General features: G+C 44.1%; 19 protein-coding genes and 2 long non-coding RNA genes across 55 annotated transcripts in view; 11 read left to right on the forward strand and 10 right to left on the reverse strand.

The window, feature by feature from the left end:
• The window catches only part of LOC310848847 (protocadherin-10-like), a 12441-nt gene extending 9989 nt beyond the window's left edge, over window positions 1–2452 (reverse strand). The window contains exon 1 of the mRNA XM_083748384.1: window positions 1–2452. This exon is cut by the window's left edge and continues 978 nt beyond it. Within this exon, the coding sequence (XP_083604510.1) occupies window positions 1–1647 (1647 nt within the window). The 5' untranslated portion in view covers window positions 1648–2452.
• A 31622-nt stretch (window positions 2453–34074) lies between these two features.
• Window positions 34075–59714, reverse strand: ZMAT2 (zinc finger matrin-type 2). The gene is given in 8 exon segments (XM_083748493.1): window positions 34075–34713; window positions 37132–37277; window positions 41494–41567; window positions 42571–42694; window positions 43070–43163; window positions 59454–59522; window positions 59524–59603; window positions 59606–59714. Coding segments are annotated over 8 exon segments (825 nt in total). The 5' UTR covers window positions 59700–59714; the 3' UTR covers window positions 34075–34569.
• Window positions 59669–98600, forward strand: HARS1 (histidyl-tRNA synthetase 1). 6 transcript variants are annotated; one of them, XM_083748463.1, is made up of 14 exons: window positions 59669–59738; window positions 60913–61126; window positions 62642–62725; window positions 63127–63246; window positions 64677–64772; window positions 65618–65743; window positions 66357–66464; window positions 66599–66697; window positions 68295–68388; window positions 68676–68803; window positions 68893–69132; window positions 71893–72009; window positions 72652–72798; window positions 72940–73492. In XM_083748463.1, exons 2-14 carry the CDS (start codon window positions 61022–61024, stop codon window positions 72994–72996), a joined length of 1521 nt encoding a protein of 506 aa, XP_083604589.1. In that variant the 5' UTR covers window positions 59669–59738; window positions 60913–61021; the 3' UTR covers window positions 72997–73492. The 6 variants fall into 6 exon arrangements, with proteins under 6 accessions (XP_083604589.1, XP_083604587.1, XP_083604585.1 ...); XM_083748461.1 differs by having other exon boundaries at window positions 59700–59805; XM_083748459.1 differs by having other exon boundaries at window positions 59712–59849.
• LOC310848922 lies at window positions 96712–97605 on the forward strand. The gene is made up of 2 exons (XR_014566694.1): window positions 96712–97334; window positions 97405–97605. It is a non-coding gene; the product is annotated as an uncharacterized lncRNA (long non-coding RNA).
• A 957-nt stretch (window positions 98601–99557) lies between the features above and the next one.
• On the forward strand, window positions 99558–104803 carry DND1 (DND microRNA-mediated repression inhibitor 1). Its single transcript, XM_083748676.1, has 5 exons — window positions 99558–99874; window positions 100753–100882; window positions 101599–102060; window positions 102781–103191; window positions 103916–104803. The coding sequence occupies exons 1-5, from the start codon at window positions 99860–99862 to the stop codon at window positions 103930–103932; spliced, it is 1035 nt and encodes a 344-aa protein (XP_083604802.1). The 5' UTR covers window positions 99558–99859; the 3' UTR covers window positions 103933–104803.
• On the reverse strand, window positions 104705–115267 carry WDR55 (WD repeat domain 55). 2 transcript variants are annotated; one of them, XM_083748662.1, is made up of 9 exons: window positions 115205–115267; window positions 112265–112413; window positions 110495–110595; window positions 109631–109718; window positions 107180–107359; window positions 106781–106880; window positions 106225–106394; window positions 105548–105861; window positions 104705–105507 (listed from the first exon to the last, which is right to left on the reverse strand). In XM_083748662.1, exons 1-9 carry the CDS (start codon window positions 115220–115222, stop codon window positions 105494–105496), a joined length of 1134 nt encoding a protein of 377 aa, XP_083604788.1. In that variant the 5' UTR covers window positions 115223–115267; the 3' UTR covers window positions 104705–105493. The 2 variants fall into 2 exon arrangements, with proteins under 2 accessions (XP_083604788.1, XP_083604789.1); XM_083748663.1 differs by having other exon boundaries at window positions 104705–105494; window positions 105534–105861.
• Window positions 115268–119150: 3883 nt separating this feature from the next.
• Window positions 119151–131159, reverse strand: IK (IK cytokine). The gene is made up of 20 exons (XM_083748644.1): window positions 130861–131159; window positions 129897–129963; window positions 128680–128772; window positions 127887–127946; window positions 127115–127282; window positions 126918–127032; window positions 125912–125982; window positions 125614–125660; window positions 125337–125500; window positions 125123–125231; window positions 124647–124686; window positions 124063–124282; window positions 123568–123586; window positions 123349–123429; window positions 122269–122347; window positions 121954–122011; window positions 121417–121505; window positions 121087–121195; window positions 120419–120453; window positions 119151–119475 (listed from the first exon to the last, which is right to left on the reverse strand). Exons 1-20 carry the CDS (start codon window positions 130874–130876, stop codon window positions 119448–119450), a joined length of 1668 nt encoding a protein of 555 aa, XP_083604770.1. The 5' UTR covers window positions 130877–131159; the 3' UTR covers window positions 119151–119447.
• A 525-nt stretch (window positions 131160–131684) lies between these two features.
• NDUFA2 (NADH:ubiquinone oxidoreductase subunit A2) lies at window positions 131685–136461 on the forward strand. Its single transcript, XM_083748719.1, has 3 exons — window positions 131685–131855; window positions 134388–134494; window positions 136250–136461. Exons 1-3 carry the CDS (start codon window positions 131749–131751, stop codon window positions 136339–136341), a joined length of 306 nt encoding a protein of 101 aa, XP_083604845.1. The 5' UTR covers window positions 131685–131748; the 3' UTR covers window positions 136342–136461.
• Window positions 136462–136490: 29 nt separating this feature from the next.
• On the reverse strand, window positions 136491–145682 carry TMCO6 (transmembrane and coiled-coil domains 6). Of its 2 annotated transcripts, none has more exons than XM_083748646.1 (12): window positions 144971–145682; window positions 144691–144815; window positions 144209–144318; window positions 143154–143337; window positions 142311–142415; window positions 141775–141860; window positions 140524–140640; window positions 139768–139879; window positions 139501–139681; window positions 138475–138566; window positions 136959–137126; window positions 136491–136864 (listed from the first exon to the last, which is right to left on the reverse strand). In XM_083748646.1, the coding sequence occupies exons 1-12, from the start codon at window positions 145122–145124 to the stop codon at window positions 136682–136684; spliced, it is 1617 nt and encodes a 538-aa protein (XP_083604772.1). In that variant the 5' UTR covers window positions 145125–145682; the 3' UTR covers window positions 136491–136681. The 2 variants fall into 2 exon arrangements, with proteins under 2 accessions (XP_083604772.1, XP_083604771.1); XM_083748645.1 differs by having other exon boundaries at window positions 144209–144321; window positions 144971–145676.
• A 3340-nt stretch (window positions 145683–149022) lies between these two features.
• CD14 (CD14 molecule) lies at window positions 149023–152565 on the forward strand. The gene is made up of 2 exons (XM_083748653.1): window positions 149023–149245; window positions 150029–152565. The coding sequence occupies exon 2, from the start codon at window positions 150039–150041 to the stop codon at window positions 151398–151400; it is 1362 nt and encodes a 453-aa protein (XP_083604779.1). The 5' UTR covers window positions 149023–149245; window positions 150029–150038; the 3' UTR covers window positions 151401–152565.
• On the forward strand, window positions 151810–181560 carry LOC310849422 (uncharacterized protein; the record flags this gene model as incomplete). The annotated part of the gene is made up of 18 exons (XM_083749574.1): window positions 151810–151824; window positions 153378–153449; window positions 154990–155041; window positions 157961–158046; window positions 158584–158631; window positions 159322–159450; window positions 160366–160443; window positions 160706–160788; window positions 161480–161608; window positions 164241–164360; window positions 164583–164713; window positions 166890–167104; window positions 169934–170011; window positions 170487–170574; window positions 172470–172600; window positions 173750–173890; window positions 180124–180291; window positions 180920–181560. The coding sequence occupies 18 exons, from the start codon at window positions 151810–151812 to the stop codon at window positions 181133–181135; spliced, it is 1980 nt and encodes a 659-aa protein (XP_083605700.1). The 3' UTR covers window positions 181136–181560.
• Window positions 181561–185051: 3491 nt separating this feature from the next.
• On the reverse strand, window positions 185052–186945 carry SLC35A4 (solute carrier family 35 member A4; the record flags this gene model as incomplete). Its single annotated transcript, XM_083748678.1, has 1 exon — window positions 185052–186945. One exon carries the CDS (start codon window positions 186943–186945, stop codon window positions 185944–185946), a length of 1002 nt encoding a protein of 333 aa, XP_083604804.1. The 3' UTR covers window positions 185052–185943.
• LOC310848988 (SLC35A4 upstream microprotein) lies at window positions 185052–189553 on the reverse strand. 2 transcript variants are annotated; one of them, XM_083748724.1, is made up of 3 exons: window positions 189417–189553; window positions 188201–188260; window positions 185052–187720 (listed from the first exon to the last, which is right to left on the reverse strand). In XM_083748724.1, the coding sequence occupies exons 1-3, from the start codon at window positions 189429–189431 to the stop codon at window positions 187523–187525; spliced, it is 273 nt and encodes a 90-aa protein (XP_083604850.1). In that variant the 5' UTR covers window positions 189432–189553; the 3' UTR covers window positions 185052–187522. The 2 variants fall into 2 exon arrangements, with proteins under 2 accessions (XP_083604850.1, XP_083604849.1); XM_083748723.1 differs by having other exon boundaries at window positions 188201–188299; window positions 189417–189549.
• A 3007-nt stretch (window positions 189554–192560) lies between these two features.
• Window positions 192561–210954, forward strand: APBB3 (amyloid beta precursor protein binding family B member 3). Its single transcript, XM_083748648.1, has 12 exons — window positions 192561–193229; window positions 199716–199894; window positions 201078–201154; window positions 201686–201746; window positions 203878–204024; window positions 204714–204841; window positions 205304–205418; window positions 205956–206043; window positions 206361–206444; window positions 206682–206797; window positions 208500–208688; window positions 209223–210954. Exons 1-12 carry the CDS (start codon window positions 193181–193183, stop codon window positions 209460–209462), a joined length of 1473 nt encoding a protein of 490 aa, XP_083604774.1. The 5' UTR covers window positions 192561–193180; the 3' UTR covers window positions 209463–210954.
• Window positions 210955–213613: 2659 nt separating this feature from the next.
• On the forward strand, window positions 213614–220381 carry SRA1 (steroid receptor RNA activator 1). Its single transcript, XM_083748694.1, has 5 exons — window positions 213614–213672; window positions 213763–213939; window positions 214784–214992; window positions 216058–216166; window positions 216441–220381. The coding sequence occupies exons 1-5, from the start codon at window positions 213648–213650 to the stop codon at window positions 216635–216637; spliced, it is 717 nt and encodes a 238-aa protein (XP_083604820.1). The 5' UTR covers window positions 213614–213647; the 3' UTR covers window positions 216638–220381.
• Window positions 220382–223915: 3534 nt separating this feature from the next.
• On the reverse strand, window positions 223916–315082 carry LOC310848927 (ankyrin repeat and KH domain-containing protein 1-like). 24 transcript variants are annotated; one of them, XR_014566699.1, is made up of 36 exons: window positions 314525–315082; window positions 298545–298698; window positions 295398–295554; window positions 293724–293871; window positions 289881–290028; window positions 288789–289022; window positions 287425–287519; window positions 284992–285229; window positions 283730–283921; window positions 282970–283079; window positions 281734–281821; window positions 280777–280904; window positions 280460–280603; window positions 279940–280042; window positions 266737–267486; window positions 256360–256499; window positions 256130–256241; window positions 255608–255753; window positions 253710–253852; window positions 253053–253266; window positions 252004–252179; window positions 250270–250432; window positions 247823–247918; window positions 245902–246018; window positions 245211–245385; window positions 242622–243078; window positions 239786–239932; window positions 236519–236629; window positions 235531–235680; window positions 233810–235422; window positions 231606–231770; window positions 229874–230125; window positions 227613–228444; window positions 225298–226254; window positions 224736–225152; window positions 223916–224432 (listed from the first exon to the last, which is right to left on the reverse strand). XR_014566699.1 is itself a non-coding variant. In XM_083748528.1 (35 exons), the coding sequence occupies exons 1-35, from the start codon at window positions 314819–314821 to the stop codon at window positions 224373–224375; spliced, it is 7740 nt and encodes a 2579-aa protein (XP_083604654.1). In that variant the 5' UTR covers window positions 314822–315082; the 3' UTR covers window positions 223916–224372. The 24 variants fall into 24 exon arrangements, 22 of the variants coding, with proteins under 22 accessions (XP_083604654.1, XP_083604652.1, XP_083604671.1 ...); XM_083748528.1 differs by lacking the exon at window positions 225298–226254 and having other exon boundaries at window positions 224736–224900; window positions 228269–228441; window positions 229874–230104; XM_083748526.1 differs by lacking the exon at window positions 225298–226254 and having other exon boundaries at window positions 224736–224900; window positions 228269–228444; window positions 229874–230104.
• On the forward strand, window positions 236976–262344 carry LOC310849004. The gene is made up of 2 exons (XR_014566728.1): window positions 236976–237035; window positions 261714–262344. It is a non-coding gene; the product is annotated as an uncharacterized lncRNA (long non-coding RNA).
• Window positions 315083–323331: 8249 nt separating the features above from the next.
• SLC4A9 (solute carrier family 4 member 9) lies at window positions 323332–360767 on the reverse strand. Of its 2 annotated transcripts, none has more exons than XM_083748589.1 (22): window positions 359723–360767; window positions 355159–355319; window positions 354453–354602; window positions 353414–353475; window positions 351964–352121; window positions 350496–350583; window positions 349507–349661; window positions 348409–348525; window positions 348011–348185; window positions 347614–347747; window positions 346144–346415; window positions 345303–345358; window positions 344038–344223; window positions 342543–342656; window positions 337064–337225; window positions 331006–331184; window positions 330198–330270; window positions 329800–329868; window positions 328381–328554; window positions 326089–326244; window positions 324828–324932; window positions 323332–324109 (listed from the first exon to the last, which is right to left on the reverse strand). In XM_083748589.1, the coding sequence occupies exons 1-21, from the start codon at window positions 360049–360051 to the stop codon at window positions 324879–324881; spliced, it is 3024 nt and encodes a 1007-aa protein (XP_083604715.1). In that variant the 5' UTR covers window positions 360052–360767; the 3' UTR covers window positions 323332–324109; window positions 324828–324878. The 2 variants fall into 2 exon arrangements, with proteins under 2 accessions (XP_083604715.1, XP_083604714.1); XM_083748588.1 differs by having other exon boundaries at window positions 344038–344226.
• Window positions 360768–384470: 23703 nt separating this feature from the next.
• On the forward strand, window positions 384471–398279 carry HBEGF (heparin binding EGF like growth factor). The gene is made up of 6 exons (XM_083748706.1): window positions 384471–384647; window positions 385619–385801; window positions 391838–392009; window positions 394363–394518; window positions 395393–395484; window positions 397719–398279. Exons 1-5 carry the CDS (start codon window positions 384605–384607, stop codon window positions 395463–395465), a joined length of 627 nt encoding a protein of 208 aa, XP_083604832.1. The 5' UTR covers window positions 384471–384604; the 3' UTR covers window positions 395466–395484; window positions 397719–398279.
• A 9359-nt stretch (window positions 398280–407638) lies between these two features.
• PFDN1 (prefoldin subunit 1) lies at window positions 407639–438208 on the forward strand. Its single transcript, XM_083748713.1, has 4 exons — window positions 407639–407774; window positions 413462–413628; window positions 423691–423775; window positions 437950–438208. Exons 1-4 carry the CDS (start codon window positions 407691–407693, stop codon window positions 438031–438033), a joined length of 420 nt encoding a protein of 139 aa, XP_083604839.1. The 5' UTR covers window positions 407639–407690; the 3' UTR covers window positions 438034–438208.
• A 4148-nt stretch (window positions 438209–442356) lies between these two features.
• CYSTM1 (cysteine rich transmembrane module containing 1) lies at window positions 442357–474984 on the reverse strand. 3 transcript variants are annotated; one of them, XM_083748720.1, is made up of 3 exons: window positions 474835–474984; window positions 461074–461327; window positions 442357–442985 (listed from the first exon to the last, which is right to left on the reverse strand). In XM_083748720.1, the coding sequence occupies exons 2-3, from the start codon at window positions 461306–461308 to the stop codon at window positions 442879–442881; spliced, it is 342 nt and encodes a 113-aa protein (XP_083604846.1). In that variant the 5' UTR covers window positions 461309–461327; window positions 474835–474984; the 3' UTR covers window positions 442357–442878. The 3 variants fall into 3 exon arrangements, with proteins under 3 accessions (XP_083604846.1, XP_083604847.1, XP_083604848.1); XM_083748721.1 differs by lacking the exon at window positions 474835–474984 and adding an exon at window positions 469103–469244; XM_083748722.1 differs by lacking the exon at window positions 474835–474984 and adding an exon at window positions 462689–462820.
• Window positions 474985–509993: the final 35009 nt, after the last annotated feature.

The raw sequence follows: 509993 nt of genomic DNA on the forward strand, positions 1-509993 counted from the left end.
CAGCGCGTACATATGCCCGCTGTCGGAGTTGATGGAGACGTAGGTGGCCACGGGCATGCCCTGGATCTGCCCGTCGGCGATGGAGTAGGACAGGTAAGAGTTCTGCTTGCAGTCCGGGTCCAGGGCGCTGACCGAGCAAATGGACGCCCCGGGCGCGTTGTTCTCCATCACGTAGACGCTGTAGGAGGGCTGCAGGAAGCGCGGCGCGTTGTCGTTGATGTCCGACACATGGACGGTCAGCGTCTTCCTGGTGGCCAGCGCTGGGCTGCCCCGATCTCGAGCCGTGATGCTGATGTTGTACTCAGGCACAGCCTCGCGGTCCAGGGGGTCGGTGGTCACCAGGGTGTAGTAGTTGTGGAAGGAGGACTGCAGCTGGAAGGGCACGTCCGGTGGGATCTCGCAGCTCACCTTGCCGTTGTCCCCGGAGTCTCTGTCCAGCACGCTGATCACGGCGATGACGGTGCCAGGAGGCGCGTCCTCCAGGACGGGCGTGGAGACCGAGGTGAGGGTCACCTCCGGCGCGTTGTCGTTGACATCCACGAGATGCACCAAGACCCGGCAATGGACCGCGACAGCGGAGGGGCCGCGGTCCTTGGCCTGCACGTAGAGCTCGTGCAGGTTGGCTCGCTCATAGTCCAGCTGACCCTTCAGGCGCACCTGCCCGCTGCGGGGCTCCACGCTGAAGAGCTCTCGGACCCTCGGCGGAGCGTGCCCGCTGAACGAGTACTCCACCTCGCCGTTGGTGCCCTCGTCCAAGTCGGTGGCGTTCAGCCTGATGACCAGAGTCCCCTTGGGCGCGTCTTCCGGAAGACTCACCGTGTAGGAGGATTGATCGAAGACGGGCACGTTGTCGTTGGCGTCCAGCACCGTGACCACGACCCGAGCCGTGCCGGAGCGCTCGGGGATGCCGCCATCCAAAGCTGTCAGCAAGACCCGGTGGCTGCGCTGCTGCTCACGATCCAGGCTTCTCTCCAGCACCAGCTCGGCGAACTTGCTGCCATCGCTGCGGGTCTGCACCTCCAGCGAGAAGAAACCGTTGGGGCTGAGCCGGTAAGTGCGCAGGGAGTTGGTGCCCACGTCCGGGTCCTGCGCGCTCTCCAGGGGAAAGCGGGCGCCGGGCAGCGCCGACTCCGTTACCTCCAGCACATACTCTTGCCAGGGGAAGCTGGGCGCGTTGTCGTTGATGTCCAGCACCTCCACCTCGACGCGGTACAGCTCCAGCGGGCTCTCGATGACCAGCTGCAGGTGCAAGAGGCAGGCCCCGCTGGCCTCGCACACTTCCTCGCGATCGATCTTCTCGTTGACAAAGAGGATCCCGTTCTCCAGGTTCACCTCCAAGTGCTGCTTGCTGCCCGCCCGGGACACAATACGAAACCGCCTGGCCGACAGCTTAGACACATCCAGCCCCAGATCCTCGGCGATGTTGGCCACGAAGGCTCCGTGCTCCAGTTCCTCGGGCACCGAGTAGTGCAGCTGGCTCGCTGCTGGCGCCGGAGCCAGAGCCAGAGCCAAGCCAGAAGTTAGCAGGAGCAACAGCTCCAGCCTTGCGCAACTCCCAGCGCAGCTTGCCAGCCTCGGGCCGAGCCGGGGGCCCCCTGAACCCCTCACCCAGCGGGGAGTCCCGCCGCCTCCATCGGGAGAAGGCATCGGTGGGCTCAGCGCGGACGCGGCAGAGCACTGGCGCCGCCGCAGCTGCAGCCTCCGCTCCCGCCCTTGTGCGTCTTCATCATCAATGGACTTGGACTTCCAGCTACTTTCGGCTGGCAGGGGGAGCCGGCAAGGGAGGACCCGCCTGCCATTTCAGCACCGCATTGGTGGACAGCGCCGTCGAGCCCGAGCCCGAGCGGCTGCGACGAGGACGGGCGGAATGGTTAACCCTTTCGTAGCCGACGGAAGCGACGTGGGGAGGGGAGAGAGAGAAAGAGAGAGAGTGTGTTTTAATTCTTATACCCAGGAGGCTGCAATCATTTCCATGCGAGAAAAGGTCAGGTACCTTCCCAGCGTGGCGCGGTGTATTATCAGCAAAGCGAGGATAGCGTAGAAGTCCCCGATGAAACAAAGTGGCTGTGGCGGAGAATTTGTGGGTCCTGAAGAGCAGCAACCCTAGTTGGCGCCGAAGCTGGTCTCGCCCGCTGTCGCTGGAGGGGAGGACGCTGCTCTCTCCGGGTGTCTCAGCTTCGATCTCTTCCCAGAGAAAGAAAGTTCATTCCACTCGGGGATGGCAGGAATCCCCTCTCTTCCCGCCTCTGTTTGCCTACAGCAGCATCTCCGGGGTAGATTAAAGAGCCCTCAAACACATCGAAAGCCAAATCCTCCCTATCCTGACATCAGACTCCGCGCATGGATTTAACCTTTAACAGATGGTTAAGCTTCTACAGAATTGATTACATTTTCCTGCACACCGTTTTCCTTGTAATGCTGCTTTGTTTTTGTTTGTTTTTTAATTACCAGAGAAGAGGATTACATCCCAGACTGCCGGATCAAGGCTGATTCTATCAGCGCAGAGTCATGGAGAAAGCGCCCGCCCGCCCGCCCGCCCGCCAACACGCCTCCTCCTCCTCGCTCTCGGGCCGCCGGAGTTCCCAAGTGCCTCTAATGCCGCCGACTCCGACGGCGAGAGCAGAAACAGCGAAAAGCGCCTGGAGGAAGGAGGCTCCACCGTGTGGCTGCTCTACAGGTTTTACATTAACCTTTCCGCAGCAGAGTGGTCCAGGCAGGCTGACACGCCAGCCACAGGCGTAGGTGGGAGGCTGAAATAAATTGACTGCAGTCCGCTGCTCAGGACCAGCTCTGCATGTCGACTGATTCTGCTCCGGTTTGCGCGGCAGGTGGGGGAGTCCTCCTCCTGCTGCTGCTTTTTGCCTCCCGGTTGTTTCCCTGATGTAGGTACAATTACGCGGCGTGCAGAGATAAGACTTCTGTCCGCAGCCTAACCGCGAGGCGCCGTTCCTGCGGATTTACGCCCCTTGGAAAACAGCGAGGCTCAACCGGTTTGCACCGTGCTACAGAACTTCAGCCGAATTGTGGTCTCCCGCGTGACAAGGAAGGAGGGATGGCAGCTCTTGCCTCACCTTCCTCTCTATATCAAAACGAATGGTCTTTTCAGGCCCAATTCCAACACGTTTGCAAATAAAGTCCCGACGACCTAAATGGGACTTATGTCACAGAGCAAGAAACCCGTCGAGGGTCCAGGCGTCGCTCCCCTTCGCTTCCATCGTCCCATTTGATTGGTTTTCTGATGGCCTGGCTTCTCCGAGGGCCACCCGCACTGAGTCTCCTCCATTAGGCTCTCTGTCCCGCGCTAAACGCGAGGTTTCTCCAGCAGCATCTCCAACCGAGTACCTCCGGTCTCCTCCGGGCAGGAGGCTGCTCGCGTATCCCCACTAGTCCCAGTTCAGGCAGATGAGGACGGCCACAGGCTTCTCCCGACGTTCCTTAGGGGGTGTTGCGGAAGCCCAGGGAGCCCTCCGAGCAAAACCTCCCCGAGCTCGGCTTGATTAAAAGCGGCGGGGCGAGGGAAGGATAATCTGATAACAATCTACTTAAGGGATTTGGAAGAGGCGCAGATTTCAGAGGAGATTGAGCCCTGCATTGATACTGAGCAGAACACAGATCCGGCGAGAGGCAAGCAGCCGCTCTCCTCTGCTCGCCATCTCTCCACACACCCCGCCCCCCCGGGTCTGCTCGCCCCCTCTCCACAGCACCCCGCCCCCCCCCATGGATCTTCGAGCCTCTGTCCGACCACCACAGTGAAAATTACTTGCGGGGAAGGGGAGGAGGATTGGGCGAGGATACTATATTGGGCGTCAGGCTCGAGGGTTAAGAAAGGCAAACTCCGAGAAAGGAGGAGAGATTTAGCTATGGGGCAGTCGAGCTATAGGGCAGTCACAGCACACCTCTATTTGGGGGGCGGGGCGGGGCTAGTCGTGGTGAAGACACCTCGCACTAGATGGATCTTCCCGGTAACCCGAGGCAAGCGGTCAGATGTGTTTCATCAGTGCAGGTTTACTGACACAGGGCTTTCCACTCACTGGTGCAACACATCCATCTGTTTACACACTGCTCTTTCTCTCTCTTCAAAAGTAAAACACTGGAGACAAACTTAGAAATAAATAAAGTTTATTTCATCCCTCCGCCCTCCTCTAAACACCCGCAAGGCAGTTAAAGAAAAAACAACCCTATCCCCAAACAGTGCGTAATAAAGCACTCTAGCAACTCACTCCAGCTGCATACCGTGGGGAGCCATCCATGAACAGCTAAATTGGCTGCCAGAAATGGAGTTTACCCTTGTTTGATCATACATGCAATTATGAAGCACTTATTCTACACAAGAGGACGAGAGTCTGCACTTACTTTGAGTTTTCACTCTTTTCTGGATTTTGGTGGGGAATATCAGGGTGCTCTTATAGCTCTGCAGAGAAAATAACGCCTAGCCCGGCACTGCTTCGTTTGCCACACACACCCAATTCCCTGGTTCCCGTGGGCTGCTTCTACCCTCGCTCCACCATGGAACTTGGAGGTCCCCACCCCGCTCTTCCATCGGAACCCAACGCTGCAGCTCCAGAACTCTCACGCATCGCTTGAGGAGACCGGGGCAAAGGATTTAGTCGGCGGCCCTTGGATCTGACCAACTGCCAAGGGTGCAAATGAGCAATGTCTGCTGGTTGTGCGAGAGGGTCATGGAAATACTCAGGGCCTGAGCTCCAGAGGACAGGAAACTGAAGCCCGTTGGAAGGGTTTGGACTACAACTCCCATCACGCCTGGCCATTGGTCACGATGGGAGCTGCTGGTCCAAAGCAGGCTGCCTTTCAAGCCTCTTTCAGGCCCAGACCCTACATCTAAAGCAGATTTAAAGTCCATGGCTTCAGCCCGCACCCAAGGATCATGGGAACTGTAGTTTGTTATGGATGTTGGGAATTATAGCCCTGTGGGGAGGGAAAACAGTTCCCAGGATTTGTTGGGATGAGGCTACATTAGTTGGGACTCGCAGAGGAGGAAGGCTGAGAATATTCGGTGGAGACTCTTACTGGGGGTGACGTGGAGGAGAGAAAGGGATCCAGCGGGGGAGGGGCCTCCCTCCGTTTCCCTCCCAGCCCCCTAACTTCCCTCGGCCAGGCCCTCCCCCAGCATTCTAAGGCTGTGGCTGGGGGAAGCGAGCATCGCTCAATGCTCTCCTCTCCTCGGCCAGCCTCCGCCCGTCAAAGGCAATGAGCAGCAAAGCTACAGTCAAGACGAGCCAGGGGGTTTCTTTCTGAGCTCTGGCCTTCCCTGCTCCCAGGTTCCCTCTCTGCCTGTCCCTGGCCTTCTTCCTGGGCTCTTGGCCCTTCTGTTGCCAGAACAGACTTCCGCTTGGCTGCTCTTCGATGACTTGCCTGTTCTAGGCCTAGGCTCCTGCAAATCCTTCTGACAACCCCCTTCTCTCTTTGGTGGGAGCCAGGGCCATCTAAAGTATATCCAGCGCTGTGGTGCGGGGCTGGAGGAGGCGGGCAGCTGCTGGAGGGCAGCTCCTCTGGTGGGCAAGAGGCAAAGGCTCCAGGCGCAGCGCTTTTTCAGCGAGGCAGGCGAGGGCAGCAAACTGATGCCGGGAGGTGCCGTGCCATGCCCAGGGTCCTCCTCTTCCCTGGCGCCCGTGCTGTGGTGGCCATGGCAGGTGGAGGCTCCAGGCATGGCGCTGCTTCGGCATGGCATGGTGGAGGCGGGCGAGGGCAGTGAGGTGATGCCAGTAGTTGCCGCGTCCAGCCTCCGCCTCTTCCCTGGTGCCCTCCAGAACTTGGCACCCTGGTGCCCTGCGCCACTTGCCTCTATGGGCAAGACGCCCCTGGTGGGAGCCAAAATGGGAAGAGTTGCTGGCATTTCCTTCTTGTTTGCCTTCTCTCTTTCTCCTGCACAATTTCTGGGCAGGCAGCTAAGGCTTGATAGGGAGCAGGGGGGAGACTCATTCATTATCAGAACACCAAACAATGGTGGTATCTTCCAGAGAATGGTGGGTGGGCTCAGGGGGCACTCAGAGCTTTGGAGGCACCTAAGGATCATTGGTCACGACTGACTTCTCCCTGTTTAGAAGAAGAAGTAAACAATAGGTCCCCACCTTTATTGTATTATTTATATCCTACTAAGGTGGTGTGCACGTGGTTTCTAGGTGGCATGGACCAGACCCAGATCTGCTTAGCTTCAACAAGGTGGCAGCCTCAGGCCTTCAGACTACACTCTGGGATGGCCTAAAAATTGCATTTGTCCTACAAGGATCCTCACTTCCCAGCTTTTGCTAATTGGAGAGGTTCAGGCTGTGAGCTCGTGAAAAATAGTACAGCAGAACCAAGTCCCTGTTCAAGGCTGCAGTTTTCCATAGGGAAATATTTGTGGACTCCGCCAAAACCTATTTTCATTTTCTGTCTGGCATTGTGGAGGCTGTGTGACTTTCTCCATCAATGACTGTGAAGGAAGCTTGTAAACTGTTATATTCAGGTAAAATAACATTGTGAAGCGAACAGGCAAGCCATGGCAGCAGTAGGGGTGCATCACTTTTCACAATCTTGACAAGGTAGTGCAGCTGTTAATCAACAAACAATCGCAGAGAGTGTATATAGGATTATATGTACAAATTATAGATGAATGTGGTAATAAATCTACAACTCGGTGAGAATTCAGAAAAAGTACCCACTGAAATACTGGAAGGTACACCAAAAACAGCAAGACATGCCTGTCATAGATATTCAAGGATCATTATTGCACCTGTAAGCCTGACTCAGTGCCCTCTTGACCCCTGTCCCTCCTGGCTTATTAAATCTACCAGAGAGGCAAGTTGACTGGTTGGGTCCACAGCAAGGTTCATCGCATGAGGGGGTGGTGTCTACTGCAGTGCTAGGTTTTCTCCTAAAGAAACCAGGCCTGGACTCCATGGACTGGAATAAATATTACCAGTCGCAAATACCCTCTTCTTGGAGAAGGTGGTGGAGACAGCTGTGGTGGAGCAGATGCAAGCATTTTTAGATGGCATGGATTGTTTAGATCCATTCCAATCTATGTCCAGGCCTGGCCATGGGACTGAGCTGGCATTGGTTGCTCTGATGGATGACCTTTACAGAGAACGGGTTAAGGAGAGTGCAATCTTGCTCCTATTGATTAATATATCTCTGCAGCTTTCAGTATCATTGACCATGGTATCCTCCTGCACTGGCTCCATGGAATGGCAACTGGGGGCACTGTATTAGAGTAGACAACTGAAACAAAATGCTCCTTCAAATTTGAGCAGGTTCAGCACAGTAGTGGTTTATGAATATGGTTAGTGGAAAATTAATTCCCAGTTATGGATTTATCTTACTATATAATAAAATTGTAAGGCTTTCATTACACTGTATTTCACATGGTCACCAGTAGGTAGCCACAGCAACTTCAGCATGCTGTTCTTTGGTCATTCTTTTTTTTTAATAAAATTTTTATTAGGGTTTTTTACAGAATAGAGTACAAAGACAATAAACAACCTTACTTTTATCTCAACAGAGTTTCGTAACTTCTTTGGACTTCCTCGCATCTCCCACTGCCATTTTCATCATCATAAATTTTTTCCAAGCAATTTATCATCTTGTTTGCAAATTTTATAACCGCTTATTTAAATATAGTCCTCTGAAAATTTGTTTCTCTTAGTCTCGCTTTACATCCAATTCCAATCCGATTTTGTGATGGCCAATTATTTATGATCAAACATCCTACTTAACTTTCCACCAAATCACAATATTTTTGTAAATAAGTCTTGAATTTCCTCCAATCTTCTTCAACCCTCTCTTCTCCCAGGTCTCGAATTCTGCCAGTCATCTCTGCCAGTTGCATATAGTCCATCAGCTGCATCTGCCATTCTTCCAGCGTGGGTAGATCTTGAGTTTTCCACTTCTTAGCGATAAGTATCCTTGCTGCTGCTGTTGCGTACAAAAAGAATGTTCGATCCTTCTTTGGCACCATCTGGCCGACAATGCCCAAGAGGAAGGCCTCTGGTTTCTTAAGGAAGGTATACTTAAATACCTTTTTCAGCTCATTATATATCATTTCCCAGAAGGCCTTCACCCTGGGACAAGTCCACCAGAGGTGAAAGAATGTTCCTTCATTTTCCTTACATTTCCAACATTTATTGTCTGGCACATGGCATATTTTGGCAAGTTTAACTGGGGTCATGTACCACCTATATATCATTTTCATTACATTTTCCTTCAGAGCATTACATGCCGTGAAGTTCATCCCCGTGGTCCACAACCTTTCCCAATCCTCAAACATAATATTATGCCCAATATCCTGTGCCCACTTTATCATGGCCGACTTAACCATTTCATCTTGTGTATTCCATTTCAACAGCAAGTTATACATTCTTGAGAGTACTTTAGTCTTAGGTTCTAACAATTCTGTTTCCAACTTCGATTTCTCCACCTGGAATCCTAACTTTTTATCATTTTTAAAAATTTCTTGGATCTGAGCGTAGTGTAACCAGTCTCGCACTTTGTCTTTCATTTTTTCCAAACTCTGCAATTTCCAATTATTGCCCTCTTTCTCTATTATTTCCCAATATTTCGGCCATTTGGCCTCCATATTGGGTCTTTTTCGGGCCTTGGCCTCCAGAGGTGATAGCCATCTTGGAGTTTTATTTTCCAATAGGTCTTTGTATTTTGTCCAGACATTAAACACTGCTTTCCTGTTCTTTGGTCATTCTTGTCCTTTCTTCTCTGGGAAACAAAAGTATTGTTGTGAGTTGGGGAGTGGGGAATAGACTATATGCCAAGACCAATGTAACCCATGGATCCAGCAAGTGTTTAAATAAAAGCCAAACTAGCTTCATGGTGAGGTGATAGGTAGGGCTGGACGATACCTGGTTTTCAACATTGTGATATATCCTCAGCTAGACACTGTGATATATCAATATATCACAATGTCTAAAATAAGGATGGAGCAATGGAGAGACATTGGCTGGCTTCATGGTTTTTCCTACATTGTGATTTTTGCATAGCACCCACCCACAAAAACACATACCCCATGATTCACGATATATTGCCAAGTCAGAACTCATGAAACTGATATCATGATATGGACTTCAAACTGGTTTGGGGTGATAGGTCGATATATCACCCAGTGCTAGTGATAGCCTGGGTAATGGGCCATTAAGAGAACAAGAGATGGAAAATGAGTGGTGGCAAAACCAGAGTTGAGGACAGAGCATTGAGTGATGTGAGCTAGAAGCAAAGCAGGAAGCTGGGAAACCAGAGAGAGAAAGAGAGGGAGGGAGGGAGGGAGGGAGGGAGGGAGGGAGGGAGGGAGGGAGGGAGGGGGAGAGAGAGAGAATCTCGCACTGCTTGGAGGTTGGGGCAGCGTGCAACAATATATATCTCTGCATACTTACAACCCAGCCTTTCTACTTGCCATTAAGCCTACTTGCCCATCCTTCTTTAAATAGAAAATGCCAGTTTAACTGGAATGGAGCATGGTCAACCCACTTCTGGGTATGAGTTGGAGATTACTATGTTCAGAGGGGAAATAGCTCAAGCTCTGTGTGAAGTCTTTTGAGTCATCACACCTGAGCTCAGGGAAGAGCAGCCAACTATTCACCTACCCATCAGGAGAGAATTCCTCTCAGACATTCCAGACTTAACTGGCAACCCTTAAGACACATAACATAAGTTTATCGAGGACTGGGGAAAGTTGGTGGATTATTGGGAAGGTGTAAATGATAGAGAAATAACGTTAGTGGCATTTAAAGAAGCTCTGTAAAAGTCGAAGAAATATTGCAAAAAAGAAAAACAGGACTAAAAGGTATATTAAAAGGCAATAGTGAATTTAAGAAATGTGTATATTTAAAAATTAAATTCGGATGATTATCAGAGAGGTTGAAGGAAGTCCAGTGTGAAAAATTTGTTAAAGCTGAATGTGAAGTGTTATGTATTTTTATGTGGAAATTAATAAAAAAATATTATAAAAAACAAGACACATAACATATTGCAGACAGACAGCAGGGATAAAAAAACTGATTTTCTAGGACTTACAACTATGACTTTTAGGCAAGTTGGCCAAAAAGATATAGCTAATTTCCATCACTGCTAGGAAGAGGCAGGCTGTTTGGTTGCACCTAGACCAGTTGGAAGCTAGTCCCTTGCATTCTTGCAAGGCCAGTCAGTCAGTGTGGTACCTGCCTTGGCACGTGAAGAGGGTGAGCACCTAAAACTCACTGTTGTTTTCTACTATCAAGACAGATTATGATCCCAGCACCATAGGGCTGCTGCATGATTACACACCCAGATAAAGAAAGGACTTATTTCATTCACAAAGCCAATGGAGTAGATAGGCAGCATGGTGTGTTGGTTGGAGTGTTGGAGACCAGGATTCAAATGTGGAGAGGGAGAGAAGTGTGTGCCACCTTCAGCTCCGTGGAGGAAAGTGGTATATAAATGTAATAATAAATAAATACAAATAGGAGAGTCAAATAAATTAGATAAAGTCATAGCACTTGGCATAATCCTGGATTTTTATTTATTTACTTACCATGTATTGTAGTGTCATCTATGAGCACAGCACTTAAAAAAAAAAAACCAGGTATGACAGATCCTCCTGCAGAAGGTTTGCAGTCCAAAGAAGATGGAGCAAAACTAGAGATGAAAAGGGAAATAAAGGCATGCGCAGCCAGGAGAAGAAGATGTGATTATTTCAACTGCACATACTTTGGCTTACTTACAAATGAAGCTGGTGTTGAGCTGAGCTGTTCAGTGAAATACCGACTTATGCACAGAGAAGAATTTGGCCTTTTCAGATGATCCCATCCCATAGGGGAGGGTCCATACTTTAAATGCTGCACAGCTGACAGTCTGTAATGGAAGCAGCCCAGGGCTGGAGCAGCAAGATGCCCTGCCCATCAGAGCACAACACTGTGCAGTGCTCTGGCAATATTGCATGCTTCTCCCAGGAAGGGGTTACTGTAGGTCAGCAGTGATGCACTCAGGCAGAGTCGTGTGGGTGGCCAGGGCAAGCATAGCAGGGATGTTGCTGGTCAGCACTGATGCGCATTGGCAGCACTGGGCAAAGAGCCAGAGTTGGAAATAGCAGGGGGTGCTGCAGGTTACAGCTGAGATGCCTTGGCACAGCTGCCTTCTGGCTCCCAGCCTGGCCTGGCCAATATTATTATTCCACTTTCATGCACACCAAATTCTTAAGATGGTTAAGATAATAATGTGCTAGAAATCTCTCGCAGAGGAATTGAAAACAAATGCTGGATGATTAAGGGGTGAGGGAAATACCTTTATTGCAAGAGCTGGTTTGGGGATAAACTCTTCCATTTCTGATTTTTTGTTTGTTTGTTTTATTACATTCTTTATATATATTTATTTCATCTACAACTATTATATCTGTGACTGCATCAACTGTTTAAAGCTGAGACATGCCTGATAGGCTGATGCTGCCCTGGGGAACATCTATATGAAGATTAGAAAGGGCACCAAGCAAGAATAAAACTCACAATATTGCTATTAATGTGGAGAGTCAATTGCAGCAAGCTGCATTTCTACAATTGGATGCTTGGGGGTGGGGGGGTGGAAGGAGTGCTAGGTGGAGGTATTCTGTGATGTGTGTACCCTCTGTAAGTTAATCATCCATCCTTCCCTGAAGGAGCTTCAGCTTTTTGCATTAAATTGGGTGAGATGAACACAGGTGCCTTTAGGGAAGTGAAGTGGCTGTGTCAATGAGGTGTTTGTATTTATTAACTCAGAAGATGGACTGCTGGTCTCCATGTGATAGGAGAGAAAATATTAAAATCCTAAACCTCACACAAGGCTAGCATCACCAAGCCACAGTCTCTAATAAACCATTCTAGTCAGGGATGAAGAGCAACCAACTGCAAAAGGAAGGACCCAGGAATATCCTATGGCAAGCTTACCAGGAGGGCGTGTCGTTAAAACCCCCCTCGTTTACTGAAAGCTAAAAAGGCTCCTGATCCCAGCTAGCACACGTGGTGAGGCATCTAAGAGTTGCTTCACACACAATGTTCTTTAGGTAGCCATCCCAGGCATGCATAAAATAGAAAGTGTGACTATGACAAACAGATGTTTGCAAACACAAGCGAAATGCAGGTATACTCAGAGGAAGATGTGGCTCCCTGTCGAGTGTACAGTCTGGGCCAATCTGGGGTTTGGTGTTGTGTACTGTGTGAAACAAGGGACATGGGTGGCGCTGTGGGTTAAACCACAGAGCCTAGGACTTGCCAATCAGAAGGTCGGCAGTTAGAATCCCCGCGACAGAGTGAGCTCCCGTTGCTCAGTCCCTGCTGCTGCTGCCAACCTAGCAGTTCGAAAGCACGTCAAAGTGCAAGTAGATAAACAGGTATCGCTCCGGCGGAAAGGTAAACGGCGTTTCCGTGTGCTGCTCTGGTTCCCCAGAAGCGGCTTAGTCATGCTGGCCACATGACCCAGAAGCTGTACTGGCTCCCTCGGCCAATAAAACGAGATGAGCGCCGCAACCCCAGAGTCGGCCACAACTGGACCTAATGGCCAGGGGTCCCCTTACCTTTACCTTTACTGTGTGAAACAGCCACAATATGACAATTATACCCACCAAACAAGTCATTGCTAAGGGTATGGGGTCGTGTTCAAAGTGCTAAGCACTGGTACTGCAGTTCTAGTGTGCTCCATGGCCCTGGAGTGCAAGTCCCATGGTGGGCAAAAGATTCTTGCATTGCAAGTGATTGGAATAGATGACCCTCGTGGTCCCTTCCAACTCTACAATTCTTTGATTCTAACTAGGCCCTTTCCCCAGCTGTTTGTTCTACATAAAGCAGCAAGCCAAATAGTGCCTGGACACCAAACGCTGCACTGTTCAAACATTCACTTTTGCAGGTGCACAGCTGAAAAAGAAACTAACCAAAAGATCAGGTGATGATTGGAGACACCCCAAGAAAGCACGCCTCACTTCAAAGGTGGATATAGCCCCAACACAGTACGTTTCCGAGCACAATTCAAAGTGTTGGTGCTGACCTTTAAAGCCCTAAATGGCCTCGGTCCAGTATATCTGAAGGAGCGTCTCCTCCCCCATCGTTCTGCCCGGACACTGAGGTCCAGCTCCGAGGGCCTTCTGGCAGTTCCCTCACTGCGAGAGGCCAAATTACAGGGAACCAGGCAGAGGGCCTTCTCGGTAGTGGCGCCCGCCCTGTGGAATGCCCTCCCATCAGATGTCAAAGCGATAAACAACTACCTGACATTCAGAAGACATCTGAAGGCAGCCCTGTTCAGGGAAGTTTTTAATATGTGACATTTTAGTGTATTTTTCATCTCTGTTGGAAGCCGCTCAGAGTGGCTGGGGAAACCCAGCCAGATGGGCGGGGTACAAATAATAAATTATTATTAAATTATTATTAACACCATTCTCCCCCCCCCCCAACATGTGAACCTTCACATAAACATTTCAGAGAGCAGAACAAATATTATGTACATAAATAATGGATAGCGGTAGAGAGAAGGTCTGGTTTAGGGGTGCAAAAGATAACTGGAGGAAGCCATGACTACACATGGTCCCTCTCCAGCATCCTACACATCCAACAGAACAGCAGTGTCCACATACAACTGCCTCTATAAAACCAGCAGCCAAACACATGATATGTCAACAGGGGAATGAGAAGCCAAGAGGCATGCTGTCAACATCCCACAGGCAGGATACAGTCTGTGCAGAAATGCAAGGGAGCCAGAAGCCACAGCAGAAGCAGAGTTTGGGGCTCCAGAAGGATGCTTCTAATGTTGACCCAGGTCAGATATTATTAACAGTTGGCCAGTCAGATAGTGAAATGAAGGAGTCATATGGTTAATTGCCTGAAGATGGACGGAAGTATTTGGGTGCATAGAGTTTCCCCTCCGTCAGATGCAATCAAGATGCAACCGCTGGTTATTTCTGGTTGCAACAACTCTCCATGGCCCTGTGAAATGAAGTACTCTTCAGGTTGCCAAACGGACAGAAAAAGTTTCAGCAGTTTAATTACAATGGGGGGGGGGAGGAGAAAGGAGAAATACAAATAATTAGCATTAGCATAATGGTTTAGAGTAGGGATGGGTGGTGGCAAGGAAAAAATAGGTATATAAAGGAGAATTCCCTGGATGCCTTTTCTCGCCACACAGCTCAGCTGTCCTGTCCACCTGCATTGGGTGATTTCGTGCCTCCATGACTGCTGAAGGCCTATTGCATGCTATAGAGAACCCTTACTTTGGCTCGTGGAGGATGCTCTTCTGGTGTCACCTGTAGGGACATATAACGTATAGGAAATAATCTATGGTACTCACTTCCCTGTATAAAGTCAGGTTTTTGGCTATTTGAATATGCGAGGGGGGGCACATCATGTCAGCTATAACTCTTATCTTCTTCTTTAGCAATCACTCATAGCTGAATAAGATTGTCTTCCATGAACACGGTTTTAACAGTGAGTCTGTAAGTGACTGTGGAAGCCAATTCTGGATCCATACATCCTTCCACAGTGGGGACATAGGTTTCCGGGCAGGAGTTGATTATGGTGAAGGTTTGCCAAATGTGCCTTCCTCTTAGCACGTTTCTCCCTTTCGTCCTGAGTTTGAGCGTCTTCAAAGCCCATGACACCTTTGGTCAAGGCTGTTCTCCAACTAGAGCACTCGCTGGCCAGTGTTTCCCAGTTGTCAGTGTTTTTACCACATTTTTAAAGATTTGCCTTGAGAGAGTCTTTAAATCACTTTTGTTGACCACCAGCATTATGCTTTCCATTCTAAAGTTTGGAATAGAGTAGTTGCTTTGGAATATGACAGGGAAGTCCAACTGGTCAATTGGGATCGACCTGTCGATCCCCGGGAGGTTTTGGTAGATCATGGTCGATCCTTTTGCTTTGCCATTGCAAAACAGCATCCAGCCTTGCCCCCTCGCCCTGTCCTCCATTTGTGCATGATCACTATAGCAGAAGACACAGTTTTCGTTGCAAGGCTGATGGTTTACTTAGCAATCTTTCGGTGAGTGACTTTCCCCCTTAATGAAGTTCAACATATTGGACCTGATTTCTCCCCCCCCAAAAAAAACAACAACTGGGGCTTTACTCCCTAAAAAAAGCTCACGAACTTTGACCTGAAACTCCCCCCCCCCAAGGGGTAGATCACTGCCAGTTTTTAATTCTGTGAGTAGATCACAGACTCTTAGGAGTTGGATGTCCCTGGAATATGATAATCAGGCATCCGAACAACATGACCAGTCCAACAAAGTTGATGTTGAGGAATCATGGCTTCGACACTGGTGATCTTTGCTTCTTCCAGTACAGTGGTATTAGTTTGCCTGTCTTCCCAAGTGATGTGTAAAAAATTTCGGAGACACAGTTGATGGAATCTTTTGAGGAGCTGGAAACCTTTAGAAGGGCATCTGAAGGCAGCCCTGCATAGGAAAGCTTTTTAATGTGCAATGCTTTGTTATGTTTTATATACATTGTAAGCTTACCAGAGTGGCTGGGGCAACCCAGCCAGAAGGGTGGGGTATGATTATTATTATAATAATAAACCTATAATGTTAGCATATTGTTTTGTTAAAGTGTCCAGTGATGGTACATGAGGGCCCAAGGAAAGAAGCAACTCAATGGCAGACCAACATATTTAGAGCCCTGAAGCTCAAACTCTCATGGGGGCCCTTTTGCAACCAGCAATGAGGTCTGAGTAACCACCGTTATCTTCTTCAATGGGGTTGCTCCATGACAGACCACCACTCCTTTACAACATCTGTGCTACTATCAAACTTTGGGATTGTTGAAAAAACAACAAAAATACATCAATTTGAGTTGAGCCACTCAAATTGGGTCTACTAGACCCCCCAAAAATTAACCAATGGGTACTAAAGTTGCCCCTGGAACAAATCCAGAATAAGGTGCCCTGAAGCTTAAACTTCATTAGTTTCATAGTAGATCCACGTGAAGCAAAGACTTGAGCAAACCTTCTTCGCACACTCTTTAAAAAAAGGAGAAGGAGGCAGAGGTCAGGAGAAGGAACAACAAAACAACAAAAAACGGAGGGGGTTAAACACAAAGTCAAATAAAAAGGACAGAAAATAGGGTGTCTGAAGAATAATGAGAAGGGACAGGGGGTGAGAGAATATGCAACCAAGGCATTCGTGTTTTATGGAGAAAGGACATAAATTTTGAGAAAACAGAAGAGAATAAAATTAGGGAACACAAAGGAATTCATGCCTGATAACTTTTGATGTCTGGATTCAAGTACACAGAAGCCCAAGCGCTGCAGTGTCATAAATCCTCTGACTTCAGATAAGAACTGTTTGCCTATTGTAGCTGATAAGAAGCTTTCTTTGTTTTCATCTATGTCATGAAACTATTAAATTCCAAACTCGCTCTGAGGCCTCTGCAGCGCCTGTAAATTTATGTCCAAGGGGTGTGTGGGTGTGCCTGCTTTCAAGTCACATTTTGATTCACTAATCCAGGGTTTCTTACCTATTATCGTCCAGCTAAGAAAGAGCATTATTGTTTTCTTACACCAATATCCCACTGGACATCTTCTGATGGTGTCACCTGATAAATCGGCAGAGTACACATGAGCACTGTGCTGTACAATAATATTGTACAATCCAACATAATTAGACCATTGCCTAGCAACCTCAAGAGGTGCTTGATGCTTTCAAGTGGCAGAGTTGAATCTTGCAACTGCAGTGTGATGTCTAAACACTGAAACAAGCAAGTACCTGATATGGTGCCAGTGCCACAGAAGCTTGGCAGCAGAAACTGGCAGGCTTCTATGGCGGGGAGAGACCCAGAGAGGGAAGAAAATGTGCGAATGGGGACAAGATGAGGAAGAGGAAGAGGAGGGAGGCATGCAAAGCTACTGAGGAAGGTGGAAGTACTGAGGGAGAGTGCAGAGGGTCTTGGATACAGGCCTGGAAAAGGGAACAATGATCTTAATGACTGAGCTTCTCCAAAGAGAGCACAATCAAGTATCCATAAGGAGATCCACGGCTCTCCTGACCCATATGTGCACATCCTATTGCATCATCACACATAATTGTGGGAGGGAAATTTAGTGGGAGGGACAAAAGCTGAGAAACCAGGAGGAAGAACAGAGTTTGCTTTTGGGAAAGCAGGAGTTGAAAAAATGGAAGCAGAGAATGAAGAGGGGGAAGAAGGGAAGGCACATGGCAAATGTCATAAACATAAAGGAAGATGACAGGAAAAGAGACCGTGTCAGCTGTAAAAGAGATAAGGCAATTGGCTCCTGGGAAAAAGGTGACAAAGAAAATGGAGTCAAGGATTTGATTCTGCATCATTTTTCCCCAGCAATGAGTGCTAGATAAGAAGTTATTAAGTTATATCGTGCTTCATCAGCAAACAAAGCACTCTGCAATCGGCTCATTAATCTTTATGTCTAGGGCTGAAATGAACAGAGCTTTTCAAGTTCACAACTGACATTCAAAACTCCTAACTGTATAGGCACATTTAGATTATCATTCGAAGCCTGTGAGAATTTTGACAAAAGTGCTCGGTCCTTCCTCTCGCAAAAACAGACCTCTTGCCTACAGCCCCCAAATCAGCTAGTCAAGTGAAGGTGCTGCTCTCACTTCTCTGCTGGCCAGCCACAAAGGCAAGGACATCAAACTCAAATAGGTAGTGATGCAGCCCATTTCTTCTGTAAGCAGAAATCCAGAGGCCACGTACATATTTTTTCCACAGAGAAAGCTAATGTATACTGAACAATAGTTCACATAGGAAAAAGTAAAGGGACCCCTGACCATTAGGTCCAGTCGTGACTGATTCTGGGGTTGCGGCGCTCATCTCGCTTTATTGGCCGAGGGAGCCGGTGTACAGCTTCCAGGTCATGTGGCCAGCATGACTAAGCCGCTTCTGGCGAACCAGAGCAGCGCACGGAAACGCCGTTTACCTTCCCGCCGGAGTGGTACCTATTTATCTACTTGCACTTCGTGCTTTTGAACTGCTAGGTTTGCAGGAGCAGGGACCGAGCAACGGGAGCTCACCCCATCTCGGGGATTCAAACCGCCGACCTTCTGATCATCAAGTCCTAGGCTCTGTGGTTTAACGCAGAGCGCCACCTGCGTCCATGTGTGAAGTATTTCCCACACCACAAAACAATCACAACTACACGTGTACTGGCTATACTTAGTAGTGGAAATGAGGAAGGCAAAGTAGATATTATGCTTCACTGCACCACAAAAAAACTACAGTTGTATTACCGCTACACATGCAGTATTAAGACCAAGAAGTGGAGGCAGGGGCAGATGGGGCAACTTCCAGTCTTCTGGGCTTAATCCATCTCAGTTCTCAGCATCCTGCATTTCTAACCACAAAGCAGAAGTTTAGAAGAGCCACAGTCCAGCCCAGTTTTTGGTCCCAAGTCTCTCCCCTACAGAGAAGTTTAAAACAAGCCCCTTTCCATCTCCATCTCTGTTTTCCACTGCCTATTGTTGTTGTTTTCTTTAAGGTGACCCTACTTATGATCCCTTCCTCCCCTTTCCTTGTCTTTAAGCATCTGTGTTCATGAAGTGGTGATCCCCGGTTGAAACAGCAGCAACCCACTTTTGGAAGCAGCAGAAACAAAGAAAGTAGGTCTAGGGCAGACTGGGAGAAGTGTTGGCAAAATAGGGCAAACTGGAAGAACATTAATCAATGTTGACCAAATAGTTGGGTTTCTAGGGATCTTTGATAACTTAGGTGAATAAATGAAGGGACTTTGCCTTCAGGAAACACATACAGCAGATAGCAGGTCACCTCCTAAGATATTGTTCTAAGTATAGAACAGGGAGGTAGTTTTATTACAAGGTGTCATTGGGCACCACAGATTAGGCACCCTCACGAGTATCCTACAGAGCAGGCATGTCCAACTCCCAAGAGACTGTGATCTACTCCCAGTATAAAAAAAACTGGCAGTGATCTACCCATTGTCATTGGAGAGAGGAGGAGCGTGCATGGGGTGGGTGTATTGCCCAGAGTTGTTGAGCTATTTTTGAGTAGGGAAGTGCCCAGAGTTTTTTAGCTATCCCTCTGTAACTTTTCGGGACGCAGGTGGCGCTGTGGGTTAAAGCCTCAGCGCCTAGGACTTGCCGATCGAAAGGTCGGCAGTTCGAATCCCTGCGGCGGGGTGCGCTTCCGCTGCTCGGTCCCAGCGCCTGCCAACCTAGCAGTTCGAAAGCACCTCCGGGTGCAAGTAGATAAATAGGGACGCTTACCAGCGGGAAGGTAAACGGCGTTTCCGTGTGCGGCTCTGGCTCGCCAGATGCAGCTTTGTCACGCTGGCCACGTGACCCGGAAGTGTCTCCGGACAGCGCTGGCCCCTGGCCTCTTAAGTGAGATGGGCGCACAACCCCAGAGTCTGTCAAGACTGGCCCGTACGGGCAGGGGTACCTTTACCTTTACTTTTACTGTAACTTTTCATACATTATAAGGATCCCGTGTTCTACCAGGATCAGCTGGGGATCTACTGGTAGATCACAATCTATTGGTTGGATAACCCTGCTGTAAAGTAGATAAAACTGTAGCAGTGTTAGCAGGGCTGGAGGGTGGGATTGTGGATTTCTTGAGGACTACTGGACGGAGGGTAGCATATAGAACCTAGTCCAGTAGTTTGTTAAATTGATCAGCAAATGGTGGCCATAGAGATATTCAGACCCTGGCATGCCTTTCAGTAGCAGGAGCACAATTTGAAATGTGGAAATAAAGGCTGCTGCTAGAAAAGTAATAGCAACATTAGCTTTTTAAAAATCCTGAGGTTGTTGTCTATCTCTTATAGATGGATAAGGAGCTGGAGAGAGGCCTCATGCACGATAAACTCTCATAGAAAGCACTACATTTATGTGGGCTAAGAATTGAGGCAGCTACTAAGCTTGCCACCAGATCTCATGATGTGACAAGATATTTCAGAGTTCCAGCTCCTTCCCTTCAGAGTTTTCCAGGGAAAGGACTAAAAAACTGAGGTGAGGAGCCAGCATCAAGGAGAGGCTGTTTTCTGCCTGGCTTAAAAAGACCATTTGACTGACTGGCTGAGGTCTCTCTCTCTCTCTCTCTCTCTCTCTCTCTCTCTCTCACACACACACACACACACACACACACACACACACAGCTCCACCTCAAGCTAACAAATGTTGTTCCCCCCACAAGAGTCCACCTTAAGCTGAAGTCAGACAGCCAACAAATGTCTGTTGAACCTTTTTCTTAAAACAAACCTTCAGTGAGGAAGCTCTGATCAAACAAGATTTCTGAGCACATAGGGAGATGATACAGCATTCCAAATTTCCCCTCCAAATGGACTGAGGACTGTCAAACAAGGGAATCCTCCCCGAAATGTTTAAAATGCATACAGAATATATAGTATTAAAATATTCATTATATTTCTTCTAGTAAACCAATGGACTTTTCTGTGCCATAGGATGGAGAGCTGGTCATGGTCCAAACATTTCGAACAGGAAATGGTTCTGCTCTGGTTTGTGAGAAAGAAAGACAGATATGTGACCAATTTCCAAATACCTGATCTACAAGGTCCTGGGGCAAAACAGGACCTCTCTTTCTCTTTCTCCTCCGCCCCCCCACCTCAACATTCTTTGCCCTTGCAAGGGACAACTCGGTGACCTGCTGATGGTACCAGGTGTGACAGGTAAAGGTAAAGGGACTCCTGACCATTAGGTCCAGTTATGGCCGACTCTGGGGTTGCGGTGCTCATCTTGCTTTACTGGCCGAGGGAGCCCGCGTACCGCTTCTGGGTCATGTGGCCAGCATGACTAAGCCGCTTCTGGTGAACCAGAGCAGTGCACGGAAACGCCGTTTACCTTCCCGCCAGAGTGGTACCTATTTATCTACTTGCGCTTTGACGTGCTTTCGAACTGCTAGGTTGGCAGGAGCAGGGACCGAGCAACGGGAGCTCACCCTGTCACGGGGATTTGAACCGCCAACCTTCTGATCAGCAAGTCCTAGGCTCTGTGGTTTAACCCACAGCGCCACCTGCATCCCAGGTGTGACAGAGATGCACATTAAAGAGAAAAAAGAAAGAACCTGCCTTTGTGCAAATCTGGTAAATCAAAAAACCTTGTATTTTTAAAAAAAATATTGAAGACTATTTTGCCCAGTGGAAAACATGCTTGAAGTGTTGACTTTGGGGGGAGGGTGTTGTGCCATTTCATAAACAATTTCTAAAAAATTGTTTGCACAGGTGAGAAGACCTTTGTGTTCCAACAGGCTTTTGGGAAATGACAGCATTTAATGAAGGGCTGGTGCCATGCTGTTTTTGTTGTGATGGCCTCTCTCCCCCTCTCTATAGTTTTAATTCTATAGTATTAATGTTTAAATGTTTTATTAATAATTGTTTTCTCCCTGTGTTTTCAGCTATTTTATCTGTAAGCCACTTTGAGTCCCTCTCAGGGAAAAAGACTGGGGTGTAAATAAAATAATAATAATAATAATAATAATAATAATAATAATAATAATAATAATAATAATAGTGGTGATGATGAGGCACAGGTAAAGAAACTGCCTGTGCACATGCCCACAATGGATCTTGGGTTTGCAGAACATGCAGAGGGTGAGGAAGTCCTGGTTGAGGGGAGGGACAAGAACAAGTCGTGTGAATACAGTGAATGGGAAAGGCTGAGATAGATTTGGGACACATAAAATTGAAAACGCTACTGTGTGGATGAAGGTGCATGTGGAAACAGTGGCCCATGTGTGCATTACCACTCTAGAGAGGACATAGAGTGGACGCGGATTAAACCACAGAGCCTTGGGCTTGCCGATCAGAAGGTCGGCGGTTCGAAACCCCACAACAGGGTGAGCTCCCATTGCTCGATCCCTGCTCCTGCCAACCTAGCAGTTCGAAAGAACATCAAAGTGCAAGTAGATAAATAGGTACCGCTCTGGCGGGAAGGTAAACGGCGTTTCCGTGCGCTGCTCTGGTTCGCGAGAAGCGGCTTAGTCATGCTGGCCACAGGACCTGGAAGCTGTACACGGGCTCCCTCGGCCAATAAAGCGAGATGAGTGCTGCAACCCCAGAGTCGTCTGCGACTGGACCTAATGGTCAGGGGTCCCTTTACCTTTACCTTTAAGCCTACTGAAATGTGCACCTAACATTTTCCTATTTGCATACATACCATCCATCCTCCCTTTCCCTTTCAAATTTAATGCCTGAAAAGTTGGAAAATTAAAGTCCCACTGCAAGACTGACCGCACAATCATTATTCTGCATCAGAGTGCCTCTTCTGAGCCATACTTGCTGCCTAGACCCATTTCAGCTTCACATGACATTCAGTTGCCAGTAACAGTCCTATCATGTGCATGAAAATGCACAGTGGAGCTGACCCTCCGTGGGCAGAAGGGGCTGAGTTTTACTGCAGCAGCCACATGATTCTTTTATTAGGACGAACTCAAATGTCACAGAGCAGTGAGCAAGCCTTCTGAGTTCTTCAGGGCTCCTTTTCAGTTGGGTATTAAGCAAAACAGAAAACTGTTGGCTAAAATATATTTTAGTTAACTGACTGGTTTTTGAAAAATCTGCAGCCCTATGAAGGCAATTTTTTAGCAGATTACTATGTTTAATTGTTTAATCAACTAAACATTGCATCTCTTTAAAAACACAAAACAAGATATTATATATTTAGCAACATGCTCCCTGCCTATATATATATGGGTGGGGAGCATGTTGCTAAACATGCTTAAAACTCCCAGTCTATAGTTCAGGAGGGAGGTGGTGAGAGGCAGACTTAATTAGGTTAGACCCTGCTGGGTGCAAAATAATCTCAGGTTGCAGCAAGCCATGCTGGGGTGAAAGAGCAATAAGTGCTCTCTCTTTAAAAAAAAAACAAAACTGCCAGTTATTTAGATGTGCCAGAAATAGATCCGAATAACTGCCAGCTTTTATACTTTCAAAGGAAGAGCAATTATAGCTCCTTCACCACAGCATGCCTTGCTGCAACCTGAGATTATTTTGCACCAAGCATAGTCTAGCCTAATTAAATCTGCATTGCATCTCAAACTGTGCACTGCGTGTGTGCGGGGGGGGGGGGGCGTGTCAGTATGCATAGCAACATAGATTCCTTTCACCACCATCTATTTATTAAGAGATGTGACTTTTAGTTGAGATTAATCAGTTTAACACATTTTGATTGGCTAAAAAGTTGCCTTCACAGGTAGCAGATTTTCTTTTTCTTTTTTTTTAAAAAAAATCATTTTAAGAACAAAAGCTCCATTTTAGAACAGGCATTCCCTCCTGTGTGAGTGAGAAGCAAAAAGAGCATGCCTCTCCTACCATTATTTGCACACATAATCTATACACAAAAATATCCTTTCCACCTTTAAAAACTATTGTTTTTACCAGAGGGAATATATGCAGATTTAATCACTCAATTAACCACATATAATTAATTATCAGGTTTTTTTAATCTACCATCAGTCCTTGTCGTTTCGCTTACTATCCAGGCTGAGAATTCTGAAAAAACTGAAAAGCTTGCTCACTACTTGGTGACATTTTGGTTGGTCCTAATAAAAGTCTCATGCGTCTGTTGCAGGCTGCATTCTTCTATCGCGCCAACACCATTGGTTGCAATCCACCCGCCACGCCATCCATTTGGAACTAGCAAGCCTAGTTCCTTCCACGTTTAGCCTACCAGAAATATGAGACTGCCTTACACCGCAGGGCACACCTGCCACCACAGTAAGGAAACATTTTCAACGCCTCTCCAATTTCCGGCTGCTACACACAAGCAATTTTTAAATGGCTCAGATGGGAAGGTATACTCTCTGTGCCCCTGAGGCACAGCAAGGTAAATCAGGCTGTCTCTGACTGGGAAGTCTTTGCGAAAGTGATTTGCCCCTAATGACAATGAATGGCAGTAGCTGCTGCTTAACTGGGACAGCGTTCTATTAGCATATATACTCTCTAATGGAGAAGAATGTCCCTAACACCAAGAAGTTCAACCCCAGCTCAGCAGATTTTTTAAAATGGGCTAAAACTAAAATATAGCCTTTTGTACATAAAATTGCAAATGAAGACTTTATTTCCCTGGAAGCCTCTTGCCAAGGGGTGCTGGTGTTTCGGTCATTGTGTCCTTGATCGAGCGCAGTGTCTCTAGAAAATGGCAAGCTGCACAATTCTGGATTCTGCAGCTTGGCTGCCTAAAGAGGCCCAAATGATTGCCAGCCTCCCCATCGACATGTCAAAACCATGCCATAAGTTACAGCTGTGCTTTCATGCAGCTCTACGAAAAGGTCAAATCAAAATTTCTCTAGATACTCAGAACTACTGAAATGCCACTACAATCCCTTCCCACCCCCCCCCACCCCCCAGGCTGGCCAGTCAGAGGCATCATAAATTGAGAACGCTCGGTCATCATTTTTGTAGCAGACTCCACTCAGCTGCAGGCAATTCACTCTCACATCCCATACAGAGTCCTCTGTTATGCTGAGTAACCGGAAATCTCCTGCATGCCTTACACCTTGTCCCAGCCTCTAGCCTCCACAGTCTGTTCTGGGGTGATTTGCAAAAATGATATAAAATAAACAAAACATAGCACGATTTTTAAAATTATTAATATGTTAAGACACATTTAAAAGCCCAGGAAAATAAAAACATCTTTGCCTGACACTGAATATATAACAACAATGCTGGCACCAGGTGGGCCTCTCTAGGGAAGGAATTCTAGGAATGGGGTACCATCACTGTGAAGGCTCTCTCCCATCACAACCCACCTTACTTCAGTTGGTAGGCAGATATTAAAGGGAGCCTCTGAATATGACCTAAAGGTATAGGTAGGTGTTTTTTAAAAAAATAAAAATAAAGATTTTATTTTGTACCAAAAAGTTCCCGCAGCATCTCCACTTTCAAGTCAGAGAGTCTTTTTCACAGTTTATTTACATTCGGTATGAGACACTGTTGTCACAGACATGCGGTTATGGGAAAAGAGAGGGGAGGGAGGGAGAGATAGGAGGATAATGATCTTTCATTCTATTGCATAGTGTTTGTGTGAGGGTTTTGTGTCAGTGTCACATGAGTAGAGCCTTTATTTATATATGTATTTATTTTGGTTAACGGTGGGAGAGATTAGAGGTTTCAGAGCTGGGTTGGTTGTGTTTGATCAGGCATAGGCAAACTCTGCCCTCCAGATGTTTTGAGACTACAATTCCCATCATCCCTGACCACTGGTCCTGTTAGCTAGGGATGATGGGAGTTGTAGTCTCAAAACATCTGGAGGGCAGAGTTTGCCTATGCCTGTGTTTGGTTGATTGCTGTGTGGTTTGTTTGTATGTGTCGGGGGGGGGGGGTGTTGAGTCCCTGTTCAGGGAAGTTTTTAATATGTAACGCTGTACTGTTTTTAACACTTGATTGGGAGCTGCCCAGAGTGGCTGGGGAAACTCAGCCAGATGGGCGGGGTATAAATTATTATTATTATTATTATTATTATTATTATTATTATTATTATTATTGAGTCAGATTAGCCATATCAATTCAGATGCTGTTGGGCGGGGGGGGGAGTCGTTGTCTCTTGTGCTGTATATGTGATAAAGGGGAGCCACACCAGGGTGAAGGAGTCCTCTTTTGCATGTCCCTGTGCTAGTTTGAGTTTGCTGGTTAGCCTTTCTAATAGGGAGGTTTCCCATAGATTTTGTTACTACAGTGGTACCTCACAAGACGAATGCCTCGTAAGACGAAAAACGTGCAAGACAAAATGGTTTTTCGATTTTTGAGTTGCTTCGCAAGACGATTTTCCCTATGGGCTTGCTTCGCAAGACGTAAACGTTTTGCGAGTTTGTTTCCTTTTTCTTACAACCGTTAATACCCAGGGAATCCGCGCTCCGCAAGATGAAAAAATTGCAAGACAAAACAACTCGCGGAATGAATTAATTTCGTCTTGCGAGGCACCACTGTAGTGGTCTATATTCACTCCTAACAGGTCTTTCCAGTATCTAGTTATAACGCTTCTAGCTGCAGAGAGTAAGTGACTTATGAGTTCATTGTCATGTGAATATTGTTGTTGCCTTGGAAGATATTTAAAAGGGCTAATTCTGGAGTTGCTTCTATTACTTGTTTTATTATTTTGCAGGTTTTCTGCACCACTGATATCCAAAAGGATTGAATTTTGGGGCATTCCTACCACTTGTGGAGGTATGTGCCTGTGGAGGTGTAGCCTCTCCAGCATTTAGATGAAGTTCCTGGGTGTATCAGTGCCAGCTTCCATAGTGTTAGGTATCATCTATAAATAAGTTTCAGAGTGAATTCTCTTCTTTTGGCTAAGATGGATTTGAGTGGTGATTTAAACCACATTTTTGACCACTGGGTAAAGTTAATTTCATATCCTAGGTCATGTTTGCCATCTGGCACAGGGAGACAGCTTATCTTTCCCAGTCTGTCCACCTACTGTGTGAGAGAAATCATTCTAATGACTACCACTATTTTAAAGCCATATTGTTTGACCTGGAGTGATACACAGTCAATAGCTTGTTTTGGGGAGTGGAGCATGAGCCAAGTGGCAGAGATGGGGCCTGGTACTGGATAGGTGGGACTGTGTCAAGGTCCAGAGCAGCAGCACCTCATTTTGAGGAGTTGGTGTCCTGCATCACAGACCAGAGAACCTGATCCAAGCATAGTTGTGACATTCCTACTTAGACTCCGACTGGACTATGAAGAGTTAAATGCTGTAGTAAAGGATGAGGGAACCATTTTAATGGTTCTTTGAACTGTGACTTCACACTGAGCTGAACAGTTGGGGAGGGCTTCACCTCTTTGCCCCTTAAAGGGGAGATTACAAGTATATCACTACTCTTGATCAAACACATACCCTTCTCCCCCAAAAGAAGGATCTCTCAACCAGGCCAGGAAATGGCCACATAGTTATATAGGCTTCTTTCCAACGATGCCATACTCGAGCAGACCCACTGAAATCTAGGGACTTACAGTTGGATACCATCCTCATTCTTCTACATTTTTTTTTTTTTTAGTTGATGGTGTGAGACCTGGGGGTGAGGGGTCACTGACATTAGTCAATCCAACACTGGCTACAGTTGATTTCATAAATTTGATATATGAAGTGGATCCTCTGAAGAGAGCATAATGTGTTGGAATTCTGCCTGGGTTAGAGGAATGTGCCACAGCGTAGGCACCGGCAGATATTCCTTGTCGACCTCCCCGCTGCTACTCCCGGCAGATAAGCAGGCGAGGTCTCGGCGATTCTTCCCAGAAGTGTGAGAAGAACACACCGTTTCTTCTCTCTCCCCTTTGGTATCCCCAGGGAGGGGAAAGAAGCAGACAGAAATCTATTTACATCCTTTATTTCTGTCTCTTACATCAGTACAGAGAAACATGTCTGCACTCAACAGCAGTAAGAATAAACTCCACCCATGTACTTCCAGTACGGGTCATATGACACACACACTGAGCTAACATCCGGTGCTCAGTACAGAATGGACTGCCCCTTTGTTCCCATGGCAACAGTCACAAACATCCTGTCTGGCTTTCCAGCCACAAGCAGCTGACTGAGCTGCTACAGCCTTTGCTTGCTGCTGCATTGGTGCTTTATGGTAACATAATGTACCGTAATTGAGCACACGTTTGAAGCTGAATAATCTCAGGCTGGGAAAGATGTGGAGAAGACAGACTTAACTCAGGAGTCAGTTTTATATGTGTTCTGGCAGAGGTGGTTAACAGAGGTGGCCCACAATACCCTGCATGGATTGGGAGACAGAGCCTCTGCCTCATCTTTAGAGTTCCTCTCTGAAGAGCAGACAGAGGAATCTTCTGTTTTAGATCATAGTACTAGGCACCACAGTGTGATGGGAGAAAAATCCCCATACTTAGTCTTTAAGAGTAAAAGGCAGTACAGTGGTACCTCGAATTAAGAACTTAATTCATTCTGGAGGTCTGTTCTTAACCTGAAGCACCACATTAGCTAATGGGACCTCCTGCTGTCGCTGCGCCGCAGCAGCATGATTTCTGTTCTCATCCTGAAGCAAAGTTCTTAACCAGAGGTAATATTTCTGGGTTAGCAGAGTCTTTAACCTGAAGCGTATGTAACCTGAAGCGTATGTAACCCAAGGTACCACTGTATTTCCAACTACAGTGGTACCTTCGTTTAAGAACAGCTTAATTTATGAACAACTTGCCTTAAGAAAGCTGCAAACTCGGAAGTAGGTGTTTTGGTTTGTGAACTTTGCTCAGGAAGCAGAACATGTTCCGCTTCCTGTTAAGTGTTTTCCATTTGTAAATTTGAGTCCCCTGCTGCTATGGAAAAGCACGCCTTGGTTTAAGAACGCTTTGGTTTAAGAACGGACTTCCAGAACAGATTAAGTTCGTAAACCAAGGTACCACTTTATGCCCATCCCTCTGGAAAATGGTGAGAAATGTTGTCTTTTACTTTGCACAAAATGATCTGCATATGTGTTTGGGTGTATTTGAGAAGGGGGGGGCAGAGTGCTGTATAAGAGTGTTCTGGGTGATTTAATGCCTAGTAAGGGTGTGTGATGCATGTGTGGTGCATGTATATATGCTCTGCAGTGTTGGGTGTATGTGTCACTGCCAACCAAGCAGTTTGAAAGCACACCAGCGCAAGTAGGTACTGCTGTGGCAGGAAGGTAAACTGCGTTTCCGTGCGCTCTGGCTTCTGCTACGGTGTCCCGTTTTGCCAGAAGTGGTTTAGTCATGCTGGCCACATGTCCTGAAAAAGCTGTCTATGGACAAATGCCAGCTCCCTCAGCCTGAAAGCAAGATGAGTGCCACACCCCAGTCGCCTTTGACTGGACTTAACCGTCCAGGGGTCCTTTACCTTTACATTACCTTGCATATGCATGCATGCACACACCGCTGAGCATACATTCAGTGCACTGATTGCTGGCATGCAGCCCTTGGAGAGACAGCTGACTATATATGGTCCTCAGGCCAAAAACGGCTAGCCACCCGTTTGATGGGAAGGGGCCATAGGTCAGTGGCCAAATTGAGGCTTTACATGCAGATCCTAGGCTACATCTGCAGGGACAAATTATCTCAGGTAGGACATTTGTTTTTTTTTTTTTTTTTTATAATAATTTTTATTAAGGTTTTCCAAATTAAAACAAATTAAAACAAATTAAATCCAATTTATAAACTTTTTGCCAATAACCAGGACTTCCCCTCCCTACCCCCTCTTGTGTTCCAAATCTTCCAAATAATCAATTAAATTCAACAAGTTCTTATCCCCAAATTACACTCATCATCAGTAACCCAATTTATCCACATTCCCATCCCCTAAGATCGATCTATTCCCTTCCACGAGTTCCCCCCTTTCAAACATAGTACAGATGGAAATAAAATAAATATGAGTAGTGATTTTACAACCTTTGGATTCCAACTTTCCCTCCCCTCTTTCCCCTTTGCGTTTCACCTATCCCTCTACTTCTAATATCTTCCTGGAGTTCCCACATTACACTATGTCCCTCAGGTTCTTTGCCAGTCTTTAATTACGAGTGTCCAATCATAGAAGGAGTCTATCAAAAAAAGGGGCCCATTTCTTCTATCCAGGTTTTTATATCCAGGAGTAAAAACTCCAATTTTGTTTCCATAAGCTTGTCAAACCTGGATATCCCAAATGTTCCCTCTCCCAGTTCTGTCCAGTTCTTGTTGTTTCCTTGTTCTTGTCAATCATTCTCCTCCTTTTTGTTTCTCTGTTCTCCCACAGAAATGTTCTTTTTCCAAAAGTTTCTAGTGTCTCTGCAGAGGCTTGTTATTCAGGAGCAAAGCATTGCATCATGTTCCTTTCATTTTCCAACAAATAGTTCCATTGTTTCCTGTAGTGTATAGACCTCTGTAGACAAAATAATGTTCCATTCCTGCAGTTTCCCAGGAGATTAAAAGTTCCATTCAACTGTTCAAGTTTCCTGTCAAAAACACATGCAATATCCCTCAGCTCCTCTAGATGGATTACAGTAGCAAAGTTCCCTTCCAGAATCACATCCGCCAGTCCAAGTAGCTTGTTAGCCCATATTTGAAACAGTTTATGTTCAATTTATAACAAATGTAACCGGCAAAGTCCTCATAACAAAGTCTCTATTTTAATCTTCCTTTTTGACAGCTCTTTGACAGCTGTCAAAACCTCCATTGCTTTTCTCCAGGCAGTTTCACGAATTGCTCCAGGTATTCCGAGGGGGGGGGTTTTGCTTTTTTAAAACAATTCCACTTTTCTCCTCCAGCTCAATCTTATAATTTTCCCTCGCGAAGTTGCTAATTCGGCGAAATAAGGTTACACTCGATCTTAGTTGTCCAGTCCTTTGTTTTGGCTCTTCTACAATTTAGGGGTGGGCTGACTTCCTTTTTTCCGCCTCCCCCGTTCGCTCCAAATTTTAAAAATTTATCCCTTTTTTTTTAGTCCATATTCCAATTACTCACGGGTTCTTCTTTAGATCCAAATTTTCAATAGAAGAAGTCAGCGCTCTCCGCCGGATGGCATGTGGCTGCGCTCGGCAGGGATAGCAGAGAACTCAAAGCACCACGCTTCTCCCCGGCACCCGATCCGTAGCCTTTAAAAAGGCTCCTTCACGAGTCGGGAGAGCGCTAACGGTGCCAGCCGAGTCTCCATGTCCACGGCCTCCTCTGGCCGTGGTTTTTAAGGGTCCCCGCATCGCCGGTGCGGTAGGACCCAGCCCCTGCCAAGCAGGCTCCCTCCGGAGCTCGGAGGGAGTCCGCCATTCGGCGATGGCGCCGACCCGGAAGTCCTATCTCAGGTAGGACATTTGGAGACTTTGAAGAGTTATTGTCAGTCACAGCACTAGGCTACATGGACCAAGAGTAAGTCTCAATATAAGGCAGTTTCGTATGTTCAGTGCTTGGTCATAATTACCTCCATGCTTGGATGCAGTCCATCTTCAACTGTCTGCTGGTTTGAAACTGGGCAACAAAACCTAGACATTCCAACTGTATGTGATTTCTAGGATCTAGCTTTCGCAGCAATAAGTGAAAGAACAGGAGCAGTGAACTAGACCCAGAATTAAGGATGGAAGAATCTGTCCATTTTGGTTCTCCCTGCTTCTCATTTTTCCAGGCTTAAATTCAGTTCTCCCCATTTTGAAGCAATTTGCAGCAACAAATTTAAATCCTCATGTACATTCATGAGCATTTTAGTGTGATTTCCCCCCCCCCCCAACATACACATTGACACATAGTTTTGACTACTATACACATTTCCCAAGTAGTTTTCCCTAATATAATGCATTTTTGTGTTATTTTCACCAATATATTCATTTTTATCCACACTTTTCATTTTTGTAGATGGTTGGCGAACTGTGTAGCAAAATTCAGATCAGTGTGAATTTCAAAGGACAGCTGTGTTTTGGTTCACATACTGTTTCAAACAGTGTGAATCTGATAGATTCGGCTTCAGATGAGACCTGGGTCTAATTTCTTCCCCATCCTTAGCCAGGACCTCCTCCTTTTTCTACGTCTCTTCCCTGTGTGTCTTACAAAAGCAGGGCAGCCCCAACAGCTGTTTTAAGAGGGTATGGCACAGTATCAGCCCAGCTGGGAATGTTAAGACACATGATTCTCAATGGCCCCACTCGGAAAAATGCTACACATAGATTTGGAAAGGACAAGGCAGAACTGGCATGCAAAGGAGAGCAGAAGACCAGTGAATTCCTAGTGTTCAGTATCTGGAGCACTGATATGAAGAGCAGGAAACAGAAGGCTTCATTTCAGCAAGAAGAAAGAGACAGAGTCAACACCTCTGTTGAGAAACCTGGTGAGCAGGGGGTTAATGCTCTTTGCAGGAAGCTTTCTCTCTCTTGCTCTCTTTTCTAAATATTATTTCCTCCCATGAAACTAGCTTTTCATCCTTGGCTGGAGGCAGCTCCTGCTGCTGGGAATCCAGCAGGAGTCTGTATCTCTGCCACTACACACTCCACTGCTCCCAGCAAGTAACCAAGACAAAGAGACTCCCCCTCCGTCCCTGTGAGCAAAGCCCCTGCGCTGGGACAGGAGAGGCAGGCGGAAATATTGGCACGTAGAGGCGGATGCTCAGGCCCTGTGGAGGAAGATGCCCTTAGGCTGGAGTTTAGGTAAAAGGCTTTTAATGGAGGATGGGATGTGGGAAAAAAGTACCAGGGTAATGAAATTGTACCCCCCCTTCCCACTGCTGAGACACAGAGACACATAACCATATTATGCGGAGGGGCTCACCCCCCACATCCAGAGCAGGTAGGCAACTGCAGTGAATCTATTCTGTGTCAAGGGAGTACATATTTCTATTTTAACTAGTTTTCCTATTAACTGTCACAGTGACGATTCTTTACAAGTCACCTCTGCAATGTCTACAGCAATTTCACAGACAAAAGGTTATCAAGACACAGCATTGTTGTGCATTAGAAGAAGGCCAAGGTTCTACATCCTTAAAAGAACAAAAACATTTTTTAAATCTATTTTTTTTCTTTCATAAACAAAGACATGTCTTTTCTCCCCAAGGGCACAAAGTAGGTAAGAGAAAGGGAGACGAGCGAAGATTGCAGTCTGCAGCTCCAGCAGCAATTAGCATGGCTCTAACATCCCCAGCAGCTGCCCAGAGCTCCTGATCAAGGGGAACCAGAGGCATCTAACTCCACCGATCACTTTGTCAAGATCACACAGCAGCAGCTCTAGAACGAGGAATAGGACACAGCCGGTCCCGGTGCCCACCTCCATCAGGGATCCACTGGACCATGCCATTTCTCATCAACACTAACCAAACTCAATTAGTTCAATGTGCAATAATGAGCAGTTTGTAAATGTGTCTAGGCAGGACAAGGGGGCTGTGAGAATCTACAAAGCTGCTACCTAGGGTAAAATCATCCAAAATGTACCAAACTTTTAATGTGCATGAAAGGAGCTACATGGCACTGTAATCTCACTTCCTTTTCTGCTGCTCCTCCTCTCCTCAAATCTTGTAGGATATTTAGTCACAGGCTTCATTTCTCTCTCACATTCAAATGGAGTTTACTCTTTTGGTTTGAACAGGGACAGGTACGTGATTGGAATTAAATGCTCATTTCTATTTGGTGCACAGAAGGAGTTTGAGGCACATTAAAAGGATTTTTTTTTTTTTTAGTTTAAAGGGTCAAGTCTCCAAGGACATTTGTATCTCAGCTGGCATAGCTACAGGCTATGTATCATTTCAATGGCATCTTCAATGGGGATTATAATCTGAATTGAAGTGGAAATATCTGAGGCAATGAAGCTGTCAGCAGTCTAAGATTAAGGAATTAAAACAGCAGCAAAGCATGATAGGATTTATTCTACATGTATTTGAAAGAAGACTCAATACACTGCGAGGCTCCATAAAGGTACAGAGAAAGACAAGAACAATGATCCCATCAATATAAAAAAGGCAGGCACTATGAAAATCAGCTACACCCGATGTAAATCGTCCTAAACCCAAAAAGGCAATGAATGAGTCACGGCAGGTTTGCCTGAACTAAATCAAGAAAGCAATGAAAATGACATGGGGCATAAAGAGCAGCTGGAGCAGTGCAGATAACACTTCTCCAACCTGAACCAAGATGGGGAAGGAGCCCCATCCTCCCTAAAAACCCTCACCTGCTTCAATAAAATTCAGCAACATGCTTTCAATACGGCCAGTGAAAAGAAGATACTGGAATTCAACAGAGATTCCCTCCTCAATACCTGCATTAAGCCAAAAGGAGGCCAATTTATTGTTTCAACCTTGAAGCTGGAGATAGTCAATGTGAGTGTCTGTTCAGTTATTTTTCTTCTTAAGACGCACACAGAGCCAGCAAGATCATCTACTCCTGTTGAGAGGGTCCAAGTTCTTTGTTCAATCTGCTGCCTTTCCTTATGATCTCCCTATTTTCTATCCCCCCTCCAACCATCAGCATGGCCCTACTGAAGCCACAAATTCATTTCTCTCGTGTGTGTATTTTACTGTGAGGGGGAGATCATACCCAAACCCTCCTCTTTTTAGCAATCTATTGGAGATATAAAAAATAAGGGGGACGTTTCAGCTCTATGCACAGCCATACAAGCTATAATAGACTCCTAAGGTTCCCTAAAGATAACACACAGTAGCTCAACCTACAAGGATGACCGTTTATGGAGGGAAGTACGGTTTTGAAAGAAAGCCACGTATAAGATTTTTAACACTTTATTAACAGGAAAAGTGTACTCAGCAGAATGTCTCTCGTGCACAGAAGGCCATACAACATGAAGCAAGCAGAACTCATATAGGGAAAGGGGCAGCTGAAGGCAGGGGCAAGAATTGGGGGCTCCAAAAGAAAGCTCCAACTGCAGGCTCATCACAGGAAATGAAGAGTTAAAAAAATCTTGGAAATGGGTTTATCCCCCAAGGAGCTTGGGGGATGGGGGATGCTAAAGTTCTTTATCAGATATTTAGGTTTACCACCTCGCAGGCAATTGTGATGTTATCTTTGCAGGCAGGCAGGATACTAGCAACAGCAGGGGGTAGCCAGCCCCACACAGGAAGTGTGTGTGATTCCTTCCCAACTCCTACAGCCAGCTTCTACCAGGACATTTCGATACAAATTCTCTAATAAAGTCTTCCAAGGGTTTTCAAGCATCATGAGGGCAGAAGCAATATCCATCCAGCTGGAAGTTCATGGCTGATCAGTGGCTCTTCTTCGTAGAGCCAAAACCAGAGAAACCCATCACAGCCGCCATCTCATCGTCTTCCTCAAACGTCAAGTCTTCCTCAGCTCTCCTTTTCTTCTCCCTCTGTTTCTCCTTTTTGTAAGCTTTGGCCTTTTCCTCCTGCAACAAAGGGAAGCTGCCAAATGAGTCAAGCTTGCTTGCGCAACCAAAATCTTAAAGACACAACTTAGGGAATCAGACCGCAGAGGCAACATTTTCTTCCCTGTCTGCACAGCAAACAATGGATGGAAGAGAAATGTTGGCTCCTCTGGTTGGTCCCAGAGGAGCATGGAAAGACAGCAGCCCAAAGACACTCACACAGAAGTGACATGTGAAGAATACAGTGTGTCCAGCAACTGTCAGCAACTGCTATTAAACAAATGCCAAAGGCTTCATCAGAAATTAACAGTAATGAAAATGCAGTTTTGCTTTAAAAGCAATGGACATGGATTCTGTACTGATGCCCCATTCCAACAACTGTGGTGCTGAACGATGGCGACAGACAATGTCAGTATCTGATGGCTGTTGGAACAGCCGAGTGACAGCTGCTCAGTGGAACATAAGCTGTGCTCTGAGTGGCTTTGGGGGGTTTTGGCATCAAAGGGTTTCCACAGCTCTAATCAAAATGTTTCGTTCTGTGAGATCACAAGGCCTGGAACGGCGCCAGACGTGTTGGGGGATGCAGAAGTGTGACTTCAGCGACTGACTCCTTGGCAGCTACTGAGGCTGTTGAAGCTCAAAGGACTCTCCTGTTTGCACAACTCTCTCAAACATGCAGGGGCACCGAGGGGCTCTTTCAGAGCAGCCATTGGCAAACGCAGAGAGATCAAACCCATTGGCTTGATTTGTAAAATTAAAAAATTGCTGTTGGAATTGTAAAGGAAGCTACTTCTGCATTTCCCATATGGCATGGTAATTTCATTTCCCCAAACTGGTGAGCAATTGGTTTTCCTCACCCACAGCCAAACAGCCAGTAAAATGGGGGTGGGGGGGAGAGAGAGAGAGAAAGAGAGCTGGTGTGGCTTATCTAAAGGTTTCACCAAAGCTGCTATGAAACCTTGTACAGGTAAGTCACAAATCTTATGCAGGGGTTACATTTTGGGGATAGCGTGTACACACAATCCTACTTCCTAGAGTCAGTTCCTCCAATGAGTCTTAAGGGCACCCTGCCCTAAGTCCCAGGAGGCTCTTGTGTGATCTCACATGGTCATCCAAGTTCCCATGAGATCTCACAAGAGCCTTCCAGAGCCCAGTAAGGACACCTGGGAGCTTAAATGCTCTTTCCATGCCAAGAAAACCCTGCGCAAAAAGACCTTTTCAGCTCTCCACCTTCTGTGCATTTAATTTGTGTGATTTCAACCAGCCGGCCTTCAACCATGTAAAGCTGAAATCACATATGTTAAACACACATAAGTTGTGAGTTGCTTGTAATTCTTCTGTGATTCTCCAGGGAGAAAAGGTCACTGTGCCTATGAAAGACTGACTTGCCTATGAAAGAAGGTCTACACATCACACAGCCAGGGAAGGATCAGACTCTGTTCTTTGCTGGGATCTATAAAGGGGTCTGTGCATTCTGTGTTAAATATCAACTTTCTATGCAAAAAAAAAAAAAAAAAGCTGAGTTTCACAACCTGCATAAAATATGCACATAGGCCCTGAGGAGTTAAGTGAAGAAATGGTTTCTTTTGTTTCTGGAAGGGCAAGCTGCAATGGATGGCACTGAAGTCTCTACCATGACAAGTAAAAATCCCCCACAGACAAAAACGTGTTAAAGAAAAAGGTTCTGCCTGTATCAGAAAGGGCAGGGGGGAGACAGGCTATTTCCCCCAGTCTGTCCACCTATTGTGTGAGAGAAATCATTCTAATCTTTGGCACACTTTGGTTTTTAAAAGCAAAAAATGCTGGAACTGCACAGCTTCCCTATAAACAGAGCAAGACACACTGGAAATAATGCAAGCCCTCCTGAGGTTGCTGCAGACAGAATGAAGGACAACAGGAAAAATCTTGGCTGCCACCTGCAGGTCAGTGTTGCACTGAGGAGACCAAACACAGAGAAATATCTCCCTGGCAGCTTTAGCTCCCTGCCTAAGCAACAGGACCAGAGCAATTTTTGGAGTGAGAATAAACTGGTATCAGCACTATGATGGGATCAAAAGCAACCACTATTTCAGAAATACTGGAAAATTAAGAAAATGTTTTGCCACACTTTCATTTTTTAGTTACAGATAGGTAGCCGTGTTGGTCTGCCATAGTCAAAACAAAAAAAATTCCTTCCAGTAGCACCTTAAAGACCAACTAAGTCAGTTCTTGGTATGAGCTTTCGCAGTGTATCTGAAGAAGTGTGCATGCACACGAAAGCTCATACCAAGAACTGACTTAGTTGGTCTTTAAGGTGCTACTGGAAGGAATTTTTTTGTTTTCATTTTTTAGTATGTTAAATGGCTCTTTTTAGCCATCCAATTGTGACAGAAAGCCCCTTAGCTAGGTGTTATTCCTCTCCAGGTATGCTAATTGTTTCAATTCCGGGCAACAGTTCACCTCTTCTCTGAGCTCCTTCATCCTCTCCTCAAAGTCATAATCCTTCTGCTTCTCCTCCATTTTTTTCTTGTTCACCTCAAAGCGTTTTTTCACTTGATCCAGTGTGGAGCGCTCCACTCTCATGGACATGCCCAGATTCCTCTGATCTAGAAAAGGAGGAAACCAACAACACTGTCTCAGAAATCCTGCCAATATTCAGCAGCCAAGCAAAAACTTTTGTCCCATTTGGGAGCAAAATATTACACTTTTCTGGATACCTAGCTTCATCTCACCCCAGCATCTCTCTTCACAGCCGACCAAACTTCAGACTCTCTTAGGCAATAGAGAAAAAGATTAAGAGCCAAGCTGCATCTTGAAAATCATTTTCATCCTTACATTTCTATAGCAAAGAACTGTGAAAATGCTGTATTTGAAACTGGCTGCTTTGCACAGTACAGTACAGCCCTGTTTTGATATGGGCAGGCTATGCTAACTCCGAAGGTTAATTTGAGATATAGGCAATCATGCTCACCAAGCTCTTAATTAATAGTGCATCAGAGTTGAAGGTCTTGATTGACCCAGCAGGGAAGAAGTGGAATAACTATCTTCTGTGCTCTCTCCCTCTTTCTGATTACCTCCATCCCCACCCCAGCTAATATCCAACTATGCATAGCAAATTAGACTTGTGCTGCAAGTGACTGGTGCCTTCTGTAACATTGCAGGATTGCCTCAAAGCCAACTGAGCTTGCAAATACTCTTTTTTCCCTACAGGAAGCAATTCCATGGGGGTGGGGGAGTGCACCTGAGTGATCATGTTGACAAATTCCATAAACTGCATGTCTGAAGTGGGATGAGACCAAATTTGCCTGCTGGACTTGTATCTCCTACAAACGGGTAGCTAATGAGTCATACTCTGCTTGCTTCTTGCATCTATATCTGTCAGAGTTTAATTAAGCTAGAATGCACTGCATATATCATCTAGACATGAGGTGCAATCGGTGTGGGCCAGGAGCAGAACCTTTTTGGTTATCTATCTTTTATTAACTGCCTTGGTTTACATATTGAAGGGAACAGATCAACATTTCTATTAAAAAGATTATCCTTTAGCCTGTAACTGTAGAGATATCTGGTTAGCACAAACAAGAACTAAGGATACTAAAAAATTGGGGCTTTCCAACTATATCATTCATCACTCCTCTGCATTTATTGGAAGTAATCAAAGAATAAGTGTTATGTTACATTTTTTTCTGTACTGATTTTTGGCCAGAGTCCGTTAAAGCAGTGGACACAGTTTTAATACTATAAAAGTATAATAAAAGACAATAAATCTGTCATGTAAGACAGCAGGATCATAGCTGAACTGTGAAGACAGTGAAGTGACCAAATATGACAATGATCAAGTAACCTAGGGCTGTTAAGCATAACCTTAATAACCTAGGGCAAGTGGCAGAACCTTGAATAACCTCAAATTTATTTAGAAAAAATAGAACATAAATAAATAGAACATAAAATTAGGCATGTAAGAAAACAGAAATAGAAAAATGCAGTAATATATATGAATACATGGGAAAAGACTAACAGTTGGGACCCAAATACTTGAGAGCTTGCAAGATATATGGCATTCAAAAGCAAACCAAACTTTTACTTTTCTCCAACTGAATTCATTTAGTCACCTGGAATATACCTAGGAGGTATACTTAAGGACAATTTGGGATGAGGAGGTTCTCACATGTTCATGGTGTAAAGATGTCTGTTTAGAAACACTGTTTAGAAACACTAGAAAATTTGAACAATAGCTATTTATAGATAAAATTCAGAAAGGTATGGAAATCTGTCCCTGTATCAGGGAATGTCAATTATTATTTATATCTTAATTTAAGGACATCAAAGGTGGATTTACAAGCAAAATCAAAACACATTAGTTTCAAATATATATATTCAAAAAATATAAATGTCATCAAGATTCCTGCCACAGCACAACTGGTGTCAGTTGGCCCTGTGATGGGGAGGAAACAGACCAGCTGGAGCAGGCTCTGAAATCCTCTTTGCCTGCCACCTTTACTCTCCTGTTCCTTCCCACAGGCCAGTTGATGGGAGATGGTCCTCCTGCTGGGGGCAGGGGAAGGGACAGACTGGCTGGAGCAAGTACCGAGGTTTTTTGTTTGGTTAACAAAACCAAATAAAAAAAGACCTGATAAGACAGCAGTTGTTTCTGCATCTTCAACGAGCTCCACAGTGCAAGCGTCTTGGCAAGTACAGCATAAGCTTTTGTATATATTGATACAAACAAATATTGCATCTCTGTACGAATTCTGCTGCTAGGATGCAAAAACCAATAGGTCCCTGTGGAGAGATACAGTTAACCTCCACCATGTAGGGTCTGCTATCAAAGCACTGCAAGGAGTCTGCCTCCATATGAATAGCCATTGTTGCAGAATGGCCCCACACATCAAGAACCCTACACTCTCCACAACACCATTATTAGGGGGATTCGTGGGTGGCGCTGTGGGTTAAACCACAGAGCCTAGGACTTGCCGATCAGAAGGTCGGCGATTCGAATCCCCGCGACAGGGTGAGCTCCCGTTGCTCGGTCCCTGCTGCTGCCAACTTAGCAGTTCGAAAGCACGTCAAAGTGCAAGTAGATAAATAGGTACCACTCTGGCAGGAAGGTAAACGACGTTTCCGTGTGCTGCTCTGGTTCGCCAGAAGCAGCTTAGTCATGCTGGCCACATGACCCGGAAGCTGAACGCCGGCTCCCTCAGCCAGTAAAGCGAGATGTGCGCTGCAACCCCAGAGTCGGCCACGACTGGACCTAATGGTCAGGGGTCCCTAGAGATTCTAGTTTGCTCCAAATAAAGAATGCCACACAGAAGAAGCTACCTTCTGATGGGTGTTCATGTGACTTCCTCTAAGATCAAGGAAGTCATAAAATGAAATAGGGGGAAATGGGTGGATGAATCAGGGACCTCATCAACGCCCAACCTTCTGAGTGAAGGCTTCCACACTTCCAAGGTGTTCTCTAATCTCCAAGGGAACAGCTTTTAAGTTTTATGGTTAGAAAAGTCAGAGATTCCCTCTTCTTATTAAAAAATGCTTACAGGAACAAAAGAAGAGCCCCCTGGATCAGGCCAATGGCCCACCTAGCACAGCATCCAGCTCTCACAGGGGCCAACCAGATGCCTATGGGACCTGAGCACAACAGCACCCTCCCCTCCTGTGGTTTGCAGCAACTAGTATTCAACATACAGCCTCCAACCACGGAGGCAGATCAAATTACACAAAACACATTTCAACTATGCTGCTTCTTTCCTTGGACCACCAAGTATCAAGTTGGGCAGCCAAGGGAGAAAGGTTCCTATGTTTGGCTTCCCATTTTGATGTTGGGGGGGGGGGTGTCTTCCTAAGCCCAGAGGAAGTTGGTATGGCAGCAGAGTGGGAGGGGAAGGAGGAGTATGCAACCACTCGTTGAATAAAGAGGTGCAAGGCTGATTTATCCAATAAAACATGAACCATAAATTGTGATTGAAAAACTAGAGGAAGCTATTGAAGAAGGACCACAGTTCAAGGGAAGAGCCTATGATTTTGCATGTTGAATGTCCCTCGGGCAGCAGAGCAAGGGTGACTGATATGACTCAGTATAAAACAGATTCATCCCAGTGACTCATCTCTTAGAAACCCTGCCAACACAGTCCAATCAACTATGCCCTGCAGTGCTCAGATCCTGAGACCATGAAGACATGAATGAAAGTTGCTCAGTTCTAGTCTGCAGAACTGAGACTGCAGCCTTTCTTTCCTTCAAATAAACATTGTGAAGACTGCTCCTAGGTGTTCTCACTTACCCATGAAGATGAAATGGATACAAAAGCACCCAAAGGCCTCAGTGGTAAAGGAAAACTGAACCACATCAATGAGAAGTGAGCCTGTTCCGCCACATAGCCTTGTCAGCCACCATTATCTCAAGCCTCATTCTTATTAATATTATTATTAAACTGCAATTAGTTTGTCTGCATCTAGTTTCAATCAGAACTGAGAAAGACTTGAGATCATAGGGCCAAGGAGACCTGTGCATGGAGTACTAAGAGGAGCACGAATACATCATATCTTCACATCACCTCTCTTGGAGCTACATGTCCAGGTTGGACAAGAGGATGGAACCCTGAAGACAAGTTTCAAAGGAGTAACAAGCAACTGCTCTCACCTCTGGGATCTCCCAATAAAGGAACGAGCAGATTCAAAGGGAACTAGATCTGTGAATGAACACTTGGCAGGTCCCACAGGACCAAAAGCTGCTGAAGGACAATCAGGATAGCTTCCTCTGTTTTCCAAGACAGGTAACATTGTATTTCTTGGCAAATGAAAAAAAAAAAGGTGCTTTATCCTTACGTTTTTTGCCATTGATATGGTCCAAGAAGTTGATGGAATCTTTAACTACACAGTCACAGACATTACAGTAATACCTGGAAAGAAAGGGGGAAAGGACATCAGTTCTCATATCTAACAGGAGATTTATTTTACGAAAGGCTTCTCAGTTTCTATTTCATATCAAGTGAGTACTACACGAGGGCTATCTAGTCAATTTTACTAAACTTTCAGAAATAGGTTGAATACAGGCACAAATTCTCTTCATTAAGTGCTCTGTCTTGCCATCTATGGAAATAACCCCACACAAAGCCCCTTGTCCTGCAGTCTGGAACTTGCATGTGCAAGAAAATATAAAAATTTTCTTGCTGAGCCTAAGAGACTGAACTTTGCTACTTGCCATGTACCCAAGACTTCAGGGGCTCATGAGCTATCTCACAAAGCAAGAGCAGCGCATGAGAATTTGCACAGCAAGTCAGAGCACTTGTCCCACTGCACATTTTCTCCCTCTTGAACTACCATGATATTAAGGTGGATAGGCAGACATGGTGGTATGGAGTGGTATTCTGAGGCCATTCATCCTTAGCAGCAGCTATCACCTATTAGCTCTGCTAAAAAGCTCACTCCAAACAGCAGAGGGCAGCACAAATTCCCAATGCACATTACTTTTAAAGTTTCATTTCCCCCCACGTGAAGTTTGGAGGGGTGGGTGTGCCTTTTTAACCTCTTGCTTTACAGACTTGTTCACCAGTGTAAAATCTCGACAGAGGTTAAAGACCAGGCATGTTCCCCTGAGGGTCACTAGCACTTGAAACTAAAATTCTGGTAATCAGGTAATGCCTAAGGGGTGGAGCCCAGTACAAAATAGGTCTACTCATCTGAAGTGTGCAATTTAAAAAATCCAAAGGAAATTCCAACCTCCTTAGCCACAGCAAAATCTGTGCCCTCCATGACCATGTCTGGATTCAGTTTCAATCTGTTAGCCCTCATCCACCTGACCACAGCTCCCAGGCACAGATTTTGAACAGAGATAGAGGCATCTGGATGTTTAGCTGCTGTGTGCTGTATGAACAAGCATTGCAAAGACTCAGGATGACTCACCCTCCCATCTCAGACTGCGGCGTTGTTTTGGTAATAACAATGGTTTTGCCCAGTTTGGATTCCAGGTCCACCTTGTAGTCTCGGTGCCGAAGAAGCTCGCGCTTGACAGGTTGCACTGGTTTGCCTAAAACATAATCAATAAGGTTTTCTTAAAATACTTCAGTTTAAACCAGGAATTCAAAACTGTATTTCAAAATGCAAAACAATACTTTGTTTATACAGTGGACAAAATATGCTCCTCAAGAACTTCAACTTAGTCTTCTCGCTTACTTTTAATTCCCTGCTTCTAAAATCAGATGAACCTGCTCTTAATCTTTCTTTGTTTCATGAACTGCATCAAGAGCATCAGGAAAGGAACCGGTTATTACAATTTGTTTTGGATGGAAGCAGAACACAGAATTAAGTAGTCCGTATTTTTCCTCTGCAATTTTGCCCCCTGCATTATGTTCTACAAACTAAGCCAGTGGCTCATAACAGAAGAAGTCAGTATGTTACAAACCATCTTTCTTTTCTCTCTCTTCCGTGAGTCGTTTCTCTGCAAGCTTCTCATATTCATCTTTGTCCCACTTCCGGCGGAAGTCCAGGTTTTTAGCCTACAAACCAAAGGAAAATGCAGAAATTCAACATTCAATTCAGCAAAGCAAGGAAGACTTAGTCCTGCAAACCACCAAGGGTGACTACAAACAAGTAGCCCAAGCAATCTGGCTGCTGCTCTGTGAGCCAGTCAAAGTTTCTAAGCACTTTTCAAAGGCAGCCCCACATAGCAATCCAACCAATTGAAAGTGCAATCGAAAGCACTCTTCTTGGGGGTTCAGCCCTATCGAATAAAGTGGGACTTGCTTCTGAGTAAACCTTTGTTTGTTTGTTTGTTTGTTTGTTTGTTTGTTTGTTTAATCTATATCCCCTCTTCCTTCATAGAGCTAAAGGTGGCAGGCACAGGGTCCCCCTACTGACCACACTCAGACTTGCTTAGCTTCGGCAAGGTAGCTGCATCACATACCTCAGACCTGGGGCATATATAGGACTGAACAGTGAGTCCCAAGAACAGATTAATTAAAAAAATATTATCTTTAAATAGCTGCTTTGCAGATGCAGGGCATGATTTTACTCCTCCACTGACTGAAATATGCTTTACAGCAGATGGAGACAGCTACAAGACCAAGAAGCTGGCACTGTGTTATTGCTTATTCTCTGCTAACTATAGCAAAATAAAGGCAGAAGATTTCCAACAATCATGCAGGAACTTCAGTAGATATGGGAGGCTGGCACAAGCATGATATGAATTTGCCAAATGAGGGTGGTATCACCAAGTCATTAGAAAAACAGAGTTATACCTGGAAAGCTTTAAAGGATACTACTTGACTTCCACGAGCTTTTTAGTACAAAGGGGAAATGTAAATAAGAGTGGGCCATGATAGGGGTTTATAAAATTAAACATGGCATAATTTGTTCGGATACAGAAATGAGATATCATTTATAAGATTGTTTTATTGACTAGGTGTGCCTGATTAAAAATATTTTGCATCTGTAAATAAAGAATGAAATGACTTTTTAAAAAATTATGCAAAGGGTGCAAAAAAGTCCCCCCCTCCTATGACAGTAGAACTCTTTCTTATACAATGCTAACTTCAGCAAAAAAAAAAGTACATTGAGCTTCTGAAAAGCACGCAAGAATCTGAGTGTGTCCAGAAAGCAGGCTGACACTCGAGGATATAAATCCATGAAATGAAAGTGAGCACCAAGTAAAACACTCTCAATGGAATGGATGACCAATATATTCAGAACAGGCAAAAGAAGTAGTTCTTCACCCAATATACAGCTAACTTATAGAATTTACTGTACGGTGATGGCCATTAGCTTGGCTGGTTTTAAAAAGACATTAGATAAATTTATGGAGGCTAAATTTATCAATGGAATCACTAGTTTCTGAGGCAACACCTATCAGTTGCTGGGGAACATAAAATTGAGAAAAGTTGTTGCCTTGATGTCCACCTTCAGGGCTTCTCCAAAGCATCTGCTTAACCACTGTTGGAAACAGGTTGTGGAACCAGATGAACCTTTGATCTGACCCAATAGGACTCCTATGAGGCCGGACAAGGCAGATTTGTAAAACAGGAAGAGGCAGAGTGTGCCTTATGTTTTCCCAAGGAAACAAGCATCATATCTTTTAAAAATAGACTTCCCAATAGAATGGGGCAAGCATTTGGCACAGTGACACCTAGCCACCCAGATGCCATGTTAGGAAATTCTAGGGCAAATTCTCCTCCTGATAAAGAAACACAAATACATAGTACAAGAGAGCAGGGGAACTATTTCACAGATGGGGTGCAAAACTCGGCAACATCCAAAGATCAACTCTTAGACCTATTTAAGGTTAAAGGTTAAAAAGGCAATTTATTTCAGGAATGTGGGTTCCCATCTTTTTAAACCTCGCAACAATTAGCAGCACAGGACATAGAACCACCTGCTTGCCAGACAGATGTGCTCTTCAAGCATAACCACATGTGGCCTAATATATAGGGGGAATGCCTCCATGGGCCAGCCCTACATCTAGTTGAGTCAGCCTCTTAATTCTGCCATTCCTGCACCAAACAGCAAAAAGCAAGGTGTTCTCAAGCAGCAGTTCCTTAATTATGGAAACCCATTTTTTTCCGGATGTTCCAAACCTGGACCTCTGCTTAAACTACCATTTCGTAGCCAGATGTAATATGGGTAGCTGAGTTGTAGCTTTCAACTTTTAAAAGAAAAGGAGAGGGGGAAAGAGAAGAGTTTTAGTATTTTTCAAGTTTTTTAATCTGCCTTCAAAAATACTATGACTGTTTTAAATTAATGTTGCCTGCCCAAAGCATTCAGGAGAGGAGAGCTTCAAATTTAAATTATGTTAAGTTTTACATTTTTAAATTGTTACTAAGCCTGAGCCTAAGGGATACTTAGAATGAAAAATCTAAAATAAAATTAGTCAAGCATTTCTACACAAGCATTTTAATTTTGGTGCTTTTTTCTTGTTATTTCTTTCACCCTTTGCAGGATTACAAGATTTGAATTTCAGCGTAAGAGCCTTGAGACCTCTCTCTTTAGCTGTTTTTCCTTTTCTTCTTCGGGGTTGTAGTTCTACTGACAGATACTTTCTCATTTAGCCCAGCAAGACAGCATCTTCTAGCCTTGCTCTAACATTGCATCCCGACTCTGCAACAACTAAATAAGCACAAAAACAGGTTCCCCTGTATGGTTTTTCATTCTGAGTTTCTCCCTGTTCATGAATAAACCTATGGGGGAGACCATCAAACAAAGTTAAGAGAGAAGGAGCTCAGATTGCACAACAACCCTCTGCGTATATCAGCTGTATGCTACAACCTCTGAGTTGAGGGGGTTGCATTAATAAGTGACAAAATCCACATAACTTCATTCCTAAGAATAAAGCAAATGTACAGTTGTACCTCGGGTTAAGTACTTAATTCGTTCCAGAGGTCCATTCATAACCTGAAACTGTTCTTAACCTGAGGCACCACTTTAGCTAAGGGGGCCTTCTGCTGCCACCGCGACACCACAGCACAATTTCTGTTCTCATCCTGAAGCAAAGTTCTTAACCCAAGGTACTTACTATTTCTGGGTTAGCGGAGTCTGTAACCTGAAGTGTATGTAACCCGAGGTAGCACTGTACATGAAATAGCCTATGATACCAAGCACCATTCCATAATTCCTTCCCCCAAAAACACCCCAGCATTATTTTACACACAGTAGGCATATCTCTAATTTATTTCATTTGACTCAACAAAGAATTTCTACACTGAAACACACATAATCAATTTAGAATAAACATCTGAATGAACACGTGTGTGTGTGTGTGTGTGTGTGTGTGTGTATGTATTATGTTTATCTTGCCTTTTCGAGCCAAGCCTTCACAAGGCAGCTCAACAAATAAAAAATTACATTAAGAACATCATAGTAAAAACAATCCATAAAGCAACAGCCATTTAAAAACAGAAAACTGGCAATTAAAAGAAAGAGCTTGTTGGAATAGAAAGCATTTTAGGATCCACAAATAAAGTTTCCAAGAATTAGGGCCACCACAAATAGTGAGGTGAGGTGAAAATATTCTCTGCTAGAAAATTCTCTGGAGAATATTCTCCACAAACTGTAAATTCTAGTTTTACAACCCACATTAAAAAAATCTAGTAAATAATAAGTCAAGCTGTGATACTGCCAATGTAAGTAATGAATAATGAATAATTATTTTTTGATCCAGTTACAATTACTGGGCATTGTGTCTTTCACCATTGGCAGTTCTGAAATGTGAGCTACAGAAAACTTTTTTTTTTTAGTTTTAAAAATGCTATTCATTTAATGTGATGAGCATTTGAATTCGTATGTACTCATGTAATGGACCTGAGTTTTTTTATATTCCTTTTACTTTAAAAGCTACATTTCATTCATACACAACATAATTATAATTCAAATTTGATGATAAATATACGGTTAGAGGCAAGCTTAGTGATTAGCGTGAGTCATTTACGCTGAATTTTCAATTTCAAGTTTGGTGCAAAAAATCAAAGAATGTGAATTCACTGCATTGCCCCATTTAATAACAGTATCTGTACACTTTTTGGTTGCCATCCGAACAAGCTTACCCATGAATAAATATGTATATTAACTAATTATATCATTTTCCATTCATTAAAATGAATATTCTCCTATTTTAAATGAAAATTCTCTAATATTCTCATTAAACGAGAATATTCTCCGAAAGATTTTTCTCGAAAATTTAACATCACTAACCACAAATAAGGTTTCATAGAATTAGGGCAACCACTGAAGAGCCTTTCCTCCTGGTATTCCCCAACCTGATATTTCTTAATTGTGGGCCTGCACATATGGCTTCCATGGCGGATTGTATGGGTCTGAGCAGCTTCATTTGGGTTTATGTTGTGCTTCAGATAACCTGCATGCCTCTCACACTTCACAGGAGCTGGAGCCAGAGCTGGGGCCCAGGGGCCCTGGCCCTAGCCCTAGCCCTAATCTAAAAGGAAACCCATGACAGACAAGCAATTGGCTATATGTGGATGTTGGTCCATCAAGACACCTCCTGTTGGAGTGGCCTGGCAACGTTCTCAGCTTTGGACTGCTCCCAACCTTGCCTATTAGGCAGCCACAATCAGGACATTAGGTTGTATCCAACTAAAACTACTCAGAGTAGATAGACCCATTTTAATTAATTGACCTAATTACACATGACCATTGGGTCTACTCTGAATAAAAGTTAGTTGAATAAAACCCTTGAACTTGGGCCAACTTTACACCAGACCAGTGCTCTGAACTGGGACGCGGGTGGCGCTGTGGGTAAAAGCCTCAGCACCTAGGGCTTGCCGATCGAAAGGTTGGCGGTTCGAATCCCCGCGGCGGGGTGTGCTCCCGCTGCTCGGTCCCAGCGCCTGCCAACCTAGCAGTTCGAAAGCACCCCTGGGTGCAAGTAGATAAATAGGGACCGTTTACTGGCGGGAAGGTAAACGGCGTTTCCATGTGCTGCACTGGCTCGCCAGATGCAGCTTTGTCACGCTGGCCACGTGACCCAGAAGTGTCTCCGGACAGCGCTGGCCCCCGGCCTCTTGAGTGAGATGGGCGCACCAACCCCAGAGTCTGTCAAGACTGGCCCGTACGGGCAGGGGCACCTTTACCTTTTAGTGCTCTGAAAGACCTGCTCCCTGCCTTGCAAGCCTTTTTCCACCTGGCCTGGGAGGGTGGGGCCTGACTGACTCCAGCTAAAAAGCTGAGACTGCTGAACAGACTCTTGGGCTAGGATATTGTTGGGGGAAGGGCTGTTGTTGCTGTTATTGATATTCATATTTTGTATCTTAGTTTTATATTTTCTTATTATTCATGTAGAAATTGTTCCGTTTGGCAGTGTACTTTTTGATGTTTTATTTATTGTTTATGACTATTTTTGTGATGTTTGTAATTATGTAAGCTGCCTTGAGCATGGTTTCAACTATGGAAAAGTGGCATACAAATGAAGTTGTTGTTGTTGTTATATTAATTTATTTATACCCCGCCTATCTGACTGGACTTCCCCAGCCACTCTGGGTGGCCTCCAAAACAAAATATTAAAATACAGTAATCCATCAAACATTAAAAGCTTCCCTAAACTGGGCTGCCTTCAGATGTCTTCTAAAAGTCTGGTTGTTGTTGTTCTCTTTGACATCTGGTGGGAGGGCGTTCCACAGGGTGGGTGCCACTACCGAGAAGGCCCTCTGCCTGGTTCCCTGTAACTTGGCTTCTAACAGTGAGGGAACCGCCAGAAGGCCCTCGGCACTGGACCTCAGTCTCCAGGTAGAATGATGGGGGTGGAGACACTCCTTCAAGGTATACTAGACCGAGGCCGTTTAAAGGTCACCACCAACACTCTGAATTGAGCTCGGAAACATACTGCGAGCCAATATAGGTCTTTCAAGACTGGTGTTATGTGGTCTCGACGGCCGCTCCCAGTCAGCAGTCTAGCTGCCACATTCTGGATTAGTTGTAGTTTCCAGGTCACCTTCAAAGGTAGCCCCACATAGAACACATTGCAGTAGTCCAAGTGAGAGATAACCAGAGCATGCACCACTCTGGTGAGACAGTCCGCGGGCAGATAGGGTCTCAGCCTCAGTGGTGCATACCAGTTGGAGCTGGTAAACAGCTGCCCTGGACACAGAATTGACCTGCGCCTCCATGGACAGCTGCGAGTCCAAAATGACTTCCAGGCTGTGCACTTCAGGACCAGGGAGTCCTCCACACCTGCCCACTTCCTGTCCCCCCAAAACAGTACTTCTGTCTTGTCAGGATTCAACCTCAAACTGTTAGCCGCCATCCATTATGTATGTGTGTTTATGAGTGAGAGATAGCAAATGCCCTGTCACGTTGGTTAAAGCGTGGTGCTGATGATGCCAACGTTGCAGGTTTGATCCCTATATGTGACAGCTGTGTACTCCCGCATTGAAGGGTCAGGCATCCCCAACCTGCGGCCTTCCAGACGTTTTGGCCTACAACTCCCATGATCCCTAGCTAACAGGACTAGTGGTCAGGGATTATGGGAATTGTAGTTCAAAACATCTGGAGGGCCGAAGGTTGGGGATGCCTGGACTATGTGATCCTCAGGGTCATTTCCAACTCTACAAATGCCATGATTTTATGTGTCCTTCTCCTATCTCCTGAAGTAGTTGAATATCACGAGTCCCAATCCCATCTTGGGATTTGCAGGTTGCAACAGGCAAGAAGGGGAGGAGTTGAGACCAGGAAACAGATGCTAGAGGACCCAGGACCCAGGCAGATTTGGATAGGGAATCAAGACACTGAGTGCATATGGTTCTAGTTTTGTCTGATCTCATTTTTGCTTCTTGAGATGACTGCTGCTGACCAAGCATGCAAAAGATGGGTTGGGCCTTGTTCCCACAGCTCTTCAGGATAGGGCTCAAACTTGCATTTCCCATTTTCCAGCCTCATTATCTCAAGCTCCAGGGAGTTTTTCATTCATTGTTGGTTATCTTAGTTCAGAGGTCGGCAACCTTAACCAGAGAATGAGCTGGTCGACTCTCAGTCTGTCTGAGGATGGGCATGTGCGCACGAACGCTCTTCCAGGTCGGAGGAGCACCCATACGCGTAGGCTATTTCTGGCGCTCCTCCAACCCATGGGCCTTAGGTTGCCGACCCCTGTCTTAGTTCGTACCTCCTTCCCGTCTAACACTGGGCCTTGAGCCCTTCTTGCACTGGTGCTACCTATACTGGGGGCTATCTGGGTGCTCTGTTGTACTGCCTCTCTTTTCTTCCTTTTGTGTTGTGCAGTCAAAAGCATGATGGCTACTACCGTGGTACCACAGGTTACATACACTTCAGGTTACATATGCTTCAGGTTACAGACTCCGCTAACCCAGAAATAGTGCTTCAGGTTAAGAACTTTGCTTCAGGATGAGAACAGAAATCGTGTTCCGGCGGCGCAGCAGCAGGTCCCATTAGCTAAAGTGGTGCTTCAGGTTAAGGACAGTTTCAGGTTAAGAACGGACCTCCGGAACAAATTAAGTACTTAACCCGAGGTACCACTGTAATCTGTGTGGATGATATAAGGAAATAAGGACCCCTATGTGCAGGGATTCCTGGAGATTTACAGTTGCTGTATTTTTCCTGCAGGCAGTGGTTCATGGAGGCACTGTGATGTGTCTGTTTTTGGCTGATTGTATGGGTTGGTGCTGAGGGAAGGGTATAATTGGGACATTTCCTTGTCACTGCACAGATTGGCTCCTTATCATGGGGAGTTAACCGCACAGAGCTCTGTGAATGGTAGGAGTCAGGGATGTTACCATGGACACTGAGAGAGTGACTGGTGCCCCTATAGGCTTTTAGGGTGAGTTGGGTTTCTCCCCCATTCCACTTTTCTGAGGAGTGCACAGGATCTCAACTAAGTTACACTCACAGCTGGAGGGAATCCGAGAAGGATGCAATCGCTCCAGCAGCACACCCCACCTCCATGGCGCAATATGCGCATGCCCAGGGTGCCAGCGAGGCGTGCTCTGCCACTGCAGAAAGGTCTGCCAGACCCTTGGGAATCGTAGGTCGTTTAACAGTGAGGGTAACACTACAGAGCATGGACATAGGTGGAATACACTACTGGGTGGTTTCAAATATATGCATTTTAAAGTCTGTATTGATAAAGCAGAGGGGGGGAGTGGTCTGCAAACAGTTCTCTCTATCTAATTATGACTTTGGGGGAAACGGGGAAAGCCTTGACACCCTAACAAGTCATATTCCCCCTTATTAGTCAAATGAATGATCTTACAACAATAAAAACAAGCAACAGAAGCCTCATTTAAAAGAAGTGCAGCACTGGAATCAAATTTTCATGCCACTCTTACCCCTTGCAATTCTTAAAATGGAATCACTGCAAACAACTACAGCTAAGAATTAAGGGAGCCCCAGAGAGAGGTTGAAATCTTGATTCATTTATTCCCAGAGCCTGTTAAGTGGTTTAAACATGTCGTGACTAAGATCATTAGCCACTTCTCCAGGTAAAAAGAAGAAAGGAGATTTACAAGGCAGAAATTAACATTAGAGGGGGAGGGTATTTTCCAGATTCAACCTCACTGAAGCAGCACTATCACAAATCAAAGTTGGCCTGTGCCTGGAGAGAAGGCAATTTACTAGCTGCTTCACTTTTCTCCTAGATAATAAAAAGAAGCTGTAGCCTTTTGAAGATCTTTTAGCCATGTCCCTAGGCCAGGCAGAGAGAAATGAATCAAACTCAACTTCAGATCTTGCTGTAATAAGGCATGGCTTGTGATTCCAAAGAAACTTTTCCAGTGTGATCAAACGAGGGGTTTGCTGGAAGCCCCAACATCTTTTAACAAGTGCTTAGCAGCTAGAGTGAATCTCTCCCCAAGAGAAGACATAAGCTAAGGAGAAAAAAGGACCTCAGGCTAACGTTCATCACAGGGCACAAAAACACAGGAAATGTTCAGCTGCATAAAACAAGATTCAGTCAAAGCTGCCACCAGAAAAAAGGACCTCTAATGTGATACTTTTGTTCTTAACGATTGTACAAATGCATTTCTTCAAACAAAAAACACATTTGGGTAGCAAAATGTTTGGATAAACAAGAGCGTAGTTAAGGTGAAGCTCTAGAGAAGAAAATAGTTTGTGTCTGCTGTGGCAGGGAAACACAAGAATAACCCTACTGGATCACAGCAAAGGTCCATCTAGCCCAGCTTCCTGTCCTCACAGCGGTCGCTGTGCAGCGCATCTCTTTCAAACCTACAGTTGAGGATAGAATTTCAGCCGGAGCTCATCAATCTGATGTCTGAGCTGGACCTGTACATCACCCAAGTTCTTGGCTCCTGGTACAAGTTTCTTAGCTGTACCCACAGGCACGCTGCTGTTGAGGGCAAGTCAAACCAGAGTTTACATTGCCTTGCACTGGCAGATTTGTCAGAGAACTCTGTCAATTTGTGAAATTTATAAGCAAACACTCTCTGCTTCTTTCCAACTGGATCCCACTTCCAGATCCAGCCCCTGGACCCGTGGGGAAATTGTACCAGAGATATGGTTCCGCTGCCCCTAGTGGGATTATGCCACCCTAAAAAGTACAGATGCCATCCTAGTAGGCAGACCTAGCTTCCTTGGCTTCCTGGCCTGCAATCACCAAATGGTCAAATTCCTGTCTGCCTATTCCCTTCTTTCTTTCCTACTGTGCTAGTGTGGTGTAACGGCTAGAGTGTTGGACCAGAGCCTGAGAGAACAGGGTTCAAATCCCTGATCAGCTACGAAAGTCACTGGGTGACCTTGGGCCAGTGTCTTAGCAGTGTTCGAAACTAACCGGGTGCCAGTTGCATTTCACAACAGGCAACCAGTCTTCTGTGAGGAAGTGGAGATGTCTGGGCATCAAGTTTGGCGACTAACACCTCCATCTGGCAGGCTGCTGCTGCTGCCATACCATGCCATTCAGCTAGCTTGTGGGGCAGCGTGGCACTAAAAGAAATGTTTCTTTTGTTGCTGCACTACTGTGCAGATCAGCTGATCTGTGGGGCACCTAGGCATTTCGTTGTGGTGACATTTATATCTCACCACATTTATATCTCAATTTCTAACACTGTGTCTCAGCCTAACCTACCTCACAGGGTTGATGTGAGGATAAAATGGGGACGAACAGAAGAACCATGAATGCCAACTTGAATTCCTTGGAGGAAAGGTGGGATACAAAGGCAATCATTCAATGGTGCCAAAGGATTCAGACTAGGAATGTGGTGCTCCCAACCTAATGCTTGCCTCCACAACACTATAAGCTACCAGGTCAATTCTCTCTCCCTCAATTTCCCTTCCTTTAAACAGACATCTTCAACAGTTCATAGCCATAGCTGTCAACTTTTCCCTTTTCTTGCGAGGAATCCTATTCGGAATAAGGGAATTTCCCTTTAAAAAAGGAAAACGTTGTCAGCTATGTTCATAGCAGCCCTCAACCAAAGGCTTAATTGCTAAACTCTGCATGAGCCCCAGGGCTAACATCCCAAACCTGGAAATTTAAAGGAATGTTTCCACCATTGTTTTCTCACAAACACCTCTAAATACCCATTTGAAAATCATGTACAGTGGTACCTCGGTTTACAAACTTAATCTGTTGCTGAAGTTCGTTCTTAAACCGAGGTGCGCTTTCCCTAATGAGGCCTCCTGCTGCTGGTGCCCTTCCACCCTTTGGCTTCCATTTGTAGACCAAGGTAAAGTTCGCAAACTGGAACACTACTTCCGGTTTTGCAGAGTTCATAAATCAAATAGTTCATTAACAGGGCTGTTCGTAAACCGAGGAACCACTGTATGTAGAATGTGAAGTTTCCAGTTGTCAGAAAAGGTTGGCTGTTGCCAGCATTTTTGTGTTCCCGACATATTAAATGCTTCTGTGTTTCCCTGGAAGAGCTTGAGCCCATCCAAGTTGCACATGGTAAGAATGATCTCCAATGATCCTGGCAGCTTACTGATCCTTTTTCCACTGATCCCTAATACGGAATTCACCTTTTTCAGCACTGTAGCACACTGTGTCAATATTTTCATTGAACTACCCACCTTGATCACAATATCTCTTTCCTGATCAGCCACTACCAGATAAGACATCATTAGTGAGACTGATTTTTTGCCCCAATGTGCATCACTTTACACTTGCTTAAATCTAATCACGTTTGCCATTTTGATGCTCACTCACTGAGCATGGAGAGATAAATTTGGAGCCCCTTACAATCCCTTTTTGGGTTTTACCACCCTGTACAATTTGGTACCATCAGCAACCTCACTCCTAATTCCAGATCACCTTTGCACAAATGAAAACATGGATCTTTATTTTCCTGGTTTCATGTCATGCACACTTACAGCTCACAGTGGAAGATGATGGAGACAGGGCACTTTGCACAAAACAGCCCGCCCACAGAACACACATAGAAAACTTGAGCACACTGCTGTTCCTAAATTCCCAAGAAGGCCTCTCCTCAGGACCCCAGACACAAACACCCAACAACTGCAGGTGCCAGGACAGCATCAGGCAGAACAAGGAACGAAGGGCAGAAACAATACTGCATAGCTTTCATAACTGTCTCTCATGTTTCCCCCAACCCTCCTTCCTATATCCAAATACTGTATATTGCTTTAACACTCTTCCCCCAACAGAAGGGAGCACTGTCTCCCACACACAAGAAAGCTCTCTGCTGACAAAAAGCAGGCATTCCACTCATTCCCACTGCTGGAAGTGACTCCTGGACACATTTGCCTTGTGTGATCACAGCCCAGATACATGGGGAGCACACCAGCAGTAGCACTGGAGAATCTTAAGCCTGACAGGTCTCCTAATTTGACCCTCAAGGCTGTTTTGGGCTGACACACTCACCTGACATCATATTATGTCAGGCAATAAAAGGTAAAGAAGTAGTTGCAAAGGAGCAACCAGTTTGTGTGTGCCTTGGAGTGGCTCCCAATTGTTCTTTTGCAGTCCCAGCTTGCATTCACCACTGTTTAAATTTGGTGCTGAACACAAGCCCCATTGCTTTCTGGCTTGGATCGGTTTTGCCTGGCTTCATAGGATGTCAAGTGACGGACAGCCAGCTGTCATGGGTGGCCTCTGGAAGATTGGCCACTATTTGATCTGGCCATCCAACTGAGAGTGGTTCTCAGTTTGCAGAATGGAGGTGGCACCATTTGCTCTTCTTTCTCTTCTCCCTCACACACGTTCATCCAGGGACTATGTGCTCTAGCTGCTGACAAAAGTCATGGTTCATTATCTGTGTCTCCCTTGAACTCTCCCAAGAACTATCCCATACCTGTTCTATGTGGAACAGGAGGGTGGCCCACACCATACCCAGCAGCAGTGGTGTTCCTTGCAGTTAGTCCAATGACTTAAGATTGTTAGCCTACTTGCCAGGGCCAGACAGACTATCAGCAAAGTACGATAAGAAATTCAAAGACTATGTGGCACAATCATTAAAAGACGTAATGAATCAGATATTAATCACAGCGAAGGTGCCAGATTCCTGCAAAGATGCCTATATCACACTTATCCCAAAACAAGACACGTATGTATTGTTAGTCAAAAATTATAGGTCAATCTCTCTATTAAATAATGATTATAAGTTGTCTGCATAACATATTGGTTACAATACCATCAACTTAATTATATATTTAAGATTGACAAAAAGAAAGATTTCTTTAATGAAACCTCTAAATTTGAAAAGGAGCTGTTATGTAATAAGACTAAATTACTTTCAAAAATGTATAAATTATTATTAGCATGATACGGAAGACGAACAGGTCAAATCCGTAATGATACACTGGGTGAGGGATTTTGGATATGATACAATCAGCAGCATGGGAGAAGTTATGGAATTGGGACTTAAAATTTACAGCGTGCTATACTTTGAAAGAAAATTATATGAAAATGATGCATCGTTTGTATTTAACTACTGGCAAATTAGCTAAAATGTATAAAGCAAGATCAAACACATGCTGGAAATGTAAGGAAAAAGAGGGCACCTTCTATCTTATGTGGTGGACTTATAAAGTAGTAAAAGAATTTTGGGAGATGATATACAATGAATTGAAAAAAAAATGTTTAAAATAACCTTTTCTTAAAAAAGAAGCTTTTCTTTTAGGAATTGTAGGTGCCGAAATTCCTAGTGAACAGAAAAGACTTTTCATGTATGTGACTACTGCTGCCTGGACACTACTAGCCCAGAGATGGAAAGAAGGTACAGTCCTTACCAGAGACGAATTGTAGATTAAACTGATGGACTATGAAGAAATGGCAAAACTGACTGGAAGAATCAGGAAAACCACAATTTCAATAAGGAATGGGGAAAATATATAATTTACCTAAAAAATCATTGTAAACAATTAAAATTATTAGTAGGATTGGAATAATGCCTGTAGTTAAAATTTGGACTATGGTTTTATCAGAGATTTAATACAGTTGGACTAAAAGAGAAGATGCAGCAGAAAAAGTGAACATAAGGACCCACAAAAGGGGAGGAGGGACGTCCAAGGGAACTTATGGAAATTGTTTGATTTTTTTTTTGCTTGATGGTTGTTTGTTAATCTGAACATTTAAATAAATTTATAAAAAGAGATTGTTAGCCTACTTGTCCCTAGCAGGCTCCTGTACTCTTGCAAGCTCCATGACATACAGTCTGGCAGGAGGTGCAAGTGTTCCTAGCACGGAACTGATGTACAACCAGGGGCCCTGCTGAGGCAGTTGATTTGCAGCATCGCATGTCTTTCTTTCACTGAAGCTGATCGATAAAGGCTCTGACATTGACAAATGGTGTTTCTCTGTTGTTGGAGAATGCTGAATTCTTTTCCCACCTAGAAAAATCTGGCTTCACCTAGCCTCAAGATGGGACTGTAAGAAGGAGCAGGGAGCTTCATGGGCAGTGGCCCTGCTTCTCTCTAATCACTTAATTTTGCAGGGCTGTGAGAGATCAGATCTCTCAGGGTGCACTAGTGGGCAGAGAGAGATGAGGAGGAGGGGCAATAAGCCCAGCTGGGATGCCACCCAACAAGGGTGGGCCACCAGAAGAAAGGTGGGAGATAGATGGGGGGGGGTTGCCAAGGGAGTTGGTGGGCCAAAGGGACTATGGGCCTATACAGTGCTCCTCCTAACAGGTTCAGATGTGCCACATTGTGTGGATCACTTCCCACCTTTCCTAGTTTGGGGGTGTACCCGATCTGAACCAGGACCCCAAGAACGTGAAAAATAAGCTATCCTGCTAGTCCAAGGCTCCTCCTCTAGGCTTTGTACTCCTGGCAGTTATGAGTGGGTGTTGGGTTTAGGGACCAGGAGCCAAATGCCCCACGAATGCAATTCCTGTCTACTGCTGTGGCTGCTTAAAAAAACTGCTCTGTGAAACTTGCTGTGTGTGTTCAAGGTCTGAGAGCCTCACCTCTTCTGGTTCTGACATGTCTTGGGGGGTGGCGGGCAGGGGCAGGTATGTAAAAGGTGAACAGGGTTCTCCAACTTCTCAACCCTGTGCCCTATGAAGTGAGTTACTGAAAACAGCTGCTTTCAGTTTGCGTCTTCCCATGGTTTCTTAGCAAAAGTGTTTTCCCCCTAGCTGAGTAGGCTCTTTTCCCAAGAGGCCTGTGTGTGTCCTCTGCAGGTATCCTGCTGAGGAGCTATGTAGACAGTGTGTTTTGTATCCTCTTCATCCTTCTTTTGGGGAGTTGTGCTTTAAAACAGCACTTGTGAGCTGTGGGGATTTGAACTCCTGTCTGTTGGAATGCCTGCAGACTTGCAGTATCAGGTTCACTGCTGGCTGTGCCACAGGGGCTGAGAATGGGGGTGCCTTAAGTGATGTGTGTATGGTGAGGCATAGTGTGTCCCCAACACTGTGAGCTTCACTGGCTTCTACCGTGTGTCGATGGAATATGGGCACAGTCCCAAACTGGTGAGAACTGGTGGAATTTCAAGGGGACACTTGGTGCATATCTGATATTTTTACACCATTTCTGTATCTTCTGATTGTGCAAGTTCCTCTCCTGTCCATCCAAATTAAACATGCAATGGATACAGCAGTTGTTCAACCTGCCTAACAGCTGTGTACCTGAAGCCCCAGAGTAATAAAAGTATTTTATTGTTCTGTAAGTTCTGAGGTAGTGGCTAGGGTGTTCAAAGCCACACGCAGCCATAAAACTGACTTGCTGACACTTTGGCCATTCTCGAATGATCCTATCTCATAGGTTTGTTTTGAATATATGCTGCTCTAAGCTTCCTGGGGGAAAGGATGTGATAAAAATGTTAAGTCAGTAAAAATCAAGTTGTCCTGCGGAAATAAGTAAATAAAATATTTAAGTTCCTCTTTGGAAAGAAAGCAACCAAAGGCAGCTTTTGGGTCTACAAATTTCTTGTGCTATTTTGGGGTCTTGGGTGACACCGCAATTGAAGGTTGCACCTCTGAATTTTGCAGAAACCATCTCTCTCTCTTTGTGCATGCCCAAAATATTACCAGCTCCAAAAAGACACTAGCCATGTCATTTCTACATACCCCTTTCATACCCAGCTGGCAGATCAGTCTCATGCAGAGCAGAGCTACCTAAACTGGATTATTTCAAGGGGCTTAAGCGCAGCTAACTTCCACAGGACCAAGCTGCGAGTCCCTGAGGTCTGTGGCAGTTAAGGGCGCTGCCTCCCACAAGACACAGGTGAGCACAGAGGCGCCTCCGCGGGCACAGCAGCTCCCAGATTTCACCCAGAAGTGCGAAGGCGCAAAGCAGAGCGAGAGCAGGGAGGCGAGCGGCTGCGGAAAAGCGAGAAGCAACCGTGGTCAAGGAGCAGCAAGAGCTGTAAAATGAAGATGTGACTCCCCGCACGCGCCCAGAATGATGTTTTGGAATTCTTCCCCTCAGGACTTTGGGGCAGCACCAACCTAAGACGGAGCAAAGGCATGTTTTTGCCTCCTGGCCAGTCCGGAATTTTCACCACAGCCTGTTAAACAGAGACCATCTGCTGCTACGTCCGCAGCTCCGGCTGATCTCGGGAGAGGACGAAACTCGGGTCCGCCTTCCTTTCAGCCGCCGCGGGGCTCTTCGTTAGCTTTCCTTGCCGGCACCCGCCAGGACGCGGCTTGCGGGGCGCTTACTTGTGAGTAAACACGGGCAAGCACGTGACAGGCGCTGGGCGGCCAAGGAGGCGGGACCCTCGTCCGCCCGAACGGGGCCTGAGGGGGGGGGTCTCCGGTGTCCCCCCCCCCACGGGAGGCCGGTGGGCGCAGGGTGGGGGGGCAGGGGCGTGAGCTGAGGGAGCTTTCCGCCCCTGCCCCCCGAAATGCCTAAATGTTAAAACAAGGAACAGACAGAGCCCTTCCTTCCTCCTCCTTTTCCAAAATAAGCCCATTACCTACCCCGCTGCCCGACGCCATCTTGCCCAGGAAGCGACCCGGTGAGTCGTAAAGTGTCGCGCGCGTCGCCGTTTTCCCCCCCGCCTCTCCCGCCACGATCGTAAAGCACCGACAGGAAGCGGCGCCGGCGTTTAGCAAGTGCTTCCGGGTGCCCTGGCCGCCCGCGAGCACATAGAGCCAGCAGATGTTGAAGAGTGACACACGCAGCCTGGATGGCTTCGCCGAGATCCCTTCCTCCGCGGCCTCCATTTCCCGCCCTTCAGAGCGCCGATATTGTTGTTTTTATCGGTTACACTTTAGCGATGCTTTGTAGTAACTTCTGGGAGTGAATTTCCGTTCGTCTTTCTTCTCGCTGGTATTTTCAGGGTTAACTGTGTCGCGCACTGGTAGATTCAAAGGGTCTGTTGAATATTGTTTTTAAAAATGACTTGCAATAATTACGGCTTACTTGGTTGGTGTTGGATCCGATTGTTATTAGGAGCGTGAACTTCATTGCCTGATCTGTTTCCCTCAGCTTGACAACCGCCTTGTGTGCATCAACGCAGAAAGGCGGTGTACAGATTCAAAGAGGCGATAATGATGACCATCAGGAATGTGAATATCATAATATAAGGTGGTTGGTCATCGCCACCCCAATCTGCTGTAGCAAGCAACTCTCTACCCATATATTGTTTTGCTTTCTATTTATGTACCAATCCTGGGGGCTTGGCAGGGGGGGGCAGCGGGCTGGTGGTGTAATATTGTGGAAAAGTGGCATATAAATAAATTCGATCAATCAATAAGTTCCTGGAGATGCAAATTTCCCCATCTGCCATGAATCCAGTAGGTGGTGGCCTTTGGCAAACCAACATTTCCTTCTTGGTCCTCAGATTCTGTGCCCATCTGCTAAAACGTGGGGATTAAATATTTTAATTTTTGCTAAAACCCCACCTCATTGTCACTTCAGCCTGGCCAATCTTAAAGGGCAGCTGTGTGAGGACTGTTCAACTAATGGGGGAGCTGGTGACGGGGGCCCAAAGTGGCAGACTTGGGCCTAGCTGACCTGGCTTCATATCTCCCGGCCAGTCACAGAACTCGCTAAGTGATCCTTGGAGTAGCAATTTCCTTTCACAGACTTTCTTTTCTAGGTTTGGGGAAGGTGTGTGTATATTATGCATGTGTACTTGAGCTCTGGAGAAAGCATGGTATAAAAATGTCACAAATATAACCAGCAGCGTGTTGTAAAATGATCCAATCATTAAGCAGATTTCTTAGCTGCATTGCACAACATCCAAGAGTGTAGGTCCAATCTCCTGGGGGGCATGTTAATAAGAACAACCGCTCATCGTTTCCAGGAGCAATGCACTCGGGATTTGCCTATTCACATAGTAATGGATGGCTTATGTGACTTCCCCACTAAAAGGAATTTTGTCATTCGGTTTTCCTTTTCTCTCCTTTCTTCATGCTGTATACTTCACAACAGTGTCTATTGCTAACTAGAATACAAGAAGTTCCTATTTGGCACAGCAAGACCTGAAATATCTGCGGTGGGGAACTCCATCTGCTGAGGTTAATTGCATAAATTCCCTACCATGCATTGGATCTGTCCCTTCTTCGCAAAAGCTTCCTACAGGAGTCGGCACCTGCCAGTGCAATTATGCATCCTGCGAGCCTTTTCCAGTCATCTCCCAAATCAGGTGTGTTTCATTTTCCACAGCTTCATCATCTAGTTCTTAGACTCTTATGTTGTTAAGTTTTGAAGTGCAGTGGTACCTTGGGATGCAAATGGGATCCATTCCGGAGCCCCGTTCACATCCTGAAACAAACGTAACCCGTGTCCGCGCCCCTGCGCATCATGTTTTGGCGCTTCTGTGCATGCGCGTGACATCATTTTGACGGTCTGCGCGTGCGGTGAAACCCGGAAGTAAGGTGCTCCATTACTTCCGGGTCGCCGCGGAGCGCAACCCGAAAATGCTTAACCCAAAGCGTATTCATCCAGAGGTATGACTGTATCTGATTTACCGCAATACAGGAAGGTAAGTGTTGGTAAAAGTCTATTGTTCCTCCTTTTGTGCTTGGGTGTGCAGAAAAGCATTGCTACTGTTTGAGAATCATCTTAGGGATTTTTGAGGTCGATTCTGTGTTGTTAGATTTTTTGGATAGAGTCAGTGGAACAGACTCCTTCAGAAGGTAGTGGACTGTCCTTCATTGGAGGTTTTTAAGCAGAGCAGGAGGTTGGGCTAGATGACCCTTAGGGACCCTTCTAACTCCATGATTCTATTATTACATCAGGCACTTGTAGCTCTGATTTTTTACTCAAATCTGTCTCTAAATGTTAGCCAGGCAAAAGTATTCATGTAATAGTTATTTTGGCCATCTCCTTTGTCATTGTGTCTTTTTTATTTACAAAGCACTCTTGCAGCCCTAGTATCTTTCATTCTGTCAGGTTGTACTAATGCAGCACTTGGGGGATGCCATTAATTGCTGGTAAAGCATATAGTTTGCACACATGGGAATATTGAATGTTGCCTTATACTAAGTCAGACCAATTGGTCCATCTAGCTCAGTATTGTTAACACTTTGCAGCAACCCAGTGGTGGCTTTCTTGCGTTTCAGACATGGATCTCTTCCAGCCCCACCTGGAGACATTGGGAACTTCTGCATGCAAAGCATGTGCTCTGTCCCAGAGCTGCAGCTCTTCCTTACCACATATGTTTGGTCCCTCATTCAGTCCTTGACATCTCTTGTTAAAAGAATTTCTGGTAGCTGCATTAGGAAAGCACATTCTGCCTGTCTGATAGCCTTGGAAATTGCTATCAGGTAGATTGGTGCTAGATGGACCAATGATCTGATTCAGTACAGCAGTAAGTAAAGAGTGAATCTATCAGGATAGCTTAGCTGAAAGCAGATAAGGTAGCAGGCACAAGAGCAAGAGATCCTAGGCTTGTAGCTTGTTAACAATGTACTCCTCAGGAAAGTTTTCAGGACTTCAACAAATGGACTAAATCTCTTTGAGGATGTTATCTTTAGAGACAAATATTATCACTTACCTGCTTTCTAGGTCACCACTAAAACCTAGAATACTTTTAATGAAATTTCTGTAGAATGAAATGTACAAATGTTAACATAGACTCTGAACCCTGTGCTTGTATTTTGTGACAGTAACAGTTCAGTCTTGTCTGTTTTATCAAACCTGCTCTACTGTTTTCCAGGTGATTGAAGATGTAATAAATCGGCCATCGTCACAGCTGGGAACTGCTACAGAAAAAGGAAACGTGATTATAAAAACTGCCAAAGTAATTCTCCACTTCAGCTACCCATCTGGGTCTTCTGTGTTCTGCTTCCTCTCCCAGAGTCCCCCTTCAAGGGCTGTTTGGCTCTAGTCCTCCCTGCAGTGGAACAAGCTGCACAATCCAGCCATTTCCCATAGAGCATGCAGCTTTTTAAAAAGCTTAATCTGCTGCTTGTTCAATTTTGTTCTCCCAATCACTTTCTATTATTTTTAGCTGTACTTGATTCTTATTTGGAGCTTTTGGGCATAGATCCAAATATTTAGTATTCAACTATTGAAGCATCTGGAAGCCCTTCAATAATTGGCTCTTGTTACTATTATAACTGTGTAATTTTTATTCAGCACTTCCTCCTTTTAAAAAGATCTCTTCTAACCCCCCACCTTTTCCTCTGCCTGGACCCTTAGGGAACCAGGGATTTTAGCCCAAAGCAGATGGTCATTCGAGAAAAAATCTTCAGCACCATAATCAGCTGTTTCAAACGTCATGGAGCTGCAACAATAGATACCCCTGTGTTTGAGCGGAAGGTGAGGACAGTCATCCCCTCGTTTGAAAATAACTCACACAAGGACACAGATATTAGGTTTATGTTATTGGGCAAATTTTGGCCACAACTTTATTGAATTACAGAATGTGAGCGATATTGGCTTAGGCATTGATTGGACCTGACTATATCTGACTCCTGCCCATTGTGCAGGAAGTCCAGTAAGGGTAAGCCACCGGTAGGGGGAGCCCTGTCGATGCAAACCAACTCAAGCTCCTCCTGGTGTTCCGGTCGGGGTCGTGTCAAGGCCCTAGCCCCCATCTGGGCTTCTGACAAGATCAACACCCCCGGATTCCTTTAACGGAATACCCTTAAGCATGGAGGGGCAGGTGATGGCCACACCTCCCCTCCCCCACACAAGGTCAAATAATGCCTAACCGCAAGCCTAACAAAGTTGTGACGATTGCTACGAGGTAGGTTAAAACCAAGTGGCCAGTTCCAATTTGCCAAGTGGAAAAATTACTACCAGGCCCCTCGGACAACCAAGGCGACCAACCGAAGTCCAAAGCAAGGCCATTGCCCAACCTGCAAAATAGGGAGGGAGGGCGGGTGATTGAGGAAGCGAGCCAAAGAGGAAGTCCTCTGGCTCGCTCCTCCATTTAAACGGCCCCGGCCAGACACCCCCGGCCAGTGGATTGGCTGGCCGGGCTCTGACGTGGCCGGGATCCCCCGGGTAACAGGGGACAAAGTCCCTCGCCCCCTTGTGGGGAGTGGGTGGCCACACGGTCCACCACAATTCCTCCCCACTGGGAAGTGGAGCGGATTAATCAGTCATAAAATATGTACTACCTGTTGGGTGATAAGCAGCACGGATAAAGCCAGCAGAAGATGCTCAGCCCCAAAACTAAGATATACAAATTGCCTACACAGCATTGGCACCATATCCCTTCCCAAACAACATGGTGGAAGGAAATCCTAATAGGGCCATTTCTAAAAAGATACTATCCCAAGGACTCTCAGGGTACTTCAGAGGGTGGAGAAACATGGAGCTTTAGCAGAGCCTATGAAGTTGCCCATGGAAGGATGTGGCCTTTCAGGTATCCCTGACCCAGCTGTGCAGGGATTTAATGGTCAGCACCAGCAACTTGAATTGGGCTTGGAAACCCACAGGGAGGCCATGCAAAATTGGCATTGTGCTCTCTTTGACTCAGCTCAGTCAAAAGTCTAATGGCAGTATTCTGTAATCGTATTTCTGAGAATGCTTCAAAGGCAGCCCATATAAAGCACATTACAGTGCTCTAGTCTAGATATGACCAAAGCATGAATTCCCTGTGGCTGGGTACAGAATTACTTCCTTAAAAGGAAATATTATTGGGGACGGGGGGTTACATAATGATATATCCCACAGTATTAAACACTGGTCCATACTTGACAAAATATACTGTGTTTCTTTTTGTTTTCTTTTTCTTCAAGGACCTCTTGTTTGATCACTATGGGGAGGAATCAAAGCTGGTTTATGAGCTGAAAGACCAAGCGGGAGAGTTGCTGTGTCTTCGCTATGACTTGACTGTATCCTACCAAAGGATAGGAAACCCTCCTTTACAGTGGGGGTTGCTGTCTTTCTTGGGTAAGATAGTCGAATTAGGATATGGCAACTTTGCCTCTTCCTGAAGAATGGAGATCATGTTGTATCCTGCATGCCAGTGATTGCTGTTGAATATAGGTTTAAAAATGCCACTGGTTCAGAAGACAGCTACCACTTTTTATTGGATTGTGGTTATGGGGAGCACATAAGATCAAAGTGTTTACAGTTACCCTGCTTCCAGTGTGATTCTGGGAACAACCAAGTATGCTGATGTTGAAGTTTAAAGCCCTCAATGGTGCAAGGGCAGCATACCTTAGGCATAAGGGGTGTCTTGTCCCAAGAAAGCCTCCAAAACAGTTGAGATCTTTTTGGGAAGTGCTGCTCCACATTCCATTTGTTAGGAAGATTCTTACATCCAAGCCAGAGCATGTTATCTCCTCTTTTGTGCTACAGCTTTGAAATGTTCTACCTAGAGAGACTCTCCTTGCTTTGCCTCTACTAAGTTTTAGGTTTTTGCTATTTTTTTCTGTCTTGGATCTATCATACATTTAGAAATGACAGTGAGTAAGTGAGAGAAGATATTTTCTACATTTAACGTAAGAGAACCATAGAAACAAACCTAATTGTATATGTTCTGCAGAAATACTCTTCTGCAGCTTTTTCGAAGACATGTCTGCAACTGCTTTTAAACTTGTGCTTTTCAGAAGGCACTGGAACTAGCTATTCGTGAAGTAGGAGTGACATAATAGCAACTGTAAGACTGCTGACAAAACAAGATTGTTCTTGCTCTGTGAACGACGCACCATTTTTCTTAACAAAGGCTTCCCAGGTGCCATTTGCTCGTTATTTGGCCATGAACAAAGTTTCCCATTTTAAGCGCTATCACATTGCAAAAGTCTACAGACGTGAGAGCCCATCATTGGCAACGGGACGCTACAGAGAATTCTGCCAGTGTGTAAGTATTTGCAGGTTTCTCATCTATTGGGACGCGGGTGGCGCTGTGGGTAAAACCTCAGCGCCTAGGGCTTGCCGATCGCATGGTCGGCGGTTCGAATCCCCGCGGCAGGGTGAGCTCCCATCGGTCGGGTCCAGCTCCTGCCCATCTAGCAGTTCAAAAGCACCCCTAAGTGCAAGTAGATAAATAGGTACCGCTTTATAGCAGGAAGGTAAATGGCGTTTCCGTGTGCTGCGCTGGTGCCGGCTCGCCAGAGCAGCTTTGTCACGCTGGCCACGTGACCCGGGAGTGTCTCCGGACACCGCTGGCCCCCGGCCTCTTAAGTGAGATGGGCGCACAACCCTAGAGTCGGACACGACTGGCCCGTATGGGCAGGGGTACCTTTACCTTTACTTTACATCTGTGGATAGAGAGTGAGCACTATGGAAGTTTCCTCCCTCAAAATATCAGGCTGGGGTAGGTAGGGAGCAGAGGGATTGCAAGAGAGTTGAGTGCTGATACAAGTTTTGCCTTCCTTGCACTTCTGGGAGATGGAAGTGGTTTGTTGAATATTTCTGCTAATGACCCCTAGGCTCTGCTTCTGTGATTTTGATTGCTGCCTTCTGTGCTCTAGGATTTTGACATTGCTGGCCAATATGACCCCATGATTCCTGATGCAGAATGTCTGAAGGTCATGCACGAGATCCTAAGTGCCCTGCAGTTTGGAGATTTCCTCATCAAAGTAAGAGAGCTTACAAGCCTGTGAAAAATGAAAATGGGGTGAAAGTCAAAGTGGAAGAAAGGGATACTGAAATGAGTGACTTTATTGTCATGTCTGTGCCTGACTTCTACAGATCGTTTCTTCTTTTTCTCCAGATCAATGAAAGGCGTATTTTGAACGGGATCTTTACAATGTGTGGTGTTCCCAGTACCAAATTTGAAACAGCTTGCTGCACCCTTGACAAGCTGGGCAAGGTAAACAGTTAAAGAATATGCCGTTTTAATCTGCTAAGCCTGGACGACATCTTAAAACAGCTCAGCTATGTTGTCATTGAGCATACACCAAATAAGTGGAATAACAGTTATTATTAGGCCTTGGCAAACTGCCATTCCTCATGCCTCTGTCACATAAATATTGGTAAAACTATCTGTTTAAATGGTCTATAGCTAGCAAAGAGTTTTAGAGATCAGGCAGGAGAAGAACTGCTTTAGTTGAGCATATGCCAAACTACCGTATTTTTCCTTCTATAACACGCAGATTTTTTCTTCTAAAAAGGAAGGGGAAATGTCTGTGCGTGTTATAGAGTGAATGTGTGGTCCCTGGAGCCAAATGGTGCGAGGGGAGGGGGAAAAAAAGCAGGCAAAAATCGCGCGTCTCCTAGAAGGGAAAGCTGAAAACAGGAAGTGGCTGCTTTCCTGCATTCTGCCTCAGGGTCTTACTGCCCACCCTTCTCTGTTTCCTTGCTGTGTTTGCTCAAACGGAACAAAGAGCAGGGAAAGCCCCTCCCCTCCAGACATGCAGAGGGGAAAACATGCAGGAGGGAGAGAGAGAGAGCGTGTGAGCTGGCTGGCTTGGGTGGGTAGGTGAGGGAAAACTTTTGCCTTCCTTTCCTCCCTCCCAGTTATACCCCTCTCCTGCATTCTTAGCCAGCTGCTTCTCTGCACACCCCTCTCGTGCTCCTTGTCCGTTCTGTGTTTTTCCTTCCCTCCCCACTTAAAATGTGGTTAAAAAGCATGGATCCACATGGATCCTCAGGATCTTTGCATTGGGTCACCCCAAATTCACCATAAGATCACATAGCATGTCCATGGCTACAGCCTGCCCCCCAAAAATCACACACCCACTGTTGCCTGGGGCTGCAATGGTGCAAAAATGTGGTTAAAAAGCATGGATCCACATGGATCCTCAGGATCTTTGTATTGGGTCAGCCCAAATTCACCATCAGATCACATAGCATGTCCATGGCTACAGCCTGCCTCCCAAAAATCACGCACCCACTGTTGCCTGGGGCTGCAATGGTGCAAAAACGTGGTTAAAAAGCATGGATCCACATGGATCCTCAGGATCTTTGCATTGGGTCAGCCCAAATTCACCATCAGAGCACATAGCATGTCCATGGCTACAGCCTGCCCCCCCAAAATCACGCACCCACTGTTGCCTGGGGCTGCAATGGTGCAAAAATGTGGTTAAAAAGCATGGATCTACATGGATCCTCAGGATCTTTGCATTAGGTCACCCCAAATTCCCCATCAGATCACATAGCATGTCCATGGCTACAGCCTGCCCCCCAAAAATCACACACCCACTGTTGCCTGGGGCTGCAATGGTGCAAAAACGTGGTTACAAACCATGGATGCACAGGGATTCTCAGGATTTTTGCATTGGGTCACCCCAAATTCACCATCAGATCACATGTCTGTGGCCACAGCATGAAGCCCAAAAATGATACATCCACTGTTTCATTCAGAATGTTTTTTCCCTTGTTTTCCTCCTCTAAAAACGATGTGCGTGTTATGGTCAGGTGCGTGTTATAGAGCGAAAAATACGGTAATTCTCTCCTCTCCTCCACAGGTGACATGGAAGGAAGTGAAAAGTGAGATGGTTGAAAAGGATGGGATTTCTCCAGATGCTGTAGATCGCATTGGTGAATATGTTCAGCTCCATGGTGAGTTTCAATTTAGGCACCATTTAGTGTGTACGTACTTGATCCCTAGTCTGACACAGCTAGACTGGCTGAGAACTCATGCATGTTTCTGTGCAGATCAAGTGCCCTGCTGCTATTTCCTGTGCTCATAGAATTATGTTCTGGCTCAAGTAGTGTTGAGAGAATTGGAAACATTTCGAACTGGGCAACGAGTAGCAGCCATGAAAAAGACTAAAATTGACGGACCAAGTGTTGTGGAGACTGCTGGAGTTGGAGCTTCTTCCACCTTGTATTTGCCTCTCCTGCAGGGGGGATATGTCTGATTGAGAAGCTACTTCAGGATCCAAAGCTGTCGCAGAGTAAGCTGGCCATAGAAGGACTGGAGGACATGAAGTTGCTGTTTGAATACCTTAGCCTGTTTGGAATCATAGATCAGGTGAGTTGGGATATTACATTAGCCCTTTCTGGCTTTTCCTGGTGTTCTTTCACTCTTGCCTACTAATGAGATTCCTGGCTGCATTGCAGGTAACCATGGACCTGAGTCTGGCTCGTGGTCTAAATTATTACACTGGCGTGATCTTTGAGGCTGTGCTGCTGCACCAACAAAGTGACGCAAAGGAGTCTCTCAGGATAGGCAGTGTGGCTGCTGGTGGACGCTATGATGGACTTGTAGCAAAATTTGACCCCAAAGGGAAAAAGGTGCCTTGTGTTGGAGTGAGCATTGGTGTTGAAAGGATCTTTTCCATCCTAGAACGGAATGCTGAGGTAAGATTTATTCTTAATGTGTGATCAGAAAGGAAATGACAGAGTTGCATATAGTGATTCTGTGTGTTCTATGATGCACAATTCACAGGACATTAAACAGGGTGCTTGTAGTCACATGTCATCCGAAGTAGTGAGAAAGTAGCAATTCCTTTTCTTTGGTCTATTGGCCATGGATATTACCTGAATGTGTTATTTAAGCCAAATATTTAATACATTATGATTCTTGGCATACCTTCTTTTTCATGAAAACTTCATACAACACACCTTCCTATGAGCAGGAAGAAAGGGAGACCTATCAAAACCTGACTTTGAATGTTTGAGTTAGTTTTTTTTAAGCAGGCTTTTAAAACAGTAAATAATAAAAGCAGATATTTGGCTTAAAGTCACTATATCTAGTTTTATTTCTTTTAAATGGTGCTTTTCTGACAAGGTTTGTTTTTTATTTGATTTTTATTCTGTTAATTCTTCTATGAACTTCATTTGTTGCTGCAGAGGTACAAATTTCCTGTGCTCTCCTGGTTTGCCTGTCTTATGGCAGGGAAGCAAAATCACTGATGCTTATTTAACACTGCACTCGGATCTTGGGGAAGGTTCCACTAAAATATTCAGGGCAGGGTTTTAGCAATGCATGAGGGAATGGCTGCATCTTTTAATGGACAACAGAAAGCAATACTGAACTATTGCTTGACTTCTCCAATACCAGCCCTCCTATGCAATGAAAGAAGACACAAACATTGCATGTACTTTTGTCTGCTTAAAGTCTCTGACCGCTAGCATGCAGTTGGAATGGCACAGAGGTGACACTGCACAAACAGCTTAACTTCTGGCACTTAATAGATGGGCGCAGTATAAATAATAAAGTATTATTATTATTATTATTATTAGCTTGATTTTGCTAAATAACTAAATAACAAGTGGTTGGTTAATATGTATTAGAATAGCTTTACAACAAAAATCCACAAAGGCAAATATGTGTGTGAAATTTGCCCTACCCCAGATACAGAACTGAGTTACTTAGTTGATCTCTTTCCCTCAACTCAGTTATCCGGACAGGATAAGGATCACAGGATAAAGGTCCTTTCTGTTTCCATCAGAATTCATGCAGGTGCCTGTGCAGAATCACAAGCAGCACACGAGAGGGTGGCTTTCTCTGTTTTTCTCCCAGTCCCAAGTGCCTCATATACTGCCTCGGAACTTGGATGTTCCATTTAGCTATTGTGAATATCTATTAGATGACTTCTCCATCAGTTGCTGAATCTTTTTGAAAAGACACCAAAGACAGTGATAGTCACTACATTATCTCAGCAGACTCTGTAAGAGAGACAAGCAGGCCACCCAATGAATTCACAATTGATGTAGACTGTGATGCTCTTTATTACTCCCAGTACACAAATTGTCTAGGTGGCTTCAGCTTTCCATGAAAAGTGTATGCCAGGGGTCAGCAAACTTTTTCAGCAGGGGGCTGGTCCACTGTCCCTCAGACTTTGTGGGAAGCTGGAATATATTTTGAAAAAAGAAAAAAAAATTCTCATACCCTACAAATAACCCAGAGATGCATTTTAAATAAAATACACATTCTACTCATGTAAAACAACCAGGCAGGCCCCACAAATAGCTCAGAGATGCGTTTTAAATAAAAGGACACATTCTACTCATGTAAAAACACACTGATTCTCAGACCATCTGAGGGCCAGATTTAGAAGGCGATTGGGCCGGATCCAGCCCCGGGCCTTAGTTTGCCTACAGATGGTGTATGCTGATGTTACCGCGGGGTGTTAGGGGAAGGGTAGTACCTCTGTTGGAGGACTCAACTCTCACCTGTGCCTCCCAGAAGCTGTCAGCATGCAACAGCAGCCACACCCCGGGAACAACTTCAAATGGCTGGCTAAACCTGGTGAGGGTAGTCAATGAGTCTCAAACCCTCAGTGAGTTAGGGACTTTCTCTGCATGTGAAGACAGGCTGTGGCAGATTGAGTGGATGAGATCATTAGTGGGTCCAATGATCAAGAAGGCATTGTGCACATGCTGTAGAGGGAAGTGAGGGGCAGATGAGGCTCATCAACCTGGGAAGGTAGCCCATCTAGGGGAAGAAAAACTCTGATCCTAAGCCTCCTCTGCCTTGTGGGATATATTTGGGGAAAGCAAAGGCTAAGGAGCAAACCCTACACAAATCCAGAGTGGAGTCCCTAAGATGGTTGGATGGAGTCTTGTATGCCACCTTCTGGCAATTCCTGCAGCCAAGCTGGTGCCAAACGTCATGCTCTGCTTTCCTTTGGACCATGTCAGCGAGACTGAGAGGAGAGTCTTGTTGTCTGGGCAGCCCAGGCCCTGCACATGCATATTGCCCAGGCTTGCACCCCCAGAGAGTTCACTTTGCTGCTGCTAACGCAGTGGTTTGACTTCGTCCCCAGAGGCACACTCCATTGTCTCTCGAGACAGATGAATACCAACAACCACAACAAAATGTGACAGCATCAGTGCTTTTAGTTCTCCTCTTTTATCTTTTTAATTTTAGTATACTGTATACCTAATCATATTTTGGAATTTAGGTAAGTACGGATGGCCAACTTCTTAAAATTAGCAATGAAACTAGACTTCATTGGAAAAAGTAAAAGTACAAAAGCAGCATTATTAGAGCGCATTTATTAGGACCAGTTTCCAGTTCTCAACAAAGACTTGAACTGAGTTGTGGCTTGATTGGTAAATACTGTAATAAGGTTCCAGTTGCTCTGATGAGCTTCTTTCCTGCTCCCACTTCAGATGTCCAAGGAGAAGATCCGCGCAACAGAGACGGAAGTGCTGGTGGCAGCTGCTCAGAAGAACTTCCTTGCAGAGAGAATAAAGCTCATCTCTGAACTGTGGGGTGCTGGCATCAAGGTAACACTGAGGAGTCAGGCTATACTGCTGCATTTCTAGAAGCTAGCATTACCGTATTTTTCACCCTATAGGACGCACTTTTTCCCCTCCAAAAATGAAGGGGGAATGTGTGTGCGTCCTACGGGGCGAATGCAGGCTTCGGGCAGATATCCGCAAGCCTGGGGAGCCCGCGGGAGTTCCCGCAAGGCTCCCCAGGCTTACAGATAGCAGCCTGCATCCCGAAGCCTGGGGCGCGCTGAGCAGCTTTGGGCTTCGGACAGATATCCGCAAGCCTGGAGAGCCCGGCGGGAGTTCCCGCTGGGCTCCCAAGGCTTGCGGAGAGCAGCCTGTCCCCCCCCCCAAAAAAAACTAGGTGCGCCCTATTGGCCGGTGCACCCTATAGGGCGAAAAATACAGTATTTGAGTCCAAAGTACAAGGAAGTGGGAGAGCCTTCTCAGAGAATGAGGTCATAACCAGACCCTCCAGCCTGTTTCATGCTTGATGCAGACATGAAATTTAGGGACAGCGTCAGCCTCTGATTTGGTAGAAAGCCTGTATAGTAGTGCTGATGATTCAAATAAATATCTGGGCAGTTCACTTGCTACTACATGCTACACTCGGTGTGAAGGTCTAACTTTCCAATCACTGTGAACTTATTTCAGGCAGAGATGCTGTATAAGAAAAACCCCAAACTTCTGAACCAACTTCAGTACTGTGAAAAACATGGCATCCCACTTGTTCTCATCATAGGGGAAGAGGAGCAGAAAGATGGAGTTGTGAAACTTCGGGATGTCTCTAGCAGGAAAGAGGTTGGTGTTTCAAAGCAGGCTATCAGAATCCATTGATCTGTCACTCATTAAAAAAAAAGCTTATAGTTTGAATTTCCTTCAGTGGAAGATAATTAGTTTTGATAAATTATGCTAATCCCATGTTCTCTATCTGCTTTTCAGATCATTGTTCCTAAGGAGAATTTCATAGAGGAGATCAAGAAGAGATTGGAAAAATAGAACCCTTTCATTTCATTTCATTTCATTTCATTTCCCTTTTTTAAATCTGGCAGCTGTGTGCCCTCAGAGAATTTTGCTGGTCCGTAAAGCCACCTGGAGTTATTCAGCATTTTTGAAGAACTGGACTTTTGAGAAACGTGGAATACAGAACAGATGAAACAATGCTTTTATTGGGATAAATAACATTTTAGAAGCTGAAAGGAAGTTTTCACATTGCATTCAGTTGCCACCTTTTTCCACCCTGTTTTTGTGCCTTTCATAATGATTTGGGAGATTCCCAGGTTTTGAGGCTATTTTATAGAAATTTGTTTGTGGAATCCAAATCATCTGTGTCTGGGAAATATATTGTAGTTTTGACCCTAAAACCAATGGTGGCAGTCAATGACTGATGCCAATTTCTAACCAGCATAAATTTGCTCTTACATCCATATTGCATAACTAAATCACAATGAAAATGTACAGGAATAGCATCTGATACTACAGCAATCAGGAATTACGTCTTCTGTTTAATTACTTCTACTTTTATATGTGAAATCAGAATATTTCTCCTGAACAGGCAAAATATTAGGATTTCATGACCAGTTTACAGGGAGAAAACTCTTGACAGCAAGTTGATGTCCTGACAGTTTATTTACCTGAACCTAAGCTGGCAAACGGCGTTTCCGTGTGCGGCTCTGGCTCGCCAGAGCAGCGATGTCACGCTGGCCACGTGACCCGGAAGTGTCTCCGGACAGCGCTGGCCCCTGGCCTCTTGAGTGAGATGGGCGCACAACCCCAGAGTCTGTCAAGACTGGCCCGTACGGGCAGGGGTACCTTTACCTTTACCTTTAAGCTGGCAAAAAGCAAAACTTCTTTCTTTGGTCTTTGTTGGAGAGTACAGAAAAAGCAACATGAAATGTGGTACAGGTGCTCTTCCTTTCTGTTTTGCAAACACTCCACAGAAAACCTACGCACTGGACTGTGCCTCTTTGAACTGAATGAAAGGGAATAGTGAATTCTGCATTCACACAGAAGGGTTTGAATAGTTAATACTGAAACTTGCAGCCTTGGTTTTCCCCCCTCTAAAAACAACAACATCCTTAGTTAGGACAAGGTGCTCCATAGTTGTTCTTGTTCCATAGTTGGAACAACCAAAATAGGGTGATATCCTATGTTTGCCATGCTCTGTATGACCCCATTGGAATAAATGGAATGAAGTTCATTAACAGCAGTAGCCCTACTCTGCATATGACTTACTATATATCTATATATATTTATATAAATAGTATTTAAATTATACTGTGTATAATGTACAGTTTGATGTTCTTAATGACATTGAATAATAATAATGATGATGATGATGATGATGATGATGAAAATCCCCCTAGTGGAGAAGTTTGTCATTGCTACTATTGTAGCTAACTTTTACTGTGTATTGTACAGTAACATCTGCCTCGTCTAGCGTCCATTCCAGCAAACGTCCGCGGCAAACCCAGAAGTACCGGAACGGGTTACTTCCGGGTTTGCCACTCACGCATGCGCAGACCCACCAAATCGTGCTTCACGCATGTGCAGAAACTGCTTCACGTGCAGACGTTGCACTTTGCCCTGCATCCTTTTCAGCTAGCGGCCGAGGCTCCGGAACGGATCCCGGTCGCAAAACAAGGTATGAATGTACAGGGGAACCTTGGTTTACGAACATAATCCATTCCGGAAGTCCGTTCTTAAACCAAAGCATTCTTAAACCAAGGCGTGCTTTCCCATAGCAGTGGGGGTCTCAATTTACAAATGGAACACACTCAACAGGAAGCAGAACATGTTCTGCTTCCAAGGCAAAGTTCACAAACCAAAACACAGACTTCCAGGTTTGCAGGGTTCTTAATCCAAGTTGTTCATAAACTAAGCTGTTCTTAAACCAAGGTACCACTGTACAGGCAGTAACTGATTTGCATGTGCATTGGTGGGGCCCACATAATGCTGTCTCACCTGCCCCCGTCCTATCCCACCTCCTTTTGTGATGTTTTGTGACATTTTCAGGTCACTTCCAGGTTTGCCACGATGCACATGTGCACAGTTGCACACATATCAGACATACATAAAATGGCCACTGCCTGTATCATGCACTTCTGTATATAGCAGAAAATTTAACTGTGATGCAGGTTAACTGTGATGCATGCACACAAATAAATACAAATCTAGTGGCAGACTCATATCAAGCCCAAAGAAAGTCCATACGTTTAAAGCCTGCACACTTTATTCTCTGGTACAGTCCCCACATTCTCTGAGCATGATGAGCCTATAAAATGTAAAGGTTGCTCATTAAAAGGACTATTCACTTAAAAATAAAATAATTCTGTAGGGGTTTTTTTTAATGTCTCTCTGTTGCTCTGATGATGGGCTATTCTTTGATGTGACCAAGTTATGCCCCAGCTAAAAAAGATTGGCAAGTTAAATTAATGGAATAGGCTTCAAATGGCAAAATTGACAAACTAAGAGGAAGACACTACAATGAATTTAAGGAAGAATGGAAGATGTTTATTGCATATATACAGTACATTGTAAACAGGTTAATACATTAGCAGGGTTTTAGGACTACTTGTAATTTTGATATGAATGGGCAATAGGTAATTTAAATGGTTTGCAAATTTAACAATGGACATGTGGTATGTTGATTAATAAAGGAACCAAGGAAGGGACTTGGAGGAAGTCAATCTGTTTTGATTTGATTTGATTTTGTATTGTTTTTTATTTGTGGTTGTTTTTTGAAAATTAATAAAATGTTATCAAGTTATGCCCAGGCGGGCTGACTTGGATGGACATTTTCACACAGAGCAACCTGTCTGAAATTTATGGCATTCCACCGAAACAGCTCACTTTCATCTTCAGTTCTAAGCCCCATGGAACACAGCAGAACTTACTTCACATTAATGTGCCTAGATTCCACCTGTTAACTGCAGTAAATCCTGCAGGACAGAATTGAAAATAAGCTCTATTGAGCTCCATTGATGTTAAATTAGGAGAGGTTCAGATGCAAAGACTGGTTTCATTCAGTGCCAAGTTCCTCAGGGTGAACTGTATTAGTCTGTTACAGCAGAAATAGTCATAGCGGGTGGTGCTGTGGGTTAAACCACAGAGCCTAGGACTTGCTGATCAGAAGGTCAGCGGTTCGAATCCCCGCAACGGGGTGAGCTCCCGTTGCTCGGTCCCTGCTCCTGCCAACCTAGCAGTTCGAAAGCACGTCAAAGTGCAAGTAGATAAATAGGTACCACTCTGGCGGGAAGGTAAACGGCGTTTCCATGTGCTGCTCTGGTTCACCAGAAGCAGCTTAGTCATGCTGGCCACATGACCCGGAAGCTGTACACCGGCTCCCTCGGCCAATAAAGCGAGATGAGCGCCACAACCCCAGAGTCGGCCATGACTGGACCTAATGGTCGGGGTACCTTTACCTTTACCTTACAATCCTATACAGTGGTACCTCAGGTTAAGTACTTAATCCGTTCCAGAGGTCTGTTCTTAACCTGAAACTGTTCTTAACCTGAAGCACCACTTTAGCTAATGGGGCCTCCTGCTGCTGCCGCGCTGCCAGAGCACGATTTCTGTTCTCATCCTGAAGCAAAGTTCTTAACCTGAAGCACTATTTCTGGGTTAGCGGAGTCTGTAACCTGAAGCGTATGTAACCCGAGGTACCACTGTACACACATTTGTGTAAGCCACATCAAATTGAGTAGTCTATCAAGGCACACTCACTTGGCGGCAGCAGTCCCGTACCTCCAGCGACACACATGGACCTGTGCGCATGATAATAGCAGAGTCAGCGAGAAGCCAGACTCCAGATATGTGGTATCAAGTATTTTATTATTTACACCAAATTAAGTAAAAGAACATAACTAGCAGTGCAAGCTGCATCTCACACAATCTTCTCTATGAGAGAGAAGAACAAAGAACAGAAGTTTTACAACCTTCCGTTCCCACACATACAATCATAACAAATTATATCATCTGCAATAGTTGCACTGGAAACACTGACATACACATGTGTAAGATCACAGTGTTAGTCAGCAACTTTGTACACAACTGCCTAGGAGTGGTTCCTCTGAGCCCAGTGGGATTTTGAATCCAAGCAGACGTGCATAGGATTGCATAGTTAAATACAAGACTCAGTTGGAAGATATTTTCCATATAGCTAGTGGTGTTAGCTTGTTGCAACAAAATTAGCAGTCTTGCAGCACCTTAGAAACTATGACATTTATTATTTAAGCTTTATTGGAGTGCATTACAATTCATATGTTTGAAATGCTGAGTTACAGGTGTTACGGCTAAAATCTGGGTGCGAGGCTGCTCTGCCACCCAGCTCATCGGACTAAGTCCGTGGGTCCCTGCGGAGAAAAAAGGAGCTCAGCCGTAGACAGGAGCAAACTGCAGAAGATCCAAGTTTATTGCGCAACAGGTTCAAGGCGAGATTGAACAGTGAGAAAGGGGTGACATGAGTTTTTGAAACTCCCTCCATGTCCCAGAATACAGTGCAAAACACGTCATGAATACATTAAAGAGAGGTTTGGTTACACAGATTACATCATGAATATATTAAAGGAAGGTTGGGTTACACAGATTAACATATGGAGGAGGGAGGGGGGAATATGCAGAGCTGGAGATATGCACAGATAAACACTTCCTGGGGATGAGAAAACAATGGTCTCAAATATGCATAGTCTGCCACCTGACATTGCCTGGAGGAAAGGCTGATCAGAGCGATTTGACAGGATTAGGGTCTTAACACCTTGCTTGAGGGATTATGCTGGACAGGGGAGGTGTGATGGAGTCCTAGAGAAATTGAGCAAACTGGCACGTTGATTTTCTATGAATTTTATAGATTTTAGTCCCTTTTGACATTGACAATTGGAAATAAATGGATATATTGTAGCGAAGAAGAAGGTAAAGAAGACATGCCCCCCCCCTTCCGTATCACAGGTATACACACACGGGGTCTGAGGGAAACTAAATGGGAAAATTCAGCAACAGTGATAATTATGTGGTTTATTATTACTACTATTATTAATGTAACAGTTGTTGATAACACAGGCATCCTGACAGTAAGCAGGTCTCGGTTCCGATTTCTGAATGAAGTTCTACCAGACCAGAAATTAATGAACATGACTCAACAGGTCTCATTTTGAGTAAGCATTAGTGAGCATGCAACCCTCAGTCCCACAAGCAAACCTCTCAAATGAATTCTGCAGTATCAGCGTTGCAGTCTTCCTTTTAGTATCGTTTCCCAAATAAGAGATATTTTAATATCAACCACTTTCCTCCTTTCCCCTTGTATGTTGCATATGGTTTTGGGGGTTTTATAAAGCCTGCAGGCAGAGACAGTCTTGTTTTTATCGATATGGTAATTCCACTTTGGGGGCCTTTTTTGGCTGAAGAGAGGGGTACCAAATGCTCTAAGGCAATATTTTTTATTTTTATTGCCCGAGTATCCTGGAAGGCTGAAATGTCCCCTCCCTGTTTAAACACACACACACACACACACACACACACACACACACACAGCCATTTCTGATGTCAGACTTGGGAGCTAAATATATGCACATGGGTTCAGAGAAGGGGACATGTAAACAAAGTGCTATTCGCGTCACTTCCTCTCCTCATTCTTTCATTTCCCGCCCCGCCCCTCTCCTCCTCGCGCCATTCCGGGCCCGTCTTGCATCAGCCTCCCGGGCGCCAGCCGAAGACTGAAGTGCGGGCAGCTCTCGAGGCATCGGCGCGAGCCAGTGCGCAGGCTCAGAAGCGGGCATCGCCTGCGCGTGGCTGAATGCCCCGCCCCCTAAAGAGCGGGCAGCCCTCGCAGCCTCGAGACAGGCGACTGCGCATGCTCGGAGGCGCTGAGGTAGCGAGCGCGGAGGAACCGAGGCGCCGGCGGCCCCTTTTCCCTTTCAGCCGCTGAGCGAGGCGGGCGGCGGCGGTGGCCATGGCTGAGGAGGAGTCGCTGAGGAAGCAGGCCGACTTGGTGCGGCGCCTGAAGCAGGACAAGGCCCCCCAGGAGGAGGTGAGGCGGGGCGGGGGAATGTCCCTCATATTTCAGGCCGAAGGTGGGCGGGCAGGCGGGCGGCGCCCCCGGCAGAGGCTGCGGGGAAGAGCGGCCGCCGCCTCCGCCTCCTTCCTTGCCCGGCCCTGTCATTTGGGACGCGGGCGGGGAGGCCTCCGAGGCGCTAACAGCCTGGAAGAAGTCGTTATCGGGGGCGAAAAAGATGGATCTCTACAGGATAAATATATACACATACTTTATATGTAATTAGGAAACGGGGGCCTTATTATTATTATTATTCTATGTTTTCCCCTGACAAGGTCTCAGACTGGACATGTCAAAATTAATAGAATTTTAGAGTGGGAAGGGATCTCCCAGGTGTCATCCAGTCCAACCCCCCCCCCCTGCATTGCAGGAATTTCGGCTAAATCATCCGTGATAGATGCTTAAAAGCCTCCAAGGAAGGAGAGTTTTCCTCTGTTTTCCTTTCTCCTTCCTCTCTCTCTCTCTTTAACAAGTGAGTTCTAACACACATCAATTAAAATAAGCAATTTGTAAATGGATCCAAACTGTTTTAAAGCCATCTTATACTGAAAGATTCATATTTCGTAAAATGAGCGTAGGAGAGAGGCTTCACCCACAGCAGAATTTGCCATTATTGGTGAGTTTTAATGGATTGAGGATGGTATCGGGGTTAGAGTATTATGCATTACCAAACTTACTTAAGTAAAGCTATTGTATAAATACGAAGTAGATAAAAGCTGTGTAACTTGGATTGATTAAAAAATGTTACCTTTCAGATTGCAGAGCAGGTGGCAAAGCTGTTGGACATGAAGGCAAAAATATGTCCTGAGGAAGACAGACCTAAGTTTGTCCTCAAGACACCAAAGGTAAACCTTTTAGCCCCAACCATACTGTGTTAAGCACCAGTGCATGGCAGAGCAGAATTTATTCATGTACAGTACACTCTCATTTTCTCAAGTGCACACACACTTTTTATGCAAATGAAAGCTTACGAGGGTTTAGGAAGAGTGTCTTGTGATTTCCATTCTGATGGCTCAAGTCACATCCTGGAATCTAACATGTCTTTCTCTCAGTGAAACTATAGGTGATTTATTTATTGCTCTTACCCCTGCAAATTCTAGGTGTGTATTCAGAAGTGAGCCCCACTCTCTTCTGTGGGTCTTGTTGTCTGTTAAGTGTACATAGCAGGGGTGCGGAACCTAAATCCTGTGAACTGAACGCAGTATTCTTGTATCTGGCCTTTTTTTATACATTCCAAGCTGCCCTCCTTCCTCAGGCTACACCCCTCACTGTGGAGTCCAATATGCTCAAACTGGGATCAGTTTTCTTTGAAGCCTCCAGCAATATAGGAGATGTGAAAGGACTCAGACCCGATGCTCCATAAATGTCCCTACAAGGTGTTGTAGCTTTAGCTGCCCTTTTCTCAGTCTTTTCCATCTTTACTATTTGAGTTGAGGTAACCAGAACTGTGCACAATATTCCAAGTGTGATCTTACTGTAAATTCATATAACAGTATTATGATATTGGCAGTTTTATTTCCAATCCCTTCCCAATCATTCCTAACATGAAATTTGCCCTTTTTGCAGGTGTTGCACATTGGGTTGATTTCCGCATCAAGCTTTCCACTATGGATTGCATACAAAGCAGTGCCAGTAGAGCTCACTGGCATTTCCATTTCCTCCCCTCTGCCCCGTGCCCTCCCAAAATCTTCTCCAGAGCCCACCAACCTTCCAGAGGTGATTTTGAGGACTGGGGGGGGGGCACTACAGAAAAGAGGAGGATTAAATTACATTCCACTAGTGCATGCTTCTTTCAAATAAAAATAAGTAATTTGCAGTCCAGTTTAGGAATAGACTAGTTACTGTATAGTTGATTAACTTGCCAATGACAGCTTATAACCCTGTGGTTTCATTAATTTGGAACAGTGACCTGATGACTGAAGTGCATCTCCTGCTGCAGCTTACCGTATTTTTCGCACTATAGGACGCACTTTTTCCCCTCCAAAAATGAAGGGGAAATGTGTGTGCGTCCTATGGTGCGAATGCAGGCTTTCGCTGAAGCCTGGAGAGCGAGAGGGGTCGGTGCGCACTGAACCCTCTCGCTCTCCAGGCTTCAGGAGAGCCCCACCGCCAGCCCCACAAGCTTGGGGGACAGCGGGGAGGTGGAACGCCGCCATCCCCCTGTCCCCCGACTTGGCTAGAAGGCTGGCGGGGGGGAGAAGCCTGCTCCTCCCCGTCGCCAGCCCCGCAAACTCGGGAGACAGTGGGAGAGGCGCAGCGCGCCATCCCGCTGTCTCCCGACATGGTTTGGAGGCTGGCGGAGGGCTTCCTCCTCCCCCAGTGCCGCAAGCTCCAAGAGCAATGCCAAAGCTGCGTGCAGCTTCGGCATGGCTCTGGGTCCCGTTCTGGGGGAGGGGGAAGCTCTGGCTTCCCCCACCCCAGCCCCGCGCCTGGGGGGGGGAATAATTTTTTCCCCTTTATTTCCCCCCCCCCCCAAAATCTAGGTGCGTCCTATAGTGCGGAAAATACAGTATATGTCAAGGGTGCTGTGATTTGCTACTAGCAATGCTATCCCATTCATGTTTCAATGTGCTTTGCTGTGCTAGTGCAAGATGCAGACCGGATCCAGGAATAACGAATAGGACACTGACTAAACTGGCCATTTCTCCCTCACTCACCAAAATAACTTTCCTACCCAATTCCGCCCTTTCCCAGTGCAGCTGGGCTACTTTAGCTGCATATAACAAATACTTTGCACTGCTGCACCAAATTCTAAGTGAGTTCAGAGGTTTAGCATAGTAATTAGCTGCATTGCACCAGTGCAAGGGGGCTTATGTTGTAATCTTCCTGCTTGCGCAGTTCTTACCAAACAGTAGGATCCTAACTTGCATGTAGTACTGAGTGGCCACTTTATCTTCAAAGACCATACATTGTTGGAATCAGTGCTGTAGCTTATGGGGCGGGGGGCTATCCGGGTTCTTGCCCCAGGTGAAGCCTCCAGAAGGGCGCCATTGAGGCTCCCATCCTGTGTGGGTGGGTTTATGGCAATGCAGGTGGGAGGTGCCAACTCGATCTTTGACCTGGATGAAATAAAGCCTAGTTTCGCCCCTGGTTGAAATAGACAATTGGGAAGTGTTGGCCTTGAAGAAAATCTGCACCAGCCTTCTTCCAGGTATATCTGTTTAAGCAGAGATATGGAACTATGGCTCTCCTGATGTTCTTGTACTACAACTCCCATCATTGTAGGCCATGCAGATTGAGGCCGATGGGAGTTGTGGAGTCCACCAACATTTGGAAGGCCACAGGTTTCCCATTTCTGTCCTAAAGGATCATGTTCACAATCTGGGTGTTTATTGATCCAGCACAATCATTAGACAAATTCCATCCACTTCAGCTGTTATACCCTTCTGCAACCATATCTGAGTGGAGATAGCAACCTTCTCATTAGACTGTTAAAATGCATTGTTTGTGGTACTGCCCTTAATTATGGTTGGGGAACTCTTGTTGGTCCTAAACAGGACTGCAAGATAACTGGGACAGGACATTTTCATTATATGCTAGTGCTTTATCAGATTCACTGGCTCCCAGTCTGCTTCCGATTCTGAGCCCTGGTTTGATTTTATCATCTTGGGACTAGACTACCTGAAGGATTGCCTTTCATATATACCTCCCTGATCCTTCAGATTGTATTTCATGTGTTCCTATCAAGGAAAGTTAACCAGATGGCTGCTTGGAAGAGGGCCTTGTTACATCAACACCTCAGCTTCCATTTTTTGTGGGTTTTTGGTGCATGTGGAAGACTTATTTATTTATTTATTTATTTATTTACCTAGCCTTTTTTAAAAATCTTGCATTTTTGAAAAAGTTACATTTCACTTTATAATCTGAGCTGCTAGTATGTTTTCATTTTTCCACTTTTCAAAGGATAAGTTTTTAAGGCTTTGTCTTAACTGTTTCGCAATTCCCCAACATCCTGTTTTTCCAATATGTTTTGGAACAGGAACCACCATTCTCATTTTGATAAACGCTGCACTTGAACAGCACAAAGACTTTGAGGAAAGGGTGTTACCAACTAATCTAGAAGACATTGAACTTGTTTCTTTGGATTTACTGTTGGCTTTTTTTATTCTCCACTCAAATCTGGATGGACTCCAGCTCCATGTCAGGAGGTTGAATGGAGTACACAGAGAGACAGGGTTTTTCCAGAACAAGTCATGCTGTCCCCTCCAGAGGTAGTTATTGCACAGCTTTATCATGCCGGATTCTGCCCATTGACATCTCTCTGAGGGAGCAGTGACCACAGCAGTTCTATATATGACTGCCACACTGCATAAATTTATCTGCGGAAATCAGAGGCAGCCTGATCCCATCCAGCCATGTTCATCAGACATTCTAAGGTAGACTAGTTCATCTCTGCAGAGACATCCTTTGGCAGGAGGTTGCTCCAGCAGGTTCTGTCACAGGGTTCTCCTCCCACCTTCTGGTGGGTACTCCTTTGTTACATTCGTTTCTTGAGTGCTCCAGTCAAGAGGTCTCATTTTCCTTATATACTGTATTGTTCTTTATTGAAGTTGGTTACTTTTTAAAAGTTATGGCTACCACCTGAGAGGAAGGTTCCCTCTTGTTCCAGCTGGCCACTACCAGTTTTTATAAACTTTGGCCCCAGCCTACCAGAAGATGAATTAATCCTTTCCAATATGTTCTACTCTCCACTGACAAGAAAAACGCTTTACAGAAATTCCTACTCTCCATTTTCCATTTAAAGGTAAAGGTAAAGGTACCCCTGCCCGTACGGGCCAGTCTTGACAGACTCTGGGGCTGTGCGCCCATCTCACTCAAGAGGCCAGGGGCCAGCGCTGTCCGGAGACACTTCCGGGTCACGTGGCCAGCGTGACATCGCTGCTCTGGCGAGCCAGAGCCGCACATGGAAACGCCGTTTACCTTCCCGCTGGTAAGCGGTCCCTATTTATCTACTTGCACCTGGAGGTGCTTTCGAACTGCTAGGTTGGCAGGCGCTGGGACCGAGCAGCGGGAGCGCACCCCGCCGCAGGGATTCGAACCACCGACCTTTCGATCGGCAATCGATCGGCAAGTCCTAGGCGCTGAGGCTTTAACCCACAGCGCCACCTGCGTCCCCCGCATTTTCCATTTACTGTATCTCAAATACAGCTGTTATAAAATCTTGCAGCCACTAGAGGATGCTCTTGCACAAATAACACACTGCTTCATAAATACTGTTTTTCCACACTGGGTTCTGAAAAAAAGACTGAAGTTCAGCATGATTGTGTGTAGGCGCACACTAGACTAGCTCAGAGACATCCTGGCCCTTCGTTCTAAGTGTTCAGAGCCATCATTTTGTTTCTGGTTGGTGGAACTCAAGGTTCTGGTTTTTAAAAAGTAGGTACATCAGGTCTGAAGCTTGTCTATCCCTGCCTACCGTGCCACAAGCCTCTTCCTTGTTTTGGTTGTAACAGGCTAGTACAGTATGGCAATTGCTAGGTCAGAACTGGGTTGGTAAGATCTGGATCTGGATACTATAACAAGCAGCCACATTTAAACCCCAGCTCAATATAAAAATCCATGTAGAATGTAGTAAAGGTAAGAGCTAGTTTTCCTTGTTAATTTGTTTCCTAGCTTAGTTGGCTTGTTAGGCTTTGAAGCTTGAAAACTTTGCTGAATCCCACTTCCACTTGGAATTCCAAAGTTTGGCATAGTTCCTTTGCCTTTGATAACTGTTTAGTTATTTACCCTCACAAAACAGATTGCAACCTCAACTGTAACATGTAACAGTATAAGATTTTAAGATTCTAAATTATTAAAATAAAAACATTGACATTTAAAACCTGCAGGAAGGAAAGCAATTGCTGAACACAGCATCATAAAGCCCCAATGCAAACTGGAGAAAAATAGTTAGCAGACTATTTTTAATTAATTTAGACTATATAACATATAGTTGTTTTAAAGCTTTGCTGGTTTTATCTATGAGTTACCTGCACTTTAGTGTTGATTTTATAGTTTGATTAAGCATCTCAACTTTTTCAAAATATATACAAGGTGGCTTACAAGCATGTCGAATGGCTTATTTGCATTCTTACCAGGAATAGACCTCCACATGTAGGTCTTCCACCCTAGAACAAAGTAACAGATTTCTTCCTTCTGACTGATATCTGTTTAGATTTTGGCTGCCTTGTCAGGGGGACAAAAAGCAAGGCAGCTTATAAGGAAAATAAAAATATAATATTCATGAGGAACCTCCCCTTAGGGCCATTGGTGGTAAATGACCCTGTTTTGGGGTGGGGAGTCCTAGGGCAAAGTCATAACTTTAAAACCTTTTCTTAAACCACAAATTCTTTTGCCTTTCTGCCCAGGTAAGATCCTCCAGCACCGTGTTCTAGAAGAGTTGTCATGGAATTTCTTCACATTACTGAGTGCTGAAAATGGTGCACCACTTTGCCTATCTTCTCTGTTCACTTTGCCTGAACATAGCATGTGTTCAATGGAACAGAAGTCCATCAAGTTGTCTTCTGTTCTGGACTTTCAGGGTACCAGGGATTACAGTCCCAAGCAGATGGCAATCAGAGACAGAGTCTTCAGCGTCATCATCGATTGCTTCAAACGCCATGGAGCTGAGACAATAGATACTCCAGTATTTGAACTAAAGGTGAGATGGGGCAGCAGGGGGAATAGGGCAACTGAAGAAAGGTACTGGTAGTCCAGAAGTCAGACATATATTTCAAGTTCTAAAACATAATAACACCAGAAGGGGGAATAAAGAAATGTTTTAAAGAGCCAGTGTCACACTGAATTTCCTTCCTGTGGAATTACTTCCTACACTTAGGCTGCAGTCCTACACCTGCTCAGGAATGTCACACTGAACCCAGTGAGACTTCTGACTAGGTATGTATAGGATTGCAGTGTCAGTTTTACGTTTATTTAGTTTATTTAGTTTATTATTGTGTTGGTTTTTGTTATATACATTTTGTAAGGGGGCACTTTCATAGGGAAGAAGAAAAGTTGGGTGGAAAGAATATAGATTTTATTAAGGTCCCTCCCCATGCACCTTACGGCTTTATAAGAGCAAATTTGCCTGAATATGCATTTGTTTTGCCCTATAAAAACCTATTGCTTACCAAAACTCTTTACTTGCCTTTGATTTGTTTTATTTTTTCTACCCCCCTCTTCCACCCCTTACTTTTTAGGAAACTTTGACAGGGAAGTATGGAGAAGATTCCAAGCTGATCTATGATCTGAAAGATCAGGGGGGAGAGCTCCTATCTCTTCGCTATGATTTAACTGTATCCTTAAATCCAGTGCTCCTAGCTTGGGCAGAAAACTGCTCTTCAGCAGACGAGGAACATCTGCACTTACTCCAATTAAAAAATGCAGGGTTTTTTATTACTCAAGCTAAGTAGATTCAGAAACTTTTGGAACATCATTTTGATGGCACAATTCTTTTTTTAAAAACACACAATTTTTTTGTTTGTCACTTTGTCACAAGCATGGAAACAGGCAACGATGTGTAAAAATTGAGGTAATAGGTGTACGTTGGGTCATGCAGACTAGCAGGTTTTGTACAGTCTTATTTTTTTAAAGAGGAAGTCACAGTTGATGCTGAATCACAGGAACCATTGTTGCTCTCAATTTTTAGGAGTATTTGCATTTTTTTAAAAAAATGGTGTGCCTCATTTAAAGAAGTATAAGCTTTTCAAAGAGTGAATACACCATTGCTTCTATTCATTTACACATCTTGTTCTTTTTGCCTCCTGATGTCATCTAGCAGATGCCAAGTCATTTCTTCAGCTCATTTCAACCCACTAGATCAAATGCATCCAGTAGTATAGGTTGAATTAGATACATTATGATTTTAGATGTTTTCCTTAGCCTTCTCTTCTCAGGTTCCATTTGCTCGTTTTCTGGCTATGAACAAAATTACCAATATTAAACGTTATCATATTGCTAAGGTCTACAGGCGGGACAACCCAGCCATGACAAAAGGCCGATACAGAGAGTTCTACCAGTGTGTGAGTATCTGTAGGATGGCCTTAAAGCGTATATGGCTCTTAACTGGTTTCCTGCTCGTTCCTCCCTTCTCATTCTGCATATAACATTTTTGCTCTACTTCCTTCTCCCAGTCAGACCCAGCTGGTGCCCTTTCCCATTTCCCCCTGTGGTTGGCTTTCATGTCTTTCTCATGCCTGAATTGCTTCCAGAGCTTAAAAAACAGTAATGTAACACCCAGAGTGTTTTGTAGTTATCCTCAAACCCCCTGCCCTTTTTCTACAGGACTACTTCCCTTGATTCAGTGAAAGCCTGATGAAAATACCTTAAAGGTAGTGGGACACATAAGTAATTGTTTTCATTTTGACTGACAACTATAGGAGGACCTGGAACAGCTGCCTAAAAAGATATAGTCGCTATAGTGGCTAGGCGGTCGACTGACGATCAGCTGCTTCAGGAATGGAGGGAAGGGCTGCCTTACAGAAATAAGGGAAAGATCGCCTGGAGGGAGAAGGTGGAAAACTGGAGGGAGAAGGTGGAAAACTCCCTGTAGCACAGTCTGGGGTTTCCTCTCCAGATTTCCTTTATTCTAGAGTTTATTGGAGTTCTACGGATTCCAGTTCTTTTGTTTTTAAGTGCATTCAGCCATGAAATTTCACAGCAGGAAACCTGGAGAACACTTTTAAGTGGACTCAGTGGGAGGAAGTTAGGGATGGAGCAAGCAGAGCCAAACAAGCAAGCCCCTCACCCCGTGTTGTAGTACTCTGTTCAAGCATAATGTCTGAACTGGGCTTTTATCTCCTTTCTGTTGATATGCTGCTTTGTATGTTCATAAATGGTGCTGTATAAATGATATACTGCTGTGCCTACATGCTTGTTTACCGGCTGCCACCAAAGTGCAGTTAACTGACACTTTGTCTTAATTTGTCTGCGTACATTCACTATGCTTTCTCAGCCTTGATTTGCCTCAACATTTTTTAAGCATCTTTGGCACCTTTTTATATTTGTGGGTACCTTGATATGATTAAAGATACTTGAATGTGTGCCTTGTTCCAAATCCCAAATGACTGACAATCCATGCTGCTATTATTTTTTACATTTCTTACCTGCCCTTCACCATAGAGTTCCAAGGCAGGTTACAAGAATATAAATATACAATGTTAAAATTGGTTTAAACAACTTAACTGCCTTGCTGGGCTGTCAAGACTTGGGGAAGATGTGAACTATGTATCAAGCAGCCTATATGTCTGTCCACCTGTCACTCAGCCCACCTGTCACTCAGGTGGATGCTTTATGCTTTAAGGATTTTCACATCTGCAATTTGTGCCCCAGGATTTTGACATTGCTGGCCAGTATGACCCCATGATTCCTGATGCGGAGTGCCTGAAGATTATTCATGAGATCCTGAGTGCCCTACAAATAGGAGCATTTGTTATCAAGGTGAGAACAAGTCTAGAAATCTAGAGCAGTTTTATCCAGAATGTACACAAAATACTATTCTATTTATTTAATCTTGTCCTTTGCTGTGAACATAAAATGAGAAACACAGTTGGTTTTGTCTTAATTTTTCAGTATATATTCATTGTGCTTTCTCAAATTTGATTAGAAATAATTTATTTCCCCAGCTTTTGCTGCTTTTTCCTTATTTGTATTTGCAGGTCCCTTACCAGAATTGTCCTAGCAAACATAAATCACTTACATTGTATATATACCTTGACAGACTATAGACAGACTGTTGATAGGCCATAGATTGTTTAATTAGCCAAAGGCATGGGAGAAGAGGAATGTTTTTGCCTAGTGCCTAAAGATACGTAATGAGCTTTCCTGGGGAGAGCATCCCACAAGCAGGGAGCCACTGCAGAAAAGGCCCATTTCAGAGTTAGATTGTTACTAATTATCTCAATGCTGGTGTCTTCTCCATGCTGTAGAAAGAAAGAAGAGGGCTGTGTTCAGTTCTGCCATGAGTGAGATAATGTTTCCACAAGATACATGTGCACATATATCTCCTATTGATTTCAGTTTCAGTACTTTAATACCAACTCCTATTGGTTTTCAGTTACAGTATTTCAGGGACCTTCCCCCCCCCCCCCCAAAAAAAATTACTTAGCTTTCTTGAGGGAGGAAAGACGCAGCTGCCCATCCAACAGCCTCATCTTTCCCCTGCCCCTCAGAGGTAATAACATGCAGAAGCATGAACCATGAATTGCTACTTGAAAAAAAAAATTCAATTTCCCTGCAGGTCAACGACCGTCGTATCCTTGATGGGATGTTTGCAGTATGTGGAGTTCCAGAGAGCAAATTCCGGTCCATCTGCTCTGCTGTGGACAAGTTAGACAAGGTAAGGACATCAGGATAATAAATACTGTTTTTACCACGGCTCAAGTGTTTGGTAAACATGGAAAGACATTGACATCCCACTGCATTTCCCATGGTGTGACCATAGAGAAAATATCAAAGTGTTTGATAAAAAGAAAGAAAGTAAGAAAAAGTTGGGCACCTAAGGCTACCAGAAGACGTTTTTGACCCTCCCTCAGAACTACAGTGTGTTGGGGGCTGCTGGCTGGGTCTAGGAAGCCAACGCTTATGGTAATCAGAGAAAAGAGGGACTTCAAGGCTTCCTAAGAAGTTTCCTTGTGGGTACAGCATTGAATATTCACCCTCACCCCTTTTCTGAAACCCTGCTCCTTGAGAATGAAACTGATACTGGATTGCTATTTATGAGTGACAGAGAAACTGTTAAGTCCGGAAGAAGTTGACACATATTGCAGGAGGTGGAGCTTTTGTTTTTTGAAAAACTTTGGGGGGGGGATTTATTGGGTTTTATAAGCAAGGATCATAGGAATATTACTAATATCTACTAATAAATAGACCAAGCCTTCTCATGCCATTTGTATATCACAAAAATAGCATAATACGTTTGCAGTGATATCTACAGCACATGGTTCATTAGTGATCAGCGCATAAGTTCTTGTTTTGTGAATTCGTTTAAACGAAAAGAGGAAACGGGATAGAACAGTTTACAGATAACATTCAAAATTACATAACTAAATGCATAATCATGAGCCATAGTGGTAGTGGGGTACTTTTTATTTCTTCTGTTTTTTTGGCACGATCCTGCAACTGGGATCAGTGGACAATTTCCCATTAGGCTGACCTTGAGGGTTTTTCTTTTTTAACCCGCAGAAATAAGGTGCTTATCAGTGCTCACATCTTGCAGACTAATATTTCGCTATAGCTACTGTTTATATCTTGGTATAATAAAGTTTTCAGATCAACACTCATTCTATAATTACTCTTTTAATTGCTCCATTAACATTATTCTAGTATTTCATGACAACTTGAGACACCCGCAGTTTAAAGTTACTCTTTCTATCTTCTTAAGATCCCACATGCTGGGAGTAATGAGTAATGATTACCTTGACTTCTTAGCTTAACTGCTCAGTTTGTGGATCTGTTTTTGTCCTATTGAAATGCTTGGATTGCCACATCACACTATTTACCTCTTCAAAGGGCTGTCATTTAAATATGGCAGACCCAAGTTAGCACACAAAGTTCCACACTTAATAAGGCCAAGGCAGAATGCTAACATTATTTCATTTTTGAATTGTTTCCTGTGGAAAGGATAGGTTCCAGTACATGTATCACAAATCCCAAGTGTCTAGTTAATTTGCACCACAACAATATTTTGCTTTCCCTGCTCCTTTTTTTCAAATTAATGCAAAATTAGCCCTGCTCTCAACAGTTTTGTGTGATGAAGGATCTTGCTATATCTGGATACCAGATTGCAAATAGAAGCTCTAGGCACACCTTCCCTGTGCAACATAAGGAATGTCAGGGACTGGGGAGGGGAGGGGAGGACAGTGCATGTTTCGAGGCAGAGCTTGTATATATACTCCTGGCCCTATACTCACTATAGCAAATGCCTGAACATGTCTCATGTGTATCTCCCATCAAATGAGGCACGTTTTTCTGCAGTAATGCTGTTGCTTTTTTATTGCACACCACCCCTCAGGGACTGTGTAGAATGTTCTGGAGATGATTTTCTCATTTGTAGCCAATAGGGGTTTGAAATATGGAGAGAAGTCCCATGGAATCAGAATAGAAATGAGACAAGGAAAATGCTTCTGAACTATCCCAGGCTCTTATAAGTGGTTAAAACAAAAACACTGGATAAATGACTTGTTAAAACATTAAGAGACCATATAACTCTCATTCCGTACACAGATGGCTTGGGATGATGTGAGAAGTGAGATGGTTGGAGAGAAGGGTCTCTCGCCAGAGATTGCAGATCATATTGGTGAATATGTTCAGCTTAGGGGTGAGTATGAAAAAGGAAAGCTTTGTCATTCTTATTCTGAGGCATGTGGGCTTGGGATCTCATGCTCATGCAATCCATCTAGCTGCTGTTCAAGATAGTGTTTAATCTCTGTGGCACAGAAAGGGATGTTATGTTAGCACCAATGCATACACAACTGAGTGGGGGAGGGACAGAGAACAGGAAATGATGCTGTTTGTTCTCTTGTATTTCCGTGGACACATTGCAGGGAGAAGGGAAGTATATCTCCATACTGATCAAAAGAGAAGCACAATCCAAAGTCTGGAAGCAAAAAGCACACGGGTCACTGTATTTTCCTGTAAGGTCATTGTGTCTGACTCGGCACATAGTCTGAAATACCAAAGGGTTGGTCAGCCTCCTCACCCCCTCTGGAGATTCCTGGCAACTGCGGCTAAAGCACTTAGCTGATGGGCAAAGGAGTCTGTGGGTTTAACTTTCCAGTGTCTAAAATTCTATTTAACCTAAGTATAGCCATATTAAAACAGACACAACTGCATCAGATGAGAGAAGTGAGAAAGAACTGTTGAGCTGGGTTGGCAGGAGATGGTTTTCTGTCGGCCCTGATGCATATATTGCAGAGGATAATACGTACCGCATGTATCACTTCTGCAGGTGGGCTGAGTCTGATCGAGCAGTTGCTCCAAGATCCAAAGCTGTCACAGAACAAGCTGGCTAGGGAAGGCCTTGAAGAAATGAAGCTGCTGTTTGAGTACTTGACTATTTTCGGCATTTTGGAGCAAGTGAGTGAGGGCAGTGCAATTCTAATCCTGGTCTATCTAATCACCTGTGTGTTTCTGACCGCTAAGGAGGTTCTGATCCTATTTTGCAGGTTTCCTTTGACCTGAGCCTGGCTCGTGGCTTGGATTACTACACTGGAGTAATCTGTGAGGCTGTTCTCCAGCAAAGTGACCAAACAGATGAGTCTGTTAGTGTGGGCAGCATAGCTGGAGGTGGCCGCTATGATGGACTAGTAGGGATGTTTGACCCCAAGGGGCGGAAAGTGCCTTGTGTTGGATTCAGCGTTGGCATTGAACGGATCTTCTCCATCATGGAACAAAAAGTGGCGGTAAGAACTGCTTGCTTTTCCCTTTCTCAAGGTTTGGTTAGCTCACAACAAACAACTACAAGCTCTGTCAGTTTTGGAGTCTGTGGCCATGTGACTCTCAAGAGCTTTTAAGTACACTGTATATTTCGAGAGACTTTTTACATCAACTAAAGTTGTCATGTGAGTACCTGCTCATCCAAAATGTTGAGGAATATATCCATTATTGGAGGAACTGGAGCTTAGCTGAACAACATAGTTGTAGACATACCTAGCTGACCCCATAGTTTCTTTACACAAGTATTTAAGGGAGTGGGGGCTAAATGAGATTTGTATCAGTGTCTCAATGGAATGGGGATAGAGTTATGTGTATGCTTAAACTCTCTAGAAAAGACAGAATGTGGAAGAGGTTACTCTGTATGCCAGCGTACAGAGTCACAAACTAGAAAACTTTAGAGGGATAAACTTCTCCACAAAATCACTTTGCATGGAAATACAAAGTGAAAAACGTAATTCAGTTCAGAGGATATGTTACACTTGCACACCAGCTTTTTGAAGTTCTTTGAGGGTATGTACAAATAGAACATTTTCTCTTATGTTTGGTAAAGGCCGTTCTCCAACTGGAGCGCTCGCAGGCCAGTGTTTCCCAGTTGTCAGTGTTTATACTACATTTTTTTAGATTTTCCTTGAGACAGTCTTTAAACCTCTTTTGTTGACCACCAGCATTACGCTTTCCATTTTTAAGTTCGGAATAAAGTAGTTGGACGTCGAACTCCCAAGAGACTGTGATCTACTCCCTGGGGGGGGGGGACTGGCAGTGATCTACCCTTTTTTTAAAAAAAAATTAAATAAAATTTTCAAATTTAACAATAAATAATAAAGGGGGGGGGGGCAAACATTCCATTTGAATTATACATCCAAATCTAATCTTTCCACTTTCAGACTTCCTTCAGTCTATCTGGAAATTTTCATGTTTTCACAATTATTCACATTTCTTGCATTTATATTGTTTTGTTTTTTTAACCAAATTAATCTTAACAATTATTATAAAACAATATTTCTTTCCATTATTATCCCAGAGCTTCTTGAAAACCTACAAACGTTAATTGACCTTCACATATATTCTTAATATACTCTGTAAATTTCTTCCAGTCCTCGGTAAATCTCTGGTCTCGCAGGTTCCGAATTCTCCCCGTTAGCTTGTCTAATTCTGCTTATTCCATCAATTTCATTCTCCATTCTTCTTTCGTTGGGATTTCTTCCTGTTTCCATTTTTGTGCCACCAAAATTCTTGCCGCTGTTACTGCATATAAAAACAACTTCTCATCCTTCCTTTTTATGTCATTTCCTAGTATTCCTAACAGAAAAGTTTCTGGTTTTTTAACAAAGGTATATTTTTAACAAAGGTATATTTTTAACAAAGGTATATATATGTTGATCTACCCATTTTTTTAGGGGGGGCAGACCAAAGTTGTTGACCTTTTTTAAAACAGTAAGTGTCCAGGATTAAAATAAATTGCTCACCAACAACACAGCCGCTAAGAGACGAACACAGCGCTACAGGAGACAACAAAGGAACGATCACTAAACGTGATGCAGGGAAAGACCGAGGGGGGAGGGGGCAGAGATAAGGATCCGGGGATCATCCAGGGATCAACCTGTTGATCGTGGTTGATGGGTTGGACACCCCTGATCTACAGGTTTGCTATAAACACATCTGTCTCTAATGCACAACAGCACCTGTTTGCCTGCTGTAGTACCAAGGGTAGCATAGTTCTGCAGTACTGTTGGAATGGTTCAATAGTCTATTGCAGTGTTTTTCAACCTTTTTTGGGCAAAGGCACACTTGTTTCATGAAAAAAATCATGAGGCACACCACCATTAGAAAATGTTTAATATTTTTTTCTTTAATGGCAAACAAAAACGTTGCGGACCGTTCTCTGCTCAGCGGGGATCGATCCGCTGATCCCCGCTGAGCCGGCGGATGACAGCACCGTCCCCGCACTGTGTGCGGAGAGGGAGATGTCAGAGCCCTGCTGCTCTCTATGGGGAATCGGATGAGAGCGATCCCATCCGATCTGATCCCCACCCAGGACGGATGGAAAATAGGGTGGACACAGGCCGGTGCCTGCCTAGTGGGCGAAAAGTTGACATTTTTTTTAAAAAAAATCTTTCGAATTTTTCCATTTTTCCCACGGCACACCAGGCAACATCTCGTGGCACACTAGTGTGCCGCGGAACAGTGGTTGAAAAACACTGGTCTATTACACAGTGCAATAAGCTCATGTAACTACTTGAAATCGTCTGGCATACATGAATTTTGGGATTCTCTTCTTAGAGTGCTTCTATGTATCTTTTTCAAACCTCTGTCTCCACCTTCAGGCTTCTGAGGAAAAGATCCGGACAACCGGGACCCAGGTGCTCGTGGCGTCTGCTCAGAAGAAACTCCTTGAAGAGAGGCTAAAGCTTGTTTCTGAGCTGTGGGATTCTGGGATCAAGGTGCGAATGCAGTATATAAGGGGTTGGGCCCAAAATAGGGTTCATAGAATTGGGGGTGGGGAGAAGGGGACTTCTTTCTATTTCTCTGTCTTTGTCATGTGGCAGGAATGAATAATAGGAATAGGGGTATGCTTGACAGGTGGGGGGACCAGACCTTCCTACACACATTCACATGGGCATAGTCAGGATTTTTGTTAAGGGGGGGCAGGACCAACTTGATTGGTCAGTTAGTTAAATATTTCTATTGTTTTACTTGAACTGGGGGGGCAGTCCCCCCCCCGGCTACACCCATGCACAATTCACCCTCCATTCAAGCAGCAAAAAATAATATTGCAGTTCAAGGCACTTCCAAAGGATGAGGCACCTAGAGAAAGGCATTTGAGGATGGGTGTGGCCTGGGGCAGGTGCTTAGCTGTGGCAGTGTAGCTGCGTGATTTGCTCTGTAGTTAATTAAATAGCCTAATACTTCCTCCTAAAATAGTTAGATGAATTTATATTATATACCCTTCATTTTTTAAAATAATGTAAAATCCTGCTAGATCTGCAGCCTTAACTGAAACATGCAGTGGTGATGACTTGGACTTTGTATAGTCTTAATTAAGTTTGCATTATGAGGATCATTATATTCTGCAATAAGGGAATCTGGGTGTTGGTTGCAATATATTCCTAGCATTTAGAGGCATCTGCCAGTAGCAAGTGTATAGCACAACAGGCTTCAGTCTTTCTATCATCAGGAAATATTATTTGCATCATTACTCCTACCAAGAACCCCCTAAAACTGCCATGGAAAGCCAATGTCTTGAAGCTTCTGGGTATGTTTGATGGGGTCATGATTGGTTCACACGGGTCATTGGTCAAGTCTACTGAATTTCATGTGGGCTAACAGTTTGCCCTAGGAAACACACTAGGCATACATTTCCAGATTGCTGGGGAGGAATGGGAATGATGAATAGCCTCTTTTTAGATAAGCCTATGTACAATCAGTGTTCTTTTCATTGAGAAAACCTGGATAAGCTTTCTAAATGGTCCCCCAACACTATGGTTTGAAACCTACTTGCAAATAACAGTGGAGGTTACTCTGTCTACTAACTTTTTTTCTCTGCTTTTTAGGCAGAGGTGCTTTATAAGAAGAACCCCAAACTACTGAACCAGTTGCAGTACTGTGAGGAGACAGGAATCCCTCTTGTTGCCATCCTGGGAGAACAAGAGTTAAATGATGGAGTGGTCAAACTGCGAGATGTATCTACTAGAGAAGAGGTACTCATGGCTCTTCATCTTAGGTTTTTGCAAAGAGAAAGTCTCTGAGGGTAGAAACATAACTAATGTCCAGCTAAAAGCAGGAGTAATTTCATAAAAATTGAATTCCTTTGTCTTATTGGCCAGAAGGGCTCTGAACACAACATAAAACTATATCTGCACAAACGTAAATGCATTTATTACATTTATATTATACCTTTCTACAAGTAGCTCAAAGTAGTATACATCGTTCTCCCCACTTCATTTTATCTTCTCAACAATCCTGTGAGATAAGTTCAACTGAGAGACAGTATCTGGCCAGTTATCACCCATTGAGCTATATGGCTGGAGTAGAGATTTCAATCTTTTCCAGCATTAAAACAACTATCTCACTGGTTCTCAAGTGTTATCAGGTCTGCCCTGGGGTCAAATTTAGTGTTCTTGTTGTTTGCTACTACTCAGGCTCACTGATGCTATTCATCTGAAGAAGTGTGCCTGCACACGAAAGCTCATACCAAGAACTAACTTAGTTGGTCTTTAAGGTGCTACTGGAAGGAATTTTTTTTGTTTTGATGCTATTCAGTTAAGTCTTTCAAAGGCAGGAGATAAGAAGTGATAAGATTAGAGAAGTATAGAATAAGGTGTGAATTATCTAATCCAAAGATAAAGGAGCTCTTACTGGCTCCTTTGTACTGAATGAGGTACATCACACTTTATTCTAATTTAAGCAATTACAACTTGTTTTTCAGGCCAGTTCCACATATATTTTGGAGACAGCAATACATTCCTTGCTAACCCAATAATTCAAATGTTTGTTTTTCTTTCCTGATCTTGTTTGGCCAGCCACAGCAGCTATGTTGGGTAACAGAAAGCCAAGGGAACTGCTTAACAGTTCGAGAATACAAACTGTATGGGAACCTAGATATTATATACTTAAAGTATATATTAATCATATGCATTCTTGCTTAATCTCACAACTAACTTCATCCAAATGCACAAATAGGTCTATCTGACCACTTTTCCATCCTGCCTTCCTTACATCTGTGCTGGTGGTGTTGCCAGTGACTATTTCATAGGGCAGGACAAGGTGAATCATGCTCTTGAAAGACTGCAGTACTGAAAGTGCAGTGTATGTTCCATTTGAGGAGTAATAGTTCTTAGCTACAGAGCAAGGAAATACGACTAATTTGGCTTATCTTGTGAACTTGCCATTTAAATTGTTTAAGCATGGCAAAACCTCCTGTTTCCAAAAAAGGACAGGGCGAGGAGGTCTGATCTCTTCATTGCTTTTAATTGATCTCTGAGACATGGAGGAGAGGGATAAAGAAAAGGCAACAGAACTTGCTTCAACTTTGTTTGGAAGGCAGATTTCCGCTTCTCCCTCCTCCCCCCCCCCCCACCTCTGTCTAGGATTTCTCTCACACAGTTGCCAAAACCACAGGAGATCTTATCTTACTAGGCTCTGCCTAACCCCCCCCCTTCTGTGACTTCCAAGAAAAAGCAATGTAAAAGTAGTCATTCAAGGCACATATAGACTTGAATAGTGTCAAATATTATGGCAAATGAGGGAGCCAGCTGAGGACTTGATAAACCTTCTGCTGTCAAGTTGCAAGCAATCTGCAACTTTAAAGGGATAGAAAAATTGCAAATTCAATTTAATAGAGCAAAAGGTAGCTAGAGGGGTGGTTTATTATAACACAGAATACACTGGCCTGATTCACATGTCAAAGGAAGTCAAACTCTTGGCTTGTTCTTGGCTATAGTTGGTGATTAGGGAGCAGAGAGAGAGCTTAACCACGATGACAGGCTAAGCCAAAGCTTTGCTTAGCAAAGGGTTGAGGTGCAGCAAAGCGGCTCTGCAAGCTCTCTTCTGGGAGCCCACACAGTTGCATGGCCCCAGTAAGGTACAGCTGGGCTTACTGTATTGTACAAACTAAGCCATTGTGTTGGGGGATATTTCAGTAGGCTGTTGGGGGCGTGTGCACTGGGATAGGGAGTGAGAGACAAGTGTTTGGTAGCTTACTCATGTTTCTGCTTTGCAGGTGAATGTTCGCAGAGAAGGAATTATTGAGGAAATCAAGAGACGAACATGTCTTCCCTAGAGGTTTTCACTGGATTCCCTTGGGAAAATTTGCTGAGACCTAAAACATAATGCCCGTTTTGCTCATAATATATCCCTGGACGTGGGGGGCGGTCCTCAAAGCTGTATTTATTTTACCATGAAGCTTCTTTTCACTGGATTTGAGGAGTGACAGGACATTATTTTATTTTATTTTTAAAGTTGCTCCTATAAAATAATTCAAAAGAACCTTTGAGTTGTTTTCTAGGGAACACCATCTGCTCTGTGAGCATCTTGGTGTTTACCCAGGGAGAGTACATGACACTTTCAGCATTCTGGTCTATGCACTCTCCCTATTCTGACTTCATCTGTCAGCGTTATATTAATAAAGCTTATTACAACCCCATGCTTTCTGCTGTGTTCATGTTTTCCCTTTTAGCTACACAAACATGATGCGCAGCCACCATTGCATTTCTCAAATTAAGCACATTTCACAGAAGGGTTCTATTTTACCAATCCTCTGCATGTCAAGTAATTGGTTTTAGCTTTGGCCAGGTGTTGCCTCAGGAGCAGACCTGATAGCCCTATTATTACTCACAGGAACTGCTTACTTCTCCCTAAACAAAATAACAGAAGAATAGCCAAAGTTTTCAAAAGAGTGAACATGGGCCCTGTGCCCAGCCAAACTTGTATGAAAATTGCTTGTCTTAAAGGTGAGCTCCAGATTGGTGCAGTTAAAAGTAAGCAACAGCAACCCTTACAATCTTTACCATGATATATTTAAAGGGGGGTGCTGGTGTGGACTGGGCAGAATAGTGAAGTTGGTGAAGGCTTTGTGAGTGATTCACAGGTATTTCAATTAACAATGGTGCTGTACTCAGGTGTGGACAGTCTCTAGCCTGCAAATATTCCAGGAGTTTTCACAGCTTGTCAGGCTTATCTCTGCCTCCTGTTCTCCTTAATCCTTAAATATTGGGTGAAGGTGTCTTTCACGCATAGTGGATTGCATGCGGAATGAGTCCCTCCTTCAAAGGAGTTCTCTCTCTGGTCAGCACAACAATGGTGGCAGGCTGTGCCACAGGGAAGGGTGAGACATTGGTCAAATTTTTCTCCCTAGAAAATAGTCACCTGTTGAATTTCTGTATTATATGGGAGGGAAGAAGTTAACGTTTCAACCTTTGCCACCACCAACAAAAGAAACCCTCCCAATTTGCCGCGTTAGCAACATAAATAGCCCACCAGCAGCTCAGAATATTTTTAAAATGTGGTCCTGTGCGTCTTTATTTCTGAAAAAAAAACCCAAGGCTAAAAAAAACCTCCTGGCGGCTAAACTTAGCAGGCCGCCGGCGCTATGCAAGGCGCACTTATGGCCCCAATCCGCTACTACTTGGCTGCGTCACGTGTGAATGGTCTGGGCTAGCTAATCAGAGGATTGGAAAGTGGTGGGAACGATCTCCGGGTCGAAGCGAAGAGAACGGCGGGCTCCTGCCGCGCGCGCAAGGGATCCCGCTGACCAGGAAGGACCCCCGCCCCGGGGGCGGGTTGTTAATCTACCAATCAGCAGAGGAAAGTGGGCGGGGGCGCAACCCCCGGGCTAGAAAAGGAGCGGCCGCCCCCGCCAGCGAGGAGGGTGTGGCTGGGAAGGTGTTGGCCGAGAAGGGCGTTATGGATGGCGCGCAGGTTGGTAGACTGAAGCCTCTTAGCTTTTTCCAGTAGAGGGAAGAGAAATTGGGGGGGGGGGGGAGTCTGAACCAAATCTAGTTCTTGGGCGGGCGGGGAGCTCGCCTGGCGCAAACACGGACCTGCGGATGCTCTTCTTACCTGGGAGAAAATCTCGTGGCGCTTAAAGGCGGGCTGACTTTGGAGCGCCGCCGTCGCTTCTTCCCTCCCTCGCAATGCAAGTTCAATGTTATGCGGGGGGAGGCGGCTGCGCGGCACGAGGTCCTCTCGCGCAAAGGGGCTCCCCCCCTCCCCAAAAATGCGCCGAAGGAGTTGGGAACAGGTTCTTGGTTTCTGAAATAAGGGGTGCGCAGTGTTTCGCGACTGACACGTGTCTTTGCGAGACCGCTCTTGGCCACGATTGATTACTGAGGTACTGGTCCGGTTTCCCCACCTCCCACCCCCCAAAAAAGAAAAACTCGATTAGGCTTTTGCTGCTTCAAAATCTCAACTTCTGCGCTCCGGGCTCGGAGCATTCCCTTCCCTTCTTCAATGGCCGAAGCCGGCCGGGTTAGTTGCACTCCCCCCCCCCCCAAAGCGAAGCCCCGTTGCCGAAGTGCAAGCGGCTTGTTAGTGCAGCGCTGGGGTCGTCGTGACTCCGAAGTGCCTTGAATGTTCCCCCGGTGCTCCAGAAACAAACGCTCTACTTCTTGGGGCTGCTGAGCAAAAGCTTCGTCGTTCCTGGGCTGCTGCTTTTGGAAGGGCCTGAGGATGGGCCTCCCTTAGTGCCATCAGGGGATCTGGATCGAGAAGATCCATTATGGAGAATATACGCTTGGGGGTGCCAAATTATGAAAGATTACCCCAAGGCCCCCCCTGATTCCATGTTGTGTTTGTAGATGTCTTCTCCTGCGTGGAGCGAAGAAGTAAACCAGGCTAAAAAAACTGCCCTTCTGGCTTGGGTGGAAGAGACGGGAATCAAACTGGTACAGATCAATGGCCAGAGGAAATACGGTGGCCCCCCACCAGGTAAGTGGAAGATTATCCGCCTGGGATACACAGATCTGTGACCCAGGGATCACTTTTGGAAATACTTGTATGTACTTCAGCTGCTTGGAGGCAATTGAAACCTTTCAGTTGTCATTACCGGTTGCTGGAAATCTCTCAAGCTGTTGTCCCCCCAAAGTGGGTGAGAGGAGCCTGGATTTCCCTGCTAATGCCCAAGCCCATAGAAGTTCCATGAAGTCTTTCTATTTTACTTGCTTATTATACAGAATTGTAAAAAAAAAATATGCTAAAAACTAAAGGACTGCATTCACGTATGCTACTGCCTGAAGTCTTTTCCTTTGCTGTAGAATCTTGTATGGGGATGAAGCTGGTATAAGATACAAGACGGTTAGGACATGGAATCCTTTTATTTACTTTAATACAATCAAGCATTATTTTCACCCTCCATCAACTCATTGATCCTTATGGAGAGACAATTTAAATTGATTCCTTTCTTGGAAATCTAAAATGACAACCATCAGCTGCTATTTTTCTTTTCTCAAAACAAAAAAAAATCCTTCCAGTAGCACTTTAAAGACCAACTAAGTTAGTTCTTGGTATGAGCTTTCGTGTGCATGCACACTTCTTCAGATACATATTTTTCTTTTCTGTACGACTGCTGAGCTCTGTTTTCCTTGTATGGAACATTTTTTTAAAAAGACAAGTCAATTATGCATCTTCTTTTTCTTTTTCCGCAGGTTGGACTGGCAGTGTTCCACCACCTGGCTCTGAGATTTTCATAGGGAAGATTCCACAGGATATATATGAGGATAAACTAATTCCTCTCTTCCAGAGTGTTGGGAGGCTGTATGAATTTCGTCTCATGATGACGTTCAGCGGGCTCAACCGTGGCTTTGCCTATGCGAAATACGCAAACAGACGCAGTGCCCAGGATGCTATTGCCGTGCTCAACGCCTTTGAAATCCAGGCCGGCCACCCCATTTTGGTCTGCAAAAGTACTGACAAGTGCGAGCTCTCCATTGATGGTTTGTCTCTCTCTGTCAGAGAGGGACACCTTCTTCCAATGCTGCAGGAACTTACTGCCGGAGTCCTGAGTGTTTCCTTGCACCCAAGCCCTTTTAGAAGGGAGAGGCAGTTGGCAGAGGTGAAATACAGCTCCCACCAGGCTGCTGCAATCGCCAGGAAAGCGCTTGTGGAAGGTTTGTCTCATAAATATAGCAGTAAAGTCTCATGTACCCGATAGGCAATAGAGGCTGGGAGCATGGGCTGCAGCTGGCTCTTCATTGTATCCACCACTCAAGTACAGGGGCCAAACTCCACCACCATCATTCAGCCCAGACACTGAGGTTCAGTTCCGAGGGTCTTCTGGCAGTTCCCTTACTGCAGGAAGTGAAATTTCAGGGAACCAGGCAGAGGGCCTTCATGGCAGTGGCACCCTCCCTGTGGAATGCCCTCCCTTCAGATGTCAAGGAGGTAAAGAACTTACACAACTTTTAGAAGACATCTGAAGGCATCCATATATCAGGAAGTTTTTAATGTTTGGCTTTTTTATTTAAAAAATATATTTTTCTGGAAGCCGCCCAGAGTGGCTGGGAGGGGTATAAATAATAAAAGTATTATTATTAAGTGGCACTCGTCACCTAGTTACCTGTCAATTTCACCTTCGTGGAAATTTCAGTGACAATATTAACCACTATGAGAACTAATGTAGATGAGAACTTTGGAGCTATCACTAGTGCATACATACAAACTCAAATTATGCAAGCAATGCAATTCGTATAAATATATATTTTTAAGCTGTCTCTTTCATATGTAGACTACTTTTATTTTTTCCTGCGTTGCTGTAAATTGCAGGTGGAATACTGTGAGGAGAGGCCTATATTTGAATCAAATTTTAAATGGTTTCTTCTGTTCTGCAGGTAGTTTGTGCCTCTGTGGAGATGACATTGAAGTGGATTGGCTAAAACCAAATACAAAACAGGAACTCCACAGTGCCTCCGTTCAGGGCTTTCCAGAGATTCCACCATCCAATTTTCCCCACAGAGATGTCCCCTACAAAGCACCTTCTGGGCCTGTGCAACCCGCAGTGGGCAGTGTGCTGGACTACCTGAATTTGCAATGCAAGGAACGGCATCTGGGGCTCCCTGTATTTCTTACAAAATGTATGCAAAAGAATCATGAAGGATGGTTACAGTTCTGGTATCAAGTGGTGATACCTAAATATCCATCACCTTTCAGTGGGTTTATCTGGATCAAGCCAGAATGTTCTGGCTTGGAGGCCCATGAGAAGGCCAAGAATGCAGTGGCACTGCAGCTACTCAAAGCTCTGGGTAAGTGTCCTTGCACAACATCATCTTGGAAGCAGTGCTTCGGATTTGCTGAAGGCAGCAAAGAGACACTAGGATGCCTTCAGGCCTCTCAAATGGCAAGGCAGGTGAAATCTTCAGCTCAGTCATGGGGCTTTTAACTGTTATAAAATTGACATAAGGAGATAGAACCTACCTAAATTAGCAGCTCTTTAAGCAGTAAATCTTTTGTTGAAGAAGGATGCCTATTCTGTTCACCCGGCACAAAGTGATAGTATATGAAACTTGCAGCACTGAGAGATTGAAGCTAATGAATGGTGGCAGCATTGTATATAGAAGAGCACAGGGCTGAGAGGGGTAAGTTAAAGCTGGAGGTAGAAAACTTTGGTTCACTTGCTTGAGACTGCAACACAGTGCCTGTGGGTGCCCTAGATATCATTGGAACCTGGCCGGAGTTCCCTTGCACTACAAATTCTTTCAACTTTCCAGGCTAGGCTGCTTGGAGAGAGAATGCCTCTGGGGAATCTCTTCCTAAGAGACAGAGATAACAATAAGGATAGAGGGTGAGACAAGTGGAGGCCAGTGCCAGGCCTTTTCAGCCTCCAAGCACTTCAAAAAAGGAGTTTTCCTGCCTTGTATGTTTGCAGAATAGGTGCCTTCCTTCCTGGTTGTTCCCTGTTTTGAGTGTGTTGACTGCTTTTCTGTATGTTGGCAACCCTAAAGCCTAACCTATTTCTCTTTCCAACAGGATGCCCAATGGTGTAAGAGAACAGTCTTCAAGTTCGGGAGAGGTCTGTGTGTCCTGTCCTTGCCCACTAAAACCAGCTTGGATAAAATCCATGGGGAAAGAAAGTGTGCCTGACATATTGGGGTGTTTTTTTGTTTTGTTTTTTTTGGCGGAAAGCATTGTTGCTTTTGGAGTCATGTTAGGTTTAAAAAGGTTGTCCATGCAGATCTCTGTACTTAAATTGTTTTTGGTTAGTTATTTGAGTATCCTTTTCAGTTTGGGGAAATAATGCATGCGTATTTCTCAGCAGGCAATCTTAAGCTGGGGGCATATCTCGCATTTGCAACTTTATTTCTGCCCCTCAAGCATAAGAATTACTGTGTAAAAGTATAGGAATGACTCCTGCACCTTTCAACACCAAGATTTAGGGCTGCTTATCTTCTTTGTTTACACATAGAAAACTTTATTCTTCTTTGTATTTATTTAAGAGTTTGGAGAGCTTTCTCACTTGTTTGTGACAGTTTGAATTGGTTTTGTAGCTTTAGGCGAGGGGCATTGGACAATTTTTCATGCACAAGGCTGGTATGTAACAAGTTCCTTGTGTGCTGCTCTACAATCCAGCCTTTTGCTTTAAGGAAGAAACCCACCTTTACGGATGTCTTCCTGGGGATTCAGGAGGGTGTTCCCTGAATTCCTTCATGTGCCTCTTAATAGCAGAACACCAGGTGCCTTTTTAACACTAGAAAAAGTTCCCAGTGAATAACAAATGGGATGTATGAAGATTTTAGGGAAAGGATCAGGCAGAGTCCCTTAAAATTCTCTGACTTTTTAATGTTCATCAAAAATAGTGAATGAATATGTAACATTGGAAACATAGGCACTTGAATATTAAAATTGTTTTGAAAGAAATAAGTGTTGCAATCTCCTTGTGTGAAGCATTTGAAATCTGATAAGATGATATTTAAGCTGGGTTTTGTTTATTTTATAAAATAATTAAATTTGTATGCTGCCATTCATCCATAGTTCCGTAGGTGGTTTACAATATAAAATCCATAAAATACATAATAAAGACAGCAAACCAATAATCCCCCTTCCCACAGCACATTAAAAAGGGCATTGGGGGTCAATCAGCCAAAGGCCAACATTTTCTGTGGTGACATGTGTGTTTCAGATTCCTCTTCCTGTATTCAAAGTACAGGAGCCCTATCCCCTTTTTGTGTCTGGCCACCCTCTTTTGAAAGTAGTAGTTAAACCAGTACACACATATAGAGCCAACAGCATCCCTCCTCACTAGTATTAATCCTATTTTCTAGCCTCTTCATTCCATGAGATACTCCTCTTCCAACAGAAAGCACAGGCTTTGTCCTGGGTAACTTGAGATCTACACCTTCCCCTTTTGTAGCAGCCAGGCCATGCTTTTCTCATGACTTTGCTGTGGAAACACATATATGTTTCACTGGATTGCAGGAGCAGTACGGATTTCATTAGGCTCCCACACCTTTGCCTAATATTCTGCTGTTTCTTCAGCCAAATCTCTGCAAAAACATGAGAGTTTCAAACAGTCTTATAACTAGAGGTCCCTTCAGGGGAGAGTGCTGCTCATATTTTAGTCACTAGCTGCTCACATCTCATCCGTGCACATATTTTAGTCACTATCCGTTTCCGTGCCACTGGAGTCTTCATCCTTTGGCTCTGCTGCCTCCTCTCTCAAGCCTGCAAAGAAATCCTCTCCGGTACCAAATGCCTTGAGACTCAAAGACTTCAGCTGCCCGCTTTTCTTCTTTTTCTTTCTGTAATCGTCCACAATGACTGAGTTAAGCGAAGAGATGTCCCAGAACTTCACCTTCTGGTCATGGGCGCAGCTGGCCAGAAATGGGCCAGTATGGCATTTGGCTAGCTGCTCAATAGGCTCCCCAACATGTTGCCCAACACTGCCAATCACCCGATTGGGCAAGATGTTCACAGCCCTGAAACAACAGGAAAAAGCCCGATTAAGAAAAAAGCCAGCTCCATAACAGCACCTGAAATTAATTCTACCTGCATTTGAAGATGCTCCGGTGGGGGTTGGGAAAGGAATCTTTCTAGGGCTCGAAATTCCTTTTAACGGTTTAATTGCTTTATGGAATATAATTATTGCAAAACAATTAGATGCTACCATAACAGACTATACAAAGCTGTATAAACCAACCACAATCAGGGCAAGAATGAAGCTTAAAAGGGGGGGGGGAATGCAAATCTTAACAACAATCCTCTAGAGATGTGCACTGTAATTTGTATATTGCCCTAAGCCTGTGGTTCCCAGGTTGACAAACAACCCAATGGCCTCTCACCTGATGACTCCATCAGTGCAGCCTGTGCACACAATGCTCTCTGTTACAGGAACCATGCAGTCAATGGACTCCGCCTTCAGTGCAAACCGATCACTAGTAGCACCAAAACCATCCCAGTTGAAGAGGTAAATGGTTCCCTCGCTGGAGCCACAGGCCACTTTCTTTCCTCTCTGAGCAGCAAACAAGAAATACATACTGTTTAACCCTAAAAAAGCACTGTCATGATTCCCCTCACCAGTACTATTTTCCTAGAAAAAGGGGGGCTGGAACTCACCATGGACACCTCCCTCATTCTCTTAGAATGGCAATGGTGCCCACCTGAGAGGTGCTGGCAAGCCCTGCCCCTCACCATCAGCTAAAAACCATAAGACATACCCATCCAAAGGCCTTTTTCTGTCTTGGTCTAAAGCAAATGGCAATGAAATAGGAATATTATGCTGCCCATCAATGCGTACTTTTGGGGGCAAGAACATGTTTTTAAGTCCCTGCTCCCAGAAATGTTCAGCTTATCAGTCCCTATCAGTTCTGCAGCAGCGGCTCCTCAGGGGCCACTAACCTTCATCAGGGCGATGGCTGACAGGTCTCCATTCTGAGGCTCTGAGAGCAGCTCGAAGCGCCTTCTCCTGATGTTGAAGACTCCCATAGTTCCGTCTCCGCTGCAAGAAACAGAATGGAACACAGTGATCATTTACTTATCGGGAGCATCCAAGGCAGCATAATCACTTGCGGCTCCAAGTTAGTTTGGTGTTCTCCCCCCTAGAAGCATCTGTACATTTCAGGATCTCAAAGGTATCCATTTCAGTGGCCCTTGGAAAAGAACTGCGTGTGTGAGAGAGAGGGAGACAGACTTGTAACAGCTCTTAGCCTCCCACTGAAGTCAAAGCGTCTCCACCACCGAGGGAGAATAAATCAAGCCCACTAATCCCTTTGTTTAAACTGGAGAATTCAGGAATACCTGGTGGTGAGCAGCAGTTTCTTGTTCCCATCGACCGCCATGTCACTGATATACTCCTCCTGCTGCTTCATTTCCATAACGGAGGTGCCTTTGCGCAGATCCCACACTTTCACTTCCCCACGGTCATCTCCTGTGGCAAACAAGTGCTCATCTATCACCAGCAGACTGTTCAGAGCAGAACTGTGGAAATTCCAGAGTTGTAGCAGCAGAATCCACGCTACTATATTACACAAGTGCCTTATTCCCTCCCAGAGTTGTTACCCTCTGCAAGGTCTCAACAGCCCCACGGAGAGACCACGAAGAAGGCAAGCAAACTGGAACTGCGCTAAAGGGCAGGATGAGGGGCGTGATAGAGAGGATCATCTGATCCTATGAACAAAGATAATTCTTTCTCCGCACACTCCTATTATGGGAGCCACACGAGCAAGAGAAAATTCATTTTCCCTCCCTGAAAGATGTCAAGACTTACTTCATCTGCACTTGGGCCCTAATCATGGGTTGTAGTCAACCATGATGAGGGCCCAACTGCAGATGAAACTAGTGAACCCGTCAGTCATTAACTTCAAGGGGTCCACGCTCTCCGACTTCCAGCTCCCAGTATTCCCTCCTCACCCTGAATGAAGTGTACAAGGGAATAACAATAGAGGTACAGGCAGGGTTTAAAGCAAGGGTGGGGAACCTGGCCCAGGGCCAAAAGGCAGCCCTTAAGGCAACCTGTGGGTCCCTGGATGTTGTTGAACTACAACTCCCATCACCCCTAGCTAGCAAGGCCAGAGTTCAGGGATGATGGGACTTGTAGTAGAAGAGCATCTGGGGACCCACAGGTTGAGAACCGCTGCCTTATGGCTTCTTGGTTTGGCCCTCAGAACTCTCCCCAGGTCACTCCATCTCTGGCCCTGCTTTGCCCCCTAAAGTGGTGGTGAAAGGTTATAGTGTGTATATACTATATAGAAGAGAAGAGGAAGTGTTTGGATTTGATATCCCGCTTTACCACCTAAGGAGTCTCAAAGCGGCTAACATTCTCCTTTCCCTTCCTCCCCCACAACAAACACTCTGTGAGGTGAGTGGGGCTTAGAGACTTCAGAGAAGTGTGACTGGCCCAAGGTCACCCAGCAGCTGCATGTGGAGGAGCGGGGAATCAAACCCGGTTCACCAGATTACAAGACTACCGCTCTTAACCACTGCCCCACACTGGCTGTGTAAAATATATATATACATACATACACACACATAAATACACACACACACACACTGTATACACACACACACACACACAAACACACACACACACATTCTCTCTCTCTCTCTCTCTCTCTCTCTCTCTGTGTGTGTGTGTGTGTATATATATATTATAACCATACACACATGGCACCAGCCCCTTCCTTAAAAACTGTCAGTTCCCCAAAGCCTTTTGGAAGGTGTTCACCAGCCACTGGAGAGACAAGGAGGAGTGAGCCAGTCCAGCTTCTCCAGGGAGAGTGTTCCAGAATCTGGGAGCAGCCACCAAGAAGGCCTTCTCCTGTGTCCCCACCAAGCATGCCCTAACCCTAACCCCCCACCAAAGATCTCAGAGCCCGGGCTTTGTATGATGGAATATGGTCTATCAGATAACCTGAACCTAAGCTGTGTAGGGCTTAATAGGTCACAACCACCCAGCAAATGACATGCCATGAAGGCTGCAGGGTGGTTGCTGATGCCAGGAGGCTGACTGCTTGCAATGATGCAGGTGTAGCAACCCTTTGCAAGCATCCACAGGACTGCAAGGAAGGTTTGCAGATATCCTGCTGGCTACTGGAAGTGGAAGCGGATTTCCTGCTGGCTTGATGGAAGAACTAGGAAGTGAGACCAAGATTCAAATCCTCACTAGGGCTTGAAACTCTGTGGGTGACCTAGGGCCAGTCATGTGTGGAGTTTGGAACAGACAGGGTTAAAACTCCGTGGTGCCCTGCATCTGGGAGGGGCCGGAAGCAGGGCCTTAGGTCACAGGCTTTGTCTGTGAGAGTTACTTTCAGTTCTACCGAGAGACGCTGAGAGACACAGCTAAACAGACAGGCTGTGTCTGTGTGCTTTTGGAAGCAGGGAGAATGCAGGAAAACTCTGATGGAAGAGACTGATTTATGGCTTGTAAACAAACGCTTCTAGAGATAAGAACCGATCTGTCTTTTGGACTTGATTTGTCCCTTTCTCACATGGACTCAGGACCGCTGTATTACTCTGCAATCCTACCAGGTCAGAGCTTCCTAGCAGAGAAGACTTAGAGGAAGCGTGACTGGACGGTGAATTTATTTTCATACGCAAATCATGTCCTCCCAGCCTAATCTGTCTCCCAGGGTTGCTGTGGGGATTAAATGAGAAGGGGGCGAACCAGGCACACCACCTTGAGCTCCTTGGAGGAAAAGGAGTAAGCGCACTCCTATAAAAGCAAACCATCAAGGAGTCCCCAATGCTTACTTGTGAGCCTTGGAGAACCTGGTCACGAGACGACCTTCCTCCACACTTAGAATATGAATGGATTTATCTTTGGACACCGTAAAGAGCTCTAGAAAATGGAGAGGAACACACAGATCACTGGATATACGCAGCAATTTAAGGGAATATTTGCTGACACTCTTCTGAAACAGAATAGCCAGAACTTCACATCGAAATCCATGAGCAGCTACACCACATAAAAGCAGTCCTGTTTATTGGTTTAGACTTTCCAGAAATATTCAAAGGACATTGTCCCAGCATTATTCAGAAGTTTATTGAAGATAAATGTTCATCTGCAAATAATGACATACAGATAATTCTTCAAGAATCTGTTAACATATACATTCAGTGCTTTTTTTCTGGAGGGATGCAGGGGTACGCATATCCCTAAACATTTTGTGAATCTAAGATTGGCCTCATTGAAGGTCAGTATTTCTATATGAGTAGGAAAATGAGAGTACCCCTAAACATTTTTTAAGAAAAAAAGCACTGTATGTAATGTTCTCCAGCATGAAATTGCATTGCCTGTTATTGTGATCAACAGCCAGCATACTTGCTTGCTATTTTGGGATCAACATAAATATCTAGTAAAATGCCATAATGCATTTTTAAAAAGTTTACTCTAAGCTTTTTCTCCTACTGGGATTCAAACAGACTTATACAGGTTTACTCAGAAATCCTATTCTATTCAAGGGGGCTTAATCCCACAAAGGTATGCATGGGATTGCAGCCTTAACACCCCTTCTGATAAGCAGAAGAAGCTCATTGTTCTAGTGAAGGAGTCTCCAAGGCATAGCATAATTAGGAACCATGAAATAAACGAGCCCCAAAGAGGGAAGCACTCACTTTGTCCATCATGGGAAAAGGACACTTCCCGGCAGGATTTTAAATGATGTCCTGAAGACCAAAGCTCCTTGTTCCCACCTTCCAAACAGGAATATGAATATCTGAAATATTGAAAAAGGTGAAGGGATAATCAAAGAACCTCTTGAAAGCAACTGGAAAAATTATACCTAAAGATGAAAATTGTACTGAAGGAAGATTGGCAGAAGAGTTGAAAGGGAATTTCAATGAAGAAGAGGAAGAAGAAAAGGGGATTTCAGTCTAAGATATGGTACACAACAAAAATTGATCATAGAATCATAGAATTGGAAGAGACCACAAGGGCCATCGAGTCCAACCCCCTGCCAAGCAGGAAACACCATCAGAGCACTCCTGACATATGGTTGTCAAGCCTCTGCATAAAGACCTCCAAAGAAGGAGACTCCACCACACTCCTTGGCAGCAAATTCCACTGTCCAACAGCTCTTACTGTCAGGAAGTTCTTCCTAATGTTTAGGTGGAATCTTCTTTCTTGTAGTTTGGATCCATTGCTCCATGTCCGCTTCTCTGGAGCAGCAGAAAACAACCTTTCTCCCTCCTCTATGTGACATCCTTTTATATATTTGAACATGGCAATCATATCACCCCTTAACCTCCTCTTCTCCAGGCTAAACATGCCCAGCTCCCTTAGCCGTTCCTCATAAGGCATCGTTTCCAGGCCTTTGACCATTTTGGTTGCCCTCCTCTGGACACGTTCCAGTTTGTCAGTGTCCTTCTTGAACTGTGGTGCCCAGAACTGGACACAGTACTCCAGGTGAGGTCTGACCAGAGCAGAATACAATGGCACTATTACTTCCCTTAATCTAGATGCTATACTCCTATTGATGCAGCCCAGAATTGCATTGGCTTTTTTAGCTGCCGCGTCACACTGTTGGCTCATGTCAAGTTTGTGGTCAACCAAGACTCCTAGATCCTTCTCACATGTACTGCTCTCAAGCCAGGTGTCACCCATCTTGTATTTGTGCCTCTCATTTTTTTTGCCCAAGTGCAATACTTTACATTTCTCCCTGTTAAAATTCATCTTGTTTGTTTTGGCCCAGTTCTCTAATCTGTCAAGGTCGTTTTGAAGTGTGATCCTGTCCTCTGGGGAGTTAGCCACCCCTCCCAGTTTGGTGTCATCTGCAAATTTGATCAGGATGCCCTTGAGTCCAACATCCAAGTCGTTGATAAAGATGTTGAATAAGACCGGGCCCAAGACAGAACCCTGTGGCACCCCACTAGTTACTCTAGACAACCTTTTTATTTTATTTTATTTTTGAAAGGAAGGGCAAGCTAGATCTCTGTAGGATTGTGTCATGAAACTCCCCAGTTCTGCAGCCATGAAAGCTGTTGCCTTCATGCCCTGCTTATGAGCCCTCAAACTGACTCCTTGATATGATCAGATGAAGGAACCAAAAACTTGCAAGTGGAATATTATTAATATTTGCAAGGCTTTCTGGGCATACCTTCATCTGCCTGCAGAATGTATTTTCTGCCAGCAACTGGGGTGTTGGGTAGAAAAAGGCTCTAGAACAGCTCCATCACCAAACTCTCTTACGCAGGAGATTCTCATTCATCAGACAACTAGGTCATGATAGGTTTTCCCTATAGTGCAAACCGACAATGTAAGTCCTCTATGTTGCTGGACTACTGATATGGGAAGGGGGAGCACTCTTTGGGTTTCATTCTTACATCACCCCCTAAGGGCTCACCCAGTTACGCCATCAGTACTTTTCTCAAAGAAGCTGTACTCACAAATAGACATCACCATCCACGTCTCCAGCAGCTAGGACATCCCGACAAGGGTGGAAAGCGATGGTGTTTGCTGCTGCCTCAAGGGAAATGTCTTCAGGGGTGTCTCGAGGTCTAGGCTCAGGTTCTGTTTCCTCCTCACTTGAATATGCCTTGGTGGGGAATAAAAGGGAGGAATCAGAACTCTTCAGAGGCCCTACAACCCTAATCTTTCTGAGGTCACCATCATAGGCACTATGTTATATATTGGTCGATCTATTCAGAACTGGTTTAGACATGCCTGGTCTTCACCAACCACTGATGGGTCTTGATGTATCAACAGAGAACTTTATGATTTTTTTGTTTTTTTTGTGCAATTCCAAAATATATAGTAGGCAAACACCTTTATTAGGTCAACCAAAATTGCTATACTATGGATTATGGAATTTTTATAATGGGCCAAAACAACTACCTTTGCTTTGTGCTTTCCTTTGGAGTCTGGCTAGAGTTGTTCAGTCCATGCCAATCATGAATTATACAGCAATAGCTGATTGCCATACATGTCTGAATCAGCACAGCCACCTAGTAAGAACGTAAGGGCATAGGAAAAGTCCTACTGGATCAGTCCAAACACCTGTCTAGCCCTGTTTTTAGAGTGGTCAACTAGATCCCTACAGGACCTGAGCACAACTGCACCCTCCTTCCTCGCAGTTTTCAGCAACGGGTATTTAGAGACTTCCTTATCCAAATTTCCAACCACCCCCTTACCTGTTTCCTGCATATAATGTATTCAAATATTTTTGTTGTTGATGATCTTTATTTTCAGCAACATGCTCCTTCAATTATTTTTCTAAAAATCCCTTATTGTCTGCTTGCATTTTCTTTGGCTAAAGTTCCTTTTTTCTTCTCCTCAAGCAGAGGATTTCTGTTTCCTTAAGGAAAACAGCTTTCTCTACTCTGCTCTTTAACTGCACTGGCAGTACCTTTCCTGATCTGTGGCATACATTCATGAACCTTGTTATCCATTCACTAATGGAAACATCCCAGGCTCCTGCTCTAGTTTAGATCAAGGTCACACAAAACGCTGAATGCCACAGCCACAGTATTAAATGGGGTCTCAAATCCAAACATCCAGAGATGGGACATTTGGACAAGTAACACTAACGTCACTGGCTTGACCCTGCGAAGCATTTTTTAAAAGCCAGATTTCTCTTGTGCACCACATTCTCATCTGACCAACTGATGCCGACCTCTCCTCTGCGATGCCTCTCACATTAAGCTGGTGAGTCATCTCACTGCATAGTTAGCAAAGCTGACTATGGGAAGCATCACAGAACCTAACACTCTTGCCCCCAGTTCTGCTCCTGCAGTGCTTAAACGTTGTAATTGGTGTATGTGTGTATTCTGCATTCTGCGAGGCAGGAAGGGAGGGGGCGGTATGGGATACGTACTGTCCTGTATTGATATGCTGTCCGACGCCTTAAAAAAGGGGGGGGGAGTTACCAGCTAGGGGGCAAAAACCCTCTCTCTTTTAAATTACAAACTTTTATTGAACACTTTTAATACAATTACCTAGCATGAAGTGTTGTCTCTTCCAAGACAAATATTTACGGGACCGCCTCTCCTGGTCTGCCCTGCAGAGGACCTTAAGGTCCATGAATAACCATAGCTTAGAGGTCCCGGGCCCTAAGGAAGTCAGATTATCCTCCACCAGGGCCAGGGCCTCCTCAGTGATGGCTCCAACCTGGTGGAATGCTCTGTCCCATGAGACTAGAGTAATTCAGGATTTAACCTCCTTCCATCAGCCCTGTAAGACAGAGCTATTCCGCCTGACCTTTAATTTGAATTCAGCCTGATCTTTTATTTCCCTTCTCTTCCCTCCCCCTCCCCTTTTATGAAGATTACCGGCTCTGAGACCCCACAGCTAATTCTCCCCTGACCTCCTCGCTGGCCCAAGTAGGACTAATTCAGCCAGCTAGCCCTGGTGACTAATGCTTATTAGATGGATTTCCCCTAAATTGATTTCTGAACTTTGAATTTTATTGTTATTCATGTTTTTATACTGTGTTTTATGTTTCTTTTACAATTGTTTTAAATTTGTTGTTAGCCACCCTGAGCCTGGTTTTTTGAACCGGGAAGGGCGGGGTATAAATAAAATATGATGATGATGATATAAGTCTCGCATGCTGCAATCCACATGGCACCAAAAGAAACTCAGGGAACCTTTTACATTGCAGATTCAGCCCACGCCACCAAGGTGTGCGACTTCCCTTTAAAGTACCAACATTGAAAGATTGGCAAAAATTTTTTTTTGAAATGATTGAATTAGCAGAAATGACAGCAACAATTAGAATGCAATCTAATCAAAATCTCAAACAGGAATGGAAATGTGTAGAAGAATACATGACCAAAAGATGCTCCAACAAAGTTAAGCTAAACTAAGCAGATGTATAAGATTGAATGTTTAATTATTAAGATACAAAATTACAATCTCAATAATAAAGTTACAAAATAATAACAAGGAAGTCACCCACGGGTGGAGGGAAGCCACAGGGCAAGAAATAAGAAATGGATAAATGTTGGTACATAATGAAATGTGAAAATGTGAATTTACGAAAATAACGTATATGTATCAACATGTAAAGATTTCATATATGTATTGCAACATTAATAATAAATAAATTACCGGTAAGTGCAAAAATAAATAAATAAAGCGGCGGCTCGAGAGGCCACGGAGGCAACCCCGCCTTTCTCCCTCTTTGGGGGCGCATTTCTCCAGCAGCACGCGAGGCTCCCGGAGCCTCTTCTGGGGTCGGGAAAAGGCAGCCGCCGCTCGGGCAAGCCTCCGCAGGGCGGGCGGGCGGGCAGCCACCCCTGGCCCCCGGTGGGCACCGGGGTCTTGTTCTGGCAAAGGCGGAGGGGTCTCCGCTTAGTTGGCCAGAGGCGCTCAGAAGCGGCACTCACCTGCTCGGGCGCAGCCATTTTTACGCACGCGCGTCTTGCTCCGGCAGATGCGCCCGGAAATGCTGGCGCGGCGGAGAGGAAGGCGCGGAGGAGGGATTTCCCTCCCGGGCTCGCAGATCCGATTAGAGGAGGAGAGTTCAACGCCTAAAAGCGGGAGGCGGCAATTTGATTCCTTGTGTAATGCCAGTTTTGTTTGGAAGGTTGGTAGCCGGATTCGTGAAAACTGGGTTTCGACTTATTATTGTGCGAACTGTCCATAAGAAATCTCGTTTTTCCGCAGTTACTGCGTTTACTGACTGATGTTGATTGGATTGAATTTATGGTCATAGAATTATAGAATTGGAAGGGATTCCCCAGGGTCCAGCCCCCTGCAATGCAGGAAACTCAGCTAAAGCATCCGTGACAGATGGACATCTAACCTCTGCTTAAAAACCTCCAAGGAATTTAATTTGCTCAGAAATTATAAATAGTAGTAAAGTGTTGCCCAAATAATGCTCTTTCTGACCCAGTTGTGTGAAAGATTCTGGTTGCTGATGGTGGAAGGCAATGTGTAAATGCTATGAAGTGATGTTGACAGTGCATTTTTTCTAAAAAATATTTATCTTCAGGGGTAGGTACTCCCATTTTGACTCAAGAAAATCACCATTTTATAGTTCAGATCAGGAAAAATAAATACAGTAAATGGACAAAAGTACAAGGATTCACAAAATGTTTAGGGGTATGCGTACCCCTGCATCGCCCCAGAAAAAGAGCACCAGGTGTTGAATTTTTAAACTTTTTGAAATGGTCATGTCCATGAAAAAATGTCAATGCAATCCATCCATATTATTTCTCTGGTATCAGTGAAGAAGAGGAGTTTGGATTTGATATCCTGCTTTATCACTTCCCTAAGGAGTCTCAAAGCGGCTAACAATTCCCCTTTCCCTTCCTCCCCCACAACAAACAAACAAATGGTGGAAGAGCATTGTGCACTAGAGCAGCTCAGAGATTGAGCATGCTACGTAATGCATGTTTGAGGTAGAATTGAAGCAGAAAGAGAGGTTTACAGCAACACTGTAATGCAATACACCCGTATAGCAACACCATAGTGAATACAATCATCATTATCCAGTCTTCCAGATGAAACAGTGGCAGGGGCAACTATAGGCTTTTTGTTGCTGCCAGCATTGAGCTAATCACTCCCTTCTGAAGCCTCACTGCTTTTATGATTAACTATGCAGGCATCTCTTGCACCCCACCCAGAAAACCCCTTTTGTAAAAAAAAATATCAAAAAGGTATGTAGTTTGGACGGTGGTTAAAAGCTGCTTTAAAATGCTGTTGCAATGCTGCTCCCCATCACTTGAGGGCTGGTTCAGTATACCACCAAAAACATATCATTGATGAAGGGCAAAGTGCAAGTGATGCCATACTATGCAAACAAACGTAATGTGAAATAGCTCCCTCCAAAGCTCACCCACCCAGGGAAATCCAGCACTAAGTTGTACAGTGCAAAGAAGCCTTGTGCTCAATTGACTTTTTTTTTAAAAAAAAACCTTTCATGTTTTTTAAATTTTTCAGTTATTTTCTTTTCCATACTATATACAGTCGTACCTTGGATCCCAAACGCTTTGGTTTTGGCTTCTAAACGCTGCAAACCCAGAAGTGATTGTTCCGGTTTCCGAACTTTTTTTGGAACCCGAATGTCCGGCAGGGCTACCACAGCTTCCAGTTGGCTGCAGAAGCGTCCTGCAGCCAATCAGAAGCCATGCTTTGGTTTCCAAATGTTTTGGAAGTCAAACAGACTTCTGGAATGGATTCTGTTCGTCTTCCTGTACAATAAATCTATTTGACTTCCCACCCAGCGTTTCATGACACTTCATGGTACATCTCATTTGGCTGCATATACATTAGATCCTTCACCCAATTTTCCACACCCTCTTAGCTTTCATATTGTCAGCTGTTGGTCACAAAGTACCCCTACCTGGAGTTTATGTGCTCAATTGACTTTCATGCAGTTCCAAATGAACTATTTAATCACGCTAACAGTGGGACAAGATATCAGTCTAAATTTGCTTCACCTTTGCGCTAGAAGAGAGAAAATGAAGTTTGTGTGGGGATTTGATAAAGGGGGATGTTGTTGTTGTTTAGTCGTGTCCGACTCTCTTTATCCCTATAAGCAGCCTCGTGTCCTTGAAGGATGTGCTTTCTCACACCACAACTCTGAATTGGTGGTGCTTCAAATCCCACAGAAATTGATCTTTTTGTCTCAGCTTCATTGAAATGAATGTACTTTGATTTATACACTTCCATATCCAAACTTCTAGTGTTTGCCTTTGTACAAAAGCCCAAGGATGAGGAAGCAGCCAGTGTGCTTCAGCCTTCCTTTTCCATGACCAAATGAACAAATTTTTAAAGTTACAGATAGGTAGCCGTGTTGGTCTGCCATAGTCAAAACAAAAAAAATTCCTTCCAGTAGCACCTTAAAGACCAACTAAGTCAGTTCTTGGTATGAGCTTTCCTGTGCATGCACACTTCTTCAGATACACTGAAACAGAAGTTTCCAGACCCTTCTATATAGTGAGAAGGTGGGGAGGGGTATTACTCAGAAGGGTGGTGGGAATGGGTGATTGGCCAAGGATGAGGAAGCAGCCAGTGTGCTTCAGCCTTCCTTTTCCATGACCAAATGAACAAATTTTTAAAGTTACAGATAGGTAGCCGTGTTGGTCTGCCATAGTCAAAACAAAAAAAAATTCTTTCCAGTAGCACCTTAGAGACCAATTAAGTTTGTTACTGGTATGAGCTTTCGTGTGCATGCCCATGAAAGCTCATACCAATAACTAACTTAGTTGGTCTCTAAGGTGCTACTGGAAGGGATTTTTTTATTTTGTTTCGACTACAGCAGACCAACACGGCTACCTACCTGTAACTAGATTTTTTAAAGAGACTTTGTTGACCAAGTGAAACTATGGCTCATCTTCCGCCACCACTTTGCCCACTGATTGCCAAGAGTGGGACAGGCACCCAAGCACCTGTATTATCTGTCATGTATGCCAGCCCAAAAGCCCAACTGTTCGTTGAAGATGCTGAGAACATCCAATGAGTATGGAATGTCAAGGGTGTTAAAGGAAAAGTCAAGAGGAGGAGGGAACTGGCCTGATTGCCAGTTTGAGTTTCTAAGCCTAACAGGGTTACTTATAATAAAAGCCAGATGAGTATCTCAACTGTGTGGTTAAAAGACCAGATTTATTCTGCAGTTTTCCACACCAGTGCCTGGCAGATGGTTTTAAGTTATGTAAATATTATTCAAATAGAGCTGATTTATGTAACATTTATAAAAGTACAGTGGTACCTCTGGTTGTGAACGGGATCCGTTCCAGAGGCCCGTTTGTAACATGAATAGAACGCAACCCAGTGGCGCGTCTGTGCACACGTGGATCGTGACTCGCTGCTTCTGCACGTGACGTCATTTTGCCGTCTGTGCGAGCGGCAAAACCCGGAAGTAACCCTTTCTGGTACTTCTGGGTTGCCGTGGGACGCAAACTGAAAAAACGTAACATGAGGTATGACTGTAACAAAAGTACACACAATCCCTGTTGTATCTGATGAAGACATGCTAATTAGTATATAAAATTGCTGTTAATCTGCTGTTTACCTCCCTGTTTATTTTTAATTAAACTGTATCCAAATGTTTCCTTTTCTTCTCTGCAATCTGTTAGTATTCTTATAAACGCTCCCCTAGAGACATTAATGAGCTGGGAGTGAGGAGAAAAACGTAAAGACACTGCAGAACATTATCGATTGACATCATATTCTAATGATCAACTCAAGAAAGGCTTGCCGTAATGCTTTTAATAGAATGAAGAAATCATTACTTTCCAAAAGCAAATACACCCCCCCACTCCATCATACTATTCAAGGAAAGTCTAACTGCATTACTGTTTACAAGAAAAGAAAAAGATCAAAAGGTTGTAATACAGACACCAATAAGAGATTTTATTGCATCTAAAAGGATTACAAGCCACAAAAACCTAAAGTACAGGCTCCCAGCAAACAGGCACCAGTGCTGCCAATACAGGACAAGGAGATGTGGCAAGAAGGTTCCTCAGCAGACTCAGCTGTTGCCCTTTGTGCTTATATGCCCAAGACATGATTCTGAGCGCAGGAAACAAATTAGCTTTGCTCCAGAGCAGGAAGATGATCTAAACACTTCCATCAAAGCCCCATCTCCAATACAGCTGAAGGGGCTGGGAGTTCACGGTAACTTCAATATTTTGGTCTCTTCACCTCAACCCTGAAAATACAGACATTTTATGAGACACATGATACAGAAGAGTCCAATACAGAATACAGCTTACAGGAAGTAAAATTTACAATCAGTGGGACTTCAGCACTAATTCAACTCTTCCAGGCCTTCACGCAAATCTTCAGAGTTGCACTCCATCACAGAAGCAGACATGCTCACTAATGCAAAGAATCTGCACTGTCTGTGTGCAGTAATACGTATCACCTTTCCAAGCCATGAAAACAAAATATGGCCTTGCATAACCTCAGGGATGGTAACATGCGAAGTTACTAAAACATAGAAAAGAATCCTTCTGGCAAATGCCAGATCATAAAACCTTTTCCTTCAGCTAACAAGTACTGCAGAGACAAGGCGTCTGCTAGAATGCAGTTACAAGCAGAGCATCAGAACTAAAGGACCAGAGAAGAGCTTCAGCCTTTGTACAAGACTGACATGGTGAAGGCTGAATGGGCAGGTAATTTCAGTGGGATTCTGATCTACCGGCACCCGCATATTGCCAGCAATAAAACTGTAAAGGGGTGGATGAAATAGCAGATAAATTGCATGGGCAAAACTCTACAGCTGCGCACCCACAAAGCATTCTGAATATTCAATTAAGAGGTGACAGAATAAAGTTGAGGCCCTATTTCAGTTTTATGTGCACCCCATAGTTAATGAATCATAGTCTGGACAATTGGACTTGTGAAACGTGTAATTTGGCCTCACTTTTTAGGAATGTGGAAAAAAATGCATGGGTCAGAGCAAAAACCTTCAAGGAGAATATTCCTCAGTCCATACATGCTGAACCCTCACCCCCTGGATCACAAGACCACCAAAACTAAGTCACAGCACTCTGTTGAAGACCCATAAGGGCAAGTGCACCGCAGGGAGTGGACTCTAGGAGTAGCACTCATACAGCAACAGATTCTCAAGTAAAAGCATTTCTACTAACCCATCAGCCTCCAACTTCTTCCTTTTCTCGATGATCTGCAGAGAAGTTAAAATCACCGCATTACAATTACTGTATTATGTAAATAGGGTTGTATCCAATGACATAATTAAGTTTGCGCAAGGACTTCCACTTGCACAACAAACTTCCCCTCCCTCCACATGCCTCTCAGATCTGTTCAGGAGCAGGTTTGGGGGCAGCACCGGCATAGGGCAGTTCCACTGCACAAACCAAACCACTTCCATTAGATACAACCCACAACTTTTAAAGCTTCCTAGGTTAGGAAGGTACTGAGGTTTAGCAAAGGAGCATGCAACAACACATAACAGAAAACAACTGATTTCTAGCAGGCTAGACCAGCATTTGATCTGTTACACAAGGGAAAGCAGAGGAACAGTCTACAAGTTCTATAGGAGGAGGCATTGTTTTCCTTGCTGGGCTTTCTCAGCAGCAATAGAATAAACAGGATCGTAGAACAATCCTGAGCCAATACATAAAGATGGAGAAAATATATGCATGTGACTGAGTAAGCTGGCCAAAGACCCATTCTCCTCTTAATCTTAAAATAAACTCTGGAAAGTGTCTGTGGTACTCTGAATAAAGTTCTGAAAAAACTACACATTCAGATGGAAAAAGGGAATATAAAGAGCCATTCTGCTCAAAATGCTCACCGCACTGATCTTTTTCCACTGCCGATCCAACTCTGCTTTGTCATTGGTCTCCTTGAAACGACGTGTCTTACGGCCTTCAGACATCTTAATTCCATACTGGAAAGCCGCTCTAAGATAAAACAGCAAAAACTCAAGAATGGAGGTGAAATTCCTTCAGCAGGAAGGCTAGGGTCAAAAAAGCCTTCCCATCATCTAAATATACATTCCCACCAATGTTACAGGAAGCAGCTGACTTGTAGGGTTCTCCCAAAAGGCTAAAATGTTGGACCCACCATAACCCTCTGCTTCTGCTTCTCCAATTCTTACCCTTAGGACAAGTGGCAAACTTACTTGGGCAGAGCCTCTTTATTATTCATGTATTCGCTATATTCTTCTTGTGTGTCAAAGTCCCAGCGACCAAGGGGTCCCTTTTTATTTCCCTTGAGGAGAGAGAGGAAAAAAGATAATCTTAATATATCCATGTAGAACCATATTTCTGCAGGCCTCCACAAGAAACAGCAACCAAAAATTCCACTGGACTCCCCACAACTATCATGCCAAGGAGGAATGTTTAAGACCACGCTGACCCTTGCTATAATAGTTTTCTACTTGCAAGGAGGTTGGTTGTTATATTGAGGAGCACCTGGGGTGTGGGCAGGATTAGTCCCACACATGCAGCCTGAAGCAGTAGAATCATTCTGCCACAAGCTAGGCCAGAGTGAGGAGCTGCCACCACACAGTCCAATGGGAAATGAGAGTCATGTGAAATCTTAGGCAGTTCAAAATCTACACTTTAGGAGACATCACAACTAATAATATTCCCCCCAAATATCAGCCCCACCCTGAAGTAGAAATGCTTATCTTGAAGCTAACAAATTGGCAGTTTACCTGATCCATTTTGCTGTAGTCTACTTCTTCATCACTATCCACAGCCATGTCATCCATGCTAAAAAGAAAAGGGATACAATTGGATGTTCTTATTTATACTTGCATCCCCAAGTCTGGATAATTGCAAGTTTCACCAATTTGCAAAGACTCCAGATTAATATAATTAGCTGCCAGTGAAGAGGAGTACTTAATCACAAATATGGCAAACAGCTGCCCTTAATATTGTCCACTAAATATTAGGGTATGGCAAGTAAATATCTTGCTTGGCTTCATGTGGTTCCCCAGAGCCCACATCCCATTTCAAGGAATACTTACGTTGCAGGGTAGCATTCAGCATAGCTGTTTGACATCCCAAAGAAGTCGCCCAATTGCTTTTTGTCTTCAGGCTTTTTTAATGTGCCCAAAGTTAAGGGAAAATAGAATACAGGCATATCTAGGGTCAGAAAGGAAAGCATTTTCCTGACACATGAAAGCGTTGTCAACCAAAGTAATTGGGTAGTTTGGATCTATATGGGATGGCAGGAGAATAGAAAAGAAGCAGTCCTTAAGAGTCCCTCATTTCTCCTTAGCAAGCCAAGGAGTTAATGGCCCCAAAACTTGATGGTAAGAGATGGATCCTCCCCACTTACTGCTCCAATTCTCCATCTACAGCAGCTACTTCTTTATAGACACCAGCAGTACTTGAGGCAAGTTACAGGTATTTGGAAATACCTTTTCCCTACACTTGTTTGTCTCACAGTGGTACCATATTTTTCGCCCTATGACACACTTTCCCCCCTCCAAAAATGAAGGGGAAATGTGTGTGTGTCCTATGGGGCGAATGCAGGCTTTCGCTGAAGCCTGGAGAGCGAGGGGGGTCGGTGCGCACCGACTTCGCACAGCTCTCCCACGGCTAGTGGAGAGCTTGCCTGCACCCAGAAGCTTGGGGCACACTGAGCTCAGCACGCCCCAGGCTTCAGGTTTCGCGCAGCTCTCCGCTAGCCGTGGGAGAGCTGCGCGACCCCCCAAAAAACTAGGTGCGCCCTATGGGCCAGTGCGCCCTATGGGGTGAAAAATATGGTAATTAAAACGCTCTACCATGTTAGTTCAAGGCAATCTTCCCATCCCATCTTGCTGTCAGAAGCCAGTAGCCAGCAGCTTCTTGGTCACTTGAAACATACACAGAAAGGATCTCCTATGAATGACAACTTAAAACTAAATGCTTCTGCCTAAAGGACCAGTGTCTTCTGGAGCTTTCCCAACTACACAAAAGGAAAATATCACCTTCAAATGAAGGTCTGAGCCTAGAGCGAGACAATTTTCTATAAAAGAGGCTAGTAAAGATCAATCAAACAGCCAACTGTAGCCATTTGCACCCATTGCCAGCACACATTTGTATATGCATATAAAAAGGATATGATTCTGGCCCTTCCCAGCCACCTGCACCAGCAAACTTCTCATTGATTGATTTAATCAACTCTTTGGCTGAGCCAGGACCTGGAAACAGTTTCATAAGAAGGTTAAGAAAGAAGCATACCTTTGGTTCAAAAGAAGCTTTTATTTTAATGTTTGAAATGGTTGAAAGTTAAATTGTGAAAAAACCAATTTAATTTTTTTTTAAAAAAAGAACCATACCTTTGTCGATATCAATAGGCTAAGGAGGAAAGAAAGAACACATCACTCTAACATGGCAACTAAAAAGCAAGATGAACATCAGTCTTTTGTTGGGAGCAGGGTGAAGTGGTGCAGGCCTGTTAAGTGCAAATTCTTCTCCATGCACAGTATACTGCCTTCTCCCTTGCCAAAATATTCATCTTGAGCCCAGACTGGAAAATCTGCACCATTTAACACATAGTCTCAACTTATTTAAAACAAATCACCAGTATCAAATTATCCCTACCACTAGGAGGATTTTATACCCATTTTATCCCAGTAGTGGTTGGGTGCCAGGCAAAAACATTCCTCCTCTTCCAGCTGATTAAACCATCTATGGCCTTTTAAATGTGGGTGATTATTTTTTGTTTGTTACTATGTTGTGTATTTTTGTGCTTTTATATTGTAACCAGCCCTGTGACCCTTGGAGGAAGGGCAGCATAGAAAGTTTTCATGGCCAAAGTACTGTCTGCTCACCTCATCATCAGCTTTGGGTTTCTCAAAGTAGCTGTGCCTCTTCTTCTCCTCCTCACGTTCACGCTCTCTCTCTCGGTCGCGCTCACGATCTCTCTCATGTTCCCTGTCTCTCTCTCTCTCTCTTTCCCGCTCTCGGTCCCGTTCCCTGTACCTCTCTCGCTCCTTCTCTCGTGGCACTTTTGCCGCAGACGGCACATAATCACCAATGTCCTCAAAAATACTTTTTGCCAAAAAGATAAAAATTAAAAGGGCATGAAACATAAATATACACTAGCCTCAAAAACAGTAGAAAATTTCTTACAGGCTCCTTGAACAATTTACTCCATCAATCAATCCTGCTACCAATCTGATGAATCCCAAGGTGGCTTCTTCTTGCTAAAATATTACTGTTTCCCACGCTCAGGGAGAGTGATAAGCCAAAATTAGCCCACTTAATTATTCCCTCCCAAGGTCTGCTGGAGGAGCCTTCAAGACCTCTCATTTCAACCAAGTAAGAGCTTCTCGTCAAGGGTGCCAAATGCAATTAAAAGGAGTCTTGCTAAAACCCTGGAGGATAATCCACCCAGCAAAGGTAGCTTACTTACCTCATATCTGCTTCTGGAGGTTTCTTTTCATCTAGTTTTCCTACAGACAGAGAGAAATCAAAATAAACCTACTTCTGTATTCATGTTATCTGTTTCAGTTTTGTTGTCTTAGGAAGGGATAATGAAAACACTATACTGCAGATATATCTGTACATTGTGGCATGTGAAACTACATGCTTGACAGTTGAGATCACTCAGCTTGTGCCTCTTCACCTGCCAAAGAGGCAAGAAGATGCCGATTAAGTACAGTTCACCCTAATTTCTCCCATTTTAAGTGGTTCCTTCAACTAGAAACTCACCCCTGCAGGGTAAAAAACGCATCAGAATTCTGATAAGCAAAACTCTGGTGTCTCCCTGCCATTTGTTTAATTTGTACAAATTTTAATGACACTTTTCCTTTCAATGCCCCTTGTGCTTATGGGAAAAGATCCCATCAGATCCATACATCCCGTCAGATCCCCAAATACAAAGCCCACCTTTGTCTTTCTTCTTCAACTTTTTGTTACGAGTGCCTTGCCTCAAGTAGGAAAGAATCTGGGTCAGTTTACTGATAACGATGTCATTTGTAGTCAGTGTTGTTTGGGCCTAGAAGGAAAGTCAAAGGTATCAGACCCCAATAGATAATATGTGCCTCCTCATACACACAAGAAAAGCACCTGCTCATTCAGAGAAAGCATTCATAACTTATACCTCCATGGTAGGGCAATCTGCCTTGCTTCGGATCAAGGTGGTAGGAATATCTGTGTCTGCATATTCATCATCAAGATCCACCACATACGCCATCCTCCCTGGCAGGAAGAGCTCATTTCGCTCATATGCCTTGCTCTTGAATAGCATTCGGTAGATGTTTCGACCTAGCAAAGATGGGGATTTGGTGACACTAGAATATTTCAGGTACTTGCTCATGGTACCATGATAGTCACAACATTGCAACCAAGGTTCATAGAACATATATGAACATGCCTACCCAAACGAGTCTTGAATTCAATTTTGTTTTCTGGATCTTCATCTTTTCTAAAAGAGAAACAAAATGAATAGATATAATACGCCTCTTCTCTAGACTACATTCTCTGTTAAGCTAGAACACAGGCATAGGCAAACTCCAGCCCTCCAGATGTTTAAGACTACAATTCCCTTCATCCCTAGCTAACAGGACAAGTGGTCAGGGATGAAGGGAACTGTAGTCCCAAACATCTGGAGGGCCAGAGTTTGCCTATGCCTGAGCTAGAAAGTCACAAGCCAGAGTTTGTCTTGTTACCACTTACTTGGTTTCTTTTTGGGGCTTCTCCATAAGTTCCTCTTCTTCCTTTTCTTTGCTGGAAATCTCAGCACGCACCTGGCCAGAGAGAAATTTTCTTCAAAATGCTATCAGAGTCCCAAAACCCAACAAATTGGATAAGGTTTGGGTGCCCTTTTTCTTACACGCTGGCAAAGGAATGTATGTTGCTCTGGAGTTACCTGTGTGGCAGTATCAATTGGTGATCTACACAGAGTATATGAACCTGAAATTATTTGTATGAGACTGTCAGTGTTATGTTACTCCTGGTTTTGTTACTAATTTTGGGTGGGTGTGATTTTTATCAAACCATGTATGTTGGAAAACTCAATGAAGACTTAAAAAATACTACTCTAAACTATAAATAATTTATAAACAATATTGTAACTGAAAAACAAATCAACAGTACTGTTTATTTATTTATAATAGCCTTAATTTCAGGAAGAGATAAATTACCAGAACAAGGTGGAGGCTGAATAAAGTCAAATTTCCCCCACCTGTTGCTTTATTTGCATCTGAAAAATACAGTCAGTGGCCATTCAGACAGAGGAAGTACCAGGTGACCACATATATGAAGTAGTTTATCTTATGCAGTTATAGGGCAACTGGATAACTTAACAACCAACAACAATCTCTTAAAAACCAAATCTCTAGCAGCCAATAAAAGACACTGAAGATTTATGAAAGACGTTCTTCAGAAAAAGCATTGCAGAAAATTAATTAGCTCTTAAAGCAAAGAGCATAATCCAGAGTTATTACAAAATTCCAGACAAGTTTAATACTACAAAGATTATTATCATAGTGTTCTTGATCAAACAGAAGCAAAAAATCCTTAAAGGGACAGATATTACATATCAAACAAGGAATGGTGGCAAAGGGAATAACAATTTAGCTATCAACAACATGCATTATTGGAGATCTCACTGAACACATGGGGAAGAGGTTCTCCAACATGAGAATTGCTGATTTACTATTGATTGTATCATCTGGCTTACCTTCTGAAGCAAAGCAAAATCCAGACCCTTCACCAAGTGAGTGTGCTCCATATCACCACCCAAGAATTTGGACTCCTGGATCAACTGCCGCCTCTTTTCTGCAGCTGATTTGTCCCTAATGCAATAAAAAGAACTCCATGACATCAGAGCCACATTGTATTGCAAAGAAGAAAGGCAAAAACAGTGACTGCACTCACGCTTCTGCAGTGGGTCCCACTGCCCTGTAGTTAGCAGTTGTGCTGATCAGCTCCGTTTCCTCGTAGTCCTTGTTGACACCATCTCTTCTCTCCTTTGCACGGTCCCTGTATTTCTCAGCCAGCTCCCTCTCTCGCTCAATCTCTTGTTGGCGAAGCTTTGCATAGTAGCTGGCGTGAGAAAGACAAACCGATTATCACTGAAATATTCAGACCCTGGTATTATAAGAGAATTCCCAGTTCTCTTAACAGCTTCAGAGATAATAGCTAAAATCGTGAAGCCTTGTCTCTGTCATCTCCACTTAAATGCCCTTTTCTGGATCCTGCCTCCCTGAAGTGATGAGCTACCCATGGCTACAGGCTTTGTAGACATGTCACCAACACTTCATGCTCAATGATTTCAAAGGCCACAGAAAGATCTAATAAGATCAAGAGGATAAGCAATACCCCACCAAGCTCTAAGTGAATCACTGACTGAAGTAACAAGTGTAATCTCAGCACTACAACAAGGGTAAAAGTCAAGATGGCAGAAGCACTGAAAACTACGTGTCCATGTGTTTCTGAAGATGTCCATTACACCACTATACAGAAGGTAATTCAATGGGGATAAATAAGGCATAATATTTCTTTTAAGGTCAACTAATCACTGGGTATCCCTCTCTTAGCGAGGAGACAGCCAAGAGCGCAACTTTTTCTGGCAGGGTTTTTATTTAGGATTTTTCCTCCACATTAAGGAAACATCAGGAAAGCTTTGGATCAAAATCTCTCAATTTACCTTTTCTTTTTTCTCCTCCGAGCAGCTGGATCTTCATCTTCATTGTACTCTCTTGGCATCCTAAACAGAACAAAAAATTGTGCTCACAGAATGCCCAACTTTGAGAATGTGTTAGGAACATTTCATGCCATTTAATAAAACAACTAGCTCAGTCAAAGGAAGCCAGAGGTGACCATGAAAGCCTTCTGAGTAAGTTTTGAAGATGCTTTAAGATATGCATATAGATTTTGAGAGCTATGTAGCATACTGGCAAAACCTAGGAGCTGCAAGATCCCCAAAACAAATTTTGCCCCAGTCATTTATGGTAGCGTTCTCTCAGTCTTTGCCCATCTCGTTAACAATTTAGGATAATACTATCTTATCTCTCATTGCTGTAAGGACTGATATAATGTATGCGAAATGCTTTGAACACTCAAAAGCAAGGGTAGCCAACTTGATCCCCTCTTGGTAGCCAACTCCCATCAGCCCTAACCAGCATGGCTAATGATTGGGGTGATGAGAGTTATAATCCAGCAACATCGAGAGGGCACTAAAAATAATACTGCTGCTCTAAAGTGTTCTATTACTGCCAAGCATGATCACAATTGTTTTAAGATCAATGTATTAGCCTCATTAGATACCTAATTCTGAATTTAGTTTCTCTCTATTTTGTGCCCAGATTATACAGAATACACAAGCTTATGCCAAAATTAAGTACTGAATAAATATGTACCAGCTGACCAGGGGTGGGCGGAGGACAGGGAGAAAGACCTCAACAAAGTTTTGTTAAGTAGTACAGAAATTACATGCTTACTCATGATGGCGAGATTTGGAAGGTGGTGCAGATGTTGGAGCTGCTCGTGGGGTCATAAGAAGTTTTCGGAAGTCTTCATTGGTCAGTTTAGATCTAGAATAAAAACAATTGTGATTTACTGCCAAAAAACCCACACTACATTATCCTGCCTTCAACACATCATGGTACAAGATTTACCGAAGGACAAAATCTTTCCAAATTCCATTTTATGATACCAAATAGCCAACACCCTTGTATGGACTGAAAAACCTCTGCAAGCAAAACAAATAAACAAAAAACAACAGGCATCCATTGGCTAACCCATGGGTAGGCAAACTAAGGCCTGGTGGCCAGATCCGGCCCAATCGCCTTCTCAATCCAGCCTGCGGACAGTCTGGGAATCTGTGTGTTTCTACATGAGTAGAATGTGTCATTTTATTTTAAATGCATCTCTGAGTTATTTGTGGGGCCTGCCTGGTGTTTTTACATGAGCAGAATGGGTGATTTTATGTAAAATGCATCTCTGGGTTATTTGTGGGGCATAGGAATTTGTTCCTATCTTTTTTTCAAAGTATAGTCCGGACCCCCAACAAGTTCTGAGGGACAGTGGACCAGCCCCCTGCTGAAAAAGTTTGCAGACCCCTGGCTATCCTGTCCTCCTCCATTGATTGAAGAAGGAAAATTAGCTGATGGATGGTGGGACAGTGGTGGGTGGGAGGGCACAGAACAAAAAATGCATTAGGGCCACTGCAGGACACACTATTGTTCCACCATGATTTGGTAGCTGTAATGAACTACACATGATTCCCTCATCTGCACTGGCTAGAATTCCATTTATCCAGTTCTTTTGGTACTTTGCAATAGTAGTGGCATGAATCCAGAACTTTTCAGTAGTCTTGATAGCCGGGCTCATGGTTGCCAAGACCCCTTATCCCAAACGACTTACAGCATCTCTGTTTGACCCGATGGACAATCCCCTGATCCCAAGTCCAGTTTCAAGTTCAGAACTGTCCATGTGGTTGCCTTGGGATTCACTATCCCAGCACAACTGGTAGGATATTCCCACCCCTCCCCAGCTCTAAGGTAGAAAAGAGAAGGATGGGCAATCCTTGAATCACCCTTGCTGGAAGCCAGTAATACATTCACCACAGTGAGTAGTTTAGTGTCACTTGGACAGCAGCAATGGTAAAAACAGGACACTTGAACCAACACAAAACGTAACCAAAAGTTCTACTCACTGGTGAAAGGAATGAGAGTCATCCACCTCATGGCCATCTGGGGCCAGAGGATTAGAGAACGGCTCACCTAGAAAGAAGAAAAAGGAGTGATTCCAAGCCAATGTGATAGGCATGCTGCGCTGCCAGACATGTAAACACACCATTTGCACAGATTATTTCAGAAATGAAACCACCCAGAGAAAAAGAAACAAACTAACAATGAAGATGGAACTTCAGTGTGTCAGAGAGACTGCACATTTGCAGCTCTGCAATGAGTTGTGTGACCAGCTGCTATCTCTGCTGCAACGAAGCGACAGGACACAAAGTTACCAGGAGTGAGGAACCTACACACACAATGTTGTTAAACTACAGTTTCCATCAGCCCCAGCAAATGTGGCAAATGGCAAGAGAAAAATGGGAGTTGTAGTACATCAGTGCCTGGAGGGCTGCAGCGTTTCCCCCACAGCTACTCTGGATTGCCACTGCCTACGCAAATTAGGATCGCCCCCTTCCTTCCCAGCCACCCACAGATTAAGGCCCAGGCAATGTGCCACAGGCGCAACTAAATTCATTTATCTATCTGCCGGTATTTCACAAAATGTACACATTCCTCGGTTGTTAAAACAACACAAAACCCTCAGAGCGGTTTACACAAAGGTGAGGCGATAAAATCGAGGAAGATTCACAACCCCACATTGAAACGCGGAAAGGTTGAGCGCGGCTGTTTTCGGCAGGCGCCCCGAAGGGGGACACGGCCAAGGCGCCGGCCCGGTCTCAAGTGGCAGGGAGTTCCGAAGCGCCGGATCCCCGGCCGCGCTCTTCCGGGGGCGCAGCGGGCCTGACGGGGCGCCGATTCCGGGGGGCGCGTGAGGGGGCGAGGCGGTGGCGGAAAAGAAGGCTAAAACTCTCTCTCAGACGCGGCCAGTGCAACTATACCCCCCCCCCCCACGGAGAAACACGGCCCGCCCCCTCCGGAGACACTCACTCTCCCGCTCCGGCATCTTCGCTCTCGCCGCCGCCGCCGCCGCCGCGGGTCTCGGCCTGAGGTAAAAAGAGACACGACAACAACACAGCGAAACCCCTTCGCTTTTCCCACAAGGCACCGCGCGGCGGAAGGAGGAGAGGGGAGGGGCACAGCCTGTGACCCACAACGCCCTGCGCGGAGATCGAGAATGTAGAGAGACATAATATTATAAATCTGTCTGTCATTTGCCTTAATAGCAAAATTCCGGGTTTATTTGGGAAACTACGTTTATTATTACAGTATCATTATTATTATTATTACTATTAATTATTACTATTATTATTATTACTACTACTAATACTACTCCCCTGGCAGGGGGTTGGGGCGTGAAAATTGACGCTGGAAATCCACCCGGGAATGTAGCATGTTTACCAAGAAGATAAGCAGTTCCTATTTCTGCTGACTTGGGCTTTATTTCATGTGGTCACCCGTCACCCTCAACACAAACACTCACATTTTATTTTTATTTTTTGAAAATAGCCTTGCCAATCTTAATTGTTCGATATGCATTTAGATTCGAGCATGAAATCTTGGGTTTCCAATGGCTTGGTCGGTCTCCATTCAGCCCCAGGGAGAGAGGCGTCGGGCGGGAGTAGAATTAAAAGTACCCGAATTGCACCTTTGGTGTATCACTCTATAAATTGAGTCTATGGTTCGGTGCCCCCATTGACTGATTGAGCAATTGGTTGATTTACCCACAATACCGCGCGACTCCCCAGAAGAACTTTGCATAGCCACGCCCGTCGCCTTGTGCTGATTGGCCGCGAAGACGACATGAATAAACCAACGGGACGCGCCGATTGGCCAGCAGGTTGCGCTTCGGGCAGCGGGGGAACCCCGAGTGCCAAGATGGCGGCCTCCTCAGCTGCGCGGGTCGTTCAGGGCGGCCTCTCTCGGAACCTCAAGGAGCTCCGCATCCACCTCTGCCAGCGCTCGCCGGCCAGCCAGGGGGTCAGGTACGCGAGGCGAGGGGAGGCCTTTCCCTCCCCTGACAGCCCGGCCTTTTCCGCTCATTTTTTTAGAAGGTTGCAGCTTGATAGGTCGTGGGGGGGGGGGCAGAGGCTCACAGGCAGCTTTATTATAATATTTAATTGAAATACTTTATTGTCACTTGTGCAATTTGTATACAGTGAGATTACACGAGCACCTCCACTCAGCTCTCTTAGTCTCAATTCCCCTCGTTTACTGACGCACACCCACCAAACCCGAAAGTCAGTTGCCCTGTTGTTATATTTTCATTCAGCAGCCTAACAGCCCATGGATAGAAGCTGTTCTTTACCCTGTTGGTGCGACTAATCCTGCTTCTATATATTCTGCCTGAGGGCAGGAGATCAAGAAAGTGCCAGCCAGGGTGGGAATCATCCCTGAGAATTTTTCTCACTCTCCTGAGGCACCGTTCTTCCGCAATGTCATCCAGCGGATTCACGGGACAGCCCATAATATCTTGTGCTGTATTCCTAGGAATTTAATGGAAGATACTCTCTCCACACAGCCCTCCCCAATGTACAGCGGGGCTAGTTCTCCTCTCTTCCCCCAAAAGTCCAACACCATCTCCTTTGTCTTGCTGATATTAAGGTGCAAGTTGTTCCCTAGGCACCATGTAGATATTTTTTGGACCTCCCCTCTATACGCTGATTCGTCTTCACCTGTTATTAAACCTATTATGGTGGTGTCATATGCAAACTTAATAATTGCAGTAGACAGGTCAGATGATACACAATCATATGTATACAATGAATACAGGTAGGGACTTAGCACACATCCCTGTGGTGTGCTAGTGCTGATTTTTAAGGAATTAGATGTTACATGTCCAATCCTCAACATTACTATCATATATTTACTGTGCTCATGTCCCTCTTTTTTCCCTTTCAGGGACTTGAAGTGCTAAATAAAAATAGGAAAAGCAATAATTAAAAACAATTAAGTATTCATAGAATGATAGAATTGTTAGCCTCTCTCTGTTTCGCAAGGTGAAGTTTGCTGGTTTGCTAAGGGAATGGGGGGGCGCCGGCATGAAAGGCAGTAATAGCGGCCATTAGTTGTCCTTTTGCGTGTTCGCATCAAACGCTTGGAAATAACACACCCAGAACAAGCCATAGTTGACTTGTACTCAAAAAGGAATCAGAGAATCATAGTCGGGTTGGAAGGAATCCCAAGGGTCATCTAGTCAACCGCCTGCAATGCAGGAATCTGAACTAAAGCATCAGGGCAGATGACCATGGGTGCTTTAGCTGAGATTCCTGCATTGCAGGGGTTGGAATAGATTGATAGAAATGTGTGTGTATTACAATAAAAACAGCAGAGCACCAGCTTTACTACTAAGAATGGACATTGGTTTTGAATCACAAAAGTAAAGGTAAAAACTATGTTGACTAATAAGGAAAAAAGCCCAAAAGGCATATTATTTTTATTAGTTGTTAAATTTGTATACCGCCCTTTATATGAATAACAGGGCAGTTCACAGCACAAAAATAAAAGATAAAAACACAAAATATTTAATAAAACAAAAACAAAAACCATACAAATAACCCTCACATTTTAAATGATAAAGGATGTTAATCAGTTAATAATATTAGAAGCAATACCTTTACAAGGCCAACTCGTTCTTTTGGGGGGGGAGCGGGAAGAGTAAAAAATGAGGTTCCAATAAATATTCCTATCTTGACAAAGGTGCTGTGGGTGTCCTAACACAGATTATGGTAATTTGATTTGGATGTATCCAATAGGTCAACCTACCTTGAACACTTTATTGTGATAGCAGCTAACCAGCTGAGCAGAGAAGCCACAAAGCCAAGTCCAGTGCGGTTCTTGTTACTGTTATATATACAGTATATGCCACTGAAGAAGTTGCTAAAGCTTGAACACATCTGGTATCATCAAGATATACTGAACATTACTGGATTATAGTAACCTCTTAGGTTACTGGGAAAATTGTAGGGAAAAAATGATACACAGTCAAACCTTGGTTCCTGAATGGCTCTGTTTTCAAACATTTTGGCTCCCAAAGCCGAAAACCTAAAAGTAAATGCTCCGGTTTTCAAACTTTTTGGGAAGCCAAATGTCCTATGCAGCTTCTGCTTGAGTGCAGGATGCTTTTGCAACCAATCGGAAGCCGCGCCTCAGTTGTTGAACAAGTTTCCATAATGGATTACGTTCAACAACTGAGGTTTGACTGTACTAGTCATCTTGTTTTCTTCACACCTTGCTGAGCTTTAGCTCAGTTTTTTAAACTGTGTTCATGGGAAACTGGGTTTTTAAGAAATTTGTAATGTTGAAATACAGTGTACTCATCACTACAACTCTGGAATTTTGTTGGATGTGTTTGGAGCACACCCAGTTGTTTAAAAAATGGCAGGACTCCTAGAACATGCCCCCAAAACCCTGTGCTCCAGATTGAAAGCCACTATCTGTATCCTACTGACTTTTTATGAAAAGTGTAGAAGACCCTCACCCTAATGCATGCTGGTGTGTTTGCTTCTTTGTTGCAGAGATTTCATTAAACAACATTATGTGACTTTAAAGAAAGCAAATCCAGATTTCCCTATCCTGATCAGAGAGTGCTCAGATGTGCAACCCAAGCTCTGGGCTAGATATGGTGAGTTGTGGGGGGAGGGGATGTATGTTACAAGTTTGCTATACGATTAGGTAGAAATGATATGTTGGACAGTTCAAGTAGTAGCCTTTCCTTGAGGAATAAAGCTTTTCAGCCCTGCCTGGATTTTTATTGTTGAAGGCCACTAGCAAACACTTCTTGGACAACTCCAGCCCAGTAAACCACTTGCACTTTCTCCCCACAACTGCTCCAAATCTGCTCTATAATGTTTTCTCTCCTATACAAATAGATCATGCCGGAAAACATGTCCATTGACAGATAACAGAAACCTTGGCAGTTTTTTCAAATGTTGGCTGGTAGCTTACATGAAGTATCTAGTGGGAACAGAGCTGGCACTCTCTTCTGATAGAAATATGTGTCCCCAGGGTGCTTTCCCCCCTGGATTTACCTTTTAGAATTTCTAAACAAAAATGTTTTTAAAAAATCGAGTTAGAGTTTTTTTGTTCACGAGAGCTGCCTTTGTTGGACAAGGAAATTGCTGCATCTTTGTAATGCAGAAGGGATCAAGAGAAAAAATGGATAAACTTAAGAGTGGATAGAAATGGTCTGTGGCTCCCAGAGAGGAAACTTAATTGAGCACATGACCTATGGCAAATAAGAAGAAGAAGAGTTTGGATTTGATATCCTGCCTTTAAGGAGTCTCAAAGTGGCTAACATTCTCCTTTCCCTTCCTCCCCAACAAACACTCTGTGAGGGGAGTGGGGCTGAGAGACTTCAAAGAAGTGTGACTGGCCCAAGGTCACCCAGCAGCTGCATGTGGAGGAGCGGGGAAGCGAACCCGGTTCACCAGATTACGAGTCCACCGCTCTTAACCACAACACCACACTGGCTCACATAAATAATGAATTATCTCCCTCTCTCCCCACCCAAGGGCTCTTGTTTCAACACTTAGCCCACTCATTTTCTTCCAAAATAGGTACTTAAGTTTAGGAGCTGTTGAAAAACTTCAACAGCTTTAAATTTTTAAAGTAAACTTAGCTAGTCTTGACTTAATTAAGGCTCAGGCCCCTGACTTAGTATTTCTGATAACTGGCACCATGAGGCCTCTTTACTAGTACTTTGCCAGATACATCTAAATAGAGAATAGTGGCATTGACTTTTATGCTTTAACACCTGTAAATACTGACATAGCACCAGTCCTACAGCAGACTAGAGAGTTCCCAATAGCTAAAGTAACTGAGGACCAAGGTGATAGTGAAAACCTTTCTTCTAGCTTTATCTGATGTGGCAGCTTTGATGTCAACTGGTCTTCCACAAAGTGGGGGAGCTAAGGATGGACCTGCTGGCCAAATCCTGTTCCCCACCCCTGAAGCAGAAGTGAATGTCGGCTCTTCTGAAAAGCATTTGTTTGCACCAAGTCTGTGCTAGTGCATCCAAAAGCAATTCAGGTTATAGGTGGAACACACCCCCTTGGGCACTGCATTTCAGTTTTTAATGTAGTGGCTTCCTGAAAGTAGAAATCCCTGTATCATGCATTGTCTGTGCATTTTGTTTCCTAACACTGCTTGTCAGTATAATTGTAGGAAAGTGAGGCTGCTATGTGTATTCATTTCCTGAGTATTATTGCTGTACCTACATTTATATCTGTGTATACTAAAGCAGAGCATGTCTAAAGGGAGCTGTTAGCAGTGTAGGTTGCAAACACATGGTGGCTCGATCAAAGTGTCTGAAATCATTTCTTCATATGAAAACCGTCCATGGTATATGCCTTTCACCCAACTTTTGTGTTTTCCTCAGCGTTTGGCAGAGAGAAGAGTGTACCACTGAATAACCTAAACATGGACCAAGTTGCCAAAGCCTTGGAGAATGTTGTTAACAGCAAAGCATAATGAAAACAAATGGCAACTGAATTTTGAGTCTAATTCCAGATGTAGATCACTTCTTTGTGTAACTTGCCTATAAAAGAATTCAACTTAGAAAATAAAGCTGAAGTATCTTGTTTAAGCCAAGATGGTCCCCTGTAAGTTGATTCTTCTCACACTATTGTTAATCTTTGCACACCCAGTGCTAGGCTAAAGAACAGTTTAAAGAACAGTAACATCACAGAATAAGGCTTCTCTAGAAGTGCCAGGAATATTTACTTTTACCACTCTTCAGAAAAACAAGAAAGTGTTCTGTTCACAGGCTTGTTAGCAACAAAGCAGCATGGCTGCTTTGTATGTATCACTATCAACTTTGTAAGGAAGTAGATTGTAGATTTTCAGCTGAAGCACGAAGGGTACAATTCTGGGGGAGAGCGGTCAGCTCTTTGGCAGTCCAAATGAGCACTTTGACCCGTTCTTGCAGCTGTAGTTTATCCTGATGCTGCTCTAGGGCCTGTAGTCCTGACTGACCTACAAAATCAGCGGCAGCCTGGGGCAAAAAAAGAGAAGACCAAAGTTAGTTCTGAGCTTGCTCATAACTTTTGAGCCTTCAGAAAATACAGGAATAACAGATAGCCAAATACCTCTGGCCAGTGATGGAAGAGGAGATGCAGTAGTTCAAGATCTTGAGCCACGACTTGGTCATCAGGAAGGGCAAGGATGCTAATGAGGGGGAAGAGTACAGCCTTCTGATGCAGCGCCTGGCAGTAGACAGAGCCCTTAGCAGCTATGTTGCACAGCACTGTCAGAACCTGAAGAAGACACCAAAAGGCTAAGGTTAGGATTCTGCCACTCAAGGAACTTCTGTGGCCTTAAATATCTGGCACTGATTGCTTGCCTGTTTGCTTTTCACTGCCTCCTCTTTGAAGATTCAGGAAGTTGTACCAGCTAGTGACATATCTAGAACTTCCTATATTGTTAAGCTGGTGCTCAGTATATGTAGCCTGCTCAGTTCCCTTAACTGATGCATCTCTCTTAATTTCAATTGGGCTGGAAGCAAGAAGGGCACCCTCAAGCAAAACGAAGGTTTCCACATAGCTAGTGGAACCCTGAGGAATACTAGCATGGCTTGTGACCCAACTACCTTCCCCAGTACCAACCACCTTGGACCCTACAATCAGCAGATGAGTCCTTGCTGGTGAGGGCTGCCTAGTTGGCATTGACCTGTGACAGAGCCTTCTTAGTAGCAGTTCCTGGTGAAGTGCATTTGTCTCCCTCACCATTGACATTCAGGAAGAGTTTAAAAACATTACTGTTTAGCCAAGCTTTTGATGGCTGAAAGATACTGCTCCTGGCAACCCTTGAAATCACTAGTTGAGAAAACGCTTAATTGCTTTTAGAATACTTCCTCCCTTTGTGGGGAAAGGCAGTATATAAATTAAATAAACTCCCTGGCTTCTAAAACTCCTTGGGAAATGGTGTATTACAGAACCAAAAGACAAAAACTGACCAAACAGCCAAAAAAGTTGTGCTAAGAAGAATTTAAGTACAGAATGAACCTCATCGCCATTGACAAATCCAGTATTTATAAATTAGTATTTTTATTCTACTAAATACCCTTTTAAATGTGTTTATGGGAGAGGGGAGGGAGGTTATTGCATTTGGTTTGTGGTATTTTTCTCTTGTTTTTATTATGTATTTTGCATTTTTCTCTCCTATTTTTATGTTGTGAACCACTTTGAGATCTAAGGATGAAGGATGGTATACAAATTGAACAAACAATAAAGTAAGAATAATTTTAAAAGACAGATTGCCAGTTTCACATCAGTGGCTGAAATGGCTGTTGAGAGCCATCCCCTTAGGCGTCCATTTGCATGCAATTTGAACACAACACACTTCAAAGAGATGGCTCTCAGCACCCATCAGCTGATGAACACTAAAAGCCAGTCAGCTGCACTAGGGGGTTCCCAATGGATACTTCCTAGTATGGCTGATTTTGGTGAGGCTCTCTACCAATACCAATCAGTATTAAGAGGCAGCCCTAATTGCCAAAAGTCACATTTCCCAAAACTGCACAAAGTGAATATCCAGTTTCAAATTCTCTGGTGTTCATAGAGGGGAGGAAATCCATCCTCAACCCTGATCAATACTGTAACCTACCAGCAAGCTCAGCCTCTCGTAGCTCAAGAGTTTCAGTAGGGATGGAAAGAGGTCTGGGTTGAGCAAAGCAGAGCATGATCTGATGCTGTCAGCTAGGGAAAGAAAGAAAAATCTCAATCCCTATTGGCATACTGTTCAACAGAGAAAAGGTGAGCTACCTGGAAGAGTCATCTGCAGAGGAAACTTTCAGCATGTTTACAGTAGGCAGCTAAAACAGGCTTTAACTACTGAATCTAGTCTTTCCCAGCCCCAAAGGAGAAAAGCCTAGGATGCATGAGCAAGTCACCCTAGTTTTTTGCTGCATGATGCAAGGATACTACACCTCACAAATCTTATTGTCTGCCTGTAAACCTCTCTGTACTGGAAACTTTTAATAATACCTTATGCTGTATGCCACCTAGACAACAATGTTATTAGGTGATTTTTTTAATGGGTCTGCAGGCGGGTTTAAATCCTGAAGAATTTAAGCCCCCCACTTCAGCTTAGGAGCAGGGGTTAGATCTTTTCCGTCTGGCAGGCTTCAATGCAAACCCTGATTCAGGATGGTGTTTGCACTGCAATCACCTGCTAAAATGGACACCCACCTACAACCCCCACCCCAGCTTTAGCAGAGGATTCCATTCACCCCTTCATGTATCAGAAGGGGGTAAGCATCAGAATCTCCTGCTAAAGGGGTGTTTTTCACATTGTTTTAGCAGGTGATTTCATACAAGCCTGCTAATACGATGGGGGAAAGCCTCTTCTTTTTAGCAGCACCTTGCACATGGTACCAATCCTGATAAGAAACTGGCTTGTTGAGCCAAAAAGGTCCCAGCCCCCGTTATAAATAAAGTAAATTATTAGGCTGTAAAAGAAAATGCTAATCTCATCAATTTATTGTAACTGTTGAGATCTACCTATCCTTAGTACTATCAAGGTCAATATTCTTTGCCCAATTAGAAGACTCCAATAGATAACAAAGGAGAGGCAAGGCAGCAGTACCACTTGGTTTCTCATCTAGTGCTAACTGTGTGTGCCAGGACATACCTGTCAGATTGTTGATGAGCCACAGACACTCCTGGGCAATGAAGAGGTGTTCGGAGACAAAGTACTGTATGAATTCAAACAAGGCCCTTAGAAGTCTTTCTTCCTGTTCCACGAGTTCACCATCGCCCACTTCATCTTCTGCAAGAAGATTGGCAACACACCGCACCACAGGACAAATCAACTGACAAGAGAATTGAAAAAAATACATTCAGAAGGAGAGTCGGGGGCACAGCCTGGCACCTCAAATATATTTCCTATTTACTTTACCAGTTCTACACCCTCAACTGAAGTTGTTGAGATCACAGAAGCCAGTTCTAGCAACAGCTGCACAAGGGATGGCACAGTCCTTTGAGAGATCAGCAGTGAGTTGTTCACCCGGCTACAGAAAGGAAAATAAAGGACAGCTATCCCACTTCAGTAGGACTAGGTAGAGTCCCACCTCTATCCAACCCATTAAAAGGCTTTTCTCCTATTCAGTCTGCTCATTTTTCAAGTGAAATCAGTTTTTGAATACGCAAAGTTGAAAGCTGGGGGAACGGGATGTTAGAAATGGTTGTAAGTTGCAGGCAACAGTAGCCATGAAAAACTGAGTTAGACTTTGTGGCCTTGCTATATTATCTCACTCATCACCCTGGCTTTACAGGAAGGGGTTAGCTCAGTGGGTCTTAGGCCATTTTCAGGCGAACCTCACTTGACAGCTTCAGGGGACCAGCAGGATTTAGAACCAAAGGATACTACCCACTTATCAAGATGACTGGCATGGATAAAAATGATCTGCCATTAAAGACCCAACATTTTCCATTCTTCGTATTTCCTCAGCAAAGGGGTGGGAGGTGGGGAACGTAGTTTGTTTACGGAGCAAATATTTGTGCAAGCTTCCCTAAACTGGAGGTCAGGCCCATGCCCTTTGCATCTTTGTTCCCAATGTGCACTACCAACATGCACAGACAACCCACCTCCATGTCTCACTCAAGAATCCTAACCGACTACTTAGGACCTCCTATGTACCACAGAAACATTTACCTACAAATAATGTAGTGAAGACCCCATGCAAATTCCACTGCAGCTCCTATTCCTTCTTCCAGGTTGGAACAAACCAGGTGAAGCATGTCTTTGGGGAGGGTGGAATTTAGGACCAAGCTGGGGGCAGAAGAAAATTACTCTGTTAAGTTATTAGGGAAACCATGTCAACTATCCCAGAGGCAGAGAGTGATAGTAGCTGGAGGAGAGATAGTGCTTTTGGTAGCTTTACACGTGCCTTTCTGTATAGTTTTAAGGACAAGCTACAGGTCATCTACCATTCCATAGATATATTTGACCAAAAAAACCCTGATTGACTTTTTAAATATATCTGTTCTAGTGAGGGGTTGAGGAAGATACACATGAAACTCTCCCAACAGCTCCACTGTCAGGACATGGGCATCAGACATGGCCTTTTAACAATGCGTCCACCTCTCCTCAAGCCACATGATTCTCTCCCTCCCTCCCAGCCTCCCCAAAACTTCAGCATTTCAGAAACCAAAAGTGCAGCTTATTATCTACTTGCTTAATTAACATGCAGAACTTGGAATGTTAAAAGGGTATTTTGAACAGGACAAGGTACCAAGATTCACATGATAACACTTGATACTTCATATCAAAATACAGTGTATAATTTGTGGGGTTGATCTTGCAGCATTGATATAAATACAAGTGACAGTTTCTATGAATCTAACTGTATAGTAAGGATATGAAAGACATCATAAAATAATGAAAGAAATTTCACAAGGCATAGGCAAGGTTCACCGCCTAAAATGGTTAACACCACACAAACTCCAATGAGAAAGATATTGGTGTGGCAAAAGAAATCTTCAGGATTTTAAAGCCAGATCATCCCATTAATGTTAAAGACTAAGATTATAGCTAAAGTATGCCCCCATAGAAAGCTTATTTGTGGTTGATTCACTTCTGCTGTCAGCATACAGGAGACCAGAGTTTGAATCCCCACTCAGCCATGAAGCTCACTGGGTGACCTTGAGCCAGTCACCACCAGGGTTGAAATGGGCAGGAGGAGAACCATGTACACCACCTCAAGCTCTTTGGAAGACAAAGGAGATATATAAATGCAATAAATAAATAGTAAGTAAGTTAGTAAATGAGTGACACCAAGATTGGTGCCTCATGTGCACATATACTTTTTCTAAGGATTTGGCGTAACCAAGAAGGAAGCTGGCTATGTCATGCACAGACACAGATACACGTCAAATTCTGAAATGAAGAGATTACTCCACTTACGGTATGATTTCAGCTGGAGCTTCCTTAGACTGCAAGAGCTGTGACAGAACGTAGCCAACACCTTCCCGCACGACCACATGAGGGGACTGAAATCAGAGTACAACAGTCACCATCCCCTGGTTCAGAGTAAAAGACCTTAGTGTGTTATGTACCCTGTGGAAACACATATGTGGTTGCAGGGGTGGAGGGTACAGCTGATTAACTGCTGTATTTCTTCAGACATTTCTCAGGAAGTTAAAAATATAAGCAAAAAGCTTAATGATGCTAAGAACAGCAAGCTGCTCTTTGAGAACATCTTATTAATTGCCTTCACGGGTTATTGTATAATCAAATGAAATAAGCCACAATAAATCATCCAGTTCTGGGCAGCAGGGTACAGAGTCCTCAGTCTCTGTGTTGCGTATGCAGTCGAGGGATTCTACTTATTCTAACAGTGGTAAATGGATAGTGCATGACTCAAATGCGCTCTTTGATTTGACAAGGCTTGTACGCAGCTGGCATTCAGAATGTCTGGGCAAAGACTATTTCCCACTTACCTGGATGCAGGATGCCAATACTGGGATAATGCCCTGAGGTAGAAGTTGTTTCTTCACAGCCGTCATCTCAACCACCAAGTTCCCCAATGTGTACAAACACAGCTCCTGAAATACAGCAGGAAAGAACATGCTCCATATTCACCATTCTATAACTGCAACTTTTTGCACAATGCTACAATACCTGCAAACAGCTCTAGGGACAGGAAACATTTCCACTGGAGCGGAGAGTAGCTGAGAAGATTTGGGGATGCAGAGATGTAACAGCTCAAGCAGCGAGAAGAAATATAGGCAATGGAAACATATACTTCTGAAAATAATATGTGATCAATAACTTTACACCAATTGTCAGAGGTCAGCATCCATGTGAGCCTTTGCTACCACCCCTCAATGGGAGACCTCCTATCCAATGAACCTTACAATGATTCTTCCAACTATGGCCGGACTACAATCACTCGCTCATTCCAGGATGTACTTGCAGCCAAGTTCATGTCACTGCAAAAGGCCCAGGCAGCCACAACTTTCTCTAGTCTTCACATTTACCTCTCCCACGTTCTTCAGACCTTTAATCCACACTTTTCTGGTATCTAGTGGCCTAAGCTGGGGCACATTTACTTCAAATGTGCAAAAGGGCCTGTTTTATCAGATAAAACCCAATTAAGTTAACGTCAATAGCAATGTACTTTGTTCCACCTTGAGCCACTTTTTAAACTCAAAAAATAAAGAGTATGCTGGAGAGGATAGTTTTCATACTCTGTAACGTGGAGCCTGGTGTAGGCAAAAGGTCACACTTCATTTGCCTTACCAGAAGCTGGAACAGCCAAGTACCGCCAGCCTGGATCTTACCATAAGGGCTACACTGTGTCCAGAGAGGTACGTCAAGAGGTAGGAGGTTGCCGGCAAACACGCCTCAACCACATCAGGGTCACTGGAATGGGAGAGTTCATGTAAACAGCCAGCTGCATCCATCTGCAGATCTGCCAGATTGCCAGTGAAGAGACCAATCAGCAGACGCATACTGCCCTCCAGCCTACAAAATTAAAACACCATCTTTATGCAGTCCTCTGCCAGAATCACATACTCTTTTTACTTATCTCTTCTACTGAAGGAAAGTAAGTGTGAAGTTGGAGCTATCCCAATAGCCTAGTAGTTGTCACTATTGCTCCTACTATCCTTGTTATCATCATATTTATCTTTTACATTGACACAGCCACCCATGGGATATTACTGTTCATCTGCATGGCCCAGGAAATCAGGCAAATTCCAACTGAATGGCACTTAACAAACCTAAACAACTTGACAACTTATTTCCCACCCAACCCAAACTGGAATAGAACATTGGAAAGTTTATTTAACCCAGATTGGAACAGAATATAAAGTTTACCCATTCTTCCCACACTAGACCCCCACAAGTTAGTTCAGGTTATCAATTCAAAGTTAGAGTCTGTCTTAAAAAAACAGGAGGTTGTGCATACACTGGCCACAGCCAAAGAATAGTGAAAACAAACATCCAAAATCTAAAAGAATGTTTGTCCTTGGGAGGCTTGTATACTCAGCCCTCTTCTCAACCCAGAAAACAGCAGGGAGGACAGAAACTGTAACAGACTAGCATTCAACACCCTGTTGGATGAAGAAGAGGAGAGCGTTTCTGTGCACTACAGAGTGCCTCTCTTCTTCTGCGGTGCTCATCTAATCTCTGGAGCTGCCACACTTTCAAGGTCATGGACATCTAATAGAAATCCAGCTAACAAGGAAGTTGGACCTCTCTCCACTTAAGTTGGGTTGTTTCTGCACAAGGTCAGATGGTGTACTGCACCTAAATAGTTCCATTTACTTCAACACAGACAAGCACCCCACCCCCCCAGAATAGGCGTCAGCAGGTCAAGTGCACATTAACTAACCTGATGAATTTCTGCTGGTTTTCTCTGTGCTGTAGTCCTTGTCGAAGGAGACGCAGAGATGTTGCCCTGTCTTCTTTTCCTCTTTGGATGTTTTTCAGCAGCTGTGAAATCTGCTAGTGAGCAATACTGAATCAGTGACAGAACTTGAAGGGAAAGCAAATCTCAGGTGGAAGCCTCTTGGTGCTGTCTACCTCTGTGGTATGAAGGGCTGAAACAATCCTGGAGTCTCATAGACCAGGGTGCGGTGGGCTATGAAATTTAACTATTTAACATCTCTTTTGAAAGAAAAAGGACATTAACTTGAAATATTACTTGGACATTGTACCGCTTACATGGCACTTTCATATACTGTGATCATAAGCTAGCTATAAATCAAAAATATCAGTTATCTCTAAACAAATCAAAGGGTTGTGTGATTAAGTACACTGCATTTATTAATATCTAAGCCCCAATCAACTTCAAAAAATGGACGATCTTCCTACCTCTTCTTCAGAGAGAGGAGCTGCTGCCCCACTGTCCATTCCAACCTGCCCTTCATCCATCAAGGTGTCTTCACACAAAAGCCGCTTGCTGATCAACTGCTGATGCCTCCGCGCACTCCGTAGAGCTGCAAACAAAGCAGCACATTGTTATCAAACTGCCGCAATACGAGGAGCAAAACAAAGGAGCAAAAAGAGCTTGTTAAATGAGACTGCCACACACAGCAAAGTAATATGCAACTCTCTCTCGTCCCAATAAATCTGAAGGAAGTCACACACAAACCTGACTCGCGCTCTCTCCTCCAAGTCCGCAGGTCCTCCACGCTGCAGTTGCGTGGCCCCCAGCGGCTTTTTCTCCAGCTCCTTGGACCAGCGACTCCATGGGAGGCAGCAGCTGCCGCTGCTTCAGCACCCGGGACGGACCCAAGAGAAATCATAGCTCCTGCTCTGAGCCTGGGCTGCCCCCTTAGGCAGCAGGTAGCAACATATAGAGCACCCCTCCTAAAAATGGGGGCAGAGCTGTCCCTTTAAAAGGGCCAGCAGCTGGTCACTACTGTCGGCTCCCTACTCGTGTCCACAGAGCCACACATTTGCGTGCAATTATTATTATATATTTATTTGCACCCCGCCTTTTCCCCTGACATGGACTCAATGATATGGCTCCCCCCGCGCGGGCCACGGCTCAAGGGCCCTCTCTCTCTTCCCAGCAAGGGGCTGCCGCCCAGAAGAGCCGGGTCTGCCTCTCAGGGGCCAACACCAGCGAGGCCGGGAGGAGGAGGAGGTCTCTGAACGGCAAGAGAGATGGACAAGCAGAGCCGCCGCAATAGGAGTGCGGGCCGGGCGGAGGCCTTGGTCCAGGCACAGACCAACTCCGCGCGGTTGCCAGGACAACAAAGCCAGGGCTATCAGACGGGGTCGCGGCCGGAGGAAAAGAGGTAAGGAGAAGGAATGGCAGCCATCTTGGCGGATGTTTCAACTATCGGCTCAGTGCGCCTGCGCACTCCGTCCGGGAAAGGAAAAACTCAATGAAGGGAACCATAGACCCAAAAAGAGTAGAGTCGTCGAGCGCTCTGGCTGAATGAGTTCCCTTGTCACATTGCGATGTTATTTTCAACCGTCTCCCCGGGGCAGAAGTGAGGGATGCCCTTAGGAATTCGAGGTTTTTCTTTAGCATCATTTGGAAGCGAGATAGGAGCAAAGAGATGAGGTCATTCGGCTCTTATAATTTATACTGCCTATTCCAATGCACACACAGTCCCTCTTAGCCCCTTACTGAGGACAGGAAGGGTGAGTTTGGGGGAAAGCTTGTGACTTACAACAGCCCTGCAGAGCAGGCCAGTGTTTAATATTGGGACTGGCGGGGGGGGGGTCTAACTAAGGCTGAGAGGGCAGTTTGCCGCAACCCTGCAATACAGTGGTACCTTAGGTTACATATGCATCAGGTTACAGACTCCGCTAACTCAGAAATAGTACCTCGGGTTAAGAACTTTGCTTCGGGATAAGAACAGAAATCGTGCTCCGGCGGCGCAGCGGAGGCAGGAGGTTCCATTAGCTAAAGTGGTGCTTCAGGTTAAGAACAGTTTCAGGTTAAGAACGGACCTCCGCAACGAATTAAGTACTTAACCCGAGGTACCAATGTACACGTCACTGCCCTCCCCCGCGATCAAGTAAAACAATAGAAATACTTTACTAACTGACCAACCATGCCGGTTCTGCACCCCCCAAAAAAAATCCTGACTACGCCCATGAAGCAACGTAAGTTTCTTTTCCTTTTCCTTTCTGTGAACTTCAGTAGCCCTGTGGCAAGAAAGGATATATTGTGAGGGTAGCTTATGATAGCCCTGCAGTGAAGCCTACTGTTAATGCTACAAGTCAAATATTTTTAGGGCGGGAGAGGTGGTTTGAGTTACAGACCAAACTCCCCCAAAGAAAGCACCCCACAGGTTGCAGCAAAGGCGTCAATCTACTCATATTAATGCTTTGGTGGAGGGGACTTTGAAAAAAAGAAGTACAGAAATAATGCTCTTTGATGGGACCTCTAAATAAATAATGCTGGATGTCATACCAGCCATGGGAAAGAACTTTAATATATGAAAGAAATATTGATATGTTAAGTTAAGGAATAGAGGATTATATTAGCATAGAAGAGGGGAATTTCGATGATGAAATGGCTAGAATAGCTTAGGTTAACTGAAGCATAACGTTTTAACTGCTGATAGTAAGTAGAATTAGAAGGCTGAGGGCTCATCCCCACAGAGCAGCTCGTGGATCTGCACCAGCCTAAACAAGGCATTTTGAGAAAAATCATATACAAAGTCCAGTGTTTGCCATTAGGATATACACATAGACAGTATACGTTTGAAAAGGGACCCCCCCCCTTATCTAACCACAGCAACTGCTGGTTTAGTGTGATTCCTACCAGCTGATTGGCCTGATCAACCAGTTCATAGGTTTAGAATAATGTGTGTGTATCAAAGTATTGCTTATAAGAGTTGTATTTATCATAAGATGAATAAAGCAGCACAAAGGCATTTTGCGTCTGTCTTCTCTTGCATCTGTAACAAAAAATACCAGTGGTCACTGGCTGTATAAAATCCTTTTTTAGGACAATCAGGTACATCAACCATGACATGATGAAAGCTGGCAAAATCAGTATATATTTGGTGATCAAGAACCTGATTGGCTAACAGTAAAGGTAAAGGGACCCCTGACCATTAGGTCCAGTAGTGACCGACTCTGGGGTTGCGGCGCTCATCTTGCTTTACTGGCTGAGGGAGCCAGCGTACAGCTTCCGGGTCATGTGGCCAGCATGACTAAGCCGCTTCTGGCGAACCAGAGCAGCGCACGGAAATGCCGTTTACCTTCCCGCCAAAGCGGTACCTATTTATCTACTTGCACTTTGACGTGCTTTCGAACTGCTAGGTTGGCAGGAGCAGGGACTGAGCAAAGGGAGCTCACCCCGTCATGGGGATTCGAACTGCTGACCTTCTGATCAGCAAGCCCCAGGCTCTGTGGTTTAACCCACAGCGACACCCGCGCTACATTTGAGTAAATATGGTCTTATTTGGAGTTAAGGGAAGTACAGCTGTTTTCCCCTCCAAATGTGTAAGTTCACAAAGTGTCTATCTAACTTAAATCTCTCACGATAAAGTATTGGTAATATACATGACATTACTGGAAAAAATATTTTACACCTGTCCCATATTAGCAAGCAAATATTTACTATGGAACCCATAGTAAATACTGTAAGCCAATCTTCTCTGAGGTCTTCTCTGAGCTCACCCCATCGCAGGGATTCGAACTGCCGACCTTCTGATGGGCAAGTCCTAGGCTCTGTGGTTTAACCCACAGCACCACCTGCGTCCCCATGATTGGCTAAAAACTTCAGGCCAAATCCAGCAGCCAACTGCATGCAGAAGCCTTGTGCTCCACTGCAGGGCCAAGAGCTCTGGCCAAAAGTTTCAATATAAGGAATAATTCCTACTCGAGAGTTGAAAAGAAAAACGTGTATATTCTGCTAAGAATAACAGTTTTAAACTAATAGTAAATTTAAACACAACGTGTAAGTGCGACAGTTTTAAGATAATAGTAAATTTAAATACGTTTAAGTGCAGAAATAGTGTAGTTTCAAATATGCAGTGATATAGTATAAAGGTACATAAAATACCAGTACACAACAATTGTTTTATACAAGTCTCAATGGCAGTCAAAAAGAGTCCATATTATATAAAATCAGAATAAAGAATAAAGAATCAAATAGGGCCAAAAAGAAGTATCCGGAGTGTGAATCAGATGTACGACTCAGTAGTGGTGACCAGGACAGGGCCCTGTTTCGGAGTAAACGCCTTCTTCAGCTCGGTTTTTTGAGGACTATAAATCTGTTGGAAGTCTATATCATTCAATTCTTTTATGTTTCTTTTTCAACATGCGTCTTAAATAATTGAATCCAGATTTTCTTGCAAAAATCCAGTACCAAAATCCAGTACAAAGCAGCACTCAGGAATGTGAAGTCCCTGTTTGCTTTTTATACCACATTAACCACATGCTATCTGCTCTGAATAGAAGCCAGCCTGGGGTTGAGTAGTCTGGTCTACTTATCTTGTTTTTCTGTAAGGTGATGGCTGGAATACTAACAAATACCATCCTCTTCCCGGGAGCCAGCCTGACTTTCAGGAAGTGTGTGCAGGATGGACATGTGGAATTAGTAAAACAGATGTAGCTGCTGGGCTACTTTTGACAATAATGCCTTCTGCCTGTTATTTTTTGGAAATGAACTTGAAAGTTGAGATCACTTTCCGATTCACTATTTCCCAATTTGGAGCTCTTTGTTATGTAATCTTCCTGTGTTGGAAGTTCCTCAAAAGGCTTGTGAAATTCTGCTAAAATAACTAGAAGCAGGTTGGGAGGAAGAACTCAGCTGGAAAATTAAAACTGAGTAATCTCTGACCCTTTGCTGCTACTGAACACAACGGGACAGTTCCTAAGAGAATGTGTTGTGTGTGGAAAGGAGCAGAAGGAGATCTGTGGCAGAAACGAGTCTCAACTTCCAGAGCAGTTGGTAGGTGACTTTTAGCTTTGTTGTTGAAATGCCATTTTCCTCCTCTTAAGCACTAGAGGGCCATTAAGAATACGTAAATCAAAACAGGAATTTGTTTCAAAATGGGAGGTTTTCAAAGAATATTTGAAAAAATAAATATAGTTGTTTAAATTCTGTAGCAGCATTCGAGGAACTTCAGTAATAGTTGCAAGGCAGATATAAGAAATTAGATATATTAAGAAAAAGTTTAATTATGATAAAAGTGTGTATTGGCAATAAGTAATATGAAATCGAAATATGGAATAGACGGGAGGTTGGGTCTTTAGTGTTAAGACCAATATGTTTTATTGTTTGTTAAGAAAATTATGTGTCTATGGTTATTACTGTGTGTATTTGTGTTTTTTTCTTTTTTCTTGTGTATCAATAAAATTTTTAGATAGATAGATGATAGAGATAGATAGATAGATAGATAGATAGATAGATAGATAGATATAGTTTTTCTAGAGGGAAGAGGCATTTGAGAGTCTCAGGTGCCATGCTACCTCTGCCATCCCCAGTAGCAAAGGAATCCAGGATGATAAAATAGACAAAACCTCAGAGGTGTGTGGCATTACTTGAAGTACATTGTTCCCACTGACTTCCCATGTGATCTGTCAAATCCTGCAGCATACAGATGGTTGCTGACACTTTAGGAAATAATGTTGTGATTTAACTATGACTTTTCTGGCATGTGCTTTTGTAAACCAATAAAATCTTTAACAAAAAATTATTTTAAAAAAACAACTGTGGCTTTTCTCTTTTCAGGGTTTGCATCATGCTCAGAACTCAGGCCTTTGTGTTCTCCCTTCTCCTGGGACTGGAACTCCCCAAAGCAAAAGCCAACTGTAACTTTACAGAGTCCCAACGTCACTGTGTTTGTTCACTAGAGGCAAATAACTTCATTCAGTGCCTTCCAGCCACCACATATGAGCTTCGAGGAGGAAATCTGGAACAATTTGCAGGTTATTCTGGAATCAAGCCAAACTCACAGATAATTGACATTCTGGAGGCCCTGCTAGTTCGCAAGCTCATATTTTCAGACCTCATTGTGCCAGAGGTTCTCGTGCCAGGGTCCCTGCAATTTCTTTCCTACACTCAGGTCTCAGAACTTGAATTTGTAAACTGTACTTTCCTTAGAGCCACTGACTGGAGCCTCCCAGGTGGGCTGGACTTGAAGGTTTCTTCCTTGCGCTTTCACAAAGTGACGGCTGCCCCCCTGGATGACAGACTGAACATGTCCCGCCTGAAAAGGTGGCTGGAGACCCTGCAGAATCTGACAGTTACAGAGTCACAAGTCACATCTGTCCCGAGCGAAATTAGCAAGATGTTCACAGCGTTGCATTTACTGGATGTTTCGGGAAACAATTTCCAGGACCAAACCATGAAGTCAACATTCTGCGAAGGGGTTTTCCCGCAACTCCAAATCTTAAAACTCCGCCACAACAATCTGACCTCTTTTGAGACTGTGTGCAAGACTCTTGGCCATCTCAAGATGCTCACTCACTTAGACCTAAGTCAGAATAACTTTCAGCCCCGAGTCTTTTCCTCCTCCTGCAGGTGGCCACATTCACTTCATATTTTTAATTTGTCCAGTACAGGGTTAGAGCAAATAGGCAGCTCTCTGCCACCCAACATTGAGATATTAGACCTGAGTGCCAATAACATTTTTACCCTTGACTTCTCACTCCCTGCCTTGAAAGAGCTCTACCTGTCCAAAAACAGGCTTCAGACTGTTCCCTCACTTGACAGGCTTCCTAGTTTGCAGGTCCTCAGTCTTGATCAAAACCACATCTCACAGCTTCCCAGGAATCATCTCATGCGTCTGCGGAGCTTGAAAGCTGGCCACAATCTCTACAATTGTTCTTGTTCCAGGGATATCCAGGACTTAGCAGCAAAACCATCATTGCTGCCTGATTGGCCTCAGGATTATACATGCCATTCCCCTCTCAATTACCAGGGCTCCCTGGTAAAAAATGCACATTTTTTATCACTGCGGTGCAAGGCTCTGGTCACTCGTGGCTCAATATTCAACTTGCTGATATGCCTTCACCTTGTTTTTCTGTTTGCTTTCAGTGCTACAATTTCTGGACATTTTCTTTCAGCAATTCTGAACTGTTGGGACTCGTCAGGGAGCTAACAAGCAGATCACAATTGATTGTGGCATAAATTAATGTGTAAGCTACTCGACTGGGCTAGACTGAATCGTATTTGTACATTTTGTACTGTATTTTATGATACTATTTTATGACACTGCCTGTGTGGTGTAGTGGTCAGACGTGGGAGACCAGGGTACAAATCCCCACTCTCAATGAAGTGCACTAGGTGAGCTTGGGCCAGTCATTATCACTCAGCCTAGCCTACCTCACAGGGTTGTTGCAGGGGATTAAATGAGGTGGGGGAGAACCATGAGCTTATTGGAGGAAAAGCTGGGTTATAAATGCAATAAAAATCCCTGCATAACAGGTGGTATATAAAAACCTCAATAAATAAATAAACTAGAAAATTAGAATTTGGGGTTGGGTATTGAATATTACTGGGCAAATGGTATGAGTGAAGAATTTGTAAAAAAATAAAATAAAGAGGGGGAGCAAGAGTATGCTTCAGTTAGAATATTGCATGCTGCTTTGACTGTAACTTTTCCTCTACCAGCTGAAACACACATGTTATTTTTATTAAAAATTAACCACAGTCTTCCAACATCTTTTAAAAATAACCTCCTGTACTAAAAACTGATAAATATTTACAATTGTTATAAAGCAACAACAAAAAAGTAGAGTGTACATTTGATCTCCAGCTGCTTACAGATGCCATTTTTAAGAGAGAGAGATATATATAATGATCCCAAACACTGCATACATCCCGCAGAGCCTGCTCTAAGAGGGGTCATCCGTGGATGTGGAAAACAGCGAGAGGCAATTTCCATGTGCTCCACTCCTTCCCCAGTGCCACTGGGATCTGACTCTCCCATGGCTGCATTTGCCATGTTTAAAAACCATAAGAGACCCAGCCACCTATAAGTCCAGTTTGGTCTTCAGAATCTTTTTCTCACATGGGGGAGAGGGAGGTGTACAGGTACAGTCAGCCTACTAGAAAACTAATAAATCTATTATAAACAGTTTAACAGGTATGACCCTAGAAAGAAACCTTCGATGGACCTTGGATTAATATACTTTCCTTCCTTGGACTGTTGAAAATAAGATGTCATTATAAAATTGTATTAGCTATCCCATGCTATCTTGAAAGGTAATACTCTTTGTAGACTTGAGAAGCTATATCTAATAAAAGGAAAATTATAAAATAAAGAGGAAATGGGACAATGATTCTATGTTGGAAGTCAGCTAGAAGGTGTGGCTTTAGATCTTTTTTAAAAAACGCCCTGGCTAGTTCAGATGCTGCCCCCTTTCTGCTGTGACAGGCTTCCTTGTCTGAGGCTCAGGGGCTGAGCTTCAGAAGGCTTGCAGTGGTACCTTGGGTTACATACACTTCAGGTTACAGACGCTTTAGGTTACAGGCTCCGCTAACCCAGAAATAGTACCTCAGATTAAGAACTTTGCTTCAGGATGAGAACAGAAATCGTGCTCCGGCGGCACGGCAGCAGCAGGAGGCCCCATTAGCTAAAGTAGTGCTTCAGGTTAAGAACAGTTTCAGGTTAAGAACGGACCTCCAGAACAAATTAAGTTCTTAACCTGAGGTACCACTGTAATTAGGTAGGGCTTGGAGCCAACAGTTAGGAAGCAGTGAAAATTGCTTCTACACCTTGCTGCCTTCTTCTGCAAAGTGCCCTTTTGCCATAGTTGCCATTGCCAAAGATTCACCATGCATGCTCTGAGTGCCACATGAGGCCAGAATGGTATATGCCCCATTATGTTCCCTGTCACCTGAATAATAATGGAGGCGTGGGATATAGGTCTTGGTCAGGGCCCAGGAGACAACTGCCTCAGGCGGCAGGATCTCCAGAGGCAACAGATCTGGCCGCCAAGGAATGCATTGCTGTTGGCAGCGGTGGCTCACTCCTTGAGGCTCACAAGATCTGCCCCCTCCTCAGCAGTGTCCCCCAAGCCTTCTCCACAGCAGACTTGACAAATAGGAGGCACTGCTGGTCTCCTAACCCTAGGAAGGCCTCCTGGGGTCTTCACCCACCCAGAGTGATTCAGAGCGGGCCTTTGATTCCCATTTCAACCATCAGGTAAGTTTGATTTGACCACTCCGTCCCTTTCTCCTGCCCTTCTTCCCAGGCTCTCAATAAATCTCAGTGGAAATGGTGTAATGTATGCTACTGTTTTTCTGGGGCAACATTGCACAATAACTGAGTCATGATGTGGACTACGTTCTGCTACTCAGTAGGGTTCATAGCTGTCAACGTTTCCCTTTTTTGAAGGGAAATTACCTTATCCCGAATAGGATTTCCCTTAAAAAGGGGGGAAAGTTGACAGCTATGGTAGGGTTTATGGCCAACCACAGCCTCTATGGAATGTGCAAGCTGTTTCCATCTCTATGGGGTTCGTCTCTCTGCTCTGGGGCCAGCGGTAACCTTTCACTTTCCAAACAGCATTGATTTCCAGTGTGCCAGTGTGGAGTGTGTTCCAGTGGAGCCAGTGTGGTGTAGTGGTTAAGAGCGGTAGTCTCGTAATCTGGTGAACTGGGTTCGTGTCTCCGCTCCTCCACATGCAGCTGCTGGGTGACCTTGGGCCAGTCACACTTCTTTGAAGTCTCTCAGCCCCACTCACCTCACAGAGTGTTTGTTGTCGTGGAGGAAGGGAAAGGAGAATGTTAGCCGCTTTGAGACTTCTTAAAGGGAGTGAAAGGCGGGATATCAAATCCAAACTCCTCCTCCTCCTCCTCCTCCTCCTCCTCCTCCTCCTCCTCCTCCTCCTCCTCTTCTTCTTCTTCTTCTTCTTCTTCTTCTTCTTCTTCTTCTTCTTCTTCTTCTTTCATGTCTGCTTCTTTTCTCTCTCCCCTCCCCCAAATTCCAGAATGGGGAACAATCATGTTCCGGGCTATATCAAGGGAGTAGGGAGCATCATCCAAAAATAAATTGCCCCTCCAACTTTTGGGGTTGAGGAAAAGGGGGTTGCGTTCCTGACTACAGAATGTTGAAATAACATTCCAGAAGTCTGGAAGCAGAGAAGCTATTCCACTTGCAGGTTAAAGCAGAAGAGCAACGGCTGTTTGCTGCCTAACCGTTCACACCCAGAAGCCCCAGCCAATGTTACCACAGGGCCAGTTAATTCTCTCCCTTAGCCTGCCTGTCCCATTCTTGCTGCCACTGCTAGGCCCCAACCTGCCCTTTCTAGTGCTTCAAGGACAGCTGCCAGGAAATGCCTGGGCCACAGACAGAAGGATTAAACATTAACGGTAACCCTATCACTCTGGTAATGCTATCTGCTTTTCAAAGCTCCCATGGGGAAAGCATTAGGCAAATAAGAGCGCAATACTGTCAGCCATGGATGCTGGGCAGGTATGTACTGCAGAGGAGAGCCCAGCATGAGGTAGTAAACATGCAGGGTGTTGTAGAGGACACTCTTTCTAGGGAGCTGAGAACTGTTCTGTCTCCACTGCACCCTGCTCAGGTTTCCATCTTCTGCTTGAGTTCTGTGTTGATATGGATGTCCACCAGAATTTGGGACCTGGCTGCCTGGTTGCACTTGCCTCTCCAAAACAGATTCCCAAGGACTGACTCTCACTGACACCCCAAACTGAGCTGTCTGTGCTGTGTTTCCTTACAGGCTGAACAGGAAGTGCGTGTTCAAGCAGCTGTGGGAATTCGACAGATACCAGGTATAGTACTCAACAGCTGGAGAATGGGAACCCGCTTTCTTTGGGGATGGCTGCACAGCACCAAAAAACTTTGCTGTATCCTATTCTACACTATTCCTTTTTCATATTGGCTAATTACAAATAAGCAACGATAACATTTAGGGGAAACAGGAACCTTCTCTGCAGGAACGACCTTTTCTTAGCAAGAATAAAAATGGCCTTGAGGAGTGACACGTACAGATGTGAGCAATGAGAGACTAGCAGGAGTTGGCAAAAGCTAATTTTCCTTGTCCCATTTTTATTGATGGCACCTTTTTGTAATAGTAAAGATTGTCTTCCACTTTGACAATCCCTTCCTGCTTTCAGGTCAATGCTGCCTGCTTACCAGGCTGTCTTCTCCTCTATTTCCATACGTGGTATGGGAAGAAATGTCTGTTGCCTTCTTGATCCAAGAATGTCTTTAGCGAGTAGTTACTAGGTACTGTTGCACTTCACTTCTCAATCCTGTCAGTCTTTATTCTGATTAGAAAATCTAGCCGAAACACTCTGTCATTGGCCCTAAACCACACAGCTTCATGATTCACCTAAAGGACCCAGCGTCATTCAGAGACCTTTACAGAAAAGGTTGTGCCTCTCAGAGATTCCAGGGAGCCTTTGGGGCTGAGAGATGGACTACATGTGCTGCGGCTTCAGAGTTCTTGTAAGATGCTAAGGGGGGTATGGGTGTTCCTAAATCAGCTACATAACTCTTGATTCAGCAGTTCCACAGCCAACCCTATCACATGCTGCATGCTAGGCATACACAGTGCTTTTTTTCCTTAAAAAAGTCTAGGGGTACTCTCATTTGCCTACTCATATTGAAATACTGCCCCTCAGTGAGGCCAAATTTAGATTCAAAAAATCTTCAGAAAAAAAGCACTGGGCATATTCATAATTTCCTTTAAAACAGTTTCTCTGCTGCAACTTCCAGTTTATCAAACTGCACGACAATAGTAGGTCACAAGCTTAACATGAGTCAACAGTGTGATGCAGCAGCAAAAAAAAACACAAACAGTTAATGCAATTCTAGACTGCATCAACAGAAGTTATTGTGTACAGGTGAAGGGAAGTAAGAGTTGTCTTGGTCAGATCCCACTTGGAGTACTGTGTCCAGTTCTGGGCACCACAGTTTAAGAAGGGCATTGACAAGCTGGAAGGTGTGAGGTGTCAGGAGCAGCTCAAAAATAATTTACGAGGCTTCATTGAAGCTAACTCTTTATTCAAGAAACCAGACAGCTCAGGAGATCAGGCCTAGATGGCACAGCAACTCTCCCCAGTAGAACTGCCCCATGAGGCAGTTGTGGGGACTGAAGGTCCAGCCTTCACACAGCTCCCTAAGTCTCTTCCTCCCCCAGTTCTTTCCCTATCTGAGGCTCCATTGTCTTGCCTGTCTTGGGATGAGGGGGAACAGCAAGAGGGGGAAAGCCTGGCTTCCTCACCAGCTTGACTCATCACTTCCTCCTCTTGGCCCCCCTAGTCTCCAGCCTCCCCTTCTGCCTGTGAGTCTGGACTGTTCTCTGCCCCAGCCTCTTCCTGCTTACTAAGCCCTGTTACCTCTTCAGCTTCTGACACCTCCTCCTCCCAGTCTGATCCCTCTGACCACTCATTGTTGTCCCACCACCACTCCCTGGACTCTGAGCTTTTGTCCCCTGGCGGTTCCCACCACTCTTCTGCATCCAGTCAATCCATGACAGACAGAAGAGGAGGGTTGGACTGAATGACTCTTTGGGTCCCTTCAAACTTTACAATTCTATTATTCTATAATTAATCCTATAAGTAAGGAGTCTGATTAGATCATTTTAACATGGAGATAATAAGTTATGGGGTACAAAAATATATAACATGAATCTCCTTGCCCTTTCTTTGACAAAAGATTTGCATATGGCTGATGTTCTACTCAGCACTGTGGTTAGCAGGACTCAATTTTCATTCATAATGTGATACTCTGGATGAAACCAAAGACAAAATGTTCCCTCTTGCCTGCGCTAAAGCCTCTCTGAAGACTTTAACCTACTTAAGTTCAAAGGAGTAAATCCAGAGGAAGGATAGACAGCAACACACCTGGAATGAGCTTGGTTGCAGGGGATGCCCACAAAACGTGGGAACAGTTCACCTACTGCGAGATAGGATTCCATTCTAGTTTTTTGTTTTGTTTTGGTCAAGTTAAACTCCAGACTCCTCCAGACTTTCTTTTGTGGTATGTTTCTAGGAGCAGGTCTGCGATTCAAAGCTCTGTGTCTGAGCCCTTTTTTCCCCTTTTTCTTTTTGCTGCTCCAGAACATTCCCTGTGAAAATCCGCTCTTTACCACTGAATCAGAACAAATGGCAATCTGCGGAAAATCCAGTTTGCTGTTTCTTTTGATTCACCGTTAAAGAGAGGGGTTCCCCAGGGAAAGCAGTAGGGCAGGAAGGAAGGAAGGAAGGAAGGAAGGAAGGAAGGAAGGAAGGGCATTCAGACATGCAGCTTTAAAGTATAAACCTGTACTTAGAAAGCACAGGGCAAAGTGTGAGCGAGTCTTTCCTTGCTCTTAATCTCTCCTGAGATTAAAGCCAAAGGCAGCATGTGCTGCACATGTTGTCTTATGGAAATCATGTAGACTTTACCAACAAAGGTTTCATTCAGCAAAGGCCACTTTTAAAAAACCTGTATTGCTTTCAGGTTCTGCCCATGTTATTGCTTTGTATTGATTCTGGCTGGGATACTTATGAGTCATTTCCACTTGATCTCTTTGTGAATTGCCCCATCCCAGATTTTTCTTCCCATAAGGGTGGAGAGCCTTTAATTAATTACATTATTATTCAGAAACGATAATTAATAAAGTTTCTCCCTGTGCCCACATGATGCTAAAGAATAAGGTGGCTGCATTTCTAATTAGTACTCTTGGTTGATGTTCCTTCCAGGCTCTTTGAAACAAGACAGCTTCCTGGTGGTGAACAAAGCTTCTAACCGTCTGATATTCATTAGTAAGGCAGACAAAGGAGTGCAGGTGAGAAAGCTCCTAGAGCAGGGGTACCCTCCAGATATTGTTGTACTCCAGCTCCCATTGGCTCCAGACAGCATGGCCAATGGTCAGGAATGATGCTCTAGCCCTAACCCCATTCAAGCACAGAGGCAGACACCTCTTGGAATGCTGCCAGCCCCTGAGTTCTTCCAGGCCATAAGGCATTGCCTTATCAGATTCAGAAGACTCACTCTCAGGGCAGTCTCCATCACCTCAATGTCATAAGAGTCAATGGCTCCAAAATAAGGCAGTGGCCCTTTTAGGCGGATAGGTCCAACTAGTTCTAGGCTAGCCAGCCTTCAGTTGGCTATGGGAGATCTGTGCACAGCTTCTTCCTAGGCGCAAGATACTCTAGCCAGCTTTCTCACAGTGATTTGCCCAAGGTCCTGACCACATCTGCCTTGTTTGTATTATCCCGTGAACCAGACACTGACAACAAAGAAGGAAGGGGAAATTACTGGAAGGATTTGAGAGAGACCTCAAATCTTCAGGCACTAATTGAGCACTGCTGTCTCTTTCCAGGAAGGGTGCTTCACCATTGATGGAGTCTTCAGTTTGGACACTGGGCAGGTACAACATACCCAGGATATTGTTCTGTGCAGCCCTTGCAATATATAACTTAATGATGTGCTGAGCTAGGGTGGAACACTTGGTGCACCAATTTTGATTTCTGACATGACAGCTTTGATTTCACAAATGAGAGGTAGTTCTTAGGATATTTTGAGAGGTTCAAGTTCCCACCACCACCACCTAGGGCAGCTGTTGTGGCAGTGAAGTCTATAAATTAATTTTGCACTGTGTGAAGAAATACCTTATATTGTTTGTCTTTTCTGCCAATTAGTATCACTAGATGGTCCTGAGTTCTAGTATCATGGCAGAGGGACTTTATCTCCACCATGCATAATTTTATAAATTTCCATTATGCACTCCCCGGCCTTTTTTCCAAGCTAAGCTACTGAGCTTTTCTTCCATGTGAAAATGACAAATGTGTTAGCATTAGCAGCATAATTTGTTGCAAACAAGTTCCAAAATGAATTTGAGGGAGGATGTTTTCACTAAATTATTCAACATTTAATTTGTAAAAAAGAAAAAAGAAAAAAGGTTCATGCTCTACAGTAGGTTGTATTCAGGGAATAAACCAGTAAAGAGGGCTTCATTTTGTCAAGTGTCTGGAGCCCTGGTACCTAATCCAAGGCCTTATCTGGGCTGATATGCACTAATGCTGGGCATGCAGATTATCATCTTTGTCCTTCACTCCAGGACAAGCTCTTCCTGGAGCAGCTGCAACCTCTGCTGGCCATGGTGCCTTTGGGCTACAGTGTGTCCTTGCTGGTTTGTGAAGCCCATCACGATGGAAGCCAGACACAAATCCAAGCCTTTGTCCAGAAGGTGAGGGAGACTTCTATACTGTATTATGTAGTCATTATGGAATGGAGTTATGATCAGAGAGGATGATACTGTAGATGGCATCTGACTCTTAGAAAGAAGGATGCTACCTATGAGAGCTTTGTTGTTGTTGTTTAGTCATTTAGTCGTGTCTGACTCTTTGTGACCCCCTGGACCAGAGCACGCCAGGCACTCCTGTCTTCCACTGCCTCCACTGCCTCCCGCAGTTTGGTCAAACTCATGTTCGTAGCTTCGAGAACACTGTTCAACCATCTTGTCCTCTGTCATCTCCTTCTCCTTGTGCCCTCCATCTTTCCCAACATCAGGGTCTTTGCCAGGGAGTCTTCTCTTCTCATGAGGTGGCCAAAGTCTTGGAGCCTCAGCTTCAGGATCTGTCCTTCCAGTGAGCACTCATGGCTGATTTCCTTCAGAATGGATAGGTTTGATCTTCTTGCAAGTCCATGGGATTCTCAAGAATCTCCTCCAGCACCATAATTCAAAAGCATCAATTATTCAATGATCAGCCATGAGAGATTACATGCAGTTCATTCCCTATAACATTGGGGTGGGGAACCTCAGACTCAGGGGCTGAATGTGGCCCTCCAATGTTCTCCATGTGGCCCTCAGGACTGTCCCCTATCTGTGCCTCATCCCCAGTCCAAACCCCCCACTGGCCCAATAGCACTTTGCCAGTCTACACATGAAAGGCTTCAATTCCATTGCACACTGAGAAACTCACCACAAATCAGCTAAAAGGGAGGGCAGCTCAGAAAACACCTGATTGCATTGTGGGCTGAACAACAATTCTAAAAGGATGCAAAAGCATCAGTTGTAAGCAGCCACTTGTATATGCAAGGCATAAACTCTGATGAGTTGCATTGAGTTGCATTTTTCTTTCTTTCTCCCATTTGTCTTCAGGTAATAGAATCTGTCTTGCAAGAAACTAGCCCTGCCAAAAAGAGTACTCAGTACCTCCAAACCATCACCTTTGTCCAGGTGAGCATATCTTGCATAGGGTGGCACCAGCTTTATACACTCAATGCTCTTCCATAAAAACGTTCTTGCAAGTTGCCTGTGTCCTCATGGCTATGCCCCATGGGTCACTGTCCCAAGTATCTGTTTGTTCTGCAAGCCATGGAAGCTGTATTTTCATTTTGACTGATGGGATTATAATAGTTTTTGCACTTTCAGGTTTGCCATTGCCATTCATCCCAGTCCCAGCTGTATTGATACTTTTCTCCCATCCATCCCATTTCAGATCTACACAGATGGAAAGGCTCAAGACCTCCTCAGCCCCAGAAGTCAAGTCCTGCAGGTGATGGACCTCCCTCCGCTGGGGCTGTAAGCATCCATTTCCAAGGCTATGGTGTTGGATTGGTCTTTGTTGAGGAGGAGAGGAAACATTAGCACAGAAAACAGAGAAGAATCTGGGATTTCACTTTTTATTTACTCAGAGATCAGGGAGAATTTCACCCAATGGAACAGAATATGACAGAGCTGTTCAACAGTGGAATGGTCTCCCTTGGGAGGTGGTCGACTCTCCTTCCTTAGAGGATTTTAAGCAGAGGTTGGATGGCTGTCTGTCGCGGGTGCTTTAGTTGAGATTCCTGCCTTGCAGAGGGCTGGACTAAATGACCCTTGGTGTCCTTTCCAACGCTACAATTCTGTGATTCTATGAATGGCTGGGGAGGGATCTGACTGGATGGTATGCACAAGAAATTTAGTTCAGACAGATTAAAGTTTATCTAAGACATAAGGAATGTGAATATGTTGTTGGTTTTCTTGTCCTGGCACTTTCCCTAGGAAAACTTGTGTTTTAGCACTGAATCAGAGCAAACAGCAGTCGGGTTTTCCCAGGAAAAGTGCCAGGGTAAAAAAATAACATCACGCTTGACCATGGAGCTGTGCCTGGAAAAGGTGGCGTAAATTCTGGATGAGAGTTTCTGAGGAACCTCTGACCACCCTCCTCATTATTTCTACGGCAGCCTAATTAAGATGCCTCACACTATCAACTCTCTCCTTCTCTCTTTAGGATGGTGGAAGAAGCGACTGAAGTAGTTGTGGCCAATTCACAAGCTGCCACTCATTGCTACTTGCAGGGGATGTCACTGCACCAAAGTTATTTGCAGAAATCTTTCCAGAAGCAGCACAAAGCAGCCATGTAAGGGCCGCAGGAAGGGGAGTGCTCTTTTGAGGGGAAGAGAGCAGCACACACAGCTAACGCTGCTCAAGATTCTGACATTCTCTCTGATGCACCTTCCTGAACCCATCTTGGAGATCTCCACTCGAGAGGCAGAATATTCGCCTCCTGCACTCTGTGCCACTTGAGTGCCACTTAGAAGTGTAATGGCCAGACTTTGGCCTTGCTCACATATGTGCAGCTCATAAGCTGCTTGCGTCATGGATGTGCAGTTTAGCACCAGGAGCTGCACAGTCACTGGTACAATCACTACTATTTGGTGGAAGGTTGAGACTGAGTCAGCCCACACACTTTTTCCTGGTTCTTCCTAGGCCAGAGGTGGCCAACTTGGTGCCCTGCAGATTATTTGAATGAGAACTTCCACCAGACCCAGTCAGCATGGCCAGTTATGATGGCAGCTGTAGCCCCGAACATTGGGACGTCACCACATTGGCGTCCCCTGCACTAGGCCTTTGGCTTCCGTGACTTACGATCAAAGATTTGCTTTTTAAAGCATCGTCATTTCTTGCTGAACCCCAAGGCTATTCTTCCTCATGATGACACAAGAATACTTCCCTGCCAATCCTTTCAGTTTGAGGAAGGAAAGAGCTAAGAACTTGCACAATGCCTGCTAGGAACCGATTCTGCAGCTGGCGCGTCACGCCCCAGGTTTTACAGTAATGCACAGCCATTTCACGTGGTTTTAGAATGTACATAGCAGCATCCCAGCAGTGAGCTGCCCCTTTAACTTATATACATTCAACCTGAAGTTTAACAGACACCCGTCCATCCACAGTTGTCTCTTCTCTGCACATTTGGGACCTTGCATTTCCAGGGTTCGGATCTTACTAATTCAGCCATGGGGCAAGAGGTGGGGTGCTATTGCTTGCTGGGACTGTGAGGGAGAATGGCCAGGGAAGCACTAGGTTGGAGGTGAGGAGCACAGATACACACACACTAGTGCCCCCCTGCTGCCACCAGCCCACTGCCTTCTACACCTGCCCTTGGAAGACAGTCATGCACTGCACTATAAAAAGAAAAAATCTGATCTAAGAGGTAATCAGAAACTGAAGCTGTAGCAGTCCTGGTATGCCAAGGGGTTCCAGAGTATACCAGTCTGTCTGGATGAGGGATGCTGCTTAGGGAAGCGGTGTAGGATGAGGCACATCAATATCTGGCAGAGACCTTTGCTCTACCCGACAGCAGAGCAGGCCCAGGGTCAAGGATTGGCACCATCAGGCAGTTTGTTGCTAATGGCCCCGATCCTTGAGAGCATCCACTCCCTACTTTGCCACCAACTCTATTTGCTTGCTTGCTTATGAGACACCTTATAAAATAATTTGTCTAGGGGGCTGTATAAAATAATTTGTCTAGGGGGTTGTATAAAGTAATTTGTCTAGGGGGCTGTACATATAAAAGAGAACAAAAACGTAACAGTAAAACCACACTGTAATAAAACCAAATTAAGCTTAAGAGAATCAATCTCCAAAAATAGCACAGCTGTATTAAAAATAACAATTGCCCTTGCAAGTGAGAAAGGAAGGGAGGAAAGGAAGTGGCAGCCTTTTGTCCAAGTGACTCCAAACCTTTGCCTGGCTTAGAGAGGCGCACACATTCATTCATTCATTCATTCATTCATTGACTGCTCTTTTGTGCAAATCTGGTATATATTAAAAACTTGTATTTCATTATTTTTCCTTAAAAAGGTGTGGGTTCGTAGCTGCAAATGCATGTCTGGATACCCACAAAGGAACTCAAGTTCCCTGGTTAGCAGCGACCCACATACATTTTTTAAACTACTCTTTTGTGAAATGTAAAAAAGGGGTTGTATTAAATGCTGTGCTAGCAGAGCTCCACTGGTGCAAGAGGACTTCTGCTTTCTCTTCCCTCTCCCACCGTGCCCCCAGCGTGCCCTCAAAATCTGCTGTAGAAGGTTCTGCAACCCTCCAGAGCTGATACTGAGGGTGCAGAGCGTGCTGGAAGTGACAGGAAAATAAGTTCCATTGCAGACACAGAAGTCCCTTGCAGCAACAGAGCTGCAGTGTTGGTTGCAGTCCTCATGCTTGCATGCATGCCAGACCTCAGCTTCCAGGAACTTACAATGAATGGGGAAATACTAACTGAGGGGAGGAGGCAACACAAAACCACACAGAAACCTCCCATCAAGCACTGTCCAGGAATCATCAAGGTAGATTTTGGAAGTATATACTTGAGTGCACGCATGTGTGGGCAAAGGTGCACATATGTGCACATGGAAACAGCAACCCATGTATGCATTAACACCCTAGTCTGGAAACAGCCCAAGTCATACATCAGTCCATATAGCTCAGTTCTGTTTGCTCCATCAGGATTCCTGATGCAAGTTAGAAGAAGGCCTTCCACTATCCTTTCCCTCACTGCCATTCCAGAACATTGCAGAAGCAGAGGTGAAGACTGCACTGGAAATTACACAGTGGAGCATTAACAGTGAAACTGAGTTGCACAATTAGGACAACAGCTTTACGTAAAACATAAATGACAATGGCCAGATACTGGTAGTGGGAGCTTAGAGATGGCAATTCTCACCTATCTACCCAGACCACCCTAACCTTCTCTTTCCTACCTTCCCCCTGAGATGTGGCAACCTCTTCACCATCACCATGGAGACAAAAGCAGCGGGTGGTCAGGGGCTTCAGCGTGCTGCCGTCAAGATCTTTGAGTTTTCTGGAGGAAATGAGCAACACTCTGCTGATCCGTGAGTATGGGGTGGGCCTGAGTAGAGGTCAAGCAGATTATCAGAGAATGCGCAGGAAGCGCAAGGCCTCCTTTTCTGGGAATGTGTAGCCCCTAAATCTTTGGTACTGGGGTACAGTCACCTTCACTACTCGGGACTCAGCCAAATTAATTCTGCTTTAAGAAATGTGATTATTCTCTACCTGCTGGGTGATCTGTTCCTTGCTGCTCCTTTCCTGTACAGTTTTTCCCCTCTTTTCCGAGCTTCATCGGCTGCGGCTCTTCCTGCTGACACGGAGTTCCTCTGCTGGATGCTGAAGCATTTGCTGGAAGAAAATGCCCTCACCTTCCTGCTGTTGTGCCTCACCCTGCCAGGTACCACAGTTACATGTATCGTTTTTTTTTGTATGATTTTGAAGGAAGGTTGTTTTTGCTGTAGCTCGTCAAGCACTGTTCCCTTCTCAAGTACAGTGGTACCTCGGGTTAAGTACTTAATTTGTTCCAGAGGTCTGTTCTTAACCTGAAACTGTTCTTAACCTGAAGCACCACTTTAGCTAATGGGGCCTCCTGCTGCCACCGCGCCACCACCGCACGATTTCTGTTCCCATCCTGAAGCAAAGTTCTTAACCTGAAGCACTATTTCTGGGCTAGCGGTGTCTGTAACCTGAAGCGTACGTAACCCGAGGTACCACTGTACATACATGTTCCATGATCTGATTGTGAGGCTGGTTGGTTTTTCTCCAAAGACCTGAAAAAGGCTCTTGTACCTGAGGTAGACAATGTCTCCACCCATTAGATGGAGAAAGGATACAGTACTCTGCTTCTGGGCACTTCCATACCACAGGCTTAAAACAGTTTAATCTTGGGACCCTGAGATTTGCAGTTCTGTGACAGGGAGCTAAGGTTCTTATCACTTTACCAAACTACACTTCCATGAGTAATGTCAATTTATTATCAATTTACAGCATTTTCATACTCCCCATTAACAATTCATTCTCTAGGTGGTTTGCATTATTCAAAAAACATTGTGCTTTGAATAAGTAAAGTGATTTGTTTGTTCCTTGTTTCTTTTATTTTATTCTGGTGTTCTGAGCTGATTCTGCCTCTTCACTGCAAAAGGGAACTGGAGGAACATTTGTCTTAAAAGCCCTAACATTTTAAAAACTCACAGGAAGTGACTGTTTCAACCAATGTGAAACATGGTTATGCAATGCACTTTTTCAACTCTGTCTTATAAGCAGCAGTGGTTGCTTTTCAATGGAATTGGTAAGAGAAAACATTGCCACAAATATATAGCCCCAACATTTACTCAACCACTCTAAGGCCAAAATATTAGCAAGTACATAGCTTGGATTTGTTTCTTCATAAAACATATAGGGCAGAGGAATCCTTAACATAGGTTGCAGCTTAAATATAAAATCAGCCTGCTTCTGCACTACAGAATTTAAAATAAACCAGCTAGAATCTGTTTGCTCCTCCTTGAAAAGCCGCACTTTGAGAATTCAAAATCACCAAACTGGGACTGTTGTGTAGGGTTTTAATATTTATCCTTTAACTAATGAGCAGTGAAAAATGCTAGCTAGATATTTTTTAGGCCAATGATAAGATTTCTTTGCCTGTTGAAAGCATGAAGGAAACAGCGCAAACCAAGTGGGAAGTGGCTGCAGCAAGTGTATACAGCTAATCTTCACAGCCAGCTGAATAAACGCAGACCAGCAGGTGGGTTCTAATGCACTCTGCTGCCACTTGCACTAGAATAAAACACTGCAATTCTCACGCAAATAACGGTCTGTGTAAAAGAGTTTTAAAACTGTACTGCAATAGCTTTATAAAACAAAAACTACCGCCATGAAATATGAAAATACAACATGAACATAAAATTAAAACATATCAAAATAAAACAAGATTTAAACTTGTGGCTTTAGGATAGTTATCCTTCTCGCGTTGGTTCAGATCCAGCACAAGTATATTGCTTTAGGGGAAGATCAGGTTTGTTTTATTAGCAGGAAAGGCAGTTAGTCTCAGTAGCCACTGCTGGAAACTGAGTGGCACCTGTTTAATCTGGAAACAAAATCTTTGCAGCTAACTAAAGTTAGCTGTGCTACCTCAGGGCTTACCCTACTTACCTTTCCTCTGCTCTGTCTAGGAACAGTCCACATTTTAAAGCACTGGGTCTGATTGCCCTTTTGCATTTCTTTTTTGCTTTGGAGCTTTCTCTGCGAAAACCCGCTTTTTAAAGCTCAGTTGAAGCAAACAGCAATAATGGAAAACCTGAATTGATGTCTGAGCACTAAAGAGCAGGTTTTTGCAGGGAAAGCTCTGGAGAAAAACACACACACAACCAAATGAACACTTGGGCACTGAGCTTTTAAGCATGGACCTGTACTTGGAATGAGCAAGGCAAAATATGTGTGGATAAGCCCACAGTGTATCTTTATCAGAGTTTTAAAAGAGAATGATGTTTGCCTCAAGTGGTGACTACTGCTCTAGAGGCCAACCAAGAAATCCAGATGTTGCAGTCTGGCTGAGAGTTTTGTGGGGTTTTTCCCAGATGCTTCTGGAGAAGAGATACGGTCTGCCATCTCACTGACAGAACAAGTGAGGACTGTGACAAAGAGAGTGGCACCAGTCCATTGGGATCCCATTAATGAGGCTCAGAAACGAAGAGAGGTGATAGGAGATCTGAGAGCCCAGCTGTCCTTCAAGAGTCGGGTGGAGCAGGAGAGCATGCTCAGCCAGTTGGAGAGGGTGATCAAGGAGATACAGGTAACTGCGCAGCATCAGCATACAGCGATACCTTGGTTTACAACCATAATCCGTTCCGGAGGTCCAGTTGTAAACCAAAACCCAAGGCACGTTTTGCCAATGAGCCCCCCCCCCCCAAATATTGGTTGTAATCCAAAAAACAGGGTTTGACATGGTTGTAATCCCAAATGGTTGTAATCCAAAACTGTTGCAAACCAAGGTACCACTCTAGTTGGTATGAACTCTGCATAATGAAGTATTTGCCAAAAATCTCATGCAGCCAGAGTTGAAAGGCCATGTTTGAAGCACAATATTCTGGACTTGCAGAAGACTGGGCAGTTAACTGTAGAATCTCTCAGGCACTCGCAAGAATGATCTGCATTTAATGGACAGTTATCTGAATTAAAGCCTAAATACACAGCCACCCATAGAGCTCTGCTGGATCAGACCAACAGGGCATCCTGCCTCCCAAAGGGACAAACCGGATGCCTCCAGGGATGTCAGAAAGAGGAGCCCTCTCCTGGTATTCCATGGGATACTGCCCCCATGTGTGAGAGTTTCACATGGCCATTATGACTAATAGTTGATACAAGACTTGACAGCCGTGAACGCGTCAAATTGTATTCTAAAACCAAGTTTATTTGCTATATAAGCACATCTTGTGGCAGCAAGTTCCATAAATTAATTAGGCACCAATTAGTTTCATGGGTGGATTCAAAATTTTATTATAATGAGAAAAACTTATCTTCACTTTCTCTACACCATGCATAACCGATAAAACTCAAGTGTGTGTCAGCCCCTGTCCCTTAGAATTGTTTCCCCTATGTTATAAAACCTCAAACACATTATCCTTTCATTGTAGGCAAGGTGCTCCAGTCCTCCCTGATAATTTTGGCTGCTCTTTCCTTCACTTTTCCAACTTTACAACATCCTTTTAGAGATGGGACAACTCCATTTATAGGCCATGTTCCAACTGCAGCTGCACTGTAGGTTTGTCTGTGGTCATTGCAATACTGAAATTCAGTTTTAGTCTCAGTCTGTTTCCTAGTTATCCCTAACATTGAATTCATCTCACTAAGCTAAATTAAAATTAAACTGTAATATTATTATCTTCTTCTTATAAATAGATATATAAAAGATTTAGAAAAAATGTTTAGCAATTTAATTTTGAAAATGCTAATCATTGGCCAATCTCTTACATATTAATTATCTAACCTATGTGCGGGGTTCCCCCCCTTAATTGCACTGCCCCCCCCCGAAAATCATTACAGTCGTACCTTGGATACTGAAGACCTTGCGACTCAAATGTTTTGGCTCCCAAACGCCGCAAACCTGGAAGTGAGTATTCCGGTTTGCGAATGTTCTTTGGAACCTGAACATCTGGCGCAGCATCCTTGGCTTCCGATTGAGTGCAAGAAGCTCCTGCAGCCAATCAGAAGCTGCACCTGGGTTGTTGAATGTTTTCGAAAGTCGAATGGACTTCCGGAACGGATTCCGTTTGACAACCAAGGTATGACTGTAATGAAAAAAAAAGAAAATTCAGACCTTTAAAAAAATCTGCATGAAAAGTGGTTTTACAGTAAATTATATTTCTTTAAATCAGATCAGAACATATGATTTGGCATCCTGGATCAGGTCAGTTCTGTTTCCAAAGAGGCCAGTCAAGTATTTCTGGTAAGCTCAACTATGGGGAATGGAGGCAGAACTCTCTGTGTTGTTTGTCCCCAGCTGCTCCTGTTCTCCAGGTTTTTAATTTAGCTGTCATAGTGTTTCAGGTGCTACACTTTACTGGCCTAGTAGTTGACAAGGAATCTTATGATGCATTCCATGAAGAGGGGATATCCGTTCTCTGGTTTTAAAAAATCAAGGGGTTATCTCACAATCTTAGGGTACACAGTTGTGGCAGATATGCATTTGTGTAGGTTGAGGTACTTTCCAAAGCTCTAAGCATAGGGCTGGCAAAGCCTTCTTTCTCTCGTTCCCATCAGCTGATGGGGAGGGCAGAAGAAAGACTGCATTTTGCAAACATCAGCTGCATGAAGGAGAAGTCTCTTTTAGAGCTGATGCCTGCAAAAACCCAGGGCTGCTTGATTTGGCTTCGTGCGCAGATTGGCTTGGAGGCTGGAGGTTTCCCCACCCCTAGTCTAGGAATAGCATAACCACTGGCTTAGACTAATCAGTAGGTTGAATATGTTCCATAATTGAGTGAACTGGTAAGACAATCCTGGTGCACCAGTTGCTTTGTGTTGATTTCTGTCACCTAGCAGAATGTGGCAAAAATGTAAAGTACAATGGGCCGCCCAGTACATTTATTATTATTATTATTGATTATATTTACATACCATCATTCATCCATAGGGCGGTTCACAACAACATTTCTGTTTCTCCATGTTGCAAGAAATTTCAGATAGGGTAGGGGTTGGTTCAAGTGTGTGTGCATGTGTCCCTATGCGAAGGATGCTGGCAGGAGAGAAATGAACTGCACTTTAAAACTCACATTGTGCCAACGCAGGGCCAGTCCATACATGAGTCAGCTGCCTCAGGTGGCAGAATCCAAGGGGCGCCTCCATGGGCATGACTCCCCTCCGCCCCCACTGCCAGAAAAGCAAGGAGAAGCGTCTGTGGCAGCTTCCGGCTTCCAGAAGAACTCGGAAGCCACTGCTGCCATTCAGATTCATTGAGTCCTTCTGAATGGCCATAGAAACTAGTGGAGATGGTAACCACTTGCATGGTTTTACTTGCTAACTGTTTGGCTGTTACAGCAGGGTTGGGTGGAGGGCTCCAAGAAGCGTGCCCACAATAGCTGTAGACTATTTTGAGGCTGAGGAATTGGGCTCGACTGTTTTTAAGGTTCTGAAAAGCCAACGCTGGAAGAAAAAGAAAGAGGCCTCAGCATATGAAGCAAAGGCTACTTCTCCTGAAGGCAGGGTAAGTACTTCTCAGGTATCTCAGCTTATCAGACCCACCCTGTAACCTTAGGGGAATAAATGTCTTATCACAGTATACAGTGTAACAGGAAGCCCAGTGTAGAAGTTCACAGTGGATCTGTCAGGAACCCAAAAACTATAAAAGTACCCTCATATGGTTTAGTCTTTATACAATTAGCTTTTGAAGTGCACTGGCCCTTTCATTTGGAAAAAAATCTTATTGCATCTTGTTTATTCTTTTAGGAATAACAAAAATAAGCAGTGTTACATGAAAGTGCATGTATACGTGTTGGAGAGGGAGTGGGTGTCTGCCAACCCCCAGTCCTAATTGAGCAAACCAAGGAACCTGCTAGGCCCAAAAACGTCCACTGCAGTCTCTTTCAGTCTCTGTGTGAAGGGGGTTCAAGGTAGAGAAAATTTTGTTAAGATACCAGTATCATCGCCACTCCGTATTTTGAATCTGTGTTCCACTTCAGGGTAAAATTACATCAGATATGGATGACGGGGGTGAACTTGGGAATCAGCAAAGCCAAGATGATACACGGCAGGACAAAGAAACATCAGGTTTGAAAACAATTCAAGGCCAGAATTACTCTCTACCTATCTGGAGATGAAACAGCTTGATAAATATATAGATACCATATTTTTCACCCTATAGGACGCACTTTTTCCCCTCCAAAAATGAAGGGGAAATGTGTGTGTGTCCTATGGGGCGAATGCAGGCTTTTGCTGAAGCCTGGAGAGCGAGAGGGATCGGTGCGCACTGAGCCCTCTCGTTCTCCAGGCTTCAGGAAGCTATCCGCAAGCCTTGGGAGCTCCGTGGGAGTTCCCGTTGGGCTCCCAAGGCTTGCGGATAGCAGCCTCCAAACCTGACCTGGTTTGGAGGCTGGCGGTCGGGAGAAGCACGCTTCTCCCCACTGCCAGCCCCACAAGCTCGGGGGACAGCGGGGAGGTGGAGCGCGCCTTCCCGCTGTTCCCTGACCTGGTTTGGAGGCTGGTGGTGGGAGCTGCCTGCATCCCGAAGCCTGGGGCGGGCTGAGCCACGCGCCCCGGGCTTCGGGAAGGTCTCCCTAGGCTTGCGGATAGCAGCCTGTTCTGGGGGCTGGGGTCGGGGGAAGCCCTGTGCCTGGGGGGGGGGAGAAATATTTTTTTCTTTGCCCCCCCAAAAAAACCTAGGTGTACCCTATGGGCCGGTGCGCCCTATAGGGCGAAAAATACGGGTAACTCATTGATTTGTAGGATAAATGAAACGGTGAGTGATCTTTAAACCACGGAACAACAATAAAGGCATGAAATACCACCATCCAAAGGCCAGGATGAACAGTTGCAACCTAAGTTATCTGCCAAAACATGTAAAGTGCCAGGCACACTCCTATGAGAAAGGAGTTTCACAGTTTGGGGGCTGCCACAGATAAGACCCTGTCATGAGCCATTACCACCCTGAGCCTCTAAAGGTGGCAGCACTGCCAAAGCTTTCTCCATTGATTTCAATACCCAAGCTGGCACATATTGGGGGAGGCGCTCCTTCAGAAGTTTGGGGTCAATGTTATTTAGGGATTTATACATGAAAATAAGCACCTTAAATTGGCACAATTTTCAGGATACATGTACTATGAGTCCTTTCTGCCATGTCAGACACCATCCTGGCTGCTGCACTCTGCACTAGTCGTGGCCTCCAAACCATCATCAATGGCAGCCCCACGTAGAGCACATTGCACTGCCAGTAGCCTGTCAGCAGCCCATAGGCTACTGGAGCATGGAATATAGTGTCCCAGAGAGGCTGTAGCTGGTGAAACAGCTGTAGCTGAAAGTAGGCCTAGCCACCCCGGCCATATGGGATCTTCGTTAACAATGGTGGATCCAAGAACAACTAACAGGTCACCCCAACACCTCCCAGATTCCAGGAAAGCAATCACACAAAATCCTAAGAACTAATAATTCACTAGTGCTAATTCATAAAGTTCTGCTGCAGAGTACTGTATATAAGAAGCAATTATTAGGAGATAATGAACTGAATCCTAATACAACTGCAGTTGAGATTGCAGCCTGATATCCATCATACCTGATTCACCCAGGTCTACCTGGCTGTCATCACTCCCCATTCCCCCCCCCCGGACCATCTCTGGCTACAATCTCCACTCATGGGGCCCTGCCTGTGAATCACCCAAAAGACAATCCCCTTTGGTATTGCCCTTTCAACTCCTACAGGAAGCAATCAAGGGAAAACATGAAGTGTGGAAAAGAAATATGGATAGAGAGATGGTTTTACAGTATATAAACAACACACTGTAGGGCAAGACGTACTAATATAAATCAGGTATCTTTATATGGCAGGAGGGGGAGGAATTGGTACATTTTATTTCACCATACACAGCAAGACATCCCCTTCCTTGTGTCTAAATATTCTCTTATCCCTCCTTGCTACAAGCTTTCTTTCATACAAGACTTGTTTCTGACAGGAGGTGGCAGCATCCCAAAGATCCAGCTTGAGCAGGTTGGTGTACTTCAAAGTGCCATGGAAGACAAACCTTTCACTGCTGCAATGCACAGAGCCAGAGACTTGAGCGAGGCAACTGAATCATCCAGCCCTGTAAGTGACATGTGGGAGTCTCAGACCATGGTCTGTGCCTGAATCCAAGTCCTCAGAAGACTGGGAAGATTTGATTTCACCAGCAGCAGCGAGATTTTTCAAGTGCAATGCACTTGAATTGCTTGTGAAAGTAACAGGAGATCATGAGTTTATAGTAGCTCACACCTGCATCATGGAATATGACCCCTCAATGTAAACTATTTTAACAATTGCCCATAGAATGCTAAAAGTATATGAACACTTCAACAGCTTCTCCCCTAAACACTTGTTTGAACTACTTTTAACTACAAGTAAAGGTAAAGGGACCCCTGACCATTAGGTCCAGTCGTGGCCGACTCTGGGGTTGCGGCGCTCATCTCGCTTTCTTGGCCAAGGGAGCTGGCGTACAGCTTCCGGGTCATGTGGCCAGCATGAATAAGCCGCTTCTGGCAAACCAGAGCAGCGCACGAAAACGCCATTTACCTTCCCACCGTAGCAGTACCTATTTATCTACTTGCACTTGACATGCTTTTGAACTGCTAGGTTGGCAGGAGCAGGGACCGAGCAATGGGAGCTCGCTCCGTCGCGGGGATTCTGAACCGCCGACCTTCTGATTGGCAAGTCCTAGGCTCTGTGGTTTAACCCACAGCACCACCTGCGCCCCTTTTAACTACAAGTAGTTGCATGCTAATTGAAATGTAATATGAACAGAGGCAGCCACACAAGGCATGCACGGTGATTTCCAGGACATCCGTTCAACCCCACCCCACCCCATTCAATGGTTTGTACCAGGGACATGAACATGGCCACAGCGTCATAGACTGCCTCCAGGTGTTTGCATTTTTAAGTAGCAACCACATGGCTCTATGCACGTAAAAACTGGACCTTAGAAACAAGGGCCCTGGCTTTCTATTTTTTTCCAATCCTGTAGCAGGAAAAGCTTTGCCTGATAATGTTTAAAGGGACATGAGGGAGCAGAAACAGCCCCAGACCACAAATATTTCATGTCTTTACTTTATGTAACTCAATGCACTCTTGCAAAGAGATTGAGCTGTATGAACAATTACCGGTATTTATATTGCTCTGAGAAAACCAGAGATTGGAGAAGATTTGCTTTGTGAGCACTTATTGCAGTACTTTGATCTGTCTTCCTGCGCTGCTCTTTTTCAGAGCCTAGTTGGTGAGCAGCACCAAGACACAAAGGGGAGGTTCTCTCAAGCAAAAACCCGGTGGCAGCTTCTTCAAGAGCAACACCATCTCCTGATACAACAGGAACTTTTGAGAATGGAAGAGGAGCTGGGAAGTGAAGAGGTGAATAGTTCCTGTCTGTGGTGGCAGGAGACCAACTTATCGACTTCCGGTCGGCGCCAGCGCTTAATGGCGGTCCTCCCTTCGAGCTCCGGAGGAGGACTGCTTCACGAGTTCGGGTCTGACCGCTACGGCGAAGCGGGGACCCCTAAAAATCACAGGCGCAGAAGCCTGTGAGCAAGGAGACTCGGTGGGCACCATTTGCGCCCCCCTTTACTGCAAAAGAGCCTTTTTAAAGGCTCTGGAGTGGCATCGGGTGTGCGTGCGGTGCTGAGAGTCACTACCCAGCCCGTGGAGTGAAGCCGCGTCGCCATGAGCGGAGAGCGCCGATTCCTTCCTGAAATTGGAAACTGAATTTGAATGCCCGTAAGTAGGATTGAAAGGCTTAATGGGACTTTAAACTTCATTTAAAAATTTGGCCGAAAATGGGAAAGGTAATAATTAAGGAAGTCTGCCTTTCCCAGACTGCATGACAGCTAAAGCAACGAAACTACAAAGCTGCAATTGGGTGAAAAATCGATTTGAAAATTGTAACCTGGACATTGAACTTGAACCTCCCCCTAGCAAGCAGGAGCAAGGGGGAAGATAAGTGGATTTTGTTTAACCTGCATGGAAGAAGTAAAGGGGAAAAACGTTTTCTGCCGTTTTAGACTCTTGGAACGGACTGCCTGAGTAGGGCACCGAGACAGTGAACTGTCATTTGAGATTTGCTACAAAGTTGGGACTTTATTTGTTACAAGTTTGAGACTTTCACTTGAAACTATTAATTGACAGTTTTGATACATTGGAGGATTGTTGCTAAAAAAAATTTCTTTGGAGACTTTCCGTTTCTTTGTTCTCGTGTTTATTGGATACTTTGAATTACCCCCTCTAGAGGGCTGAGGGGTAACAGTTGCAAAACAGACTGTAAAAAAACAAGTCAGTGGATTTTTCCATTTAAAAGCTGCTCCTGTGGGAACGACCTTGGGACATGAGTGGCCCACCAGAAGAGATAACAACAAGAGCTAAAAGTAAAATCGCACAAAAGAAAAGGGGCTCAATATCAAGCCTACTGCCAGCAGGTGCAGCCGGGCAGGGAAAAGTGACAAATATACCCATGGATCCAGTGACACAAGCATTGCTTAAAATAAATGAATCTTTAGAAGTTTTGACAAAGCAGAGTACGGAAAATGCCAAACAGTTGACAGAACTTTCAATAAAACTAGATCTGAATACTAAAAGTATTACATCTAATACAGAAACTATAAATAAATTGATTGAAGAAAATGCCATAACTCGGAAAATTGCTGAAGAAGCTAAAACTACTGCTGAAACAACACAGGAGAAATTGGCACCAGTCTGTAAAAAGTTGGATGAACATGATGCGACCTTGTCTTTGTGGGACCTACAGGGGAAAGAGAGAAATTTGAGATTAAGATTAGTCCCTGAAAGTGAAAAAGATAACTTGGTGGACTTTCTCACAAAAGAGTTTTCGGAATTTTGGCAGGTAAACTTGAAGGAAGAAGAATTTAAGATAACAGCTGCCTTCAGATTGGGCAAGAGACAAAACAGAAAGACCCCAAGGGATTGTCTGATAACTTTAAGATCCAAAGAGGAAAGAGACAAAATATTAAATCTACATTATCAGAAAACCTTAGAGATCGAAGACGCTTATGTGCAGATCTACAAGGACATCCCTAAATACATTTTGGAGGCGAGAACTCACTACAAAGACCTGGTTGACCTGCTGAAAAGTAACAATCTACCTTTCAGGTGGGAATTTCCACAAGGTTTGTCTTTCAACTACAAAGGAAAGAAAGTAAAAATAAGAACAGTGCAAGACAAAGAACAATTCCTGCAAAGAAACAAGGAGGACCTTCAGAAGGGAGTGGTGGAACGGACTTCAGAAGCAGATATTCTAAATTTAACATTTGGACTGAAACCACAGACAGAGGAAGAACAGAAGCAGGGAGCAGCTGGAGGAGGGACTAACTAAACAACAAGATGTCTCTGCAATTTCTAAGTTGGAACTGCAATGGCTTGAACCTTCCCAGAAAAAGGCGTGAGGTTTTTCACATTTTGAAAAGAGAACAATTGGACTTGATTTGCTTACAAGAAACCCACGTGACCAGGGCACACAGAAAATTGCTTATAAATAAAAGATTAGGACAGGAATTTATTTCATCAGACAAAGTTAAGAAAAGAGGAGTGGTGATCTACGCAAAGGAAAAGTTGGCCCCAAAGCTGATTTTTAAAGATGAACAAGGAAGATTTTTGGCAGTTGAAATACAAGTCCAAGGAGAAAATTTTTTGACAGTTGGAATTTATGCACCAAACGAAGGGAAGGCAGAATTCTTCAAGAAGTTGCATGAGACTTTAATGGACCATTTGGATTATAATGTAATTATGATGGGAGATATGAATGGTGTGGTCTCCACAAACATGGACAAAGCACAAAGACAGGTGGTCTCCAAGGATGGGAGATTACCAAAGACTTTCTTTGAAATGACTGAAAATATGGATTTGATTGACATTTGGAGAACAAGGAACCCTCTGGAAAGAGAGGGAACCTTTTTCTCTGAAGCAAACATGACATGGACAAGAATCGACCAAATATGGGTTACTAGTGGGATGGCTCCAAAGATAAAAAAAGTAGAAATCTGCCCAAAGACTTGCTCCGACCATAACACCGTAAAGATGGAGATGAAATTAACAACAGCTGGCTCCTTCAGATGGAGAATGAATGACACCCTATTTAGAGATGAAGAGATTTACAAGAAGGCCCAAAAAACTTTGAAAGACTATTTTGAGATAAATCTGAGGACAGATGTCGAGAAAAGAATAATCTGGGACGCAAGTAAAGCCGTGATGCGAGGTTTCCTAATACAACAGAATTCTTTAAAGAGGAAGAAACAAAATGAGAAGAAAGATAAGATCTTGGAAAAGATGAAAGAAGGAGAAAAGAAATTGAGGTCAAAACCAAAGTCTCATGAGATTTTAAGAGAAATTAAGCTTTACCAGATGCAGTATATGGAACTGATGAATCAAGAGATAGAATGGAAAATTAAGCAAATGAGACAAAGGACATTTGAATCAGCAGACAAATGTGGGAAACTTCTAGCATGGCAATTGAAGAAGAGACAAAAATTGAACACAGTTACAAGTTTGGAGGTGGAAGGAAAGAACATTTATAAACCAAATGAGATTAGTAACTGTTTTCAGAGTTATTTTAGAAGATTATACGCAAGAGGGCCGGAGAATGAAGGAGAAATAGATGATTTTCTTAAGAAATATGGTTTACAAAAGATTTCACAACAAAGTACAATGGTTTTGAATGAGAAAATAACAGAACAAGAAATAGAGGGTGCCATTCAAAATATGCAATTAGGGAAATCTCCAGGACCAGATGGGTTGACCTCCAGATATTACAAGGTTTTGAAGGAATGGTTAGTACAACCGCTGAAGGAGGTCTGCAATGAAATTTTAGAGGGGGAAAAGGCACCGGAATCGTGGAAATAAGCATTTATTACACTTATACCAAAAACTGAGACTGAAAAGAACCAGATAAAGAACTACCGCCCTATATCACTACTCAATGTGGATTACAAAATATTTGCTGACATTTTGGCAAAAAGATTAAAGAAGGTGTTGGTGGAAGAGATTCATAAGGACCAGGCTGGCTTTCTCCCAGGGAGACATTTGTCAGATAATGTGATAAATATAATTGACCTTATGGAATTGCTAGAAGTCAATATTAACACGAAGGCGGTATTAATATTTGTGGATGCGGAGAAAGCTTTTGATAATATTTCCTGGAATTTTATGAAGAAGAATCTCCACGGGATGGGGGTAGGCCAAAGGTTTGAAAATGGTATAGGTGCAATATATTCTGAAAAAAAGCGAAATTAATTGTGAACAATGTGGTTACTGAAGAACTTTCTATAAAAAAAGGGGCACGACAGGGGTGCCCAATATCCCCACTACTTTTTATATCTGTCCTGGAGGTTTTGTTAAATATGATCAGGGGGGACCAGCTGGTTAAAGGAATTCAGGTCGGAGCTAAACAATACAAATTGAGGGCCTTTGCAGATGACTTAGTTTTAACTTTACAACAGCCAGACACCAGTACGAAAAGAGTTTTAGAACTAATTCAAGCTTTTGGTCATGTAGCAGGATTTAAGTTGAATAAGCAAAAAACTAAAGTTTTGGAGAAAAACTTAACAAAAGCTGAAAAATAGATATTTCAAAGTGAAACTGGTTTAATGGTGGCAAAGAAAGTGAAATATTTGGGGATTAACATGACATCTAAGAATGTGAACCTATTTAAAGATAACTATGATAAATGTTGGACAGAGATAAAGAAAGATCTAGAAATATGGTCAAGTTTGAGACTTTCCTTGTTAGGCCGAATTGCTGTAATTAAGATGAATGTATTGCCTAGAATGTTATTCTTGTTCCAAACATTACAGATTGTTGATAGAATGGACTGTTTCAAGAAGTGGCAGAAAGATATATCTAAATTTGTCTGGCAGGGCAAAAAGCCCAGAATAAAATTTAAGATATTAACTGATGCAAAAGATAGAGGGGGGTTTGCCCTGCCGGACTTAAAACTGTACTATGAATCGGCAGCTTTCTGCTGGTTGAAAGACTGGCTACTTCTTGAGAATACAGACATTTTGGATTTGGAAGGGTTTGATAATAGATTCGGTTGGCATGCATATATATGGTATAACAAGGTAAAAACTCATAAAGGATTTAAAAACCATATTGTCAGGAAAGCACTATATAATGTTTGGATTCGATATAAAGATTTGTTGGAAAATAAAACCCCTAGGTGGTTGTCACCAATGGAAGCTAAGGAGGTGAAAAAACTTAATATGGAATCGAAATGGCCAAAATATTGTGAAATATTGGAGCAAGAGAGTGGAAAAATCAAATTACAGAATTTTGAGAAAATGAAGTCTAAGGTACGAGATTGGCTTCATTACTATCAAATAATGGAAGTGTTCAAACAAGACAGGAAAATTGGCTTCCAGGTGGAGAGATCAAAATTAGAAACAGAACTGTTAGAACCCAATACTAAGAATGTCAAGAATGTATAACCTGCTGTTGAAATGGAATACACTAGATGAGACAGTTAAATCAGCTATGATTAAGTGGGCACAAGACATTGGTCATGATATTATGTTTGCTGACTGGGAACAGTTATGGACCACCGGCATAAAATTTACGGCATGTAATGCCTTAAGAGAAAATATTATGAAAATGATTTACAGGTGGTACATGACCCCAGTCAAGCTTGCAAAAATTTATCATCTGCCCAATAATAAATGTTGGAAATGTAATGAGACTGAAGGTACCTTCTACCACCTTTGGTGGACTTGCCCGAGGATTAAGGCCTTCTGGGAAATGATTTATAACAAAATTAAGAAGGTGCTTAAATGTACTTTTCATAAGAAACCAGAGGCATTTCTCCTGGTCATAGTCGGCCAACTGGTGTCGAAGAAGGACAAGACGTTTTTATGTATGCCACCACAGCAGCAAGGATTCTTTTAGCAAAGTATTGGAAGACACAAGAACTACCCACATTGGAAGAATGGCAGACAAAGGTGATTGACTATATGGGACTTGCGGAGATGACCGGCAGAATCCGTGACCAAGAAAAAGAGACGGTGGAAGAAGATTGGAAGAAATTTAAAGTATATCTTAATACCTGTTGTAAAACTGAAGAGTGCTCAAATGTCAAGGGAAAAGAAAATATTGAATTATAGCTGTAATTGATTAAGTATGAGAAGAAGCTAAAAAAGAAAATAAGTAATTAGACAATTGGTGTGAGGAGTTGTTGAAAAAATCTCAAAACAGGGATGCAGAAAAGGGGAGGTAAGGGGAAGTCTGGGAAGTAAGGTTTATGAAAAAGAGGTTTGAAATTATACATGTTTATATGTTTTGTTTGTTTATGTACTGTGTGTTGTTTTGTTTTTAAATCTGTGTTGAAAAAACCAATAAAAAATTATATATATATAAAAAGGAGACCAACTTATCAGCTCCTTGAGGAAGCAGACTGTGTGTGGGAGAGAAACATGCAACAAGGGAGGGCAGATGAGACAAGGGCTTTCCCACCAATCACCCAATGCTGGAACCAGTACCAGCAATTAACATCGTAACTAAACAAATTCCAAACCGCTGTTTTATCTGTCCCATAGTCTGCCGTCTCACAACAACTCATCTGAAAAGTTCTTTCTCTTCTCAAATTGCAGCTTCCTCCAGGCCAGCAAGGAGCCATGCTCTGGCAGAAAGAAAAGTCTCGGCTGATTTTGCGCATGGAGGCATTGCAAAGAGAACAGGCAGAAGCAGAAAGGGATCTGGAGGAGCTGTACCAAGAATGCCAACGAGAAACTGAAACACAAAAACAACACATCCTGCAGGTCAAGAGAGCTGTCAGTTCAAACTAATCCTGGGGAAGGGTCCTTCTAAGTTTCAAACCAGTCATTGTTTGGTGGCGCCTTTGAGATGGCAGGTTTAATCTCAGAACCAGCTCTTTTTTGTTTCATTGTTTGGAGGTTCAGTGGGAACCTTTAGATTCAGGGAATCTTTAGGAGTGACAGACCTCTAGTGGCAGCATCAAATAAGGGCTTCACTTGATTGTGTGAGAGAAACAGCAACCCTCTGCAACATTAGAAGTTTGAAATAAATATCAATATAGCTGACAGCTTAGCAGCTTGCCTGAAGGACTAAAACACGTGATTCCAGTGGTATAACCTCCTAAAGAGCCCAATTGATTTTTCTTTTTTTGGAGCTGGAGCAAGAAAAGTCTATGTTACAATAAAAACCCTGCAATTCCTTTATTCATTGGATCACTGGGACATCTCTCTCTATATATATACTTGCTCTGCAGGGCAGCAGTAGAGGAGCGCAGCTTCAGTTGTCAGGCCAGGCTATTTCCTGTTGAATGTGTAAGAGAATGGGAGAGTTCAGCAGTACTAGATGATGCCCTTTTCATGCCTTGACCTCTCTCTTTCATCTACTAAAAGGCTTGCTGAACTTCTTCTACAGGTATTCCAGGCTTATAGGAAACATGCTGAAGAGCATATAGATGTCCTTGAACAGAGATATCGAAAGCTGCTCCAGGAGTCCCTTCAGGATGCTGTTCTCCTTTCCACTCAGAACCAGCAACTACAAGCTCAGAAGCAATTGGGCTACATGGAGAAAGCTACCCAGACTGACTTCCAGACCCTTACACAGAGCCACGAGAGAGCCTGCCCATCCTAAGAGCTTGTATTTGTGCTTTGTAATTTCATTTTTATGTGCTTTTGTCACATTAGCTTTCACAACTAAGGTATTGCTTACACAAAGTTACCTGAAATTTTGTCTCATAGATGATGACACTTTCCCAGCCTAGGCAAACATTTAAGTACTTTAATGATGTTTCATCCACATTTGCTTCCTTGTGGCCAGTACCTTATGTCACTCATATACTGAAATGTAAAGAAAGCAATGGTTGAAACTGAAGAATGATCTCTCTCCAAAGTAAATTTGAGAAGGCAGAATGGCATTCTATGACAGGAACAGAGATTATCCACATCCAGCTGGTTCAATACCAGGCAGAGGGCCTTCTCGGTGGTGGCGCCCGCCCTGTGGAACGCCCTCCCATCAGATGTCAAGGAAATAAACAACTATCTGACTTTCAGAAGACATCTGAAGGCAGCCCTGTTTAGGGAAGTTTTTAATGTTTGATGCTGTATTGTGTTTTTAACATTCAGTTGGGAGCCACCCAGATGGGCGGGGTAGAAATAATAATAATAATAATAATAATAATAATAATAATAATAATAATAATAATGGAATCTCAACTAAGACAGTAAACTTGTTTCATTGGAACAGATTAAAACTGAGTAACATTCAGTTTTGAGTAAACACGGGTTGGATATATGAATAGACCATTGGCATACCCTTCTATGTGTGGCTTGCGTGAAGGGTGCTTGAATCCCTCTCAATCTGATCTGATTTGGGGATGGAAATGGCCTCAGTGGCCTGGTTAACAACCTGCAATGTATGATGGGAAGGTGGCTCTTGGACCACTTGCCAGTTTCAAAATCATATAGTCTTTTGCATTTTCTATTTCTGTGCATTGGTTTGGTAGATTTGGGCTGTGATGTGGGATAGAACACAGGGCACTGCTGTTCTGGGATGGTGGGTTTCAAAAGGTGGCATTAGAAGCTCCTACTCTGCCCCTTGGGCTTGGGGTTTAGTATTCTACCTGGTCTCCATGGGTTTGGTGTTGACCACCAAGGAAGACTGGTTTCCCATCAGAACTGAGTAAGTCATTCTCAAATAAGTTTAATGCTACAATACACTTCTACACACCATGCATTGAGCAATACTTTGTCCTGAATGGCTGGAGCCCACAATATTATACTACCTCTTCTCATATGAAACTATTACCCTACTGGAAGGGTGTGTGTCCAGTTAGCTATATTTTCTCTACCACATGCTCAGATTACTGTATTTACTGGAATGTAATGTGCACCCTTTTTGGCCAAATTACAAGGCGAAAATTAGGGCTTGCATTAGATTCGATGGCACATTTACATCCTCCAGCAAAAAAAATTTGGTTTCAAGATTCTGAAAATTAAGCTGCGCATTAGATTTAATGGAGCATTAAAGAGGTAAAGGGACCCCTGAATGTTAGGTCCAGTCATGGCCGACTCTGGGGTTGTGGCGCTCATCTCACTTTATTGGCCGAGGGAGCCGGCGTACAGCTTACGGGTCATGTGGCCAGCATGACTAAGCCGCTTCTGGCGAACCAGAGCAGCGCACGGAAAAGCCGTTTACCTTCCTGCCGGAGCAATACCTATTTATCTACTTGCACTCTGACGTGCTTTCGAACTGCTAGGTTGGCAGGAGCAGGGACTGAGCAAAGGGAGCTCACCCCGTCATGGGGATTCGAACTGCTGACCTTCTGATCAGCAAGCCCCTAGGCTCTGTGGTTTAACCCACAGCGACACCCGCGCTACATTTGAGTAAATATGGTCTTATTTGGAGTTAAGGGAAGTACAGCTGTTTTTCCCTCCAAATGTGTAAGTTCACAGTCTATCTAACTTAAATCTCTCACCATAAAGTATTGGTAATATACATGACATTACTGGAAAAAATATTTTACACCTGTCTCATATTAGCAAGCAAATATTTACTATGGAACCCATAGTAAATACTGTAAGCCAGTCTTCTCTGAGGTCTCTTCGACTAGCTTATTCAATTCAGATATTCTTGACTGCTTATATTTCATTGTTTTTGTGTCTATTTCCATTAGATCAGGCATGTCCAAAGTCCATTTCGGGGGCCCAATCCAGCCCATTGGTCAGTTTAATCCAGCCCCTGTGGCAGTTTATTTCCTGCGGTAAAATCCTAAAAAACCTCAACAACTTCAACCCTAAATAAATGTCAATGGCCCTTCATCAAATCTGACCCTCTTTAAAAAAAGTTTGGACACCACTGCATAGTCATTATGCTACTTGCTTCAAGCAGTAAGTTAGATAAAACTGTTTAAAAATAAATCCGTAGGAGGCTTTCTTCTACTCAAGATCCTTTGTCCACTAGAGCTGTAAATACAGCGGTACCTTAGTTTACAATCTTAATCCGTTCCTGAAGTCCGTTCTTAAACCAAATCTGTTCTTAAACCGAGGTGAGCTTTCCCTAATGAGGTCTCCCGCCGCCGGTGCCCTTCCACCATTTGGCTTCCGTTCATAGACTGAGGTAAAGTTTGCAAACCGGAACACTACTTCTGGTTTTGCGGAATTTGTAAACCGAATAGTTCGCAAACAGGACGGAGGTACTACTGTAACTGAATATGGGAATGTGTGCTAAGCATATGCTTCTTTCACTCAATTATTTCAACTCTGTTAAATAAAACAGTCCCCTAAGGAAAACCTAAGACACCATAATCAGAATAGTAAAACATTTGTTGAAATAATTTTCTCTGGAAGAGGAACCTGAAATTGCATTCGGAAAAGGCAGGTTTGCCCTGTGGAACAGATAAGTTATTTTGCTCTTTGCCTGGCTAGTGAAACTACCTTCTCCCAAACAGCAGATAAGTACTGTGCTCCCACCTTGAAACTTTCATTGAACCTTGAAGAAGGAGGTAAATTATTTTGGATCCTGCACACAGAAACTGTTCTGGAAGAGTTGTGTGATTAAGCTTTCTCTATTATCTCCACATGAAGGTACTCAATTCTATTCCATGTCAAATTCAAAGTTGTAATTATGTTCCAGCATTTTAAATAGTTTCCTTTGCAACAAGCAAACAATAAGAGCTCACACAAATACACAACCCTGTAAACTAAATTTTAATTTTATTTCAAACTAGACATTTTTTCTGCATTGAATTGATACTAGTTGAACCTGAGTGTATAACAATCCAGATACAATCCAATCCAATCACTGAGCTATCAAAATGTTATCAAAATCATGAGCTGGAATAAATGCAGCAGCACCACAGATAAACAGAGAGAAATTGCAAAAAAAAAAGGTAATAAAAACCCCTATGTAACATTTAGAGCTGTTACCCCACCACACCTGTTCCAGACATTGGCACAGAAGGTGCTTGAGAGGTAGAGTGATCAACCCAGTTTTTTAAGTTTATCAGTAATACTGAAGAGAAAACAAAGCAAGAGGCGCACAGTACATTTTTCTGAACATCTATACTGGTAGCAAATATATATATATTTTTAGTGTATCTTTCATCTTTGTTGGAAGCCGCCCAGAGTGGCTGGGGAAACCCAGCCAGATGGGCGGGGTACAAATAATAAATTATTATTAATAATAATAATAATAATAATAATAATAATAATAATAATATATGCCAAGTACATGCTACAGGCAGAAATATTTGGGTGTGGGGAATTTCAGCTGTGTGGCAGCAGAAATGCGAATGTTGTCAGAAGCTACCTGAACACTTTAGTATTGGATGAGGTGGATTATAGTTGCTTCAATAAAAAAATGGTGATGCATTGCATAGTGTTCCCAATTACCAGCAGCTGAATTCAGCAGAATACAGATTATCAGAACATCACCTGGAAAAGTTAAGCATGTGTGTTTACATGGCTGGAACCTCTGGCTGTATACTGAGGCAGGTCTACACATTCAGATTCAATACTGAAAGGGAAAAATGAGTCCTGTTTGGAAAACATCCAGATAAATGTAACAGGAAACTGTGCTCCATTTATTTTGGAGGATTTTTTTACAAAACATTCACAACTCATCACAAACTATCTGGTAGCAATTGACTCTTTCAGGAGCAGACAAACACAGAAGGGCATTAACTTGCAAAAGGCACTTGTCATTTGTAATCACTGGGTTGAAGCAGAACCTCTGCCAAGAACATCAAAAGCAAAACACTTCCCTGTGCAGAATAAATAGCTGTTCATACTACACTCTTCCAGATTTGTAACAATGAAAGTGTTACGTTAAAAAAGAAAAGAAATATACAGAGCTTCCCTTTCCACAAGTGTAGAAATGGGAGCCTGGGAGACTGCTTTTGCTCATTAAGAAATAATAATTCATTCTTTCCTTTTGAGGACTCATGAATCTATAGACACTAGGTAGACAATACAGTGGGAAGGAGTGGAGGAGTGATATATAGGAGGCCAGTTTCCTGTTTGATACCAGGAGTGGCAGATCCTACTGAGCTGTAACCAAAAAAAGGAAGCATGATTTTTCACCTCTTGTGGGATGAAACCAGCTATATACAGAATACATACAACTCTTCTCTTTTCCACCAATGCCAATTCAAAATGACAGGAAAGTGGGCTTTTAGATATCAATTTGCTTTCTCAAACTATGCTTGCTGGCTAATGACAAGATTAGCATACTAGCATACTAAGTTTAAGCTGCAGCTCAGCCAAACAACAAATACTTTTTCTGAGCTCAGGGAGAAGTATGAAACAATAGCTATTAAGCCATTCACAAGGGAGGTGTAAAGTACTTGTGCAGTCTATTATACTCTTTTCAAGGTAAAATATATAAGCAGCAAATTATTTCCATATAAATGACTTCTCTAAAGATACACAGAGGCAAGGAAGCTATTTGATTCCATAATAAAAGTAAACAGCGAAGCTAATCAGCAAAACAGAAAGGAAAAAAAAGGTGGTTAGATGAAGACCAAATAGGAGGACAGAGAGCAAAGCATTAACCATAATAGAGGAGGAGATCACAAAGAGTCTAGTGATGTTACTACTGTGCTTCATGACCACAGACATTATCAAGCCATTCAAGGCTTGACTCACAATAATTAACAGAACCCAAAATGAGAAACCCTCCAGGAACCCAGCCCCTGAGCTGCTTGACAGATGGATGATTATGTTCAGCAAAACACCAAAAAAGTAGAGAAATGCATTTTGGAGGTTAAGAGGCAGATCCTGGGTCTTCAAGACAACTTCAGTGTAGACTGCTGAAAGGCCAGAGATCAGGCAATATATAAAGATCAGCACTAAGCCAATGGGGGTGATGTGCAACTGCATCTCAGAAGACGGCATGTGCTGTGGGTCCTGCAGGCCTCCGTATGTATAAAAGGCTCCAGCAAAAATCAACAAGAAAAGAGCTAGCCACTTGCGGGCAGTCAGTCTTTGGTGCAAGAACATGCTGAATAGGAGGGCGGTGCTTCCAATTTTCAAGTTGCTGAGCACTTGGAAGGTACTAGGATCCATGAACAGCTGCAAATGAACTACTAAGTTGTTGTTGGCTGCATAGAGCAATGCCGAAAGAGCAAAGGGAGCAGCATGATGCCATGACACAGAGAGTTTTTGTTGTCCGCAGCCCCAGATCATCAGAAAGACTAGTGAGAGCATCAACTTGGTTAACTCAATCAACACCACCACAGAGGAGGCACTGAATGGGATCTGGCCATTTTCTTTACTGAGAGTCAGGAGTGGTGCATGGGAGCCATAGATAAAAACGGACAAGATCAGCATCAGCCCCCACCGGATTTTCCCAAGTACGACAGCAGCAGCTGAGCTGACCCGGCTATCACCAGTACAAACGTTGTCAAATAGCATTTCTCTGAAGTGTGGAGGCAAGGGAAACATCAACCTCTAACTTTTATAGGAGAAAAATGAAGTTAATATAGGGTTTTTTTTATAAAAAAAGTCATACTCATGGAAAGGCAGAAGTATCAATGACTCAGAGCAATATGACACATTTGTGATGAGATTCGTATGTCAGTATAATATGTATGCATGATTAAGAAAAAGTTTGGACAATGTGAGCCACTCAAGCCACATTTTCTGGGTACATGAAAGGACAGGGAGTGGGTTCCAGTTTAAAGCTGGCAGGCATGATGACCCAGCAGTTGCTCTGTGTTCCATCAGAATGAGAATCCCATCACGTGAGAAATGCAGCTGTCCGAGTTGATAGTCAGAAACCATCTAATCCCAGGATGGCTGAAGCAGCCACCAAGACTTTTCATGATTGAATGTCTGAGAATACTTACAATCAGACCTGCTGTAATTTCATCTCATCCAATATAAAAACACTTCCGATTGATATGACTGGTGAAAGGGGAGCAGGAGGAGTCATTTCTGACCTAAATTGAGTTTACATTGTTTAGAAAGCCTAATATAAGAGGGGTTATCTGGAGTGTATTGATACATGAGATACTATATTCTAGTCTGGTCCTTTCCTGAATGAATTGAAATAGTCTTTGACTGTCTTTTCCACATCAGGAACTGCATAGGTTTGAGCAGCATACACACCAGTACAAGTCCCCACTAAAAATCCAAGGACTGCTGACGATCTGAGTTTGGCTACAACATAGCCAGCAAGAAACCCTTTGAGAAATGGGGATGCCAGCAAAGAGACTTCCTGTAAGAAACAAAAAACATAAACATAAATGGGCAATTGAAACAGCCATCTGAACACAACTAAAATGCAGACTGGGATGTGTTCTCATGGTTCATCCATTTTTCCTAATATGCTGGATTACAATTCAAGGCTGATATAGTATTTATAATCAAAGGAGCAAGCACAGTCTCAGTATTTTCCAGATGTGACACACTGAAAATAAACTACAGTCCCTTACAGGTATAATTACATTGTACTCTAATAAGTTACTGCAGGCATAGGCAAATTCTGGCCCTCCAGATGTTTGGGACTACAATTTCCATCATCCCTGACCATTGGTCCTGTTAGCTAGCGATGATGGGAATTGTAGTCCCAAACATATGGAGAGCTAGAGTTTGCCTGTGCCTGAGTTACTGGGCCAGATATATCAAGCACATTATTAATGACTTTTGAGAGACAAATACGGTGACAACAGACTTGGAAAAACAGCCCCACTTTTACCTGTCCTACTCCAGCCTGTACCTCATTTTCGACTCTTCGTTTCAAGCTTTCCAATTGATCCTTCAAAAAAGCAAGATCTTTCAGCTTTGGCAGAGAGTCCTATACATTGGAAACATAAATGACATATTCCAAACTGCATGCACACATGCATTTTAGTATCTTTGTTATAGAAAGCAAATATCTAAGAGGAAAGGCACAGTCTAGAAATTCTGATGGGATGTCTAATATAAGACCAGTATCTGGCTATCACTGCCACCACATCAGAGGGGACACTTTAGGTAGTTTTTACTCTCCAACTTCTATCCCGGGTGCTTCTATCCGCCAATGAGTTCTATACAATAGTATAAAGCAATTCTGTATGATGCTGTTTTGGGTGTGGGAAATGGACTTCATCAGTGGATTAATTTTCAAATATTAACTTGTGTTATAAATCAATGAAAAAAATCATCTGTCTAGTCCTTTTATACTTTGCTGCCATGAACAATTATAGGCTGCATATGGATAGCTCACTATTTTAGTCTGGAGAGGTTAACAAAAGACATGCATTTGGATTTCATTTTTATACAGCTAGAATTTTCTGGCTAAAAAAATATATTTGGGGGTAAGTTATTTTAGTTCTTTCCCAAAACTGAAAATGTCAACATTTATTTATTTATTTATTTATTCCATTTATACTCCGCCCTTCCTCCCGACAGAACCCACTTCAAGTTCCGCCTTATACAAGCAAGTGCCCGTGTTCACACAATCAGTTGCGTGTTTTCATTTTCCCTCACTTGACACGTCTCTGTCCTACCTTCGCACCCAAACTAGGCCTAAGAGGAAGTTTAAAAAAGCAAGAAAGTTCCAAAGAGGCCGTTTACAAAAAGAAAAGCCAAAGATCATCAAGAAAGCTACAACAACAACCCCCCCCCCCAAATATCAGGAAGACATGGGTAAGCAGAAGCTAAAAGTGCGGGTGTTAAAGAAGAGGACCCAGCTTATGCCCAGCTGGCAAAAGGGGAGCTGGCAGGGCCGCATCCTAAGGAGAGTCACGTTCTGGCTTCCGCCCCGAAGCTGCCCCGCTTCCCCTCAGGCACGACGACTCCCGAGTAAACGTGGCCACAAAGGCTCCCTCCCCAACCCCAAAGCTTCCCCCTCGCAGGCCCCGCCACACCCGGGAAGCCAAGGAGGCCGCGAGCGCCTTCCTCCCGCCACCCGGAGAGGACGAGCCCGGTACCTTGTCGTCCGCCATCTTCCTCGCGGCTCCGCCCTCCGCAGGCGCCGCCCTCCTTTCCGGACCGGCCTTCGCCGGCTCCTCTCTCCAAGGTGCCCCGGCGAGGGGGGCTCTGAGGGCTGCTCCCCCCGCCCCCAGTAGAAAGGTAGAGGAGGAAGGGTCACTAAGTCCAGCCCCCTGCTAGCCAGGGCTCAAGGGAAAGGAAGAGAGGCTGGGGACGGGGATTCACACGTTACACGTGTCGCCCGGCGCCTCCATTGCAGGCCTTTAGGCGCCAGGCGGAAACGCTTCTCCTCAGCCAGGTTCACATTCCATGGCTTTTTATATGTGTTTATTATGAATTTTGCGTTCTTGTCCCCCCCCCCCTGTTGTGAACCGCCCCGGATCTTCGGAGGCAGGGCGGTATACAAATTTAAGAAGTCATCATAACAACCATTTCCATATGAAGCAACGTCTAAGTAAGAAGAAGAATTGCTTCGATTTCTGCGGCTTCCCAAGGCTGATCCGGAAGATCCCTATCCAGCCAGCGAGGAGGTTTACTCTACAGATTCTTGTGTCTATGGATTCAGTTTAGCCGCCTACCGACGGCGTTCTCCTGCCGCAGCGTCGGCACGTGCTCCTGACGTCAGTTTTGCGTCGCCCTCGCCGAGCGGGGCGCTCGTGAAGTTTGTTTTTTGGCTCAGAAATAGGCGCGGGACGAAGCCGCAGCGGGAGCCGCCATCTTGGTTGTTGCGACCCCTTAAAGGTCCCAGGGACCTGATGGCGCCCTTGTCCTCCTCTCACACGGTCTGAGCTGCTGCCTCTGTGACTGAGGGGGATGCGGGGCTTGGGGTTTAAAAAAATTAATAAATCAGTAAATAAATAGGAAACTAAACATCAGGTAGCAGCCTAGCGCAGTTGCATCGTAGCTGGAAAGCTATTGCTGCCACAATAACACAGAGACATACAAACAAACCACGAAATGACCAGTCTTGTGGCACCACAGAGACTAAAGGATTGACCATGAGATAATTTATTACCGTCAAAGACCAGCTCACGTAACATAACACAATAAAAACAGCGTTCATAAAGATAAAATATACAATCGGAGCAGATTGCGGCATTAGCTCATGAGTTAAACTTGAGATATATACTTACACCCGTACAACTGAGATTTGGGCTACCATAAAAAATTGACCCTGAGGTGCCCCAAAGGGCGACTTCAACATTTCCCTAATGAGCTATTTTATTCTAGAGGATGATCTACAAATCTGGGCGCAGAATCTGGCTACCAGCCAGGACCATGACTTAAGCTATACAATTTCAAGCATATTGGCAAGGCAACTATGGCAATGGCTCGCCTTTCCAAAAGAGTATGGGAGAATGTGATGCTATTGACCCATACCAAGAGGAAGGTCTACCAGGCTTGTGTTTTGAGCATGCTGCTTTATGGAAGTGAGATGTGGGCAACTTGCACCCACCAGGAGAGACTCCTCAATGCCTGTGTCAGGAAGATTTTGGGATTCACATGGTAGGACAGATAAATATGTATTCTCCCAAGCCCGATTTTCCAGAATGTCCGCACTCCTGTCTCAGTGACATCCACACTGGCTTGGTTATGTTCCTAGAATGTAAAATGGCAGGATCCCCAAGGATCACCACAACTAGACACCTTCATTTGCCCCAGCTGCAACAAAACATGTCCCGTATCGGTCTCTACAGCCACAGACACACTAACTTTCCAAAGGTTTGACTACACCACAAAAGGCTCAGACGTCCATTGTCTCCCAAGAAAGATGAGTGTGTGTCAACCAGAGGGGTAATTGGGTTAGTCTCTCAGGGCAAAAAAATAGCAATGAAGCGCTCTGTGGCACCTTAAGTCTGGACAAATTTATTAAGGTTTACACTTTGATAGATTACAGCCCATTACTTTGATTGGTTGCATGAAATGGAACAGACTGCCTCGGAAGGTGGTGGACTCTCCTTCCTTGAAGTTTTTTAGGCAGAGAATGGATGGTCATCTGTCATTTATACTTTAGATTCATGCATTCCAAGGGGTTGGACTAGAAGACCATTGGAATCCCCTCCATCTCTTTCAACTAGTAGCATCTCCAGGCAGGACTGGAAAAGACCCATGTCCAAAGTGACCCATGCCAGTCAGTGTAGTAGACAATGTGGAGCTGAGCTGCTATAATGCAGCTTCTGATCATAGCTGACAACCGTCCCTTATTTGGTGGGAAACTCCCTTATCCCAGCGCCGTGTCCCACTGCTGTCCCTTATTGATGATGTCCCTTAAATTTCCCGGGTTTCAAAGGAAGCAGCTCCTCTCCCTCCCTGCCTGCTGACCAGGGAGGAGGGAAGCTCCAACTGTGTTGCTTGGCTGCGTTGCTCACTCAGTAAGGAGTCTAAGAACAACTGGGGGGTGGAGCTTGCATGCCTTGTGCCGATCAAATCGGCTGCGTTGCCTGGGGACTCGCCTTTGCTCAGCGCTTCCCAGCGGAGAGGTGATGAAGGTTTTCCTTGCTGCACCCCCTTTGCTGGTTTGCTACGCTGTGGGAACCACCACTTGAGGCTTCGTTTGGCTGCTGGACTGGCTGGGCTTTCTGCCTTTGGCTCGGCAACTGGTTGACTAAAATCCCTTATTTTGGCTGCTGGTCCCTTATTTTTGAGGCTGCTAGCCCCTTATTTTCAAATCTGTAAGTTTACAGCTATGCTTCTGATGTCCCTCCCAAGTTCTGACTTGGTTGCCCAACCCACAGAGGGTGGACGTGTTTCAAGGCACAGAAGAAGCATCATAGTGGATAGCTGGATGAAGATGTTGACCCAGTGTGTGACAACTGTGAAAAGGGTGAATTCCATGATAGGAGTCGTTGGGAAAGGGATTGAAAATAAGACTACCAGTATCATAATGCCGTTATACAAAGTGTCATTATACATTATGTGAGACTACACTTGTACTGTAATACAGTACTGTGCGCAGTTCTGGCCACCTCACTGCAAAGAGGACATTGTGGAGCTGGAAAGGAGGCAGAAAAGGCAAGCAAAATGATTAAGGGGTTAGAGCAGGTTACAATATTTTGGGCTGTTTCGTTTAAAAAAAGTCTAATAAGGGGAACATGTTAAGTGGTGTATAAAAGGAAGTGGGAAAGGAGTTTTTCTCTCTCATAATGCTGGAATACTGGGGTTCTCCAATTAAGCTAAATGTTGGAACATTCAGGGCAGGCTAAATAATTAGCTACCTCAAGAGGCTTTAATGGCCACCCACCTGGATTGCGTTAAAAGAGGGCTGGAGAAATTTATGGAGTGTTTGTGGCTGTGTTCTGGCTCCAATGCTTGAGGCAGTGTGCCTCAGAATACCAGTTGCTGGGAATCGCAGGTGTGGAAAGCTCTGGTGGGCTTATCAGGGGCATGTGGTCCACCAGTTTGAGAGCAGGATGTTGGACGAGGTGGGTCCTTGGCCTGATCCAGCAAGGCTCTTTTGGTGTTTCCCCCTCAGCCTGTTTACTTGGAAGTAAGATCAGCAGACACCTCCTCCCACCTTGGGCTGCCATTCTGTGCACGCTCAATTTGGGAGGCCAAGTCCCACTGGAGCCCGTGGGCCTCTTGCGTCACGGCTTTGGATCGCCCTCCCTCGTCAGCATCTCTCTCCTCCCGGATCTGCCCAGTCCGCGCTCTTCGCTCCGCCCGCCCCGCATTCTGGGGCCGGCCTCTGGCACAGCGCTGCTGCTGCTGCTGCCGTCGCCGTCCTCCGCGCTCGGGGCTGCTCGCCGACCGACCGAGCGAAGCCATGCTCGGCAAGGACTATATGCTGGCCATCATCCTGGTCAACTGCGACGGTAAGAGCAAGGGGCGCCGGCTGGGGTGGGGGGAAGATGGTCGCGGCGCCCACCCGGGGGTGCTGGGGGCGCAGCCCCAAGTGGAGCCCCCTCAGGAGAGCGGGGGCCGCGGAAGAGCCAGGCGGGCGTGATCGCGCGAGAGCGCGCCTCTTCCCTTCGCCTGCCCGGCTGTTTTTGGAAGGGGCGCCCGGACTACCCCCCGCCAGCCCCGTGCGGGGAGCATTGCCTCGTGTTCCCACCCCGCTCACCGGCCGGCTTGGGACTTGGGGCTCTTCGGCCAAGTTCTGCTCCCGGGGAGTTGGCTGAGGGGTTACCCAGTGGCTCGGCTGTTTGTCGCTTGGGGAGAAAAGGAGGGAGTGGGAAACTTGCTGTCGAGGAAAGGGTTATGGCGACCCCTTGCACTTCGTGCTTTTCTCGACGCCGTGGGGCAGAGGCAAAGCGCCGCCTGTTGTCCCGCTCTCTAGCTTTGTGTTGGGGGCGGGGGCAGCTCCGGGGAGCTTTCCATGGTTCTGAAAGGAGAAGCCCGCTGTACCCTAGGGAAAGTTGGCTCGAGTTCTGAAATCCCCCTTGAGTTCCCCAACTTCACAGGATTAGCAGTACAACACACACGCAGAGGATAAATTGTACCATATTTCATCAGTTTCTTACAGTGTGCAGAACAGAAAGGCAAGCCTGCGATGACTGGCATCGTCAGAGGGTTCTACAGGGCCAACAACAGCCCAGTCTAAATACAACTGTATGGAAGAAGGTCCCTTCAAGTTCAGTGGAATTCATTCCCACTTAGGATCTCAATCTAATAGTCCAGGGATAACCACCTTCTGAATTACACTCACTCCCCGTTGCTCTCATATTGACAGGAGAGCTCTTACTTCAGCACTCTGAACTGCAAGAAAGTCTCTAGGGAACCATAGCAAGTCCTGCACCATAGGCATGCACTTGGCCACTGTGAGAACATGATGCCGGACTAGATAACCCATTGTCCTGACCCAGGAGGGCCTTCTGATGTTCTTCCTTGTTTCACTCACCAACCCTGCCTACCCTCACACCACCCCCACCAAATCCACTCTTTATCTCCCTTTACCCCTCACCAAAGCCACCAATACTCTCCCTTTATGCCTTGCCAAAGCCACCCTCTCCTTACTCAAAACTCCCTCTCCTTATTCATGAAAGCCTAACTCATCATCTGCTCACCCCTTAGAACACATCCAACATCAGCTTGCTGACCTGGGCCCTCACCAGCCTTGGCTGGCTCCCTCCCTCCCTCCCTCCCTCCCTCCCTCCTCCTTGCTTTCCAATGCTGCTGCCATGGTCCAGCAGCTCTGGGGCCATGAGGGAGGGTCCTTGTCAAAAAGGGGGTGGGGAGGGGAGAAATGTAGTTATGAAGTTGCCTGCATGCTTCAAGGGTAGGAAGCCATACACTTGGGTGTAATATCACTAACCAAACCTGTGCAGTCTATCCTACAGGACCTCTGGTATATCAACATGGTTATTTTGATGATTTATTTGTTTCTTACAATGAAAGTTTAAAATAAACAACAGCTTCAATTCAAACAGCTTCAATTTCAATAGTTTTACATAGTGTCCTCTAAAATAAACCACCAAGATAAAGTTCATTGTGGTATACTACACAGTAAAAATAACAGATCCAGTGCTTGCCAGCATCACAAAAAACAAACAAACATTTATCTAGGCATGGATCTTCATGAGTTTTGCAGAGGGTGACAAAAAACCCAACAAATCATGGAAAATATATGTGGATACAGGGGCGAACTATGGTTTCATGGTGGTTTTGAGGAGCTCCCTTTTGAAAAAGGATGAGGACCCATAGGGATCTATGCCTCAGGTCAATGGTTCAGTCAATAGCAACAGATGTGATCTGTGATGTGGTACTGCTGATAAGCCTGTGAAAAAAACTGAAGTTTCAAGAGGATAGGTGTTCCCTGGTCTGACATGGGTGTACATGTGTGCATGTTTCTCCTGTCTCTGCCACTCCATTCTGTCTGTCTGTCTGTTGTCTGTCTTTGTCTCTTTCTCCAGTTCTTTCTTCCACTTGGATTCATGTGGCATCCTACTATCGCCTCACCTTCCCCTTCATTACTATGTTTTCCTTCTCTCAGTCACCCAGATCACTCTCCTTCCTCTCTGATACTCACTTTCCTTCTTACTTCTTGGTCATTTTGTTTGCTGTTCAGATCTGAGCCTGAGCCTTAAAAAGCACACAGAGCTTTGCATTTTGCTCTTCCCACCACCTCTTCCAGCTGTATGTACTCATAATAAAAGGGGTAGTGAGCACATAGGTCTTACATGTGCCAGGGGAGGTCCTCATAACTGCCATTGCATCCATAGATGCCATATTGACATTCCAAACCTGGGCAAATACAAGCATATTTGCCTGGTGCTGGCAAGACAAGAAACTTGGTGCCAGTGCACCTCTGTGTCAAGAGCATTTAATAGGCACGGCACCACACCCTCTCCTTGGTTACCACCTGCCAATTGTCACTTAAAATGTAGCTGGGTCTGTTTGAGAAGAGCTATGTTATTTGGAGATTCTCAAGATTCACTCTCAAAGCCAAAATTTTGCTCTGAACCTGTAAGATTTGCAAAGAGAGCAGGATTGTGCTAAAGATAAGTATGGTACTTGCTAAGAAAATCACTCCCACACAATTTCCCAGCTTTTTTGAGCCCATCTGCTGCCTTTTTCCAGGAGGGGAAATGCTTCCATTTCTTTGCAAATAAAAATGAAGGAAAGTTACTACCATCCCTCATCCCAAATATTCCATCCCCAAGGCCTGAAAATTGGGAGGAATGGGCTGCACTGAGTTGTGGACATCACTGTTCTAGCCAAATCAATCCCATCTGTGAAAGCTGCATTTCCTTGATTAAATTCTCAGAGCTTGGCACAAGCGTAAACATTTATTGGTTTGCCAAGGTAGGGAGGAGGAAGGTTAAGATGTTATTTTCCCCTCTGTGCAACCATTTTAGTAAAGAGACAGTAGAAGAGGCAATTCTACTGTACAAATGGTCCTTAGCAGCACAGATCTGATAAGAAGCCACCATATCAAACAAAATACTATGGGGAGATGCACAAATTATCTAACTTCTTTTCTTCTTACTCTATTGCAGTATGAATTTGCTCAGAGCTGTAGTGATAGGGAGGATGTGTTTAACCCGTTTCCCACTGACCATTTGGCAATTAGCGTGGCCAGATGTAAAAGCAGACAGTGTTCTTTAATAGTTGTGTAGAAGTGGGAGTTTTAGAAGGGGCAGCATATGTGACAAGCTATGCCTGCTCCAAGTCCCATTTCTGCATAACTATTCAAGGTGTAGGTGTTCTGTCCTCTTTCACGTCTCATAACTCAGTCAACACACTTTGATTATGAAGGGGCCTTGAGGTGAATGCTGTGGTTTAATGAAAGCTGTTATTAGAAGCTCTAATTCTGGGTAGTGTTGAGTGTTCCTAGTTGCTGTCATATCCTAATAGTTGGAGTGCACACAGAATTAGGGACTATTTCTTTTGTGTAATTTTGGGCAAGTCAGCACACAGCCTGGTGTGTAGGCCTATGCACATAGAGGGCTATGGGAAAGAACCTGTAAATCTCTCCCCTACCCTGCCAATCTACATCATCTTTCTTATGAACTTGCTGTTTAGTATGAATAGCTTCTCCATTCCAGTTCCCAAACCCCACAACAGAGAAAATTAAGCCTACAGCTACCTCACTGATGTTTGTTTGTTGTTTTGCTTCTTAAAGAATAATGCTGCATTGAAAAACATGATCTCTCCTTTTTATTCTTGCTGATCTTCAGATTGCACCATTACTGACCAACTGCTTCTCTACAGAGGGCAAGTTAGTGGTGGACTTGGTTAGATGCTAATCCTTTGTTATGTCCTTGCATTTGGAAGTCAGCAGCTGACAGTTTCTTTGCCAAATCTGACTCACTTGTGATGCTAGATGATGAAAGTGGGAAAAGGATGGAGTGCCATTTGTGGCATTTGGATACAAATAGGCTGAGTTGGACAGTGGAGGTTGGGGCTTCATTCCCACCACATTCCTTTATGCAGGTGGTCTTACAGCAAAATTAGCTGTTGGTCTAACTCCCTGCCAGGCTGGGAGAAACTTGCCTCCCACATTCTTTGGATTTTGAAGGAAAAGAGAGGCCAGGCAAATGGAAGACACTCCATTTCTCTTTGCAAAATGTGGATATCACCAATTTTTCCAAAGTGGGTACTTCTGAAAACAAGATCAGATGACAGAGGTAAATGGTTAAAACTAGAACTCAGCTTTGGTTGAATTAAGATGTCAGCTCACTGCCTGAGCTACGCTGAGTATGGATTTCAGGGCAGGGCACTATTTGGAGAAAATGGAAAATTGGAGCATTCCTTTTCAAGAAAACTTGCCAGATCCACTATCAATTTCCAGGATTTTCAGAAAAACTTTTAGACAGTCTGTTATAGAAAAAAATACAAACCTGAAAGACCAACAATTTTGCTATGATTTGGATTTAAGTCTGCTTCCCCAGGTGAGAATACACATAAGACTTGTTTGTGTGTTCACCTGAACACTTGTAGCCTCAAGGTGGGTATGGGCAGAGATGAGCATGCTTAAGCCCCATTCTAACAGCCCCTGAGCACACAGGCTTCCTTTTAGACATCTGCACAGGGTTTCTAAGTGCATTCATGGGAACATGCTTCAAATCCTCATTGTGAAGAAAAACCCTGATAAGACAGGGATCCTGACAGTGATAAGGTCTCTAAGCACATTCAGCCGAATGCAAGTGGCTGGGACTTTCATGTGCAGCCCTTCTTGTCCCCACTTTGAGCCTGCACAAGTTCAGGAAATTGCCTGAATGGGGGCATCATTAAGGTGAAGTCAACAAGCTTTAATTTTCATTTCCAACTAGTTAATTGGGAGCCAGTTTGATGAATCCAGTGGCAGTCAGGACAATTTGTCTATTGCCTCTAACAGTTAAGTTCTTGCTGTGCTTGTGCATACTGATTAGTCACTAGGAGTGCCTGCATTTTGCTCTGGCTACCCTTTCCAGAATGATGTGAACAGTCAGCCACATTCAGTCCAGCCAGAGGTACCCAAATCAAGTGCTACTTGGAGGCTGTTTTATCTTATTCCCCATAGCAACAGCCTCAGCGTATCAGTCTCCTCATATCTAGTATCTTGCCACAAAGTTTGGCACAGAAATAGCTTTGTGTGGCAGGGAGAAAATTGCCCAGCCTGCGAGGTGCGATGCTGGGTGTAAACGGCTTGCCACCTGAAGAAGGCTGCTCTGGAGAATAATTTCAGATGGTCTGTGCGTCATGGCTGTCCATCAGCACAGCCTTTGCTAGTGCAGGTCAGGCTCTTGGGTGCTGTTTCCTGGGAGACAACTGGCAGTCAGGAAATGTGTGAATGTCAGAAAGCAGTTTGGCTGGTGCTTCTTTGCTCTGATCTCTGCAGGCGGGAAGTGTCAACCTCTGTGCTGCTACTTCTGGCAGCTGGTAGAGCCACTCTAAAGGATGGCGAGACCTGATTAAATAGAATGCAGTTTGGCAGGCAAGAGACAGCAGGGCCTGCAGTATGTAATTGAATGGCAAGTGATGGATTATTCACCTTCTGTCCCCTCCATACTGGGAGAATCAACAGGATAATAAAGCAGAAGGGGCACACTGACCTTTGGGTATTTTTAGCTGTGTGCGCTGGGGCAGATACAGTTACGGTCACAGCTCTGCTCCTGGAAGTCCTGCAGGGAAACAGCAGGTTTCACATTCTGGTGCCTGTACATTCATTCTCCAGGAAAGTAGAGTGAGGGAAACTGGGCTCCATCTCACTCCTCATTAAAACCGTGCTTTTTAGGATTTCCAGAAATTTTGCATACTGCTTCTGATACTGAAGATTGTGCATAGCCATCATGATTAGTAGCCACTGATAGCTTTATCCTGCATGCATTTGTCAGATCCAAGCTGGTGGCCATCACCACTGTTTCTGGGAACAAATTCAATAGTTTTACTATGTGCTCTGCTTCTAGTATCTGTGTGATGGCCGTGGGGGTTGTGGGTATTGATTTCACATCTTTACAGTGTTGAGTCTTCTGTTCAATGCTGAACACCCCACTGTGTAATGTTACTACATCCTTGACTTTTGTTAACTCTTTATTAACCAGCTAGGGAGAAGAAGGCTTTAAGTTTAACCCTTGCAAATATAGGAGTAAATACTGACTGAAATTTTCCACTGGACTGCCCAGCAAGGACTGGACAAGGGGCTTCTGTTGTTTGTAAGAATAGATGGAAGCTTGTAAATGTATATCCTTCATGCACCTGTCCTCTGTTTTTATTCCACATTAGATTTTTCAGCCGGAATATTCAGAAATAATGTGTCTTAAAATAGAGAGAGTGGCATTTTGATGTATCTTTTTTCTACCTTTCTGTAGAAGCTGTTGTCACCATCCTTTGAAATGAAACTTGCCCTTTTCCTCATCTGAAGTCTTTTCTCTCTTTAGACAACCTATGGAATGACCAGAATCTGGAGGCAGATCTTGATCTTCCCCCAGGATGGAGGAAAATCCACGACTCCTCTGGGACCTACTACTGGCATGTGCCCACGGGCACCACCCAGTGGCAACACCCATCTTGCCCCTCTGGTTTAGCACAAACTGGGGAAGCTGCATTGCCAGAAACGGTATCAGGATTCCAAAGCCTTTGTATGATTGACAGGACCCATGTGAAAAGTAATGCCAGCAGCCCAACCTTTGTTCTCTCTAGGGCTGCTGTTTCTTTACATATACAGTACCCATAAATGCAGACTTGCCTGTCTCTCGTGGTGACACATATACAGAGCCTTGTGTGGTAAAATTTAACAGAGTAGTAACTGTGTACTGTCAATCCCACCTGACACCATTTGTAGGTTTGCATGCTTCTGCATGATCTTCTTGTTCTTACTGGGCAACAGGGACTTCTGGCTTTCAAAGCTGACTCCATTGACTGATAACATCCAGAGGGCATGAACTGGGATGGGGTCAACTGAGTCACTTGACTGGGTGAACAGCTGTGGAGAGAGGAAGATTACAGCTGCATTTTCCATGGCGCTTCTGCTGTAAAATGCAATGTCTTAAAAAGCCTAAATTCGTTTACTTGGATTGATTTCAGTGGGTCTTCCAGGTATGTTTAGGATTGTAGCATTAGTCAGCAGACGCTATCCAGTAAGGCACTGTGAATGCCTAGGATAAAATAGATGTAATCAATGCTAAGATCTATTGATTTGCCATAATGATCTTTTTTTATTCATGCAGTAAAGTAACATTGTCTATTGGGGTACCAAACTGCTTTCCATTAGGACTTGGCTCAATGCATCTGTTTTGAAAATCATGATAGAATTTGCGTTTTTAGAAGAAAACAAATGGAGAGTGCAACAAAATATGCCCTCAGCTCCTTTCACAAGTTCTCTCCTTCACAGCTCCAGCCAGCCCAAAACAGAAGTCCTTGTAGTGCTGTTTGGGGTTTGCAGATGACATGTTGTTTTTCTTTCCCACCTTTCTGAAATGTTCCTGTGCTGTCTAAATAGTGCTAAAGGACTCAGTACTTCATTAGAAGTGTGGGTATAAGAGCTTTTTAATATCAAGGTATAGTACTCCAGACTACTATAGTGGCTTAAGCTGGCAAATTCCCTCTCCCCCTCCTCCCGGGATTTTCCTTTCTTTTTTATATAAAAAAATCCTCACAAATGTTTCATTGCTCAACTGCTCGCAACCGTAGACTGAATTTCTACATACACACTTTAGCTGCTTGGCTGAGCCTCAATGTTAATAAAACAACAGTGCCACATTCTCTTCACTTTCACAACCTCCTTTTCTGTCTTCATTCAGGATCTTCAGGTTGCAACAGTAAGACGTCTGCCAAGGGAGAGACCTATCCCAAGTCCGATGGCATCGCTGCCCAGAAGGTAGGGTTGTCTCCTGGGGGCAGGAGCATTTCATCCAAACACTAGGGCACATCGAATCTGAGTAAAAGTGAAAGAGGGCTCTAGGACCTGTTCATGGTCTCTTCAGGTGACCTCACAGGTAACCCAGATTTGTGCAGATGCAGAAGCAAGCAGGTTTGTTTCCATCCCACAAGTCTTTGGTCTAACTTTTGAGTCATAAAGAAATACTGATCCTCTGCTCCAATCTCCATCCTACTCAGATGGCTCCACCAAAATGGGAAAGGACTGGGTTTTGCAAAGTACAGGCTGGAGGTGCCTAGTCCCTGCAAATCACATCAATAGGGTTAGAGCTGACAAGCCTTTGGTTAGGACCAATGGAGGCTGGAACCATTGATTTAAACAATGTAAGTGAATTAAACTTAATGATGTGTTGGAGAGTTGAGAGAACGATGGGATCCACAGCTGCCACTCTGGGGATGAAGTGACGCTCGCTAGAGTTATGCCACGACTGAGAACCTCCATGTCACTGCTATGCTTGTCTACCTGTTACAGGACATCAGTGAGCTGGCATGGGGAGGAGCATCACCAGGGCAACCCAGAGCTTGGCTCCAAGGTACAGTCAGGTGAGGTGGGGGACACAGGGGGTACGTAGCTCAGAAACCTGGCTGATTGAGGAAGCCCCTTTCTTTGAGGCAAGGGGTCCAGATTCAGCATAGGTAAGGCCCTTCCTTGGAGGCTGCTGCAGAAAATTTACCCCTCTGTGAGCTTTGTTTGTTTGTTTATTAAATTTGTATACTGCCCTATACCCATATATCTTAGGGCAGTTGACAACACAATATATCAGGCTCTGCATTGGAACCTGGGAGTCTCTCTCTTATTTTAGAGAAGCTGGCATGTGTCACCTTCTGGTACTGCTCTGAAAATCATGGCAACTGCTTTGAATATTCCCTTGGCATTTTACAGTGCATTCCCAGTATCACTCAATATGTTTTAACTACCCTTTCATTCATGTGAAAGATTGGCTAGATGGTATAAATGAGTAATCTATGCATGTTGAGTGGTCTTATCCATGTCCTTTGTGATGTTCCCTCAACTATCCTTGAACCCTGTGGCCCCGTTCCTTGATAAAATAGTTTATCAAGTAAGTGAACTATTTTTAACTGATTAACCTATGTGTTTTTTAAAAACTGAATGATACCTCTCTTAAAATTATTTTTAAAAATTACAAGCTCCTTCCCCAGAACTTAAACACAGCTCAAGTATTTTGGAATCTATTGTTTTAGTTGTATAAGTTGTAATTTTAATTGTGAACTGGCTTGTGTGCTGTGCTTGGTGAAGACAGATGACTGTGCCACACATCCCTGTTGTCAGATCACTATAAACATGTATGAAGTACCCTGCCTCAGAAGAATAAGTTATTCAGTCCAGAGTTACCTAATACCTAATCAGAATTAAACAACCCTTAAATCACACAGCACTGCAAGTCCAATTTATAGCAAAATAGTAATTAAAGAATGCTTGAGGAAGCAGGGGAGGGAAGGACTTTCTAAAAGCAAATTTTCAGGATTGGAACTTCTACCACTTCCAGTCAGATATTATCTGCAGAAGAACTTGTCTCTGATGTGGGCAGGAGATAATGGCCTTTCCCATCCATACCCTTTTAGGTAGGTTTATGCTTGACAGCATCTCCCTGCGGTATCATTTTGAGAGTTCACATACAATTACACAGAACTGGTTTGCTGTTTCCTTCTCTCACCTGAAGGTGTGCCGTCCAACTTTTTTGGAGCCAAAACCAGGATGCGTGTCTTCTGGGATGCGCTCCTGGGTGCCACATGAGATCATGGCCCTAAAAAAGTGATTTTTGTTCAGGGCAAGAGTGCAGCACACAAAATGGCCACCACAGTCTCCCGTGAAGAAACAGGATGTCCTGGGGCACTTGGGAAGTATGGAAATGAGGGGAAGTGTTTTTCCTACATGGGTAAATAATTAGAGATTTGGAGTAAGGCAATTAAAGACTGGTTCACTGACACACTAGTCTGAGCTATGAATCCTTAACAAGCTACAATTTGATGAGGGAAAATAAGCTAGGAAAGCCTCATTTTCTATACCTCTAGCCTAGGGGCTGAGTGTGACCCTCCAGGCCTCTTTCCCCAGACCCTCACTGGCCCTGCACCCTCCTTGAATGTTTCTGCCTGCCTGGGATGTGTCACTGAACACTGATAATGCTTACTGATTGTCTAGGTGGAGGACAGAGAGGGGCATGAGTAGGAACTCATCTATTGTGCAAAGGTGAAAACCACATTTCTTAGAATAATGGAACTGTAGAGTTGGAAGGGACCCCAAGGGTCATCTAGTCCAGTCCCTCTTGCTCCACCCACTTTTGCCTCTGGCGTGTGAGCCATGCCCCCTCCAAAAGATTGCAGCCCTCAGGCTAAAAAAAGTTCCCCATCCCTAATCTAGTGGGACAACCTATGAATAAGGACAGACATGAGGACTCCTTTGTGACATACAATGTAGTAAAGAAGGGCACAATGAATTTGGCAGTGATGGTATCAGTTGATGTTCTCCGGAAGTGTTCATGATGGCTAGATTTGAGGTACAGTCAGGGAGGGAGGGGCTGCTTCAGTTCACATGAGCTGAAACGTTCACAAAAAGCTGCCAATGGCCTGGGCTGCATAGCCAATGGTGAGCTAGGAAGGCTGGAGACACGCCTTACGGTAACCCCTCTGCCCCTCTCTTGCCAGTGCTTCGTTGTGCGTTCGTTGGGCTGGGTAGAAATCCCTGAGGAGGACTTGGCTCCTGGCAAAAGCAGCATTGCCGTGAATAACTGCATCCAGCAGCTCTCCCAGAACAAGTGTGACGACTGGGACCCTGCGGACAGGTGGGGCGAGGTGAGTGCAGGAGGCCCAGGGAGAGATCTACTCAAATGTGTTCTCCCACGTAGACTCCCAGCAGCCCTTGTGCTGAATGCAGCCATAGGGGCCAACTCCCATGGGGACGGGCATTGCCATTCCAATGGTGTGCTGGTACCATATCTTGCGATCAATTATGTGAGATGGGGTTTACCTGCCACTGGCGGAGGAAGGGAGTGTGGTAGGTGCGGTCTGCCCCAGGTGTCATCCATGGGGGGTTTTGACATCACTGCCCCGCCCCCCTGGGATGCCTGCCCCGCTCCTGCAGGTGACTAGTCCCACCCCCGGGTGCACAGCATGTGTGCCACTCTGGGCACTGAAGCAACTAGCTCCACCTCTGTCTGCCCCCTCCATATTTTATTCAAGTTGTCACCCTTCCTGGGTCTGGGCACTGCTTTGCATCCTTTCCGCCTTTGGCAGGGACCCAGGCATGAGCTGCTGGGTGTCCCCATTCCTCTTCCTTGTACCTATTTGCCAAAAATGCACCCATTCAGTCCATGGCATTACGTACAGGTGTTCTTATGCACTGCTGGGTGGATAAACATGCCAGTCCCTGTTTTCCCTAGGAAAGGGACATCATTATCGCTCTAGTTGCAAGAGGCAAGTGGATTTTTTTCCCTACCCCTGCACTGTATCTCAGTCACAGTCCTCTAGTCTTCCCTTTTCAGGGCCAAAACATGGTGATGATCCTGAAGAAGGACACAATGAGTTTAGTGGATCCTTTGGACCAGAGCCTCATCCACTCCCAACCCATCATCAACATCCGTGTCTGGGGTGTGGGATGCAACCACGGCAGGTGAGGGAACCTTTGCTCTGGCGTTGAAGAGGAGAGGGCATTTTCTGCTGCTGGAAATTAATATGAAGGACAACTCCTCAGTCTTTTAGCATTGCACCAAACTGAGCCACAGGCCCTGCAGGAGGGAGAATCTTGGAATTGTGTTCTCTCTCTCTCTCTCTCTCTCTCTCTCTCTCTGTGTGTGTGTGTGTGTGTCGATCTTGCTGTCCTCGCCTTGCCACGAGGTCCTTCTGCTCACTACAAAGAAACCTTTGCTCTTCTTGCCAGAAACTATTACAGCTGATAGCACACAGACCATTAAGAGGGTCGCTTCTTGAGGGATTCTGCATTAACCAGATTCTTCTTTCTTTCCCTACATGCTGTGCTTGACCCAAGGGACAGGTAAGGCCCCTTCTTCCTTCTGCAGCAAGGACCAGTGCCTGGAGCCCTGCCCTTGCTTACTGGGCTCTCCTCTCCTTGCAGGGATTTTGCTTTCGTGGCCAGTGACAAGGACACGTGTATGCTGAAGTGCCACGTCTTCCACTGCAATGTGCCTGCCAAGGCCATTGCCAAGGCCCTGCATGAAATGTGCTCCAAGGTATCCCTGCTGATTCTGGCATGGTTCTTTCCCTACATACACACATGCACACACGAGGAAGGAAGAGTGTCCCAACCCCTGAGGTGCAGCGCCAGTCCCCTGCACCAGGCTGCTCTCATTTTGCAAGGAGGTGGCAGGGGGAATTTCATCCTGGTTGGCTGGGGGCTGGAAGAAATTCCTCTGAACCATGCATTCATCGGACCTCTGTATTAAATGAATCTTGTCAGATTTCTAGGAGTCTAGCAGTCCTTGTTGGTGGAGGGGCACAGCTATAAGGAGAGTGGCAATTCTGTGCATGCTTACTGAAAGAAGGGGAACCTACTTCTGAGTAAACATTCATAAAGCAAATGGGATTCCCATTTGAATTGCAACTTCTAGCCATGTCATTGAAGACTGGGAATGTTCTTTCTATACTTTCTCCTGGGTTACCATCTAGGAGGGTCTTCTCCCTGAGCTTTGCCACCACCACTATTCAGGTTTAGGTGGGAAGTTCCAGCAGGTTGTCCCAACTTTTCATGACCTTTCTCTGTATTACAGATCATGGCTGAGCGAGCCGTGGCAAGTAGCAGCCTCAGCCGATCTGTTACCTTTGAACCTGTCACTCCAGATGACGTCTCTCTACAAGGTAACAAAAGTTACAAATCCCACGAGTCCCTTTCTGGGGCACGTGTCAGCACTTTATCAGTTCCGTGCTCTGACAGAATTGAAGTCATTATTCCCATCCTTGGTCTAAAGAAGCACCCCTGCTTCTTTCTTGAAATAAAGTGATGGTTTGGCTAATAGGACTCCCCACCCTGCCAGTTGGCTGGGAGAAGGTTGAGAGAATCCTCAGAACTGTGTCTGGGAAGAGGAGAGGTTGCTCCATCAGGCAAACAGAAATGTTTGTGCTGATGAAGCATTTGTTTCAGTGTGACGTTGAATTCCTCCTTTTGCTTCGGGCAGTTGACATTCTGGATGCCGTGGGAGAGTCTGTCCAGAAATATGAAGCTTTGTATATTGGCACCTCACCAGTGTCCAAGGCCATGGGTAAGTAGCTGTGCTCTTTGAATTCTGCTACCTATCTCTGGTGTGTTCAATGGGTGATGTTATTGCTTGTGGGGCACCTCCTCCTTTACCAAGTCTGTCAACCCCTAAAATCTGAAGCAGAGGCCCTTCTCTGTGCCCCAGTTATGGTGGAAGTCTTGAGAGAACCCTGTTCTCTGGCTGATGAGCATTCTCACTTTCCCTTGGATCACCCATTTATTTCTTGCCTCCCCACTTCAGGGATGGATGTGCTAAATACTGCCATCGAAGACCTGGTGGGCAGCCGTGGCCGTGACCAGTGGACTCCATCTGTTGTCAGTGTTTCAGACTCAGTGATGCAAGCAGACCAGGCTGAGGTAAGGCTCCTTGTGACACTGGCCACCCTGGCAGCTTTCTCCTTTTACCAAGTGACATTACAGTAGCCATCCTATCTGGCATCCTGTCTGCCCCAGAGGCTGAGAGACTGGAAGAGGAGCTAGACCAGAATGACAAGAGGACCGTTGGACTTTAGTATTTTACTGTACGCTAGCCATTTTCCATGGCAATTATGTGATCTAGACAAAGCTAAGCACTTTCAGATCCCATTTATTTCAGTGAAAGAGATTGATGCAACTGCTTAATTCTGCCACCAAAATCAATGGAACCTTAAAGTGCTTAGTTTTGGCTGGATCATACAAGTCCAATTGATTTCAATCACAGAGTTGAACAGTTTCATTGATCTTTTCCACTGAAATCAATGGGACTGGGTTGTGTGCATAGTTTGATTTAATTTATTAAATACAAATTTGGAAAATAGTTCACTAGTGGGCATGCAAACCCCTCATTAGCCTTTTTTGTTCCCAGTGATTTCAGTTTTCAGAGAACAGATGGCAAACACAATAAGACTCTGAATCAAGTCCAGAGAAAGTGACTTGTAGCTGGTTTGTTCTATTGATTTCAATGAGAACTAATCACAAGTTTCTGTGGAATGAGGCTGAGACAGTTACAAAACATATTTCCTTTTATTGATCTTTTTTTAAAAAATTGCTGCCTGCACAAACCCGCCCCAGCCCCGCGCCTGGAGGGGAAATAATTCCCCCCTTTATTTCCCCCCCAAAAAACTAGGTGCACCTTATGGGCCGGTGCGTCCTATGGGGCGAAAAATACGGTATCTGGTGAAAGAAATTACTAAAGAGTTGCCCGTGATACACGCTGGGCAGCAGCATTTTCCCACTGTTTCCTAATACCTTACGAGATCCCCCCTTCTTTTGCTAATTTCTGCCAAATGGTTGAGCACCTGGCACGTACCATTTTATTTTAGTAAAATTGTGAAAGTGGTTGGGATTTTCCCCTGGAGCTGCACTGAGCCTCTGGGGGTGCTGCACAACTATGGGGAAGACCCCCTCCCTACTTTCCAGTTCCAAAGGAAGGCTAGAGATGGTGCTCAAAATTCCTCTGCAACACACTGCCTGGCTTTACTTTCCCTCTGGCTTAATGCTGCAATCCTATGTACATTTATGGAGGAGGAAGCCCCAATGAATACAAGGTAATTCTGTCCCTGAAGGAGAGGGACAGAATCTTAGTGACCACGTATTTTGGGCTGGTTACTAAAGTCAACCACAGTTTGTGGTTCCCTCTGGATCTCATTGCTGTAAGGATTACAGAAAGATAATCAAGAGCCCTGCTCAAGGACTTCCGCTTGTGCAACAGGGATTCCCTCTCCCCACCCCACCCCCACAACTGGCTCTGAGGGGTCAGAAGAACTCCAAGAACAGTGCATGGGTGGGGGGAGGAGAGGGGAGATCATTCCATCAGGCAAGCTGCAGTATAACAATGAAATCTACCTTTTTTCTTATTGTTTTCATTTAGCATGTTTTACAATGTTGGAAGCCTATGCTATGATTATGTATTGAATTTGTATATCAAGGCCACTGCATCAGGTTTATTAGAATGTGCACACAGGTTCAATATTTGGCCTAGGACATATAAATATTAGTACCTAGGATAAAACTGAAGTGCAGGAAGAATGGTGGCCTGGATGCATCCTTAAGTCTAATCTCTTTTGTGTTCTTTCTTGAGGCTGAGGATGAGGACGGCTCTTGCCTGTGGGAATGTCAGGTCCGCTATGTGACTTTTATTGGGATTGGGAAAGACGCCCACACCTTCGCACTCATTACTGACATGGGCCAACAACGTTTCCAGTGCACAGCTTTTTGGTGTGAGCCAGATGCCGGCACCATCTCAGAAGCGGTGCAGGCCGCATGCATGGTAAATGCCAAGACATTTAAGCAGGGCTTGCTCAGTAGTTCAGGTCCTTTTATTTATTGACTACATTTACATCCCACCTTCTTTCCACCAAAGGATCCCAGGCGCCATACGTAAGGTTCCCTTCCAAACACTGGCCACGCACTGTTCAGCTTCTGCAAGGGGGCTGCACCCTTTGCAAGGCCTCTTAACCAACACTGCCCACTTTGAGCTTCAGAGTGGACCAATCTCACCCCACTTCCACCCCATCAGTTAGAAACCCTAGTGTTTGATCTCTGCCCTCAGCAGTTTCAAAGCATCTGAAGCTGGGATCCTGCATCAAAGGTTCTCATATGTTCATTGTAAGCACTGATGATGCTGTTGGAGCTCTCTCTCTCCCCCTCCCCCACTTATAAATGTGGTGCTCCGACCTTTATAAGCCTATATCATAGACTGAAATAATTTATGTCAGGAAATAACTAGATTCAGCAACCACCAGGTTTTGGTAAGCTCTGCCCTTTGTAAATCCACCATGATTTGCTTTTTTTTTTTTGGTAGGTCCAGTATCAAAAGTGCTTAGTGGCTTCTACATCGCGAATGAGACCAAAGAGTGGCTCACGCTCCATCTTGAAGATGAAAAGGACAGTGTCAGTCGACTCGCCAGTCTGTTCCTTTCCTGTCACAGGGCACTCCCTGCAGAAAAATGGCAGCGCGGCCACTACACGCAAGAGGGGTTTATTCTCATTCTTCGAAGCATTTCGCCAAAAACATTCCATACTACACACCCCCACCCCTTAGCCCAAAATATATGGTGTGAGACAGGGATGGTGGGCCCCTCGTGATACTTAACAGTGGCCTTCCTTTGATATCCAGGTTCAGAATGTAAATAGCGTACTTTTGTCTGTTGACTCTTTCATTGAATCAAAGAGCCAACAGATCCAAGCAAATCTGGCCCCTGAGAGAGGTCTTTGGCTGATCCTAGACATGTTATGCATAGTTTTGCTAGTCCTTTGCCATGTAGATGCTATGAGAAGGAGGCAATGTTGTTTTCAGGGGGAAGAATAAACAAAGCTGCACCTGAATGTTCCGACAATGTTCCCTGGCATGTGGAGTAGGCAGCATCCAATGCATCACACAGGCTTAAAACGTTGCTCCTGTTTGCTCAGGGTGGGTTATGGAACAGGGCAGAGCAGGCATGCCAGCTTGAAGCAGTAGCTCCACTTGGTTTTTGCAGTAAAAGCTGTGAGTATTGCTACTCTTCCTTCCCCAGCTTGTAGCATGAATGCTTGGCATACGAAACCTGACTGCAACCCTAGGCAGGCCATGGAACAGCCACTCGTGTTAATTTGCGGCAGCAAATAGATGCTTGTGAGCCTCTGGATTTATCAGATGTCAGTACAGATACACATTTCCCTTGAAAAGTGACAAATAGTCTCTTCTTTTTGAACCGGCATACTGAGATATAAGGACTCTCTCAATCCCCCTCCCTCCCTAAATCTGCTCCCTAACAGTTTAGGGGGCACACAGGGGGAGGAGGGGGGGTCCACGTTTTATTGTGCAATTGAATGTTCTTCACACAGTGCTATGTTGGCTACATCCCATACACTGTTCCATCGATGCCACCACACTATTATCTCTTCACAGTGTAGCCTGCAACAGGCCTGTGTTTCTTTGGCAACGTCTGGGCTAATCCTTTAACTTCTGTACGTGCTGTAGCAACTATTCTTTTGAAACAAGCCAGTGACCATAATGAAGCCTAGAATAATCAAAGGGTGCACTTAGCTCCAGTGCTCACTAGCAAAATGTCTGGTATGTGAGTGAGTCACATCAGCACTCAATACTGTCCTAATAACACCAGCATGCCTAGTCAGGCACTTGGATTGGGAACATCACTGTAGGACCCAATGCTGGCTAGCAACTCTGACAGACAAAAGTGATTCACACTTGTAAGATGCAGGTAAGGAGAATATAAAGCTGCCTGTGGATTCTCCCCCCCCCCCCATTTTTTTAAAAAAGAAAAAGCCTATAAATATTGAGAGCTTATTGCACCAACATTAGCAAAAGTGACTGCTGAGTCTCATTTGATCTGTGTCCAGAAATGGGGAGTGAGGCTGGTGCGATGAAAGGGGAAATCTCCAAACACGTTCCTTTCTTTCCTGTTTGGGAGATAAGGTAACCCATCAACTTTATCTTATTTAAAACTAGCCCCAGATTAAGATAGACTCAAGTCTACCTCAGTGATACTTTATATCTGATCATTTGTGCAAATAAACCACTAATATGGAAGAAATCTAGAGTTGTTTTATCTTTGGTCTCTGTTTCCAGGTAATTTTACTGGGGCTAGAATGAGCTGCTGATCTGGGTGGGAAATGAATGACTTCCCTTTGGTGTCACAGTCCAGGGCCAACTCTATGGCCATGCTCATTTCAAGGCTAAATTGGAAGTGGAAAATGCCAAGTTCTGAATGAGGAGCTGAGTCCTTTTCTATGATATAAGTAGGCAGAAAGGGGGATAGGCAGCAAGTAAGCCTAGACTGAATAGCTCCTGCCTCCTGTGGTTTGTTACCTACCATGAATGGCAGCAGAGAAGTGGAGTAAATGGAAGGAGTGAATGGATATTAGCAGGAACAGTGTGAGGTCTGCCATCTGTACAGCTGCTCATTTTCAAATGTGCCTTGGTCCAAAGAGTAGGGATATCTGCAGAGATTAGTCCTTTAGGAGAAAAACTACCAAAGGACTATTAAAGCCCAAAGATAAATGCCTCCGTACAGAGGGAACGTCTATGAAAGAGATCAAGGCCCAATGAAAACAACTTATGAGAAATTCAGGATTGTACCTTTGCAGTACAATTAAGGACAGGAATCTTGTGATTGAACTCAGACACTGAAAATATAGTAATTCATGCTGGATTAATTTTAGACAAAGCTGTTAAAATGACTTAACCCAAAGAGCTTATGGAAATACTGGGCCTTGGGCTGTGCACTTTTATGAAACGAAAAGGCAAAGATGCAACAGACCATTAGACACTGGCAGTGCAGACATTGGCATGCAATAAAACAAAAACTCTGTACAGTCATATGTTTGCTTCAGGTTGAATCTTCAGGTTGCGTCCTGCGGCGACCCAGAAGTAATGGAACGGGTTACTTCCGGGTTTTGCCGCTCGCGCATGCGCAGATGCTCAGAATGATGTCACACATATGCACAGACACGACAAATCGTGACCCGTGCACGCGCAGATGCACAGACCGGGTTGCATTCTGCTCATGATGCGAACGGGGCTCTGGAATGGATCCCGTCCACATCCACAGCAATGCATGTGCAATGCTGTGGGGGAACTAAAAGGACAGTCTGCTGGATCAGGCCAGGGGCCCATCTAGTCCAGCAACCTATTCTCACAGTGGCCAACCAGATGCCTGCGGGAAGCCCAAAAGACCTGAGCATAACCGCACTCTACTGTCCTGTGGGTTCAAGCAACTGGTATTCAGAAGCGTCACTGCCATCAATCATGGAGAAAGAACAGAGCTATCACCAGGGTTATTAGCCAAGTGGAGTATGTGTAGGAAATACAATACAATTTTTTGTTTTATTATATCATATAAACAGGCAGGCAAACAAACGTCATATAATCCACACAGTGACTGAGATGCAATGCCTATCTCTAGCTACAACACATAAGGAGGATTATGGTAAAGATAGCAAGGTCACTTAATATGGGAAATATCATAACGACAGCAGCATTGATTGACAAATAGCATGAAAAAAGACTCACATGTCCTGCTGGTATGATTGCCAGGATGCTCCAAGATGAAGCTAATAAAATGCAGAACTAGTCATGCATGAGCTGCAGTGATTGCCAAAAAGGGCAAACCAAAGATGAATACTTTTGCCATCTATGTTCTGGTTCCCTCTAGGTTAGGTTACGGCAATGTGTTATAAGTAGGCTGTCTTGGAAGATGGTTCAGAAACTCCAGCTGGTGCAACATTTTAAGCACATTACACTGATCCTGGCCCAACTACACTAGCTGCCAATTAGTTTCTGGGCCCAATTCAAGGTGCTGGCTTTGACCTATAAAGTCTTAAATGGCTCAGGATCGCATCACCTCAAGGCCTGCTTCCTCCCTATGAACTGACCTGGACCCTGCAATCATAAGCGGAGGCCCTTCTTTGGCATACAGCTGATGAGGGCCAGCGCCTGGGCCAGTTATGGGAAGCCGGCAAGCGGGACCAGAGCCCAAGAGCAACTCTCCCCTCCTGCGCTTTCCAACAAGCATTTAGGTTTTTATACTGCTGCTATATCTGCATTGTCTCTGTTGCACCTAATTGCAAATTCAAATGTATCCCTATCGTGTTTTATGACTTCCTTGATATTGTATGTGGCTGGAACTGGTCTGTGACCGAAATAATAAAAATTCCTCCTCCTCCACGAATTGCTCCGATCCTGGTTTAAAGCCGCCCGAGTTGGTCTCCGCTGCCTCCGGAGGGAGCGAGTTCCGCAGATCCGACCCAGCGCTGCCTGAAAAAGCCCTTCCTTTTCTCTGCCCAGAGTCATTTCTTGTCTTTCTTTTATAAATTTATTATTGTTGTTGTTGTTGTTGTTGTTGTTGTTGTTGTTAACATGGTTATTAAAAAGGTGCTGCTTTTTTTGCACAGCTCCGGCGGGAACCCACCGAGTTGTTATTATTGTTTTAATTAAATGTGTATATTCATATTCATTTTTCTAAGTATTGCCTTTGAGTTACGCAGCAACCTTTACCTCAAGTTCTGAGCGTGCCCCCCTGGCTGGCACTCGGGGGCGGGCGAGGCCGGGCAACCCCACGCCCTCCCGGCCGGGCTCCCGGCCTCCGCCCGACACCCGCCAAGCGCCGCCCGGCCCCGACCGAGGGCCGCCTCCTCCTCCTCCGCGCATGCGGGCCTGGCGCCCTTTGCCCTTCCCTCCGGATCCGGCCGCCACGTCACGCGCCGGGAAGCGGCCGAGGGGGAGGCCATGGCGGAGCTCTACGTGAAGCCGGGTGAGGGGGCGGCGGTGAGGGGGCGGCGGAGGGGCGGGCAGGCGGGCTGCCGGCGGAGGGACGGCCTTGACGTCTCGCTTTCCTTTCCAGGCAACCGGGAGCGCGGCTGGAACGACCCGCCTCAGTTCTCGTACGGCCTGCAGCAGCTCCAGGCTTCCGGGGCGGCAGGAGGAGGCGGCGGCGGCAAGCGGGGGATCCTGACGAGACGCCCGGCAGCGGCTCCCGGAGCAGCACCGCCGCCCCCGCCCCCTCCTCCTCACGGGCCAGGTGAGGAGACGCGGAGATTGAGGGATTTTCTTTCTTTCCTCCCTCCCTTCTTATTGTTTTGTTAACAGGGAAAGCTTAAATACAAAACCAAACTCGGGACTATAAAATCAAGGCTCCCACCCAAATCCGCTTCGCTGGCGGATTAGCCCTCTCCGTCACGATACGTTCACTTATTCAGTCATCCATCTGTTTGTTTCATGGAATTTGTAAACAAACCAGCAAACAGCCCCTGCAAGCGGCTCTCTGAATGTGACCCCTGGAGGAGCCTCTTGGACTGTCCATCTCTTCCTGTGCTGAGATGGGTCAAGATCCCCACGCCTGCCAGGAACGCAGAGCCCATCTCCAGAGGCTCTCCCTCCCTCCCTCCCTCCCTCCCTCTTTCTTTCTTTCTTTCTTTCTTTCTTTCTTTCTTTCTTTCTTTCTTTCTTTCTCCCTCCCTGAATCAATTTTATTTATTTACTTACACAAATACTGCTATTCTTAAAAAGAAATCAAAGCTGTGTACAACAATTGTACATAAAAACATACAACAAAAAATATACAAAGTTGAAATCAGCTAACTATTGTGGAAAGTTGTCTTCTTAATTCCCTGCATAAGCCTGATGGAATAGAGAAGTTTTCATCAGATGCTTAAAAGTTGAAACAGAAGGTGTCTGCTGAACCTTTGTTGACAGAGCGTTCCACAATACTGGGCAAATGACATAAAAGTCTTGGTTTCTATCTAAGGGGTGTGGCTTGGCTTGGCTTTGCTTGTATGATTCTGAGACCCAGAATTCGATTTTCTCTATGTACTATACACTGGTTGTATGCTTCATTGTGTCTTCCTCCTGACTTGTATTTTTAGCACCTGGTCCAGAAAGTGCTACCTGCTCAGCAGCATCGTCAGCTGTTCCACCGCCACCGGTGGGCTTGCCTCCTCCTGGTTTGCCAGGCCGCTCTATGAGGGTAGATGCCACAAACCAACCCATCACTGAGGCTGGAGAGGATTGCCATGTGGAAGATGTTCTTGCCCCCTTGAATGAGGCTCTGGCCAATTGCAGGAGATCTGTACCAGTAAGTAGAATTGCTGCCTTTTCAGGATTTCCCCATTTTACTTTGGAGGGAAGAAAGTTCTTTTGCCTGTGTATGAGCAGTTGTGGTCTGCTTCGTTGTACTAAAGTGATTAGTTGATCAGCTAGAGCAGAGGGTGTGGGGGCACATTTGGAAATCTAAGAAGGTGCAATGGGACCATTTCACAGAAGAAAAAACTGGCAATGCTCAGAACCTCATGAAACACAACTCATGCCCCAAGCATGCCCAAGCAAGTAGGTAGCAAAAACCCCAGACAAAACATCTTCCAATAAACAAACGGCACAGCACTCCCAGTAACTACAGAAAGAAGAGAAAGAAGAGAAAGATAGCAAGCAACCCCCCACAAAAAAACATAAGACATAGCAAACAAAGACACAGACAAAATGATCCCCAGATATTGGAGACATTCTGGGGCAAGGGAAGTAATAGGATGAGATGGCAAGATGCTTGCAGTTTTCCTGCCACCTGTATGTGCATGTAATCCAAATACCTAAAAAACTGAGGTGCTAATCATTAGAAATATATAGAGTGAGGCTTCTATCTCTTGCATTACTGTGGATCACATCTAACTGTAGCATCTAACATGAAATGGTTTTGACTTTCTGTAGCTGGAATTCCAACAGGTCTAGATATTATTTAAAATTGGAGCTCTGTTGTTGTGGACTTCTTGCAATGAGGATTTGATTAATGTGTCAGGCAGTGTTGAAAAGATGGCATCCTCAGTGAGCTAGAGGCTGTGCCAGACTCTGAAAATAGACAGTTTAACTAGGACATCATATTGAACTATGGTTTGGCACGATGTCTGCAGTGACAAATCTTAGGTATAGCTATTGCTTTAGCAGAGATTAGAGTGAAATTATAAAACTGGTAGGATGAAAATGAAGGCAAGCAAACAGCTTTACCCAGGGTTTGCTTTTTTTGTGAGCTCAAAGCTAATGAGGGTTTTGCCATTCCCTATTGTCTTAAGAGGACCAAGGAGACTGTGGTGAGAAGTTATAAATATAACCTTTGCGAGATGTGCTTCCTAATAAGAATTGCATTTTTCAGAAACAGGTTTGTGATGACATCAGCAAGCGCTTAGGAATCCTGCAGCAGATGTGGGTACAAGGCAAACTCTCTGCCCCAGTGAGAAAGGGAATGAAGATTCTGACACAAGGTAAGCAGCAAGGACAAGGTTCAATGCTCTGCGGCAACATTCCTCATTGTAAATCCTTATCTTACAGCCTCTGGCCACCTTAAATAATCCCTATAGCAGAACTACTGCTGCAGTAGGATTAGCATGCAGTCCATGTGTGTGGCCTGTGGAGCCACAAATATCTGAATTCCTTAATTCTTTAGTGACTTAGGAGCTGGGGTCAGGGGAAGCAGTTGAATTGGGCTACTTTTTCATTACCTTTTGCAGTTCTGAGATGCTTTTTTTTTACTTTCAGATCTCAAGAAGCAGCACTGGGATGCAGCTGATGAGATCCATCGCTCACTAATTGTGGACCACGTCACTGAAGTGAGCCAGTGGATGGTAGGAGTGAAAAGGCTCATTGCAGAAACAAGAAACTTGCATACAGAAGATCTGGCCACAGAAGATTACGAGCAAAAAGTTGAAACCTCTTTGGAACCAGAATGCCAGTAAGATTAGGCCAAGTCCAAGGAGTTGGCAGTATAAGACTGGGCCCGCAGGGGACTGATTTCCTAAGCAGCAGAGGAAGGTGTTTTATCTCCTGAGCATTGGTGACCTACTCAAGTTAATTTTTGCCAATCTGACCAAAGCTCTAAGCTTAAGGAGAATCTCTCAAGTAAGCTGGAGAATTGTGTGCAGCTATTTGAAATTGGTGACTGTGGTTAAAAACAGCCAGCCCTTTCTGGACTTGGTACAAAATGGAAGGAAGTGACTTGGTGATGCAATTGTAATGCAAGTGTACAATGAAAGTCCAGACTGATACATGTGGCACTGAAACTAAGAGCTTGCACTTACAGCTACTGCTGCTCTGGAGTTCATTTCAGTCTGGATAAGGTTCCTGGTCTTCATCTACAGGCAACGACCGATTTATGTGTGACCACACGCATGTGCATTGCGGCAACCCAGAAGTGGCTGGAAAAGGGGGTGGAATGGGGAGACGTGGGCTTGTGCATGCTCCACTGCACATGATGACCTGAAATGCACCCCCCCCCACAGATCCGGTTGCATGTACCTTGTATTTTTCATTCAAATCTTTGTAGGAAAACGTAGACTGTACAAAAGTGAGGTCTCATGTTTCCCAGCAATTGCATCTCCGTCCTCAACAATTCAACCAAAATGAGGGGATAGATCATGGGTAGGCAAACTAAGGCCTGGGGATCAGATCTGGCCCAATTTGCCTTCTAAATCGGGCCCACAGACGGTCCGGGAATCAGCATGTTTTTACATGAGCAGAATGTGTCCTTTTATTTAAAATGCATCTCTGGGTTATTTGTGGGGCACAGGAATTCGTTCCCCCCCCCCAAAGAAAATATAGTCTGGCCCCCCACAAGGACTGAGGGACAGCGGACCAGCCCCCTGCTGAAAAAGTTTGCTGACCCCTGGGATAGATGCTATTTCTATTTTATTTTAAAGGAACCATTTTTTACTGCAATGTCTTCATTGTAGAGAGGATATTGTGCTGCTATAATTTTTTTTACTGTAACCCCTCTACTGGCTTCCATTCAACCAGTTCCCACTGTGCCATTCTTTCCACATGCCCTTGGGGCAGCGTGGAGAATATGATGACAACAGTTGCTGTGCATCCTGCTTCTTTCAGTCTTAAACACTGCAGTTTAATTCTGGGAGTAATTTTTCCATTGTGGCAACTATTGAAGGCTACTATAGTAATTCAATAGTAACATTCCATTAAACTTTGGGTGGGGAGTTACTGTTATTCAGCAATGATCCTTCTGATTGGCTGACAGCATCTAAGTTTTTGTGGTTTTTTGTTTTTTTAAAAATTGGAATACTGTGTACATAGTTTCAAGGTAACATTACACTTAATTTCCCCTTTATCTCACATGGGGCTGACACCCAGAACCCTGAGATTAAGCATCTCACGCTCTACCGACTGAGCTACGACAGCTCAGTGACAGCATCTATAAGTTAAGGCTTATGTTGTTACCTTAATTTTGCTAATTCTTAGAAACAGGTCTTGTATCTTAACTTGTATAATACATATATTAAATGAGTTCCCAGCTTCCAGCTGTTGGCTGCAAATGGGCCTCTTAAATGTCTTGCTGTACACAAGCATAACAGCAGCAAGAAGCCAACGACACCTCAGAAGCAAGGTGTCAAGTCTGCATCCTCCATCTAGGCTGTACTGGCCATTGCCAACAGTCTACATGTTGGCATGATTCACACATTATGCTAAACCAAACCATAGCTTAGTATGAGCACATGGGTTCTAGAAGAGACAGCAGCCACTTTGCTCTTCTGCCATGCTGAGCTAAGCCATAGTTTGGCTTAGTGTGTTGTCTGAACCCAGACTTACGGTTTAGCTCTCTCCAGACTAACCCATGGAGTTGTGATCAAGGGTTGCCCTATGATTTTGCTCCTCTTATCTCAAGTGTTCTAAAAACAACCTCCCAACACTGCAACACCAACACTGAAAAACAATAGCAATTGTATTCAGTGATTTACTTCCCAATGTTTTAGATTCAGCTGCCCTGCCTTGGTTTCTTACATACTAGAGGCAGTTTGCTCTACAAATATAGTGTCCAAAGGAGTCAAACTGCAGGTCAGTGTAGGGCAAACATGGAGCACTGGACTAGCCATGAAGCTCACTGGGTGACCTTGGGCTCCTTCACTAGCTCTAATCTGCCTCAGGGCTGGGAGGAGAAAGCTGGGGAGCTTGGTCAAAATTGTGCATAAAAAATAATAAATTGCTAGAATCCTAGTGTAGTTTGTTTTAAATATAAGGACTTATACTTTACGTAGAGTAAAAATACGACCATACCCATATGTTAAAAGACCCTACAGGAAAGGTGGGTGGCCACAGAAGGGATTTTTTCTTCAGTGCGTCTCAAACTTTAGTCCACCACCTGTAGTTTCTCAATGTAGACTATACCAACAGTCAGGGAGTTCTCCAGGGTTCAAACAGCTTTCTCAGCCTTATGTAGAACTGCTGGAGGCAAAACGTGGACCTTCTGCATGCAGAACGTATGTTCTACCATTGAGCTATGGTCCTTCCCAAAGATAAATTTTAGGTACCACTTAAAAATGCTTTAGCTTTTGGCTGCATTACATTTGATTGGCTCTTGTTTGTGTACTGGTATTTAGTTTTAATCTATTAGCATGATTAATTTCAATTTTAATGGTTTTAAAACCATCTTTGGGTAGTAGTCAAATAAATTTTACTCAGAGTAGACCCACTGAAATTAATGTGACTGTTAGGTCAACTCAAGAAAGGCCAACAACATATGCTGCTGCAGTGAAAAAGGTACTTGGCTGCCTTTGAGCAAATGATTTTTACTCACAATACCCACATGCCACGGCATGTTTCCCAAATTCATACATTGTAGGCTATTGGCTGGGCTAGATTAAGGTGTTCCAAGGGTGCTGGGAAAAGTTAGCACAATAGACATCTCAGATTAGGTTAACATTTGGTTTTCAGTCTCCATTCCCTTGATCTCAGCCCACACCCAAGAGGCCCTGTTAAAAATGGCCTTGTGATGGTACTGCACACCTGCAGCTCCATCTTACAACAGCAACAATCTCTCTGTGATGCTGGAGATACAAGAAAGTAAAAGGCAAACATATACTCATCTGGCTGGAGTGTTGGGCAGCAGAATTTTGGGAAGTTGTGTTTGCAGAAATCTGATCACAAAACAAAACTCATAGCCAATCCCCACTGTGGCTCTTTGGGGATGGACCCCAGACCAATGGAAAGATATTTACAAATAAGATACTTACAACTGCAAGAATGTGAATATCAAGATATTGAAACTATCTAGGTGTAAGCAAAGAAAAATATATGACCAAGTATGGCCATATCAGAGAAATTGAATTATCAGCTTGGATTAAGTAGAGACTTAAATAACTCCCCCCCCCCGCCCCGTTTGGGGAAAAAAATTCTTCATGCAACAGCCACATAATCCTAGTACAATACACCAACGTCTAGAACTTGTTACCAGCACCACACAATATTGATATTAAAAGTTTTTCTTCAGAAGATCTCTAAATACTGAGATACAGGGATATAGTTGTGAACTCTGATCGATACTCTGATGCTGTAGAATCCTTCTGACTTCAATATTTTAATTTATGGATATGATTTGTAATTTGTGAATTGTCCTAATGTATTCCAAGGCTATTAGCTGTATTTTTCTTTTCTGTACTCTATCTTCTTTCATGAATAAAAAAATAGTCTCCCCATCCGAGAAAATTAGTCATACTTCCAGCTAATGTTGGATATATGGGGTAGCTTTGATTATAAGGAAGAGGACTAAAATACAACTGTCAGTACGGTAATGCCCTAATATGTTGTTGCAGTGCAGACACACTTGGAATACTTTGCACAATTCTGACAAGCCCATCACAAGGTATCCTAGGGTAATAAAAATGAATGGGGAGCTGGAGTACCTTTCCTACCAGGAAAGACTAAGTTTGGAGCATAGGATAGTGTTTTATAAAATTATGTATAGTGAGGAGATTCATTCATTAGCAGTGGGTTGTTGGTTATAAAAGACTGAGGTGAAAGCCCTTGATTAAGGTCATTTTGCAATTTGTACCAAACAATTTTGTCACTGTTAGCTTTAAGGATTGTTTTTTTTCTTGATACCATAAAGATTCACTAACAGCATTGTAGTGGAATTCCCTCCACCACCCCCAGGTGGTGCTAGATGAGCTGCTCGACAAACACAACTTGGACAGACTATCAGACACTAACAAATGCACATGGTACAGCACTGAAAATGAGAAGTGTGTGTCAAAATCTTGCTCCTAAGGCTGGTGAAAAACATCCATGTCCTCCATTTAATCACTCTTTAACAAAACTCTCACAAAGGGAAGAGATGTGCTGCTCGTGCTGCCACCAGAGGCTAGTCTTTGTCCTAATAACATACATTCCACAGGGTACACTCCCAGCTGAGTTTGTACAGGCTACATTCCTAGTCATGTGTGCCAGAAATGAAAGAAGCCAGACTTGCTTCCAACCCAGGAATTTGGGTGCAGTGGAGATTTAAAAAACCCTAAACTACTATTATGTGTTTTGCACTTGTAAAGGACAGGTAAACATCTCTTCCTCAAAATTTACACCTGTTGAATGTAACGTTCAAACCCTGCAAAATAGTAACACTCTTTCTTCACCTGGGAATTTTGTGTGTTCAGGAAGGCTGGAACAATGTGCAAAAAGTTACTGATGTATCTTGGAACTTTGATGTCATAAGGTGACCAGATTTGGCAGCTGAGATCACACTTCTATAAATGGGAATCTACTCTCAATTCACTTTACATATTGCAGTATTTGGATTAACAAAAACCCCACTGAACCATGTCTACCTGTCCATCAGCTGACTTCACCCAGCTGGGTTAATTTTCTGTGGGTTAACTTTGGCAGGTGGGTGGGCTCTGCCCATCTGTTAAAGTTGGTCATGGGGTAGGGAAGTTACACAGATATGGCCTGCCAGGCCAAAAAGGTTCCCTACCGATGCTCTAGGGGGTAGGATCTGAACAGGAAGATCTTAGTTTAAAACCCCTTTCAAGTATTAAGCTCACTGGGTGAGCTTGGCAATTGAACTGCTACATAGAATTACAGATTCCCAATTCTTCTCAATACATCCTGAGCATTTGGAGAACTTACTGATTGTATCTGCCCACAATAAATTTGATTATTATACACAGAGTCCTGCATCATACTCATCATTGGTTACCAAAAGACTAAGTGCACCAGTGTATCATCTGCAGCCTTGCACTATTTAGGTGATGAGCTGCCTTTTCCCTAGTCAGCAACTAGTTTCACTACTGGGCCACATTGTGAAGGAGATGAGTGTGTTTGCCTGCTGGCAAGCCCCATTGTGTTAGAAACAAATTAGCTTTCTTCTGTGCACTCCAGCCAAACACAACTTACTATTTCTGTTTCTGCATGGCAAGCTCTTCCAAATCCAGAAATATGACAAACTGTGTGACAAGTTAAGTAACTGATGTTGAGGTTTCATATTAAAGCAGCCAGTTTTAGAGCATCGCTATGAAATATGACTTAGGGCAGTGTTTTTCAACCACTGTTCCGCGGCACACTAGTGTGCCGCGAGATGTTGCCTGGTGTGCCGTGGGAAAAATTCGAAAGATTTTTTTAAAAAAATATTCAAATTTTCGCCCACTAGGCGGGCGCCGGACTGTGTCCTAGGTATGGGGTGGGGTGGGGTTTTTGACCCCACCCTCGGCCAGCAGGGGCGCCGATTGGCGCTCCTCAGGGGGACACCCTCCACTTTTCTGATGTCCGGGCTGTGATTGGTCCAGACTCCAGCCTGGACCTATCACAGTAGGACATCATCTTCCGACTTCCTTCCCGCCCGAGCACAGTGTGCGCAGCAGCGGAGAGAAGAAGACGTCGTGACTCGAGTCACCAGGAGAACCAGAGAAGTTGTCATTTTATTTCTCTTCAGTCTCCACTGAATGCCTTGACTGGGTTAGGGACCCTTATAGCTCAGCATCAGTTGGTGGAAAGGACATGATTTTACAGGAGCAGGAGGAACTAACTGAACTGAGACAAAATCGTGGTTTCAAGCTAATATTTGCTGATCTACCTTTGGACAGTTTTTGGTTGGATACTGCCAAGGAGTTCCCCCTTCTGGCAAACAAAGCTATTTTGACATTGTTCCCATTTTCTAATGGTGGTGTGCCTCGTGATTTTTTTCATGAAACAAGTTTGCCTTTGCCCAAAAAAGGTTGAAAAACACTGACTTAGGGCACCAGGACAGTAAAGTCACCTACTTCCCAAGGAAGAAACATGGCTTTGGCATAGCATCTCGTAACTCTGCAAGTCCATTTTTGAGAGTTGAAGTCAGAGAAGAATTTTCCATGTTTAAAGATAATTTAATTTTAGTTCTGAGGTATAGATACCTTAGATTGGTATGGAATGTGTACTTAAATATGAATCTGTTACTTAAGTGAAGGAGCTTGATGTGTTGTTATATGTACTCTTAACACCTGCTGATGATTCTTTGGTTGGTTTGTTCTGCTTGTGATACTGTTAACTTTATTAAAAATATGTTTATGTATAAATATATATTTGTATGTGTGTTAAGATTTCTGAGTACAGTGGTGCCTCGCAAGACGAAATTAATCCGTTCCATGAGGCTCTTCGTATAGCGGTTTTTTCGTCTTGCAAAGCAAGCCCATTGACAGCTTAGCGGATTAGCGCTATTAGCGGTTTAGCGGCTTTTAGCGGATCAGCTGATAAGCGGCTTATCAGCGGATCAGCTGATAAGCGGCTTAGCGGCTTAGGAAAAGGGGGGGAAAGGGAAAAAACCCCGCAGGAACTCGCAAGACATTTTCGTCTTGCGAAGCAAGCCCATAGGGAAATTCGTTTTGCGAAGCGCCTCCAAAAGGGAAAACCCTTTCGTCTAGCAGGTTTTCCGTCTTGCGAGGCGTTCGTCTTGCGGGGCACCACTGTACCTACTTTAACACAACCTGGTAGACTGTGTCTGCTGAATAAAGCTACCCTTGGCTACGGTGCTGAGGAGTCAGCTACCATGGCCATCCAGTGATTCAACCATATTCTAGATTTCTCTGACTTTCTATCAAATACGAGAACAGATAATAGTACTGGAAACAGTGCTGTATATAGTACAACAGTTTTCTAAAAGTGCTGGGAATCTATTAACGATCTTAAAATTAAGTACTGACAGTACCAATCCAATGGTACAATCTTGCAACTGGTATTTCATTACGATCATTGCACGAAACGTATAATGTTCATCTTTTTATTGAATATTCAGGTAAATATTTCACATTAATACAGGCTACATAAAGTAGAGCCACTATACGACATGAAATTTACTCAACGTTTTTCCTTTTAAGTATGTAAACAATTATACATGTATTTATCACCCTAAAAGGTTGAAATCATGTACTCATCTAGTTCTCTGCTGCATACAAGTAGCATTCAGTAGTGTTTAGCCAAAAGCACTAGGTTCATCCGATTTTGAGTTCAAAATGGCTAAACTAACTGGAGAACAGAATCAGTTGAATAGGTAACTCATTTTGTTCTTACACAATGGGCAAACAAGTTTCTCTTGTTATAGCCCGCAGAAAAATTGCTTAGTTAGGCACATTAAAAAAATTCCCAAGTTCTTCCAAGGTCATATGTTTCTCCAAACAAGGCTTAAAAAAAAGAAAAGGAAAGAAAAAGGTAGGCCCTCCTAAATCAGTTGACGTATTTGAGGTGCATGTTTCCAATGTGAGGCGCCCAGGTGCCAGGCCAAATCTACAGGAGGAGAAACATCACAAAATAGTTAATTTCAGAGTATGGCTCCAACACCAATATACAAAGACTTACAGAATCAAGTGGTGCAAAAAACCAAGTTCTAGCTGACTAAAGCTTGGCCCCAACACCCAGATTTAATGATCAGCTATCCCACCAAGACTCCATTTTGAAGTACACTTAAGGAAAATGTAACATTAGGATGGAAGAATGAAGACACTCCTAGTACTCTTACAAAAATTCAATTATATTATTTAAGGCAGATGTTTGAAAATTTAATAGTACAAAAAGCATTAATTACTGCACCTGCTGAGCATCGGTACATTCTGTTGAATTTTGGACAACCTTTATCATGGGATTCCATGCTGGATCTGGAGTATGCAGTCCATTGAAGAGAGGCCCACCTGGTCCATCAGCTAGCTGAGGATGAGACGGTATAATAGTGCCTCCATACATGGAAATTGGAAGGCCCTAAGGAGAGACATGGCAATTTACAGAAAATGGTAGTAGAGAAACAGGTTTACAGATCAGTAGCAATTTTATTTGTAGTAACCAATGAGTACAATGCTACTGTTACGCAGAGATTATCTGCAGAATTCTACACCACCTCTAAGAGGCTCCTGAGCATAGACTAACCAACTCATGTTCTACATTAGAATAATGTATCTGTGTCAACCCTACATTATTACCGTATTTTTCGCCCTATAGGACGCACTTTTCCCCCTCCAAAAATGAAGGGGAAATGTGTGTGCGTCCTATGGGGCGAATGCAGGCTTTCACTGAAGCCTGGAGAGCGAGAGGGGTTGGTGCGCACCGACCCCTCTTGCTCTCCAGGCTTCGCGGACCTCTCCGCAAGCAGTGAGAGCGCTCCTCTTTTAGAAGCTGCCTAACTAGATAAGATTCATTTATTTGATACCAGCATATTGTTGGAAATTTGTGAACATTCTAGCCAACAGAAGCCAGGGCAGTTCCCACATTTCCCCATCCAAATTAATGTTTATACTGCTTTCCTTACCAATTAAATCCCTCTTCTGTCATAATAAATCTGGTCCTGCCCACAAGATATTATGTAAATTGGGACATTGGACCTAACAGATCTTCATGCCTAACAGCACATTTACCTACTGTACTGTAAGGTAGGGATCACCAACACTGTGCCTGTGGGCTCCAAAATGCCCATCAGTACACACTCAATTAAAGCTCAGAGTAGACATGAGGGCCATTTCTATTGGGCGGACTCCAATTATAGAATGTTCTTCCCAGTGAAGCCTGTCTTGTGTCGTCTTTTCAATTCCATGTTAATATTTTTCTGTTCTACAAGACTTTAAGATCTGCCTTTAAGTCTCTGCGATGTGGTTGATGCTTTAATGTACTAAACATATTTAATGACTGCTATAGTTATATGCTATATATTGTATTTGATTGTGCTGGTTTTCTATTTGGGTTTTGGTGCTAATTTTGGTATAAGTATAACATGGCTGTTAATTATTAAGATTCTTTTAATCCTCTATACAGTTCCTAGACAATTTATAAACAAATAGGGTGGGATTCACCTAACAGCCCCCACCAACAGAAACCCTGCACAAGGACTTCTGCTTGGGAAATGGGGCTTCCCCCCCCCCCAACTGGCTTGAGGGGGTCAGGAAAAACCTCCTGAACAGTGTTGGGAGGTCTGTTCAATCAGGCAAGCTGGAATGCTTGTGCAAACAGAATGATTGGAATTCCACCCATAAACCAGTAGTTTGGAAAGTCTTCCTCTCCACAGTACATATACAATCCTTGATACTCAAGAGTAACTCATTACTGTGTAACAGGCTCTTCTTTCCTATACAGTGGTGCCCCGCAAGACGAATGCCTCGCTAAACGAAAAACCCGCAAGACGAAAGGGTTTTCCGATTTTTTAGCGGCTTCGCAAGACGAATTTCCCTATGGGCTTGCTTCGCAAGACGAAAGCCCATAGGGAAATCTCCGGGGACAGCGGGGAAGCGCAGCGCGCCTTCTCCTCTGTTCCTGGACCTGTCCTAAGGCTTGCGGTGGGAGGTCCGGGAACAGAGGACAAGGCGCGAAGGGCTTCTCCTCTGTTCCCGGAGCTTGCGGTGGGAGGAGGGTTTTTCCTCCCCACCGCCAACATTCAGAACAGCATTCTGAATGTTGGCGGTGGGGAGGAAAAACCCTCCTCCCACCGCAAGCCTTCAGGACAGGTCCGGGAACAGAGGGGAAGGTGCGCAGCGCTTCTCCTCTGTTCCCGGGGCTTGCGGTGGGAGGAGGGTTTTTCCTCCCCACCGCCAACATTCAGAACAGCATTCTGAATGTTGGCGGTGGGGAGGAAAGCCCTCCTCCCACCGCAAGCCTTCAGGACAGGTCCGGGAACAGAGGGGAAGGTGCGCAGCGCTTCTCCTCTGTTCCCGGACCTGTCTTGAAGACTTGCGGTGGGAGGAAGGTTTTCCTCCCCACCGCCAACATTCAGAAGGCTGTTCTGAAGGCTGGCGGTGGGAAGAAAAGCCCTTCTCCCCCCAGCCTTCAGAAGAGTTCCCGCCTAGGCTGCGGATAGCAGCCTGCTGCCCTGCGCGAGGAGCGCTCTTAAGCATAGCGCCCCTCCCGCGGGGCAGACATTCGCCGCTTGGGGAGCCCTGCAGGGGAAGTCTTGCAGGGCTCCCCAAGCTGCGAATGTCTGCCCCTCACGCGGGGCAGCAGGCTGCTATCCGCAGCTTGGAGAGCCCTCTGGACCTCTTCTGAAGGCGGGTGGAGGGCAAAAGTCTTTGTCCCCCCTGCCTGCCTTCCCGGGGGATTTTAAAATGCTGGCGGGCGGCAGCGCTGCCGCCCGCCAGCATTTTAAGATCGCCCTGGACAGCGGAGAAGTCCTCCGCTGTCCCGGGGTTTTTAAAATGCTGGCGGGCGGCAGCGAAGGCTTCGCTGCCGCCCGCCAGCATTTTAAAATCGCCCCAGGAGAAGTCTCCGCTGTCCCGGGAAGGGGGGGGAAGCAAAGACTTTCGCCCCCCCCCCCGTCGGCCTTCAGAAGAGGTCGGGGGACAGACTGTCCCCAAACCTGGTCTGAAGGCGGTTTCCATAGGAACGCATTGATTGATTTTCAATGCATTCCTATGGGAAACCGTGCTTCGCAAGACGAAAAACTCGCAAGACAAAAAGACTTGCGGAACGAATTAATTTCGTCTTGCGAGGCACCACTGTACACATCAAAATGTAAGGCTGTTGCCACCTGGCATTTCGCATGGCTGCCAATAGCTGGGCACACCAACTCCAGTGTGATAACAGAACAGCAGGTAGGCAGCTGTGCAAGCAAATTGCTCTGTGAAGCACCTCCCTCTCTTTGCTAAATGCAGCTGCACCAAAGTTTAACAGAAGGAAGACACTTCAGAGAAAATTGAAGCATCTCTCCCCTCCTTTAAAAGGGTTGGGACTTGGGGCGAGCTGTAAGGAAACAGGCAATGGGTGAGTGAGGTGTAAAGGAATGAGTGAATGGCCAGGTGTGTGTGTGGGGCGGGGGAGAAGGGGTTTGGCAGGTAGGCAAGGTTGGCAAGTGGAACAAGCAGAGATACACAACAATACATATTAATACACAAAACGGCAAGCAATGCAGAATGTTATCCCCAATTAGCACAAATTGCCTATTAGACACCCCAGACAAACAGAAGTGATGCTATTCTGGAAGGACTGGAAGCTGAGAAGCCCCCAATGTTCACAAACAGCTTCTATTGAGAATACAAATTCTAAGAATGTTCTACAGCTGTATGATTTAGTTTGATTTGAAGCAACTGTGTGGAGGTCTGTGCATAGTATGACTGTGCGCAAGTGTGAGAGAGAAACTTTTGAAAGCGTACTTTAGAGAAATCTACAAAGCTGTTCGGCATAGGCTGCTGGAAAATATTTGAGGGTGCCACTATTCCAGAGTCATCTCTCTCCATCGGCTGATGTTGGGAAAAGGTGCCAGGGTCCGACAGCTGCTGATGAACTGGATGATTTCCCATGACAGGCTGAGACCAACCTGACATGCCTTCTAGAAAGATAACGAAGCACTTGTTTAGGGATGAGAAAAATCTCTTGTATTAATCAAATTTTATCTCTCTTATTACCCAAAAGTTAGAAAAGCTCCTTCTTGCTGCAGGAAGAGCCCACCCAACTCTACACACGCTGCTCTTCAAGGGCAGTGGCCTTTCCATGGCAAATCCAAGGACTAGTTCTCAGTCCTCATTCTCCAAGATTAATGACTGTGTCCTTTAACAAAGTTTATCTGCCACCCTCCTGAGATTCCTGTGGCCTGAGGTTTAGGAACATGAGAAACTGCTTTATCATAACAAACTGTTTGCCCATCTAGCCCAAGTATTATCTGTGACTAGCAGCAGATAGTTCTGTGTCACCCTTCTAACTGGGGATTCCAGGGATTCAACCTGGGACTCTGCCATTTAAGGGTACGTTGTCCCTTTCCCTCCTCACCAACATCCTCTTGTACTTTGTCCTGCCAATGTCTCAAGCCAAACATGGTGCTAGCAGAACATACCTGCACAACAGTACTTAGTAGTAGCTGAAACTTCACTTACTGATTCACTGCAGCAATACCTACTCCCCAAGATACAAACTACTATTTGCCTCTTCAGAAATAGAAAATGCTGCAGTAAAAAAATCAGGAATTAAAACTCCAGCTGCTATCATAGGGTTCCCTTTTTGCCAGTACCTCCCTTATTTGGGGTCTGATCACTGCACATCAAAGGCATGTGTCCCCCCCTTTCTTCCCATATCCTAGAAGTTGTCACACCCTGGCACCACTCCCGTTTTGGTATCTCCAGGTTCTCATCTAGCCTCTATACGCCCTTTCAATGGTCTTCCATATCCAATTTACTGAAAATTACTTATTGAAAGATCTTCCTTCCTGTTAACTGCTATCTTCAATTGCTCTGAATGCCTCTTCTAAACCATTGTGTCTCCTCCATACCGATCACCCCTTTCCACTTTCCTACACTGACTCCATGGGAAGCATTGCACTGACTTGAAGATTCGCTTTGGAGCTCTTTCTACTCATGTGTCTTCATTCTTTTCATGCTGCACAAGCCACTTTTCATGCATCAGCCACTTTTCCCACTCCCCTTTCTCTGAACTTTCTGTCATGCAACAGTTCTGTATCCCTGTATAGACTTATTTTCCTGCAGCTCCACTTCTTTAGCCACCTTCCTGGCTATTCTCAGAAACACTCTTCTATTCAGGGCTACTACTGGCATTATTAAATTCCTGCATGGAATTTACAATGTGCAGGAATACATGTTTAAAGTACTAAAGATGATTAAATAATTTCTGTCTAAACAATGGACTCTTTAGGATTTATTTAGTTAAAAGCTCAAGAGCTTGATATAATACGGCTGGGAACCTTTATCCTGTATTTGCAAATTACTGTTTCCTTTAACTCTTACAATCATTTCCTTTGAGATACTCACCTGAAACATTGTTAACACCAAATGACCAGATACCACTGTGTCCGACAGGAGCTGCAAAGTTGGTTCCCAAGGGGGTAGGTGTGACAGAACCTCCTTGACGAATCCTAGCAAGTCTTTCTGTTCCAATAGGTGGTGGCACCTTTCGATCTTGTGCTGTGCTCCCTGATTTGGGCTGACCCAGAGAAGAAGGTGCAGAAGCAGCTGAAAGGGGCGAGGATGATCCCGAGGAAACTGATGGAATAGGAGATTCACCTGATGAAAAAACAGTTCTCTTGCTTTATCACACATGAAATGCTGAGTTACCTTAACTGCTGCTCTAGGAAGTTTCCACTAGAGATGAAATTCTCAATGCTTCAGCAAAAGTACACTTCTACTGTAATCAGCGGGATTTAAATACTAAAAACATTATTTTTTTTTTGTAAAGTATCAGTATTTTGAAATAGATGAAAACTGCGCTTTGAATTTTAATGCATCTTAAATTAGGTTATAACATGGTGCTTCATGATATAGTTTATTATTAGCTTATGTCTTCAAAACTGTACATCCATCAAGGAGCTGTTTGAGAACATGCTTCAGGGAATGCATTGGCAAAGCAGACCACTTCTTATTGGACAATTCTGACAGGTGGCTGGGATTGCTCACCTGCCAAAGGCGGCCCATGGAGTGCAGTGAGATTAAGATCTGACTTGTTGGCCAAAAGGGTCTCCCTCCCTTCCCCAAATGTCTCTAATCATCAGCCTCAACAAAAAGCTGGGTCACCCTGCCTAAGTTATCTAGGCTCTTTAAACTTTTATACGTCAGAGCTATCTGCCAGGTTTATTGTTCTTTGTCCCTGACCGACATAGGAGCCAATTGCTCTCTAGTTTATTTACTAAGCTTAAAAATAACTATAGGGGAGGTTTTCTCCATGACTGATCTATGAAACAGACTGGACTGCGTAGTGGTCTGTTAACAAGCACTCAACTGATTTTCCCATCTCCATACACCAATGTCTAGGATAAATAAGCCACTAAAGAGAGAGATAAGGGGAGAAATAACCCAAAGGCAGCCAGCCAGCAGCTTCCTTGTGGCGTATAATTGCAGCCTCCTCCAAATCACTGCTGAACAAACAAAATTATCAAGAGCTGATCTCATTCAGCAAGCATCCTATATAGACCAACTCTAGCTGAATCTATAACATGACTTAAGCATCACTTATTTACATTCAGATATTCTGAACTTGTCTGGGATCAGAGAGAGAGAGAGAGAGGGAGGGAGAGAGAGAGAGGGGGGGGCAGTTTAAAAGTATTGGGTCTAAACTAAAGTAAATGTGCAACTGCATGCATGTTTCCTTTAAATTGTTTTTAAGACCAGCAGTGGTCATAGGGAGCTGCAAATTTGAGTGGGTAAAGAATGAAATGGGAAGGGTATTTTTATCTTCCTTCCAACAGAGAGAAAAGTAATTGTGACAGATTTGTGTGTAGGGAAAGCCAGATGGGAAAAGTCAAGCAACCCTCACTCCATCAATTCTTCTACTCAAACTCTCTGAAAAGGAAGGGGAACCTTCATGTGACTGCATGTTATGTCTAATTTGGCCCCTTTTAAGCAGTTCAGTAATTTCATCTTTTCAAATTGCCTCAATTTCTTTAATTAATGCTGAAAACAAATTTATGTGTTAGAATCATACAGCCAGCAAAAAGGTCAATACCAACAGACTGAAGAGTTGAATTAGACAGACCCCCAAAACTCCTACATGAATTTGTAGCACTTGTCCAAGGGTGTGGTGAAAAATGCTGTCTGTTAAAGCTGGGGGTCCCAACAGGTGCTGGCCCTTGAAGATAAACCCGTGCTCCTTGAATGTTTGCTGAAAAACCAGCCATAGGCGCTGAAGAGGAGTTTGAGGAGCTGCTGGATGGATCTAGAGAAGGTAAGTCTACAATTAATATGATTATGCCTGAGAAAATAACTCCAAAGACCCTACTTGTTACCCAGTTATACTACGAATTACAGAAACCCTCCCATCATAATCTGATGAGGTCTGTAGGATAAACAGATTCTCATTTATCTTGATTTCTATCATTAAATAGGGCTGGGTTACATTTGGGATTTTTCTAGCCTGCCCATATAATAATTAATTACATCCTGTGTTTTAAATATTACATGCTTCTAGCATGAACTGCTTTTCACAATCCTACCTAAAATTAAGGAGAATATTTATAGATGTTCTGTGCATAGTTGAGTTGGCATAAATAGTTAAGCCAAGATAGGGGAAATTATTTGTTATTGCCAAACTGGTCAAATCCCCAGTATATACAGTAATCTCAAAATGGCATAGTTACCTGTATAGTTTTGCAGTGCAAACATTTTCAGACCGAGTCAAACTAATACCAGCCTGGCTTGATGTGAGCATTTCACAACATTAAACTGTCACTCTTACTGCAGGCATTAAACGTTTTTCAAAACATCAGGGAAGAAAACACAACCAGCGTAGAATTCAGTTCAAAACCACATTTTTAGATGATGCAGACCAGGAGTGGTTAACTTGATGTTGTTGGGACTACAGTTCCCATAATCTCTGCCCACTGGCCACATTTGCTGAGATAAATTCAAATACATCTGGAACAGGTTCCCCATCCCTTCTGTAGACTCAGTGAAAAGATTTTGCTCCTCTTTTGCAGCAAAAGCCAATAATGGGATAGTCTGCTGCTCAAGACCATTTTCTCATGGTTGATTAAGCCATTTTGCTTGCATATTTAGGTTCTAAACTAGCGAGAACGCCTCCCCAGATGGCTGAATATAGGTGCTTTTCCACTTTACCTCTCTCTATGTGGTTTGTTGCATCTACTGCGTGGTGTATTTTAAGAGCTCTTACAGGGCCTCACTTCATCCCCAGAATGACTGTGGGATAACTGAGGGTCACTATTCTGGTTTGCTTGTTCTTTAAATGCCACCACATAGTGGATGGTTGAAAGGCTACTAAATTAACATCCCACAAGTCTCCTTTATGTCCATTAGTACACACATAATTTTCTCACAATGGAATTCACATAAACAGGTCACAAGGATATAGTGCCCATGCAATGCAGAACTTGGTTTAAACTATGAACAGCAGCAAGTTGAGTAAAATCCTTCTTAATCTTATTTTACCAACTATGGTCTCTGTAAAGGTTAGTACTATCAGGACTGAGGCTTAGAAATGCTGCCTATGCTCAGCAACTGGTTATTACATCAATGTGTCAAAGATAAATTATCTGTAAACCGCATCAGCAAAGATTCAGAGTGGGGTTGTTTTTTAAAACTGAACCCTACTGGAATTCAAGTTTGAGAATGTAAGAAATCTCAGAGCTGACTGAAGAGGAATTATCATCTGCTAAGTATAAAGCACAATGCAAAACCTTAGTGCAAGCATAACATAATCAAAGAGTGTGGCTTGTATTGACTACAATTAAAACTGGTCAACACCACCAATCAGCAACAGAGGGAATGGCCATCCTTCCATTTCCTATTTAATTATGCAACTTATTTTTATCTTATTATGGTTCTGACAAGAGTTCAAAAATAAAAAAGCAGAGCAAAGCTTTAATAGGTGGAATGCTGAGAAACATTTTCCTAAAAGGATTAAACAAAAAGTCCTCATCATCTATATGGGCCAGAATTTTTTTTTAGGATGTTCTGTTTCCCCCATCATTTCACAGAAGTTACCTGAACCAATATTGTGTGCCAACGTTCATTCTACAGAGTCACACCAATTCCCCCATCTCTTGGTTATATTAAATCACATTATGAAGAAAATATCAACTGAGTAAAAATAATCAAAGACCCAACACAATTCTTGTTTTCAGTATTCCTCTGGTTCAGGATCACAGAAACAATTTTAAAGTTTGGGGAAGCTTTTCAATTGCTATCAAGAGACCATGAAGAATTATCTCCCTTTCCATGCAGAACATAGCAACTCACCTACAGGACTAGTTGAAACTCTCTGGGAAGGAGGCCGGAACCCTGGAGCCTTGGAGTTATCAGGATGCACATTTTCCATGTGCCCCATCACAGAGTTACCCAAAAACGTAGACTGGACAGTGTAAGGTTGGTCTGCTGCTCCTCGTGTGGACAGTGGGCAGTCTCCCCATCCCTGGTTAGCTGGCACCTGGTTGCTATCAAAAAGACTGCTAAAGTGATTGAAGAGTGTTGCTGGGCCAAATGTAGGAGGCAAGGATTTGTTTGCTGGGTTAATATGCATCTGAGAACCGTTCATAACGTTCATGGGCGATGACAGCTGAACTGTGGGTGGTGGCCCTTGCGAAGGTGTCAAAGGTACTGCATTTGTAACGAAAATGGACTGAGGTTCCTGATGTATGTTTGCATTTGGTACCATTGAATAAAATGAATTTCTAGGTTGCATTCTGTGAGAGACACGGGGTGCTGGTACAGCTAATTGAGGTAAGGTACCATTGTCCTGATTATCCGTAGCAACCGATCTAGGTGAAGCTAAGCTTAATGGAGTAGGTTCTGAACTGGAAGAAAAAGGCATAGATATGGGAGGACTTAAGTCAGACATATTGGTCGGCAGTGTTTCATCTTGCGCGTTGTTTGGAGGTGCAGGACTGCTAGATGTGCACGTTTCTATGACTCCTGAAGTGCTGCCAGATGAGATATTGCTGCTAGCAGCAACCGATGATGGCACACATGCGTTTCCAACAGATTGTTCTGGTGTTGATGCCTTTTCTTTGGGTACTGGGGCAGAAGAAACAGCATCTGTTTTAAGTGCAGACTGCTGTGCCTGTGGAACACTAGCGGGTAGAAATGTAGTGGGAACATGCCCAGTGTTTTCAGGTGCAGGAGAAGCTGAAGGCAGTGTGCTACATGTAGTTGTCACAGTTGAGATCGCTGTCGTCATGGTACTTGTTTTAGGAACGCAAGCGAACAACTGTTTCCTGACCGATGATGGAGTCCGGTTACTTGTAACACAGAGTGGCTGAGAGGATGCAACTACTGAAGAGACAGTACCAGGACAAGTGGGAGCTAAACCCGTGGATTCAGGCTGCAAAATATTGCCATTCTGGTTAACTACGCGACTTGAACTGTTATGCTTTGGAGAGCTATTTGTGCTGCCTGGGTTAACTGGCCTCACTGGGAATGGTCCCCAGGTGTTTGGAGAGGTTGAAAATGTTCCTCCAAATTGGGCCATCGGTAAGCGAGGGTGACGAATTTGTTGCATAGTTTGGGCAGCCAATATGGCAAAGTGAGGGTGGGAATAAGCTAAGGGAAGAGAGACTGGAAAAGAAGAGCGCACGTTTGCAGGGACATTCTTGCTTAATTTGTTAGCAGACTGGAAGGTAGACAGCGTTGATGACTGAGAGGTGACAAGAGATGGAGCTCCAAGGGGAAATGAGTTTTTGTTTGAAGCTGAAGCAGTACTGACGCCAGATGAAAAATTTGTATGGACTGACTTGGTGCTGGAAGCAGGTGTTCTTATATGAGTTTTAGGAATTAAATCTTCCAGTTCCTTGGCAGGATCTTGAATAAGGGCATTAATAAGTTGTACTGCATATCTTGTTGATTCTGTTCCACCCCTGAAATAGAGAAGGCAGGATCATCTTTAGAACACAAGCCTCAGTTCAGTACAACTTAAATCCATTTGAAAAACATGAGCTTTAAACATTAGATTTTAGGCACTCTACCTTATTGTGATCATTCTCTCTCCATTTTTATCTTTTTGTTTGTCCACATCAATATGAGCACCAGTGACATCCTGGATTGCTGTGATGTTGCACCCACCTCTTCCCATTATTCGAGAAACAACGGATGCTGGGACAGAGAGCTTTTTTGACCTAAATGACAAAAATTATAAATGTTTTGAGGGCTTCCTGCTTTTAAGGTTAAGAGATTTGGATAGTATTATAATATACTCGGCCTGAAAAGCAAGATGAGCGCTGCATACCATAGTCGCCTCTGACTGGACCTAACTGTCCAGGAGTCCTTTACCTTTAACCAAATATTATAGTATGTCATTTTGATAACTAGACAGGCATCTCAGGATAGTTAAGAGATATTCTTGCGGATATTCTGGGCCTTGTTAGATGTGTGTTCTGGGCAAGTGAATTTTTGTTTAACTTAGGCTAATAGCTCTTCAGATAATGCTACTGTAATTCACACATTAACTGCCAAACTTTTAAAAAGCCCCCCTTGAGAATATGTGTACTTCTGACAAACTGAATGGTTACTATGCCTTTTAACTGCTATGCATGCTTTAGAACTGGAGATATACCACATATTTTACCCTACAGCTCTGAAAACACTAATGAAGAAGCTCCATGTGTGCTGAAAGTCATGGAAAGGTTTTTGTTTGTTTTTTTTAAAAAACTCTGTTATTATATATCTTGTACTTGTTGAGACACTATCTTTTCCTTTAGTTATTTTTAAAAATGACATTCCCTCCAACAATTCCAGCAGCCTTGGAAGTTTACAAGCCCTTTCCCCAAAACTTCCTCACATGGATTCTATTTTCTTCCTCTCTCCAGCTCAGTTCCGACAGTGATACATAATCCCCTGTAATCCATACTCCCTGAAGTTCTAAACCCTCATTGATTCCACCCACAGCCTCATCTACAGCCTATTCATAAATCCTCTTCAATTCCAATGCAGAACTTTTGAATGCCACCAAAGTACCTTTTTGCTCCTGAAAGACAGCGTCCGCCTCTCTGCAGCTGAAACTGTTCAATTGGCGTTGACTGCAGAGTGTTGCCAGGGGAAGGGTCCTTTAAAACTCTGCCTACTTGCCTGTCAAGGATAGAAAATACAATTTTCCTTAGTTTTCTAGGCAAGAGATGAAAAGAGTTCCGAGTCATACATTTTCAAGCTCAGGTCCAGACAAGAAAACGTTCTCTCATTCTCCCTGTTTTATTTGTTAAATATATATATTATCGATCTCTGTGGAAACCCAAGGGATCTCCAAGCCAGATATTAGCAGGTCCCAGATCTACTCAGCTCTACACATATGGAACTATTGTAGGCACTTCCAAAACATGTTCTAATTATACCCTAGATTAGTCAAGACTAAAATATCACAATTATTTAAAACACTAGGAAATCTTAAGAAACTGGTGTGATAGGCATATGGAACCTGATACAGTGGTGCCCCGCAAGACGAATGCCTCGTAAGACAAAAAACTCGCTAGACGAAAGAGTTTTCCGTTTTTTGCATCGCTTCGCTAGACGAATTTCCCTATGGGCTTGCTTCGCAAGACGGAACGTCTTGCAAGTTTTTTTCCTTTTTCTTAAAGCCGCTAAGCCGCTAATAGCCGTGCTTCGCAAGACAAAAAAACCGCAAGACGATGAGACTCGCGGAACGGATTAATTTCGTCTTGCGAGACACTACTGTATTGTACATAATTTAGATGGCAGTCCATTTAAGGCCCATTGAAATCAGTTGAGCAGTTAATGGCTTATTGTCCTCCCCATTTCAACAGGATTAAGTACTTCATTAGAATCACTGTGCTCCACACAGCGCAGAATCTATAGCTCTGTTAGGATAGCAAAATATCTCTTTTTAAAATAGTTTGACAGAAAGGGAAGGCTTTGGAAGCATACATATTTCTACAAGATTCACTATTGTTAATATGTTTACAAATGCATCAGCAGCCAAGAAAAAAGTTACATCAGAACTGTTACATATGGAAAAGTATATGGTTACATATTAACGGCTCAGATTTAAAATGTCAAAGTTGTTTGCATCTATTAAGTGTACTTTTTATAATGTAAATAGGCCTGTGCTCCTCGATTGAAGGGTAGTACAGAAATTTAATTAATAATAATAATTTATTAAATTTATATACTGCCCTTCATCTCAAGGCAGTTCACAAGATAAAAGAACAAAATAAGTAGTTAAAACAAAAACCTCTCCTCTCACAAACACATTTAAAAAACTGTAGAATCATAGCTATCAACTTTTTCCTTTTCTTGCGAGGAACCCTATTCGGAATAAGGGAATTTCCCTTTTTTTAAAAAGGGAAACGTTGACAGCTATGTGTAGAATATCAATCAGCCAACGGCCTGGTTGAAGAGGAATGTTTTTGCCTGGTGCCTAAAGATTTTTAATGAAGGTGCCAGATGGACCTCTCTGGGGAGAGCCTTCTACAAATGGGGAGCCACTGTGGAAAAGGCCCATTCTTGTGTTGCCACCCTCTAGACTTCTCATGGAGGAGGCACACAAAGAAGGGCTCAGATGATGATTGCAGGCTCCGGGTTGGTTTATATGAGGTGAGTTGGTCCTTGAGGTATTGCAGTCCTGAGCTGTTTAAGGCTTTATAGGTCAAAACCAGCACTCTGAATTGGGTCTGGAAGCTAATTGGCAGCCAGTGTAGTCTGGCCAGGATCAGTATATGCTCAAACTGTCTTGCACCTGTAAGCAACCTGGCTGCCAAATTCTGCACCAGCTGAAGTTTCTGAACTGTTTTCAGAGGCAGCCCTACGTATAACGCATTTCAGTATTCCAACCTAGGGGTTTCCAGAGCACAGACAACAGAAGTTAGGCTACCCCTGTCCAGACAGGGGCACAGCTGGGCCACCAGCTGAAGCGGATGGAAGGCAATCAGCACCACTGAGGCCACCTGAGGCTCAAGCGACAGCAAAGGATCCAGGAGTACCCCAAGCTGCTTACCTGCTCCTTCAGAGGCAGTATAACCCCATCAAGAGCAGGCAACCTCCCATCCATCCAGACCAGTGCCTTAGTCTTATCTGGACTGAGCTTCAATTTGTTGGCTCTCATCTGGTCCATTACTGAGGCAAGAAAATGGTCCAGCACACCCACTGTCTCCCCTACAGATGTTAAGGTGAAGTAGAGCTGTGTCATCAGCATATTGCTGACAACGTACTCTGAAACTCCAAATGACCCCTCTCAGCGGTTTCATGCAAACAGCAGAGGGGATAAAATCGAGCCCTGAGGAACTCCACATTGATGGTTCCACGGGGCTGCAGAGCACCCCCCAAGCACCACCCTCTGAGAACCACCATCCAAGCAGGACTGGAACCACTGCAAAGTGGTGCCACCTACCCTCAACACAGACAACTGCTCTAGAAGTCGATGGTATTGAAAGTTGCTAAGAGGTTAAGAAGAATAAACAAGGACACATTTCTCCAGTCTCTCTCCCAGCAAAGGTCAACATAAGGGTGACCAGAACAGTTTCTGTGCCAAAACAAGGCAAAAAAAAACAATTGAAATGGATCTAGAAATTCAGTTTCCACCAAGAGCGCCTGAATCTGGTGCATGAACATCCACTGTAGAACCTTGCCCAAGAACGGGAGTAGTTTTACCACTGTCGCCTTCAAGCAGGCAGGGACCAACCCCTCTCGTAAGGCTGTATGAATCACCTGCCTGGCCCAGCCAGCTGTCTCCTCACTGCTAGTTTTTTATCAGCCACGAGGGTCCAGAGCATAAGTGGTCGCCCTGACTAATCCAAGCACCTTGTCTGCATCCTCAAGCCTTACTAACTTAACAACAACAACAACAACAACAACAACAGGGCTCTTACAAGAGAATTGACAGTCTGCTTCCCAGACACCCAGCATCTCAGCTTTACATAATGGGGCGCATACACAAACCTCAGGCTCAACTCCCCGCCTCCACGTGCAGAACCTTCACTGTGAACTAGGATCCATGAGTAGGCGCTGCTTATGTGATGCTACTTAACACTTAAGTTTGTGTGATAGGAGAGAGCATGTGACCCTAATGTTTGCTCCTCAACTCCACAGCATTTAAGACTTATAATGTAGGTTAAAGTTAGCAAATGCCAAGTGCTTTTTTAAAAAATCTGACACATGTATCCACTACCATTCGTATACTGTCACACCTTCACCCCCAATTCAAAACTGACCAAATTACCAATCATGCTCAAACTGGTCAGATGCCATTCATGAAACTGCATGAGAACAACTTACCTTCTCACTACTTCTTTCCAGCCTTCTTCTCTTTTTTGCCCTCTTTTTGGACTAGTCAGATTCAACTTTATGTTCGGAGACGTCAGAGGCAGAGACACAGATTTATAACTTGTTGTTAAGGAGTTTGGATTAGCTTCACCTTCAAGTCTAAAAACAAAGATAAGTTTGATTACTGATTGCCTGCCACCAAATGATCAAAACCTCAATTCCAATTACTGAATTCCATGTAAGTGAATGATACAAACTGTTATCAACATGGGTCCTCCAAGTGCTCAGGCAGCATAATCCTATTTCCAGATGAGTTCAGGTGAGCACAGAATATGGAACATTTGTTCCTAATACAGGAAGCTCTATCACCAGATCAGCGCTAATGACTATGTAGGGGGGGGGGGCACTTATTTTGATAAAAGATTAATAACTTTTGATAACACTTAATGGCAGCGTAAATTATTTTGCGGCAACAGTTGCATTAATTATGTGCAAAGGGGATGGGGGACTGTTGAACAGCCTGCTTACCTGAATCTATTGTTCTTATGAGTGGTAATTATGCAGATACGCTTAAAGGTTATGAACCTGTGCACAGCATTGTTCAGAACTTTTTGAATTTAAAACTAACTTTGGGCACGAACGATCTGCCCAAGTGTAGTGTAAATGTACCACAACTTCCTGCTTGGCACTTAAGTATCAAAGTTATACAGCTACCTGCAACAAGGAAGACCAACTGTGTGGATGCACAAACATAGGAGATTGGTAAGCTAGTTATTGAGATACTGGATGCAGGTATCATCATATGAACAAGGATAAGGATAGCCCACATCTGAAGTGTCCACTCAGCTGAAGTTGACAACTGGGGACAGGTAGAACAATACATATGGAGCACCATGCAAAGGATGTGACTAGAATGTACTCAAAAACCACCTGGTACTTGGTATTGGGCCAGTTCATGTTACATGGTATGTGAAGAGACCCAATTAGAAAATTCTGAAGATGGCACTTGGATGAAAGACAAAGAAGAAATTCTCCCTAATGATAAAATGGTGGCTGAAAAGAGAACTGAACAGAAAAATGTGGAATTCACCCCATAAGCACTATAGTCAAAGAGCAGATCTTTTATACCAGAAGTATCTAGGTTTAGTTCTAGAAGGTTTGAATGATGCAGAGGCAGAACCTGTGTGTGCCTGGGCAGACCAAAACTGGTATATATTGAAACTATAACTGAAATCCATCTGGCTGTGACCATGAAAAGGACCTTCTCCATAGCTGTACCAAGGCCCTGGTGCTCGCCTCTGAGACAAGTTTGTCATGCTCCTGCCACTTGAAACGATAGTGAATGCCAAAGATTTTAAAAAAAGAAGACGACTTGACTTTGGACTATAACATCTGGTTTTAGTAGCTGGCTGATTTTGAGCTACTTAGATATGTCAGTTGTAATTGTTTCATCTTCTGTTGTTGCTTTTAAATATTTGTTTTATCTTTTTATGCTACATAACAACAACAACAACAATTTATACCCCGCCCATCTGGCTGGGTTTCCCCAGCCCCTCTGCTTAGATCTTGTAAAAACTTGATGTTTTGTTATTTTAATAGTGATGTTCTTAGGTACCTTGTACTATTTATAAAAAATGTAAGGTATGAATCTTTTAAATAATACGGAACTAGCTAATCATGAAGCGTAGGTCTGTAGCCAAAATGTATTCACAGGATCTCTCTAAAACAAGCATGGGAAACTTTTAAAGGGTCTTAATTAGGCCCACAAGGCTGTTTCCCTCTAACCACACCCACTTGCCCACACATGACATCAACTGTGGGGGCAGGCAAACCCACAACTGCAAAGGAATAACCAGGAGCATTAAAGGGAGCTTCCCACTGTTCCTTATCAAGTAGTAAATTCCAGTGGGCCTTTTATTCGGTACTAAATTTTAAAAGGTTCCGAATGCAAGCCTTGCTTGCACAGGGACAATACTGTGGTACCTCGGGTTAAATACTTAATTCGTTCTGGAGGTCCGTTCTTAACCTGAAACTGTTCTTAACCTGAAGCACCACTTTAGCTAATGGGGCCTCCTGCTGCTGCTGCGCTGCCGGAGCATGATTTCTGTTCTCATCCTGAAGCAAAGTTCTTAACCTAAAGCACTATTTCTGGGTTAGCGGAGTCTGTAACCCGAAGCGTATGTAACCTGAGGTACCACTGTATAAAGTGCACCCTAATATTCCCAATAGTTCCTTTCTAGTCATGTCAGGTATGGATGGGACAGGTGGGTGCAGTGGGGGGAAATGGCCTTGTGCATCACGTTAGCCACCCCTGCTCTAGATTATGGGGAATTGGAAACCATTAGCATACTTTGCCTTGGCTAAGCAACACACTTGCATGCTAATGGTCACTGCTCCCACCAACAGGAAACCTTTGATGCAGGAGGATGGCAACTGCTAAGAGGAGCACACAGGTGTTCATGTGCAGAGCAAGCAGCATCTGTTACACCCACCTTCACCACGAGGTCAGAGAACCTGCTGCCCAACCCTGTCTTCAAAGTTACATTCTGGCAAAACTAGATGCTATCATTTGCTGTTACTGTTGTCCTGGAGGATTAGCGTGCAGCTGTTGTTTTTAATTGCTTTGCTTTGTTTTTGATCAGGAGGGATGAATTAGAGGTTACTAAGGAGAGCTCATCTCCTTAGTAACATCCAATTTGGGGAGCTATAAGGTAATTTAAAGCCTCTAATCCCCCAACCTTGAAGCCCAAAGTCCAAAACATGTGCATTCAGAAACAATTCAGCATCAAGCTAGCATGAAAAAGACTCATTAAAAGCTTCAGTAATGGAGATATAACTTGTGACTCACCTGGTTTGCACTTTGGAAACTGAGGTGTTAGTCTTGTCTTCCTGAGAAGGGAGCAGTACTGAGGCATATCGTCTCTCGCCTGAAGAGTGTGTGTCCATAGTGAAGTTTAGTTCCTGGCTTTTACCACCGCTGCTGCTCTCACTATTGCAATCTGTGCTGTCTAAGTTGTCAGAATCACTATTCCCACCAGCACTACCGCCTCTTGGCTCTCCGTTGATTTTATTTTTATCTGCTTTTTGCTGTGCTAGAGTTATATGCTGGTCTGGCAAAATTATCTGCACATTTTGAGGAGTGTCCTTTGTTTTATTCTTCTTATTCTTTCTATTTGTGCTGGGAGTTGTTACCACATTGGCCCTCTTCTTTCCAAAAGCATTTGTGAAAGTAGTTGATGTTGCAGATATTCCAATAGTAGTTGTAGTGGTTGCACTTGGAGGCTCTAAAGGAACTTCTTGATCAACTGAAACAAAACAGATTTTAAAAAAATAAAACTTAATGATGGGAACAGTGCCCCCCCCCAAAAAAACCCTGTATCAGAATGGTAGTGACTTGTACCATGACATTAAAGGCAGAGTTTTTCTGCAAGTTAGACCAGACTTTTAGCATTCTGGTTTTAAATCTATTTTTTAAATGCTTTACTAGCTGTTTAAATCACAACTGATGAATTAAAAAAGCACTTCTTTTGAAACCTGCTATTCTAGGAACTGTTTGTTGATTTTCTTCTGTATGTATCATATAGAACTATATAACATCAATGCATAAGGTACTTTACAGGGTAGCAAGAACTCAGATGGTCTGAAATTGGACAATATTAACATGCAAAGCTTCATTTCAGAGGGATGAGATTCGAAGGTGATTTCAAAAGCTTTAGGGAAGAGGTGGCTTTGGCTGAGTTACTAACAAGGGAGTAAAAAAAGTGACAGTACAACTTGAGCCCCATTTTTGCATTACCCCGGAGTTGCTGCAGAACTCTTTCCCACATGGTTAGGGTAGAGATGAGATGAGCCATTCAGAAGGGGCTGTAACCAGGAATTACTTTACCCAGTGCCATAGGAATAAGTGGTGCTGAAGTCAGTTCCAGTCATCAGAATTATAGTGGGGTGGGGGGGAACCCGGGCCAGGTGGGAAGAAGAAACAGGAAGGGATACTTGAGAGAGAGCAGGTGATTGTTGGATGGCCAAGGGTAATAGACACAGTGCCTACAGTATCCATTATGTAAGACACACAGATCCTTTCCCAAAGCAGAGTTTAAATCTAAAGTTTGACTGGGTTGTGGCAGAAGAGGAAAGATAAAGATTATCCTTTGGGGCTGTCTTGTTAGGTGGGGCATGGGAGGCACTGTAGTAGGCTGGCTCCAGAGCGTCCTAAAGGATCAGTCCAAGGTGGTGCTGGGGGCCTTCAAGTTCTCACCCTTGATCTGTGGGGTGCTTCAAGGTATTATTCTGACCACACGCTGTTTAACATGGAGAGTTGGACTTTGGTGTCACCAATATACAGACAACACCTAGTTCTAACCTACAACCAGGTTTGTTTTTCCCCCAGCTGGAACTCAGTGCCTATAAGAGAACAATGGAAGCTTTCATGGTGAGTTAGGGCACCTCTTTTTCTAGAAAAATAGCATTGCCTGCATCTTCCTGAAGCTGTGGAACATCTGAACAGGTGTCTGAAAATGATTCTGGCATACATGAGGGTGAACATGCTGAGGTTTAATCCAGACAAGACAGAGGTGCTCTCCATGGATGGAATGATTTAACAGTCCTGAATGGGGAAGCACTCTGGCTTGCATCCTGGGATTAGGCTAGGAATACCTTTTACCAGTTTAGGCTGATACAGCAGCTATGGCCCTATCTAGAGAGACCAGACCTTGCCTCAGTAATCCATGCACAAATTACATCCAAGACATTACCATAATGGATTCTTTGTGTGGCTGCCTTTGGAGATGGTCTGGAAACTCCAACTGGTGCAGGTTTCCACTGCTAGGATGCTGGTAGGGGCAAGGGAACTGGAGGACATGACACCAATTCTGTACCAAATGCACTGGTTATAGGTGCCCTATATGGTTGAAGGCCCTATATGGTTTGAGACAGAATTATCTGAAGGATAATTGTATGAAGCATTCATACAAACTTGCCTGGGCACTGAGATAAGTCTCAGAGGCCCTGTTTGTGTACCTTCCTATGATGTCAATTTGGTTGCCAGGCATGAGAAGCGGGGCCTTTTCTGTGGCAGCTCCCAGCCTCTTACACTCCTACACACAGAAGCATAGAAAGTGTGCATTTTTAAATGGGTTTTAAAACCCACCTTTTCCAAAATGTATTTTCTGGACTATGCCTTTTCTTCTCTACAGAGTCATTCTAAATACAACTCTACTAGTTTTATAAATAAGAAAGGAATATAAGCAATGTGTTTGTGTACGATGTACACTGCTAACGGAGTCCCTCACACATGACTTGGATTTCCTTACTCAAATGAAGTGACCAATTATTACCAAAACACATGTAAAAATTACTTTCACTCTGTGCTTTAGAAGAGTTGTAAATCCCAAAAATACAAGTTTAGAAAACTCAGTTGAAGGAGCGATGAATTCCTCACCATCATCATCATTCTCATCTTCATCTTCATCTTCTTGCAGCTCTAGTGTTTCCTTAGGTTTGTGCTCCTCATCTTCTTCCTGTTTTCGTTTTTGCTCTTCTTTCTTCTTCTTCCTCTTCTCCTTCCTCTTCTCTCTTTTTGCTGCAAGAGCCTGCTTTCTACTCTCTTCTCTGGACTGTGGAAAAATAATTTACAATATACCTGATTACACACCAATATAGAATATAAACATATCTACATTGATAACTACAGCAAATGCATTATATAAAGAATTCTAAATTCTCCAGTGTCGTCTTTTTGGCTCGAGAAACCTCAATAGTAGTAGTAGTAGTAGTAGTAGTAATAATAATAATAATAATAATAATAGGCTGGGTAATAATAATAATAATAATAATAATAATAATAATAATAGGCTGGGTTTCCCAAGCCACTCTGGGCGGCTTCCAACCGAATATTAAGAATGTGGCTCATGGGGATGGTTAAGATTTTCAACTGTTAGATCTATACCCATTTGATTTAGAAGTCTTGCTAGCCTGAGTGAAGGAGTGATGGTGGCTTATTCCAGAAAATTAAACTCAGATTAATCCTCTGCTGCATTTATCCCACGCAGGTGCATGAATAAGTCTGAGAGAGGATTTCACTTGATTTATGTAACAGTATTTAAGCAAGGTGATGTACTGTATCATCTTACCTTTTCCAAATCTAGCTCTTTTAGCAGGATGCTTGCGTTCTTATTTGCTTCAGCTGCTTGCTGGTCCTTTGCCTTCACAATTGTTTCAACACACTGGTGACATTTCTTCAGCAAATCCTATACAGTAGAAAGTTTGTGAAAAGGAAAGATAGGTTCAGAAAGTTGCTAGACACCAGGAACTACTTCACTGGCATATACAAATGCAGTACCAGAGAATATGTCTGTAGGTAATGAATTAAAACTAGTGATTTTTTTATTACTGTTCGGCTGATCTACAGTTTTCTGAAAATACAGATTTTAAAGCAATTATCTATTTGTTTGCCATACTTGTGCTAACTGATCTTTCAATGCAAAAAGAGCAGAATTTATACTGAAGCTGCAAGTTTAATACTATAAGAGTTTATTGTTTCGACTGGCAGGCTTGTGCTGGCCAGTTGTCCACCTGCTTACTTTTAGAATACAACTGTAGCATGGCATTCCAAACCTAGAAAGCATTTCTTATGCTGCCCTTGATAACAGGTGCAAAACCATAACTACCAATGGAAGTAAAGGTGATCAGTTTCCTTGGGCATATCCAGATTTGCAGATGTTGGATATGGTACAGACCAGAAAAGCCTTTACTACTTCAGACAAGATTTATTCCCTCCTACCGAATGTTTCCCCATACATATTTCTACTAGGGGAAATCTAGCATCTTAGAGAAGCATTCAGTCCTAGCCTTCTTGCTAACATTTTGGAAGGTCTTTTTTCCAGTGGCAGAAGCATTCAGCCATGCCAATTCACAAAGTCTAACATATTGTGAAGTACAGCCCTTCACAATAGCAGCTGCGAATCTATCTCTATATAATGGTAGTTAAGACATATGCGGTAAAACTGAACACAATATTTTTGTAAAAAAATCCAGTGCTTGTTGAAATTCAGCCATTGGGTATTGGTGGAAGGCAGGTGTGTTGGATAATAGATGCAATGCTTCCCTTGTACATTTCCAATGCAGGCCTGTGAAAATACAAGTTTTCAACAGCCTCGCCCCCTCTCTCTGAACCTCATTTTTGTCCAACCTACATACATTTATTTCCAATTTGTTGTGCACAGTCCACGCAACTTCCATCAAGGATGTGCTTTTTGGATATAATCTCTATTTGAATAAAGTTTTTTTTAAAATAAGCACTTTCAATATTTGGTACATGAACAATGCTGTTCTACCTACATATGAAACATGCATTGCTAATATACTTGTATAGTATAATGTGGTTCCACTATACAGGATCTTGTGAGAGGGCAACTACTGAATCTTGTGAGAGTGATGTAACAAGTGCCTAAAATCCTCCCTTTAGTCTGACCTCATTTTGTGAACTTTTTTTTGTTTTAGACCTTTCCCCTAAATTATTTGGGAGCTGTGATCTTCAACTATAAAAGTCTTGCAATCTTGTTTTTTTGTCTGTTTGTTTTAAGGGGTGAACAGAGACCATCCCCTCCCCACCAACACACCACACCTACAATGGAGAAAATGCCATCACTCAAGAATTCGGGGTGAGGACGCCTAGCTGTTCATTGTCAGATAGCAACTTTGCTTGCAAGTTAATAGATCCAAGTGGTCTAACACTCAGTTTCATAAACATATCACAGAACCAAGACATAATTGTTTCCATTTTTTATAGTCCACCTTTCCTCTAAAATAGCCAAAGTAGGCTATGTTCAACTTCTGTATATATTTGGTTTTCAAGAACACTATCAATATTGATTAGATTTGGCTTCATGCTCAGTAGCATCAATATCTGTTGAATTTATCTATGCATTATTAAAAATAAATATGGGAGCTACTGCTGGGGAAAAACCGCCACTGTTGGTTTTTATCATTATTAAGTTGCAGGTGGTGCACCACATCATTTAAGAACACATTGGGAGCCTTTCTGGCACTCACCTTGTCAGTTATTGTTGCTATGTACCTCATGCATTCAATGTCTGAAGGAAACTGGTTAACTTCTTTTACCAAAAACTGCACTACTCTTACGTGACCCTGAAAAAAAAAGAGCAGCACCAAGGTTTTATTCATTTATCATCTCCTATCAGAATGGTACACACCAATATGTATACACTAAAACATAAAACACCATTAAAAACAGTACAAAATAATCATTAAAACTTTAAACAACTGCATAGGCCTGTCAGCATAACAAGGTCTTCAACAGGAAATCAAAAGCAAGTGTTTCCAGCACAGAACCAGCAACACTAAATACCAGACTTCTGATTGAGGCCAACTGGGCTTCTGAACATGAAGAACAACCAACAGCACTCCTCTAGATGATTTCAGTGATCAGGCTCAAGGATCAGGATTCCTCGAGGTATCCTGGACCCAAGCTGTTCAGGGCTTTGTTTAATCTTGAACTTGGCCAGGGAGCATACAGGCAGCCAGTGTGCATATATGATATGATATGATATATGATATCTATCTATCTATCTATCTATCTATCTATCTATCTATCTAGGTCACATGCTGCCAGTCATCTACCCCCATCTAATTTTAGCTTCCAGACCAAGGGCAGCTCCACATGGAACACATTGCAGCAATCAAATGTCAAGATTAACAATGCATGTGCTACAGTGGCCAAAATTATTCTGATCCAGATATAGTGGTAGCAGACATACCCAACAAAGCTGGTAAAAGGCATGCCAGCCACAGAGGTCACTTGGGTCTGGAATGATAAAGATTTACCTGGGAATAATCCCCAAGCTACGTGCTTCCTCCTTTGGAGAAAGTGCAACCCTGTCTAAAAAAGGCAACTGTCCTATCCTCTGGACACTGAAACCACCTACCTCCAGAATTCAAATGCTGTTTATTTGTCCTCATCCAGATGCTAAATAGTTGAGGACAAAACGGTGCCCCCGTGGAGCCCCACAGCACAGCTGCCAGAAGATTGAAGAGCAGTGCCCCAATGTTACTCTCAGGACTTTACCACACAGCTAGAAATGGAACCTTTGTAAAGAAGGAATTTGATGTTGCACTGTTACAAATGTTTTGTTCTCAACTATTTAACATCTGAATATGGAAGATGCCATTAGGAATTTTGGAGAATGGTGCTAGCACTACACTGCTTTTTTCCTCTATAACATCTGAATCGGGAGAGGCTGTTGAAGCCCTGGACCATTGCTTTTAATGCAGTGGTGGTCTGGATGAGGTTTTTAAATGAGTAATTGCACTACCCCCCTCTTTAAGAGCAGCTGGGACCACCCCATCATGCAGTGATAACATCCTGGACCCATGTAGTCACCCCAAATTCGAGCTAGCTTTGACCAGCCACAGTCTAGAATGCATATGGTCAAAGGCATTGCTGTAAGTATCCTGGCTACATCATCAGGCAACATCAACTGAAAATCATCCAGGTGTAGCACTGGAAATCATGATTGGATAGTGGCATCCAAGTCAAGATGAAGACTTTGCCTTTAAAGGGTATTGCAAACTACTTGCAGATATGATTTCATGGATCTGCTCTCGAATCCAGGGTAACAAGTCTCTGGACCTGCTAGCTGACTCCTTGAGGGAGAAATGGATGCAGTACAATAGGATTATGTCTCCTAACGAGTGTTTGGCCAGTTTGAAAGCAAGATTTCATCACTTTCCATCTCATCAACTGCAGCTCTTGGGAATATGAGCGAGCAATGTGATCTCCACAGCACTGAAGAGGAGGTTTGGGAATGATCATGTCAGCAGCCCTTCTTGTCTCACTGCTCCACAGCAAAACAAGAACCTCAACAAAATCACCTACTTTTTCCACTGGGAAATCCTCCAGAGCCATTAGAGTCCATCACCCTCAGAGCAGACAATCTGAACTGGTCCTCCACTCTTGCAGGCATGAATAGCAGTTACAATAACAAACTTCACCAGGAAGTGGTCTGACCATGACCATTCCCCACCTGAAGACCAAAACATGTTGAGGGTATGTCCTGCTCTGTGTCAGGATCATGACCATTTGAGGCAGTTCCACAATTAATATGGAGAAAGTGAGTAAGTACAACTAGGTAGCAATTATATCATGGGAATCAGCGGACATAAACATTGTTTTAGGCAGGCGAAATTGCTTCTTCAAATGTAAACTACAAACTTTACGGTTCACATCAATTCCTAATGCAAGCTTTCTCAACCTGGTGCCCTCCAAATGTTTTGAACCACTGCCCTCCATCAATCATAATGGCTGGGGGCAGCTGTCAGAAACACACAGCGGGCACTAGGTTGGGGAAGGTCGTCATAAGGCAAACAGCAACAGGAATACAGAAAAAGAGGAAATTTCATTCATTCTAAGATAAAAGATAGGAAAAACCATCAAGTTGACTTTTTCAGATTTAAATTTTGTGAAACATCAATGAGCTTACTTTACGAAATGCAGACATAAGGGGAGTAATTTTTCTGTTATCTGCACCATCCACATCAGCTCCTGCCTGCACAAGCAGCTGAACTACATCAAGGTGGCCACCATTAGCTGCAAGCCAGAGCGGTGTGTTCCCTTTCTTGTTGCGAACATCAATATGTGCCCCCCTGAAAGGAATCAGAATTAAATTCAAGCTGGCAAAAAAATCCAGGCAGAAATTGAAACTACATTTCAGTTCACAAACACTGGTTATATGGAAGCTGCTAAGAACTTCAGAATGTCATCCATGATCTTGAGGTATGTGCTATAAAGACTAAACTGAAATTTAGAATTCCAAAAAGGGGGCCTGCAACAAATTTTTAAGGTCTGAGTTTCCAATCATCCCATCCTTTTCCTAACATGTTAGCACTATATGTCAATTGGAACATGCAAAGTGGCTTTTTTCTCTGTAAGTTTTTATTTTTTATTTCTGCAAACCTTGCCAAGCATGCTGATACTTCCCTCTTATGCATGGGAATGAATTGACTTTACTATCTTACAAGTGGGGGTCTCACAACTAAGTGCTGCGGTGTTATCATGGGTGCATATATTATGTGAACTTGTGGCTGAGGAAGTGGAAAACACAAAAGTGAGCATCAAAGACAGGAGTTTCTGGTCTGACTTAATGTGTAAAATACATATTTTTAGTTACATTTTTTTTAGTTACAGTCTGCATGAAAATCAATAGAGCAATGGTCTTTGTAAATGCAACTCAGTGCTTCACGTGGCCCAAAGGAAAGTCTAAAGGGGCAGCTTTAGAATAGTGACCACCCCTGATTGGCAATATCAACAGTGAATTATACTGCAGGGTTGTTGCATGCTACTTTCTGAACCCAGCTTGCAATGTGGGGATAAATGCAATGGATAACAGTGCAGGGTTTGTACTCTGGTTCAGTCCAACCAGTAAAGCGTGTTAAATACTGCAATATGGAGAATGAACTTCATTTGAGATGGTTCTCTGCACCTCTTAACATCTGTCTCTCTCCTACAATCCTTTCCAGTTGCTCCACTCTGTTTCCCCTTCCACCCAGTTGGCAATTCCCCCTTCACTTAAATAGCCCAGTTTGTAGATTACAGTAGACACAGGAATGGGAACCTGCACACATCCAAATGTCATTGGACTAAACTCCCATCAACCACAGTCAGAATGACCAATGGCCAGAGATGATGGGAATTGCAGAATTTAACATCTGGAGGGTCACAGCTTCCTCACCCCTTTAGTAAGCCATAGTCAATGGTTTACTCCAAACATGATGATTGCAACATTTTCACACAGCCCCTCTAGCTAGCAGGAGCAACAAACCAGGTTTAGCATTATGTCCAACACCAGGTAGTTTGTTTCATTCAAACAAATCATGACTGGTAAGCCTGGCTTAACTTTGTGGTTTGTTAGGAGCAGAACTTTAGTATATTACAATGCTAAGTTCCACTAGTTAGAGGGAAGGAGTGAAGCAGGAGCCTTCTGCAGTCACATGGTAAACCATTAACTATGGTCTACTATGATGTGTGAATGCTGCCAGTCTCAACGTTCTATGCCATTGAATTTCTAAGGAACTATTTCAGTTTTTGCTCCTCCCTGTGGCTTTTTTATATAGTGCTGCAAAACCACCAGGTTCTTCTGAGTCTGCTGGTACCTACTTTTGTATGTGGGTACTCTAGTCATTATGGTTATTCATGTAAAAAAAAAAAAATGACATACCGATTAATCAGGAGCTCACAAAACTTGTAGTGGCCTTTATCTGCTGCAATTGTTAAAGCAGTATCTCTTGAGGAAGGCACAGGAGGAGCATTGACATCTGCTCCTTTATCAAGAAGAACTCTTCCAACTTCAGCATAACCTCCAGAAGCAGCTTCCATCAGAGGGGTGAGCCCAGTCTGTTTAAAAGAATGTTTTAATAGTCTATATAAAGCAGTTCTAAACATAATCTAGAAAGTTGCCAACCTCTTTCACTATGTAAGGACCCCAATGCATGCAAGACCTATCAACATGACTCAGGGTAGCTAGAGTTACAGATAGGTAGCCGTGTTGGTCTGCCATAGTCAAAACAAAAAAAAATTCCTTCCAGTAGCACCTTAAAGACTAACTAAGTTAGTTCTTGGTATGAGCTTTCATGTGCATGCACACTTCTTCAGATACACTGTGTACTCTTAATCCTTTTCAGATCCAGAATTCATCTTTAACACCCACCTCCAATATAGGAGCCACTCAATTTTTTCACTGTTCATCTTTTGCCTTTTCTCTCTAGGACCACCAGCAAAAAAAGAGGCTATTGGAACATGGAGTGCCTCTCTACTTTACAGTTACAATCTATTATACAACAGCAAGAAAAAAACAGCTGCCAAAATTCCCTATTCCACACAAAAGTACGTAAGTTTCATATCTGCTTCAATTTTGTCTTCACTCTAATTTAATATCAAAACAAGTGGTGTGGTGCATTTTAGGCTGCAATCCACCTTAGCTTGGATAGGTGCAACCCACTATGTGAAAACCAGTATGATAACCAGTAAGGTATCTTACCATCAGGTATAGCATTTGAGACAATGTCAGCCATGATGTTGTATCATGAATAATGGTACATTTACTAAAGTAAAAGCAATAAAGCCTTCCAATACTCAGTGATGGACAAGATAAGTTGGCTTGATTTCAAATTACTGAAATAGTTAAAACCGGAAGCTTTAAACTAAGTCTATTGCCAAAACCATTTTTACCACAAGTCTATTTGAGAAGAAAGCTATCTGCAGGCTCACCTTTGCCCTATGTTCAACATTGGCTTTTCTGTCCAAAAGCAGGCTGACCACCTCTGCTCTGCCCTGGAAACAGGCCAAAGTGAGCGCTGTATTCCGATTGGTCTCAATCTGAGCATTTATATCAGAGCCCATATCAAGCAACAGCTTCACTGCAGGAACATGGCCATTCATAGCCGCCAACATCAGAGGAGAAATGCCGAGCTTACTCCCAGTCCTAGAGGGAAGAGATAATTAATACAACCACCAGAACAAAAGAACCTGGACAAATGGATAGAAAACAAGTCCCCCCCCCCCCCTGAAAGAATAGACACAGGTTTACAGAAAAATGGAAGACAAACCTAACTGACAAAAGCAGACCAGAGCAGACTAAAGCAGACTGGTCTCAGTTGATACCACCATTTTACATGCTAAAAACACTAGCAGGAATTTGAGGGGGGAAATCTACTAACAAAGTATGTGAGCTTTTAATATATAAAAAATAGACATCAATAAATTGCACATTTGTTACGAGGAGCCCGTTTTATGATAGTTTAATACAACTGAATAGGATCAAAATAGATCAGTTGACTTAGACATCCCCTTTATTCCTCCTCCCAGGATAGAACCAGAAGTGGCAAATGCAGCATGCCACAGAGCCCAATAAACACAGCTTGTTACCTTGAATTAATTTCCGCTCCAGCATTAAGCAGGATCTTAATAATATTAACATATCCCCCAGATGCGGCAAGACTAAGAGGTGTATAATCAGACACATTCCTGTGTTCTTTATTTGCTCCTCGTGCCAGCAGTAAGTCAACAACCTGAAAGGTACAATATTAGCAGGATCAGAGGATAACAACACTCTGGCACTGGGTGGAATTCGCAAACAGCCAAACTGTTAAATCTATAAATAGCTAGAATACAAAATGGCAAGTCAGGGAACCAAGGTTCTCTTTTAATCCTTTCTTTTCCTCAATGGCTATACAAAGAACCAGTTGCCAACTGTCATTAGCGTATAGAGAGATTATGGCAGCAGAGCACTCCTCAAAATTAGTTTCACTAGTTTGTACGTTTTTAATGGTACTGAGAATCCTACAATAGTCTATATCAAGGTTTCCCAAAGTTGGGTCTCCAGATGTTTTGGGACTACAATTCCCACCATCTCTGATGACTGGTTTGCTAGCTAGGGATGATGGGAGTTGTAGTCAACAGCTGGAGACCAAAGTTTGGGAAACCCTGCTCTATATACAAAAAATCCACAGAACAGGTCGCTTACCATGAAGGCTCTTTCTGGTTTGATGTAGAGGCATCCAGAATGGGCTGTCTTGTTGTACTGCCCAGGACACAGAGTACTCATGTGACCTGAAATTGTGTGGCTCCAGACTCTTCTCCACTTTCCTGCCTTGACCAGGAACAGAGCCCTCTATTCTAGCTTCCCTCTCTTTCATTCCTGCAACAGGCTTCTAGGACTTCAAGAATTTCAAAATCGTGGCAAGTGTGTGATCAATGGAAATGTAACATTTGTCAAAGTCTCTAGATTGCATTGTGAGGCTTGAAAGCAGCAATTCTTTTTCCCCTGCAGATCCCAACATGCCCTTTTTAGTTTGACTGCATGGAGGAAAGTTTCCTTCTTACAGAATGCCATAGTTTTCTTTTTCCTTTTCAAACGGATCTTGGAGAAGGCAACAAAAAGGTACTAGTAACAAGAACTGAAAAAGGTAAAGCTGGTGAAGGTGTAGAAGCTACTGAAGTCACAAAAGGTGTTGCAGAAGTGAGAGAAAGGACATGGAAGATTCAGCTCTGTTCCTGGGCAAAGCTGGCTGAAGAGTAAAATCTCTCTTGGACTCAGATCTGGTATACAGTTACAGGTGGGATGTGGGTGGTGCTGTGATCTAAACCACTGAGCCTCTTGGGCTTGCCAATCATAAGGTCGACAGTTCAAATCCGTGCGACAGGGTGAGCTCACGCTCCTGCCAACCTAGCAGTTCGAAAGCATACTAGCATGAGTAGATAAAGAGGTACCATGGCATCAGGTAAACAGCATTTCCATGCACTCTGGAACTTGTCAAGGTGTTCCATGCGCCAGAAGTGGTTTAGTCATGCTGGGCACATGACCCTGAAAAGCTGCCTGTGGACAAACACCAGCTCCCTCGGCTTGAAAGTGAAGATGAGCACCACACTCCAATGACAAATTCGACCCAGGAGTCCTTTACCTTTTACAGTTACAGGTTACATGATACCTGCCCATCCTGAGCAGTATGGGGAGTATGGACAGTCCAACTTGGATGCCTTTTTCACACCAGAGAAGATTTTGAAGAATCTTGTTTGCCAGACTGACAAAATCAAATCTATCAAGAGCCATTTTAAAGAATGTTTGTAGGAAACAAATTTTTACTACTGGCAATCCACAAATTAAAAAATTAAACATGTTCAATACAATATATATACTTATAAACTAAAATATACCAAAAAAAAAAAATAATGTTTCAGGGAGCAAGGGGACATATCAGGCTGCTACATTCATGCTCTCTTCTCCTAACTTAAGAGTAAAAAATATGATATATTATAACATTTACCTCTTGGCGTCCACCAGAGCATGCTAATGAAAGTGGAGTGTCCTTAGTACGTTCAGATTGTGCTTCGATATCTCCACCCTTGTCTAGAAGGATCTCTACAACACCAACATGTCCAGCAGTTGCAGCTAAAATTAGCGGTGTAAATCCTAATAGAGATTATTATATTAGTTGCCATTTTCAAAAGAGGCAAAGAGGTAGAAAGAAAAGTTGTGTATTAAAACCAGTAATTCACAATAAATATTGGCAATGGAAATCACTGAACAGTCAGTGTTTGAGTTTGTGATAAAGCACTTGTGGTGGGGGACAAAAAGCTAACAAGAAGCCTCTGCTTAAAAAACATATCCTCCATTCACAGTTAATGCTCAAAGTTCCATATAACAAACATTAAATTCCCCCCAAAACTGTTTCAAAGCAGTTTTTCTTCTATGAGCTAGAAAGTTATGAAAAGTAATGGAATGTCCAATATCCATGCATCAAGCCCTGAAAAAAATACCAACAAACAGCAGCACTTCAGTAGCTTACCCTTCTTGTCTCTGTGTTCTATACTGGCACCACGTGCTATCAATACAGAGACGAGCTCTTCGTGACCACCAGCACATGCAAGAGTCAGCGCAGTATCGTGGTTACTCTCCGTCTTAACGGTAGAAAGGATATGTTAGGTTTACTACATACACACCTTATTACTACTCTCTTATATAACAGAAAGAACTATTATATCAAAAACAGCTTTGTAACTTATCTACATTACTCACGTGGGCATCAATGTCAACTGAAGGATACGTGGGGAGCACAGATTGAGAAGTGACACTGAGTGTTTGCGAACAAGGTTCAGGTGTAGGCGATTCTGTAGCATGGGAAGAATTGGAGCCAGTAGGCACTCTGCTATTAACAGCTGGAAAAAAGGATAACATTTAACATCACTTGCATAAAGAGCTCCTTTCCCAGAGAAATCATGTCTTATTAATTACTAAACTTGTTATAGAATAATGAACTAACAGGGAAATGCAAAATTGTACCCCAACCCCAGAAACACTTAGGATAGATTTTCACTTTAAATTTTGTACTCTGGTGTGTGGGTATGTATACACACTCACACCCTAAAGAGTGTGAAGGGCACACATGTAAGATCTGAAGCATACCCCTTTAAAATATTTGGAAGCAGGCATAGGAAAATATCTCTCCTCATCCCCCAAAATCAAGACAGGCATCATATTTTACATGTGTAATCTCCTTCAAACTTGATGGACTACACTGGTATGACAGACTTTAGCATCAATATGCTATGGTTCTATCTGACTTTCCAGCTACACTCCTGAAGCCGCACAATAATAAAATACAACATGTAAAGAACTGACTCACAGATACCCAGTTTCAGTGAATTTTGATTCTAAGTAAGCAAGCTCAGCGAAAATTAATTGCAAACCTGCATTGGGTAACTCAAGGTCCTACTATTATAGAAAAAAATCTCTACACATTTTTTTCTGAAACATGCACACTTTGACACTATTACACCCCTCCCTATATTTGCCTTTATTCTAAATTAAGCCTTAAGTATTGTAACCTTTACTTGCAGGAGCTGCTCTGGCTCCTTGATCATGACCAGAACTGCACATAGTATTCAAAGTGTGATTGTACCATAGATTTATATAAAGACATAACACTATCAGAAGTTTTAGTTTAAGGCATTTCCCTAAAGGATTCCAGCTGCCACATATTAGGTTAACATTTTCATTGAGCTATCCACCAAAATCAGCTATTGAATGCTCAGACTCCATTAGGAGTTATGATTTTTCACTCCAACTTGCACAATTTTGCAGAATTTGTCACTGTAATACCTATTCACCCACTTTGGAGCTCTTCACAATCCCTTTTCATTTTTACCACACTGAAAAATTTGGTGTCATTAGAAAATTTGGTCACCTCAACTCCAGGTGATTTATGAACAATTTAAAAAGCACCAATCCTAATATAAATCATTTGGCAATGGCCATTCCTCACTTTTTCCTTTGTGAGAACTGTCCAGTTATTCCTAATTCTCTGCTTCCTGCCCTGTTATTTGTATATATTTTATTTGTATATGTTGCTTGTTTTATGTTGCTATGGCTAATGTGAATAAAGTTTATCTTATCTTATCTTATCTTCCTGCCCTGTAACTAGTTAATCTTATCCTGTTACTCCTAAGCTTATTCAACGAATTTTGGTGAAGGACTTTTATAAAAAGCTTTTTCAATGTATACAATATTGACTGGATCACCCCATCTACATATTCAAAGGCATTCTAAAGTAACTAAGAGATGACTGCTGTTGAGATTTGTGATTGTATCTAAGTGCTGCAGAATCCCATCATGAGACATTTTCTAGACTGTTAAATCTTTTACATATAAGCAGGTGACACTTTCACAATTTACATTTTGTGGCTTAAAGCTAACTAGGCCAGATTATTTTGTTTTACAGGAAATAAGATGTATGAAACAATACTTAACCATCAAATAGTACTAAAATTGTTATGTCAACTGCTTATAAAAAACTACTGCTATGAAAACATTACATTTAAGATTAAAATTCCCATCTGCTGAATGGTCATTACACACTGGGTTAGATCCACACTATTCACACACAGAACACCATGCTGGAGGAAAGTGGGGAAGAAATTTTCACCGATTCCCTAATTCTCTTGTTCTGGAGTGGTGTTTGAAATTCCCTGGGTGCCAGGTGCATTTTGCTGCTGAAACAAGTCCAACTGCAACTACATGGAGATTTCTGGGTGCCATGTTGGCAACTGACATTTCCATCGAGCCAGCTGACTCATGTGCGGCAAAAGATGCATGTCATGTGCTTTTGTGCTACCATGCAAATCATGGACCCCTTGCTGGGCATCTTAGTCCTTTATCATCACATCAAAAAAATTAAGTGTGTAGCTCAGTACAGATATATTTGACTGTACTGCAGCCTTTCCACAGGCCACCCAAATGGAACTCACAGACTACAGTTTTAAAACCTCTGCCTTAGTCCACAGTTAATACTATTTCCAGTTTCTTGCATACTGGCAGTGTTAGAAAATCAATATAAGCTAGGAGTCAAATGGCTCCTTTAACAAGGGTCACAGTCGCCAAAATGGAATGCCTAGTTGCCATTTTTGGACCAGATGGCTTGAAAGTCCTATTTTTCAAAACAATTTTTTGGTTCCTGAAATTCATTCTGATGGTACCTGACGTTTCCAACCATCTGGAGGTGCATGCCTGGGGATTCTTGGATCCTGACTGTTTCCATACACTAGCAACACAATCTGTATAATTCTATCTGCTATATTTTATCTGCACAGTCAGGATCCAAGAATCCCCAGACATGCACCTCCAGATGGTTGGAGAGATCAGGTACCATCCTGGCGCCTAGGCATCTTCACTTGGCGCAAGTGGCTGATAGCCATGTGCAAAATGTGCCAGGCGAATTTCGAACGCTGCATACTGGGAGAAGTGAATTGTTGCAAGAGCAAGCTACTGTCAAGCAATGTAGCTGAGATAATAGAATTGTAATATTGGAAGGGACCTGTAAGAGCCATCTAGTCCAAGCCTGACCACTGGTCCTGCTAGCTAGGGACAATGGGAGTTGTAGTCCAACCACAGCTGGAAATCCCAGTTTGGGAAACCCTGATCTAGATGAATCCTCTGTTGGATCTTGGCCCTTTCTGCAAATAAAAATAAGCCTTTCCATTTGCATGAGGTCAAGTCTGGATCCAACCCATTCCAAATGAATTGAACACATGAAAAGAACAAATGTAAGCAATAAATTTCAATATTTCCATACCAGTTATTTTTAAAAACAACTGACAATGCAGTCTTCTTTACATTGAATGAAATGTAAATACACAAAAGGGTATTCAAATGGATTGAGGATTGCGAGTAAACCTGACTGTACACAATGTATACCATGACCATTTTTTCTTTAAGTGCCTTTCAAGTAGGGAGGACACTTGTTTTGGTTTCACATTAAACCTTGAGGTCAACTGAACTTAGGCTGATCAGAGTGGTATTAAAAGCAGTAGCTTACACTATAGAACTTGAGTAAAGAATTGTGCACAAAGCTTGCTACTATTTCCCACCTAACTTGCAACAACTTTCTACACCAGGGATGGACAACTTGTCTCCCTCCAGAGGTTGCTGAACTTCCAACTCTCTTCATCACTGACCACTAGTCATATTTGCTGAGGCTGCTGGGAAGTGGATTCTGACCACCTCTGGGGGGCCTCACCCATGTACTACACAAATTCCAGCAGTGGAACAAAGTAGTACAAAAAAAGGAGCAGTGTGTAAAACAAGAGCTTCTGAGAGCTTTCCAATTTACTATATAAAACTTTCACCAGCTAACTGTTCAAAGTTGTCAATATCGGCTGACAACACTGTAAGGTGGAGATCATTTTGCATGCATTCAACCAATGCGCAACTGACTGCTTTTGGAATAGGCCAGAATGGAGCGCAAGAGGGTTGGCTTCTGTGCACTCCGCTGACGTGCTCAGGGCCAGGAAGGCAATCCCTGTAAAAATCAGGGGGAGGGAACTGTATAGACATATGAGTGACATCTCATCTCTGAACTTGAATATAACTTCATAATTTAAATACACCAGGGAAACAAGTTCTGTTTCTGAAATTTATGTGACATCCCTGAAATTGATGCTTTCAACTTCCAAGTTCCCAGATCAGTTCACACTCAGTCACAGAAGACACCATACCACATACATTAAAAAGAGTTAATTTTTTAAAACATAAAACACTAAAAGCGACCCTGAGTTGTGCTTTCACAAATCACTGTTAGCCATTATATACCTACAGAAGTTAAGTTCACTCAAATCTCCCCAGAAAAATGCTGAAGCGTAAATGATTGGAATAAAAGACTGGACTAGATTGCAGTTGGACTAGATGATCCTCAGGGTACTTTCCAACTCTACAGTTCTATGATCCTTCTATGTTTTCATTTCTCGTGGACAACTTAAAATGGGTGCTTTAACTTTTGAAATGTAAGTATGTAATGCACCCATGGTCAATGTCAACAGAGACAATATCCAAATCTTTATGGACCAACTGAAGTGACATACCATATTTACTCGAGTCTAATGTGCCATCAAATATAATGCGCACCTCAATTTTCAGAACCTTGAAACCTTGAAATCTAATGTGCACCTTAATTTTCACACTGTAATTTGGCCAAAAAAGGTGAGTGTTAGATTCGAGTAAATATGGTAGCTTACATTACAAGAAGGCACTAGGTAGAAAAGACAGTACTTGCATTTATAGTCCCAGCACAGCCAGTGGCAGTTTACAGGTAACAAACTAGTGGTAAGGTTACTGCCTCTAAAGAATTTACAATCTACAAAGATAAGGGAGCAGGATGGAAAGTATGGCAGAGAACCCCAAAGGTAACATGGAACAATTAAATAGTCTGTGTCTCAAATAGGGATGAGAACAAGGAGATGGGGCCAAAGACCTTGTAGAAAAATTGCCCGAGAAGGGATTTGTAAGGAAAGAGGTGGTATCATGTAAATGTTTGCTGAAAGAGTCACAAAGGAGAACAAGGAACAATGGGGGCATTTAAGAGTCCATGGAACTGACTGCATCACATTCCACAAATTAAATTAAATTAACCATTGCCTATCCAAGAATACAGTTAGACACGAAACTAAAACTTACTGTTTTGCAGTGCTTAATTTTGAGGACCCATCTGATATACAGCTACAACTTGATTAAAGAGAATTCAACTGATCACCCTTCTCCAATCTCTCAGAAGAGCATGCAGCAAGCAGGACAGACACAGGAATACAAGAGATTTCCTAATCCTTCTACCTCAGAGAAGGAAACTAACGCAGCAAGGCACAAGAGAGGGGTGGTATGGCACACAATGGAGGAGTAATAAATGTATGTGTGCACCCACACCCACAATCCTCTGGCATTTCACTTCCAAGCTTTCATTGATCACAACATCTGCACTCTCTCTCTCTCTCTCTCTCCCCCCTCTCTCTCTCACACACACACCGCCGCCTGCACAGTTCATTGCCAATACAGTGGTTCCCCGCAAGACGAATGCCTCGCAAGACGGAAAACTCGCTAGACGAAAGGGTTTTCCATTTTTTGAGCTGCTTCGCAAGACGAATTTCCCTATGGGCTTGCTTCGCAAGACGAAAACGTCTTGCAAGTTTGTTTCCTTTTTCTTAACACCGTTAATACAGTTGCGACTTGACTTTGAGGAGCAACTCATAGAACGCAGTGTACATAGTAGCCTTTTTTGAGGTTTTTAAAGACTTTGGTGATTTTTGAAGCTTTTCCAAAACTTCTTTTGCAGCCATTTGGTAAGTTAAGCTTTTAAAACTTTTTTTGGGGGGTTTTGGATTTTGGGTTGGGGTGTTTGGAATTCAAGGACTTGGTGTTGGGGAGGGGTTTGCAAGAATCTGGAAGCTTGTGTGTTTTTTCTGCATTTTTATGATTTTCTGTGACCATTGGGCCACTCTGCTGTTTTTTTAAAAAAATTCTGGATTTGAATTTCTGTGTGCTGGGTGGCTGGGAGAACAGTTGGGGAGGGGTTTGCAAGAATCTGGAAGCTTGTGGGTTTTTTTCTGCATTTTTATGATTTTCTGTGACCATTGAGCCACTCTGCTGTTTTTTTAAAAAAATTCTGGGTTTGAATTTTGAAATGCTCTTTACAGTATGTGTGACTTTAAAGAGCACTTAATAAACTCTTGTTGTACCAAATTTGGCTTTGTTTGGACTTTTTTCGACTATAGGAACGCATTAATTGATTTTCAATGCTTTCCTATGGATTTCGTGCTTCGCAAGACGAAAAATTCGCTAGACGAAAAAATTCGCAGAACGAATTAATTTCGTCTTGCGAGGCACCACTGTAAAGATCTATCAACCACCAGACACAGCAAGTACAGGACCCTCCTTCAGAGACCAATGGTCTTTTTAAAGAGGTAAGAAGAGGCACCAGCAGTTCTACATCTTCCTTTGGCTGGGCTAGCTGAATAATGATGTTGGGAAGAGTGAGCAAGCCATGAGCCAATTTAACAAAACAAAAGGAGAGATGCTATGTTTCTCTGACACTTCTCACTGAGTAAGCAGAACCTGAGAGCCAAGAAGAGCAGCAGAGAAACGTGTTACAGTGCCATACATACAAAAGGGTAAGGGAAATTTAACTGGGCAAAAATTTAATCCAGACATTATGTTTAATCAAATTATGTTGCTGCTTTCACTTTCATAATTGTATAATTTATGATCTGGAAAGATTACAACATTCCTCATTCCCAGGCAAAAGTAATGTGTCTTGCTAGAAGAAGAGCTGCCATCGGTAGCCAGTAGTTATGTTCTATAAATGAAAAGGACTTCTGAAAAAAGAAATAGGTGCATCTCTTAACTGCGTTTATGAATAAAAGCAACTACTAGCCAGCTCAACAAACACACAAAATGCTGTGATGGCTCATATAAAAATAAAGACAATTTCTTGCCAATGGGTACTTAATGTACACAGAGAGAAAAAGTGCCTACATACAGGATTTTTTTTTAAAGTATGTGAAGTCTGGTGTATGAACACTTGTTGCAATTAAATCATTTACATGTGTACTAATAAAACTATTTTCTTCCTGCCCAGGGAGAAATTTTGAAATTCATTTCTTGGTATGTCATACTACTATTTAGGGTTGATCGAATTAAATAATAGGATCTTGCTATTCTTAAACATGGATACTTTGTTTACTTATGAAATTTGAAATTTACACCTTTGACTTACTACAGGTTCCTCCCCCCCCAAAAAAAAAACTATGAGGGGAATGTTACACAAGGTTTTTGTTGCAAGAAGTTCTCAGAACACAGGGAACATACATGTTTGGCTCTTAGACTTTCACACTTTAGATTTTGAAATCCAAGTGTACACAAACTAAGATCTGGTTGCATACAAGGGAACATACATATATTTTAGGGAAGACGGTAGTAGTCCTAAAGTGATTAAATAGCTGAGCATTTTACCTCATGTAAGCCACCTACTACCTTTATTTCTTTTACGACTATGATGGCAAAAGTTACGATAATTCTCCTTCCACTGGGGGATTCTGGTGAAGTTTTCCCATTTTTAAAAAACAAACGAAACAAACCTAGATTTATATTTAGTACTGTCCTAAATGGGGAAATTCAACAAAAAATAAACATTCAAATATGCACTCCAAATGTTGTGGCCGTTACCAACAATGGTTAAGAAATTCAACAGCTTTCCCCAGAATCATAGTAACCTGAATTGAAAGCTCAATGTGAAATTTAGCATAAATCCAGTGAATCAATGAAATAAAGTATAAATGAGTATTTGAGAGCAAGGGTGCTTAACACAAAATTCAAAGTTATAAGGCTTTGGTATTTTCCAACTACTTCCCACAGTAGCTGTGGAAAATATTTCACCATCTTCTCCTCCATAAAAGAGAATAGTTGCTTATATATGACAAGAAGACATCTACACTGAAGACAGTGTTGCATCTCCTTTTTGTACCAAATATTGAGTACCTGTTGTTATTATTATTAAATTAAATTTGTATACTGCTCTATACCTGCAGGTCTCAGGGCAATTCACAACATGAACATTACATTCAAATTGCATGCATGAACACTCCAGCATTGCTTTTCTATCACCAGATACTCTTACATCTCATTTCTTCTGCAATATTCCCACCACCACTTGCCCAATTCTCACAAGGTGCTGTAGACAATCCTCTCCCATTCTCAAGAGCATATGACAGATTTAAAAAAATAAAAGAAATTTTTCAGTCCCTCTCAGTTCAAGTCATCAGCAAGCCTACTTTCTTTGTCATCTTTCGTCTATTACTGAAATGTTAGACATGCTCATTATTAGTTTAGAAGCCAGTAATGTTGATACATATATTTCCTTTGAAATAGCAATTCCATTTAAAAAAAAAATGAAGTTTAACCATTAACCAATCTTGACTCAAGTTGACTCAAAATCTGGTCAGCCACATCAAAGACTGCATATTCATTACTATCAGGTATGACGTTAACAATGCAATACTTATAAGTATCTGAATATTCTTCTAACATATGAATCTGCCCATTAAGCTGATTCAGACACTGCAATGAGCACTAGTATAGTTCTTCTCGGGGGGGGGGGGTGTTTAATCTGGGCACTAGAGAAAATCCCTAAAATTACAGCTGTTCCTCCTTCCATGATATATGCAACCTTCCCATTCATTTTACTTGAGCAAATGAGGAACAGAGAACTGCAAAGTCTGCTGTAGGTTTCAGAAACCTACATACTCAATAAACCTAACAGCTTCATAATCTTTCAAAAAGACATAAATCATAAACAGTACACAACTTTGGCAAATTAGTTTAACTGAGCTCCCTTATTAAATTTAGTAAGTTCACTACACATTTTCCAAACATCTTCACACCAATTCAATTTCAAGTGGATTTTTGCCTACTCAAATTTCTGATTTCCCCCAATGCTGAATTCTAACTCTCCTAGTTCCTGGTTGGTGATATATACACTATTAAAACTTAAGTTTATTTAGTATTTGCTTCTCTCAATCAGATTTATCAGCCACATACTGACATCAAGAAGCCAAATCAGAATGAGATTTATTTTTCCTGTCCTCATTTTGGCTGAGTTGAAGGGAAATCGCACAGAGCACATGGTTACTGCTGGTAAGTTAGATGGAAAATCACTTCACTTACATGATATCCATTTCAAGCAAACTTCCAACAGATTAGACAGCACCAGTTCTATGAGATATCATCTATGAAAATGTATCCATAAAATGCTGGCACAATAAAAAAGTAAAAGACACTTCATTTAGATCCATAAATATTTTTCCTTTCTCCTACAAGGGATTCTGTTATGCTGCATTATATTTCTGAACCCAACCCAGCCAAAGAAAATCTTTTTTCTTGTTTTATCGCACCTGATAGTATTACTTGATTGAACATGAGCTAACAGGGTCATCAAGAGGGCTATTTTCCTTACAAGAAGAATAACTTAACATTTAATAAGCAAAAACTATATTTACAAGTTAGGTGAGGCACCTTTCACATTCCCTTTTTCAAATTCAAAAGGAGTATTCCTACTACATAACACAAAACAAATATAGCTTCAAAACAAAACCAAGACCCATCCAGACTGCAGTAGACTCAAATAAACACTGCTATCTACAGCTTCAACATCTAAAAGGAATGGCCACAGCACTTTTAGCTTTGGAGTTTTAGCATTGGTTTTAGCAGTTTAGGATACAAACACAAAGGAAAACTATATTCTGCCAAAGACAGTAAAGGAAAATGGAGCCAGCACATCACTGCAAACTCCACAAGGGCAAGCCCTTTTCTTACTTTCAGCCTCACAAATTACTCTACAATGAAGGTTAAAGCTTGCAGTCTATACATAAACCATGCATATGGTTTTTCTTACCTAGCATCTTACGCTATTAGTCTTAATCAACTATTCTTATTTAAGATGTTAAAATGGTGTGATAGCTAAGCTGACAATAGCTAGTGTAGGCTAAGTTTGTTCCTAAGCAGGAGCTATCATCCCCTTTCTGCTCCAAGTATTTCTAGCGCTGCTTTGTAGTTAGAGGATATTTCAAAGGGTTCATTTTCACAAGCATACGATATTCTGATATTACTATATATGAATGAGTAAGCCTGTAGGTTAATTTCCAAATAAAGCTGCTGGTGTTTTAATACATCAAAGTCTCCTTGCTACAGAGGTGTGTCAGGTCATACAAATGGCACCTTCACACGAGTGTTGAAATCATGAGCCCAGTGATACCTTCAGAGGCAAGTGTCAACTAGACATATTTCCATAACACCATTTGGTTTCTTGTAACTAGTTTTCCTTAAAAAGTTACTACTACTGAAGTGGAAGCCCAAAGGATTGATATAGGAAGATTTCAATATAGCAAAATATTAATATTTAACCTTTGATAAAGCAACCCAAATATTTGGGAATTTATAACTTGAATGCCAACATTAAGAGCACTAAGAAAGAAATATATTTAAAACAAATACTCCCCAAAGGGAAAATTGCAAGAGGGAATGAGGGCAGAGGGAACGGAGCACACACATTAATGCAAGAAAACATATTTCTCAACCCACCTGCTAGCAGGTCATCAAGAGTGTCGGTTAGCGTCTGTGCTGGAGTGGCAACCATTAATCCGTCTGGTTCTTGAACTAACAGCCCCTGACCATGTCCTGCAATTGGCTGCTGTTGTCCTACATTTTGCTGATTACCTAATACTTTCTGAAGTTCAAAAGAATCTGTCCCATTACAGCCTAGGTTACTTGAAAAATTACACTGTGGCGTTGACAAAGGTTGGAGAGGGACAAACCCGGTTTGCTTAGCAGATGGTGGAGAGTGCTGCTGCTCATCTTTACCTGCCAGGATTCTGTCAACCTGCCATAACTCTGAAAAGCTATCCCCAGGCAGCCCCTCATTGCCTTCCACTTCTGGGAGGACACCTGTGTGTGGGCACTGCTGCTGATGGGTAAGGGGTGACTCTGTCTGACCTTTGGTCTCCAAATATTCTTTGGTAAATTGCTGTTGTGTTTTCATCTGTAATTGCCTTTCCACCTTTTGCAGCTCCTTCAGTATTTTCTTCTTCTTCTGCACTTGTTCTTCTCTGTTCTTTTTGAGCTCTTCAATCTTATCTTTATTCAAAGGTTCACCTTGAATTAACTCCAATGATTTAAGCTGTGCTTTTTCAATAGCGCTAATTCTCTGTCCAAGTTCATTCAGCTTGCCTTCAGTTTCTTCCACTATACATTCCAAAGGCTGGTATGGGTGAAAAGGTGACAGTAGCTCCTGATCTGCTACCTGAAGGGAAGTTGACTTCTGCTTGGATGTACCTAAGCACACGAAAAATGTTTGAAAAAATGCCATGCTGAGGTTAACCCATACCCCACGCTTTTCCCACCCAAAACTTTATAACTAACCACATTAGCATAAAATAGATTAAAGTCTACACCTCATATCAGGACAGACAGCACAAGACAGAATTGTAATTTTAAAATGGACCCTAGCTCCCAGTTGTAAAAAAACTATGTTAATATTAAAATAAAAATGTGTCCCCTTAAATATTGTTTATCAAATAAATAAAATTCTACTGCAAAAAAAATACAGAATATTTACCGATGTCTTGACAACTAACGTTCAGACAGACAAAAGAAGCAATATCCTATAAATACGCTGCAACACTAGAGACTTAACTTGCAGAACACACACAACATCCAACACATATGCCGCTCTACCTATCTCTGGGAGTTGTGCTTTAAGAACATACTGTAAAAATTGCAAACAGCTATATTCCTCAGTACACGGACCAATGCAAAAATCTTGAACATTTATTAAAAGCAAATGAGCATTTGCTGCAGAAAGCCCTGTTTCTCTGAACAGTTCAGTTCAAAGGTTTAAATGCACCACAAAAGGCATCCAGCAAGAAATAGCTATCCTGTATCAGTACCTCTACAAATTCAAGTCATCCTTTGCTCAGAGCTTTGCTGTGCAGATGTCAAAAGTCAATGTTACATTAATGCACTAATATTTAACCCCCCCAAAAAAAAAATTAGTTTGTGTGTGAGGGAGAGGGAGAAAAAGAAAAGAAACAACTAAAAGATACAACATTTAATGGGGTGAATATGCAATTTCAAGATGGCCTTTATGTACCCTCAAGTTTCAAAATTACATGGCAACACAAGCTGTTCTAATAATCTCAAACAAGTTTATTTGACAAGACAGAGCATTACTACTACCGGCTTTTAACACTGTGTTTTGACTCAGATTTTATGATGCTCACAGCAACTCTTATACTATAGCACCACTACAACAAGTTTAGCTAAAAATGAACTAATGTGTGGGTTTGGGGCGCTATAGTTATATATATATTCAATGTCAAGTTCTGAACGATATGCTTAAAAAAGTTAGTACTGTCTTGATGCAAGATTAATTGAGCTTTCCTATCTTTGGAGTTGTGCTGAGGCATGAAACCTTGCAAACCTATAGGCACAATTAAATTATATTGCCTTAATAGGACCAGTGTGATATACATTAACTGACACCGCCTGCAGTATGAAAATCACATATTAAGCCAACTTTAAAGTTGCCAGCACACCAAGTAATTGACTGGACCACTGTTATGTTTTTATTTTCTCAACACATCAGGACTGTTAATTCTATCAGTCATCTGAAGAGAGAAGCATTTGGTCACCATTCACCTTCATTATGAATCTTTTTACATTAACATATGCCACTTTTTTATTTGAAGAAAAAAACCTAAATTCATCTGTATTACTCTAAGAATAATATTAAAGTGAACTAAGTTTGGTCACAGCTCAAAGCATAGACCTAGGACTGTGTTGATTTGACTTGAGGATGGGATTTGTATATGTCAACTCTCTCCCTTTACCTTCTCCCATCACATATTTTTGACAGTATTATTATTCTACTGGGATCCAATACAAATAAACATTTTGAATATTTCAAAACTACTCCAAAAATATTATATTGATACCATATACAAAAAATATAATCTAACAACAAGCTATAGGGCATAGGTACATTGAGTCTCACAAGGTTAGCCTAATAAGAAATTTAAGTTATCAGGAAGTCCAGGAGGAGAAAACCAGAGAGACGCGATACTGTGCTCATAACAGAAAACAGATGGAAGTTGTAGTACAGCAACATCTGGAGGGCACCATGTTGACCACACCTGGTATAAGCCGAGGCAGAAGAGCAATGCTGGAGGAAGCTTCATGTATAATTGTTTTCTAAAGGAGCATCAAAACTTGTGTCAGAGAAAACATGTGCCTTGAAATATCTGAATGGCTAAGGTGAAATATGTTTTTGGCCACCTCAGAGGAAGGTAATATCACCATTATTCACAAGTTGGCAAAAAGTAGGTCTCTTGGGCCTTGGCATTTGTGTTATCAGGTGCCACAGGGCACTTTTTTATCCCTAACGATATTTAACATCTACATAGAGCAGCTGGAAATGGTTGTTATGGGCTTTGGAGCAGTGTCAACTCTTCTCTGCAACATCTGAATTATAATTGGCTATGTGGGCTTTGGACCAGTGTCTGGGCACAGGTGTGGGATGGATAAGGGCCAATAAACTGAATTTAAGCCCTGGCAAAAAGGAGGCCCTGTGGATAAGTGGTTCCCAGGTCTGGGAGATACATCAGTTACCTGTTCTGGACAGACTTACACTCCACCTGAAGCAGTGGGTACTTTTTACCAGCTTTGTTTCGTAAGACAATTATAGCAGTTTCTGGAATAAGATAGCTTGGCCACAGTAGTCCAGGCATTGGAAACCTCAGGACAGGATGACCTACATGCCTTGACCTTAGCCAGAAAGGTGTAGAATGCAGCAGCTAGGCTGTTAACGGTAGTATCCCATCAACCCCATATACCACTTCTGGTGAGAGTGCTACACTGGCTACTAATATGCTATAGGGCACCATTCATCATTTTGTTTTGGAGGAGAAGTCACTCCACTCCCACAATTACTGTTATATAAAACTTTTAGATGCAGGGGTTGAATCTATTGTTTACTCTTAATTGCACACTGCTTTGATATCTCCTGGCTGTGACACAATTTATTAATCTATGAAACCAATAACAACAAGTATAACCTTTCTAGTGCAAGTACAGTAAGCCCATAGTTTATGTGCATTCAGTTTTACACGTGTGGCCAAAAAGAAAGTGAGGGGAAGCAGGGTTCCAGGAAAAATGACTTTTGCAATCCCATTGGCCATTGAAACCAATGTGTTTTGACTACACATGGTTTTAGCTTTAGGCATAATCCTCCGAACGTAACCCCTTTGTAACTCCTGCAAGGGCAGGAGTCATGTCTGAAACTGTTGTGACAACTGGCTTAAGCCTTGCTTCTTCATGTGCTTAGTTGGTGCCTTCTGCCAACTAAGCTGTTATTGGACACCCCTTCTAATGCATGAGTAAAGAAGCCACTCATGTGGTCACACAGCTCAATTGTATACTGCAAGTATACACTGAAACTGACAGAAAACTTGAATCCTGTAGACTAGACCAAATGGATTTTTGAACATTTCGGTTTGAAATGCATTTAAGCAGTGTCCGTAGTGGGAAAGACCTAAACTAAACTAAACTAAATCCCAACACAGAACCCCAAGCCAGCTGCTCAATGTCTCTAAATTGCCAAGACCTTTGCAGAAAGGAAAATATGTTTTTGGTATTCCCCTGTCCAAAATTTAATGAGCTTTTACCCATCAACTCAGACTGAGAGTATGATAAATTGCAGTATAGCTGAATATATATATATATATTAAGGTAAGTATGTGGGTTGTTGTTTTTTAAAAAAGTATATGCTAATGTACTTCAGCAGTCAGTACAACTCATAGCTATCAGGATAAACGAGGCTTAGCATCACCCATCACCTCACTCTCCAGGCAGTCTAATTCACAACAATAAAAACATGGAAATTCAGCTCAATTCCCAAGTCCCTTAAGTTGTTCATGGAACTTGAAGGCCCAGGAATCCAAAACTAGAACTTATTAATATGCTTTCAAGTATTTAGGTTCTAGAAGAAAATGGTGTCTATGATCCATAAGATAAAGGTTGTCAAAGTCATGTCTTAATTTGTAATCAGAAGGAAAATTGGCATGGCTTTTGTCAGAAAAAATACGGTACACTAGCTGCCCAAAAATTTCATAGATTTTAATTTCTATCCCATCCTATCCCTAGGGCTTGGAGCAGGTATATCATGAAATCAAAAACATAAAAAATATGCCAGAACTTCATAAAATTAAAGTTGTAATCTTCAACTCAAAGCCCACCCCAATTAACCCTGTAGGACTTCTAAAAAAAGAGGGTTGTGTCTGGGTAAATCACAAAGAGGAATTTCTGTAAGCGTACAGTCAATGAGAATGAGCTTGCTGGCCTAATGTGGTGTCTAGACAAAATATTTTGGAGGGGTTTTTTTTTACAGATTGAGGCAATTACAATGAAACATCTGAGAGGAAGCCATTTGAGGCTGAAGCAGTTTTAAGACCTTATAAAAGTTGAAACCATCTCCAGTTGAAGGTAGAAGACACTGGGAAGCTTAACTGAGATAGTGCAGCCCTGATATAGTAGGCACCCATTGACTAATTCCTCCCTCCGCAACAGTCATTTTTTACTTCAAGTCTTATGGCATATTGAAATTTCTGAGTAGCTACACAAAGGTTTAAATCAGAACTAAATGGAAGGGCCACAGCTTTTGTGCTAGTAAAGCTAACAAAAACACTTCACATCTCCACAAAGTTTTAGGTGAATGAATCAAGCAGTACCCAAACATGCACTTCTGAGCAACTTAAAAAGACAAAAACAGCCTCTTCCCTCCAATCCCCTGGCAAAATCCCTTTATTTTCTCTTGTGTAAGTAAATAATCTAGATGGATTTCTGGAAAAGAGGCTTGGAAAAAGGGGTAAAAGCTGGGAAACTATATTACATAACACATTTTGGCTAATGGTTATGAAAATGATGGCTTCCAAGCTGAATTGAGTTCTTGACCTTCAAATTTTTTTTAAAAAATGTGATTTTTGTAAATTCCATGCAACACTGTCCATAGTTTTAGCTCAACTGGAAAAAAAATGAAAGCAGTATATAACAAAAAAGTTGAAATTAACACAAACAGTAAAATTTGTAAATGATACTGGTACCAACTAAGAAAAGGAATTGCACTGTTAATCTTTTGACAGTCATTATGCTTACAGGCATTTCAAGTTGGACATCCATGAATGTGCTCTAGTAGTCAGTGGCCTCAATCATATTTAACAATAAAGCATGATCAGAAACAAACAATGGCTTAGCTCAAACGAGCAGCTTGCTTGTGCGTGCTGCTCTGTTTGTTCCTTTCTAGAGCTGGAAAACAAACTATTGGAGCAGCTGCCTTAGTGTCATCTGCAAATCAGCGCTCATGGTTTGTTTCTCCCAATCGAATCATGAGTAGTAAGCCAGGGAAAAACCTTTGCATCCACTTGCAGTTTGTCCGGAGAGAAACAAACCACAAGCACAGATTCACACATAATGCTAAGCCAGTGTGCACCAGCTTGTTCAAGGTAAACCACAGTTTTGGACTATGGTTTGTCAATACATGTGAACCAGGCCAAAGTATCTGTTGAACTGACATGAATGTAGATTTGCTATATTTGCATCTCAAAGGTACACACTTTGTTTGGCTTTAACAACAGATTAGTTCCAAACAAACAGCTGGACATCTGACATCTGAACAATCAGAATAACTGATTAAGAGCATTTCCAACCAGTATTTGCTGGCACTGGGAGCTCTACAATGGCAAAAAGAAAATTTCTCCAGATGACTCAATACTGCACACTGAGTGAAAATGAAGAATGTCACTTCTTGGTGGCAACATTTCCAATTTTGTGTTGGAAAATCAGAGTCAGTTGCCTTCACATTGTATATTCTTCACAAAAACTTCTTAGTGGATATGATGGTTTTATCTGTGAGCTTGCCTTCTCCAAATTATTAATTAGGTGATGGTTCTCTCAACAGGCTTTCAAATGCTGAATTTGCTGTGAAGGTGAAGTGTCCCACTCAGTAAATACATAAAAGGTATGATGCCCTACCACTTTCCTATCAGGACTAGTCAGAACGGGATGAGGCCCTTGAAGGAAGCCGACAACTTTATTGCTGGCTCCATAACATATATGGTTCAAAGGGAATCAGTATATACAGAACCTTCCCAAGACTACCACGCTCAAAGACATCTTGCATGAGGCTGCAGATTCAGAGGACCCAATATGCCCCAACACATCTTGCCCACCAGCTCCAGATTCTTCAATATCACCCTCAGGACTTGAGGTGACTCAGTATCTAAGAAGCCATTTAGAATGAAGGCGTAGTGCTTGCCTGTCTGATAATACAAGGCCTCAAAATCCCTCACCTGCTAGGCAGTTCCCTGACTTGGCTGGTAAAATAGAAATCTGAGCCACAAATCAATCATGGTAGAATGGGACAGAGAGGGTAGATATTCTGTTGCTGAATCATTCAGTTGCTTGTTGAATACTTCATTGATGGTTATACAATGCATTTTCTGTGATGTCACCCACATCATCTAGTACTTCTACAACGTTTTGTAAAAATAACACAACCTCTAAAAATCTCAGTCTTTTGCATATATATTTCTACATAACTTTCTGTATAACATGTAGAAGCAACCTTATGTCTGCTTCATGTATTGACATAAGAATTACATCATTTTGTCTTATTTGATGACTTTCTACTGCATATGAACGTCTTCCAGCAAGCACAGAGTACTAAAAACAACTCCCTGAGCAAAACCATGGCAAGATCAGCCTTATTCAAAGCTACAAAATTCAGCCTTTTGGAATGCCTGTTCAGAGCAGAGTTAGTGGCTTCTTTGTGGGCTAAGCACAGCATACCGTTTGCTCATGTGGTTTGGTGCACAGTGCAACCCAGTCCAACGTCTTCTGTTCTTAATTTCTTCACCTTGAAAATTCCATAGACAAGATCCTGTGCAGCACACTTAGTACTGAACATTTGGCTTAAGTGTCATCCTTCAAGAACAACCTAATCACCTTGTAGAAGTCTCAAGGACATAAAGCAGCTGTTCTCTGTGCACTTTATTGCATCCTCTGTCCTTACAAATAATCCTGTATAAGCTGGCATTGTCATAATACTATAGTGCTTTAGAGCTATATAAATTAAAGGCAAATACATGTTTATCCTACTCCAGTGCATACTGGGGAATAGTTATAGTTTTGTCAGTCTCCTGGTTTTCAAGTACTAGATGTATCACAGATGTATGCTTAAATTTGCTGAAATTCATCGTCTTGGGGGCATTTTGCAAGAAGTAGAAAGAAATGGAAAACGTTCTGAAGCTAAGATAGGGGCTTTCCCTTTGTGCTGCCCTTCTACTGCAGGTATTCAGAATGACAGGGGAAAACTCCTTAGCCAGCATTATATAGCACTCCCAATCATCATTCAGCTGGAATACTTGACTTTCTTCATCTAGACACAATTCATTATGTCATCATGTCATAAGGTCTGCTTTCTGAGTCTTGTTATGACTCAGTTGTGTCCTTAAGACACTAAATAATATTTAGTTCAGCTGCCATAAAGTCAACCACTACAGGCTGACTACGATTGTAGTCTAGATGTGCAGCTTGTAGTATTTATCCACTCGTGTCTATAGCCATAACCTATGTGCTTCTTAGGATGTGCACATCAGTGAAAGCATCATAAAGTAATCTGCCTTTATCTTTTGGCAACACAGGAGATTTTGTCTTGAATGGTAGTGCTATTACCACCATCCTTAATGGAATTGTTTCTCAGTCTTCTGCGAATGTTGGGTTTTAGTCTTGTTCATATATTGCACTTGTTTTGTGGCATTCTATTTTCTTAATGTAAAGTACGGACCAATGTTCTATAACTATTATAAATACAGCTTATTTATAATAAACAATAAAGCTCACTGCCTGGAGTCACACTGAACTTTGAACTGTGTAATTGTTTCCTAGTCAAAAATTGTTTCCCAGTCATATTGTGGTAGTCAAGCAATTACTTTAACAAATTTGAAGCAATATGCAGAAAGCATTTGCACATAGGGAGAAGTACAAAATTCAAAATGGTGCTTTTCTTAGCATTTCCCCTCTTAAGTTAGAAGGTCAAACACTCACAATTGAGCTTGGAGAAGTAATGTTTTTTGCTTCAGTATACCCAGGTCATGCTAAAAACATTTTAGTTTCCTGTCTTTTATCTCAAAATATTCATTTACAGTAACGTTTTCCAGAAATACACCTGCCTTCCAGACCCAAAAGAATGGTTTGGTTTTAAGTTGCTCCCATTGTTTTCCACAGAATAAACAAGATGAACTCCAACATAGCTGTTTCTCACCCCAGCACTGGAATCAGAAGGGGCAGGGCAAAGATTTAGCCTCCAACCACCTCCCACAGTGTTCAAATGCAAATATTTGATTTCTGCCATTTAAGTGAATTGTTGCAATTTATTCCTATGGGGAAAAATAAACTGCTGCACTTGGGAGGCAACAGACAATGTGTGTATATGTGTGAAAAAGATTTACACTGTTGTAGTTGTAGTTGTTGTAGTTGCATATTTGCCCAATATTCCTAACACTAGGTTGCTTAGCCTCCTCCACCAAGCACACAATATCTGCATGCATCTCTAACAACCTAATGTGGAACCAAAAGGCTCCCCCACCCCATCCCAAATCTGTTGCCCCATTTGCAGGCAGACAAGCTGGGGGGGTCTTCAAAAGTTTTGGGGGGTTTGGGATTAACTGGTAGACATACTTGTCTCTTTTTAAATAGTGTTTTTAAACTACATCCATGAGTGGTGGTGCAATGCCTCAAATACTGGTAGGAAGCTGCAATTTTGTAGACAAAATAGGGCACTGGGAGGCTGCTGAGACGAGTTCTGCTGATCCTCATCAGGTTCCACCACCACTCAGTTCAAAGCCTGACCTCCCTTGATACCTTTTGGCAAACAAGCCACTTGTTTGCTCAGCTATGGTGAGGTAAGAATTGACATCAGGAGTATGAGCAGGGAAACAGTTCAAAAGTGTGGGGTGCAGCCCCCCCCTTTTAAGGCCACAAAGAGATGTTTAGGCAGGCAAGTAGCTTCTGTAGATGTTATTTGGAGCTTCCAAAAATGTCTATAGCATCTCATGCGTTCCAGATCACTTCTTTCTAATGCTAATGTATAACAGAATATAACATTTTGGGACAATTTGTTCGTATTATACCATAAAATTCTAAATGCATAGCACAAGACAGTTATAATCATTGCTAAAATTCCACTGCTTCATCATAACTGAAATATGCTGATTTCTAACATGCTATATACAGTTGAGGTCAGAACCTGAATCAAACTGCTTGAGTAAAACTTGCTTATTGAATGCAGTCTCTTAAAAACGCTCTGAACTTCAAATGACCCTTTAGGTTGAATCACGAATGCCAGTGACCATGTTGCTAAAATAGCACAAGAGGAAGCTATCAACAGGCCTGGAAGACTCCTAAGGTTCCCTGAAGTACAAAAATGTAAAGCAGGGAATGACCCCTCCAAAAAAAACAACACGTCCAATTAGGGCTATGCTTAGTTGCCATGGAAAGCCAGCTGACTGCTTGGAGGAGGATGCAGAGTAAATGAAATAAAATATCCTGAACAAAAGCACTACATACTACTTTTTTTGTAGATCTCACTTGTGCTCTTCATATGGTTTTAGAAATTGTGCTTAAGGTGGCCACTCATTTTTACAAAACAACCAGCGTGATGCTCCAATCCAGAACACAGGCACTTATGGTTTCCTGTCAAAACCTCCTAGCAGTTTATGGCCCCCAACACATGCTGTTTGCAGTATCCAGCATCTTTAGAAGCAAGTAGCAATTGGGAGGTAGAAGTTTTCAACAGGAGACTGGAACAGGGCTCCCATCCCAATCATGAATATGTTGCAGATTGGGGGCCCAGGGCTGTTTTGATTTCAAGATAAGTGGCCAGCTGGAACACATGTAACATGCAGTTTGGCCCTCAGAGAAGCATCGCTAGTACAGAAGTGGATTCTGCTCTACTTCATGAATCATGAGAAAATTTTACAAAATTTGTATTTAACAAAGAGTTGAAGAGGCTTAAAGGCCTGGCAGTTACAAGTGTTTATGCATATACATGGACAAGAGATCCATTTCCATTTTATCAGAATACATCACTTTGTTGGCTTCCCTATGGTGTGCACTACCTCACAGAGACTAGGCCCAGTGGCCACAAAGGACAAATATTTATTTTCTATACTGCCTTTCATCCAAAGATCACAGGGAGGTTTACAATACAAAAATGCAAAAACATAAAGCATAAACAAACTAAAGCAATAAACCCCCTCACAGAGAAAAAAATATTTATTAAAACAAAGCTTTTCTAGTAGTGGCTTCTAAAGAATGAAGCTTCCTCTCCACCTGCAACGCTGCCTCTCTTTCAGGAGACAGTGGGAATGAGTATGGTACACTATTTTGGCAGGGGACCATGGACAAGCTGCTAGGTTTTTTTTTTGTGATGAATTAGATCTATTTATTTTTTCAGGATTACCGTTTTTATGGATTTTTACCTACTACCTTGGGAGCCTTTTTAAGTTCAGAGTAGGAAGCCTTGTCTGGTGTTCTGTTCTCAAACTGAAATGACACACAGGCACTTATCAAGAGAAATTTCATTTGAGTGCTAAGGGGGCAACTTGCTTCAGTGAGAACAGTTCATGTCCTTGTCATGGAACAAGATTTATAGGCAGCTGAACCTTTCTAACACATAAAACAGCTTCAGCTGCATAAATTTGATAAATTATGCAAAATATTTTAGCCAACTAAGGGCTTCAATTAGGAATTTTCTGTCACTGAAAAGCTGTTCTCTTAGATGAAAATATAAATTTTGAAAAATGTGGCTAATGTGAATTAAAATCCCAGAAGGCAGAGGTACGGTTCAAAAATATTTCTAGTGTTTGGAGTCAAGAATTCAGTACTCTGGCAAAGCTCCTTGTCTTTCTTCAGGACAAGAAAAATCAGAATAAATCACACAATCCACTAGGTGAAATAAAGTAAATTACTGGAGTGCTCTATATGATACAAATCTTTTCCATGAAAATAATTTGGATGCCTGTGTGCATAATTCATATGATAGCAGCCTATCTTAAGCTTGCCTATTATATGTGAAGCACTTTGAGAATTTAGAAAAAGCACTATATATAACTTGTTCTAAGAATGTTTTGTTCAACCTATTCTGAGGATCTCAGTGTTCCCTTAAAAAACCTTACCCAAAAATCCCAACTTGCCCAATATCTTCTCATCTTTCTGGCCTTCTGTACAACTTAGCTCCCCTACTCTTAAACCTTCAGAGAAGAGCCATCACATTATGTGCTGCACAGCACCTAGCATATTCTTTACACTAAATAAATATGCAGATGCATCAGTTTTAATTAACAATTCTGCATTGATTTTGCACTGCAAAATTCTGTCACTTCTGAGTACAACCGTGCTCATTTCACTTTCTACCAAGTATTATGCTTTATTTAATGGACTCTACAAACATTTGATTAATCACATTCATAGGTCTCCAGAAAGGCTATACATACAAACTTGTAAGTTCTTTGAAATCTAAGTTGACTCACTCACTTAATGCAACTGTTATCATTTAACAGCTGGGCAAACTGTCCAGAATGAGAAAGAACAAACTGTACAGCATATGAACCACCAAGCTGAATACGGTCCACTAGCCATGTATTTCACAAACATGGTGAAAAACAATTGGAGACTGTGGTGTGTGGGTGTGTGGATGTGTGAGAGAGTGAGCGAGCACGAGAGAGCGAGCACGAGAAAGCACATATGAGAGCATGCGTACATCAAGCATTTGCTTGACACAAAACATGTTTGGCTAGGTGAATCACAGATTTTGCTAACCCAAGACAATACATTTTCTGCAACAGGTACACTGCTTGGCAGGGGGTTTCCTGCTTGGCAGGGGGGTTGGACTCGATGGCCCTTGTGGTCTCTTCCAACTCTATGATTCTATGATTCTACACAAGGAGTTTCTTTGTACTTCAAAATTCTGCAAAATACAGAATTTCCTATTTGACCTCATTTACAGCAATAATAAAATCAGCTAAGGAAATGTGTAAATGAATACTACAGTTGGTCACTGTTTGTTGAATCTGTCACACAATTTTTTACTACTGGTGAAGATGCAATTTTACTGCCAAGTTCAGAAATCTACTAAATCTATTAGAGGCAGCTTCTTACAAGTATAACTAAACATGGTTGAATATTTTACTAAAGTATGTTACCAAATATATTATTCAACTAGTAACTAATGAGCGATATTCAGGAAAGTTTTTCTTATAATAGACCTATCAAAATTAATGGACTTAACTAAGTCATGGTCATTAATTCAACTTAGTTGAATATCATCTAAAACTTGCTTTTGTTAACAGTAACCTCCATGCAACATGGCAGAGAGCTTTGAAACTGAAGGGAGCGTTAAAAGGAGTTTGAGATATGGTACCATGTGATGGTAAGGTTGCCACTGGCTGTTCAAATCAAAAGTTATCACTGGAATAGCACAACTCCAGGCATGGAGCCAAAGCAGTTTTTTAGATAACTGCTAGTATGTTTTCAAAATCTTATACTAAAATGACTAAAGAGAAACAGACCTGCACCATTCACTATCAAGTCCCAAATACTTCCCAAGCCCCAGACACACAATGAATTCAGAATCCTAGCACAAGTTATACAATTAAAAAATGTTTGCATACTAACCTTTTGGGAGACTCAAAAGTGCAGGGGGATTCTCTTGAGGAGCTCTGTCAGGTTCCTGGGGAGGTACAACCATGGCAAGTGTATGCATTGGTACACGTGGAACCTGCAAAATCAACTCAGATTAAAAACTTTTATCAGTGGATTTTAAAGTAACCTGAACATTAATCCAAATCAAGTAGGATACTCTCCTCACACCCTGTACGCGCACAGCATTAAGTGTACTGTTCAAACAAGCTTTTGTGAGCTTTTAGTATGGAACTGGATTTTCCTCCACTCAAATTTAAGAGTTAAGCTTTTTAAGAAATCCAACAGCATGAGAAATAGAAGAGGTAGCACATCTGAATTTTGAATCACTGTTCTTGGGAGTTTCTCTCTACTTGACTTTTACTCAAATTGTACTATTCATATTCTATATCTAATTCATATTCTATATCTATATAAAAACTTGCACCATTTATGTCAAGCTGGTAAAAGTAAACATTCATTTTCCACTGCTATAGTTAAAAGCTTTACAGCTTACCTGAGACTGATCCTGAGATGGCGGTGTGAGCTGAGACATATCTGCAGTTGGAACTGATAGAACATTGTTTGGGTAATCCAATAAATAGGAAACAACATTTGTGTGACCACCCTTCGCAGCTTCAATGAGCATGGTCGAGCCATCCTGGAATACACATTTTAAGAAGACAGATTATAGTAGTTTGTGATCTGAGTACTGTACTAACTAGGTATACACAACAAAACCAACCTTATAGTTAACATACTTTGGGAGCATTAGCCAATACAACTGACATAAGGTATATACTGTAAAATAATAAAATGAGTTACTTGGAATACCTTAAGACGATGAGTAGGGTCTGCACCATGAGCTAGGAGCAGCTCAACAACAGCAAGATGGCCCCCAGCACATGCCAGTGACACCACTGTGTGGTCATTATTAGCTGTAGCTCGGTTAACATTGGCACCTATCGCAAAGAGATGTAATTAAAGGGAAATTTCAAGGAACAAAGTTAATGCAAAGACACCATTTGTTGGGAATGAGATTCCAAATCATTTAATTTTAAAATGAACAATAATTTGCAAGTGAAGAGGAAATTGCTTACATTTAGGTTTTAAAAACATTTCACATAGTAAAAGCCAGTTTGTTATTAGCTGTATGTTAATTTTGGAATATAAATTAAATAGTTGAGTTCTAAAGGACAGTACAGCTCTGTCATAAACAGAGGAGACTCATTGAAACCAGTGCTGGCCAATTTAAATCAATTGGTTTCAATAGGCCTACTCCAAGTATGACATAGTCAGGTACCAAAATATTTAAAGGTTCACGTTCATATTTCATGTTCGCTTAAAAGAAAATGCTGGTAAACTCATTTTTCATTAAGCATTGTATACCAAATGACAGTTAACCTGAACCTGCTGCAGTTAGTCTTCAGCTACAAGAACGAGACAACCCCTGTAACACTGCCTCTGCCACAAGTGCATAACCTCAAGCAAGATACACTAAATCTCATACTCCAAGTATGTGGGCATGGGGGTTGTAATACTTTATGGAGATATGAAAAGAGGATTATTTTAAGAAGTAGTAGTATATGAAGCACTGAGCTTTCAAAAACACGGTCCAAGTACGGTTCTTATAAAATTGCAAAGGAAACTCATCCCAAACATACATTTAGTACAAAACATTATATGTATAGCAAAAGGTAATGTTTGCTATAAAGCAACATATTCTTCCTAACAGCCAACTGTCAAGCAATCCTTCCTTCAGCTACTAATGTTACTATTACTACTACCAACCTTTGCTAATAAGAAATTGTACAGTGCATAGATGACCCGCTCTTGCAGCCTTCATCAGTGGTGTTCTTCCACCTTCAGATTCATGCTCCTGTTTAGAAATATTATAAAGAAAGTGAAATCCATACTGTGGGGGAAAGTAAAGAGAAGAACTAATTTGCTAATATTCTAGAGCAAGATCAGCAGGCAAGCTTAAGGTAGAGCTGATGCTTTTTTCAGTGAGGCAAAAGAAAGCCCCCTTCAAAATAGGTGAGAGTCACAAACAGAAACAAAAAGACTGAAGTCTTACCCAAGAGCTAAACAGAACACTAAACAGTTTGGACCAAACACAACCTGAAGATTAGGGATAAGGAAGGGGCTTTGCCTGTCAAATGGACCAAAGGTGGTATACGACAATGCTTTTGTAAACATTTTTGATACTATAGTACAAGCTGTGCACAAAAACCTGACCTAAAAACACCAGTCATGCACTTCACCCGTTGTTGTACTTGAAGCATGCAGAATACAAACAACCTTTTCCATTTTGAACACCCTTTTACATATTTAGTCCAGTTAAATAAATGATATAAAATCTTGTCCCATTGGCACTTCCTGATAAATCAGCAAATAGAACCAATTAAAGAAAAGAAATACAAGGAACATGCACTGCTGGAAGGAAATCAAAGATTGAAAATTGTTATTTTTTCAAAGTGATGAAAAAACTGGTGTAAACAGAACAATTACAAAATTATTTATTAAAAACAAAAAAAAAAATCCTTCCAGTAGCACCTTAAAGACCAACTAAGTTAGTTCTTGGTATGAGCTTTCGTGTGCATGCACATTTCTTCAGATACACAGATACTGTGTATCTGAAGAAGTGTGCATGCACACGAAAGCTCATACCAAGAACTAACTTAGTTGGTCTTTAAGGTGCTACTGGAAGGACTTTGTTTTGTTTTGACTATGGCAGACCAACACGGCTACCTATCTGTAACTAAAATTATTTATTATTATTTATTAAATTTGCATACTACCCTCCATTCGAAGATCACAGGGCAGTTCACGACGTAAGAATCCAAGTATTAGACAAATTGTTAATCTATACTTTCACTCATGAATTATTTTGCATTCATTCCTCTGGATAACAATTTGGTCTACTCTCCCCATCTAGTTTGCATAGGCACTTTTCTTCTTCATTTTCAAGGAAAATAAAAAGCTCCTATTACATTCCAAAATTTTAGAAAAATATTCAAGACTTACTAAATCTGCACCAGCTTGAAGCAGAACATCTGCAACATCAGTGTGTCCATTTTCACAGGCATAGGTCAAGGCAGTGTCTCCTGTTGCAGTTGTTGCATGAACGTTAGCGCCTGTGGAAGAGTGTGGAATTAGATTACTCACAATGTATTAAAAAATCTACCCAATTAACACTCAACCTAGAACGGCTCATAAAACATTTCCTTTCTCAAATGCTACTGACAGGATACCTCAATTGGAAACACCATTTAAAAAAATAAATCACTGGTGAGGTGACAGAATATTTATTTTAGGCTAGCACTCTCTGAGCAGCAAGTCACCCCTCTGCATATCACAGGTTCCTTTGGTAACATTTCTCAGTTTCATAAGTCTTTTGCTATTGAGTACAGGGACTGCCACTGAGAACACAAATGCTCTTGGGAAAACCAGTCAAATGAATCTGGACGCTGAAGTCTTAGGCATGTCATCCTGATGAGAGTAGTAAACATGTCACAAAAATGTTGTGAAAATTAACTACATAAGCATTATGAATACTAAATACTTTTACATTATTGATAATAATTTCCAATAGTTCCAGAATTATGACTATATTCTTCATTGCTCCGGAGAAACTACATTGTGACTCATGCAAGAAAGTGTTGAGGGATTACAATTTGCATCAATAAATTGGCCATACTAGTCAAGAGTGATTAAAGTCAGAGTTGAAAAACATCTGAAGGTCCACTATCTGGTTTATCTCTTCCAACTGTAATAGCAAACATACCTGCTGCTAGTAAATACTTCACCAGCTCTAAGTGGCCCTCCTGTGCCGCTTCCATCAAAGGTGTAGAACAACCAAGTTCTATGTCAGCTCCTGCCTTAATGAGGAAGTCAGCTACTTCCGAAAACCCTCCACAGCATGCTAAAGTTAGAGCTGTCTCCTGTGTCTCTTCTGTCTGTGCGTTTATATTAGCACCTACAAAAAAAATTATTTAGGGGAAAAAATCATTAGCATGCCCATTTGATATTGGTTCCCCCTCACTGGATTTTAGTGCTATTTTATTGGCCTGCATTTCTTCATATGGTTTCTGCTAATTTCTGTGCTAGCGCAGCTTCTGCATGAATATTTTTAGTTTACTGTATTCATATTTTATTTTATTTTTATTTGTGACCTGCCCAGAAGAATGGTTGATTCTTGTGTGGTATGGTATACAAATATAAAAACCAAATATCAAATAAATAAATCCACTGGCTTACCACAATGGCAATAAAAGGCCCAACACCTTGAAAAAATGGTTTTAAAAGAGGTACAACAGAGCAATTTTCTCTCAACTTATCTGCCAGGTAACATATTAACTTAAGACATTTTCACACATTCCACACCCAGTTAAGCAAAGATGCCTCCCTGCAATACCTGCTTCTTGGTCTACACTTGGCTCTTCTTACGAAGGTAGCCAACAGAGCAATGTTATGGTGTGCAAGATCCTCATCCAATCTGCAAAGTATTAGCAGTAGAGGTAGGAACAAGTGGGAGAAACACAGAAGCACCAGCCAAACATTAAGCACTGGGGGCACATTTGTATTCTTCCCAAAGTAGCAGCCTAATGAGCTTTGTGGAACTGCTGCTGGCACAGATAAAGGGCAAGATTCCTTAATCACATCTTCAACACTGGCTGGCTGAGCAAGTCCATTTAAACCCCTTCTCTTGCCTTCTCTTGCACAAAATGAAGGTTTTCTAATCCAACAAACATTACATCCTGCAATAAAAGGTGCTTAGAAATTAATCAGGTTGGTTGGGAACACCATTTTTTACTCCAAGTAATATTTTTTATTGATCTAGAGAATTCTGAATAGGTTAGCAGCCCTAGTAAATATCCTCAATGTAAGAGGCACCAGAATCAACACCACAATTGGTGTTTGAGGGCTGATCCTTGTGGTCCCTTCCAACTCTATGATACTATGAACTACTCTGCTAGCAAGCCACCAAGAAAGAAGCTAGTAAAAATAATATTAATGCTCTAATTTGCAACAAATGTGTTGTCTTACCTTGAGCTAGTAAGAGAGCCACCATCTCCTCGTGGCCTTCCCGAGCAGCTTCCATTAATGGAGTATAACCTTCATCATTAACTTCCTCAAGGTTTGCTCCCCTTTCTATTAACAGGGCTGCTAGCTCCACATGGCCACCACAAGCAGCAAGTGTCAGTGGAGATTCAAAGGAATCAGCAGGCATGTTCACTTGAGCACCACTATCCAGTAACAGACGAGCTACTTCCACATGCCCATCCTATTTCAGAAAGAAAGAAAGAAAGAAAGAAAGAAAGAAAGAAAGAAAGAAAGATCAAATATTCTAGAAAGGAAATTTTCAATATCATTTGAATTATATGTTAGGAATCTATGTTCACTCTTCAGCTTAAATTGCAAACAATTGAATTTACTGTGAAATCTTATTCTGATCAGCAGAGTGAACCATTCAGGAATGTCATCTTCTAGAAAACAGGGTCAAGACACACACATATATATATATTAATTTCCTGTTGCTACAGCCAGATGAAACCTTTCCACCAGTCCACAGACGGGTTATAGTAACTAAACTGTATCCGAAGGAGAACCCCACTGTGTCTAATAACAAGAACTATGAAACAAGAACAGAAGAAGCAATACAGAAGCCAACTGAGAAGGTAAAAGAGAAGAGATATCAGTGGAATCAGGTTCAACTTGAATCAAGCTGTATGTGCCACTCTCCACTGACCAGAAAGCGTCCCAAGTTTCCATTCTTAGTTAGTGGAGGAGTGTAGCATACAAAAGAGATGTTCAGAAGCAGTATACCTTGAAATTGAGTGGGATGACAGCTTCCAGTTACAGGAACTGCTGAAGGACCCTCCTTCATCAGCTGATGCAAACTTGTCCACCTTGTGGAGTCTCACTAAGCTGTGTGGGTGGACCTCGATGGCTGCTCCATATATAACTTCCAGAGGAGCAGTGGTGTGTATAGTCACATTTGGTGGCTGTCGTCCATCCAGGTCCCCCCCCCCCCGAATGTGCAGCAATGCCGGGAGAAGACCAGCTGAATTTAAGAGCAGTATGCCTGCAGAACTCCTTAACCCACTACATCAGGGGTTGTCAACCTGGTCCCTACCGCCCACTAGTGGGTGTTTCAGGATTCTAGGTGGGCGGTAGGGAGTTCAACGGCAGAAACTGAATCCTCCTTCCATTGAGCACTGATGGGCAGTAAGGAAATTTTACTATCAAGAAAGATGCATTAGTGGGTGGTAGGTATAAAAAAGTTGACGACCCCTGCACTACATGATGGTTGATTGGGAACTTTTTTGCCCTGGACCACTGCCTTCTAGGAGTTAACCCTTTTCTGTATGCTTCACTCCTCTGCTGACCAAGAATCTTCCACACCTATATTCAGATGCACCTGTACTAATTGCATGGGATGAAGAGTCACAGAATATTCTGCTGGACAGAGCATGCACAAATCTAGGAGCATCTACAAGAGTTCGTTTGTTTGTCATCAATTTAGAGTAGATATTTAATTCCATGTTCATTGCAGCTTGCTGGGGAGAGGGAGGGGAAGTTTGGCATTGTCCTCCATTTTCAACATGGTTGCAGGGATCAGCTGAAAGAATACCACAGCACAATATATTTTGTTGATTATTTTCTGAATTCATGGGACATGGAGGGCCAAAGGTTCCCCATACCTAGCTTAACGTTATATGTGAACAGAGTCACTTCATTCTCAGTTAGGCACAACCTCCCTAGAGAGGTATGCCCATCACAGCCTACTGTTAGGCAGACAGTAATAGACCATTGTTTCACTGAGCCTTTTAGAATATTTGCCCCTTTGCTGCTGCTTAATCAGCTGCTACTTACTATGCGATATGATTGTTGCTTTTATTCAAATGCTTCTATGATGTCTCACAGCAGATCATGAAGTGTATTCTTATATACAGAATAGAAAGTGTATCATTGATACAGAATATACCTAATTCTATGCAGTTTCCCAGCAGTAACGGTCCTTACACGTTTTTCAAACCAGGCAGTAGGCAATCAAAGCTTTTGACTACTCACTGCATCCACAAGTGCTAATGGCATAATGCAGAAGACTACTGCAGCATTAGACCATTCTTCTTCAGAGAGGTAGTTACTATATTTATGCTCTTTTTCTGGCTATTACAAGCTACAGTTAGTTTACTGCTAACCTAAGTTGTGATTGCAAGTTGCTAACAACTCATTCCCCACTACTAGCTTTTACAATTTTACCAAGATGAAGAAAAATAGTGTTTGACTTAAAATTATATGCCATGGCAATAAATACTGGAATGCTGTTTTTAGAACATAAATGAATAGCTGTGATCTTGCATAAACATTCTTGCAATGTGTTTTCTTTAAGTAGTGAAAGAGGTAAGGCTAGGTATATTCAAGTTCTTCAGTTTTCTTCAACCAAAACACCATTTAATCCAATGGTTATTTTACCATGCAAGCCTCCATTAAAGCTGTGTGCATCTCATCTGTTTTGTGCTCTTGATCAGCTCCAGCTTCAAGCAGGAAACGAACCATATCTAAGTGACCTTCAAATAAAAGAGAAAAATCAGCATGTTACAAGACCTAATAATGATTCAAACCAACTATGCTTAACAGTTTCACACCAAGCTAGTACATTAAGCCAACTTAACGTACTAACACACTGTATATTGGCATGTGGCAGCTTTTGTCAGAGGCCATTTCATTACATGCATTGAATAGTATGGTTTGTTGTAACCCGTCCTGGGACATTAGGGAAGGCATGCATGCATGCATTAAATAAATAAATAAATAAATAAATAAATAAATGTGCTACTGAGCACTCCTCCTTCCCCAACAGGCTTAGGAAAATATGCCCTGAATGCAATGTTAATATTTGAAAAACAGGAAATCTGGAAAACGGAGGTAGTTTCTGAATTAAGATGCTGGTAGTGATATTGCCAGGTGACATCCCCCCCCCCAAAAAAAAATTTTAATCCAATGACCAAACAACTTCTAAAAATGTAGAATAAAGTGTTATGCAAATATATAAAATGGCTTGATCCTTCAGGCTGTACGGTTCAACTTGCTCTGGTACAGAAATTAGGTTTTTTAATATCTCTCTCTCTCTCTCTCTCTGAACATATATAGCTTTGAACATTCCCTGTGGCACTGGGTAAAAGAATGCAGGCTTTCACAGCTCTGAACCATAATTCTAGACATATTAATCGACCTTTTCTTTCTTATTTATTGGATTTATATACCACCCTTCATCCTAAGATCTCAGGGTGGCTCACAGAGTACATCTAGTACTAACAAATACTAGTAAGTTCTAGCATGGAGGAGGGAGAGAGAAAAAACAGTTTGGCTCTTTATTTTCCTCAGGATTTTCCCAAAATCAAAATCTGAAGTTTGAAAGTGGAAAGCCTCTCACACAGTGAGAAAAGCTTTAGTATTATTTTAGTGATAAAATATTGCTGCAACCAATCAAACGGCTATAAAACTTCTAGAGTGAAAATTCTAAGGTGGTAAACTCGGTTTCAATAGAACTTCTACTATGTAAAACAATTTCAGAAGTTCAGAGCACAGAAATTCTTCAAGGAATTGGTCCAAACTTGGAATCTGTTAAGCCCATGGCCTCCCCTCCTCAGCCCTGCCCTCTTGCATGGCATTACATACAGTGAATTGTGGAGGGCATACTATGCCTTTATGTTATAATTAAACACACAGTGTAATGCTACAAGCAGCAGATTTCTTGAGAAGGATATACAGGGATACTCAGGTTTTCCAATGCAATTCTTCAAAATGTCCTACCTTTATTATTATATTATTATTACCTTTATAACAAGCAAGTGTAAGAGCACTTTCTTTGAATTCATTGGAATGAGTGTTTATTCCTGCACCATATTCCAGAAGCACTCTTGCAACCTCAACATGACCTGCACTGGCTGCTTCCATTAAGGGGGTATGTCCATTTTCATTGTGATCTTCAATATTCGCACCTGCTTTCAACAACACTTTGACAATATCAACAAATCCCCCAGCGCAGGCATAAGTGAGTGCTGTGTTTCCTAAGAGAAGAGGGGAAAACAAACCAAGGTCACTTACACCCCTGAGATTAAGAAATTGGTCCCGCAAAAGGATGACTACTGTTTGACGGGACTTTAAATCTGCATAATATCAAACAGAAAACACTGGTTACAAATTGACATTCTGAGCCGTTTTACATTAGTGTACTTACAATAGTCATTTCTAGCGAGCAAAGATTTTAGAATATATTTCTTACTACAGAGAAATGATTTATGAAAACTTAAAAGTTAGTGTCAAGGTATTTAATTTCTCCTAAATGTGACAGTGTTGCTGTTTTAAAATATTATAATGTTAACACTAATACTACATGAACTTCTTTATCCAGGTTCAACTGAGTGATCACTTAAAAGACAAAGTTTACAGTGCACTACTTTCCACACGGGACGCAGGTGGCGCTGTGGGTTAAAGCCTCAAGCACCTAGGACTTGCCGATCGAAAGGTCGGCGGTTCGAATCCCTGCGGCGGGGTGCGCTCCCGCTGCTCGGTCCCAGCGCCTGCCAACCTAGCAGTTCGAAAGCACCTCCGGGTGCAAGTAGATAAATAGGGACCGCATACCAGCGGGAAGGTAAACGGCGTTTCCGTGTGCGGCTCTGGCTCGCCAGAGCAGCGATGTCACGCTGGCCACGTGACCCGGAAGTGTCTCCGGACAGCGCTGGCCCCTGGCCTCTTGAGTGAGATGGGCGCACAACCCCAGAGTCTGTCAAGACTGGCCCGTACGGGCAGGGGTACCTTTACCTTTACTTTCCACACATCCCTAAGTAAATATTTGCATCTATTTCCAGTAATAATCTATTGGCACTCAAATTATTAGTAGTTTTTCATTTCTTATTTACACTTACCTGTCGAAGACTGGGCATTGACATCAGCACAATGAACAAGCAGCAGTTTCACAATGTCCACATAGCCGCCACTGGCTGCTGCCATGAGTGGGGTTATATCTCCTTTATTTCCTCTATCTTCAACGTTTGCATGCATTGCAAGCAGTACCTGAATAAATGAAACAGAAGTTAAACTCCTATCAGTCATTACTATTCCCCTTTCTTGGTCTTTTAAAGGCTTCAACTTAGTCATTCTCAATGTGAAGGGAAGAATCAGATGTTCAGTCACAAGAAAAGTCATTTATCACCAGCACTGTGCCAGCCCTCTAAACAGAAGTCTCCATTCAGAGGAATGCCATTTTGAGAAAAACTAGTTGTAAAGGAAACAGAGGAAGAAAACAAAAAAAAAAAGGTATGAGCAGAGAAGGGCCTAGCCTAGATAAGGGTGTAGAAAGGAAGCATGGGTAATCATTAAATCAGTCTGTATAAAAATAAATGTGATTCATTTACAAGCCTGGGAAATGTGGAAACTGTCCTGGGTTAACAATGAAATAGTTAAGTTCAATATAGTTTAACTTGGAAGTCGAACAGAATCTGTTCTGGAAGTCTGTTCAACTTCCAAAACGTTTAGAAACCAAAGTGCGGTTTCTGATTGGCTGCAGGAAGCTCCTGCAGCCAATCGGAAGCCGTGGAAGCCTCATTGGACGTTCGGGTTCCAAAGAATGTTCACCAACCAGAGCAGTCACGTCCGGGTTTGCGGCATTTGGGAACCAAAACATCTGAGTTCCAAGGCATTTGGGATCCAAGGTACGACTGTATTATTGCACTCCTGCCACCACCACAATGTGGAGTTGTTTCCTGAAGTAAAGAAACAGCACAGCACTGTGGGAACTGCACTTTTCTCCATCTACTATCTTAGCCTTCCACATGGCCTTTACACTAAGATGGTGGTAAAGTTAAACACCATCATGGTTTTGTAATAAGGCAACAAGGGAAGAGTACCTTGTAGGGCAGGAAGAGGATAAAAGAATACAAAGCGAAAGATGACCACCCCCTCAGTACTTGTAAACCTGAATACTTCAATACATACTTTGAATACATCAAAGTATGTGGATATGATCCAAATTCACATGACCACCACATTAAGCTCACTTTTTCTTTTTGAATTTCTCTCAAACAAGGTTAGGTAAAATTTACTTCTAGCTTCTAGTTCTCTGCTGTAATAATCTCTGGCACAAACACACAGAACGAAAGCTGAGAGCTGCAAAGCTGTTGGGTGGAATTAGACGTTGTACAATGGCAAACGTGCCACCAAGGGAAGGATTTCAGCTTGCCAGATGGGGTGATCCTCTCACCCCTGTGTGCTGCTCTGAGCATCCTCCAAAACCCCACAGATCCAATTTTGGGAGACAAGGGCAGAGGAGGGAAAGCACCACTGCAGAACTGGAAGTTCTTAAACAGGGCTTCTGCTAATGGGGCTCATGGTGTGAATCCCATCCTCAGACTTTGTCATAGTATCTCCATGAATACAGGAAGCTGCCAAATCAGACCATTGTTCCAGCTAGCTCAGTTGTGTCCACAATAACTCTCAGCAGCTTGAGCTACAGCCCTATAGTGACCCTCAGAATCTTGACAATAACTTCATGAAGTCCATGTCATACTAAGTAATCCTTCGGATTATGCAGGCAGAAGGTAGGGTTACAGAGATGGATATGGTTAGTTCTCCTAACCTGATGTTGAAAAACCATTACCATTCCCTTTTCACAGTGGGGACAGCTCTACTTGAATATTCTTACCATGACTGGGAAAAGGGAGTGGGGAAAGGGAAACAAACCATGATGGTTAGAGGGCAGCTTTTTACAACAGAGAAATCTGGTGCCACCAATGAAGATGTTTACTTTCTGCCATAGAACTAAATGGAAGCATCACTACCACCGATAGTGATACTGCCAGTGTTAAGACATACAAAACAAGTCCCAATGACATTTCCAAGGAAACGTCTTGACAAACGACACCACGCTCAAAGTTGGCTGGCATCTGTCTGTCTTGGAAGACAATGGAAGAGTGTGCCTTTGGGGGTGAAGACAAACTGTTGGAGAGTTACAGCACCCGCTGTGGCTGTAGAGACATGTTTTATTGCAGCTGGGGCAGATGAAGGCATTCAAAAATCATAGAGTAATAGCTCAAGAATCAAGGAATAACAGAAATGGAAGGCGTTCTACTAAACTTCATCTTTACCCAGAAATATACTAAGAAGTCAGAAAAAAACCTGTTTGGTGGTGTTTCTTCAACTTTCTTGTTAAAGTTAAACCTTGCAGGATTACCGTATTTTTCGCTCTATAACACGCACCTGACCATAACACGCACATTGTTTTTAGAGGAGGAAAACAAGGGAAAAAACATTCTGAATGAAACAGTGGATGTATCATTTTTGGGCTTCATGCTGTGGCCACAGACATGTGATCTGATGGTGAATTTGGGGTGACCCAATGCCAAAATCCTGAGAATTCCTGTGGATCCATGCTTTGTAACCACGTTTTTGCACCATTGCAGCCCCAGGCAACAGTGGGTGCGTGATTTTTTTGGTGCAGGCTGTAGCCATGGACATGCTATGTGATCTGATGGTGAATTTGGGGTGACCCAATGCAAAGATCCTGAGAATCCCTGTGGATCCATGCTTTTTAATCACGTTTTTGCACCATTGCAGCCCCAGGCAACAGTGGGTGCGTTATTTTTTTGGTGCAGGCTGTAGCCATGGACATGCTATGTGATCTGATGGTGAATTTGGGGTGACCCAATGCAAGGATCCTGAGAATCCCCGTGGATCCATGCTTTTTAACCACGTTTTTGCACCATTGCAGCCCCAGGCAACATTGGGTGCGTGATTTTTTTGGTGCAGGCTGTAGCCATGGACATGCTATGTGATCTGATGGTGAATTTGGGGTGACCCAATGCAAAGATCCTGAGGATCTATGTGGATCTATGCTTTGTAACCACATTTTAAGTGGGGAGCGAAGGAAAAACAAAGAAGGGATATTAGAGGGGTGTGCAGAGAAGCAGCTGGCTAAGAATGCGGGAGAGGGATTTAACGGGTTGGAGAAAAGAAAGGCAAAAGTTTTCCCCCACCCAAGCCAGCCATCTCTCTCTCTCTCTCTCTCTCTCTCTCTCTCTCTCTCTCTCTCCCTCCCTCCCTCCCCCTCTACCTCTCTCCCTCCCCCCTCTCTCTCCCTCCCCCTCCCCCTCTCTCTCCCTTCCCCCCTCTCTCTCCCTCTCCCCCAGCAGCAACGGAGCTTGCCTGGAGGGGAGGGGCTTTCCCTGCTCTTTGTTCCGTTTCAGCAAACACAGCAACGAAACAGAGGAGGGTGGGCAGTAAGACCCTGAGGCAGAATGCAGGAAAGCAGCCGCTTCCTCTTTTCAGTTTTCCCTTCTCCGTGAAGCGCCGCGATTTGATTTTTGCCTGGCGATTTGATTTTTGCCTGATTTTTCGGCTCCAGGGACCACACATTCGCTCTATAACACGCACAGACATTTCCCCTTCCTGGTTAGGAGAAAAAATCTGAGTGTTATAGAGGGGAAAATACGGTAAGCCCTTCAAAAGCCACTGAATACGTGAGCAGAACATTTGCCTTGTCCTTTTAAATCAGTAGTCCATTTTATAAACATATCAATTATTTCTGGGTTCATGAGAAGTTTTAGCATTAAAGAAATGATATGACTGTGTTAAGGAAAGCATGTTTGTACTGCACCCTCTAGATACCAGGTTAAAAATACACTTTTAAATTCTTGGATAAGTTAGAAGATTATCTACAGGCCTCACACCTTTAGTATTTAAAGGAATGGTTTAGAACACTAGTCTTTACTCACTTGTGCCAACTCATAATACCCAGCTGAACATGCCAAGCAAAGGAGACTCTCCCCTTCTTCTGTATGTTCATTTACACTTCTTCCTTCATCCAACAGCTTCCGGACAGCATTTACATCCCCATCCGAGCATGCTTCTGCCAAACTGCGACTGAAAGATAACATTTTAAATGCAATGAGCACACATGGAAGTAGCTCAAATGAATTACACAAATGGTAACTTATGATTAACTAAAAACTTATTTAGTACAATTTTCATTACTAAAGACAGCTGGCGTCCTTTACAAAATTATATTAAACAAACATGAAGAATAATTTAGCAAGCTGCTTAGACAATGTTCTCTTGTTGTGACTGTATTTGGGAAAATGGGAGTGAAATGGGAGTTCCATACAACTCACAACAGGGAAAGAGATGCCTGAACTAGGAATCTGGGAGATTTATGAAGAATGCATTCAGCATAATTTAGAAGGGACTAAATTGCCACTATGGGTGACAAAATTGAAGTATTTTACTGTAATCACCTTGAAAGGTTGTTTTGTATATTTATATAAAAAAATACCAAAAATTAAAAATACACAAAGCTTACATAAATATAAAAATAAGTATACCGTAAATTGACTGTACACCACTTGGTCTTTATATAGCTATGTGGCAGTTCATAGGACAGCACTGGTAAGTCACAATTTCAAAGGCAGCTATATAAATTTATAATATAGGCAGAAGGATGACTGAGTCATAAGTGCACCAGATTATGTGTCTTTTTCAGAAGCTTAAATCTTAAAATTGAATAAAGGGAACAATTGCAGCGTGGTTTTCTTAACATTTTGGCCAAACACTTTAAGAAATGCATATCGTCTTCCATATTGCTGGCTAAGCAGTAAATTTCACAGAAAATATTGTCTATCAAGTTCCCAAGTCATTAAGTGAACACTGTATGAATTAAAAAACATGATGAGAGATTAATCTCTATGCTGACTTTAGCCCAGATCATTTATCTGTATTATGAGAATTCAGGATATTTGAAGTCTACCTGCCACTTAAAAAAACAAAATCCAGCCACTGAAGGCCTAAAGTCAAATTCTTTCAAAATGCATGTTTCATCTGATGCAATGAATGTATCTATTGCAAGCAATTTCAGTATTAATGTTCGCACATTCAATTAGTTTTCCCTGTGTAGTTTTACCAAGGACAACTATTTGACATTTAATATTCTATGAAGTAATACCTGACCTTCCTTCCTTCCTTTCCTATCAGTATATAAGCCTCATTTTCTGTGCTCCATATTGCCTCATTTCACAACTATCCCATTTTTAAGTTAGCATGAAATTGTATAGATGCAACATATATGTGAATATACTTCATCAATTAACATGTGGAAATATGTCAATTTTGTCTCATGACATTACCTTATCTTGCTACTGAAGCTCTCCAACCCAATTAGAGAATCTCGCCTCTGAATCACATTGAGGGATTGATATGGCTGAAATATTACTTTGGGTAAAGCCCAAAGTGGTCACAATTCAGTTTACATTTCTGAATCTCAGAGACAGAAGCTGATCTAGGCCTATTTATATTGCTTTATTAGATATACCAAGAGCCACTTTATCCACAATCCTCAGCTTTTCAAGTCAAATGCAGATAGAATCAAACCAGATGAACAGGAATTCAATACATACTTGTCCACTTGTCCTGCATTGTGATTGTTCTCTGCTCTCATCCGTGTCAATGCAGCAGCAGCTTCATCCAATGCACAGCTGACAGAAGAAGTCAATCTTCGGAGCACCTCGGGATCTGCGAAGGCTTTACCATCGGCAGTGGACAATTTACCAATCCCTTCAGCGAATGTGCGTTCATCAATCAGGTTAGTATGAAAACCACACAAAAAATGCAGAGACACCATTTTAAACTTCAGCCACATGCACTATTAGTTAAAGTTGTCAGCTGCAAACATGCTAGAAAATTAGAAGCTACTTTGACCCTACTATATCAGGAAGATCAAACAGAACATGGAAAAGACAAAGCTAGCTTTAGGACTTGATAATTATTTTTGCATCCTTAAATTCAACTCTTATGTTCCTGAACTACAAACAGAATGGGAAAATGTCAACGGCATCTGCACTTGATGTTTCAATTTTTTAAAGATGACATAATGAAAATTTATTGAGAATTTTAAAAAAACATCTAAAGTTAAAGTTAGATGCCGATTAAATATAAAGGACAGAACCCTTGGTATCTCGGATGTGGCTATATAAATGAATCAATCAATAACTGATAAACTTAAGAAGTGTTCTAGATACTTCATTGTACCTTTTGCCGAAACACCATGCTTAAACAAGCATTCAAAATTTACCAGAAGGATTTTGCACTGGGCTATCGGCCACTTGCAACCAAGTGAAGTTGCCTAGGCACCAGGAAGGCATGTGACATCTCTACCATCTGGAAATGTGGAATTCTATCGGTTATATTTTATCGGCACAATCAATGAATTTCAGGAACCCAAAAGTCATATTGAAAAATACAACTTTCAAGCCGTCTGGCCCAAAAATGGCAACTACGCATTCCATTCTGCTAACTGTATATATCTGAGTTTCTAACATTGTGTTAAACTATGTTTTTAAGAATGTTAGAAATATTATGTCAGCATTATTTTTCAAGCCACGGGAACAGATTATGAAATTGGCTATCATTTCCTTCTAAAGTCTTTTACACACAACTTAATGGTTCTGTTTGCATATAATGCTAACTATAGTTTAGAGTTACACAGACAATCCACTTACATGTCTCCCCCTTCCTCTAACATGGATGTGAGTTTAGAAGCTTTCATTTCCAACTTAAACTAACCACAACTTATTATGATATCTCAACCCAGACAAATTGCAGTTAGTTTTGACTATTGTTAGTGGAAGCTAACGAACTTCAAACCGTGATTTATGAAGCAAGTTTGTTTCAATAATTCACAGCTGATTAATCACCGTTTAGGATTTGGAACTAATTCTCAATTATGCTTAATCTGAAATAGAAGCAAAGGCTTCTGACAAGTCACCTCTTAATCCTGACAATGTAACAGGGTAAGAGTAAAATTCCTAGTATGTGGAGCAACCTTGACTCCTTTTAGGACACAAGAGCCCCAAAACAACTGGATATGGGTTTGTGGCTAGGACAACAGCGCTGAGCAGTGACAACCTTCAATTAGAGATCCAGTTTTCCAATTTATTTTCCCCCAGAAATCCAACATTACTGCTTCTAACTAGTCTCTCTAATCCAATAATGCACCACACTGGATCTACACGGACAACTGTATAGCCATTTTCAAAAACAAAACATTTCGTAGTGATCTAGATTTCTCCCTCATCTCCATTGATTATGTGCATGAATAAAGCATCTACTGAAGCTAGGATGTACAAAATTCAGAGTCAGCAGTTTTAGGACTGATGCTTTAGGAGCCAGGGTGCAGCATGTTTTCAATGAGGTTACACTCCCCTGAAGCAGCAGGTGTGCAGCTTCAGGGTACTTCCAGATCCAGTACTGCTCCTGAAAGCTGATGTGGCAGCTGTGTCCCAATAGTTCCTTTTATCAGTTTGATTTAATATACTAGCTGTACCCCTGCCAGGAGGATATGGAACCAATGTTAGGGCACAGGGGGAAAACAGAAAAATTGGGAGGTGGGAGCTATCCTCCCTTGAACATGCCACCCCCCCCAATCATCTTTGCCTGGTCCTAATAGTTACCTAGTCACTTCAAGTTAGATTACTGCAATATGCCCTTAAAGGCAGCCTAGAAACTTCAACTGATGCAGAATATGGCTGCCATGATTTTGTCTAGAGACATCAGCTTAGATCAGGTTCTCAAACTGTGATCCATGGATGACTTGTGATCTGTGAACTTCATTTAGATGCTCTGTGGTATGTCCAAGTCAAATGATCATATTTCAATTTTACTTTATTTTTTATTTCTTATATTGTATTTTATTGTATTATAATTTTATTCCATGGAATGTAAAATGTAATACAATAAAATGCAATATAAAAAATAACAGGAATAGAAATAAAATTAAAAAGAATTCGCTATCTAGTACAGTGCATTGAAATTGCTACAACAGGCAGGAAAATCATTAATTGGTCCACCAAGACCACCAGCAATTTTCCAATGGTCCATAGGGGGAAAGTTCGGGAATCACTAGCCTAGATTATATTTGTGTCTAATGTACCATGAAACACCTTTCATTAATATAGGTTGATGCAACAAATGAAATACATCCTAGATGCTCTGGTTAAGGTTACTGGAATGCATTTTCAAAAGGGCTACCTTTACTCCCCACTCTTGTCTGCTTTTTGGCTGCATATTGCAAACTTAAATTATCACTGCTCAATTGACTGACTGCTACAACCAACCATGAATTACTTATTCAGATACAAACTTGAATGAGAGCCTGTTTATACTCCCATTTTTCATTAAACAATATTATCTCAAGATCCCTGAACTCATCACCACTGTGATTCGAAGCATTATTCCTGCATCACTTAGCTCAGATAATTGAGACAGTCTGTGAGAGTAAAACATAGTTTTACACAGCAGCATCTGGGTAAAACCTTATGGAGTACATTGCCTCAATGTCTTGAATTTGACATAAGGACTTCTAAACTCTTTTAGGCATCCCAAACAAAGTTTTAAACTGTTCAATTCTAGAAACTCAGTTGTGTTCCGAAACTCAACTTCAAGTTGTTAATGTCTGAGCACACAGCAATCTCTGTTCCTCAAGGTCAAAACTAGTGGTTCCACCACCCACAAATAAAACTACTACCAAAATGAAAAAAGAAAACTACCTGCTGCTTCCAGCAAGGCTTCTAGTCTTGCTTGCGTTTCTGGATCTACTGTTCGTAGGTCTGCTCCTTCTGCAGCACTTGACAAAAATATCTCTGATGTTGTTTTAAGGACTGGGTTATCCAGATCTTCTTGGTCCAAAATAAACGACTCAACCTGTTTGAAGACATAGAAGTTAGCTGTTACTTCCTTTTTTATTTAACAAAATTTATTCCAAACCAGAACAAAACTGGATACATTGTGTCAAAGCCACATATTTGATAGCTACATGCATGCATTTTCAAAAACAAATGTTACTGGAGAAGGAAATTTCAGAACACACACTATTAGTTGAACACATTTACAACCATTTTCAAGGTAACGGTAATTTAGACTGTACTGCAAACTAAATTTAGGTCACCTATAACTGCTGAACCTGCCAACATTTGGTTCTCCCTAGATGAGAGAAACCTCTCTACTACTTCAGAGACTCGAACCATAATCGCCAACTACAGTTCACTAATCATCTACTTTGGCTTGACAATTTCCCAGGAAAACCAGTTTGAGAAATGCAGATTTTTAGGTGGCATTCATATGCACACTTATTGAGGAGAAAGTCCCACAGAGCAAGGTGGTCTTTACTACCAGGTAACAATACCTAGGGTTGTACTTTTATTTTTCTTCCCTGAAAAGTAATACTGAAAACTTCCAGAGTCTGTGGTAATAATAGTAATAATTTTATTATTTATACCCCACCCATCTGGCTGGGTTGCCCCAGGCACCCTGGGTGCTTCGAACACATATAAAAACAAACTCTCAAACATTAAAAACATCCTGATACAGGACTGCCTTTGGATGTCTTCTAAAAGTTGCATAGTTATTTGTTGCCTAGTTATTTATCTCCTTGACATCAGATGGGAAGGTGTTCCATCTGCCTTGTTCCCTGTAACTTCACTTCTCACCAGAAGGCCCCCTGAGCTGGACCTCAGTGTCGGGGCTGAATCATGGGGGTGGAGATGCTCCTTCAGGTATACAGGGCTGGGGCAGTTTAGGGCTTTAAAGGTCAGCACCAACACTTTGACTTGTGCTCAGAAACATACCGAGTAGAAGTGAAATTCATCTGTTACCAGTTTAGCAAGCACAGAATGAATATTTTCAAGTCCAGCACCATCCAATATTGAACAAGTGTAATAATTAAACTTACTCAGCAAATGAAGAACTACCAGTTTATAGATTAGTTTTATCATTGAAGCTATAGCAGATTTTCCTCTAGATATTATTCTCAGCAGTCCACAGGCCTACAGCATGTAGACACAATGAGTTTAAGTAACACAAGTAAAAATTTCAGAATAAGAGGTCAAATGCCTGGTTGCATTACATTAAACCTGGGAGCAAAAGAATGGTTCCCCTTTTGCTTTTGATGCCAATTTGGGAAAAGACAGTGAACAAGATGTATCTCTTGAATGACACTATTATTATTTTTTAATCATCTTCAAATAAACACTCATTTCACCCTATGGAAAAATGTTTTTAGAGTAGGGGTGGCTAAACCTCCAGTCTGGGAGCCCAATACTGATCAAGTAAAATTTTCTCATTAATTTTTCCAGCAGCAACAAAAGGAATATAAAGTAACACAGACACAGCACAATATGGGTTTGGAAAAAGTTGAACCTCTGCACCCATATTTCCCAATGGGGGTGCAAGTTATTCTCTCCTCTGCTGATCTGCATAGAACAGCTGAGGAGAGGGGTGACTTCTGAACACACCCAAAAGGATGGGGGGGGCGTGTTTTGCCAAGGGTGAGTGACAAAAAAAAAAACAGTGTTAAAAACTCAGATATACAGTGGTACCTCAGGATGCGAATGGGATCCGTTCCGGAGCTCCGTTCGCATCCTGAAGCGAACACAATGCACGACTGCACATTTGTGTGTGTCGCGATTCACCACTTCTGCGCATGATGTCATTTTGACTGTCTGCGCATGAGGCGAAACCCGGAAGTAATGTGCTCCATTACTTCCGGGTTGCCGCGGAGCACAATCCAAAAGTGCTCAACCTGAAGCGTATTCAACCCGAGGTATGACTGTATAAACTAGGCGCCAAACAGCACCTCAAACCTAGATTACAGTCACCACAACAGAATGTCTATTTATAATCTAAACCAGTGGTTTTCAACCAGTGTGCTGTGGCACCCTAGGTGCCATGAATGATTGGTCATGGGTGCTGTGGGCAACACTGGCCTGTCCCTCTTTCCTTCCCTCCCTCCCCTAATGCCCTCTTGCATCTCTGCCTCCCAAAGGCTTGCACAGCTATTTGTTGCAGCAGCCCCAAACTGTAGGCAAATGGTGCCTCTGGGGCTGGCCAACGGGTGCTGGTTGCCAGGAGCTGAGGTGGCCATGGAGTAAGCAAGCAAGCAGGCGAGGAGCCCAGCCAGCCAGTCCGCCAGCCCTTTCTTTGGAATGGAGAAACAAGTGGGAGGCCAGCCAGGCAGGCACCACTGACCTTTCTTGTGCTTGCTGTGTGCAAGTCCTGCCTGGGAGCTAAGTGCTCGATGCTGAAGGGAAGCCTTTCCACTATGCAGGCCCAGCAATGCTCACTGCTACCAATCAAGGTAAGGTGCTGGCCTCACGTTCACCTTTGGCCAGTCTCCGTTGGGCCACTAAGACTGGGGGCATCCTCTTCCCAGGCCCCTGTGGGACAGTGTGAGGAGGCATCTCTCTCTGAAGTGGTAGGGGGCAGCTCAGAGACCAGGGACAGCAGCAGTGGCTGCGCAGAAGACTCCCAAGGAGTGGGGAAAGGAGAGGAGGCTGAGGGAACACTCCACAAGGGAGGGTGTTCAAAAAAGGGAGAGAGGATGCCAGCTCTGCAAGCAAGGGGTGACATAACTGGGCTACTGAGTCCCACAGGGGTGCCACAGAAAGAATGTAGTTGGTCAAGGGAGCCATGAACTCAAAAAGGTTGAAAACCTCTAATCCAGCAGTTCTCAACCCGTGGGTCCCCGGAGGTTGTTGGACTACAACTCCCATCATCCCTGAGCTCTGGCCTTGCTAGCTAGGGGTGATGGGAGTTGTAGTCCAACAACCTCTGGGGACCCACAGGTTGAGAAAGGCTATGTCTAATCTAAACAGTATTGCTTGACTGTACTTTGCTCTTATAATAATTCACTTGTCCTAGTATGCAAGAAGGAGAAACAGAGTGAAAATGGAAATGGTATTAACTATACACTAAGGCATGGATTTTTAAACTGTGGTCTCCGAGTTCCACATTTGGGTTTTCTGTGAAAAGGCTGCAACACAGTCAAATATATTTGTACTCAGCGCTGCACTAACTTTCCTTGATGCAATGATCGAAGACTAAGATGCCCAGCATCCATGATTCATGTGGCAGCACAGAAGCATATGATGTGCGTATTTTGCTGCACATAAGTCAACTGGCTCGATGGAGATGTCAGTCACCAACCTGACACCTAGAAATATCTATGTAGTCGCAATTGAACCCGTGCTAGTAGCAAAATGTGCCTGGCGCCCAATGAATTTCAAACACTGCAAAAAAGGCTACGTCATCTGTTTTACAGTGTGTATCATTACAAGCACAGATTTTCTGTTCAAAGGATTAGCAAGGATGTTTGACCAGGAGCAGCAAAAAGGATTCTGCTTTTTTGCATGTTGGGTGTAGAAGATGTATTTGGGATTAGGCGCTGTGGGTTAAAGCCTCAGCGCCTAGGACTTGCCGATTGAAAGGTCGGCGGTTCGAATCCCTGCGGCGGGGTGCGCTCCCGCTGCTCGGTCCCAGCGCCTGCCAACCTAGCAGTTCGAAAGCACCTCCGGGTGCAAGTAGATAAATAGGGACCGCTTACCAGCGGGAAGGTAAACGGCGTTTCCGTGTGCGGCTCTGGCTCGCCAGATGCAGCTTTGTCACGCTGGCCACGTGACCCGGAAGTGTCTCCGGACAGCGCTGGCCCCTGGCCTCTTAAGTGAGATGGGCGCACAACCCCAGAGTCTGTCAAGACTGGCCCGTACGGGCAGGGGTACCTTTACCTTTACCTTTTATGTAAATAAGTACCATTATAGACCAAGGTTTCTGCATTTAACTTTCAACTAGTTTTTAGTTTAGTTTTTTATGCTGTAAACCGCCCTGTAACCTTAGATCATAGAGCAGTATATAGATTTAATACAAAAGTAAACAAACTGCATATGGATTCGTACATATCAATCTAAATAGATTAACTTGAGAGAAATCCCCATCAATTTCTCTGAAATTTAATTGAAAGTTGGTGTAATTAACATTGAGTCTTAAGCCTATTTTAGTTGGAAAGATCTCCAATATTTATGAATAAACTTGGAGTTTCAGTATGAACAATAAAGAAAGCCATACCAAAAATGTTCAGGAATAGAGCCGAGAACACCCTGATGCAGATCAAACTTCACTATTCTTGGCCATGAGATGCCATGTGTTTTTAAAAAAACTAAACAAAACAAAAACCTTAAAAAGGCCCAGGCTAGAAAAGTCTCCATTCCCTTAAGTTCTTGAATTGGCAGAGAGTTCAGAATTAAAGGTTTTAATGCCTTAATCAAGGACAAATTTGTTTTTACTGACAAAAACAATTTGAAAAATTCAATTTCTGCTCTCTACATAGTAAGTTTCCCATCTTCCCTTATTTGACAGGTACTTATGTAATTTGAAATCATGGGACTGTATCCAATGCTCCCAGTAGACCCACTAAAGCCAATGGACCTTACTAGTCATTAATTTCAATGGGTCTGCTCTGAGAAGGATAAGCACTGGATACAACCCACAGTTCCCAGACCTTTTCCAAACCTTATCTGGCCACTTCAGATGTAACTGTAAACTAGTTATTCATTAAGACTAAAACTCTACGTATGTCTACTCAGAACTAAGTCCTATTGAATTCTTGTTATTTTACCTAGTACAGGGGTCCTCAGACTTTTTAAACGGGCAGGCAGTTCACTGTCCCTCTGACACTGTTGGGGGCCAGACTATAGTTTGAAAAAAATATGAACGAATTCCTATGCACACCGCACATATATTATTTGTAGGGCACAAAAAACAGGAAAAACAATACAATATTTAAAATGAATGATTTTAATCAACATAAACATATAAGTATTTCAATGGCAAGTATGGGCCTGCTCTCTCCTCAACCTGACCCCACAAACCTGACCCCCTCCCAGGTCACCTTGCATCAGGGAGCTGGCTTAGCAGAGCCTAAGCTACAAGATCGGGTCACTGACAGCTTGAATTTGCACAAGCCACTCTCTCTCTTGGCTTTAGCTGTCACCTCTCCTGTCTGCAATGGGGGTGGGGTGGGAAATAACACTGGCCTACCCTACAGGGTTACTGTAAGGATTACATAACCATAATACCATAAGCAAAGCAAAGCTGCTCCTGACAGCAGTCTCCCCAGCACAGAATCCGCTCAGCTCCCTCCAGTGTTTTGCGACCCCCTAATAAAAAAGGGGAACTCACACCCCCAAACAACTGCTTTGCTTTTCACATAAACACCCGCCTTATAAAAAGTTCAGCCCCTGTCACATCAACACACCCCATATACTCTGTCTGGACAACCGCCAGCCCCCTCCAAAAGCCGTAACCCCTTCCCACCAGTTCTGGCTCAGAAAGTGGATTCTCAACATCTCCCCCCCCCCAAAAAAAAACCCACACACTTCCGCCTTCCCAAACTTCACCCTACAAAACTATCATATTCATAGCTGATGGTAGGGGAGATCTCTTGGAAGCACTATGCCAGGCATAGGCAAACTCGGCCCTCCAGATGTTTTCGGATTACAACTCCCATCATCCCTAACCACTGGTCCTGTTAGCTAGGGATGATGGGAGTTATAGTCCAAAAACATCTGGAGGGTCAAGTTTGCCTATGCCTGCGCTATGCAATTTGCTTTGCAGCCAAAAGCTTTTTTTAAAAAAAAAACCACCCCCAGATCTGCCGCTTAAAAGCACCTCATGTTTGAGACCCGTATTTTCTGACGATTTACAAAAGAAGCACATTTTAACAAAGCCACCTCCTCCTCTTCCAGCCTGCCTTCCGCATGATCTAACCATGATCTTTGCCCAGCAAGCCCCACATGGACGACGAGAAGGAAGGAGAAGAGGGAGGTCATCTTCCCTGAGATGGACAGGGCTCCGCAGGCGCCTCCTCCCTACGGTGTCTGGGCCGAGCTCTTTGCTGCAGCAGCATGCTGCTGCTGGCTGAGATCCGGGGAGACCCATTAGACAGCAGCGGGTTCTGCAATTGCCGGGCGGGCTGGGTTCAGGAGCCTTGAGGGCTGGATGTGGCCCGCTGACTGTAATTTGGGGGCCCTGACCTAGTACATCAATCCACGTCATTAGTATAGTATAGTATAGTGGCTGAAGGGATGTAAGCCTTAATTTCCTGCCACCTGAAGATGCCCCTTATCTTCCTCTGGTTGTATATTCTGCTCTGAACAACTAAATTTGGTATTCCCTGAAGCACAAAAAAGCAACCATGTTGGTCCATTTAAAAAAAACCTCCAAAATCCATAGTTGGGCAATATTTTTATTAGGAACAGCCAAATTGTCACAAAAAGCATTTTGTAGCAAACTTTTGAATTCTCCTGATCCCTTGTCCCTCACCATCACTTTGTGTAGCAGCTGACTAAGGGTTCGTTTTCCTTCCAATTACAGTCATACCTCGGGTTAGATGTGCTGCAGGTTGAGTGTTTTCAAGTTACGCTCCGTGGTGACCCAGAAGTAAGGGAGCACATTACTTCTGGGTTTTGCCGCTCGCGCAGATGCTCAAAATGACGTCACACGAATACGCGAAAGCGGCAAAAAGCGGCCCGCGCATATGCATCTTACGTTTTACTCAGGATGCGAACGGGGCTCCAGAACAGATCCCGTTCACATCCAGAGATACCACTGTAACTGTGCAACACCTTCCTCATATTCAATTAAAACACACAATGACTATAGAATTCTGCCTTCCAGACTCCATGTCGAGACCTTCCAACCAGATCATCCAAGACACCTGGGTCACACTTTAATATTGTTATGCTCATAGTCAATACACACAGGCTTGAAGAAAGTAGAAATGACCATTTGGTCTTAACATGGCTAAAGGCTTAATGGTTAACATCAGGTTGTTGGGTTTTTTAAAAAAGGCAACTTGAATAGCCCTCTCCATCAACCATTTCAGATATACCACTCCACTGCAATATGGACTTCCAAGATATAGACACTAAATCTCTGCAGGAGTGTTGGCAACCAAAATATTCAGATCACAATACAGTCGTACCTTGGAAGTCGAACAGAATCCGTTCCGATGTCCATTCAACTTACAAAATGTTTGGAAACCAAAGTGTGGCTTCTGATTGGCTGCAGGAAGCTCCTGTAGCCAACCAGAAACTGCGCTGGACGTTCGACTTCCAAAAATCGTTCGAAAACTGGAACACTCACTTCCAGTTTTCAATCATCCGGAAGCCATACAAGTTCCAAGGTAACAACTGTACTTGAAGTTTGTAACATGTGACTACACCCTTTAGTTTCATTTGCAATTATGTCAGGAAAGAATCCTTTAACTAAATTGATTCCCTCCTTCCCAAAGGCTAATCTAGAGTGCAACCACACTGCGCTAATTTGACTGGGACCACAGTAAGGTACAAGGACTTCCAGGTCAGGAGGCTTGCTACCTGGAACATGAAAATGACAAATAAACCTTAACATATTCATGCAAAACCTTTATTAGGCAAACCAAAGTGTCACAAAATAGTGCAAAAAGCTTGAAGGTTCTTCAGAACTCTTCATTAGGAAAGATGGTAAACAAAGTAAGTTCTTTAAAACATTAGAGAATTGTCTAATAGTTTACTATTATTGTTTAAGGATACCAGGTGTACGTAGTTTTGAGTCCCTTCCAACTATGCAATTCTATGAAGTTAAGGCTGGCATGGCAGTGACAAATATTTTATATCAATACCAAAGCATCATCATGTTTTTGGTATAATCTGCCAGGTAACTCATCCTATTCATTAGAACCAAGGTTTTCAACCAGTGTGCCATGGCACCTTGAGGTGACTTGAATGATGCCCAGGGACACAGCAAGTAGTCCCATCCCCCGTCCCTCCTTTGATGGGGGAAAAACCACATGGCTTCCAACACAAAGCTGGAAACTCCCTACTCAGACAAATGAGATGAACCTCTTTACTTTTTCATGTATGACCATGCTATGTGAAGCCGGTCACTTTCGAAAGAGTCCTGCCCAAGTGTGTACCTCTCTAGCACATCTCTATGATTCCAGCTGCTGAGGGAGGATGAGAGGGAAGCCTGCAAGCAGGGGAGGAGGGAAGCAGATGGTTCATGGGGCTAGTGTGGCAAGAGTGAGGCAATGGTTGAACCCGGCAAGGTAACTTCTTCCTGCCAGGGCTGCAGCCAGTGTAAGCCCTACTTGGCAGTAGACCCATTGGTAGATAGTGGGGCAGCCTTGACCTGCTGAGCCCAGTGCATTCTGCTCTTGAGCAGTACTTTGCTAGGCAAAGCCTATCTTTATCCTCCTCATAATCATTACTGGCTTGCTGGCAGTGTTGAGTCCTGCTCAAGAGGAAACCCACTGAAATAGGTGGGTAATAGATGGGCAATAAACTGCAATAAATAATACTATCCAAGAGGAGACCTACTGAAATTGATGGGTATGGCTGACTCAAGGGTCATTGACCTCCAATGGGTCTTCCCTGAGTAGGATAATACCTTTTTATATTGGGTTGTAGCCAGTGTTAATCTTACTCAGTGTCGGCCCTTTGAAATTGATGGCTATGACTGATGGTGTCAATGATTTCCAGTGAAGCCAGTTGGGGATTAGAACACAGCAAGACAGAGTTCCTCAGCAACCTTCAAAACCAAGTAAGGATGGGAGGGGGCATCCCAGTGATGCGCACGGTGGCCTGGAATGGAACTCGCTTGTAAGTGGCGATTCCCCTGTATCCCACAGGGGAGCTGAAGAAAGAATGTGGTTGGTCAAGGGAGCTGTGGACGCAAAAACGTTGAAAACCTCTACATTAGAGCAAGCAAGTCTACCTCTCATTCTAATACAGTGGTACCTCGGGTTAACTACTTAATTCGTTCCAGAGGTCCGTTCTTAACCTGAAACTGTTCTTAACCTGAAGCACCACTTTAGCTAAGGGGCCTCCTGCTGCCGCCACGCCGCGATTTCTGTTCTTATCCTGAAGCAAAGTTCTTAACCCGAGGTACTATTTCTGGGTTAGCAGAGTTTGTAACCTGAAGCGTCTGTAACCTGAAGCATATGTAACCCAAGGTACCACTGTATTAGAACAGACATGCCTAAAATACAAAATAAATACAAAACAAATCATGGCAACAAATAAATATTCTATGTGCAGCCCTACTGTCACTACTTCTCTGCTTCCCCTGGTTAACAAATGGTACCTCCCCCCTTGCCCTGCTGGCCCTAAATATCATTAAGCATTACTTTGGCAGCAAAAGGTAGCCAGGATTCTCTAATATTTTTAACCAGTTGTGTTGATGTAACACTGAGATGAAGTTAGAATAGATTAAGTATTTTAGCTGTTGTATGTTTTAAAGTATGGTGTGGTTTTATTTCTTGATTTTATTGTTTTATACTTTCGTATACCCCTTTGAAGTTTGTTTGTTTTCAATCAAGGTAAAAATTTTATGGAGTAAATAAATAAGAAAAATAATTATGTGTGCAAAAGTTCTAACAGGAATCAGCACTGGACAAGTGTAACTGGACAAGTTTTAAAGACTTGAAAATATTTTGTAACATTTTGGTGAAGTTTTATCAAGAGAAGGAAGACAACAATTTTGCTTTGAAACTATTATAACAATTTGATTCAAAAAGCTATCACTGTTTCAACAAATTCTGCAGTGATGATGATTTCAGAAAAATATATATTTATTAATAAACATTTTCATGAAATTAATCTGACATGTTGAATGGATACAATAATGAAGTGGGCACGCAGTAATTAGCATTTTTCAGACAACTATCCCAAGAAAGCATACATACTTAATATAAATCAGGGTGGATAAAAATCAATGATTTTTTAAAGAAAATTTTAAAAATGAGATTTTTTAAATTCAAATCAGATTTTTAAGATAAAATGCTTTTGGAGGAAAAATCTTTCTCAAGATAGCTTTCTATTTAAGTTACATCAGGGGTCAGCAAACCTTTTCAGCAGGGGGCCAGTCCACTGTCCCTCAGACCTTGTGGGGGGGCCGGACTATATATTTTTTTTGGGGGGGATGAACAAATTCCTACGCCCCACAAATAACCCAGAGATGCATTTTAAATAAAAGGACACATTCTACTCATGTAAAAACACCAGGCAGGCCCCACAAATAACCAAGAGATGCATTTTAAATAAAATGACACATCTACTCCTGTAAAAACACGCTGATTCCCGGACCGTCTGCAGGCCGGATTGAGAAGGCAATTGGGTTGGATCTGGCCCTCGGGTCTTAGTTTGCCTACCCATGAGTTACATTATAGTCCAAAGGCTATTCATCAGGAAACAAAGATTTGTTTTAAGTTTTTCATGTGTGCTAAAACTCAGTCTAAGTTTGTTTGTTTTTTCAATCGTTTAACCACATCAGTTCACAAACATGGATACATATGCTATAATGTTATTGTTTTAGTTAAATGAATTGTTTAAATTGTTATTAAGGAAATGATTCTTTTTCTCCTTCCAATAAAGTAGAGCAGAAAAGTTGTTCAAATATAAACAATAATTTCATAATTACCTGTCTTTGTATTTCTGATAGTATAACCAAATCAGTGATTTTTGATATAACTGTAAAAACTACTCCGAAAATTTATTATTCCAAAAATGAAACCTTCATCTGGTTGTAAATATTAAGATTATACCAGCAAGAATGAGTCTTTTTGTAGAAAAATGATTTAAATCAAGTCTTACTGACTAGTGATTTAAATTGATTTGATTTAAATCAAATCAAATCCACCCTGACATAAATGCATAGCTCTCTGAGTGTATTGAAATTTACAATTATGTTAACTATTTATTTATATAAATTACATTAACAGGCCTTGCTTCTTTTCTTAAAAAATACACAATATAAATAAGAGTGAGTATGAGTTGTCATATGTTAATATTTACAATTATTCCAACAGAAATGTTTTCCAAGTAAAGCTTTGAATATGCTTGAATAAAGCATTTAAATTACATTATGAGCCCATTATTGAATCCTGGTCCCTAATTAAATATTTCGGTTCCAATGCTTTGGGTTTTTTTTTTTGAAAAACATTAGATTTCTATAGTATTTTAGTCCAAATCAAGCATGCTAAGTCAGATGCCAATTGGGCACTAAGACATTTTCAATTCAGAATTTTCAAAAAAAAACTAACATGCTGAAATGCTGTAAAGTTTTATTCACCAGGATAGGATAATTTATTCTTAAGATATAGGACGGAAGCAACTTCGTCAACAATTCTGGAGCTATAGATGTGTATTAAATAGGTCAAAATCTACTTGATCAGCAAAAGCCTTAAAAAAAACTTATTTTCAATGGCATGTGGTGCTATTTGATTTAAGGAAAATAACACTGTTAAAGTAGCATATAAAAGGATCAATTGTTACAAGAACACAAACACAGTTAGTCCTTACTGGCTGGTAAAGTAAGTTCTTGGGTCATGATGATGCCTTTTCTTCACCTCATTAGGATATTTCAAGCAGCCTATCTATAAAATGCTTTTGGTAGTTAAAACTATTCTAGCTGGTGACTGAGGGGAAATGTCTTATCAGTCAATGCCTTGATTAATATGCCTTGATACAGGGAAATCTCTCAATTAATTTTGAAATCTACAAACTTATTTCCAGCCTAATAAAATTGCTGTAAAGGTATTTTGCAACTATTTTCAAGGATGTGAAGGGCCCAGGGGCTTTAAGTGATTTATAAGTCAAACATAGCAACTTGAATTGTACGCAAAATGCAAGAGAGCCAATCATATCCTGCTCCCAGCTACCTCCTGCTACAAGGACCAATGTTACTATGTTCTACACTTGTTGTAGCCACCAAAAAGTCTTCAAATGGCAACCCTTGCACTGAGTGCACTCCAGCTGTCTAGCCTTTAAAATACAGGTATGAATAATAGTAGTTAGGTCCATTAATCAAGGATTGCAGGCTTTTTTTATCAAATGAAGTTGGATGAGTACACCCCCAAAGCTATGAATATCCAAGGGTAGCTGAATCGCCAGCCAAGAGTCACTGCATTGTTAGCTGAATCAGGCTAGAAATGTAAGAATGTGATTCACATCTGAACTAAACAGACCAACACCAGAGAATGAAACTCTCACACATTTTAAAACAATGAATATGGGGAGAAGACCAATTGCAGCAAAGCATCTAACAAGCGGGAGCCTCAGAAGACTAGAATACCTTTCCAGTTTGCCCTTGTCTCTATATAGTAGTCTACCAGTATGACTACTGTGATCCTGGCTTATTTTCCTGATTTAACAAGGAGCACCAGCTTAATGCAAGTCAGGATCTTCACACCAGAGGTGGCACACAACAGAAGTTGAAGAGCACTTGGCCCTGATGCTCATTCCTGGCTTCATAAACCAGGGTTTATAAAGCCTCATATGATCAGACAAGCCAGACTATAGGCGAAGACCAAAGGTACTGCTTCAGAATTCCAACTGTAAATGTACAATGGACATTTAAAGAAAGTATGGCACAACTGTAACACATGTATTATTTTCTTAATCATCTTAGATTAAGGTATAAATATGCCAGTAATTACTGTGCAATCCTAACCATGCCAACCCAGTAGTCCCACTGAATTAAATGGGCTTACTCAAAGGTAAAAAGTTTCAGATTGCAGCCCTATTCTACTCTTCACAGGCAGATTATACAAAGATCCCATTTCCCCCAGATATCTTTGGGAGCCAATGAAAAGTTAGGAGGCAGCAAGTGGCGCAGAGCCAGAACCTGCATTGACCCCAAATATATTTTCAAGTACACATTAATGTTCTCCCATGCAAGTGAATGGTTTCTCTTCACCCATAAATAGCACACTGCAAACTCCTATCCCTGACACTGAATCCAGGTTTCCACTGACAGGGAGAACCACCCATCCTCACACTACCTTCTACCCTTCCCCAGACAGATATTTCAGTTCTATAATCATGATAGTCAAATCTTCCCTAACTATACCACCTATTTCCCCCACACAACACAAATTTACTTCCCCTTTAAGTTTCTTATCTGTTCCATATAAGTACAATTTTCTGAAATACATTTCAAATAATGGATTTCTGCTCCTTTCTTTGCTTCCCAAACCAACTGTTCACAAGACTGCAAAGGGAAAAAAGCCTTAATTCCCCCCCCCCCCACCAATTTAGTACAACTGACATATTCTTAAAACTGCCATATGATCAATTCAGGCCATTCTTCACCAGGCTTTAGTTATTTCTTTTCTCCACAACATGTAATATAGAGGACTTTTGAACTATATGAGAATTAAGTTTTCTACCAAATACTAGAAAATGTTTTTCCACTTGCAAAACCTCACAACCGGATAAGGTTTTCTGGCCATAAATCTATGGAAATCTTTTTACTGAACATACTGTTCAGTATTAGGACATCAAGTATGTGGTGCAGTTAATTATTTGCATGTAAGAGCTAATTTTACAAAACTTCTATCCTAGTCTGATCAGCATAATCTAAGAGAACTCCAATTTATGTTTCTTATTGCCCAATTATTTATTATTGAAAATAAGGAGTTGTGTACAAAACTAGAGAATAAATGAACACATTATATTAAAGCAATGGTGGGCTCTTTGGAAAAAGTTTATTAGAGCTTATTCAGTAAGATTATCAGTAATAGATGAAATTTCATTGGAAAGCAGCTGGACTGCTGATTGTGTTTTGGGACATACTTTCATTGCTAAAATACATGTGATGGCAGCAAACCTGCTTAGAGGAGCCAAATCACATAAACAGCATGGGGTCCAGGTTATAGACCAAAACAGGGAACACAGGTTGGATGGAGGTTCTGAACTTTCCCCCACCCATGATTTATCTACCCAGGGTTTGCTGCCCTAGTTCTCCACCTCAGCCAAACTTCAACACTGGAAGTTGGGGAGAAAAGTGCCTGGTGAAGGGTGAAAGGAAAAGGCAGGCACAAAAACTATTTAGTTCTTATCTTCTTTTCTCTTTTGCTCTAAAAGCCAGTTTTGCACCCCAGTTTACAACTGCCCAGGTCCAAGTCTAAAACAAGTCTGCCATAGTTGCATCTCATTTTGCCCTCAATAGACACAGGACAATGGTGAGGCCCAATTAACACCCTCAAACTCCCTAATCCATGCATGAGTGCTGTTTGGACAGCAACAAAATGAACTTTTGAGGAAGACAAGTTAAAGTCGGAAGTGTTCCCTAATGATAGAAATGCTGAAACAGAATGGGAATATGCAAAGAACAGAGGAATACTGAGTGACAGCCATGAAGGTAAGGGAATGAAAAACTTGTGTTTGAAATGAAAGAAACCAAATTTCTACATTACATCCTCCCTCCCTCTGCTTCACCCACTAGTTAAGACTAAACTCTCTTGGAGTCATGATTCATCTTTTCAAAGTGTTTAAATACCACATGCCCCAAGTCCCCAGGCAAAAATGATCTGAAGATTCCCCCCAACACAAATTCTCCAATTATGAGAGCTAAAAACTTATTTTTAATTGAAAATTTGTCTTTAAAATTCAAGTAGCATCCTGTAAGTTATGCAGAGGTGCCTTCAGAACCACTATGCACTTGCCACAGCTATTAGTAAAATCACTTATTTTATGCTAGTTTAAAAGCATCTTTTATTTTAAAAGCATATTGAGTAAATCCCTACAAAATAATGTTGTGAAAAGGTTGAAAAGATAGTTTCCAAAGAAAAAAAAGTAAACAATGCAAGAAATTACAACAGATGTACCCAGATACTAAAAACAGTATATTTACTTCTATCACCAACAGGGACTTTCTGGCCAATCTTTAGAAGTTAAACAAGCATTTCTGCAAGTCCACATTTCTCTCAGATGCGTTAAAAAAATTCTTTTTCACCAGAGAGAAAGTAGCAAGTGAATATTTCAAAACTTACTGTAAATGATGGAGTCACAAGATACTTTCTTTCACATGAATTATTGTGTTAGAAAGCAGAAATATTATACTGCAACTGAAGGAGAAAAGCAATTTGCTTATAACCCTCCATCGCTACTGGAACACATTTAAGTGTAAATGAGGCAAACCACATTGTTACTTCACTAAACTTCTAGGAATTTTGTATGGAGATTTGAAAAATACTCAAGTTTCGCCTTATTTAGTGTGCAGGTGCAGTGCAGACATTTGTGCCAGCAAAACGCACACCTGGAATAAGCACCACAGTCTACCTACCACAGCAGAACTACGAGAACCAAAGACGCTTGTCGTCCCCAAAAACTGATGGAAGCATTTGAAATGCGATTTACTATTCCCACCGATCTCTCAAAGCGAGCCTTGAGGCGGACGCTAAGGAGCCATCAGCACTTTCTATAATAAAATTACTCCTTGCAGGCCACGGGCGGGCGAGAGGGCAGGGAGGACGGCGCGGCAGAAGAGCGCTTCCGCCATCATCCGGACCCAAAAGCAGGTACGGAGCGGCGGCGGGGGGGGGGGGGGCGCGCAGCGAGACGGGACATGCTCGATGTTTTGTCTTCGCTTTAGTTGTTTTATCTCACAATGAACAAAGAAGGGGAGCACTGCTTACATTAAAACGGGGGGGGGGGAGGCAGGCAGGCGTGAGTGGGGGGCGCCGCGCGCATCTGGGTGGGTCTCCACCCTCCTTTATTCCGGGGCCGGCCTGCAAGGGAGGCTTCTGAAGCCTGACGGGCGGGGCTGGTACCCAAGCGCGGGAGGGAGCTCCGTTCGAGACGGCACCCTCCGGCCCCTCCTCCTCCTCCAGCTCCAGCCTGGCGGGAGCGAAGGCCTACCTCTCCCTGCCTCTCACCTCAGACACCTCGTCCTCGTCGCTGCCGGACCCACCGCCGCCCCCGCTTCTCAGCACAGCGGCCGCCAGTTTAAAGTCGAGGGCGGCGGCGGCGGCCCCGGCCTCCCCCGAAGTTGTTGCCGGCCCTGCCGGCCCACAGGGCCCGGCCTCGCCGAAGAGGCGCACGGCCCGCAAGCCCAGCGGGTTAGGCCCGGCCGTGGAGGCCTCGACGATGGCGGCCGGGGCAGCGCGGGGCGTCACCGAGTCTATCTCCTCATCGCCGGCGGGGGTCGGGGCGGCCGTGCCGTCCGTGAGCATCGCGCGCCGATCCAAGCTTAAGCCCGTGGGAGGAGGAGGGGAGGGGGAAACGCCGTCTCCGTCCCCTCACAGCAGCAGCGCCACTAACTTCTCACACCCTACCTAACCCGCAGCCACCGCAATGCCCTCACCAATCCTTTCCCCTGTTCCCATTGGCCATATATTTCTAATGCCCCAGCGCCATTCGACGCGGTACCTGTCACTCTGCGCCTTCGTCAGGCGCTACCTCACCCTCCCACCACCAAGATGCTTTGAGAGTACACGTCGAGGCGGTTTAGACTGCCCGCCCACCACCTTTAGGCTTGTACGCTCGCTTCCTGAAAGTGCCTCGGTATTACTAGGCCGTTCGCCTGTCAATCAAATACTGTCCTGGAACCTTGCTATCTGAATGGACAGAAGCGCAGTCAGTCGAGATACCCTTAAGCCTGATTGTGCAGAGCGCGCGTCAATCATGCCGTGCTCCTCTTGGCGGCGTTCGATTGGCTTGGGCCTCCCTTTCGTTCCCACCTTCCTCCTTTTCAAGTTGTGGTCTCCGTCAGGGAGGACAGACTCCCCCGCCTCAAAACAGGGCGTATTGATTGGAAGCAAGGTGTGCATGTTAATTGTAAGGTCAACCTGTAACGGTCCACCTGCCTTTCCACTGCTCCGCGGGCCACTCCGTGGCGGGGAAAGTGATTGGGCGAGGCGCATGTCAGTCACGGGGACCAGAGGTCTGGTTCTCAGCCAACCTCCATCCCGCAGAAAAGCTTCCGAGTTGCCATTTTGTATGAGTTCCCCCCTCACGCGCCGCCCGGATCCGCAGGCGATCCCGAAGCAGAACAGGGCAGCCTCGGCTTGCCTTGCCAAAGGGCTCGCTCGACCTCTGCGGGGAAGCCAGGAGCTTCCGCGGATGAGACACAAAGGTCGCCGGCTCCCCGAAGCACCCGAGGTGTCGCTCCCCTGGCCGCATCCTGCGCCCACCTCCGCGCCACACTCCCCAGGGACGAGCATCCCGTAGTCCTTGTGGCGTCTCTGACTCTCCCCGGCCCAGCCAGCCATGCCCAGTGGGCAGGGACAGGTGGGAGTTGGGAGCAGGGCCAGCCCACCCATGAGGCAAGGTGAGGCGACTGCCTCTGGCGGCAGAATCCATGGGGCGGCAGGTCCCAATGTGGACCTCTATCCCCCACCCCGCACCTGTGTTCCTGATCTAGATCTTCGCTCACCCCTTCTTCCCTGGCAGGGAGGGGAGGAGCGCCATTTTGTGGTTCACCTCAGGTGCTGAAGTGTCTTGGGCCGGTCCTGGTTGGGAGTCAAAACAACATTTGGATGGCTGCAGAAGCCGCAACTGCCGCCGCCACCACTCTTTTGACCAGCAGCAGTTTATGGACATAGCTGTCAACTTTCCCCTTTTCTTGCAAGGAATCCTATTTGGAAGAAAAAAGGGAAACGTTGAAAAAAGGGAAACGTTGACAGCTATGATTATGGAGCCCCCTGCGCACAAAGTGACCACTGAGTTACAGCCTCTGCCAATAAGATCTACTAAGCTCCAACCGCTGACAGATCTTTCCAGGGTCCTTGGGGTCCAGGGCCTCTCCCAACCATGCTACCTGAGGCTCTGCTCTTAAGCAAAGATGTCAGGAAATGATCCAGGGGTCTTATGCATGTGCTTCGCCACTTGAGCTAAAGTCCTCTTCTCCACCGCTCTCACACTGTTAAACTACCCCAGGGCCAATAAAAATTTCTAAACTCCAGGACCCACTTGAATTAGCATGAAATTGCTGAGTCATGAGATGGAGACGGAGTTTGGCATATTCAGTTGCCAATCAATGTCTCTTTCTACTGAGATCTAATCCAATTTTTGAAATTGCTAGATCTTTTGCTACCATGTTTTCCTTGTGGCGGGGAATGTGACTTTCTTCCCATTTTAGGCTGAATCATCTGTTCTAGAGGCTCTAACTGAAGAAGGCTTTGCTTTTATATTACCCTCCCTTTTTACTAGGGCTGTGCATCACATTCAGCCAAAGTCTGACTCTTGAGCCAATTCGGCAGAGTTGCATGGAGACAGCTGCAGATCACTCATTACTGGGCCTCCCAAAGTGATCCAGAGCTGTTGGGATGTGGGTGTGCTGGGGGTTTAGTGGGAAGAAGGAGCTTTGACTTTGTGCATCTGATCCCAGCAGGGGAACACACACAGTCAGACTGACCAGGATTGAACTCTGCTCATCAGCTAATGAGAAGGTTACCAGTCCTGCTGGCTTCAGGGATCTGTTTAGCTAACGTGTTCCCCACAGGGGAAAAGTGTGGTTCAGGGCGGGTGGGAGGAGCAATGCAGCATCTCCTCCCTCCACCCCCTCCCAACCATATTTATTTATTTCATAAAATTGAAATACTGCTTGATTGTTAAAAACCACAAAGCAGTTTACAAAAAGATGAAATGATAAAATCAAAAGAAACATGTCAATTCATTATACTGTAATTGATAGCAATTGTTTATTTTCATTATTTTATTATTTATCTGTATACTGCCTTATAGTATACTTTCCCCTCAGGGAAACTTTCCTTCCTTCCTTCCTTCCTTCCTTCCTTCCTTCCTTCCTTCCTTCCTCCTGTGTGCAAGGAGTTATTGTTGGTGCTGGCAATAGCCTGCTTGGAAGAATCTGGCACAACTTGTAGGCAAGTGAGGAGACACCAGGCAGGCTGAGGCCATGTTTTAAAAATACTAACGTACGCTATGATAGCCAGTCCTGTACTGACTTCAGCAGTAGAGTATAAACATTTTTCTTTACACAACCTTAGAATGTATAGTAATTTTACACACTACCCCCAAACTCTGCTGAGCGGCAGCAATATTCTAGGGGGTTCCAGGCACTCACCCAGGGTTGTGTTTTCATTAGAAAATCAAGGCACAACAGAGACTGAAAACTTCAGTCTTTTATTCACATAAAGGTAAAGGGGCCCCTGACTGTTAGGTCCACTTGCGGATGACTCTGGGGTTGCAGCGCTCATCTTGTTTTACTGGCGGAGGGAGCTGGCGTACAAGGAGCTTGTCATGTGGCCAGCATGACTAAGCCATTTGTGGCGAACCAGAGCAGCACACGGAAATGCCGTTTACCTTCCCTCTTCATCCTGGAGAAGAGTGACTAGTGGGGTGCCACAGGGTTCTGTCTTGGGCCCGGTCTTATTCAACATCTTTATCAACGACTTGGATGATGGACTCAAGAGCATCCTGATCAAATTTGCAGATGACACCAAACTGTGAGGGGTGGCTAACACCCCAGAGGACAGAATCACACTTCAAAACGACCTTGACAGATTAGAGAACTGGGCCAAAACAAACAAGATGAATTTTAACAGGGAGAAATGTAAAGTATTGCACTTGGGCAAAAAAAATGAGAGGCACAAATACAAGATGGGTGACACCTGGCTTGAGAGCAGTACACGTGAAAAGGATCTAGGAGTCTTGGTTGACCACAAACTTGACATGAGCCAACAGTGTGACGTGGCAGCTAAAAAAGCCAATGCAATTCTGGGCTGCATCAATAGGAGTATAGCATCTAGCTCAAGGGAAGTAATAGTGCCACTGTATTCTGCTCTGGTCAGACCTCACCTGGAGTACTGTGTCCAGTTCTGGGCACCACAGTTCAAGAAGGACACTGACAAACTGGAACGTGTCCAGAGGAGGGCAACCAAAATGGTCAAAGGCCTGGAAACGATGCCTTATGAGGAACAGCTAAGGGAGCTGGGCATGTTTAGCCTGGAGAAGAGAAGGTTAAGGGGTGATATGATAGCCATGTTCAAATATATAAAAGGATGTCACATAGAGGAGGGAGAAAGGTTGTTTTCTGCTGCTCCAGAGAAGCGGACACGGAGCAATGGTTCCAAACTACAAGAAAGAAGATTCCACCTAAACATTAGGAAGAACTTCCTGACAGTAAGAGCTGTTCGACAGTGGAATTTGCTGCCAAGGAGTGTGGTGGAGTCTCCTTCTTTGGAGGTCTTTAAGCAGAGGCTTGACAACCATATGTCAACCATATGATTCCCGCCGGTACCTATTTATCTACTTGCACTTTTATGTGCTTTCAAACTGCTAGGTTGGCAGGAGCAGGGACCGAACAACGGGAGCTCACCTCACCCCGTTGCGGGGATTCGAACTGCTGACCTTCTGATCGAAAGCCCTAGGCTCTGTGGTTTAGACCACAGCGCCACCCCTGAAGCCTTCATCTCAAGAGGGGCTTGTCCTTCTCAGCACCATAGCTTTTGATTCAGAGGCATCCTAAGCACCATCCCTGTATCTCTCTGTAACAGTCTGTTCCAGCCAGCCAGCATTATTATTGGTGCTTTTTTTCTTTAAAAATGTTTAGGGGTACTCTCATTTTGACTCAATAAAATCACCATTTTATAATTCAAATTGGGAAAAATACAGTAATTGGACAAAAGTACAAAGATTCACAAAATCTTTAGGGGTATGCAGACCCCCAGAAAAAAGCACTGATTATCATTATTAACTTTGTATTATTATTTATTAAATTTGTATACTGTATCGCCCTTCACAGGGCGGTTCACAACATAAAAACAAAAAGTTAGAACACAAAATATATAATAAAAGCAAGAGCGGCTGCCTTTGAATCCCTGCATGGAGTTCTGCCTAATTTCTTCTTCCTTGTTCCCAGAACACCTTGCCAAAAACCTCTGTGAAAAAGGACAACTTTTTTCTGTGTGAAATCACACTAACTTTGCTCAGGCAACCACCCCCTCAGTTACCAATAGGGTCTTTTTCTATATCGGGAAGTTTTTTATGTTTGACATTTTATTATTTTTGATATTTTACTGGAAGCTGCCCAGAGTGGCTGGGGAAGCCTAGCCAGATGGGTGGGGTATAATTATTATTATTATTATTATTATTATTATTATTATTATTATTATTTTGCGATGTATCAGTTGTAGGGCCTTCATCTCCCTTTCCTGCTCTGTCTGGTAGAAGAACAAGCTCAACCTGTCAGCTCACCTTAATTCTCAAAGTTCTAATTAAATCCCTGCACCCAACAATCTAGAGGGAGAAATCTGGCACCAAGGAATCTGGGGGATCCCTGTTCCCCCACTAAAAAAATAGCATAACTGCTCGCAGCCTGATCCCAGAAGTATGTGTGCATCAGATTGCAGCAACAACAAAAGAGAAAAACCAGGGAGGTTGCCTTGCCTCTTTCATCCCAGGACAAGTAGTCATGGCCTCAGTCTTGAACATAAGTAACAGGACCATAGGTCCATCAAGCTCCGTATTATCTGCACACTGACTGAGAGCAGCTCTCCCATCATATTCAGTGGAAGTTTTGCTCAGCCTTACCTGGAGATGCTGGGTATTGAGTGGGCATACAGAACACATGCTCTGTCACTGAGCTACAACCCTTATACATGCTTACCATAGGAGCCAGCTCCTGGTGGCTGTGGGGTCTTTGCCCCCTCATAAAATATTTGAGGCCCCCCCAAAATTGATGGGCACTGCTATTCGAATGGTGTGCAGGCACTATATCATGTGTTCAGTTATGTGGGGCAGGGCTTACTTGGGCCCCACCAATATATTTTTTTAAGTTGGCAGCCCCTGATGCTTACTTTGGAGTAAATACTACTAAACTCAGTGAACTCCTGAGAGAAGGCAAAATAAGGACAGTGCTTTACCAGTAATAGTTATCATTAAATAGGGACAATTGGAGCTTATGCACAGAACATGGTATTCTGTTTCATAGGCCTAGGGATTAGTCAGCTGTCTGCTTCCTGGCTTCTGTCAGGAGCTTGTCCTACACTCAAGTAGGACCCTGGCAGAGACACATGCCCAACTGGCATGTTCTCTCCCTCCTGGTCAATCGTTCGGAAGCTTCATTAGCTTTCTTCAGCCCGAACATCACAGCAACCGATGCCAACAGACATTGGCACACTTAGGGATCCGTAGAGTGTTCGCATTTGCATAACAGACCTCAGCAACTCAGCATTTTGGCTAATCTACTTTATTTACATATAAACACACACGGAGCACTGCAACATAGCTCCCTCTCTCTCTAGCACCAGTCAGCAAAGAGAAAGAACAAAGGACAATAGTCCCACTTCACAGAACACGGTAACACAAACATCCTGTCTCCATCATTTACCACTCTGTGGAGTCAAAACATACACCATCATGTGATAGACAAAAATCCCATGACTGCAATCATGGAGCAGGAATTCTAACAGCTTCATCCACCTACAAAATCTGCCATAGGCAAGTGAAGGGTCAAGGAGAAGGAGTTTGAACCCGTTTACAGACAACTGTAATCACGTCTCTTCAAGATGGAGAGAAAGAGTCAACTTTTACCCAATGAACCATTTACCAATATGGTAGAGCACTGATTGTCATTGTCATGTGAAGTTTTCAGTGTAAGTGGTTCTGACTGAGTTAGCTGATCACAACCTCAAGGGTAGAATGCTTTACTCCCTTGACAGTGTCTAGATCAAGGGAAGTCATACTGTTCTATTCTGCCTTGGCCAGATCATACCTGGAGTATTGTGTTCAATTCTGGGCATTATTTAAGGAGGATATTGATAAGCTGGAACTTGTGCAGAGGAGGGCAAACAAGATGATCAAGTGTTTTGAAACCAAGCCTTATGAGGAACAGTTGAGGGAGTTGAGTATGTTTAGCCTGGAGAAGACAGACGAGTTATAGCCTTCTTCAAATATGTAAAGGGTTGTCACATGGAAGATGAAACAAGCTTCTGCTCCGGAGGGGAGGACCTGAACCAATGGATTCAAATAATAAGAAAGGAGATTCCAACTAAACATCAGGAAGAGACCCATCTTAACCTGGTTTAGCCAGTCAGTTGAAGCTGTTGCTGGTGTGTGGCTGCTGACATCTTCTCACAGGTGAGAGCTGGGTGCAGTGTGGGGACCAATGGTGGAAAAACACCCCCAGAAGGAGCATGTCATGTCCCCCACCAGAGGTACTAACCCTTCCCTAACACCCCATATGCCCCAAACTCATAATGCCATTATACAAATTTACGACGTGGCTCAACTTGGGAGTATTGCACACGTTCTGGTTGCCTCACCTCAGAAAGAAGGCTGTGGTGCCAGGAGGCAGAGATGACCGCCAAACTGGATGGCTTTAAAGAGGGTTACATAATTCAGGAAGGACAAGGCTGTTCATGGCTGGTAGCCATGAGGACTTATGTTTTTCCTCTCCTATTGTAGGCAGCATGCTTCTGAAGGCCAGTTGCTCAGAATCCTAGGTAGGGAGAGTGCCACTGGCTCAGGTCTTGCTTGCAGGCTTCAAGAACAGAATGCTGGACTAGATGGGCCATTGATGGATCCAGCAGCCTCTTGCGTACACTACACCGCTGCTGCTGCTGCTGCTGCTGCTGCTGCTACTACTACTACTACTACTACATTAAGCTTCACAGCATTAGTAACCCTTTCTGAGGCCAAGTAATCCCCCACTTTATTATCAATCTCAAGTTGTTGGCAGCAAGGGATTTCCCCATACCCCTCCAGCTTCTCATTCTTCATCATGGTTGAGGTATTTAAATACCACCTGATATTTAGTGAAGTAGGATTGAAATTTGGTATCCTGGTGTGCTGTTTTTATTTCATTCTGCAACTCTATTACGTTTTCTTTTTCTTACGTACCTGCTTTTTCTGTTTCTACATGTTTGTGTGGGCAACACTAAAATTCAATAAAAAGTTGGAATGTTCAAAGAAAAGGCATTCAAGGGGCAATTAAGCAGCAGTTCATCATTAACCCTTTAGGCGTGCTCAAGGGGAAGCAACAAAACAGGCAGGACCTGCAAACTTTATTGGGAAATGGGATTTGCTTGAGAGTAAACCTTTAAAATTAATATTGACTACAGAGAAAGATGTTGCTGGATAATACATTGCCATACTGAGTGATATTTGGAACCTCCATTTTAATTCTACTTCGATCTGAGTACTTAAGGTGCTGTGAAACAACCCACCTGGGATAGAATGGGAAACTGCAAATTAAAGTTGAGGAGACAAGAGTTTTGTGACACCTCCTTTAGCCCATAAATGCATAAAGATGTTTATGTTAAATTTTCTAATTTGGGGTTTTGTAGTCACTTGGTGCATGAATCCTGACAAAACATAGATCTCTTTGTGAAGGACAAAAAGCCTCCAGCCCTCTTCAGGTGTTGCAGAACCCATGTGAAGACTGACTGTAGTGAAGAACCTCTTGCATCCGCAGAGACTCTGCACATATATTGGAAACCAGGGTTCTAGATGTTCTCACTTGCCTAAGCTCATGGCTAGGCAAGCAGTAGCAGCAGCATTCTGATCTAGTTGCAGCTTCCAAACCGTCTTCAAGACAAGTCCCGGTGGCTTAGCTGAAGAAATAGAGAGCAGGGTGTGTCATCCTCAGCATATTGATCACAGCCTCTTCCAAAGCTCCAGATAGACAACCGCTCCCTTAGAAGGCTTGCATATAAACTATCATAAGTGATAAAAACTGGTCCAACATTTATCTCTGATAAATAAATGAATGCAGCAGCAATGACCTTTTTAGTATATTTTATTTAGCATAACTAGAGAGCCTTTAAAATGAAGCGTAAGTTGCACAGGAATGTCAATAGTTTCATAAATAAATACATCAGTGATGCCTGGGGATTGGGGAAGGATGCAATCCAGTTCATATTTAAAGGCAAATATAACGAATTCACACTTCTTGAAACAATACATGAACTTAAACAACTATCCTTTGGAATTCGCACTTATCCAAATTTTACAAACTGTGTTTATCAAAAGGTATACAATAGGAGAAATTGCGTATAAAAACATACATATTAGTGAAAATAACATATAAAATGTATTATATTAGGAGAGACTGCTTGCAAGAATGCGTACACTGGTCAAAACCTCATAAAAATGTGTTTGAAAAGAAATTCACACTGCTGTAAAATTCTGGTGAATTTTCCTGAGGATTTTTAAAATGCAAATTTAAGATTAGATAAATGAGAAACAGAGAGATCCTTCCATCCCTAGTGAATTCACACATGCTGACTATCTAGATGACATGGTAGCAAAGTGGAACAAGGAACATTCCAATATGGTCTGCTCAGCACAACAACATGCATGTAAGAGCGATGGACAGAAAGAGTGCCTATGCACCCCCCCCCGCCTTATGCTTTCATTATATCAAATGCTTTGCTTTCCTCTTCCTGTGAGACCCATCACAGATCAGCCAGATTCTGCAGAGTATCAGAGCTGGTCTTCTAAGTGCCGGCTGTCTCCTTCCTCTGAGACTGCTTACAGGAAACAGCTTATGGGGTTGTCTGCAGATGAGAAGAGCATTATGACAGTCTTTGTCTCTCACACAATTATGGTTATTCTTGTTCTGCACCCCACTCCAAATCAAGGAAGGGCCTTGCTTCTCATGTTCACTTCATCAAATCTGGCCCTCTTTGAAAAAAGTTTGGACACCCCTGCTTTGGGCAAAGGAAAGGGGCTACAATTAAAAACATATCTGAGGAACATTCCTCCCCTCTAAACATTGGGTACCTGGACAGAGAGCAGATTTAGCCCTTATCTCAATGTACGTGAAGAAGTGCTGCCATTAAAAAGAAGAAGAAGAAAGCAGATACTTCCAGGTGTGAGCCTCCTAACACAAGTTCAGACCCAAGTTCTCTCTATATGGATGTTTGGTGTGTTAGCTTCCATGCATTCCCTCTTTGATAGTAATGGATATTTATTGCTATCCTGCCACTTTCATCTATAGTGCTGGGCAGAGACTGATGGAATGTATTTGGAAGAGTTTTTTTCATCCTTCCTCCCTTTGCCCTCCACAGCCTTTTCTGTTCTGGGCATGTGTACAGGTATTTCTCATACCCTCCAACATTTCTCCAATGAAAATTGGGACATCCTATTATTATTATTATTATTATTATTATTATTATTAATATTATTATTATTATCCCTTAAGCTTTCCCTCTTAGCATTTATTCTGTGATTTGGCAAATATTTCCCTAACTCCTAAAGGCAGTCCAGCCTTACATATCACACATGGTCATCTTTTGCCTTGTCCGCTGGTGAGTCTCAGTCTGTTCAGTTCACAGAGATGTTGATTTCTGGTCCTTTTTCTTGGTACATAAGTTCAGACTAAAAAGGAACAAAGGACAAGGAGTTAATAAAGTGACAGACAAGGTAGCACACACACACACTTTTGGTTTTCCCTGCCTCTGAAAAGCCACTTCCAAAGGGTGAAGTGACAGGAGACAGAATGGGTGAAAGAGACCCAGGTTCTCAGTGGGTCTCAAGAGCAAGGTCCAGCTTCAGAGTGGCACCCCCAGACCTTTCTACCCAGCAGGAAGCTTCTAATCTAGGTCCATGGAAAGAGATGCCAACTCTTCTCCTGAGAAAAATGATTTGCAAAAACCACGCACCCTGTCAGAAATATCAGCTTCATGGCCTTAGCTGGGAAAACTGCAAGGAAAGCTAGGCTGCAAACTCAAAACATTCCTGTGGATTGCTGACTAATGCCAGGGAGGTGGACTTTAAATCTCACTCTTTCTTGCTCCCAAGTTGGCACAACCCTCCGAATGGCCAAAACGGACTGGATTATTACACTAGTACCATTTGGCCCCTAGACTACAATTACTGGTGAAGAGTGAGGCAGCACTAAGATCTGAGTAAGGAAGGATCCAGAAGAATAAAGAGCAGCTCCCTGGAGATGGCGCACCCGTGTGTGCCTCTGTACACACAAACACATTTGAATTAGTCTTGCCACCTTGTCCTTTCAAAGGATAAGTTTTGTGATAGGATAACTTTCCATGGGTACAATAAGAACACAGATGGTGGGACCATTGGAGTCTCTCTTTGAATGGATGTGGGGGACTAGTTCCTACAGGCATACACATAGCATAGATTTGACAGATGTATTTCTGTGACAGCCAACAAATACCTTCAGTTTTGTGCCCACCAATACCAAAGCACAGAGTCAGGCACTTCTCAAAACTGAAGCATCAGCATATTTGATTGACTTGTTCCATTCTTTGAAGTGGTCTGATGGAGTATTTCCCCTCTTTATAAATGGACTTAATAATGAAAAAGAGACTGGTACTCACGAAGAGTTCTGAACCAGCCACACGGTGGTTTCATCAGCCCCTCACGGCACATAAGATGGTTACATTGGTTTACTTCCTTCCTTGCTCCATCACATTGGTATGTTGAGATGGGGGGGGGGGTGTAATTTCCAGCCAGTTCAGCCCCATCCCCAACCTCCTCTACCCCCATAATGTTAGTGCTGCTTGCTTACATCCTCATTGTCACTCTCGTCCTGATCTTGCTTCCTCTTCAGCTTTTCCTCTTCTTCCTTCCTGTCCTTTTCTGGCATGATGTCATCCAGCCAAGCCAGGTGATGTGAGGAGAAGATGTACTCCATTCCCTTCCGTATACCCACCAGAGCCAGCAGCTAGAAGACCAGAACGTCACCACACAAAGTTTTATTATGATTATTAATAACTCACATAGCACTATCAATGCATGTGGGACATTGCAGAGTAATTGAAGCAACATGATAGGTCCCTGCCCACAAGGAGCATGCAATATCTATTTTGACAATTGGAGAGACAATAAAAAGAAAAATGGCAATGAGGAAAGAAAGAAAGAAAGAAAGAGGAAAGAGGAAAAGGCACAGCTATGCATATTTAGGTTTTATTTGGGGATGAGGGCTAAGGGGGTTTTGCTAAAAGCTGCATCATGTAAGGGGCCAGGGCTTGAGAAAAAACTGGAAGAAAAAAGGCAACACCATGGAAGTGTCTTGAGGGGGAATGCAAGTCATGGGGGGCATCTAGGAAGAATGGCAGGGTCACCTAAGAGAGAGGAGACCTTTGGGTGGCTGAGCATGAGGTGTTGGAGGAGAAAAGGCAACAGCAGGGAGATAACAGGAAACAAGGGCAAATATGTAGAGTTGGAAAACTTCAACAAAGTAAGAATAAGGAGTTTGTGCTAGATATGAAAAGGATTAGACGCTGAAATAGGGATCTGAGGGAAGGAATCACATGATCAGAGTAATGAGAGAGAGAAATTACCCTGGCAGTAGAGTTTTGGATCTCAGTGAGAGGGCAGAATGTCATTAGTCAAAGATGGTTGCATTAGTCAAAGCAGGAGATAACTGGAGCACAAACCAGTTTAGCTGACAGGGCAGAGAACATTTTGCAATGCTGTATAGTGAGAAATGGCCTGGCTTGGCAACAGATTGGATATATGGAGAAAGGAAGAGGGAGGAACTAAAGATAAAGTCAACAGGTTGGGTAGCAACACAGAGAATGGTGCTGGGGCTCAACAGTTTGTGGTACTTTCCGTGGTACTTTTAGGCAGAGGTGGGCTTATTCTGAAATATAAAGCCGCTAAGGTCTCTCCCCCACCCCTGACGCGCTTTTGTGCCTTAAAAAAATGCCACCTTCTAGGGATGGTGAAGAAATGCAATTCATTTAACATTTAAGACCAAATTTATGACATTTGCATTTACCAAATCAATAAATGGACTGCGGGTTCATCCATAAGTGTGCTGCTTTCCTCCTTACTGCTGAATCAGGGCAAATGTCAGTCAAGTTTTCTGCAGGTTGACCTTTGCTCCAATTCAGCAGTAAAGAGAGAGGTTTTTCTCAGGCAAAGCAGCAGGGCAAACGGAAAAACTCTTGGGCTGGTTCTCTTGAGGCACCGGTCAAGCGGAAGTGCGAACGAGACCTGATACGTGACCACCCTGCAAAAGTCACACTTCTCTGAATTTCACAATGTAGTTCTCTAACCAAACAATGTTTACAAAAACACATAGATGTGGGAAAGGAGTGCATAAAAATGAACAAATTGTTGAAAATAGCATCCAAAAATGCATCGTGTCAGGAGAAATTGCCTGCAAAAATGTGTATGCAAGTCAAAACCATGCAAAATGTGTTTATAAGGAGAATGTACACTAAAATGTTGAAGAATTTTTGTGAGGATTTGAAGCAATTACTTGATTGCCCCATTTTCTCTGAAATTTGGTAGAGAATGCTGATGGAAACGGCATCATTCCCATGGACATTCTGCCCCAAATGTTAAGGGAATGCCACTGGGCTACTGAGGGCAGCCAAGACAGTGCTCAAAGTGGCAGCAAAGTGTTTTTTTCTGATTAAAAAGCAAAACACAAATGTAGCCACCATACGACAGCTATCAAGACGTATTGAAGCTCCAATAATGAAATATTACTTTTATAAATACCAATATAAAATTTCTGTGGAAGTAGAATACTGACATGGGTTATAAAACAGTCAAATAATATTTGGTAAATATTCGGCAAATAGCAGACACCAGCATTTGTAAGGGAGAATTTTTAAGAGATCTTTGTGGGCAAATGCATTTTCTCTCTAGTCAGGTGTCATCAGGAGGAATCGAGGGCTAGAAAGTCCTGGAGTGGGAAGGTAAAATTCACACTGCGCTAGAGTGGATAATAAAGGAGTTCAATATATAGCAAAAGCCAGGAGAGAAAGTAGTTGGGTAAATTCTCTCACTGAATCCACAGGTGGAGCAACCAGAAGAAACTCATCCCTGCCCTAAAGACTCTTACCATTAATGGGAAGATTATGGCAGCTGCCGTCGATTTAATGATCCACAAAACAGCCAGGCAGAGCACCTGGATGAAGGTGAAGAGATGCACTTGGCGTAGAGGAACATGACGGAGGTAAATGAAGTCCGGCTGGTGTTTGGCAGGCATGAGCAAGAGCTGGAGTCTGTCTGTGAGCTGAGAGTAGAGGAAAACATGAGACATGATGTGGAGAACCTTCTGGCAGGCATCAAATACTCCTTAGGGGAACTCCAGTTCACTGAAAATGTTAGTTTTACTAAAGTAGGCATAGTGTATTGGTTAAGAATGAGCTGGGAAGCACTTGGTTCAGATCCTAACTTGGCCATATTTAGTAGTATCATTAGGCAAACCCGTATATCTGATCTATGGGGATGATACTAGCCTACCTTACAAGGCTGTTGTAAGAATCACTGAGATAATATACGTGAATCATTGTAAATTATATTATTCTATTCTGCCAACAGCCCCTGGATTAGAGGCACTCTTTTGGGGATTCCTATGTGTTTTAATGTGATGACAAAGATAACACAAGAATAAAGCTCAGAGCAGATCCCTCAGTTGCATCACAAGCCCAGCTTCCTCCCAGGTTCACAGTTAAAATGACAGATCTGTCTTCCAGGGAATGAAATGCTGGCTAAGCCATTGGTCATTCCCTGCCCCTTATGCTTCAGATGGGCTACAGCCCCCCTTTTTAAAAAAGCACTGCATATATGATTCACCATCACCTAATTAATGATAAAACGTGTTTTTAAAAAACCATACAATGGAAACCATGTTTCCACAATGCCGTATTCCCAGACCATGCTCCTTTAACACTAAAATATTGCATATAGGTGCAGACGTTCATATACATGCATGCATACATACATACATAACATACATAATGTGTATGTGTACACACACACACACACAAACACAATTCTAACATGACTCTTTCCCTCCCCCAAAGGTATATAAACAACCCGCCTTTGGGGAACTTGGAGGAGGTTTTAGAAAGGCTGCCGCCACAAGGCTGCTACATTAAGAAGTTCTCAAGTCCATTTTTAAAGCCTATTTTATAGGTGGGAGGAGGAGGAGGAGGAGGAGCAAACCCTCCTTCCATTTTTTTCTCTCATGTCCAGTCACAAAATAAGCAACGGCAACACAAGTAAAAATCAAAATACTTTATTTTATTTATACTCCTAAGAATTTGGGGGGGGGTTCTGTACTGCAAAAGCTCATCAAGGTCTCAGTGAACCCAGAAGTTTGGGGAACCCTGTTCTGGCCAGACGCAACTCACATTGACACCGCCTTCCATCTTGCACAGTCTTCAATAGCTGCCCTACTGAGGGAGCTAGAAATCGGTCACAGCACCTCCTTCCCCACAATCCAAAAATACTTCCCCTGCTGTTTTGCACTCACCTGAATGCTGCTGAGTGCAGACACACCCATGTAGAGGAAGATGCCATACAGCACAGGCATTGGGATAAACTGAGGGGAAATCAAATCCAAAATATAAGCATGACTACGCAAAGATTGAATTCTAGAAAACATTAACTGTCCATGAGACCTTAAGAATGATTAGATGCAAAGAAGGGCAGAACTCCTGAACTTCTAATAATTGTATATTACAGGCAATTTTGGCAGTCTTGCCGATTTAGAGTCTGCAGCAAATGTAAGAGTACTTGACAGCAGGCAAGTTTAATGTTTTGTAATCAAACCATGTCTAGAACCATCATTAGCCACTATTGGCAAGTATCTAACAGAGAAGGGAGAAGAGAAGCGCTTGCAACTTACAAACAAATAAAGGCTTTTCTTACCTTGAGTACAGGTGCCAAAAACACAGACAATCCTGTTAGGATGAAGACCATCAGACCTGTCACCCTTTGCTCCCTGCAAGGAAAAGCACTTTATATTTCAACCATCTTCAGAGGCAGCCCCACATATAACTTGTTACAGTAATCTAACCTAGAGGTCGCCAGAGCATAGCCAACAGAAGACAGGCCATCTGTGTCCAGAGAGGGGCGCAGCTGGGCCACCAGCCAATGCAGATGGAAAGTGATACGGCCTAGGACCCTTGTACCTACCGGACTGCCTCTCCTGGTATTCCCCACGGAGGACCTTAAGGTCCACAAATAACAACACTTTGGAGGTCCCAAGCCTCAAGGAGGTTAGATTGGTTTCAACTAGGGCCTGGGCCTTTTCAGCACTGGCCTCGACGTAGTGGAACTCTCTGTCACGAGAGACTAGGGCCTTGCGGGACTTGACATCTTCCTGCAAGCCCTGTAAGACAGAGCTGTTCCGCCTGGCCTTTGGTTTGGACTCAGTCTGACCCTTATGTTTCCCTCCCCTTATGGTCTTGATTTATCAGCCGCTTTATAATGAGGCTGCATTTTAAATTGCATTTTAACCTGTATTTTAATTTTTTTCCCCTCCCCCCCTCTTCCCCCCCCTATTATGTTTTTACTGTGATTTGGTGTTAGCCGCCCTGAGCCTGGCTCTGGTGAGGAGGGGGGGTATAAATAAAATTTATTATTATTATTATTATTATTAAAAGCACTCTGCGCCACCAAGGTCTCCTGAGCCTCAAGCGACAGCTGTGGAATAAGGACGCATAATGCACCATACCTGATTCCAAGGAACTTTGGCTGCTCCCCTGGAGCGCAAGTGGTGCTCTCCTTCTTAAGGCTGTCCATGTGGGCCAAAGAAATGACTGTGGCCGACACATACCAGGGCAAACCCAGGATGGAGGTAAAGATCATCAGCAAGGAAACGCAGAAGAAATCCAGGTGAAATCCTGCCCCTTTCTGCAACAGGACAGCCATGTTAGTAACAGGAGACTCAGGCTGAAGAATACACAGTAAAGCCTTGCCTCTTATTTCCCATTTTAGGTGTCTTTTGATTTCTTGCAACAAATACAATTTCCCCCATGACAAGCAATATAAGATGCCTTGCAGCAGCAGCCTTGGGAGTCAGAGAAGCAGAGAGGGCCAAAACAGAGTTGGAGGTCAACACACACTCCCTAAGTGGCCTTGTGGATTCTGGGAATTATATGTTCTTGTATGAAAGTGTCCAATTCATGGCAACTGTCCTCTACCACGCATGCCTCAGCACCTTATCAGGATTGGGCTCCTATACACCCAAAGCTATTAAGAACAACATGAAGTCTCTTTTGAGTGTATTGTCAGCCTCCTAGAAAACCTTTTATAGCACAAAGGGGGCTTTGTTTGTTATCCATTTACCGGTACTCCATGACAACTACTTGCATGATTCAGCATACCAGGAGGGATCTTAAGCTGTTGGAGGAGTCAGGATGAGGAGGAGCAATTCAATTCAGTTTGTACTTCTATCCTAATCTAAGAAATTCACACTCTCTGAAAGAATGTGCAAATTGAAACACAGCTATCCTTCCAAATTCACACATCTGAATTTTGCAATATTTTCCCCCCAACCAAAATATATTTTACAAAAATGCATAGATTAGGCAAAAGTGTGCATAAAAATGAAGATATTAGTGGAAGTAACATACAAAACTGCATTATATTAAGGGGAAATTGCTTGCAAAAAATGAACAATTAGTCAAAACTACAGAAATAGATGTGTTTTTAAAGAAAAACCAATGAGGATTTTTTTTTTAAATTCAACACATGAAGAACTGAATTTACAAATGGAAAAATTATGAACCAGAGAACTGAAATGAACCAAGAGATCCTGCCGTTGCTAGTTAGTAGCCTGCCCACTTCAGCTCACCGAAGACATTGAAGATGCTGTGGTGAACAAGAACGTGCATGGGATGGTGGTGCAATTCCTATCCAACAGCCCCGTTAACTATAACAAGGTGAAAGCTTTTATTAAGCAGCATCAGAGACTGAAGGGGTTCGAGAATAAGGACAATTTACAGTGGTACCTCGGGTTAAGTACTTAATTCATTCCAGAGGTCCGTTCTTAACCTGAAACTGTTCTTAACCTGAAGACCACTTTACCTAACGGGGCCTCCCACTGCCGCTGCACGATTTCTGTTCTCATTCTGAAGCAAAGTTCTTAACCCGAGGTAATATTTCTGGGTTAGCGGAGTCTGTACCCTGAAGCGTCTGTAACCCGAGGTACCACTGTAATATGATATCCAGTCTTCTGTGCCCAGCTGGACTCTTGTACCTTTGGAAGTTGCATAATAGCCAGAGAAACATTTTAGACTTTGGGTGGGTGTGGGGGAGGGAAGGAAACTATCAGAATCATCCCGTCTCTTTCTGGACATCATCTTCCCCTACCCCAGGTTTCACAAGTTAGAGGCACTTTACTTTGTGGAGTGAATAAAAAACTAAAAGGCGCTTGGGTCATGTCTAGGTGACCATGGAAGGAAATTGCAGCTGTTCCCTAAAAACCTCAAGGCAACCTTGGAGTGTTATTATTGTTATTCTTTATTACCTTTATGTAACGCCCTATGGGACGCGGGTGGCGCTGTGGGTTAAACCACAGAGCCTAGGACTTGCCGATCAGAAGGTCGGCGGTTCGAATCCCCACGATGGGGTGAGCTCCCATTGCTCGGTCCCTGCTCCTGCCAACCTAGCAGTTCGAAAGCACGTCAAAGTGCAAGTAGATAAATAGGTACCGCTCCGGCAGGAAGGTAAACGGCGTTTCCGTGCGCTGCTCTGGTTCGCCAGAAGCGGCTTAGTCATGCTGGCCCCATGACCCTGAAGCTGTGCGCCGGCTCCCTTGGCCAGTAAAGCAAGATGAGCGCCGCAACCCCAGAGTCGGCCACGACTGGACCTAATGGTCAGGGGTCCCTTTACCTTTACAGCCCTATAGCCACAGGTAAAGGATTACATAACACAAACCAGGATGCCCTTATATATTTTACCATAGGAGGGCAACACAGGGAGCTGCCATACATGGAATCAGATCATTGATTCATCTTGTTCAGTAGCGTCTACACTGACACTCCAGGGTTTTAGGCTGGGGTCTATTCCAGTCCTATCTGGAGCTGTCAGGGATTGAGGTCTCAGGATCTTCTGCATGCTAAGCGTATTTTCTACCACTGAGTTACAGCCTCTTCTCTTGGCCATCTTGAATGTTAGAATGATGGGTCACAGAATCGTTGGAAGGGAGCCACGGGTCATCTAGCCCACCCCCTGCAATGCAGGAATCTCAGCTAAATCTGATAAATAAAATAAACCAATAAACAAACAAATCCTGACCATGAGAACAGAGTGAATGGCAAGATCCAAAGACTGCTTTCTGTCTCTTGTGGTAAAAGTATATGTTGGACACACCTAAGTTTTGGAATCTTGGTTGTATCTGCAAATGTAAAGGACTTAAGGGCCAGACAGCCAGCAGCCGGCTCAGCCATCCATCTTCCCTTTGGGGTGCAAGTTCTGTCACATCTCATGCAAACCCCAGCTGCTGGGCATATGTTGTTGTTGTTGTTTAGTCATTTAGTCGTGTCCGACTCTTCGTGACCCCATGGACCAGAGCACGCCAGGCCCTCCTGTCTTCCACTGCCTCCCGCAGTTTGGTCAAACTCATGCTGGTAGCTTCGAGAACACTGTCCCACCATCTCGTCCTCTGTCGTCCCCTTCTCCTTGTGCCCTCCATCTTTCCCAGCATCAGGGTCTTTTCCAGGGAGTCTTCTCTTCTCATGAGGTGGCCAAAGTATTGGAGCCTCAGCTTCAGGATCTGTCCTTCCAGTGAGCACTCAGGGCTGATTTCCTTCAGAATGGAGAGGTTTGATCTTCTTGCAGTCCATGGGACTCTCAAGAGTCTCCTCCAGCACCATAATTCAAAAGCATCCATTCTTCGGCGATCAGCCTTCTTGATGGTCCAGCTCTCACTTCCATACATCACTACTGGGAAAACCATGGCTTTAACTATACGGACCTTGCTGGGCATATACCTTGGTCTAAAGCACTATCCTTGAGCAACTTTCCCTTGAACATAATCCCTCTCCCTTGATGCCTTTTTTTAAGCAAACAAAGCTACTGTATCACTGAGCACAGAATGTGAGGTTTAGAAAAGCATTTCCTACGTCTCTGTGAATGTTTCTAGGTGGCTGTTTCTCCAAGGAAAGAGAATTGGCCTTCCAGGCTAATCCTATCTGTCCATTTGGTCTGGCCATGATGGGTGCAGGGTCTGGCTCAGGCCCCATGTGGCTTGGGATACCATGTGTGCTGATTCATTGAACCCTAACCCTTGGCTCCCTCTGGAAGAGCTTCTGCCACGTCAAGAAGCTGGCAGTCAACAAAGCAAAACACAGGCGCACGCACAGCCGACGTCTGAGCCAGCTAAGAGCGAGAGGCCACACAGCAGAGAAATGCCAGGCACTCCCTCAGACAACCCAACCAGAGGAACCAGTTTCTGCTCGCAAAGAGGAGTATGGATAGAACTGCAGCCCATTAACCCAGCAGGGAATGCTGTGGAAAGAGTGGCTGCTAAACTCTCTACTCCACAGAAGGGTGAAACTGGTGGTGCACACCTGGAAACACAGCTAGACTGTTCTTTTTTGCAATACAGATCGAATCTGGGGTTTTTTTGGGGACACACACACACACACACACACCAGAATGCCTTTCATTAAAAAAAAAAATATTGGACAGATACAGGATTGGTAGAGATTGTGGCTGACGTAATGTATAGTGCTGGTTTTGACCTTTAAAGCCCTTCATAGCCTAGGACCCTTGTACCTACGGGACCGCCTCTCCCGGTCTGCCCCACAGAGAGCCTCAAGGTTCATAAATAGCAACACCCTAGTGGTCCCGGGCCCTAAGGAAGTCAGATTAGCCTCAACCAGAGCCAGGGCCTTCTTAACACTGGCACCAGCCTGGTGGAACGCTCTGTCTCATGAGACCAGGGCCCTGCAGGATCTGATTTATTTCCGCAGGGCCTGTAAGACAGAGTTGTTCCGCCTGGCCTTTGGCTTGGAATCAATTTGATCCCCTTCCCCTCTTTCCTTTTTCCTTTCTCCTTCTGTGATGGAACTCCTATTTGGGGACTTCCCTGGCTTTTTCTGGCCCACATAGGACCAGTCTGGATAGTTGGCCTTGGTGAAGATTTGATGTTTTCATCCCCAAAAAGTTTTTTATTTGAGTTTCTACTGAAATGAGACTGCATTTTAATGTTGTATTTTAATCTTGTTTTTAAGTTGTATTTTAATCAATTGTTTTTATACCTGGTGTTAGCCACCCTGAGCCCAGTCTTGGCTGGGGAGGGTGGGGTATAAATAAAAATTATTATTATTATTATTATTATTATTATTATTATTATTATTATTATTATTATATTACACAGCTTCCCAAACCAATGGTGGGAACGCACTGGATACAGAATAAATGGGAGTGTGTACACATCCTGTGTCTCTTTCTTAACATATGCCGGTGTGGAAGGAACTCTGCCCCCACTCCCAAGGATGTTAGATCAGCTGCTTCAGGAGGGGTGGGTAGCATTTCTAAGGGAGATACAACAGGCCCGCAAACTTGCGCCTGGGCTTTGCACCTGACCATTTGCCTATCTTCAGGTTTTGAAAGACAATGGCCAGACTCTTCCCAAGAACTAAAGGGCCTCTCAGTTTTTTGTGTAACTTCGCATAAGCAAGACTCTCAGCACAATCTGGGGTCCAGCACAGAATTCAGAATTCTGATTTTTTTAAAAGAACATTTTAAAGCTTTGTGGCTTTAAAGGATAAATTGATATTTTTAAAGGCCTGAAGGTATTGCCTTCTCCACAAGCTTGAAATACTAGCTTCAGAATAAAGCACGCAAAAGAGGAAATCTACATAAATCACTAGCAAATTTGAGTTATCATATAGGCACAGGAGTACGAATGAACATACATAAAATATAAGGTGGAATAAAGGTGGAATAATAGCATGGGTAATGAAAGATGGTAGCATGTTTTCAGGTATAGTTAAGCCAGATAAGAGTCAAACCACATTCCAACATTACAAAGCCTGAATATTCTAATTACTAATAAAATAAATAAAATTCAGCAGAGAGACGAACATGTTAAAGCCTCTGATGCCAAGATCTAAAAGAGATCTACAGTGGTAATAAACAGTTCCTGGAGGCAAGAGTCAAGCACACAGCATGGCCCCAGACAGTCACGAGTGATACTTCATAAGACCAATTTGTATACAATAAAAGAGGTAGGAGGTTATCAAGAGAAATAATAACTGGAATGGGGAAGAAAGAACCCTTTAAAATGGTGAGGAGGGGGGAAAAACTTTGCACGTGCTCCACTTCCAATGGTTCATATAATTTAGCAGACGTTTTCACAAGGAAACTACAGGAGCAAACCTTTGCTTTAAAAAGAAGAGTTAAGCAATTTTCATGCACCAAAAAGCATGAAAACTACAAGATTGTTAGTTGTGACAGGCTACCTTGCGACTGTGGGGTGACTGATAGGTGTAGGATGAGAGAAATATATTGCTGCATCCAGCACTCAGAACTAGGAGATGGGCAGCCGACAGAAATCTCAGTCTGTCTCCTCCGTTTCTTCCAATTTTTTTAACTGACGTCAGGCCAGAATGAGGCGAAGCCTGGCCACTGCTGGCTGCAGCAGCTAGAACTGGCGCATGGCAACCTCTGAGGTGAGTCACAGGGACAGATTTGCTTTGAAGCAGATGTTCAATGGCTGTTTACTTCTTTGGGAAAATCTATCACAGCACATGCCTGAGAGAACCCAGCCCAGCACTGACCTGAAGCTTATAGTCCTTGCGGTTGAGAATGACAGCTGTTATTTGCTGGTCCATGAAGATGAGGATAATGACCAGAATGGCAGGCACTGACGATGCCAAGCATATCCACCAGGAGTTTGCTCCAAACGGAAACACAACCCAGCCTCTCTCAGGGTTTGTAGGCTGTAGAGAAAAGGTTGGTTGGGAAAAGTTAGTAGGGCCCAGGCTGGATCAAGGGCAGGCGGCAAGAATTTCAGCCCCAGATTTGTTGAGCTGCCTCCCCAGGCAAGGAAGCTCTCTGTGCCTCCACTCCCATCTGACCACACAGGCAGGGCTGCAAGGCTACTCACAGAGCGTGGCTTTCCAGCTGATTAAATTACAGAGGGCTTGTTTTCATTACATCTTGATAGTGTTTTACAGGTCCTATGATGACTTTTTAAAAAGAAAAACCACCACCACCACCGTTTGATAAATGCATTCATCTTCCATATATTCTAAATAAGTATTAAATAAAACATTGGGCCTTGCTCTCGACTGGAGTCTAGAGCTGTGTTTCCCAAAGCGTGTGGTCTTGCCCTTTGTGGGGCAGTGGAATTATCTAAGTGGGTGCTAAGAGGCAAGGGGGTGCTGGAGATGTAAATAACTACATCTGGATTTGCTGGATCAAGTTCTTCTATTTTGTTGAATTAGGACTCAGCTCCATTGGCAAAGAAAAACAGCTTTATATGCGCTGGATATGCATTATAACACTGTGACACCAGATGGAGCTGTGGAGCTCCATTTTTGCCAACCTGATTTCTCACACAAAGTTTACAAGGCGTTTAACTGAAACGCTTCTTTGATGTGCCTAGATCCAGCCTTAATTAAACTAAATAGTTTTAACTGGGTTTTCAATAAATGTGCAATTAATTGTTACTGTTTGAATTTTATTATTATTATCTTCCATAGGGGGTTGTGTAAACCACTATTGTATTTCAAATAATGCTTTCTACAAGGTGGAGCTTATGGGGATGAGCTTATGGAACAAAGGGGCAAGTGGACCCAAAAGTACGGAAACCAGTAGTCTAGAAGATGCAGCTGGCTTAAGGATGGCCGCCAGGACGAAGGCCATTTGTCCCAGCCTCAAGTGCTGGTTGAAGCAGAAGACTTATCTGAAGCTCTGCTTCTGCATCTGAAACGGGCTCATTGTCTTCTTGCCCCGGCCAAGGGATCCCGCTTGAATCCCAATTCATTTAACGTAAGACTGGCAGAGAAATGTTGGGCGCTGGTTACTCCAAGTGCAGAAGCACCTGCAAAGCCAGCCTCCTTGGTGGTGGCTTCTCCGACTCTGAAATCCCTCCCTGGAGAAGCCAGACTGGCTCCCTCCTTGCTGTGCTTCCTCCTCTGGCAGGTGAAGACCTCCTTAGTCCAACAGGCTTTGGGGAACTGACTGGTTTTAATTAAAGGGCTGGTGCTGCGCTGGTTTTTTTATTGTAAATAAAAGACATACAGATAATTATATTTTATATTTATGTGTAGCTTTAATTCTATAAATGTTTGAGTTTTAGCTGCTCCTATTTTATCTGTAAGGCACCTTGAGTTCTTGCCAGGGAAAAGGGCTCAGTATAAATGAATTAATAGTGAAAAGGATAATAATATTATATGGGGCCCCGATCTTGGCCCTGACGTTTCACCCACATTGCACAAGCTGCCTCTTGGCTGCCTGTTAGGAGGAGAGACCAGGAGCTCCCTCCTACGCCCCTCCTTTGGGAGGCAGGCAGCGCTGCTCCTCACGAAGCCTCAGTTAATCCTTAGTTAATCCTTCCACGCCCAGGCCTGCAGCAGGGCAGCTCAAGCTTGGCCCTGATCCACCAGCCGACTCCTGCTTCCCTGCTCACAGTGCCGCCAGGGAACAACCATGGCAGGGCTGCTTGCCTTTGGCTCAGTTACGATGCCTGTAGTCTGTGCAGGCCTCAAACACCTTAGTTTTATACCCGTCTAACTGTCCTGGGTTCTCCCAAAGAATCCAGGCAACGGAAGCCTGAGACATGCACATCTCCCTCCCAGGGGTCCCTGGAGAGCGGGGATGGAGTGGGGATGGAGTCAGCAATCTTTCAAACATCGGGACATTGCCCCGCATTTGTGCTAAAGAGTCTAAGACAGCAATTCCATTTACACTTACTTGGGAGTAAGTCCTACTTAAATCATTGGAGCTTATTTCTGAGTAAACATAGACTCGGCTATAAAGCTATGCCATATATATTTGTTGGAAGCAATAAATGAATAATTGATCCGTGTGCAGGAAATATTTGTAGAGTACCAAACAAGACAGCAGATCCTGCCCTGCAAAATTTGCAACCTAAAAGGCTGTGCACAGCTCTGATTGGCTGAGACGTGTGCAAGACGTTGCAACGCTGTCCCCCCCCCCCCCAGCACTTCTAAACTACAATACCTGAAAGTCGATTGCATCAGTGTGCAATCAGTGTGTATTTTATTTAATAAACCAACATGCCACACGGAGAGGCAAGACAATCAATTTGAATCCATGCTCAGTTTGCCAATCAGTATGGCTGTTATTTGTAGTCCAAATACAGGAGATTTATGGGCTTATTAATGAATGTTAAAATGATGTTGGATTGAAATGAAGTGGCTTTAGCAATAAGGTTAAAAAGAATATGTAAACATGGATTGATAATCAGATGAAAATATAAAGCTATAATATGTTAAGACATAGAATTAAGATAAAAACAAAGAGGGAAAGGATTTGCTGAATTAACCACGTGAACTGGAATACAAAAAAGGGAGGTGTGAGGTCAGGGAAATAAGTAAATGAAATATAAGATATGAAAAGATTGATCTGTTTTTAATTGTTTTTTATTTTTCTGGTATTTTGTATTTTTCCTATGTATTTTTGCATCTTTTTTATTTTTATTTTCTCTTTTTTTATTCTGTAACTTTTTCCTATTTGTAAAACTTTAATAAATATCATTTTTTTAAAAAAAAAATATGGGCTTATCGGTGGGGATATCCTGCACTTCTTGAGTTTGGAGTTGTTGATTTATGTATCAGTGTAGCTGCCCACAATGTGCAGCGCTTGTCTGAACTCACCCTGTACACGGTGAGTTCTGTCAGAGGCAGGGCCAGGCAACCACCTCAGGCAGCACGATCTGGCGGACGGCTGCTTGGTGAATAAGAGGTGCTGCTCGTCTCCTCCCCACCCCCGCTGTTCCCAAAATACAGTCATGCCTTGGTTTTCAAACAGCTTAGTTCTCAAACGTTTTGGCTCCTGAACATCACGAACCTGGAAGTGACCGTTCCGGTTTGCAAACAATTTTTGGAAGCTGAACGTCTGACGGGGTTTCTGCAGCTACTGACTGGCTGCAGGAACTTCCAGCAGCCAATCAGAAGCAGTGCTTTGGTTTAAGAACGTTTTGGAAGTTGAATGGACTTCCAGAACGAATTCCGTTCAACTTCCAAGGCACGACTGTAGATCTTTATCCCCTTCCCCTTATTCCTGATCTCACTCACCCCTTCTTTCCTGCTTGGGGGCGGGGGGAGGCGGCATTTCGTGGCTTGCCTCAGGGTTGGCCAGAAAGAGGCCTTCCTTCCCATCACTGCAATCCCTCCCTTTGGGGGCAGCTGCCTTAAGAAGCCATGAGTCATAATCGTGAGCCTCTTTAGCCGTAGGCCACCTCCTTCATTTCAGTGCTTCTGCCCTCTTGCCTTTAACAGCAGCTGGACACAAAGCAAAGTTTAGAAGATACTGCATTCACCATCACACCTATTCTATTTCCATGCCAGGAAAAGATTCCACTGCTCCACTTCTGTGTTTCAGGTGGCTTACAGAGCCCAGGAGCATCCCATGGCTTCTCTCAGTGTTCTTCCCCAGTCCCGTAATTTCCCCCTTCCCTGTGTGGCTGTAATGAGCAGCACTGCAAGTGTGCTACGCAGGGACAGCTGCTACCTCTCCTTCTGCTGCACTGGAGAATTTTTGAGGTACGTGTAATTTCTCCAGGTTCTGCCTAGACACAGGAGGTGTGCCCTTTTATACCCAACAGACACTATAGTTTGGTGGTTGAGGGTGTAACTTGAGAGCCAGGAAGTTCCTAGTTCAAACCTCGCTGTTAAGTCACTAGGTGACTTTATGCAAGCCGTGTCTCTCAGCCTCAGTTCTCCATCTGTGGCATGGAGCTAGTACTGCTGACCTTCTTCACAGGCTGCTTATAAGAATTACAAAATTGCTGTGTGTTATTACTCCTCTTGGCACACTTCCAAGAGGGACAGAGGGTGGGTCAGTCAGTCAATCAATCAATCAATCAACCCCTAAGGAACCAAGAGGTATAAAGGGGCAAATTTTCCACAACATACTCCTAACCAATGTTAGCAATATGTTGCATTACTTTAATCCTGTCCAGGTGCAGAAAACTGGTTCTTCTCTGACTCCTGCCGTTCTTGCCTTCTGTACTGAGCCAGTCAACAATGTGTTACTTAATTCATGTTAATACACACTAATTAAAAGTATGCCCATTGCGCAGCATGAGACATTCACACCCACACAGTGAAGTGGCCCTTCCCACTTCCCTTTAAGAATAGTACTGGTGCTACAAGAGACCCAGAAACTGCACTGCACCGCCGGATCTTTTGTTTTATCCCCTGCTGTCAAGAAGGCACAGATGATGCCCAAATAACCTCTGCTGAGCTACAGATGCCAAAGAGAGCTCTTGCAAGACATTCTTATTTTGAATAGGCTTTATGAAACTACAGTCCCCACCCAGCCTTCAGGTTTGTGAGGGCTGGGTGGCAGGGACATCAGTCTGGATGATGCCTTAAGTCCCTTCTCACAACTTGGGGTCCTATATCTCTGGGGGTAGAATGTATCAGAGCAAGCTTTATTTATTGGCTAGCTAGTTAAGCACCACAACCAGTGTTACTTTGTGCCATAGATGGGTGGTCCTTTCCCCCCTCCCTCACCTAACTGGTAGAGAGGAGAACAAAAGCCAGTGAGCTGGGTCAGAGGAGGCTGGAAGCTGGAACCCGACACACGCTTGCTCTGTGCTGGAGCCAAAGCCGTGGCAGATGAAGAAGCAAGGCCTTCAAGGGTGTTGATGCTGTGAGCTCCTCCATCATATTCTCAGGTTGTATATATGTGTAAATAATACCATACACCCCAAAGACATCACAGTCTCTGCTGACCTTCATTCTAAGGAAACAGAACTCTGGAATCTCTCAACTCTCTGAGATGGGGATGGCATATGAAAGGCCCAAAACATTTCAAGTAGTTATGTTGAACAGTAATGCTCCCTAAGGAATTTGTTTTGCAGAACTGCCTTACCAGTCTGCCATCTAGGGAAATGTGATCAAATGTGCTACATGCTGAGAAATTCTTTACTTTAACTTCTTTCTTATGTAATCCTCTCACACCTTCAAAATTCCACAGAAATGTATGGCCCCAGACGCAACATTTGCACTTATTCTGCACCCTGGCAGAGCAACTCTTTGGCATGCTCCAAGCCGGGCCCACCTTGAATTTGTTGGGCACAATGAGCTTCGGGGTCTCCAATCCAAGGGCAGCATCGATTCCACAGAATATGAGGATAGTCAGGATGATGGAGAAGTCGCCCACCAGCCTCCTCAGCTAAAAACCAAACAAAATAATTGCCATGAGATTTGCAGAGCAAGGTTTACACTCGCAAGTATGCAGAGTTAAGGTTAGTGTTCCCATTCCAAAGAAGCCCCTGACTTTAATAAAATTCAGAAAAGTCAGGAGTGAAACACCTTATAATGAAGGATCCGATAAAAAGTGTGTGTTCCTTTCTATAAACCAAGATGTGAAATTATACTTCCTTTATAACTGTAGATGTTTGTGTGAGAGGATGGTGGACTCTGGAAGAGAGGTGTGTGTGTGTGTGTGTGTGTGTGTGTGAGAGAGAGAGAGAGAGAGAGAGAGAGAGAGAGAGAGAGAGATGAAACTAAGCAAAGAACATGCAGGTGAGAGAGGGAAGGGATGGCAGCAGCAATCTAGCAAACATGCTCTACTTTGAGGAGAGAGGTCTGCATCCTCTCAACAATGGCCTGTTCTTTTCTTTAGTTTCTTTTTTGTGTGTTATTATGAGGGATGCAAATCTTAGAATGAAATATTAAATAAATGCTAAAAACAAGTAATGCCTGTGCACTTATTGTGCAACTCGCCCCCCCCCCCCCGGTCTCCAATGGCTGTAAAGAAAAAAAGAAGAGCAATAAAATGGATGAGCTGCCAAGGGACACAACCCATGCTCATTCGAGAGCAGAAATCCTTACAGTGGGCTGCCCTTCGTCAAGGAAAAAACCCCTCATTGCCTCCCCTAAAGTATCTAATACAGTCAATGGGCCCAACAAGCCTCACTCTGGACCATGGACCACTAGCACAAGCACATCAAAAAGAAAAGTTAAGTGATGGCTGGCGGGAGGGTGGGAGGATAGGGGAGCAAAGCAAACAGACTTTACACTGAAACATTTTGTTTAGAATCATAGAATTGTAGAGATAGAAGGGACCATGTGGGTCATCTGGTCCACCCCCTGCAATGCAGGAACACGCAGCTGTTCCATACGGGTATCAAACCTGCCACCCTGGAATCATCAGCACCATGCTCTAACCAACTGCTCTACAGTCCTGGATTGTAGAGCTTTTTGCTTATTGAGTATTCAGTTGGCCTTGGTGTCTGCTATGTTCAGAATCTGCCTGCAGATATAAAAAGCGCAGAGCTGAGTAGTTCTGCAGGGAATTCTGCTGGAATGGCCTCCTGCCTCCCCTCAAAGCCACAGTGGCCCAGGGATGGAGGCATTCATTTCTCACTGAGCGCTGGGCAATATCTTCTCGGACCCACCAGGAAGCACCAACTGAAGGAAGTAAGGAGATTTCCTGGTGTAGAAGAAACCAGGCACGTGAAAACTTGGAGGGTGTAGTAGTAATCGCACATATTGAAACCACCCGCCCACCCCTTTATCCAGGGAATGGATGAGAGAGGGGAGGTACTCACAGCTGCCGGGAAATAGCGGCTGGACTTGAAGTTCTTTAAGGCCATAGAGCAGAGAAATGTTCCCAGGAACAGAATGTAAGACATGAAAGTGATGTCAGGCACGAAGTTGCAGCTGTTGCCCACTAGGTGGCCTCCGAGTTGCACACACTCTTGCTTGGTCAGCAGGGACCAGTTCCCAAACTGGGACTGCTGTGGGGAAGAAAGCAGCAATCTCACGGAGGAGCCTGGCTTAAAGAAACGGATCCCAGCCCTGAGCAAGGCAGAAAGATGTGCTGCTGCCTAGGATGGATGTTTTGTGGAACTGATCCCAGTTTCAAGCATCATGATGACGTCTCTCTGTATGCACAGCATCCCTTTCTGCCTTTCTTCCCTCTCCCTGGTCCCCAGCCGCCCTGGAGCAGCGACAGGGCTGGCCTGACCAACAGGCAATGCGAGGCAGCTGCCTCAAGTGGAGGTCACTGGGATTCGGAGTGGCAGTGGCAACCCTCTGCCTGCTTCCCTCGAGCCCTGGGTCTCTTCCCCTCCCTCAAAGGACAGAGCAGTGTGTGCCCTAGGATCTCCTTTGCCTCAGGTCATGGAAGTGCCCTGGGCTTGTAGAATGGGTGGGTGGCAGAGAGGTCCATCTTTGCCCTCTCCTCCTAGGCCACATCTGAATGAGGAGCGCATGGAACATACAGAGATGCTGTGCATCTCCCCAGACCAATCCTTTCACCACCAGGATGCTGAAAGGACAGCCTTAGTAGGTAGGTGGGTTAAGTAAGGGAAAGAGGGTGTCTTGGCTGCATATCTCAAGGCCACAGTCACTGGCAGCTGCAGCCAGGACGACCCTTTCCCCTGCCCTCCCACAGCAGGCTCACCCCATGATTGCAACATGCCCTCTGGGCCACTTCACAATTAACTAATAAAATGGGCAGGAGCATCTATTTGGGATTTTTTGGGGGGTGGGAGTTAAGGGATGACTCCAGAAGGACTGCAGAATGGTCTAGCATTTGTGAGGCTGTGATGTTTTCAAAAGCACGACATTAAATCCACATAAGGGTGATCTTGGCAGTGGAGATGGAGCAGGACGGCTACTGCATGATGACCCCTTGGCCATTCCACCTATCCCAGCTATGACACCAGGAAATAATTCAAGGTCTCCAAGGGACATGGAGTTCTTGATCCTCCTTTGGTCGGTTGCATTAGTCACAACATAATGTAGGCTCTTTGGACCTTGGTTTCCTTTCATTCACATCCTAATCATTGAAAATGATTCAATTTCTTACCTCTCCCAAACTGCTGAAGGTTGGAAACAGTGTCTCGTTCAGAAGAGAAGAGTTGTCTGAAAGAAACAATGGTTAGGTCCAAGCTGCTTGAAAGACTATATTTCCTCATACAACCTGCAGACTTTGGGGAACAACAGACTTTGGGGAACTGAAGGTCTGGTGCTGTGCTGTTTTTATTGTAATTACCCATATGGTTTTATTATATTTTTATGTATACATAAATAGTTTTAATTTTATCAATGTTTAATTGGTTTTTATTTTAATTATTGCTTTTCCTATGTTTTAAGCTGCTCTTATTTGACGGGTGAGCTCCTGTTGCTCGGTCCCTGCTCCTGCCAACCTAGCAGTTCGAAAGCACATCAAAGTGCAAGTAGATAAATAGGTACCACTCTGGTGGGAAGGTAAACGGCATTTCCGTGCGCTGCTCTGGTTCGCCAGAAGCGGCTTAGTCATGCTGGCCACATGACCCAGAAGCTGTATGCCGGCTCCCTCGGCCAAGAAAGCGAGATGAGTGCTGCAACCCCAGAGTTGGCCATGACTGGACCTAATGGTCAGGGGTCCCTTTACCTTTTTATTTTTAGCTGTAAACTGCCTTGAGTCCCTATCAGGAAAAAAGGCAGATATAAATAAATAAAATGATAATGTAAAACATTGGTTCATATTTTGGACCATTGTACAAGTCCACTGTTGCCTGAAGATGGGGGGGGGGGCAGAAAAATTTCTCAGATGTGACCCATCATGGACCAATCGGACTAGAGATACAGGCAGACAACAGCTGCCCTGCAGGGTTTCCAGCCATCCCAACCCACCCATTGCAACAAGCATGGGCTTCTCATCTCACCTCTCTCTGGCACCTGGCAGGTGCAGCTGTACAAGGTGACATCGCTGATCTTGTAGTCCCAGTTGACTGGGTAGTGTTCCACCAGAGAAAGCATCTTCTTAACTGCATCGTAGATGAAAATGAAGCTGATGAGGGCACAGAAGCCTTCTTCGGTGAAGCGTGTGAAATACTGCACCAAGTAACTGGCTTCGGTAGCCACCAGAATGAGGCCAAAGAAGGCCACCCAGAGGCCGATCCAGAGGCGGAATTCCAAGTAATCCAAGCTGTAGTCTCTGGAAGGAAGGAAGGGCCAAAAGAATATTCCTGAATGGGCTGTTTCACTTGCAAGGGAGCAGCCAGTTAACCACAAGACGCCACATCCTACTCTAACCTTCTTGCCCTGGAGTCTCAACAAGGGAGGCACATAGCAGCTAAGGAGCTACATCTACAGCCAGTCTTCCGCTATTGGGAGACTGACATTTCAGCACTTTCTCTTGCCAGCTTGCAGGTCGGCTCCCCTCACTCACAAAAAGGTAGAAAGAGATGGTAGTCTGAGGCCACCTATTTCTCACATGCACACCACTCAGTTAATAACTGAAATTATCAAATTATGAGCCATGGAATCCATGCACTGGGGAAGGGGGGGGAGGGGGAGGTAGAATGCGTCCCTCTTCTCATCAGAGGCACCAGCCTCTTCAGCTGTCAGGCTGAGCTGAAGACAGCTGACCAGCAATGCCTGGTCAAGACACTTTGCACCAGGAGACAAGCTTTTTGCTTTCATCCAGTGATAGCCTGCTTGCACTTGATCAGCTGAGGCCTATGGCATGGTCCTTTTTATGTTGGGAAGTTAAGCCAGGCTGACTTCCTCCTTACTGGGCTTGACATACTGAACCGTGCTCTGTAAATGCTTTGACACATTTCCCAATAACAGTGAACATCCTGCTATGGAACTTGGTTACAATACAATTATGGCTGCAAAACACTTTTATGTACAAATAAGGAAGGATCCACCAACAATGAAAGAACAGCTGTTAAAACTGACTGACTTAGCTGGGATGGCAAAAATGACATGCTTTCAGAGGAAAGTCGTCGTTAATATTTGTTAAAGATCGGAAACTTCTCGTAGACGTTTTGCATGAAAAGAAAATGAAGTAATGGTATCTGGATTTGAGAACTGAAGATACTGTTTGTTTATAGAAAGTGGCTTTATGGGATGTAATGTTGGATTGGACAAAGTAAATATTATTTTTATATCGTGGGCAGATGAATAATCAGAAATTCTTTATTTTCTTAATCTTATTTTTCTATCCTTTATTTAACCTCTTTTCTTTAATTTTTAATTTTTCTTTCTCTATTCCTTTCTCTCCCTCCTCTCTCTTGAATATATTCAACTTCTCTTGAATAACCCCGTCATTCAGAGGCATAAGCAAGGACAGATCCGACGGCTTGCTTCCAACACGAACACTTGCCGATATGAAGGGCCTTACTTACTTGCTGAAGGAGAAAAGAAGCCGCTCAAAGACCAGGACAGGCCCCGTGCTGCTTAGGATGGTGAGAGGCTGGCCAGCAAACAGGCAGAAAAAGGCTCCAGCAAAAGCAGTTCCCAGGAAACTCTCCAGCACACCCTGAATCGCAGGAAGAAGCACATGGCTCTGGTTGGTTAAATGGCCAACTCCCCCGTCTAACTGCTGCAGTTGGTCTGGTGGGCATGAGATCCCCTGCTCCTGTGCAGCAACCAAGGAGTGCCAGAGCTGCATTCCCTTCTCCTTCCCGCCCCCCCCCCCCGGTGTGCCTGTGCAGGTTGCTGTGGCAACATGAGGTGGGGGAGCAGAGGTGTTGAGAACCACAGAGCGCATGTGGGCATTGCGAGCAGGACTCTTGCTCAGACCTGCATGTTGTCTGTCGCATCTCCCAGCATCCCTCCAAAGGTGATGGCGTTGGTGACTGTGGCCAGGTAGATGTACAGGATGGCTGAAAGGCACTGGATGTTGAGGGCATCGTAGAAATCACTGCAGTACCAGCGGGCTTTTCTCTGGATATCCTTCAGTAACCCTCCAAATAGTCTGCAGGAGGGAGAAAAGAGAGACTTCCTTAATCCGGGGTTTTTAATTTGCTACATGTGGTTATTTTGGTCCCCCCTGCCCCTTTCCCCATCTCCCACTCCAGGCCAGTGCTGCAATGATGCACAGCTGGCCTTGCTCCAGCCCTGTACCTGTGAGCCTCCACACTCCAGAGGCCTGGCGGGAAGCCCCTGCCTACAGTCCTCCTCCCTGCCCTGAGTTTTACCTTCCGGTCCTCTTCAGCTCTTCACTGACGTGCTGATGCCCATGGGCATGGCGCTCGTCCGTGGCAGACAAGTGCCCACTCGCGTGAGGATTCCACTCGCGGAAGTGCAAGGCGATCCTAAGAATGCAAGGGGCACTTTCAGGATAGAGGCATTCTGGTTTGCAAAGAAGCAGCATTCTGCTGGGGGCCATCGATCCTCCTCTCTCCTCTCTATTCCTATCTGCCACTGACACCCTCCATATGCCTCATGGCACAATACCCAGAGAAATAATGGGCAGCGTCATATCTGATCATAGAACTGTAGAGTTGGAAGGGAGCCCAAGGGTAAATCTAGTCCACCCCCTGCAATGCAGGACTCATTGATGCAGCCCACATGTTAGCAGTGGTGGCAGCAGCATTACTGCAGGTTCGTGCCTTGCCCCCACCCCACCTCTTTTTTAAACAAACAAACAAACAAACAAACAAACAAACCATAAAGGTAGCGCATACAGCAGGCATAGGCAAACTCAGCCCTCCAGGTGTTTGGGGGCTACAACTCCCATCAGCCCTAGCTAACAGGACTAGTGGTCAGGGATGATGGGAACTGTAGTCTCAAAACATCTGGAGGGTCAAGTTTGCCTATGCCTGGCATACAGCTTTGGAGTAGTTTGGTTACAGGAAACAATGGAACTGTGTGGCAGAACAGGCAGCCAGGATGCCCTATAGCAAAGAAGAAAGTAAAAGCAGAACACACACAAGACCTGATGGCTGGAGGAACAGGGATTGTGTTGCCTGACAGTGTCACAAATGGAGTAGAACAGGCACCTGCGCCTGCAACATTTGCATGCCTTGGGCCAGAGAGACTGGCAAGGACCTGAATTTCCCAGCAATGAGATATAGAGGATGTTCACATTAGTGGCTTGAAACATAGCGAGGTAATTTGCCGCCCCCTTAATTTTTTATCATCTTTTTTTTATTTTGAACATTTCATCCAAAACATAGATTCCAGAGCAGTGTACACGAATATAATCAAATATCTCTACAATATTAAAAATTTAGCTAAAGAGATCTAAAAATCAGCAACTTTCTTTCCTGTTCCCAGCTCCTCTCTGCACATACCTCTTCTGTGGTGAGGGCAAGCATTTTGGGGGGGCAATTCGAGTGGTTGGGTCCCATTTGCCTGGGGGTAGGACAGTCAGTTCATCCAGAAACTCATCAATTCCTGCAGTGAGATCTTCTGCGTCTCTCGCTTTCCGGGCAACTCTCTGGAAAAGCTGGAAAGGAATGGTATTAGTCCCAGCTCTGCCTGCTTACAGGAAAGACAAATCACGGGAACACATTCCGGGAAAGCGCAAGGGCTTGTGGTGGTTTTGGTTGCCTGCATGCAGCAAAACAGACTTATGACCTTGCACAATCTAAAATGTCAAGAAAGCTGTTCACCCTTAAATGGAGGAAATTATGGACAATTCAGCCATTTGCTTTGTCAATGATAGAGCATTAAGGGGCTTACTGGGGCCAAGGTATCATCACAACTATAAAGTTACATGTTTTAATCATTAATTTTGCAGCTGGAAAATAAGTCACTAATGCATAATGCAGCTCCTTTCTAGCCTACATAACAATTTGAAGTTGTTCTACATTATATGTGTTATATTTCCTACATAAAAAATGCTCTGGGGAGTTCTTTTTATTAGTTTAAAGCAGATTTGCTATTGCTCTTTGCAGAAGCCAACCGCCCCCCTCCAAGACACATCCGTTTGAAACAGAAGGCAGGGCTATATGAGGTTTGCTCAGTCATACAATAGTCCTTTCACAAAGAATATGGACAAACTATGTTCATAGTACATTTCATGATAATTATGATAGGGTTTTGAAAAATATAGGCAGCCCATTAAAAAGTTTGAACTGGTGGCAACCTTACCTAGCAATCCAAGACCTGTTCCTCCCTGGGCAATTAGAAGATTGACATTAGGGGTACTAATCACCCGTTGACTTCTCCAGCCTTTAGCACCATCATGCTATGCCAGAACTGCAGTGTGCGACACCTTCCCTAATTTTATGGCAGTGGCAGCAGATCTTTGCACCTCCCAGCCAGAACCCAAACTCACCTCATCTGTCAGGAGAGTAGCCACAGCCCTGCCGATTTCATGGTAGGCCTTCACTTTGGCTCTGGGGCCCAGGAGGATAAAGAGGAACCTAGAGAGAGTCACAGCAATGTCAAGAGTGGGGTCAAAGATGAGCCCATTTCCCTCCTTTCAAAGCAAGCAGCTCACTGAGGCCTCAATCCTAAACTCAGCACAAATTGCTGAGGTGAAGGGGCTCAGGCGCTTTATTCCTCGCACTACTAAGCAAGCTCTCAGGCTGATCTTCTACTGTGCTGCAACATGTTTGATACAGCGGTCAGAGTGAGAAAACGGTGACTCATTAGCCCATCTGGAACAGGTGACCTGAGGAACCAGTTAGGCTTGTCTCTGTAGGACTCATGCTCTAGGCTGGGGTCCTCAGACTGGACAACTCTTTCCTCTATTTGCTTGACCTGAAAGCTGGCCACCAGGCCACCTGTCAATGCTCCTTCCATCTCTGGTTCTGTTCATAGTTACCAGCCCACTCGGGAACCAGCCTGCCTTAACTTGCCTCTAGCCCTATGGATCTTGGTTTGCCCACACCCCCAGGTGTAGTCTGGCTCAGGGTTTGGCCAAGGACCCACAAAAAAAGATAGAATCCTGCCTAACTGAGAATGCCCTAACCCAGAGATAGCTTTCCAAGTGTACTGGACTATAGCTTCCATCAGTCCCAGCTAGCATGGCCTCTGTTTGAGGTTGGTGGAAGTTGTAGTCCAACAACACATGGAGGCACCATATTGGCTACCACTGCCCCAAGTTGTGTGGGGCTGGCTGCCATCATGCCGTGAGCATAACTGGAAGGAGCAAAATGGCGGCCACTGAAATAGAACAAATTGTTTCTCAAAAGAATGGGGAGAAAGAAACACCACAGCAATGGCTTGCCACTGAGCGTACTCTCCACAATCCTGGCAAATATGGGATCTGGTCAGGATTGACTGCTGTTCACAGCCTTAGCATTGAATAGATTGAGAATATTTTAGAATGACCTGAAGTGTGGCCTTGTTGAAGCCAGTTAACCAATTTAAATGGTTTCCCACCACCTCAGCCCCTCAGGTGTTGCAGTGCCATGGGGCAACAGTGCATTGAAACACGGCTATCCAGGCATAGGTCAGCTGGCTGATGACACCTGATAATCTCGTGCCCACTGTATCTTCAGGAGGTAGCACCCAGCTAGCTACCCAAGTGTAGGGTTGCCATATTTTGAAGAGAGAGAAAAGACTTTGCCGACTTCTACTTTTAACTATGGATTGTTATGAGGACTCTACCAATAAAAGGGGACGTGTCCTGGAAAAAGAGGACCTATGGCAATCCACAACTACACCCATCTAGTTGTGTATCAGAACACAGACAACTGCAATTATTTCCTATGCCAAGAACCTCAGGACACCCCTTTCACTCTAGCATCTACGGAGGAAACTTTGCTGTCCTGCCCCACTCCCTGTTTGCTTCTTACCTGCTAGGGAAAGCAACTTCTGCTAAGCCTCCAAGAAGCACTGGTTCCTGCAGACGCACAAAAGCAACAAAAGGTTTCTCCAGGAAGCTGGCTTCTCCTACAAGAATGTTGGCCACTTCAGTCCCAGCTGGAATCTTCTTCTTAAAGTGATTATTAAGCTGTAGTGAGAGAAAAATCTAGGGTTGGTGATCCATAGCTCAGAAAACAACGGTAAGGTGACAGAACATATGTTGTGGACCATACAGAGGAGAGAGGGAGACCTCAACAACCATTAACTCTCTTTTTGTGGAGTGCCCAAACTAGGGAAGCTGCTGGTGACTGCTGCACATTCCTTGATCCAAAATAAAAGCATCACCAGGGGAGGTTTCTCAGTCTCAATGGTACAGCCAACCATTCTGAACACTGCCAGGAAGATATCCCAAATCAGAGGTCATTCTAGTGATGTATATCTTCACTCACCAGGCAGGGGCTACTGGGTACCCATGCATTTCACAACTAGGCCAAATTCCACACAAACAAAGAAACAAACATTTCTTTAAAACACACATTTTATTCACCTGACAAAAACCAGTGAAATCAGTGCTAAAGCAGCCTGGCATAAGTGGCTCTCTGCCATGGTTAGGAAGGGCCTTAGCAAGTGCAAGACTGCCGTGCCCTGGCAAGTGAGGGCACTGCAAAGAGGTTCACTTTCCCCTTGCAGTCCCAGGATGGGTCACTGGCAATGGCAATGTTGGCTGGATTGTGCTAGGAAGACTGTGCAAACCTGAAGTTCTGCTTTGCCCCTGAATTCCTTCTGCAAAATACTGACAGACTGGAAGAACGCTCCTTCTGTTCCAGGCAATGCTTTTTTGTAGGAAAAAATGTGCCAGAACTCACCTCAGTTGCCAACTCAGACGCCGACATTGACGCCATCTTGAAACTAAAATCACATGACAAGATGTCGGGCTACACTATCTTATAGGATGGTTCAGATTGTGTCCCCACATGTCCCCCCTCACTCATTAAAGGGGAGCAAGGCGAAAAAGCCCTGGTTCCGCCAGGGAAAAAGCCCTGGTTCCAGGGATGGGGAAATCAGGTGTTACTGGTCCTCTGAATGCTACTGAACTACAGCTCACAGCTGCCCCCATCCTTGATCGTTGGGGCTGGTGGGAGTTGGAGTCCAAGGACATCTCCTGTCCCTAACTCTAACCAAAGGATACTTGCTTCTTGCGTGTTCCTTAATGTAAAGGGCATCCCTCCCAGAATGAAATCCCACCCAAACTTCAGAGATGAGAGCTAGAAGCAGGTATGGTCTTTCAAAGCTATGAGGAGCTGGTTGGACAGAATTTAAAAAGGGGTCCTGTGTGGAGATGTTTTCCCACCAGGACAACACCTGAGAGTTCTTGTAAAGAGGCCTTTGAAGCACTTTGCAACCTTCCCTCTTTCCCTACATGCACCACACATTACTTACCTGTTCCTTTAGGGGCACCTCTGAGACTTCAGCCACCAGATCTGAGCGGCTGTTAGCTTTGTCTGCAACAGAAATTAAAAACCAAAGCAAAAATAGAGAAAGCCCTATGACACTTCTAAACACAATTCCATCGAAAGACTACACACAGGAGCATATTAGTGAGTTACTGCCCCTTCAAAAGGCGTTGCCTTGACAACTAGGATGGATAACCTGTGCTCCTGCAGATGACACTGGATTTCAACTCCCATTGGTCTCAGCCAGCCCAGCCCAGTGGCCAGGGATGGTGAGATCTGTAGCCCTACAACATCTGGAAGCTGCCAGGTTCCCTACCCCTGCTTTAAAAGGAGTAAATTATGTATAACTTCTAAAGAGGTGTGAAGATTAAAGCATCACTCTCCACCTGATACCTTAACATAGACCTATCATGGTTCCACCAGCACATCTGAATCCAGTTATGCAGTCATTCCTCCTGAGATTAGTGTTTAAATGTACTCCTAATAATAAATAAGTCACACTGAGTTGAATAAAAGGAGGCAATCTTTAGCTTATAGGTAAGGGACGCAGGTGGCGCTGTGGGTTAAAGCCTCAGCGCCTAGGGCTTGCCGATCGAAAGGTCGGCGGTTCGAATCCCTGCGGCGAGGTGCGCTCCCGCTGCTCGGTCCCAGCGCCTGCCAACCTAGCAGTTCGAAAGCACCTCCGGGTGCAAGTAGATAAATAGGGACTGCTTACCAGCGGGAAGGTAAACGGCGTTTCCGTGTGCGGCTCTGGCTCGCCAGATGCAGCTTTGTCATGCTGGCCACGTGACCCGGAAGTGTCTCCGGACAGCGCTGGCCCCTGGCCTCTTGAGTGAGATGGGCGCACAACCCCAGAGTCTGTCAAGACTGGCCCGTACGGGCAGGGGTACCTTTAGCTTTACCTTTAAGTGGATTTTTGGTGCCACCACCTGAACAGTGTTCTACACGCTGGTTGCCTGTTTGCTGTAGCCTGGAGTTAAAGAGCAAGGGATGGGACCCAGAGGGACAGTGCAAGGACTACTTACCAGAGCAGGAGGCCACACCCATCTCCACCAGCATCCTCAGCTGAGATTTGGTGATGTGGTGCTGAGGCTTGAGGAGCAAGACATACATGAGTTTCTTTGAGAGCTCTGGCCTGAGGGCATGGCTCTCTATTTGGGTTTCAATCACCTTTTCTTGAACACAAAATAAACACAAAGTGAGTCCTCTCAAAATAAGGGCTCCCCCCTCCCCTTTGCTGTAAACATTTATAATCTTTGGCATCTACTGAAGAAACCTTTATATATATATATTTTTAAAAAAATTAAACTGCCTTACTAGCAAAGCTAAAGAACCTTTAATATAAATCACCACCATGCAAATAAAGACCAGTTTTCCAATGACGTGGAAATGAATCTGTCCAGAAGGATTTCCGTACAGACCACCCATTATTGACTCTTCTGATAATCAGGGAGTCCATCAGTTAGGGTGGTCCCCTTTATAAGTTGCTGAAATTCCCCCTTCTACACAATGGAGGGTGGAGGTAGGGAACAGAATGTAGGCCACTGGGAAGTGAAATGCAGAAAGAACAGACAGTGATGTTTGCCTAAAAGCAAAATAAGTTACAGTGACCAGTTAACAAGCCAGAGTTGGCAATAATAACACTAAAGGAGTTTCAACCCCACTTGTACTTGACTAATGAGGGGTGGGTTTCTCTGAATATGCAGGGATCTCTGCACATTTCCCACATACCAAGTATTTGCTTAAAATTACGAGCTTCCAAATCCAGCAGGACAGCTCCTCTCTTTATACATGTCCGTAGCTCAAACAGGCTGTGAAGGGAGAGCGTTGTCACGTGAGGCTTGCTCCAGCGTTCTCCTCCATCTTCCACTTTCTCTTCAAACTTTATCCACCTGAATTGGAAAAAAGTGAAGGCCACGTCTGAGATCCTTGTGCATGCAAAATTTTTATTTCCTAAGCCATGACCACATGGCTTCACCAGAATGTCTTATTTAATTTTCAAGTGACAACATTTTGGCCCTTGCACTTAAGGAGGAAAACATAAGAAATGACCTCTCTAGGATAATTAAAACTAGTCAGGATGAAGACATGAGGAGTTTAGTGTTTTTAAAAAATCAAAACCGAAACTTATTATCCCCAGGTTGTGGTCCTGACAAAAACACCTTGAAGCGTGTCTCTGCCGTGAGGAAAGATGCCACTGCCAGGATTACAGTGCAGGAGCAAAAGGTTAAAGAAAACACTCTTCCACCCTCCATGGTCCTGATAAATACATAAACAAACAAACAAACAAACAAACAAACAGAATGAATCACGCACACTGCCAGCCCACACTTGAATGTCCAAATTGGCTCTTCGCCTGTCGTGGGAAAATCGCGGGAGCATTGTTCCCTCAGCAGGTTTTTACTCTTCTCGTGGTCGTTTGTTGCTGATATGCATGTAAGGGAATCCAACCCTGATCTGCAGAGAACCTTGCAGTGCATCAGCTACTGGCCTCCTTATCAGGCCTCAGCAGGAGCCAGACTCCAGGTAAGAGACAGGTAGAGTGCATGACTGCATGTCCCCCTGCTGGCAGAAGTTGCGTGGGGCGGGCAGCAATTTTCACTGATTTCCCCTCCCCCCACAGCTCTCTGTGGCTGAAAACAGTATGAGAGGCACCACAGAGGACTACAGGGAAGGAAGAACTGCTAAAAGGCACCCTTCTCTCCACACACTTCTGCTGGCAGGAGCATCCTGTAAGTGGAACTCCCGCTAGCAGAAGCCGGCTTAGGACTGAAGCCAATTCCTTCTACAGTCTTATCAACTCATCACTTAGGATTTATCTTGGCTGCGCTCCCTACAAACAGGGAATAACAAGGCAGCCAAAACTATTTTTGGCAAACTGGTCTCTTTTTTAATTTTCAAGGGCTCCACAAATGTTTACATAATGCCTTTTTGCCAGGCACCTGTATCTGTAGCAACTTAGAAACTATGTTGTCCAATGGAACAGTCAGTGGATGTTTGCAGAGTAAGGCGGGCATGAAACAGTCTATTTTTGTGTTGCGAACTGCCCTGGGATCTACAGATGAAGTATATAATAATAATAATAATAATAATAATAATAATAATAATAATATACCAAAAATTCATGAAGTTGACTCTCTAATTTGAGTAGACACAGATATTTGTAGAAATGTGAAACCTTATCAAACCTAATTCTATTTCATTTAACGATTTCCTTGCCATTTCACTGTTTCTATTTGACCACCCAAAAGGAGTATCCAAAGGGTGCTCACCTAGGACATTGGCCAGTAAGGAAGGAATATTGTGCAAAGCTGGCGGCTTGCATTCTCTGGTTGCCTAGGCAACACAGGAGGAAGCAGCTGTCTTGGATCCATGTTGGGCACAGTTACCCTGCCCAAATGAACCAGGCCACACAAACCTCCCAAAATGCTCATATTGCTCTCAGAGGCCACTTCACACTTTTGGAAGTGGGTCAGGCGATAAAAGCTTTTCCTCCAGCCTGGGATGGTCTCTCCAGGGACGTATGCCTCTTGCTGAGTCCAATCTCTTTTAGCATTTTTGCGTGCAGATGTGTATATTGCAAAAAATAAAATAAAAATAAAATCCTGTTGTTGGTATACAACCTCAGCACAAATGCATGAGGCCATGAATGGCAGAGTGCTGACAGCTCTTATAAGGAAGCAAAGTTGTTTTCCAGAAATAGGTCAGAGTGACATGATGAACTGATCTCTCAGGGCACTGCCACATGATAAATCAGGGGTTCAAAGGGCAACCAAGCTGCCCGGCTGTCAAACAGCTTAAGGTGGCCATGCACTCCCTGACTTGCATGCATTCACTAGGACAGCACAGCCCCTGTGTCCTCAGCCTTGGGTCCTCAGATGTTGTTGGATTACAACAACTAGTGGGACCCTAGCTAGGTTGAGAAAGGCTGTCCTGTGTGCATACAACCCTATGCACTGTCTGTTTATTTAGGACATTTTTATACCACCCATCCTCAACATTTATTCCAAGGCTAAAGGCTTGTCTTTGTGTAGAGAACGTACAGGTACTGGGGGGGGGGGGGATTTAGAAAGGGACTTGCTGCTGTGATCCTGCCCCATATGCTCATTCACTGCAATATCATCTGATGCTGAGCTCACTAGCAGAAGCAGGCAGGTATAGCTCACTGAGGTCCCTGAATGCAGTTTCCCCCCTCCCTTATGCAGTTGCCAACCTATGCAGTTGCTAAATACCCTCTACTGTCTCTATATAGGGTCCGCATAGATCACATGGTATAGGCTACAACTGTGACAAAATCAGAAAGTTTGAAATAATATATATGTCTCACACCTGGTGACTCAGGAAAGTGAGCCAAGCCAACAGCTACATATCAACACACATATATGCATAACACGGTCGAGAAATTAAGCATATAGGAAACCATTTTTCAGAGTAAAAACAGTCCCAGAGACAATGAGTGAACCTCGGGTGGGGAACTCACAACACATGCAGGTGGGTAACTCAAAGAAGCAAGCCAAGCCACACACTACAAGTCAAGTTACACGAATGAATTCTGTAAAGGAATTAATCATGTAAAAGACATCCTTCCAGAAAAGGTCATAATTTTAGCAATTTCACACTAAGACTAAAATAAATAGGGGAGCACCCCTTCCCCCCACAGATGATTGCTACTTGCAATCTTCAAAAGGTAGAGATCTACTTCTGTACCTGAGCCTGTGATTGCTCCATGCAGAAAGGTGAGGGGGCAACGGCTACAGGTACAGATTGCAACTACCAGTTGAGATGAACAGTGAGAAAGAAGAGGAAGGAATGTGGTCAAGAGTGGACCATTTCTGAAATCTCTCTCCAGTGTCCCCTCAACAACATTTTCCCATGAATTTTAATGTGATGGCTATATGATGAGCATGAGAAGAAAGAATTCTATGACAAATCCCAGGATATTGTTGTAAACAATGCATTTTTACCACTATGTTCACTCACACACTCTTAAATGACACACGTATTGTCATCAAAGTCAAATTCTTGGACATTTCAAAAGGGTTGCAAAAGATTTTTGAAGAGCAAAAAATATCACTTAAAGAAGATGTGATGGTTCCCTACTCAAGGAGCCATTCACAGCTACGTGTTCTCCCCTAAAAATGAGTATTTTTATCATGCAACATCAGTAAGACTTCTTGCTGAAAGTGTGTGACGCCAAACTTTTCAATGACAACAATAATAACGTGGCACATTTGCAACACTTTTTTGCTCGCTCAAACCACTTTACACATATTAAAACAGCCTTGCTACACTGGGAGGCAGTGTGGCATAGTGGCTAGAGTGTCAGACTAGGACCTGGGAGGCAAAGCTTCAAGCCCCACTCGACCACTGGATGACCTTGGAGTCAGTTACTGCCTCTCAGCCTAACCTCCCTCACAGGATTGTTGTGGGGGTTAAATGAGTAGCATGTACACCACCTTGAGCTCGTTTGAGAAAAAAGGTGGGATGTAGATGCATTAGCTATGGTGCCGTTGGCACTGGCATGCCTAGTTAATTTGTTTATGAACTGATATTTCACCTGTTGTTAACCACTGTGCTTTACCCGACACAGTGCACTGCTGCCATGCCCACGCTTCAGGATGAGAACATGGCAAGCAACATTGCCTGCAAGATTATTGTGTCTGGTGTGGCCTCTGCCAAATATTTCAGCTTTTCTCTGTGTTTTCTGCCACAAACCATCCCTCATCTCACCTTGGCATTTGCCAAGGAGCCAGGATAAACGGCTGAGCATAGCCCTGAGTGTGAATGATGCCTTCTACTCAAACTTGTTTTAGGCACAAGCGAAGAGGCTGACTTTTAATTTCGGGGTTTTAATATTTGAAACAGGCAAGGTTGAATTTGTGGCGTTTGAAAGGTGGACAACCCCACCCAATTATTCACCTGGAGAAATGACTTGATAAGAGACCCTGGCTTACTTCCAGCTGCCAGAAGAGCAGCATGAGGAGGAAGATTCCCCCCCCCCACTGCCCCCCAAAATCACTTCCCCAGGGGTGGCTATGGGCTGGTCAAAGTGCCCCCAGCCAGGCAGATTGAAGCATCCAAGTGTATGAAGCTTCCCAAGCCATTGGCTCATCTAGACCAAAATTTGCACACTTTGACATCTGGCAGCTCCCTAAGAACTCAGGCAGGCTGAAGTCTTTCCCATTCCTGCTGGAAAACCGCTTAACCGAAAGCCCTGCAGACTGAACCTGAGGCATTCTGCATGCAGAGCATGTGTTCTGCCACAAAGTTCAGCCTTGAGTGAGCAGCCACCTACCTGGCGGTTTGCCTCCATTCCAGTCCTTCAGGGGTACTGAAGAGCTCAGAGAGCTGTATAAATAGCACTGGGCAATTTGCGCCTTCATTCTCCTCCACCTCCTCCTCCTCCTCCTGTTTCAGCATAAGGCTCACTCTCTCTGCTGCTGGTGAGATGCTGGAGGTGAAGATACTTCTCCCAACCGCTTGGCAGATGACCACAGAAGTTCTGCTGGGGGGCTCCTGCTCTCCTCCATTGCTGTTGCCGGTCCCCTCTGCTTGCAGAGTCAGGCCCTCTTTCCTTTCAGCTGGACAACCGTCGCTTGCACCCAGGGCACTTGCTTTGGACATCCTGAGCCTGGGCAAACCTTCAGCACACCTCTTCCCTCCTTGGCAAAGCCTTTGACCCCAGCAGAGCAGGAACTGAGCAGACCCAAGACATCCTGCCCTTTTAAGAGCCGAAAGCCGGTTCAGGTCAGAGAAAGGCAAGTGGATGGGAGCACCGCCCAAAACAATATTATCAGGGAGAAAAACTCTTGCCCTGCAGATACCGGATGGAACTCACCGGGGCAGCTCCATTCTGCCCACCTGATTGCAGGGACCGCCTAGTCCACACGGAAGGGGGCTTGTTTACAAGGGTGTACTATTTGAAGCCTTGGGCTGGCCATCCTGGGGAGTGGAGAAATCTGAGACAAGAAAAGTGTTGAGGTGGGGGAAGGAGGAGAAACCTGACACATCTGAACCTTTGATGGGGTGGAAGCTGGAAGGATTTGCAGAAATTGGAGTAGAAAAATTAAGGCTCTCTTGACCTAGCCCAACTCCATAGTCCCCCATGTGGAGGAGATATAGGCACCTGCAAGGGGATATGAAACCTGTGACTTCCCAAACACAGATTTTGTGTGTCTCTTGAGTTGCGCCAGGGCCAAGAAGGTGACCCTCCTGCCCTTTCTCATGGTCATTCAGGCAACAGATGATTCTTATTCTTATTTTAAAAGATCAGCAACTTTAAAAGAGTTCAGCAGGAAACCTCTAAAAGACCCCAGTTTATATTTACCTGCAAATTGCCTTGAAGTCATCATCCTTTTTTTGTTAACTTTAACAATGACCATTGCACATTATGCCTATTGAATAAATGTATCCACCTATGAATAAATTAATATATGAACTGTGCAAGTTTATTGGCCTCCTGAGTTTTCAATGCTTCAGCACAAATACCTTGAGCACTTTGCAATTCTAGTTTTATCCAAGACAAAGTCCTGATCAGGCACACGGTTATGGATGATTAAAAGAAGAGAAATGCTTGTGAATCAAGGCGTTTGTAGCTGGAGGCATATATGTGACTCTGTTTGGGGATGCTTTTTTTGTTTGTTTTTCTATATGGCTCTGAAGCTCTCCTCCCCCACCTAGCCATGATTTTGGACGTGAGCATGGAATGTGGGAACAGGCCAGGGTTGTTTCAACATGATGTGATTAATGGGAACTGCTAAACGAGTCGTCCACGTTTTTGGCATGAGCAATAAATAGTGCACCTACCAGTCAGAGAAGGATTCCTTCTAGGAGGGAAAGGCCTCTAACTCCTCCTTTTTACCCACAAGAAACCCCCCTCCTCCCACCCACCCTGCTCTGTAAAAGGCAGCCTCTCTCCATACACTGAGAGAAAAACCTGCTCTTTCGCGATAAATAGTAACAAACAGCAATCAGCAGAAAACCCAGTTGCTGTTTGCTCCGATTCAGTGCTAAACCGCAAGTTATCCTGGGAGAAAACAGGGACAAACAGAAGTGTAGATAAGCCTTAAGAGAGCACCAGGGAGGCTGCGGCCCCCTCAGTCTCAGCCAGCCTGGCCTGTGGTCAGGGGTGATGGGGGCTGCAATCCAGCACCCTCTGGAGGGCCACACATTCCCCATTCCTGCATGAAAAAGAACTGGCCACAGTGGCCCAGAAGAACAACCACTGAATTTCCCTGAGAGAGCACAGTCTTTTCTTTGATATGTTATATGATGTATTTAAAGCCCCCCCCCCCCATTCTGTGTGAATCACTCTGGGCATTTATTGTAAAAGAGTAGCAGGATGAGGGTGATAAATATGCCCGTTTTAAAAGGCTCTTGGAGCCCCAGACACAGGACCCCGCCTTGTGACCACCTGAGCAAGATCCATGTTGCCCAAGGCTAAGCAATACTGAGACCCCCACTCTAATACTTCCAGAAGGTGGCCTGCAGACATTTGTTGTCTGCTACATTTGAAGAGCTACATGCCCATGTTGGAATTTATTTCAACATGTCAAACATTGACCTTGTGGTGATCTATTTCCTAGGATTTGACTGATGACTTTGGGAGTCTTCTCTCTAAGCAAAGCAAGAGAAGCAGGGGAGTCACTGAGCTGATGATGGCCTCTGCTCAACTGCACAGGAATGTGGGGCCAGCCCCTCCTCTGTGTTGGTAAACATCCAGGTAAACACCTGAGCAGTCTTGAGCAACGCACTGGGAGCAGATCCCAAACGGGAGACATCTTGCCAGGCAGGCCTGTGAGGTTGCGTCAGCTGCGGGAAATACAAGGAAGCCCGACACACACATTCAGTCCTTCCTGCTGGGCATAAACGAGCATTTTGGGCTCTGTTGCTGTGACACAGATTGCAACATCTGTGGCTAATGAACTGATCACACACGAGAGAGAGAGAGAGAGAACGAACTGGTGAAATGTCAAACAGGTATTCAGCTTCCGTGTCTTGCAAAACAGTGTCTGTTCACCAGATCCAGGGTTTCTCAAGCATTTATGATTAGTACTTCAAACCACGAAGGAGAAAGCCCTTGCCTACCTTCTACAGAAATGCTTGCAGAGTAAACAGTGAGTTGTACTGACTGCTGGGAGAGTGAAAAGGGGGCCCAGTACAGAGAGAAGCTATTGATTTGGCTAACTCCTGCAGCCTCGAAAGCCTTTCACTGTTCTGAGGTGCCGTCAGTAAAATAATCCCTGCATCGCTGGGGGTTGATCTAGATGATCCCTTGAGTCCTTTCTAACTCAACAATGCTATGATACTATGATACAGATACCTTCACTCTTCAAAATAACCATTATCAAGATCATAGCTTGGAGGGGGAGGCAGCCATCTTTTCCTCTATTCAGATCATGAGGCAAATTCCTCCTTTGAAGGTGCTACTTTCATTGGAAGGAATCCCAGTACAATCCGCAACCCCACTGTAATCCTGATAATTATATTTTAACACGCCCCCCAAAACCCCAGCCATTGCCTTTTTAAAAATCCACACATTAAAGATGCATTAGATATCTAATCTAGTTTGACCCTTAGTTTCTTGAGGAAGCAAAATTACTGATAGTGAACATGTGTAAACTCTTGGATGAAGTTGTAAAGCATCATTAAACTGCTAACTTATACATGTGAATCTGTGAAGAGCCTCCCTTGAAGAAGGTTTCCATTAGGATTTCCAAGGGGTTTGTTTGTTTGTTTGTTTGATTGATTGTTTAAAAAACCTCGACACCTATGCATGCAGAATTAGTTTGCTTTTCTAGCTTCTAATGCGATTTTTACATATTTTCTTCCAGTTTTAAAGAAAGTGTCCTTTGAATTTCTGAGTGACCACCCAGAGCAGCCTTGGGAATTGTAGGGGTTGCAGTGGGGAATCAGAGGAAGGCTAAGGCCTGTTTGCAGGATGGGAGTGCAATGCACAAGTGGGTGACACAGCTGGGTGTGTTTTAACCCTGAGGGTGCGGTGATCTTTGTTTTTGTTACAATTGTGTTGCTTTTTATTTTATTATGTTTTATTTTGCATTCAAATTTTCTTCATCTTTATTTATTGTGACCTGACCAGAGAACTTTGTTATTGGTCAGATGCTGCAGACAAGTAAAATAAAAACAACTGTACATTTTATTGACATTCCGAAAAGAATTATTTACACATAATACAGTTTTGACTCGTTGTCCCTGGTTATTCACGCTGTTTCTTAATCTCTGATTTCAGAGACAACGTAATACCGGTAGTTACTTTCTTGTTGGGGTAAACAAGTGGGAGTGCGGTCCCAGCCAAGCCTTGGCCTGCCAGCAACACAGGTTGCCAGAGAGCGAGTCACCGTCTCCTAGCCATGGGGCAGCCTCTCTTCTTCCTGAAAGGCATTGAGAGCTCAGCACATACAAAGAACCTTTCTCTCTCACACACCTGAGCTCACACAGACTCCCCCCTGTCGCAGGCTGCTGCCCTTTGCCCTTGCATCCTCCATTAGTTGGGTAGGAAATGGCCGAATGCACATTCAAGCTTTAAAGCGCATTCCAGGCACACGCCTCACCGCCAAGAACTCTGGGCACTGTGGTTTACGCCTCAACCAGTCACAATTCCCAGCAGCCCCTAGCAAACCACGGTGTCCAGGATTACTTGGGGGGTGGGATATGTGCTTTGAATGTGCTTTAATGGTATAGCGTGTACATGGAGAAAGAAGTGAGCCATTTCTCCTCCTGTAGGCTCTCTGTATCATTTGTAACCCAGGGCAGCTCGCCCAAGTAGAACAGCCTCCTCATTGCAGACACCAGATGGGACAGATGAGGGCAGTGACATATCATCTTCCAGCTACCATGTACTCATGCAACGTGGGAGCAGAGCGGTGCAGACACCAGAGGGAGGGGATTCTCAGAACTTGCAAGATCAGGGAAGTTGCTGCTCAGTGTGGCCCTACTCTAGCATTGAGCTGTCCCCAGAGGCCTCTTGCTACCAGGGGTGTAGCTAACTGCTCCAGCACCCGGAGTGGCAGGGGCGGGGCGATCCGCCCAAGGGGACGGTGAGGCGATCCGTGCACAAGGGTGCCGCGCAGTGGCATCGCAACAGGGGCGGGGGGAAGGTGCGCCCCGGGTGCCATGTCTGGGGGGGGGGCGGGATGACAAGAAGGCACCTTGCAGGGGCTCGCGGCAGCGTGAGCAGCCATTGTGCCACTACAAGCTGCATGTGGAGGATCCTCCATTTGCAGCTGCAGCCGCGAGCTGAGGATCCCGTTGCCGGCAGCAAACCACTATTTACAGCACATGTGCAACGTTGTACGGATGCGCTGTATGTAATGCCACCACACATGCACTGTACATAGTGGTTTGCTGCTGGTGCTGCTTGAGCGCTGTACGGATGGCGGTGGAATCCCTCTGTTGCTGCTACAGCTGCATGTAGAGGATCCTCTGCTTGCGGCTGTAGCGGTGATGGAGGGATCCCGGCACCATCCGTACAGTGCTGGAGCTCTGGCGGCGGCAAACCTCTATGGACAGCGCATGTGCAGCATTAGTACATGTGGCGCATGCATCGTACGTAGCGACACCACACATGCGCCCTATGTAGCAACGCCCCACCCCGGGTGTCACGACGCCTTCATTCGCCCCTGGTGCTGTGGCAATCCACTGAGGGGGGCAGTGTGGCAAGCTGCCCACAGAGTCCGCCCGGTGGACGCAAGCCCCACGCTACCGTTTGGGGCAGTGTGGGGCTCGAGCCACCACGTCACTCCCAGGAGAGACGTGTGGCTCAGGCGCACTGCAGGCCAGGCCCCACAGTAAGTGCTACCCCCCACGATGTGCCATTTTGTCACCCCCTCAGTGATGACACCTGGGGCGGACGGCACCCCCTGCACCCCTCTTCCTACGCCCCCGCTTGCTAGGGTTTGTTTCAGTTGCAGACAAAATAGCTAAGTCAAAAGCTTCATGGAAAAGGCTATATTTGATTAGCCGTTTGAATGAAGAAAAGCTCCTCTTTCTTAAAGGGCATGACATCACTTTCTGCGAGGCCAAATGACAGCCCTATAAAATGAGGAGAGCATCCTGTCAAATCACCAGCATTTGTTAGTCCAAGCACTGAGAAGCACCACATATGATCCAACTTACTAGTGAACAGGGTGGATCTACTATGAAACTGATAAAGCTTAAGCTTCAAGGCCCCTCATGGATTGGCCCTAGAAGAAATTTTTGTCTAACTTGGTTTTAAAAAATTGGTTTAGCAGACGCCATTTGAGTGGCATGACACAAACTCATTTATTTTTTGTTGTATATATTCCAACAATCCCAAAGTTTGCGAGCAAGTAGCAGAGATGTAAAAGTGTGGTGATCTGTTGTGGGACAGATGCCCCCGTTGAAGAAGATAACAGTGGCTACCCAGACCTTGTTGCTGGTTGCATAGGGGCCCCCACGACAGTTCAAGCTTCAGAGGCCCCAAAATGAAGATCTGCCACTGTTAGTGAAGAAAATGAGCCCTTCATGTCACTGCAAATTCTGCCCCACTTTTTCTTTTCTGCCAATATGTCCATGTTTTTCACGACTGCCCAGGGCTTTGCCAGGACGCTATGAGGCATTGCTGGGTCTGTTTGTTATTTGACACCAATCACAACACACCCGCAGAGAAAGGCAGAGAAAACAAGTGGTCCTAGGCTAGCCCTATGGGTTTCTACAAAGGAGCAGCATAAGCCACTTTTGTGTATACAGTGCAAATAATTTTGCATGCATCAAGACAGGAGGTGTTTGGACTGTAAGCAGGTGCACCTCAATGAATTGCAGATAAGGAAGCAGGTGGAAAGTCTCCAGCAAGTGCAACAAAGGGTTTCATGTTTTAAGTGAGAGAATAGTGGGATGGGCACAGTGTGGTTGATATATCATCTACAAAAAAAAATCTGTTCTTCCTTACAGAAAAGCAGTATATGTTGCCTAGAGTTTACAAAAATGCATACAACTAAATGTATGTGAACTTAGCCAGCTGATGACTATACCATGTCTGAAGAATTCACACAGTGTGAAACTGATCCCAGCAGTTTCCATGTTGGGGTAACCTGATTCTAATGTGATGTATAGAAATATTGTTTTCTTTGACAGGAGGATCAACCCTGAATTGTCTCTTGACCTCTCACTTGGATTCCCCAAACTGGTCTGGTTTTTGATCTCAGCAATTTGTTTTTGTCCTGATATAACTCCTGGCTGCCCTAAAAATCAGGCCTGAACATGGGGCTCATTCTTCTCTTGATTTGTCCTGGATGTCCCCTTTCCCCTCTTTCTCCAAGCCACAGGTAGGGAACCTGCGGTGCTCCAGATGCTGTTTGTATCTTCCCTGAACATATCAAATGTTGGGGCTGATGGAAGTTGGGAGTCCAACACTATATGGAGGGTCATAAGCTTTACATCCCTGGATTAAGCATTCACTGTGCAATATAGCCTGAGGTACTCACCACAGACAAGCACGAGTTGATGGAGAGCTTTCCCTGTTGGTTTTTCTGCTTGTCAAGCAACTCTTAAAGATGACAAAAGTTGTGCCCCCAAAGGAACCGGTCAGTTCTTGCCATCTTCCACAGCTCATGTGGTTAGTTCACAACTCACAGGTTCAAACATGGCTGGACATGGATTGAAAGAAATCCAGTTTGCAGTCATGTGAAATGGGCATTTGATTGTCTCGAATGGGCTGAAAAATGTCCACTTTTTAACAGTCACCCCCACCCCAGCTGTGGAAAGCCCTTTCTAGAGGGATGCAGCTGGGGCCTCATTTCATGTCTTTTTGGAACTACACAACAACCATTTTATTTTCCCAGGCCTTTACACTTTATGTTGTGGTTTTAGCACACTTGTTTAGCTGTGGGGAATGTTAATAGTTTTTTGTTTTGTTTTTGTCCAACGGATCATTATTATGCTGTTTGAATGTCTTGAGTTCTATTTTAAAGTGATTTGTTTGTGTGGTGGAAGGCAGATATGTCAAATGAGATGGGGCCGTCCCTCCCCTTCCACAAGAAGGCAATGCCTCACCTCGCTTCCTTGCCTGCCTCATCCTGTATCTTTACTTGGCTCTTCCTCCCTTGGCAAAAACTAGTCAAACCAAGAATGGAACTGGCACTCCTGGCTAGCTCCTTCTCTTCATCCTGGTAGGTTTGTGCACCTGGCTGGCAGCTGATGCCAAGGTACGTCCATCACAGAATGGGATGACAACAAATGGTTTTTCTCTCCTGGGTCTTTGGACGAGATTCCTGCATTACCGGGGGTTGGACTCCAACTCTGCAATTCTATGAATGTTCAGTGGGGCAGGTTCCCTGTTGGAGCTGGGTTTTGGCAGCCACAACACCATTCCTCTCCTTCCCATTTGCATAGACTGTGGTATTTCGATTCCCCAAGTTATTTGACTGATTTAAGTCACTAGATCCAAACGGAGGTGATGCTGTCTTATTTTCCCCTCTGGTACAAGAGGGAATGTAGCCAGATTGCTTATACCAATAGGGACGGCAGTTCTTTCCCTTGACCTAAGAAGGATCTATTATTATGTGATGTAAACAGCCCCATGATCCTCAGATGAATGGCACTATGAAAAATTAAATACTATTACTACTCTCTTCTTCTTTGGTGATCCCTCGTAGCCGAGTAAGATTGTCTTCCATAAACACGGTTTTAACACTGAATCTGTAAGTGACTGTGGAGGCCAATTCTGGACCCACACGTCTTTCCACGGTGGGGACATTGGTTCCCGGGCGGGAGTTGATCACGGTGTGGATTTGCCAAGCGTGTCTTCCTCTTAGCATGTTTCTCCCTTGCATTCTGAGTTTGAGTGTCTTCAAAGTCCATGACACCTTTGGTAAAGGCTGTTCTCCAAGTGGAGCACTCGCAGACCAGTGTTTACCAGTTGTCCGTGTTTATACTACATTTTTTAAGATTTGCCTTGAGACAGTCTTTAAATCTCTTTTGTACTACTACTACTACTACTACTAATAATAATAATAATAATATCTGACAAATTTGAAGAATGCATGCCCTAAAATTTTGGAGAACTATTTTTCACCATTTCCCTTCCCATTCTTTTAAGAGGCAGTTTGTGTCAAGGTAGGAGGAGACTTTAAGATGTGAGCTGAATTCTACAGCCACCACCAGGTGGCAGAATGGGGCTTTCTGAAGCCTGTGATCTTTGGCCAAACTATAGAGAGGCTTTTGATAATGTAAAATACTCTCGACCAAAAAACAAACATGTTCAGGCCTATTCTACACAATAAAGCACAGCCCAAGCCGCATTATGCTATACTTCTATAACTTCCTGTTCAACAGCTGAATCCCATTTGGAGTGCAATGCATGGTGAGTGTGTTTTGTGAGAGAATGTATCATTCATGTTGAGAAAGAATGGCAGTTTGTCAGACGTCGTCATCTTGTCCTTCATTTGCTCTCCAAATACTTTCGCCGCTGGACCAAATAATCATGTGGCTCTACGGTATTTCCCTGAATCCTAAATTTGGCTTCCAGCCTTTTCTTATATTTAGGTTTCTGTTCCAAGTGCTGTTTTGTGTTGTGTTTTGAAATTTTTATTGATATCTGTTGCTAAAGCATCAAGCCAGCTAGTGTTAAATATCAGTCATTATGTCAATCAGGCAATGCTTTACTTCTAGAAAAAAAAGTGCCGGTATTTTGAGTACCCCCAGAAAAAGCACTGCAATGATGAAAGTTCAGCTGTCCTCAAATACAGGGTATGATTGTGGTGCTTTATGCCAGTAAGTTTTACTGAGAAATTAGCTGTTGAGGAGCTGAAGAGTTTAGAGAAGAGGTTCCTTTCAATTCTGCTGGAAAAAAGTGAAAAGAACACAGGATCAAATAATTGTTGGTTTCTGCTTCCTTCACTGAGCAGCGAAGTGCTTGTCACAAGACAATGTTTACATTCCACAGTCAAGTGCTGTTGGGTTTTCTCACGGGAAAGGAGACTGGATGTGACGTACACTGGTTTCCTGTTTTTCACTGTTCTTTGCAGTTCAGTGTGATTCTCTCCGTGCTTTAGAGGAGAGAGGATGCCTTTCTCTGCTCCGGCAGAGGGAAAATGTTTTTCTGTAAATTACCAGCTTTGAAGTGTAAATAAAGTAATATAGAGCATGTTGGCACGTACTTTTCATCATTCCGCTGTGCACTGGACACTGCTTATCTCCAACATTTGGTTCCGGGCCCAGAAAAACGCAGTGTTTTGAGAATGGACTCCAGAAGTCGGGCTCCTGGCAAAGGAACAAAGGAGCAAAGAATTGGAGTGCCGGCAAAGGATCGGAATGCAGAGGGCCGGATCGGACGATATCTCTGCGCGTCAAGATGATTTGATGAGGTATGTGCTACTGCTCCGGGCAGCCTGCCAGCTTCTAATTAATGGCTTTATGGCTGGACTTTGAACTTTTATAGCCGGTTTTGCCGTGGCACAGGCAAAAGGCTAGAAGGATAAATTTTTCCTATGCTGGGGGAAATCGAAAGTAAAGCAGCTGCAGCAGTGTCGCAGCATGAATTTAAGACAGCAGAGAGAACTTTCACTTTTGAACTTGCCTTTGGAATGCGGTTTGAAGCAGCTGCAGATAAGCAAAGCAGTTAAGCAGAAAGGCACAGGTTCACAAGGCAGAGGCTGTTTTTGAATTTGCTTTTGGATTGAAGCAGCTGTACACAGACGCAGCATGTATAAAGCAGCCTGATTTAAAGCAGCAAAGATGACGCTAAAGGCTAATGCCAAAGTCATGATGGCCCTTCAGGATGCTTGTGGGATTCCTAAGCTCAATAGGAAGAACTATGCGGACTGGGTTCTCTGTGCAGAGGCTATTCTGCGGAAAGAGGGTCTGTTTAAAGTTATTACAGAGACCCCCCCAGCTCCAGTTACAGATGAATGGAAAGCTATGGATTCCAAGGCAAGGGGAACTCTTACGTTGATAGTATCCCCAGAAGAGCTCTGTCTGTTGCGTGATAAGACCTCAGCCAGAGAAATTTGGGACGCTTTGAGAGAGGCTCACTTGAGGACAGAAGCTGGGTCCACAATGTTTTACTTTAACAAGCTGCATAATATGGCTCTTGCTGAAGGTGGAGATGTGCGTATACATCTGATGGAGATGCAGAATCTGAGACATGAGCTGCAACAGAGAGGACTCAACTTTCCAGAGGAAGTGTATTCCTTTATGATACTACAATCTTTGGGTTCAGGTTGGGAGTCTGTTGCGACTCAGATTGCTGTACAGCCAACTGCTCAGCTAACAGTGGACTATGTTACTGCCGTGATATTGAATGAAGCGGATCGCCGGGGTGCTAGCTGCATCAACAAGGGGGAGACTTCACAGACGTCATCCCATAGTGCAGTGGAACCACCAGATGGCGCCAAAGCTTTGAAGGCAGTGAAATGCTACTCGTGTGGACGTCTAGGCCATATGAAGAGGGAATGCAGAAATCCCAGGGCCAAGACAGAGCAGCGCAGCGAAAGCTCATCGCGTGGAAAAGGCCGAGGCAAAGGCAAAGGTCCGGTGTCCAGGACAACGCAGCACAAGGCAATGGTCTCACGCTTCACTCCAAAGGTTGCAGAGGTCCAGAAGACGTCTAGATCTTTCTTCGTTGTTGATTCGGCTGCAACGCATCACATGTGCAACGATAAGCGACTGTTCGTGTCTTTTACACCGCAGGAAGGTGCGATTCACCAGGCGGATGACCACACAATTCCCAGTAAAGGCTACGGAACTGTTGTTCTTCACAGTTTGGACTTATCGATACAGGATGTGCTTTATGTGCCAGATGCCAAGCATAATCTGCTCAGCGTTGGACAGCTGAATGAGCGGAAAATTGACGTTTCCTTTAAGAACAAAAGGTGCATCATCACAAAGAAAAATGATTATGTATTGCATGCTGAATATGTTGATCGTTTGTATGTTTTGTATTTTGATGATGTTGTGCAGGATGACACTTGTTGCATTGCAGGTTCTAACAAAAGTTTGCATGCAGAATGTATTCACGATTTTCATCGAAAATTTGGTCATTTGCATTTTGAGGCAGTATCTAAAATGCCTGCCTTGGTTGAAGGTATGACTATTAAACCCTGCAGGTACCACATGAAGTGCAAGGCATGCGCAGCAAACAAGGTAAAAATGGCTGCGAAAGGTAAGGTGTCTAGTAGGCAAGCTACAGAACCATACCAGGTTGTTCATGCTGATTTGGTTGGACCACTAGCGCCCTCTTTGGGTGGAAACAGGTACTTCATGGTTCTCATTGATGCATTTTCCAGGTATATTTATGTGTACAATCTCAAGCAGAAATCAGAGGCTTTTCCAAGGTTCAAGGAATTCTGTGCTTGGTTGGGAAATGTGCATGGTAAGAAGGTAAAGACTCTTTTCAGTGATCGCGGGGGAGAATTCACTTCTCAGCAGTTTGAAGCTTTTCTGACTGAGAAAGGAATTCAACACGATTTGTCTAGTCCTCGTTCGCCATGGCAGAATGGACTTGCGGAACGAGCAAATCAGACATTGCTTCAAGGGTTAAAAACCTTGCTGCATGATGCCAATCTTCCAGAGAGTTATTGGGCCGAAGCTCTCTCATGTTTCACTTACAGTTATAATCGCAGGTTATCTTCAGCGATTGGTTGTACCCCCTATGAGAAGATGTTTGGCAAGAAGCCATACTTCAAACACATGAAAATTTTTGGTTCTGACATGTGGGTTCACTCACCACAAAACTCCAAGTTAGACAAGCGTGGATTGCATGGTATCTTTCTAGGTTATCAGAAAGGGTCTTACAGAATAATGATGACTGACTCTAAGGCAATTAAGCTCACAAGAAGTGTTGAGTACAATGCCAAGTGGGGGGAGAATGTGGGAATTTTCCAATGTTATCCTGATGACAGTGATGAGACTGAGGATAGTCAAAAGCAACCGCAACAACCCACACCCACTGATGAAGGTTCTGATTCTGAGTCTGAAACTGAATCGGGTGATTCAGAGGATTTCAAGAGTGCGAAAGCCTCTATGCGACCCTCTGAAAGCTCTGATCAAGAATTGGAGGAACCATTGTTCACAATAGGTCACTTTTCTCCTAAGAAGAGGAGAGTATTGAAGACTTAAGGCTAATTCGTAGGTCACAGAGAGCGACAAAAGGCAGACCTCCAAAGAGATTTGCTGATGAGTTTGCTAAGATAGCAGTAACAGCTGTTAAAAGCTCCAAGAAGGTGTTTGAACCTTCAAGTTTCCAAGAAATCCAGGATTTGGATTCAAAGGAAGCTGAGCCATGGTTAAATGCCATGAAGGCTGAGCTTGATTCCTTAGAAAGGAACAAAACATGGGACCTTGTTCCAGTAGTTCCAGGAATGAAACTGCTTGGAAGCAAATGGGTCTTCAAAGCGAAGACAGATCAAAATGGCAAGATAGTCAGACACAAAGCCAGATTGGTAGCCAGAGGTTTTGCACAGGTACCAGGTGAAGACTATCACGAGACCTACTCACCCACCGTGAGGTATGAGAGCATTAGGCTTATGCTCAAGCTAGCTGCAGAAGAGAATCTACACATTAGTCACCATGATGTGAATACAGCTTTTCTGTACGGATCTCTAGATGAATCACTTTATATGCTTCCACCTGATGGCGTACAGGTAAAACAGGGATTTGTTTGTGCTCTGAAGAAGTCCCTTTATGGTCTCAAACAAAGTGCACGGTGTTGGCACACAAAACTCACTGAAGTATTGTTTTCTCTAGGTTTTAAGCAAGGGAAAGCTGATCCATGTGTATTTGTCAAAGAGGAGGGGCAAAAGAAACTGTATTGTTTGTTTTATGTTGATGATCTTTTATTCTTTTGGGAAGATGTCACAATGTACAATTATGCCCTAGCTCAATTGAAAGAGCACTTTGACATGAAAGATCTTGGTGAGGTAAACAACTACCTATCTCTGGAAATAGAGAGAGATCAAGATGGTAACATTCTAGTACACCAGTCACGTAAAATTGCTGATGTGTTAAGCAAACTAAACCTGATGGATGCTAACCCTGTAGACACACCGATGACAACAGGTTATCAGGTAGATGACACTGGAGAGGCATTTTCTGATACTACACTGTACAGAAGTGTGCTAGGCAAGCTAAACTTCATTGCCAGATGTTCAAGACCTGACATTGCTGTTAGCTGTAATTTGCTAAGCAGACAAGTCAACAATCCTACTGTTAAGGATTGGAAAGCTCTGAAACGCATAGCGCGGTATTTGAAAGGCACTATGCATTACAGACTGAGATTTAACAATCAGAAGTCTGGTGGTCTTGAGATATTTGCAGATGCAAGTTTTGGAAGTGACACTACAGACAGGAAAAGTACGTCTGGAGTTTGCTATAAGTACAATCAGGGTCTATTTGATTGGTCATGCAAGAAGCAAACAACAGTTAGCTTAAGTACTTGTGAAGCTGAACTGAATGCACTGTCTTATTCACTTAAGGATTGTGAATGGTTGTTACAATTGTGCAAAGACATAAAAATTCCTGTCAAATGTCCAATCCAGGTTTACCAGGACAACAAAGCATGTTTGGCTTTGCTGAATTCTGAAGGTTGTAAGCAAAGCACGAAGCACTTGCAACTGAAGTTGCAACATGCTAGGGAACGTATTCAAAAGGGACTCGTAACGGTGTCCTATATGCCAGGTAATGAAATTCCTGCTGATGTATTGTCCAAGATTGTATCAAGGGATCAACACTGTACCTATGTGCAGAAGTTGGGTTTGTACTGATATTGTACGAACACGCTGCCCAGTGATGTTCACAGAAAGGGGGAGGTTGTTGGTTTCTGCTTCCTTCACTGAGCAGCGAAGTGCTTGTCACAAGACAATGTTTACATTCCACAGTCAAGTGCTGTTGGGTTTTCTCAGTGCACGGAGACTGGATGTGACGTACACTGGTTTCCTGTTTTTCACTGTTCTTTGCAGTTCAGTGTGATTCTCTCCGTGCTTTAGAGGAGAGAGGATGCCTTTCTCTGCTCCGGCAGAGGGAAAATGTTTTTCTGTAAATTACCAGCTTTGAAGTGTAAATAAAGTAATATAGAGCATGTTGGCACGTACTTTTCATCATTCCGCTGTGCACTGGACACTGCTTATCTCCAACAATAATTACATGCATAGATTATGAACATTATTTTATTATTGTTGTTACTATTTATTAGACTGGTTAGCTGCTTGTTGCCTAAGTAGTTCTCCAAGTGACTTACATATGTTTAAAACATAAACCTGACTACATAATACCATAAAAAAGTCACACAGAACATTAACATTTTTGTAATTCAAAACACTTCCTCCCAGCAGTAACAAAAAGCTTTGGCACACTAAAATTAAAATATAACCAACTCAGTCCATCAAAGGGCTCGAGAAAAGGGAAAGTTGGTATTCAACACAAAAAAGTTGCCAGTGAAAGTAACAGGCGGCCTCACTGGGGAGAGCATTGCACAGGTGGGGAGACAGAAATGGAAAGGCCCTCCCATGTCATCACCCCTCTCGAGCTGCCCCATATGAGGGCCCTCTCAAGAGGGCCCCATATGAAGATCTAAGGGTCCAGGCAGCTTCATATTCGCAGAGGCATTCCTGAAGATACTGGGGTCCTGAGCCATAAAAAGTTTTAAAGGTCAAAAAAAGCACTTCGAATTGGGCTCTGAAGTGTGCAGAAAGCCAGTGTAAGTGGAACAAAACCGGTGTTAGACAATCACCCTCAACCTGTCAACAGGTACATTCTGTGGGCAGCTTTCAAGGGCAGCCCCACATAAAGCATATTGCAATAGTCCAATCTTGAGGTTACCACAGGATAGATTACTGTAGCCAAGCTATCCCTGTCCACGTAGGGTCATAACTGGGCCAGCAGCCTAAACTGGTGGAAGGCACTATATGCCACTGAGGCCATCTTAATCTTAGGTGATAAAATGGATATAGGAGAACCCCACCAAACTATGAATTTGCTTCTCATATGGAATGGGACGCTCTCTAGAGCAGGCTGCACACAACTCTGTCAGACAGAGGAATCACCCACTAATAGCATCTCAACCTTGTCCAAATTAAGCTTCAGTTTACTGGCCCTTATCCAGTTTTGCAACCAAGCACTGATTCAGCACATCCACTGTCTCACCTGCAGAAGAGGAAAAGGAGAACTAGAGCAGTGTGTCATCAGCATTCTGATGACAACACACTCAAAAATGCCATATGGCCCCATTCAGTGGTTTCATGTGGATGTTAAACAATGTGGGAAACAGAACTCACCCATACAGGATTCCATACTGCAGAACTCATGGAACTGAGCAATGTTTCCCAAGAACCATCTTCTGGAGCTGGCCAAGTAGGAGCAGAACCACTGCGATGTGTTGACCCCAATGTCCAACTCAGCTGCCTCAGAAATAAACCACCGTTGAGGATGTCAAATGTTACAGATATCAGGGAGAATCAACAGTGTCAGACTCCCCTGTCCTTTTCCCAACACAGGTAATTGCACAAGGTGACCAAGGCAGTTTCCATACCAAAACCAGGCATAAATCCTGATTGAAATGGAGCTAGGAACTCTGTTTCCTCTAAGAATATCTGGCTGGAAGCCACCCACTCAAGAACCGTATCAGACAGGGAACATTTGTCACTGGTCTAAAATTGTTAAGATCTTCTGGGTCCAGAGAAAACTTCTTCAGTTATGATCTTACTACTACCTCCTGCGACCATTACTTCTAGAAGTGAAGCATTAATTACCTCCCATGCCTATTCAGCTGCCTCTTCCCTGTCAGGTTTTATAAGCCATGAGGTGCAAGAGTCCAAGATGCAGCTCATTGTATGAACCAAGCCAAGTGCCTTGTCTATGTCCTCAGGACACAGCAACTGACACTCAGCCCACAACACCAGGAAAGAAAGCGCTCCAGACCTCACCAGGTTCACCAACTCCAATGATGGAATCCAAATCCCAGAGGACAGAAATATTTATCCGTCTAAACGGGACATTTATCAACCACAGCTTGCCTCAAATTTACCGTATTTTTCGCCTTATAGGACGCACTTTTTCCCCTCCAAAAATGAAGGGGAAATGTGTGTGCATCCTATGGGGCGAATGCAGGCTTTCGTTGAAGCCTGGAGAGCGAGAGGGGTGGGTGCGCACCGACCCCTCTCGCTCTCCAGGCTTCAGGAAGCTATCCGCAAACCTTGCAAGCCCGGCGGGAGTTCCTGTGGGCTCGCAAGGTTTGCGGGCAGCAGCCTGCAGCCCACAAGCTTGGGGGACAGCAGAGAGGCAGAGCGCTGCCATCCCGCTGTTCCCCAACCTAGTTTGGATTCCCCGACCTGGTTTTGGGGGGGAAATAAAGGGGGAAAAATTCCTTTATTTCCCCCCCCCAAAAAAACTAGTTGTGTCCTATGGGCCGGTGCGCCCTATGGGACGAAAAATACGGTATATTCTGTAATCTTTCCCCCTCTCAATTTAACACAATAAATAGTTCTAATTTTTGGAACTGGATGGCCAGTCTATATATAGAATAGGAATTTTTTAAAAATAGTTTTTATTTTAAAAATTCTTGAGTTATAAAAGATGGTATTGTCTCCTTTTTCAGGTCATAGAGTCTTTTCTACAGATCAGTTACATTTGATGTGAGACATTAATGTTGTGTATCAGTATAAGGTTGGGGGAGAAGAGAGGTGGGGGGAGAGGGTGTGGTAAACTTTCATTCTTTTACTTGCTATATGTGCAAGGTTTTTGTGTCAGCATCACTTGGGTAGCTTCTCTCTCTATTCATTTCTTGGTTTTCACTGGCAGTGAGAGAGGGCATGGCTGGTTGCCTTCAGTTGACTGCAGTGAGATTTGTTTATGTGTGAGGGAGGAAGAGGTTGTTGGGTCAAGTTAGCCATATTGATTCGTATGCTGTCAGTGGGTTCTTGTTCTTGTCTTGTTGGGCTGCGTGTGTAATAAAGGGGGGCCACACGGGGGTGAAGGCGTCCCTCTTGCATTTGCCCCTGTGTAGAATAAGAGATTTCACTGAAAATGTACAAGAAGATCGTTTATGGAATGAACATGAAAAATGGTTTTCAGAAATAGAAGAATTGGTTTTCAGAAATAGAAGAATTGGTAATTAATCTCTTTCAGCACTTAAAGCAGAACCTGTCTATGAACATCGGGGAGAAACTGGAATATTTACAGAACAGTAACGGCTTTTGAAAATATATTTCCAGGCAGGGCATCATAAAATTCACTGAGCACTCCTACCCACAAATTATGCCAGGGGAAAGGGATGCCACCACTACACTAGTGCAACAGCCACAAAGTTCTAAAGTCACCCAGCTCAGAAGTGAGGAAACTCACCACTCCAGACACACATGGCTGAGTAAAAACAACAGCCACAACCACGGTAGCTATGGCAATACTAGCAATGCCTGCCAATCACAGGTCACCGTGGTAACAATGCGTCCGTGCCGCTCAAAGTGAGCCAATGCATTGGTGGCAACAGGGACACGTTTTATCATGTGTGTGTTGGAAGCCGCTCAGAAAGGCTGGGGCAACCAAGCCAGATGGGTGGGGCATAAATAATAAAATTAACATCATCATTATCATCAACAACAACAACTGGCCCCAGATTTCCCCCAAAGATCCAACACCTTTCTTGCCTGAGTAAGGTGTGTTGCATTGAATTTGGAGAACACCAAACCAGAAGTCCCAGCAGAACCATAGTCTACCTGGGTGTCAGAGTTAACAGCTGCTGAAGCAGGCTAGGCCCATTTAGCTGAAAAGCCCTCACTCACCAAAGGTGGAATAGTTACTCAGGTGGGGCTACAGCTCTATTTCAGGTTATCTGGATTTGCTTGTTGATGAAGCAACATTTGAGCTCAAAACACCCTCCAACCTGAGCTTCATGTGGAGCTATCCAGGGTGCTAGCTGCTTTCTTGAACTTTGCTTCACCAGAACCTGGAGTCTTGCCCAGCAGACAACCACACTTAGGCTGGAACAGAACAGTAACACAAGACCCAGATAGCTCCTTTGGCAGAAGACCAGCTGGGAGGACTTGCCCTGCTGCCGGAGGTTCTAGCAGCAGTACAGGAATGGGATGAGGAACTGTGTCATCCCCCCCATTCCCCTTCACTCCAAGAAGACCAGCTGACTCTCAAGTAGACCTACTTGAAACCTCAAGCCTGGTGAGTGATTGAGACACTTGTGCTCACCCCCCGACCTGGAGAAAAGGTGCCATGAGTACCTAGTGAGCATGCTCCAAGCTGGGCTAGAAGGCCACAACCTGTGATGGAGGCAGCCATCTGCCCCCTTGCCCCCACAATTATGCAGTGAGACTTGCACTACTTTTGCGCTAGCCTTCACCTGGTTTGCTACATATCTTGAAGAGCCCCAGAATACCAAGGAGCCAGTTGATGCTGGTAAGGATGCTCAGAAGGAATCAGGTTCACCACCCACCTCACCTCACCATTTCCTTGTGAGGCTAGGGCGTCTACAAGGTTATCTAGACTTGGTGGTGGTTGGACTGCTTGTGAATTTCCTATTATTAACTGAGCAGCTGGTTTTCTTAAATACTGAAAAGTCTATTTATAGGCCCATTTTTATTGCTGCAACGTAGGCTAGTATTATTGCACACCTATTGTAGGTTGTGGGAGGTCACAACCAACCTGTATCATAATCCAGAGAAGCAAATGGGAACTCTTTGAGAGAGAACTACTTAAAGATCTCCATGCCAAACATTCCTCAGGTTGCAGCAAAGGTCAGCAACCTATTTTAACACCCCCATCCCTGCTCAAAGCAGCCTAAATCCTGCACTCAGTTGCATGTGGTCAGCCCTGGATTTGGGGCACTGGGATCCCCCTGCACAAGGCTCCAAGCGAAGGTGGTGCAAAACTGAGAAGATCCATAATTGAGAAGATCCATTTGGGGGTGCCAAATTTTGACCTTGCACAGGAGGTGCCATTTTATGAATGATTGCCCAAGTCTGCCCCTGATGCAGTAGCTCCACTGACATTCATAAAGACGTGTTACACTTTTAATTATTTTCAGACTCCACGTCACCCCAAACATTTCCTACACAAAATAAGGCCTGAGTATGAAACTGTATCAGAGGGACGCAGGTGGCGCTGTGGGTTAAAGCCTCAGCGCCTAGGACTTGCCGATCGAAAGGTCGGCGGTTCGAATCCCTGCGGCGGGGTGCGCTCCCGCTGCTTGGTCCCAGTGCCTGCCAACCTAGCAGTTCGAAAGCACCTCCAGGTGCAAGTAGATAAATAGGGACCGCTTACCAGCGGGAAGGTAAACGGCGTTTCCGTGTGCGGCTCTGGCTCGCCAGATGCAGCTTTGTCACGCTGACCACGTGACCCGGAAGTGTCTCCGGACAGCGCTGGCCCCTGGCCTCTTGAGTGAGATGGGCGCACAACCCCAGAGTCTGTCAAGGCTGGCCCGTACGGGCAGGGGTACCTTTACCTTTACCTTTACCTATGAAACTGTATGGATTCCTGACTTTGCTTCTACCTTTTGTTTGGGGAGAGGATATGGCGCTGACTCAATCACAGCTGTGGTGAAATAGTGGATTTCACCTCTGTATATACAAAGAGTGAACTCAGATGCTGAGTTATGACAGCTATGTAGCCAAACTGGGGTTACTGAGAAACAAGAGGGAGCCATTAACATGCTCAGTGCGACCCTGGAGTTTGTAGATGAACCCTAAGCATCCCCATCCCCCAAACCAGACCTACAGGGACTTGGACATGCTCAGAGGCCACAGAAGGCTGAGTGTTGGGCCATGGGGGATGGAACGGAAAACTGGGATAGGGAAATGCTAGACAGCGTGGCTGTTTCCCAACCTTGTGCCTCCAGATGTTTTTGGCCTACAACTCCCATCATCCCTAGCTAGCAAGACCAGTGGTCAGGGATGATGGGAGTTGTAGGCCAAAAACATCTGGAGGCACAAGGTTGGGAAACACTGGAGACTCTAGACTACTGAACAGAGGCACTCCATGCTGCAATGTATTATTACAGGCCTCAGTGGATTTATAGGAACGTCTCTCACTTCCACACTGGCTGAGAGAGGGAAGAGAGTGAAACAGAAAAGGCTGTTTGAAGGCTTGTGTGTACACTTCCAGAGTTAATGCTAAATACATTACTTCTGGTCAATGAGCCACCATCTGCTATGAGGGCCGTGAACATTTGTGTCCCAGGCTTCTTAGACTTGTCTACCCATGAAACCAAAGCGGGAGATTGGTTGCCAGATGTGAAATCCCCCCCCCCCAGCTCTCCCACCCCACTAGTTGGTTTCAGTGGAAGTGCCTGAAAAAGAGAACAAATATGGTATTTGCTCTCAGTTTATTGCACCTTTTTCAGTAAGGGCAATGTGCATAGCTAGTGACTATTAACATGGAATGTCTGTGTGGCAGTATAATAACGCTGACAACAACTTCCATCGTCCCTGATCAGTATAATGATCCTGCTTCACAGATGCTGGAGATGGGCACAGTCATCCTGGCCCCATTCATAAGTTTCCATTTCAAACTTGCACCTGAGTGGCTGCTGACAGTGGCTGCGGGATGAGATGGGCTCTTGCTCTGAGCCAGTAAATTTGCTCATACAAAGTTTCTCCTACACTGAAGCTCATTGGTGTGTGGTGACGGAAAAGTGAAACATGAGACTATTGAGTTGTCACACTGAAAATATTAGTATTCTGATTTATTTCCTTTGATTGACACCCTTCCATCATCCGATTGTTATACACCAGGGGTGGCCAACTCCCAAGAGACTGTGATCTACTCACCGAGTTAAAGACTGGAAGTGACCTACCCCCTTTTTGGGGGTTCAGGATAAAGTTGTTGAGCTCTTTTTAGAGATGAGGAAAGCCCCATTTTTGGGGGGTGTAGGGCAATCTCCATGTAGACATGTATAACAGGTACGTCCAACAGGTAGATCATGATCTACTGGTAGGGGAACCAAACTTGTTGAGCTTCTTTGGGTGGAGAGAGTGATCTACCAGTGATCTACCACAGACGTCCAGTGATCTACCAGTAGATCATGATCTACCTGTTGGACGTACCTGTTATACATGTCTACATGGAGATTTTCTGATTTTTTAAAATTTGTGAATCAGCCAATGTGTTCTCAAAATGAATCCGGGAGATATCAGATGTTGATTAAACAGGGATTCTCTTCCACCTTCTCATCACCTATGTGCCAATACTTGTCACCCATGTGTTAAGAAACGCCTTCTTACAGGGGAGTCATTGGGTGATGTTTCCCTGTAGTCTTTTCCCAGACCTGGAGAAATGCGTAAAGCTCTTTCCTCATTCCTTGCTCCAAGTCATCCATAGTGTCTGGCTAGCAGCTGGCTATCACCTTGGTCTTATCACGCACAGAAACCCAGCTAGGAGGAATGAGAAAGCTCTAAGCAGAGAGTGCAAGGGAGTCACCCCCATAAACATGGCAAGGAAGCCTCTCCCCACTTAAGATGAGCACTCAGATAGCTGCATTGCTTAAGGGTCTGGTGCTATTGGTACTCCCTCTTTCTTCTTTATATGGCAGCAACTGCATCCCTACCTCCGAGGCACATAATCAATCATCCTGAACATGAGGGCCGGTAATGGTTGCAGGATGGCTCCCCCCACAACTGTGTCAAAGCACAGCTCTGTTAAGAGAGCATCCCTACACCCATTCCTCTAATAAGACCTGAATTTATTTATATCTCATTTTTCTGCAGCTTTACTGAAAACAACTTAATAATAAAATACAGTTAAAAACCCCACAGTCATTTAAATTAATAAAACTAACAAAGACACAATACATAGTTAGCAAAACTAAAAACCGAGGCAAAGGCAAAAAGTTCAATCACCTGTTAGAAGCCGGCTGGTGGGGGGAAAGCTTTCAATTTCTGCTGAAAGGAGCTTAGAGATGGGATTTGAAAAATCATTGCAAGTGCCGCATCCTTTGTGCTCACCAGTGGAACAATTTGCAGTGGCCCCAAGGGAAGGCCTCTAAGCAGCTGTACAGTGGTACCTCGGTTTTCGAATGTCTTGGAAGTTGAACGTTTTGGTTTTCAAACGCCGAAAACCAGGAAGTAAATGCTTCTGTTTTCAAATGCACCTTGGAAGTCAAATGGCTTCTGCTGAGTGTTTCTCCATTAAATTTGCAGACCACCCTTTGCACCTCGGTCATTTCGAACATTTTGGAACTTGAACGGTCTTCCGGAATGGATTATGTTTGAAAACCAAGGTACCATTATATTTGGGAAAAAGCTCACCTAAACATGACCTGGTTGCAGACCATTTAAGGCTTGAAAAGTCAATGGCAGAATAGGAACACAGAAGGCTGCCACGTGTCTGCCTGGTCGGGATTAAATTCCAGGTTTTTGGGGGCTCCCCTTCATTTCTAAATTGTCTCCAGGCACTGGTGAATCACTTCCATTGCCCTCCCATAACTGTGTCCACATGGCACCTCAGCCCCAACCTCCAAATGATCTCATCCATTAGTTTCATGTATGCCTTACAGAGCAGGAGAAGCAAGATAGGATCTTGTGGCGCAGGCCAAATGCCCTGAGGTGGAGCAGCACCTCTCAGCACCTGCAGGTCTGGGAAGGAATTGAAGCGCTGATTCACAAAGCCCCGCCAGATGCTCCAGAAGGCGACCCCACCAGATGGGGATCAATCAAGGGCAGAGCAGGGATGGACGCCCCTTGCTTCAGTCCAGTGCAAGTCACCCAGCATGATGACCAAGGATAGCAGGCATCATTGAGGCTCCCAGCCTGTGTGTGTGTGTGTGTGTGTGTGTGTGTACACAAAACTTTTTTGGTGATTGCTCGTAAATTGTCTTCCATGAGCATGGTCTTGTTACTGTGGAGGCCATTTCTTGATCCACGCGTCCTTCCATAGCCGGGGATATAGCTTTCTGGGCAAGATTTTATCCTGGTAGGGGTTTGCCAAAGTGCCTTCCTCTTAGCTCATTGCTCCTTTCCGCTCTGAGTTTGTGCTTCTTCAAAATCCCAAACACCTTTGGTGAAGGCTGCTCTCCGACTGGGGTGCTTGCAGGCCAGTGTTTCCCAGTTATCAGTGCTTATACTACATTTTTTAAAAATTTGACTTGAGGGCAACTTTTAACCTCTTTTGATGCCCACCGGTGTTTCACTTTACATTCTTAAGTTGGGAAGAGTAGTTGCTTTGGAAGACGATTAATAGGCATCCGAAAAACGGAAAGACCGTGCGCAAAATACGCCTGGGTGTGTGTGCCAAACTGAGTCTTTGACCTGGGTGAACGTGAGCCGAGTTTCGCCCCGTGGCGTGGATCTGCCCTCCTTGCCGGGAAACAGCAGGCAGAGGTGGCTGCCTGCGGTTTCCCCGCTAGACGCGGAAGCACCAGGGCCTCGATCCTCCCCGCGGTGGCCACACAGGGCAAGCAAGTGGGGCAGCCTGGAGGCGCTCCCCCCTTCGCCTGCCTGCGCTCTTTCCTGCCCCCCCCCCAGTCCAGAAGCCGCACCACTCGGAGCTGGGGGCGCCCTGGAGGTGGGGGCCCCACGGGGAGAGGGTGGGGCGCCCTGGGGCTGGCCGTCTCCCGCTTTCCCCCAGCCTCTTCTGCAAAGCAGGGCAAAGGAGGCGAGTCTCAGTGGCGTAGGGTGGGTTGTCAGCACCCGGGGCAAGGCAAGTAATTTGCGCCCCCTAACCCGTGGATTTGCGCCCCCTAACCCCATATGTTGAGCCCGGTGCGACCAGCCCCCCCTGCACCCCCCACACTACGCCACTGGAGCGTCTTCCTCGCGGCTGCCTGTTTGACCTCCGCTCCTCCCCAGCAGCGGCTGCCTCTCTCCTCCGAAACCCACGTGGCGGGGCGAGGCCTCCCTCCCGAGAGAGGCAGGGCAGGGATTCCCTGTTCCCAGGCCCGGGTGGCAGCTCAGCGCCGTCTGCTGCCGCCGCCGCGCCCGCGGGCAGGGCGAGGAGCCCCCCCCCCCACGCCGCGGGAGTGCCGGCGACGTCATCGGGCGGCGGGACGGGGCGGGTCCCGAGGAGCCTCCCGGGGCGGTGTCCCGCCCCCTGGCCGCCTTCGGCGGGTCCCACGTGGGCGCGGGGCTTAGTCTGGCGCGGGGCGAGAGGGCGGCGGAGAGCAGTGGCTGCGCGCCGAGCGGAGGGAGCCGGACCAGGAGCGCCCCAGCTGCCCTCGAGGGCCGCTTCTCCCCGCACTCTGGCTTTTCTGTCGGGATCGCGGGGCAGCATGAGGGCGGCGCTGGTCCTCTGGAGCCTCCTTCTGGCGGCAGGTAAGAAGGGGCGGCGGGCGAAAGGGAGCCCGGCGGGGATGCCGTCGAAGTGGGGCAGGCGCGCTCCGCGTCTTTGGCCGCGGCGTGGAAGAGATCCCGGCGAGTGCGCGACTCTCTCCTGTTAGCCGACGGGACCGACGAGCTCTTGCCTCTGCCTGAGCCGCGCGTCGGGTTTTCGGTCGCACAGAAAAGAAAGGGACTCCTCGTCGCGCTTCTCCCCAAAGCGATGCTCGCCCTGCGCTCGGAATCCCCTCCCGCTGGCGCTGTCTGCTCCGGCTTCGCTGCACCGCTGCCAAATTTAGCCTGTTTTGACAGCCGATATGGTGCCCAGATAGCGTTGCATCGCTGGGGTGGGTGCAGGCGGATAATGCAGTTGCAGGAGTCCCGCCGGGGGTGTCGGAGAGTTTTTGCCCGTAAAACGGTGAATGCAACACCGCGGTGGAAAGCGCCTCGAGGGAACTTCTGCTGAACTCCTGCAAGCTTCAGGCATTGCCGAGTCAGAATGTTTTTATGGCTCCCGAGGTTGAAAACCCAGCCTGCAAATATGGGTGGAAGTATGCATGGGAATAACAGGGAGACAGGAGTGTCGTGTGTGGCTGAAATGTCTAGACTTGTATTTTGCGCGGGCATCACCGTGTTGGCAGAGAGTGCTTGTTATGCCTCGGAAACATCTGGGCACACTGGCATGTGTGAATCTGCTAGGTATTAATGCACTTGCATGGAATTGGAAAATGTGTCTTTCATACGTTGGTTTTTTGCCCTGTCTTTGGGGTGGGGTTGATACAGTACAGTGTGTGTGTGTGTGTGTGTGTGTATAGAGAGAGAGAGTGCGCAAGTGACTTCTCTCTTTTCCTCCCTCCCCCCCCCCCCGCATTTTCTAATTGCTCTTGGGCAGTTGTGTGATGAAACTGTATGAAAAGCTGGGGCAGGGAGTTGGCGGCTGATGATTCACCCAAGATCCTTGTTTCCAGGTTGGCCCATCCTGCTGAAGGGGGAAGAGCTTGGCGGGCTCAGGAATGAAGTTTACCACCAGGAAGGCAGAGAGGACCTGGCAAGCGTCCAGTTACTTCCGGCCAGGGAGGCTTTGGAGCATGAAGGAGAGAGAGGTGGAAGTGTGTCGTCTGCAGGGGACAACTTTAGTGAACTCCCTCGAGGTGAGTCCAGGGGCACCGTGGGGGAAGAGATACATGTTTCTCAGTCACCTGCCTATTAAGGGAGGGAAGCGGTATGTGGGGGTGAGTGGTGCAAATATTAGGAGGCGATTGGAGGGTCCTCTGCAGGATCCAGGTCTTTGAGTGTCTTATCTAGTATGCAGTGCTGGGGAAGCAGAGAAATTGCCTGTCCTGAGTGTCTTTGCCCTTAGTTACATTCACTAGCCAGGGGATGCAGGTGGCGCTGTGGTCTAAACCACTGAGCCGCTTGGGCTTGCCGATCAGAAGGGCGTTTCTGTGTGCTCTGGCTTCCATCACGGTGTTCCATTGAGCACCACACCCCATAGTTGCCTTTGACTGGACTTAACTGTCCAGGGGTCCTTTATGTTTACATTTTTACATTCACTAGCTGCCATATAGCACAGGGTTAACCGCACCAGAGTCCTTTGATTTATAATATATATGGCAGGAGCTGGTGAAGTATTAAGATTAGAGAAGGGACATTGTTTTCATGTCACATTGCCATGCTAACTATATATATATATATATATATATATATATATATATATATATATATATAGGTTTTGGTGTCCTCGGGTGTCTTCCCGTGTAAAAGTTGGGGTGTCTAGGCGACGTTTCGACGAGGTCTCACTCGTCATCTTCAGGCTGGTGCTTTCGGCTTCTTGTTACTGGAACAGAGCGGGATCTCAATGTTTGAGTTCCTATAAATACTGTAGAGGGGGTGTGGTGTCTAGCCTCCAATGTTCTGGGCAGAGAGGAAGTTCCCAGGCTAGTGTGCCTTTTCTTCTTTTGTTCCTTAATTACTTGAGAGATACCTTGAGTGATTTCTTGAGTGATATCCTGAGTACCACTTAGGTGGGTCATTAGGTGTGGATTAGTTGCTAAAGTCTTTGTGTCTTGACCTCTTGAACTTTGTGAAGAGTTTTCCTGAGAAGATGGCTGTATTGCACTTAGTTGTGCTTTGGCTTGGCTTCGTGTATAGGGGCGAGCTGTGGTTTTGTGGTTTCGCCCCTATACACGAAGCCAAGCCAAAGCACAACTAAGTGCAATACAGCCATCTTCTCAGGAAAACTCTTCACAAAGTTCAAGAGGTCAAGACACAAAGACTTTAGCAACTAATCCACACCTAATGACCCACCTAAGTGGTACTCAGGATATCACTCAAGAAATCACTCAAGGTATCTCTCAAGTAATTAAGGAACAAAAGAAGAAAAGGCACACTAGCCTGGGAACTTCCTCTCTGCCCAGAACATTGGAGGCTAGACACCACACCCCCTCTACAGTATTTATAGGAACTCAAACATTGAGATCCCGCTCTGTTCCAGTAACAAGAAGCCGAAAGCACCAGCCTGAAGATGACGAGTGAGACCTCGTCGAAACGTCGCCTAGACACCCCAACTTTTACACGGGAAGACACCCGAGGACACCAAAACCTGCATTCCTGTACCCGTGAAAATCTACGAAAGCATATATATATATATATATATATATTGCCAAGTCCAATCACTGGTGGCTCCATTATGCTGTGGAGAACCTCAGGCAGTCTAGACTAGGGGACCATGTTCTGAAGTAGTTCCATATGACATCTTTTTTATGGATTATTTTAACCTTTGGGGATCAAATACACCTCAGACTCCTCAGAAGAGGCATGAAGAATTCTATGCTTTATGGACCCTATAACTGTCCAGGCAACAAATTAACTTTCACCCTCCTCATTGTGCGGTTCAGCTTTTTACCTATCTTGCAAAACACATGTGCATGGCTGTGTAGCCAGATCGTCCTTGTGAGGTATGGTTTGCTGTTTATCCTGAAAGGTTAAGCATAGGCCCCTCTACTGTCCAAGAGACAGGTCCACTCTTTTAATTCTGGTGTTACAGGTTTGCTTTGTTGTCTTTTGCCTCCACCACAAACACATTAAATTGGGCACAAAATTCAGTTGAACTTCAGTGAAATTTACTTCCATTTAAGTCTGCTTGGAATTGGTAGCTTCTTGTCTCTGAGATTTGTTCCTGGGGGGGATGATAAAGTGTGGTAGGAGTAGAAAATGCTAGAGAAGTAGGAGAGTTAAAAGCAGGTGACTTGATCTTTCATATTTGCTTCAGAGTTGATCATTTCTGTTATATGCTAACGTTGAAGTTCTGCAGAGATGAAAGTCTGGGCTGTTTTGTGTGCACAGTCCTGGCTAATAGAAGTGAGTCCCCAGGACAAGGGAGGGAACCAGGCTGGAATGTTCCCACGGAAATTCCTGCCTTATTTGCTTGATGTCACAGTGCGCTGATGTTTTAGTAGTTCCTTGTTTCTATTTTCTGAGCTCACTTTTACCCTAGAGGGCCCCAGTGCCTTTTCTGAGCCAACCACACATTCCAGCTGCCCACAAGACCTTAGAGCTGCATCCTGTTCTGCCCACAACTTTTTGTCCTTTTATCAAGTGCAACCACTTTCCGCAAAGCCTCTGCACTTCAATATAATTACAAAGTCCGATAGCTGCGGGGTCAGGGGACTTTGGTGAAGTTGCCATGAAATCCTGGGGCTTCTGTCTGCTGCTGTGGAATTTGGAAAGTGTGGCTATGCAGAGTTGCTACTTCATCTGCTACAGGATGGTTCCCACCCTCTTGTGTGGAAACACAACATGCTTTGCTGGAGACATGATGATTTCATGCTCTCCAGCTTCACAAGTGCTCTGGTGTGGTCATAAGCTTACCAGATCACTCCTTAATTTCTTCCTCATTAACTGTTTCTCTCCAAGGACTTGCAAACCTGGCAAGCTCAGGATTTCCCTCACGCTTCCTCCTTCCTTTGGCGAAACGTCCTTCCTCTTCTAGAAAACATTGGCCAGCCCTGGGGTTCCATAGCAACAGTATTCTTAGGTACAATAAAGCAGGAGAGGCCTTTGGGCATTTGCACTGTATTACGGAATTCTGGTCACAGAGAAAGCTGAGTGAGAGGAGATTAACTGCTGGGTGATGGTCTCAAAGCATGGAAAATTAGTTATTTGACGCCTTGTGTTGATTACTTTGTGTGGGTTGATCCAGGCGGAAGTATTAACTTTCCAGCCTGTGGGTGCTGTTGGTCGGAGGTGGGGATGCGCAGATGACTCGCTGCCTCCCACCCACACAGCACGGCTCCTCTTACCTTGCTCAGCTTAGTCACGAAGGTTAAGTTGTGCCATCTTGGGGGTTTGGCTGGCTTTCTAGTTCTTCCTCTTTGCCCATTTATGTCCTGAATCTCTGCGTGCTTTCTGCTAAATCTGGAGGCACCAGCAGAGTCAACCATGGGAAGAGCTCTGAGCTGCTGCTGCTGCTGCTGCTGCTGCTAACCAGGTTGATTGATGAAGACCGGCAGAGTTGCATCTTCTTTCAGCAGGGCTGACTGTGCTTCTGTTGAGTCTCTTTTCATCTTTCTTTCAATAGTCTTGTCTTTCTTCTCCTTAATCTTGGCCGAGTCCTAATGTCTTTTCACCCAAGTGATGGGACTGGCGCCCTTGGATATGTGCGCAGCCTTCCGTCCCTTTCTCACTGCTGCACCTCATTCTTTCTTGTCTCCATATTTTGCTCCTTTTTAAAAAATAAATAAATATCTATTTACATTTTAACTTTTATTTTCTAAATACCTTTGACTTTTTTCTCCTTCACTTCTAACTTTCCTATTCTCCTCCTTAGCTGCTTTTCTTCAGTTCCCTATTCCATATATTTTTGGGGATTTGTGGTAGGGTGAACAGCATCAGTCTTCAAATTCAGAGGACCTGATGGATCTGGAAGGTGGCATGGGCAGCACTTTGTGGTGCTTGGTGGGCTGAATCACAAGTTGGTTAAGTCACAATCCCTTTATCTCTTCTACTTTCAAAACATTTTTGGGCCGTTCAGTGTTTCTCTGATCTACCATTTCAGCTAACTCTGCCCCCCTCGCCCCCACCTGCCCCTTCAAGGGATTAACTGCTCTGTAAGTTGATGGGCATGAAGAACCAAAGAGCTTTTAATTGCAGCGAGACAGAAACAACCCCTTGAGATCTGCATCTGGTTTCTTTCATCTGGGCTTCTGTCCAAACTTTTGGCCACTATGAAGCCTATATTGCTACAAAACCTGAGGCCTGTGTGGAAAGGTGACTTTATCAGGCAGCAACAGATGCAATAGTTTGGAAGGGTTGGTTTTGTCAATCATTCTAATTTCCACTTAGAATAGATTTGGAAAGAGGAGAGAGCAGTGGCCTTCGAGTACATGGTGGGTGGCCCATGACCTACATTGCAGGTGAAGCGGCCCTGTGTGGGAGAAGCTGAGCTGCACACATGATACTGACAGGCCCCAGTATTGTTAGCTGGAATGCCTGGGAGAGGGCGATAAACGTTTGGCTTGTTCCTTGGCGAAGCCGCTCTGTACAGAGCTTCCTGCTCCTTAGGGAGGCTGACTCCTAGCACACAGCTATTCAGGGAGGAGGGGGCAGGACAGGGGGCTGCCAATAATAGGAGGGCTCGGAGTGGAGCAGAAGCCTCCTGATGGGGCCGAGGGGAATTGTAAAGGGCCTTATGGCTCTGTCTGTCTAGCCTCTGCTTCTGCACTTCTCAGGGACTCAAAGGTTCCCCTCCCTCTGAAGGAATATGTATGACTCGAAGGGATGGCTCACTGATTAGAGAGTGGTGGATGTGGTGGGGAGAGCCAGCTGCATCCGGCTGCCAGGTGCCTCTACCTGTATGACACACCTGGTGATAACTGCACAAGCACTTGAACACACACCTTGAAAAGGAGAAGCAGCTACTGGCCTCAAAGTCTTACATGTGGCCCAATGGGAAAGTGGTCCTAAGTCAGCCAGCAGTTAATCACAGCAGAATTAGTTGCCCCCATGCTGCAAAATGCCTGGAATAGGAGCACGATGCTTTGTGCCTGCCCTTTTGCAGAGGCCAGCACGTACGGCGTGACAGGCTCATGTTCGTGTGCGCAAAATCCTGCCTTGATTTCCAGTAGCATGTTTGTGCACTGGAAGTACTGTATGTGTTTGAACAAAGCATTGTGCTCAGAGACCTCTGCAGCATGCAGGGGAAAGAGGAAGGGCTATTCCTAGATGAGATCTCAGTTGCTTTTCAGGCACTGTGAGCCCTATCTGGAATGCACAAATAGCAGCTTAGACCTCAACATGCTCAAACAGCACTGGCGCAGCGGAGGGGTGGGGCGAATCACAGAAGTGACATTGTAGGCCCCCTTTGCTGGGCCCAGCAAGCCCATGCACCAAACATGGGGTAACACAGAGATCGGAGGGCTCCTCTTCCCTGCACTTGAAGCAGCTTGGGAATAAAAGAGATGTTTGGTTTGCAGTTTTGCACCATCCACCGCCTGTCTTGTCAGCTGCTGTATGAACTCCCTGAACACCCTGCAAATGGAACAGGAAGGATGTGGTGAGCAGGGTGGGATATTGGAGTCGAGGCAGAGGAAGTCGGCCTCCAGAGTTCAAGGGAGCTCCAGCACCAGCAGCACTGAGGAAGTCGCGATTGCTGGGCTTCCAGTAAACTGGAGGCAGGGAGAAGGTAGATTTGGAATGGACTGGGACCCCCACAGTTTTGGAGTAGATTGGCAAGTTCTTCTGACTTCCAATTGACAAAAAAGTATTTCCCCCAACGAAAGCAAGCTGCTAAAAATGTGGAAGTTGGATTGAAAACCAGGAGTTGATTTTTGTGGGAGCTCAGTTTTAGTATCTGAAACTAATTCTTGTGGTGAATATGTGCTCACAGGTGCCCCATTCCTTAATCCCAGGTTCTTGGGTGTTTCTCCACCCAATTTGTACCAGTTGGTGGACCTCAGAGGTTATAGTAGAAAATAAAGTAGGTTTCATACTCCTGAAATCTGCCCACCCCTACAGGGCAAATGATCAGATCAGATCTTGTATAATTAGGGGTTTGTGTTTATTAAGTGGCATCACAGCTGAATTTTATTTTCTTGAACAAAGGAATGGGGTATATTGACTATTGTAGAGGATTGTTAGTCTAATTAATATATGGTAACATGAAATTGGTGTTTTCTTTCTTTTCCTAGTTGCCTTCCTTTCCAATCCACAAGAACCTGTGACTCCAGTGAAGGAAGGGAAAGGGAAAAAAAGGAGGAAGGGCAAAGGGAGAAAGAGAGACCCCTGCCTGCGAAGATACAAGGACTATTGTATTCACGGAGAATGCAAATATCTCAAGGCATTAAAACGCGCACATTGCATGTAAGTTCATCACGGTTTTCCTGTTCTGGGGATGGTCTTTGCAGATAATCAAAACAAATATATATGGTTTTCTTTTCACTGTGGAGCATATTATCCTTCTCCAGTAGCTCCCTAGAACAGCGCAATAACTGTGCTGCAGGGTTATTTTCCTTTTTCAATAAGGAATAAAGAGTCAAGAACAGGTGCGTTGTGGTCTTGGAGAATGGGAGTTTGGTCCTCAGAGACCTAAAAGAAAACCCCTGTATATAATAGAGACTAGAGTTCCTTCCGGTAGCACCCTGGTTCAACAATGAAAGCTCAAATTTAGTAAGAGGTGGACAACCTCAGTGCAGTGATTGCTTAGAACCTTTGATTGAGTTTCTTCCAAGTGACTGAGTTTTCATTTGCTGAGCAAATCCTTTTTTCACTAAAGATACAGGCTTATGCAAGAAGCTGGGTGGGCAATTTCAGAAGTGTAGGCAACTTTCTGGTTCTACTCTGGACAACAAAGTTGAAATGAGAAAATAAATTAACAGCAGAGATGGCAAAATAGAGATCTAGCAAATAAGGCGCTGGATTGGGTCTGGAGAGTCTTGGAGTCAGCTCATTTCTCAGCTGCAAAGGCGTGGCTGCCCCTACCTAGCACACAGGAGTGTTATGAAGATAAGATAGGGAAATCTCCATGTATGCATATAATTTGATTTCATTGCAATGGAGAAATGGGAAGTTTTTACTACCAAGGTGACTACAGTAAAATGCTATTTGTCCTTGCTGCAAATAACATAACTATTCCCAGCTATGAAAATACCTGTGATTATCCATTCTAAAGCACCCCCTGCCCTTTAGCTTTAGGCTTTACTTCTCAGTTTCCTGCAGACCACCAAGGGGAAGTATCTTGCTTCTAAGTGCAAGAACTGCAGCATTTTCAGGAAACTGAGCATCAGGAATGTGCTCCCCATACGGAGGCTTGATTTTCTTCAAGTCGACTTGTTTGTCAGTGCATACCTCCAATGGCAACAACAAGATTGGTAATGTTTTGCCTTGGGAAAGCTGTTTCCCCTGACCCTGAGCCCCTTATCCTTACAGTTTGCAAACGCGTTTACAGGGTGGCATTACCATACAGTATGCTGTATTATGAATTCCAAATCAGTTTTGCCTTACCCAGCCCAGACATGCAGAGTGATTGTGGGACTCTCTGCCCTTCCCTTGGCAGATGGCTGCTGTTTTGTTGTCTGCTGCTGGGTCTTTTATTATCATTTCCCCTTTGGGCCCATCACGTCACTGCTAGAATAGGGCCATGCATCATGTTGGCTGGTTAGCTGAGGTCGCTAGTGCCTGGATCTGGGCAGCAGTGAGCATTGGGAGGCTGGGGTCTGCATCATCCCTCATCATGCCATTCTCCCTTTGGCTTCCTTATAATCTGAGCATTGGAGCTTGAAGATGACACTGATTTGTGGAATGTGCTGCTTTCAAGCGAGCTCTTTCTAAGCATCAGACATTTGAGCTGCGTGTTTGGAAAGACCCTCTTTCCTTCCTGATTGGGCCTTAGTGCAAAGCTGGTTCTATGTTTTGGTGGGTTTTTTTAGTTTTACTCATCCAGGCGGGGGGTGGGAATGTGTGGGAAGATAATTTGGGGAGCTGGCCCCATCACGTTCTTTAACTGTGTGAGTAACTGTCAGGACAAATTAACAAGAGACTACTGTATCACTTATTCTCTTTAAGAAGTGTGCTCTGTCCCCAAGGAAGAATGAAAATATTCCTACTGTTGAGGGTAGGAAAATGGGAAAGTGTGAGTCAGTTGTGGCAATTCCCCTTCTTTTTGAGAGTGAAAATACTAAGTATGTGGGTAGAGATTAACAGCCCAATGGATGCAAAAATTCTCCTTTTAGCCAAGCCTTTGATAGCTGGAGGAAAAAATCTCTAGACCTTGCTGAGTTATTGCACACTCAAAATTCCTCTGGGGTCTGTAACACAGGGAGACCTAAATAGATTTCCAGCAAAGATTCTGAAAGACAACTGTGTGCAATTGTCTCCAGAGGCTGCAACTCTTTAGTAATTTTTAACGTAATGGCTTTAATGACTTAAATAATACTTAAACTAATGTCAGTGTATGTGTCTTACTGATGTTAGCCATGTATAGCTGATGGAGTAAAGGCAGGAGAGTTCATTGCATGAGTTCTACCATGTAATACCAAATTATATCAGTGGGAGGGGGGTGGAAAAAGTGGTGTGTTTCACTTTGAAATATGAATAGCCTTCTGAGCATTAAACTTAGATGAAAGGAGACCGTCATATCAATGTGACTAGCTATCATTTTATTGCTACGGTCTGGAACAAGCCTTATACACTGTTTGCTTTTCATCTGCAACTCTAGATGTGAAGAAGGGTACCATGGGGCGCGATGCCATGCTCTTAGTCTTCCGGTGGAGAACCCCTCCCGTAGTTACAACCACACAACTATCCTGGCAGTCACAGCAGTGGTGCTGTCATCTCTATGTCTTATCATCATTGCCGTGTTGCTGATGCTCAGGTAAGCTGCTTGGCAGGGCTGAGAAGAGATGCAGGAATTGAGATGCAGTGCTGTCTTCTGTATGCCAAATGGGGGAAAGTTCACACTTGACCTCTGGTCTTATTCTGAGGTGGATTATGTGAAGTTAGCAAGCATAAAACTGCTGACAGGGCCAGACCTCCACAGCTTCAAAGGCAGACCAGGTTCCTTGCTTGCCACTTTGGACTCTGCAGAGCTGCTGTTGAATCCCAAGTTCTGTATTTGCACACCTGGTCTGTGATCACCAAGTCCTTTATGAAACAAAGTGCTTTGTGGTCCTTGCTTTGTTCAGTTCCCCATCAACTCCTGGGATATGAATCCTTTACATTTTAATTCCACTGGCTGGGAACTGAGACTTGATGGATCTCTGCCCACCAGTGTTTAACTAGGAATTGCTTGAGGTCCAAATCCACCACTTTGTCAATGTCCCCATGACTTTATTTGTCGTTGCCCTGCCACTGGGGTTCTCTGGGCAGCCTGCTTTCAGATTAACCCCTTGTGGCAATTGACTTGTCAAAATTTGTAATGAGTCCTGCCTTGGTGCTGCTAGTTGGGCTACGTAGTTTTGGGAACCCGTTCCAGTTCAATGATTCTGTGAATGGCATCCTAGCCTGTCTGCCCTGTTGAGGAAGCCTGGGCAGGGAGCCAGCGAGTCCCATTTCAGTCTAAGGTATTCCACATCTTGTGACTGGTCCCTTGCCAAGAAATGCAAGATGGAATTTCTCATACTCAGATCCCAGGATCAGGAAGGTGACAGCAACAGGTCCTTTTAGCCAGTGGCAGTGGGGTGGTGCAATTATCGTACAGGGTTAGAACTGGAATTTATCTTGGTCTCTGTCTTTCTATTTTTTTCCAGGTGTCACAAGCAAGGAGTGTATGATGTAGAGAGTGAAGAGAAGGTTAAACTGGGCATCACTGTCAACCACTGAGATGTCCTGAGATTGAAAGGTAACCCCTCAAGCACATAAGCTATGGGAAGACTGTGTGTTAGTGTGCTGCGAAGAGATTTCAATAAATTCTGTCCTTTCTTTAGCCTGAAGGGAAGTTTCTTTATCCTGTGGCAAACTAAAGGATAATGTACAGCATTGCCTCCTATTGACGCACCTGTTTGGGCTGAATTATGGGTTAACTCTTGTCACAGGTGACTCCTTCTTGACCACCCCGGGAGGCTGAGATGCTACGCTAGAGAGTAGAGAAGCCCCTTTGTAATTACTCAGACAACAGCATAGGGAATACTAATCAATAAGTCTTTGTATAAAAAGGGCACATATTACAGAAAGAAGAAGCTATTGCAAGTTATTACTCATAACCCACTGGTGGCAATACTTATGAGGTGGAACACACCCACCCCAGGATGGATTCCAACCCACAAATACTTTATTTCATTTCACTCCCCCAGATTTTCCAAAGCTCTCCTTCATGCTGTCTATGGCAGTGTGCTGTGATGCTATGATGGGCCAGCCACTATCACAAAAACCTAGTCTCCACCCTGGCACAAACATGTCACCTGCCTCCACACTAATGGTGCCAGCAATTTTGAAATATGATTGTTCACTACTGATCTCAGAGTGTTCCAGTCTAAAACCACAAATGTATCTGTGTCCCCTAGTATATTTGCCTTTGTCCTACTCACAGGAAACTGTTACGCGTTTTGCCTCAGATATATGACCCTTGGCACTTTGAGCTGGCTAACTCAGTTTAATTAGCCTTCAAGCAAGTATTTGATAGGACAGCAAATTGATTATTGACAATTAGGCATATCTGAATCGTGAACGAAACCAGCATACATGAGCTTGTGCTTGTGTTCCTGGGTGCTGTCATAACAGCATCCTTTAGAAGCAGCCGAGGGGGCTTTAGGCCCTGAGGGAAGTTCTGTGTGTTGTGCCTCTGGATTACTTCCCTTGGACTTTGCCCCCTGATCTTCTGTATGGGTGGTCCCCTCTCCAGTGGGTGGCAAGTCCCTGGCCACTTGTTCCACCTTTCTTCTTGCGGAGGTGCCTCCCTCTGGGTTACACGCCTTCTTTAAAGCTTTAAGGCAACACTCTTTACTCTCACTTGCCCTTCTCTGGAGGCTGCAAGATTCCAGCCACAGTCACCTCTCTTCAGAAGCTGCAGGCCATAGCTGTAGTCCTTGGTAATGGGTGCTGTGTGTGGCCCCCAGAAGACCCTTCCATTAGTTGTGGGAATAGCTGTGAATGCTGGACAATAGGTTTCCAAAGGCTTAGCCTCTTTAATCAAGACAAATCCAGAGAGAGAGTGTGCACACAGAGACACACAAATAAATGTATGTATGTGCACACAGAGACACACAAATAAATGTCGGGACGCGGGTGGCGCTGTGGGTAAATGCCTCAGCGCCTAGGGCTTGCCGATCGAAAGGTCGGCGGTTCGAATCCCCGCGGTGGGGTGCGCTCCCGTTGCTCAGTCCCAGCGCCTGCCAACCTAGCAGTTCGAAAGCACCCTCGGGTGCAAGTAGATAAATAGGGACCGCTTTCTAGCGGGAAGGTAAACGGCGTTTCCGTGTGCAGCTCTGGCTCGCCAGAGCAGCGATGTCACGCTGGCCACGTGACCCGGAAGTGTCTTCGGACAGCGCTGGCCCCTGGCCTCTTGAGTGAGATGGGCGCACAACCCCAGAGTCTGGCAAGACTGGCCCGTACGGGCAGGGGTACCTTTACCTTTACCTTTATGCTGAATTCACTGCAAGCAAGTAGGGAGAGTCACAAAGGGCAACTGAATTCCACAAGGGTGCATCATTTTAGGACTCAAGTCACTTATTCTACACTAGTCCTCCTGGAGTAGCTCCAGTTGACTTCAGTGGAATTATTCTCTTTCGAGGTAGCAGCCTACATAACTGTGGGGTATGGAGAATAACCTTCTTGGTAGATTTTTTTTTAATTGCACATGCAGGATGGGGTCCAGCTAACTAGCCCCATCTGCAGAAAGAAGCCTTGCACAAAGACTTCCATTTGTCCAATGGGGCTTCCCCCATTCTCCTGAAAATTGGCTCGGGGGGGGGGCAGCTGAGCCCCCATAACAGTGCATAGGGAAAGGAGAGGGGGGTCATTCCATTTGGGAAGCTGCAATGTTTGCACAGGCAGGGCACTTAGAAGGGCACAATATTTGAGTCTTGTGAGTGGTGCATATTTAGCTTAGATGTGATCCTTCCTTTCATTACATTGCAGGATTCAGCACTGGAGCAGCTCTTATTTCCACAATCCAGTGGACAAAACTCTCCCCCCCACGACACATTTCAACGTCAAAAGGGAGTTTGTATGAGTGGAAGAGACTGTGTCAGATCTTTGCTTTGTTGAAGAAGCAATTCATCCCCTCCAAATAGGAAGATCTTTCCAAGAGAGAGACTTTTCTCCAATGAGTGCTTGTTCCTGAAATGTGGAGCCACAGCCTAAGGAGAAGAGTTGGACTTTGCCTTGGTATCATTGGAAAGAAACATCTTTGCAAGAAGACAATACACCAGCAAGTTGGATTCTTCAGACATCTGCTGAGGATTTAACTGTGAAAGACTTGGACTCTGCTGCAGAAATCTAACTTTGGAACTCTATTAAATGGTGGGGAGTAGGGCAGAAAAACTATTTAACAAGATATTTCATTTTAAATTATATATTTATTTTAGATACATTGTACATATTATTTATTTAGGCTTGATCCTGTAGCTCTGTCATCAAGTGGAGAGACAGAAGGATTGTGCAGTGTAACATTCTCTAATAAATAACCCTTTGTTATAACTTGCTGTTACTTGAATATTAATTTAGGGAAGAATCAATTAGAATGGTTGCAAAATTATAATTTCTAAATTAAAACATAACCTTCTTGCAGTGCCATCATGCAAAAAATGCGTGCGGGGAGGGGGGGGGCAACTTCCCAGGGCAGATCTGTTACAGCTGGAGGTACCCAAGATTTTGCTTTGAGGAGCACGTGAATCAATGTGGAATGCTGGCTGCAAATCTCAGAATGTTTCCTTCACAATAGTTTTATCAAGATGTCCAGCTGGCCAGTGGGGGCTGATGGGAGTTGTATTCCAAAACACCTGGAAATTAACAGATTACCAAAGGTTGTCTCACAGGCATACTTTTGCTGAATCAAAGAATCATAGAACTGTAGAGTTGGAAGGGACCATGAGGAATTTTTCGCCCAATGTGGGGCTTGACCCATGGTCCTAAGTTTAAGAGTCTTATGCTCCATCGGTGATAAATATAGTCGTGGGCTTTGTGGGGTGGGGACAGCAACAGTTGCTCTTGCTGAATTTTAAGCCCAAAGGGATAAAACTATGCCTGGTTTATACCACCCCATGTTGCATACAGAGATTTACATGCTAATGTTTTGACGTATGAAAAAAATACATTCTTCAACATAGAATAGATGCAGTCAGGGGGAAGGATTCTGCTGAGACACCTTCCCACTTTATTTGCTTAATATTGTATGAAAGTGTATACAGTTGTATGAGCCTCATCCCGCAATCTGGAGTGGTGAATCTAAGGTACCAGGTTTATGACCTCAGTGAGAATTAAACCTTTTTCTCACGCAGCATGACTATTGCTATTTATCTCAAACTTCAAGGCTAGGAGATGCCTCAAATAGACAAGGTGGTGCTTTTTTATGAGGTATTTGGGGGCATCTGAGTCTGCTTTTTAATGAATAATAGACACTTGGCTGAGTTTCCATCTGATCAGTTCTGAAGTGGTTTGACGAGAGAGTGAGATTCTCCTTAATGTCAACCAGTGGGTAATTCTAAATTGTCACACATGCATAGGAATTGAGTGCCAAGCATGATCAATTTTCCTCTTTAAGAGTTTTTTAAGGAATCCTGTTACACAGAAGCCAGAAAAGTTGAGTTCCTTATTATCTATATAGTGATGGCATTTTGGAGAGAGAAACCGTTGGCAGCCTAACCTGCCAAATGTGAGGAGAGGACTTGGCAACAGTGGGGTTGACTGTAGAAGATGCAGATGAGCCACCAAGTTCCTTCTGAGCCACGTCCTCCGGAAGGCAGGGTTTGGGCCTCTGCTAATAGTTGGTTGGAAAAATTGGCTCCACTGCTGCCATAGATCTGGTCATTTCAAGCCCAGACTATCAGTCATTCTCCCCCTCCACCCCACTGAGCTATGTTTTGGGGAGGGAAATATTCCACAAGCTGAGCATGTGGGTAATTACATTTTCTCAATGGCACAGGGCTGCATTTTGAAACCTAGGGGAAAATAGTTTGTTGTAATAAAATTGACATCAGGATCCCCCACAGCAGCTGAGGCACCACCACACATCTGTAGCTCGCAAGGTAGGCTTCTGAAGAGGTCCTAAATAGAAAAAGCACACCTATCGGAACCAGAGGTTTAGGAAATATCTTTAACGGGGTGCAGTAAGTCCATCCAGCAGATGCCCGGAAGCCTTAAAAGAGGAGGGGTTCCTCACCCCCTTAAGAGCGTGAAGGCAATATGTGTTGGCACTCTTGGCATTGGGAGACATCTCTAATGCTTGTTGGTTGGGCTGCTGGCTAAGGTTGGATTGAAGTCAAGAGCTTCTCATTGCCATGTACCCACAGTTGTGGCACAGTTTGGAAAGTGCTCAGCTTGCTAGGCTAGAGTAACTTTGCATAAGAACATAAGAATAGCCTGCTGGATCAGGCCAATGGCACATCTGGTCCAGTGTCCTGTTTCCACACTGGCCAACCAGATGCCCTCTCCGCTCCTGTGGTTTCCAGCAACTGGTGTTCAGAAGCTTGTTGGACCCTTTGCCTAATTGAGGAAACACCAAAGCAGGCATGGCCATACTTGGCCCTCCAGATGTTTTGGAACTATAGTTCCCATCATCCCTGACAACTGGTCCTGTTAGCTAGGGATAATCGGAGTTGTAGCCCCAAAACATCTGGAGGGCAAAGTTTGGCCATGCCTGCACTAAAGGGTGCTGCATCAGGTAGGTGGTTCCGTTAGATCAGCCCACAGTAGGGTCTATTCTGCAGATAGGAAAGCAAGTGGGCCAACACCTTGGCTAGGTTATCCCATGCACGCTCAGTTTGCTCATATAGTGGTTGATGTCTGGGAAACACTCCTACTGTCTACCTAGGCTGGCTGAGGTGAAGCATGGTCATCTTCATGCCACCTTGACCAACTTTGACCTTGTGTGCTGCTAAAACTATTCTCCAGCATTGCTAGTACAAAGATTGCATCATTTCTCTTTGCATCTGTCTCTGCTGCATTGCATTTAGTGCTAGAGATGGATCTGTATTATATGTATTCTATTAAAATGATTGCCCCTTTGTCCCAGCAACTGTTGGTGCAACCTGAAATCTGCTAGCACCTAGAGATGAATCCAATATGCAAATCTCCCCAGACTGTTTCAACAGCAGATCCTGCAGCTTCATGCCAGGGTTCCCCCCCCCTCTTCTCCCCCAGCTGCTTTCCTAAACATCCATCCTGAGGAGGAACTGGAACATTTGCACCATTTTGGTGTGTCATACATGCAAACTTAAAAACTGAAGATTTAAGTTTCTTTCTTCCCTGGGCCTCCCTCCTTCCTTGCATGCTGTTCTGCCCACATGCCAGATGAAGACCTTCTGCTCCTTCAGCAGCCACTGTAAATTCCTTGTTTAATAGCTAGGTGACATCACTCTTTTAGCCAATGGTGAGCCCTTCTGAAGCCATTTGGCATTTTTATGTTAATAGTGGCCGTGGGTGGTTAACAATGGAGACTGGCTCATAGGATTAGTAATAGGGCATGAAGCCTTCCCCTGTTCCAAACCCGAAAAGCATGACAATAGTCAAAGTGTTTACAAGCCAAGGATTTTTCATTCGCCTGTGGGAAAGTAAGATAATTAACTTTGTCTACCAGCTAGCAGCACAGTGCTGTACTGAATCTCTAACACTGTTCTCCTCAGTATTGCTGCTGCAAGCAGAGAGCGGAGGAGACTTATTCTGTTCTGCATGATGGAAGCTTGGTTCAGACATGCATGTACTTCATCATTAGTCAACACACAGATGGCAACAAATGAGAAATCTGAAATGGGAACAAACTCCTCCGCTGAATCACTGCAGATAGCAATGTCAGGCCATGTTGTAGTAGTAATGGCTACATACGATTTTCCTCCTGACCAAAATGTGCAGGGTGATCTTGAGATGGAAAATTTAGTTAGGGAGACACCCAAATGCTAAAGCAGCGGTGTGGGAACTTCTAGCCCGGAGGACCAATTACGGATCATAGCTGCTGCGTCCCTCACAGGGGACCTTCTAGGAAGCAGAGCCCACCACTTCAGTGAGCTCCACTTCCAAGCACCTCTTACAGTTAAAGAAAAAGATTTCAAGGTTTAGGTTTTATTAGGTCCCAACAAGCTCTTTTGCAAAACATGTTTTAAGTGCAATGTGTAATCAGTTTTAATATTTCCTGGATGGTTTAAGTGTATGAGTTGCGCAGATGGCTTCTGGAAGACCTAAATCACGTCATCTTGAGCAGCTTGTAGTTCATGTGCTTTATTTGTTCCTTTTTATTCTAATCTCTGTTTTCCAACAAAACAAACCCTACTTTAATTGTGTTATCTCTTTTTTCCTTAGTTTTTGTAAAATTCTAACACTGTGCTCTCCCTTCCTCTCCATTTCCTGTTGTCCCCCTCCCTTCGGTGTTATTGTTGAAAGTTTCACGCTCCTCTTTTCAGTGTTGGGGTGCCCATGGTTTCACAATGTTGGATTCTTGCTGTGCAGTACAATTAATATTTTTATTATTAAAGTTATTATTAAAGTGTTGCTCAGTGCCAGCCTCTTATTACTCACTTGCCAGGGGGGGCACATCCCTGTGTCACTAGTTTTCTGACCGATTGTCCACAAAAAACTAGGGGGGGTTATTTCTCCCCCCACCCAATCGAAGAGTCTGGGCTTGTGGGACAGCAGACTCAGAAAGTTGCACCCAGTTCTGGGAGAAGTTAAGAGCCTTTTTCTTTTTAATATTTTTTAAAGTTTCCTTGTAGAAACACCTATAGATAGATCTGCCCATAATTTGGCAGGCTGAATCCACTCTTTAGAAGCAACTTTGCCTGCAGATTTCATTCACTTATGTGAAAAGGAGGAAAGTTATATAGGTGTTTCTAAATTCTCCATTATAGTCAATGGAGAAGGGGTGGGGGTCAATCCGAAACAGATGCAAGGCAACAGATGCAAGGCAAATCTTGTGACCTAATAATTGTCTATGCCAGTGTTGTAACCTGCATTCAACAGGGATTAGATGACCTTTGAGGCCCCTGACAATTCTAAAATTCTATGGCAGACAACACATTGTTGGACTTTGACTCCCATTGGTCCCTGCCAGCACAGCCAGTTCTCCCTCTCTGGTGTAGCAAAGCTACGTGGGCAACGTGCCTCTTCTTACTCTCTTGAAACTTCCTTAATGCTGTTCACGTATAAATAAATCTGGATCTAAAGAAGTGAGAGTGGCACAGCGCCCTAGCACAATCCCCAGCAGAGCGAACGCCTTCCATACGCACCCACATTTATCCAATGAAAATAGGGACGTCCTATTCCATAATGATACTAATAATTTTATTATTTATGTCCCACTCATCTGACTGGGTTGCCCCAGCCACTCATGGCTTCCAACATATATTAAAACACAATAAAACAGCAAACATTTAAAACCTTCCCTAGACAGGGCTGCCTTCAGATGTCTTCTAAAATTTGTATAGTTATTTATCTCCTTGGCTTGGGGGTCACACAACTCCATACCCCCCAACATGATGAAAATAGTGATGTCTTAAGGAAAAGTGGGACATTTCAGTATCAAATCAAGAAACCAGGATGGCTTCTATAAATCTGGGACTGTGCCTGGAAAATAAGGACACCTGGAGGGTCTGGTCTTCTGCTTGTGATGGAATTCTCAAAGTGGACCAGTTTTTCACATTACATGTTTTTTTTCTCTGCAGCTTTTATTTTTTGGGAAGAGCGCCAATTGCAGGCCCCGGATCAGCAGGGGTGATTTACCTATAGAGGCTAGTGGTGTGGGGTGCCAAGGCGCCAAGTTCTGGAGGGCGCCAGGGGAGAGGTGGAGGCTGGACGTGGCGCCTCCCAGCATCAGCTCGCCGCTCTCACCCGCCCCCACCATGCCTTGCCGAAGCAGCGCCACGCCTAGAACCTCCGCCTGCCGCGTCCAGCCTCCGCCTCTTCCCCCGCCGGAGCTGCCCTCCAGCCACTGCCCGCCTCCTCCAGCCCTGCCAGCAGCGCCGTCTTCCCTTAAAAAATTATGGGAAATGGGGATGGGGCGCCGGAAGGAGCTTTGCACCACAGCGCCAGATATGCTTAAGATGTCCCTGTGGATCAGTGTTGCTGGTACCCAAATATGTGACCTTTCTCCCCCACAGAAGTGTGGTAGCCAGAACAGCTCAGTGGTAGCAGTGGGATTAGTGCAGCTATTGCAGTGCTTGGGAGATGTGAGGTGGATGTGTCCATAGAAATGCAGCCCCCTCCCTGCCCCTTATGGCTGCGAGCTGGAGTGGTGAGAGACCCCCCTGTGTGCCAGAAGCAAGAAAGAGTTTTCTGTCCTCAGGTCAGATATGCCACCATGGAAGAATACTCCCCAGTTCTTTCTACATGCACTGCCTGACCCTTGGCCTGCAGACGGAGCGGAGACCCTCAGCTCCAGCAGCTTTTCCAGTCTGATGACGCCGATCCCCTCTTTGTCTGCTGGGACAGAGGCTGAATAGAACATTTGCCAAATATGATATACATGAAAATATGCAGGAATGCAAGCGCTTAACCTCTTCTATGAAGCACATCTTGGCACTTTCTTTCCTGGGCACCAAGTCAGGGTCAAAAACACAAGGGGAAGGGGGGGGGGACCCCATTTGTCACCAGCCACAGCATTCCCTGATTGAATCAGCACACAGAAAAGCCAAGATGAGGTTACAATCAGATCATGAAAGAGTGACCATCAAGACATGGCAAAAGACAGCAGGCAGCAAGGGGAAGAATGGCACACGACAGGCAATGCAGTCACTTTGAGGAAGGGCAGATAGCAGAAGGATGGTTGTTGTTGCCATTGCAAAAAACTAAGGGGCAGCAGAAATTTCCTGCAGCTCCCCTCCAAACCACAAAGCAAACTTCATGAGAAAGCATTGCCTCTTGTTTCTGAGAGAATATTATCCCGGGCAGCAGAAAGCAGCGTGCAGATGCTCACCCAGGCCCTGTGGAAAATGGGGTGTGTGTGTGAGTGACATTATAGGAAAGTCCCTTCTTCCTAATCTACATGGGTGCAAATTGGCTCTTGATATTAATGCTGAGAGAAAGACAATTTGGCATTTCAGAAGCAGTTTCTCTAAACTGTCTTAATGTGATACTGGGCTAAGCCCTTTTTCGTCTTTCGAAACAGAGCCTTTCCTTTTCTGCTGTAGCACCGCCTGGACTTTCTGGATCCTGCGGCTTAAAATGTCACACTTACTTGGGAGGTGGCCTCACTGAACTTGGTGGCTCTTTCAAGTAATTCTGCATAGGATTGGACTGGACCACTGCAGTGCAAGCTGATTTTCTTCAGAGGACTGACGCAGAGGATGTAGCTGTGCTAGAATGTGCATCTGGTAGCTGCAAAAGGGCTGTAGGGCTTAGTTAGGAATGTGACCTTAGCAGCACATTGCTGTTGAGGTAGTTTCCCTCACTCTGAGGAGCAAACAATCAACATATTACTTCCTGTCCTGCTGAAATAAAGACATGCTTGACCCTGTAACCTGAAAGTGATGCCAGGAGGCATCCAGATCATTGTTTTGTTTCTTCCTCTCTTTCTGCAGCTAATTTCCTATACAACTGAGGCAGGAAAAAGGAGCACCTTCAGCAACCGAGGCAAAATTCACTCTGACTCATTTTACGGCATTTGTTAATCTTCACAGGATCGGTGTTTCGTGTTTTGAACACGGGCATGAGCCACAAACCCAGAGTAATGGTTCCTAGTCAGAAAGTGCTGGTCTGAAGTTGCAACAAGTCTTCTTGCCAAATGCAGTATTTTCCGGCACTAACAATTTTTGAATGACAAGGGAGTAAATTTCTCTCTTTCAAAGCAAGGAATTGAAACTGCACTAGAAAGATGACCTGTTAGTGCAGACCTCTAAGTTGCAAGTCACCTCTAGCCGAAACAAGGTATATTCTGCTTGGCAGCAGTTCAGGATGAATAAACAATTCCCTATCACAGTCCCCATGAAACAGCCCTCCACTAATGGCAGTTACAGGCACAATTGGAAGGCACTCAACTAGGTTTGCTCTGCTCAAGACAGATGACAATCATACTGCTCCCTCCAGTCCTTAAACTGGGGACAGCAAATTAGTTACCCTTCGTGTGCCAGCTAAGTTATTTTCCTCACAATTCAGAGGGAATCCAGAACTTGCCTTACTAACATTTCTCCTCCGACCCCAATTATAACATAAGTATGGATGCAGTAGAAATGTAAGAAAGGAGTTGCGTCTGCCCAAGAGAATCAAGGCTGGGGCTAGATCAGGGGTAGGCAACCTAAGGCCCAGGGGCCGGATGAGGCCCAATCGCCTTCTCAATCCGGCCCGCGGACGGTCTGGGAATCAGCATGTTTTTACATGGGTAGAATGTGTGCTTTTATTTAAAATGCATCTCTGGGTTATTTGTGGGGCATAGGAATTTGTTCATTATTTTTTTTCAAAATATAGTCCGGCCCACCACATGGTCTGAGGGACGGTGGACTGGCCCCCTGCTGAAAAAAGTTGCTGACCCCTGGGCTGGAGAGAGGGAGATGAGGCTGGGTTTTATTTTCCTTCCTTTTCCTTCCATTTACTCCAAGGAGGATGTTTGAGAAGTAGACTGTGTGCAGGTTGTTGAAACTTCCGCAGCTGGGAATTTTCCAGTTAGCATCTCAAACAGAGTGGAAAGGGCTTTGGGCAGCGTCTTGGCTTCATGACATCTGGAAGAGAGATCCCTCACTTGCAGAGCACCCGCTAGCTATCACTGTGCAAAGTTTCTGACTTAACAGTGACTCAGAGGAATAAGTGCCAACAAATGAATCATGCACCTCATTTCCTACAATACATACGATAGTTTTCCTTGCAACGCTCCCTTCAAAGTATTAACAGTACAGCACTCTTAAAATTTTGAAGTCTGCTGAGGTCTTCATGGCACAGCTGTCAGCCTTTGATATGGGAACTAAAATTACCGGTAAAACAAAAATAACAATCAAATTGTTCCCTTAAAAAATAGTCATCTTGGCCCAAGGGAGAAACATTCTAGTTTTATGATTACCACAGAACCCAGGGGCTGCTAACATGCACCTCAATATTATGCTACAGATGGAATCTTGCTTGTTTCTAGTGAATCACTTTAATTAGAATTGCAGCTGTTATCTTTTTGGAAATGTGTAAGGAGTCCATCATTATTCATCACAGTCTAAGCAGCTTCCCAACACCTCAACAGTATATGCTTTAAAAAGAAGAAGAAACTTGACTTACTTTTAACAATTTAACAACAACAAACTAATAAAAGTTGGCCCACATAAGCCAGCCACCCACCCACCCATGGGCATAGCCAGGATTTTTTTTTGGGGGGGGGGGAGGCTTCAAGTTGTGGAGGAAAGAACCTCAGCTAGTTAAGTCTTTTTATTGATTTACTTGATTTAGAGGGTCAGCTGCCCGCCGCCTGCGTCCATGCATGCACGCACCCACCCTTCTCAACGCAACTGCAAGATGTGAAAGGAGATTTGTGCTTTCTCCGAGCCCAGTGCCCCTCCCCCTGGATCTTCCTAGCTAAGCAGAGGCAGCCAAGCACCACTGTATTGTGATCCTTTCAGCAGCAAAAGAAAGGCAGATCACTTCACGGGATCCATTTGCAGGGAACCAACGGAGGTGGGGGATCCCCAGAACAGCCCTGCTCACTTAGGCGGAAAGGAAGCGCAGGCGGTCCGCGTGCAGCAGATCCCTCGCGCGCTTAGAGGCTTAAGTCTATCACTTACTCAGTATTAGTATTTTACCCACCTAGTGACCCAGTTTTGGATAGTCGTGTCATGTTTTGCGATTTACGTGTATACAATTTAGTAGCTCTATAGTCCCCAGCCCCGCGCAAAGTCCGCTTTCGCTTCCCTTCTACCACGCATGCGCGCGCTGATCCACGCGAGCAGCAGCAGCAGCAGCAGCAAGGAGAGCAGCGCCTCGCCCCCAGTACGCATGCGCAACCCTGTCTTCGGGGATAGGGAAAAAAACCGAAGAGCAGGCAAGATGGCGGCGCCCGTGGATCTGGAGCTGAAGAAGGTACCTGATGGGACGAAGGCGGGCAAGGCCGCTTCGTTGGTGGCCAGCCCTTGTTAGGCTACGCGGCTGTCGGGGTTTTCCTCATCGCTCCCGCCCTTCTCAGACCTGGGGGCGGGAGGGTCTCTGAGGGATGCTCCTCGTGGACTACAACTCCCGTCATCCTCGGCCTCTGACTGTGCTGGCTGGGGCGGGTGGGAGTTGCAGTCAGGGCCGCCCCCCCCCCCGAGGAGTCTCTGTCCCCGTCTTTAACGCGGAGCATTGGGAGAGCCCTTCTCGCCCCGGGTGGAGGCGGGAAGGCACTCTTCAGACACCCCCCTTCATCCCGAGGGAGGGCGTCTGTGAACCATGTAACCATCGTGGCTTATATAGTTTTCTCCCCCTCCCCTGGATATTTTTATTGGGGTTTTCTCATAGATCCAAAACAATACAGATAAACGTAGCCACCCTGTGACTTGTATCCCTGCTCCCTTCTCGGGTCAAAAAGTGTCCGGTACCTTTTCTTCTTCTTTCCATGTTATTGTTAATAGTTTGATCTGTTTCCCATGAATTTGGCTAAGCTCCTTTTCAAATCATGTAAGCCAATAGCCACCACCACCAATTGCGTCGCCATGCCTCTTCTGTCACTATTATATATTATAAAAAGGTTCAAAAATAAAGACTATACAGAGAAAAGTTAATTGGGCTGCCCTATATCTCAGCTTCATTACATGCCCCACATTAGGAGAGAAAAGGTAAGCTTTCTCTCTCTTTTTTACTTTTCTCCCAACCTGTGCATAAATTTATTCCTGACTCTGAAAATGTCAGGGTTAAGGGTAAGGCCTGTTCTGTCACGCACCAGAAGTAAAGTAAAGGGGCCCCTTCTTAATTTCCATGCCTTATGGCAGTGGCACAAGCAGTGGCGGCCTGTGAAGCCTCACAGTGGTGGCGGGAGACGGTGGCAGCCTGCAAGGCCATGTCGTGGCAGCAGAAGCAGCAGTACCTGTCAGCAGTGGAACAATAATCAGCAGCCTGCGAGGCCTCGCCACAGGAGGCAGTGGCAGAAGTGGCAGCAACCTCTGAGGCCTTGTTGTGGCAGCAGAAGTAGCAGTGGCCTGCAAGGCCTTGCAGTGGCAAAAGCAGAGGTAGCCTAGTGGCGGTAGCAGCAAAAACTGCAGCAACCTTGCAGGCCTCGTCATGGCGGTGACAGAAGTGGCAGCAGCTTGCTAGGCCTTGCCATGGCCTGCAAGAGCTCGCTGCAGCCGTGGGAGGTGGTAGCAGTAGCAGCATGCAAGTCCTCATGGTTGCAGCAGCACAAGCAGTGGTGGCCTGCGAGGCTTCACTGTGGCAACAGGAGGTAACGGTAGAAGTGGCAGCAGGCTGGCAACAGTGGCACAATAATCAGCGGATTTTGAGACCTTGCCACAGCAGTGGGAGGTGGTTGCAGAAGTGGTGGCAGCCTGCGAGGTATTGTTGCAGAGGCGGCCTGCAAGGCTTTGTGATGGCAGTGGCAGAAGAGGGGACAGCCTGCCTCGGCAAGCCCTCGCAGGCTGCTGCTATTTATGCTGCTGCAATGAGGCCTCGCAGACTGCCGCCGATACTACTGGATTGCGGTAGCGATGCTGATTTTGTCACTACCACCACCTGCCTTTGCTACGAGGTTTCGCAGACTGCCGCTTCTGCTGCTGCTTCTCACTGTCACAGTGAGGCCACTCCTGATGCTCTGAGGCTTCACAAATTGCTGTTGCTATTGCTGCTGCTTCTCTCCATCACGGTGAGGCTTCTCAGGCCACCGCTGCTGCTGCCACCACCACTGCTGCCACCACACGACCTCACAGGGCGCCGCTGCTCTTGTGAATACCAAAAGGCCTCACAGGCTGCTGTTGCTCTTGCTACCGCCATGGTGAGGTCTCACGTGCCATCACTGCTTGTGCCTCTGCTGCCAGAGTGCTGCCGCAATAACATAGCCTTGCAGGCCACTGCTTCTGTCACCTCCTCCTGCCAGCTTCGCAAAATGGCCTCGTAGGCTGCTGTGGCTTCTGCCACCACCTTCCACCGCTGCAGCAACCACTGTTTCTGCCACTGCCACGCCACTGCCATTTCTGCTGCCCAGCAAGCCTGCTGTCAGTCCCAGATTATTTGACTTCACTATAACTCCTCACATTTGCTAGCTAAGCCCAGAGGCAAAAGTCCTGTTTGGATGCATTTTGGCTTGCCTGCTGATGAAAGTGACTGTGTGGCAATTGATAATATTGTCATTTATCAGTTTTAGACCCTTAAGTAGTAGCAGTTGCCTGTTCGTCTCTGCATAGTTCCATCCTTATTGTTGTGATATATTGATATATTGTGATGTATTTTGGATGCATATTGGCTTCCTGCTGATGAAAGTGGCTGTGTCGTGATTAATAATATTGTCAATTACCTGTTTTAGACCCCTGAATAGTAGCCATCTCCAGTATGTTACCCTGTTCACCTCTGCATAATTCCATCCTTATTTCAGACATTGCGATGTTTAGCTGGTGATATATTGCAGTGTTTTGCTGGTGATATATTGCGATGTTGAAAACCAGATATCGCCCAGCCTTCCCACACATTGTAATTTGTGATATATTGCCAGCTCATACATTATGAAACAGTTATGTGAACTTCAAAGTGGTTTTGGACGATATATTGATAGCGTTGCCATTGTGCTGTCTATTGCTATTACAACTGATATATTAAAGGTGCATTTAGTGGGGGGGGGTGTTAGGTCCTCAGTTCACTGAGAACTTTCACTCTTAGGTCATATAGTTAACAATCAACAGCTCTGTAGTAGTTTACCCTCCACAGCAATAAATGGTGTTAAGCTTCCTCCCTACCTACTGTTGCTGTGTAGGACAAACTTTCTCTGCTTGTTGAATGAAGGGAGGTGGCCTGGTGAATGCTTGGCTAGCTAAGCAAATGTCAATGAATGAGTCAGGCCAGCTGTTTTACTGGAGAGGAACAGAAATGCTACAGAGGGATGATGTAGCAGAGGCCATATATCCTAGCTGCTTAGTTCTTGGAGAATTATTTTTACTTTCAGTGTAATCGCATTACTGTTGATTAATTTGATACTGTTACCTGATACATTTTTGACTGTTGATCCATAGGTTGTAAGCCTTTTTTGAAGTTGGACACATTCCCTCAAGGGAAAATGGTTCTGAGCTGGACACCTGAATTGGAAGGAGCTGGAGCTGGGAATGGGCAGGGCCAAAGCCAAAAGTGGTTGCCTGTTCTCTGCTCCCCAGCTTCTCCCGTTCATCGACCAATCAATTTATCCACCCTTTCTTTCTCAGACACACAAGCATGTGCTTCATCCATACATTCTGTCTTACATTTGCTTTATCTCACTCTGTTGTCACCCATCTTTATATATGCTTGGTTTTTAAAACTTCACTGCATTGCCCCAATTGCTCATTCTGTCACTTATTCTTGATTTCTTTTCTCAGCCTCCCCCCCATACATGCTTTCCAAGACTTTTTCTGTGTGATTCTACAGCATGTACTTGCCACTGACTTTGACCTGTGATGCCAGACCATAGCATGCCAGATAGAGTGTCAAGTAGACACTATGTGGTGCACTCTGTGGTTGGTCCTCTGAGCATAGCTGCCAGAACAGATGCTTTGAAGCAGCTCTGGTATCTGCTGTCACAAGGCAGACTATAGAGCACACCAGATTGATGATAAATGTTGTTAAGCCATAGAGGAAAGTTATTCAAAAATGCAGACAGAGGGAGGTGTGGAAAGGTGTAGATGGCTGGGGAAGATCACATAAGATCACATAAGTATTTTTGTTGGCAGGAAAAAAATCAGTGGTGGCAGCAGGTGAAATTGGAAGGGCTGTAGGGATGGGGAACCCTTTTCTGTTGAGAACTGCATTCCCTGTAGCGGTAATCGATAGGACAGTAGAAGGGACCAGAACAACTCCCTATTGCACATGTATGCTCCCACGCCTGAGCTCCTAGTCGTCTTCAAGAGATGGGAACAAGTGGGGCAGCCCAGCAAGATAGGCGGAGTATTATTATTACTGTTATTTTTAAATTGCGATTATTATTGTTGCTTATGGTTCCTCTCCTCTGCTGAAAGCTTTTGCTTCCTTTTCTTGACAGTCCTTGCAGCCAGGGATAAATTCCCTATCCATTCAATAGTTGGCTGAATCTGGTCAGGAGATGTAAGAGGTGAACTGGGGAGATTGTAGAAACAGCTTCTTAGTAAAAGGTTCATAGAATCATTGATCTTAAAGTTGGAAAAGACCCCAAGGGTCATCTAGTCCAGCCCCCTGAAATGCAGATATCCCAACTAAAGCATCCATGACAGAAGACCATCCAACCACTGCTTAAAACCTCCAATGAAGGAGAGTCCACCACCTCCCAAAGGAGTCTGTTGCCCTGTCTATCAGCTGTTACTTTCAGAAAGTTTTTCCTTATGCTTAGTCAGAATCTCCGTTCTTGTAACTTGAAGCCATTAGTTTGGGTCCTACCCTCCAGAGCAGGAGAAAACAAGCTTGCTCCATCTTCCATGTGACAGCCCTTGATGATGGCTAATGTATCTCCTCTTAGTCTCTTATTCAGGCTGAACATACCCAACTCCCTCAACCTGTCCTCATAAGGCTTGGTTTACAGACTCTTGATCATCTTGGTAGTAATAATAATAATAACAACAATAATAATTTATTTATTCTCCTGCCCATCAGGCTAGGTTTCCCCAGGCACTCTGGGCTGCTCCCAACAGAATATTAAAAGCACAATAAAACACCACATATTAAAAACTTCCCTAAACAGGGCTGCCTTCAGATGTCTTCTAAAAGTTGGATAGTTGTTTATTTCCTTGACATCTTATGGGAGAGCGTTCCACAGAGTGGTTGCAACTACTGAAAAGGCCCTCTTCCTGGTTCCCTGTAACCTCACCTCTTGCAATGAGGGAACTGTCAGAAGACCCTTGGCGCTGGGCCTCAGTGTCCAGGCAGAATGATGGGGGTGGAGATGCTCCTTCTGGGCCGAGGCTGTTTAGGGCTTTAAACGGCAGCACCAACACTTTGAATTGTGCTCGGAAACGTACTGGGAGCCAATGTAGGTTTTTCAGTACCAGTGTTATATGGTCTTGGAGGCCATTCCCAGTCACCAGTCTAGCTGCCGCATTCTCCTTGGTCTCCAATCTCTTAGGGTTATCTTGATTCCTGATTCTGTCTTCTGCAGCATTAGCTACCCCTCCCAGTTTGATTTTATCTGCAGATTTGTTAAGCATCCCCTCAATTCCTTTTTTCAAGTCGTTTATAAAGATGGTGAACAACAACTGGCCTGACACAGAACCCTGCCGCACCCCAGTTGTCACCCCCCCAATGGTGAGGAATCAATAGTGAGCACTTTTTGGGTTTGGTCAAACAGCTGCAAATCCACCTAACAGTTACCTCATCCAGCCCACATTTTACTAGCTTTTCTGCAGTAATGGGGTACTTTGTCAAAAGCCTTACTGAAAGTGAGATACACTACATCCATAGCTTTCCCCCAATCCACCAAGCTTGTAACTTTGTCAAAAAAGAAATGAGATTTGTCTAGCATGATCTGTTTTTGAGAAATCCATGCTGGGTTTACTGCATGTATACTTTACAACTACACTGAAACTCTGTGTGAAGTCAGTCATTGATAGTTTTACTAACTCTAGCTGCATTTATGCTGTTGCTTTCCATATCAGGCTTTTACAGAACTTCAAGCCAAGGTCATTGATACCCAGCAAAAAGTGAAACTGGCAGATCTGCAAATAGAGCAACTGAACAGGACGAAAAAGCACGCACATCTTACTGATACAGAGATTATGACTTTGGCTGATGAAACCCGAATGTATGAAGGTGTAGGAAGAATGTAAGTAAATGTCTCACTGGTTCCCTTTCAGAAGGACTTGGCTACTAGTAAACTCCCTGAAAACCTTTTGTGTACTTTTAATACTGCTCCAACCACTTCTGAAAATCTGTTTTGCCATATTTTCACAGCTGAACCAGGTTGGGGAATGCCACTGTTCATCTAACCCTGATTAGACTAAATCCAAACTGAATGAAAACATTTTAGGCCTCAGGTAAACTTAAATCAGAACTGAGTGGAAACATTTACTGGTGTGACTCTCTGGTTATATCTGCCAAAATATACTTGCCAGGGTAAACATGATATAGTTTCAGCCGTAGGCTTCTGATGTGCAAGGACTCTCACTAACATGTAGTGATCTGTGGCTGAAATATGATATATGAGTAGAGAGAACTTTGATTTGTCTTCATAGGTTCTGAAGATTCTGAATTAATTCTTCACAGCATTAAAAATATGCTAAACATTTGTATATTGGAAGTGCTTGTGCCACACTCTGAAGTACAGTCTTGAAAATTGAATGTTAGGAAACTTCAGATAAGTTGATGAGGGAAATCTTAAATAATCTCTATTTCTAAACTTTATAAATGTGTTGTTTATGTAATGATGTCATAAAATCTTCATTGAAAACAGACTAATAGCCATGTGATGTGTAGTTGCAAATTGGAACCTTAGTGCCCGATTTTCCTGTATAATGATAAGACTGGCTTTATGTGCAGTGCTATTCCTGGAGAGAGCCTGTAGTTCATTAAACCCAGCAGAGTGGGAACTGGTGGTAGTGGGAATGGGGAGGATGTGGGGAGGGAGGTGCAAGAGCAAGCTGCCTGATAGATAAGAATGGGTTCTAGCCAGCTAACTCGTACTCAGAGTAGACTCATTGAAATCAATAAACATGGCAAACTTAAATCAATTTATTTCAGTGTGTCTACTAATTGGAGTTAGTTGGATATAGTCTAGTGGAAATTAGGGGTGAGAATTGTAACTTAATTGGTGATAGAAAGAATTTTGCTAGGCTCTTAAATGGATGATTATAGAATTACTTGGAATTTTGCATCTCTCATTTGGGGTGAAAAGTGGGTTGTTTTTGTTTCTAAAAACTGCTTCTGTTATCCCTTTGGATTCCCTTTTTGATATATTTGATGGTAAGTGTGCTCAGATTTGGAGAGTTGAAAATCTTATTGCAAATCGATAAACAGCAGGACTGGAAAAGGAGAGGATTACCAATGTGAAGTCTGGTGAAAATGAAGTTGATAGAGTTTCAGAATGTGGGGAAATTGTTTTATGTCTTTTTTTAAATAATTTTTATTAACCGACCAATCAAATCAAATCACATCACATAAATTCCGAATTACAAAGCCGAATTTTAAATTTTGTTGAGGGGACCCATATTTCAAGATCCGAAGGGGGATTCTGATCATCTTCTTGCTACTGCGTTAATGTCCGAATCAGTCCAAACAAAGTTCATAATTCTATCTAGTCTTATCTTGCTGTTTCCACATCTCATCTTGTTCGTATATTTTCTCTTTTTTCTTTATGATCTCTTCTGATAATCTCCTTAAGACGATAAACCCAATAATAATCCTGTGTGAATTTTTCGTTCATCCAATCCTCAAATCGAGATGGTTTCCATATATCCTCGCATTCATAGATAACATCGCTCTTTCCATCATTAATCACAGAACTGTCATTCTTAAGTCCCTCTGAGAAGTTTCACCCACAATATAAAAACAGCTCTATTTCTCTATTTCTCCTCCCAGACTTAAGTCCTCCGACAGAACTTCCCAATATGGCGACGGTATTTTTAACTGCGTCATTCCAAAGCCCTTATACATTCCACGCTCTTCTTAAAACATGCTTTGGTTAGAAAGTTTATCTCCACACAGACATAAATCCACAGCTTAAGTCCTTCAAACGACATTTCTGACTTGTGAGGGGGGGGGGATTCTTGTTTAATCACATAGAGGAAAGAAAGGAAAGTTTTCCCCCCTCCCCCATCCAGTCCTTTTGCCATACCGAGTCTTGGCGTGTCTTCATCTGGTTAATTCTTGTTCTTCCGACTCGTCTCGTTTATCAGAGATCTCTTCTGTTAGCAGTCTGTACTCCCCCTCCTTCCTTGAAATATGTGCATTCGCTTCATCCTAATCGTTTCTTTTGAAGTTCTTGCAGCTAGAGGAGCTGATCAGAGGCAGCGTCCAGGAGCGCCAATATCCACAGAAGGGCATTCTGCCTAGTGCCTCAATCCCCTCAAATTTGGGGGTAGTATAGGGCACAGCAGGCAAGGGCAGCCCCCTCCACAATCCTGGGGGGAGGGGTAGGGAGGCTATTACTCCCATCACAGCCTCCAAATTACCTCGTGTGGGTCGGAGAGATTCTCTACCCCAATTTGCTACCTTTCAGTGAACTAGAAACGTGCCAAGTTTAATTTTCCTGGGTGGTGTTCCTGAATTTTGGGGTGATCATTGCTCTCTTTCCCACATACCCTGTGGCAACATTTTTGTGTCCGTGGAGCACTAGTACAGCAACCCAATGACTAATCTTGCAGCAGTGCAGATAATGAAGCTGAGCTTAAGCAGCACCTGTGTAAACCTTGTTCCATGACTGGAATTCTAGCTGCAGGTCTTACAGTCTGCCCTGTGCACAACAGATTATAGGACTGACTCCCCATAACTGAACAGTTCCAGTGAAAACGTTTTTTATTTCAGTTTTAACGTCTCAAGATAAGAAATTCCATGAGCTTTACAATGTGTGGAATATAAGTATTCTGACAAGTTCTTTTAATTATCTGTGTGCTCAGATGGTGTAAAGGGAAACATCTGCAAAGATTCAGACAGGACCACTGTGCATTTTGAACTTTCATCATACTTCTCAAAGTAAAATGTTGACGTCAGTTCACAAATAGCTTAAGCAGCAAAACTAGACATTGGTGTGGATGAGTGTATCAGGCTACATAACAAGTCTTTCAAAAGAATATGAACTCACAGAATTAAAATGTACTGGCAAGATGCCAGAAGCCTGCACTATCTTCTGAGCAATGGATACTAGTTGCTTATAGTATGCACCAATTCATCATTCCCCACCATGCATTGCTAGCTTTCTTTGTATAATTAGTATTGTTCTTGTCAATACTTTTTAGGACTGCATGCCTAAAAACCTGTATTTTGGATGCATTATTTTATATAGATATTGGCTTGAATTTTTAAAAATTCACAGAAGGGAAGTTTCCTGTCTTTGCCTGTTTCTCTGCAGCCACATTTAACCCTCAAAAATTCTCTCTGTAGGGTTAGTGGATCCTTCTGAACAATGTGGGATTGGACACTTCTGAGGGAGTGAGGAATTGACAACAAATAGATGGAGGGCCGCCCAATTTAGGCTGATCTTTCCCTCTGCCTGCATTCCACCCCACATTGTCCAGGAACCATCCGTGACTTTCCAAAGAGATCTTTATGGTGGGTTGTAGTTGCAGTAGAGGCAGGAGTAAGAAATTTTATTACTGTGAACTTTCTCAAGTTTACTTAATCTAGGATTCAAGCCATTGTATACATGTATCAGCCTTCCCCAATCTTGTGTTCTCCAGATGTTTTGTGTTGCAGCTCAGTGGGCAATGGGCAGGGATGTAGCCTAAAACATCCGAAGAGCACCAGTTTGGGAAAAATTGGTGCATATTGTGAAGAAGATGGTTTTAGATGAATCACCACCATGCATATTGTGATGGACAGCTGAGTCAGGCCAGAGTCTAATTCTAATTAATTCTTAGACTCTCTAAGTCTAATTAGAGAGTCTAATTCTCGGAGCCTCAGAATTCCATCAGACTGCTGGGGCCTCTCCCTGATTGGCTACCAAGACAGCTAGCGGGAGGGGTGACGGCACTTTGAGGGGGAATTAAAAGGTGTGGTTTCTGAGAGAGGATTCAGAGATTCTTTAAGAGAGTTGCAGGAGGGAGTTGGGAGTTGGTTCTGGTCTGTGTGTTTAACATCCACTCTACAGCTAGAGAAAGGAGTCTCTGAGCTTAGGTTGGGAAACAGTGTTTAGTGCAGGGGTCAGCAACCTTTTTCAGCCATGGGCCGGTCCACCGTTCCTCAGACCATGTGGTGGGCCAGACTATATTTTATTTTGGGGGAATGAACAAATTCCTATGCCCCACAAATAACCCAGAGATGCATTTTAAATAAAAGGACACATTCTACTCATGTAAAAACACCAGGCAGGCCCCACAAATAACCCAGAGATGCATTTTAAATAAAAGGACACATTCTACTCATGTAAAAACACGCTGATACCCGGACTGTCCGCGGGCCGGATTGAGAAGGTGATTGGGCTGCATCCGGCCCCCGGGCCTTAGGTTGCATACCCCTGGTTTAGTGTCTTGGGAGAGTATTCAGACAGGAGTTAACTGGAGGGCTGAGTTGGAGCCAGGAGAAGTAGAAGCTGTGAGGAGGATACAGACTACTTGGGTCACACAGGAGGAGAGAGATCTTCTAGATAGAGAAGAATCCCAAGCCAGTTAAGAGGGGTGTGCAGATCCCCTGTGTCTGTTATACTGCTAGAAGTATTTCAAACTGTGATTGATAAAAGGTTGGAAAACTGACAGAAAGTACCACCTTGTTTAAGAACCAAAGTATTAAGCTGTAACACCCATGCAACAGCTACGTTAAGAAACTGAAGTGAAATAACTTGAAATAAACTAAGCATTTACCAACTAGTCTAGAAACCTGTAACACCAAACTGAAGAGTAATAACTGGAAATAAGCAGCTGAAGTTTAAAAGAAGCTGTGTGTTTACTACCCTTTGTGAAGCTTGTAACATCCATTTTAATATAATCATTAATAAGTTAACTGTTTTCTGAAAGAACTTTTATCTCCTGACAAATCATTGGTTTTACCAACATTGTTCTGTATAATAAACCTTTCTTATTTGTTCAACTCATGCAAAAACACTAGATATCCTGTGTTGGTTATAGAGTATATGGGGTCTGTGGAGGGGGGTTCACATCATTCTGGTGGCAGAGGGGGGATCAGCTGCACATATACAGTAATGTAGGTCAGATTGGCTATCAAGATATAGCCATCAAGGGGAACAGTCTTGTTGGTACATAAGAAGTGACTTAGGAGAGATTGACTTCAGGTGTAGCTTGCCATCTATATTTTCCATTGTTGTCTTATAGACTTCTTCTTTGGCAATCACTCATAGGTGAATAAGATTGTCTTCCATGAACACAGTCTTAACAGTGTGTTTGTAAGTGACTGTGGAGGCCAATTCTGGATTCACATGTCCTTCCACAGTGGGGGCATAGGTTTCTGCCTTTCTCTTAGCACGTTTCTCCCTTTCGTCCTGAGTTTGACATCTTCAAAGTCCATGACACCTTTGGTAAAGGCTGTTCTCCATGTTTCACAAGCATACAGTAAAGTTGGTAGCACAATAGCTTTGTAAACAAGCATTTTGGTTTCCCTGCGAATGTCCTGGTCCTCAAACACTGTACACTTCAACCGAGAGAAAGCTGCACTCCCAGAGTTCAGGCGATGCTGGATTTCAGCATCTGTGTCAGCTATTGTGGAAAGATAACTGCCCAGATAGGAGAAGTGACTGACACTTTCCCAACGTTACACTATTGAGTTGGATTTGTAGTACTGCAGAGGGGTTGTTTTGGGCTTGTTATAGAATCATAGTGACAGAAGGAACCTTGGAGGTCATTATTCCAATGCCTTCTCAATGCAGGATTCTTTTTCTAAAGCGAGGAAAGATGCACCCGCAGCATTCCTGACAGATGGCTTTTCAGTCTCTACTTCAATACAGCCAATGAATGAAAGCCCACCACTTCCTGACACAGTCTGGTTCATTGTTGATTATCTCTTAGTGTGAGGATTAGGGTTAGGGTTAGGGTCAAATTAAAACCTTCTTTCTTGCAACTTCCACCTACTGGTTCTAGTCCTGTCACTGAAACAGTGAAGAACATGCCTGCTCCATCTTCTGTGAGACAGCCCTTTAGATATTTTAAGACCATCATGTTCTTCTCTGGGCTAAACATACCCAGTTCTTTCAATCACATTGGATTGCATTAGCTAATCAAGCAGCCACATAGTTCTGCTGACTCATCCAACTTATGGTCAGTTAAGACACTTAGATCCTTTTCATATGCACAGTGAGCCCACAACTCAAATGTAATCTACTTATGCAATCATGACCTTCGGCACATGACTGCTATATAAATAAATAAATGGGGGAAACCCATTTAAGCACTTACTGGGCTCTGGGAAGGTTGTTTCAGGTCTCTGGAAGCATGCCAGGGTCTTTGTGTTACCTTCCCAGAGCCCAGCAAGCAAGGCTGAGGGCAAAGTCTGCCCCAGAAAGGTAAGGATGGTTGTTCAGGGCAGGGGGTGGTTGCAGAGGTTTGTGGCTTTACATGATTTTGCCTTTGTGCATGGACCCCTGGAACTGAACCATTGTGTAAGTGGTTGGCCCACTGTATTGCTTCCAAGCCAGGTCTCTCACATCTCACACTCGTGCCTCTGATTCAGAATCAAACAGAAGCACAAAGGTCACTTCTGTTATCAACTGACAGGCCTTATGATTAACAGTGGAGGCCCTGTTAGTGGGCTGCCTTGCGTTGGATGAAAGGTACTGTTTTTGGCAACCTTGAAATCAACTAACTGCGAGGATATATGCTGGTGATTTAAGTTCTGCCTGCACAGAGACATTGGACTGTATTTGCCACCTTAGGGGTAATTGCAAAGCTTACAAGTTCGGCATCCGGAACAGCACCTTGGAGAGCTCCTAGTGATGCTGCCCTGTTGGGGTTTCTTCCCTCATCACAACGTGGACAATTGTTGCCGCCACAAGAGCCTGGAACCACCCGAAGTTTCCAATCTTGTTTAAGGAGGAGTGCTTTTTAGTGTTATTCCTGGTGAATATTAGTATCCATCTAATATTTAACCCTTGTTCAAAATGAGATGATTTTTAAATATTATGCAATCAGTTGTGAAATGCAACGATCCTGCATCTCCCCAAAATATTTGCAGTTAAGAAAAACCGCCTATAGTTTAGCGATGAAGTATGGCCGTTGCTGAGAATAACAGTTTGAAAGTTTATTGTTGAATGTTCATACACAAAAACTATTGAGCAAGTTATGCAGAATGCTCATTGATAAAAAATATTTCAGCAAACACCTGTAAATAAAATGGAAAAAAGATTTGAGACATGAGGTATCACTAGACATAAGGAAATGGTTATGGCAATTTGTTTAACAAGCTATTAGTATAAATTTGAAAGGAAACTTTTATTAAAAAATATTAAATGTATAATTGCATCAAAGGGGAGCAAATAATATAATATGGAGTTTTAAGACAATTAATATTGATATGTATCATATTTTGTCCTCTCCTAAAAGAACCTTTGGGGCAGCTATATTAAAAGAAAGTGAAACTGTAACTGGAGGTGAAATACTGGCATACCGATTAGTTACATTATTTGGTTATGGTAAAGATTTAGTTGTATTGGATGATAGAGAAATGGTATCTTTTAACAGCTATTTGCATAATGGTTTGTCATCATTGAAAATAAACGGAGTATGCCATTAGATCAGGCATAGGCAAACTCGGCCCTCCAGATGTTTTGGGACTACATCTCCCATCATCCCTAGCTAACAGGACCAGTGGGCAGGGATGATGGGAATTGTAGTCCCAAAACATCTGGAGGGCCGCGTTTGCCTATGCCTGCATTAGATTATTGAACGTTAAGGGTTTGGGAGATAGTTAGGGTGAAGGAAGATAGACACCCCAATGGGAAAGGCCTGTAGCTTAATGGCGGAGGACCTGCCTTGTATGCAGAAGGTCCCAGGTCCAATTGCCACCATCTCCAGGTAACAATCATGGAGATCTGCTGCCCACCAGTATAGACCATACTGAACTAGATGGACATCATGTGAGACCTATTCCTCTTCAGTCATATTTTTATTGAAAGGTTTAGTGTTTTTATCATGCGCTGGTGTTACCAAGATACAAGAAAATGTTGAACTATACATATTATTAGAAACAAATTTAAATGTAAGAGTATTATGGATTGATTTCATACTAAATACTTTTAAATGCTAAATAAATTAACACATTTAATGAATTAACACATTACATAAATAAATAAATGTAAAAATGGGAGGCAGGCGATGTGGGATTCACATGAGAAAAGAAAGGGGCTAGAAGCAAAGTGCTGCAAGGGAAGGGGCTGTATGATCCTACAGGCCTTTGTTGCTCACGTAGCCACAGTTAGAAGATGTGTGCCCTGGCATAGGCAACAAGCCTACGAAGGCTAAACTATACTTTTGTTTGGTGTTTGTTGCATGAAAGGATGCTGGAAACGAAGGTAGAAAGGAAGTGGAAGTCTTGATGCATTAATTCTGTTTTGATGCTGGGATGCATCTTGTTATAATGCAGCTTTAGTTTTGAATTTTCAAATATTTTTTTACATGTTCTGTAAAGTGTAAATTGAACCCCTTTATAGATGGATATTCATAAGGTTTGCCTTCCCCCTAATTCTGCCCTGGTAGTGTTTCAGAGCCAAACCCTTTCTTCCTTTGTCAATGCCATGTTATTTCAAGCACTTTCATAGAGGTGCTCCACAATATTTTTTAAGACATTGAACAATGGTATAAATCTACCCTCTAGTTAAGTGTCTAGCAATGCAAGAAGTCCCATTTGGAAGCTGTATGGTTATTTCTGTTTACTTAAGTAATATAATATGTTGGAGCTCTAGACCAGCCCTGCCCCCTGGCAAGTTAATGGAAATATTAGATGTAAGGCAAATTACGTTCCATACCTTCAGAACAGGTATCTCCTGGAAAAAACCTGCCTGCCCCTATGCCTTTTACAAGAAGTTTAACAGGTGATATCCTCCCCTCATCACTGTGTCTTCATGCTGGGGAAAGCTTCAACTGGCAAATTTCTGCATGCCCCACTGCTGTAAAGGTAAAGGAGCAAGATCAGTGGGAAAAGGTGGCAACAGTAGAGGCAGGTATGCACCTGTCTGCTCAACTTTTCAGTGTCTGTGTATCAGTAGTAAATTGAGCAATAGTTCTCCTTTCTGGCAGGTCATATCACATTTCTAGGGTGTTGTAGAACAAGGTTCCTAGGACAATCTTGTCCTAATCAGTTTATTACATAACTAATTGATGCATGACTGCTGATGTGCAGGTAATTTTGGACCCGGAAGAAGGTGGATTGGGGATGGGTGGGCTTATGCATGTTCCACTGACACGCATGGGGGCAAAGAATGCAGCCCCAGCACAAATAGGGGTGGTGGTGTCTCTAGTTTCAACTGTGTGAATGCGGTGGATGTCAGCCCACTGTTCTTGGCAGCTCTTGGTAAAATGGTGTTAAAATAAAAGCATTAAAATATGGAAAGCAGACATCACAATAAGACAACCCGCAATAAAAGTAAAGTGTCATAAACCACCAAAATATGCAGCAGCACCAGTACTAGAGAGCCAAAAATGATTCAATTGAATATTGGGGGGTTGTGGACTTTCTGTCATTGATCCTTTGGTTGAGATTCCTGCATTGCAGAAGGTTTGGCTAGATGACCCTTGGGTCCCTTCTAACAATACAATCCTGTGATTTTATGATTCTATGCTATCCCCAAGGTCTATCCCCAAGGAAAGAAGAAGAGAGGCAAATCTTGGGAGGTTACTATTGCCAGCATCAAGCCTGAAGGGTGTAGACTGTTGGGTACCCATGGTGAGGCTTGCATAATGCCTCTAATTATGAGGAAAATCTTGGAGGGAAAAATAGGGAGCGGTTGTTTTTCATGGTGTTACAAATGGCAAGGGAGGACTGGATGATCATCAGGGATTATGGAAAACGTAGTTCAGCAACATCTGGCAGTCCTGCTGTAGAGAATATCCAGAAGCCTTTTCCGGTAGAGGTTCATAAGACAAGCTGACTTTATGCTCTGAATGGAAGACAAGCCTGTCAATGTAGAATTCAGTGTCCTTTTCATTAAGATTTTATTTGGTTATTTACAGCACCAACGCATCAATGCTGAATATACTGCCATATTCTTTTCTCTTTCTTTCACACTTTGTAGGTTTATCCTTCAGTCCAAAGGAGTAATTCATAGCCAACTCTTAGACAAACAAAAAATAGCGGAAGAGAAAATTAAGGAATTAGAGGTAAGTTTGGGGTTGGTAAAACGGCAGCTATTTATTGCATTTTTTATTTTCTGTTTTATACTGCCTTTTGTCCCAACGCAGACTTAACTTACACCTGCTTGCTTTATGCCAATAAGGATTGCTCCCTTATTGTCTCAACGGAAGTGATGCTAGAGGTTAACTGCACAGTGCTGTTTCTTCATCGCTTGTGAACTGATAATGTGAACCATGTTAATGTGTGTCATAAGTTATTGCTCACAATTGTATTTGAAGAACAAGAGGCTTGTGGTTTTCATTTATTAACCCCCTAATTGGTCACATGGAGATCACCAGCATCTCACTCTCAGTGGGCAAATTTGTAGTGCCTGCATATCCTCAAGCTGCAGCTGTCTAGCAGCAGGTACTGAAATGGGCAGAGATCTCATCCACTGCAGAAAAGAATATGAAAAGGCAGACATGCCAAACACCCTTTTGATAACTTGTTGTAGGATTGTTTCAGCTTCGGAGCTTTCAGTCATACCCAAATCAGTGAGTTGTTCACCTTAACATTTCCTTGGCAAAAATATTGGCATGGCAAATATATTCTTGGTGTTCAGTATTTTAAAAAAGGACTAGTAGTGAGAGAGAGCTTCTGGCAATTTCCTAGTCTTTGAACATCTATTTTTAGCTATTTTAATGGATAGGAGGGAATAGATACGTTCAGGAACAACTGTGTTAATGATATGAAGCAAGCTAACATTTTAATAACATTTGGGGCTGAATGTCAGGTCTCATCAAATGAAGACAAAGTCTGCTTGACTCGGCAGCTAAGGACAGCCTTGGCGGCCAGTGCAGGTCAGATGCCCTAGAGGAAAAATGGCAGACATATTAGAGCTATATTTGTTCCTCTTTCAAAAATGCATTTGGAAATAACAGCTGTCATTTCTCCATGATGATGGCCACAGCCTCATTGCTAGAACAGTTGGCATTGGGGTTCAGGGTCAGCATTCTGAACAAAGTTTCCTCTTTTTTTGGCTGGTTTTATAGTTAGTTTTGTATAATGAGCCTTCAATACATTGTGGCTTCTGCTAAGCTTCTGTTTGTGGTAGGAAATGGTACTTGACTTTTTGAACTTCCAGAGAGCTTGCTGAGCTAAACGAAATTGTCGGACCTCTTATTCAGTTGCAGCCTTGATAACCTTGAGGCAGCAGAGCTGGCTTATTCATCTGTGCTTTGAACCATATGATAGCCTATGAAGTATCTGTGCTGCGACAAGGTTAAATTTTGCCAGAAGCAGAGTGGATTTTAGAAGTGAATAGTTCAGGGAGGTGGCAGCTAGATTTCGTTCGTACCACTTTTGCTAGTTACCTTCATTGCATACTCTCCAGCTCTACCATTATTACAGTTGTCCTATATTTCGGTCTGGGTTGATGAAGCCTCATACCAGAGGCACAGTCTTCTGTCTTGATCCTCCTTGGCTGTGTGACAGAACCTCCCACATCATTCATGGGCTGATGAATTTGCAACAGTTTCAGAACCAGATGTGAAAAGTGTGTCTGCCATGTTTTCACAGCAAAAGTACTGTGGTGAAGAGACCTAATGTGATAAAATGAGGGGAAAATAGTGCCTTTAAGATTTTAAGAAGCTGCATGTTTTGAAAATTGCATAATTGAGAAGGGGTTTTGTTTCATCCAGTTTTTTTGATGGTGAGAAGATGATCTCACTCACCTAACACAAGTGTTGAGAGCAGCCTTCCCCAATCTGGTGCCCTCTGGATATTTTGGACTATAGCTCTCTTCAGCCCAGCAAGGTTGGGGAAGGCTGGTTAAGGGCTGGTACTTCACAATTTGCTTTGGAGAGTAAATTGTGTATTAATCGAGTGTCCGAAAACCATGTTTTTCTCTTTTTCTGAATAGTGCTCCTCATTGGTTAATATATGGGCTATATTTTTGAGCTAGACCACCAAGCATGTCTTGGAAGAAATATATTGTGCTATATCGTGGCATGCCCTAACAGCTTTTGTATTGCACACATTCACTTTTTTGCCCCCTATAACAGCCACCTCTTTTGCTGTTGTAGGGAAACCTGAGCAACTGGGAAGTTCTCCTGCTCACATTTTTGAGATTTTTCAAAGACTTCCTGCTGCTGCAGTTTGGAGCTGCATCTCCAGTTGGCATGGCTGCCTTCTAGTAGCAGTACAGAGGTTTGGGGAGGTGTCTGCATGCAGACTCCAAGACAGTGTTATCCAACTATATATTTCATACACATCTGGAAGCATGTTGTTGTGATATTTATCCTCCTATTAAAACTTTATGCAAAGAAACATAGAGGCATTGGTCTTGTAGTTGTTCACGTAGAAGACAAAGATTATGGCTTAGCACGAACAAACAAGTGTGCTGATGCACAGTAAGAAAACTGTGGCTGCTTTCTCTCTCCCAGCTGAGACTGTGCCACCAGGAATAAAGCAATGGTCTGGTTCAGTGTTATGTCTGAACTCAGACTTGTGGTTTGTCTCACATCAAACAAACAGTGAGTTGCAACCAAGGCTTATTCTTGACTTACGACTTGTGATTTGCTTGGGGGAGACAAACCATGAGCTTGAGTTGGGCTGTAATGCTAAACCAAACAAAGGCTTAGCTTCCATAGCATGGTGGCAGCAGAAGTGTGGAAGAAACAAAGCTGCCACAATTTACTAATTGCACCAGCATGCTTGCATGTTCACACTAAGTCATAGTTGGCTTGGCACTACAGAATTAATACATCTTGTCCAATATTGTCCACTTCAACTGGCAGCAGCTGTCTTGAGATCTTGGGTCAGACATCTTTCAAGGTCCCACTGCCTGAGGTATTTTGCCACTGAGACGAAGCCTGGAACCTTCACCATATACGAATATGGCTGACCTATGGCCCTTTTCTCAGAACTGCTTGCAGTTGTGGGAAGCGTTTTGCCTACTGATGATGTGGGCCTCTCCCACAGCCTTGACAATATTGAATATTCTTGATACCATATTAGTCCGAATATAAGCCGCACCTTTAAAATTCAAGGGGAGAAAAGAAAAAAAGACAATGCCCGAATATAAGCCACTCCCTTCACATTCCGCAGACACTCACACCTGTTCCGTTTTACCCTATGTCTGTTTCAGCAGCGATATTGTAAAAGCCAGTTTTTGTAAGGTTGTGAATTTAAGCCACACTTTAACTTTTCATGGTTGGAATTTGGAAAACAAGGTATGGTTTATATTTGGGCCAATACAGTAAGTGTGCATGAGGGGAGGTGGGGAGAGATCTATTTTGGAAGCATCCTAAAATGATAACAGCCCATTTTGTTTGCTTAAAAATGCTAGGAGAAACTATTTCAGGAAAGAATAATTTGATTTCATTGTGGTACATGATAGTGCTTAGTGTTTCAGTGTGGCATTTGAGAAAAAGCAAGTTTTCTGATGCTGTAAAGACATGGAAAACACCCATTTCTTCTTAGTGGAGGAAGTGATTATGGCTGTGTGTTTTCACTGTTAGTACTTGATAATCCTTCTCTCCCCCTTACTATTCTCAGCCTGCTTAGTTGTTGGGCGTTGTCAGACGAAGTGGCTAAAAATAACAAATAAGGGGGAGGCTGCTATAAGGTGGATTTCTCTACTACTGCGACTTGCTGTATTTATATTTACCATATGAAGGGGGAGGCTGGGCAGTGGGAGAGAGAAGGCCTGTTTGGCATTCTTGATAAATGGGATATACTGTCCCAGCCTATGGGGGCCATCTCTTGGTAGGTTTTAGAGAGCTTGTGATCTAAAGTGGGTTCTTCCTTAACAAATAAGTGCAGAGTTTCATCTCATTATCCAGTTGTTAAATTTAGATATACTGCTTAAACTTAATCATTCATTTTAGAAAGGCATCTAGTTTTGGCAAAAGTCTCCAAGTAGCAGGGAACTCTCCACAATTCTGCTTGATATCTTCATATTTTTTTTACCTTCTCCCTGTTACCGTGATGACTAATATTTTACTGCTTGGCAAGTAGAAGATCCTGTCGTCTCTTCAACAACCCCCTCACCCATTCAAAATGTTTTAATGAAACTGTTTGATCAGTGAGGGCTATTCTAATCAGTCCACCAGACCTGCTGAAGTTGCAAATTAACAGAAGCTGTGCAGAACATTGGTGATCCTGTGATACCATGCTGTCCCAGTATTCTGACAGATAATTTTCTCCATAGTGGTGGGAAGCAATGAATGCACGGCTGCTGGAGCAGGGACAGATTGCTTGGCTCCAGCTGCAAAGGGGAGTAGTGTGGGAGAGTTTTAGCGGAATGCCCAGGTGTGCCGCTTACCTGGCTTCCCAGTGCTGGGGTCATGGCAGGTTACTGACAGGAGGGAAGGTGAGGCGATGGAGAGGTTGGTGCCAACACCTCCCTGCTGCCTCACCTCTTCCTCTTGGAAACTGCCCGTGACCGCAGTGGTGGGAAGCCGCCCTGCCCCACCAGCCGCTACTGGAGGAAAGGTTGCAAGGTGAATGGGCATGTGCCATGGGGCAGAGCTTGCCAAGGGCCACGGGATTTAGATATACCTTCAAAATGATAATAGCTCTATGGGCTGAGAGTGGGTTATAAGGAAACTCTCTGCTCTGAATACAGATACATTGCCCAATCAGGTTTCTCTCACCTGCATATGGTTTTTAAAGCCACCTTTTGTATGTACAGAGGCTACAGTATCACTCTAAAATACTTTCTGAACCTGTTTTTATTTTGGTCTGTCACTCTTTTCTACTGTAGTTTTCTTGAGTATATGAATACGTTAAATTGAAAATAATGTATACACATTTTAGTGTGTTACTTTCAAAATTGGTGATTTAAAAGATTGTTCTCAATCACCTTTGTCTCAACATACTGTTTTTGGAAAATAAATTTTATCTTTGTGAGATTTCCATCCTTTTGTAAGTTTCCAGTGGAGAAGGCTTTAAAAACAAGCCGACTCCCATACAGCCAAGTAAAACTGACTCTTCCCAAAGTCCCGCCATAGCAAAACACCCCTCTCCCCCTGTTTCTTTCCACCAGTATTTTAATCTGGGTTGTCTAATGTTGACACAGCTGCACAATCATGATAACATTCCTAATGAGTGATGGGAGTTTTCTGATTTCTTGATTTTCTGCCTTCTGCTTTTCCAACTTTGTTCTGTTCTGAGCACTTTAGAAGTGATGTCCCTCAGGTCAGTGTCAGCGGCAAAGTGCCTCTTCTTTATATATGCTGTTTAGGCCAAGGCCACATCGAGGATTTTTGCTCTTTAAATAAATCAGTATTTTGGCACTTTTGCACCCTCCTTCCCCTGCCCCACCAAATCTGCATTGCTGCTTCTTGGTTTTCAAAATTCAAACATTTTGAACAAAATGTTTCTGAGTTGTCCTAAATGCCTTCCACTGAAAATGCATGTTTGAAATGCAGAACTACTAAGGATCTGTGTCCTTGTTGATGATTAGGCTGTCTTGAGCATAGGTCTTGGAATTTGTGCTGAAATCACTTTGCACCTAAACCTGGTCTCCATGTATTGGATCAGGATTGCCAGTAAATAGAGGATTTATTATCCACTTTTTACCCACCTTGTATAGTGGGTTTTAGAGATGGTGTCTTATGCGTTGTGCTTCCTGAATTCAGAGCAGTGAGATAGTAACTCATCTGATATCTCCATTTGGGACAGTTACATCTGTGATTTTTCTACAGAGCCTCACTTGCTAGTCATATATCTCACCCTCAAGGTCTTTTAACATTGCTCTAGGCCATACTTTGACAGTCATTGCACGAGTAATCTCTACTCACAGAATTAATTTCATTTGCATTTATCTCAAGTATGATGACCCACCCTACACATTCCTTGCTGTTCCTTCCTCACTTTGGTTTGCTATGCAAAACCAGAATAATAGATTTTTTTTGCCTCTTCTGGGAGGAGCAGGACATGTTTAAACAGACTAGTGTGTGGCATTGCTTAGAACAGAGCTGACAAAGCTTTGACTCATCCTAGCTAAACACACCTTAGTGTTTAGGTATGTGGCTGTGATGTCACAACTTCCTGCCTGGCCCACACCCCTCCTTTTTACACACCTTTCACTTCGCTTGCAGCTAAATGTTAAGAGATGGGACGAGCCCTTCCTTGTCTATTGTACATAACTGTCGGGCACATAAAAGTGTTTGCCAGGAAGGCTGGGCTCTTTATTGACCCATAGTTGATACCTTGCTTTCAGATATGTGAAAAATGTAAGAAAGACTTAGAGCAAACAGTGGAAAAGCAGAGTCTTCAGCAGAAGAAAAATTTCCTTTACAGTCAGAAATGGTTTCTAATAGCACACAGCTTTGAGTTTACACCTGTCATTCTGTAAAAGTTGAGAAGACACTCACTAGTGTCACCAAGAGACAAAAAACCAAGATAAGGCTATGCATGTGAACAAGTGGGACTTAATTATCCAGATAATAAAGATGTGAAAGGGGGGGAATGGCTTAGCTGCTTCATTTTAATGCTTCATTTCCTTTTCCTTTTAATAAGTAATTTGGAATTAGTTCATTTGTTTTGGTTTTCCCATAGATTTTGATGAGACATTCATCCATTCTTCTGCTGCCTGCATCCTTTGTGTTTTCCATCAAACGGCGTATTTTCTGGTGTTCTGCTGCCAACCATCCATGCACCAGTCCTACCATATTTCAGACAGATGGGCAAAGCATGCCCATTTTATAGACAATTTGATTTTTTTTTATACACTACATTACCTTTTTTACATTAATTTCACTGGGAGACCCAGCTGTATTCCAGCTTGTCACTTGTCTGCCTGAAATTCTCAAAGGCATTTTTCCAGAACTTGTGATACGCAGAGATGCAATAATTTTCTTCATTTGCCACATTGGGAATGGTCAGCAGGATTCAACAAGGATCATAAACAAAATTTCACAAGCTGTCTATACAGCTTGAACCTTCATGAATTGTATCTGATTTTTTTTTAAAGCTGCTGCTGCTGTTTTATTTATGCCCCACCCATCTGTCTGGGTTTCCCCAGTTACTCTTGATGGCTTCCAACACACATATAAAAACATCAAACATTTAAAACTTCCCGATACAGGGCTGCCTTCAGGTGTCTTCTGAAAGTTGCATAGTTACTTGTTGCATTGTTATTTATCTCCTTGACATCTGATTGGGAGGGTGTTCCCTAGGCCAAGGCCTGCCACTGCCAAGAAGGTCCTCTGCCTGGTTCCCTGTAGCTTTGCCTCTTGCAGTGTGGGAACTGCCAGAAGGCCCTTGGAGCTGGACCTCAGTTTCTGGGCTGAGCAATGGGGGTGGAGATGCTCCTTCAGGTATACTGGGCTGAGGCTGTTTAGGGCTTTAAAGGTCAACACCAACACTTTGAATTGTGCTCGGAAACATACTGGGAGCCAATGTAGGTCTTTCAGGACAGGTGTTATATGGTCTCAGCCATGGATAGGCAAACTGAGGCCCAGGGGCCGGATCCGGCCCAATCACCTTCTAAATCCAGCCCGCAGATGGTCCGAGAATCAGCATGTTTTTACATGAGTAGAATGTGTGTTTTTATATTAAAATGCATCTCTGGGTTATTTGTGGGGCATAGGAATTCGTTCTTCTTTTTTCAAAATATAGTCCAGCCCCACACAAGGTTTGAGGGACAGGGGACTGGCACCCTGCTGAAAATGTTTGCTGACCCCTGGTGTCGTCAGTCATTCCCAGACAACGGTCTAGCTGCCGCATTCTGGATTACTTGTAGTTTCTGAGTCACCTTCAAAGATAGCCCCACATGGAACTCACTGCAGTAGTCCGAGGGGGGGGGGGCAGATAACCAGTAGTAGTGACACGTGTAGTAGTAGTAATAGTAGTAGTAGTAGTAGTAATAATAATAATAATAATAATAATAATAATAATAATAATAATTTATTTATACCCTACCCATCTGGCTGGGTTTCCCCAGCCACTCTGGCTACCAACAGAATTGATGATGATGATGATGATGATGATGATAAAAGCAATAAAATCCCAGACATTAAAAAATTCCCTAAACAGGGCTGCCTTCAGATGTCTTCTAAAAGTCAGATAGTTGTTTATTTCCTTGACATCTGGTGGGAGGGCATTCCACAGGGCGGGCGCCACTACTGAAAAGGCCTTCTGCCTGGTTCCCTGTAACCCGCTTCTCGCAGGGAGGGAACCACCAGAAGACCCTCGGAGTTGGACCTCAGAGCACTGCTGATCTTTATCTGGCACCCAACTGGGGTTGACAATCTGATTCCTTTCTGTTTATATTCCACTGTCCATGACAAGAGGGTGTTCAAAGCTGTGCTAGACTTCTGGGTCAGGTTACATGTTGTACTCACTTGCCAGACACGCATAGCAGCCGCCTATGTTGCAGGTAGAGAAATACAGTCCACTTTGTAAGGATTCTGGCACCTCAGCAGTCTTTGGCAATTCACTGCACTGCAAAAGATACGTAAGCGTGCTGTGTGGGTTTCTATGTCCACCTTTAACCAGGTATTACTAGTTGCCTGTGATTTTCAGTCATTGAGGTTGGGCCTTCCGGTGTACTGTATGTACCTGTTAACAGCAGGTGGACTCGTCTTGTCCTCTTTGCTCCTGGTGGTGGTGTACAATTTGTTTTCCATTTTTATTTGGTTTGTGCTCTGTTGCATCCAGTGCTTTTATTTGAATGGATTTTCAATGCTCCAGTGAAATTATTAGACAAATGAGTAACTTGATAGTATCTGTCTATCTTAAGTTGCTTATTTATATGCCTTGTAACACAGACAACTTGGCCAGAGTCTGGAATATGAGGAAATCTAGTTGGATTCATCTCTGATTTATTTTGAACTGATGGTGCTCAAATTTTGGAGATCTTGCCCAGTCCTGGATGCAGCTTTTCTTTAGAGAGGTACTTGAAACAAGCTGGGCATGTTGGATTGAGTAACTTTGGAAGGAGAGGAATGGGCATGTGGACTATTGCTATAGATGGGTGACAGAAGATAGGTATGATTCTTTGGCCTTAGAGGAGTTCTGTGAATGGTATATATATTAAATCTGGATGTGTAACAGCATATTCTGTTTGCCCTTAGATGAGTTTACAGGGTCACTTACTTCCTTTGAGTTCAGTTAGATTAGTTTAAGAGACAAAGCCTTCAAGACTTTTCACTTGGAGTGTGATTATATCATTGCTTGCTTGCTTGTTCTCTGCATTGAAAATCTCTTGATATAAAAGCAGATTGTAAATTTTCTAAATACATAAGATAAACTTCACGGATCATAGGATAGTTAAAAATATTTGACTTCATTGACCTCAGATGGTTACATCTTTCCATTCAGCTGAGAACTATGTGGGCAATTTTAAGCATTCCAGTGATGGCGGCAGCTCCAGAAACTGAGTAGAACCATAGTAACTTGACATTGCTCCTGTCTGACACCTCCCTGTGGGACAGGAGCTTTCCCCCCCCTTGGGGCTGGAGAGAGGAGTACTCTCCAGAGAAGCGAGAGTGCCCTGCTGTGTCTCGAGATATGATTATCACTTTCCCTAAGAGTGTTCACACACAGTGTCAAAAGAATGTAAAAAATGAGAAGTGTTAACTTTAGAGATTCATAAACTCCAGGCCAGACATTTTTTTGAGACTGTGTCACAAGACACTTGACATCAGGGGTTTTAATTCAAGGCAATTGTATCATACCCAAGGATTCCAAGCCTTCTTGAATGAAAGCATCTGATTAGGAGCATCTAACAGGCTGACACTTCAGAATGTGATGCCAGTGCTTGAGAAGAGCATCTTCAGAAAAGGAAGCTGACCTTGCCATTTAGCTCTGTAGATGCAGGGATGCTGATCTATCTGTCCCCTTTGGTCCAGACATAGCAGCATTCTGCTGCTGCTGCTGCTTGGAGCCTGCGACTGAAACTGGCTAGTCTGTTCAGATTGCCAGCTCTGTAAGGATAGCAGACTTCACAAACCAGCGTTCTCCAATATGTTGCCCTTCAGAGGTTTCAGCTTTCATCAGCCTTTGTTAGCATGGGCTGCCGAAAATTGGGAAGTTAGTTTTAGGGAATAAATGGAACACATTTCTTACAGTGTCTTAACATCTAATCCTCAGAGATATTGCGGCAAAAGCTTCAATCAGACGGATTGGCCATGAGCCAATGTAGCACTTAACTGCCAAGATTGTAATAATTTGATTCATATTTGCAATAGCCCTATGAACAACTCAATGCTGCATCCTATACCTGAGCCAGAATCAGGAGTTCAGCTAGCCACCCTCCTACCTATTCCAACATATAGTAAGTAGTTGTATAATCTCTCTTCTATGCAAGGCAGACGCTGATCAGGAAATTGTATGCTTAGTTTTCATAAGTCAGTCATTGTGGAGTCTGACTCACGGGTTCCTGTGTGGTTGTGGAATTCCTGCAGGGTGACTGTTGCCTTGATCTCTTTTCTGGATACCTGTTTGGATGGCAGCTATTTACAGATTTTGCTAGAAAAATTGCTTTGAAGATATGCTGGAAGCCAAAAGCCAGGTGGGTGGGCGGATAGCAGCAGGTTGCTCCATTAAGGGCCTGCACAAGTTGTGAGCCCATCGGGGGCTCTTGGCTGGGACATCTTCAGTTTGGTCAAAAGTTGTGCAGGGCTGACTCAGCCATAGACCATTAAGGTCTTGGCAGAGAATGTGGGAGAGTCAGCAGTGGTCGAACCAGGCAAGCGGCTTTTTCTTCCGCCAGTGTGCTGGAGGTTGAGAAATCCATTCTGGATGGTAAGATGGTGGTTACACTGGAAATTCTGCTACCTTTTTGCAATTGATTTGATTTCTCAGAGGACAAAGAGCAGCCAGACATTCCCACTGTGTTGATTCATTAGAGAGAAATATTTGTCAGACTTGGAATGATTAGCTCCCCATGCACAGCTGCCAGGTGAATTTGCTTTCTCAAGCAGATTCTCTGTGTGGCATTAATATAGACCACTGTCCTTCTGATAAGTATGTTGAGCCAGAATGTTGTACACTTACTTCTCAAAAATCAAATTTTTTCTTTGTTCTCATGGATGATGATTGTCATTTGAAAAGCTTTGTTCATGAGAGTTAAGAAGTTTCCTACTTTCCCACTTACTACACTTCTGGTGCCTTCTGCATTATTATCGTTATAATTATTGTTGTTGTTGTTGTTAATTATTATTTTGTATACCGCCCTGTACCTGCATGGTACAGGTTTGGAAACTTTTTATTCTTGCTGCCATGTGGTCAGGTGGAAACAAATAGTATAAAGCTAGAAAGTGTTTCCTTCTTTGTGGCGATGGCCCATTTTTGTGCTGGGATCCGACATTGGAGCTGGTAATCATACCAGACTCTTGAAGAAAGCTGGCAGCTGGGGCATCTAACTGGCCCAAGCCTTCAGAGCCACTAGAGAGATAACTGGCATAGGTTGAATCCCACCTGGGGAATCTGGATGGGAACGATGATGCGGCCATTCCAGCAGTCCTTGGCATATATGAGCCCTTTTCTGGGTGGTGTGCCCTTTTCTGGGGAAATGGCTTCACTTTTTGTTGGAAAGTTATTAACAATGACTGTGGGGACAAGTGTACTAATTCCACCCATGAAAATCGTTCTACATGTGCACTGCTTTCTCTCATCCATGTATGAGTCTAACCTCCACCCACCCACCCACCACATTCCCACTATGCCTTCTATCTTACTGGGAAGTCAACATACCTTTCTGGTCTTTGGCCTTTTTGAGAGAAACGGCAGGCAAACAAGAGAGGAGAGTTGGCAGAACACCATGGTGGCACCTCATCTTTGAAATGCCTTCCCTAGAGAGGCTTGCCTGGCATCAACTTATTTATCTTTCCAGCACCAGGTGAAGACTTTTTAATGTGTGCATGCCTTTTGCTTATTTTGATATTGCGTCCTCTTACTGGTTTGAGTTTTGTGGCTTGCGATGGGGGTGAGCTACCTGCCTTAGCCAGCACCCCGTTGCACTCCTGCTGGCAGGGCAGAAATGAAGGTGGAAGAGAGTTCTGGGGGTTCCCAGGTTTGTTTTGTTTTTTAAATAAAAGAACACTTCATTTGGAAAGCAATAAGAAGGAATTAAAGGGGCTTGAGCTCTGTTCCTTCCTTGTCACCCCTCTTTCCCGCCCCAAATACTCCTGCTGTATGACACAGTCTGCATCAGAGCACCCACAGTGGTGAGTCAGCGCTGGCTGTGCTAGCACAGAAGTTTGTAGTGATGCATATAGATCTGTGCAAACCTTGTCCCCAGCTCCCAGAGCAGAAATATTTGTTGGATGCTTCAACCAGGCCCTTTTAAAACTCATTTGTAATACCTCTTTAAGGATGTTTTAGTCAGGATTTCATGACAAAGGTATTGAAAATCATTCAGCTTAGAAACATGGTCATTTACTAAGTGTTCAGCCTGTGTCTTCAATTAAATAAAACATTGGATTGAAAATTATATTGCTCTTCTGTCTTGAGTAAAACTCATATTGAAAACTAGATATCAGAGGTTTGTGGCCTAGAGGAATGGCTGACATATTTTTGCAAGCAACATTCCTCTGTTTTGGGTCGTGCTGGCATTTGCCTCTTTCCTGGCTTAAAAACAAGGTGTTCCTCATCTGCCATTAGTTAGGTGCTCATGAGTACCTGCAAAGAGGAGGAGGGAGCCTAAAGCTAGGCTTGCACCCTGCTGTCTGGAGCAAGGGGGGCATGAGGACAGAGCAGTACAGCCCTCGTTTCCTTTGTCAGGAAGAGGAAGTGGTGAAACCCCATCTCTAGGCAGAGCAATAGCCCTTGTGTCTAGTAGCCATTACAGTGGTACCTCAGGTTACATACGCTTCAGGTTACAGACTCCGCTAACCTAGAAATAGTGCTTCAGGTTAAGAACTTTGCTTCAGGATGAGAACAGAAATAGTGCTCTGGCAGCGCAGCAGCAGCAGGAGGCCCCATTAGCTAAACTGGTGCTTCAGGTTAAGAACAGTTTCAGGTTAAATACGGACCTCCGGAACGAATTAAGTACTTAACCTGAGGTACCACTGTATCCGTCTTGTCTAAGGAGAATACCTTTATCCTCCACAATTTTGTCTAACCCTCTTTTAAAGACATCTAAATTCCTCTAACCTTTTCAGTATGGTTCTTTTTAGGGGTGCTGTTCAGTCAGTGCTAGCCTCAGTTTGATAGTTGGCCCACTGATGTTGATGGACCTGAGTACAGTGGTGCCTCGCAAGACGAAATTAATTCGTTCCGCAAGTCTTTTCGTCTTGCGAGTTTTTCGTCTTGTGAAGCATGGTTTCCCATAGGAACGCATTGAAAATCAATCAATGCGTTCCTATGGAAACCGCCTTCAGACCAGGTCCGGGGACAGTCTGTCCCCCGACCTCTTCTGAAGGCCAGCGGGGGGCAAATGTCTTTGCTTCCCCCCACCTGCCTTCCCGGGACAGCAGAGACTTCTCCGCTGTCCCGGGGCGATTTGAAAATGCTGGCGGGCGGCAGCGAAGGCAGTTCTCCGCTGTCCTGGGGCGATTTTAAAATGCTGGCGGGCGGCAGCGAAGGCAGTTCTCCACTGTCCCGGGGCGATTTAAAAGCCCCCGGGAAGGCAAGCAGGGGGGACAAAGACTTTTGCCCCCCGCCCGCCTTCAGAAGAGGTCCAGAGGGCTCTCCAAGCAGCAGATAGCAGCCTGCTGCCCCGCGCGAGGGGCGCTCTGCTTAACCTTCCTCCCACAAGTCTTCAAGACAGGTCCGGGAACAGAGGAGAAGCGCTGCGCGCCTTCCCCTCTGTTCCCAGACCTGTCCTGAAGGCTTGCGGTGGGAGGAGGGCTTTCCTCCCCACCGCCAACATTCAGAAGGCTGTTCTGAATGTTGGCGGTGGGGAGGAAAAACCCTCCTCCCACCGCAAGCCCCGGGAACAGAGGAGAAGTCCTTCACGCCTTGTCCTCTGTTCCCGGACCTCCCACCGCAAGCCTTAGGACAGGTCCGGGAACAGAGGAGAAGGCGCGCTGCGCTTCCCCGCTGTCCCCGGAGATTTCCCTATGGGCTTTCGTCTTGCGAAGCAAGCCCATAGGGAAATTCGTCTTGCGAAGCCGCTAAAAAATCGGAAAACCCTTTCGTCTTGCGGGTTTTTCGTTTAGCGAGGCATTCGTCTTGCGGGGCACCACTGTAGCTAAGGTTCAGGTCTACTCTGAGTGGAACTTGATGGAATACAACTCTTTGCTGTTGCTTTTGTGCCTTTCAGCAGAGAAAGTCGTACCTGGAGCGGAGTGTGAAGGAAGCTGAAGATAACATCCGGGAAATGCTGATGGCTAGAAGAGCACACTGAGGGTTTCAGCCCCACCACTGCCTGCCCCTTACCTTTGGACTGAACAGTTGGAAGCCAAGCATGTTTGAAACCTTGCAATATAGAACTACCGGTTGAAGACACAAGGAGCTTGAGTTATGTCATGTCAAACCCGCCCTGTATTTTGGTGTACCAGTAAATCCTTTGTGTTATATAATGTGGTTGCCCGACCTGTCCTGTGTTCTCTGTTAACATGGACATTTTTCAAACGCCTCTTCTGTTGTCCCGCATCTGCATTATTCTACTTTCAACTTCCCACAAATTTTTCTGTTGAAAACCGAGCTGTAATTCAAGGATAGGGCCTGGTCAGCCCTGGTCTGTTCTGCACCATCAGCAATAAGCACGAGGTCTTTGCGGAAAGGAACTGGTGTTTTGTTTGTGCTCCTTAATGCCATGCTTATGCCAGTCAATCTGGGATTAACCTAATTCCGGTTCCCCCCGGGGGGGGGGAGGGATTGTGGGGAGATAGAAGCAGAACTCCCGTTCAGAGTGCTGGGATTCTTTCTTTCCGCTTGCCTCCCCCTGTAGAAAAAGGTTTGCAGGGCAGTTAATGTCTAGGGACCAGGAACACTATGAAAAGCAGTACATAAGAACTGGGGGAACTGGATGTGCATTGACTGGATTTGGGCTTTCAACAGTATCGTGTTTTGGTGAGGCAAAGCTTGAAGTGGGGATAGATTCCACAGCAAGGCAGATTAGGAAGGTGGGAGTGGTTCATAGTTGGCATGGCGCAGTCGGAGTGCCCTTTCAGTGGGCAAACAAGCAGCTTGTTGCTGTGAAAGACGCCCATAAACCATTGCCAAAAATATACCCGGACTCTGTAACATTTGCAGCCCTTAAAGGGTAAGAGGAGGATGTCATGCTGCTGCCACCTTGTGGCTGATATCTGTACCATGAAGCCTGCTTCCCCCATTTTATCCTCACAACAACTTGGGTAGATTAGGCTGAGAGAGAGTGACCCAGAGAAATGCTGCCTCCTAGCTGTCCTAACCTGAAACAGCTCCTGTTTTATCCATGTTGACAGTGCCCCATTGAAAATGCCCCTGCTCCAAACTTGAATTAACACAGAAGAGACCAGTTGAGGACAGTATTTCTCCATCTGTAAATGGCAGGGACACTGAGCCCTCACTTCTGGGGAGATAGGAAGATTGTGCTTGTTTCACTTTAAGTAGACCTGTTGAATTTAACTGGCCCAACTTAGTCACACTAATTAATTTCAGTGGGTCTGCTCTGAGTAATAGGTATAGCAGTTACAAGCCTATCTGGCCCTGGCAAAAATCTTACCTAAGGTACTGCACCATCATATTTTTTACACACACTCACACTCTCATTACTTATCAAGCTGTATTCAGAGTTTAAATTGGATTATGCTAAATCTAGTCTGTTCTGGGAAGAAACCAAGTTATAGTCAGAACTTGAAAAATACTCCAAGCTCAAGGTGAGCCCATAATTGTCCTTCACCCAATGCTTCTCTCCAGCTCTCCAGAAGGTATGAATAGCAGTATTAAGCCCTGAGTAGAATTGATTTTAAACAAAAGGTTGGGCTGAGGGGAAAAGGGGAGGGGTCTGTTGGCACACCGTTGTGTGTTGAGAAGAGCTACTGTAATCTGGATCCCTTTCGGTCTCCCTGCTGGGGTTCAGGTTCTTGAGTCCAGCTGCCTTTTGCTTACTTGTCTGCAGGAACTAGAATTTCTCTAGTTACAGGCTGCTGCCACCAAACAGAAAAATTGTCTGTGTAGAGACATCTGATGCTGCCATCTTCTGGTATAAACCCAGTTTTAATCCAGTTAATAGATTCTGGCTGTACTTACCAAGTCTAGGCAAGGTAAACACTGACAATCCTATTCAGACAACCCTCTAGCCTGTACCAGCTGGTCCCTTCCAAACATGGTTGGACTACAACTCCCATCATCCCTGACCACTGGTTCTGCTAGCTAGGGATGATGAGAGTTTTAGTTCAACAACAACTTTGGACCCAGAAGAGGGTGGCATGGGAGTGTTGTGGGCGTAATGGCACACTCCACTGACAGAATGACCCGGAACCAAACCCCCGTGCAAAATGGAGATTGCCTTTATGTCTAATATTTGACATAGCAGAATAGGAAAATAATTTAAATTATTCTTCTGCAATATCTGAATCCCAAAGAGTCCACTACAGTGCCATCTGTGCCCTTCCTTGAGGCTTGTAGCCAACAGGTGATAACAGAAGCTCCTGGCCTTCAATACTTTGGGTAGAGAAGCTTGTTGGAGGCACCGGTGGAACAGGACTGGCTCCATCCGTTTGCTCAGTTGCAGGGGAACACCTGGAAGTGCATTACTGAGACCTTGGTGATGAGGTATTAGTGTACACAGAAGGCATGAACCAGATGTTGTCAACCCTTCTTGGTGCTCCAAACAGGTTCAGGGGAACACTTGTGTACTTTTTTTTAAAAAAAAAATCTTATCCTTGTTCCTCTTTCTGCGATCAAATGCAGCACAATGCTTCTGAGGAATTCTCATTTCAAAAGAGGCTAGTAAAAGCTGAAGTGTTGTGCTCCTGTTCATGATTGGGTCAGAGCAGGAGAACGAACAGAGAGCCTGCTGAATCCCTGGCAATGGCGCCGTGGGAGTTTTTCCTTGCTTCTGATACCAGTTGGTGTTGGATTGCCATCTCAGAGATTGCTAGCTCCCTCTGGTGGCAGCTATCTGTTAGCAGCACTTTTGTTGCATCTCTGTTGGCTAGTTAGTACTTAAAACTCTCCTTAGTTCCTCATTCTCTAGCTGTCCAGCCAACATCTACATCTTCTGAAATATTGACTGAGAGACTGCAAAACTGCTCAGATATTTTCAGTTTGCTTCCTGGAAGGGTAAAGAAAACACATTTGTGCTTCTGAAAACCAAGCTTGTATTAAAATTTAATTTAATATAATTTAAATGTAATTTTTTAAATAAAAAAAATCTGTCTAGAACCAAGAGGGAGTTGTAGGTTGGCACCATGCGTTTTCTCTCTGTGTGAGAAAGACATGGTGTATTTACTGCACAAGTGTTCACACCAATTTAGATTTTATTTCTTCCACCTTTGGTAAGTTTGAGGGACTCTTTTGGAAAACAATATATTGAAGGTTTCCTTTGCAGTGGCCTATTTGACACAAGGCACAGGTGGAGCAGGTAAGCAGGCACACACACACACCTGGGCGAGCAGGGCCAGGACTAAAGTCATGTCTGTCCAACAGCCACGGACCTTACTGTAACTTCATTGCCCAACTGTCCTCTAGCTGCTCTTCCCAGCAGAAAGTCCGACAGATTTATGGTGCTTTAAATATTCATATTCCACTGTTCCATGCTAATATTATGATCCACAAAGCAGCTTAACATGAGTATAAGCATGAAGCAGATAAAACTGGCTGCGATGCGATTCCAAGAATTTACAGTAGTGAGTAGTCTGTTTCTAATCCCTGCTCCTTCCCTAAAAAAATTAGGCCACGCTACAGCCACTTTTCCTAACATCATCTGTAGAAGTTGAAAGATTCCTGGGAATCATCTGAGAGCATATTGAGCAATATGACAAAGCCACCACAATCTAGTTCATTTTTTTTTCTTACTAGGCTAAATTAATTTAGATGCCCCATTACCTGCCAAATGAGGTTTTGAAAAATGCCCACTCTCAAGTATCCATGTATTTCAAAGCCACAGTCTTTCAGTGCCAAATTGCTGAGCAACCCCCACCCCTGATAATTTCAAATGCATATTACATGCAGGCATAATATATTCTGGCGGCACACTTTAGCTCAACCTTGTCTTTAAGTCCTTGTTTGATAGCCGTAAGTGACGAGGAACTGCATGCTGGTGAGGACGTTGGGCTGTCCTCCCTGTGCTTGGCTCAGAAGGTAAGCCATTTGCCATGGGATGGGCACCCTCTCCTCCTCTAGCCCACAGCAGGCTTCAGAACATTTTCTGCGGGCTAGTAATTTTTGTGGGCTTAGAAAAATGAATCTGCAAGATCTGCAGCTTGACAGCAAAAACATTTAAGGTCCATTGGACTTGAGAATGTATTTGGCAAGGAAGTTTAAACTGGGAGAAAGGAAGGGAATCTTTGGTAGATTCAGCACAAGCTTTTCAAATATTTTCCCAGCAAGCTTAAGGGTGCTAAGTTCTTCACAGTATGTAGCCCTGCTATTCAGTTAAATACATCTGAGGCAGCTTAAGCAGAGGCTAGGTCCAAAAGAGCTTTTGGGGAACAAACAGGCAGCTATTGGGCATTTCTATCTTTGGATGCCCTCTAAACACACACAGAATAACAAAAACTGACCGATACTCTTCATATTATGGACCCAAATCTTTATTGAGCCCAATTTGTTAAACCAGAAGTGGAAGCAAGTAAGAAAAACAAACAATGATTGGCTTAAATTATTGCATATTATTCCATTTCTAAGAATGGTAAAAATTATAAATACATAATTTGTAGTAAAAGCCTTTTTGCCAAAAAAAATATTTAGCACATTCTTTAAAGAACCACAAAGTTGTAGAAACAATGCTATAAAGACGTGGGGGGAAAGGGAGGTTTTCCTCCACTAGAACTAAAAAGTGCATAACCAACATCACGGTGCTATCTCTAAGGCAGGCAGGTGTTACTGTCGCCTGTGCAAAGCAGATTTTTCATTACAGTACTAAAAAAGCAGTTGAGAAGATCAGAGGGAGAGAAGGGGGGAGGAGGAGGAGGAGGAGGAGGAGGAGGAGGAGGAGGAGAAGAAGAAGAAGAAGAAGAAGAAGAAGAAGAAGAAGAAGAAGAAGAAGAAGAATGCATAGCACTCCAAGTCAGAGGTACTGAGTCTTGGCTTCTCAGGGCACTCAGGTCAGCATGTCCCAAAGGCAGCAGCAGCACAGCGCAGTCCAACATGCTGTCAGGCAGGTACTTTCGGCAGAGTTATCCCTTCGCTGCTCTTCCACAACATACACTGGGAAGAAGAGAAAAACACACGTCAAGAGGAGCTGCAACCAGTTGTGATGCATCACCCACAACCCAAGAAGAGGCCTGTAGCCAACTTAGACTTTATTTACACAACTGTTCTCCCATGGCTAATGATGCTCAGAGGGTCGCGGGGCTCAGTTTTGCCCAACATGAATTTGACATGCTGCTTGCAGGTAACATGTGGAGAGAGATATATACAGAGAGAAGCCTGGAAGGTTCTTGAATGTTCATCTTGCGCATTTTAAAAAAATTAAGTATCTCACTCCTTTACTAATGTAGAAGGGTAAAAGCACCCCTGACCGTTAGGTCCAGTCTCAGACAACTCTGGGGTTGAGTACTCATCTCACTCTATAGGCTGTTTGTCCACAGACAGCTTCTGGGTCATGTGGCCAGCATGACTAAGCCACTTCTGGCGAACCAGAGCAGCGCAAGGAAACGCTGTTTACCTTCCCGCTGGAGCGGTACCTATTTATCTACTTGCACTTTGACGTGCTTTTGAACTGCTAGGTGGGCAGGAGCTGGGACCGAATAATGGGAGCTCACCCCGTCGCGGGGATTCAAACCGCCAACCTTCTGATCGGCAAGCCCTAGGCTCTGTGGTTTAGACCACAGCACCACCCGCATCCCTAGAAAGGTGGTACTCGACCGAATTAAATAGCAGAAATTAACCCTTCTCTTGCGTTCTAGAATTCTAAGCAATGAAAGCAAAAGGTGCTGGGATAACTGATAGGCACCTGGGTATTCATAAAAACAGTTCTACTAAAACTAATACAAATAATAAACAATTTAACACAAAACTACCTGCACTTAGATTTTTTACTCTGTGTTGATCACCCTTTTGCGCTAAGGATCATTTCCCAAAAAACATTTCTGCCTTTGTCCTTGTGGGGCCTTCTTGAATTTGGCAAATGCCTGGAGGAAGGCGATCTTGATCAGCGCAGGCTGAAACTAACCAAACAGGTTTGTCTTGAAATCTATCTGGACCTTGCTTTGTGTTGCTAGCCTGAATGGATGAGGAGAGTCTAGCAAATGCCGTTTGTGTTTGTCTGCACACAGAGAACACACTGTTTTGCTAGGCTCCAGCATCAGCCAGACCCGACAATGGCTCCATTCTCGACACCCCCATTGCTTCTTGCCCACAAGCCACTGACACCTCAGTGTTACAGTAGGACATTCCTCATAGTCCTCCTTGGGTGTGTGAAAGAATATCCACCCCCCTTCTCTCTCCCCATCTGTGAGTGGAAGCTATTTCACAACATCTTTAAAGATGTGCAACATCTTTAAACTTGGGACCAGTTATCTGAAGGATTTAATGTAAAATTTAATTTAACCTTCTGGTCCCCTGGGCAGAGAGGGTCTTTCCAAAGACAGCTCCTAGATTACAGAAAGTGCTTCCCAGGGAGGCTCATCCAGCAGCCATGTTTAATATCCTTTGGGTGCCAGGGGAAGAGCAAAGTACTTTTTACCCTCCTAGGCCAGGGGTCGGCAAACTAAAGCCCAGGGGCTGGATGCGCCTCCCTGGCTTGTAAATCCAGCCCATGGACCCTGCTGCCCGCTCGGTCAGTCCCCAAGCGCTGTGGACGAATCGCCACCCTGACTTCTGCAATACTGGCACGGCTTCTGGGAAGGCGGTGACGCTGGCGCGGCTTTGGATTGCCTGCAGGAAGTTCCTGCAGACAATCTGAATCCTCACTGCCCGCACACTGAGGTAAATCTGGCGCGGCCATGGACAGAGAGGTGGGCAGGCCTGGGCCTGGTGGGTCTTCAGCCGGAGCCTGGCGCACCTACTGGCCTCGTGCCTAGCTTGGTGCTGGAGGGTGAGCTGCCCACCGCCTGCCCTGCACTCCACGTGCATGGCCTGCCTGCCGACCTGGCCTCGGACGACGGCGGATGGAGTGGCTGCCGTTCATCTACAACAGCGGTGCTGAGACGTGCTCCTGAGCGCGTGCAAAGTGCGTTCCTCCTCCTGGTCCGGAGGCAGCTGCAGGAACGGCTTGCAGGGTATTTATATTTTTCAAAATATAGTCCAGCCCCCTACAAGGTCTGAGGGACAGTGGGCCAGCCCCCTGATGAAAATGTTTGCCGCCCCCTGCTCCTAGGCCTTTCAGAAGTACATTGGGCAAGGAAAGGCAAAGGGGCAGGGGAGGGAGAACTCAAGCTATTCTGCACAACACGCAGCCAGGCTGGTGCCAACTGGGCAGGAGGGATGGGGCCGCATCTTCCACATAGACTGGTGTGCTCTGCCCCCCCCCCAACCTGAAGGAATGTCATGGAAGAAGAGGACTTGGGATTCAAAGCTTCCCCCAGTCCACCCCAACATGCCTCTCCCCCTCCCTCCTGCCAGAGGCCCAATGGCACTGGGGCGGGCACAGGTGTTTGAGGCCTGCATGGGTGCATCACCCTGTCTACTAGGCTTTATTTCACCCGGGTTCAAGACCCAGTTTGCCCCCCCCCCATGCATTTGCACAGGTACACACAGGCTGGGAGCCTCACTGGTGCCCCACTGGAGGCTTCACCCGGGACAAAAAACCTGGCTATTCCCCCCATAGCTACAGCTCTGCTACCCCCAACTGAGTTTGCCAGTTCATTGGGACCTGCAAGGAAGTCTCTGGGACAGGACTTTATCTGTGGTCACACTGAGACTATCAAACTCTTAAGTCAAGGGAGACTTGGCGGCCCCCACTCCCCACCACTAGGTAAAATGCCTCTTTTTCAGCAAGCTTTGACAATCTCTTCCACATTAGAAATGCAAATCATCTCGCAAAGAAGTACCATTTAAACTGCTGGATCGAATTTCCATATCGTAAATTAAAAGTGTTCGCAATATGTTTATTATTATTTAATATCCATAATCAATATATTTAATTAAATACATATCATTAAATACACAATTAATAGTTTTAATATAGTCAATTATTAAACAAATTTAATACAGAAACAAATGTTCGTGTTTTTGTTAACAACGTAGGACACAAAAATATTTTTTTAAGGCTTTAAAATGCTGCTTCTTGAATACTGCAGCCCACAGACCCATCCTGCTGGACCCTCCTGCTTTGACCATCTTTGCTATTTAGTTCCTCACAGTTGGAATTGAAGAAAAGCTTTCTGCAAGAGCTGCAAAGACAATCAAACTCCACCCCCTCAGCCTTGATTTTAAACTGGGCTCTTGGCTTACGCCAATTGATTAGCATAGATAAGGTAACTGAGCAAGCATTCTCAGTGACTGCTTGGCTTCCTCTTATCTTAATAACTTTGAAGGCTAATCCCTTAGAAAGGTAAAACTTGAAAGCCCTGTTACCACCTCATTCACTCAACACAGCAAAAAGGGCCTCATAACTGTCCCTGGAGTGGTTTTGCACACTTCAAACAATTTTGAAAGCTGTCCTGGATATTGTGGGAAATTAATATTTATTAAATAACATAATCTCCAATTTGGAATAACTGAGTTTGGAAAAACTGTCAGCAGAAGCAAGCTTTGAGATATGGAAATACATTTACGGAACAGCTATTTTCTCCCTAAAGATGAAGGGGGCCATCCGTTTCCAACTTCCTATGGTAAAATCTCCACCCCATATGGCACAACTGCTCACTACGGAGTGTGTGCAACAGCACACAAGCTGAATGAGGAGACTGGTGGCAACACAGCCACGAATGTGGGGAGAAGCACAGTCCTGGGCTTCTCAGTGCTTGCACTTGGGCAAAGAAAAGAGGGTGGGAAATAAAAACTGCAATTCTAGGGCAGCACTTGTGCTGGAGCTCGTTTAAGTGCCTCTCTGACCAGAGGAAGAACAGGCATCCTGGACACTCTGGACGCCTCTTGGCTCTTAGGGGAGAAAGAAGATAAAAATAGCCTCAAAGTGTGACTAACTAGTTCCACAATTAAACACCAACTCCATTTAGAAATAAGTAAGGGAGCATTCCGGATTGGAAAAAAGTATGTTGGGTGGGTCTACAGCATTTTGATCTTTGTAAAGTCAGCAGGGGGCGGGAAGGCAGTCAGGAGACATTGCACCAAGACAATAACAGCTTAGAGAGATCTTTGATCTGAGGCCGGGAGGCTGAAGGATTCCTAGATACAACAGGCAGTAAAACTTCATTGCAGAACACAAGCTGATAGCCGGCGCCGTTTCCAGTGGGAGCATTTTGCAAGATCACACACTGGGGACAAAGGGGAGCTCCTGCTCTATTCGCTCTCTGCCCAAGTGCTCTGCTGAAACCGTGTCACTCTGGGCTCAGAGACTCTGCAAGCTGGCACTTTAAGTGACGTGGAACCAGATGCAAACACATGTTTCACTCTCCTATAAAGCAGGTGGAAAATCTGAAAGGAGCCCAGGGGTTACTGGGGGAGGGGGAGAGCCTTGGGCCCCCTCAATGTTGCTCCGCTCAACCTCCGTTCATCCGCTGCCACTGGCCGTGCTGGCTGGAGCTGATGGCAACCAAAGCACGTGGCCCAAGTGACAGAAGGCAGTGGGAACTCCAGGATTTCCAGACTTTTTTTGTTTACTTCAAAATTCCTCAGGGTGCAAGTCAGCACTCCCAAATTCGCTATTTGCCCCACGAGATGAGGTGGGGGCTGGAGAAACATACAGTAGCCGTCGGTTAGAGGTTCCTGAGAGGGAACAGTTTTTCTTAATCTGAGTGAACATTTAAGAAATTGCATATGAAACAAAAATGAAAGACCCACAAGATTGTTTTTTGATAGGCTGCCTCCCAGAGCTGTTTCTTCTGTGCATTTCTTCTCCTTATTCTTACTTTGACGACTCCCCACTTACTAGAGATAAACCTGGGTGTCACTGGCATACTGACTCTCATAGCTCAAATCTTTGAACCACCTCACTCCAATGGGTTCGAGACAATGTTGAGCACCTACGGTTGCCATGACAGCTATGAAGTATTGATACTCTCTGGTTGAGACGGGAATGCTGAGGCCTCATAGAGCTTTAACTACTAAGATCCTCAACATGAATTCTGGGACTATCCCAGTCAGGTAAGGGAGGAAACCTGCTCAGTAGCAGGGGAGGAAAGTGCACCATCGGAACCCACGATCCACCACAAGTATCCATCACAAGGTAGTCAGGTGCCAAAGTAGACAAGGGATGCTGGAGAGCAAAGATGGGCTCCCTCTGGGTGAGAAGCAGCACCACTTGGCCCTTTGCTTTTGCTGAGCCAGAAAGAGCAACCCACGCGTCCCAGCCCACGTGCCCAGGTCTCAGTAACGCAAGCTGGTTACACCTGGTGGGGTGGGGTGGTCCTGGATTAAAATATGTGCCAGCAAGATCTCATTATGGACGTATTTAATAGCACCACCAGCTGACCTTAGAAGCTGGTAGAACCCAGGGATACTGTGGCTGAGGTCCAGAAGACAGAACAGACATCAGTGTATGATCTGCCCTTTCCTTCACCTAGTAGCTCAACACCTGGCTCTTACCCCATTTTGACCTCTCCCCCCACCTAAAATCATTTATTCGGGTGCCTTCTTCTCCACCCTTCCCAATTGTTATCAGGTTATATACTGTTTAATTGCCAAAGTGGATTCTAAGCTGTTTACAAGCATAAAACGATTGCAAAAAGAAACACAAATATTCATTACTAACATGGACTCTAAAACAATTGCACCAATTGCACTAAAATACCAATTGCACTAAAATAAACATCCCGAGTTAAAATGTGTGACCATGACACACCTGTTCCAAACCATCTCACCACACCAATATATTAAAATAGTAGCAGAAGCCAACAGGTGAACTAATAAGTTGTTAAAATGCACAAAAGCAAGACTTTTGAGCGCACACTTTGGTGGCCAAAAGTTGTTGATAAATCTTTCAAGACCTCTCACCTGCAGCTAATTCTGCTCCAAAGCCCTGTCAAAAACTTTACACTTGTCGCACCCCTGAAATAAAAAGGCAGAGTGTGTGGCTCAGCCCCTGAAGCTGGAGGCAAGCGAAACGTGATCCTGTGCCAACAGTCACTGTAACAAGAGCTCCGCTCACATGCTCCAAAGCAACTTGAGGACATTTGGAGAAGGAGAGCTGCTGCTTTGCATAGGTCAAAAATATATATTGCATAGATCGTTCCAACCATATTCTCCATCCGCTTTGTCCCTCTGGTCCATCTGCAAAGGTTCTTGCCCAGTGTCTAGCCCCTAACTGGTCCCCACGCCCTTTTAAAAATTGGCTAAACTATGGAATAGACTAAAGATCTTTCAACACAACACCCCACCTATTGGGCCAGGCAGTTGTAATCTTCAAGACTGCTTAATCTGGGCTACAGGGAAACAGACCCTGGAAAGAGAAGGGGTAGGTTGGCAGACAGAGGTAACTGAGGCAAAGATTATTTTGGGAGGCTGACAAAGTCACAGGGTAGCTGAAAGCAATAGAACGTCACTTTGTGCCTTCTGATTGGCTGTATTTGGCCCTCGTAAGAGAAGGAAGCAAGGTGGCAACTCAGCCAAGGCCTCTCAATAAATCAAATCTGGGTCATGTCAGAGTGCCTGGGCTCTGGACCCCTCCCAGTCCCATGCAGGCTGATGGGCCACTAGCCAGCAAGAGGATTCAGCAGCAGGTATTTTAATTGTTCTGGATCAATCAACAAGGGTTTTAATGGGATCATTTAACTGCAGAGTTGGAAGGTATCCCGAGGGTCATCTAGTTCAATGCAAGAATCTCAACACATGGTCCCCCATCCAATTTGAAACCATAGCAGACTCTGCTTAGCTTTGAAGACATGCTAGCTGTTTTGAGAACTCCGATTCTGGAAAGTGTAACTGCTCCAGAATTTTCTTGGACTGTGAGGGTTTTTTTCTTCTTATAGAAGCAGCATGACATACTCCAGCAAGGGCTGCCGCCTGTGTGTGTTACAGTTATCAGCAAAACCTCACTGTGGACATGCCTGGGTGATGCAGGTGCATTTTTGCACAATGAACCCAACTCACATTATGGGCTGTTTTAGTTGAATTCTTATTCCCAGATCCATCTAAACTGGTGTGTGTTGGGATTTGTACGACCCTGTCATAAGTGGTTATGGTATGCCCCTACCCTTTGCAGCTAGACTCCCTACTCCATCACAGGGCCAGGGTTTCAGGCTACGGAATAGCATTATTACAGCTTACCTTTTTATATCTCACTAGCATATTGCCCACCTACAACACTACTATGTGCCTTTCTCTGTACGGATGACTTTCCTAGGGAATGTGATGAAAGCCTCTTAAGCCCCCAACCCCAAAATACATGCAGCAGTGAGAGACTTGTGTCAGCAAGATGCACATCTGCCCCCACCATGTATACCAGAAAGCAGAGATGTGCACAATGCCTACTGACTGCCCCAGTAGAGGCGGGGGACCCTGAAACTTCTCACATTAGCCTGTAGTCCAACCTTCTCCCCTCCTGCCCACTCCCAGCTAGGTTCCCCCAGTGTGCCAGCCTGGAAGGAAGGAGAGCTGCAGAAGGGAAAGCAGCGTGCCAAGAGGGTTCAGCACCCTTCTACTTGGGGCAAATTGCAGCCCCCCACAAACACACTTTGGATGTTGTTGCAGCAGATGCATGTCTGAAGATGCAGAGTCTGCTGCCGCCACCATCCACCCTTGGCCCAGCACACAAAGCAAGCCTGGAGTCGGCTCCTCCCTTAAACTATTTGGGTTCTACATATTTTCCTCATGTTTCCTGGAGCCCAGAAACTGTAAGTAGCCCAGCTAGGAGAGAGAGCAGGCATATGGGGCAGCATCTGTAGCAGGACAAATAAGGTGCAGGAACCTATTGCAACGCTCTCCCCACGCAAAGGAGACCCCAGGGAACAGACAGAACTGGGAAAGGGATCTCTTTAAGTATAGACCAAACACAAAGGAGGAGGCTTTTTGTCGGCTGGTGTCACTCCACTCCTGGCAGAAATGTGGAAAAAGGCTGAGGAACAAAAACTTTTCATTTGACTCAAGTTTGTGCTGCTAATGTGAAGCTACTAACACAAGATGCAACAGTTGTAATAACTTCGCTGATTATGTGCAGAATCTTGCAAGACTGTGAATTTCAGCTCACAACCTTGCTTTTAATTGCTCTTAACATCATTTTAATATCAACTGAAGACTCCTTAGTATTTAATATGTCTTAATATGATTAATGTTAGTATTTTGGGGGAGCAATCCTATAGCAAGATTAGCTGTGATGAATAGTAGCCCTGGGGATGAACAGAGTTCAGATCTGGTGTAATGTTACACCGGCTTGCTTTGTGCCAGCTTCTTGTGTACCTTAGGCTGGGTTTTAATTTAAGGCAGTTTCTACATCAAATGTGTTAAGCGATCTTTGTGTTGGCAGTTGTTTAATTCTTCTGTGCTACTTTGGATTTAATATGGATTTTGATAACATTATGGTTATGTTTTAAACTTTGTTTTATGGAGATTGTGTATTATCTAGAGAATTCAGGATGAGGCAGTCAAGAAATACTCATGAATATTTTTAATTATAAAAGTAACATATTTGTTCACAGTTTGGACCAGGCCCAAGGCAAAAACACTACCTCCATGAAAGTGGAAGGCATTCACCTCTGCATATCAGAAGGATTCCACCTCACCTGTGAGAATCCTGAGAACTGAAATTTGCAAGCCATGCAGCCCTTTGTAGCCATGCCCAAAGCTCAGAACTACCACTCTAGAATCAGTTACTTTTCTAAAACCAATAAAGCAGATTCTTCCTAGAAACTCACCGAGCCACTTATGGCAGCGGATATAGTTAAAAACTTCCTACCTGGAGTCCTAAAGGCAGAAAAAACACTTCTGAATCCGAACCACTGCCACTCCCACCACCTTGTAAGTTCATTATCTAATCAGCTGCAGAGAAAAGAGAGCTATGCTTAATCATCTCTGGGTGTTGAGACATACACCAGGTACCAGTCCACACAATGTAAACAATATTCACGGGTGTGTCTTTTTATTTAAAAAACTGCATTACCTTTGTCTTACTGCAGAGACCTTTATCTTGGGTACACACATTTGGTTTCTGCCCATACTGGATGATTAGCTAATGATTAACCTAAGAAAATAGATTTTTAGAAATGTTCCCTTATACTGTGAAAAGTTAGATTCACCTGGGAAGCTGGATCAGCTTAGCCAATGCAAGTTGCAAGAAAAGAGGCTCTTGGAACAAAACCCATCGACTTACAGGAAATAGTCATTTGTCCGAATAAAATAAAAAGTAAATTAATTCCCAACTTTATGGGGCAGCCTAATTATAGGACTGGCACTGAACATCTGCTACAGGAGAAAGCTCTTGGGAAGGAACACTCAGATTACTAAGCCTTTTTACTCACCAAGCTCCTCCTTCCAAGCAAGGCAAGGCACTGTGCTCAATGGGGAGTCAAAGTTCCCCCTTAGCTATCAGAAAATAATAACGTAAGCGGGGGGCAGATTAGTGTCTCCTCTATCAACAAACACCTGTTTAACAGGCACACACTCCAGGGATTTTCTTTATGAATGCACAATTCCATTCTTGGGTCACTCTTGAACCTACCATGTGGGACTCCAATTGCCACCAGGAGATATGAAGCTGTGTTTTCTCCAGTACTGTCCAGGGTGCAAACTGCCTTGCTTCTGTACTGGTTGAAATTGCAGCAAAGTGGGGCCGTGTGCCCTATTTTACAGAGGACAGTCCTCTAACGCAGTGTTTCCCAACCTTGTGCCTCCAGCTGTTTTTGGACTACAATTCCCATCATCCCTTGCCACTGGTCTTGCTAGTCAGGGATGATGGGAGTTGTAGTTCAAAAACAGCTGGAGGCAGAAGGTTGGGAAACACTGCTCTAACGTGAAGTGGGGGCTGTTCAAATCTACTTTAAATATAAAGGTAGAAAGGAAGAGCATGGACGCGGGTGGCACCGTGGGTTAAACCACAGAGCCTAGGACTTTCTGATCAGAAGGTTGCGGTTTGAATCCCTGTGACGGGGGGAGCTCCTGTTGCTCAGTCCCTGCTCCTGCCAACCTAGCAGTTTGAAAGCACATCAAAGTGCAAGTAGATAAATAGGTACCACTCTGGCAGGAAGGTAAACGGCATTTCCGTGCGCTGCTCTGGTTCGCCAGAAGCGGCTTAGTCATGCTGGCCACATGACCTGGAAGCTGTACACTGGCTCCCTTGGCCAATAAAGCGAGATGAGCGCCGCAACCCCGGAGTCATCCACGACTGGACCTAACGGTCAGGGGTCCCTTTACCTTTAGAAAAGAAGAGCAAGGGATTTGGAGCATATGGCACACACAGTTGCCCCCCAAATGGTATTTGGGGCTAATTTATAAAGTTGGGGTAATAAATGTGAAATCCTTCCTTACACGTATGTCCTGATTTCAGATGTTCTTAGGGTTGTTACCCCTATAGCTACAAATGGGCATTAAAGGGGGGGGGGATCTTTTGTTAACTAGATGTTATCTTCAAACTATATCTTTTCCACCATTTCTTTTTTCTATTGAATCTGATCATGGTCTTCCAGATTACTTTTCTGAATTATCTATTGGTGCAAAAAGGAAAGCCATCTACAGCTTTGAGCTTCCTTGCTATGCCCACAGTGGTCTGGGTCACACAGTACAACTTGGTTTGTCTTAAACCATGGCTTAATCATGACCATGCCTTGCCCAGGTCATGCGGCTTCTGCCACTTGCAAAGGTTTGTTCTCGTTTTACTTCTGGCTGACTCAGGTCTATGGATGGATTGCAAGACCTACTATGGCTTCCTTCAGCTGCACCAGGAGGGTGAGAAACCAAAAGGGCACGCAGAGGGCAGCGGAGAGGCATGTTCAATATTTAACCATAGTTTGAGAGAAAATGTGGCTGAATGAGGCAAATATATTTGGATGGGAAATACAATGAATTTATGCATTTGTAGCTACAGTTTATATTCCCCCTGGAATGTATAATTCTCCCAGGAACAGGCTTTTGAAAGATTTTTTAGACAGTTTCCTTTTTGAACTATAGCAAGAAAACCCATTATTTACTGGTTAATAAAGATACATATGTTACATACAAGCAACTTCCAATTTACACAGGGGATACATTCCAAGGCACCGCACATTTAAGTGAAATCATGTATATCTGAAACACCATTGAAGAAGCTTGCAAACACCCCGTTCCCCTTTTCTGACATTTCGGGGTCACTTCCAGGTTTGGTGCAATGCCCATGTTCCTGGTCGTGCACATATCGGACACGCATAAAATGACTGCTGCCTGCACTGTGTAAGATTTCTGTTTCCTCTAGCAGCCTAACAGATCAAACATTTATTACATGAAACGTGCTGGGGATCACCCATGTCAACTTGGTTATTTCTGGTTTTGTAATGACTGATATTTCAGCTGACTCGTTAAAGACAAAATGGCATGCACATTGTTATAAGGAAAAACCAAATATACGACAAGAGTGGAGGTACTTCTCAATTATAAAAGCATCTTATTTGGCTTGGCAAGATAGAAAACTTACAAACACAGTGTGAATGTTGACAGAGCAACCTTACAAGTTGTTTTGTGCAAGGTTCTACAAGAAAAAAGTCAACAATAGTAAACTACCCCCTACATCTGTTAAGTTGTCCAGCGCTAGACTGTCTTGGCCTAAAGTGGCAAAAACCAACCTGTGCCTCCAGCACAAAAACAGATCCAGGAAACAAGCAGCTCTGAACTTGTTCTTTCAGGGAGAGTGTAAATCCAGCACAATACTTTACATTACACATGTGTTTACACACACACACACACACACACACACACACACACACATTCTGGTATTTGTTAATATTTATTATTCAAATGATGTCTAGCTTTGGTGACAACTGCAGGGCTGTGCCACATATATGTTTGTGGTGTCCAATTACAAATTGCTATTAAAAATGTGATATTATCAATGTGCCACTGATGTGAATTGTGCATTAGTTCACGTATTTTGGAAAAATAAATAGAAAGTGCAACTGCATGGGGGGTGGGGTGGGAAGAGAGGCAACTAGCCATTCTGTTTTTGCACCTGTAACCCGGGTTCCAGGAGCCATGTGGCAAAGAGCTTTTCTATCTCAGTTTCTCACACCGATTGGTCTCTCTTTCTTGTTGGAAAAGGCAGAGTAGAGAACTAGGAGTCCTGAATTGCCAGCAGTTGTTTTCCTTTAAGCTGGAGATCAATCCAGGATTGCATAATTCCTTCATTGCATAATCTGGTTGGAGCCAGTAAAAATGTTATACAGATTAGGTTACTGTTTCATGAAAATGAAAAATACAGGAGGTTGAAGGGGCAGGGGAGGAGGGGCTGCAATCCCAGGTGTCTTAATCTCTCTGTGCCCCTTTGACCACACAAATGTCACTTAAAATGCAACCTGTATGAAGCCAACATGGAGTGCAGACAGCCAGAATCTTTTCCTTTCTAAGAAGAGATGCACATGTTGTCGTTGTTTTTTAAAAATGCAGCCCACGTGCCTAATTAAACTAACTCTTCCAAGGCTGGATAAAAAACATGATGTGGCCTATTCCCATCTGGAAAGCAGGGATCATTGTAATTACAAGCTATCCCCATAATTGTATTCCCATACAATGAAATAATTGACCTGTTGAATTTTTGTCTGCCATGTCCAGGAACTCTGCACCAATCCTAAATCAAACCCCAGGCTGAAATCCTATACCCTTTAAATGCCCATTAAATACAAAAAGACTTAATTCTGAGTTGATAGGTATGCCATGTGGATTCTCAATGAGTGCTTAAATTTCTCTACAAAATTTTCATATTTGCCTTTTTGGAGGTTGGAGGAATTATTTAAAATTCACCAAGACTTATTGTGCAGTAGTATTTACATTAAATATCTAGAGAGTACCTATTTTCAAATGAACCCACCACAGGAAAGAAGCATCCTGGTTAACAGGAAAAAAGGAAAGGCAAGCTACAGAGAAGTAAGGCAGAAGCGGGAAAATTACGCTAAAGGACAGGGTGAAACAGAACCCACCCCAGGGATTCCTTTGGCCTGGTGTTCAAACAACTTACTTATCAATCATTCACTGGCTAACTCACTTAGGTTGACTCACTTCACAGAAAACACTTAGAAGGCCTGGAACCTGCACATTCTGCTCCATCCATTTCTCCTTAGGAGGGCCGGGAGCCTGCATTCTCTATGCAAGTTCGGAGTCCAGGACCTTTGCTCAGGGAATTAGAGAAGGAAATCCTGGGTGCCCTGGGACCAGTGAGAACCAATTTGGCAGCCGCTGGATTATACAATGCCAAGACAACATTCCCCTTATTCACTGACTGCTTGTATGCATACTTAAAATTATTTTAATACAGAAGCACTATAAAATAACTTACATCATAGTAAATAAACTCAGTGTTCAATAGAATTTTATACTATATTTGTCATATTTGTCCATTTTCTCTTACTTCAATATAAATTTAAAAACTAGAATTTCAGCTATTTTACATAACTCCCCCCAAAAAACATCAGCGTAGGAGAGTTCATTACTTCCCTAATTAGTTGCTGCATAAATTCAAAAAGTAAGAGATATATAGGATTTCCGGGGGGTGGGGGGAATCTGTTTTCAACTGATTTAAATTTACTTTGCAAATTTCCAAAACCTTTCATGAATTAACGTGCGTCCCTTTTGTGACTCATGGGGTGTCAAATAAAGGTGAAGCGCTGGCCTCTGATACCTCGTGAATCACAAGGTCTGTACATTTCAAATTACTTCTGTGCTGCTTTGCTATTCCAAGGCTGCTAAAATGACAAAGACATGACAATAACAGAGTAAAGATAACGAAATTAGGATTACTACCAAGCAAAACCATGACACTACCAGCAGACAATCAAAAGTGTAAATGGGACACCTATTCTCTTCTACCTGATCATATTTCTGCCACATCAATCTATTCTCATTGATTAAAACACAGAATAAAATAGGGTGATCCAAAAGATACCAAACCTGTTAAGCAATACAAAAGCATTTTAAGCACGACTATTCATCCTTAAGCACAACACCTTTAACTAGCCCCAATCCTGAACTGTTTTCTAAATTTAAAAAGTTGCTCTAACATCTACTACGAGAAACTCTTGTGCCAATATATTTGCAAACTTCACCCCAACTCCACCCCTTCTTTGTCACCGCAGGAAGATTATCTTCCTATGAATTATTGAACCTCTCGTTTCCTTGCACTCAGTTTATAACCTGAGACTGCAATAAAATGAAAATGAGCTTTAAGGACATGTGGAACAGAGGCGCTTCAGAATGTGTTGCTGTAATAGCTAGCATTACAGATATAATTTTGTAATTAATAAACCCTGACATACTGGAATCCTTCACTTAATGCCACATAGATATAGAAAGGAAAAGGAGTCCATTCTGTCAGGTCCTGTGCAAGCGGTCATCCAGGCTGGGCCCCGGCCAAGGGCCCCAGGGGCTCCAATAGGCCCCTCACTGGCTCTGTCCCAACTGAACTCTTTTCCTACTGGGCTATGGGTGGCCAATAAATACACTGGCAGCGCCACTTGTGAATGGAAGATGGAATAGAGTGGTACTATTACTTCCCTTGATCTGGACACTATACTTCTGTGGTTTGCTGCCTAGAATAGCATTAGCCTTTTTTGCTGCTGCATCACATTGTTCACTCATGTTAAGCTTGTGTTCCACCAAAACCCCTAGATTCTTTTCACATGTACTGCTAGTAAGCCAGGTGTCCCCCATCTTACATTTGTGCCGTTGGTCCTTCCTGCCTAAGTGTAGACTCTTACATTTGTCCCTAGTGAAATTCATTTTGTTAGTTTGGGCCCAGTTCGCTAATCAGTTACGGTCATTTTGAATGCTGGTTCTGTATTTGGCGATTTTGGCTACCTCTCCCAGTTTAGTATCATCTGCAAATCTGATGAGCATCCCCTCAATTTCTATATCCAAGTTATTTATAAAGACATTGAACAACTGCAGGTATTGCCATTGGGCCACAGATGGCAGATGACACAATGGACTTCAGGCATCTGGAACACAGGGAGGGTGTGGAGGTGGTAATTGAGGTGAGGGGACAGCAATACACAATATTAATGCATCCCATCAATAATTGCCCACTAGTGTGGATGGGAAACACTGAGACAGTTTTCGATTGATAGCCCTCATGTGTGGATGAACATGCAACACACACACACACACACACACACACACACCGCTGTAAACACAGGAACTGTGCAAGCCATATCCATATTAACACTTCAGTGTGCGCACAGTCTATGGCTCGGTGCGCTGTCTGACTCTGCTTTTTTCACACATGCAGGCCAAGACCTGATGCTGCAACTGGTATTTACACAGTAGCCTCCTCTGGGTTCTCTGCACTCTTCTCCTGAACCTTTCTCCTTGCCTAGTTACCCGGGGTGGTGGTGGTGCAGCTGCAGGAATATGTAGCTTTCATTCTGGGAACTCTGAAGAGCACGTTGCTGTTTTTAGAATGGAAGGGAAGTAAACAGAGCCTGGACCAGATTTTTACAGTGGAACCTTAAGGTCTCAGGTAAACTGTCTCAGGTAAACATTCAGCTGCAGAGAAGGGAGAACTCAAGAGTTCAGACCTACAGACAGAGACAGAATGTGCAGTATGGGGGAAGAAAGTGGGGCTGGAAGATGACAAGCAGAGCAGGCAGCCACCCACTGAAAAGAAAATGCTCATTTTTGCATTCAACACAGCGCCTGGACACATTTTTTAATGCACTGCCCAAGTTCAGGCACTTTGTCCTGCCAGCAGCCACCTCCTACCTCCCCCCCCCCAAAAAAAAAAATAGAGGGAAGGTTGATGCAATGCCATCAACATACACAGCAGTAACAGAAACATAGCAGTGGGGGAAAGGATGTGATACAAACAAGCATGTTGCTCTCCCAGGTGTTGACAACCTGCATTTTGACAGCAGGAAAGACAGAGGGAGGAGAAGGGATAAATAAGGGCAGTTTGCACATGCAAGCAAATGCAATTACACATTCTTAGGCTTGGTATGAGGATTAAGTGATAAAAAGCCTGTGCACACACACTATACCTTTAAAGCTCATCATTTCCCTCAAAGAATTCTGGACACTGTAGTTTGCCCCTGAAGAGTTACAATTCCAAGCAACCCCTAACCAATGACATTGCCCAGAATTCATTGAGGGAAAGGATGTGCTTTAAAGGTGTGCTGTGTTCTTGAGAAGGGGAGTTAAAAGAGCTTTTTAAAGATGGAAGAAAGAATCAGACTTCTGCTCAGAGAAATAACTCTGAGAGATGTCTGGAAGAGCAGGACACATTCAGAAGACAAAAAAGAGTGGGAAAAGGCAGGACCATGTTCAAAGGACAAGAAGTTTATGCTGGATATGAATGAAAGGGTTCCATGGAGACTGAGTACAGAAAAAGTCAACAGCTTTGCCAGCAGAGTTTGATATAGGTGTGAAAAGATCTGGGTGGGGACACAGGAAGCCAGTGGAGAAGGTTGCAGAAGTCAAGGTAATGCATGATGAGAGGGGAACAGCAGGAGTGTCTAGGTTAGAGAGGTAGTATTAGGCGTCCTCAGCTCATCAGAGAAGAGACAATGTGGAGAACAGGCCTAGGAAGGAGCCCCAAGGAACCCCCCAGAGAAGGGAAGAGCCTTTTCTTCAAGCCTGACACATGAAGTGACAGTACTGGCTACCTGGGATTTCACACAGGAGAGTGACTATTTCCCTCTGTATGCAAAACACCCTCAGCTGAGGGATGACACAACCCTGGAAGTCCCAATATTACGCAGCCTCCATTGTTTCAGGAAAGACTTGTGTAGCATTTGCAAGTCACATGAACTAATTTTAAAAGTTGCCTAACCTTCATATATTTAACTGCCTTATCTTCTATACAGTGGTGCCTCGCAAGACGAAATTAATCCGTTCCGTGATTCTCTTCGTCTAGCGGTTTTTTCGTCTTGCGAAGCAAGCCCATTGACAGCTTAGCAGATTAGCGCTATTAGCGGTCTAGCGGCTTTTAGCGATCAGCTGAGAAGCGGCTTATCAGCGGAACAGCTGATAAGCGGCTTAGCGCTTAGGGAAAGGGCAGAAAAAAGCGAGAAAAAAATGCGGGAACTCGCAAGATGTTTTCGTCTTGCGAAGCAACCCCATAGAGAAATTCGTTTAGCGAAGCGCCTCCAAAAACGGAAAACCCTTTCGTCTAGCGGGTTTTTCGTCTTGCGAGGTGTTCGTCTTGCGGGGCACCCCTGTAATTTAATAGCCACTGAATTTGGGTTTGTTTTAAAGTAAAGAATCCCAGCCCATCCTCAAAAATACCCAAGGAATGTGGATTAGGCTGCTACTGTGCAAACGCCAATGCGATTGCTCTTTGGCATTCTCTGCAGTGACCCCGACAGCCACATTTTGATCAACAGGTAAGGAAGTCATCCCAAATAGTGTGGCCAGTGGTGAAAATGGCCACACGCTGCCTGGGACTGACAGAGTTGCTGTCCAAGAGGCCTGGAGGGCACTGAGAAGGCGAAGGCTAGCCTAACCCGCTCATCCCTCCCCACCAGCACAGCTTCCCACTGTTTAGCAGCTATTTTTCAGGGGCTTCAGTTAGTGGTGGATCCTGGCAAATGTCTGACCATGCATAGGTCTCCTACAGACACCCCCATATCTAGCCATGATTTCCTCCCAAGGAACGTTTATTCCTGTTTGTGTCGACATCTATTGCCACAGGGCCTGAAGAAAACAGGAAGATACTGCAGTATCTCAAGACAGTACCTGCCAGTCCACAACAGGTAACAACCATTAAAATAGGTGTCAATGGTACCTATTATAAAAGGGGCTGGAACTTAATTTACAGAAGGATAGCAAATTGCTACAGTCAGAAAGTCACACATTTTACCATGTAACTACAGGTAAAGCGAAGCCAGTGGCCACCAACTTATTCTCCAACATGGAGAACCATAACAGAAATATCTTCCTCTTTCAAAAGAACAAACAAGATGGAGCAGAGCACATGTACCCTCCTCCCAAGTTCACGTTGTTACCAAGCCCCTTTATTCAGAGGACTGGAACATACATACACATTACTTCAGATCTGTAACAGGAGGGGGAAACCTTCATGAAAAGCCATGAAGCAGCGCAGCTCCATGCATACAGCAGACAATATTACCTGTATTCTTAGGTCCATCTGCATAGACTGGTCCCGGAGGTGGAGGAGCATTCTGCCATCCATAGGCTGGGTAGCCCTGGTAGCCTGGCTGTCCTACTGGATATGGCCCTGCGGGCTCTGGTGCATAGCCAGGGTAGGGACCAGGAACAGGTGGTCCACCTGGTTGATGGGTGTAAGGTGGGTATGGGGCAGTTGGGCCCGGGCCAGGATATGGTGGTGGGTTTTCGTAGTTCATGTAGAATGCCAAGTGTTTCCTAAGGACAGAGACAGATTTTACTTTGACTTACATAAGCAACATGCGTTACCACCAGCCATTTCAACAGCGACTTTTGTATACAAAATACTTAATCGTGATGTCCCTCACAAACTGATCTCCTACCATAAGGGTCTCTAAGTCAGTCTAGTCAGTCATAGGCTTTACACAGTACATCCCCCCAAGCAGAGCTGTGGCTTAGGCATGCAAATGTCTAGAGAGACCCACAACATCAATGCATGATTGATGCCCAGGGTTATGCACACAGAAGAAGGCATGCCGAGGGTGTCTGCTTTTCTTTTTAAATTAGAGCAAATTCCTACCCCTTAACGTTGTACAAACAGGGTTCAGAAAATATTCAGACCATGACTGACAAGGACTCATGTGTCCAGTGATCAGATGTAGTGCATGAATGCTTTCTACAGAATTCTGCAACCCTTCCATGACTTTGCAGAAAGTAAATACTGCTGTTTTGCTGATACTTAGAAGTCACAGAATTAAGCTTTGTCAAGCACAGGATTTTGAGTATTATGATAAAGCACAAAACTTACACACCCTAAACTATGCCCGACTCCAGGAGCCATTAGATCTGTGTTTTAAATGCTAGCACTCTTTCAGGAAATATTCCAGTTTGATTTCAAAGCAGCAACCCAAAGCTACACATAATTAAATCAACAAGTATACATCTTTATACAAATATACATACACACATCATGGACATGGGAAGATATGCCCCCCCCCCCGCCGCCAATATAAATAAGTCAAATACTTCTTATGTTTTTCTAGTGGATGCAGAGATCAGCAAGGATCCAGAACAGGCAAAGGCAAACTCGGCCCTCGAGATGTTTTGGGACTACAACTCCCATCATCCCTAGCTAACAGAACCAGTGGTCAGGGATGATGGGAATTGTAGTCCCAAAACATCTGGAGGGTTGAGTTTGCCTATGCCTGATCTAGAAGATGCTACCCTGAATCTCACCAGGATCATCCACACAGCTGTGAAGATGACTGCATACTATTTGAAAGCCTCCAAGCTCTGCAATATGTTCAGTTTGCAAATTATGAATAACTAAACTGTCAGCACAAGCATTTACATTTCATCTCATGGAGAAACACTATTTTGCCTGGTGGCTAACAGCCCTTGCTTGTGAACATTTCTGAACACTTGGGCATGATCCTTCGCATGTTTGCTTAGGACTAAACTCAGCTTTTTGATCAATGGGAATTGCTTTAAATATATTTATGAACAGGAATGCAGGTAAGCAAACAAGCACTATTTACATTCCAGGCCTCCACCCCTACTTGACCAGCCCACAAACAAATAAAATGCTTTCATCTAATTGTACACAACAGCATCCCTACCAGAAAACAAGCAGAAATCGGTGTCTTGTCTCTAAGCAACAAAATTCTGCAGTACTGGTGGACTATGTTCCAAGGTTGTATAAGCCATCTCTTTCGTTATGTGAACCAGTATTTTTCCATTACAGCAAAGTTAGGATATTCCTGCCTGCTCAGAAAACTTGAGTTTCAAAATGGGAAGCATTATAACTTAATCCAGCCTTCAGCTGACTGTCATTCTCAGCCCAGGACCCTCCCTTGTCCTCTCGCCTGTCAAGAGAGTGCATGGTTCATGCCTGTCGGACTGCAACTCCCCAGGGCACCATCTAGCCGGCCAGATCTACTCCCCTAAGATGAATGGCATCATGCACAGGGGCCAGGCGGCCTCCTGGAAAGCTGCTTTTTCCCTGCTCTTGCAAGGGCTCTGCGCCCTCTCTTAACGCAGCCTTGCAAATGGTCACCGTGTGCCTGGACTATGTGGATATCGCTTTTGAGCAAACACCGAGCTGAGCTGCATGGATTTGGAACTGGACTTTGATAAGCGATCCAGGGCTGGGCGTGACTGTTTGTGCTGCATGCAATGCAAACCTCAAGATCAAGAGGCTCTTAAGGCAGAAGCAGGCAAGCCGTTTTTAGTATTTCTCTGTGTGGCAAATGAGCACAGGAGGAAAATGTTTAAGCAGAAGCTGCTTTTCTCTGATGGCAGGGTTCCTGCTTCATGCTAGCAGATGAAACCTTTGAACGATTGTTTACACATCTAGTTTTGAAAGATAAAGGCTGCATTTCAGCTGGCTGAAATATTTCAAGCTGAAGTGATGTGGTCAGAAGCAAGAACCACTAAGTTCAGTAGCGCCCCCTCCCTCAACAGTATGTGCAGGACCAACACATGTCTGATCAGGGATGGGGACCCCCCCAATCTCCCCAGTCAAATTCCCCAAAGGCTGGCCACTAGATCACCTCTGCTACTCACTATTCTATTACCACCAGATGACCCTGATCAAAAGGCTATGTAAAGCTGCTTTTTTTGGGGGGGGGGTATTTATTATATAGCTACATAGCGGATCAACATATCTGCCTTCATATTTTGGATTCCAGCTATGAGGGCTGTCAAAATGTGCTCCTGCACTTAGAAAATGTGCCACTAGACCCCTGTAAGGAGGGCATCTTCAGCCCCCCAAACCATTCTGCACCCCTCAGTTGCTGCTGCTTTTTTTATTTAAAAAAACCTCTTTTTTCACCTCTCTAGATAAAACAGTTGCCTTGAACCAGTTTTGTTCCTGATTAGCCTTAACACAACAAACCTGTTTACCATCCCAGATGCTAATCAGCTATTGAGGAGAGCTAGTGATCCCAGGACAGACAGGGCAGGACAGACAGTTTCTGAACAACAGATACCAGGCCCACACCAGCCCAGAACGCAGTAGATCCCTTTAGTAACCCAGCCTGCAGCCCTGTGTATCCACGTCACTCTTGTGACTACGTGATCTTTAAGTCTGATTATATCCAAAGCAGTCAGGCGTGTTTGTCCTGCTGCATGTCACAAAAGTGGCCACACAGCCTGAGGGAATCGCTGTCTTCAGGCACCCTCAGCTGACAGGGACAGCGGGAGCCTATGCCGCTGAGACTGGCTCCCTACAGTTAGCTGCAAGGCAGCTTCACGACTACGCTGGGCCATTTCAGCATTCCCAGAAAAGTCACTGCCATTGAAAAAAAGGGAGCAGGCAGCTTTCCAGGTCCTGTGTTTCTTATTAGACATGAGATAACTGTAGGGGTCTCAAAGGCCACTTGGCCCAGTGCCCCTTCTAAGGCATGGTCAACCTCCTGAAAGAACAAGTTGCAGGGGGGTACAGGTCAAGTGGAATATCAGAGACAGAAGAACGGTTCTCCAGGGGCCCCTCCCCATTGCTGTCCAAGAGTCACCAGAAGCCTCTTTTCTGCCTTCTCCACTAGTGAGCTTTGGCCTCCCACTTCTATGTGCTATAAGAGGCCTTCTCAGTGGCTTTGTTTACATGCTCTTTAGTTCAATATCTCGAGAGGATGTGCTTGTGTCGTCCCCCAAGGTGCAATCCATGGTTCCTCTGCTTATTTACATGTCAACCTGGCTTAGCTAGTCATCAGTATGAGGTGATTTTTCCACATGCCTCCTGCTGGTGTTCGTGACACTTTGCTAATCTGATTTTCTCAAAAGCCCCAGAACCTGAAGCAATTGCCACACTCAGCCACAAATCAATTCTGGCTCCGTCCTTCCCAGGCAGAGAGATTTTAATCCATCCAACACCAATGCAGTGTAAAAGCAGCCTGGTCCCCCACAAAGCAGACAGGCCAACTGAGTTGTGGCTTACACAAAAACAAAACAAAACAAAACAGGGGCACAACATTAAAGGAATGCTGTTGCTCTCCACTTGTACTGAGTTCCCTGTAACAAATTAATATTAGGACTAGACAAGAGAGGCAGCCTGGCTGAAAGTGACAGAAATAATAACTGAGTCTGACCCCTTTCAAACAGGAACACTCTTCAGGAATATTTCACAAGAACGTCCAAGAGCAGCATTACTCACAGACTCTATATGGGGCTGCAGCATCAAATTTATCTATTTATTTAAAATATTCATAGACCACCTAATGACAACAATACCAAGACAATGTACAATGAAACAATTCAAGATATTTCAACGTGCTATTAAAAACAAGCCAATACATCACAATCGCAGTAGCCAAGAGGCCAGGGAGCGTTCAAGTAGACTGAAGTTGATTGACTGATTAATCATCAACAGGAGCTCATCCCAGTGTGGCATTCCCCGCTTCTCCCATCCATGTTGAGGAAGACTGCAAACCTGTGCCAAGGTGTTGCGTGTTGCACATTTTGGGCATTTCTCCACTCTACCTCACTGGCTGGGGCAGGAAAGCTACACAGGCCATGTAACATGGCTGTTACAGGGAGACGGAGATCTTGGCAAGAGGCTGCCTGGTTCCATCTCTTGTCAGCTTGGCAGCAGGTAGCCTTAAGTTCAGGGACAAGAGCACGGTCAATTCCTGGCATCTCCAGGTGGGGCCGAGACAGCTCCCTGCCGGAAACCCTGGCGCCCCACGGGGAGTCAGCTTGGACAATAGCTGCCGGAAACCCTGGAGCCCCACGGGGAGTCAGCTTGGACAACAGATGGACAATAGATAGACCTTCCTAGATTCATGAGCTGAGCTTTCTCTTCTCTTGCCTGAGGGCTCTCTAGTGAGGTCACAACTGGCATGAGATGTGAACAAGGGAATTTATTTCTCAACTCACCCTTGAGCTACTTTTATTATTAGCATTATTATTTATTAATTTTGTATTCTGCCATTCACCCATAGCTTTCAGGGCCGTTCACAGCATAAAACCACAATATAAAAACACAAAAGACATAATAAAAACAAGAACAAAACAAACCAATAACCCCCCTACCTCCACACATCTAAAAGGGCATAGACTGCAAATCAGCCAAAGGCCTGGTTGAAGAGGAATGTTTTCGCTATGCAAACCTCCCTGGGGAGACTATTCTACACATGGGGAGCCACTGCAGAAAAGACTCCGTTCTCATGTTGCCACCCTCAGGGCCTCTCGTGGAGGAGGCACAGGAAGAAGGGCCTCAGATGACCGCAAGGTCCAGGTAGGTAGGCGGTCCTTCGGGCATTGCACATTTTCTTCTAGAAATTTCAGCTACTAATATATGTCCAACACCATGAGAACTGCCGACAGATACAAGACCAGGAACACAGCTCTTAGTTTTTGAAGCCTCTAGTCAAGCTTTTAAAATGGTCCTCATTGAATAAGGGAGTGGCTAAATGGGAAGTAGTTTGAGAGGAAGAATGAGTTCCTGGCAAAAACAAATTTTGGCCCTCTTCCAGAAACATTAATGGTCATCTATAGGGATCAAGTTGCAGGAAAAGGCACAGGAAGAAACAGAGTGTGTGGCCAGCCACAAACACAAGGATGGGGTGCTGCATTTTAGAAAAACATCAATCACCTGCAGATTTAAATCAAATCAAATTAAATCACGATTTAAATCACAATTTAAATTACTAGTCAGTAAGACTTGATTTAAATATATTTTTTTTACAGAAAGACTCATTCTTGCTGGTATAATCTTAATATACAACCAGATGAAGGTTTCATTTTTGGAATAATAAAATTTCAGGAATAATAAATTTTCAAAGTAGTTTTTACAGTTATATCAAAAATTACAGATTTGGTTATACTGTTAGAAATACAGACAGGTAATTATGAAATTATTGTGAGGTTTAAAAAGTTAACTGTTTCTGCTGTACTTTATTGGAAAGAGAAAAATAATTATTTCCTTAATAACAATTTAATCAATTTATTTAACTAAAACAATAACATTATAGCATATGCATCCATGTTTGTTAACTGATGTGGTTAAACGGGTTTTAAAAAAAACCTTAAGACTGTGTTTTAGCACACATGAAAAACTTAAAACAAATCCTTATTTCCTGATGAATAGCCTTTGGACTATAATGTAACTTAAATAGAAAACTATCTTTCGAAAGATTTTTCCTCCAAAAGCATTTTATTTTAAAAATCCAATATAAATTTTAAAAATCTGATTTTTTAATATATATATTTTTTTTAAATCATTGATTTTTATCCACCCTGCTGTGAACACTACCAAGCACTTCATAAAACGTACGGCCCATTTGCTGCTTTGTGAATGCCCATTATCAGGGCTGCTCTCTACACATACGTAAAATTTCTACCTCCCTTCCTTATCAAATTAAAAGCTGAAGAACAGAAATGCTTGTACAGTATACTTATGGCGTGCTGAGTTACTTTTATCTCTCCGTGTTTTATTTCCTTAAAACGTGTTGCAATTGAGCAGCTTAAGCGCAACCACTGACTCTCCTACACACGTATTATATTTAGCAACTTATGGGAGTAGCATCTCCATTGACCAAAACGCATTCCAGGAAGAAGTGCTCTCCACAAGCCATGCCTTCCCTAATAACCTCATAGGAATTTTTGTTACTGACGTTAGTGCTGTGGAAAGATGCTGCCACTTAATTCAGCAGCCCCTGGATCTCAGCTTTGCCTGCCCCATTTAATTTGAACTGAAACTAAGTCACCCTGCTTTATACAACAGCGGGATTCAGGTATTGCCTCAACTAATAAACTAGTTTTGCCAGAGCAATACTTTATTATATTCAAACCATTCTTCACTGGTTAAGATCCTAGGCACTTTACCTTTAAAAAAACAAACCCAAAACCTGTGCGAAGAGATGCGTTTTAGGATGCTATTGAGAACTCAAGAAGGAGAACCTCCAAGAGGACATTCCACAGGCAGGTGACCACAGTGAGATTTCCCAGCTGGCAAGATCCACAGCTGTGCTCCATCTGTGCCATTTCCCCCATCCATCCACATTTCATCATTAGTTGGGGGGTGGGGCTAGGAAGAACCCCTCTGAGGGCCTGATTTGGACCAGTTGTTAACCCCTGGCAGAAACAGAGTTGGACAAACTGTGACTAGGCTTGGTTGCCAGCAATTATTTTTGGTGCCTGCTGTGCTATGTCTTGCTGCTGCCTTCTCAGGTGTGTCTGGTATTCTCAATGAGCATGGCCTAAAGTCCAGCCTTTCTCAACCTGTGGATCCCCAGATGTTGCTGAACTACAACTCCCATCACGCCTAGCTAGCAAGGCCAGAGCTCAGGGATGATGGGAGTTGTAGTCCAACAACATCTGGGGACCCACAGGTTGAGAAAGGCTGGAATGAAAATAAAAGTGGTGCCTCTAAACAGGGATAGGTCGTCTTTCCCACACCATTTGTTATCAACGGCAAGCATTCCCCATTCCCATTAGAAAGTATGAATTTCTGCTGAGTTTTCCTCTTGAGCTTCCAAGGCGTGGTGTCCTGTTAGCTCCCTTTAACCACCTGCTAGTATTAGTGGAAAAGAGGGAGGCATCCAGGTCATGTTTATACCCAAGCACATGCAGAGTGCCCTTCTCTTGGCATTTGGTAACTACAACACAAGGAATCCCAGATGCCTGTTATTATTCTGTAGGGAAGACAAGAGCACTGCTCTAACAGCAGAAAATTGGAGAGGCAGCCCCGTGAAAGGACAAAGTGGAAAGATAATCACAATCAATATAAAATTAAGTGTGAACTCCCCGCCCCCCCCGTCCCCACACTGCTACCAGGCAGACTTATTTGAGTACCAGTCCCACCTACTAGGACTTGCTTCCAAGTAGCAATGCGTAAGGTCAGGCTGTGGGAGGAGAAGGAATGGGAATGAGGCGAGAGAGGAGAAGCACAAAATATGGGAAAGGAAGCAAGAGAAGTGTAAGACAGCCAGAAACTAAACTGGGAGAAAAAGAGGAGGAATGGCTACAATGCTACACACACTAACGTGTTACTTCAGAGTCAATGTGCAACAGGAAAAGTCTTGAGGGCTTACCTAATACAAGGGGATGTCAGAGATAGGAGCAACCGTTGCTGCTGCGATCTATGTGTTCAGGGAGGCAAGGAAGAGACTTGCTGCTACCCAGTCATGGGAGAACTAAAATCCTAGATTTGTCTAATGTTTTCTATAGGCGTTTCCTATCTCTATGGTGTGGGGGAGAGAAAGGAGTTGAAAAGAATGAGAACTTGGGCAATGGAGACATGGAGCTGAAGAGGTCGCTTGAAAACAAGCCCCCCCACCCCCAAGGAAAATGGGGGTCAGAGGAGAGAGAGGAAATTGACCTGTTCAGGCCTGTAAGAGTTTAAACAGAATATTCTGGAGGGAGGGAGGGATTTGAGTTGGGTGTGTCATAAGTTAAGGACACCCCTACTGACACTATGGACAGCTGCGATTCCAAAATGACTCCCAGGGGCACAGTTACCCCATTCAGAACCAGAGAATCTCCCACACCTGCCTGCCCTGTCCTCCAGAAACTGTACTTCTGTTTTGTCAGGATTCAACCTCAAACTGTTGACCACCATCCACCCCCCAAAAAAAGTATCCAGACACCCACATTTGCTGCCTTCCTGGTTCTGATTTAAATGATAGGTAGAGCTGGGTATCATCTGCATATTGGTGAAAACCTAGCCTCCCTGATGATCTCTCCTAGAGGTTTCATAAAGATGTTAAAAAGCATTTATATGAAGAGGTAGAGGATGAAGCCCATAGGCACCCCACAAGTGAGCACCCAGGGGTCTAAGCACTCATCCCCCACCACTACTTTTGGGGCACGACGCAGGAGGAGCGAGCAGAACCACTGTATAACAGTGCCCCCAACTCCCAGCTCTCCTAGACAGTCCAGAAGGATACCATCGTTGACAGTATCGAAAGTCGCCGAGAGATTCAGCAGAAGCAGGAAATAGCTTTCACCCCTATCCCTAACCCACCAGAGATCAGCCTGGTGTCCGCCAGATGTTCTGAAGTACCACTCCCACCAGTCTCAGCCAGCACGGCCGGTGGTAAGCTACGATGGGAGTGGAAGCCCAAAATGTCCTCAGTTACCTTGCTGGGGAAGCACTGGGGCTAGCCCTGGATGGCCACCTGTCTGCAGGCCTTTGACCACTGTGCAACCCTAATCCCCCTGTGGCATCCATTACACATCAATGGCTGTGAGGGAAAGTCAACTTGGCTGGGAAGCCAACCTCACAAAGGCTCTAAGGAGAAAAGAGGCAGTGAGTCTAACCCAGAGCTAAGGCGAAACCACAACACAGGGCTTCTCCAATTCACTGCCATTTATTACATGCCTAGACCAGGGATGGGAACCTTCAGTGCATAGCTTAAGCATGGCTACTAGCCCGCCGGACCCACACCAGGCCATGCCCCTCACCAGACCTGCCTGAGTGCTTTTGCAGGGCTAAAATAGGCCATTGCACTGTGATACTGCCTGCTTCCTTGCTTGGACAGAAAGGCAGATATCAATCAATCAGTGTAGCCCACTGTACAACAGTAAGAGCAGCATCCATTGCTGAAGTCGCTTTCACATTAGATCTTCCCTAGCATCAGGAGGTCCCTGGAAGGTTATCCATGAAGGAATGTAGCCAACAACAGTTCCCAGTTGATGTCTGAATTTAGGAACTATGGTTTGTTTAAACTCTGATTAGTAAGAATAACCCAGGATCTGAAACCTCAGCCTAGGCTTGGTTGAAACCACTCTTCACAACTAGGCCTGGGCAATGTATCAGTACTGTTCATTGGTACAAGGGCCAGACCGCAATGGCAGTTTCACCCAGCAGTACATTGCAAGTGCTGCCATTGCTACTGTCCTTCTGCCACCAGTGCCCAGCACATCGAAGCAGAAACAAGCTGCAACTGGGTGCTGGAGGAAGAGGGACTCAAGAGCAATGGCAATTTCACTTGCAATATACCACCGGGTGAAACTGACACCTCACTCTGGCCCTCCTACCAGCGAGCGAAGAACAAGCTACATTGGCCATGCAGGGCAGGCAGCTCATTTAAATTCCTCTGTTGAGGGGTGCACAGCTGCCTGCCTCTCAATGGAGAAGTCTAACAGAGCCCCTCACCTCCAGCTCAAGCAAAGCAGAGATGGGGGGGGGGGGCTCGGTTAGACTTTCCCCCCATCTGTGCCAAGGCAGTGGCGGCTGAGGCAAACCCACATGCGCTTGTCTCATCCGCCGCCACCTTGGCATGGGGTGGGTGTTGGGCGGGCTACCTCTCTCTCTCTGCCTGCCCCGCCAAGCAAAGGTGGAGGCATCCTTGCAAACAGAGCCTGACGGACTCTGCGCTTGGCTACCAAAGCCTGGCCGGCTCCCTCTGACCCCAACATCCTGTGGGAGGAAGAAGCTGTGCTGACCTCAGCTCCTGGCCAATACAGCTTGTTCCACTTTCTGTTTCAACACTGCAGTGTATTACTGCCAGATCACATTGTTGGGCTGGTGATACACATCGCAATGCTGAAAAGCTGACGTTGCCCAGCCCTATTCCCCACATTACCAGGTAATACCCCCAGCACTGCTGGACTAGACGGGCTGTGCCTCTGGACGGGTTCCACAAGGCCTATGGAATTCAGGTTACAGTAAGCAAGTTCTAAGTCATTTGTTCAAGCCCATTAGAGTCAAGAGTCACAAATAACATTAGTGTTAAATATTATGTTGAATAGGTGGCAGCATTATTCAATCCCTGCACACACATTAATATTTGAAGTCTTATGCCATGAAGACAGAACTATATCCATTATGAACACTCAGCCGTTTTCCTTTTTCAAGTCAGCCAAGATTCTTTTTCTTCTTACAGTATTTCCCGAGGCTGAACTTTCAAAACTCAGTATCCTTTGCACTTTTCCAGGAAGCATTTCATATTGCCTCCATGCTGGGCCTCAATCTTTAGTTTTGTGCACAACAGGAAACTTCTTAGTCATTCAGAATTCTCCTGAAAATAAGATGACCTCACTTGCTTACAGTGGCAATCTGATCAGACTTGGTTCTGTGTCATTTCAGCAGCTATCAACCTGCAGATAAGCATATTGCTAAGGAGATTCTGAAGAGTAAGCTGAAAGAGGACCCAAATAAAACTACGGAACAACCAAACCTCCTTCAGGCAGTTCAAAGGAAACATGGGCTGGGGCAGCCGTGCCAGGAGACCTTCCCACATTCAACAGGAAGGTTTGCAAAGGGGGATTCTAAATGAATTCAGTCTTCATGTACTGGCAAACCCCCTGCCTTATCAGCGCAACAGTCTAAACACACCTAGCAGCCTTCCCCAGACCCTCCTATTCTAGGTGGGGTGGGAGGGGACTTTGAAGGCTGCTCTAGCACACTCCCTACCTCAATGCCCCTACACACTCCCCACCCCCACATGATGGTTGAACGCCCAAATAGGGCTTTAGCCATACTGCACTTATATTGCTTTCATACACTTTTGCTCCAATCCTGAAAGTCACCAGGGCACATTTTGGTGCCCAAGGTGGAAAAAACCCCACATATCTCAATTGCACCAGCAGCCACTGCATAAATACCAAGTGAACACCTTTCTATTTGTCATGGATAGTAGGTCTGCTTTATTTTGCTCCTGCTGTTTTATACTGTTCTATTTTATATATTGCTGAATTTACTATTTTTATCCATGGCCTTCTTTCATATTCCATGTGGTTTTAAATGTGTTATTTAACTGCTGTAATTTGATTGTTTTATCTTACTGTGAACCAGACAGAGAAACGGCTAAAAAGCAAGACAGAAAGCGAAACGGCAATAAATGTTGGAAATAAGTAATAATAATAATAAATAATAATAATAAATTTTATTTATATCCCGCCCTCCCCAGCCGAAGCCGGGCTCAGGGCGGCTAACAACAATAAAACAGTACAAAAGTACAGCACAAACAACACTCTAAAATCATTCATTATAAAATTGATTAATGTCTCCTGCACAAACATTTTGAAATGAACTGGAGAAACTGGAAGGAAGGGAAGAGAAAGCACTCTGCCCCTTCAGAAGGGGAAGGTTCACAGTGTGACAACTGTGGCATGTGATAATGCAAACCAGCAACGTGGATCTCTACTCAGTTACAGTGGAAAAGTTTCAGTGCAGCTGCCTACAAAAACCTTTAACTGGGTTAAGAGAGGCAGGACTGGAGCACTCATAGATTACTCACACAATCACTGCAAATCATGGAAGCACCATGGAAGCACCATCTTCCACATGGCCCATGACGTATGCAGGGTATTGTTTTCCTTTGTATACGAGGTGAAAATTCAGGAAGTGAAACTTTACTCAGGAGTTAATGGGAAAGAAGGTGTCAGACAATCTTGATCAATCAGAAACTGTATGTGACGTCAAAGCTAATGTGAAACTGCCGACAGAGAAGAGCCAGCGTGCTGCTGTGGTGAGAGTGCTGGCCTAGGGCCTGGGAGACCAGGCTCTGAATCCTCACTGGGTGACCACCTCTCAGCCTAACCTCCCGCACAGGGATAAAATGGGGTGAGGGAGAACTATGCACTTCAGCTCATCAGAAGAAAGGTGGGATATAAACAAAATAAAATAAATTTCAAGAACATGTTTGGAGGAAAAATAAACAAACTACAGCCCAATACCAGAAAAGGAATAGAGACAGGAGCAAATGCAAAATGGCCTTTAGTACAAGAACCTGCCTCTATTCTATGGGCTACATAGTTACATGTTTGCAACAAGCTTCATACTTTCAGACAGGTCATATAATCATGATAGTGAATCGGAATCAGCATGGACTTCCCTACGGTAGATTCTAAGACATTCTTGAAATGTTAATTTGTTGCTACAAAAAAATCGTCCTACTGCTGCCAAGTTAGCAAGACATCCATTTATATGCTGCAGTCAAAGGTCTAGTTTGAAGAAAACTGAGTGCATTTTTTCCAACCCAGAGACCTCAGGGCAACATATAGGTTTCCAAGTCCTCCTCCTCCTCCTCTTCCTCTCAGCCCAAACTCCCACGCGAGGACTGAGAGGGCTTGACCAGGCCAAGATGACCCAGGGAGCTTCATAGCAGAGCTATAATGTGGGGACAGATTTTCTCTCCACCCGTCCCTTTAAAAAACCCCCAGCTTAAGGCGAGCACTGGCTAAGAGCTGCATGTCAGGGACCCACCTGCCAGCCTGCTTGGAGTAGCCTCGCCCCCCTTTCCCAGCGTCTCCTAAGCCCCGAAGGAACAAAGGCGGGGGCGGGTTAGGGTCGCCCGGCTGAGCCCAGGAGACCCCCAGCCCAGAGGAGATGCACCTGCCGGGAAACGGGGCGAGAGGCGCGGCGTCTGGGGGCGGCGCCCACCTCCCCGTCGCGGGCTTGCGCCAAACCCGCCCACCTTCCCGAAAAGGCGCCCCGGAGCCGGGCTCGCCCGGCGCCCGCCAGCCCCCTCCAACCCTCGGCTTGGCGGAGCGCGGCTGCCCTCCAGGAGGCTCCGCCGCCGCCCCCAGCGCCCGCCCGGGGAGTCCGAGGCAGTGGCGTAGCGTGGGGGGTGCAGGGGGGCCCGGCCGCACCGGGCGCAACGTCTGGGGGTTAGGGAGCGCAAATCCAAGGGTTAGGGGGCGCAAATCCACGGGTTTTGGGGCGCAAATTACTTGCCTTGCCCCGGGTGCTGACAAGCCACGCTACGCCACTGGTCCGAGGGCCAGGGACGCCGAGGGTCTCCAAGAGCCGCGCCCCGAGCAGAGCAGCCAGCCGCGCCCGTGGCCGTCCCCCCGCGCCTCCCCGACGCCGCCATACCTGCCCCGCGCAAAGGCTCGTCCGCCGCCCGCTCTCCTCGCGGCCGCCTCCGGATGCTGCTGCTGCTGCTGCTTCGCTCGACGGCAAGTGGGCGCGCGATGGGCAGCAGCGCCTCTAGAGCCGCAGAGTCTGTGCGCGCCGCCGCGAAGTCACCCGACTGCCCAGGAGGGCGGGGCTGCTGCTGCGTCACGCCAGGCGCGCGGCCGCCGCTGCGAGCACGCGCAAAAGAGCAACCTTGCGCGCGGACTGGTCGCTCTGGTCCTCGCTTTCGGAAGAAAAAGTTGCTCGCTCGCGCCGCGCCAGATTTGCTAATATTGCAAAGAAATACATCGGAAAGCAAAAGGAAGTGACTTCGAACAGTGCTTGATTTATAACTCAGAGCACAACAACTTTAGAACATGATCATGGGACAGGCAGAAAGTAGAAAACAACGCAGCTACATAAGAACATGAATCACTCCCAAAATATAACTGTAATCGAGCCTCTTTGGTGTTATACAAACTCAGTGAAGCTTGTGAACTTGCTTTTGCGGGGTGATCTCGTTTATACTAGGTTTAATTCGAGGCAAGCAAGCTCATTTTATCACCCATATGCGGCAGATAAAAATATTTTATACTATACTATACTATACTATCCTGAAATGTTTAACTGTTTCTTGGATTGTCCTTGAACCTTCCAGCCACACTTGCCATCCTCTCCTGCCACACCCCTTGAGAACCACTGCATTATTGAGTTTGAAGGGATCCCAAGGGTCATCTAGTCCAACTCCCTGCAATGCAATCCCAGTGCCCCAATTTTCCAGGGACAGTCCCGGAATTTCAGAAGCCATCCTGCTTTCTGATTTGATTCCTAGTTTTCCTTTTTCCTCACCTCCATGTCTTGGAGAACAATTAAAAGGGGCGTGGACGCAAAAACAGAGTCCATTTAACCTGAAAATAAAATAACTGCACCAAATGAAGGAAACAGTCACCCTGGCATAGGACGTCCTACCTATAATTTTGAAAGGAAAAGCTCACCAGTCCGTTTTAAATTATTTAATTGCAGTGCTTCAGCAGCCAGCCATTTCCTAAGAAACACAGGGAGCATGATTCCTTTGTTGTAAATGGAGTCTTGCACTGCAAGCCTTTACATGTCTACTCAGAAGTAAGTCCCACAGGATTCCATGGAGCTTACTCCCAGGTAACTGTGCAGCCTTACACTGCAATCCTGAGCTTTTTTACTCAGAACTAAGTCCAACTGAGTTCAATAAGATTTACTCTCTGATATGTTCTTGATCCTTCTCACTGTTTCCATTAATCATCATCATCATCATCATCATCATCATCATCTCATCCTGCTTTTTTCTCTGACAGTGACTCAAGTCAGCTTACAGCTAAACTCTTATTTCATTCCATTTATCTGTTGAAGGTGTAATACATGATCCCTTTCCTTGAACATTTTTTCCTTACAACAACCCTGTGAGGTAGGTGAAGTTGAGAGGTTGTCATTGGCTCAAGGTGATCATTGTTGATGTGTATATGATGTCTATGTGTGCAGTGAGATCAAACGCAGAAGAAGCTCCCTGATGGAGAATAGAGTGTCCCTATTTTCATCAGAGAAATGTGGAGGGTAGGGCAATGTAGGAATCAATGAGGCATGCCACACTGGGTTCTTGGCATGCAGTGGGATCCTGGTGGCACCAGGTCCAGGTTGTGGGCTGACAACATGCTTTGGGGACCCTAGTCAGTAGAGTATGAGGCTCTTAATCTCAGGGATGTGTGTGTGTGTGCGTGTGCACAAAAGCGGGCGGATCTCCTGCACAAAGTGTTGTGTAGGAAGAGGGGATTTCTGCAACTTTGAAAAGTGAACAAGCCTTGTCCTCTTCTACGTCCTGGAACCCAAGTTGGAGAACTCCCAATCTCCCTGTCCTCAGGCCTGTAAAGCAGGGGGGGGGCTGGACCCCATGGCACTGCCCAGCGGGAATGGGCAGAGGTGCTGCCTCTGCCTGCTTACTTTCTGGATGGCACAGCAGGGAGGACCCCACCCACTCCACCAGCACCTGGGAATGGGGCTGCAGGCATGCTAGTGACCAGAGCTGTCACTTCCTCCTCTCCTTCCCCTGACCTGCGTTGCAGATATTAATATTGTGCCATTTGAAGTGACTGGAAGCATAGGAACTGACTCCTTTTGGAATAAATCATTGTCCAGACCCATTAAAATATTATTCAAACTTTTACTGATAGAATTCTTTAAAATAAAACAGAATACATCAAATGATACGTCTAAAATATCCATACAATATCTTGTGCTGTCCAGCATCAGGCTCAGCATCTTACAAAACACGAAATAATCCAAACAGACCTATAAGCAAATGTCTCTCTCCACAGACTGCTAGCTCTCCCTTAAGGATAGCTTCTTTTACATCTTCACTCCATTGAGTTTGGGAGACAAAGACTCAAAGGCAACTCCCTTCAAAATGGAGATTTTGTAACCCAATACCTCTCGCATGATCTAAGGTTACAACACTCAGAGAACAACAATCAGTTAGTTAATCATTAACTTAGCAAGAGCTTCAAGTGCCCCATGGAAAAAACCCATGTTAAACCTCTGCAATATACCTTTAGCCGTTATTCATTTCTGTGTCAGTTAAAACCATTACACTTAACACCCTGCCACTCTGGGTAGGGATTGGGTGAGTCAAAGAGGGGTGGCAGATGCGCAAAGGCTTCGGCTCCCTTGCCCAGAGAGGTAAGGTGAGGGAGCAAGAGACTCCCAGTGGCAGGGAGGGAGGGGCAAGTGCTTCACACAGGCTGCCCTGCCTATCAGCCTGAAGCAGAGGACTAGGGGAGTGACTAGAGGGGACCAGCGATTTACGGGGTTGGCATAATCCACAAGGCAGGAGCCAGTTGAGGAGGGGGAGGCAGGGCAGTCCAAGGCAGAGAAAGGTGTGCAGGGGTGGAGTGGTGGGAGGCACCAGCTGGGGAACCCGCAAGGGAAGAAGACTCAGAGCCAGAGGAGTGGTCAGAGAGAGAAGACTGGGGGGAGGAGGTGTCGGAAGTGTAACAGGGCTTAGTGACCAGGAATAATCTGCGGCAGAGAGCAGTTTAGGAATAGAGGCTGAGGCAGAGGCTGGAGAGGAGGGGGGCCTAGAGGCAGAAATGAGTCGGGCTGGTGAGGAAGCCAGGGGATCTCCCACTCCTGCTGTGACCAGCTGCCCTCCTGCTGGTCTCCCAGAACCTGTAGAGGAATGAAGAGGGCAGAGCAGAGACAGACAAGGCGCCAGGAATCTCAGATTGCGTGGGAAGGACCCAGGGGAAGGAGAAGACAGGGAGCTGTGGAAAGGTGGGGGACCTTCAGTGTCACAGCTGCCTCATTGGGGCAAGATCTCTTGGGAAGAGTTGCTGTGCTCACTAGGCCTGAGCTGGTTTGTTTCTTTGAATAAAGAGTAACTTCACTGACACCTTTTGAGTTATTCCTGCCCTGCTCCCGACTCCTGCCCTGCAGCAGGGTGTGGCGCAGGAAGAAAGATGGGTCGGATGAAGGATGGGTCACTAAATCCCCCATCTCCCCCCCCCCCGCACCACTGTCTCTTAGAACCAGGAGGGGCTTGAAGAGGGAAGCGCAGTGGCAATTTCTGTGCAGCAGGAGTCTCAGGTTCTGGGCATGCAACCTGTCAGAGAAGGGTATATAAGCTGGAAGAGGTTGCTGCAATTCCTTCATAGGGCCCAGACCAGACCTGGACAGCTGCCCAGAGGCTCAAAGCGTGTGTGTGAGCACTGCAGAAACTGTTATGTTTCTCTTCCTGATAATGAGTTAACTATCAGGCAGGTGCTTCTTCCTTACGGACCGTGACAACAGCAACACAAAGTTTGGATCATCAGTAAAAATTATTTGGATCAGTAAAATTATATCATATATAAAGGTAAAGGGACCCCTGATGGTTAGGTCCAGTCGCAGACGACTCTGGGGTTGTGGCGCTCATCTCGCTTTATTGGCCGAGGGAGCCGGCATACAGCTTCCGGGTCACGTGGCCAGCATGACTAAGCCACTTCACAGCCTCCCGCACTTTGGTCAGACTCATGCTGGTAGCTTCAAGAACACTGTCCAGCCATCTCGTCCTCTGTCGTCCCCTTCTCCTTGTGCCCTCCATCTTTCCCAACATCAGGGTCTTTTCCAGGGAGTCTTCTCTTCTCATGAGGTGGCCAAAGTATTGGAGTCTCAGCTTCACGATCTGTCCTTCCAGTGAGCACTCAGGGCTGATTTCCTTAAGAATGGAGAGGTTTGTTCTTCTTGCAGTCCATGGGACTCTCAAGAGTCTCCTCCAGCACCATAATTCAAAAGCATCAATTCTTCGGCGATCAGCCTTCTTTATGGTCCAGCTCTCACTTCCATACATCACTACTGGGAAAACCATAGCTTTAACTATATGGGCCTTTGTCGGCAAGGTGGTGTCTCTGCTTTTTTAGATGGTGTCTAGATTTGTCATTGCTTTTCTCCCAAGAAGCAGGGATCTTTTAATTTCATGACTGCTGTCACCATCTGCAGTGATCATGGAACCCTAGAAAGTAAAATCTCTCACTGCCTCCATTTCTTCCCCTTCTATTTGCCAGGAGGTGATGGGACCAGTGGCCATGATCTTCGTTTTTTTGATGTTGAGCTTCAGACCATATTTTGCGCTCTCCTCTTTCACCCTCAATAAAAGGTTCTTTAATTCCTCCTCACTTTCTGCCATCAAGACCTGGAGCTGACTGTGGCTCAGATCATCAGCTTCTTATAGCAAAATTCCAGCTTAAACTGAAGAAAGTAGGAATAACCACTGGGCAGTAAGACACAATCTAAATCAAATCCCTTATGAATAGACATTGGAAGTGAGGAACAGGTTTAAGGATTTAGATTTTCTGGAGAGAGTGCCTGAAGAACTATGGATGGAGGCTCGCAACATTATACAGCAACAAAACCCACCCCAATGAAAAGGAAATGCAAGAAAGCAAAGTGGCTGTCCAACGAGGCCTTACAAATAGCGGGGGGGGGGGGGGGGGGGAGAAGAGAAGCAAAATGCGAGGGAGATAGTGAAAGATACAGGAAATTGAATGCAGATTTTCAAAGAATAGCAAGGAGAGACAAGAGGGCCTTCTTAAATGAGCAATGCAAAGAAATAGAGGAAAACAACAGAATGGGAAAAACCAGAGATCTGTTCAAGAAAATTGGAGATATCAAAGGAACATTTCGTACAAAAATTACCATAATAAAGGACAAAAGTGGTAAGGACCTAACAGAAGCAGAAGACATCAAGAAGAGGTGGCAAGAATACACAGAGGAATTATACCAGAAAGATATGGATGTCTCATACACCCCAGGCAATGTGGTTGCTGACCTTGAGCCAGACATCCTGGAGAGTGAAGTCAAATAGGCCTTAGAAAGCACTGCTAATAACAAGGCCAGTGGAAGTGATGATATTCCAGCTGAACTATTTAAAATTTTAAAACATGATGCTGTTAAGGTGCTACACTCAATATGCCAGCAAGTTTGGAAAACTCAGCAGTGGCCAGAGGACTGGAGAAGATCAGTCTACATCCCAATCCCAAAGAAGGGCAGTGCCAAAGAATGCTCCAACTACCGCACAATTGCACTCATTTCACACGCTAGCAAGGTATGCTTAAAATTCTACAAGACAGGCTTAATCAGTATGTGGACTGAGAACTCCCAGAAGTGCAAGCTGGATTTTGAAGGGGCAGAGGAACCAGAGACCAAATTGCAAACATGAGCTGGATTATGGAGAAAGCTAGAGAGTTCCAGAAAAACATCTACTTCTGCTTCATTGACTACACAAAAGCATTTGACTGTGTCGACCACAGCAAACTATGGCAAGTTCTTAAAGAAATGGGAGTGCCAGATCACCTCATCTGTCTCCTGAGAAATCTCTATGTGGGACAAGAAGCTACAGTTAGAACTGGATATGGAATAACTGATTGGTTCAAAATTGGGTAAGGAGTACGACAAGGCTGTATATTGTCTCCCTGCTTTTTCAACTTATATGCAGAATTCATCATGCGAAAGGCTGGACTGGATGAATCCTAAGCCAGAATTAAGATTGCTGGAAGAAATATCAACAACCTCAGTCGAACCATAGATTTGTATAAAACCTTTAAGGATACTGACAAACTTTGTTGCAAATCCCTTTCCTAATTATCCCAAATAAAGAATCTGCCTTTTTCCCACAGCAGCCACAAACTAGGTCTATGCTTTCTCTAAACTATCCACCATGACATGGAGATCAATTTCCTGGTCAGGCACCATGAGCTCAGACCCCATACGTGTATATAAAAAGTTAGGATTTTTGCTCCACTCTCCATCACTTTGCACTTACTTATACTGAACTGCATTTACCATTTTAACCTATTCATCCCATTTGGAGAGATCCCTTTATCAACCTAAACTTAATTTATAATAAGATTGCCACATTTCAAGAAGTAAAAATCTGGGCGATCAGCAGCTTTTTTGGAGAGACTGCTCCAAAGGTTGTTGAGCTTCTTTCAAGCGATCACCATGAGTTGTTAAGCTTTTTGTGGGTGATCATTTGCACATGTCCCCAATGCTGCCAGCGTTTCTTATCAGGAGCCCACCAGATCACCCCAACCAGATCACCAGATCACCCCAATCCACATGCTTATTGATGTTCTCAAAAAACTCTAAATGGTTAGTGAGGCAGGACTTACCCTGGTGGAAGCCATCTTGATTCTTCTTCAGCAAGACTTGTTCTTGAATATGCTTCATAATGTCATCTTATCTTTCCATCATTTTACCCAGGACAGATGTGTAATTTCCTTAATTTCCCCTGAACACCTTTTGGATTTGGTAGATTAAATGGGAGCTGAATCATATTTCTCCCCCATCATTGGACTGTTGATGTGTTTATTTCTGCAGCGCAGATGGTTCGAGTAGCAAGCAAGTTCCCTCTAATCAAATAGTGTTACAAAAAAGCTGCCAAAACATGAAAAAAGGTGCAGGAGGCAGCGTTTGGGTGGGTATTTGGGGCTCAAATTACAGAATCTAAGGATTCTTTGGGACTACAACACTTGAGACACTGTTTGATAACCTGTTCCTATCTTGGGTGTTGCAAACATCTGCAAGCTGCACCTGCAGAAATTTCCTCCTCTGGATAACTATTGAAGGTGCAGGAGCTTGTTCCTCTTTTGCATCTGGTCACACAGCCAATGGCAGAAGGCAAATTCATAACTCCAAGACCACTGGGATATCTCAGTAGCTTCACCTCCATCTTGGCTGGATTCAAATTTAGCTTGTGTGCCCACTTCCAGGCACTACTTTTTGCAAAACAGGTAGAAATCAGTGCTTGAGGTCTTTCCCCAACATTCATTCATTTATGTTTAAAATTATGCAATGCTATATCATAAAAAATATCAAAGCGGTTTACAATAATTTATATACATAAGAAAAACATACTACAAATTTAAAATGAGAGACCACCAACGAACTCTTATGGAAAGATACATTTTTAATTTCCTGCATGGAGCTGGCAGAATAAAAAAAGTTTTCAGCAGGTGTTTAAAAGTTCATACAGAAGGCACCTGCTAAATCTCTATTGGCACAGCATTCCACAAGGCTGGGGTGATGACACAAAAGGCTCTATTTTGTGTTGATGTCAAATGAGCCTCACCAATTCAGAGGACAACCAGCAACACTCCTGCAGATGATCTCAGTGACTGAGCTGGGATATGAGAGTTTAGATCAGCCTTTCTCCGCCTTCGGTCCCTAGATGTTGATGGATTACAACTCCCAGGCTTCATTATATTATATTACAATATTGTTAGGCAGGGCTATGCACTCTCCCAAAGCGCTCCCATTTTTTTCTGCTTGGTTTTAGGTGGTTGTGGAGAGAGGAAATGGCCACAAGGTGGCAGTGCCCTCTCTAGTTCCACCTGCAAAGAAAAGAGAAGGCTGTACCACGGTATGTAAATCAATCGTAAATGGATGGCTTTTTAAACCAAAAGTGGAAGTTGCTTTGGGGGGAGCTCAGCCTGATTGCATTGTGCAATACAGTTTCTTAACTGGCAACAACCCTAAATAGAGTGGTAAAAAGATGCATCTCAGTTATCAGAAGTTTGGAAAACATTGTCCAACATGCAGGCAGCAAATCTGTTGAGCAGTAATATTTGTGGACTCATAAGAAAGACAATGCAGTTATTGCTAGCCTGGATACTTAAAGTTCATGCCTCTTATTTCTTTTTATATTGACACCACATTTTTCTATTCTTACACCATTGGGTCCTCAAAATCACTGTTTTTAGAAAAAAGAAAATTAAGGAGCAGTTCTTGGATTTCAGCTGCGATTAGGGAAACTCAGCTAACCTAGAAGAGTTGCTGTGTTTTTTCTGCTTCTTCCACATTGACTGCTTCTGTTGCTCAGCTGACAGCAGTTTGATCATTGGGTTCATCTGATGTTCTCAGCCTTGAAAATAGCCACTATAGCTCTGTCGTGCCAGCGAAGTCCACCTTTGCTCTGAATTTTAAACAGGGTCTTCTTCCACAAGAGATGTGCACACTTTTAATGGATGAGGAAAATGAATTGCAATGTACACATTGCCATTGCTTTTTAGTCTATTTTTTCTTTTAAATTTAGACAAACATTTATCTATTTAATTTAAATAATCTCAAGATGATGGAGAATGCATCTGAAGGCTTGGGCATGGAAGCAGTACAGTTTTTTTTTACTTAGCCTGGGGATTGTCTTTATAATGCCCTAACATTCTCATCTATTGCAGGCCCCCCCCCCCCAAAAAAAACCAATCCTCAGTAGTTAAGACAATTGTCGGTTGGCTCCCTTTGCTTTTGCAGCATTATTTGAAAGCCACTAATGCACCAGATAAATTTCTGAGCTTCCAGGTGGTGCTTATTGCCCCTTGACACAAAAACCCCCAAACATACAACTTTTTCAACAGATTATTTTTAAAAAATCTATAGCACTTCTTAGCAGCCAAAAAAGTACTCAAATCAACAACTGCATCCCAAGCATCTCATTTACCTAAGTTTGAAGCAATTAGAATCCTAGAGTTGGCCAAGGTGTTCTCTGAAGGCAAACCAGGATGGGCTCCCCTTGCTCCCAACCACATTCTTGTGAGATGTTGCAATTATTTGTGGCAAAATATCCCTTCAATGGAGATGTTTGATGTTAGGAAACTATTTTGCATAATGGACTATAAAAACAAACAAGTAGAACAAATATAGTTTTGGTTGGCTATCAAAACGTATTGTAGAGAAAAAGGAAGGGTTGTTACAAAGAGCAAACCATGCTACAAAAAATCCCTCTAAAATCTTAGTTTGCTTACGTGAGAGAGAGAAAAGTCAGCACTTGCATGATTGTCCAAGGAAACAAGTATCTCAGTATTCAGATAACATTACAAGTTTGGAATACAAAATGTCAATGTTAGTAAGAAAGCTCCAAATTCTGAGAGAGAAAAGAAATATCTGGAATGCATTCCATTCCGTTTTTTATACAGTGGCATCTTGCCCACCCTCTCTCCTCTCCCCCAGCTGCATGGAGAAGTGGTATCCAAAAGGAAATTATCACAACTGTCTGGTCATGGAGCATAAAATGAGGATCAAACTGTCTTCCTGTCACACAAATTCAGGTTCAGGTGGGGGGGGGGGAAGGTGAGGGAAAAGGGTGCCCATCCAGTTCTGCAGAACTGAAGTTATTTCCACTGAAAACAGTAATATTAACAAGTGGTTGGCACACATGGAAATCAACAGTTGCCAGGACAACCCAAACGAAAAAGTGAGGCTGAAAAATTCTGGAATATCAAAGCAGAAGTAGTAGAATAAGTTGGGGTTGGTGGATTTGCCATGTGATCCATACCATGAACAGCCAGGAAGCAGCAACACTGCAAAATAAGAAAAGGAAAAACAGCCACTCCAAGCGATCCTTAATGTGGATCGGATCTTGGTCTCCTTCATGGATAGTTTCTGTTGAGAGAGAGAGATGGGAGAGTGACCCTGCTGATCTTCCTCAACCTCTCAGCAGGTTTTGGTAAAATGGGACCATGATATCCTGTTGGACTGGCTCTGTGGATTGGGAGCAGGTGGGCCCGTGATACAAACTGAAGTAAAATTATATCATATATAAAGGTAAAGGGACCCCTGACGGTTAGGTCCAGTTGCAGACGACTCTGGGGTTGCGGCGCTCATCTTGCTTTATTGGCCGAGGGAGCCGGCGTACAGCTTCCAGGTCACATGGCCAGCAAGACTAAGCCGCTTCTGGCGAACCAGAGCAGCGCACGGAAAGGCCGTTTACCTTCCTGCCAGAGCGGTACCTATTTATCTACTTGCACTTTTGACATGCTTTCAAACTGCTAGGTTGGCAGAAGCAGGGACCGAGCAACAGGAGCTCACCCTGTCACGGGGATTTGAACCGTCAACCTTCTAATCGGCAAGCCCTAGGCTCAGTGGTTTAGACCACAGCGCCACCCAGGTCTCTCTATATCTTATATAATGAATGATAATTTATATAAATCAAATAATATCCTGTTAAAAAGCTAAATACTAGCCATCAGTTTTCCAAATACCGTAATCCAAGTTTTGTCTGTCTTTGTATACATCATATAAATAACATGTGATGCACCAAACTGAATGTCACCCAAAGCTATAGCCTGTGAACTGTCATTTGCCTGAGAAGCCCTCTCCATTTTCACAGCCTCACAGTGGCGTAGCGTGGGGGGTGCAGGGGGGGCCGGCCGCACCGGGCGCAACATATGGGGTTAGGGTTAGGGGGCGCAAATCCACAGGTTAGGGGGCGCAAATCCATGGGTTAGGTGGCGCAAATTACTTGCCTTGCCCCGGGTGCTGACAACCCACGCTACGCCACTGCAGCCTCAGACAGGCAGAAAAAGCAAGAGCATGCCCTCCAACATTTATCTGATGAAAATAGGGACGTCCCATTCCATTTATACCCAACACCATCTTCCTGGGTTGCCCCAGCCACTCTGGGCAGCTTCCAACATATATAAAAACATTAAACATTAAAAAGCCTTCAGATGGGTCGGTGGTCAGATAACTCCATACCGCCACTATTCTCCAATGAAAATAGGGACATCCAAGGAAAAGCAGGACATTCCAGGATCAAATCAGAAACTGGAACGGCTTCTCTAAATCAGGGACGTCCCTGGAAAATGGGGACACTTGGAGGGTCTGCAAGTGGGTTGTGTTGAGTGTGCTCGGCAAGAAGTTGTGCAAGCCTCCTTTATAAGTTATTATGTTCAACATTTTTGCCTTTGCCCAGATTTCTAGCTACCGTATTTTTCGCTCTATAACACGCACCTGACCATAACACGCACATTGTTTTTAGAGGAGGAAAACAAGGGAAAAAACATTCTGAATGAAACAGTGGATGTATCATTTTTGGGCTTCATGCTGTGGCCACAGACATGTGATCTGATGGTGAATTTGGGGTGACCCAATGCCAAAATCCTGAGAATCCCTGTGGATCCATGCTTTTTAACCACGTTTTTGCACCATTGCAGCCCCAGGCAACAGTGGGTGCGTGATTTTTTTGGTGCAGGCTGTAGCCATGGACATGCTATGTGATCTGATGGTGAATTTGGGATGACCCAATGCAAAGATCCTGAGAATCCCTGTGGATCCATGCTCTGTAACCACGTTTTTGCACCATTGCAGTCCCAGGCAACAGTGGGTGCGTGATTTTTTTGGTGCAGGCTGTAGCCATGGACATGCTATGTGATCTGATGTTGAATTTGGGGTGACCCAATGCAAAGATCCTGAGAATCCCTGTGGATCTATGCTTTTTAACCACGTTTTTGCACCATTGCAGCCCCATGCAACAGTGGGTGTGTGATTTTGGGGGGGCAGGCTGTAGCCATGGACATGCTATGTGATCTGATGGTGAATTTGGGGTGACCCAATGCAAGGATCCTGAGAATCCCTGTGGATCCATGCTTTTTAACCACATTTTTGCACCACTGCAGCCCCAGGCAACAGTGGGTGCGTGATTTTGGGGGGGCAGGCTGTAGCCATGGACATGCTATGTGATCTGATGGTGAATTTGGGGTGACCCAATGCAAAGATCCTGAGGATCTATGCTTTGTAACCACATTTTAAGTGGGGAGGGAAGGAAAAACACAGAAGGGACAAGGAGCAGGAGAGGGGTGTGCAGAGAAGCAGCTGGCTAAGAATGCAGGAGAGGGGTAGGGAGGAAAGGAAGGCAAAAGTTTTCCCCCACCCAAGCCAGCCAGCCATCTCTCTCTCTCTCTCTCTCTCTCCCTCCCTCCCTCCCTCCCTCCCTCGCTCCCTCCCTTCCCCCCTCTCTCTCCCTCTCCCCCAGCAGCACCGGAGCTTGCCTGGAGGGGAGGGGCTTTCCCTGCTCTTTGTTCCGTTTCAGCAAACACAGCAAGGAAACAGAGAAGGGTGGGCAGTAAGACCCTGAGGCAGAATGCAGGAAAGCAGCCGCTTTCTCTTTTCAAGTTTCGCTTCTCTGTGCAGCGTGCAGCCCCGCAATTTGATTTTTGCTTGATTTTTCGGCTCCAGGGACCACACATTCGCTCTATAACACGCACAGACATTTCCCCTTCCTTTTTAGGAGAAAAAATCTGCGTGTTATAGAGCGAAATTTACGGTACTTTTTGGCACGCAAATTGTGACACGGATGGGAGTGAGGAAGGAATTTCATAAAATTTATATGCTGCTTAACTGAAAAACAACAATCACCTTAAAGTGGTTTACAAAGAGATTAAAAGAATAACATTATCAGTAAAAAAGAGTTAAAAACAGAAAAACTGCTTTCCAGAATTTCATTTTCCTTGGGCCAGAGGTAAAGTAACACTTTACTGTATGACAAACCAAATGTTTTGTATTGTTAGTTCTGTACGTGTTATACTTTGAGACCTGTAGACAACGTTTGGCTGGTTAATTTTGATCCACGGAAGCCCCATCGGCAGACTGGAGTCAACTTCCTCCCCCATTCTGCTGATTGGTGGTGGTGGGGCCTTCAAAAAAACAGAGGAGGAGGTGGGTGCCCCCCTCCCTGCCATGTGCCTGGAAGAATAAGTGAGCTAGACACTGTAGGATCACCTGATTTTGTTTGCAACACTTGATGGAGAGAATTAAACATAGGCGCCGACTCCATGGGGCCTGAGGGGGCCCGAGCCCCCTCAAAAATTCGTTTGGGGGGCTCTGCCCCCCCAATAATTTAAGAAAATTATTAGTTATATTATGCTTTGTAAAATCACAAAATTATGTTGGTATTTTTTATTTTCCTTGTTTGACGATAGTTACCTTTTAAAATACATTCAGTAATGAGTTAAAACAAAGCCACTCCCGATCTAGAGAGGGGGTGGGGTTGCGGGCTCTCGACCCATCAACAATCTCGCGGGGATTCCCCTAGCTCATTAATATTCACCGCCCACGGCGGCAGCCAATCGGCTGCCGCAAAGGGCGGGCCCTCACAGGTTCACTTAAGGTCGGGGCAGCCCGGGGCTCGCCCCTTTCGTTCCCCCAGCAGCAGCGGTTTGGAGGTCTTGGGCCCCCCCAATATTTTTTATAAGTCGGTATGGGCCCCCGCCCCCCCCAATATTTTTTATAAGTCGGCGCCCCTGGAATTAAATCACATGGGTGGGGCCTCCATATGAACCATTACCTGTATTTTTCACTCCATAAGGCGCACCTACTTTTTTTGGGGGGGGGAAATAAAAAAAATGCGGCTCTTGGGAGGTTTTGCGGGAGGTGGGGGAAGTGAGAGAGCCTCGCTCTGTCTCTTCCCCCACCTCCCGCAAAAGCCAGGGAAAGCCGCGCGATGAAGGCTCCCCAGGGCAGCGAGATGAAGGCTCCCCGCTGCCCTGCGGAGGCTTTGCGGGCTACCCCAGAGCTGCTCAGGAGCTTGTCGGGGCTTCCCCCACCCCCAGCCCCAAAGAGCAGGTTGGGGAGCAGCGGAAAGGCTGCGCGCTCCCTTTCCGCTGCTCCCCGAGCTTGTGGGGCTGGCGGTGGGGGAAGCCCGGCTTTCCCCCACCGCCAGCCCCAGGGAGCACACATTTGCTCCATAAGACGCACAGACATTTCCCCTTGGATTTTAAGAGGAAAAAAGTGTGTCTTATGGAGTGAAAAATACAGTATGTAAGAGGTTCAAGCATTTTTGGAGGGGAAAGAGTGTGGAGGTCAGTTCTGTGAGAACCAGGGCTCACTCTCTGCCTTCCCTCCCCCACCTTGGTCATTCATAGTGAGCCTTTTTCCCTTAAGTGCAAGACAAAATCATTTTATGCGTTGCCGTACACTTTGTATTTTCGCCCCATAGATTGCTATACACTTTCAACAACCCCTCCTCCTTCACCTGATCATCCTTATTTTGTATGTTCAGGATCAGGGGCAGTTTATGTGTGTCCTCAGAATTGCTGAGGGAATCTTCCTGGTTGAATTATGGATTACTTTGGGTGTCAATCTCAACAGACGTTAAAGGGTAACTGGGAAGATGAGTTTGACCTTGGTCCATGTTTTGTAGACACAGATGCACATTCACAGTTTGTCTTCTTCAGCTGCTGGGATAGATGTTGCCAGAATGTTCCATCTTCTTCTTCTTCTTCTAGGCTCGGATGTGTAGCAGCTCCTCTTGTATCTTATCACCAACTTTTGATTTCATTATTTTGGCCCGTTTACAGTAATATGACAAGTCTGGGTCACATTCCTTATCCTATTTGCTCCTTGGATTGGAACATCACCCCCTTCTTGGGTGAGCCTCCCTCTCTAATCTTTAACCTGTTACAAGAAGAACAAACTGAAAACAACAAAGTCACTGGTTATTAGTCTGCATGCAGATACTGGAACAAACACTGGAAAAGTTTTGTTACAAAGTGGAGTGGATGTGTTTTTGTTCTTACAAAATGGGGCGAAATCACCTTTCCACTGGAGGAAATAATATGTAAACAAATTAAAGCAGTCAGCGTGTTTCTGACATTACATTCTTATATGTTCACAGGATATTATTCTATGTTGTAAAAGGCTGCCTAACCAGTAACAGACTCCTTGGAGACAGTGGCCAAAATCAATAAGGTATATATATCGTAACTGGATTTGTATACCTTTTTATTTTTTTAGATTAACTTGTGAAGAGAATTTGTGAGTTTTTAGACCACAGGCCAGTAGGGCATTTGAATTTTTCAACTTTCAAATTCTAAAAATGAGAGGCGCTAAAATGTTGTAACATGACTTGGGGGTTTCAAAAGATATTATGGTTAAATTAATATGAATTAGTTTTGCTTCGTATGTAAACTGTGTGTAAAATTACATAGAAATCATTAAAAGTGTTTGCCAAGTACTTGCAGTCATATTATGTACTAATAAAATTTATTTATTTATTTATTTATTTATTTATTTATTTATTTATTTATTTATTATTATTATTATTATTATTATTATTATTATTATTATTTAGCATTAACTGGCATTTTCAGATGGTAAAATTAAAACCCAGATGATAAAATCAAAATTGGTTTTCCGAAAGCAGTTTATGTGCTTCTTTATCAAACAGACTCATGAAGCTAAATGTTGTCCAAATGCAAAACTAATAGCAGATTTTAATTCCTCACACCCAAAAACATATTTTAAAGAACCCTCACTGAAGAAATTTGCAAAAATTAAGTTTCACCCCTTAAAATGATGTGCCCTAAAAGACTAGCCTCCCTCAGGCTAGAACACCCGAAGCCAGAACATCCGAATCTGAGAGAGGTGATGGAGGCAGAGTAATGGGGAGGTTGTACAGAAAGCAATATAAACCAAGGAATAGAGGGGGAGAGAGAAAGAGAGAGAAAAGTCCTATTAAGGATGACTTAACTGCAGTCTGAGCATAGAAAAACTGGTATACACTTACCATCATTGTGTTTCAGTTATTACCTATGATGTTTTCCTAGTCGTCTTCTTATTTGAATACCACCCTATACCCACAGGTCTCAGGGCAGTTACAACATAAACACCAAATACATTTAAAAAAACAAAAAATAACCTAATAACCCGCCCCCTCTCCAACACACTTTAAAAGGATGTTAGATGTCTATCAGTCAAAGGCCTGGCTAAAGAGGAGCTTTTTTGCCTGGCACATAGAGGTGTCTAATGAAGGCGCCAGGTAAATCTCCCTGGGGAGAATATCCCACAAACGGGGAGCCACTACACAGAATTCTTTGTCGTTTAGCACTGCATTGAACTTGTCTAATTAAATCAAAACCTATTTGTTTCTTTGTGTCAGGGTAACCTATTAATGGTGTAAGTTTTGATTCTTGCTATTTTTATATAGTTCCAATTATTTAATTATACTTGTGTGTGTGTTTGTGTAACAGAGGAAACAGAACTGTTTGAAACGAGTAACATCTGCTCTTCAAAAAAACATTACAATTTTTTTTAAAAAAACAAAAACATAAAACCTTCAATGCAAGGTTAAATCTATTCACTGTCATCATCATTATTGTGTGGGTTTGGGTATGGGTCAATTCATATATTTACAAGCTATTATACACTTCCATTTGAATCTGTTGTACAAACCATGTCTAATAGTACATTCGTGTTTACTTTTTGCACATCCACAGAACATGATGTTCATACACTTAGAGAAAAGCCTTTACAAAAAATAAATAATAGTAGAGGCAGCAGCCTTCCTTAGTTGCTGGATCATCCACTTTGGATTCTATGGCTTTTTCCCAGAGTCACATTTTACTAAATTAAGGCTTTGTGGTGGTGTTAATGGGAGTGTTGAAGTAGCACATTTTGGGTCGGTGGCAGATTTTAAATCTTGCTCTTCTTTCTGTTTCTGAACTGAACACACTACAGGGAGAACGGAAGCCTTTGCGTGAGGCTCCACTCTCGGGGCTCATGAGCTGAATCCTGCCCAAAGTCTTCAGCTGCGGCCAGGGATCCTGAGAGTCGCCTAGCCCAACCTTCTGCAACGCAGGAGGTATCCTGCCCACAGCTGTCCCTGGCTGGGCTTGAACCACCAACCTTCTCGCCAGCAGCCAGACACACTGATCATAAAAATGCACCATCAATGTAACAAAAAAGAGTAGACACAATACAGGAGATGGGTATGGTGTTTTCTTTTTTGCTTCTTGCCCTCTGGTTTGGAAGGGCAAGAATAGCCCTTCAGAAGAAAAGTACTATAACAAATTCATTCTCTCCAAAGAACAAGGAAAGAGGTTTGGGTGGGGTTTTTTTGTTGTTGTTGCTGATTTCAGCATGCTGCTGATATGTGTTAATTATAGCTCAATTAATTTTATTAATATCCTTCATGTGAAAATCCATCTACCACCTACCCCCCCATAAGACAACGGGTGGCATTCAAGTTGGTTTTACTCAGGGTAGACCTATTGAAACGAATGAACCTAAGTTAGTAATGTTCATTTCAATGGGTCTACTCTGAGAAAAACTTGGCCAGCGCTCATGACACTTTTTCTGCTGATGTTATTTCCCTCTGAGGACCCAAGCTGCCTCCCATCTCTCCTCTGAGAACCCCACTTCCAGGGACAAACATTCCTGTTGTTTCCAGCAACTGAAAATGGAGTTACATTTTCATGACATTTGGAAAACATTTATTCAATTTTCACCATAATAAAAACCAGGAGATACAAGCTTCCCCCACATCACCATAGTCACATTTAGATCATGAAGGTGGCTGTGGCTTCCTTAGAATGGCACAGTCCTTGCGCAGAGTGACCTGCTACTCTTTGTGAGAGGCCACCAAACCCTGCTTGTCTGGCTGGTCTGATTTCCAAGTGCCTGGATGGAGCAGGTCTCCTAAAAAATGGACATGCAGCCTCCTCAGCTTTTGTAGAAGGCAGTAAGACACATTAAGGGTGGAGAGAGACAACAGTTTTAAGAGAGCTGTAACTAACTTGAGAGGCTTTGCTTTTCATAGCGTGCATACATACCTTTTTCTGGTCAACTCTGGCCACTTTTGCAGGTCTGTGGAACACTATTGTGTTTGTTGTTTAGTCATGTTCGACTCTCCGTGACCCCATGAACCACAGCATGCCTTGGAAACACTCACTTTCTTCTCAAAGCTTCTCCATGGCAATAATTTCCTTGGCAAAATACTGGAGCGGTTTGCCAGTTCCTTCTCCAGGTGAAACACTATAAGCACCTGTAAAAACTTTAGCAGCAATGAAGTGATATGAGCAGATACTACTTTTTCCACCCACCTTCAATTCACAGTGGTCCATCTTCCATTTAGTTCCTTTAAAGTGGACATGAATGGCCAGAACAACTCATCTGATAATTGGTGGTGGTGGTTTGTGAAAAGTGAGGGCACACGATTTAATAAGTTACGTTGCAAAGGATAGTTAGTCTGATGGCTACATTGGAGAATGCCCAGGACACTCTTCCTGAATAATTAAATTGATGGGGACAGACAGCAGGCTAGTTCATGCATTTTTCAGAGAAAGCAGGGACCCATGCCTTTTCCAGTGTGGGTGATAACAGAAAAGGAAATCCTGATGCTTATTTTGTAGTAAGTTGCTCTCTCAAATCTGATATTCCTTTCCCAGGCAAGGCTGCAGAGCAAATTGAATCCTGCCAGCTGGGTTTTCAGGCAGGCAAAGTCTATCCAGGATATTACCCTAAAGGTGAAAAGTGGAGTTTATATTGCACTCTCTCTTTTTAAGGCCAGTGTGACACATTATCTAGAGCGTTTTGAGTTTGAATATGGAAACCCCAGGTTCAAATTCTCATTAAGTTGCCAAATGCACGGCATGAGCTTGATTCAATCAATTTCCCTCAGTCTAGCCTATGTCAAAGGGCTTTTGTGAGGCTAATACGTGGGGACAAAAGTGTGGTGTAACAACTGGATAAAATTGCAGTCTGGACTTCTGTTGAAAAATCTGCCATCTCTAAAAAGGAGAATGTTGAGACTGCAGATCAGTGGTTATTCATCATCTTCTGGGGTCTTCCTCGCCCTGCAGTAGTCTAAGATTTGACTTAAAATTTATGCTCCGCAGATTGTGAACATAGCAAAAAGAGCCAAAAACCTTCTGAGGAGGGTGAAAGGAATCCCTGGACTCCACCACAGTAAGTGCAAGAAGTACAAAAAACTGGAAAGCACCTTTGCTAAAAGAAAAAGGCAGATAGAGACAAGAATATGTGCTAGCTGTCTTAGGTCCTTAACTAGCCTAGAGCCCCTTTAAATTCCTCTTCATTTTTCTCTTATAGGCAGCGCTGACCTAGTTTTAAACAGAGCTGATTAGTTTGTGCCTTAACTGTGATCTAGGTTTTTAGTACAAAGACAATGAAGATTCTTTGGGGGGGGGGGGAGCTGGAAGGCTGGCTACTTTGGAATTACTCAGGAAAAACTGCTGATATATTTTTCTTTTTTGTTTAAGAAACACCATTTTCATATATGCAGCTTTATTTCAGGAATGATTGGTAGGTAAGCTTTGGTACATTGCTTACGACAAAACGTTCCCACTCACTCCTCCTGCATATGTTTAGCTAAGCTACCTATGACAGGATGCCTTTTAAAGAGAAGTCTCGCTCCTGTTCTTTCCTGTGGTACCTAAGCGCTCATTTCTTTGTTCCTCATCCCATGTGGAGGCCATGCGTTGAGCATATAGTGAGTCAGGCCAAATGACTGGAATCTCGATGCCAGAACTGGCTGTCAGAGAGAACATGTACTTGAATTGACTCACATGTACAAAGGTGCTCAGTACAAAGGTTATGCCCAGCACATGGAGCACTGCCACTGAAGCGTGTTCTGGGGCCTTCCACACAGGGCAGTAGGGAAGTTCTGCTGTATATGTTTGCCATTTTTGTCAACAAGGACCCATGACCAGGGCTGGATAATCATACGAAAGACTTGGGGCCCTCCTGCAGTTTAACCACCGTGTGGATATGACCAATTTGTGTGCTGCTGTCTCTGAATGAGCCCTCGGAACACAATTATCCTTCAAGATGAGAAAGAAAGTTCTATATTCTGGAGAAATGCAAAATGTAAGGAGCTTAATGAGCACGAGGGAGCAGAGCAATCATGCTTACTGTACTACAGATGGCACATTTGAAATGCATGATGGCTGGAAAGGGAGAAGGGTTTTTGCTCCTGCACAAGTCTCCATAATGGAAAAGGAGGAGGGTGCAGGCAACACTGCCAAGCAAAGGAGCTCAGGAATCAGTTCAGCATCAAACTCCCATTATGTCTGAAGATATGGAGATCAGAAATAAATACAAGGGAACAAAGAATAAAGACCTATATTGGGATCTTCTGCTCCTGTGGATCCTGCTGCAGTCGCCTCACCTTGCATCATGGGAGGGGGGGAGGCAGGCCCTGTCAATGACGAAACAGTCCCTGCCCTCAGGATTACAACCTAAGGAGAGAGATGATGCAGAAGGAAACTGGGAGTAGAGGAAGAGATCTAACTACTTTCTCGACACCAGTGGTTCCAGTTAGCTATTTACTGAGGACCCCCTGTTTTTCAAAAGCCAAGCCGTAGACCCCCTTCTTTTGAAAATTTTGATAACTATGGTAGTTACCTTTGCAAAGCAATTTGTTGAACAAAATGTGGGGTAGCCCTTAATATGCAAAGGATTTTATGTATACTAAAAAACAGACTACAGCTGAGCAATATCAGGAGCTAAACATTGCAATATTCCTATGTACCATGATGTCTAAAATTGGAGATCAGGTGCGGGGATGAGGGAAGGAGCAGCCGCAGAGATCACACAGGTGGGGGAAGTGCCAGGGGAAGGTAGTGCCACGGTGCCTTCAATGAGGGCGATCAGCTGCCCTGTTCTCCATCAGCATGAGGGAAGGCAGCTCAGATCAGCAGTGTTATCGGCTGAGATCATTGGGCGATATCAGCGGTGCCTTGAAATTAGCTGCCCTGTTTTCCTTCGCGCAAGGAGCGATATATTGCTGTGCATTGCCAGGTGAAAAGCATTATTGTGGTGTGATTTCAAAACTGATTTTGGCCAACATATCACACAGTGCTAAAACACCCCGTAAAAAATTTGATATTACCATATTACCATGCAAAATTAACAAATTTTAGGTGGGGTGAGACAAGGGATGGGGCCGTGGACCCCCAGGGTGTGTTATATAGACCCCCAGGTGTCCCTGGACCCCTAATTGGAAATCACTGATCTACACGATGCATAATTTTACACACCTCTGTTTTGTTGCCTTTTTTTTCTAATTTAGAAAGCCCCCAAAGTTGTAACCTTTCTTTGCAGAGAAGATGCTCAAGCCCCGATCATTTAGACTGCCCTTTTCCAACTCTACATCCTTTTTGAATTGAGATGACCACAACTGTACAGAATATTGCAAGTGCAGTCCAACCATTTATTGTTGTTTAGTCGTTTAGTCATGTCTGACTCTTTGTGACCCCATGGACCAGAGCACACCAGGCACCCCTGTCTTCCACTGCCTCCCGCAGTTTGGTCAGACTCATGTTGGTAGCTTCAAGAACACTGTCCAACCATCTCACCCTCTGTCATCCCCTTCTCCTTGTGCCCTCCATCTTTCCCAGCATCAGGGTCTTTTCCAGGGAGTCTTCTCTTCTCATGAGGTGGCCAAAGTATTGGAGCCTTAGCTTCAGGATCTGTCCTTCCAGTGAGCACTCAGGGCTGATTTCCTTAAGAATGGAGAGGTTTGATCTTCTTGCAGTCCATGGGACTCTCAAGAGTCTCCTCCAGCACCAGAATTCAAAAGCATCAATTCTTCGGTGATCAGCATTCTTTATGGTCCAGCTCTCACTTCTATACATCACTACTGGGAAAACCATAGTTTTAACTATACAGACCTTTGTCGGCAAGGTGATGTCTCTGCTTTTTAAGATGCTATCAGGTTTGTCATTGCTTTTCTCCCAAGGAGCAGGCGTCTTTTAATTTTGTGACTGCTGTCACCATCTGCAGTGATCATGGAGCCCAAGAAAGTAAAATCTCTCACTGCCTCCATTTCTTCCCCTTCTATTTGCCAGGAGGTGATGAGAATCTTAGGCTTTTTGATGTTGAGCTTCAGACCATATTTTGCACTCTCCTCTTTCACCCTCATTAAAAGGTTCTTTAATTCTCACTTTCTGCCATCAAGGCCTGGAGTTGACTGTGGCTCAGATCATCAGCTTCTTATAGCAAAATTGCAGCTTAAACTGAAGAAAGTAGGAAAAACCACTGGGCCGGTAAGATACAATCTAAGTCAAATCCCTTATGAATACACAGTGGAAGTGAGGAACAGGTTTAAGGATTTAGATTTGGTGGACAGAGTGCCTGAAGAACTATGGATGGAGGCTCATAACATTACACAGGAGGCAGCAACAAAAACCATCCCAATGAAAAGGAAATGCAAGAAAGCAAAGTGTCTGTCCAATGAGGCCTTACAAATAGCAGGGGGGAGAAGCCAAGCAAAATGCGAGGGAGATAGAGAAAGATACAGGAAATTGAATGCAGATATCCAAAAAATAGCACGGAGAGACAAGAGGGCCTTCTTAAATGAGCAATGCAAAGAAATAGAGGAAAACAATAGAATGGGAAAAACCAGAGATCTGTTCAAGACAATTGGAGATATGAAAGGAACATTTCATACAAAGATTACCATAATAAAGGACAAAAGTGGAAAAGACATAACAGAAGCAGAAGACATCAAGAAGAGGTGGCAAGAATACACAGAGGAATTATACCAGAAAGATATGGATGTCTCGTACACCCCAGGTCGCTGCTGACCTTGAGCCAGACATCCTGGAGAGTGAAGTCAAATAGGCCTTAGAAAGCACTGCTAATAACAAGGCCAGTGGAAGTGATGATATTCCAGCTGAACTATTTAAAATTTTAAAACATGATGCTGTTAAGGTGCTACACTCAATATGCCAGCAAGTTTGGAAAACTCAGCAGTGGCCAGAGGACTGGAGAAGATCAGTTTACATCCCAATCCCAAAGAAGGGCAGTGCCAAAGAATGCTCCAACTACCGCACAATTGCACACATTTCACATGCTAGCAAGGTATGCTTAAAATTCTACAAGACAGGCTTAAGCAGTATGTGGATCGAGAACTCCCAGAAGTGCAAGCTGGATTTCGAAGGGCAGAGGAACCAGAGACCAAATTGCAAACATGCGCTGAATTATGGAGAAAGCTAGAGAGTTCCAGAAAAACATCTACTTCTGCTTCATTGACTACACAAAAGCATTTGACTGTGTCGACCACAGCAAACTATGGCAAGTTCTTAAAGAAATGGGAGTGCCTGATCACCTCATCTGTCTCCTGAGAAATCTCTATGTGGGACAAGATGCTACAGTTGGAACTGGATATGGAATAACTGATTGGTTCAAAATTGGGTAAGGAGTACAACAAGGCTGTATATTGTCTCCCTGCTTTTTCAACTTATATGCAGAATTCATCATGCGAAAGGCTGGACTGGATGAATCCCAAGTCGGAATTAAGATTGCTGGAAGAAATATCAACAACCTCAGTCGAACCATAGATTTGTATAAAACCTTTAAGGATACTGACAAACTTTATTGCAAATCCCTTTCCTAATTATCCCAAATAAAGAATTTGCCTTTTTCCTGCAGCAGCCACAAAGTGGGTCTATGCTTTCTCTAAGTTATCCACCATGACATGGAGATCAATTTCCTGGTCAGGCACCATGAGCTCAGACCCCATACGTGTATATAAAGGTTAGGATTTTTGCTCCAGTCTCCATCACTTTGCACTGAACTGCATTTGCCATTTTAACCTATTCATCCAGTTTGGGGAGGTCCCTTTATCAACCTAAACTTAAGATCCTTTATAATAAGATTGCCATATTTCAAGAAGTAAAAATCTGGGTGATCAGTAGCTTTTTTTGAGAGACCTCCCCAAAAGTTGTTGAGCTTCTTTCAAGCGATCACCATGAGTTGTTGAGCTTTTTGTGGGCGATCATTTGCACGTGCCCCCAACGCTGCCAGGGTCTCTCATCAGGAGCCCACCAGATCACCCCAATCAGATCACTAGATCACCCCAATCCACCTGCTTATTGATGATCTCAAAAAACTCTTTAGTGAGGCAGGACTTACCCTGGTGGAAGCCATCTTGATTCTTCTTCAGCAAGACTTGTTCTTGAATATGCTTCATAATGTCAGCTTATCTTTCCATCATTTTACCCAGGACAGATGTGTAATTTCCTCAATTTCCCCTGAACACCTTTTTAAAAATTGGTGTTAATGTTGGTTCCTTTCCAGTCCTCTGAGGCTGATCTTAGGGAGAAGTTACATAGTTCTGTTAAAACATCAATTTCACGTTTGGGTTGATATTTTCTTATTTTTTAGTTTGTCAGTAAGGACTAGAACTTCATCTCTTGTCACTACTGTATACCTCAGTTCCTCGGACTCCCTTGCTGAAAAACTCAAGCTTAGGAAAGGGAATCTGCCCTACATCTTCACAGTGAAGAGAAATGCGAAGAATCCACATTTGGTTATAATGTGGAAAGGTCATCACAACTGAAATATTTGTAGTGCTCATATACACAGAACTTTCAATAACCCTTTTTTTGTATATATGTCTTTCTCAGTGATGGAGAATACAACGGTAACACTGAAAAAGTACTTAGGAGCACAATATATTCTTTGACATTATTCAGAGCCATTACTCACATACCATTCCATTCCTTGAGCGTTCTTCCTCTGCCATCTTGAATAAAGAGGGATGCTCCAGGCCACGTGGGAGACATTTCTGTTGAACTGCAACATCTTCATCCCATGTAGTTTGGTTGGAAGGAAATATTAGGGGTCAAACTACACTAGATTACTTAAGCATCCTTTTTTGTTTTGAGGAAAAGAAGCCAAGCATACAATGAGCAGTAAATAGCATTTTCACCTCTCTTCCTCTTCCCCACAGCAGAAGTTAGAAAGGCAGGGGGAGACCCTCCTCAGAGCAGCAGCTGTTCTGAGATCTACTGCTTCTGCTCCTAGCTCCTCTCTCCTGCTCACCCTCTCTGAGCACCCTGGCAGGAAGGATTGGGCCACTGGTTCTACCTAGAGAACAGCAACATTCTCTTTATCACTCCCTTTAAATCAGCCCATCTGTGCTTCATTCTTCCCACTGTTAACTATTATAAAGTTGCTGGACACCCCCCCAGCCCCCAACAATTTTTACTGCCTATCCTACTTGTGTAGGGCAGGGGGGCAACACCCCTCCCCATTTTAAAAAGAATTAGAGCCCCCAAATGAAAAGGAGCCCTGGGTCCAATCCATGCCATTGTATCCCTCCAAAATCACACTGTTTCTCACTACACATCCTGGACTTAGTATGCAAAGGTCCTTGTTGAAATGTGACATCTCATATGGGCCTGGTTCACATGTCACAGAAAGCCAAATTATGGTGCACTGGGATTGTGCAAATGTCCTGGATCCTGGAGAAGATATTATAGCTGCTTTGCTTAGTGCAGTGCAGCAGGTAAAGTGAAGCTTGGCTAAGTCTGTCAGCTGAACGCATGTCTGTGCTTGAGCTCTCTTTTGCTTAACCATCTGAATGGCTTGGCTGCTGTACTCAGTTGTAAGGACCAGCCAGTCACTTTTATTGCACATAGCCAAAGGCAAGTAGATAAATAGGTACCGCTTTATAGCGGGAAGGTAAACGGTGTTTCTGTGTGCTGCGCTGGTGCTGGCTCGCCAGAGCAGCTTCGTCACGCTGGCCACGTGACCCGGAAGTGTCTCCGGACAGTGCTGGCCCCCGGCCTCTTAAGCGAGATGGGCGCGCAACCCCAGAGTCGGTCACGACTGGCCCGTACGGGCAGGGGTACCTTTACCTTATACTGGATTGATACAAAAAACTTAAAACATTTATATTATCAAGACATACCTACTCTAAACAGAGCTATAAAAGTACCTTAATATACAAGTTAAGACATTAAACAATAAAATTTATAAGCTAAAATTATCACACGGCCACTAATATATTAAAAAAATAATCTTAATTAATACAATGTGCAATTATATTTGGAGTTTGGTGATAAAGATAGAATATAGCTTGATGTAGATAGGGTCAAATAAATTCATCTCCTTCATGGTTGGTGGCTACCTTGGCTATATAATTTGCTCTAATTTTCCTAGCAGCAGCTGCAAAGAGTGCTACACGCCAGGTCACATACTTATCTGTGTCTGCAAGGAAATATAAAATCATGTTGGAGGGGTTCTGGCCAAGGGACCTTGTCATTATAGGTGCTAAAAATCTTTCTCTTGCTTCATTATATAAGGGGCAGCGCAATATATAATGCATAAGGTCCTCTATTTCAGGACATCCCCTAATGCAAACACGTTCATTTGTTGGTATGCCTCTGTGTCTCCCATCTCCATAAGCAGAGTTTATTGAATTTAATCGTAACTCTGTGAAAGCTTTCTGAAGTTGCACAATAGTCAATTCATTAAAATAAGATTTATGTTCATAGGCCTCTCTAAGTTTAAAATATAATGGGGCACATGTACATAGAGTTTAGATCATTTTTCAGTTGTAAGGACCAGGGAGAAGCAAAACAACTGCAATCTCCTTCTGGGGAGCTTATCTTTGTGTTATATGTAGACACAGCTATGGAGATACCAACTGGATTTGGGATAGAGAGCAATTCAGATCAATCACTGCACATAGGTTCAAATCTGCTAAGTCTGAATGGCATGAAGTTAACTCTTCATCTCTTTTGAAAAGCCAAGAAGCCAGCATGTCTGGTGCAGAAGGACAACGACAACAAAAGCCTAAAATGTAACATTTCTCTCTACACATTGTGTCATCTTATGAAATTGTGCCTGGGTGGAATACAAATATAAGCAAACAGCTGCCTAAGTTGTCCAAATTTGGGGATTCTGGATTTCAAAACCCTAAATATCTCAGAAGAAGCCAACCTTCAGAGACTGTGCAAACAGTTTTAATGAGGTCTCCTAGAGGTTCAGTGAAAAGTGAATTGAGAACTATAGAGGGGAACACTTATCAGTTCTGTCATGTGCTTCTGTGCCATTATTGATTGATTTTTATACTGCTTAATATATTATAAGCATCTCTAAGCTGTATACAAAAAAGAAGCAACAACAGACAACTAAAAAAAAATACAAAAATGTACAGTTACATATAAAAATGTTATATTAATACAAAGTTACTAGCATATATAAAAATCAGTTATCAATTCATTTTCCTTCTGACATGCCCTCCCTCTTAGCCCTTTGGTTCTCACCCAACGAACTCTCAGCTCACCCACAAAAGTCTCCCATCACCTTAGTCTCTCCCTCTAGACTTGCTAAGAGGGATGGTCCTTCCTCAGGCTGTCCACAGCCGTGTCCCGTTCAGCTGCCTTCTCCACACCCAGTTCCAGGTGCAGCATGTTTGAGTTTCCCAGGGGGTCCAGAGGATGGAGAAAGGCCCCCCTCCACTCATGGTGCTTTCTCCCCCTGGGTCCTCTCCTGCTCCTCTGGCTGCTTGACATGGGGTCAGACCAGCTTCACAGCGGATTAAACAGAAACAAATGCAGGCTAATAGTCTCTCAGTGGTGTGTCTGACCTTCATACTGCCCTCAGGACAACGCCAGCACTGAGATGCCATTGCAGCTAGCATGGGAGTATAAATAACCTTTTATAGCTACCCTCTATGAGATGGACTATTAGCCTACTGGGTCACAATTAAACAAAGCAGGTCAAAGGTAAACAAGATCTTTGACAAAAACTGTTCCCCATTAAAGGCTACTGTCCTGCGCGATGTGCCTTTCTAGAAGGGATTCTGGCAGATGGTTAGGCGCCTTTACAGTATTTTAGAGTCTCCTGGCATGCAAGTGAAATTGGAGTGATATCTGTACTCCTGCATTGCTAATGTGGGTTAAACATAACAAGTAGACCATCTAGTGATAGGTAACCTTCGGCATATCCTCATTATTGTCAACAGCAGCCAAACTTAAGCACGTAGAACTGAATTTGTACATGTCCATCCACTTGTTTCTTTCTCACCTCTCTCTTGTTTCCCAATCACCTCTTTTTGGTTGTAGGTTCCCGGGACCAGCGACTTGTCTGTTTTCGCTTGCAAGACTCTTCAAGGTGCCTCCCAGTCACCAGAACCTGCCACTTTATATCTGAATCTAATTAGAAATGTGTTGCCAACTACTAGCCCTTATGAATATCACTGATAAATATATTTGCTATTTCACCATTTTCTCTGTTACGTTGGAATGGTATCTCAGTCTCTCTTTAGTTCAAGTGGGGTTCCTTCCACTTTTGTATGTTTGTTCACATTTATTGTATGCAGCTGTTCATATTTATTTTTATCTTAATTTTTAGATGCTAGGAAAACAAACAACTGTGTGTTATTAAGAATATTCTAGATTTTTAATACCGCTTTAGTCTCCAGTGTCATTTCCTTCTAGGATCCTGCATCAACAAGTATAACTAACACTAAATGGATTACATATTTTCTTACAGCAATTTCTAAGATGTTGGTGTTCTGTTTGTGTGGATCTATTTCCTGGCTTTTCTTCACATCTGCATGAAACTAACAAATGAGAATATACAATAGACAAAATTTAAAACACCTGAAAGCATCTGATCATCATTTATGGTGCAAAAACCCAAAATAAAACCAATTTAACCAGGCACCTGAACATTAGTAGGGATGATACTGGCCGTATTTCTATTGGGGCCACAATATTGAAGACTGTGACTGTTCCTGCACAGCGATAGCCTGACCCCAGTGGTCCATGCATTGTTAACCTCAAGACCTGATTACTCTAATGCGCTTTAAGTGGGGCTATCCTTGTATCAGGTCTTGAAGCTGAACGCAGCAGCCAGACTGCCCACAGGAGCAAAATGGAACTGCTCTGCTTGTCCATTTGTTCCCAGGCCCGTTCTGAGGTCCTTGTGTTAATTCACAAAGCCCTAAACAACTTGACTCCAAAGTACCTTATGGACGGCCTGAGTCCTTTGGTTCCATCTTGATCTCTGAGATCCCCTTTAGGGTGGAAAACCTAGCACTGTGGAACTCCCTGCCAGCAGAGTTTCATTGCTGCTTTTTAAAAGACATCTCCTGAAATTGGTGTCATTTAGACAGGCCTTTGAAATGTGAATTTTCCTTTTGCCAACTAGTATTCATGCATCTTTTTACTGGTGTTTTATTGTTTTGGTCATTTTTGAAGGGTGCATTTTGACAAAAGTGTGATTTATAAATATTTAAATAAACAATCCACCGGGTGGCTTTTTATTGTCAAATACTTCTATGCAACTAAATTTGAAGAGTTTTGAATCATCTCAAAGGAAGAAGGAAGCATTGAGTTGCTGCAGTTAATTTTCAGTTAAACCTAGAACTAAGCTGTAGAATCAGCTTGACATCAAGAGCACCTTAAAAGCATCTTCTGCAAATGTCATTGAGAAACAAAAAGTGGGAATTGTCATTTTAAAAAAGGAATGTATAGTACACTCAATTATTTTTTAAAATTTCATTCACATTTTCTAGAAATGCAAAGAGCAGCATAAGCTTCTCTGGAAAACCATGAGAACTGGAAACCATTTTCTTACCAAGAAATGAAAGCTAGGAGTGGGCCTATCAGTTATGAAACAGGCTGCCATGGAACAGTTGGCCTCCAGTAATGATGATCCTCTGAGATGATGCACTGGTCCATCAAAGCTGTCTAACAGCTCATCAGGTACACCAGTACAGCCCCTATACAGTCAGGTAAAACAAAACTGATGTAACCACAAATTGTTTTGTCAAGCCTACCTCTTACATTAAGTTCTAATATAAAGTACACCAAAGGAAACACAAGAACCACAAAGCACAAGACATCCAAGCCCTCCTATTGTCCAACAGTCACTGTGCAATTCCCTATGCATTTAGATTTCTGATTACTGAAATATTTTAGAAATCTCTCATACCCCATGGAGCTGTATTCCAGTCAGATAGAATATGGCTGACCTCCAGAAAGAAAAAAACCAGTAAGTTCACAGGAAGTCAGTATGACATTTTCAATCTTATTGGAAACATTATAGTGGCTTGCTTCACACATAACACCAAACCATGGTTAATGTTAACCATAGTTAAAGCTGAGGCATCTTGCAGACAATTACCTAAAAGCTTGGTTTATTATAATGTAAAAAACTAAAAATGGCAGATTTCATGTATGGAACTTTAAAGGGCTGAGCAGCGCAGTCAAAAACTTGTCACCTGATACACTCCCCACGTCTCAAGCTGTTAGGAGTTGCTTGTGCACCCACTGCAATGTCGTGTTTTGTGTTCAGTTGTGTTTCCTGAGCACTATCCTCTATAAATAATTGGGATGATTTACCTACTGTAACAGGTGTATCAGGTTGTAGAGTACAACTTTGTACATCAATAAAGCAGAGCTCACATACCGCCCCCCCCAAAAAAAAAGAGAGAGAAGAAAGATAAGACAAAGCTCCAGACGAGCAGCTGAACCCAGGAAAAAAAAGAAGTCTGACCGTATTGGTAATTTTTTGTTAGGGAACCTTCCTTGCAATGCTGCTCTAACGCCGTCAAGGCACCTTGTAATCAAACTGGAGTCTATAGATTTGCAGCATTGTCTGCATATGGTAGGACTGAAATTCAGGGATGGTGTATCACCTTGGAAGGGTGAAGGTCTTGTCTGCTTAGGCATTTAAGCAGGGGTTTATATAAAAGTTAAATAAAACGGGCTGAAACACAGCCCTACTTCACACTTGAGTGTTTGTGAGACCCCTGACAGTTAAGCCCAATTGCGAATGACTCGAGGGTTGCAGCGCTCATCTCGTTTTACTGGCTGAGGGAGCATGACTAAGCTGCTTCTGGCGAAACCAGAGCAGCCCATGGAAACACTGTTTACCTTCCTACCTATTTATCTACTTGCACTTTGATGTGCTTACGAACTGCTAGGTTGGCAGGAGCTGGGACCGAGCAACGGGAGCTCATCCCATCGTGGGGATTCAAACCACCAACCGTCCGATCAGCAAGCCCAAGGCTCAGTGGTTTACACCACAGCGCCACCCGCATCCCTTCTGACCTCCTATAACTGACCCTTAAGGAGGTGCTTTCATGGAGAGCTCGGATCAGAAATAGTAGCCTTCCGTGCATGTTTGCAGCTTCTAATTTGCACCAGAGTTAAGCTCATAGTGATGCTGCACTCATAGGCGCCGACTCCATGGGGCCTGAGGGGGCCCGAGCCCCCTCAAAAATTCGTTTGGGGGGCTCCGCCCCCCCAATAATTTAAGAAAATTATTACCGTATTTTTCCGGCATTCTGCCTCAGGGTCTTACTGCCCACCCTGCTCTGTTTCCTTGCTGTGTTTGCTCAAACGGAACAAAGAGCAGGGAAAGCCCCTCCCCTCCAGGCAGAGGGAAAGCAGAGTGTGTCTCTGTGCTCCGTGCAGGAGGGAGAGAGAGAGAGCGAGAGAGAGAAAGCGCGCGAGCTGGCTGACTTGGGTGGGTAGGTGAGGGAAAACTTTTGCCTTCCTTTCCTCCCTCCTCCTGTTATACCCCTCTCCTGCATTCTTAGCCAGCTGCTTCTCTGCACACCCCTCTCCTGCTCCGTGTCCCTTCTGTGTTTTTCCTTCTTAAAATGTGGTTAAAAAGCATGGATCCACATGGATCCTCAGGATCTTTGCATTGGGTCACCCCAAATTCACCATCAGAGCACATAGCATGTCCATGGCTACAGCCTGCCCCCCCAAAATCACGCACCCACTGTTGCCTGGGGCTGCAATGGTGCAAAAACGTGGTTACAAAACATGGATCCACATGGATCCTCAGGATTTTTGCATTGGGTCACCCCAAATTCACCATCAGATCACATGTCTGTGGCCACAGCATGAAGCACAAAAATGATACATCCACTGTTTCATTCAGAATGTTTTTTTCCCTTGTTTTCCTCCTCTAAAAACGATGTGCGTGTTATGGTCAGGTGCGTGTTATAGAGCGAAAAATACAGTAGTTATATTATGCTTTGTAAAATCACAAAATTATGTTGGTATTTTTTATTTTCCTTGTTTGATGATAGTTACCTTTTAAAATACATTCAGTAATGAGTTAAAACAAATAATTATTACGGTAGTAAAAGAGGCGGCGCGAGTAGTTTTGCTCGGTGCGTGCGACTGGCCCAGCCCCTCTTTCCTTTTCCTCTCTTCTGCTCTCCCGCCGGGCGCCTGAGGGAGAGTTACTTAGCGGTTCTGAGGAGCCGCTGTTGTTTCGGCAGGGGAAAAACCGCCTGCGAACCGCCGAGCTCCCTCTCTCTTTCCAGCCTCTCTCTCTCTATCTCTCTCTCTCTCTCTCTCGCGCGCGCTATGGCCAAGGAGGAGGAGAAGCCCTTCAGCCAGTCTATGGCCGAGTGGCGGAGGTTCATCTACAACCCCAACAGCGGCGAGTTCCTGGGGCGAACGGCCAAGAGCTGGGGTGAGGAGGGCGAGCGAGCGCGCGCGCGCGGGGAAGGGAGGGGAGGGGGCGGCCGGCACGAGGGGCGGTGGGAGGCGAGGCGCGGCGGGCACTTGCCTTGCCCACCACGCATCTCTCTCCTTCTCGGTCTCTCTCCCTCCCTCAGCTGGCGAGGGGGCCACGAGGCGGGCGGCAGCAGCAGCAACGGGCCGGGAGCGGATCTTATAAAACTTCCCGGGGCAGGACCCCAGTATGGGCCCCCCCAATATTTTTTATAAGTCGGCGCCCCTGGCTGCACTCAGTGATGCGTATTTCTCCATGCTCAGCTTCCTCCCGGCAATGCACGCGTAACGTGGCCCACTGCTACCCCCCTGCCTGCAAACGTGCCTAGACTGCCTTGCCCCCTGCCTTCCCGCTGCAAATGCACCCAGGCTGCTGCCCTTGCCTCACCACCTGAACTTTGCTGGCTCTCCACTGCCACCACCACAACGAGGCCACTACTGCTGCGACCACTGCTGCGAGGCCTTCCTTGAGTCCCACTGTGGTCACAGACGTACTGTCAGAAGCCTAGCCCAGCTTCCTGAAGTACGTCTGCAGCTGCAGTGGGCCTCAATGGAGGCCTCACAGCAGCATTGGAAACCTTGGCCTTGTTGTGGTGGCAGCAGCAAAGGTCAGGCAACGGGGTGAGCAGCGACGGCAGGCTGAGGCAAAAATATAAGAATGGCTTGGATTTTGGATAGGGATGCCTATGCCGCCTGGGACCAGCCCTTTAAACTGAGTAGTTGAGGCTGAGAAGGAGGTAGCTATCGCCAAACCTCCACTTGGTCTACCACCTTAAGAAGAGGGAGGTGTGGTAGATGCATATGCCGCATATCCACATAACCAAATTTCCTGCATTGACTAAGTATCTGAAACAGCAAAATTTGAAAATTATGGATGCGGTTCAAAAAATCACTATCTTCCAGCTTGTTCCTCCAGCCAGCCAGGTTTCAAGACAGACAGGAGACTTCAGGTTTTAGTTGCATTGGTTGTCATTGTTGTGTTAGAGCCTTGATTCCAGTGATCTCCTTTGGAGTTGCTTTGGGTGCATTCACTAGCCAAAAAGGGTTGTATTGCAGCTGATGTACTTCTGCAGGAATGGTAACATTCGTTTGGGGTTTCCTCTTCCTAATTCATGAGGCTCCAGTTTCCTCATCTCGGACCAGTTTTCTTTTGTTTGGCATGCTTGTGTGCCTGTTGCAGTGTTGTGTTTTGTGTTCAAGTTCAGTCATGTTTCCTGAGCACTATCCTCTATAAATAATCAGGATGATTTACCTACTGTAAACAGGTATATCGGGTCGTAGAGTACAACTTTGTATATCAATAAAGCAGAGTTCACATACCCCCCCCCCCAAAAAAAAGAGAAAGGAAAGATAAAACAAAGTAGCTCCAGATGAGCAGTTGAAGCCAGGAAAAAAATGAAGCCTGGTCGTATACCAGAGATAATGTCAAAGGGCATTATCTTTGATTTCATTGGTAATTTTTTCTTAGGGAACCTTCCTTGCAATGCTGTTCTAACGCCATTAAGGCACCTTGTAATCCAACTGCAGTGCTTGTAGATTTGCAGCCATGGATGTTTGCAGCCTCTAACTTGCGCCAGAGTTAAGCTCTAGAGCAGTGATGTCCAACCGATCAATCGCTATCGACATGTAGATCCCCAGATGATCAGGTCGATCACAGGCTCCCTTTCAATCTCAGGCTGATAAAAGCATTGTGTTAAAAGTCTCCGCCCCCCGCCGCCCTCGTTCTGTCCGTCTTTAGCATGAAACGGGCAGTCATTTGTGATACTAAACTTGTCTGTATCGCTGCGTCTGCTTGTTAGTGGCAGTGTATTTTTGAGTGTTTCATGACCTCCCTCCCCCCAAAATAGCTAATCAACTCTGACCTCCCCCACTAAAAAAAGCTCAACAATTCTAACCTCCCCCCCCCCCCCCAATGACAATTGGTAGATCACTGCCAGTTGTTTTATACTGGGAGTAGATTGCAGTCTCTTGGGAGTTCGATGTGCCTGGTTTATTGCATCAGAGAATAGTGTCTAGGATTGAGTTTGGTTCTGCATACTTTTAGGTTGTGATGGCTCCTTAATCATAGTTGAGGGGGGTCTGGGTTCGCACATAATGCTGCATTATGGTTAACATTAACTAAGGTTTGTAAACCAGGTATAAATTTTGGTTAATGAGCAACCTTTAACCACATAGTTAAGCTGCTGAGCTGAGTTCACACATAATACTAAGCTATGATTTAATAAACCATGGTTCAACATTATGTGCAAACTAGGCTACTGAAAGATAATGGCTACAGGATTCCCAAAACTGTTTCCTGTTACAGACACAGCAACAGTCAATACGTTTTAAAAGAGTTGAACAGAACAACAGAATAAAATCCATCATGTGCTACACCACCTTGGTCAGCTTTGCTTCACGCGGACACTAACCTACAAAAACAAACCTTGCCTCATTCTGCTCTTAATCTGAGGAACATGCAGCATAAACAACACAAAAGCATGTTTGCATTTTAAGTAAACTGTTTACATTTACAGAAAAACCAATGAAAAATCTTGTGGTACCTTAAATACTAGGAAGTGTATTATGGCAAGTTTTCAGGGATGCTAGTCAGATGCTTGAAGTATTATCTTCAGCTGGCAGCTGTGTGTGTGTGTCTGTGACTCTATATATATGATGTTTACAGTGGGATGAACTTTCATAAAAATTCTAACTTTGACAATACAATTAGACGTTTACGTGTACTGTATGCAAAATAAGTAGTGGCCATTCACAGTACCAGTAATTGTTAACACAGTAGGAGAA

Source organism: Podarcis gaigeae (assembly GCF_964106915.1).
Source record: "Podarcis gaigeae genome assembly, chromosome: 7".
In the NCBI taxonomy this organism is placed as follows: domain Eukaryota; kingdom Metazoa; phylum Chordata; class Lepidosauria; order Squamata; family Lacertidae; genus Podarcis; species Podarcis gaigeae.

Excerpts from the sequence above, each read along its gene's own strand:
- APBB3 (XM_083748648.1), top strand. The coding sequence starts at position 193,181 with ATGCTCGGCAAGGACTATATGCTGGCCATCATCCTGGTCAACTGCGAC. Across the intron at positions 199,895-201,077 it reads AAGCTGCATTGCCAGAAACG|GATCTTCAGGTTGCAACAGT; the intron begins GTATCAGGATTC and ends GTCTTCATTCAG. Across the intron at positions 206,445-206,681 it reads ACCAGTGTCCAAGGCCATGG|GGATGGATGTGCTAAATACT; the intron begins GTAAGTAGCTGT and ends TCCCCACTTCAG.
- CD14 (XM_083748653.1), top strand. The coding sequence starts at position 150,039 with ATGCTCAGAACTCAGGCCTTTGTGTTCTCCCTTCTCCTGGGACTGGAA.
- SLC4A9 (XM_083748588.1), bottom strand. The coding sequence starts at position 360,051 with ATGTCCAAAGCAAGTGCCCTGGGTGCAAGCGACGGTTGTCCAGCTGAA. Across the intron at positions 349,662-350,495 it reads CTACTCTCCTGACAGATGAG|CTTTTCCAGAGAGTTGCCCG; the intron begins GTGAGTTTGGGT and ends ATTCCTTTCCAG. Across the intron at positions 346,416-347,613 it reads CTTCTTTTCTCCTTCAGCAA|AGACTACAGCTTGGATTACT; the intron begins GTAAGTAAGGCC and ends CCTTCCTTCCAG.
- SRA1 (XM_083748694.1), top strand. The coding sequence starts at position 213,648 with ATGGCGGAGCTCTACGTGAAGCCGG. Across the intron at positions 213,673-213,762 it reads GGAGCTCTACGTGAAGCCGG|GCAACCGGGAGCGCGGCTGG; the intron begins GTGAGGGGGCGG and ends TTTCCTTTCCAG. Across the intron at positions 214,993-216,057 it reads ATTGCAGGAGATCTGTACCA|AAACAGGTTTGTGATGACAT; the intron begins GTAAGTAGAATT and ends TGCATTTTTCAG.
- DND1 (XM_083748676.1), top strand. Across the intron at positions 100,883-101,598 it reads ATACGGTGGCCCCCCACCAG|GTTGGACTGGCAGTGTTCCA; the intron begins GTAAGTGGAAGA and ends CTTTTTCCGCAG. Across the intron at positions 102,061-102,780 it reads CAGGAAAGCGCTTGTGGAAG|GTAGTTTGTGCCTCTGTGGA; the intron begins GTTTGTCTCATA and ends TCTGTTCTGCAG.
- WDR55 (XM_083748662.1), bottom strand. Across the intron at positions 107,360-109,630 it reads AGGTTCTCCAAGGCTCACAA|TTCTGCTCTGAACAGTCTGC; the intron begins GTAAGCATTGGG and ends GAATTTCCACAG. Across the intron at positions 105,862-106,224 it reads TGCACTGATGGAGTCATCAG|GGCTGTGAACATCTTGCCCA; the intron begins GTGAGAGGCCAT and ends CTGTTGTTTCAG.
- CYSTM1 (XM_083748720.1), bottom strand. The coding sequence starts at position 461,308 with ATGAACTACGAAAACCCACCACCATATCCTGGCCCGGGCCCAACTGCC. Across the intron at positions 442,986-461,073 it reads AGATGGACCTAAGAATACAG|TGTATGTTGTGGAAGAGCAG; the intron begins GTAATATTGTCT and ends TCTTCTTCCCAG.
- HARS1 (XM_083748463.1), top strand. The coding sequence starts at position 61,022 with ATGCATTGGATCTGTCCCTTCTTCGCAAAAGCTTCCTACAGGAGTCGG. Across the intron at positions 62,726-63,126 it reads TGATTATAAAAACTGCCAAA|GGAACCAGGGATTTTAGCCC; the intron begins GTAATTCTCCAC and ends CTGGACCCTTAG. Across the intron at positions 68,389-68,675 it reads TGAATATGTTCAGCTCCATG|GGGGGATATGTCTGATTGAG; the intron begins GTGAGTTTCAAT and ends CCTCTCCTGCAG.
- IK (XM_083748644.1), bottom strand. Across the intron at positions 127,947-128,679 it reads TCCAAATCTCGCCATCATGA|GATGCCAAGAGAGTACAATG; the intron begins GTAAGCATGTAA and ends TGTTCTGTTTAG. Across the intron at positions 119,476-120,418 it reads AAGAAGTTGGAGGCTGATGG|GGTTGAGGTGAAGAGACCAA; the intron begins GTTAGTAGAAAT and ends CTGTATTTTCAG.
- LOC310848988 (XM_083748723.1), bottom strand. Across the intron at positions 187,721-188,200 it reads TACAGGCTGGAGTAGGACAG|GAAGTCTCTTTGCTGGCATC; the intron begins GTAAAAGTGGGG and ends TGTTTCTTACAG.
- HBEGF (XM_083748706.1), top strand. The coding sequence starts at position 384,605 with ATGAGGGCGGCGCTGGTCCTCTGGAGCCTCCTTCTGGCGGCAG. Across the intron at positions 385,802-391,837 it reads CTTTAGTGAACTCCCTCGAG|TTGCCTTCCTTTCCAATCCA; the intron begins GTGAGTCCAGGG and ends TTCTTTTCCTAG. Across the intron at positions 392,010-394,362 it reads TTAAAACGCGCACATTGCAT|ATGTGAAGAAGGGTACCATG; the intron begins GTAAGTTCATCA and ends CTGCAACTCTAG.
- LOC310848927 (XM_083748524.1), bottom strand. The coding sequence starts at position 314,821 with ATGCTCACGGACGGCACGGCCGCCCCGACCCCCGCCGGCGATGAGGAG. Across the intron at positions 287,520-288,788 it reads TACACTTGCTTGTTATAAAG|GTCACTTAGATATGGTTCGT; the intron begins GTAATAATAATA and ends TTTTATTTGAAG. Across the intron at positions 280,043-280,459 it reads CATCTCAGGATCAGTCTCAG|GTTCCACGTGTACCAATGCA; the intron begins GTAAGCTGTAAA and ends TTGATTTTGCAG.
- NDUFA2 (XM_083748719.1), top strand. The coding sequence starts at position 131,749 with ATGGCGGCCTCCTCAGCTGCGCGGGTCGTTCAGGGCGGCCTCTCTCGG. Across the intron at positions 131,856-134,387 it reads CCGGCCAGCCAGGGGGTCAG|AGATTTCATTAAACAACATT; the intron begins GTACGCGAGGCG and ends TCTTTGTTGCAG. Across the intron at positions 134,495-136,249 it reads CAAGCTCTGGGCTAGATATG|CGTTTGGCAGAGAGAAGAGT; the intron begins GTGAGTTGTGGG and ends TGTTTTCCTCAG.
- TMCO6 (XM_083748645.1), bottom strand. The coding sequence starts at position 145,124 with ATGATTTCTCTTGGGTCCGTCCCGGGTGCTGAAGCAGCGGCAGCTGCT. Across the intron at positions 141,861-142,310 it reads TATTGGCATCCTGCATCCAG|TCCCCTCATGTGGTCGTGCG; the intron begins GTAAGTGGGAAA and ends CTCTGATTTCAG. Across the intron at positions 139,880-140,523 it reads CTTCACTACATTATTTGTAG|CCGGGTGAACAACTCACTGC; the intron begins GTAAATGTTTCT and ends TCCTTTCTGTAG.
- PFDN1 (XM_083748713.1), top strand. The coding sequence starts at position 407,691 with ATGCGCAACCCTGTCTTCGGGGATAGGGAAAAAAACCGAAGAGCAGGC. Across the intron at positions 413,629-423,690 it reads TATGAAGGTGTAGGAAGAAT|GTTTATCCTTCAGTCCAAAG; the intron begins GTAAGTAAATGT and ends CACACTTTGTAG. Across the intron at positions 423,776-437,949 it reads AGAAAATTAAGGAATTAGAG|CAGAGAAAGTCGTACCTGGA; the intron begins GTAAGTTTGGGG and ends TGTGCCTTTCAG.